This window comes from Capra hircus, chromosome 27 (assembly GCF_001704415.2).
Source record: "Capra hircus breed San Clemente chromosome 27, ASM170441v1, whole genome shotgun sequence".
NCBI lineage: Eukaryota > Metazoa > Chordata > Mammalia > Artiodactyla > Bovidae > Capra > Capra hircus.
In genome coordinates, this window is record NC_030834.1 from 37696187 (window position 1) to 38272902 (window position 576716).

Below are 576716 nucleotides of genomic sequence, written 5' to 3' on the forward strand. Positions count from 1 at the left end.
GGTTTAGCAGAGATCCATCATGAGCCTTCAGAGACACAGTTAGCAGTGGAACCAAGGGGCGGGTAGAAAGTTACAGACATTTTCTGGAAAAAATAAGCGAGGAGAATTGAGTCTGGGTGAAGGAATGCTGGGGGTACAGGGAAAGGAAACCTAAGAAACCCCCGCAACTCTTTGTGCTAAACACCAGGCGTTCAGTGATGAGAATTCAGGAAAACAGGATGTGCTCAGCTCTGCAGGATAATGTGACAGACGACGGAAGCGGGGAATTTGCCCACGAAGCCTCCTTTCTCTTCTCGGGACACAGTACCCGGGCCCACCCCTGCTCCAGAGCGGGCAAGTGCCAGCTCAGCTTCCCTCCTTCACCGAAACCCTGCGCTGACTTTCCAGGGTTCACGCCAGGCACGTGGGCCAAGCCCCGAGCCCCCTTCCGGCTGCTGGAGAGGGTGCTCCTCCTCTCCTGCGGCATAAAGGGGACTCCGCTCAGGCCCCCTGTCAGTGGATCCGGAGACTTCACGCAGACCAGCCACATCGCCGCTGAGCTTTGCCCTTCATCAAAAACACAACCACCACCACAAGGGTTTCCCATAGTTCTGGCTGCATGGCTCTCCAGAAATAGAGTATCTGTGAAGCTGGCTTTCAGACTGGACTGTTAGAAAGATCGAATCTCTTAAACCAGAGAGTGAAGTTGCCGAGTTCGGCGCTGTCAGGGCAGAACTCCAGGCTCCCTGCAGGTCCAGCCCTGTGGTGACAGTTGTCCCACTTTCCAACTTGGCTCGTAACTACTAAGACCTTTGCTGCACACTTAATGTGCAGCGTTTCTCTCCCCCACTGTTACCCGTGATTGAAACAGCTCTAGAAGGCAGGTGTGGGAAATGAAATATGATTGGAATAGAAGGTGATGATCACCATTAGATCTCAAGCTAAATTTTCTAGCTAGGACTTAAATCATTTAAATTTCATATAATTTCAGAGACTACCTTCTCTTCGTAAAAGAAAAACACCTTGTCCATTATTGGATGAATTCAAATAGAAGGAACCAGAGGAAATTATCTTTGACTGGCAGCGAAGATAAGTGGTTTTATATTTTAGCTGTCAAATGTAACTATTCCTCATAAATCCTGAATGGCAACTGCTTTTCTTCTGCCCCTCCTTCTCTGGCCTTTTTTTTTTTTTTTTTAAATACCCAGGTAAGAAATTAGAATATATTTCGGCCCTGGTTTAACTTTACTCAAGTACCAAACAGGATGTGCAAGGTCTCCTCAAAGGGGAACCATTACTTGTTAAAACTGGAACACATGGTTAAGAATTCCTTTAATAGTCTTGCAGAAAAAAAGGTAGATCATGGGCCATTAATGACCTCTGTAGTGAAATAAAAATGAACCTCAGCACTGAAAGCAAAAAATGGAGAGGCAAATCTCATTAAAATCAGTCACTATGGAGAACAGTATGAAGATTTCTTAAGATGCTAGGAATAAATCTACCATATGATCCAGCAATCCCACAACTGGGCATACATGCTGGGAAAACTATAATTCAAAAAGACACATGTACCCCAGTGTTCATTGCAGCACTATTTACAATAGCCAGGACATGGAAGCAATCTAAATGTCCATCAACAAGTGAATGGATAAAGATGTGGCCCCCATATACAATGGAACATTACTCAGCCATCAAAAGGAGTGAAACTGAGTCAGTTGAAGTGATGTGGATGAACCTAGAGTCTGTCAAACAGAGTGAAGTAAGTCAGAAAAAGAAAAACAAATATTGTACATTAACACATATATATGGAATCTAGAAAAATGGTACCTATGAACCTATTTGTAGGACAAGAATAGAAACACAGATGTAAAGAACAGACTTGTGGACACAGCAGGGGGATGGGCAGGGTAGGGGCAAATTGAAAAAGTTACATTAACATATGCACACTACCACGTGCAAAACAGAGTTAGTGGGAACCTGCTGTATAGCACAGAGAGCTCAGTTCAGCGACCTGTGATGACCTAGAGGCATGGGATAGTGGGGGGGATGGGAGTGAGACCCAAGAGAAAGGGGATGTACGTATACTTATGGCTCATGTTGTTGCACAGCAGAAACTAATACAGCATTGTAAAGCAATTATCCTCCAGTTAAAAACACAAAATAAAATAAAAATGTGACTCTTTGCCTCTTTCTTTTTAAAGGAGGGTACCATCTAGAAAGGAAATGTCAGTTGCGATAAGATGAGTCACTACACCAAGAACTTGACTGCAGCAATCTGGGTGCATTTGTGGTGGCAACTGCAGTGGCGAATGAATGTGCACCGTCTGTTTGTGGAACCAGAGATTATTCGAAGGATAAGGGAGATCTCCATGATCTTCAGACTGTGCTCCAGTAAAACTAGGATTCAGAGAAGAATGTTCTGGGCCACTGCCAGGCTCGGGGGGAGGGGGAGGTGACAGGGAGTTCATCCAAGAAGACAAGATCCTTGCTCCTCAGCTCTGTGTCTACCTCATCATCTCTACTCTGATTTACCTGTCATGCTCCAGCCACTTGAACAGTGCCCAACACATAGTTGGTACTCAGTAAGTATTTGTCAAGTGACAGAATGAAGAGATATTTGTAGAAACTGAAATTCTGCTTAAGGTTACATAGTTAAAGGACCACAGCTCAAAGGAAAGAAGGAAGAAAAGATTGAGCTCAGCACCCTGAAACATCTAGCCTGGGGGGTGAAATATCTAGCCCAAAGTGACAGCACATTACTGTCTGAATCTACTCCCAACCATCTGATCTTCCTTGTAACACACTTGCATCTTCTTTCCACAGATTTATAGCTCACGGAACTATGGTGCTGTCACCCTTGCTCTGCCTGCAGAGCTCCAGATTTGCCTCTGTCTAAATCTTCCAAGCCCTGACTCAAGCACTTTGTAATGGAATTATTCAGTGAGGTGTTGTTAGTAAGCAAAGAAGGCATCTAAATACTGTTTTATATATAATGGCTGGTTGAAGATCACAATCCATCAATCTTTCTCTTTAAACAGAAAGAGAAAAATCAAAGCCATGGTGTGTCTGCCTTTCTCTTGTTTCTTTAATCTCTTGGTTCTCTTCCTTATGGAAGCAAAGGGCTAAATCCCTAAAACAGAGCCCATTTGGGATGGTTTCACCATGGCTCATACAGGAAACACCAGAAAGATTGTGAGGGAGCTGGGTCCTGAGAGAGTTCTAGCCCAGGTTACACACTCCAGAGAGTGAAATGTGTCAGATAACATTCAGAAGAGAAATAACATTAAATTATGGGGGGTTACTCACATAAATCCCATCCCAGTAATCTCTTACTAATACTTGGATTTCAGTTAAAAACTACTTACTGTGAATCTATCATCTTTCATACAATCTTTCTTTAGCTATATTCTTGTCTTGATTAGTAATTAGATATTATTTATTGATCTGAAAATGGTTACCATTACCCAAAGCAATATTAGTCATTAATTTGCCTAAATTGCTAATAATGTGATTGGTAATCCATATGGAACATGGATTTGGTCATACCTCAAGCCAGCACAATGCCAATTCAATTATTAGCATACAATTGACTTGAATGACCCTTGAAGAGTCTGGAAGTATTAAAAAGGAAAAGTTGTCATCACTTTCTTAAAACTAAAAATTAAGCATGTTTTTTTAGATACTAGAAGCTTTAAATACATCCTTATTTCCTCACAATCAGGTATAGTTGTTAAAATTTTATTCATGCAAGAAATATTCAATTTAAATGGGTATTTCTGCTGCTGCTGCTGCTGCTGCTAAGTCACTTCAGTCATATCCGACTCTGTGAAATACTCTTAACTCCCCAGATTCCTAAATATTCTTAATAAAATAAATTAGACTAGTTTGCAGCTTAAAATACATGAAAATAATATAAAATAAAAATAATAGTAAATATAAATGATAACCTGAAGGAAGAAAGCGTTGGTATTTTAGAACATGGGAAAGACAAGTTTTATCCAGATATACACTTTTCTAGTATTCTCACCAAATTACTCTTGTTCATGGATTGTGTATCTTGGCTAAACAACTTCTAAGAAAAGAAAACTCCACTTTACCTCTGGATCCAATTTTCCAGTATAATGCATTAGTTCAAAGTACACCAACATTGACTTCATCCAGTGCCAAGAAGTTAAAATTATGCTATTAAGGTTACTGCAGAAACATCTGAAATTGCTTGGTAGATGGTTCACTTGCTTCCCTTTTTCTCTCAGCAGGAATCAGTACTGCCTTTTGCATGCTGTTCTCTGAGTTTTATTAAATATCAACAGAAGTGCAACAACACGATCACTGCCATTAGCTAGAATAACAGCAACCCAGAAACCTAGACCATGGTCTCCACGCTAGATCTTCAAGTCATATTGATGCTGAGCAGACTGCATGGAAAACAAGACTCCCATCCATCTCACTGAAAACCAGCATACTTTACCTCTCCAAGACCACCCCCATCACACACTTGGTTTTCACAGGGTTATGTGTGTGGAAGGAATTTTAAAGCCATCTACAAAGAGAAGTTTGATTAACTTAGCATTTATCAAACATCTTCCTGATGTTACAAGTTGTAACAGTGACCTCAGCAGTGTCCAACCCTCCAGCAGCCTCACCGTGTGTGGATAAAGTGAACCTGTAGAATAGGATGCAAATTTAATAGCAAATGGGCAATTCCAATAAAAGAAAAAAGTGATCTGGTTCTGGTTCTGAGGAAAGGGAGGGGTAAATGGAGCATTCCATGGGAAAGTAACAGGACTAGAGAAGGTCAAGGTTAAGAGAGAGCTGAGAACTGAAAGTGGTTTGAAAGACTCCAGATAGACTAGTGTGTTGCGCGGCGGGGGAGGCAGGGAAAGGCAAGAGGAGAGGTGAGGATGCAAATACTGAGGTGGAATCAGGGAGCTCGAGTAGTGGCCTTGGAAGTTACATCCGGAGGGTGTTGGCTCTGTCTTTAGGACAATGAGATCATTGAAAGGATTCAAAAGGTAGCCACATCTACACTTAAAAGATAATTCTAGAGTCTGCGTAAGGAATGATTTCTCTTGTTGAGACACCATTAGAAAACAGCAGGAAGAGAGAGAACGGCTCAGCCAGAGAAATGAGGTGATGGAAAATGATACAAAGGATGAACCAATTTAAGATAAAGATGGATGGAACCGACAGCCGTTCAGATTATCTGGACATCAGGGCAACAAGGAAGGAAGATTCAAGGATGGAGCTTCATAGTATTTCCTGGGCTACCAAGCGGATGGTGGTGCCTTCCAGGGAGATGTGAATACTTGAAAAAGAGCAAATTTCAGCAGCAGAAAGTTAGTCAAATGATCAAAAAAGCAGTACAAAGTGAGATATTAGAAGTACCTTTGGAAAAATATAGGTAGGATTTAGAGAAATTGCCAAATCTTTATTACTGTTAGAGGACACATTAATAATTAATTATTATGGTAATTATAGCCAATTTCATAAGAACAAAGTTTTCCCACAATATATATTATTTCCCTGATCCCCACTTTTTGCTTGTTTCTCAAAGTCTCAATATTAATCATTTGGTCATAATGATCTCTTCATCATTCTATCAGACCTTCAGATCCTCCAATGTGCAACACAATTATAAATAGCTGCTCAGATATGAAGAAAAACATCATACATTTTGGCATCTGAAGTACTTTTAAAGGATTAAATTCATGTAGTTTAAATGGACTAATCAACAAATTTCTTGCCTTATGTCTTAATATCCTATGGAATGTTCTTGCCTTGTAATTAACACCAGACTATGGGTTACAGAGGCGGAGCATCTACTGAGTGAGGTTTCAGGAAGAAACCAAGTCCTGAGAACGTCAGGCATTCCTGGCACTGCATATAAGCACGGGGCTAGGTTCTGGAGGGAAAGGCGAGGTGTGAGAAATGATCCCTAAATCGTCAGAGTCCACTGCCTTTCTCTGGATCAGATTAGATAGACAGACAGACAGACAAGTAGATTTCCCTGGTGGTTCAGTGGTAAAGAATCCATCTGTCAATGTAAGAATTGTGGGTTCAATCCTTGGGTTGGGAAGATCCCCTGGGGAAGGAACTGGCAACCCATTCTAGTATTCTTCCCTGGAAAAGCCCATGGAGAGAGGAGCCTGGTGGGCTATAGTCCACAGGTTCGCAAAAGAGTCAGACCTGACTTAGTGACTAAACAACAATTTAGTCTGTCAATAGACAAACAATGTGAGCTGGAGTTTGTTTCGGTTGTCTAAAATTGCATAGTGATACAGAACAAATATGTTGCTGAATTAGAGAGGAATGAACTCTCTCTTTATAGGAGAATTTTTTCACCCTGTTGCCCAAAGTAAGAAATTTTAAAATATATATAAAGAATATAGTCAACTTAAATGATACACATATACAGACTGCTTGGTATGTAATAAAGAGCTGCCTCCAGGGAGTAAGATAAAAAAGAGAAGGAGTATGATTCCAATGCCCATTACAAATTCAATTCATCTGATAATAAATGATATCCAGCAATAGCTTGTGATTTCCTGAAAACATAGTCCAGATGTAGGAGAGGGTGTGTGCTTAGGAGTAAATCCCTGTTGAAGTTTCAAATTCTCAGTGAATCTTTCCTACCCTTACCCCAATATCATGGCTCCTTGTTGGTGACATTTAGATTTATTGCTAATTGTGGTTACGGTACTTATTTTTCAACTTTCTTAATTTCCATCTGACTCTATTGCTAGAACATAAGACCTGTAAAAACAGGAACCAGGTCTGTCTGTTTCCCTATATCCCTGAAACCTGGCCCAGAGCATAACACTTGGTGACATATATCTTTGTTGAAAAATATTACTCACAAAGGATTTTGACATTAAAATAAAGATTTGACATTCTTTCACATGGAATCATGATTATTCCATATTAATCACTATGCTTTCAACTTCTTATAAATTAATTATAAGGCAACTCCACCTTCAACAAAGTAACAAATCTATCATTCCTAAGGTTTTTCTTCAATCTTCCTGAAATCTAAGATCTTCAATTACATAAACTGCATTTGATTTGTCTTATTTCAAACCTTGATACAACATCTAACACATAATAGAGATGCAATAAATATTTATTTTAAAAAGGAGAAAAAAAGGAACGACAGCTAGGGAAGCTTTTAGTTGTTTTCATTTAATAGGGGCATTTTCTTAGAGAAAAAGTACTTTTCATTTCAATGGTCTATTGATTATTTAAAAATTAATCATCAAAAGTAACATTTAATAGTGATTGGTCATTATTAAATATTTCTTATTTATTATATGTTTATATATATCTTGTTATATATTTAACAATGATTGGTCCTTATACCTAAGCTTTTGCTTGTGGTGGGTTTTTAACTACCAACATGTGTTTGGAAAAATATGTATGTTTATGGATTATGAAAAAGACTGTTGATCTATCTCATAATCAAATAAAAGGGTGACTGACTGACTGAAGTCACTCAGTCGTGCCCGACTCTTTGCGACCCCATAGACTGTAGCCTACCAGGCTCCTCTGTCCATGGGATTCTCCAGGCAATAGCACTAGAGTGGATTGCCATTTCCTTCTCCAGGGGATCTTCCCAACCCAGGGCTTGAACCCGGGTCTCCCACATTGTAGACAGACGCTTTACCGTCTGAGCTACCAGGGAAGTCCATTATAGAAAAGAGGAGTATGTCAAGGCTGCATATTGTCACCCTGCTTATTTAACTTACATGCAGAGTACATCATGAGAAACACTGGGCTGGAAAAAGCACAAGCTGGAATCAAGATTGCTGGGAGAAATATCAATAACCTCAGATACGCAGATGACACCACTCTTATGGCAGAAAGTGAAGAAGAACTAAAAAGCCTCTTGATGAAAGTGAAAGAGGAGAGTGAAAAAGTTGGCTTAAAGCTTAACATTCAGAAAACAAAGATCATGGCATCCGGTCCCATCAGTTCATGGGAAATAGATGGGGAAACAGTGGAAACAGTGTCAGACTTTATTTCTCTGAGCTCCAAATCACTGCAGATGGTGACTGCAGCCATGAAATTAAAAGACGCTTCCTCCTTGGAAGAAAAGTTATGACCAACCTAGACAGCATATTCAAAAGCAGAGACATTACTCTGCCGACAAAGGTCTGTCTAGTCAAGATTATGGTTTTTCCAGTGGTCATGTATGGATGTGAAAGTTGGACTATAAAGAAAGCTGAGCGCTGAAGAATTGATGCTTTTGAACTGTGGTGTTGGAGAAGACTCTTGAGTGTCCCTGGGACTGCAAGGAGATCCAACCAGTCCATCCTAAAGAAGATCAGTCCTGGGTGTCCATTGGAAGGACTGATGCTGAAGCTGAAACTCCATTACTTTGGCCACCTCATGTGAAGAGTTGACTGATTGGAAAAGACTCTGATGCTGGGAGGGATTGAAGGAAGGAGGAGAAGGGAACGACGGAGGATGAGATGGCTGGATGACATCACTGATTCAATGGACATGGGTTTGGGTGGACTCCAGGAGTTGGTGATGGCCAGCGAGGCCTGGTGTGCTGCGGTTCATGGGGTGGCAGAGTCAGACACGACTGAGCGACTGAACTGAACTGAACTGAATGGAAAAGAGTGTTTAGCTTTCTCTTCTTCTATCCTGAAAGAAGTAACACTTCTTGGTATCTAAATGCCTTCCACATTGTTCCCAGGGCCAATTTTAGCTATTTTTTCTTTTTTTTTTTTTTTTACAATGTTTATCCTCAATCCTTCATCACCTTTTGTCACTAAGCTATCTAAAATCATGTTAGATGCTCAGAGTAATCTGGCACTCTTATTCTAAAGCCTACAGTGTCTCATATAACTTGATGTGAGATATTGAATAAGAATAGCAGTCTTAAGTACTGTCAGGTTGGTGGATTGGTACCTCAGTGTCTGCACCTTGTGTCAACTCAGACTGAATATGTTGAACTTAACATATGTGGTGGGAGGGAATTCTAGAAAAACAGCGATTTTCTTAACCAAAACCCTTAGAACACCAACACACAGGAACAATTATAAAATAATTATTCTAGACACATCTATGGCATAATAAATGTCAATAAACCCACTTTTGTGATGCTTTAAATGAAGGATCTCAAAGGTATTTACAAAATCTACAATAAAAGTCAGCTTACAAAAAAAAAAGTCAGTTTACAATGCATATAATTTTAAAATTGAAAGTTGCACAGACTTCATACTTTTTAAAAGACAGACAACCCGATTTTATTTTGTTCTATTTATTTATTTTTGAGTGGCCATGGCTCACTGCATGTGAGATCTTAGTTCCCCAGTTCAGTTCAGTTAAGTCGCTCAGTTATGTCCAGCTCTTTGTGACCCCGTGAATCCCAGCACACCAGGCCTCCCTGTCCATCACCAACTCCCAGAGTTCACTCAGACTCACGTCCATTGAGTCAGTGATGCCATCCAGCCATCTCATCCTCTGTCGTCCCCTTCTTCTCCTGCCCCCAATCCCTCCCAGCATCAGAGTCTTTTCCAGTGAGTCAACTCTTCGCGTGAGGTGGCCAAAGTACTGGAGTTTCAGCTTTTAGCATCATTCCTTCCAAAGAAATCTCAGGACTGATCTCCTTCAGAACGGACTGGTTGGATCTCCTTGCAGTCCAAGGGACTCTCAAGAGTCTTCTCCAACACCACAGTTCAAAAGCATCAATTCTTCGGTGCTCAGCCTTCTTCACAGTCCAACTCTCACATCCATACATGACCACAGGAAAAACCGTAGCCTTGACTAGATGGACCTTAGTTGGCAAAGTAATGTCTCTGCTTTTGAATATACTGTCTAGGTTGGTCATAACTTTTCTTCCAAGGAGGAAGCGTCTTTTAATTTCATGGCTGCAGTCACCATCTGCAGTGATTTTGGAGCCCCAAAAAAATAAAGTCTGACAATGTTTCCACTGTTTCCCCATCTATTTCCCATGAACTGATGGGACCGGATGCCATGATCTTCGTTTTCTGAATGTTAAGCTTTAAGCCAACTTTTTCACTCTCCTCTTTCACTTTCATCAAGAGGCTTTTTAGTTCCTCTTCACTTTCTGCCATATGGGTGGTGTCATCTGCATATCTGAGGTTATTGATATTTCTCCTGGCTATCTTGATTCCAGCTTGTGTTTCTTCCAGCCCAGGATTTTTCATGATGTACTCTGCATAGAAGTTAAATAAGCAGGGTGACTATATACAGCCTTGACGCACTCCTTTTCCTATTTGGAACCAGTCTGTTGTTCCATGTCCAGTTCTAACTGTTGCTTCCTGACCTGCATACAGGTTTCTCAAGAAGCAGGTCAGGTAGTCTGGTATTCCCATCTCTTTCAGAATTTTCCACAGTTTATTGTGATCCACACAGTCAAAGGCTTTGGCATAGTCAGTAAAGCAGAAGTAGATGTTTTTCTGGAACTCTCTTGCTTTTTCCATGATCCAGCAGATGTTGGCAATTTGATCTCTGGTTCCTCTGCCTTTTCTAAAACCAGCTTGAACATCAGGAAGTTCATGGTTCACGTATTGCTGAAGCCTGGCTTAGAGAACTTTGAGGATTACTTTACTAGCGTGTGAGATGAGTGCAATTGTGCAGTAGTTTGAGCATTCTTTGGCATTGCCTTTCTTTGGGATTGGAATGAAAACTGACCTTTTCCACTCCTGTGGCCACTGCTGAGTTTTCCAAATTTGTTGACATATTGAGTGCAGCACTTTCACAGCATCATCTTTCAGGATTTGAAATAGCTCTACTGGAATTCCATCACCTCCACTAGCTTTGTTCATAGTGATGCTTCCTAAGGCCCACTTGACTTTGTGTTCCAGGATGTCTGGCTCTAGATGAGTGATCACACCATCGTGATTATCTGGGTCATGAAGATCTTTTTTGTAAAGTTCTTCTGTGTATTCTTGCCACCTCTTCTTAAAATCTTCTGCTTCTCTTAGGTCCATACCATTTCTGTCCTTTATCGAGCCCATCTTTGCATGAAATGTTCCCTTGGTATCTCTAATTTTCTTGAAGAGATCTCTAGTCTTTCCCATTCTGTTGTTTTCCTCTATTTCTTTGCATTGATCACTGAAGAAGGCTTTCTTATCTCTTCTTGCTATTCTTTTGAACTCTGCATTCAGATGCTTATATCTTTCCTTTTCTCCTTTGCTTTTCGCTTCTCTTCTTTTCACAGCTATTTGTAAGGCCTCCTCAGACAGCCATTTTGCTTTTTTGCATTTCTTTTCCATGGGGATGGTCTTAATCCCTGTCTCCTGTACAATGTCACAAACCTCATTCCATAGTTCATCAGGCACTCTATCTATCAGATCTAGGCCCTTAAATCTATTTCTCACTTCCACTGTATAATCATAAGGGATTTGATTTAGGTCATACCTGAATGGTCTAGTGGTTTTCCCTACTTTCTTCAATTTGAGTTTGAATTTGGTAATAAGGAGTTCACGATCTGAGCCACAGTCAGCTCCTGGTCTTGTTTTTGTTGACTGTATAGAGCTTCTCCATCTTTGGCTGCAAAGAATATAATCAATCTTTTTTTGGTGTTGATCATCTGGTGATGTCCATGTGTAGAGTCTTCTGTTGTGTTGTTGGAAGAGGGTGTTTGCTATGACCAGTGCATTTTCTTGGCAAAACTCTATTAGTCTTTGCCCTGCTTCATTCCGCATTCCAAGGCCAAATTTGCCTGTTACTCCAGGTGTTTCTTGACTTCCTACTTTTGCATTCCAGTCCCCTATAATGAAAAGGATGTCTTTTTTGGGTGTTAGTTCTACAAGGTCTTGTAGGTCTTCATAGAACCGTTCAACTTCAGCTTCTTCAGCGTTACTGGTTGGGGCATAGACTTGGATAACCCTTGATATTGAATGGTTTGCCTTGGAGACAAACAGAGATCATTCTGTCGTTTTTGAGACTGCATCCAAGTACTGCATTTCAGACTCTTGTTGACCATGATGGCTACTCCATTTCTTCTGAGGGATTCCTGCCTGCAATAGTAGATATAATGGTCATCTGAGTTAAATTCACCCATTCCAGTCCATTTTAGTTCGCTGATTCCTAGAATGTCGATGTTCACCCTTGCCATCTCTTGTTTGACCACTTTCAATTTGCCTTGATTCATGGACCTGACATTCCAGGTTCCTATGCAATGTTGCTCTTTACAGCATTGGACCTTGCTTCTATCACCAGTCACATCCACAGCTGGGTATTGTTTTTGCTTTGGCTCCATCCCTTCATTGTTTCTGGAGTTATTTCTCCACTGATCTCCAGTAGCATATTGGGCACCTACTGATCTGGGGAGTTCCTCTTTCAGCAAACCCACACTCCTGTAGGGGAAGCACAGAGTTGCAATCACTGGACTGCCAGGGAAGTCCCAGACTTCTTATTTTAATGAACTTATGTGGGTGAAGAGCTTTGTAAATCTGTAAACCAAAGTGTATGTTTATTTTTAGCATTCTTCTTTGAATGTAAAGATAAATTTATATATGTACATCTTTATATATCTGCAGCAGAAAGATAGTTTATAGTATAATCTCAAGCAGTATTCTAGAAGCCAACTAACTAAAGACAATATAGTCTAACTGTAATGAATAGAAGTTCATTACAATTTTTCCTTTGGAGAAATACGTGAATCAACCAATATATTAATGATCGGTTATTTTTACCTAAGAATATATTTCTCTGGCAACTGTATTTGTATCAGTCTAGTGTATGGCAGCTTAAATTAAATGAAACTAATTCAGTTGGCATAAGTTGGACTATGATAAGAATGTGCTGATGATATGAACACTTGTCTCCTGGGTAAAGGAGGAGACTTCTTCCTATATAATGATTTGGGCTCAATGTTACCAGAAAAGAGTAAGTCACATGCTAACCCACATGAGATACGATATGTCAGAAAATACTAGACCATTTGACAAAGAGCAAACAGAAACATGGAAATGAAACTATTTCCTCCTTGCCTCTGCGTGCTTTTTCTTAGTGGTACCCCAGAGAAGAGAGGTCCTTCTGAGACGCAGGGGAGGGGAAGCCTGGTGGATTTTACCTAGTGCTTTCTGCTAGGGTGGCACATGTCAACTTTGGGGTCATGTGGGCTCTTGTCATTGTGCAGATTCAAATTCACTGGGTCTTAGGTGAGGCCCTAGATTCTGCATTTTGAGAAATCTTTCAAATGATGCAGATGACTCTTGTCTGTGAACCTCACTTTAGGGCTATATTCTAGGTGAAAGGAAGAGGAAATACTCTTTCTTTTTTACATGTTTTCTTATTTCCTCAACTCACCTAACCTCAAGGCAGCAGGTCAGTAAAGATATAACTTCAGAACAGTGTGAATACAGAATATTTTTGAAAGGAGGAATTCAATTGACTTCAGAGAATGAACATTTAGTTTTAAAAAAAAAAAGTTGATTCATTCAGACTAAAATAAAAGGATAGCCAGGCTTTCCAGTGAAATTGTCAGCCTAGAGGAATAACTATCACATCTTTGAGGACAAGCAAGACTGTACACCAGGTTTAGACTCAATATTCTTAAGTTTCTACAGAGTCCATTTGGGAGGAATATTGTAAAGAAACTTGGAACCTGAACTTCCCTCCTCCACCCCCTTCCTTAAGTGTCTAATGTTTGCATTATGTACAAAAAGGAATTTTTCTACTCTATGATCTGCCAAGATTAAAAATTTGCTCAAGCCAGAAACATGCTAAGATGAAACACAGTTATAACTGAACAAATCGTACCCCAAAGCTGCTTCCAAGTAGGAATGAATATCAGAATTGTTTAATTCACGTATTTTCCGTTGGATGGCCTTTTCAGATTCTTGCTACTTAAAATACAAAGGTAATATTCACTGGACTACACTATTTTTAAAACATGTCCTTACAATCAGTTGTCAAATCCTCTTCAAGCTTGTATAGAGGCGTTGGGCTCCTAGAATCTAAATGGCTATGTAGTAAAGCATTAAACTAGATAATTTAACTTTGGACTAATGAAATGTGTATCTTCCCTCAAACAAGTTAAAAATATTATATTCTATTAACAATTATGTGGACATATCTTTATTTACCTAACTATAGCAAAAATAACTTGTTTGTAGTGTAAAAAGAAATTATAGATTTGAACTGTGCATGAATTTTATTTTAAAATTTTCTGTTACTCCATTTTACTGTCAAGTTTATAATTTTAAGAGGGAGAAAGTTACAGAATTGTCCCTATACATTGACCTTTCCAATTTACATGAACAGTATTCAAAATTCAGGAGAATAGTAGGAAATCCTAATAGATTTACCATTTGGTGTCTAGGAAACCAGACACATTTGGTAATCACTCCTATATACCCTAATGTCTGAGAAAACCTTAGAAGGTGTTTACTTTTGCAGTTAAGTAATTAGAAATTTATTATTTGGACATTTTGGAAATGGGAAATTAAGAATCATTTTCTTTGTAAGTGGTTTTAAAAGGCAAAGAGTTGATTGCTGTTGATTAAAAAATCCATAATGAAAAGTAGTTTTTCCTTTCTTCAAAAAAATTGCATTTTTCTCAGAGATAACTGCAGGTAACAAAAGCCAAAAAAAAAAAAAAATGCCACTTTGGTATCCTTTAACTGGAAACATGAAACTAATACATTTATAGCCAACAGCTTTAAAGTCACATGCAGTCCCATAAAAACAACACCAATTTCATTAACTTTGACATAAATATCATACTTGATAAGCCCAAGTTCAAAAGATGTATACCAAAGATATGCATCTATTTAGTCCTCTCCCCACTTATTTGCAGTTTTGCTTCCCAATGTTTCAGTTACCTGCAGTCAGCTGAAGTCCAAAAATATTAAATGGAAAACTCCAGAAGTAAACTGAATAAGTTGTCAATTGCACGTCTACTGTGAGTCACATGATAAAAGTCCTCTCCATCCAGCTCTGACCTGCCTGGGATCCAAACCATCAACATTGTCTGCTCCTGACATCCGACCAGCCGCTTTATCACGGCTGAGGATCCAGGATCGCTGGAAGCAGATAATTCTCCTGACCTGCCATTGAAGGTCAATATGAGCCCAAGGCTACATCACAGCGCCTGCGTCATTCACCTCACTTCCTTTCCCATCATCACAAGAAGGAGACTGGTGAGTATAGAACAATTAAACGTTTTGAGAGAGGTGACATTCACATAACTTTCATTATAGTATTTGCTATAACTGTTGTAATTTACTATTAGTTACTGCTAACCTCTTACTGCACCTAATTGATAAATTAGACTTTATTGTAGATGTGTGTGTGTCAGAAAACATACAGTATATAAAGGGTTCAGTGCTATCTGTGATTTCAGGCATCCATAGGGCAGGGGGTGTCTTGGGATGCTTCCCCTGTGGGTAAGGAGGGACCACTGTGCCAAAAAGTATAAAAAGATGTATGTCAATACAAAAGATCAGAAAGTCTTTACTTTCTTGTTTATTTGTTTATTTATTTATTTTTGGCTGCGCTGGGTCTTCCTTGCTGCGCAGGCTTTTCTCTAGCTGTGGCAAGCAGGGACTACTGTCTAGTGGCGGTATACAGGTTTCTCACTGCAGTAGCTTCTCTTGTGGAGAAGCTACTGGAACATGGGCTCTCGAGTGCAAGGGCTCCAGTAGCTGTGGCTCCTGGGCTCTAGAGCACAGGCTTAATAGTTGCAGCACACAGGCTTAGTTGCTCCGGGGCCTGTGAGCTCTTCCCAGACCAGGGATGGAGTCTGTGTTTTTTGCATTGGCAGGCAGAATCTTTACCAATGAGCCACAAAGAAGCCCTGTACTTTCTGATATGAGATATGCTTAAAATTTTGGAGTAAAAATTACCATAGTGTCTATTTTAAGATTTGCTGTTCAGGCATAATTGTTTACAGAGAAAATTTAAAGTGAGTATGATATATTGTCTTGATTATCAGTCACTGTATAACACACCACTGCAAATTGAGTGGCTTAAAGCAACAATTGTTTTATTTGCTTAGAATTGTGTAGGTCAGATATTTGGCCTAGCTCAACTAGGAGGATCTCCTCCCCTCCCCCAACTGGTTTTATTGCGATATAATTGACACACATTTTTGCTTGCAAAACTCTAGAACTTCAGATAAAAACAATAGAACTTTGTGGCATTAGCAACAAGGAAAAAGGAAAAACACAGAACTTAAGGGCCTCCCACCATACCATACACAAAAATCACCTCTAATGTGAATCAGAGACCTAAATATAAGAGCTTAAAAAAAATTTTTTTTAATTAAAAATGAAAATAAGTAAAAGGCAAACCACATACTGGGGGGAAAAAATTTGAAAATCACATATTTGATAATGGACTTATATCAGAACATATAAAAAGCCCTTAAAGTTCAATAAGAAAGCAAATTAAAAGTGAGAAAAAGATTTGAACAGACCCGAAAAAAAAGAAAGAGAAAAAAAGAGATTGGATTTGTGGTTACCAGAAATGGGTGGTGGAGGGAGGGGGAATTAGGTGAAAGCAGTCAAAGGTCCTGCAAACTGAAAGTTATTAGATAAATAAACAGCAGGGATGTAATGTACAGCATGATAAATGTAATTAACACTTCTGTTCATTATACATGAAAATTGTTAAAAGTAAATCAAAGCGTTCTCATCACATATTTTTTTCTATTTCTTTAATATATGGGATGATGAATGTTCACTAAACTTATTATGGTCATCATTTCATGATGTATCTAAGTCAAATCATTATGCCCTATACCTTAAACTTATACAGCACTGTATATCAGCTATATCTCAATAATACTGAAAGAGAAAAACTATTAAATTTCAAGAATAAAATGCAGAAAACAATCTCCATATCCTTTGGCTGAGCAAAGAATTCTTTAGACATGATGCCAAAAGCACAATCCATTATTTTAAAAACTTGATAAATTGAAATTCATCAAAAAATTTTAAAGACAAAATGGTCAAAAGACACTATCAAGAAAGGCAAGTCAGACTAGGAGAAAATATTTGCAAATCCTATATCTGGCAAAGGAGTAGAATGAAAAATATGTAAAAATACAACTCAATAATAAGAAAAAAAACAAATATGAGCAAAATGTTTGAATGGATATTTTATCAAACAACATATACAAATGGCCAAGCACATGAAACACAATAGCCAAAAAAACTGGAAATACTCCAAAATTACAATCACCTGATGAATGGATAAACAAAATGTGGTATATCCATACAATAGAAAACCATTTAAACCATTCTGGTTTCAAGGAAGTATAAAAGATCTTTAGAAGGAAATATGAGTTTCAAGAGATGAAAGAGGACACAAGTCATCACTGATGGTGGAAAGGGGAGTTTAAGAAAGAAACAAAGCAGAGTATAGTGGTTTGCTGTCGTGTCAGGGTTGCTTTTAGAGTCTGGGTTTATGAAGATTTAGGTAGAATCCACACCAGGCTCTGTGAACCAGGAGTGGCTGTGGATGCCGCCAGTCGCTCACAATCACCATAAGGAGCTGGAGGGGACTCGACATAGGACAGCCCGTGGGATGCTGTTGGGAGAGTCCTGGACAACCTTGGAGGGAGATGAGGGAAGTGCCTAGAAATGGTAGAGTGGGAACTGAGCCAGAGTGAGAGGTCACTAGGTTACCGTGGAAACATACTTCACAGGAGGAAGTGGACTTGGAGTGGAGTATCGGGAGAGGGGACAGGGCTAATCACTCTCTCTGATAGTTAATACTGTGAAGAATGAAAAGCTGTCTGTATTTTTCCCATTTTACAGCCAAGAAAATGCATCAGCAGAAGGTGATAGATCATGAGGCTGGAAGACAGAGGCCATGCCTTCCGGTATTTGGTTTGGTTTGATTGGACTGTGACATACTGCCTCACTTTTAGTAGACAGTTATGTTTTTAATGGCTTGTCATTTTGATCTTACTATTACTTCTAAACATAAATACTGAATGTTTACCGTCTTACCCATGATGATCCAATCTATGGTGCTGCTATCTGATTCTCCAACCTAAATTAAACCGAATTTGAGAAATTCTGCTATCTGATTCTCCAACCTAAATTAAACAGAATTTGAGAAATTCTGCATCTTCTGAGATTATAGTCACCTTATTCAGCTTCACCAACTTAGAAGAGAAAGACTTTACAAAGAAAACCACATTTTTCTAATTACTACTTTTTCCAAATCTGAATTCTAAAAGACTTTCTTGCACAATTCTCCTCCCTGGTTCTAAATTTCAATTAAATTGTGCCAATGTCTGTGCTATGAATGGTCTTTTAAAGTGCCATCATTGAAAAAGTTGACATATTCCAGAAGAATTAGAAGTTCATTTTTATCACTACTTAAATATTCAATTCAATATCCAAAACCCTGGAAGGATTGTTTAGGAAGATACTATAACTTGAAATCCAGAGTTTGCTTTGAATACTGTTTTACTGAGTAGGAATTTTCATTAAGCTCTGCTGCTGCTGCTGCTGCTGCCGCTGCTAAGTCGCTTCAGTCGTGTCCGACTCTGTGCGACCCCATAGACAGCAGCCCACTAGGCTCCCCCGTCCCTGGGACTCTCCAGGCAAGAACACTGGAGTGGGTTGCCATTTCCTTCTCCAATGCATGAAAGTGAAAAGGGAAAGGGAAGCCGCTGAGTCTTGTCCAACTCTTAGCAACTCCATGGACTGCGGCCCACCAGGCTCCTCTGTCCATGGGATTTTAGGATACGTAAATCAGCAAATACTTAGCAGTTATGGAAGGATTGTTTAAGGAAGATACTATAACTTGAAACCCAGAGTTTGCTTTGAATACTGTTTATCTACTGACTAGGAATTTCCATTAAGCTCTAAGGATACTGAAACCAGCAAGTGCTTAGCAGCTATGGTAACTGTGGTAACCCCGTCCGGCTCCTTTTGTTGCTGTTACTAACAGACCAGTGCTGCTACTCACTGTCTTTCCCCAAAATCTTACACCGTAGCAAAAATAGCACAGGATCCCTTGCAAAGACCTTTTAAAATTCCCTCAGGAAGTGGTTTTGAGCACAAGCATTCATTAAATTTGGTTGTCAATTTGCTTGTCATTTATCCATGGAGCTTATTTTCACTGTCTTAGCTTTTCAGGCTCACAGGAAAATGACTAAAGACTATTCATATTCATCCATAGGTCCCAGGGGAAATTTCTTCTGGATGAAATAGGCAGCAACCTCCAATGTCATAATACAACAGCACAGCCGTCACCAGGAGGGGAAAGACACCATCAAGTCTTCAAATCTGGAAGAATCAGCTCTTGAAACCAAGAATCAATTAATGAAATCCAAAATGGCTGAACAGCTTAGTTTAAATCTTTATTTTTGAGTGTAAATTTCACTATAAGCCAATCCCTTTAAAGTTTTTGGAAAATCACTTTGCCTGGTTTAAAGCATTATTTCGAAGAGGAAAAATGTTTAAGGTCTTGTAGGGTCAGTTCTTTTTAGCATATTTACAGGTCTCCCATGAAAATACCTTTAACTACATCCTCTTCAGGCTTGCCAATAATCACAGTACTTTTAAACTGCAAGAAAATTCTTATAAACATTTACATATTCCAAAAAATATCTGGTGTTATTTCTATCCAAATATCCAACAAGTAAATTGTTTGCTGTCTAGTCCATAAATCCTCTGCATATTTGATTTAATGTTTTTTAAATAAAAAACAAAACTGTATGTGTATACAAGCCAGTCATTGCCAAGCTCTTTCAATTGCTAAACCAATAGAAATCATGTCAAAACAAGGCTTTGCCTATTCTTAAATATCATGGAGTATTTCTCTGATAAATAATACTAGAAAAAAGGAACTTCAGGTGTGAAAAATATTAATCAAAACTATTGGTTGCCTAATGTTAGATTCAAAAGTAACATTAAATAAAATGTAAAATAAAGTAAGGGCTACATCAGGACAAAGAAGCAAACAAACTATAAATGGGATGCAGTTAAGGAAGCCTTGCTGCTGCTGCTAAGTCACTTCAGTCATGTCCAACTCTGTGCGGCCCCATAGACAGCAGCCCATCGGGCTCTGCCGTCCCTGGGATTCTCCAGGCAAGAACACTGGAGTGGGTTGCCATTTCCTTCCCCAATGCATGAAAGTGAAAAGTGAAAGTGAAGTCACTGACTCATGTCCTACTCTCAGCAACCCCATGGACTGCAGCCTACCAGGCTCCTCCATCCATGGGATTTTCCAGGCAAGAGTACTGGCCTTAGGTAACTTTAATTTTTCTTTTTTGCCAATGAATCCAACAGTATTATGGCCACAGTGGTGGCCCTCATGAACTGAAATAGCTGATACATTGTACTATCAATGGGAAATTCAGCCAGGTAAACACATTCTTTGGTTGCACTTAATACTTTCACAGACAGCAAACAAAGATTTTTGAATTTCAAGAGCTGATGGGGAGGTTCATGGGCTGAAGCCCTTCTGTGTTGCTTTATGAATGCTGTCTGGTGTGGCCTTTCAAGCACTAACATGACATGGCAGGCTCACAAGTATCAGATCTGGCTCCTTGGGGGCATTGCCCAGCAAGTTTTAATTTCTAAATCATGAAACTGTCAAAGGCTTCAAGGATTAATTGTATATCAGTCCTCTAAAAATAACAATTACATTCAATTCTAATAATGGGACCTCAGAGAGCAAATACCGTGTTTGTTAGGGTGATGTGTTTCCTTATTTCAGTCTATTGTTTAAGAAAGCTAATAATGCATATCTTCATAGACATAACTTTGTCTGAATCACCCCAGTGTTATAACCCAGGCACTGACAAAAAGTTGAGAGTAACCGATTTATGGCAAACTCTTCTTCACAAAAACCAAATGACATAATTACCTTCCAATAATGGTAGTAATTTCAATGACTACACCAGTTGTATTATATTACTTGATATCTTCCTTCAAAAATATCATTTGCATAGAAACTTTTTCAAAAAGGAATTTGAGTGTTTAAGAAATAATCCTAAGGTCACACATACACAGTGAGCAATAACAAAATCTCCTCCAGAGCCCAGATTATCAGACCATGTCAAGTTCTCAGGAAATTTCTGGCACAGCAAATATTAATATAGATAGATAGTAAAATTCTTAATGTTATTTTTGATAAGCATTGTGAAGATTATAATCTTTTAATTCTCATTTGGATAGTCTAGTTTAAGTGATAAACTTTGTCTCAAGTCATATCATATTTTTCTTTATCTTTTAATAAGTTCCTGTTTACCAATGGCAAATGGATCATTTCCCCATTTCATTTTGTTACACATCATGCTGTAAAATCAATGATATATTCTCTAGTATGTATTTTGTCTTGTAGAAGTCAAAATATGGTGAAATGAAAACAGGCTACCCTTATTATAATCCATGTGCAAGTTTCTTTAGCTAGTCACATTACTAGGCTTTTATAAAGATTTAAAGATGAATACTTAAAAATTATACTTTATTAGTTTGCAGTTTTCACTTAGTGAGCTTCCACAGTGGTTCAGCAGTAAAGAATCACCTGCAATGTAGGAGATGCGGGTTCAATCCCTGGGTCGGGAAGATTCCCTGAAAAAGGGAATGATAACCCACTCCAGTATTCTTGCCTGGAAAATCCCATGGACAAAGGAGCCTAGCGGGCTGCAGAGAGTCGGACACCACTTAGCAACTAAACAACAACTGTGCATAGTACATATATATATAAATATATATATATATATTTACTTTTGAAAGGCTAGAATTCAGAGCAGCCAGGTGGTCGAGCTGGTATAAGGAAAGGACACCCTTCCCCAGGCACCCACTCTCCTTGAATCCTCACGTTTTCAGTATTTTGATCACCTTGAGAAACTAACTGCCGAGCATTCAACCAAAATTACTACTCTTGTCTTATCTTCCCCAAGAAGCAGCTTATAATTCTGAGAAGAAGCTAATGATGTTGAAAAAGAGAGGAAATTAACTGGAATAGGTAATAGAACATCTGTGTCTCCTACATTTCTTGTAAAACTGAGAAACTGGTAGCTGACACATTTCAAGGTAATAAGCATTACATTTATTTTTATACCCTCATAAATGCAGCGCCCATTTTCAATTTGCCTATCAACATAACGGGCTATATTCTTCACATAAAGATGGTGTCATCACTAAACAGAAATATCGAATCGCTAAGAGTTTTGTACTGGGTTGAATAAGGAAAATCTTTAAATTAGGCCTTTCCTTCATCCTTGACCTTCAAAAAGTTACAAATATTCTGCAGGCTTCAGCTTAGCCACCAGATTGTATGAATAAAAGAAATTTATAAGGTGTTTATAATTTGGGGGAGTAAGAATGTAGAATAAGTTGAAGGCAAGTAAGCCAATAACATCTTAATTTTCTGTTACGAAGTGTGGATAATTTAATTTTTGTGAATTAAGTACATTCTTTCAGAATGTCTATCATTTTCCAACCATTGTTCCAGGACTTGAGGATATAATAATGAGCAAAACACAGCTTCTTCCCTTGGGAACCTTGCATCTTGTTTGGGGAGACAGATAAAGAAAAGAATATATGATTTTCCAGGCGCTAGAAAGGGCTGTGGAGAAGAACGAAGCAGGGAGGGAACTGATGGCATGAGCGCAAGACAGGGAGCTCACATTCAAAGGCCCTGCCGTCCTCAGCTCAGAGGAGTAAACAGAGCAAAGAGGCCAGCGATGGGAAACGAGGCCAGACACCTCTGCTCGAGACGGGGCCCTCGAGGCCTCTTTTGTAGAGTAGTGTCATGATCTGACTTAGGTTTTAAGAGGATCCTCCTGGTTGTGTGTGACGTGTATACCATAGAGGGGCCAGTTCAGATGCTAGGATAACAAGAAACAATTGGGAAAGTCCAAGGGAGAATTTATGATGAGCTGAAAAACTGTCATAGAAGCGGGAGTTGTCAGAGGTGGTCAGGTTGTTTGGATCGTAGGACAAAGGAAGAACCGTCAGAATGCACTGAAGGTTTGGACCTGGGTGTGAGGAGCGTCAAGAATAACTGAGGGTTTTGGCCTGAGAAGCTGGAAGAAGATTCTACCTCTCCGAAAGATGGGAGATTGTGAGTGTTACATTTTGGGAAGCTTGGTAAACATCCGGATGGAGATGTTAAATAGGCCACTGAATATATAAGATCTGAGCTGAGCAAGAGTCCTTGGAAGATGAGTCCACCTAGGAAGCAGAAGTAGCTGGAGAGAAAAATATAAATTCATGCTTGTGGAGTCCACAAAAATTAAGGTGAGGAGAGCAAAGGAGAAGAAACGACCACGGATACAGAAGGAGTGAGAGACAGCCGCATTCTGGAAGCCGGTGAAGGAGACGTGTGAAGGAGAACGTGAGCTGTGTTGGAGACAGCCTAGGGGCTAAGAAGAGAACTAGAACCTTGACCACTGGGTTGGTAAACGCCTATGAAAGCCTGCAGCTGTCTCAGTTCAGCAGAGGGACAAGATGTCGATTGGAGCTGGTTCAAGAAAGGAGAAAAGTAATGGATATGGAGACGGTAAGTGTAATTATCACTTCTGAGATTTGCTGCCAAAAGAAGCAAGGTCAGAGGTAGAAGGGACTGTGGCATTGAGGGAGGGCTCTTTTAAGGTGGAAAATATTAAGTGTGGTTGTGCAGAAAAGAAATGTTAACGCAGGAGCAAGGGGAGGGATTTGCAGAGAACGTTCCTAGAGCAGATTATAGGGGGTGGGTGCCGTGCCCAAGAAGGGCTGCCACAGCCAAGAGGGCAGAGTGAGCAGGAATGGTCTAAGAGGGAGCACTGCAAGCTGCAGAGAGAGGCGGCCCAGGGGATGGGGTGCTGAGAGCACGCGGGAGATCTCTGCTGGCTGCTTCAGTTTTCCCAAGGAAATTCCCAGCAAGATCATCAGATGAGAACTATCGAGGAGGAGGTTTGGGCCTTTGATGGAAAGTTGTAGAACAATGGCCTAACGGAATAGGACAACAAAGGCAGTTGTTTAGCTGCTAAGTCATGTCCGACTCTTCGCAGCTCCACAGACTGCAGCCCGCCAGGCTCCTCTGTCCACGGGATTTCCCAGGCAAGAATACTGGAATGGATTGCCATTTCCTTCTCCTGGGAATCTTCCTGACCCAGAGACTAAACTCAGCTTTCCTGCACTGCCAGGCAGATTCTTTACTGCTGAGCCACCAGGGAAGCTCAGGGCAGGAGAGAGAAGTAATGTGTTTCCTGGCAATGCTAAGATTCCACTTGAGATTAGTGGTCATTAATTTATTTTTTTCTTTATAGTTGTCACGATTGTGTGTTTTCTCCAACCTTGGTCTGCTACCTAGATGAGAATATTCACAGCAAGATTTAAGGAAAGATTGAGGGGCTTCTGGGACAGCACGAGGGTCGATCAGAGTTCCCTGTGAGGTTAATGAGTTCTCGGTGCCTTAGACATTTGGGGGAAATGAATGGGAAGCATAAGATATGGTTTTCAGAGAATGAGACTCTAAGTTAAGCTTATGAAGAGTGACAGATACGTTGGTAAGAAGTTCTAGAGAATGATCATGAAAGTGGGTATTGAGGAAGGATGGAGAAAGAGTTGATGACCCAGGAAAGGAGGGTCCATTTCTCTTCTGTGATGCGTAGGGCAGTGCCGAGGCTGCAGAGTGGAGTCTGAGGGTAAGAGCGGGATGAAGCTGAGGAATCCTTTGGCTGCCGCACTCATCACAGGAGGACTCCCAGAGAATGCTGCTGTGGGAGCTGGTACCACGCTGCGGCTTTCCTCTTCTGCCGTGTCGATGGCATATTCATACACATGGAATCCTGTGGACAGCTCCTGGCAGCTATGACGGTAGGGGTAAATCCATGCTTTAAAAAAAGAAGAGAAAACTATACTGCACCCTAGTATTAGGACAATTTTTCACTCTGAAGATCATACGAAAAATTATCTCCTCTGCCTCGTTTAGCGTCTTTCTCAGAGAAGAGTCGTGGCGTGTAGCTCTGGTCACTAAGGACACACGACGGTGTCAGGAGGACCCACACCTTCCTCTACTGCCTGATCGGTCACTCGCGTGTGCTCTTTAGAAAATAAAGTGGGTTGGAGCATTGGGTCAGTTCTGTAAGCCCTCATTTCCAGAACTCCCAATGGAGCTAGGGTGGAATGTGGAAGAAAAATGGGAAATGGACTGCTTAGCAAAAAACTATACTCTATGCTTTAAGGAATAGGGACAAAAACGTTTCGCCTGTGCAACCTAGCTCACAGGATAGGTAAGCTGGTTAAAAGTCAAAACTGACACCATTTTTAATGTCTTCCATATCCTTTTGTTTTTACTAATATCATACTGTGAGTTATTTTGTCAAGGCAAAATAAGTTGGAAGAATATGTTTTTAATTATGTCAAAGAGTCACTCAGTCGTGTCCTACTCTTTGCAAACCCATGGACTGTAGCCCACCAGGCTATCTGTCCATGGGACTGCCCAGGCAAGAATATCGGAGTGAGTTGCCAGTCCCTTCTCCAGGGGATCTTTCTAACCCAGGGATCGAACCCAGGTCTCCCACACTGCAGGCAGATTCTTTATTGCCTGAGCCACCAGAGAAGCCCCTATTTTTAATTATAGTAGGCTGTTATATTGCAGTAGTATAACCCATTATCCTGTCACTGATTGTTTAAGTTATAATTTCAAAATTATAAATGACACTAAAGAGAAAAATAGTTTTACAAATATCTGTGTCTGCATCTCTCATAATCTGCTGTGGATAAATTCTGGAAGTGAAGTATATTAACCATTTTAGTAAATGTGATATATAGATAAGATACAGATACTGATACAGATATATAGATAACTCTCCAGTAAGATTGTATCATTTTTTTAAAATGTCACCCACAATATAGAAGCAGATCCTCACTGTCTTGATATGATTTTATTGGAACTAAATATTGGGTAGGCCAAAAAGCTCATTTGGCTTTTTCTGTCAGACGTTACCAAAAAACTCAAATGAACTTTTTGGCCAACTCAATACTCAGTTCAGTTCAGTCGCTCAGTTGTGTCCAACTCTTTGTGACCCCATGAATCGCAGCATGCCAGGCCTCCCTGTCCATCACCAACTCCCAGAGTTCACTCAGATTCACGTCCATCGAGTGAGTGATGCCATCCAGCCATCTCATCCTCTGTCGTCCCCTTCTCCTCCTGCCCCCAATCCCTCCCAGCATCAGAGTCTTTTCCAATGAGTCAGCTCTTCGCATGGTTTTAAGTGTACAGAATTTTTTTTGAAGATATACTGTGTTGAGTGAGAGAGGATGCCAATTAGAAAGTGATAAACTTTTGGGAGAAGGGAAATTACTAAAGTACATCTGGGTAAAGCTAAAGAAGGGAGACAGACAGTAAAGCTAACATGGAATTAATACACAGCAGTGATGGGAAACTGCATCCCTTCGGAGAGCTGACAATGACTCATTGTTCAAAGTGGAACACCTGTCAAGCTCTGGCCTTGCTGCTACCTTCATTGATCTGAAGTTGGAAGAAGCATGGATGGAGACTGTCACAACAGAATTCATCCCAACCATCAGGGAGAAATGTATTGGCAATGGAAAATTATCATGGGAAACAAAACAGGTAAGTGGTTTGAGAGGAATGGAGAAAACTGCCTTTGTGTAATTCTTTGGGACAAGCCTCAGATACAAAGGGAAGAATTTGATTCTTTGTTCTCGGTCTTTTTTAAGAAAGGTGGATTAAGAGGGTGTGAAAGCTTCAAAAATGTAATCATCTAGGTAATAACTAATTATTCGGATGAGGCAGAAATGTGACAGGTAAATGGAAACACTGTTTGAATTTCACAGATTGTTCTCAGTTAATTCGGGTCATAATAGATGTGTACAACAGCAGCAAGATTAAGCACACAGCCGAGGACAAATGTAAGATTACGGCTCAGCCAGGTCAAGAAGGTGAATTCCTCAAGACAGCTAAGGACTTACACTACTAAACGCTAAGGAGAAAATGAAGAAAATGATAGATGCTACCTGAGACGATTGTTTGAGTGTCAAAATAACAGAAAGAAATAAAAACACCTCCTAGATTTTTATTTTATTCAGTTGTCCTCTCACTGGCATAATGGCGTTCAGACTGCAAATAACAAAAAAAATTCAGTGAAAATAATCAGTAGTTATTATTGATCAATGATTTAGTCAAACAATGCATATGAAAGCCCTTAGATTGAGAGAAACTGGAGAATAGGATATTGCAAAGTGCTAAGTATCAGCCCAATGGCATGCTCTGAAATTGCACTCTTTCAAAATAATTTCCTTTCCTAATTCTTAGGCCCCTTTGCTTTCTCTAAAGATGTTCTTAAACTTCACACAACCATAAGTTCTTCAGTGCTTTCCTGTTCTCTCAAGAGGTCCACTTCTAGTCATCACTCCGTGATTTTCATTCTAGAAACCATAGCCCATTATTTCAAACAAATGCACAAATAACTCTCGAATGAGCCATAATATTTCAATATGATCAAATCAATATTTCACCATATTATTTACATGAAATATCTTTTTTCTTTATATGGAAAATACCACTTAACCTTTGAAGTTTAATCAGCTCATGTAAAGTACTATTTTACTGTAAGTATACAATCTTTTAGAAGCTTAGTTTTAACTAAATTTTGACTAGTGAGTCTAAGATGCTAGAAGAAAAATCTAAATAAGTTGTATGTAGCCTTTTACTTGTCTTTCCATTTAACTGTTTTGAGAATTTTCTAGGGGTAATTTAATATGTTTGACTGTAAATATAATCTACCATTCTCTATTCATTTTTATGAAGAAAGAGTTGATCAGCATAATCACAGCATGAGAAGAAACTTACCCCCATGGTCGGGTGAATTAATCTGGAAGATTAAAATTAAAACAACCCTAAGTGTGAAGAAAGCTGAGCACCGAAGAATTGATGCTTTTGCACTGTGGTGTTGGAGAAGACTCTTGAGAGTCCCTTGGACTGCAAGGAGATCCAACCAGTCCATTCTGAAGGAGATCAACCCTGGGATTTCTTTGGAGGGAATGATGCTAAAGCTGAAGCTCCAGTACTTTGGCCACCTCATGCAAAGAGTTGACTCTTTGGAAAAGACTCTGATGCTGGGAGGGATTGGGGGCAGGAGGAGAAGGGGACGACAGAGGATGAGATGGCTGGATGGCATCAAGGCTTGATGGACGCAAGTCTGAGTGAACTCCGGGAGTCGGTGATGGGTAGGGAGGCCTGGCGTGCTGCGATTCATGGGGTGACAAAGAGTCGGACACGACTGAGCAACTGAATTGAACTGAACTGAAGTGGACTCCATCTCAAGCAACAGCATCAGCTTTTATCAATGTTTCTTGAGTATGTCCTTGGGTAAAGTGGCAATCAAATCTTAATCTTGACATAGTGGTCGTTTCTTATGTTATTCATATAAATTTATGACATCAATGGTTTTTATTTGCCAGTGAGAGAAAATGTGTATGAATACAACGTAGTTCAGAGGGCACAGGTCACACTAAAACCAAAATAAAGGATTGACGTTTCCCCTTTTGGTTGGTGGTTCTATAACTTAGATTATTCATATGGAGTATTAGGTCATATGAGCAAACCTAATTTAAAGATTATAGAAAACTAATAAGGTTCTGTTTTTGGTAGCTGCACAAAAACACTGAAACAAATTCTGCTAAAAGGATTTGATAAATTAATTAAAGCCGATTTGAGGATTACAAAACCTCAAGACTGCTGAATTTCACAAACAACTTAAAGTCTAACCTTTAAAGTCTTAGTGATAACAGTTTTTCACATGATTTTGACCAAAATATATTTTTTTCTTATTCAATTAAATAATTACAATTTAAAAGTGATTCTCTGTAAGTTGGGCATTGCCTTTTATGTAAGCTTAATGTAATCTGCATCTGCTCTCTGGGTTTTCTATGTTACAACATCCACAGGGGGAAGATAAAGCTCATTTTCGCTCTGCAGAAATATCATGAAATTATATCTCTAGAATTATGACTAACCAGTTCACCATCACGGGGACATATAAACAACAGAAGTGGTATCATTCTTGGATATCTTTCGTGGTCACTAAGTGGATATCAGCCAAGTTAATTAACCAGTCTGCATCTCATATGTAAAATCAAAAGTAGATCATAAATTGTTGTGCAGATTTAAGGAGTTAAAATATTGAAAAGTGTTAAAATCCTACCTGGCATGTAAATCTTTCTAGCTAAAGGAAAAGACAGACACAAGGAGAAAACATCAGATCACAAGCATGGGATTTAATCTTCGTTGTTGAGAATAATTGAGGTTCAAATGTTCATCCTGCCACTTACTGACAGTGTGACCTTGAACATGACACTTAATCTTTATAAGCAACATATTCCTCATGGATCTTAAAACACAGTAACTTCTCAGCGTGTTGTATGTATTAGTCGCTCAGTCATGTCTGACGGGAGAAGGCAACGGCACCCACTCCAGTCCTTTTGCCTGGAAAATCCCATGGGCAGAGAGCCTGGTAGGCTGCAGTCCATGGGGTTGCTAGGAGTCGGACACGACTGAGCGACATCACTTTCACTTTTCACTATCACGCATTAGAGGAGGAAATGGCAACGCGCTCCAGTGTTCTTGCCTAGAGAATCCGAGGGACGGGGGAGCCTGGTGGGCTGCCGTCTCTGGGGTCACACAGAGTCGGACACAACTGAAGTGACTTAGCAGCAGCAGCAGCAGCAGCATGTCTGACTGTTTGTGACCCCATGGACTGTAGCCCGCCAGGCTCTTCTGTCCATGGGATTCTCCAGGCAAGGATACTGGAGTGGGTTGCTATGCCCTTCTCCAGGGGATCTTCCCAACTTGGGGACTGAACCCAGGTCTGCATTGCAGGCAGATTCTTAACCATCTGAGCAACCAGGGAAGCCCCAATTCCTCAATAAATAATAGTAATAATAGTAGTATCATCATTATTGCTACAATACCAGAAAGAAGCCATCAGCTTGATCAACTGCTTTTTTAAATTTTACTTTATTTAGTTGGTGCACAATGTTGTATTAATTTCTGCTGCAGAGCAAAGTGATTCCGCTAGATGCACACACACACACATATACATACATTCATTTTTATATTATTTTTCACTATAGTTTATTAACTGCTTTTAAAAAGACAGTCACTGGCTATTTGTAAACTGTAAACTGGTTAAGTCTTTCTTGGGTTTTAATCAAGTCGTATATCCCTAAGACTTGTAAACTGTACCTGCAAACAAGACCCTGCAAGAGGTCTTGCTGGAAAAGTAAGGGGATATGATGACTAAGGGGATTACTAAGAAATGACCTCAAATAATCACCAGATGCGGGTCTTGGCTGCAGCACTGATAAGAAGAGACTCAGAAGTCCATCTGGCAGAAGGAAAATTGTGTAGTAACACCCTATTAGGACGGTTTTAATATACGGCTTTCATTGTCTCCACCCTGAACACGAAGTATAAAAACATATTGCAAGAATTTATTCACGACACTACGATAATTAGTCAACAAAATTAACTCAGTTAAAGAATAGTGGACTTCATAAAGAAGGCCAATCCAACTGCCTAGAACAATTCAGTCAAAATTGCTAAACCAATATTTCCACCCCATTCTACCATGGTCATGCATATAAATGAATACTGTGCATACGCATTGACATTACATATGTTTAATATTTGAAGCACATACATTTAGATCTTTAATTATTTTGATTTCAGTGAGAATTCTCACATATAGAAAGGTTTTAAATCATTCTATGATATACTAGGATTTCTGGAATACAGTATTCTAAAAGTCAAAACACGGTCTTTAAAAACAGTAGCACTACACAGACTCTGCCAAAATGTTCATGTTATGATACATACCCTTAGGGAAATAGTTGGACCAGCCTTACACTGTTATACTAATCCATCATATCCACTCATAATTGTTAGATAAACAACTTAGCTTTACATTAGACATGGGAGATAGGGGAAGAAATACATACTTGGAAAGACTGGGAAATTGTTTTACAGAATTATTACAAGAAAAAGTCTGAGTTAAGGATGAAATAGACTATACAGAATCCATTTGAATTATGAAAATTGTGTAATTTTATGAAGTGGTTACTTAACTTACAGCTTTTTATATCTTTTTTCCCCACACACTACTTATGACATTACCTTGCACTTAAAATACCCTCAGAAATAACTGAGAAATATGCTACACCAAGAAATGCATTCCTATCTACTTGGAGGAAGTCCACTGTAAGACTTACATGAAATTTATTTTAATCTATTTCAATATGAGAAAGGGTAAAAATCCAACCAGCGATCAGCATGGAAGTTCACCTTCAGGATCCCATCAGCATAGGGGGATTTCAATAAAGAAAAGAAACCATGTATTAGGATATAATACTCAGGCAGCAAAGAAAAAAAAAAAACATGTCACACTTTCATCATAGCCTCTGGATCGCAGGAGACGCAACCTCCACGTCGGCTGGAGTCTCTGGTTTCTGCTAGCAGAAGGCTGACTTCTGGACTGCAATCACTGCCCTCAACATTTAGAGTTAAGTGGGTCCCCTAAGTCTGAGTTGTGGATCTGTAAATTAGCCTTTCATTATCAAAAGCAGACTATCACATTAGCCAGGAAGTCACCCGATACCCCCAGGGCTTAAGTTTGTCCATCTACCCTCTCCTCCATCTCGTACACAGTCAAACCCAAACTCCTTAGTTTGTTTTTTGGGGTCCCCACAGTTCAGCCCCCATGTCCTGCTACTCCCTACCATTCTCTCAAGTCCTGGTGGCCTTTCAACACTCCCCACTCCTTCTTCTGACCCACTGCATTTAGTTTGCTCTGTCTGAAAGCTTTGTCTATCCATCCTCCATCAAGACTTACCCAGTACTTCTGATGTACCTTTCCTGACTCTCCTTGTATTGTTCAATTATGATAATTATGATATGATGTCCTTAGCTCTTACCTTAGGTCAGGAAATGCACTTTTCCTTAGAAGAAAGAATGAAATCACAGTGCAAATTAAGACACTGGACAAAGACTTAGCTTGTGATCATGGCTCCATTATTTATCAGCTATGCAAACTTTGGTGCCTTAAAACCTCTCCTTGCTTCACTTTCCTCCTCTGAAATGTGAAGATAGAGTATCCACATCTGTGCAGATGAGGCCTCTCAGGTGGGAGACAAAGCTGAAGATGGAGAAAGAAACGCCTGGTCGTGAGCCAGAGGTCAGCTGGACCCCCTGCCATTGGTCTCCACCCCAGAACTTGCAGTGGTCCAAGACGTTTCATTCAGACGTGCACGTCCAAGCTATAATGAAAGTAAATTTGTTAAGAAAGGATAATAGAAAATATTTAACATGATATTAATTTGATTTATAATTTCTAGATAGTTAGCCAATTATGTAGACCTACCTTTGTACTTTTGCCCCAGACCCAGCCAATGGTAGAGTCAGGCCTGCCAGCAGGAACATTCCTACAGCTAAAGCTAGAATCGTTTCTCTCTTCTTAAAATAACCATGTTGTTTTGTAAGAATGAGAGACAGCAGTGATGCTTTCAGAGAAGACAATGGCACCCCACTCCAGTACTCTTGACTGGAAAACCCCATGGACGGAGGAGCCTGGTAGGCTGCCATCCATGGGGTTGCTAAGAGTCAGACACGACTGAGTGACTTCACTTCCACTTTTCACTTTTATGCATTGGAGAAGGAAATGGCAACCCACTCCAGTGTTCTTGCCTGGAGAATCCCAGGGACGAGGGAGCCTGGTGGGCTGCTGTCTATGGGGTCACACAGAGTCGGACACGACTGAAGCGACTTAGCAGCAGCAGCAGCAGTGACGCTTTATCAGGAAAATGGCGGGTCCATCTGTTCCTTGTTGATGGTAGATTTAGCCAACAAAGAAGGGCAGGCCTGCTCATACGTCTTTATAATCACTTTAAAATGACTAACATGAGAAAGATAATTTTTCAAAACTCTACTTTTTAGCATGACAACTATTGTATTTATTAGAAAATAAATGTCTCCAATGCTATGCTTCTCCCTAACAAGATCCATATGCAGAAAGGTTAGCCACAGAAAAAGCAAATCTACTTGTCAGGTAGATTTCTACTTGTCAAGGTCAGGTTCTCAAGGAGATAAAGCCCACTTTCATTTTCCAGGGCAAGGAAATTCTCCCTTTATCATCTGTAGAAATACTTGTTCGTGAGGCCGCAGTGCAGAGATTCCTGGTGGAGAACCCTGAAGAGTACAGCTGCATTTCCACACCAACCAGGAAATGCCACTTGCCAGTGTAAACTGGGGCTGCATTGTTGTAAGCGGGGCAGCCACTCTTATCAGGCATAGGCCAGCAAAAAAGGAAAGTGGAAATCTCAAAAGCGCACCACTATAGAGCAAAGCAAGTGCCGTATCAGTGTGGTTTGCGTTAGAAGGATGGACATTCCAGCTGATAACAAATCTGAGGGGTCCTTTTGCTCTTTAAAAAAAGGAAAAGGAACTACAGGGCCTTGTAGGAAAGGAAACTGCCAGTGACCCAATCTACACAGAAATCAATTTCACACGGCCATAATTCAAGGAAATGGGGCGGCAGGTATGACGTTCATTTTGCTTTTTAAAATCTGAACTTTCTTCTTGGCTACTCTAATATTTTTAAAAACAGCTGGGATTTTTTTTTTCCCTCTCATCTCCCTCGACAAAGCACTTTTGCTAACATGGGAATCTAGGAGAGCCAGGTTCACACTGTGACTCATAACTGTCGTTTCCTTTAACTATTCTCACCATCTCGTCCTGCATCGCTTCCCTTTTCTCAAGAATAAAAGGCAGTAATGAGAAAAGCCGGCGCTTTAAAATGTACGCTGAACACAGAGTGAGAAATACACTAAGATAAATTCACTAATTTTGCTTTGACTTTTTTATTAAGGCATATTTTGAAGTTCATACATAACTGATTTCAAGTATAGAATGGCCTGACTCACATAATAAGATGATTAATACATTTTCATTTCTTTTCCCCCTCTTATAGGGTTTGGGAATAGAGCTTTAGGTTTTTCCCTCATTTCTGCTTTTACTGAGTGTATATGCTTGAATCCTTTTGTAGATCTGCAATGAAGATAGGACTTCCCTGGTGGCTCAGACAGTAATCAGCCTGCAATGTGGCAGACCTGGGTTCAGTTCCTGGGTTGGGAAAAACCTCTGTTGGAGGGCATGGCCACCCACTCCAGTATTCTTGCCTGGAGAATCCCCGTGAACAGAGGAGCCTGGCAGGCTACGCTCTGTGGGGTCACGAAGAGTCGGACATGACTGAGCGACTAACCACAGCTATGAAGATGATGTTTGAATACTTCTTAAATCACAGGGGTAGTGATAGCACTGGTATATTTTAAGAAGTGTCCAGCACTTGAAGAAATAGGTAGTCCCCTATTACTTATTTATTTGACTCCCAAATTGTAATGGCTATGACTTTAAGAATGATCAATAAACAGTGATGCTTGGGTTCAGTTCAGTTCAGTTCAATTCAGTCGCTCAGTCGTGTCCGACTCTTTGCGACTCCGTGAATCGCAGCATGCCAGGCCTGCCTGTCCATCACCAACTCCCAGAGTTCACTTAGACTCACGTCCATTGAGTCAGTGATGCCATCCAGCCATCTCATCCTCGGTCATCCCCTTCTCCTCCTGCCCCCAATCCCTCCCAGCATCAGAGTCTTTTCCAATGAGTCAACTCTTCGCATGAGGTGGCCAAAGTACTGGAGCCTCAGCTTTAGCATCATTTCTTCCAAAGGAATCCCAGGGTTGATCTCCTTCAGAATGGACTGGTTGGATCTCCTTGCAGTCCAAGGGACTCTCAAGAGTCTTCTCCAATACCTCAGTTCAAAAGCATCAATTCTTCGGTGCTCAGCCTTCTTCACAGTCCAACTCTCACATCCATACATGACCACAGGAAAAACCATAGCCTTGACTAGACAGACCTTAGTTGGCAAAGTAATGTCTCTGCTTTTGAATACACTATCTAGTTTGGTCATAACTTTTCTTCCAAGGAGTAAGCGTCTTTTGATTTCATGGCTGCAATCACCATCTGCAGTGATTTTGGAGCCCCCAAAAATAAATTCTGACACTGTTTCTACTGTTTCCCCATCTATTTCCCATGAAGTGATGGGACCAGATGCCATGATCTTCGTTTTCTGAATGTTGAGTTTTAAGCCAACTTTTTCACTCTCCTCTTTCACTTTCATCAAGAGGCTTTTTAGCTCCTCTTCACTTTCTGCCATAAGGGTGGTGTCATCTGCATATCTGAGGTTATTGATATTTCTCCTGGCAATCTTGATTCCAGCTTGTGTTTCTTCCAGTCCAGCGTTTCTCATGATATACTCTGCATATAAGTTAAATAAGCAGGGTGACAATATACAGCCTTGATGTACTCCTTTTCCTACTTGGAACCAGTCTGTTGTTCCATGTCCAGTTCTAACTGTTGCTTCCTGACCTGCATAAATATAGACACCTATACCTTAATGGCTCCTTGTAAGAGAGGCAAAAATGTATCATTTTAAGTCTTATGATGGAAAAGTAGAAATCAAAGTGTCATTCTAGTTGTCAAATCAAAATATCTCTAACAGAAGGAAGACACCACGATAGGATATAGACACACAAGGCCATGGTGAGGAGGAAGGCCTGCCAGCCCCTCCAGCTCCTTTCCAGGAACCGTGCCCAGCATCTCAGCATCAGGCTCTGACTGTGTGAGCATCTGTGCTTTACCTCCATTTAATCGTTAGCAAGGCGTGTCCTAAACTCATTGCTTCATGCCTTGTCTTAAAGTCTTGATGTTACGGCTTGTCAGCTTCGAAAAGGTTTCATAGGAACACTCTAGTTTCAGACAGAGGGGAAAACCTGTAATCCCAAAATGGGTGATGGGTAGCCTGAAGTAGGATGAGAGTAGAGAGTCCAGTTTCTGACCAGAAACCTATCTCCACTTTCAAGCCCAATTATAAGTGATTGACAGGTGGTAGAGGAAATCCTAATAGACTGTCGAATGTAGACAAGCCCCTGGTTCTGGCCGCGTTCTTGTTTTAAGCATCTATCCTACATTTTCAGCCACCTGAAACAGAAACTGCATTTGCAGAACGTTTGGGGAAAGTATAGTAACGTGTAAAGTTTTACTTTCAATTAATCCTGTAAACAACAATCATCACCGTATTTCAAATGAAAGATAATTGTCACATTTATACACAATATATTTCACGGCGAGGACTCATTTGAACAAAACTTTCCTATCACTAGCCTTTATAGTGTAAATTCAAATTCAAGAGATCTCTATTGCATTTTGAAAACAGTCCTGAAAAATAATAAACTACAGGGACCTAAAGCCTCCTACAGCTGGGACGTCTCTTTAAAAGTGCAGATGTGGGAATCTGGGAAGGAGACGGTTTATTCACCTCCATTGTACCCGTCTCTGGCACTGAATATTCAAGTTCATGCAAAAAGTAGTGTGTGTATTTCACTGGGCATTGATACTGTGATAGCAGTTGTGATTTTTCATGGGAACACGGCTGCAGAGCAACTGCCAGAAAAGCTCATCAGTGTATCTTGGATGCTGGCGGCTCATTAGCACAAGGTTCTCCCAGGAGCACGCATCTCCCCGTCCCCCGCTTCATCCTGCAGTTTGCATCTTGTCCTGGACCTGCATTATCATTTCCAGGATATTCTCTTGCTTCTACCTTTGTTATCATTTGTTCCCTTTCCCACATGGATGGCCTAGGTTGGAGAACTGAGTGCCTGGTCACTACTAAGTTATGGGAGGTCCCTGGATGGCCAGTGGTTAGGACTCTGAGCTTTCACTGCCCAGGGTGCAGGTTGGATCCCTGGTCTTTCGCACAAGCAACACTGCATGGCAAAAATAAATAAATAAACTTAAAAAATAAAATTTTTTTTAATGTTTTACATCTTTAAAAAACTGAATGAAGTGTGAGTCCAGGAGACAGGAGAGGACTGTTTTGGTAAATTCTGACGTATGCATCAGTGATGTAACATTTAGGGTATCACTGGGGCTCATGAGGAAATGTCTAGTATAAAAATGATCTTTGCTCTCTATTCTGGATGCTACTGTTATGTTGTAAAACTTTGCATATCAGATTTTCAAAATTGAACAGTAGCCTATTTTCCTATTCAAATTACTAAGCTGTACTATTTTTTTCCATAAAGTTATTGAATAGTTGTTCAGTATCCAAGTCGGTTTCTTCTTTCCTGAATTTTATTAGTTTGGCATCTCTTTGTCACTGATTGTTTCTGTGTTTCCTGATGAATAGCTGCTGTTTAATAGACACTTTCAAACTGGCTTTTTGTATCTAAAAACTGCATAAATTATATCCGAAGCCAAAAATTTCTAAATAAGTAAAATGAAGAGAAATTGGGTATTTTTTGTTTCTCTGGTTGCAAATGGCCCACAGACAAGGAGCTGCACCAGGAGCAGAAGCAGGTTAAGCTGAGCCCCCATCTCCCACCCGGCAAAGCACCGCACCCCCCCGAAAACACCTCCATCAGGAAGCACCATCACCTAAGAACATAAACGCCTGCACTGAAGCTTCGCATCCAGTCCAGCTGTTCCAACAGGCCAATTGGAAGTACAAGAGTCAAAAACAGGCTTGCAGAGAGATGGTCTCTTCTCCCATAATAAAATTCAGCTTTTGCTGACAAAGACAGACCGGCAATGTCTTTCCCTTTAATGAACATACTCGGAGGATCACCCACCAATCCCTATTAAGAGGAAAAAGTAGATTTAAAACACAGAGGTAGTTGGAGAAACAGGATACATAGACTCTTGCTTGCAATATGTATTTTTTTAAGAGGCACTTTGTTACTTTTAGAAACTGAAGGAAACTTACCTCTTATACGTTAAGCTTGTGTTACTCCAGTTTTATAAAATTAGCTCCAGTTACCAAGGCCAAAGCCAGCATGAATGTAATGATTATTTGTTATTGCAGCAGGAATGATTAAAAAGCACATTGTTTCACCATCTGCACAGACACACACTATGAACTGCATAAACTGCATTTTTTATTCTAAACTCTAGAATAAAATCACAACCTTACATTGGCATCAATGATAGGTTTGTCCTCTCTCATGAACCTACAAAGTATTTTACCACAAAGGCAAATTTAAATTCCCTACATGTCTTCCCTGTTATTTTTTTTTCCTTCATTTATTTCCCAGTTATACATTTTAGAGCCTGTTATAGACATTTTCTTTTTAATTAAATGAGAAAATAAAAGTTCATCACTGCTTGAGTATGGTGATGCCTCGAGTCCCCAATAGACTAATGGGGAGAAGGATTATTGTTCCAGTTCAACAAACATGTCACTTTGACATAATAACTACAGGTGATTTCTCTTCAGCTGGTCCTAGACAGGTGAGACCAAACATGGGCTAACTAAAGATAGCGAGTGACATCTGCTGGATAAAAAGAGAAATGAAAAGAAAAAAAGTCAGTTATGTAAATACTTTGCAACATCCTAGAACCCAGTGATGTCTGCTCTCTGTAACAACGTAACAATGTTGACATAAATCCTAGGGAACAAAAGGGTAATGGGGCGCGATGAGAGGAAATAGGAGGTGTCATTCTGTGCTGTTGCTGCTGCTGCTGCTGCTGCTAAGTCGCTTCAGTCGTGCCCGACTCTGTGTGACCCCATAGACGGGGGCCCGCTGTCTCTGGGATTCTCCAGGCAAGAACACTGGAGTGGGTATTGAGGGTCCAATCAAGGTGGCTTCAGCCCCAGAGCAACTGTTACAAACTCAGTGCTTCTGGTGCCTCTGTTGCCTGTGGTTTGCTACGCCTCATCATTGATTTCTGTCATCTGCAGCTTTCCATCAGCTTGACTCAGGCTGGATCTGTGTAAGCAATCAAATGAGCCTTGCAAATCTAGGGCCAAGAAATTCATCCGAACCATCATGAGAAGGGTCAGAACATAGCTGAGCACCTAAATGGACAGATCCATGATGTCAGACATTGCTCATTCATCCCTGAAGTTCAACTTATTTTTTTCCGTTTTTAAAAACTGTTTCTTAATGAGGTAACAGGATATCTCTTTATTAAGAGCCTACCATGTTATTACATTTAGGCTGTCCTGCACCTCCATGCTGTAGCTATTTTAACTCCTGTTATAGAGAAGCTGGGGGCTTCGCAGGTAGCTTAGCGATAAAGAATCTGCCTGCCAACGGAGGAGCCACAGGAGATGCAGGTTCGATCCCTGGGTCAGGAAGGTCCCCTGGAGAAAAAAATGGCAACCCACTCCAGTATTTTTTTGGAGAATTCCATGGACTAACTAAAGATAATGGACTGGAGGGCTATAGTCTGTGGAGCCTCGTGAGCTACAGGCCACAGGGTCACAAAAGAGACACGACTGAGCGCACACACACACACACACACACACACACACACACACACACACAGCAAAGCTGAGTGTCTGAGGTTACACAGGCTCTAAGGGAAGAATTTGCCATTCTTCAGTTCTAGATGACTCCTAGGCCTGCCCTTTTTACTATACAAGCTGATTCTGGGGACACAGTAATTTTTGTAAATGCCAGCACCAATGCCATTTCATGCATTAACTGTGCAACTTTCGTTAAAGACAACAGATAATGATCCGTATACACTGACCAAAGAGCTTGATTCTTTACTCATAACGTGGTCTTGCCCTTGGACACTGTCCACAAGCAAGTGTTTCGTAAAGACCTGAAGGCCAGTCAAGCTGTACTCAGCATCTTTCCTGTCTTTCTCAGGTGCATTTTTAAATGTGGTCTGCATTAACAGTCTCTTGATTTCTAACGCAGTGGACGTGGATTAGGCAATTCCGAACGTCTCTCCCAGTTGTGTATTCACAGAACAGAAACCCAAACCAAGTTGCTGGTTTCCTTCCTTTTCTGCAATTAAACACCCACAGAATCAGTAATGGAAATTATTATTCAGTCATTGAAAGAAGTGCTGTTTGTTTTTTCAAACTTTTATTTTTGTTTACAATGTCTAATGACAACTCAAGTGAAACGAGGCACTCAAAGGTAGTCTCTTTTTACTCACAAGCACAGGCTTTCAAGGTATTTTCTTGCCCAATAAAAAAAAAAAAAACATTGAAAACACATAGCCCCTATTCTTTAAGTCATCTGAAAATTAAAACTTCATTTTGCCCAAAGAGGAAAATAGCTATGATCAAAACTCACAACACATGTAAAAATGACCCCAAAACTACAGTTTTTAATAAAAGATCATTTCTATGAATTACAGCAAAAATATCAGATAATATCATCCTAGCTCCTTAAGAAGTTAACAGGGTTTTCAAATTTCCTGAGGTTACAATTGTGATTATTTTACTTCTACAATCAATAAAAGTGATCTTACTACTTCTTTTATTGTGAAAGGGGAAAGTAACATAATATAAATATCTTCTATAATTAGTTCAATTATTGCCTTAAAAGATACAGCGGGTTGACTCTTAAACTCATTAGCTCCACCTAGTGGAAATAAACCAGAAATGCTTGTTTTCTTTTGCAGTTCCTCCTAGGTTCCAGCAACAGCTAAGCCAGTACTCTTGCCTGGAAAATCCCATGGACGGAGGAGCCTGGTAGGCTGCAGTCCATGGGGTCACTAAGAGTCCGGCACGACTGGGCGACTTCACTTTCACTTTTCACTTTCATGCATTGGAGAAGGAAATGGCAACCCACTCTGGTACTCTTGCCTGGAGAATCCCAGGAACAGATGAGCCTGGTGGGCTGCCGTCTATGCGGTCGCTAAGAGTCGGACACGACTGAAGAGACTTAGCAGCAGCAACAGCAGCCAGTCTCATCTTTCAAGGATGGTGACAGACTTCCTGCAACAGGTATTTCTTTGCAACAAAAATGTTATTTGCTTGAGAATAACTTAAACTCCCATTTATGGAATATAGCAAACACTTACTTGGACATTATAAAAACACATATCTAACTATGAGCTATTACTCTTAATAACCAGTCTCTCAGCATATCAGATGCTCCTAAGTCACCCCCAAGGACTATGGTTCTATGGTTTCTCTCTCTTGCCTAACACAGGATGTCACAGGGAGCCATCAATAAGCCAATCTCGGTTTTTCTGTCTCCATATGACTCCACGTAAGGTCAGAGATGTAAATTGAGAAAGGCATGGATGACAGGGTTTGCCAGTTCATTCAAGGCCTGCCTGATCTCATATAATCCCTTCACTTAAATGTCCGAGAGTTGTGATGACTTGAGGCTTACAAGATCAGACAAAACTTATTTTGATTTGCCTCTCAAGTTTCATGATTACTGGCATCTCAGGGCCTCATAGTGAGCCAAGAATTATTCTCAGAACAGTATTTACTTTCTGAAGAGAGCACGGCTTTGCCCCAAAACCCTGAGGGCATTCGCTCTGATTCACCCGTCAGAGCTCCTTGGGCTCTCCCAGCACCCCAGTCAGGTGCAGACTCAGGAAGCACCCCTGGACCCACTAGGACTTTGGCAGAACTGCTCACAAAGCAAACAGGGTGAACCGAAGGCTCTTTTATTCTGGGCCCCATTCAAGTCCATCAGCCTTTGACTTACCAGGTTTGGAGCAGACACCGCAATAGGGTCTCTTGAACCCAATATGACAACATATGAAGTGTTTAAAAATAAAAGCTGGACCTTAATAAATGAGCAAGAGACTTGGAAAGGGGGTCAAAGAAATTATAAAAAGACAAAGTAGAATTTTTACAGCGGTAGGGGGCACAGGGGGTCGCCATCCGCCTTTAAAAGTGAAATTCTATCTCCACCCCAAATTTCTGATCTCTGGACACTTCACAGTAGAGTGGCAGGTCCCTGAAATCTGTGGGAAAGAGACCCCCATCCTCTGGTATGCATGAATATTAATAGATACCCTGCTCGTAGAACTCTGTCAACACGATGGCCCCAAAGTTCTAAATCAGCATTACCTTTTGTGAGATGGGGCAGAATTAGGCTCCCTGCCCATTAGATTATAGCAGAAAACAAAGCATTTATGCCTGGAGGCAAGACAGTAAAATCTTCCTGAGCTTTTCTAAAAGCAAACTTCTGGCGTTCTCTTATTAGGAAAGAGCGAGAAAAAAATATGTTTACCAAATCGATCGCTCTGTATGAGCTGCTAAGGACTGTTTTCTTCCCCAGCAAAAAGAGGCCTCAGCTTCTGTGTTGGCATCATCTTGCGCGCGAGACTCTAAAACACTCCTGCAGCCATTCAACCAGCCCCCAGATGAAGTGAACACACACAGTGTTCACCATGCCTAGCTCTTAGGAACATATATGAAAGCTCCAAGGGAAGGAGGAAAAGACCAGGGAGTTAAAACCTAAATGTGAGCAGTAATCAAACCCAAAATTCAGAATTTTCTGGAGGGCAGAGGTCCATAGTCATAGCAACACTACATAGCATGAACTGCGGGAGACCTGTCTCTTGTTTTTCTCAGTTCTGCTACCAGAGGGCACCAAAGCTCCACTCAGCAAAACAGGCACATTTCAGAAAAACAGCACCATGGTGGATCCGTTTTCTACAGCTTTTCCTAAGAACACATCTGGCCAGGGGGAAAGAACTTCCACTTCAGGAGGGTAAAATAGTTGGACACAAAAACTTCTCACTGTAAAAAAATTAAAGTTTAAAATCAGGAAACTAGGAAAACTGTATTGATGAAAATTACTTCCCTCTCTAGTGATGGATTTATTTATATTAGGGCTTCCCTGGTAGTTCAGCTGGTAAAGAATCTGCCTGCAATGAAAGACACCCTGGTTCGATCTCTGGGTCAGGAAGACCCGCTGGAGAAGGGATAGGCCACCCACTCCAGTATTCTTGGGCTTCCCTGATGGCTCAGCTGGTAAAGAATCCGCCTGCAATGTGGGAGACCCTGGTTCGATCCCTGGGTTGGGAAGATCCCCTGGAGAAGGAAACGGCTACACACTCCGGTATTCTGGCCTGGACAGTCCCATGGACTCTAGTCCATGGGGTCACAAAGAGTCTGACACGCAGAGCGACATTCAGTTTCAGTTCTTTTAGTGATTTTATAGGTTCCACTGAACTTAAAATACGTAATGTAGAATATGAATGTATATATAGAAAATTTCATGACTGGACTGTATTAAATTCTACATGAAAATATACATATGAATATATAGAGAAAACAATTCTCCTGTGCCACCTCACTAAATAAGTAAAACAGTGATACACTGGATATATATTTACTTCTTTCCCCTAGTCATCTTAAAGCTTCTTGGGTCTAGGTGACTTTCTTCTATTAATAAGCATTTTATTGTATGTGACTTCTAGCCAGGGCTACCTGACTCCTTTCCTGCAGTTCACCAGAAAACGTGAGGCGAGTGTCACACAGTTAGGATAGGTAACACACAGTGAGTGACTAGTAGCTGGCATCTGTCCTGCTGGTGGACACTGTATTGGACTTTGGAGCCAGCCTATCTTCATATTCCGGGGTATTACTTCGTGAAACTTCAACTGCAGTTTTACGTGTGTGCGACATGAAGTTGTCACAAAAGCACGGGTACTGATAGAGAATGAATTCGTTACAGAATGAAGCCGGGCAAAGGCTAATAGCGTTTTGCCAAGGCAAGGGTCATAGCAAACACCCTCTTCCAACAACACAAGAGAAGACTCTACACATGGACATCACCAGATGGTCAACACCGAAATCAGATTGATTATATTCTTTGCAGCAAAGATGGAGAAGCTCTATACAGTCAGCAAAAACAAGATCGGGAGCTGACTATGGCTCAGATCATGAACTCCTTATTGCCAAATTCAGACAAATCGAAGAAAGCGGGGAAAACCACTAAACCATTCAGGTATGACCTAAATAAATTCCCTTATGATTATACAGAGGAAGTGAAAAATAGATTTAAAGGACTAGATCTGATAGAGTGCCTGATGAACAATGGTCAGAGGTTCATGACATTGTACAGGAGACAGGGATCAAGCCCATCCGCATGGAAAAGAAATGTTAAAAAAGCAAAACGGCTGTCTCAGGAGGCCTTACAAATAGCTGTGAAAAGATAGAAGCGAAAAGCAAAGGAGAAAAGGAAAGATATACCTATTTGAATGCAGAGGTCCAAAGAATAGCAAGGAGAGACAAGAAAGCCTTCCTCAGAGATCAATACAAGGAAAATAGAGGGAAACAACAGAATGGGAAAGACTAGAGCTCTCTTCAAGAAAATTAGAGATACCAAGGGAACATTTCATGCAAAGATGGGCTCGATAAAGGACAGAAATGGTATGGACCTAACAGAAGCAGAAGAAATTAAGAAGAGGTGGCAATAATACACAGAAGAACTTTACAAAAAAGATCTTCACAACCAAGATAATCACGATGGTGTGATCACTCACCTATAGCCAGACATCCTGGAATGTGAAGTCAAGTGGGCCTTAGGAAGCATCACTACTAACAAAGCTAGTGGAGGTGATGGAATTCCAGTTGAGCTATTTCAAATCCTAAAAGATGATGTTGTGAAAATACTGCACTCAATATGTTAGCAAATTTGGAAAACTCAGCAGGGGCCACAGGACTGAAAAAGGGCAGTTTTCATTCCAATCCCAAAGAAAGGCAATGCCAAAGAATGCTCAAACTACCGCACAGTTGCACTCATCTCACACGCTAATAAAGTAATGCTCAAAATTCTCCAAGCCAGGCTTCAGCAATACATGAACTGTGAACTTCCAGATGTTCAAGCTGGTTTTAGAAAAGGCAGAGGAACCACAGATCAAATTGCCAACATCCGCTGCATCATCAAAAAAGCAAGAGAGTTCCAGAAAAACATCTATTTCTGCTTTATTGACTATGCCAAAGCCTTTGACTGTGTGGATCACAATAAACTGTGGAAAATTCTGAAAGAGATGGGAATACCAGACCACCTGACCTGCCTCTTGAGAAACCTATATGCAGGTCAGGAAGCAACAGTTAGGACTGGACATGGAACAACAGACTGGTTCCAAATAGGAAACGGAGTCCATCAAGGCTGTATACTGTCACTCTTCTTATTTAACTTATATGCAGAGTACATCATGAGAAATGCTGGGCTGGAGGAAGCACAAGCAGGAATGGCTGCTGGGAGAAATATCAATAACCTCAGATATGCAGATGATACCACCCATATGGCAGAAAGTGAAGAACTAAAGAGCCTCCTGATGCAAGTGAAAAGAGTGGAAAACTTGGCTTTAAGCTCATCATTCAGAATATGAAGATCATGGCATCTGGTCCCATCACTTCATGGCAAATAAGATGGGGAAACAGTGGAAATAGTGGCTGAGTTTATTTTGGGGGGCTCCAAAATCACTGCAGATGGTGACTGCAGCCATGAAATTGAAAGACGCTTACTGCTTGGAAGGAAAGTTATTACCAACCTAGACAACATATTGAAAAACAGAGACATAACTTTGCCAACAAAGGTCTGTCCTGACAAAGCTATGGTTTTTCCAGTGGTCATGTATGGATTTGAGAGTTGAACCATAAAGAAAGCTGAGCACTGAAGAATTGATGCTTTTGAACTGTGGTGTTGGAGAAGACTCCTGAGAGTCCCTCGGACATCAAGGAGATCCAACCAGTCCATCCTAAAGGAGATCAGTCTTGGGTGTTCATTGGAAGGACTGATGTTGAAGCTGAAACTCCAATACTTTGGCCACCTGATGTGAACAGCTGGCTCATTTGAAAAGACCCTGATGCTGGGAAAAATTGAGGGTAGGAGGAGAAGGGGACAACAGAGGATGAGATGGCTGGATGCCATCACTGATGCAATGGACATGAGTTTGAGTAAACTCCAGAAATTGGTGATGGACAGGGAGTATTGGCGTGCTGCAATCCATAGGGTTGCAGAATCAGACACAACTCAGCAACTGAACTGAACAAGACCCATGGCCTGTCACAAGTTGCTATGGAGATTTTTTTCTCACCCAACGAGTCTTCCTGGAAGGGAACTGGTCAACAGGACTTAGACTTGTTAGAATGGGTCTCTCTGGCCTCCTGGAGTCACCCCAACCAGATAAAGCAACTCACCTTTTACCCTGGAGTGTTAGTCACTCAGTTGTGTCCATCTCCATGACCCCACGTACTATGGCCCACCAGACTCCTCTCCATGGGATTCTTCAGGCAAGAATACTGGAGGGGTTGCCATTTCCTCCTCCAGGGGACGTTTTTCTTCTGTCATTAATAATGACTGGTGTTTTACTTATTGACTCTGTACCTGGATAAATCGTAAAGGCAGGGCTGAGAACTCCCAGCTGACGTCTTGTATCATCCCAGAAAAATATACTTTGGTTTAAAGAAAAAGAAAACTTCCCCTCTGAATCCGATTTTCTCTTCTTTTGAGGGACTATTTCTATCATTGCAGTTGTCTTGAGTTCACTGGGAAACACTGAGAAATGGAAATGATAGGATTCCCACAGCTCGGTGGGCTCGCAGGGTGGGCCTAGAAGCCATGAGTGTGAGGGAGGCTGGACGCCATCAAATGCAGTCACCTGTCTAATCTGACCCGTTCATTTCTTCATGAGCTCAACCAGCATCTTGAGTATTTAAAGTCAGGTCTGTGTGGTGACTTTCAACTGTTCTCTGTCTTCTCGGTTAATGTCCCGTGGCTCTTATCAGAAGCCTGGCACCGGGGGAATCCCGGTCTTGGCAACAGGAGCACAGTGCTTGCCTGGCCTGGGCAATGTCCAAGGTATGAAAGGAAGGAAGGGTCAGATCTAACGTCACTGGGAGCTCGAGTGACATCAGCAGCCTTTACAAAGGAGCACTTACCTGCAAAATAGTCCCCACGGTCTGGCCACATTAGAGAGACAGTGACTTGGTTCATCATCAGTATTTATTGGGCGCCTATTTTGTGCAAAGCACGTGTTAGGTGCTGGGGAAAATACAAAGATAAATCCACAAGACTGCCCTCAAAGAGCTTACAGTCTAGGGTAGGAGCAGTCTCTGGAGATCTGCTAGGTGTGACTACCCTCCCCGACACCTGCCCCAGAAAAAGGCAGAGAAAAGGAAAAAAGAAACAAACTCAAGTTTACTAGACTTGGTTTCATCCATTTTTAGTTCAGCAGCTTCACATTTAAAAAAAAGCATCTGAAAGTCTTTTAAATGCATACCTTTTACTCATAAACAAAATTCATTTTCATTAGAAAAACGTTGAATATTTATTGCAATTAAGAAAAGCCTCAAATGTTTCTTCAGTATCGACATGTTTTTCTTATGAATTTAAAGTAAACAGTTTCCCAAATTGCATCAAAACATGCGACAACTTTTTGAAACAGATTTTTTTAAACCACTGGCAGTCACATAAAAGGTACATAGGCTGTCTGCTAAAAGCAAGGGAGGCTTCTGAAATGGACAGATGTTGACTATCAAAATTCACAGCTTATGGTTTCCCCCCCATAAACTCATGTCAATTCAAAGTATTATAAAATACAGCCCCATTAACCTGTACCCCAAAGATCCAAAGCTTTAAGGTTTAGATAGTTCTTATAGCCTTAAAGCCTCTCTCTTAGTCCTATCACTAGGCTGGCCAGACTCACCAGAGCTGTTAAGATAATTACAAAAACAGAAACTCAAACTAACCCCTTTTCCTATTACACCATAAAGGATTTCTGGTCTCTCGTTATCTTCCTTTAGGCACAAAGAAACCAAATGTAATCAAACGCTGGGCATGAAAAACAAGATATATGTGCTGGTCCAGCTTAAACTGCAGGAGGAAAGGAGGATGGGAGCACATTAGAGGAGAGTCTTGCAATAATCTTTTCCAGGATGATCCCGGGACTCAAATGTTTCTAATTCAAAGTGTGAAGCCTCCAGTCTTATGGAAATGCAAGACTTTTGAAAACACTGATGCTCAGGTAGACAATGTTATCAACTGAACACAGGTCCAACTTTTTCATGCAGTTACAGTGGACTTACAAAGCTGTGCAAACCCAAAAATGAGTTCCTGAGGAAGGTTTTGTATTCCTGTGTTGGATCATCCTTGTCCTGAGCAGTTTCTCTTTCAAATGAAAGCAAAAACTCTATTGTGCTAGTGGGCCTTTCTACTCCCCTTCCTCACCTAACTCCAAAAAGGGGGTGAGCCTGGACTGAACAGTAGCTGGAGTAAATTTCCACATTCATGTGCAGCAAACACAGATCCAGGTGTCCAGAGGCATCCGAACCTCACAGCTGGCCCTAGGTCTGCCTTGGGCTGCAGGCCCATTGAGAGCACCCTCCTCAAGGAGAACACACCCTTTTAAGCTTTGATGCCGACAGATGTTAAGTTTGTGTCTAGTATTTGTACAAAAACTATACAAAAAGTTAAATCTTCTGGGTGTAAAATCTAACAGAAATAAAGTCAGATCAGTATGAATTATGTTAATTATCTTTCAGTCATCTTATTACATCTGCCCTCTCATTACTAAGGTGCTTTTCTGTTCAATCGGCCAAAGAGATACAATGAATTTTACAGATGTGTATGGTTATGAAAGAATCACTATTTAAGTTAACTAGTCCAACTCCGTCATTTTACAGATAAAGAAATGGAGACCCTGAAAAGTTTAACGAAAAAGCTGCGAGCCAAACCCAGTCTAGTATTCATGACACTGTACCTCTGGCCTCCACAGAACACATGCCCTTACAAGCCAAGCTGTTCCAGGCAATGTAAGTAAATGGAGATGTGTTTCTCATGACAAACGTCAGCCACTGGTGTAAACGATGCTTAGAAAACATTAGCCCTTTTTGGTTACTGCTGACACTGTTCCTGCAGTGTTTGGTCTAGCTTTTAGGGATGACTGATCTGCAGTTGCTTCCTTTGAGGATGTTTATTTGTCCACTATAGCAAAAACCATGGTTAAATATGATCATATAATCAATCTCTAAATTATTTTTACATACATTTGGATTCTTTTACTTTTAACATGAGAAGAATTAATCTATGCAGAGAATGAGTGACATATTACCTCTATATAAATTGTTGGCAACTTGAAAACCAGTCACTTTCATTTAGAAAAGGAACTCTTCTAACTAATAGAAAGGGCATCCAGGGTAACAAAAGCTGTATTAAAAATTACAGAAGTGAATTTTGACTAGTCTGTCATCTGAGGTATAGAAGAAAGGACATGCTCAGAGAGAGAGATCTGAGTTCAAGGGTCAATGCCCTTCCTTGCTGGCTATGTAATAACCTGGAAGCAATTCAATAAACTTCTGGGTCATTTTCTTTATCTGCAAAGAGCTAACATTTGCACTACCTACCTCATTAGATTATTGAGAATCACATACAGTCAAATATATGTGAGTGCTTGTAAATAGAAAAGCACACCAACAATATTGATTATTACCCCCAATAATTCTTAAAATGTGGACCTAGAAAAAAATTTAAATAATTACCACTCTGTGGCACTAGGCATGCTCAGGAGAACAAACTCAAGAGAGTAAACCATGCAAACATATTTAACTTTCTATGGCAATGTTAAAAAAAAAAAAATCACACAAAGACATAATACCAAGGAGCTTTTTTTAGAGAAAGCACAGAAAGACACAGACTTAAGTGACTTTAAAATGATTTGAGAATGATTTACTGCATACAAAGAGGTATTTAGTCTTTAGTGGAGAAAGCTGCTAGTCACCTGTCAGAAAAACAAGCATTTGGGCATTCCTAAGACAAATGGAATAAAATTCCATCATGTTTGGCTGTTTTGTAAACCAGGCTTCTCATTAGTATTAATTTTTCCAGTATTGAAATATACCCTAAAAGAGATAAAAGAAAATATCTGCTTCTAAATCACATCCAATGTGAGCCTGCATGAATGCAAGGCTTAAATAGAGTTCTCCCAACTCCACAGGCACCTGAAAGTATTGACTATCCTTCATGATCACTCATATTCCATCCAGAATAATGGACATACAGCAAGACTTCAAATACAAGTACTTCACAGACTCTTCTGATGCGGCTGTCTTACTCTTATAATACTCCACTCTGGTGGCCTTGGTTTGTTTTTATTTGGAAAATTAGGTAGTACATTAGTCTTTCCCTTCAAATATGCCTTCTGATGTTCATTCTTATACAAAAAAAAAAGTTAACAATGCAAAACAAATGAAGATGCAAGGAAGAGAGAAACGAGATACAATTCATTAGGTATAAAAATATGTTGTTTCAAATTCAGAATAATTTAATAACTCTTCGTTATTTCATATGTATCTGGAAATGGGACAGATACGTGTCCTGATCCTGTCACGAGAGGTAGAATTCCAGCATTTGGTACGACATTCCAGGACAGGGTTAAAGTGACATTCCTATTTCCCCTGTAACGAGACATCATAAACAGACGTCAGCAGAAACATTTGTAGTTCAATAAAAATGTTTTAATTCAAGCACTGTGGTATCAGATACTTTATGTTTTAACCAGCTCTAAGTGGAATTCTAATCTACAAACACATTTTCTCAAGTCTTTTGAAATCTCAGACAATGCTGGAAAACCCCACCATTCTCACTGTAGGCTTCCCGTAATGACCCACCTGAAGTTACTTGAGCATCACAGTTAGGCAAGCCATCAACCAAAACATGTAAATATGTGAAACACAGGAAACATAAACACATTTGAGCTAGAAATCAGGGTGAAATGATTTGAAACTTAATTCTATCATTATCCACATGGGCAAACCTGAATTGATCAAAATCTCTCAATGCTGGAAAATTTTTATCTGCAAAAACAGGTTTGGTTAAAATAGCTCTTCCCTAAAATCCTTTCCAAAGCTGACCCACAGAGACTAGAGCCAAAGTGGACCCAAAAGATCAATCATTCTAATTCCTTCATTTTGCACAAAACAAAGCTGAGGTTCAGAGAGGTTAAGTGAACCAAAACCAGGAACCTCAGTTCATTCAGGTTCCCTGGCAGCTCCTCTGACACCCCTAGAGGAGCCCTCTGGGGATAACGTCCCCACCCCCGGATCAGCAGCCCAGGACGCTGCACTCCTGAGGACAGAAGCCCCAAGCCCTCCTAGTCTGACTATTCAGTTCCCAGAAGGCGAGAGAGCCGAGCACTGAAGACTCCGGCTTGCACGGCACTGTTTCTGCTCAATCTTTCAGTTCAGAGCTATGTAAATACTTTTATTCTCTCTCAACTTTTCTTTTTAGCCTGTAACATTTTTCTTTAAAAACACATCATGTCTTTCTCTCCCCTTCACGTAGCATCGCATGTAAAAAATGACAAAGAGTTGCTCACTTGAGACCATTTCCGTCGTCAAAGAAAAAATACTTTGTTTTCATATCTTTTAACAGCAGCTTCGGATTATCACCTCTCAGAACAATCTTGTCCCAAAGGACAACCTGGTTCAGAGCCTGCATTAAAATAAAAATTAATTAGGTAATTCAATAGAAATTAGCATCTCGGTCACTGCAGATGTATTGGTAAATAAAGTCTTATTTATATGAATGAATCTCACTTTGAGGGAACTGTTAAAATCTTAAAGCAGACAAGCAGATAGACACAGGAGGCCAACTTCTCCAGGACAAAAGACATTTCCCTAAGGAAAATCACCTCTTTTGCTAAGACAAACCTATTATTTAGAGCCCTTAAAGCTCAATGCAAGGTTTCAGACTTATGTGCTCTTCAGAGCGAGACCCTAGGAGAAACAGAAATTTCACTATGGTAAAATCCCAGGGGTCAGACAATCTTTTCAAGTCACTGCTTTGACAGATCACAAACAAGTTTGGGAAATTAAGAACATGAAATGGAGAAAAAACACATCTGTAAAAAAGACAGAAGCTACAAAAGAGATAGTTTTCTTAGCAGAGTCACCATCTCCATGGGCTTACCAAATTACTCAGGTCAGATATTTCAAATATATAAAATTTATATTCTTTCCTAAAGAATGAGGCTTTAAATAGCTACAAACATACCTCCATACAGGTACTTACGTTATTTTTTGTTGAATATTCAGCTGATAAATACAGAAACAACTGCTTAACATTCCAATCAAATATATTTTCTAGATGTAAATAAATTAAGGAGTATATAAATCACAAAGCAGCATACAACTCTAAAAAGATTTTAGTTATTCTTAAATTGATAATTCATAGCAATATTGATACTAAAATTAAAATAAAAAAGAGGTGGCCCAGAAACATACTGGTGCACTAATACAAACATATAAAAGATAATACAGTGTAAAATCCAGCTCATTCCAAAGTCAAAAAATATCAGTGAGATTAAGAGCATCCTTCCCTGCTCCTCTAAGCATTACTACCTGAGATACTTCAATTAATAAAAGAAATTAACCAAGAAATAAAAATTTAGTTTTCTGTAAAATCAACCCACTAAGTCTAAAAGAAAGAGGACCTAGTATCTTAAACATACATGACACCACTGGAGTTCTGAGTATAACCAATGATCACAAGGCAACTTCATGTTATGCAAAAAAGAATAGGCTCAAGTAACTAAACTAAGTAAACTGTACAAGTTGAACTGAACGGAACCAAGTACAGTAAACAGGACATGTTGTTTATGGACACATGCCAGTAGAGATCAAAATTTCTCAACCCATGATGTGCCTCATAAAGTGAGAGTATGAATACCAATTTGATTTACAAGAGTGAAAACACTCACCAGGACTAATTACAACACTAGTGGCACTGAGACCTGGGTTGGGAAGATCTCCTGGAGGAGGGATGGCAGCCCGCTTGCCTGGAGAACCCCATGGACAGAGAGGCCTGCTGGGCGACAGTCCATGGGGGCACAAAGAGTAGCACACAACTGAGCGACTAAGCGCAGGGGCACTAAGACGAGCTGAGTTAATGTCTGGATTTTATTCAGCATCATACATTAAGTAAGTCATGGCACTATATCCATTTACATGCTGAGAGGAACAGGTTCATGACATTCCTCTCTTGGATATGTGTCCACTAAGAATCACTATTTTACAACTGAAGTCTTGGATATCTCTTTATATGGACAGGTACAATTTCAACTTTCAGCAGCCATGTTAAGAGAATCTTAACTACAAATGATGAAGCTGGGAATATATAAATATAATAGCTGAAATATCAGGAAGTTTCACTGTAATTGCCCAATACACAAAATTCCTACTTGTACACTAGATCCAAACTCCCTCACTAGCTTAGATTAAAAAAAAAAAAAAAAAGATATGAAGACTTAATAGCAGAAGTCTGCCACAGGACTTTTCTGATGGTGTATTCTATTTCCTTAAAAAAAAAGTGCCTAAAGAATTAATTACTAGTCTACCTCTAAACCCCACAATTTTTTTTTTTTTTAATGAAATTTAAAGTAATTCCAAGGTAGTAAAGGGGGCATGTCAGGTAAACTTTCCAGGTACACAATCCGGGAAGGCAGCTGCTTTACAGAGTTCAGACAGTTCAATCTCCATATTCAATTTTAATCCTGGGGTCCTAAAAAGGCAAGTGACTTCCTAGAAGTGACTGGGAAGAATATTGCCAAAATAGTAATCTAAGCCCCTAAAAGAAGATTAAAGTGGCCAAAAAGGAGTCAAAATTCAAAACAGAGAGAAAATACTGAAATCACCTTCACTTTAAGTAATTGTTTTCATTAAGATTTCTCTTACTATGTAAGTACTTATAAAAGAACTGTAAGGCAGAATGCTAGCATTTTTACTAATAATCATCTGATAATGACCTTCTGAACCACAGCACATGCAATTCACTTTTTTTTAACATATGCTTCTCTCTGCTTTCACAAAATACTGACATATTCTTTGGCACTGTACATGAAACACTGCATCTAGGTAGGCTGAGTACTGTTAACATTCCTCCTCCTTTAAGCTAAATGATCTAACTTTATTTTCTTTCTGAAATCCATACTCAAACTCTTGTAGCTTTAGATTTAACTCATGAATCTATAAACAAGTTTTCTCAAGGTATGAATGAGGGGACATTAGCACGATTATACTGATGAAAACACAAGCACAGAAATTTCCAAGGTTTGATTGATAACAGTGGATAAACATTTATTGCCCCCCAAGTCACTGAACAATATGTATATCATTATACAAGCAATGAAGTATATTTTTTCAAAAGGATATCAGCAGTTATATCAAATGTAATGAATCCCAAATCACTTCTTTCTCTAGGTCCAGTGAAGTCTTCTACATTTTTTCTAGAAGCAAAAAATAGTTAAGTTTCACCATCCTTCAAACTTAACAGCATACAAAATTCACAAAGTTCCTTACATAAGTGAAAGACGGTCTAGCTGTACCCCACAAACAAGTAAAAATCAGAGAAACTTGTGTATCAACAAACATACTAATTCACTATTAATGCAGGTCTTCAGCTATTTCCAGTTAACTTAAAAGAATCCCTAACAAAACCCAGAGGGAGATAAAAAGTGCTCAAAGAATGTGAAAGATTTCATGTTAAGTGATCTGGAAGAAGAAATTACAGACGACTATAAGGAAACCAAGACAAAATGAATAATTGCTATTTATTGAGCGCTTACTATGTGTCTGTCAGGTCCACTATGTATTTTTGACAATCATCTCAATGCTCACAATATGCCTATGGGTTGGGTGTTACTTCCACTTCAGAAAAAAGCAAATGAAGACCAAGGAAGGTAAGAAGCTAGCTCCAGATACACAGGAGCTAACAGTTCAGGATTTACCATGAGCCAGGCTTTTCTAAACTCTTCCAGAGCAGAACAGACTCGGGAGTTCCAGCCAGGGTCTATCTTCGTGTAAAAAAAACCATTTACTATAAAATATCAACATAGGCAGGAAAGAAAAAAAATAGTGGGGGGATAGCTATCAGATGACCAGCTGGTCCGCGTATCCGACTTAAGAAATAAAACGAAGGGTGAAGACAAGAAAGCACTTGTTGAAAGATGGCACAGAGAAGGATAGGAGAACCAGGGAGAAGAAAAAAAAAAGAAAAAAAAGCTATGAATCGAAGAAGTCCCGGAGAATAAATCTCAGCATTAAAAAAAAAATTTTTTTAATGGACATCAGCGGAAGGACCATGTCGTTTTAAACTCTACTTGGGGGCATGTTTGCAGACTGTATTAAGCGTCTTGGCCCTTCAAAAACGTTTATTCAAAGCACGCCGTCGCTCAGCGCAGGGGTGTGGCGTCCTCCTCAGGCACCCTCACCCCTCCGGCCCAGTCGGCAGGCACCTTCGGCGGCGGCAGGAACAAGCAGACCCCGGGGAGTGAGGGTTCGGGGGTCGAGCGGCGCGGACCCCGCGCCGGTTGGGGGTGCGGGGAGGGCGCGCCGCGCTGTCGTGGGGCTCCCTCATTGGCCGCGCGCGGGCGCGGAAGTGAGGAACCGGAAGGAAGGGCGGACGCCGACCCGAGCAACGCTCCACAGAAAAACTGAAGAGCGAGCCCGCGAAGGCGCGGCGAAGGCGCGGCGCCGGGGGGCGCCGGGGGTCGACCCGCCCGCCCGGGGGCGCCGGCTGCTCGTGAGGGGGCCCCGCAGCCCGGCCGACCCCGCGACGCCCTGCCCGCCCATCCCCGCCCCCCGGCGTCGGCCGCACTCACAGCATGATCCGCGAGACGTGCAGCCGCACCGGGACGCTCCTGTCTTTGAAGGCGGTGGTGATGAAGCAGCCGAACGTGAGCGCCGCCATCACGCTCAGCGAAAAGGCGAACAGCGAGTTCGCCCGCGACAGCACCGTGTTCATCTCGGCCGACGCCCCGAGAACGCACCGCGGCACAGGCACAGCCGGGACCCCGTTCCGGCAGCGGACCGGCTCCCGACGATCCGCGCCGCCTGTGCCGCGCGTTCCGGGGACGCGCGCCACCGCGGCCCCGCCTCCTTTCCGGTCCTGGACGCGATCGAGCGCGCGCGTCCCCGCTGCCCGGACACACCCACCAGCGGGCGGGGCGCGCGCAGAGCCCGAGAGCCTGAGCCGCGCGCGGGGCCGCCCCCTGCCCTTCCGCCAATCAGCGACGAGGAGGGGCGGAGTTTCGCCGAGGAAGGTCCGCCCACTTGGTGTTACGTCCGGTGGCCCGGCCCGGGTCTGCATGCCCAGCGTCCTTTCTCCGCCTCTTCGTCAGCTTGTGTGGAACTGTGGCTTCCTGGGTGCTTACGTTCCGTTACTTTGCATTTAAAATCAGCGGCGGGGCAAGATCGTTTGGTGCGTGTCCTGACGGGTCGCGTTTAAAAGCAGCACTTTACAGCGCTCAGTCGTCCCCTTTGTCAAGCCTGATCAAAGTTAGAACATCAGCTTTTGGGGAGGGCCTGGGGCACAAAATGTATCGGATAACTGAAAGGATGACTTCACTGGGCTCTCAGGATTAAAGAAGGTGATCGCTGTGGAATTGCTATGCCACACAAAGGATAGTTTATATTTTTATAAAGTATATAAATTTATAGTGTAAATTTAGCAAGCCATCAATACATAATGGCCCTGAGAGACCGTAGGGTTCAGACTGTCAATCCCTGAGCTTAAATAAACTGCCGACACCTTTGTTGCGTTAGCAGCTAGGGTGGGTTTTTGTTTTGGGTTTTTGTTTTGTGTGTGTGTGTGTAATTTTAAAAATAGGATTCAATGAGCAGTAATCCGCTGAAGTTAACTTCTTAAAAAGTTTTGAGTCCATAAACTAACAGTGCGAACACCTGAGATGCCTGCAGACCAGAAAATGATACTCTGACCCTATTGCTGTTTTACCTGATCTGTTGTTGAGCCCTTGTTTCTTTGTACTACTCAGTAATCACTCAATTTTCATACAGCCATACAGTTAAAATTCTTACTAAATGCCTAGTATGCCAGGTACAGCAGGCTCTAAGAGAACAGGACTAATAAGACAAAGCCCCTGCTAAATTGAAGTAGGGCCAAGTAATGAAAACCAAACAAGCTGTAAACTAAAGAGAGATCTTTATCTAAGTTTAAGCCCTAAATTTTTATCTTCCAGGCAGCACAGTAATTAAAGCAATGAATTATTGAACATCTACTGTGTTGCACGATATAGAGATGTCTGTGTGTATAATATGGATATCAAAGAAGTATCCATTAATTCCTTCTTTATTGAGAAGTTTTTTAGTGTGTGTGTCTTTAGAAGATGTGTTCTTAACTGCTTTATTCCTGCCTAAGCCAAGAATGTTTGGTAACAGAAGAGAATCTGTCTGTTTGGTTTTTTTTTTTTAAGTTGAACAGTAGCAGGGAAATTTGCTGATACTGTTGAAAGGAGACAAAGAGAGACTCCTACCAGAAACTGTATTAGATAACCAAAAATCTGCTTTGAAGAAGAAGGATACTAGAACAACCAATGCCAGTCAGCCTAATTCTGAAAATTCCTGTGCAGAGAGATGAACTCTCAAAGTAAAGCAAACAGAAAACCCTAAGGCCAACATTCTGAGCTCGCCTCCTGAGAATGGTGCCCATGCATGTCCTCACTGCCTCTGATTCATCTAGGAGTAAATTATTTGAAGACCCGTTTATAATTGGAATTATAAAAGAAGCATTTCATTAGACTATCAATCCAGTGTGTAGATCTGAGGCACTATAAATAAATCTCTCAAGCAGCAGCCCTCTCCAGTGAGCTCAAGTAATCAATTACAGCTCCACTGAGAGAGATGCTTTTTAATGTCTGACTTTGCCAAAAAGCAGGCTAACAGCTGATCCATTCCTAAAGACATTAGTGTCAGTTTTCAAACAATCTTTATTCATAAGAAACGTTCTAAGTCAGGCATCCAGAATTCTTTGGTTCTTAATTTTTTTTTTTATTACTTCAGTGGTCCTGCTGCTAAGTCACTTCAGTCATGTCCAACTCTTTGCAACCCTATGAACTGTAATCCACCAAGCTGCTCTGTCCATTGGATTCTCCAGGCAAGAATACTGGAGTGGGTTGCCGTGCCCTTCTCCAGGCAGTCTTCACGTACCATGGGGTCAAACTCATGTCTCTTACTTGCATTGGCCATGATTTAGTAAAAAATAAGTTCAGAAACTGAGAACATTGAGGATAGAATCAATAGAGTTTAAACTCCAGTGAGGATTTTGGAATGTTAATTATGGTGGACATCTGTCATTCACGTTTACCTAAATTTTTTTCAGTGCTTTCTCCACATGGTAATATCAGTAGTTCTGCGCTGTGTGCATTCTTCCTTCCCAGTGCAGAATCCGAAAAATGACTACTTTTCCCAGCACTTGGCTGCCAGGTACAGACATCTGACTCAGATTTCACCAATCGGATAAACCCTAACGAACCTATGATTTGATTGACAATATAAGGAAACAGGAGACTGACATCCAGGTTTTCAGGCCTGGGTGTTTAAGTTTGAGGGTGAGTGAACCAGCCTGGAGAGTCATAGCAGAGGCAGTGTAGCTGAGTGGTCATTGGTGGTAGAAGCAGGACAGGTCTAAGGTCAGATAAGCCAGCCAGTCCCATGCATATGACACATCCCAAGAAAGATCCCTTCTATCTCTGCTGGGTTTTCTTTGTTTTTTAAAATCTGTGCTGTTTAATTTCTGCTTTCTTTTACTCCAGTCATTACCCAAATGCTTACCTTGTTTAATACTGTTTTCCAGTGGTTTGTTATGATTTCAAATCTACTTGTTTATGATAAAATGAAGCTGCTTTTAAGAGTGAAGTGGTTTTCAAGAACAAAGTTTTTTTCTTTAATAATTTTTATTGGAGTATAGTTGCTTTACAGTGTTGTGTTAGTTTCTGCCATATAGCAATCTGCTTTATATACCCACTCATTTTTTAGATTCTTTTCCCAATGAAGTGTTTTGATGTAAAAGTGAAATTGTGTGTCAGGATGTCATCAGCCACGTCCGTGCTGAGCACTAAGTTGCCCAGCAGCTGAGGGGTCCCTGGGGGCTGATCACTAAGAACGTGTGGGAGGCAGCTGGGGCAAGGGGGCACTTAGGTTACAAACACTGGAGAGCGTTGCATCCAGGCAAAGGCTGGCCATTGCTGATCTAGACAGCTCTCCAAAGATCTCTGGGCGTTAGCTCCTGCTGTGAAGGCAACTGTTACCAGCAGCGACCCCAAGAGGGACTGTCTTCTTGCCTATCAACTCCACTGCAATCATTCCAAGCCACAGGTTCTACCAACAGGGGACTTTTCATTCTTGTGCTGGCAGCTGGCCATTAGCTCTAGTTGGTCAAGCCTTTTCCCTGAAAACCAGCTCATAGAAATGTCCAGGTACCCTTGTCTGGAGTGATGGTATAATTAATCTACTATTGGCTTGAGTCTGTTATTTCTTTATTGGTTTATTAAGAGACATTATCCTGTATGCTGTTGGCTTATGAAATTTTTATAATCCCCACAGGGAACCTGTGTTAAATAAATTCTTGGCAAAGACACTCTTGGTCTCTGAGCAAGCATAATTTGCCACGAAACAAAACAAACCCCTATTCAACAATGACATTATGTGGTGTTAGACTTATCATTAAAATCTATTTTCTGGAATATTAAGCCATGATTGACCTCTGAGCCTAAAACTGGTACATCACAATGAACCATGTTTTCTTACATTTTTGTCATTCAGTTTACAGTGTTTATGCTTAGCTTAGTTACAAAGTGCCAGATGGCAACTCATTGTCAGTAATTTATTAGGAAATAAGAAAAACACCATGTAATATATAGTGCTAGAATATGGAAATGCTGATCATCCATGGCCATGTTTTAAAATTTACACCAATTACATATTCTCTGGCTACAATTTTCTGGAATGAAGCCCACGTATTGTCTCACAAGATGTTTAGCCCTGGAGTCTTTTCTCAGCACTTTCTTTCCTGCGGTTGTGTAAAGCTTCACAAATCAACGTGGAATTCTGGTGCTCTGAATTTTCTGCCCCTGCACATCCAGGATTGTGCTGTGCCATCTCAAAGATGTTATTCTTTGATGCCTTCTTTGTTTCACTACCCAGTTAGTCACCAAGTTTCTGTCGACTCCATCCCTAAGTGTGGCTTGCGTTTTATCCACTTTTCTCAGTTTTCACTTCGTTACCCTAGTTCCAGGCGTCACCTCAGCTGGCCCATGTAGCAGCGCCATCACCGGTCCTCCGATTCTGTCCCTGTCCTCTGTGATTCTGTATACACCAGTTAAAGTCCTCCTCCCTTGCTTTTAAGAAAGCTTTTCAATCACCTTCCATTTAATTTAGAATAAAGTCCCATGGACTTGCGATGTGGCAGTTGGCTTCTTTGAGAAGGTATCTCGAGGCAGAGCCTTGCATGCACACAGGTGTGTGGGGAGGGCAGTCGGCAGGCGTCACCGTCAGCAGCTGGGAGAAGATGTTCTAGACGAGAGTCTGCGGGTACTTGACAGTGTCCAGTATCCGTGGCTCAAAAGTAGGGTCATGTTCCCTCCTTCAGCACCATCTCATGCCTGGCTTCAGGCACACTGGCCCTCTATCAGCTCTGGGGAAATCAAAATCCTCGACTACCACCTATTTTGCTATTAGGAAGGCTCATTCCAGCTCATCACACTAGCATCACTGAGGCTCCACTCTCTACAGTGTTTGCCAGGTTATAGAGAAATAGGTTTGGGCTTCCCTGGTGGCTCAGACAATAAACAATCTGCCTGCAATGCAGGAGACCTGGGTTCAACCCCTGGGTCGGGAAGATCCCCTAGAGAAGAGAATGGCTACCCACTCCAGTATTCTTGCCTGGAGAATTCCATGGACAGAGGAGCCTGGCAGGCTACAGTCCATGGGATTGCAAAGAGTCAGACACACCTGAGCACAGCTCAGCAATCTGCATGTAGGTGCAAGCTGGGCTGAGGAACAACATCCTTGAATTCATCTGACTTATCCATGGGATCGAATATAAAAACACTCATAGATTGAACAGATAAGCTTCAAAGGGACAGAAGACTGGAAGCAAGCTGCTGATCAAACGCACGTGACCCAGACTGGGATTCTAGAGTTCCCAGGGAAACAAAGCATCTGGATTCATAATTGCCTCCCAAGGTCCCTCGAGGAACAGGCATTAAAAAATCTCCAAAAGTAGCTTTCAGTTCAGCACTCTGTTGAGGGTGATTTTCCAGTTGGAACAGGTGTGGAGAACTTGATGGAAACTGTCTCCGGGACACAAGTGTCTTAAAACCAAGCAGTTCCACCAGAAAAGACAGTGGCAGCAGCCTCTGGGGCACAAGGAGGGTCTGCTCAGAAGAAACCCAGGGGCCAGCAGCCAAGTGGAGCTCCTGCACGGAGCCCCGAGTGCCCACATGCGAGGCTCCAGGGGAAATGCAAAGTACTACCTGTGGCCGGCACAGTACCCCAAACAAGGTCCGAGGACTGGAACCTTCTCCGTTGCAGGCTCAAAATCTCTGCAAAAAGATTTCAGTGTCATAAATGTCACTGTGAGAGAGGAGAGTGTGTCTAGGTGGGCGTTTCCTCCCAAGACCTAGTAATTTACACAGTACCCGAATTCAGCTCTTGCTGAGAAATCGCTTCTAATCGCCCAGTATGTAGATGTTTTACAGTTCTCGTCCTTTTGTAGGCAATCTGGTCAATAAATCCAGATTTTTCTTTTTTTCCCTCAGCTAGTACACTCACATACCATTGAGTTTCTACCATGGTTTTGGCAATAATACCACGTTTCAGGGATCTAGTTTTTCCTGGGATAACTGCCAGCAGCAAGGACTGGTTTTGTTTTCTGCATTTGTTGGGTAGAGAGCTAGGGCTGTGGACAATCCTTTCCGACCTAGTATCTGTTTGAACTGTTTGATAAGCGAGGAACTCTGGAGGCCTGGCCTTGAGCTGGTAGGGCTCTTCTGCCCTGACTGTCATTCAGGTAAGAATCCTGGCTGGAGAAGGTGCAGGAACACCACCTCTACCCTGTTCCTGAGTGAGAACTCTTCTGAGCTGAATAAGAAATTGGTAGAATCATGTCTGGATCGGGATCGCAATTTAGCTTGAGTTTTTTGTTGTTTTTTTTTTTAACTTTGAACTGGTAACTCACATGAGCAAGTGATTTTAACTGTAGATTCCAACTCCTTTACACACTAACATGCTAAGGGACTTAGGCCCTTTTTAAAATTTGTGAAATTCAATAGTGAAAAATACACAAAACAAATACATAAAGTGGTAACCCAAGTTCAAGACACAGGATGTTGTCCCCTGCCACATACACATTCTTTGTCACACCTCCTGCAGCTCAAAAATAACCGCTAACCTGGTAAACACGGCCTTGCTGTTCTTCATTTCATTTCACCACCTAAGTTGCTGCTGCTGCTAAGTCGCTTCAGTTGTGTCCGACTCTGTGCGATCCCAAGGATGGCAGCCCACCAGGTTCCCCCGTCCCAGGGGTTCTCCAGGCAAGAACACTGGAGTGGGTTGCCATTTCCTTCTCCAGTGCATGAAAGTGAAAAGTAAAAGTGAAGTCACTCAGTCGTGTCCGACTCTTCCCGACCCCCTGGACTGCAGCCCATCAGGCTTCTCTGCCCATAGGATTTTCCAGGCAAGAGTACTGGAGTGGGTTGCCATTGCCTTCTCCGTACCACCTAAGTATGTGTCCCTAAAAACAGTGGTTCAGACCTGCCTTTGTATGATGTTTGTGTTAAGTGGCATCAGTTAGGTCTGACTCCTTGTGACCTCATGGACTGTAGCCCTCCAGGGTCCTCTGTCCATGGGGTTCTCCAGGCAAGAACACTGGAATAGGTTGCCATGCCTTCCTCTGAGGGGATTTAATAGCACATACATATAATTATTTATTATATATTAAACTATTAGGATTATCTTGCATATTGTGAGATTATTCTGGTGTGTGCATGCTCAGTCGTTCAGTCATGTCTGACTCCATGGACTGCAGCCCGCCAGGCCCCTCTGTCCAAGGCAACAATACTGGAGTGGGTTGCCATGCCCTCCTCCAGGGGCTCTTCCTGACCCGGGGATGGACCCCCGTCTCCTATGTCTCCTGCACTGATGGGGGATTCTTCATCACTAGCACCACCTGGGAAGCCTTTGTGTGAACTTCATATAAAGGAAAGCGTCCGTACTTTGGGGGAGGTAGGGAGTCGTTTCTCAGCACCGTGTCTGTGAGAGCCGGGGGTGTGCACAGCTGCTGTTTGTTTTCCTCACGAACAGAAAGCCGGGGCCTGGTTCACTGCCTGTTTGGCCAAGCTGAAACCAGATGGTGTCCTTGCGCCGCGGCAGCTGTTCAGCCTCAGTGCCCGCGATGCAGATCTGGACGCGGTCTCCCCGCCTGGTCGGTGGAATCCCCTTCCATTCTCACAGTTCCAGCCCCTCGGTGAGCCTCGTTAGCTTTTTATTGATTCTAGGGCTGTCGCCAATGGCCTAGCTGTTCGGTCTCCACTTGGAAAACTGCAAGCTCACAAACGGAAGACCCTCCTCTTGGAGGCCACACACGATGATAGCAAACCGCGGTACCACCTGAACCATCTGGGTCCCTTGTTGGATGCCCAGGGAAAGGGCTCATCCCGGTGAGACCAAAGCAAGCTGCTGTCTGCGCCAGCCGATTGGCATCATTGCTGCCTGCATCCATCATGGCACGGGACATAGTAGCACATCCGCCACCACAGACTGGCAAAGGGAAGGAGCCCAGCTTCGGGGCAGAGGCCAGCACTGCATTGGACGTTACCCCCGTGTTCTGTCTCCTGAGAGGCGGGCTGCATGGCCTTGGGCATGCCCCCACCCCCGCTCCTGGTGGAGGGACTACATCGGCTTCCGTCTCCATAAGCTTAGTAAAAAAAACGCGACACGCCTTAGATTTCTGGAAACTTCACTGTGCCCAATACTAATGGGCTTCTTTCTGTCATTTCGTATGTGCTGGTTCTGATTCATATTGATACATCTTTTTGTGTGTTTCCTTATTTTTGAATGCATGCTACATATATCTTTAAAAAAATGTATAGAAGTAATTTAAGGCCTGTGATGTTATCTTCCTCCAGAGAGCATGCTTTTCATTGTTTCTTTCTGACAGATGCCTATGGGTGCTAGCAATCTTGAATCACCTTAAGCCAATCTCCAGGATAGAAATTTTCTAGACCGTGTAGATTGTAGTCTTTGAAAGTAGCTGGTGTACCTCTGGTTCACTCCTCTTTTGCCTCTTCTGGACATCAGCTGTAAGCGTGAGCCCTGTACCATGGGCCTCAATCTTGGCAGACTAGCTACATCACAGTTTATGTGTCCTTCCCCCAGGGACTCTTAGGAGGACTGCTTAATCTCTCTGCCATCTCTTCTGGTCCCTGGGGCAAGCGTGGCCTGAAATCCCTCTCTGGATTTTCCTCTTGTCCTACATTCTTGGGCCAGTGACTTCTCACTTTCTTCATACTTCGTGGATATTACTAGGAATGTGGTTTCAATATTTCACCCAGAAATTTTTGTTGTCTCCACTGGGAGAATTAACTAGCCTGCCATTACCAAAAGCCAACACTTATTTTGTCAATTTTTATTTTATTGCAGTGTCATTCACTTACAGTAAAATGCACAGATTTAAGTGTACACTTGATAAGATTATTTTAAAATATATACTCCATGTTGTTGTTGTTGTTGTTCAGTCACTAAGTCGTGTCTGACTCTTTGGGACCCCATGAATTGTAACACGCCAGGCTTCCCAGTCCTTCACTATGTCCTGGAGTTTGCTCAAACTCATGTCCATTGAGTCAGTGATGCTGTCCAACCAGCTCATCCTCTGTCGCCCTCTTCTCCTTTTGCCCTCACATGTTACCATCACCCAAATAAAGACAGATAACATTCCTATCTTCCTGGAAAGATACCTCATTGCCCTCTCCAGTCAATCCTCAACCCTATCCCTGGAAATCAGCCTTTTAATTCATATCACCATATATTTATATTGTTATATGATATTTATAATGTTGAACTTCATATAAAAGAAATCATACAATATGTACTCTTTTGCTCAGCAGAAGTTTTTGAGAATCTTCTATGTTTTGCACATATCAGTAGCTTAATCCTTTTATTGTTCAACTGTATTGTGTTTTATAAATATCCCAGTTTGTTTATCCACTTCCTATTGATGGGCACTTGGATTATTTCCAGTTTTGATTCCTATGAATATATCTATTTTGAACACTTTTTTAGGACTCATTCATATCTTTTGCATTTTATTTCACATGGAAAATGATAGGGCATTTATATTGAAATTTAGGGCATCTGTATGTTATTGGATATTCTTACACCTCATTACACACCAAGCTACACCTTCCAACCTCATCTTCATCAGTTTGTTTCAGTTGCCATATTTTTGTTTTTTTTTAATTAATTTATTCAACAGATTTTTATAAAGCACCACTTAGTATGTGCTAGACACTGTTCCAAATACTTTTAAACAGTAATGTATATTATAGTCCTGACAACCGGTTGAAGTAGTTATTAATATTCACATAAAAATAATATATTAATGAATAAAAAGTCAACTAGAGCCTTAAGATTTCTACCAGAGAAGAGGATCATATTTCTTTAAAAAAGAAAACAAGGAAATCATGATTTCAATAGGGTCACTCTATTTCCGCTACATAAAAAATATTTATGCTAAGATTTAACAACTGGATAGCACTAGAAACAGGCAATTTTTATTACATCCTCTTGACATGTTTAGTATAACAATTTGAATCAATGCTGTAGTTAAGTCAAAACGATTTAGCCTCATTATCTCTGGAAATTTATAGACTAATCTGGCCATATTTGAAACTTATTATGATAGCTGACATTTGAATGACATGAAATTAAGTCTTGAAAATACATCTCACACACACAGTGTCAACTCATGCATGTAGTACTCAGGATGCTAAAGGAAGCTGAAAGAGAGACTTGAAAGAGGAAAGGTCAGGGTCCCAGGGAGTGGTCTTATCTCTGACACCTGTGTGGTGGAGGGAGCAGAGATCATACCCAGAAAGGTGCCTGAAAGAGGAAGCCCAGGGGCCTTTGTTTTCTTTGTTTTTTGTTTGAAAGATGCTCTGAGGATCACCCCAGGTCTCGGATGTCCTAAAGTCCTCCTCCATTAACCTACCGAATAGCGAGCTGAAGCTCACCAGTGATGCCCTCTGTCCTTTCCTTGGTCCTCATTCTCTTTGCTTTTCCTCAGTCATTTGACCCTGTTTTGAGCACTCGGCGTGGTTTTCAGTGTACTGCCTCTCGACTGCCCTATTCTCTGCCCCCCTATCTGCTTCCTCTCTGCTGTTTCAGTGGGAGCTGCTCACCAGCCTTGAACAATCCAGAAGTATTAGCCCAGCCACCAAACAATCCCCTTTTCCTTGGCTCCCAGGTATCAAGCACACAGAGATTCCATCTCATGGAGTCATCAGAGCCTGGCTGGCTCACCCCCTGATTTAGACGCTAATTTAGGTACCTGATTAAATGCAGTCTTTGTCTGACCTCTCTGCTGTGTGTGCGCTTCTGTGTGACTCTGTCTCACTCTCCATATGCACAAATCGTACTTGCTTGTTCCCACAGTAAGTGCTTAAAAATAGAAAATACGGGCAGTAACTTGAGCACCTATTTTAGAGTCATAACTGGGTTCAAATAGTGCTGTTGCTCAGATGGACGTTTTATAGGTCACCAAAGCTCCCAGAACTCCGCTTTCTTCATCTTTTCAAATGTAAATGACCATAATAGATACTCCTCTGGGATAGAATAAGATCGTAAATGAGGAGGTTTGCATAAAACATGTGGCTGATAGTAAACTCTCAATAAAGGATTTCTCCCTGTGTTTTAACTCTCCTCCCATTCTAGTAACAGAATTGTTGAGCTCAGTTTCAGTTTGATTGATCAAAACCGACATGATTAGATGGGTTAGGATATGCTAGCTAATCACCTGCCTCACTCCACCACATCCTCTGAACATGGTAAGTGATAAAAGTATTTATCTCAATAAATCACGTAAATTAGTAATCAATATGTTGTTCTTTTAAGAAAACATGAGTGCCAGGAAAATACACAATATTTTTCATGTGTCCTTTAGATACTAATAAAGTATCAATAACTTATGGTGTTGCTTGGAAGGAGCTATAATGTAAAAAATACAGCATCTAGTTTATATTTGATGAGTTCCCATACTATGAGCTTTTCTATTTAGCCTTAATTTCTATTTAGTGATTAATAGAAATAGAGACGGTAAAAGTTGCCGAAGGAGAGTTTATACTAACAAAAGAAAGGTGGGAAATCAAGGAATTCATTAAAATGAAGCATGACATCTTGACATAAGTCCTAGATATTGGAGAGTTAGTATTTTCCTACTAGTAAAAACTGTAGGGAGTTAAACTGAATGTTCCAATGATAGCAGCCTTATTGAAATAAAAGTGCTCCTCAGCCCCAAAGAATCCAGTCCCCTGATGAGCTGATGTGGAGATAATTATTTATAATAGTACTTACTGGTAGACAGGAAGGAGTGAAACCTGAGAAGACGCTGAGGCGTGACTCAGGTGGGTTTTATTTCTGATTCCACAGCACGGAAGTGGGTGCAGGTGACTCAGAGCGCTGTGATGGCCCAGCTGTCCCCGGGCATGCCTCCCCGTGCCAGGGGGAAGACTAGCGGGAGGGTCAGCCTCCACAGTCTCACAGTCAGTTACTCCACCGTCAAGAGTCTGCAGTTCATTTTCATCGCTTCCCAAAGCACATGTGGAACGCGCCACAGGGGCCCATGAACAGCCACTTAGTCTAGTTCTCTGCCTCTGAAAACAAGACCAGGGGGCTTTCCCATAAAGAGGGCTGTGGCGGCTCTCTAATACATTGACCTAATTTACTTTTCTGGGAACCACTCAGTCCCTGGGGAAAGGAGAAGCCTGCTTTGTTGGCACATTTATTTTACAGCTACACCTCCTTTGTCTTAGGGATGTTTTGTGTACGTCAGTGCAACCGGATAAGACACGCAGCATAAAAAAGCCTGCGACACTGCCCAGCACGACCCGTCATTGACACACTTCTTTATTCCAAAATGAGCCACTTCTGTTCTCTTATGTCTTTGTTATTATTTGTGATTTTGGAATGTCTCAGAAGAATCAGGAAGCAATACAACAACGAACAGGCTTCAAGCCAGGTCATATAAATGTATAAATAAACTCCCTGCATGATATGTCATTTTGTATCTCGGCATATTATTTTTTACTTAAATGCCGAAATACTGCCACTCTAAATTACTGTTCTTAATAATTTACTCTATTTTGCTTTTAAAAATATAGCTTGCTTAAGGATTCCCTTATAAATAGTGGCATTTTATTTCTAAACTAAATAAGATAGGGTTTAACTGATGTTGAAGCTGAAACTCCAATACTTTAGCCACCTGATGCGAAGAGCTGACTCATTTGAAAAGACCCTGATGCTGGGAAAGATAGGGGCAGGAGGAGAAGGGGACGGCAGAGGATGAGATGGCTGGATGGCATCACAGACTCAATGGACATGGGTTTGGGTAGACTCTGGGAGTTGGTGATGGACAGGGAGGCCTGGTGTGCTGCTGTTCATGGGGTCGCCAAGAGTCGGATACGACTGAGTAACTGAATTGAACTGAACTAACAAAGATTGTGCGGAGAAGGCAATGGCACCCCACTCCAGTACTCTTGCCTGGAAAATCCCATGGGTGGAGGAGCCTGGTAGGCTGCAGTTCATGGGGTCGCTAAGAGTCGGACACAACTGAGCGACTTCACTTTCACTTTTCACTTTCATGCATTGGAGAAGGAAATGCCAACCCACTCCAGTGTTCTTGCCCGGAGAATCCCAGAGATGGGGAGCCTGGTGGGCTGCCGTCTGTGAGGTCGCACAGAGTTGGACACAACTGAAGCGACTTGGCAGCAGCAGCAGCAGCAACAAAGATTGTCAGCCTAAAAAAATATATTTTTGCTTGGTTTGCGAGAGTAAAGATGAAGCACTTCCGTTTGAAACTTTCTGGATACAGTGCCTCCTCTAGGAAGCCTTTGAACTCTTTCCTGCCAGGACCAGACCCTTCCTCTTTATGCTGCCCTGTCCTCACTTGTATTTTATCTCATTTCTCTTTCCTCCTCTAGACTCTGAGTTCTTTGTGGCTGTGACATTCTCTGCCTCTCCAGCATCCAGCTAAATGCTCGACACGTAGCAGGTGCTTGAAGCGTGTTCAGTGGATGAATAAATAGCCTAAAGTTATGACCCCGTCGCTTTCCAGTCTATCCACTTAGACATTTTTTTTTTTCCTGACAATGACGGAAGCCATATAATTGGCTAATTTGATGAGCGGTCATTAACTATTCGATAATTTAGCTCACAGTCTACAAATAGGACCATTTCAAAGGTTTAAAGTGATGGACTTCATTTTACCTTGATATCATGTGTTTCGCTTACATTCACACCAGGAACCCCTTACCCAAAGCCTTCAAAGCTCTCAGGACAATTATTTGCTCCCCTAAAACTAAGCTGCCTGGCTAGCTCAGTTGATAAAGCAGGTGGGTTCGATCCCTGGGTCAGGAAGATCTCCCTGAGAAGGGAATGGCCACCCACTGGAATATTCTTGCCTGGAGAATCCCATGGACAGAGGAGCCTGGCGGGCTACAACCCATGGAGTTGCAAAAAGTCCGACATGACTGAGCGACTAAACAACAGACAACAAAAAGGAAACACTCTGTACATTAACGTCAATACCTGGATTTTGAAACTCAGAGCAGGGAGATGGGGGGTCATCTTATACCCAGCTCGGAAAGTCAGGCGTCTCAGAACCCGGCACGTGTTGCCGCCGCTCCCCCGGAATATTGTCAGACCAATAGGCGTGTGCGAGGCACTTTTATGGACAGTATAAATATTTTGAGCTGGAGGCATCGCCACCAGCTGATATTTTCTTTCCTCAGGACCAGCTGTTCAGGAGCATCCCGGACCGGAGCCAAGCACATTCAGGACTTGGATCTGACCCGGCCCGGCGGCCCAGCCTGCGCAGCGATGTCGGTGGTGGAGGAAAACCGGCCGTTCGCCCAGCAGCTCTCCAATGTCTACTTCACCATCCTCTCCCTTTTCTGCTTCAAGCTCTTTGTGAAAATCAGCCTGGCCATCCTCAGCCACTTCTACATAGTGAAAGGCAACCGCAAGGAAGCGGCTCGGATAGCGGCCGAGTTTTACGGAGTAACCCAAGGACGAGGTATGTGTCCGGCCTGCGCTCTGGTTTCACGCCGACTTTATCTTTCATCCACAACCCAAGAAAACACCCCAGGTTTCCTCCTCTAGGGACCGACTCAAAGTGACTGTTTTGCCAGCTTCTCATCATGGAAAATATTTAAGTCACTTCCTGGCCTCAGAAAAAAAAATAAAATAAAATAAAATTCCTTTTATGGGTTTAATCAAATCGAGGTATGGTTGCAAAATAACCTAATGGGAACATACTCTAAGGTAGATGTTTTCTTAATCATAAATATTTTTAAACTTTTAACGTTTCACTTGCCAAGCCATACTTTTACAGGGTTCAACTGCTGATTGCACTTCAGTTGTCCTTAATATACCCGAGTTTTCATGATTTTTTAAATCAAATCTTTAGGAATATGTAAAATGATTGTTACAGGAGAAGATTTGAAGGTTTTGTTTGTTTTTCACAGTTTTTATTTGACTGAGATTAGCTAATTCGTTATAAAGTAAAGCACACTGTGGAAAACACTAAGATTTACGGCATGGGTTTTCCTGATGGAATTTTTGTCACTTTGCTCAATTTGTAAGAAATTGATTGCAAAAGGACAGGAACATGAATGAACAAATGTTGTATGTATGCAGCCAAGTACATCCATCTATATTTCTTAGAAGAAATTGAAATTTGAAATTAAGTGAGAAACAATCATTTTAACCATAGACTTGAAAGGTTGTAAAGCAATTTACATTCTATTGGACTGCTATTTTGCACAACAAAAGCAATTCTTATGGTGGGCTTCAAGGTGACATTTCAGTTTCTTAAAGTCTTGATTATTTCTGGTTTGAAAATCATCAGGCAAGCATGCACTTTTAGAGCCCCAAATATCTCTAAAGTAACTTAAATTTTTGTAATCAAAATATACTACCACATAATTAGAGAATGTATTTTTTTTAAAGAATGCTTAGAATAGAAAGCTCGTATCTGCTTTTCTTTATTTTTCAATTTGTGGAATAACTTATTTTAAAAATCTAGGTGACTCTGTAGGTATATGTAAAATTGAACAAAGGTAGAAAATATTTTTTGGTGTATGTGGTAGATAAGGAGTACATTTTCCCCCCAAGGAAGATCGTTCTTATGCAAAATGAGAAAGTTATGTGTTCTTTCAAAGTGAGGAAAATCTAAATGCCAGGATGAAACCTGGACAAGGAAGGTGGGCTCTAGAGGAAACAGGCAACATTTAATCTTTCACCCACCAGCTCAGAAAAGGGATAACTGTTTAAATGTGGTATATACCATGTTGCTAAAGGGAATATTCTGTTTTAAAAAACTAGCAAACATAAGAGATTAGATTTTAAAGTAAACCTCGTGTTTTTATATATAAAACTAAATAGATGATGCAGGCATAAAGTGATAAAGTTTATGGTCACGGGAAGCCCGTAACTCATTACTTGATAATCAAATCCCATCTACGTGTTATGAGAACTGCTGTACACAAGAACTGAAATATTGGCTAGAAATCTTACATTTTTCGTGAATTGACAAGGGTTTAGAGGAAGCTTTGAAATCTCCTTTTGAGCTTATTTACAAATGAAAGAAACGCTTGTTCCCTCTTTAGCCTGATCTCAGTCTGCTCACCCTGGGAAACCCCCCGGGAAGCTGGGAAAGGGCTTCCATGTTCCCATCTGTTTTGATGAGTTTGTGTTAAGATATATTAGAACTCTAGGATTATATTCCAAAAAGGAGAGAAAGAAATTAACACTCACTAATAGAAACTACTTTTTCTGGGAATATAAATGGGGAACATCAAAATTTCAAATCTGTTATATGTTGTTTATAATTTTATACCTGTTTACAAGATTCTCACTTCCTATAGCTTGCATTCACATATATATTGACCAATACAATATATTATAATTTGTATTCAGTGTAAGAATAATCAGTCTCCAATTTTATTTTAATGTTAGGACAGTCAGGAACCTTACAAACTCTTGGTCTACCTCTAAGAATTAATTCTTCCTTGCCTAGGAAGAAATTATACTCTGTTTTAATATAGGTTTTTCTTTTATTTACTATGATTAAACTATCTTTATTGTGTTTATGTTTTTATCATTAACCAATCAGGCTTAATTATCTTTGCTTAATCTAGCAATTTCCTCCTTCCTAGGAAAGATTATCACCTCCATTCCACTCTGAGTTAGGTTTCTCGTTCCTACTTTCAAGACTTAGCCAGATTGTTCCCCAGCATTTCTGATGGGGAGCTGCCAGATTCCATGAAATAGGAGATGGTGTGTGTATTTTCATGTCTTCCATAATCACGGAAGACCCTGTTGACAACAGTCTGGATGTCCTCCCAGTGAGCAATAGTTCTTTGGTAGGAAATAAAAGAAACTCTGTCTTCCCAGATACGGTTGCAAATCAGCTCATTGTCTTAGACAAATAAGGGGTGATCTTTTTTAATGCACTCTCCAATCAGGCTGGAGACCTGGTAGGATCAGGTAAGAATACCAAAAAGCAACATGGTAACTAAAATTGCTTAAGACTGTTTCCTTCTGATCCCTTTGCTTTTCCAATAAGCCATAGAAATCTGACTTTTCACCCTTTGACCAACTGCGCCATCATACTGGAGGGACCTCTCAGGCTTTTCTATGTAACTATTTCTCCATAAGGTTCTTGCTGTTAAATGTTCTGATGACAGTCTCCACATATCCGAGGTCTAGTCTATTTTTAAAGCCAGTACTTTACTTTGAGGCTGATTCAGTGAAACTAACAGAAGTTGAAAGGTGTCTCCAGCTGTTACATCAGACAGTACAGAGAGCAAGTGAGATGCTGGGGAGAATGCCGATTTTATGAAATCCCTCTAAAGGTGTGGAAGAAGCATGTGCCACTGACACCTGGAGAAACAGCTAAGGGTCTACCTTTCAAGTTCTATCTTAGGCTCTTAGGAGAGTTCAGTATTTTAACCTACATGTAGACAAGGTCAATTCTAAATACCTGTTTATTGAGCACCCTGGTATCAAGGCATTGGAGAAATAGGATATAAAAAAGGCAAAATGTACTGTTCCCAACTGTAAGCAGGTTATTCTAATTAAGGAGATATCTGTGTCACTAAGTTGTGTCTGACTCTTTGAGACCCCATGGACTACAGCACGCCAGGCTCCCCTGTCCTTTGGTATTATGTATAATAATTACTTTCCCGATACACTAAATACCAAATGAGCCTAAAGCATGGAAAGGTCAATTTCAGATTTTTTCAGAGATATTTTCATGGAGGATGAAGATCTTGAGTTGACTTCCAGGAACCCAGAAGGGAGCAGAGACAGGAGTTAGGGTGCACATATGATGTTAAGAGACAGTAGATTTGCCTGGAGTTAAAGGTTCATGCAATAGAAAAAATGATAATAAATTGGGCACAGATATGAAAGAATTTGAATGGCAGCTAAGCAATTTCAACTTAACTTTGGCAGCAGTAGGAGTCGCTGGGAGTGTCTGGTATGAGGGAAGTTTGGAAAATATATAAACAGCTAATTTAAGGTCAGTTTACACAGTAGTGGTCTTTGGAGTTGGGTAAGGGGACAGGGTTGAGGTTGGTAGATCAGGTAGACCCCGCAATCAGGAGATGAGGCCCCAGATTTTCTGGTGGTGGAGGTGGTCTGACTGGAAAGAAAAGAATGATAACAAAAAATAAACAAAAAGAAGAAGAAATGAATGAACCTGATGGTACCTTTAAATACACCAGCGGAGAGAGTAGTGGTTACCTTAGGGTCTCCCAGAATTAGACAGTGACATACCTAAAAGAAAAGTCTGTCAATCAAAAGAACTAATTACCCACCCATGTAGGTCTGCAGTTCCCAGGTAATGCCACCCCTGACAGCTGGGTCCTCAGCTGCCTGGCAAGTCTGATGGGTCACCTTTTCTAGTGTGAAATGTCAGGGTGAGTCGGGAAATCATAGCTCTAGACTCTGAATTCCTGTCTTGTCTTTGATTTATTTACTGTTTATTCCCTTTGTTTCACTTTTTCGTCACCAAGTAACCTTCGGGTTGTGACTTGGCTCCCTCTCTGTCTCTGTCCACAGAGAGAGAATGTTCTGGCTTGCCCTGGGAGGGTTTCAGTCCATCTGACATTTATGGTTCTCGCGGTAAATTAATATGTTTGCATCTTGACATCACTCTTTGGTGCTCTGTGCTCTTTGAGTTGTAAGTCCACCTCCGAGATGTGACTTTGCTCCAGCTTTGCCGACAGATCAGGTTTCCAAGCCTGCAAGGCCATGGACCAAATTTTAGAGTGTGGAAAATTCATCGAGGTAATGACTCCATGAGGCTGCCTGAAAAACAATCTCGTGACACCCAGCCTCCTCAGCACTCCTTTCATAGCTGAGGCTTGATATAGAATATAGAATGTATGAGGAATAGTCTGGTAGAATATTTGTGCTTGAGATTTCAGAAATTTGGTTTCAGGGTTGCCATTAAGCATGCAGTTGTTTTTTGGTTTTCTTTTGTTTTGTTTTTCCAGTGAGTCTATTGTTGACACTTGGAAATAGGATACAGGATAAACGTGCACTCTGAGTCGAGTCGATGACAAAGGACTTATCATTTTGGAGAACACTGGAGCCTGGGTAGGAAAAGCAGCTAGAACTTTGTATGATGTAACTTTTTTCTCCATCAATAGAATCCATCCCAGGTTTAAAAACAACTTAAGGGATTTAACTTTACAGCTGATGCCAGCAAGGGCAACAGGCACGCCCATTACACCTGTTCCCCAGGAACAACTTGTTTCTGTGAGTTTTGGTGCTACTCTATTGATTGTGAGGTTAGCTATGTTGGGAACATTTCTCAGAATCTCAGCATTGAAAAATGTCAAGCCAACCTGTAGGCTCAGTTTGTTTATAGTGCTCATTGTATAAAGGTATATATAAAAATACCTTGAAGATGTGAGTCTGGGGATACATTTTCTATTCTTAATGGAAAATCACCAGATAAGAATAACTGGAATAAATAGAACAGTTCTTCTATGGCAAGAAACATGACATTATAATCAAAATTGCTACCAAAAAGGTTTTTAAGAGACTTTCGTTTTGCCCACATTTCTACTTTTTTTTTTTTTTTGGAAATGCCAGAGCACTTTTTTTGGAAGGGACGAATATAATACTGTGAATTTAAACAGGAATCTGAGAACAAAGTTTCCAGGGTGCAAAAGGCTTTGTCATATTTTAATGCATTAATATTGTTCCTCTTCCTCTGTATTTGGAGAAATGCTTAGATTTTTGGAATTAAAGAATGCAGCATAGCTCATTATTGCTTAGGAGGGGACTGGTTTCCTGGGAATATTCTTCCATACCTTTTACTTGTGTGTATTCTGTATCAAAGGCACAGTGCTAGGCATTAAGGATGAAATATACGGACAAATCACTGTCTCCTAAAGGTATGTATAGTCTAATGAGAGAGACAAACTGATGACCAAGTAATTTCCTGATTTGCACGGTTGAAGGGGTGCTCGGGGAGCACCGAGGAGAGAGTGTGGAGATAAGAAGGTTCTGCCTGGGGTTTATCAGGTAGACAAAAGCTGTGCTAACCACAGGCATCTTCTTTCCATCATCATGCATGCGTCCCCATTCATCATGCTCCAGAGCTTCCCAGTTCCCGATCGGCCCTCCCCATTCACCTTTTCATCTCTCAACCTATTATTACCTCTGACTCATATGTGTGTATGTTAGTTGCTCAGTCATGTCCAACTCTTTTCAACCCCATGGACTATAGCCCACCAGGCTCCTCTGTCCATGGAATTCTCCAGGCAAGAATACTGGAGTGGGTTGCCATTTCCTTCTCCAGGGGATTTTCTCAACCCAGGGATTGATTCCAGGTCTCCCACATCTCTTCAAGCAGATTCTTCACTGTCTGAGCCACCAGGGAAGCCCTCTAATTCATCTATCTCCTGCCTAAATCTTTACCTGTAAGAGTGCACAGTTTTATTGCCAAAAGAATTTTTTTAGACAAGAGCCAGTGTGCTTATTGCTTATCTGTTAAGCCTTTTGAAGAATAAAAAGTATGTTGCTGAACAATTTACAATTGAATTTTGTATATAGGTGGCATGGTTATAGTCAACTCTAAAATTTTTATATAATAACTGTAGTTAAAGAATGAAAACTAGGGCTAGACCTTCTGCTTTTCAATTTGCACTCTCTTTCAGAGGATGGTAAATTATGAAAATAAGCTACTTTTCTTATTAGTTGACATACCTGATACAATTTTGAATTTAATTCAGTTCAGTAAACACTTGAATACCTGCTCTGCTCCTGGCACCGTATTATGTGCTATGTGCTCATGGATGAATGCATATATGTGTATATATGTGGCTGTACATACATGTATTTAACACATAGAGTGTACGAGTTGCTTTTGAGTCATAGGAAACTTGGGTCAGTGGAGCCAAACTTTGTCCATGTAATACCAGCAAACAGCAAGCACATAGGAAATTCATAAAGTGCTACACTGAACAACGTCAAGTTCTGAAATGAATGTTCCCTAAGGAAGTCCGTTGAGAGTATCAGATCCTAAAGAAGGTGGAGCTGAAGGAAAAAACTTCAAAAGCAGAACATACCTGGTTATGTATAAGTGCTGATGGAACCAAGCTGCATGTAAAGAAAAAAAAAAAGAGAACTTTTAGATGTGGAACTGAGCAAGCCTGGTTCATGGGGCCAGAGGCTCAAGGATAAATATTTGCTAAGAGAAAGAGTCAGTGCCAAAGTGAAAAATACATGTATCCTCAGATTGCATGTCCTAAAGTCAAAAGTTCTATTACAAGTTTTCCAATGGATTCAGCCCCTGACTCATGAGGGAAACCAGCACCACCATGAGTACTTTTATAAAATCCCAGGTGTAATGAGTCAACATGTTATTACGTGTGGTCCGTGAACTACGTCTCAGAGGTTGAATACCTCCTGGGTGCCAAATCAGCTCTGCACATCCTCAGAATGGACCCACGGAGGCTCCTCGACTCCTGCTTCATCTCAGCACAGGAAGCTCATTTTCTAACCTGGGGAAGAGAGAAGAAAGTTGATCCCTGGTGACAGGCCACGCCATTGAAAGCAAGGGGGGTTATTTGGAATGCCTCTTCTTCCGAAACCACCATCAAATAGTTTCTTAAAGGAAGAAAGTGTCCACTCACAGCCTATGAAGAACTTTTGGCATTTCTTCTTCACCAGCTGCACAAAGAACAAATCCTTCATTCTTCCCACCCTTCTCATAGCAACGCTACAAAGCAGACCATTGGCTTTTCAGATTGGAAACACCCCAAGAATATCAGGTCATGAGAGGGGAGGCTTAAGGATTCTAAAAACTGTTCAACTGTTAGCACTTCCAGGTGGCTTGTAGTTAAACAAGCATACTCTGTGACATGCAGGTTAAGGAGGACATGTAATGGTTAGAATGGTCTCTTTTCTCAGTCCTGTAATTCTTCATGGACAACTGGGGGACAAGATTTTTAAAATCAGTCCTCTAAGAAGATTTAGGAGATTTTTAGAAGAGCCTCAATGACTGAGAGGCTAGGGCAATGTGAGGGAACAGGTTCCCATGGCCCCTTTTCCTTCGTGAACAGAACCGCTTGACTTTTTTGAATCTTCAGATGTTGGACTGCAAGAGGAATTTTTCTTTAATGTTTAAACTGTCCCGTTTTATTTAAAATATGATGTGAGTTAACACACATCGACTTCACTTTCACTTTTCACTTTCATGCACTGCAAAAGGAAATGGCAACCCACTCCAGTGTTCTTGCCTGGAGAATCCCAGGGACAGGGAAGCCTGGTGGGCTGCCGTCCATGAGGTCGCACAGAGTCGGACACAACTGAAGCGACTTAGCAGCAGCAGCAGCAACACACATCTTTACAGACCCTAACCACTCTATAAAATGAGTCATAACTGAGTATCCATCCAACATTCTTTCCTAGGGATTAGAACAACAGAAAACATTTGGGGCCCGTCAGGAATGGGCATAAGTATGTCCAATGGCATGAGGGCATCTCTCTCCATCAGAGGAGCTAAAATTTCCATGTCACCATCACCCCTACTGACCAAAACAGAAACATTCAGAAATACATGCACTCTTTCCAGAAGGCTTACAGTCTTAAGCTATGGGCAGAGCACAAACAAACTGACATTCAATACGGAAATGCCATCGATGCTCTTAAATAGCAACATCAGCACATCTCTGTCATCAAGTGTGCAGCTTGCTTTAAATGAAAACTGACAAGGATGCAGTTGAAATTGAGGCTGGTACGTTGAAAATCTGTTCTCTCCCATCGTAACGCTGCAGCGAGTCGATTAAAGCAGGTAGTCCGCCATCAAAATGCTAACAGATGATCTTCTAAAGAGTTCTCAGCACCCGGAGACAGGATAGCAGTTAAATAATGAGCGTATAAATCATGATGACTCTATGAGTGAATCCCTCAGGAACAACCAAACACATCCTTGATTAACCACTGAGAAGATTGATGAGCCCTTCTGTTTTCCAAATTCTGCCTCCTTCACTAGAGAAATGACGATCCCCATCATCCATCAAGCCAAAGTAGTAAGTAATCTAGGGAATGAAATGGTGCACCAAAGGAGTTTCTGCATTGAGAGGTTTGTGTGTTATCTCCCTCTTGAGCCATGGTCAGGATGCGGAATTTGGACAGGAAAATGTACCAGTTCTCTTACAGTGCAAGTACATAGAACCTCACGGGCTTCCCTGATGGCTCAGCGGTAAAGAATCCTCCTGCCAATGCAGGAGGCGTAGGTTCAGTCCCTAGGTTGGGAAGATCCCCTGGAGAAGGAAATGGCAACCCACTCCAGTCTTCTTGCCTGGGAAATTCCATGGACAGAGGAGCCTGGCAGGCTACAGTCCATGAGCTCTGAGGTTTTCTCTCTCTCTCTGTTCCCTGTAGTTAGGATGAAATTGCTCATCTGTTAAAATCTAGTAAAGGAATGAAGTTTTATGTATCCTTACCGTTACTCAAAAAGGAGCAAAACAAGACCGAATTGATTTGGAGAGAATCGCTCCCTGTATAGTGAATGTTAAGCCCTGAAACTATGCTTGCATATCTAATTGGTGTGACCTTCCAGGAACATGAAAGACAGGGAGGTCTGTTTAAGTAAGCTCAATATTTATGGGAAAGCTGCCGCTGTTCTGAAGAAGGAAGTTATAATTTGGGCTTCCTGACCTTTGCATAAATCATATTGCAGACAACACAGTGATTTTGTTGTTATTGTTGAGTCACTGAGTCATGTCCAACTGTTTGCGACCCCAAGGGCTGCAGGACGCCAAGCCTTTAGCTTGTAAGGTGTCTGTGTCATCCATGGGATTTTTCCACTGGCTCTTTCCAAAGAGAATATTAACTATTTAGAAAGTGTCTCATTGCAGCATATGGGATCTAGTTCCCTGACCAGGGATCAAACCTGGGCCCCTTGTTTTGGGAGCGCAGAGTCTTAACCTCTGCATGCCACCAGGAAGAGTGAAGATCCCATGTACCGAAACTGACTCATCACAGCCAAATAAATAGATAAATGTTCTTAAAAATTAAAAAAAGTATTGAAAATGTAAAATTTCCCCCAACTATAAGCAAAAATGAGAAGTTGGTTATGTGCCTTCAGGATTCAAGCTATTCTTGTTCAGATATTTTTCTCTGGCAGGCTCCACAGAAAAAGCAGGACATTCTGAGCTGTCATGTGGGATCTTAGCCCAGGTGTTGGCAGGTTGGTGAGAATGACGAGGACCTGGAGGGGATGTTGTGGTGTGGGCAGGCTAGTTCACAGTTTTCAATGACTTGCAGACTTTTTTTTCCTACCCTCTTGTTACCTTGTCTAAGAAACTCCTCTTGACAGAAATTCTCTGAACAGAAATGTTTTCCTGGGCAATCCTGGTCAAATACCTGATTATGAATATACTGTAGGAAGCCAGGTTTTTCTGGAAGGGTTCTAAGGTTCTTTTGGAAGGGTCCTAAGGTTCTTCTGGAAAGGTCCTAAGGTTCTTCTGGAGGGGTCCTAAGGTTCTTGTGGAAGGGTCCTAAGGTCCTTGTGAAAGGGTCCTAAGGTTCTTCTGGAAGGACCCTAAGGTTCTCCTGGAAGGGTTCTAAGGTTCCTGTGGAAGGGTCCTAAGGTTCTTGTGGAAGGGTCCTAAGGTTCTTGTGGAAGGGTCCTAAGGTTCTCCTGGAAGGGTCCTAAGGTTCTCGTGGAAGGGTCCTAAGGTTCTTGTGGAAGGGTCCTAAGGTTCTTGTGGAAAGGTCCTAAGGTTCTTCTGGAAGGGTCCTAAGGTTCTTGTGGAAGGGTCCTAAGGTTCTTGTGGAAGGGTTCTAAGGTTCTTGCTGGAAGGGTTCCTAAGGTTCTTCTGGAAGGGTCCTAAGGTTCTTCTAGAAGGGTCCTAAGGTTCTTCTGGAAGGGTCCTAAGGTTCTTCTGGAAGGGTCCTAAGGTTCTTCTAGAAGGGTCCTAAGGTTCTTGTGGAAGGGTCCTAAGGTTCTTGTGGAAGGGTCCTAAGGTTCTTGTGGAAGGGTTCTAAGGTTCTTCTGGAAGTCTCCCAAGGTTCTTCTGGAAGGGTCCTAAGGTTCTTCTGGAAGGGTCCTAAGGTCCTTGTGGAAGGGTCCTAAGGTTCTTCTGGAAGGGTCCTAAGGTTCTTCTGGAAGGGTCCTAAGGTTCTTTTGGAAGTCTCCCAAGGTTCTTCTGGAAGGGTTCTAAGGTTCTTCTGGAAGGATGCAGTGGTGTGTAACAGTCACCAGACTTCCGCTGCTCTGTTATGGCATCCCCCAGAGGAGGGGCCGATGCTTCTGAACCTCCAACATCGCAAAACCCTGGATGTTGACTTCCTCCACTGAACTGTCCTCCTCACGCTTTTATTTTTCCTCTTAATTCCTGGCAGCTGAATAGGGAAGACAAAAAAAAAAAAGCAATCATGTCAACACTAACACCGAAGAGCTGAGTCAGCCTGTTTAGGAAGCTGGCTTTTTCCCTTTATTTTCTCTGCTTGTTTTTGCTACCAGCTGGTCTCTCCAGGAAGCCAGAAAAACAGCTTTTCACTGGACATGTCTTACAAAAAAGTGTGTTTTGTTTTCTTATGAGGAAAGAGAAAAGTAAACCTTTTTAAAAATGAGTGGACTGTATTTGGGAAGAGGATGCAGAAATTTTTCACAGAATCACTGAATACTTTCAAAGTCTATCAGTATTTAAATTATCTGGGAACCTAGACACATGTTTGCAAAATACCCCTTCAAGAGCTTTTAAGGAACTGTTGCTTCTTTTTTAATTTTATTTTTAAAATTATTTATTTTTAATTGGAGGATAATTGCTTTGTGATGTTGTCTTGATTTCTGAAGTATATCGATATGAATCAGCCATATGTATACATATTTTCCCTCCTTCTTGACCCTCCCTCCCACCTCCCACCCCACTCCACCCCTCTGGGTTGTCGTGGAGACCAGGCTGAGCTCCCAGAGTCATGCAGCCACTTCCCAGCAGCTGTCTGTTTGACATACGGTAGTGCCTATGTCTCGGTACTACTGTCTCAATTCGTCCCACCCTAGAATCATTGCTTCTTTATTAGGCTACTGTAAGGTTTATATGAAGGTGACTAAGCCTCTACTCAGAAAATGAACCCCAAATAATGACTGAGTCTTCTCTCTTCAGAATGAGAGCATTAAACTGTACATTGTAAATGGGGAACAAAGTGATAATACAAACAGCAGGAATACTGAGCCTGTTGGTTGGGAGTTCTCAGGGGCTAGTGTCCTCCTGCAGCATCTACGATCAGGGTGAGGCTCAAGTCTGAAATGAGCTTTACTCCCGCAAGCTTGGCTGGAATATGTTGATGGACAAAGAACTTTCTCAAATCAGTGTCTTAACAGCCACCCCACAAACTGGAGAGTACATTTCTGAGACTACAGCAGTGTGTGGTAACTCTCCCAAATTATCAGAAGGGAGCTCAGGCTAGCCCACTCTTCACAGACACTTAAGGAGTCTTGCTTCTGATAGAATACTAGCCGTTTCTCTTATGAGATGATGGAGATCCAATTCTCTGTTGTAATATCAGAATCATAACAGTCAGGCAGCAATGCTCTTGAACGTAGGAGCTTTAAGAGGCTTCCCAGGTGGCTCTGATGGTAAAGAACCTGCCTGCCAATGCAGACACTAAGAGATGCAGGTTCGATCCCTAGGTCAGGAAGATCCCCTGGAGGAGGACATGGCAACCTACTCCAGTATTCTTGCTGGAGAATCCCATGGACCGAGGAGCCTGACAGACTATGGTCCATAAGGTGCCAGAGAGTTGGGCATGACTGAAATGACTTAGCACTCATGCAGAAGCTTTGAAAGCTATGTTTGGAAGTTGGCAAAATACCAATCAAATGTATATATACCAGAGTATGTGCATGGTTTTGCTTCATATGTTGCGTATAAAACCTACCCCGCCCTTTCTAATGATAATGGCATGCTTTTGGTGTAGTCCACAAAGACTTTCCATACATACGATCCCTTTTCACATCATCACTCTCCCAACTACTGGAGGGTATCACACTCCTTTGTAAGGCATCACCTATTATAAGCCTGCCTCGGCTAGTGGAGTGGCCCCTGTGCGCACTGAGTAAATGTTAATCTGGAGATTCCAGGGGAACAAATGAAGACAGGAGCTCCATCCTGTCCAGAAGCTAAATCTATAACTTTAACCCACTCCTCTTTTTTTCTTAATCAGACATACTGTCCCTTTTCCCTGTTTCCTTTTAACCTCATGAGTTGGCATTAGACAAACAAATCCTTTATGTGTATTTTGTTTACTGGGATCAGTTAATGTTTGTTAATATATTCAAGTAGCTTCTTCACCTTGTAGGAACTCAAAAACCTCTTGCCTTTTGGAGAAGAACGCTACTTGTTTACCTTTTGATTTCTCGCTCTAAGCAAAGGCATTTTTATTCTTAATCTTTTAAACTTTCTGAGCCAGTCTTCAAATGTTATTAAACATTTTCTTCTCCATTCATTTAAAACTGAACATGGTACTTCAAAGTATGTACTGTGAATAGAAAACATACCACAAACCAGATGCCGGAACTGAACTGACAGGGGATCGCTCTTTCTGTCTGTAAAGCAGACCAGGAAGTTGTCGGGTCTTAGATGTTGCAGGAAGGAATTTGGCTGATGTAAAACTGTGAATCAGTACCTGCTAGAACAAGTCCTCCAGGTTTCAGTTCTTCCCCTTCAGGCCAGTCTGTATGTTACTGTGTGTGTGTGTGTGTGTGTGTTGTGTCCAACTCTTTGTAACGCCATGGACTGTAACCCGCCAGTCTTCTCTGTCCATGGAATTCTCCAGGCCAGAACACTAGAATGGGCAGCCTCCCTCCTCCAGGGGATCTTCCCCACCCAGGGGTTGGACCTGCATCTCCTGCATTGGCAGGCGGATTCTTTACCCCCGAGCCACCTGGAAAGCCTCTGTATCTCACTCCCAGGCCCCAGATTCTTTATTATCTGTTTTAATGGGAAGACCGGGGCTCGATCTTTCGGTTGGGAAGATCCCCTGGAGAAGGAAAAGGCTTACCCACTCCAGTATTCTGGTCTGGAGAACTCCATGGACTGTATGGTCCATGAGGTCGCAAAGAGTCAGACACGATTGCGCGGCTTTCACTTTTTAAAATTAGGACAGTGGTAGGAATGATAAAAATAAATGGTTAAAAAATCTTGCTTTTGCTTAGGCGCTCAACTGGCTTCTTCAGGCACAGGCAGCTAGAGGATTCCAGTAGGAGGAATGATCCGTTTCAGTGTCAGGAACTCCCTTCTCCGTGGTTAAGGCAACAAAAGGCCAAGACAGAGCCGCAGCCCCCAGCGTGGGGTGGCCTCCTGTTTGGAGGTGGATGGGCAAGAACAGGCTGCCTCGGGACACCGGGCCACTCCGCCCAGGTGTCTGGGATGTTGCCCTCCCCGGCAAAGCTGAGGCCAGAACACTTGGGACCCTCGACTTTCTATGCTTTCTGCGCTAAGACCTGCTTCTGCAAGTATATTCAACATGGCAGAAACACGTGTCAGTGTACCGGTTCTTCAATTTTCATGAAAAATATCAAGATAAAGTTCCTCAGCTACTGCCAGCCTCGAAACCCGCCATGAGCACATGGTTAGTGGTGAAGAAACTATTTGTGGCTAGAACTACAGGGAGGAGTGGATTATGTGTAAAATTGTTCTTGCATTGCTCTTGTCCGGATGCATATCAGATTTTCCTCCCAGCAGCTGTTGTCCTCTGACTGGAGAGCACAGGTTGCTGGTTGCATTCCTTGTATGGGTTTGTGGCCTTTTTGAAACTTCACGCTGATGTTTAGTAGCACCAGAACAGTGTGTTAACAAAGTGGGTGAAGAGACGGAAAGGAAAAGAAAAGTGTCATTTCATGAGGACAGTAAACACCCCAGTTCTTGGTTGCCTGCCAGGGGCTGTTCTAAACAGGCACAGTTACGTTGTTGTTGCTGTTGTTCAGTCACTCAGTGGTGTCCAACTCTTTGCAACCCCATAGACTGCATGCCAGGCTTTCCTGTCCATCACCATCTCCCAGAGCTTGCTCAAACTCATGTCCATTGAGTCAGTGATGCCATCCAACCATCTCATTCTCTGTTACCCTCTTCTCCTCCTGCCCTCAATCTTTCCCAGCATCAGAGTCTTTTCCAATGAGTTGGATCTTCACATCAGGTGGCCAAAGTATTGGAACTTCAGCATCAGTCCTTCCAATGATATTCAGGTATAGTCATAAACTCTCTGAATCTCGACAAGAACGTGAGGATCTAGGTGCCGTTGGTAATTAGGTCTTGTTTCGCCTGGCTTATTTTATGTTCCCTGGTTTCGATTTGCCCACCTGTGGTTAAGGAGCAACACTGCAGGTTGGGAAAACTCACGCAGGGAGCAGACGGTCTCCTTTTCAGTCCTGCTTTGCTGGTAACACTCCAGGTGACTCCGAGGACACCCCCTACCTTCTCTCGACTTCAGCTTCTTCATCTGCAGAAGGGAGGAGTTAGGCAAGATGGGTGGGTTGGTTTTGGACCTTTTATTTTTAAGCCATTGACTCTGTGTGTGTGTGTGCATGTCAGTCTGGAAGTTCAAATTGTAAAGCTGGTGGAGTGGCAGCAAGACTGTTTGAAGACAGAGCTCACGCTTTGCAAACACTCGAGGTGGCTCTGCTGAACTCACAGGGCTTTTGAAGCCATTTGTTAGTGGCAGAAGTTGATGGTATCTGAAGTCCACTGGTAGCTCTGAAACACGTAGCGTTTCTTTCACGTTATGTTGACTACTGCTGAATCCTTTTTGTACCAGAGAAGCTTTTAGCACTCAGAACCCAAGCTACTCTGTATGGATGTATCACCCCCATAACCTTACCTGCCTTATTCCAGAGCACGGAGAATGTTCTCAACTGAGCTGTTCAGAACAACTGTTGTGGGTCACCAAATAACATGAACTACGTGATTTTATAGCAGCAGACCCAGCTCTTTGCTCTTGCAGACAAAGAGACAAACGTTTTCACTTATTCACTCTGCCGGTCACCCAAGGTCATTTGATGCCCACATGATTGACGGTTCTGCCCTCAGCCACGCTGGAGCGCTGCTCCCTCCTCCCACAGTGGGCACTTTCTGTGCTAAGAGAAAGTCCCTGGGTCATCTCTGTGTGTCCCCTGGAGGTGAGCGGTAACCTGTCTGTACACCTAGAAGAGGATCTGAAGCTCCCTCAGTCACAGGACAGGTATTCAGCAGGTTTAGGCTGTCAGGGGTGGGGGCTGGAGGGGAGGCCCCTAGAGTAAAGGACACCAGGGTGAGAGGAGCCAAGTACCTCCCCGTCTCTTACTGGGGTTCTGTTTTCTGTTAACCTCCTCCTCCAGCTCCCCTGTGTCTCAATGGTAAAGAATCTGCCTACAATGCAGGAGATCCAGGTTCAACCCCTGGTCAAGAAGATCCCCTGGAGAAGGAAGTGACAATCCACTGCAGTATTCTTGCCTGGGAAATCCCATGGACAGAGGAGCCTGGTGGGCTACAGTCCATGGGATCTCGAAAGAGTCAGACACGACTTAGCAACTAAGCAACAACCACCACCACCCCCTCAATATTACAACCTATTTTGGCTAGCCTCTATTTGTTAATTGGCATCTTCTCAATCAAAAGGTAAACTATATCAAATAAAAAATGAACAGAACTCATTTATGAAGTGAAAGTGAAAGTTGCTCAAGTTGTGTGCGACTCTTTGCCACCCCTTGGACTATACAAGTCCATGGAATTCTTCAGGCCAGAATACTGGAGTGGGTAACCTTTCCCTTCTCCAGGAGATCTTCCCAATCCAGGAATGGAACCCAGGTCTCCCGCATTGCAGGCGGCTTCTTTACCAGCTGAACCACCAGGGAAGCCCAAGAATACTGGGGTGGGTAGCCTTACCCTTCTCCAGGAGATCTTCCCATCTCAGAAATTAGAACGGGGTCTCCTGCATTGCAGGCGGATTCTTTACCAACTGAGCTATCAGGGAACTCATTTACAGAATTTAATAAAACACCAAAGCAGAAACCCATGAAACCACCAACCAAGTCAAGAAGTAGAGTGTGCTTGGGACCCGGGAAGCCCTCCAGGTGAACCTTTGTAACCACAACATCTCCCTGTCCCCAAAGAGAGAGTGACTGTCTTTGACTGTAATCATTTTCTTACCTTTATACTTTTCACTCCTCTGAGTGCATCCTAAATTGATAAGGTTTGATTTGGCCTGATTTTAAATTTTATGTAAATTGAATCATTCTCTGAGTATTCTTTCATGACTTACTTTTTTTCACTGAACAGTATGATGGGAAGATTTATCTGTGTATGTGTGAAGTTTATTCATGTTCAATGCTATAAGTTCTATTCCCAGTTTAGGGTAATTAAGAATGATATTGCTATAAATGTCCAGCACTAATCAGTTGGTATGGCTCTAGGACAGGAAGTGCCAAGTCAAACAGCATGAATATCTTTGGCTTTTTAAGATAGTGTTACATTGTTTTCCAATATAGCTGTGTCTATAGTGAAACCAGCACCATATAAATTTGTGGTGCTTCCTATTATTGCTAATATTTGGTACTGCCAATATTTTTAATTTTGCCAATCTAGTGAACACATAGGTTTAATTTTCATTTCTCTAGTATTGCCATTTTCATGTTTATTAGCCATCTGTACTTCTCTTTTGTGATGTGCCTGCCAAATATTTTGCTATCCATTTGATTATGTTGTCTGCTCCTTTTTTCATGGATTTTTAGAAGTTGTGTTTATACTCTAACCATTAGATAGAAAATGAAGACAATGTGAAGAAGCTCTTTATAAGTATCTTTCATGGCTTGACTTTTCACTTGTTGGAGGTTTTCCTTTTGGTGAAGAGGAGCTCTTAATTTTAAAATAGTCAAATTTAGAAATCTTTTCCATTTGGTTAATAATTTGTTGTAATTAGTTTTTAAGAAATCTTGGTGCATTTCAAGATAATGAAAGTATTTTCCTATATTCTCTTCTTAAAGCTTTCCTTTCCAGTTATCTACTTGGAACTGATTTTTGGAATGATGTAAGTCCAGTTTTTCCTAAGTGGATGCCTAATTATATTCACATCATTTAGTGGAAAGTCAGCCATACATTCTATGATTTACAGTTGCTACAGGGCCCACTCTGAATAAGTTTAGGGTCTATTATGCCTTTCTATTTGTGAACTTGCCCCACATCTAAACCATGCAATATTAGTTTATATAGCTATAGCAGAAATTTAAAACATAGATCTTACTAAGAAATGGAACTCTACATTCACATTCTTCTCATGTATATTTTGAATATTTACAAAAATTGAGTATACAGAGGACCATAAAGCAAGTCTCAAGAAATTTCAAATGTCTAGTATTATATAGGCCAGAGATTGGCAATCTTCTTCTGCAGAGGATCAGAGAAGAGATATTTTAGTTACTGTTATGCCATGCAGTCTCAGTTCTGCAGTTATAGTGTGAGAGTAAACACAGATGATGTACAATAGAATGGATTTGATTCTGTTCCAATAATACGTTATTTACCAAAACAGATGGTAGGTCAGACTTGGGCCAGGAGCCACAGTGTGCTGACCTCTGATAGAGAACACATCCACTGCTCTCAGTGAAATTAATGTAGAAATCATTAACAGAATGCAGTTAGAGAAACAAAAAGCTCATTATGTTTGGAGACTGAGAAAATCTCTTTAAGTAACTCATAGGCCAAGTAATCAAAATTATGAAAAGAATAACACAATCCGCTTCCAGAGACTGAGGGGAGAAAATGATAAAGCTGCAGATAGAAATGAATAAAGTAACTTTTTATAAACAAAACTAAAAGATAGTCTGTTGAAAAAACTAAGATTAGCATACCTCTGTCGGATCAGAGCTACAAATAAATAACAGATGGAATTAGAGACCGTAATAACAGATGTTACTGAGATTTTTCACTAAGTGGTTGTTACATAACAACTTAATGCCAACAATTTTGACTATTTGGATGGGATAGACCATTTTCTAAAAAGCACAGTTTATCAAAGCTGATATTTTGGGGAAATGAACCTAAATAGTCCAAAAATCACAATATAAAATCACTAGCTTTTAAACTTCCTCAAAAAATCTCTAAGAATAGATGATTTTTATCAATGACTTCTACCAAGCATCGTAGATAATAACAGAAATATTTCTAATAAGTGAACCTTGACAGTAGAGAAACCGAGAGACTAGCCCCTCTCATCCCGTGGGCTCAGCGCCCTGCTACCTGTGACGGTTTTGCTTGGTGTCGGCTTAGTTACCTGCTTCAGAGTCATTCCAAGATAACTCTGGCAGCTTTGCGTGCTTCTGCAAAAGCAAGGTTGGATCTCCTAACAGGACATTATCTTTCTGCTCTGTTTATGGGCCTGGATGTCATTTAAAAACAGGAAACCTTATTATAAGAGACTTCTTAGAAAAATTATTTTTCATGCTAGATTTGTTTTGCTGATATTTCACTTATAATGTTATACAAGGTGTTTTCAAAATGTTTAGCTCTCAGTGTTAACAAACACTTGAGTTTGGTGGAAATCGCCTGTAAGAACAGCTGAGGGAGAATGATTCCTCCTTGCTTAGTTCCCTGGACAATGGAGACAGGTATATTTTCCTCAATAGAAGCCGTTTACCATCTTGTTTCAGGATCTACCATGAAAAGATGTTTTGTGTGTGCATATATATTACTGTTTCAAACTGTATTTAATTGGAATTTTTAATTATGCTTTAAGTTTTATAATCATAGCCCCCAAAGTTGGTAAAATTGGGAAGACCTTCTTATATAACATCTATTCTCAAAGTCTTATGCACTCAAACTCAGAAAGTATCGTTCACCACAGCATCTAGGCACTGCTGTGTTTTGTAATGACACCAACTGTATTTTTGGTAATTGGGATTTTTCTCTGACCCCTGGCCTCTCCTCACCACTCAGTTCCAACTAAGACAGGAGCTGTCATGGACCACAAGATGTCACTGTAGGTTTCCCAGCAACCTTTATATAAGAGGTGGATGACCCTTGAAACAAGGATTGACTGTTAGGTAACAGTCCCCTCTATTTTTCCCGAGAAACTTTGATCAAGTTTACCTTCAGACCCCATCTGCCCTTATCCCCATCACTAAGCTGTTAGATGTGGATAATCATGTTTAGAAAAAACGCTGAAAAGTAAAATGGAGCAAGAATGGGGCTCAGCAATGACGCTTAAGACTTATATGTACACATAGCTTTGTAACGAAGCCCACAGCAAGGCAGCCACCAAGAACTGAGTAATGGCCTTTTCCAGATGCGACTTTGCAAAGGTGGAAATTTGACGCTAACAGGTAAGGGGGACTCTGCTGTATTTTGGTGATGATTTAAGGTGATGATAGTGTCCTATAGCTAGTGAACCCTTGGTACCTTAGAGAAAACAGGCATTCTTTTTTTTTTTTTTCTAAGAATAGGAATTTTACATTTTTAAGACATTTAGAAAGGGGAGAGACTACAGATTTTTGCCCCCAAATAAAGGATTTAATCAATTTAGGCGTGGGGGCAGCTTATGAACTGGATGGCTCCTTAGAAAATGAGAACTGCTGACCTGTAGAAGCTGATATATTGGAAATCATGTTTTTGTGAGATTATGATATACTAGTTATGACTACAAAGAGCCTGCATCTTTTAAAGATACAGACTGAAATATTTGTAGGTGGAAAGACATGATGAGGTTTGCTTCAAAATAATCATAGGAATAGAGATGGGGAGGGACAAGGGTCGACTATAGGTGAAATGAGACTAACCGTGAGTTGGTAACTGAACCTGGGTGATGGATGGCATGTGTGTTTGAAATATTTTGTGGTTATAATGAGGGAAGGTGTCAACCCCAATCCAAGCAGGAGTCTGTTCATCTTAGTCTTCTTTTCCTGATTGTGGAGGAACTCCAATGATCTAAGTCCCCCAGCTCAGGAATACACCCTCAAAAATCTTTACCTGTTGGTTACGCTTTAACCTCTGACTCATTCATTAGTTTACCTAAATACCCCCATTCTGGAGCAGCGAGCTCCTGAAGTTTGTAACTGTGTAAACTTAAACAAAAAAAGGAGTTTACATTTGTCCCCTGGATATAGGTTTTAAAACTGTCAGAACATGATCCAACTTCCTAGTGTTTCAGAATGTCTTGAAAAAGTTTGTTCACACTTAACTGCGGCTTATATGATTATGTAGATTTCTATGATAATCCCTCTTAGATTCCAACTTTCTATTTTGAAGTATCTAAAAGTAATAAGATTCCTCTCCTGCAGAAGCCCGTCCATCTCTATGATGATTTTCAGTGTCCTTCTGTGAAGATTTTTCAACTTTGTTGTTCAGTTGCTAAGTCATGTCCGACTACTTGCAGGCCAGTGGACCGCAGCACGCTAGGGTTCCCTGTCCTTCACTATCTCTCGGACTTTGCTCAAACTCATGTACACTGAGTTAGTGATGCCGTCCAACCATCTCATCCTCTGCTGCCTTCTTCTCCTCTTGCCCTCAATCTTTCCCAGCACTGAGGTATTTTCCAGTGAGTCAGTTCTTCGCATCAGGTAGCCAAAGTATCCGAACTTCAGCTTCAGCATCAGTCCTTCCAATGAATATTCAGGGTTGATTTCCTTTAGGATTGACGAGTTTGATCTTTCAACTTTAATTGTCGCTTTATCACTGAGGACTGGTAACCAGACCAAACATAGGTCCTGGTGTTTTCAGACACACTAGCATTGTTAAAACAGGAACAGAATGACTCCTGGGAAGAGACTTGACCTGGTTCACTTCCCACCTCCTTCTTACAAGGTGTAAAATCTCATTTTAGTCTTCGTGGGTAGTAATAGAGTGCCATTTCCAATCTATAGTCTATCTCAGATACTTTTTCTGAGACACATGTTCAGAGCCCAATATGATCTATGAAATATAATTCTTCTTATTTTTCCTTAGTGTTTTATCTAATCCTGCTTTGCTTTAAAACATCTGCCTACTCAGAGCCTGAAAATATCCTGTGGTTTATCTAATCCACTTTTTTATTTACACTTGGGAAGATGCTACGTCTGAAGATTTCACAGTGTGTTCTTATTCATATGATCATAGATACCCAGCATTTCAATGATGCTGTCCCAAACATATCCCCTTCACTGTGCATATTTTAATGAAATCATACAGCTGTGCACAATCAGTTCAATCTTTCATCCTTTATTTTCTCCAGCAAATTAACTGAAACATTTTCCTTCAACTCCATAGAGTTGCTTTAAAAAATTACTTATACTTTTGATGTATGTAAAGTTTTTGAAAGAAGTAATTGTGATCTCCTTTGTTCTCCTAATTATTTATGTGAATTATTATAGGTATTCCGCAAGCCACACACATCTCATCTAACTAAGTATGTATTTATAGTCAAATCCAGTGACTTTTCTCCCCGCTGCGCTGGAAATTTGCTTATTCCCCAATATGGACTATAGAAAGCCCTTCTTGAGGCTTCTTGGGAATTCTATATTCAAATTACTCTTTTAAACTAGCATTTTTTTTGATTGCCCATTATAAGAGGTACAGTGGTGGACCTGTTGAATGACAGACGTACGTACTCAGAGTTCATAGCCTCGTAGAGAAGACAGACATAGAAATAGATCCTTATAAGACCAGAAGTCCAAAATTGTTAAGACCAAAAGCTGCCCCAATTCTTATAATAAAGGATTCTATATTTATTTTACAATAACAAAAGAAAAGTGCAAAGCCGAAATGTCAAAAGCTTAAAATGGAAGTTTGTTTTTAGAAACAAAGATCAGTATTTACTTTTACTGTTCATCTTGTTTAGATCCTTGAACTCTGTTTATGGGTACCAGCCTGTGGTGAAGAACTAGTGGTTTGGAACAACTGCCTTCTGCAACCACGCCGGACTCAAAAAGCCCCTTTCTAGACCACCCTCTAAGGTTTTCTCACCATCTAGGAATGTCTCCCCCATACAAATAGCCTCAGCTAAGCTGATCACAAGTTCCAGTTTTATTGGAAATGTCTGGCCTCTTGTGTAGTGATATCATATGCCCAGAGCTCACATAACCACCCTGCCCTTTTATATCAGTCCTAGCCTCTGAATCAAAGAATGTTGGAGCCAGAAGGGAACCATCTCCTCCAAGCTCCTCATTTTATAGAAAAGGAAACTGAGGTATCACCATGCTATTTGCCCCAGGTCACATAGTTCCAAGGATTAGAAATTAATCCGAGATAAGGAAAAGATATTCTTGGTATTCATTCACGATAACTTTGAAGTAAATATTGGCAGTGCAATGTGGCAGCAGATATTAACAGGGGAAATAATCTTACTCATGAGATGTTTTTTTTTTTCCCTTATCCAGCTTGTTATAAGAAAGCAGTACCCCAATAATTTTTTTCCCATTATATCAACAGAAAGTAGAACCTAATAATAGTGGGTGAAAAATAGAGATAATGGAATCTGTAACCATTTTTCATCTAGACCCATCTCAGTAGGTTAATACCATGTAACAGGATCGCCAGCTCAGTTAATCCCTGGCACCCTGTCATGGTTCAGCCACTGCTCTTGACTCAGTCATGGACCATGCTCCTTGTTCAGCTTTACATGCCAACAAAAAAATACCAGGCACATGTTCGCTTTTTTCCTCTCTTCTGTCCAGCTGCTCCATCCTCTGCCTTTTAGGGTGAAAAATCTCAGCTGTACTTAAATTGACTCCTGACGTCTTTTGGTCTAGAAATGACCTCCAGAAAAAAAAAAAAAAATCACAATAGGGAACTATGCCTATATAAATAGGAAGACTGTGATTTTGTACAGAAGCCAATTCTAAACTTAGATCCTTACCAGATGAGAACATGAGCTCGCTACCAGCTGACCCTAATGCATGCACACTATTTATTCCTGAGGATGGAGGAGACAGGCTTGCCGGTCACCCGTCACGACCGAGCTTTCTGGCTGCAAGGCTGTTTACTGCTGTTATCAACCGGCGACTTTACATTGGATGCATCTGTAGAGATTTCACACAGGCTTTCATGCTTGCAAGAGAGAGCACATTTCTATTCTGTTTCTGACTAGGGAAGGTGACTTTTTTTGCACACTTTTGCTTTCTGTGTCACGCAGATAGTTAAATCCTTCTGGCGACAGCTGGGTCTCCACTTTAAAAATAGAAAAGCTACTGCCTTCCTGGCCCAGCCCCCACCCCTGCCAGCCCTGCTCCCCGTGTTTCTGCACAGAGTTCAATGTGGAGGCCCTCCTCCAGTGAGCACACAGGAATCTCTGTGAAAGCAAGAAGGGAAGGAAAAAAAGTAGTTAGAAATCCGGCTCTGACCTTGCTGCTGGCTGGAGCCTTGCCTCGAGACCCTGGCTGTCCAGGCAGAAACGCCAGCCCCACTATGCCCTCAGACGGTGCTTCTGTTGAAGGGAACTGCATTAAGCAGACCCTCCCGAAAAGAAGGCTAGTGAGCGTAGAAGAATGTTCTTCTAAGCGAAAAGCTAGCTGGGGTATTCTGACCAGTCAAGGTTAGTAGAGCGGCCATTGCAAGTCTGTTGGTGTCCTGAAATAAACGATATTGTCTTTGCAAGTACTAACTTGAAGCTGTGGGTGCTTTCCAGAATGTGGACTCTGACCTGGAAATGTATGGCATGGCCAAGGGCTGCATTGTATCTTTCACCTTAGAGCATCTGGAAACTGCCCCTGCAGACTCATTCTTAGGACTGTGTATTAAACACCCGGGTAAACTCAGTAGTCCCTGGGTTGCTTACCTTTCCGGTTCAGCAGGTGTTTCTAAGTTGGTGTGGGAGCCAGGAAAGCTGCTATTGAGCAGGAAAAGAGTATTTCCAAGCAATTAAATATGGGAATTTCGAAACATTTAAGGTAGAAGGCAAGAAAATGAACAGAAGCACTTCCTTAAAGTGCCCTGGCATAGAGCTCTTAGATTTAATAATAAAAATATGAAAGCCATGGAGGAGAATGAGCACAGTGCCAGAAAGGAACTGTGCAAGGGAGTTATTTTTTAAGAGAACAAGTGTACACTTTTGTAAAAGGTCAATATGGTCGATGATAGACTTAATGTGGGAAGTGCAGATTTAGAGATAAAAATAACCCCCTATCCCCCTACAATGTAAAAGTTGCATTTACTATAGAATGGTTGGGGTCTGATGGATGTTGTTGAGAAATTGTTATAAATTTGTAAAACATGCAAGTCATATTTTTAAATAGGATAAAATACTCATTTTTTTAATAGGCCGAGAAAGCAATCTGATTTTCCCCCCAATTTCTTGAGACAAACCACCCAGCCCAACATGTATTTCTTTTTCATTACTTTTTAACAATATGGTGATCAATAAAGATTGAGAACTAATTAGCATGGCTAAAAAAAAAAGGTGACTGCAAAAAAGGTAATTTAACAAATCAACAAGTGTTTATTCATCCATCAGTAGACATTATTGACGTGGTAGGTATTCGGGATATGCAGTGAGCAAACTGTAGCAAGTCCACTTTCTAAGATCTCCACTGCAGTAGCAAAAAGTTCTATGAAGAAAAACAGAGCAGGAAAATGAGAAAGAGTACTGTCGTAGGGGTAGGACGGTCTCATAAAAGGCCGTCAGAGAAGAGCTCCCCTATGAGGCGATTCCAGTAGACAGTAAAAGCTGGCCAGAAGCCATGTGTGTCTCTCAGAAAGAAGCGTTGCAGGCAGAGGGCCCAGAAGCCCAGATGTTTAGCATGGCTGAACGAGGACCACGGGTGTAAGGGAGGGGTGGAACTGGTCACACTGGTCAGAAATTCCTTGGATTTTACTCTGGGGAGAAAGAAAGTCATTGGAATGTTTCTCACTTTACAAGGATCCTCGTGTTTTGGATAGACTGTTGGAAGCACATGGGTGGAAACACACAGACCTGTCAGGAGGCATTTGCACTAAGTCAGGCGGGCATAATGGTGGCTTGGACTAGAGGTTATGACAATAGTCGAAGCTGAATTATATTTGAATGGTTGAGGCAAAAGAACCTACCAGTGTTAGACTGTGGGGTGTGAGAAATAGAAACTCAGCAATACACGAAGGCTGTTGGTGCTGAAGCACCTGGGTGATGGTATTGCTACTTACTGATAGGAAGGGGAGCTGGGAAGGATCACAGCCAAGGTTCAGTCTTCGGCGTGTTCAGTTGCAAGGCCTACTTAGATAGCCAAGCGGAAAAGGTGAAGAGTCAGTTGGAAATACACATCTTGAATTTAGAGGGCAGAGCTGGTCTGAAGATACAAATTTGGGGTGATCAACATGTGGATAATATTTACATCAATGGGACTAGAAGAGATCCTCCCAAGAGTGAGTGTAGATGAGTCAAGGACTGAGCTTGACATGCGGATCCACGAAAAATAAGAGTGAGGAGAAGTAACTGGTTTAATAATAACTGCTTCCCTGCAAAAAGCAAAGGAAATAGTTCATACATATGAAGCTTTCCTTTAAACTGCTGTGCTTAAATTTAAGGCCGTATTATTAGCGCCAGGTGACAGAAGGGATGGTAACACTGTCTTAAAGCAATGAAGAAGCAAAAAGAATAGTTGGTTTTGAGAGAAAGGTGATGACTTTCCTTTTAGAAATGTCTTGAGATGCCAGCAAAATATCTACAGGAGTGTCTGGAATTAAATTTTGTAACGTGTCACAAAAATTGAAGAGCTCTCTGTGTGGATGTGACCACTGTCTCTGAATTTTGACTGTTCCCTGTCCGTTTATATCTCCTACAGATACATGTAAGAGGAATAAGATGAGCTAAAGTCTTCTTATCTTAGAAAGTGAAAGTGAAGTCACTCAGTCGTGTCCGACTCTTTGTGACCTCATGGACTGTAGCCTACCAGGCTCCTCCCTCCACGGGATTGTCCAGGCAAAAATACTGGAGTGGATTGCCATTTCCTTCTCCAGGGGATCCTCCCGACCCAGGGATCGGCCCGGGTCCCCTGCATTCCAGGCAGATGCTTTAACCTCTGAGCCACCAGGGAAGTCCTTCCTCTGAGCTGCCAGGGAAGTCCTTTCTTATCTTAAATAAATTAAATTACTCTATTTCCTGTATAGAAGATGCAGTGAAAAGCTCATAGGACAGACATACAGAGGTATTTGTTCAAAATGGAATTTGGATTGTAGTGTCATATTTCAAATGCATTTAGTACAAATGTGCTAAGTACATTCGCGTTCACTACAATCCTATGATGGAAACAGAATTATCCTTCCCTTTAAAGGTGAGAAAACTGAGGCTCAAGAGTCCATCTGTGCTGGCCTCTGAGCTCAGGTCTCTGTGATGAAGTCCAGCAGGCTCTGTCCACAGCAGCAATGGTCACTGGTTTTTATGAAGTGTGTTTAATAGTCTTTCTCCCTTGATTTTGGATATTCACGGGAGAACTACCATCTTTACTTCCTTAAAAATTTAGTCCTATTTCTTGAGACAAACTGCAGCAATGCTTTCATTTATCTGTGTGGGTGTTTTTTTTATTTTTATTATTCCTGTTCCTGCCCATACCCTGTATTCTTGTAAGAGAACGGAGGGCTGCTGGAGTAAGTGGCAGGATAGTCCATGCAAGTCCGCACATGTACTCGAAGTTTCCAAGGTACAGCTCGCTCTGGTGGTCTCAGATCCGGACTAGCATTATGTTCAGGAAATGAACGATAAGGACATAATCTGAGTGGAAAGACAAGGACAGTCTCAGTCTTTGAAGAGACTGGTTTTGGCAACATGTTACTTCCCTAATCAACCACGTCCTCAAGGATTTGTATGGCTCTATTAATCTGCTCAACAGAAAAGTACTCAGTAAGGGTCAGTAAATCCCAGGTGATTTTAAAAGTATTTTATAAATCTGTGGATAGGGATGCGTTAGATGTCGTTGAGTCTGAAACTTCGCCACATCTTTGGATCTTCTTTAAGACAAATAACATGAAATTGCATAGTTTTAAAAAGTGGCCGTGGAAGTTCCAGGTTCTCGATTTCACAGTAAATCCACATCCATCACAAGGAGGGTCATTGATTTAAGACCTGCAGTCTGTAAAGTGTATTAGTAGTTTGCTCTCTGATTCATATATGAAGATGTCATTGCTTTTCACCTCTCCTTGTCATCTCCTGTTTGAGATGACCGTCCTGACATTCCTGTTTGGGACCACTTAGGAAAATCCCATGTGACCCAAACCCAGAGAGCCCCCTGTACTGCTCCTAAATTTGCTCTCTGATGAGTCCTGCTTGCTGATGGGACTAGGATGGGCAGAAGGCAAAGACTTTCTGAAAAATAAAATGGTTTCATCATAACCCTGGGCAGAGATCCAAGTGTAATACTTTAATTTCATTGCAGAGCACATAATGTAAGTAGAGGAGAAAAATGAATTGGGAACAGCCAGTTTCTCAAAGAGCAGTGAGCAATAGTAAGAGGCAATTCTGAAAAGAAATCTGATTTTCCAAAAGCTGTTTCTTTTTGGAGGTAAAAGGTCACGTTACAAGGAGCTTAGAGCTGCATAAAATGGCTGAACAGAGCTAACACATACATGGCAAGTGACCTTTTTTTTTTTTTTAATGCTGATCAAAAAAAAGATATGAGTCGGATTTACCTCAACAGTGGCTGGCTTGAAGTGCCCTGGGGAGATGGTGATTTAGGTATGTTACAGACCCCTACGGACCCGTAAATATCTGAGAACGTGAATGTTTCTGCTCTGGTAAGGTGGTTGTTTACAGAATACGACAGGCTCTCTCCTTGTAAATTATATACCAGATGCCCTGGAACCAGTGTTATTTCTAAATATAGGCACTGGCCTCCTGTGTTGCTACAGAGAGACCGAAGCAGTGGGCATTAGATTAGCTGGTGAAAGTTAAAGACTTTTTGTAAAACATTTTCCCATTGAATAATTTATCCTAAGGAGTTCAACTGAACTTTTATTTTTTAAATCTTAGATACCCAATGTAAAGTCTAACAAGATTGTAGAGTTTAAAAAGTTGTAAATGAAGATATTTATCTTTTGTTTGGTCTTGAGAAAGCTTATAAATCTCTCTACTGTAAAGCATATCTGTATTGAAAAGTAAGATATTTAATATTGAATATATCTGAATAGAAATTTGCAGTTGATTCTCAGATTTTGAAAGGGAGCAGCAGGGAGGGATGAAGGTTTAGCTCAAAACAGAAACTGGAGCATGATGGATCCTCTGATTCTCACATGTTACCAGATTAATTATAGAAATTCATCTAAGGAATTATAAGGAAGCAGACCAGGTGGGGTTGCTTGGGAGTTAAGTAAGCAGAATTCAAAACAATAACTTTTTTCCCTGACTCGCCAGCATGTACTATATTACTCCTGTAATGGATTGCTATGACTTTATTTCTCAGCGCTTACTTAGGAAAGAAAAAGATAGCAACAGTGTTGATCATTGGCTTAAATACATTTATGAATCATTCAATTGCTTTATATGGTTTATTTAATTAAGCTGAAAGCACTGAAAATCATTTTGGTCAATAGATGCTGTTACTTAGGGCTTGAGTTCCCCTGATTTTGGAGAAGAATTGTTCCTTTAAATTCATATTAAAAACCTCCTGTATTTATCAGTTCATATTTAACTAAGAATGCTAGGTATTATTTGTGCATTTACGTGGCAGGCATGTACTTAGCATGCTCCTTTCTAGCCTGCTCTCAATCTTGTCTCACAGGCAGTATTTTTCCTATTTTGTGAGCAAATTGACCCGCAGAGAGATTAGGTCCTCCCTGAAGGCCACCACCCTAATCTGGGATTCAAGGCCAGGCCTGCCCAGTCCCTCAGTCTTTTTCCTCCATGACCCTTCTGGGCTCCAACCTGCATCTCATCTCTCTCTTCCTCCTGGTCTCCATTTCTCTCACCTCCTCCTCCTCTAGCTCACCTCACTGCTTTTAGGCCACAAGCAGCTGGGCTCCTGGGCAGGTGAGCAGAGCTGAGTTAATCCAGGAAAATATTAGTAATAGGGCGTGGTTCTCAGAAGACTGACCCCTGCCTTTCAGGCCAAGGGAGCCCTCGCCCACACCAATTATTCCCAGTGGGTTTCTCACTTACCACCACCCACACTCTCCTGCAGACCGTGTGACATTGAACTCCCCTTCCATGCCGGTGGAGGTCCTATGAATAGAGATGATAGCAAATGCACATACAAGACTCTGGCTTCAGTCTTTTTTTTTCTTCCACCGTAAAGGACTTTGAGGCTTGGTGATAAAGAAAATGACAGTGGGTACAGAAAGCTTTGTGACCGTCTTGGAGGAGAATAGGGGACTGTGATGGGTGGTAAATTCAGTAAACACTTCACATTTCTTTATTTTGGCCCTGATGTGGCCTATTTTCTGAATGACGCTTTTCCATTTTTTCTGTCTTTTGTGAACAACAGCAAGCAATGCTGAATGGTCCAGAAGACTAATGAAATCATTTTGATGGATAAATTGTATGTAAAATAGGAATATCTAGTACCCCTCAGTTGTAAGTATTATTAATTTTGCTGCCCCTTACAGTCTTAATAGTTTACTGGAAAGAAATGAGTTCAAAAATGAATCCAAAAGGCCATTTCTGTAGGCTGTTCTGAGTGCCAGCATCTGGTTAATTGCCACATTAGCCAGTGACGGTGGAAGAACTGATAACAGATCAGCCTCATACAATTCAGCATACAGCGTACAGCGATAAATTAAGGATAATGAAATTTACTAACCCATTATATAGGAGGGAGCATTATAAATCATTACAAATAGTATAAATGAATATTTAAATTCAAACATTTATTTAAGCATTGGTTACTCAAAACCTTGTTAATTTGCTACCACTGTGCTCAATAAATGAACACAGTGGTTTTACACATGCAGTCTGTTTGGGAAGTTAATAATTTGCTTATTTAAACATTCACCATGAAAACTGATATATGTTCTGAAGTCCTCCAGAGTTGTGCTCTGCAGTCAAGTTGTTTAATAATAAAACAAACAATTGCATATGATTTTGAAAGCATTGAATTTTATCTTCATCGATGGGAACTTGAAACATAACTGTTTCCCCAAAGACTTACTTATGATGGTGACTTTAGCATTTTATTTTGTGAGAATATAAGGCTTCAATTCTTATAAATTATTATTTTCCTGCCAGATTTGCCCTATTAACCAATATTTATTGGGGTACACTAATTCAATTCTGCTTTTAATATGATATGGGAGTGTTGCATCCTGGAAAGAAACAATACCCCCAAACTAATGAAAGATAACTCTTTGTTCAGTTGATAATTCAAAGAATTGGATGTTGGGCTTATTAATTTTTTGGATAAGCAGGAAATAATGCTGAATGGAAAGGCAAAACAATGGCAGTGGAGTTGTAACAATTCAGTTCTGGAATTAGACTATGTGACTCTTTTTAAATGTTTTCATTTCTTCTAGAGCTTTTACTTCCTTAACTTTAAAACAGAAATAATAATGATACGTATCTCAAAGAGTTGGTGCCGGGTGCGCGCGTGCCCCTCTGTGTCTGACTCTCTGAGACCTAATGGATTGTAGCCTGCCAGGCTCCTCTGTCCATGGGATTCTCCAGGCAAGAATACTGGAGTGGGTTGCCATTTCCATAGAGTTAAAAAGAGTTGACAGCAACCATCACCATCAGGGTTTGCTTTAACTCACAGATTTTTGTTTTCTTTCTCTTCTGGAAGGTTCCTGGGCAGATCGGTCACCACTACATGAAGCAGCCAGTCAAGGTCGTCTTCTAGCTCTGAGAACATTATTATCACAGGTAAAATATAACATATAATTTTATAATGTAATATATTATAATACATAAGTTTATGATATAACCTATAGTTTAAAATATGTCTCTATTCCCTGAGCATACAGCATTCATTATCAATATTAATCAACTCAAAACCAACAAAATTGCTTGATAACTTCTACTAGCTTTTTATTTTAACTCATATTGTTAGCCAAATCCATAGTTTCTCATTTATCTTTTGAAACATCTTTTAATATATTTTGGTATAGTTTTATGCCTTAGTATTTCAGATTCCTCACACAGTATATTTGTTCATTGATAGACATATTTAAGCAGGAAGTAATTGGATATATGTATTATTCATCACACGTTTTAAATATGCTTACATCGGTACAATGGTGTGCAGTTAATTGCAGGCTTAGTTCGGTCATAAAATATCCAAGGAAGGATAATCAGACCAGATGCTTGCTGTAACAATGCTTTTTACATTATGGTAATCTGTAGTATGTTATGGGGGTTTGCCTATGAACGCCACAGAACAGTCATTTTTACACCTCTTTGATCATCAGACTCACCAGAGGGAAAAAGAAAAGCACAGATTCTTTTTGAAGTATAAGGGACTCGGACTTGGCCAATGGGATATGAATGCACACCCAGGTCCAGAAGTCCTTGCCCTGGTGCTTCTCAGAATCAGGGAGACAGGAGTTTTCTCAGATGACTAGGAGGGGAGAAAGGGTTGTGTCACTCACTCTAAGTAACACTGCCCTGGGCTCTGGTCACCTGAACTCCTGGCTGGCACTTGAGGTGAACCACAGCATGTCAGAGCTTCCTTTTACTCGCCTGTGAACTGAGGTTGCAGAACAAGACAGTCCTTAGGGCCTTCCAGTTCTGGGATAATCCGGTGACTATGTGGCTTGCTCATCACCTGATGAAATATACAATAAAAATTGCAAAATGTCACTAACTGCTGAAGGGCAACCCCTCTGAAAGGGTCACACAGTTCTTGGAGAGGAGGAGTCTTAGGAGATTTGTAAGCGCATGTCCACAGACAGGCCAGCTGAGAGGGTCAGAGGCTGTGTCCAGAGCCCTTGTGAGACAGAACCTGGACCTTTCAGAGGCTTCTGTCATCGGTCACCCTCATGGGCAGTGGCTGGAAATCAGCTCTCCAGGTCTGGCTACAGACCAGCCAATCTGAAACCTCTGACAGGGTGATTCAAGGGATCTTAAAAAATTGCCACTCACTAGTAGCAAAGATTTGGGGTGATATTTATTTTCTTGCCTTCATTTCAAGATTCTTCAAGTCCTTCCTGGTGTTATTCTAGATCATGGTAACCTATAAGATGCTGTGGGGCTTTGGCCACGAAAATCTTCCTGTGATGATGGTAGTATGATTGTCCATAGAGTGAATTATCAAATAGAGCAGGAAGGCAAGGAACCTTTTTCCCCTAGCAACAGTTAAATATTTTAGACTGATATCATTAGTTTATTTGGAATGAAAATAGTTAGATTTTACTTAATTTTGATTGAATAATACAATAAGACTTTTTCTGTATGCTGGGCATTTTAATCATTATTGCTTTGCATGTATCATCTCATTTAATTGTACCAATATATTTAGAGGTTAGAGTAGCAATCCAAATTTTAAAAAAATACTGCCTTATGGCACTTCAAACTCACATCTAAGTGACTTTGTATTGAGACTTGTTAACCACCAGCATATAAGCTAGTTGATGGGGCTCAGAGCGGACTGCCCCAAATATGTCAAGGTGGCTCAGAATCTGTTGGACAAACCACTTAAGGCTGTGTGGGATGCAATATGATGGTTACAACAGTTTGGTTCAGGGGATCTGACAGCTGCCTGGCTCTGGGGGTTTGAACTGGTCATGCCTGCTAAACTGAAACCTGATTTTCCTGAGATGTTCTGGTCTTTGCCGTCACCTTCTAATGACCGTTGACACAGGGGATTTTTCTCTGACTTTCTGCTCACGTTTCAAAATTACTGATGTCATATTTAGGGTTATAATGTCAACGCAGTGACCATAGACCATGTCACGCCATTACACGAAGCCTGCCTTGGAGATCATGTGGCCTGTGCCAGGACACTTCTGCAAGCCGGAGCCAACGTAAGTGCCCCGAAAAGCGTTCCCGTCCCACGTGGGCTGACTGAGAGAAGCAGGCAAAGTCCTCATTTTGCATCTCTTGCCTTCTTAGTAGTTTTCAAAAGCGGAACAAAAAGAAAGCTCTCAAACTGCCCGCTAGCACTCCAAGCACGATTTCCAATCTTTGTAAAAGATGGGTAGCACGCTGCAGGGTATGGAGTATCCCTTAGGATATTTCCTGCTTTTGTGATTCTAAATAACAGTAGATGAACATCTTTAAGCTATAATGTGTGCTCATCTTTTGAATTTTTTTTTTTAGATAAATTCTCAGAAATAGGATTTCCAATTTCAGCTGCCAACCAGCAAAGTGGCTTTATCACTGTTACATTTGTACCTTTTTTTTCCCCTAACTACAAAGTACCTAATCATTTAATTCATTTCTGTGTATTCGATTCTAGAGTTTTTTTTTTTTTTTTTCAGATTTCCACTAGTTTCATGCCCACTCCTGTAGATTATCCACCACATCATGTTTCTGTTTATCCCTTAGCATTTTCAAGCTCTGCTTACGGATGTGTGTGCGAGCTTAAAAAGCCTTTGTCACGTTTGCTGCACACACCTTCTCAGTTAATACCTGTTTCCACGCACATACCTGCCAGGAGTGGCGAGTGGTTCTGTGACTCTCATTCTCAGAGCTCTGGTTTGCTTTAGGTAAACGCGCTCACCATAGACGGCGTGACCCCCTTATTCAACGCGTGCTCACGAGGCAGCACCAGCTGCACAGAACTGCTCCTGGAATACGGCGCCAAACCCCAGCTGGAGTCTTGCCTTCCTTCCCCTACGCACGAGGCAGCCAGCAAAGGTGACTGTGACTGGGTGAAGTGACAAGGCGAAAAAGCGCCTTCAGCCACAGGCATAGTGAATAAGGCTGCAGGGAGAAGCCTGGGGCGGGTGTTGGGGGGAGCTGTGTGTTGGAGGTGGGGGAACAAGTGTTCAGGACGCAAACTCACCTGTACTTTGTGTTGGCAGGTCACCACGAGTGTCTGGAAATCCTGATATCCTGGGGTGTAGATGTTGACCAAGACATTCCTCATCTGGGAACCCCTCTGTATGTAGCTTGCATGTCCCAGCAGTTCCATTGTGTCCGGAAGCTTCTTTACGCTGGTAATTTTCTATACCATCTTCCATTCTGTCTGTACACACAAGCAGTTCTTCAGCTTCATATTGACTTCTCTAAATAAGCTTCTTTAAAAATTACACCTTATGGATAAAAATGTTCTTATTCTAAGCATCCTCACCTATAACTCTAAAATCCATAAAAGGGAGCACATTTGTGGTAACTCCACTTGACCTCAAAACTCCAAAAGTCCTACCTATAAAGGTTATAAAATTAAAATCCTCAAGGTTGTATATAATGGTGCCCAATATCTCTATCTCTGTGAGCAAACCTATCAAAAGAAATGTTACGGATTATAACTGCTTAGGTAACCTTGTCTTTCAAGACTTTGCCCCACTTTGTACTTTCCCCAAAAAGACTTAATACCCTTTCACTTTCTTGAAACAAGCCAATTCCTTAAAGTTCATCTTCAGCCCTAAGAAACTATTCATAATCTTCTGAGACCATGTGGTATCTTCCACTCTAGGACTGCGAGCCCTTTTAAGATATGAATTATATCTTTTTTTCCATCAACTCTTCCCTCTAGCCCAATGCCTCGCATGTGGCAGGTGCTCAAAATATACATAAAATGAGTAAATGGATTTCTGTGGTTTTTGTTTATGACACTCATTCAGACTCTGATATATGAGAGTGAAAGTGTTAGTCACTCAGTCGTGTGCGACTTTTTGAGACCCCTTGAACTGTAGCCCTCCAGGCTCCTCTGTCCATGGGATTTCCCAGGCAAGAATACTGGAGTGGGTTGCCATTCCATTCTCCAGGGGATCTTCCCGACTCAGGGATGGAACTTGGGGTCTCGCACATTGCAGGCAGATTGTTTACCATCTGAGCCACCAGGGAAGTCACATATATTTTTAGTAATCCTATTATGTGTTACTCACTTCATCTTGGCTAAATTATACACTTCTTCAAGCAGTGTCTGTATGCACTATTTCTTTCTCTTTATACCTAGTAAGAGTCTTAAACATGAGTTCTGCTAACGATGGCTGGCAGATTGTTATTTTCTGGCTATGCTCACCCATAAATTTGTATAACCAGAAGAGTTTATTCTTTACAACCTGCTTTATTTTGCTTGCAATATTATCCTCTTCCCAATATTTTATATTGGGTAAAAAAAAAAAAACCTGAAGCAGTACTGTTAGTATTTGTGGATTGGTTGTTATTTTCAGGCTCTGATCTCCCATAAAATTGGTATAACCAATGAAATGTATGCTTTCTCTGTGGAGATTTTGTTATGGAATATAATTTTTTCACTAAATCTTTTACATTTGATTTAAAAATATTGAGAACAAATACATTTACTGAAACTTGAGAGTATCAGGAGGGCCATAAAGGGACTCATGAAATGTGCTGCTTCTTATAAACATCATCGGTTTTATTGATGGTGTCAGAAAGCAGAGCTGAGAAGGACTTAATGGATTTTTATTAACAGGCCTGTCTTGGTGTTGTAACTTTTTATGTATTGGAAAATGGGATCATTATTCTTTACAGTATTAAGCAGCACATATTCATTGCACGTGTGTCAAATGACCACCATGTGCCAGGGGTTTGCACCAAGATAAAATAACTGTGTAATAGGTAATTTAACATGTAAGGATATTTTAATATAAGCATTTTAAAACCTTACTTTGAATGCAGAAATATAATGTAGTCTTCTACTTAAAAGGCTCAGTTCCCTTATATATTTATTGAATTAAACTACCTGAGTGAGAGGGGGACAAATCTGTATACATTTTACCCAAAGAACTCACATATCGTCATAAGTTTTCCGAGAAACCAAAGAGCTCTATTGCCCTAAAATAAATGAAAAGAATAAGAACAATAAGCTCTTGAATAGTCCTAAGAATGATCCATTGTGAGGCAAATGGATATGTCAACCTAATTGTGCACTATAAATACTAGTTAATATGATTACTTTGGGAATTGTTTAAAATTTTTTAAAAAAATAATTTATTATGAGATTTTTCAAGCACAGAGAAAAATATTAGAGGACTTAACAAAAGTGTGAACTCTCCATCCAGGTGTATTGCGTTTTAAGATTAATACATGCATGTATGAAGCATATTTGTGAAATCTGCATTGTGCATATATATTGCATACAAAGAAGTAGCTTATTATAGAGAATTGAGGTCCTCTTTGTGGCTGACACACCGGCCTCCCCTTGCTGAGGTAGGTGATTCGTCTCACAAACCATCACTCCTCATTTCCATGTAGGCGCTGATGTACAAAAAGGCAAATATTGGGATACTCCATTACACGCTGCTGCTCAACAGTCCTGTACAGAAATTGTAAACTTACTGCTAGAATTTGGAGCGGATATCAATGCCAAAAACACAGATCTTCTGCGACCTATCGATGTAGCGACTTCTAGTAGTTTGGTGGAAAGATTATTGCTTCAACATGAAGGTAAGAAGAATCTATGAGGGCATTAAAAACGTTTTGAAGGGCTTGAAATAGATGAAATTAGAAGACTTTTTGTTGGCATGTAAAATAACAATGGCATAACATTTGGAATATTTTTTGAAGGAAGATAACTTTTTAACTTGAGTTGCATCCATAAAGAAGGTATCATGAGGATTTTGATTTTCTTTGTTCTCATCTTATCTAAATTCTGTATTCCTTCAGTTTAAGTTAAATATATTATTTTGACAGTAAACAATATGTTGATTCTGTTTAAATATATATTTGTTAATATATATCTTGAAATATGCCCCCATTTTATAAGGATACGCATCATCTATAGTGTGTTATAGAAACATAATCATGAATTTTTATTCTAAAACAGAAATTCTAAAGCCTGGTCTAGACACTAGAATAGAATTTGCTTTGGCTTAAATAGTTAACCTAATTTGAGGAAAAAAAACTTTTTTAAATTCCCCTTTTAGTGCCTAACACTTCTTGGAGCTTTTGATTTATATGTCTTTCATAAAGCAGGAGATTTATATCTCCTTCAAAAAGCAAAAAGCCTTGTTTTTGAGGCTTTATAAACAACAACAATTTCATAAGCCTGAAGATTAAACTATTTTAAAGAACATGCATGGATTATATCTCAGTCATAATGAAGTATTACAAATAAAGGCAATACATATGCTTATATAAGTTTCCCTAGGTTAATGGGTTTCCCAGGTGGTATAGAGGTAAAGTATACGCTTACATTGCTGGGTTCGGTCCCTGGGTTGTGAAGATCCCCTGGAGGAGGAAACGGCAACCCACTCCAGTGTTCTTGCCTGGAAATTCCATGGACAGAGGCACTTGGTGAGCTACAGTCCGTGGGGTGGCAAAGAGTCAGACAAAACCGAGCATGCACACGCATGCAATGGTCATACTGCCCTAATTTATTGCAAAGCACTGTCTTTTTTATGTGGTTTGATTTCATGTGTCTTACAACACAGAAAAATCCATTTTGATTGTAATGAACAAATACTTTCACGTTTCTTACAGCCACCCCAAGCTCTCTATGCCAGCTCTGCAGACTCTGTATCAGAAACTACATCGGTAGACCAAGATTACACCTGATCCCACAGCTCCAGCTGCCAACGTTATTGCAGAATTTCTTACAGTATCGATAAGGGAGTAAAATAATTCTAAATGTCTGAAAATCAGAAGTTTCTATTTCATCTGCATAGTGTATATTTCATGTTAAAACATACTAAAGCGATGGTAGAGATATGAGAATACCCGGGAAGAAGTGAAATAGCAATTTTAGTTAAAGTGTACTAGTGCGTAGTATGTTTCATGCATTTTTACTGTTTTTGGACTATAATATGTTTAAAGTATCTATGTGAACCCTTACTAAAAGTATTCATATATTTTTGAAGGTCTATATTCTTCGATTAATGTTTATGCTTTTAAGTTTTGGCCTCTGTAATTGATTATTTCTGTATTGTTGACATTAATACAAAATATGAGTATGGTTTAGAAAAGAGCAGCTCATATATTTTTTGAAATAAAGATGACTGGCATTCAGGAAACCCGCTATGTTAAATGTTTACTTATCATTATAATGATCAATTCAGTAAAGAAAAGACGAATCGCCCCTTTCCTGCAAAGGTCCCAGTGGTCACTTCACTGCCTTAGGTAAACCTGTTTCAAAAACTGGCAGGACTAGAATGATCACTACAGCTCTCTCACCCTGAGAAGTCTGGAACATTACACACCTGCTCAGTGTAATTGAAGACCCTTTCCTACTAATGAGTGGTCTCTCAGGGTCTCTCTTCTGTGCTTTAATACATATCACCCCAGCCTCCTCCATTCAGAGGCTGTCGGGAGCTGGTGAGACTTGGACCAGGAAAATGAACTTCATATCTAGTTGATAAAGAGGCCCTGGGTTACACTCTAGGGATCAGGGGGGCCCAAGGCTGTAAAAGGTGGAAGATAAAAAATGCCTTAAAATGTGGGGTTTTCAAAGAAAAAGAAAAAAGATATTACTTAGCAAACACAGAAACCTTAGGAAATGTCCCCCATCTGTGGACCTTCACTGCGGTGTTTCTAATTCTTGCACAAAACAAGGGTTCAGCATAGACGATACTGTAAAGGGATGCTGTACATAAGAAGGTTTCCTCTGTGGGGTTTATTCTCTTCTGCTTAATGTATTTGAGTGCAATATAAAAAGTAATTAAAAAAATAAAATTAAACATAAAAAAAGCTCTCTGTGCCTACTTTGTAAACTATTTGAATTTATAAGATAATAAAATACTTATAACACTGTGTAAAGTAGAAGAAAATACTTGGATGAGTCCTATAAATTTATCAAATTTTGATAAAACATTTTGATAACCAGGGGCCTATTTTCCTTTTTACTTAATTCTTGACTGACTGCCAGAGACCTGTGGGAAATAAACTATCATTGTATATATCCCCAAATTTATTAAGACTACATTTTTAAAGAATCATTCTAGATTTTCAAAAGTCAAAATAAGGTTGTGGCATGTTTGTTTAAAAAAATGTCTTCAATGTGGCTAGAGACTTTTAAATTAGTCTGTTTTACAAAATATCTCAGTTTAATAAATTTGTAATATCCTCAGAATAATATGCATTTAACCTTTTTTATTATAAAGTAACCCTGTGAAACATAATCACATATTAAAATTGCTTTTCAGTAAAACAGTATCTACTAGTATTCTTCCTGAGCAAGAAGTCATCTTATGGTACAAGGCATCCCTCTTAGTTGGTCTTATGTCAGTAAGAGAAGCAAATATCAAATATCAAAATAAAAATTGACACTTGGAAAGTTTTAGAGTGCTGGTACCTTGTATATTAGTTTGAGTATGATTATTGTATCAAAGAACTGTTCTAATTTAAACATATCATATGTATGTTACTATATTAAAGTGTGATGTTTATCCCTGGAATAAACCAGTTTTTTTTTTCTGTTCTAATTAGTATTTGATTTTATAATGGAAGGTAATGGAGAATATGATTCAGTTGTCCTAGTCTTATTTACTACTGGTTTTCAAATCACTGTATCAGGAGCAGTTAGAGCAGCATAATGCCAACTGACACCGTGAAGTTCCTCTAATCAAAATCTTTTTACATACATGTGTAAAGGTCCAAGGACAAAATTATACAAAGGCAAAATAAAAAAATACTACAGATAGTCCTATACCATACTTAGTATGGGGTTGCCTCCTGATCAACCCATCATAAGGTGAAAATCAGTTCAGTTCAGTCACTCAGTCGTGTCCAACTCTTTGCAACCCCATGGATCGCAGCACGCCAGGCCTCTCTGTCCATCACCAACTCCCAGAGTTCACCCAAACTCATGTACATCGAGTCGGTGACTCCATCCAGCCATCTCATCTTCTATCGTCCCCTTCTCCTCCTGACTCCAATCCCTCCCAGCATCAAAGTCTTTTCCAATAAGTCAACTCTTCACATGAAGTAGCCAAAGTATTGGAGTTTCAGCTTTAGCATCAGTCTTTCCAAAGAAATCCCAGGGCTGATCTCCTTTAGGATGGACTGGTTGGATCTCCTTGCAGTCCAAGGGACTCACAAGAGTCTTCTCCAGCACCACAGTTCAACAGCATCAATTCTTCAGTGCTCAGCTTTCTTCACAGTCCAACTCTCACATCCATACATGACCACTGGAAAATATCATATGTTAAAAATGCATTTAATACACCTCCCCATGGAACATCAGAGCTCAGCCTGGCCCACCTTAAATGTACTCAGATCACATGCATTAGCCTACAGTTGGGCAAAAGCATCTAACACAAAACCTAGTTTATAATAAAGCTTTGACTGTCCCATGCAGTTGACTGAATATTGTACTGACAGTGAAAAGCAGGCAGTTGTCTGGGTCTAGAATGGTTAATCATGTATCAGTTGCTCTGCTCTGTAGTCAGGGGACTGCCTGGGAGCGATAGGATCCTGCCCAGCATCAAGAAACCTGGTGGGACAGTCTACCACTGGCCTGGGACAAAGACCTAAATGCAGTCCTCAAAGCACGATTTCTACTGAAGGCATATGGTTTTCAAACCACCCTAAAGTCAAAAACCCAGTAGATCGGGGACCATCTGTATTTGATATGAGATTAAAGAATTATGGTAAAATAAATGCTGGAGTAAAGCACTGCTGAACACATTTATTTTTATAGGAAAAAAGTATTTACTTTCTATTATTGTTGTAACCACAGAGTACAGATGCTCAGAAATCAGTAAATAGGAACACAGTGTGAAAAGATGGCCTCTTCTGAAAAGGTCTAAGAGTATCCACTGCGTTTCCTTAGACAGCCCTGAACCCAGGTGAGTGGTTCTCCATTCACTACCAACAATTTAAACAAATGATCCACTCCCTTGGGTTATCCCCACCTTTTTACTCTAGTTTCTCTACTTTCTTATTTATAATTGGTTTAAGATTTGCCCTCTCTATTAAAAGCCTTAACAATCATTCTCAGTCTTTTTTGGGAGCAAATTTTGTTCAGAAAATTCAGGCCTTGTTACCTCTCCATCTGATCTAGGGCTTCAACAAAAAAGGAGTGCCCTTCAGGGAGTATAAATGACCTAAATACATGAAATGAAACATCCACTGGAATTGCTATGGCAAATGGAAACATTCATTCTGTGTCATACAAGAGCAGCAGATTAGGTCTGCCTGCTACTGAGTCCCAACATAAACGGATCATGCCAGTGATTCACCCCTCAGACCATGAAGGTTCCCAAAGGCTCGAGGAGAGAAAGGCCGTGTTTCTGAGGGGCACAGGCCCTGGTAACAACCAGGAGAGGATTTCCTGGATGCAGGGTGGGAGATGCAGCGAGTCGGGACATCCGCTGTCAGGACAGCTCCATCACAGGAAGACCATTTCCCCCTCAGGGCTTCCCTGGTGGCTCAGTTGGTAAAGAATCTGCCTACAAGGCAGGAGACCCAGGTTTGATTCCTGGGTCGGGAAGATCCATTTCCCCGGGTCATCTCTTGTCAAAATCATACCTCAGCAGGGTGAGGCGTGCAGGCAGATAACCTGTGAATTGTGCAGAAGGAGGAACAGGGTTTCTTCCCCGGGGGGAGCTGAGGCTGGGCTGGAGGATATGGCAATGTGGTGCCAGCATCCTGCACTAGACCAAGGAGAAAAGGCGTGCAGAAAACCCTGTTTCTGATCCTCCTTCACCCAGAGATGAGACGGAACTAACACCCTGCTGCTGCTGCTGCTGCTAAGTCGCTTCAGTCGTGTCCGACTCTGTGCGACCCCATAGACAGCAGCCCACCAGGCTCCCCCATCCCTGGGATTCTCTAGGCAAGAATACTGGAGTGGGTTACCATTTCCTTCTTCAATGCATGAAAGTGAAAAGTCAAAGCGAGTCACTCAGTTGTGTCCGACTCTTAGCGACCCCATGGACTGCAGCCCACCAGGCTCCTGCGTCCATGGGATTTTCCAGGCAAGAGTACTGAAATGGGGTGCCATTGCCTTCTCATCTGAGTTTTTAAAGAGTTTGTTTTTTTTTTCTTTGGCAGGGGAGAATGGTTACTCCATCTCTCTGTATCATTCATTCTTGTGCCCAGTGCAGGATTCTTAGCTTGTCCCTTCCTCAAAAAGGACAAGCTAGCATTTGGGACTTGACACTATCTCTCAGACCCTGGACTTCAGGGAACCCAGGACTATTGAGAGTGAAGGCAGTTCTGTCTGGGGCCGGGATTCAGTCTTCCAATAGCTGCCCCTCTTATTGCCAACTCCTCCCACATTATAAGGAGGAGGGGTTCCATCATCACTGGTCCCCCTTCCCCCGGAGCAGTGACTGACCCACAGAGCATGAGGGTGGGCCTCAGCTCTGAATCTGTCCTTTCTGGACCTAGCACTGTCCAGAGGGTAAGTTAAACACAAACACACACAGTTCTACACTTCCCAAGGACAAATATTAATTCTCAGGGACAAGACCATTCAAACACAGAAGGAGGAACAGAAGTATTTTCCTAACTAGCTCATAATTTTTGAGGCCTCCCTCTCAAAGTGAAGTCAGCATTTCACATTTTTATGTTTCAAATTATTATGCAGATCCATATCCATTATGTACAGGAAGGCATAAGGCCTTAGGCACGAAATGACTTTGAAAGGAAGGACTCAATTTAATGGTCTCAGTCTGGGGGAAGGGAAGCAGTAATTTTGGACTCTGTTACAATGTCCTTAAAAAAAAAAAAACAACTGAAGGTATTAAAAGGAACCTCACGAACTTTCTTCTTGAGTTATGCATAGGAGGAAAAGTACATGGTCAACCCAGCCACATATGCCAGCTTTAGGAACATTGGGTTCGACTCTGTTCCACAGTCCCACACTCACAGCATCCCATGCTTGGCTTAATGGTCATCTTGAAAGCTTAATTTTTCAACAGTGGGCCCCACAGTTTTATTCCGATTCTGTTCTGATTCTGCTGTGACACTATAAATACTCCAGTGACTAACATCCATGTGGAGAGACGTTTTCATCTTTGGGTGATGTGGCAGTCCGAGCACGGATTGGAAAGGAATTTTTAGACACAGAATGTTGCAGAAGGGAGTGGGTTTAAGAACCAAAGAGCGGAGATAATGTGGGTGCTGTGAGCACAGCTGGCTGACCTGGTTGATGCTTTTCATAGGTTAGTAGCCAATTTTTATAGCTTCAAGACAGAGAAAATTCCTGCTGGAAGGGTGGCGTTAGGTGACTGGTTAGGGGGCCATGGTGGGTGTTCTTACCTAATTTGAGGTCAGGAAGCTGGCTGGTAAGGATCAAGGGGCTTGGCAGCAGTTCCAATGGGGCTCGGTCAGTTCCAGGGGTGACCTTGGCTCTGGGCTCCACGTCTGAGGCCTTGGTGCAAGGCCTCGCACCTGTGACCTGGGGATAGGACTCCATAGGTAAGCCATGTGGAACTTTCTCAGGTAATTCTTGTCCAATTAAAAGAACTAGAGGGATAACCTGAGGTGCTTTATCAAATGTCACTTCAATATGGACAGAGTCCAGGTTGGAGGGCACAGGAGGAGAATTAAGAGATCCTTCTGTATGACTCAGGAGATGGACACTTCCCCTCCCTGTGGGCAGAAGCCGACCGGGGGAGGGGTGGGGGTCTGGTTATACCCAGTATAGCACAGATGCCCCTGGCTGAGCAGAACACAGTCAGCTCCCCCTGTCTGAGCCCCGTCACCTTCACCGTGGAAGAGAGGTGTGGCGCAGAGAAATCAAAGCTGAGACCACAGCTTGGCAATCCTGCCAGGCCAAATTCCCACTGCACTTAACTAAAACCTAAGCTGTCCCGATGTCCCCAGATGCTGATTTCAACCTTAAATAAAGCTTTAAGCTTTCTTCCTATCAATGAGAGTTTGCAGCTTCCTAGCTAGTGGGCTACAATCAAGGAAAAGGAGTGTAAGTTCCCAGTAACCAGTCACAATAGAAAACAGTGCACCATTACCCCTTAAAGGCGTGAGGATGCCAACATCCCAGGATGCTCAAGGTCCTTATTAACAATGGTGTGGAATTTGCTTATAAGCTATGCATCACCCTGCTATATTCATTAACTCATCTCTAGATTACTTATAATACCTAATACGATGCAAACGCTGTGTAAATAGTTGCTGGCAGGAGAAAAATTCAAGTTTTGTCTTTCCAAACTTTCTGGAATTGTGTTTTCTAACATTTTTCTATCTGAGCCAGGTTGAATCCACAGTTATGGAAGCCATGGGTCTGAGGGCTGACTGTACTCACACAAACATACTTTATAAAGTGCACTATAATTGCTGAAAGTCAGCTTCTAAGCTCCTTCTGCTGCAACTCGCCCTGTCTGACAAGTTTGCTTCTCGATCAAGAAAATACTCATATCAAGCAAGCTCTCTGAATTTTCTTTTGACATATGAGAGGTCAACAACAATTATTGACTTGGATAGCTGTTGGGCTCATGTGGGAAGTTGGCTGGGACTTGGAGGATGACTCCAGGTTTCTGAACTTCATCAGGAGGTAACTTCAGTCACAGCTGCTCTTTTGTTTGAGGGCTCTTTACTGGAATAAACCGCCACAGTCCCTAGCAATTGTTATCCTGCTATTGATCTGATACTTTCTCTCCTCTGTAACAATCTGCAAGAACCACGAAAAGCAGCTTGCTTTCTCCCAGCAGGAGCGGTAGGGCAAGTTCATCATCCTGCTTTAGGTCAAATCAATTTTCTGGCTCTCTGCCACAAGATCAGCAGAAGTTTTTGAGGATCTTAACATCCCCCAGGACATCTGGCTGGTCCACTTTATTCGTGATACCATGGATCTGATGACTAGGAGTAGCAGCTTCTTCAGCTGCCTTAGTGAGATGTAGATGAGCCAGTGGTAGGGGGAGACCATACTCCAGGCATCATTCATCAGGGAAACAACAGTAACTTCATGAATTCAACAATAATTTAACATCAGGAAATAGTTAAATGGATACTGAAGAGCTAAACAATGAAAATGAGACGATTAAATTAACAGAGACAGACCTCTAGTTGTTGTTGTTCAGTTGCTCAGTCATACCATGACTATTTGGACTCCATGGGCTGCAGCATGCCAGGCTTTCCTGTCCTTCACTGCCTCCCGGAGCTTGTTCAAACTCATGTCCATTGAGTCGGTGATGCTACCCAATCATCTCATCCTCTGTTGTCGCCAGACCTCTAGTGCTAGAAGGAGGGCAAAGGGAAGGGGCAGGAGTTCTGAGTGGAGAAGGAAATGGTGGCCCACTCCAGCATTCTTGCCTGGAGAATCCTGTGGACGAAAGAGCCTGGTGGGCTGCTGTCCATAGGGTCGCACAGAGTCGGACACGACTGAAGCGACTTAGCATGCATGCATTGGAGAAGGAAATGGCAGCCCACTCCAGTGTTCTTGCCTGGAGAATCCCAGGGACGGAGTAGCCTGGTGGGCTGCTGTCTAGGGGTCGCACAGAGTCGGACACGACTGAAGCGACTTAGCAGCAGCAGCAGGAGTTCTGAGAGCCTTGAACTTCGAGGGAAAGCCTTACAGACTGACTCTTTGAAGGGGCAGAGAACACAGCGGGTGCTGATTCTTGAGGAACTTAGAGCAGGGATCTGAGTAGAATCTGGGGCTCAGACTTCTGAGCGCCACCACTTCTCAGTGGTTGCTGAAACCTGTAAGAGAGTACGATGAAACCTGCTCCAGGAGTGGGAACAAAAACTGGAAACTGGCACCAGCTGCCACGGCCAGGTGACGCTTTGTTGCCTTGGTGACCTTCATCCAAACAGCCCTTCTCCCTTCCTCTGGCCTCCAGGTCTCTCTCTCTCTCTCTCTAGTTCCCCCTAGTGGCAGAATTTAATACAGCTCGGCAAAGGAAACACCACCTTCAGTTCAGTTGTCAGTAGTCGTCTCCGACTCTTTGCCACCCCATGGACCACAGCATGCCAGGCCTCCCTGTCCATCACCAACTCCCGGAGCTTGCTCAAACTTATGTCCATTGAGTCGGTGATGCCATCCAACCATCTCATCCTCTGTCATCCCCTTCTCCTCCCGCCTTTAATCTTTCCCAGCATCGGGGTCTTTTCCAGTGAGTCAGTTCTTCGCATCAGGTGGCCAGCTTCAGCATCAGTCCGTCCAGTGAATGTTCAGGATTGATTTCCTTTAGGATGGACTAGTTGGATCTCCTTGCAGTCCAAGGGACTCTCAAGAGTCTTCTCCAACACCACAGTTCAAAAGCATCAATTCTTCAGTGCTCAGTTTTCTTAATAGTTCAACTCTCACATCCATACATGACCACTGGAAAAACCATAGCTTTGACTAGACAGACTTTTGTTGGCCAAGTAATGTCTCTGCTTTTTAATATGCTGTCTAGGTTGGTTATAACTTTTCTTCCAAGGAGCAAGCATCTTTTAATTTCATGACTGCAGTCACCATCTGCAGTGATTTCGGAGCCCAAGAAAATAGTCTCTCACTGTTTCCATTGTTTCCCCATCTATTTGCCATGGAGTGATGGGACCGGATGCCATGATCTTCGTTTTCTGAATGTTGAGTTTTAAGCCAGCTTTTTTACTCTTCTCTTTCACTTTCATCAAGATGCTCTTTAGTTCCTCTTCGCTTTCTGCCATAAGGGTGGTGTCATCTGTGTATCTGAGGTTATCATAGATGATACCATCTGCTTCTGCTCACATTAGTAACTCCGTGTGAAGCTGAGCCCATTCCTCTTCAGTCCACAGATTTCCATGATCATCTTAGAAATATTTAAATGTACTGAGCCCTTATGATGTGTGCACACTGTTCCAGGCTTTTCACTCATTTAACTTATTGATTTAATCCAACATAACCCTGTGATGCATATCCTATTTACTTCCATCTTTTACAAATAAAAATAAATAACTCATCACATAATAAGTCTCATAACAAATAAAAGATAGGGCTTGTGCTCCAAAGCCTGTGTCTTAACTGATTCAAAATACTGCCTTATAAAAGTCACATCAGAGGTCACCTCCTCTGAGAGGATTCCTATACTCCCTCAGGCCAAATTATTTGCTTCCTCTCTGATACTAATATATTTTTACCGTGGAAGAGCTTTTCAGATATTTATATCTCTGTACCTTCTATAAATAAGCCAGTGCACAGCCACCCAATGGAACTTCCTGCAATGACAGCGTGGTGTCTATGCTGTACCAAGTGGTGGCCACTAGCCAGTCCCATGCGGCTACTGAGAAGTTGAAATGTAGCCAGTGTTACTTACTTTATTTTAATTTGTTAATATTTAAGTCTGAACAGCCACATGGGGCTAGTGGCCACCATATTGAATAGTGGTGATCTAGTACACAGCAAAGAACAGAACAATAACTCCTCAAGAAGTTCACTGAATGAAATAATTATCCATGAAAAACACATTAGGCAAAGAAAAAACACTGTATAGCCCCATTTCTGGTTTTCTTTTTCACCATATACAGACTTACATTGGTTTACTATATTAATAAACACGTTCAGTAAAATATTGCTTTACTCTCAAGTCTATCCCATATTTTATCTTGCATAATAATATGTATCTATGAACCACATTGATTTTATCTTTTACTGTAAAAGTTTTAAAGGATGTTAATAACTCCGATGTGCAGATATTTAATTTATAATTGTGCCTGGTCTGCAATCCTTTTTTCATCTATATCTTTCACTGATAAATCTCAAGTGACTAGCTCAGGGCCTAGTAGGGATTCAATAAATACTTGTCCAATGAATGAATGAGTCACACACACTGAGACATCCTTGTGAAGTGTGATGATCTAATTTACAAGTTACCTTCAAATATTATGCAATTTTTATGAACGCAACGTAATAATTAAGGAAATAGGTACATTAAATTTTGTAGACATTAAGCATCTATTCATCTTAATTTTGAAGATTTTTTTCAGGTGGCAGTTTGCAACAAAATCTCTATTGTTTCCATTTTCCAAACAAAAACAGTCTTTGTCTTCTGAAACGTCCTCAGCCTTCTCAAAATGCTTGACTACAGAAACCACAACATTCAAAATGTCAGTTTCTAAGGGAAAGACGGATGGGAGTGAGAGTGTTCTAAATCGGTTACTTCTTAAAGGGTAAAACGGAGATTGAAAGCTCCGCCCAAAGTTTAAGCTCCTGGAACCGAGTCCTTTCCCAGTGGGACCAGGGATGCGCATCCACCAACCCAGGGCGGCAGGACCCCAAGCTGGAGGACCCCAAGCTGGAGGACCCGTGAGGCGGGGCGTTCGCGCAGAGCCCCGCCCACACTAGGCCCCGCCCCAGCCGAGGCCCCGCCCCAGCCGAGGCCCCGCCCCAGCCGAGGCCCCGCCCCAGCCGAGGCCCCGCCCCAGCCGAGGCCCCGCCCCAGCCGAGGCCCCGCCCCAGCCGAGGCCCCGCCCCAGCCGAGGCCCCGCCCCAGCCGAGGCCCCGCCCCTATCGGTGCTGCCATAGAGACCCAGAAAGCGCTATGGCTGCCGCCGGCCCTGGAGAAGGGCTTTTGACACAGCCGGCGGTAGCCCGCCCTAAGTCACGGTCAATTTTGCCATGTCAAGCAGCTCCCAATGGAGAGAAGCCTAAGAAGTGTCTGGTCTATCCTCATCCCCCGAAGAGCTCCCGCTTGTCTCGGTCGGTTCTGCGCTGGCTCCAGAGCCTCGACCTCACCTTCTTCCCCAGGAACATCAGCAGGTGCTGAAGCAGGTCCGGCCCCCGGATGCCTAGCGGGCGCTGAGGGCCCACCAGAATCCGCTCAGGGGCTCTTTCCAGGGATTGCCCCCGCCCCCGCCCACTCACCACACACACACACACACACACACACGCACACACACATACATTCATATACACACACTCACATACACACATATATTCATTATACACACATACATTCATATACACACACACACTCTCACATACACACTCACTCACACACTCCTTGCTCTCTTAGGGAGATGACCTAAAAAAATAGGATGGAGCATTTCAATCAGTCAATCATTACTTAAGCCAATAGAGAATACTTTGGTAACTAAAAAAAAAAAAAAAAAAAGTCCAGGCTCTTTCTTCAGGGACATTGGACATTTATATTACTGAGGATCAGTTTGCTTTCTGTTAGATACTGCATCTAGTTTGAGAGTTATCAGGGACTGAAAAAAGTTGCTAAGTGCAGCCTCGCTGAACACTGCTGTTGTTCAGTCCCTAAGTCGTGTCTGACTCTTTGCCACCCCATGGGGTGCAGCGTTCCAGGCTTCCCTGTCCTTCTCTAGCTCCTGGAGTTTGCTCAAACTCATGCCCACTGATTGGTTATGTTATCCAATTACCTCATCATCTGTTGTCCTCTTCTCCTCTTGCCCTTAATTTTTCCCAGCATCAAGGTCTTTTCCAATGAGTTGGCTCTTTGCATCAGATGGCCAAAGAAATGGAGCTTCATCTTCAGCATCAGTCCTTCCAATGAATATTCAGAGTTGATTTCTTTTAGGATGGACTGGTTTGATCTCCTTGCAGTCAGTCCAACAGACTCTCAAAAGTCCTCTCCAGCACCGCAGCTCGAAGCATCAATTTTTTTGGCGCTGAGTCTTCTTTATGGTCCAGCTCTCACAGCTGTACATGACTACTGGGAAAAACATGGCTTTGACTCGACAGACCTTTGTCACAATAAGCTCTCTGCTTTTCAACAAAGAATGCTATCTATGTTTGTCACAGCTTTCCTTTCAAGAAGCAAGCATCTTTTAATTTCACTTGCTGAACATAACTGGTAGTTAATATTTTTTCTGGGAATGCAAACTAAATTCCAGAAAAATAATGACTTTGTAGGCAATGACTCTGGCTTATTAATTTCAGTTTTCCTTAAGAAAGATGCCTGAACTTTTCAGTGGATACAGGTATCACATGGGGATCTTGTTAAAATGCATATTCAATACAAATTAGTGGTTTTGGCTTCATAAAAGGAATGCCACGGGCTTTGGTGTATCTACTCTTACCCAAATGCTATTCCATAGCAGGCTTCCTTGGAGTAGGGATCCAAGAATGCTCCATAAGTTAGCTGCTGTCAGTAATAGAATATTTAAGTGGTGTTAATTAACCATAAATACAAACTGTATAAATAACTGCACTTAATTTCATTTCCTTATCGCTATGGAACAGAGATTTTTCAAATGGCTTCCTGATAGCAGAAATATTCACTACATATTACCCCTGGGACCTTAAGTTGTCATCCTTTAAAAATGGAACTTCTTTAAAAGTCAAGTTGGATAACTGGGCACAGTTGGAAAAGGTAAATTAGCAATCACTGACACTTTTAACTGTTGAGAAGTTTGTTTGAAGAGGTGTATTCCTGAGATCTTGGATTTCTCTGTATATGTGTGTGTGTGGCCATGTGCTGGGTTGGCAGCTTGTTTCTTTGTATTGAAAAGGTTACTAAGGTTTATGTCATGAGTCACCTATGAAACTTGGCATACTCATTTCAAATTGGAGTGCGATATAATAGTTGATTGCCTTGCTGAGTAATAATATCTTTTAATAATTATCACATTAAACCTCAAACTATTAGTTGAGGATTACAGGGAGACTAGAGTGAATTCACAGTAATTGGAGACATTTATTGAACTTCTTATGATGAAAGTATTCTCTTTCTACTATTAAAGTTCCTGGCAAGAAAAAAACTTAAATTACCTAAAGAACTAATCCATGGAACAATTCACTGTAAAGCCGGAGTACCTGAAATACTGATACAGGAGGTGTACACCTTGTTAACACATCAAGAGTGAGTTATCTGGAATTTTCTAGTAATATAATTTAATATGAAACTTTTGGTAATATAAATCTTATTACTAAAATGGCATTTGTCAACAATATTTTATTTTATTTTTTCAGAATTAAAAGTATCCAGGATGACCTCGTGAATTTCACAGACTACAGTTACCAGATGCAGTTGCCCCTGGTCCCTAGGTCGACAGCTTCAAAGTCTATTAAAGATAACATTAGGCTATCAGAACTAATAGGCAATCCCAACAAACTTAACAATGAACTTAAAGTAGAGTTCCTCTTCCTTTTACAAATGTTGCAAAGGAAATTGAGCAGAAAACTGAATCCAAGTAAGTTTTCCTTGGAAATAGTCAACTGGGTTCTTCCAAGCTTAACGAGGCTCTACTTACACACAAGTGAAAGAAAAGCCTGCCGCTGTACCCGATTCATGGACTGTTGTAATTTCATCTGCTGTGACTTTTATTAATTCAGTCATACATGCATTCATATCTATCATATTATTTTGTGGTTTTAATGTGTTCTATTTCTTGTTTTTTGTCTTACCTATTTTTTTCTTCTTTAGGACTGAACTTTTTTCCAAAGACCCCGCTACTAATTTGGAAAATTACAAATTTCTACTCTTTCTAGTGCTACCATAGAAATTTTGACATACATATTTATCTTAGTCTAAATGTAATATATTTATTCTCTTCCTCAAACTGTAAGGACCTTAGAACACTACCCACTCCCTGCCAGCCCCCGTCCCACTTAAGTTCTCTTTTTTTTTAAGTTGATGCTATTTCTCCCTTTTATTTTTATTTATTTATTTATTTTTGGCCACACCGCACAGACACGCAGGATCTTAATTCCTCCACCCGGATTGAATCCGTGCTCCCTGTAATAGAAGGGCAGATTCTTAACCACTGGACTGGCAGGGAAGTCCCCCCACTTAAGTTCTTTTGTTGTTCAGCATTTGTCAAGTTATTTTTTTAACACCACAAAATCAAGCATCATTTTTTATCCCTAATATTTGCTTACATTTAATTTATCTATTACTTCTACTTATTGGATCTGGTAGGAATTTCTGGAACGAAACACATCCATTCCATTTAATCTTCAATTTAAAAGTTCATTTTAGTGCAAAACTGACCTGCATCCCTGTTTGCTTTGGAACACAATTTCTCTTTAGCCATGGACACCTCAACCCTTCAGATTATTGAACAGAATTCTTTCATCATCTGTGTTGATTTTTGAGACTGCTGATTTTAAGCGGCCAAAGTGATTGTAACAGTTTTGTGCAATATTATTGTCCAGAGTGGTATTTAGCGCACATAGGGCACAGCTGATGAGTAGAAATGACCTCACACACATCTTCTAGCCTCCGTGAGGGTGAGCTAAGAAGAGTAAGTGGTCTTTGGAAGCACAGTGAAACTGATGCTCAAGTGCTGCAGTTGATAGAATTAGTAAGAAACAGAAACATGGAAAATAATTTTGTCACCATTTGTATAGTATAAAAATAATTGCAAAATGAAAGATACTGTATGATTTTATTTATATGAAATATACAAACATGTAAAGCTAACCTATGATGATAGAGGTCAAGATTTCTTTTTAGAGTTCTGGAGCTTCCCCGGTGGCTCAGTGGTAAAGAATCTGCCTGCCAACAAGGGTTCGATCCCTGGGTCAGGAAGCACATTGGGTCAGGAAGATGCCCTGGAGAAGTAAATGGCCACCCACTCCAGTATTCTTGCCTAAGAAATCCCTTGGACAGACGAGCCTGGCAGGTTATAGTCCATGGGGTCACAAAGGGTCAGACATGACTTAGTAACTAAACAGCAACAAAAAGATATGAGGGGGTTTGGGGTTGCTGGTACTACACTGTTTCTGAATCAAGGTGATGGCAACCCAGGTATATATTCACTCCAAAAATTCATCAAACTGTAACAATATGATTTGTTCATTTTTCTGTATGTATATTATTATTATATAAAAGCTTATCAAAAGACTAATAGGAACACAGGGATACTGCCTTTAAAGTACCTTTTTTGAAGCAACTCTCCCATGCATCAGAGATGTGAACCATGGTGGAGAGGGCTATTAACCTATGTATTCACACCACTCTCAGGAATGTGATACAAAAGTGAAAGTGAAGTCACTCAGTTGTGTCTGACTCTCTGCGACCCCACTGGACTGTAGCCTGCCAGGCTCCTCCATCCATGGGATTTTTCATGCAGGAATACTGGGGTGAGTGGCCATTTCCTTCACCAGGCGATTTTCCCGATGCAGGGATCAAATCCAGGTCTCCCGTATTGCAGGCAGACTCTTTACCATTTGAGCTACCAGGGAATCCCTGATGTCTAAATAATCGGCTTAAATGAAATTGTAGTGTTGTATTTTGACAATAGTCATAATGAATTTTTAAGAAAAAATGTTGTGTTTTTATTTTATAGAATGGTTTGCAGTCAAACCAACAGTGGGAGAATCTACTCTCGATCACCATCCTGCCAAAGCCTCTGGGAACAAAAGCAATTCAGTCATTTCAAAGGCAAAAGCTGCTCCTGTGTGTTGTAAGTTTTTTAGAAGTTTTTTTTTTTTTTACTTGTTAAAATTGATGTTTTTCTTTTATTTTGTTCATTTAAATTTTTTAAAATAGTAAAAATGCTGGTCTAGCCATTCAGTCTAGAACTGCGCAGATTGATGTGCTGTGTTTTTCTGTAGGTGCTGCGAGCATGAGTACATTGAGGGCTAAGAACCAGTCCAGACGAGGGGAACCCCCAAGCCAGGGTGCCCCCACTTTCTTCTATATGAGCCATCCCAATACTGATTTCTGCTTAAAAAAGTGAGTCTGAAACAGTGGAAGTACATTGGCAGAGCTCAAAACTTAGTTCTCTAGCAGCTGGATGATGAATCAGTCCTAAGCCAGACGCAGACTACCTGCACACCTGGACTTTCCAATCACTTGTTTTACAAAAAGCCGCAAGTTTAAGTCCTGTGAATTCAGAAAGCACTGTATACCACAGCAAACTATAGCCAAACCACGGGCTAAAGTCAGTCTCTGCCTGACAATTCTGTATAGCCTGCAAATGAAGCATGGCTTTTACATCTTCAAATGGTTGGAAACATATCAAAAGAAAAACGGTATCTCCTGACACAAGAAAATGCGATGGAATTCCAGTTTCCATGTTGCTAAGTAAAGCTGTACTGGGACACAGCCATGCCTGTGCTTTTGTGACTTGTCTGTGGCTGCATCTCATCTAGAGCAGCAGGCCTGGTACTGGCCACAGAGACTGTCTGGCCTACAACGTAGGATCCCAGACTTGGCAAATAAAGATGAGGGCAATATAACCAATACTTTTTAAGACATGTTGAGGACATTTGCTAAAAAAAAAATATTCACTGTGTATCAGAAATTCAAATTTAACAGTGTCCCATTTTTATCTGAAAACCCTACTCAAAGCTTGAAATATAATATCTACTGTCATGCCCTTGATGGAAACTATCCTGTGGGCTCTCTATAGAGCAGACTGCTTAAAGTGTGAAGAGGGATTTCTTGGGCAAGATGGGGTGGAAGTTCTTTGCTTATATAAGCTCTGGGAAAGCAATGTCAACAGATTTTTTTTTTCTTTTTTTTAAATGACTTCTTAGAACCTTTCATATGCTAACACGCATTATGAATATTAAAAGGGAGAGGTGTAGAAAGAAGTGTTTTTCAAACTCTGTCTGATCACATGGGACTTCCCTGGTGGCTCAGCAGTAAAGAATCTGCCTGCAATGCAGGAGATGTGGGTCCGATCATCCCTGAGTCCGGAAGATCCCCTGAAGAAGGAAATGGCAACCCACTCCAGCATTCTTGTCGGGAGAATCCCCATGGACAGAGGAGCCTGGTGGGCTGCAGTCTGTGGGGTCACAAAGGAGTCAGACATGACTTAGCAACTTAACAACAACAATTGGATCACACATCACTATTACTTAGTTTTGTTTTGCTATGGCTTGATAGATTCTGTAAGGAATCTTCCTGCAGTGCAGGAGACCTGGGTTTGATCCCTGGGTCGGGAAGATCCCCTGGAGAAGGAAGTGGCAACCCACTCCAGTATCCTTGCCTGGAAAATCTCATGGACAGAGGAGCCTGGTGGGCTGCATTCCAGGGGGTAACAAAGAGTTGGGCACAACTGAGCGACTTCACTTTCACTTTCCACTTTCATGCATTGGAGAAGGAAATGGCAACCCACTCCAGTGTTCTTGTCTGGAGAATCCCAGGGATAGGGGAGCCTGGTGGGCTGCCGTCCGTGGGGTCGCACAGAGTCGGACACGACTGAAGCGACTTACCAGCAGCAGCAGCAGCGAAGCAACTAACACTTATGGCTTGGTAGAACAACGGTTCCCAGAGCATACTTTTTAACATTGAGACCTTAGGCCAGCGAGTGCCTCAAAATACATCACCACGGACTCTAACAGAAGTCAGTTCCAACACTTCTATGAGGAAAAAAAGAGCAGTTCATAGTTTCACCTTTAGATTCTGAGAACACGTCCTCCCCTTCAGCCTGCCTCAGGCTCCTTCCATCAGGGATGTTTGCAGTAAACGTTCCAGCAGGCCGGGAGCTGGAACCCCGCGGGCTGGGGTGGGGAGGAGTGTGGTGGGCAGGGAGGAGACTGCAGTGGCCCCTCTGTTCACCTGCCTGCCTCTGTCCCTGTAATAGGGCTCAAAGGGCCTGACTGGGGATGAGAAAGCAAAGGTGGGAGTGAGCCAAAGCAAGGCTTTCTGCCTGTATAACAAACAGATGTCAGGTGCCATGCTTAAAAAAAAAAAAGTTGCCTACTGCTATCTGAGTTGCTAAAGAATATTCTTCATTTCTGTTGTCTTTTCAGGAAACTTTCAAGAGTCACAGGTGAGTTTTTCGAAAAACTGTGTGCTATCGTTATTTCAGATTGGGACTCCTAGTAGCATGGCCTCTTGCTGTTCGGTGTTTAATAATGGACGAACTCCTATAAATAACTCGTCCTCCATCTTGCGCTCTCATGAGGCCCGATTCCCTTCCGTTTCCGTGGTCTTGTCTCCTACTTTTCAAAGTGGCCGACGGGGGCCCTCACGGGGCCGGGCACAGCAGGGTGGGAAGACACGAGCTTTTCTCTTTCTCCTTCTCTCCAGCCTGTTGTAGATCCTGGGACTCTCTGTTAATTCCTGGGCACAACAGGAATTAACAAATGGTGTGGGTTTGACTTTGGTAATTATATGGATGAGAGCCCCTTCTCCTGGGCTTTACGTCATTTCTCTCCACATTTGTGAGATGGATGCCATTTTAGTCATTTCTGATGAGAGCAGAGTGATTAGTTTGGATAAGCTAACAGAACTTGGAAGTTAACAAGAGGAGAGGCAACAACTCTTGACTGAAGGAATTTAAACCTATTTTACCACCTAAGAGGGCACTTGGCACTGAATGGTACTGAAATCACAGGCTGTTCATCTGAAAAGCTTCTCTTAATCTATTGATAGGGTGGTAAAAATTAATTATAAGAAAGGGTTTTTTTTTTTTTTTTAACACTGAAGTTCCTTTGTTTACCTAAATCTAGCATCAACCACAACAATGGGCCAAGGAAATGCAGGTCTCTCAGTTATCTCTGGCCCATCCTATTCGAACCAAGTCAGCTGAAGAGTCTGAGTGGCCAGCTTGGATGCCTTAGCACAGAATTCTAGAAACCTAATTCTGAATTCTGTGTTTGCAAATCTAAGCACTATTAAAATCACTATTAAAATCACTGTTGCCTCACCTGCTTTCTGAAGCAACATTTAAAAATAGTAGTCATATTCAGTATCAGATGCACCCAATAAGCCCTGGGTATTTTTAGGCTCCGCAGATGACTCTGGAGGCGCTGGTATTCCGGTTTTGTATTTCCAACTACTATAATGCATGCTGTAACTGTTCTGTTTACTTGAGATTTTAGACTAACTTGTGCCCAGCCTCTTGCTAATTATTCTGTGTATGGTTGGTACATTAGAAACATTAATGGTTATGTATGTATTTAATAACCACAGTGGATCTCAATTTTATTTAAATATCCCACCAAATACAGGTAATAGTGTCAGTCTACCTAAAGAAATTGAGGTGAAGCAAACTGGAACACATTCTCTTGACTCAATGAAGCCTACCATAAATGTGGAAAAGGAACCCGAAGAAGCACCTATCTAATGGCTTTGAAGAAGTGATTTTACCACCTCTTGCCACCCTAATAGGATACAATCATCTACACTTGGATATATTTCAATAATAAGTAAATTAAAGTGTGTCCTATCCATAGTTGGGCTGAAGAACATATTTTTTTTTTTAATTCAACAATCATTTATTCAACACCTGTGCCTGCCTGGTACTGTTGAAAACACAAAATCGGTTTATTAGTATGCATGTTTATGCTTAGTCCCTCAGTCATGTCTGACTCTTTGCAACCCCATGGACTGTAGCCTGCCAGGCCCCTCTGTCCACGGGATTTCTCCAGGCAAGAATACTGGAGTGGGTTGCCATTTCCTCCTCCTGGGAATCTTCCTGATCCAGCGATTAAACCTGTTATTTCCTGCGCTCCTGGATTGGCAGGAAGATTCTTGACCAAGAAGCCACCTGGGAAGCCCCTTCATTAATCCAGAATGAGCAAAAGTAAGTTTAAAGGTACAGTTAAACATGATTCACCCTGACGACTAAGAATTCTTTCTCATAACTTTTGTAGGTAATGTGAATATACTTTGTAATGTTTTCCTCACTAGCAAAGAGTTACACTACTAGTTTGTCTGATATCATTTATTTACATGTCATGCTCATCAATACAATTTTTTTCTGAATATTACTATTACACATTGGTCCACTGAAAATCTTGCCCACCTCTAGAAACAGCTTTACTTAAGCTATGAATTAAAAAAAAAATATGTATCTTTCCTGTTGATACTAGAAGGAAAATCATGTTTCACTTGGAACTTCATTCTGGTGTTTAGCAAACCATTTAGTTTGATTGAAAAATCCTTCCTGCTTGCTGCCAAGCCACATATTTTTATCAAAGGGAAACAAAAGCAGCCAGATATTCTGATTATACTTCCTATATTCTTGGTAATCTTAAATTCATTATTTGGAAAATTTTCATTAAGTGGAATTATTCATGTTTTTATGCTATCTCATTAATAGTGTCATTTGACTTCCAAGATAAGTATTACTAAGGCTGAATCTCATGATATGTTTGTCAGTTTCCAACAAAACTCTATTTGTTTTTCTGCATTTTTGAAGGCTTAGACAGCTGCATAAGAATTTCGACATCCAGAGACTTCCTTAGTTAACTTTATCTTTCTGAACAGATAATATTTAGCAAAAGAAATTTAAAGAGAGTCCTGATAAAATAGATGACTTCTTGGGCATGAGTTTAGAAAATGTTGAGAATAATCTTTTAAACCATAAAATATAGTCCTTTAGGAAAGACTTTTAGAAACAAGTCTTCTGAAACTCAGCTGGAGAAACATGCAGAAAAAAGAATTAGATTTTGGTAAACAGTAAGTTTCTTCTCTTGATTCTGTGTTCAATCTCCTGCAAGAGCATTCATGGTCTAACTTCCAATAAATCATGTTTATTATAATTAGAGTTAATATAAAATGATTAGAGATTGTGAATATTAAATTATCAAAATTAGTATTTATATCTTTTAAAATAAATTTTCACTTCATTTTTTACCCCTCAATATTTTTCATGCTTATATAACTCATTCCTTTTATAACTGGACATTTAAGTTTCAGGTACAAAACCTGGGAATGTTTTCTTTTTAAAAAAATAAAACTCCAAAGTATTTTGACTGCATATCCATTTATTGATGTTTATTAAATTTATAACTGAAAACTTTGATTAAATATGAACTGAAACTAGTGGTTTACCGTGCATTTTGTAGAGGACAATATCGGTGCTTGTTAACTTGAAGATCAGCTGTATGTACCTTACATTTCAAGACTTGGAGATGTTTGGTCATTCAAATATTCATAGGTATCCATTGCACGTCAAGCACTATTATAGGTGTTGCACTATTTTATACCTTTCAGTGTTTTAACACTAGAATAGCTGGTACCTCTTATGCTTTGGGAAAAGTTTCTATGCTCTTTTATATTTGTCAGTCCTTTACCTTCCTCCCAAACACGGCTATTATATTTTATAAAGGAGACAGACACCTATTCTTCCTTGAAATTATATAAATATTTTATTTGTTGAAGTCAATGATTAAAATCAACTGTGAGCCCTCCACCCTCCTCTCCTCCTCCAGACCTTTGGCTTTTGGACAACAGAGGTAAGGTAATACTACCTCACGAAAGGTCTTAAGAAAAACAATTAAGCATGGAGAAAAACCTTCCATCAAAATGGGTTGAGTCGTATTCCAGTCCCCAGAGGTGAGAATGGGTTCACCTTTGCCCACATGAGAGCATCATTCAAGGAGATGGTGGATTTCCCATCTTCAAGGAAAAATACAGGACCCTGCACAGTGGGAGTCACAAGAAGAGAGGATGAGATTATGAATTTGCAACTTTTAAATTTTAAACTTAAAGTTTAAATTTAATTAAATTTAAAACAAAGTTTAAATTTAAAGTTTAAATGAATTTTAAACTTCCATACACAGAATCACTGTCATCAAAAAACCACTGGTGATATTTAGGCAATGCTGATAGGAAATTTAAAAATAACAGAAACACTAGATTTTTTGAATTGCCACCAAATAGAGAAACATTTTTAAATGCTCTGATGTCTTTCAAAATGGAATTTGGCTTTATCATCTGAATTCTTTTAATTACAATAGTACTGTCAACGACAATAGATATTGTTAATCTATTAATTACTACAAAGTTAACATTTATAAAGGCATACATGCCTAATAATAGACTTCACCCTTTTCATCATATAGCCTACGTCAATACAGCTGGTTAAATTATTTAAACCAGAAACTCAACTTGCTCTCCAGAAGATGAAAAATACATTGCTATATACATGTGTATATATAATATAGAGTCATGTCAATTATGTGATTTATAAGCATATCTATAATTTAGTTACATCAGCTATTTTGTATATCAAGCGTAGTTCTGAAGAACTAAATCCCCAAAATCTTTCAATCTGTATCTCCCGGCTCCTAGAAGAAAAAGCATGATTTCAGAAACACAAAAATGGGATAAAAACTTAATTTCTTCATGATGTTCTAAAGTTATCAGGCTTTGGACCCTGATTTCAAATGATTAGGGGCTTCCCTGGCAGCTCAGATGGTAAAGAATCTGCCTGCAATGAGGGAGACCTCAGTTCAACCCCTTGGTGGGGAAGATCTCCTGGAAAAGGGGAATGGCAACCCACGCCAGGGTTCTTTGCCTGGTGAATTCCATGGACAGATGAGCCTGGCAGGCTACAGTCCATGGGGTTGCAAAGAGTCAGACATGACCGAGCCACTAACACTTGAAGTGATAAGAGCGTGTTGTTAGCAAATTATTTTCAGATATTCAAAAATCCATTTATATGCAGTAGACAGCTTCCTATTCACAGGTACTTGAAATTTCAGTTTTAACCAGGACACATTAATTTTCTGCAGGAACAAAAATATCCCAGGTGAGGAGAACTCCCCCTGAATTAGTCGTTTGGGCCTGAGTGTATGTCAGGTAATTAGTAGATCCTTTCTTAAGGTGGGTTTGGGTGCAGAGAGGTTAGACAGCCTGTGGAGTAGACTTATTGTCTCAGAAGGAGAAAAAGCTCTGAAGAGGAGGAAGAAACAGGAAGTCTGTCAAGTACTAGAAGTGGTACATGCAGGGCAGTTAGTGGCACTGAGGATACAGTCTAAAAGCTGCAAGATGGGTTTTGCTATTAATTATAAATGACTGAATTTACTGCTTTGGTTCTTAATCTCTGAACGTAAGTGGATAGTAAGCACATATCCTATTCTGTGGTTTGGAATATACTGGTGTGTTCTGAAGACTTAGTTTTCAGGGTCAAGTCAAGCTGCAGTTAAGATTTTTCATTGGTAGCAAGACATCTGACTAGTTATCCCCCCAAATACCTTTCTCCACTGATATAGCACATCGGTGTCAGAGATATAATTAGCTATGTTGCATCAGAGATATAAGAATCCACTTAGTGACACGTGATGATGCCTGGGGGATGGCATTCTTTTGGTCCCATCTGGTCTCCAGTAGCACTTCATGGGGATTCAGCTTTGTTTACTTCTTGGGGATACCTACAACTGCTCCTGGCTCTGAAATGATGAAAGCTTCTCTATTTTCTGGCGAGAATGGCACCCTTGGGCCACACGGGCAGGCCTGGCATTGTTCAGCATCGTTACTTTGTGCATGAGGGGCCATTCCTTGGGAATTAGCCATCCTTCATGATAGAGCCCTGTAATTTTTAATCACTGAGAAGTTCACTAAGTCAATGTAAGAATATGCATAATATGTAGATTTATTATACATCTATCAGTTTTTAATTGCTTTGTGTTTATAAAATACCAGTGGAGACTATTAAGTTACATTTAATCTACTGACAGAACAATCTGTAACTCTGTTGACTGTTGCTTTGTCTCCCTTATTTAATTTCCCTAAGGAAATTATCTCTATGTAGTTTAAAACATATGTTACTAAGTATACATGCCATTTGTTACTAAGTCTATCTGTTATATGAATTGCTTTTAGGATAAAAAGTACAATGACTATGTCTCCGGATTTATTTTAAGGAGAGAGAAACCACTTATATCAAATACAAAAGCTTATTAAGGGCAATATTTTCTCACTAGACCTCAGGTTTCTTTATACTTTTATTCAGATTATTTTAAGTTCTCATTTCAAAAAGTAATGAAAAAACAAAAATGATGGGCATGCATAATTTATGCTTGACATTAGGCTGTACCTGGATTTTCAATCCCGTAAGACAAGAGATGTGAATATCGGAATGACTGGGAAGATTCGACCCAGTCACATAATCTGGTCCAACAATTCCTCTGAGTGGCTCTTCCTTTAGTCTCTTCAGTAAAGTTGCATAAACCAGTCTTTGTGAATCAGAAGGGGGCGTATATGGAGAGTCTTCTGATGATCTGTATTTCCAACAGATATTCCATTTTTATTTTGGTAGAATCACAGGATTGTCAAGGTTCAGATTAAAAACAGTCCCCAATGATAATTTAGTCCTTTGTAAGTGATGGCAAGTTAACTTTAGACTTAATTTACAGTAAAAGGAAGGACTTGAAAAAGGCAGGAGAGTGTTATAAATGATTACTGAGTGTGTGCTAAACAACCCAAGATTCATTCTCCTGCCAAAATAATGAGACAACAATTTACAAGTCTGTCTACAATATTAAGCAATACATTCTGTATTCAATTTTTACATCAGATTTTATATTCACTCACGGGTTGACAATCTGGGTGCAAGCTCTCCACGCATCCAGCTCCTCAGAAAGGTGTTCAATTTTTAAAGGCACTGACACTTTCCGCCGTTTTAACAGCTGACTGAAACACGCCAGAAAGAAATTAACATCTGACATCCATGATGAAGACAGCAAAAAGGCAAATGAATTCTAAACAATGGCAATTTTAGATATACACTGTTGTTCACACATCTATGTATATATGTAAACACTTGTGTATGTGCGCACGTGTGTGGGTCTGCGTGTGTAACTCTCTGGTAAGTCAAACATATTCAATAAATGCTGGATGACAGGATGAGCAATGCTGAGTAACACTCAGAAATTCCCTTATATCTTAATATTGTTGAAAGTTGCTTTCCATTTATGGTTATGCTGCTGGCATAGATTTTTCCTCGAGTGCCCTGACATCAGAGATTCTTCCGACAGCTCCAGGCGCAGGCCCACAGTAACACAGCCCTCCACCTCGACGAGAGGGGTGAGTCAGGAAGGAGAGCGCTCTCTCAGAACCCTGTGCCCACAGGAAGGAAACTCAGAATAACTGCTTCACCACAGACTCTCAGCATCTTTAGGAGTCACCTGCTCTAGAGATGGTATTTTTGGGGACAAGGCACTGAGTTTTATTTTTGAGTATGACAAGTTTTATGCACGAGGGTTGAGTTCAGCAAGCTGTCCTGAAAACACAGGAGTCTGGCAGGTAGGTCATATCTGAATATAAAATATGAAATAGGGAATACCTGCCACTGACCAACCTCTTTACTTTGCATTTTTCTACTATGGAGATGAGCACGCTTGAAATAGTTTCTCATCTTCTTTTAAAAGTAGATTACACAGTCCTGGCCAGTGGTCTGCAGGCACACACCACGAAGGAAGACTTCCTTCCAGAATCAGAAGCTCCTGCCCGCTGTGGTCTCCATCTGGTCACCCTTACCTCCCCTTCCCACTTCAAATGCAGCCAGAGGGCAAGAAGCTAGCTGGTAACTCTGGGTCACTCAGGCAGGAGGAAGGAAGCCAAGGATGTCAGAGTTGAAAGAAGGGAAGAATCCAGATCCTTGATGGAATCTGCCCAGATGGTAAATAATCTGCCTGCAATGCAGGAGGATCCAGCTTTGATCCCTGGGTCAGGAAGGTCCCCTGGAGAAGGGAATGGCAACCCACTCCAGTGTTCTTGCCTGGAGAATCCCATGCACAGAGGAGCCTGACGGGCTACAATCCATGGGGTTGCAAAGAGCTGGACATAACTGAGTGACTAATACTTCCACTCACTGTTAATTTGTATCACTTACTGCTGCTTTAGGATGAAGCACATGCTTAGTAAATAAATGGACATGTGCAAAATTTATTTGTTGTCTCTACAATGCACTTTAGGTGCTAACCGTCTCAGGGAAAGGCACTCACTTCTCTAATGTCTTCATCAGAGAGAAACTGCTTTTACCTCGTGTACTCATACAGTGCTGGAACGATGCTGTGATACTGCCTTCTGATAGCCAGTAACGCACCAACGTACCCACATAATATCAGCAACTCATTTCGAGCTCTAGAAGAGAATATATTTATTTTAAAAAATTCTATAATCTGAGGTACAGAACATTGCTGTTATATAGTTATTGAACTTGTGTCTCATTAAAAATTTTCTAAATGTAAAGATGTTTCATTCATCAGTTAACTCCTATTCAGACATGTACCGAATAATACAAATTGTATTTTAAAATAAAAGTCTTTAAATAATCCTGAACTCTTGCCGCCTTGTTTTCCTCTCTCCCCTGTCGGTCCCTGCGACTCCTGCCAAAGTGCCACAGGCTGCTGCACCAGTTTTCCCATGTGGCATTGCAACAAAAACAGCCTAAAGCCTTGCTAAGAAATATACGCGGTTCTCGGGACTTTAGCTACAGGGGTAATAATGTCCTTAAATGATACCTGAATTCAAGGACAGAGTCTATTTTTCTACTTTCTAGCACTTTCACTTCTTTGCCCAACCTAGGATGCGTTCTGTACATGGATTTTTAAGAGCTTTGACCACTACACAGACCACTGGGGACATATGGTCCAAAATGACCTCAAAGCTCTGAAGTAGCCCTGTTTGAACCAGGTGTGTCTGTGTGTGTCTTTGTGTACAGACAGACAAACACAGACACACACAGACACACACACACATGGTATTAGGAAATGGGGCCAGTAAGATTTATCTTAGGTTTCAAAGTGACCTCTCTATTTTTACTTAAGGATAAAACAAAATGTAATTTTTCTACATGTGCACCTATCTATCCAAGAGATCTTATTTCTTCATCTGAACACAATACAGCCATTTGAAACATTGCATAAGTTTGGTTACATATTTTGCGGAAAAAGTACTCACTCAGTACATGTATGCAAGACCAGTTTTTCAGTACGAATATAACTCAACAGGTCAAGAACGGGGTAAATGGTGTCCAAAGTCCAATCTGAACTACTGATGTGTTCTGGCAAAATAAAACCAGAGTCTCTAAATAAAAGGATTAAAACTTGTTCATTCAAATTTTAACTTGTGTGATTGATTCTTTTCTGGTCAGTGCTATTCACCTCTTTATTTTCTAGATCCCAGTCAGGTCCTGCTACCAAACCATCAGCAATCTCTTTCTTTTTTAAATTCAGGATGGCTAGAACTTTATTTTTAAGCCTTTTTTAAAAAAATTAATACAAGTGAAAATACCAAATAAAAGAGTAGATTTTAAATTATACTACCAACTAAATACATACCTTTGATGAAGTCAATGCCAATAGGAAGGGCTTTTTCAGGTTCTTGACTTAGCAAGTAATACTTTATAGTTTCAAATATTTTGCCATCGGCATGGGCTGTCTCAGCTAACTGCATACATTCTCCTACTGTGGGTAGCTTGCACTAGAAAAGAATTGGTGACAATGCTACTAATATTTATAGGAATAAAAGCAATAGTAATAATATAAGTGCTAAATATTTCCAATATACCTGGTATGTTTCTCTAATTAAAGTTGCTGAAAATAGATGTAAATGAAATAATCTGTACTGGGAGCATACATTTATGTTATATCTTTCAGATCTAAAAACAATAAATAAATATGATATTATCTAATGAGTCAATACTTTTAAAAACATACAATAAAAAAGGTGAAAGAAAATTGTCCTGATTGTGATAACGGGATTAGTACCCACAAGTGTCATTTAGCAGAATGCTAAAATTAATTATTTTAGAACAAATATACTCACCAGTGTCAAAAATTACATTAAATGTAGAAAACACAATAGGTAATGCTTATGTGTCCTCTACATGGTAACTAACTTTCACTTGACCTTGAGACACAGCAACTTTATTTTGAATAGGAAGGCAAAAAAAGGACAAGCTCTTTATAGCTTTCTTTTTTAGCTTTGACATTCTGAAATGCCATGAAGTGGAGATTTGAGCCTATGAAATTATATTACTGTAAAATGAAAAGCAACGTTTTTTTCTAATAATTTTTCTGTTAAAACTGAGAATCTACTCCTCCTTCATGGAAGTTCTGCTTCCAAATCATGGGTGGGGATTAACTTAGCTTTTATGTAAACTTCTGAAATGCTCACGATTTTTGAAGCACAGGTGTTAAGAGTGTGTTGGTTTGCTCCTAAGCGAGGCTACGTAGCTTACTGCCCCGTCTCACTAATCTCTGCAAACACTGTGATGCAGCTTCTGCTGCAGAAACATCTGTGTCGGACGGAAGGGGATGTGGTTTGTCCACAAGGTCAACCGTCTCCTTTGAGACCTGTCACTCTTATCCTTCTCTTTGTTTAATATCCCCTCAAGTTACTAAGATTGTGTACTTATTAATGCGTTTATTCAATAGTTTCACATTTTTTGTTTAAAAAATATTGATTTATTTGTCTGTGCCAGGTCTCAGCTGTGGCCTGTGGGATCTAGTTCCCTGACCAGGGATCAAGCCCGGTCCTCCTGTATTGGGAGCACGGAGTCTTGGCCACTGGATCACCAGGGAAGTCCCAAATGGAATATTTTAGACCCCTCAACCTCTCAAAAAATGTACAAACTAAATTACAAGTGCTCGTGTGTACGCGACATTTCATCTAACGTTCCCCATCTGTATTCCCTGAAAGCCAGTTATTTGCTGAGCAACTACTCTATGACAGAAACTGCCTGGTTAGACAGAAAAATCGTTTCTTCACTTTGATACCTGCTCTGAGAGTAGAGGGAGCTAAAGAATGGTCCCCACTGAAATTTCATTCTGACACAGAATATGGTAAGAGCAGGTGGGTCATTCCTGTAATTCTTACCTATCTTAAAATTCTCAAAGCTATATAACTCAATATTTAAACATAATTTTTAGAGGAGTTGCTTGGTGGCCTAGTGGATTCCAGGCGTTTACTACTGTGGCCCTGGGTTCAATCCCTGGCTGGGGAACTGAGATCCCCCAAGCTGTGCGTTGTGGCTACACACACACACACACACACGGATTTTTAGTCTTGCAAAATTCTCCAAAGAGTTATTAATGAAGTCTGATCCAAGAGTCCAATCATACCATTTTGGAATGCATGATAAAAACAGCAGGTGAACACTGTTATAAAACTATGTACACGGATGATTTTCAAAATGAAAATCCCATGGTGTGTACATGGTTTAATAATCTGCTTTTTATTTTACTGTTCTACAGCCATCCACCAATAAAAACAAAACTTCATCATTTTTAAACAGATTAACAGCACTGACACATAGAAATGTACCATAATTAACACAATCTCCTTATTGCTGAATATTTTGATCACTTTTGTATGTAATCTTGATAGATTCCTGTATTCTGTAACGGAGACTTTATAAAAAGCACTTTAGAATAAGCATGCAAATTTCATTATACTTCAGTAATTCTTTTCAAGATCCTATTTTTTAAAAGCCAGCATGCATGTGTGCATGCTAAGTCGCTTCAGTTGTTTCCCACTCTCTGCGACTCTACGGACCGTACCCCGCCAGGCTTCTCTGTCCATGGGATTCTCTGGGCGTGGGCACCTTATGATGCAAAGGGCTTGCGATGGGCACAGTTACATGTGTTGACGCTCTCACTTCAACATTAACCAATTATGGCATGTTCCTTACCTTCTCTGAGTTCACTTTCTTTATAAATTAGGAACAGTATGCCCTGCTTTTCAGGGTTTTGTGAGACTTGAGTCAATAGCCCACAGATGTGAAAATTTAGAACAGCCCCCAAAATACAGTAGAAATTCAATCAATGTTTTTGTTATAATTTTTGTTGTCTTTATAAGAGGATCATGATAGGATCATGTTTGTTTCTCTGCAAGAATTTCTATTTGACCAAACCTAAAACTAATGAAATCACAGCACGACATCCCAAATGGGAACAACGAGTACGCGGAAGCCTGGTGGGGTGCCGTCTATGGGGTGGCACAGAGTCGGACACGACGGAAGCGACTTAGCAGCAGCAGCATACCTTCTCGTGGAGATCGCTTATCTCTTCAGTGCACCCGGGGCAGAAAGCACAGAGCTTTACCAACTGTAGTTCACTGTCAGGAGTCATGAGGAGAAGGTCAGCTGCCAAATCCCTATTCACATGACAAAAGGGGAAATGTCAAGGAGGAAAAAACTGAGAAACGTTTTAGAACTCTTTCAAAGGAAGGAGAATCTCCCGTGCCTTTCTATTTACATAAAGAGTACTGATTCCCTACTCAATTATGAAATTCCTGTAAATGTAGATTACAGAAACCCAAGGGCATGCAGGAAAACTAGGCAATACCTGTATCCGACGGATGGAAAGCTAAAAAGAAAATACATTTGAATGTCATGAATCTGTGATGAAAGCCAAGAAAAGGCGAACTTTTACCAATAAGCGTAAAAGCAAAAAAAAAAAGTGTTCTTGGTTTATAAAAGCATATTCTCTTAAGATAATGCAGCTATCTTAATTATTGTGTTTCAAATTTGTGGAGCTCTACTAATAGCCACGAGGATCATACACTTCACCTGGAGATAAGCCTGCTCCATGTATTTCAGCGTATGTACTTGATCCTGGTTTCTGGTACACATACCTATGGCTGCATAAAGGAAGGGCTCTTGAAGGGAGTTAAGAAGAAACAAGTTTGCTTTCTATTAAAAGCATCCTCTGTGGCTCAGCAGTAAAGACTGCCTGCAATGCAGGAGCCACAAGAGACGTGGGTTCAGTCCCTGGGTTGGGAAGATCCCCTGGAGGAGGGCATGGCAGCCCACTCCAGTATTCTTGTCTGGAGAATCCCATGGACAGAGGAACCTGGTGGGCTACAGGCCATGGGGTTGCAAAGAGTCAAACACAGCTGAACTAAGCATGCACACAACACAGGATGTATACTCAGTTCAAAGATCTTTAATCCTCTTCAAAATTTAATATCTATTTATTGTTTGCTCCTTTTTCAGGTTTTAGAAAGAAGTAATCACATTTTATTTGAATGAGATGCTGACTTCTAGCATACAGTCAGTCACCTTTGTGGTTAAGTTGTCTGAGTTAGACCTCACACTTCTGGTTGGGTTTGAGGCAGTAGGAAACTGGGTCCCCTGGAGTGCCGGTCAGTGTTAAGATACATTCACATCTGATGCTGGCTGATGGTGGGGCACCACTCAGTTCTTCGGGGGGAGGGAGCTCTTACATCACTGTGAGATACGGGTCAATTTTAGAGTAACTCTAAGATTATCGATTCACTCTGAAGCCCTCAGACCCAACAGGAAAGGAGACTGGGAAGCTCTGTTCTCTTTCTGACTTAGCTGTAGTCAGCTGAATGTCTGTGTTCCCCCAAAAGCCCTAAGTTGACGTCTAACCCTCAATGTGACGGTGTTAGGAGGTAGAGTCTTTGGGAGGGTGCAGTGCAGAGCCCCGAGGAAAGGGGTCAGCGCCCTGATAAAGGAGGCCACAGGGAGCTTCCTAACCTTTTTCTCCCTGTGAGCACAGCAAAAACAGCTAGTTAAGAACCAGGAAGCCTGCTCTTATCAGACACCAAATCTACCAGTTTATCTTGAACTTCTCTCTCTCCAGAACCGTGAATAATACATTTCTCTTGTTTATAGGCCACCCAGTCTGTGGTATTTTACACTAAGATAGTAGCTAAGAGTACAAACTATAAAGCCAATTTATGTAACTTTTAGTTTTGGCCATAAAATTTACTGAGACCAATGAGTCTCGGTAAAATTATGCTACTGTCGAGCATCCAGTGAATTGCATATGCAGGGACAGCAGTGTCCTTAGCTGTGGTCGTCACCATCATCGTCCTCTGTACTGTTCAGCAGTGGCGTCTGCATCATCTGCAATTCAGACTGGGGGTGTGTGTGCAGGCAGTGCGGAGAAGTGAAGTCCTGACGAGCAAGCTTATTTAAAATTTCTCAAGGTTCTAAGTATTTTGAGGAAAGAGAAGACAGCAGTCTAAAATCATCTTTATTCAACAAACCCCTGTGGAGGGACAGGACCGTCTCCATCATCCACGGTGAAGCACGGTCCGCCCTAGGGAGCAGGCTCTGAGACACAAGGAAGAACAGCTCTGAGCTCCAGCCTCCCCGGGTCTTTCCCAGGTTTAACTCTGAAGAGCAGAGCTCCCCAACCTCCGGGATCTAACGCCTGATGATCTGAGGTGGAGCTGGTGTAATAATAATAGAAATAAAGTGCATCATGAATGTAGTATGCGTCAATCATCCCCAAACCATCTCCCCACTTCCGGTGTGCGGAAAAATTGTCTTCCATGAAACTGGTCCCTGGTGCCAAAAGGTTGGAGACTGTTGTCTTAAAGCATCACCCAAATTGGTTCCAAGTGTACAGTCATACCATCTTTGTTATTACTCTCCGCTAGAAAAGAGACTTTATTTTCTAAACCTCTAACCAATACACAAGTACCAGCCAGAATGAGTGTAGCTATGCAGAGTTCACAACGCGGGAACGCGCGGTCCTGACAGCCTTAGAAAGCGCGTGCTCTGCTGTTTCGTGATGCTTTGCGTGCTTGAAGTAGCACAGATTAGAACTGGTTGCTTCAGAATAAGTGCCAGCAGATTCCATTATATGCTCACAGTAGTTCTTACTATTAACTCATGTTCACAGCACCCATTTCCTTTACAATCTTATCTTTTATTTACACTTGGGTCTCCTGCATTGTAGGCAGATGCTTTACCATCTGAGCCACAGGGAAGTCTTTTATTTACACAGGAGACATTTAAAAATGCAATATTATTAAATATCACATTTAAAAATATTGCATTTTTAAAATATCACATGCAACTTTTTAAAAAATGCATTTTATGACTATGAAACGAGTCTTTAACTTCAGAAATGCTCACCATGTACATATATATATATAATGGAATATTACTGAGACATAAAAAGGAGTGAAATCAGGTCATTTGTGATGATGTGGTTGGATCTAATCTGTCATACACAGTGAAGTAAGTTAGAAAGAGAAAAACTAACGTCACATATTTTAACACATATATATGGAATGTAGAAAAGTGATACAGATGAACCAAAGACAGAGAGGAAGGACCTGGGGACACGGCAGGGGAAGGAAAGCGTGGGACTCACTGAAAGAGCAGCACTGAGGCATACACCCACCACGCATGAGCAGACAGCAAGTGGGAGGCCGCTCTGTCACACAGGGAGCTCAGCTTGGGCTCTGTGACCACCTAGAGGGGTGGCGGGATGGGGCTGGGTGGGAGGGGGTCCAAGAGGGAGAGGACGTATGCGTACATGTAGCCGATTCACTTCCCTGCACAGCAGAAACTATTAATAACAGAATACTGTAGCGCAATCACACTCCCCATTAGAAAAGAAAAGCGCTCACCACGCTGGGGTCATCATGCACTTCCTCGCCAGTAACTCCAGGGCACAGTGGGTTGCGGGTGCTGCGGGCTCCCCCAGCACGGTGCCCACACACACAGCCAGCTCCAGCTCGTTTCCACGGATCAGGTACGCCATAGCCAGCTTGCTCAATGAGAAGACAACGCCTTCAGTTTCACAGATGATCGGCAGGATCATTACTCCCCGCCAAGCTCACAAAGTAGATCAAGCTGTATTAACCTAGAGCCGATTATTCTTATAAGATGGTGAGTGTAGTATTTCTATAATGTACTTGTCCCTTCTCCAGGGGATCTTCCCAACCCAGGGACTGAACCCAGGTCCCCCAAATTGCAGGCAGATTCTTTACCATCTGAGCCACAGGGTACTTAGGCAAGGGCAACTACAATTTTCAATTTTCAGGTGGGAAAGCTGATAAAGGGACATAGAGTAATTTTTATAATTTAAGAGTTTCGAACCTTTGCTCACATTTTTGGAATTAATTAACAATGGTCTGTCTGCAATAGCCTCAACATGTCCTTCAGTCCATCAGAAAAAGTAAATTCTTAAGAGTCTTCCTCAATCGTGTACAGTGATTATCAATTATCCCTTACGGTCAATCTATCTAAGGATACATGCAAAATAGAACCGATATCTTTACTTAATGGTTTTCCCATGACATTAGTGGATTGAATGAAAAATAATTTAAAAACATAACTTGTGAAGAACATACTAAAGTGTTTATAAAAATAACTGCTTTCGAAAGTCAGATATTCTGAATTCCGGGCAGTGATTTTTCCCTTCACCACATTAGTGCTTCTCATATATGATAAAAAGAGTAAGACTGTCACAAATATGTATCTTGTGATAAAAATTTAAAAATAGGTGAATAAAAGATTTCATAATCTGCAGAGTTAACCTGTGTTTACTGAGTATGGAATCGCTCAGGCTCAGAAAGCATATAAAACCAGATCTTACACAGAAAGTCACTGTATCTTTCCCCCTCAAACATCAAGACACACGAGCCACCTTGAAATGTACCTCAATATTGTCCACAGCCAGGTGGCAACAGGCGGCTAGAACTGCTCGGCCATCCTGAAAATACCATTCTGCCAGCTCTCTGCAGGCTTCCTGCAGGAGTCTAGGAAGAAGCATACATATTCAATGGAAACACAAGGACTCCATCATAAAAGTGAATGGATGCTCTTTTATAATAAGCTGATTAAGGGATCAAACAAGATTTAATTGTATATCCTTGGTTTAGGTATAGAGATTGATTTGGGGGTAAAAATCAGGAAAGCAGTCTTTCTTAGCAGATGAGCTGACGAACCACCTCCCTCTCCTAATTTTTCCTCTTTTCAGAAAAGCCTAATTTTAAGAATTTTCTATCCTACACTGAATAATTTATGCCTCAGCTGTAGGGGCAATTAACATGAAAAGCATTATAGGTTGAAGATTTATGTGGAGATGGGAATAGGGGTAGTGTATGTTGCTAACAGATCATTAAACGCCAAGTTTAGAAATGGCAGGGGATAGCAGCCAAGGACCAGGAAGGAATACGTCACTCTTAAAAAGCTTAACATTTTGTGGTCATTTTTCACTTGGTAAGTGTCCTAAAAGTTAAATATCCTATTTTCTGGATCAATAATAGGAGCAAAGAGGAGACACAAAGAAAGGCAGATTATTAGATTTGAAGATGGTCAAAAGGCTGGAGAATCCTAATTTCTATTCCTTTTAAAAACATTAAGTATTTTATTTATTTTTTTTTAGATTAAAAAAAAAAGCTTACTGGATTACAGTTGATTTATACTGCTGTGTAGTTTCTTCTGCATAGCAAAGCACACACATACACCCACTCTTCCTTAGATTCTTTTCCCGTATAGGTCATTACAGAGTACTGAGTAAAGTTCCCTTGCTACACAGTGGGTCCTTATCAGTTATGTTTTATATATGCTAGTGTGTATGTGTCAAGAGGCCCGGATGTTATTCTAGACGCCAACACCAGAGTGTGAATGATGTCAGGGAGATGCTATCCACACTGAGTCTATGGTGAAACATTCACAAATAGCATTTATTTTCACTGCCTCTCCTCCCCAGCAAGTTTGATCAGATTTTCAAGGATTTAGGTGCTTTATATGCAATTACTGTACTGAAATGCAGTTTGCTTTTCTGGAAGCTATGTTAAGATGTGTGCAGGTGGGGTCTACGTGCCTGACTTTTCCCTCTCATCCAGGGGCAGATGCTGCGATGAAACGCGATTGCAGTGAGAAACACAGTTGAGGACACAGGACAGCCAAGCGCTCTGTGTACAAGGAAGGATGACCTCAAAAGCCCCTAAAGGGAAACCAGCCACAAAAAGTATTGACTCCAAGCAAAGGATGAGTCGCTCACTCATTAAAGTCTTCCTTGTAGATATCATCAGAAAAAGAAGGTCCTTTGGGTGTCGAAACATGGAAGGTCTGCATATTTCCCTCACAAGCAGCCTGGAATTTAATGCAATCTTTGGTTAATCTTTGGCTGTTGATAATAGACCAACTGCAGAAAATTATTTTGAACAAAGTATATTCAAACCATGTTTGAAATTCATACTACAATTTGGAGATACCCTTAGAATTTGGAAAACAAGCAAACAAATAAGCCCATAAATTACACTGTATCAACACGAAGCATCAAGTCTACTTGAAAGAGTTGATCAAATGTACACAGTGTTCAGCAAAATAGACCAGACCAGAATTCAGACATGCTTCTGTTTAAAGACCTAAAAGAAACTCAGTGTGATCAGAGCAAAGGCAGGGTGATGGAAATGGCCAGGAAAGAAGGCCAGGATATGGGCAGAGGCCAAGGCACCTAAGACTTTATCAATCACGTGAACACGACCACCCCCTCCCAAACTTGCCCCCACAAAGCTGTGCAGCCCATGTAAATTACGTGTTTTTACCTGTGCAACAAGCAGAGCTTCTTTAAGCTGACCTCTTGACATAAAAAAATGGACTAATTTTTTCACATCACCGATGGCTATGCAGTATGGAATGACGTCATCCTTATCTTCCTGGATTAACTGATCAGCTCTCCTAATAAAGTAACAACAATGTTTTTTACGAAATACTAATTTCAAGGTTCTCAGCTGGACTCAGATTTTCTGAAATGCTGAAAATATCTAAAATTTGATCAGCATTCACAAAGACTTAGCTTTATAATCACATCATTATTGGAGGATAAAAGTTTTCTGAAACAATACTATAGGCACTTGTTTCTTCCATAAAACACTGCAGATTTTCCTACTTTAAAGGCACTGAACAGGTCTTAAATCAATATAGCTTATCTAGTAAAGTGAGGAATATATCTTTCTGAAAATAAGTTGTTACTTAGATATGTATGATGGGACATCTACTCTCAACTGGATTAATGTCTACTTTATTAAAGACAGATAATTTTAAATGTTTTCATGGCACCGTAATGAATGGACAAACTCTAAATGCAAGCAGGCTAAAATCATTAAAAAGGATAATTCAAGAACACAGATATTGATAGTAAAATGCTAAACACTGTTAGTGGCCAAAGCAGGGTAGTTCAAAGAAAAATAATGTTCCAGATATTTGGAGGGGAAGGGGACCTGAGTTTGGAGATTATGGAGGATATACACGTGTCTGTCTGTCTCTTTCTTTCTGTATCCATCACTGTCTGTCTGTTTCTCTTTTCCTGTTTTTGGTCCCACTTTCTCAACGACCACCCTCATTAGCCCCACTCTTAATGTTTAACCTTAGTTTTGTTGAAAACTAATCTGGCGTATTTAATCTATGCTGGCATTTGGATTCAACTACATTTCAATTGCCAACCTCTGGGCGGGTGCAGTAGACACTTTTCACATGGTCTGCCTTCCCTGGTGGCTCAGATGGTAAAGAATCTACCTACAATGCAGGAGACTTGGGTTCGATCCCAGAGTTGGCAAGATCCCCTGGAGAAGGAAACAGCAACCCACTCCAGTATTCCTGCCTGGAGAATTCCATGGACAGAGGAGCCTGGTGGGCTACAGCCACAGGTTTGCAGAGTCGGACATGACTAAGCAACTAAGAGATCACTGTTAACAGTCTCCAGTTCTAGGGTTTTTCCCAACAAGGCTTTCACCATCTGACTCTGACTTCCGTGTTACAACTGTTAAGAAACAACACTCTCTTCCTGGACATTTATAAGTTGGACTGAGAGACTGCCTTTCAATCTCTGCAAATGGTTGAATCCATAAAACGTAAACCTGGAAGCTGAAGCGTGATGATTTTTTGGCCACCATGTGAACTAAGGAGCAGAGAAAAAAATAGGCGGGTTGGAACAAAATTGTTCTGTGACATAAATATCCTCCGCTAACTTGACTTTATTAAGGTATCAGTGGGAGCAAGGACTTTACAATTGTTCAGTGAGGGTACATGAACTGAGAATCATTCAGGATTCTTAGAGCTTAGGATAAGGAGCCTGCAGTCTGAGGGCTGGAGCCAGCCTATTGCTTCACTTATTTGGGCAGAGTAGTTGCTGGAAACGGTCCCCTTTCCCTTGGTTAATGTGTTAATCCCCCTGGATTTCATGCTTAGTCTCTGATTGATTTTATTGGTACATGTGAGTCACAGCTGAATTTTTTCTAAACCATGAAACAAAAACCAAATGCTTCATTTTTAATGCCAGAAACAAGGTAATTACTCACTAAACAGTACTCGTCAGTAACTGGCACGTAGTGAGGACTAAATATTTGTGGAATGAATGAACAGCATAGAGAATAGTCTTATGTTATGGGTTGGAATGCGTCCCCCTCACCGCCACCAAAAGATCGGTGGAAGCCCTAACCCAGGTGCGTGCTTGAGTCTCTTCAGTCGTGTCCGATTCTTTGCAACCCTATGGACTGCAGCCGACCAGGCTCCTCTGTCCATGGCATTTCCCAGGCAAGAATACTGGAGTGGGTTGCCATGCCCTCCTCCAAGGGATCTTCCCGACCCAGGGATAGAATGTGTGTCTACTGCATTGCAGGCTGATTCTTTAAAGTGAATGTGACTTTATTTGGAAACTGGGTCTTCAGTTAATTCAGATAATAGTTAATTCAGATAGGGTTATACCAGATTAGGGCAAACTCTAAATCTGATATGACCGGTATCCTCGTTCAAAAGGGGGGAATGTGGACTCAGAGACACATGGGGGATAATGCGTGTGAAGATAAGGGGGCCGCCGAAGTGCCAAGGGCTGTAACCACCAGAAGCCAGGGGAGAAGAGTGGACCTGATTCCTTCTTGAAACCTCCAAGAGAAAGCAACCCTGCCGACAGCTTGATAGCGGATTTCTAGCCTTCAGAACCTCCAGAATCAGGAGAGAACACATTTCTGTGGTTTGAAACACTCTGCGGTCCTTTGTTATGGCAGCTCTAGTAAACCAATACACCTCAGAAAAAAATCTCATTTTCTGCATTCCATTCAAGGACATCCAGGTAACCTTGTTTAGTGGTAAAACATCTTTACCATCAGTACTACTTGACATCCATACATTTCAACTGCAATACATTAAGCAGTGAGCATGTCAACTGATCTGTCCTTTCCTCTATCAACATGGGGAAACCACTGTTCTTATCAGACGTCAGGTCAAATACAAAAATGCCAAAATGTCTTATAACTGATTCGTTTATTGTATCAGGAGATACAAAATTCAGTTATCATTCAAAGCAACAAAAAAGTCAAAAATCCCAAGGCTACTAGCATATGTACATGTTGTTTCCATTTTAACAAAACGTTAGATGTCCATCTGGGCACAGACAGTCCGCCTCACCTCTGCATCAGCTTCTTCCAGTATTTCACAGACACGCTTGGAGCAACTGACAAGGCTTTGTCCCACTAGAACGGGAGAAAAGCAGAAACAGACCCATTTGGAGTGTGTGGTCAAACTCTTAACAGACATTTATTTTAAATGAACTCAAATCTATAATGTAAGTTTTTAAGCGGAATACACTCAGGAAAGCCGCTCTCAGATGGCGGGACAGGAGCCATGCCTCTGCTTGGCTCTATTTCAGTCATCACCCACCTCTAGAAGGCAACCCACGTTCTCAATTTTAATAGGATGGATCCATCCTAACCTTTTTGGAGAACTCTGTTTTGCTAATTCTGTGCTCCCTGAAGATTGGGACGTGCCAGAGGAGCACTCTTCAGCAGCTGACCCTCAGAGAAGACGCTTCTCTCGGCCAGCGTGTCCATGGGATTTCCCCAGCAATACTGGACTGGGCTGCCATTTTTTTCTCCAGGGCTCGCTTAGAAAAGCACCCACGTTGGGCTCCATCCCTGGAGCTCCTGATGCTGTTGTCTGGGTGGGAAATGCATGTCTAACAACGCATCTACTGATAACAACGCTGACACTGCTCCCTGAGGTCTCACTGCAATAGCTCCTGCTCTGAGGCACAACCTTGACATCAGGTGAGCAGAGGACCAACCAGACCTGGAGCAAGACAAGCTTGAAACTGAGTATTTAACTAACAATACTGTGTTAAACTCTCTTGATTTTGCTTTAACAGCCAATTACCTCTCCAAGTTCAACCATCAGCTCACAGTATCTCTGAACCTGTCCCAGCCGCAAGTGTATCTGGGCAGCTTCCTTCAGTCTTTCCTCTTTGGTAGGGACACCAATACCACCACCAAACTTGGACATCTTCACTGTGGTGAGTTCTTGGGCTTCAGACTGGGTACAAAGAAAATGAAATTTCCTGAATTTTGCTACACAAGAGCTAGTGATAATTATAAAAGCATAATATGGAAACACACTATAAACATACAGAGCTGGAAATTAAATATTTTTTAAAAACCACTTCTTTTTATCTAAAAAGTATAATACTTCTTTAAATGTAATATTTTGTTATGGTAGAGAGTGGGGTTCAGACGTGGCTGGTGCTGGTGGGAAGAGGCTGAATCCAATTTTTCTTAAAACTCACCAGAAATCCAGAGGTCAAAAGGTAGTGAGTGATAAAATAGTATATGACTGGTGGGAAAAAAATATTAAAGGATTTTAATGAAAACCTAAAAATTACTGGCTCACTCTTGTTGGCTTCTATAGTGCCAAAGGTAACTGTTATAGTCATTAGGTGCTTGTAATCAAAGCAGAGACATTACTTTGCCAACAAAGGTCCATCTAATCAAGGCTATGGCTTTTCCCAGTAGTCATGTATGGACGTGAGAGCTGGACATAAAGAAAGCTGAGCGCTGAAGAACTGATGCTTTTGAACTGTGGTGTTGGAGAAGACTCGTGAGTCCCTTGGACTACAAGGAGATCCAACCAATCCATCCTAAAGGAGATCAGTCCTGGGTGTTCATTGGAAGGACTGATGTTGAAGCTGATACTCTAATACTTTGGCCACCTGATGGGAAGAGCTGACTCACTGGAAAAGACCCTGATGCTGGGAAACACTGAAGGTGGGAGGAGAAGGGGACGACAGAGGATGAGATGGCTGGATGGCATCACTGACTCAATGGACATGGGTTTGAGTAAACTCCGGGAGTTGGTGATGGACAGGGAGGCCTGGTGTGCTGCAGTCCATGGGGTCACAAACAGTCAGACATGACTGAGCAATCGAACTGAACTGACTGAATCAAAGAAGGACTTCTTTATGGAAATGACTGTTTGTTATACCATCAAATCCACACCCCTGGCACGATGCTCCCCATGGTCTAACAGTTAAGTCAACCAATGATACTTCAAATATAAAAGCTTTTTCTTCTTTCTCATCCCAGGACTGGTTTGCTATTGGCACTGCCTATCACTTCATGTACAAGGTGTACTGAAATCCATTAAAGGATAAGATATGATCATTTTAAACAAAACATATCCCAGAAGCCAGCCTAGCAGACCTCTGAGACAAAAATCACACACATGATCATCCGGTAATAGGGTAAAGGTAAAGCATTTCAAGGATCTTCCAAGTGACGTTTGAAGAATTTCATGAGATTCAATCTGTGGAAATCATGACTGCCTTAGTCTGTTACCAAATAATTCATACTATCATGATCAATTTTCACTGAAGATTTATCTCTTCAGTGTTCATTTATTTTAGCTTACCCAATCTAATTATATATATTAAAATAATTTTCATATTTTAATGACAAAAAGGCAAAAGTAATTTTTGTTTTAGCACAGCACAATAGCATATGCTACTTACCGTTCTGAATTTAATCAGATGCTTCAAGTGCATTATTCCTTTGCAGTAGTTCTGAGGAAGTAAGCTATCATCTTGCCCTTTTATCACTGCAACTAAGTTCCATAAATTGTCACTGCCACCTGGAGGCTAAAAAGTTGATACAGGACACCCAAAGACATAACATGAAGTAAAAACTTCAGAGCATTTTGCATCTTTAAAAATATAATGCAGGCATATAAAACCTGAGAAATTAACAAAACAATATTTTCCTTATTGTTGATTTTTTTTAAAGAAATTTGTGTTTCTATTTTTATTTGTGTTTTTGACCACACACCAAGCGGCATGCAGGGTCTTAGTTCCCTGAATAGGGAACGAAGCCAGACCCCTGTATTGGGACATGCCGTCTTAATCACTGGACCACCAGGGAGATTCCTACCTTACTTACAGTTTCTGGTTTCCATTTGCTTTCTCACACTGGGACAACACATGTAAACGTGAATTTCAGGACAAAAAGTCATCATGACTCTTTTCGGCTAAAGGGGAAATTTTCACATTTAATCCCTACAATACTTACAGATAAACATTCTGAAAACCATCGGAGTTTTTTCACACGAAGGTTTCCACTTAGTTTCTCTATCTCCTGTTTGATATCTCTTGACACTTTGCCACAGAGCAGAGGGGGCGCGCCCGGTTCTATGGCAGAATCTGGAGAAGGGACACAACCCAGTAAGGAAAGAGCGCTTATCAAACCATATCTAGAAAGAAGGTCTAATACGTGCAGAGTTTCAACACCTGTGTTCCCGATGATTTCTTCCCAGGATCTGTCTGCCAGAATATTTATTTGTAAAGGAGTGATTAATGGTGTTAATGACCAGAGTCTCACTGTAGAGTCCCGGGAGCACGAGGCCATTGTGAAGGGGCGGCGCGGGTGGCATGTTAAACCTGGTGGAAGAAAAAGCCATTTACTAAAGGAAGCGCTGACAAATTTTTATTTATATGTACCTCCTAAGTGTGAGAAGTGTTAGTCGCTCAGTTGTATCTGACTCTTTGTGACCCCATGGACAGCAGCCTGCCAGGCTCCCCTGTCCGTGGAATCCTTCAGGCAAGAAGACTGGAGTGCGTTAGTTAGGGTTAGCTTCCTTCAACTATCATTTTGCATTCGTAATTCAACTACTTAACCCCATCCATGTTTGGGTGCTACAAATGAGAGCAAAGTAATGTGCAAAAGATAAGAAATTTGAGTTTCCATTCCCAACTCATTTATACTACAAAACTTTGTACTATATTAAAGAATAAAACACTGCCCTGAATATCTAAGAATACAGGTAAAGGAATGGCTCAGTTCAGTTCAGTCGCTCAGTCGTGTCTGACTCTGCAACCCCATGAGTCGCAGCACGCCAGGCCTCCCTGTCCATCACCAACTCCCGGAGTTCACTCAGACTCATGTCCATCGAGTCCGTGATACCATCCAGCCATCTCATGCTCTGTCATCCCCTTCTCCTCCTGCCACCAATCCCTCCCAGCATCACAGTCTTTTCCAATGAGTCAACTCTTCGCATGAGGTGGCCAAAGTACTGGAATTTCAGCTTTAGCATCAGTCCTTCCAAAGAAATCCCAGAGCTCATCTCCTTTAGGACGGACTGGTTGGATCTCCGTGCAGTCCAAGGGACTCTCAAGAGTCTTCTCCAACACCACAGTTCAAATGCATCAATTCTTCGGCACTGAGCTTTCTTCACAGTCCAACTCTCACATCCATATATGACTACTGGAAAAACGATAGCCTTGACTAGATGGACCTTTGTTGGCACGAGGCTAAGTAATGTCTCTGCTTTTGAATGTTATCTAGGTTGGTCATAACTTTCCTTCCAAGGAGTAAGCGTCTTTTAATTTCATGGCTGCAGTCACCATCTGCAGTGATTTGGAGCCCAGAAAAATAAAGTCTGACACTGTTTCCACCCTTTCCCTGTCTATTTCCCATGAAGTGATGGGACCGGATGCCATGATCTTCGTTTCCTGAATGTTGAGCTTTAAGCCAACTTTTTCACTCTCCGCTTTCACTTTCATCAAGAGGCTTTTCAGTTCCTCTTCACTTTCTGCCATAAGGGTGGTGTTATCTGCATATCTGAGTTTATTGATATTTCTCCCGGCAATCTTGATTCTAGCTTGTGCTTCTTCCAGCCCAGCGTTTCTCATGATGTACTCTGCGTGTAAGTTAAATAAGCAGGGTGACCAGACCACCTGACCTGCCTCTAGAGAAACCTATATGCAGGTCAGGAAGCAACAGTTAGAACTGGACATGCCACAACAGACTGGTTCCAAATAGGAAAAGGAGTACGTCAAGGAATGGCTAGGTAAGTCATAACTAATTTCCTGTTGTACAACTTACTGTTGGGGTGATGGAAAGTGAGAAAAACCCAAGCCTCACAGGTGAATATGTGCAAGGGTGTGTGTGGGGGGGTGTGTGCTTCTCTGCAGAGACAGAGACACCACAGTGCTAACAACAGCTATCTTCTAATCTTTTCTGGGAGTGTTTTCTATTTTCTTCTGGGTATTCTGCTATTGAAATAGTAAACTTCTTGAATGCATATTTTCCAATAAGGTAAGTCTTATTTCAAAATGAAACACTGTTAAGATTTCTTCAAAAATACTGTATTCCTCAGAAACTGAATCATTAATACAGCAAAGTTTAGAAGTACATGAAAAACACTTTACCATATACATCTGCACCGTGATCACACACAGTATCCAAACATATTCCTTCTCGTGTGTCCCACACTTTTATAGTATAGTCCCAGCTGCCAGATATTAGCAGGTATGGGATCTCAGTATTCCACATCAGTCCCCTCACGGGTGCCGTGTGTCCACTAAGAATATTTATGCACGCATCTTGAGTGTAATCCCAGATTCGAACAGAACTGAAAACAGAATATTATACATAAATACCATTCAACTTGTAATTTATCTAAAGGGTCAATATATTTTTAATAGAGCACATATTGTTAGTGATTATTTCTTAGCATACTGAAAAAGCAGTTTATGTTTCAAGATATGCTCATTCTCCACAGCAGAAAGAATGAATAATAAGTTGGGTTACAGCCAGGCTATTACAATATTTCTTCTTTACTTCTGCTGGTCATTTGCTACTGATACTACATATATGATTTCACAATTTATGTTTGGAAAAATTGCTTTCTTAAATTATCCAGAGCAGATAAAGCTGAAGAAAAAATATGACTAACAACAATGTATACAATCATTTAAATGCACTCAGACTATTTGTATCATGAAAATATAGCATATATGATGATGGATATTATTTGAAAAATCAATTCCTATCTATGCTTCTTAAAAAAGACTTTATTGGAGGATAATGACCTTACAATGCTGTGTTAGTTTCTGCTGTACCACAAAGTGAACCAGCTATATGTATATACACCCTCCCTCTTTGGCCTCCCAGGCCCCCATCCCACCCCTCTAGGTCACTACAGAGCTCTATGCTTTTATCAACACAGTAAACAGTTCATGTTCATGTCAGTAAAATAAGCTTCTTAGCCTGTGGAATCACTCTCAGATCAAGTACAAAATTTAAATACAAATGGATTCATACTATTACTGGAGTTTAGTGAGTGTAGAATACAAATACTATTAAAGTAAAATTTTAACTCAAAATCAATTTAAGACCTCCAGGTGCCAACTCTGGTTGGATAACTCATAATCATCTTTTAGTTACAGATTTATATCAACCTGAAAATATCAAAATATCAATACTCCAAAGGTTATATTACAGCATTAGAAGATTTTTTTATTTAAGGCATATATCTCTTTCCACTTTATATTAAAAAAAAACTTTTCTTCTCTTTTATACTAGGACAGGATAATGTGGCTACTATTACAACTTTTACTAGTACAAAGTAAGACTTTTCTTACCTAAATTTATCTCCTATTCAAAGAGCCCAAACTATGCAAATACATCTGGATATAAAATACAGACAAGATTTCAGAAACTTTCACAAACCCAGATAAAAATGTTAAATCATTCTCATTTCTAAAATATCTTCTCTTCACGCTAACACATATTATCATCTCTTATTTCATTCTTAATGAAAACAGAGTACACCTGTTTTCCATATTAGATATGAGAACATTATTAAAAATAAACTCTTCTCTATATTTTACAAAGATTTACTGTTTCAGACGTTTTCCCCAACAGACCCTTCTACAATTTTCGTTTCTGTTAACTCTGTTCTTAGCAAGACAGAAACAAGTATCTACAGCAAGCACAGTAACCTCTTCCGGGGATTTTCCCAACCCAGGAATGACCCCAGGTCTCTAGCACTGCAGAAGATTCTTTACCGTCTGAGCCATCAGGGAAGCCCAAATAAGGACACAGAAAGCATGAATATGACATTAAGTAAGGAAAAAATTTTACATGTGTGCAGTTAGATACTTGTTAACTGTCTACTTATTAAGTACATGTTTAGAATAGTTCCACATACAAGTTGGATAATATAAATAAGCACATTTCTAGAAAATTGCAAGCTTATGAGTTTCAGGACTAGAAACAAGAATCCAAAAGTACGTACCCGTCATCAGAGCCGCTGCAGAGAGTCCCCTCCCTCAGAGGCGACCATCGCACATGGAACACTTTCTCCGTGTGCCCGCTGAACACCTTCAGTGGCTGATCCGAGCTGGTGGCCACATAATAGACACGGACATTTTTGTCTTCACAGCCCGTGGCTATCATGTCTCTGAAACATCAGTAATGGCCCATTAAAAAAATGAAAGGGTTGATAATACCTGGTACTGACAGTTTTTAAATGTACACTGTACTAATTTCTAAAACCAGAATGCTCCGCTCCCTTCATGAAGTTACACTACAAACTGATTTAAGCAAAAACATCATTTATAGAAACTGCTCTACTGCAGTTAGTTTCTCAAGCTTCCCTTTTAATCAGGTAAATTCTTTATTTTCCTCAGATGAGAGATAATGGTATATTTACTTCTCTCTGTTTGTTTTTTCAAGATGCCCGGATTCATAACTTCAATATTTCTCAGACCTTTATATTTTGCAACTATTGAAAAGGGTCCCAAATGGTCATTGATTGAAATTTGCTGAATTGCTGGTAGGCAAGTTATGAATTACTACCTGCCCTGATTGCTAGTAGATTTTTTTTGTGGTGCTGGTAGAAATAGCAATGTTTCCCCCATAAGTGTACTAGAAAACTCCCCAAAGACAGGGTTGACTCATCTGATAGCCAGTCACAGTCCTGGTTTTCCAATTCTCTTTGGTGGTTTCCCCAACTTGAGATGCTTAACTGTTTGATCCAGAAGAATCCTTTGGAAATATATGTGGGTATGTTCTTTAAATGATCATTGCTCATTATTCTTAAGAGAGTGAGACAAGCTAAGCAACTAGCTAGACCCTAGTGGTCATGCCTGAAGTACCAGCGGAATTCCTGTGAAATCATGAGCCAGACACGACAGTCTCTCCAAGGAACATTAACAGTCACAGAAACAGTCCCCAGGCCCAAAGGTTAAGAGGGAAAGCTACACATTTTGGACCCAATTGTCATCAAAACCTTCTCCAAACTTCGAACTGCTGATTTTTGTCATATCGGTTATAATAGCTATATTTATTAAAGCTTACAAGTCAAAAATACAGAAATCTTTAAACTAGCACGCTGATTGGTCTATAAATGTATAGATTACATGCACCCAAGGCTCACTGATAAACAGGCTTATTTCTCTATGTGGGAAAATATATTTTGCATAATATAAATATTTACATGTACACAGGAGTATATTTTATATATGTATATGCAGATACACAGATACAAAATCTTAGAAATGAAAAAAAATTTTTAAATATACACACTGCTATCCAAATTATAAATTCAGGAATATGAATAAACTTTTATAAGTTCAAGATGTTTTTCACTTATCTCCTAAGACACTAAGTGGAATATAAATACAGATATTAGAACATTTAGAAAAGATTTTTAAAAACAAAAATGAAATGTCAAAATGAAAAACGAAATTTATTAGACAGGCTTACCAGTAAACACAAAAGTATAAAGGACTTTTTTTTTTAAAGCTTTCTTAACCAACAAAGCATACTGCATTCATATCTTTTTTTCCCCGGAATGGTCAAATTCTTAAATTCTTATTAACCCTATAAAGGAGGGAAATAAGAATGTGGAACGGTTCTGTTGAGCAGATGCCGGTAATTCTACTCATTTCCATCTTCAACAAGTATTTACTACACGTCTACTTTCTCAAGGCATGGTGAGGGTTAGAAGCACAGTGTTTTAGTAAGAATATACTGCGAAAAATAGAGAACCATTGCTTATCTCAGGGAGAGGTAGCCAATTCACAACTAAAACTTAATTTTCTGATGTTAAGTGTCCTAAGGTGTGTGATACTACAGGGGAAATTTATCTAAGATGGGGCTCATGGAAGACTTTTCTGTGGAAGTGGTTCCTGAGCTGAGAGAGGGAGAAGTTATTTATGCCCAGGTCAGGGCGGACTGGGTGGGGTGGGGTGGGAAGCAGAATCCTAGATGCAGATGAAAACAGGAGCAAAAGCCTGGGACAAAAATGAGCTGACTGGTTCAAGAAGCTGAAAGCCACTGTGGCCGGACGTTAGCAGCAGAGGTAGCAAGGCCTGGAAGGAGATAAGGCACAGAGGAGCCAGCTTATACAGGGGTTGCCTGGCTAGGACTCTGCACGTCATCCCAACATCAATGGGAAGCTGCTGGGAGATTTAAGCAACAGAATGCTGTGCTCACATCTGCATTTTTCAAAGCAGAAGTTTGACTTCTTAAATACAATTTGTTGTTCTTGTTCAGTCGCTCAGTCATGGCCAACTCTTCACAACCCCAAGGACTGAAGCATGCCAGGCATCCCTGTCCTTCACTATCTCCCATATATTTGATGGGATTTATTTGATCCCACATATTTGATGGCATATAAATGTAATTTACAGCCTGTCAAAGAGAGGTGTGAAACACAATATTCTTGGAAGCACAATGGCTTAAAGGATCAATTTTAGTGGAGGTTTGATGTGGATTAATTTTTAAATCTAAGCTGATCTTTACATGGTAAATACCAGGTTCTTAAGCAAGGGTGACCTTTCAAAACCATTCTGAGTTCCACGTCTTGGGAAGTCACCCCATGTCGTGGCATTTGTATCAGGTGGAGGCAATGGAAAGCCACGGGGACAATGCACCACAGAGATTTCCAGCAGGGTTTAGAGCAAGGGCCACATCTCTCGGAAGCCACACACAGACGGGACTGACTTCCATTTTTATTAGTGAACTGTATGCTTTTCCCTGAAGCAGCAGCAGTTGTTTGAAAGTAGGGATCAATATTCCTAAATCATGTAAAAACTTCATGGAATAAAAACAGATGGTTAAACACGCAGTTACAAGACGAGATAAGGGGAATATTACCTAAAAAGAGCGATGAATATTACTTACGAGAATAACATCAAACTTTATGGTTATTCAAAATCTGCTAAGTGTAATTATTACTTATTTCAGGAAAAAATACTTACTTGTTGTTTTGGCTCCAATCGCAACCAAATACTGCAGCTGGATGTCTGTATTTGTGTAGTATTTTACCATCAATTGTTCGAATTATACTGAAATTAAGTATAATATGTTAATAGAAAATTACAACATTCTAAATACGTTATTCAAAGGAAGAAAGCCAAAACTACATAATTTAAACAAAAGTGTTTTAGGGTAGAGACCTTGTCTGCAAAGCACAGGGAACATTTAAAAGTACCATGTAAATGATATTATCATTATGATAAGTATATTTACATCACATAGTATTAATTATGGCATCCCACTGAAACCTATTTAAAGGAGATACTTTCTTATTTAGAAAATATTTTATTTAGGAAATGCATAGTATAATACATCTAGTTTAAAACACAAGCATTAGATTTTCAGCTTCAAAATTTAACAGTGGAAAATTTATGTTTAAAACAACTCATTTACAGTGTTGGTTGCATGTATTATTACACCAAGTCTAAGACATGTAAGTCATTATAATATTTTCATGGCACATTTTTAAGGGATACAACTAGAAATCTGGAGGAGCCCTTCTCCCCAAATACATTCCATACACTTTTAATGCAAAAACAAATGAAGCTTAAGACCCTACTGCTGGAGTAGGAAATGGCAACCTATCCAGTATTCTTGCCTAGAAAATTCCACGGGCAGAGGAGCCTGGTGGGCCACAGTGCATGGAGTCACAGAGAGTCGGACATGACTGGGCACGCAATATCCTTCTATATTATTACCATAATACAAGGGCTATTAATCCCATTAGGAACACAAAGCTGTGTGTAAATTAATGTACTGCAAAGTTTTAAAAGTCTTTGGAAAAGACCCTTTTAAAATATCCCTGCTATGTGAAAGTGAACGTGTTAGTCGTTCAGCCCTGTCTGACTTCTTGTGAACCCGTGGACTATGGCCCACCAGGCTCTACTGTCCAGGGAATTCTCTAGGCAAGAATACTGGAGTGGGCAGCCATTCCCTTCTCCACGGGATCTTTCTAGGCCCACCAGAACTTTTGAAGCTACTAGGGAGTGGTGGTAACCTATACTTACAAATGTTTAGTGATTGACTGTGGTATTTATTAAGTAAGTTAATGCCCTGAAAATACATGGTAAAGCTAACTGCTGCTAAGTCGCCTCAGTCGTGTCCGACTCCGTGTGACCCCACAGACGGCAGCCCACCAGGCTCCCCTGTCCATGGGATTTTCCAGGCAAGAGTACTGGAGTGGGGTGCCATTTCCTCCTCCAGGGGACCTTCCTAACTGAGGGATCGAACCTGGGTCTCATCTGCTGCAATGGCAGGCAGGTTCTTTACCACTAGTGCCCCCTGGGAAGCCACCATAAACAGTATTTATGATAGCCGGCAGAGCTGTGCAAACAGAATCTTATCAAGTATTTTAATACAGTGCTAACATGAGACACTTATATTATCAAATGCATCCTTATGAACAGTGTGATTTCATATGCAGTACTTACCAGTAACCATCACCACTGCAGGTTGCTATTCTTTTGGAATCTTTATGACTCCAGGCAATGCAGAATATCCCATTTTTTCCATGCTTCAAAAAATGCAAAATACCTATCAATAAGAAATAATTCACCCCTTTTTTCTCTTATTTATTTACTTCTTCTCATATTACTTTTCTATTAGGAACTTGCTCTAGATGATGCTACAGACATTACTGTGAACGACAGAAAGCTGAATATACACTTTCAGAATGCATAAAGCTATCACACTTAAGAAACAGAACCACTGGTTTAAGACATAAACTGGGTGGCTCTATTTCCTTTTCGGGGACACTGATAAAGGCCCAACGTCTGTCAGTCATCTGTAGAATCAAGCTCAGCTTTATACCTTTTTCTGGGAAAGCCCACCTTTCCCATAATGATGAAGATAACTTATAGTTTTCAAACCCAATGCTATTAAAACTACAGTAAAAGAGATACTGCAAGCAACTGTTATTATTGATTGTTCTAAATTTCTAAATTTTATTTTTATAAAACAAAGGTTTAAGGTTATTACTATAACAAATCTCTACATTTATCTGTATTCTTGGACTGGAGAAGGGTAAAGGAATATAATTACAGGTTTTAAAAACACAAAGGATACAATCTATACACAGGAATATCACTCATCAACTAGGTAATGGGTGTGACCAATTCATTTCCAAGTTTCCCAGCATCTTGGTGTCTTGTGACCTAAGTACCTTTTCATTAGCACTAGGCGGCCCCAACCTGACAGCCAGCCCCAAGCATCCAGGACGTCCCTTATGCCATTCATGGCTTTCCCAGCGTCCAGAAGCATAGTTAGAACCAGTATCACAATTGCTTAAATTTAGGATAATAAATGTGGGAAAAATGAACACTTCTGGCTTCAATTAACTGTTACATGGGCCTCACAAAATAAAAAGCAGGACATTACTGACCCTTAAGTGCACTGAGTTCATGAGGATGAACTCAGCTAATGGAGAACCCCAACTCCTTCAACTGAATGAGTCTAAAGACCTCCTCCATTCCTGTGTCCGTCCTTATAAAGATGGACCCCCCTCAAAAAAGGTTAAAATAGTAAGCTGAAGACCACCTTAGCAAAACAGCCTTAAAGCTCCAGAGAAAAAGTCACTTTAGTCTCCTCTTAACACCAGCCACAATTTACGTACAGTAATCACTGTAATCACTTGACTGAAACTTCAAGAGACTGAGGGACAATCCTAGACCCTGTTCATACCTTCCTCCCTTCACAGCTAACGCACTGTCAATGAGGTTACATGTGTTTTGCAAATATTAACAGAACTCAGGAAAAAAGTGGAAGGACAATTCAGCTCCAAGTAGAAGAGGTACAGTCTATGACATGGCAAAGAGGAGAGAGGGAGTCTTTACAGTGTGTTATGGAAAAATGGAATTTGAGACTCAGAAGAACTAAAACATCCAACTTTACCATCTTATAGGTGAACAATCAGGCTCAAGGCAATAAAATGATTCTATGTCAAAAGCTAATCAGTGACAAAATTGGGACTGTGATTCGGGACACATTCTGAGCTTAGTCTTTTTCTAACTTTTGAGTGTTTGCCTAGACAACTTTGTGGAAGATGACTTAAAATTCCTTTGAACCTCTACTGCAACTTTAGGGGAATAACTGTATCTTAGACTTAGCTACATCTTTCAGAATTTATTTTAGCATATGCATGTTCTCTTGGACTTTCTTCTAATTAGGAAAATATAATGCAACCTGCTGATTAACTATTAAATGTAGAGAGAAAAGCACTGAAAATACATGAGGCCACATAAGACATTATATTATTAAGCTAGCAATAAATACATCCTACCTCATTAAATCGTTGTACCATTTTGCCCTTTTTAATATCCCAAATAAAAGCACCGTTTCGGGAAGTTGCTCCAGCAATACAATTTAAATCACCTTAGGAAACAATTTGTTAGACATTATATGAAATGTTTGCCACAAATGCAACTCTTTTTAAAAATGTAACTTTTGAAAATGACTGGAGTTTGTAAAGTGCTTCAAGTTTTTTTTAAAATAATGAAAATTATTAATTGCATGCAAATATAGACAGAAAGTATAGTACATAAACATATCATACAATTTCAACAATTATCAAAGTATGGTCAATCTTATTTTCGTCTACAACCCCCTACTGGATTTTTTGGAGCAAAGCTCTAACATTGTGTTCTTTCATCAATAAACACTTGAGGATGGATGTCTAAAATAAAGGATCTCTTTTATTAACGTGATCAAACTAGTATAATCAAAAATAGAAAGACTATCAATAATTCCCCAGTATTGTTACATATCCAGTCAGCATTTACATTTTTCTGACCATCTAACAATTTTAGTAAAGTATTAATGGTTAGGAAAGTAAATATTTCCATAACCAAGACACATGAAAAAATTCATTTTCTCCATCAAAAACATAATGCTGTTTATTTTTAAGAAAAAAAAAAATCTATGAAAATCAAACTACTGCTAAGTTAGTAGATGATTCTGAATTTGTTACAAGGCAATCAAAGAAGAGGTTTTCTCTATTAGAAGAAAGAAACAGTTATTACCTGCTACCTAGGAGAAAAAATATAGAGGAATTATTTTGTGATAAGTGACTGTAAGTACTTTACAAAACAGTCCTCACCAGTTTTTCTAGGATTTTCATTCTGCTACCCTGTTGGGGCTCTAAAATTACTGGGGAAAAGTTTTCACATTTATTTGCACCTCTAAAATTTTTCCTGTGATTCTACTCTAAAAATAGGGTAAAGAAAATAGAAGTCTGAAGACATCAAGCCTTTAAAAACCCAATATATATATTCAGGGCTAAAAATTTATGTGCATGAGGAGATAAGCTAAAAAAATTAGCCATATACTGGCTATAAGTCAGTTTTTAATTCATATATTAGTATTAGGACAAATAAGTAAAACATTCTACATCCTTTTTAAAGTGAAAAACTCAGTTTAGTTTTTATAGTTATTCACTACAGGAAAATTTAATGTTTTGGGAGAAAATGCCAGCAGTTTCACAAGGCATCTCTTTTCTTTTTTATGTACAGGAAAGTATAAAGGTTCCACCATACAGAGTTCAAGAAAAGGCCCTAGTATCCCATAAAACCCTTCAATATTACAAAAGTAGAGTTTATACAGAATTACATGCTCATAATCAAACTGATGATTATTCTTATTCACAAAACAGATGTACCAGGGAAAGAGATAGGCAGCATAATTTTTAGAAAAAAAAATTTTATTTTTATATATTTGAGTCACATGAAAATATTAAGGAAAACTTCCATCATGTAAAATACATTACACCTTTATAGGGCTTCCCTGGCAGCTCAGATAGTAAAGAATCTGCCCGCAATGTGGGAGACCTGGATTCGATCCCTGGGTCGAGAAGATTCCCCAGAGAAGGGAATGGCAACTCACTGCAGTAGTCTTGCCTGGAGAATTCCAGGGACTGAGGAGCCTGGTGGGCTACAGCTCATGGGGTCGCAAAGAGTCGGACGTGACTGAGCGACCAACACTTTACAGGCAGGTCGATATAAATGCAGCTAAGATGAGATGGGTCAGTATCACCCTGATGTACTGTGGCTTTTCTGTGTGACTACAACATACGGAAGGGCCCAGAAATCAAAGTGCCTGCTCAGGGAGTTTATTCTAAATACCCCCAAAACTGTACCAACACATATGTTGATACTAATTTGCCTCCACAATCATTTGGAGCAAGACGGCACTGAAGGAGAGACGATAATGCAGATGAATATAAAAGTTAGGAGAGTCATTCAACTGTACTCCTGATTTTAATAAAAAACGTTCTTACCTGGAGCCCATGAAAGGGAATAAATAACCCCTTCGTTCCCCGGGGAAGTGTACACCGCAGTCAACGTGTTTATATCCCAGACCTTTATGGTGCCGTCAAATGAAGCTGTTGCTAAAAGATTGGGGTTGTCAGGCTTGAATTTGCAGTCAAAAATAGTTTCCACATGACCCTAGGAATGCAGCGTAAAAAAGCACAGAAGAAAACCAGGCAAAATGTTGAGTTCTCAGCAGGACTGTATTCTATTTTACACAGAGGCTTCATGGTCATTGCAACAGAAGTTTGTAGACTCACAGAATTATTATGACTCAATAATAGAAATAAACCTTAGAAAACACTTAATCCAACCTTGCTCATTTCATTTTCATGAATGAGAACAAGAAAGCTTGGAGTAACTGGCAGAGATGGGACTTTCTCCTTCGTCCTGAAAGAACATTCTATTTCTCATTTTGCTTCCAAAATATAGAGCAACGACATGATTTTCCAATACTATACACATGGGTAACATGGCCTACACAGTAATGGGAATGCTGCCAAATGCAGAATATTCCCGATAAGCTAAGCAGACCGTACTTTTAAAAGAAATTTAATGTTTACAATATTTACAATTAAATACTTTTAATAGTTCTAGACATCTTTATAAAAAGTTTCAGTCAACCAAAATAAATTCCTAATGCATGGTTCTCTACAAAAATCATCTTAGGACAATATTAATACATAAGTAAAAGTAAACATCACTTTATACACAAAATAAGCATTGCATTATAAAAGAAAGGAAAACCACAGACATACCAAGTCCCTAAGAAAATCCCACTTCTTGGCTCCCATATCATAAAGTCCAACGCCACCATCCAAGAAACAGCACACGGCGTGACCAGGAGGAAGAGAGAAGGCTTGACTCTGAGTCAGAGTTGGGGGTGGGACTGCTTCACTCGTGGAGGATGTGTAATGATTTTTGGTTGGGGACTGGTTTGAAACTAGAAAAGAAAGTAATAAACCCTTATGCCAGTGGCTTTCCACATGCTGGAATGAAGTCAAAGGACTTAATTTATATAGATGCTCCCGCGTTTTCTTTCATCTAGAATCTATATCAGTAAACTCTTAATAAGCAATGATCAGATTTTCTGCCGCAGGTGTACTTTGCAGAACTGCTCCCCCCCACACACACATACATACATATATACAAAATGGGATATTATTTTGAGAAGACATGTATAGAGTGCAGGTGAAACAAGACGAATAAAAATTACTGTGAAGAATCACAGTATGTGCTGAATCTTTAATTTTTTACTGCCCATAAACTGAAACACAGCAAGATTATTTTGGAATCAATATTCTTTCAAACTGCTGATATAAAAGCTTACTTCTTCCTCCACACATACAAACACACATGAAGTTTTTTCTTTTAAAACTAATCACCCTCTTCCATAAAATTTCAATCCAATGAAAACAACTATTTTTGAGATTTATTTATTATTCACTTTAATTTAGCTTGTGGCTCAGCTGGTAAAGAATCCACCTGCAATGTAGGAGACCTGGGTTCAATCTCTGGGTGGGGAGGATCCCCTGGAGAAGGGAAAGGCTACTCACTCTAGTATTCTGGCCTGGAGAATTCCATGGACTAAATAGCCCATGGGGCCGCAAAGAGTTGGACACAACTATGCGACTTTCACTTAATTTAGCACCCAAATCAACAATTACAACTGTCTGACATACATTTGCATCTTAATTTCTTTGTCAATGTTTACTTTTTATACAGTTTCATTTCCCCAACTTTGTATAAAAGTCTCCTTGCTTAGTTATTTTCTGTATATTCTTTTTTTTTTTTTTTGCAGCTTAAACAGTACAAATCTTTTATCTTACAATTCTGCAGGTCAGATCTGATACAGGTTATCACTAGGTTATCACATATTTTGTCTTCTTTCAAAAAAAACTTTCCCTTAGAATGTGAATATGCTCTTGCAAATATAATTTAAAATAATGATACCACTATAAATTATTAGATCTCAGAGGTTAAAGCGTCTGCCTCCAATGCAAGAAACCCAGGTTCGATCCCTGGGTCGGGAAGATCCCCTGGAGAAGGAAATGGCAACTCACTCTAGTACTCTTGCCTGGAGAATCCCATGGACAGAGGAGCTTGGTAGGCTACAGTCCATGGAGTCACAAAGAGTCAGACATGACTGAGTGACTTCACTTTCACTTTCATATCTGATTCAGAGCAATTTTATTTAATCCTATCACTCTATTTCTTATTTTCACCAGTACCATCATTTCATTTTCCCCATGTAGACAATTTAATATTATTTTAATATCCTCATTCAATAACATTTAAAAATGTAATTTTGCTCTAAATATGTTCAATTTAGCAATATTAGATATTATGTGGCTTTGATGGTAACTTTAGCACACATATTATCAAGGGTAGTTTTTAAAAATTTACCTTTCAGTAGCATCCAGTATTTGTTATGTTTATATCATTATATTGTTTGATAGCAGCAAATATGATATTTTTAAATACTAAATTTTAACATTTTTACTTACATTTTTTCCTTGGAGGAGAATTCAGTACATGTAAGCAATGAAATCCTGTTTTCTTTAATTTAAAATTATCAACAGGTGTTGTTCTAGAAACATTCCAAATGCGTAAAACACCCACTTGGGAATCTAGTCAGATCAAAAGAAAAGCATTCTATTAGCACATTTTATTTGAAACATAAAATGCTGAGATATAAAAGTAATAACAAAATTTCAACTTGCCAGATTTTTAACACCACTTACTGACATTCTTCACACAACGTTATATAATAATACAAAGCAGCAGCTGAAATGTTACTCATCCCTTAAATTTTTTGGCAGGTTTTGCAATTTTTTTTTTCTGTTTCAAATCCCCTTCTAAGCTAAGAGGCTGCTTGCTTTTGCAGCTTCCCCCAGAAAAGACAGATATGATGATTTTTCTCACAAAAAACCACCCAGTGGCATTGTGCTCTAGGAAAGCTAGTCACAGAAAACTTTCTACCCCTGCCATGAACAATCCTTCCTCTCTCAAAGCGTTTATAAACTGCTTCCTTGCTCACCTGCAGCCACACCAGGACTAGCTGATACGCCTGAAGAGGAACTAGAAAACCCCCTGCTTCCAAAATTCCCACCTTAATAAGTTACTCCAGAAACAAGACTGGCAGTTCCTCAACTGATTGAATGCAGTTACCATATGACCCAACAATTGCTCTCCTGCATACACCCTCAACTGAATTAGACACGTCTACATAAAGCCTGCACACACACGTTCACAGCAACATTACTCATAACAGCACAAAAGTGGAAACAAGCTGAGTGTCTATCAACTGATTAACGGATGAACAAAATCTGTCATAGCCATACAATGGAACATTATCCGTCTACACGAAGGAATGAGTACTCGTTCACACTACATCATGGATGAATCCTGGAAACTTAACGTTAAATCAGAGAAGCCAGACATAAAAGGCCACACACTGAATGATTCAATTCCTGTGAATTCAGAATATGCAAATCACAGAGACAGAAAGCAGATCAGTGGTTAATGTACATACATGTGTGACTAGGGAGTGTGTTGGGGGGTCATGGTGACTGACTATTGATGGGCAGAGTCTATCAGGGGGATGAGGAAAGATTCTGGAGGTAAATGGTGGTTACAGTTGTACAACATTGTGAACATAGAAACCTCTAAACTGGACGCTTTAACTTGGTGATTTTTACGATATATAAACTTCATCTCAATAATAAGGACAGTAATAATAATACATAAAAACAAAATTCCCATGTCTATCATTAATTATATCGTATGTAATTAAGTCAGTTAACATATAAATAAGAATCCACTTCCATGTGTAGTTTAAGTGCTTAAAGAATAAAGGCTGCTTTAAAGCTGTTGAAAGGATAAAGACTCTTTTGTCTTTTTATGTTAAGACTTAGCAAATATGGGAAGTATTTATACAGCAGCTGAAAGTACTTGGTTTCTCTGAACCTACGTGAATGGTGAGTCATTTAATTCCTAATGACTATTTAAAATTCCTCATCTTCCCATCCTCCATCACTTCTTAGCTTTGCTGACTGTCTTATGATTAGGAAAACATGACCCAAAACTACCAGTGAGGCTAAGAGACCTCTCATTCATATAACTTGTTTTTCTAGCCAGCACCTTTATTGTCATCCAGCCATGGCTGAAACTGAACTGCTGTTCCCTTTTGTATACACACAAACCCAGACAAGCACACACATGTGTACATGCAGGACATATTCTGATTTTGCCAGAAACCTGGAAAACTGGGCCTTCATTTTTATTTGTCATTATGTTAATGATACACAATAGAAATAAAAGTAAACTTGGTATTTACTGTAATAAATGATAATATTTGAGATATTAATGTCTTACACAAAATCATTCGATAAAAGAGTGCAATTTCCCTGACTCAATTAAAGAATATGCACATATTTGAAACTCTGGGGAACAAGGTAAAGTTACCTCCAGTTATAAACATCCCAGGAGCACTGGGAACCCAGGCCAGACACTGCACGGAAGCTGCTGCACTGGGAAAACTGAACGTCGTTATGCAACAAAGTGACTCGGAATCCACTAGGCGAATCCCATGATGCAAATTAGCCACGAGCAGATAGTCAGTAGAGAGCGGGTCCCACTCCAGGGCCGACACGGGATCCTCTTCATCTGTCCCTTCAAGAGAGTCGGGTCTCAGCACATGCTTCTGACTTTTATTACCTATTCAAATGTAAGGAACATGATTTTCAACAAAATTTCCAGAAGACGACTAACAACTGAGATCATTTGAACTTCCTCTTTGCAGACCACTGATTCCAAGAGTCCTGGGAATACAAGTCTGGCATTTCTATGTGGAAGTCATAACTGACATGCGAATGCAGGGGAATTCAGAGTTTGTCCGAAGGATGACAGGGAAGCTGCAGTCCACGGGGGTTGCAAAAAGTCAGATACAACTTGGTGAACAACTAAGGATGCAGCTGGACAGAACTGCTTTGCTTAGGCAATCCCTAGTATCCTGGAGGTCTCTCTATTTGCTTCTGAGAAGTTGTTAGGGGAAAAAAAGTAGAAAAATAACCCACATGATCTTGTCAACAATTACAATTTCACTGAGTTACAGTAGCATAGGGGTAGGGAGGTGCTCACCAACAGGAAGAATATTGTGTTCTGATTAAAAGCACAGGCTTTGGAGGGCTAACTGGGTCCAAATCCTAGTCCCAAGATACTGAATCTCTGTGTGCTCACTTTTTTATTTTATGGTAGAGAACAAGATGACACCAGAGGTCTTTTTTTTTTTTTTAAGAGTAAACAAGTTAATTGCCTTGAAGTGGGCGTATGATAAACAGCATCCCAATATTTACAGTCATCTGTCCTCATCCATACTATCATTTGCCACACTGTAATTCACTCCTGGCTACCAGAACAAATAAGCAGCCAGAAAAATAGGGAGATGAAACAAATGAAATTAAGTGAAGAAAAGGACCAGCAAACAATCCTCTTATTTATTCCAAATTATATACACACTGGTGATAATGAAAAAAAGGCTTTTGCTGACATACCCCATGGAAACTGCAATTAAATGTTCCACTCGTTTGCAACAGAAAGGCAGCGAAACAGCTAAGTTTAGAGATTACAACCTTAACAGAAGTGCCAATTATTCCTAAGTATCATAAACTTTAAAAGAAGTACTTACTCAAAAAATAAGACAAAGTTTGAAACCAGATTTTGTACTGATCTGCTTTTGTCTAAGGATATAACCTGAAACAGCTAAAACAGTAGTTTTCCACCTCTTTTGGCCCTGCTGCTGCTGCTAAGTCGCTTCAGTTGTGTCCGATTCTGTGCGATCCCATAGACGGCAGCCCACCAGGCTCCTCTGTCCCTGGGATTCTCCAGGCAAGAACACTGGAGTGGGTTGCCATTTCCTTCTCCAAAGCACAAAAGTGAAAAGTGAAAGTGAAGTCGCCCAGTCATGTCTGACTCTTTGCGACCCCATGGACCGCAGCCTACCAGGCTCCTCAATCCATGGGATTTTCCAGGCAAGAGTACTGGAGTGGGGTGCCACTGCCTTTTCCCTCTTTTGGCCCTAGAATCCCCTATTAATATGAGAATTGTTACATGAAGTCCAATAAAGAATAAAGTGGTGCTTTTCAGACTGAAAGGGAACAGAAGGCTTGAAGCCTCAGCTGGACTACCTGCCAAGATATCCCACCCCACCGCTGCCCAACACACACAAAGAAATCTACAGACTCACTAAGCAGGGTTTAAAAATCACTGCTTCCAAACAATGGATGAACTGCACTATTGTGGGCAGTCCTCCACGAATACTTATTTCTTCCAAGAGAGACAAAGACAAGACAGCAGAGAGCTTGAGACCACAGTCTGCTCTGAGAGCCCAGAGGACAGAACAACCGCCTGTGGTGACAGTCGCTCAGAAGGGAAGGGGGACCACCCCTCAGGACAAGACCCAACGCTGCTGCTATCAGTGCTGATGGTCTCAGAGTTTCCAACTCACGGTCTAGACTGCAGCGGCAGAGCAGAAAAGCTGTGCTTCCTTCATGACCCATTAGCTCTTGCACGTGTAAGGCACACACACCACAGGACTCTACTAATGTTTTGTGCACATTACTTGCTAAAAATCCTACAGAATAATGAAGTCAAGGAATCTGCATTGTGTTGTTACAGGTTGAATTGTGTCCCTAAGAGATGGTGAAATGTACTAAAATGTCTTACAAATAAAATTTACTTCTAATGGTTATTTGGAATCGGCACAGTACCGGATAATATTTGTACAACTTTTGTGCCGTGTGGGTCTGTGTGCTCAGTCATGTCCAGCTTTTTGCGACTCCATGGACCGCAGCCCAACAGGCAACCCTTGTCCGTATGATTCCCCAGGCAAGAATACTGGAGCAGGTCGCCATTTCCTTCTCTAAGGGGAGCTTCCCGACCCAGGGACCAAATCTCCATTTCCTGCATTTGCAGACGGATTCTTAACCACTGAGCCACTGGGAAGCCCAAGCACAACTATTATTTAAGAATTAAAATACCGCTAACTTTCTATGCCATGTAAATATGAAATTATGTACGTTAATAAGAAAAAAAAATTTAAGACATCTGACTAAAAAAACATTCTTACCTGGCTGAAAAATTGATAGACTTCCATCAATATGACCAAAGGCAACTTTCCCCTTTTTCTGTGTATGCCATCTGAACATGCAGATATCAGACAGGAAGCTGTGGGCGTCTTTGTGCACAGTCACCCCACTGTCTGGCCCTGAGATGGTCCAGATGAACAGCGGGCCTCTGTGGGAAGCAAATGCCAGAGCATCACCAGCATTCCAGCACCAGCTGAGAGAGGCAGGCGTCCCTGGAATAAATTAAATACAGATACACAACCGGGAGATGCTGCGTAAGACCACACCATTCAATATTCTCTGCATCCTACGCTTCCCAGACAACCAAAATACAAGGTTATGTTCATTATTTAAAAAAATTACCTCTTATTTGGGAATTTAAGTTATAAAGTAACCCTAAAGACTACAGGGAACATGCAGAGAGTACGTCTATGATGAAAAAGTATGCCTAGTTTCTGGTTTAAAACTACTTCATGTGATTATATGCTTCACATTCTCCAAGAAACTTACAGAGTTCTTTCTTTCTTTCAGGAAACTATGTATTGAGTTGCCCCAAAAGTTGATTTGGATTTTTCTAACTGGAACAAACCTTTTGGCCAACCCAATATTAAGGCAATGAATTCGTACTGTAAGCAATGAAAACTTACAATGAGTTTTTTTGCACATAAGACCTACTTTAGATGTTCTGCGTTAGTATGGGGTACAATTCCTGCTTTAAAGCATACTAAATATAAATTGGGGTTAAGTGTTATTCTCTCAGTTGCGTCCGACTCTTTGCGACCCCACTGACCGTAGCCCACCAGGCTCCTCTGTCTGTGGGATTTTCCAAACAAGAATACTGGAGTGGGTGGCCATTTCCTCCTCCAGGGGATCATCCCAACCCAGGGGTCAAATCCAGGTCTCTTGCATTGCAGGCATAAGGATTAAATGTATGAAAAGTTAAATGCTACTATATGCATTTAATAACAAAGTTAATGCTACAAACTACTGCCTTATTAGGAGTTTAGATTTAAATTTTAGTTTTGCCTTAAGTCACGTTACCTAAGCCTGGTTCTTCATCTGTAAAATGGATCTGACTAAAATGAGCTGACCACCTGTTTTACATAAATGTTAGGGCAAGAAAATACAATGATGTATATATAATCCCTTTTAAAATTAAAAGACAAAATACAAAGGTTAATTATTAATCTCCCATAATTGTCTCACTGAGAAAATTGTCTCTAATTATTCGTTTTATATTTATTTTTGCATTTTTAATGTTATATGTAAACATAAATTATCTGGTACGGATTATGTTCTTAACTAACCAGTGTACTAAGTCTGACTACTTCATGAAATTGTGTTTCGGTTTGTATGCATGCACACACACATCATGGGTCATGACATGAAATGTGTTTCTTACTCTTATTAGCAAGCTTGCAAAACTCTACTTTAAAACCTGAGCTTATTGAAGTATAACATTTTGCTTATTGAAATAAAAATACTTCATTCAACAAGTAAATCCCAGTTAAGAGATATACCTTTTGCATTGTCAAGTTTAGCAATGACTTTCTGTTCTGCGACATTCCAAATGATCACTAAATTATCGGCACTGCCGCTTGCAAAAAGGTCAGGGTTATGTGGACACCAAGAGAGCGCTGTGATTGTTTTCTTATGTTCAGACATAATTGCGTGGAGTTTGAATTCATTATAATGGTGATCCAACTAAAAAAAATATAAATAAAACATATCAGTGCTTCTTTTTAGGTAATGCACTTTCCATTGAAAATCACAGTTTTTCAAAAGCTGCACACATGAAGGGGAGGACACCTAATAACAAGGTATGAACACAATTCAAGCTCGCTCTACTTTCAAGTGAATTCAAACGCATTCAACGGAACATCATTTTTTTAAAAAATAAGAGAGGACTGACATTAAACATATCAATTTTAAAAGGAATAAAAATAAATGTACATTTAAATATGCATAATTAAGAGATTTATTATATTTTCTGTAGCCCTATCTACTTATGAAGGAAAAATACCTTGGTCTTGAAATAATTTTTCTGCAGTTTTAAAATTGTATTTTAATCAAAAAAATCTACGTTAAGTAAGCCATCTGCTCATTGCTGGATTATTAAGATAGGCAAGGTTTGCAGAGCAGTGGTATCATTTGGACCTGTTTTATGTTACTGCTTCTTGGAAAGGGCATGATGTTGTTTTTATATGCAAGTGGACAAAATGAATAGCCTAATTTTCCTATTCCCTTTGTAACTGTGCCATTAATTAGTAGATCGATTCATCTATAATTTTTAACATGTTTATGACATACTGTTATATGCTGTATTTGTCATTTTGTTGAACCTGGTTTTTCCCTTGAACACATAATGAACCTTTCACAGTGTTATATGATACTTTTTCAAATCATTATTATATTATCTATTAATGCCACCAGTCTTTCTTTAACCATATACTTGCAGTAAAAGCTTAACAGCTAGTATAGTCTCCTATGCCCAATGCCATGAGCCTGTTTAAAGGTATAAATGCATTCTCTGTACATGTAGGGATGAACAGGTTTGTAAGTTTTAGTCAGTGATTTAGGTTACCAACAGTAGATAATGCAGATGTAAAGTATCTAATAGAAAAAACTGCTGTCAAAGCCGCTCAGCGGAAGAGTCTATAAATACAAGGGCATGAAGAAGTCATTTTGCATGTCAGTGACCCTCTCTGACTTTACAAATTACCCACATGGGGTCTTAAGCGCAATGCAGAAAACTGAACTCAGGAATTTCAAATCGAGTGTTAATTACATATTTTTATTAACTAAACTGCAGACTTAATAGCATTTCACTACCTTTTCAAACTTAATTAAATATTAATCTTACCCTAAAAAATGAAAAATTGACAACAGCCAGCATTCTTTTACCTGATAAACATAGATGGCCAGGGTGGCGCAGTACGCAAACCTGTCTCCACTGGCAGCGCACACATCTCTGTTCCACGGCTGACACCCAGCAGCCAGCAGTCCCACCTGCCTTACCTGGGACATGTTCACCTTGAAAAACAAATTCAGAGGAATGCTGGTCATCTCCATTATTCAATAAATCGCCTCTTCGTAGTTTCACATCTGTGTTGCTAAATCCTTATCTCTATGCCCTGAAAAAATTTTCTGCTAGCGCTATTCATCTCAGTGTATGCCTTCAAAGAATGGGAGCTGAAATCTCCAAACAGCAACAGACATCAAGGCAGGTCATTTCTATTAGAGAAGCAAGATTATAAAATAAATGATGACTGACATTTGATCAAGGGCTGGGAATCCCACCAGCAGTGACAGGGGACAGAGTGAAACGTAGAATGCACATTCCTATCCAAAGGGTCTAGTACCAATGACTTCCCAAAGAGACAGAAATATCCAGAATTTCATGTAAATGTACCAAGTTTCAAATACTGGCAATTCATTCAAGGCAGCAAGTTCACATGTAAAACACTGTGAGGCAACACAGTATTGGGAGTATTGTGACCTCTGTCTCAGAACTTACGTCTCACAGCTCCTCTAGCATCCTTACAAACACTATCTGAGGTACATAACGCAGGAACACAAGCTGGGTGACCAGCAGCCTTCACTGTGAAGAGGGGACGAAGAAACAGGAAATCACAGAATATACATCGTTCATATGGCAGGGCAGAGGATCCTTTAGAGTAAACAAGCCCAGACTCAGTTATGTTAACTTTCATTTATTTAAAAAACTACTTTCTTCTTTATATCTCTTCTATTTCATAATTCCACTTCCTGAAAAGATCTCTTTTTTCCACTCCAATTTTTCTTTCTTCACCCCATTAAACTCCCTTATCTGAGTGGAACTAGTGAAGTAAATAATCTGTAGTGAAAATTAGCATGATTAAAAAAACTGTGCTTTTGAGTGCTTACAAGTATAAGAAACTGCTACAAATATCTGGTTTCTTCCTCCCCTAATGACACTGAGCATTCTTGATAAATAAATTAAAAAAACCACACACTTTCCCTTTCACAATGTTACAGCAATATTGCTTTTCACTGAAAATATACATTATTTAAACTACATGTGAATTAAATAGGCTTTTATAGTTTATCCTTGGGATGTAAGATTTGTGTGTAAACAAATTTTGAGTTTATATTTGGAAAAGAAACATGAGACTGTCCACACCATTTTGCATTCCCAACAGACAAAAATGAGTGTTCCTGCTACTTCACCTTCCCGCCGAGGTTGTCAGTGGTTTAGATGGACCAGTCTAACAGGCATGTAGCCGCATTTTATTGTTGCTTTAATCTCCAATTCCCTAATAACCTGTGATGTTGGACATCTTTCCATAAGCCTGCATGTCATCTGTCATCTTCAGTGAGGTACCTTTTCAAGTCTCTTACCCTTTTATTTTCTGCTCTAATTATTTCTTATATTCTGCTTACTTTGGATTCAATTTGCTCTTCCTTTTCTAGTCTTCTAAGGCAGAAGTTTAGATGATTGATTTTGGAGCTTCCTTTTTTTTCTAATTAATACAGTCAATGCAATAAATTTCCCTCCAAGCACTCCTTTCCTGCCTCCCATAAATTCTGTTGTATTTTCAGTTTCACTTAGTTCAAAATGTATTTTAATTTCTCTCGAGAGTTCTTCTTTGACCCTTACGTTATTTAGAAAAGTGTTGTCTAATCTCTACGTACTTGGGGATTTCCCAGCTCTCTGTTACTGATATCTAGTTTAGTTCCATTGTCTCAGAGCAGACACTATTATTTCTATACTTTTAAATTTGTTAAGGTGTGATTTTGGTCCAGAATATGGTCTATTCTGTCAATCTCCCATGTAAGTTTGACAAGAATGTGTAATTTGCTGTTGATAGATAAAGTAGCTGATAGACATCAAATTACATCCAGTTGCTTGAAGGTGTTGCTGAGTTCACCTACGTCTCTACTAATTTGTGTCTGCTAGGTCTGTTCTATTCTGACAGAGCAGTATTAACGTCTCCAACTATAATAGCTGGACATAGATGAACATCCCTGCCGTATCTGACTTTGGTGCTGATCCTTATTTAATCTCTTCCAACTCTGCTTTTTTTTTTCTTTTTTGGCTTTTTAGTGTGCCGTGTAAATTTTTTGTTGACAGGGGAACATGATGCCACTGTTTAAAGAACTGTGGCCAGTAGCAGGTCTTTAGTGTTGTGATGTTAAGATGACTCTGTAGTGCCATCATTGTAACTAGCTCTCTGTCTTCCAATAAGCCCACGCCCGTGGGACGGGAATTTCACCAGTACTCTTGGAGACTTTCCTCCCCGAGGTGGGACAGGATGGTTACCAGGGGCTGGCTATTTCCCTTCTCCCAGACAGGCTGGGTGCAGATAAAATCTCTGCAGATCAGGCTCTGGTAAAACAGAGCAGCCTTGTTAAGAAGAAGGATGCTCTGACACATTTCAAAACAATTCCTTTTCCTCTCCCCTTGCCAGAAGCATGCAGGGTTCTTTCTCTGATATTTACTGTGAAAACCTGGTAAAGGTCCTAGAGGCAAAACTCAGAAAAGCCTGGAGGCCTCCTTATTACTGGGTCCCCCAGGAGTTTTTAACTCTGGGATTTGATGCACGAGCCTCCAGCAAGTCACCAATAACCGCTGAGGTTCTCCACTCCAACTCTGGTTCCCACGGAGGTTTCTGCAGGTAGGTTTCTGCTCCGGCTCACTGCAATTCTCCCCATATGCCTGTCTCTCCAATTTGGGGGCAGCAGTTGGCCTGGTGACTTCAAATCTCTTAGGAATCTAAGAAGGAGTTGTTGATTTTTCAGTTTTCATTGTTTTGTTTTGTTTTAGGCCACAGTGAGGACTTCTGAGCTCCTCACATGCCAAACAAGAAACAATTAAGTCCTTCCGCTGACTCTTTATTAAAAAAAAAATCACTTCTAAATCCATGTTAATATATTTTTACTGTATCATGTATCTTGATTTACTTCTTTTTAGTTCCTAATTCAGGTAATATAAACATTTCAATATTTTCATACAATTTGGTCTGCTGTGGTATGTTCCTGGGCAGCTTTTACAAGTCTTATTATAGGCCAACAACTTAAATCCTTTAGGATTCAGAGTTGAAGAACTTTTCCAAACCAGCCATTAAAATAATAAATAGGAAAAAACAAAATGGCAGCTTCTTTAAAAAATTAGGGTTTTTGAATGAGATATTAAAAATTATGCATCATTAAAGATATGAATACTATCACATCCTCAAATCTAAATTATGTATTTAAACTGCTAGTATTCAAAAGTTTTTTGTTATTTTTCAAAAGTATCATTATATATATATATATATATACACACACACATATATCTCACTTTTATTAAGTGATATCTACAATTGCTGAAGAGACAAAGTGTCCAGAAGCTTTTGATATTATGGTCAGCATGAAAGGTTACACAGTTAGTTATTCTGCATCACTGGAAATAGAAAACATTCAACTGAAGGCCCATGTCAAAATACACATTTATATTTTAAATATAAATCCTACAAAACTTGCCACACATATAGGTAATCCATTATATTTCAAATGTATGTGACAGGTAATTTTATATTTGTCATAAATATTCTGTACTCTTTTCATCTGTACTTGGGAAGTATTTCTATGTCCATCCTAAACATGTGCTGCTTCAGAAGACACTGTCTTTTTGGCCCAGAACAAAACACACACTGTAAAGATGAAGTACTAAGCCATGCAGTTCCCCGAATAATGCAAGTTACAGAGGCTTCAGGAAGAAAGCCTGAGCGCGGTCACCTCACAAGCAACTGAGTGTCAGCAGTCTGCCAACTGCAGACCTGCAGAAATATATGTTTATGTTTTCAACCTAAATTCTATTTTTTGTTTCAATCTTGTATGAAACACATGACACATACACTGTAATTACAGTGAAGGGTAAGTGTATCAAACACAGAAAAAACAATTAGAATTAGATTTGTGTAACAATGAAGCTCATCTCTGCACAAGCAAGATGACAATATAACATAACCATGAAATTTAAATCTGGCTAGAGTTACAACACTGCCAAAAACAGTTATAAAACTAAGTTAAAATCCAGTTCATATACATGCGCTGTGTTTGTAGAAGTATATGCATATGCCATAAATATTAGTTATATCAAATTTATATAGCAAATCAAGTATATTTGCTATCTTATGTGAAATATATTTATACCAAATACATACATTTGACACTGAATATATATTTACATCAAATATATATTTTTCATACATATTTTGACATATATATTATGTCATATATTTCTATATTTGATATCAAATATATTTATACCCAATATATATGTATATCAAATATTTCCTATCAAAAAGCTATATTTATGTCAAATATATAAATATCTGATATTTTATATCAAAGTATAAAGACCAATTTAGTGATCTTCAGATAAAACTCATATTTGTATGTGATTTTTCAAACACTCATTTCTAAATTATAATTTTTTTCTTAAAAACCAACTTATCTTTTCCAGTAAACAGTAAAAAAACAACTATGGAAAAATATGGCATGCTGAATGCTGATTATATAGGTTATATAAGCACATATATATCATCTGAAAAATTATATGGTGGAATTTTAGAAGAAATTAAATAATCATGTTTCAATTTTCATTATTTATAAGAAGATGTTTCATTGCCATCTAAGGCTGTATAAGAACAGATTAAAACTTGACCCAAAAAAAGCTCAAATTCATGAAAAGGAGATGGCAATTTTAGGGTTGAACTACATCTATGTATGAGAATAGGTTATTCTTTTAATATGTCTCAGAACAATAAATTCACTAATAAAGGCCAACAGTGTATTAAAGGGCAGACTGGAGTTATGGTGGAGAGAAAGATTTCGAATCGTCACAAAATCTCCATGAGCTGCCTTAAAATCACTCTAAAGGAACACATAATTTTAGTTAAAAAAAAATTTTTTTAATCAGCCACTCCCCCCAACCCCCGCAATTAGACTATCATCCCTTTTCTTTTCCACAGAGGAATATACAGTCTACACTTGAAAAAGAGTCTTCTGTCTGAACATCCAAAATGCACTGTTATTACATTTAAAATACACAGTACAAAAAAAGGATGCTAGAGTTACAGTCTGTGTACATGTCTTTGTGTGTGCGTGTCTTGGTGGGTGGGTATGTGTGTGTGTCCAGTGCAACTTCAAATACTATTAAACTCTTACGCTGAAACATTTCTATCATTCACGGGTAAGGCTGGAATTCCGGATAGTAAGCTACCCACTGACTCTCAGCCTCCCTTACGAAGAATGCTTTAGAATCCACAACATGAGGACTATTCTCCAGAGGCAGATATTTACTGGCTCCAGAGATGTTTACCAGCTTGTTTCACAGCTGAGACAGAAACCTGCAACAAAAAACCCAAGAGGCTTAAACTGCTGAGGATTTACAACTAAGAAGATAAACCAAAAGACATAAAATACTGAGAAAATATCTTTGATTGATGTGATTAGGATAGTACCCTGAAGAAGTAAGGAGAAAGGAACGTTCAGTACTGCCTATCTTTAGTAACATATGCCCTCAAACCACTGGAGAAGTAAATGGCAACCCACTCCAGTATTCCTGCCTGCAGAACTCCACGCACAGAGGAGCCTGGCGAGCTACAGTCCATAAGGTTGCAAAAGAGTCGGACATGACTGAGCGCTAACACTGCTCACAAACCACGGTGGGGAAAAGCTGGAAAAACTACATGAGGATATTCTCTCTCTTTTGTTCCACTCATGAATGAAAAGTAAAATCCACAAATTGCCTTCATTTAAACAATCAAAGAATCTTCCATTTAAAAGGTGAACATAATCAAAGAGAAATCCTATGCTATTCTAAACTAAATCCAGGTTGATAAGGTATCTAATAAAATGGCAGTTTTCTGCCATTGCAATAATACATCAGAATAGCTATGCTATGCAAAAGTTGCCATAGTAACAATGCAAATCCCTCTGAAACATAATTAATTGCCTAAAAATTTATCAAATGGAACATGGCACTCTTCTTCAGAACATTTTTTTTTCATTTTCTTTTACAATATTATTATAATTCCATGGTATTAGCACATTTTTATCATGAAATGTTTTTCCTTAAGTAAACAGACTTTCTTGAAATTATTTCTATTTTCATCCATTAATCTCATTAGAAAGAATTCTATTTTATCTTTAAAGCCTGAAGATAATCTGAAAACATTAAGAATTCATTTGAAAACTGGATAGAAGAAAACCCCTTTCTTTAATATATAATGATGACTATCCTTATATATTATCTTCTTACCTTTGCTGTTCAATCTATCAAATAAGTATCTTATTTATCCTCAGAATACTGCACTGCAAAAATGTCCACAATATAAATGACATAGAAATACAGCTGCATGAGAAGCAAAAAAAAAATCACAGAAAAGATTATAAATACAACATAAATGTATCTTACTCTTTGTAGTCCTTCATACCAATCATCTTGCTCAAACCAATGTGAAATGTAAGTCATCCAAGCCATAGAATGTTTCTACTTTAATCAAGGCAATTGGAAATCAGCATCAGAACAGTCAGCACCTAAAGTAATAACAATGCGTTTCAACCAAACGGGTTTACCAAACTCTGTCTCATGAAATGTTGCTCAACATAAGAAGCTAGAAGTACAAACACATTTCATCTGCAACAGCTTTAATAATTTAGAAACAACAGTATCTGTAAAAATAATGCTAAACCAGAACGTGCAAACCTATAGTCAAATAAAATAATAATTATGTCATACAGTACTAGCAAATGCTATGTCAAATATTTTGTTAGGTTTCAGTTTTCAGTCTAAAAAACATCTTGAATTTAACTTCTGCAAGAAATAGGTAAACTATTTCTAAAAGTAATCAAGTTAAAAAGAAAGGAATCCAGAAGAAAACACAAAACAACAAGAAACAGAAAATGTGTTCCATTCTTAACATCAGGAGTTGGATGTAAAACTAGATTAAAGCCCTCAGGTTGAAAGGGGTACAATGATAAGGCTGATCCTGTATTTCCACCTGCTGGCACTGTTGAGAGGAAAGCCAGTTAGCTGACTGCCAATTACCTAAGTGCATCAAAAAGTTAAGCACATCACCTAACAGAGTGCAAAGCAAACAAGGGAATTCCAGAGAGTGAGGAGCCCAGCCGCTGGAGAAACTAGACAGGCCACGGCTTCCCTTGTGACAAGGGGTGGGCAAGAGACGAGAAGCCCGAAGCAGGCAGGAAGGAACCGCGTAACATTGTGATGCTCAAGGCTTCAAGGCTGAACCAACTAGAAAATCAATTTAGAACCACCGGAGGTCCCTGACGTTCCAGCTGAGCTGCCCTCGCCTGGAAGATCGCCTCAGGCCTCAGTGGGGTGCCAGGAGAAAGAAGGGGGCAAGTCAGACACCGTCCCGAGCGGGTAGGGCACGTGGGAGCTGACAGGCGTGGAACTCGGCCTAGGTCTCTGGGGCCTCCTCTCAAATGAAGCGCAACGCTTCAGCTAGGAACCCTTCAGAGAGGAGACACACACCCTTACTCCCAGCGACGAGGAGGAGGGAGTAAACGCAAGCTTCACGTGCCTCTGGGGAGGGCCAGACGCCCCCTCCCCAAACCCCGGAACAGGCAGAAGGAAGAAGAAAAAGCTGCCAGCCCTGCCCGGCAGAGGCGGGCAGCAGGAAGCCGCCACAGGCTCCCGTCCCGAACCAAGTCAACCCCAGACCCCTCACCGGAGGGCAGCGAAAGCCTTCTCTCACTCAGCACCCACCGCAGGCGCCAAGCGGAGTCTGGCTGCCTCAGAGGAGGGATCGGGGAGACTCACAGACCTCTCTCAAAAACCCGACTCCCCCCAGTCATGGAGATTAAAAATCACAGGGTAATCACACACAGCGGTGCTACACAGCAATTAAAATGAACGATACACAGTGAAATGAATGAGCCACATAATGTAACTGAACTGAAAGTCACACATAAATAACACACGATTCTGTTTATAAAACTTTAAAAACAAGCAAAGTGAATCTACACTGTTAGAAGCTGCAAGAGAGTTTTCTTCAGGGAAAAGGAAGTCAAGACAGACAGGAGCCACGAGGGGGAACACCTAGGATGCTCACGCTGTTTCTTTTATGCTCATTATGCTAATGAGCAAATTTGCTGCTGCGCTACAGTAAAGCGCACATTTCTGCCGTCACGTATTTAATCTAAATAAAGAGAAATTACACACTAAAAATCCACAGCAGTGCTTTCTAGTACTAACAAAACTAAGAGGGGAAAATAAACTGAAATGAATTTGTCCACAAGTAGGTAGGTATTGTATAACTGGGCTATATTTTCTCCCATTACTCAGACATTTTCATTTATCTTTTTATTTCCCCCTGGAGTTTTCTGCCCCATTATGGGCCCCAGTCGTTATATTTCATAATGTGTTAAGTCTCTCTCAGAGACATGCACTAATATTTCTTTAACTCACAAGTAGTTTTAGAAGCAGTTATCAGGGACAAGCAGGTGAGGAAGGCTGTCACAGGAATTATCTCAAAACAGGAAATATGTGAAGGCCAGAGTCTACTAAACAAGGGGCAGGGGAATGAGATGGGCTAGATTAAGGGTGTGTATTTGGGTCCACAGGAAAATCAACAGAGTCTGATGACTTGGCCATGACTGGTTCACAGTGGATGCCTGTTAATGCCATGCCCATAACAGATCCTCTGAGTCCTTAATTCCCACTATTCCACGGGAGTATTCCCTGAGCAGTCTCTCCCAGCCAGCTCCTAAATGCTTACAGAGATCTGTTGAGACACACAGCTCGCATCCCAGCATTTCATGCGTTGACCAGACCTTCCAAGATATTAAATAGCTACACCCTAAGAAGCTGTGAAACAAAGAGAAGCGAAAAGCAAAGGAGAAAGGAAAGATATACCCATTTGAATGCAGAGTTCCAAAGAATAGCAAGGAGAGATAAGAAAGCCTTCCTCAGTGATCAATGCAAAGAAATAGAGGAAAGCAACAGAATGGAAAAGACGAGAGATCTCTTCAAGAAAATTAGAGATACCAAGGGAACATTTCACGCAAAGATGGGCTCAATAAAGGACAGAAATGGTCTGGACCTAACAGAAGCAGAAGATATTAAGAAGAGGTGGCAGGAATACATAGAAGAACTGTACAGAAAAGATCTTCACAACCCAGATAATCACGATGGTGTGATCACTCACACTCACCTAGAGCCCAGACATCCTTGAATGTGAAGTCAAGGGGTCCTTAGGAAGCATCACTATGAACAAAGCTAGTGGAGGTGATGGAATTCCAGTTGAGCTATTTCAAATCCTAAAAGATGATGCTGTGAAAGTGCTGCACTCAATATGCCAGCAAATTTGGAAAACTCAGCAGTGGAGTTTCCTCCAAATAGGAAAAGGAGTATGCCAAGGCTGTACTGGAAAAGGTCAGTTTTCATTCCAATCCCAAAGAAAGGTAATGCCAAAGAATGCTCAAACTACCGCACAATTGCACTCATCTCACACGCTAGTAAAGTAATGCTCAAAATTCTCCAAGCCAGGCTCCAACAATACATGAACCACGAAATTCCAGATGTTCAAGCTGGTTTTAGAAAAGGCAGAGGAACCAGAGATCAAATTGCCAACATCCACTGCATCATGGAAAAAGCAAGAGAGTTCCAGAAAAACACCAATTTCTGCTTTATTGACTATGCCAAAGCCTTTGACTGTGTGGATCACAATAAACTGTGGAAAATTCTGAAAGAGATGGGAATACCAGATCACCTGACCTGCCTCTTGAGAAACCTATATGCAGGTCAGGAAGCAACAGTCAGAACTGGACATGGAACAACAGACTGGTTCCAAATAGGAAAAGGAGTCCATCAAGGCTGTATATTGTCACCCTGCTTATTTAACTCATTTGCAGAGTACATCATGAGAAATGCTGGGCTGGAGGAAGCACAAGCTGGAATCAAGACTGCCAAGAGAAATATCAATAACCTCAGATATGCAGATGACACCTCCTTTATGGCAGAAAGTGAAGAAGAACTAAAGAACCTCTTGATGAAAGTGAAAGAGGAGAGTAAAAAGGTTGGCTTAAAGCTCAACATTCAGAAAACTAATATCATGGCATCTGGTCCCATCATTTCTTGGCAAATAGATGGGGAAACAGTGGAAATAGTGGCTGACTTTATTTTTCTAGGCTCCAAAATCACTGCAGAAGGTGACTGCAGCTATGAAATTAAAAGACACCTACTCCTTGGAAGGAAAGTTATAACCAACCTAGACAGCATATTAAAAAGCAGAGACGTTACTTCATCAACAAAAGTCCGTCTAGTCAAGGCTATGGTTTTTCCAGTGGTCATGTATGGATGTGAGAGTTGGACTATAAAGAAAGCTGAGCGCCCAAGAATTGATGCTTTTGAATTGTGGTGTTGGAGAAGATTCTTGGACTGCAAGGAGATCCAAGCAGTCCATTCTAAAGGATATCAGTCCTGAGTGTTCACTGGAAGGACTGACGTTGAAGCTGAAACTCCAATACTTTGGCCACCTGATGTGAAGAACTGACTCATTTGAAAAGACCCTGATGCTGGGCGAGATTGAGAGCAGGAGAAGGGGACGACAGAGGATGAGATGGTTGGATGGCATCACCAACTCAATGGGCATGGGTTTGGGTAGACTCCAGGAGTTGGTGATGGACAGGGAGGCCTGGCGGGCTGTGGTTCATGGGGTCACAGAGTTGGACACAACTGAGTGACTGAAATGAACTGAAATGAAGAACAATTTGAAAGGTCACCCTTGAACAACAACAAATCAATATGGCTGACAACAGCCTTCAGTTATCCATTACTCTAATCACTAATAACAAAAGGACCATTTGTCTCTTTAGCTTGGGTCAGACAATGTTTTTAATGTGTAAGAACAAAAAAAAAATCTTAAAAATAATCACAATATAGTTTCAAGATAACCTGGATAAATAAAGTTACCAAAGTTGATGAAAAAATGAGAAAACCTAAATAGACTGAATTTGAACATGAGTCTAAATTTAAAACTTTCCCACAGACAATCTCCCAGGTCCTGGTGATTTCACTGGTGAATTTTTACAAATATTTAAGGAAGAAAGTTTACACAAATTTATTAAGAGTATAATAAAAAGGAATCACATTAATTCTTTATATCCTGCCAAACACCTGAAGACTTTATAAGGAAGGAAATTATGAAGGAATCACTCTAAGTTAAATGTAAAAATCTTAAACAAAGGGATAGAGGTATAAGATGTTAATGGATTAGAAGATTTAATATTGTAAAGATTCTCTCAGATTTAATCTAGAGATCATGTTATGTATCACAATCATCATAGTCAATAAATTCTTTTTAATGCATTATTGAATCTTCATCTTCTGAAAATTTAACCAAAATTCTTAAATCGAATTTCCAAACTGACCTTGTCTAAAAATAAAAAATGACTTGCACTAGGGTAATTTAATAAGTCTAAAATATCCAGCACATGTTTAGCTTTAAACTGTGTAACGCAGTTCCAAGTTAACTGTTACTTGATTTTCTAAGAAAATCTATTTTGACTAGTTTCTTAAATGTACTCTATTTCTAAGATACATAAAGACAACAAATTCAAAGAAAAACATTTTAGAGTTCTTTTTTTAATGAAAGTGATTTTTTTTTATGAAAGTGAACGCAGCAGAGAGAGTATAATAAACTCTTCAAAATATCTGTATTTTTAGCCAGTGGTACATTTCCTTGTTTAAAAATCACCTTTGTTTTTGCTATTTCATAAGACCTAAAGTCAATGAGTTCTAAACGTCCCCTGAGAAACGTGTGGTAAAACGCAGATATATCTAGCATTAGAGAAAATAATCTTAGAAATAAAGAGAGTGCACTCACTACTCTATTTAAAATGGATAACCAGCAGGATCAAGTGTGCAGCACAGGGAACTCTCCTCAGTGTCATGGGCAGCCTGGATGCGAGGGGAGTTTGCGGGAGAATGGGTACAGGAACACGCATGGCTGAGTCCCTTCTGTGTTCTCCTGAAACCATCCCAGTATGGTTACCCGGCTATACTCCAATACAAAACGAAAATTAGAAAAAGAAGAAAGCGTATTACTAAACATTATATTTGCACAAATACTTGAAAACAAAAAACACTAGGACTTATTTTTTCTTTACATTAGCAAAGGCTGCCCATCCTTTCAGCTCACACTTCACCTCTTGCTTGGAACGTGGAGATGAAGGCTGAGGGCAGAGAGGATTATAAGGATGCAGAGTGGACCTAAAAGATGGTTAAAAAGGGAGGTGAAGAAGCCAAGATCCCTGGAAACTTGCTGGACTTCCTACCTCCAACCTTTTTCGTTTAATGTTTGTTTGAGCCATTATTATTTTACATTTCTGTTACATGCAACCAAACCTCAGGCAGGCTTTTAGACTACATAATTTCAAGTCATATTTTAGAAAGCAGAACTAGTTAGTCAATAATGTCAATTCATTATAACCGTCATAATTCCTTGTCTTATATAGTTAACTATCATGTTTTCACCCCTACAGGCACACACTATTACTAAAACTCAATCATTATTATCTACAGAGCAGAGAATGTTAAATTATTGCTATTTTGCCTCACCCAACACATTATTTGCATATGCACCTACCTCATTATTTTGGAGAAGGAAATGGCAAACCACTCCAGTATTCTTGCCTGGAAAATTCCATGGATAGAGGAGCCTGGCAGGTTACAGTCCATGCGGTTGCAAGAGTCGGACATGACTTAGTGACTAAACCACCACCACCTCATTATTTAGTGAAAAATGTATTTATCCAGGTATATCTGATGCATCATTTTATTCCATTCATTTCAGAAAATATTTAGTGCATAAATATAACGGCTAGGCACTAATGCTAGATGAACAAGAAACAGAAAAGAGAAAAACACACACACACACAACTGTTCCAAGAAGCTTACCACACTGGGAGAGCTACGTACACAGCAACTTCCAATAACCAGTCCATCTATCATCTTTACCCCCAACTACCCGCCAGATGCCCTCTATATAACTGCTCTGCTGAAATCAGAATCCAATATGGTCCACGTGTTCAATCTTGCTATTAAGGTTTTGTTCACCTAGAACAGTGCTTGTTATCATGATGTGAACTTGCTGAAGAGCATCTGCTAGTTGTCATACAAAATACCTTATCTTCTGGATTTATCTGACTGTTGTCTTGTAGAAAATAACCTGTATTTCCTACTGAATTTGAATGAATGCCAATTAAGCAGTTTTGGCTGGAAAATGTATACATATAATTCGTATCTACATATACTTATAAATCTATATACTTACACGCACATTAAATATAAAATAATACACATCAAAAGGTTAATAACTGGCTATTTAATAGTAGGAATATGCAGAGTACATCATGGGAAACCCTAGGCTGGAGGAAGCACAAGCTGGAATCAAGATCATTGGGAGAAATATCAATAACCTCAGATATGCAGATGACACCACTCTTATGGCAGAAAGTGAATAAGAACTAAAGGGCCTCTTGATGAAACTGAAAGAGCAGAAGGAAAAAGCTGGCTTAAAGCCCGACATTCAGAAACTAAGATCATGGCATCTGGTCCCATCACTTCATGGCAAATAGATGGGGAAACAGTGGCTGACCTTTTTTTCTGGGCTGCAAAATCACTGCAGGTGGTGACTGCAGCCATGAAAAGACACTTACTCCTTGGAAGGAAAGTTATGACCAACCTAGACAGCATATTAAAAAGCAGAGACATTACTTTGTCAACAAAAGTCCATCTAGTCAAGGCTATGGTTTTTCCAGTGGTCATGTATGGATGTGAGAGTTGGACTATAAAGAAAGCTGAGCACTGAAGAATTAATGCCTTTGAACTGTGGTGTTGGAGAAGAGTATTGAGAGTCCCTTGGACTGCAAAGAGATCCAACCAGTCCGTTCTAAAGGAGATCAGTCCTGAATATTCACTGGAAGTACTGATGCTGAAGCTGAAACTCCAATACTTCGGCTACCTGATGCAAAGAGTTGACTCATTTGAAAAGACTCTGATGCTGGGAAAGATTGAGGGCAGGAGGAGAAGGGGACAACAGAGAATGAGGTGGCTGGATGGAATCACTGACTCAATGGACATGGGTTTGGGTGGACTCTGGGAGTTGGTGATGGACAGGGAGGCCTGGCATGCTGCGGTTCATGGGGTGCAAAGAGTCAGACACGACTGAGCGACTGAACTGGACTGAGTAGTAGGGAATGTATTAGTCCTTGGACTTATTTACATTTCCTAAAATTTTAATAATCATTTTTCAACCCATCCATTCATTCCACAAATATGTACTGAGCACCAAGTAGGTGCCAGGCAGGCACAGAAGATAGAGCACCCTGCAAAACAGGTATGAACTCTGCCCTTCCACAGTTCATATTCTTAAGGAAGAAATCAGAATGAGCAAAACAAATAAGTAAACAGTGATTATATCACAAGGTAGTTTGTGGCTCGGAGAAAAAGAACACAGGGAAAGAGCAAGGCAGGTTCTGGAGATGAGCTGACATCGTAAACTTCTAAAAGTCAGCGCAAGGACGCTCCGCAGCAGTAATGCTGAACGAGATCTAGAGAAGGGAAGACAGATATGAAAGTCTCTGCTGGGAAAGCAGCAAAAGCAGAGACTCTGAGACGAGAGCATTCCTGGCAGGCTTGAGAAAGAGTCCAAATAGTCAATCAAAACATATAAAAATATGAATTCAAAAGTCAGGGTCACAGATATACCACGATACAGAAATTCAAGGTAGTTTTCTTGAACTCCTCTTTGTCCTCTTCAGAATTTTGTTATTTTTTTAAATAGAAATATATTGCCTGTATTAATATAAAAGCCCTAACAACATGTTAAAATTAGTTTTCAAAATCTAAATACACTGTATACTTAGAGTTACACAAAAAAATTCTAATTAACACAGATAGTCCATCTGTGCTCATTAGAGAACATTTGGAAATTGTAAAAAAAAAAAAAAAAGAAACACCAAAACTGGAAGGTTTTTTTCAAGCAGCCATTAGCCCACCAACTTGAGATCTTCCTCTGTCTAACAGACCTAATTCTAAATGACCACTATTCTCAGATAGGTACACCCACAGATTATCAAGGATAAATATAATTTTAAAGATCTCTAAATTGGTACAACTCGAAGTGTGGTTCTCAGGTCTCTTGCATCCCACTTACCTGAGAAACTTGCTAAAAATGCAGGTTCCTGGATCATACTCTAAAGCTAGTAGATCAGACTCTGAGGATGGAGTCTGGAAACCTGATTTTTTAGCATCATTCCTGGATAAGGTATACACCATACCACAGTACAGGACGAGAACCACTTGCTCAGTTCAACAACAGTAAAGATATTTAGCAGATAAATTCTACTGACCAAGAGTAACCTCTTCAATTTCAATCATTCCTAAACTTACCTTTCATGTGCTTGGCAGGGCAAGCACATTGTATCTAAGCATTGCCAACATATGTCAAATCCTGATGTTCTTAAAAGCTTAGATGATAAAATAGGTCACAAGTACAGTATTAACCTACGTTAAAATCCTGGATTAGATGGCAAATAGAAAACAACAAGGCCGTTATGGTGGTTGCAGTTTGCCCTCACAGAATGACCACGTACACCACCACGAATTCCCATTTGCTCAGCCAAACACAGAATTACGTGTAAGACCAAGAAGACCAAGACACTGGTTCAGAGATGCGGCAACGTGAATGCAGTTACTTCATCACCCATCTATACACTTAATCTACCGTTCTTCTAGATATCCATTTTTATGTTTTCCTATATTTAACCACCAAAGTGAATGGTTATGAATGAAATCAGACTTTCTAGGCTGCTTCAAGGATTACAGAATTTCTTGAGCTGCAATGAAGAAATGTGTTTTAACTTGATCAAAGGCGTAATCCACTTTTCTTGAACAAGGGTCACTTCTATACCTTCAATTAACCATTTTGAGAAGCTCAGCCAAAGAGAAACAGAGGAGTGAAATAACATGCTTTCACCCATAAACCAAGAAGAGGTAAATATTTCAATGAAAGAGAAAACTTACATGTTTATGAAAGTAAACATGTAATACTCATCACAAAAAGACACAGGATTATTTTTGTAATGTGTGTGTGTGCTAAACCCCATTTGACTCTTTGCAACCCCACTGACTGTAGCCTGCCCGGCTCCTCTGTCCATGGAATTCTTCAGCCAAGAGTAATAGTGCAGGTTGCCATTTCCTTCTCCAGGGGATCTTCCCAACCCAGGGACTGAACCCGCGTGTCCTACATCTCCTGCACAGGCAGGAATATTCTTTACCACTGCACCACCAGGAAATAGGGTATGGCAAAAATAAGCATTTTTAGAAACACGCTCATTCCTCATGAAGGGAGATCTGAGAGGCCATGGCAGGAACCGCTCTGTAAACCTGAGGATTCCTGTCCCCTTTCTAGTTAATCTGCTTTGTAACCTGGATTTTGTATATGAGATTTTAAAGCAGGGTGGGCCTTTACGCTTATCTGTCTGTGAAAATCAAGGTACTCACTTGGCAGAAACAGTCAGTTACACTGACATTTTTATGTTCTGGTCCAAGGTATTAAAATTTATTTTTGGCATGTATTGAGAAAAACCATCAAAGGAAATCAAATGGATTAAAAGCTTTCAAGCTTTAAGATGAAAAGAAATCACTCACACATTGTCACCAAATCCAAAATTGCATTTTTAATATATGCATCCTTACATTGAAAGGAGGCCAGCAATAAATCCTAACATTTAAGAAGCGAAGAGTTGCATCAGCTCAGGCAGGGCTGATACGTACATGAGACAGGCTGCTAATCCAGTCAATAGGCCACCTGTCAAAAACTATACTCTTAGCCGACATAAAATTCCCACAAAGATAAACCGACGTCATTAATGATGAAAGTGAGACATTGTGTTCCAAAAGCTACTATTGAAAAATAGATGTTTATGAAACATATGCACAACTGTATTTTCAGGAATGAGTTCGTTTACTTAGTAGTTCAAGGGAAGTTTTAACAGTGGAGTCACTGTGAACACTACCAGCCCCAGAGGAGGTCAGGTCCAAGGGCACGATGTACCTTCTATGATACTTCTCAAGTGCTACCTTGCATGAGAATCACTTAAGACTCCTGCCAACACTGATTCCAGGGGCTCTCTCAGATATCTGACTTAGTAGGGCAGTAGCCTGGAAATCTGCATTTCTGACATGATCCCAGGAGATGCTGCCGCTGCTGGTCTACGGTACATGCCCAGTATCACGATTCTAGACGGCCTCTGATACCAAAGGGGCAGAAACTCTAGAAAATAAATGTGTCCAACTTCAAAATCTCACCCAATGATACACATAATCCAGGCTTCAGATATAACTTCCAGAAGCTTCTTACTTCTATCATTCAATTGTAGGTAGATGTGACGGCTATGTACACTCAAATCTCACTGGGGTACATTAGGATAAGGAGTTTATAACACAACTGGACCCCTCCCCTGTCACAGAAGACTTTGTAAAAATACTTATATCATATTAATGATTAGATCAAAAAATTGTACAGATTAGGGGAAAACACTAACTTTTTAAGCAAACTTTCTATATGAGGAGACCAAACACATGGAATTTGTTCATTATGTACAATAATCATTTAAAGGTACAAAAATGATCTAAATCGTCAAACTTTTGGAATACCTGAAATTAAAAAAAGGAGAAAATGAAGTTGGTGACATATTTTTACGCCTCTGGGGAACAGCACAGTGCTGGGTGTTAGAGCCTGAGATGGTAGACCAGTTCCCCCTCGAAATGTCCCCAGTTTTGAGCAACTTAATTTTTATGTGCTGAGTGACCTCATCTACAAAATAATGGTGCTAATTTGACTGGTCTCTAAGAAAGCTTCTAGGGTACATTTGGAAATGACTCCTCTAAACCTGCTTCCATGTTTACATTAAAAATAAAATTTGTATAACTCCTTTCATTAAGACTTATGCAAAATGTTTTATCTTAATGGGTCAAAATTAAGTATTGCCTACTCCTTATTAAGGGGCTTTCCAGGTGGCTCGGTGGTAAAGAATCCGCCCGCCAATGTAGGAGATGCAACAGATGCAGGTTCGATCCCTGGGTTGGGAAGATCCCTTGGAGAAGGAAATAACAATCCACTCCAGTATTCTTGCCTGGAAAACCCCATGGACAGAGGGGCCTGGCTGGCTACAGTCCGTGGGTTTGCAAAGAGTCGGGCCCAACTTAGCGACTAAACAACAACTTAACTAACTATTCAGTTTTTCAGGATTCCACGCTGAGATATGATACTGCAAAATGAAGTTTTTCCAACAGTACACCAAACATGAGTGCTCAATAATGAGTACTATTTTCTACTTTCCAATTTGAAAGCAAGTTTTTGTGTGTGTGTATGAGACATGAAACTGAACTTATTAAATGTAATACCAAATGAGTCTGTATGGGATACTGGCCCATGCTCACAACTTAAACAGTTTGGAAGAAAACAAGAACGTGGGCATCAGGAAAATTATTTAAGATCTATTTCATAAGTTATCCATGTCTGGGCATTCAAATTTAGAAACCAAATTCTGAATGTTGTAGCATCCTCATCAAAGCATGGAAAAATATTTCTTGCATCTTTTGATCAGAGCCTTTCTGAACATGACAATTATCATTTATCCCTTTAATAGCAAATAACACTGAGGAATTATCTCCTATGATCTTATTGTGTCAGATTTGTATTCCTGTTTCTGCTGCTGCTGCTGCTAAGTCGCTTCAGTCATGTCCGACTCTGTGCGACCCCACAGATGGCAGCTCACCAGGCTCCCCCATCCCTGGGATTCTCTAGGCAAGAACACTGGAGTGGGTTGGCATTTCCTTCTCCAATGCATGAAAGTGAAAAGTGAAAGTGAAGTCGCTCAGTCGTGTCCGACACTTAGCGACGCTGTGGACTGCAGCCCACCAGGCTCCTCCGTCCATGGTCCATGGGATTTTCCAGGCAAGAGTACTACAGTGGGTTGCCATTGCCTTCTGTGACATACATATTTCTTAAATTAGAATACAGAATTCCAGTGCTTTAGGAGATAATTAGGCTACTAAAATCAATGTTGTTAGTACATGTAAAGTAATAGAAAGCAAGACTTTTATCATTATTTTCTAAAAAAATTCTCTCTCAAGTAGCTGACAATGTGACATCTAGATGTATGTGCCACCCGTGGCTCCAACTTCAGGCTGCCGTTTTTTGCTGTTTCCAAAGTCTAGCCTATTTCAAGTTGTATCTCTCTAGCTACTGAGATCAAGTAACAACAGCCTGAATCTTGTCTCCTCATGCAACAGCCCATGTTTTACCATGAAGGGATTTTTTTTTTCTTTCACCATGCAATGGCACTGATCACAGTTGATCATTGTATTTTTCTACCAATTTTTATAACTGAAGTTACAAGTTCTTCTTGAACATTCAAGTAACCTCAAGGAAGAGAAAGGTTTTCCTTTAGGGTTTGCTTCTCTGCAGAGTAAATTCTTTGTGGAATTTCTGATTCTCTCCAGGTATCCATATCTAACCTCTTGCTCATAAATCTCTAAGGAATAGTCTCATCAACAGTGAGAGAATAACCTCCATGTGATTGTCATAGAACATCACATAGTCTTGGATGTTGAAAAATGCCAGCCGCTCTTAGTCTAATATACGTTTCAGTTAATAATTTATTAAGAAATCCCTCTCGATCTCCTCATGTGATTTCCATGGATTAAAATATTCTCAATAAGATCTCTGTTCCTGAAGAAACACTAGAAACAACATACATGACTTCACCTTAATATGTCAATCTGCTAAATGGAATAGATATACAAAATATAAGCAGAGATAATTCAGGAACGCATAGCGTAGCAGCACACCATTGCCATGAATGGCTGGGTAAACATTCAGCAATCTAGTAAACTGTTACCTTTTTTGTTTATTAGGTCTGACTTCAAATAAATTCTGGAATACCGGAAAAAAATGTGAATCTTTCGAAACTGAATTTCATTTTAGTCTTCACTATAGCATTTAGGCAAGTAAAATCAGGTAGTGTTGAGAATTTGCGCATATCTTACTAATAGTGACAATCTCATCACTCGTGTTGGACTTCTAGTATCTATTTGGGCAAAAGACACAAACAAAAATAAATAAATAAAACGATTCCTACTCTTTTCTGAGTAATATAAAAACTGCTGTGGCTCATCCTTACAGGCTAAGGGTTTCAAGGTAGAGTACAGAAAACAACAAAAACACTTTAGCCCTAGTAGTCCATCTACTGAGAGCAGAGGAATTTAAAAATATTATTTTCTAAATTAAATTAATCTGTGTTCCTGATATATAAAATTATTATGTGACTAGTAGATAACAAAAGTTTTAAGTACAGTAATAATTATTTTAAAAGAATGATGAGTTTTTCTGCAGGGTACTTCTGCAAGAATTATACACTGACAGACTTAGAAATGTAATCTCTCTCTTTAAACCACTGTTGGAGACTTTTAAATAAATATATATCTATACAGATGTGCATATATGAAAGTTACAATCCATGTGTGATTTATTTTTGATACATGACCCAAGTTATCACTAAACTTCATTCAAATCAATTGATTTTAATTAACATAGTAAAGAAGGTTTATATATGTATAAACTATATTTTTAATACAGTAAAAGAATTTCAGAAATTAATTTCTAAAAAACAGGAGATTATATATTATGATCTACTTAAGACACTCTATGCCTCTGACATTCAATGCTATTTTTCTAGAACACATTTCCTTCCAACTCAAAGACTTCTTGGTACAACCTGTATATGAAGACAGGCGCTTACACAAGTGCCCGCGGACACAGCAATAAGAGTTCCAATCTGGAGCTAGACGCACACAGATTGAACCAGCTTAAAACATGAAGTCGAGACAACGAGCCTTGGCAGGGTGGTAGGTGACACTCCAGGGCTGTTCAGGGGATTCACAGCTGGTCGCCGCGGCACCTCTTGGTAACCAGGTGTGCGGCGCCGACTCCCGGGACAGCAACGCGCGCGAAGCCCCGCAGGACGCGCGCACGGCCCCGCGACCCTCCCACGACGCCACGCGCGGTCCGACGGCCATTCCCCTGCAGCCCGCGCCCAACCGGGCCCCTCGCCAGGCGGCCCGCCGCTGCTTACCTGGCGGAGGCGGCGACCACAGAGCGGGCAGACGGTGCAAGATGCCGAAGCCCGCCCGGCGGCTGAGCGAGCGCGGCGCCCGGACCCGCCCCGCCGCGCCCTCCTCTCGTGAGCGGCGGGCTCCGAGGGCCCGGGAGGCGGGCGCCGCGGGCCGGGCCCCACGTGACCCGCACGCTGACCGCTGATTGGAGGGCCGGGGGCTGCTGCGCCCGGAGACCAGGCTCCCGGAGGTGGTTACCTGGCAACCCAGAGTCTGCTCTGAAGACTGGATTGCCGGAGTTTGTGGTGAGGCTGAAAGTGGGGGAAGAAGCAGTGAGCCACCGGCGTTCTCACCATCCAACACACATAGCTGCTGCTGCTGCTAAGTCGCTTCAGTCGCGTCCGACTCTGCGACCGCATGGACGGCAGCCCACCAGGCTCCCATGTCCCTGGGATTCTCCAGGCAAGAACACTGGAGTGGGTTGCCATTTTCTTCTCAAAGGCATGAAAGTGAAAAGTGAAAATGAAGTCCCTCAGTCGTGTCCGACTCTTTGCGACCCCATGGACTGCAGCCCACCAGGCTCCTCCATCCATGGGATTTTCCAGTCAAGAGTACTGGAGTGGGTTGCCATTGCCTTCTCCTAATACACATAGGGTCTTCACTTAATATATACGGATTCTTCACCTTCTAGGAAAATGAGTCAAATATGCCGTAAGTCACCTCACCTCCTTGAGGAATCTGGGCTTCCTTGAGCTGAGCCTCCTTCAGAGGCTGTGAGTTGAACCCATCACCTGGAATGTGAATTCAGAATACTGTCTCTTGGGCACTTCGTTACCGTCTGATTGGGCTCAAGAAGCTCTGTGCAGTACCCCTACGAAAGTTATTTGTTACTGTTAGTGGGTTTGTGTGTAATTAATTTAGCTCCCCTTAAAGTGTGCAAACTGACATTTTCCTGTTGGGATCTGGTTGAATGGAAATGGTACTGTCATTCACATTTCCTTCTTCATGTCTCTGAAATCTCTTCATTGCCAGTGGCCTTTATCAAACACACAGGAGAAAAGCCTTCAGATACTCGAAATGAAGTGTGTTTAATAACACTTATTGAGCTTTCACTATATGTCAGACTCTGAATAGTTAATAAATTAATGGTTTACTCCAACCAACCAACTAACCAGGGACATTCATTCCCTAGACTTAATCCTGATCCTCTTATGCCATAAACTTTTTTCTTCCAAAGTATTCTGCGTAGTCTGTTACCTACCACGGCACTGAACATTCTATTTTGCAAATTAAAATTGGCTTAAAAGTTACCTCTCCACATAGACATGCTTTTTAAAAGCTAGCATCAGTTCTTACAGGTCTGTTCCCTTCATTCTAACAAATAGCAGATCTTCAATAAATATTGGCTCGATGGATGGATAAATAAATAAATAAGCACATACTCTACCAGAGAAAATAGAGGACAATGCCTAAGTACATTTGATGTGTTAAGTCCTAAAATAGGGTTATGTAAAAGTTCTGTGAGATAATTATAGATGAGGGAAGGAGAAAGTTTTTTTCATTGTTTTCAGAGAAACTCTCAATAAGTAATATTTTGGACTGGAATTTAAGAACCAAATAGAGAACAGCATGGCCAAAAACAAAATGGATAAATGTGTGATTGATTTAACTAATTTTGGCTTGTTTGCATTCTCTGGAGAAGGTGAAGGTAGACATGTAAAGATATGAGGGGAGAGAGAAATTGGTAAAAGATTAAACTGAGAAAATTGGAAAACCAAATTGAAAAAACGTTGAATAACCTAATTAGGTTAGACTTTAACCTTTAAAACCAAAGCTTTTTCTTTGGAAAAGTTACCTTCGAAATGAGGGTACGTAAGGCCGCAGAGGGAGAAGGCAATGGCAACCCACTCCAATACTCTTGCCTGGAAAATCCCATGGGCAGAGGAGCCTGGGTGAGACAACTGAGCGACTTCTCTTTCACTTTTCACTTTCCTGCATTGGAGAAGAAAATGGCAACCCACTCCAGTGTTCTTGCATGGAGAATCCCAGGGACGGGGGAGCCTGGTGGGCCGCTGTCTGTGGGGTCGCACAGAGTCGGACACGACTGAAGCGACTTAGCAGCAGCAGCAAGGGTGCAGAGAAATGAAAAGCATGATGAATTAGGGAAAAGATACTGATGGCCTGAACTAAGACCATGAAAGTAAGAATGCTAAAGAGGGGAGGTGGAAAGAAACATTTCTGGGAAAACAGACTGTCATTTTCACTTATGATGGATATTTGCTTGCTACAGTGTCAACAATAACAAAAGGAAAATTTGTCAAAAACACACAATGTCTAGTTTGGTCCATTGGTTGAATAAAAATATCTTTTACATCTAAATAATTTGTTCATAATTGTTTCAGCTCTCCAGTTAAAAATCAGAAACCAAATGAGACATGAGAAATTATCTGATTGTGCACTCACAATTTAAAGATGAAGGTTTTGGGGCCTGAAAAATTCCAGAATTTGTCAAGATCGTACAGCTATATTATTAATAGTAGCAGAACTCATATCATGATCCCAGACACCCTATTCAGTACTCTTCTCCCTTTCCTGTGATTTTGTTTGTAAGTCTTGAAAGAGAGGTTTAAACAATCATAGGTATAATTAGATCCAGAACCCAAAGAAATAGTATAACCTAATTTCTAAGGAAAACATCTTTTTACCGTGGTTTTCATTCTTTTATTCAACAAATATTTAATGTCATTCAGGCTGACTGACAGTTTCAGGGCAATCATTGGGTCTTAACGAGCAGAGTAATTTAGGGAATCTATTGATTCCAGCCAGTATGGCTTAATGGCTAAACATGTTCTATGAGAGTATTGGCTTTGGAAACGTTTTCAAGGCCATTTAATGTGACAAGTGCATTTTTAGTGAATATTCTAAATTAATTTAGAAGAAATTAAGTGAAGAAATTCCTTAACTTAAATTTTAGGAAAATTTATATTAAAGGGCTTTAGTTTCACCTAAGTGAAATGCCTTCTCATACTATTTTTTTTTAATGAAATGAATTTATTGCAGAATTTGAATGTTTCTACATCAACAACTTTAGTGAATTTAAGTTTACTAATATCTAAGGAGTTTTATTGACTCAAGTAAGTAAAGTCACTCAGTCGTGTCCGACTCTTTGTGACCCTGTGGACTGCAACCCAACAGGCTCCTCAGTCCATGGGATTCTCCAGGCAAGAATACTGAAGTGGGTTGCCATTTCCTTCTCCAGGGCTCATACTATTTTTAATGTAAAAAATGGTAAGAGAATAGACATAAACATGACAAAAAAAAAAAAAAACAACTGATCAAACTGTAGAGACTGAACTACTTAGAAACATACTGTGTGTAAAAACACTGACTGAAGCCAGATTGCACTGACTTGAGAGAGACAGTTGTCATGTTTTTCAGGGTTTAGAAACACATTGTTATACACAGCTCTTATTAAAATTTAATGTTATAAATTTATAATTTTAAAATGTTACTAAAATCAAATACTCAAAACTCATCACTTTCTAATTATTTTTATTATTTTATCTGTATCTAAGCTATTGAGGTTATTTATGTCTATTACAGCTATTTCCGTCTATGCCTGCATGGGAAATACTATATAATATATATAATCTGTAATACTATATAATATTTCTTCCCAGTGCATCATTCCATGATATAATATTGTACTTGAAAATGGCCAAAATCAGTGTATTTACAACTCCCAAATCAGCAAATGCTGCAAATCAGGGCAGGATTCATGGTTTTGTTGACTATCTAGACCTGTGCTGTCAAATAAAGTTCAGTTCAGTTCAGTTCAGTTCAGTTGCTCACCTGTGTCCGACTCTCTGCGACCCCATGAATCGCAGCACGCCAGGCCTCCCTGTCCATCACCAACTCCCAGAGTTCACTCAGACTCACGTCCATTGAGTCTGTGATGCCACCCAGCCATCTCATCCTCTGTCGTCCCCTTCTCCTCCTGCCCCCAATCCTTCCCAGCATCACAGTCTTTTCCAATGAGTCAACTCTTCGCATGAGGTGGCCAAAGTACTGGAGTTTCAGCTTAAGCATCAGTCCTTCCAAAGAAATCCCAGGGCTGATCTCCTTCAGAATGGACTGGTTGGATCTCCTTGCAGTCCAAGGGACTTCAAGAGTCTTCTCCAACACCACAGTTCAAAAGCATCAGTTCTTCGGTGCTCAGCTTTCTTCACAGTCCAACTCTCACATCCATACATGACCACTGGAAAAACCATAGCCTTGACCTTAGTCGGCAAACTAATGTCTCTGTTTTTGAACAGGCTGTCTAGGTTGGTCATAACTTTTCTTCCAAGGAGTAAGCGTCTTTTAACTTCATGGCTGCAGTCACCATCTGCAGTGATTTTGGAGCCAAAAAAAATTAAGTCTGACACTGTTTGCACTGTTTCCCCATCTATTTCCCATGAAGTGATGGGATCAGATGCCATGATCTTGGTTTTCTGAATGTTGAGCTTTAAGCCAACTTTTTCACTCTCCTCTTTCACTTTCATCAAGAGGCTTTTTAGTTCCTCTTCACTTTCTGTCAAAAGGGTGGTGTCATCTGCATATCTGAGGTTATTGATATTTCTCCTGGCAATCTTGATTCCAGCTTGCGTTTCTTGCAGCCCACCGTTTCTCATGATGTACTCTGCATAGAAGTTAAATAAGCAGGGTGACAATATACAGCCTTGACGCACTCCTTTTCCTATTTGGAACCAGTCTGTTGTTCCATGTCCAGTTCTAACTGCTGCTTCCTGACCTGCATATAGGTTTCTCAAGAGGCAGGTCAGATGGTCTGGTATTCCCATCTCTTTCAGAATTTTCCACAGTTTATTGTGATCCACACAGTCAAAGGCTTTGGCGTAGTCAATATATGCCAATAGCTGTTATTCTGGAAATAGATGTTTTTCTGGAACTCTCTTGCTTTTTCCCTGATCCAGCGGATGTTGGCAATTTGATCTCTGGTTCCTCTGCCTTTTCTAAAACCAGCTTGAACATCAGGAAGTTCACAGTTCATGTATTGCGGAAGCCTGGCTTGGAGAATTTTGAGCATTACTTTACTAGCGTGTGAGATGACTGCAATTGTGCGGTAGTTTGAGCATTTTTTGGCATTGCCTTTCTTTGGGATTAGAATGAAAACTGACCTTTTCCAGTCTTGTGGCCACTGCTGAGTTTTCCCAATTTGCTGGCATATTGAGTACAGCACTTTCACAGCATCATCTTTTAGGATTTCAAATAGCTCAACTGGAATTCCATCACCTCCACTAGCTTTGTTCGTAGGGATGCTTTCTAAGGCCCACTTGACTTCACATTCCAGGATGTCTGGCTCTAGATGAGTGATCACACCATCGTGATTATCCCGGTTGTGAAGATCTTTTTTGTACAGTTCTTCCATGTATTCTTGCCACCTCTTCTTAATATCTTCTGCTTCTGTTAGGTCCATACCATTTCTGTCCTTTATCGAGCCCATCTTTGCATGAAATGTTCCCTTGGTATCTCTGATTTTCTTGAAGAGATCTCTAGTCTTTCCCATTCTGTTCTTTTCCTCTATTTCTTTGCATTTATCGCTGAAGAAGGCTTTCTTATCTCTCCTTGCTATTCTTTGGAACTCTGCACTCAGATGCTTTTATCTTTCCTTTTCTCCTTTGCTTTTCACCTCTCTTCTTTTCACAGCTTTTTGTAAGGCCTCCCCAGACAGCCATTTTGCTTTTTTGCATTTCTTTTCCATGGGGATGGTCTTGATCCCTGTCTCCTGTACAATATCACAAACCTCACTCCATAGTTCATCAGGCACTCTATCTATCAGATCTAGGCCCTTAAATCTATTTCTCACTTCCACTGTATAATCATAAGGAATTTGATTTAGGTCATACCTGAATGGTCTAGCGGTTTTCCTTACTTTCTTTAATTTGAGTTTGAATTTGGTAATAAGGAGTTCATGATCTGAGCCACAGTCAGTTCCTGGTCTTGTTTTTGTTGACTGTATAGAGCTTCTTCATCTTTGGCTGCAAAGAGTATAATCAGTCTGATTTCGGTGTTGACCATCTGGTGATGTCCATGTGCAGAGTCTTCTCTTGTGTTGTTGGAAGAGAGTGTTTGCTATGACCAGTGCATTTTCTTGGCAAAACTCTATTAGTCTTTGCCCTGCTTCATTCTGCATTCCAAGGCCAAATTTGCCTGTTACTCCAGGTGTTTCTTGACTTCCTACTTTTGCATTCCAGTCCCCTATAATGAAAAGGACATCTTTTTTGGGTGTTAGTTCTACAAGGTCTTGTAGGTCTTCATAGAACCGTTCAACTTCAGCTTCTTCAGCGTTACTGGTTGGGGCATAGACTTGGATTACCGTGATATTGAATGGTTTGCCTTGGAAACGAACAGAGATCATTCTGTCGTTTTTGAGATTTCATCCAAGTACTGCATTTCGGACTCTTTTGTTGACCATAATGGCTACTCCATTTCTTCTAAGGGATTCCTGCCCACAGTAGTAGATATAATGGTCATCTGAGTAAAGTTCACCCATTCCAGTGTATTTTAGTTCACTGATTCCTACAATGTCGACGTTTACCTTTGCCATCTCTTGTTTGACCACTTCCAATTTGCCTTGATTCATGGACCTGACATTCCAGGTTCCTATGCAATATTGCTCTTTACAGCATCAGACCTTGCTTCTATCACCAGTCACATCCACAACTGGGTATTGTTTTTGCTTTGGCTCCATCCCTTCATTCCTTCTGGAGTTATTTCTCCACTGATCTCCAGAAGCATATTGGGCACCTACTGACCTGGAAAGTTCCTCTTTCAGTATCCTATCATTTTGCCTTTTCATACTGTTCATGGGGTTCTCAAGGCAAGCATACTGAAGTGGTTTGCCATTCCCTTCTCCAGTGGACCACATTCTGTCAGACCTCTCCACCATGACCTGCCCATCTTGGGTTGCCCTGCGGGCATGGCTTAGTTTCGTTGAGTTAGACAAGGCTGTGGTCCTAGTGTGATTACATTGACTAGTTTTCTGTGAGTATGGTTTCAGTGTGTTTGCCCTCTGATGCCCTCTTGGAACACCTACCATCTTACTTGGGTTTCTCTTACCTTGGGCATGGGGTATCACTTCACGGCTTCTCCAGCAAAACGCAGCCGCTGCTCCTTACCTTGGATGAGGGGTATCTCCTCACCGCTGCCCTTCCTGACCTTCAACGTGGGATAGCTCCTCTAGGCCCTCCTGCGCCCGCGCAGCCACTGCTCCTTGGATGTGAGGTGGCTCCCAGCCACCAGCCCTGACCTCGGATGTGGGGTAGCTCCTCTCTGCCGCGCTTAGTGCACCGGTCGCAGCCGCCTGTGCTTAGTGGAGCCACTAGCAACATGTGGACTTTTGCCGGGGTCCAGCCCCGGTGGATCCAGGGTGATTTGAAGGTGGGGGGACGGCGTTGGCATCTTTGGAAAAATACATATTTAATTACAGATATATAGAGAGATTAGAAATGGCTAGTGTAGTAGGAGATAGTGTATTGGAGAAAAAGAGGCTGAATAACTTGGTCTACGTGGAATAGCATCCATGCTCCAGATGGGAATTCAGCCAGAAAAACAGGGAGCAAGAAAGAAACGACATGGGGGTATCAGTCTTTCTGGAAACTGATCCGATTTCCTTATTTTTCGGTTTGCTTATATACCTTTTGTTACACATAGGGATGAATACAGAGTCACTTGGGGGTCAGCAGTCCTGACCTTTATCAAAATCAGGTGCTTCACATAAATGTAAAAAAAAAGGTCTTAGGGATATTACATCATCTTCTGGCCATGAGACCTGCTGACATTTTATGATCCTTTCTTTCTGATAACCAAAAAACTTATTTTTTCCAGGGGTGTTTTTTCTTAAACCAGGCACCACCCTCCAAATAAAGTTACATTCCTATAGGGTGAGGGTGTAGTGAGTTACAATCAAGAAAGGAATCTATTTAACCCAAGATTAACATGATTAATCTTAAAGGTTAATACTTATTTCTCCTATATGCTTAAAGGTTAATACTTATTTCTCCTATATGCTTAAAGGTTAATACTTATTTCTCCTATGTGTTATATTCATTATAAGGGCAGGGAACATGGAGATTTAGCAGCAAACATCAGCCCAACAAATAAGAATCCTTTCACCAATGCTCCCCTTAAGATCTGTTTAGTCTTAAGATAGTGATAAAGTTACATTTTTACATAGCAAGGACACAGTGATTTATAACAAAGTACAGTGATCTATTACAAAAGAGAAAATTCATTAACTCAAAAAGTCTAGTATTGCTAACATCAAAAACTACTATATTTCCTTTTCTATATTCCAAATACATTGATTAATATATTCCCAGGTGCCTAAGGATATGGAGGCCTGGCGGCAATCATTGACTCAACAAGAAGAAAAAGCCCTATGCTAATTAAGACTCTCAAAAATACTCCAAAACTCTCTGTGCTGTTTATGGTTGAGAGGTAGTAAACAATCATGTGCCTAGTGGCAGGAGTATGGATAATCCTGTCACACAAGCTACTCTGTCAGCAGGGAGGTTTGACCTGAGACATCCTTGTCCCACCCAGAGCAGGCAATTAGCAGCAATTATTGACACAACAAATGAAAAACCCTTCACCAATATAATTCCTAACCAACCCACTATACTAATAATTTCTAACTCCCCAAAAGAATTGCCTTTAGTAAGTCTAAAACATCTGGTGCCTCTCAGGTTGGGAGGCTGTAAACAATCACATGTGGCCGGACGAACCTATACAGGTGGGCTAGATAACCTTCAGAGGAGTCCGTAAGCTGAAACTCTTGTCACGCCCAGGAATTTTTATTGACTTGGAGCTGCACGTTTACTCCTTCTCCGAGAGAAACGGTTATGGGAGAGAGCCCCCTGTAAAGTCAGAGGTGTAGGTGAGAGCATAAAACATACTCTGGTTTTGGGGTTAGATGCTCGGGAACAGGGGGTTTCCTGAGGCTTGATCATGCCTTTGCATATGCCAAGCCTCCTTCCTCATGACCTTTGCCATGGGCGGAGTTCCTCACGCTGGCCCCCGGCAGACTTTTTAATTAGTTAAAAAAGAAAGAAAAGTATTGTTCCTCAGTTGCAGTAGGCCCATTTCAAGTGCTCAGTAGCCAGTGATGTTTGGTAGAAACCATCGCAATACTTTAAAGCAATAATCTGTCAATTACAAATAAATAATATAGCCAGTGTAGTTGAGTGACTTCTGTATTAAACAGCATCGTCATCATCATCTTCATTGTCACAGAAAATCTTCTTGGTAAGTGTTGGTTTATTTCCAGAGTCAAAAAATCATTTCTGGAAAGAGCCATATGGTAGATATTTTAGGCTTTGAGAACCATGCATCCTCCATCTCAACCACTCAATTGTGGTGAAAGCAATCAGATAAGACTTAAATAAATATATGTGGCCATGTCCCCCATAAACTTATTTACAAAAACAAGCTGTATTTGACCTAGAGGTTGCGGGGGACTGCCCGTGAAGGGTTAAGTCTTGGGAGCTGCTCGGCGTTATGCAGAGCCCTAGGACATGTTCCTAAGCTCCCTGTCCCGCCCCCCTGAAGAATTTATTACCCTTAAGGCTCCAGGACGTTTGGTTCTTGCAACATTTCATAGAAGATAGATTAGCTTATTGATAGAAGATAGATTATCTATTTGTGATGTACACAACGGTAAGGGTCTTGTGATTGTATTTGGAGATTAAGAACAATCTTGTGAATGTCAGAAGTCACGTACTTTATCCTATATATACTGCAGCACAATAAAGGAAGGCATCAGCCATTTTGGTCTGATCCTCTCAACCCCATCTTTCATCTCTCTCTTATTTTTCTTAGCGGGGACGCTCCGTTTTCTCCCTATGCAGGTGTGACTCTTGCTTGTGCTGGCCGCGGCAGGTGGCGCCCAACGTGGGGCTCGATTTCGACAGTTTTCCTCGCCACTACTCTTATTAGCTAAAAAGAGTGAGTATATACGTATACAAGTGAATTTAAATTGAGGAGGAGTAGTAAGGTTTATAGTTGAGAGTATAAATATGGGACAGACGCATAGTCGTCAATTGTTTGTACATATGTTATCTGTGATGTTAAAACATCGGGGAATTACTGTTTCCAAACCTAAATTAATCAATTTTCTTTCATTTATTGAGGAAGTTTGCCCTTGGTTCCCCAGAGAAGGTACAGTAAATTTAGAAACATGGAAAAAGGTAGGGGAACAAATTCGGGCTCATTATACTCTACATGGCCCTGAAAAGGTGCCTGTTGAAACTTTATCCTTTTGGACACTAATTCGTGATTGTCTGGACTTTGATAATGATGAATTAAAACGTTTAGAAAATTTATTGAAACAGGAAGAAAATCCTCTACATGTTCCTGATCCGGAACCCAGGTATGCTGTTCCCAAGGGAGTTGAAGGCGACCCTCCGTTTTCTAAATTATCGCGTCCTTCAGATAATGATGATTCATTTTCATCCACAGATGAGGTGGAATTAGACGAAGAAGCTGCTAAATACCATCAAGAAGACTGGGGTTTTTTAGCACAAGAAAAGGGGGCATCAACATCTAAAGATGATTTGATTGAATGTTTAAAAAACCTCACTGTTGCTTTACAGAGTTCCGGAATTAAGCTTCCCATTAGCAACTCTAAATCTCCTTCTGCTCCGCCTCTGCCCCCTGCCTATGCTCCTTCCATTATAGCAGGTCTCGATCCCCCTCCGGGGCCTCCTCCTCCTCCTCCTCCATCTGAGATTATGTCTCCGCTGCAGAAGGCATTGAAACAAGCACAACGACTTGGTGAGGTCGTCTCCGATTTTTCTCTTGCTTTTCCTGTCTTTGAAAATAACAACCAGCGTTTTTATGAAGCGCTGCCTTTCAAACAATTAAAAGAGTTAAAGATTGCTTGCTCACAATACGGTCCTACCGCTCCATTCACTATTGCTATGATAGAAAGTTTGGGTACTCAAAATCTACCCCCAAATGACTGGAAACAAATAGCTAGGGCCTGTCTTTCGGGGGGAGATTATTTACTATGGAAATCTGAATATGCTGAACAGTGTGCTCGTATAGCCGATGTCAATCAGCAACAAGGTATACAAACTTCCTACGAAATGTTGGCTGGTGAAGGTGCTTTCCAGGCTACTAATACTCAACTTAACTTTTTACCTGGTGCATATGCACAAATATCAAACGCGGCTCGACAGGCATGGAAAAAACTTCCTAGCTCCAGTATTAAGACAGAAGATCTCTCAAAAGTCCGACAGGGACCTGATGAGCCTTATCAGGACTTCGTGGCACGGCTCTTAGATACTATAGGTAAGATAATGTCAGATGAAAAGGCTGGGATGGTATTTGCAAAACAATTGGCTTTTGAAAACGCTAATTCTGCCTGTCAAGCTGCTTTACGACCTTATCGAAAAAAGGGAGATCTGTCTGATTTTATTCGCATTTGTGCTGATATTGGACCCTCCTACATGCAAGGCATTGCTATGGCAGCGGCATTACAAGGAAAAAGCTTTAAAGAGGTACTTTTTCAGCAACAAGCCAAGAACAAGAAAGGATGTCAAAAGTCAGGTAATTCGGGTTGCTTTGTTTGTGGTCAACCTGGCCATCGGGCTGCAGTGTGCCCTCAAAAACGACAAACCCCTGCTAATACTCCTAATTTATGCCCACGATGTAAAAAGGGGAAGCATTGGGCCCGAGATTGTCGTTCCAAAACGGATGTTCAAGGTAATCCTTTACCCCCGGTTTCGGGAAACTGGGTGAGGGGCCAGCCCCTGGCCCCGAAACAATGTTATGGGGCAACACTGCAGGTTCCAAAAGAACCATTGCAGACCTCTGCCGAGCCACAAGAGGCAGCGCAGGATTGGACCTCTGTGCCACCTCCTACACAGTATTAACACCCGAGATGGGGGTTCAAACCCTTGCCACAGGAGTGTTTGGGCCTTTACCTCCAGGAACTGCTGGATTGCTTTTAGGGCGCAGCAGTGCGTCTTTAAAAGGAATACTTATTCATCCTGGTGTGATTGACTCTGATTATACAGGAGAGATAAAAATATTAGCCTCCGCTCCTAACAAAATTATTGTGATTAATGCAGGACAACGTATAGCTCAACTTCTTTTAGTTCCATTAGTTATACAAGGAAAAACAATTAACCGAGATCGTCAAGAAAGAGGCTTCGGGTCCTCTGACGCCTATTGGGTGCAAAATGTTACCGAGGCACGACCAGAACTTGAGCTACGCATTGATGGTAAGCTTTTCCGCGGAGTGCTTGATACAGGGGCCGATATTAGCGTTATTTCTGAAAAATACTGGCCTACTACATGGCCTAAACAAATAGCTATTTCCACTCTTCAGGGTATTGGCCAAACTACCAATCCAGAACAAAGTTCGTCCCTTCTTACTTGGAGGGATAAAGATGGCCATACAGGCCAATTTAAGCCTTATATTCTGCCCCATCTTCCAGTTAATCTATGGGGGCGTGATATATTAAGCAAAATGGGTGTTTATTTATATAGTCCTTCACCCACCGTAACAGAATTAATGTTGGATCAGGGCTTACTCCCAAACCAAGGTTTGGGTAAACAACATCAAGGCATCATTTTACCCCTTGATTTAAAATCTAATCAAAGTCGAAAGGGCTTGGGGTGTTTTCCCTAGGGACCTCTGATTCTCCTGTGACACATGCCGATCCTATTGATTGGAAATCTGAGGAACCGGTATGGGTCGATCAGTGGCCCCTAACACAAGAGAAACTTTCTGCCGCACAACAGCTGGTGCAGGAACAGCTGAGACTTGGGCATATTGAACCTTCTACCTCTGCATGGAATCCCCCAATTTTTGTTATCAAAAAGAAGTCAGGAAAATGGAGGTTGCTACAAGACCTTCGTAAGGTAAATGAAACGATGATGCATATGGGAGCCCTACAACCTGGGTTGCCCACTCCTTCCGCTATACCTGACAAATCCTATATCATTATTATAGATTTAAAAGATTGTTTTTACACTATTCCTCTTGCACCTCAAGATTGTAAAAGATTTGCCTTTAGTTTGCCCTCTGTTAATTTTAAAGAACCTATGCAACGCTATCAATGGAGAGTCCTCCCACAAGGAATGACTAATAGCCCTACGTTATGTCAAAAATTTGTTGCTACAGCATTAGCTCCCGTTCGTCAACGTTTTCCTCAGTTATATTTAGTTCATTATATGGATGATATATTACTAGCTCATGCTGACGAACATCTATTGTATCAAGCTTTTTCTATTCTAAAGAAACACTTGAGTCTTAATGGTCTTGTCATAGCTGATGAAAAAAATTCAAACTCATTTTCCCTATAATTATTTGGGTTTCTCCTTATATCCTCGCGTTTATAATACCCAATTAGTAAAATTACAGACTGACCATTTAAAAACTCTAAATGATTTCCAAAAACTTCTAGGAGACATTAATTGGATACGCCCTTATTTAAAACTACCCACTTATACCTTGCAGCCTTTATTTGATATCCTTAAAGGTGACTCTGACCCTGCGTCACCCCGAACACTTTCTTCAGAAGGACGATCAGCCTTACAATCAATAGAAGAAGCTATTAGACAACAACAGATTACTTATTGTGATTACCAACGGCCATGGGGTTTGTATATACTTCCTACCCCTCGAGCACCCACAGGGGTTCTTTATCAAGATAAACCTTTGCGATGGATATATCTATGTGCTACTCCAACTAAACATCTGCTCCCTTATTATGAGCTTGTTGCAAAAATTGTAGCAAAAGGACGTCATGAGGCCATCCAATATTTTGGTATAGAACCCCCTTTCATTTGTATTCCTTATGCTTTAGAACAACAAGATTGGCTTTTTCAATTTTCAGATAATTGGTCTATAGCTTTTGCAAACTACCCAGGACGGATTACTCATCATTATCCTTCTGATAAATTGTTACAATTTGCTAGCTTTCATGCCTTTATTTTTCCCAAAATAGTCCGCCGACAACCCATTCCTGAAGCGACACTTATATTTACAGATGGATCTTCTAATGGTACTGCAGCTTTAATTATTAACCATCAAACTTATTATGCACATACCAGTTTCTCTTCTGCCCAGGTTGTGGAATTATTTGCAGTCCATCAAGCATTGCTAACTGTATCCACTTCCTTCAGTTTATTTACAGACAGCTCCTATGTGGTCGGTGCCCTACAGATGATTGAAACTGTTCCAATTATCGGCACAACCTCTCCTGAAGTTCTTAACTTATTTAAATTAATTCAACAGGCCCTCCACCGTCGTCAATACCCGTGTTTCTTTGGGCATATTCGTGCGCATTCCACCCTTCCTGGTGCCCTGGTACAAGGAAATCACACTGCGGACGTTCTTACTAAACAGGTGTTTTTTCAATCAGCTATTGATGCAGCCAAAAAATCTCACAACTTACATCACCAAAATAGTCATTCTTTACGGTTACAATTTAAGATTTCCCGTGAAGCTGCACGACAAATCGTTAAATCTTGCTCTACCTGTCCTCAATTCTTTGTTCTCCCTCAATATGGTATCAACCCTCGAGGTTTACGCCCTAATCATCTCTGGCAAACAGATGTCACTCACATTCCTCAATTTGGACGTCTTAAATATGTTCATGTCTCCATCGACACCTTTTCTCATTTTCTCATGGCCTCCCTTCATACTGGAGAATCAACTCGTCATTGTATTCAACATTTGCTCTTTTGCTTTTCTATTTCAGGAATCCCACACACCCTTAAAACTGATAATGGACCCGGTTATACTAGCCGTTCTTTTCAACGTTTTTGTCTTTCTTTTCAAATTCATCATAAAACAGGCATTCCATATAACCCACAGGGACAAGGTATTGTGGAACGAGCCCATCAGCGTCTCAAACATCAACTATTAAAACAAAAAAAGGGGAATGACTTGTATAGCCCCTCACCGCATAATGCCTTGAATCATGCTCTTTATGTTTTAAATTTTTTAACTTTAGATGCAGAAGGCAATTCAGCAGCCCAACGTTTTTGGGGAGAACAGTCCTCATGCAAAAAACCACTCGTACGATGGAAAGATCCACTTACCAATCTGTGGTATGGGCCAGACCCTGTATTAATATGGGGACGCGGGGCATGTTTGTATTTTTCCACAGGATGCCGAAGCGCCGCGCTGGATCCCGGAGAGGCTGGTACGCGCGGCGGAGGAACTCCCTGACACATCAAATGCACCACATGACACTGAGCGAGCCCACTAGTGAGCTGCCTACCCAAAGGCAGATTGAGGCGTTGATGCGATATGCTCAGAATGAGGCTCATGTACAACCTCCGGTGACGCCTACCAATATACTGATCATGTTATTATTATTGTTACAGCGGATACAAAACGGGGCGGCTGCGGCTTTTTGGGCATACATTCCCGATCCACCTACGATTCAATCATTAGGATGGGATAAAGAAGTAGTACCTGTCTATGTCAATGATACAAGTCTTTTGGGAGGAAAATCAGATATTCATATTTCTCCCCAGCAAGCTAATATCTCTTTTTATGGTCTTACTACACAATATCCTATGTGCTTTTCTTATCAATCACAACATCCCCACTGTATACAGGTGTCAGCTGATATATCTTATCCTCGAGTGACTATTTCTGGCATTGATGAAAAAACCGGAAAAAGATCGTACCGTGACGGAACCGGACCTCTCGACATTCCGTTTTGCGACAAACATCTAAGCATCGGCATAGGAATAGACACTCCTTGGACTTTATGTCGAGCCCGGGTTGCGTCAGTGTACAACATCAACAACGCCGATGCCACCCTTTTATGGGATTGGGCACCTGGGGGAACACCTGATTTCCCTGAAAATCGAGGACAGCATCCACCCATTTTCTCTGTAAACACTGCTCAAGTATATCAAACAGAACTGTGGAAACTTTTGGCTGCTTTTGGTCATGGCAATAGTCTATATTTACAACCCAATATTAGTGGGAGTAAATATGGTAATGTAGGAGTTACAGGGTTTTTATATCCCAGAGCTTGTGTCCCTTATCCATTCATGCTGATACAAGGCCATGTGGAAATAACACTGTCATTGAATACTTATCATTTAAATTGTTCTAATTGCATACTTACCAATTGCATAAGAGGTGTTGCTAAAGGAGAACAAGTTCAGAGTATTAGTTTCCGCATGAAAATCCAATGTCATGCTAATTATAAGTGGATTTGTGTTACAAAAAAGGCTTATAATGCATCTGATTTTCCGTGGGATAAGGTGAAAAAACATCTACAAGGAATATGGTTTAATACTAATGTGTCTTTAGATCTATTGCAATTGCATAATGAAATTCTTAATATTGAAAATTCTCAAAGCTACTTTGAATATAGCTGATACTGTCGATAATTTTTTACAAAATTTATTTTCTAACTTCCCTAGCCTTCATTCACTGTGGCGTAGCATAATTGCTGTGGGTGCGGTTCTGACTGTTGTGCTTATATTGATTTGTTTAGCTCCTTGCCTTATTCGTAGCATTGTTAAAGAATTTTTACATATGAGAGTTCTGATACATAAAAACATGTTGCAACACCGACATCTTATGGAGCTTTTAAAAAATAATAAAGAGAGGGGAGCTGCGGGGGACTGCCCGTGAAGGGTTAAGTCTTGGGAGCTGCTCGGCGTTATGCAGAGCCCTAGGACATGTTCCTAAGCTCCCTGTCCCGCCCCCCTGAAGAATTTATTACCCTTAAGGCTCCAGGACGTTTGGTTCTTGCAACATTTCATAGAAGATAGATTAGCTTATTGATAGAAGATAGATTATCTATTTGTGATGTACACAACGGTAAGGGTCTTGTGATTGTATTTGGAGATTAAGAACAATCTTGTGAATGTCAGAAGTCACGTACTTTATCCTATATATACTGCAGCACAATAAAGGAAGGCATCAGCCATTTTGGTCTGATCCTCTCAACCCCATCTTTCGTCTCTCTCTTATTTTTCTTAGCGGGGACGCTCCGTTTTCTCCCTATGCAGGTGTGACTCTTGCTTGTGCTGGCCGCGGCAAGAGGTTATTTGTCAATCTCTGGTATGAACTTAAGGAAATGATGGCGATAATATAGAGTCGGACAGGACTGAGCGACTGAACTGAACTGAATATTAATAATGCAATTCAACTGTAAATTGGAATATGTCTATCGTTATCACAATATAATAGCACCAAAAATTGAGGTATTCTTCTAAAATTCAAAAACTATTATCCAGTACTACAAAGAAGTTGGTAAAGTCAATGACTTCTTTGTTTTGCTTTTGACTCGTTAACAGGAAAATATCAGTCAGCACTAAAGCACTATGTTCATTTGCCTATTGCGGCTGTGATTTAGCGACAGATGCAAGAGTTTGGCAAAAATTATGGAAGAATTATGTGAAAATCAATTAGCTGCATGGAATATAAAATAAACATCTTGTTATTATTATGTGTAAACTGCACGCAACACACCCTTTATCTCAGAAAAATCTGTAATAAACTTGTGTACCTATATATGTACACATTGTTTTATTCAGAGAGCTTGTTGTTAAACATTCACTAGCACGTCACTGAAAAGCACTTGGTGGTGGTTTGGTCCCTAAGCCACGTCCAACTCTTGGCAACCCCGTGGACTGTAGCCCGCCAGGCTCCTCTGTCCGTGGGTTTCTCCAGGCAAGAATACTGGAGTGGGTAGCCATTTCCTTCTCCAGGGGATCTCCCTGACCCAGGGATCAAACCCAGGTCTCCTGCACTGCAGGCGGATTCTTTACCAACCGAGCCACCAGGGAAGGCCTAAAAAAGTTCTTAAATGTGTCTGAAAATGTGCCACAGCGTGCATTATGATTCTTGGTGTTTCTAAAGCCACCAGTCTGCGTGCCCATTGATTTGTCTTTCTGTTTATCTGCCATAGACTTGGAGATGTGCCGCTCATCTCCAGCTGTGGGAAACACCAGAGACAGATGACCCCAGGTGCTATGCTCAGAGTCCACCACTACTGTGTCTTGCCAAAACCACACTTCCATAGTATGTCAATTTTCTCTCAATAGTAATTGTCATGTGTCACCTTGGAACATGACTAATTGTGTCCAGCTAGAGAGAAAGAAAATTATGTGAATACATTTTTTATTTTAAATGGAAGATTCTATTTGGATGTATATTTGCATTGAATATTGGGGCTTCTCTAGTGCCTTAGTCAGTAAAAGAATCCACCTGCAATGCAGGAGACCTGGGTTTGATCCCTGGGTTGGGAAGATCCTCTGGAGGAGGGCATGGCAACCCACTTCAGTATTCTTGCCTGGAGAATCCCATGGACAGAAAAGGAGCCTGACAGGCTGCAGTCCATGGGGTCGCAAAGAGTTGGACATGACTGAGCGACTAAGCACAATAGAAACATAGGCAAAATTATTCTTGTTTATTTGGACAGCCACCTGAGTTTATACCCTTAATTTTACCCCATTCCTCTTAAACAACAATATGCTTTGAACTTATTATATTCCAGGAAACATTTTTTGGTGTAAGATGCAGACAAATTTTATCTGAGATATTGTACGTGCCTGCGTGCTAAGCTGCTTAAGTCGTATCCGACTCTGTGACCCTATGGACTGTAGCCCACCAGTCTCCTCTGTCCATGGGGATTCTCCAGGCAAGAATACTGAAGTGGGATGTCCTCCTCCAGGGGATCTTCCTGACCCAGGGACTGGCCCTGCGTCTCTTATGTCTCTTGCATTGGCAGGCAGGTTCTTTACCACCTGGGAACCCTGAGATGCATGTTATAACACACTAAATCCAAAATTCTCTAATATGGGCATTCTATTCCTGTGTATGTGTTTTACATACATATAAATGTGTTTTTATATACATATAAATGTGTTTTTATATACATATAAATGTGTTTTTATATACATATAAATGTGTTTTTATATACATATAAATGTGTTTTTATATACATATAAATGTGTTTTTATATGTATATAAAACTGCCTATGTATTGAAATAAAATTTATCAATTTATTTAAAGAGCATTGAAGAAGTGTATATGATAGACTGAGACAGCGCAGCAGGCTAAGCTGAGTCAAACTAAAGCAAGATGCAGACTTCTGGCTCTGGAAAACATGCCTTAGACTGTTTTGCTCTGAAAACAAGACAAGATGTTGTTGCTATGAATGGGAGTCCCACATGAAGCAATTTGCTGAAAATATCTCAGAAGACTTTGGGCCCCTAAGACAAAGCGTTTTGTTCTAGGGATGACTGCCAACAATTTATCTTTAATCCACAATTTTAATATTTTAGTGACACCAGGTTGAAGAGAATAGTCGTTTTTCACTTGTTTTTAAAATGCTTAAGATCATCAACAATAAGTTAAAATATAGCATTTAAAAGTCTTGTTCAGTGCCTGTTTGGCCTTGTGTTTTGAGAGCAGTCATAAAATTAAACCTGAGAGGATGTCTTCTGTGTCACTGTGTTTCTAATCATAGCGACATTGCCGAAAGGAAAAAGAAAAAGAAAAATCTTAAATATATATTTTATGAAATATGAAAACAATATATATTGTGGTTTTCCAATGCCAGATTTTTAAACTGATTGATTTTATGGCCTAAAATATTTTTTCTAAGGAGCAAAACAGTTTAATAATAAGTATGTCCTTTTTTTTTTTTTTTTTTGCATGTTGTTTTTCCATACTCCTTTGTCCCTATGAACCTTTTTGGCACCAGGGTTTGATTTTGAGAAAGACAATTTTTCCGTGGACTTGGGGTGGAGGGGGTGGTTTCAGGTTGATTCAAGTGCATTCTATTAATTGTACACTTTATTTCTAATCTAATGCTGCCACTGGTCTAACAGGAGGTACCGGTCCGTGACCTGGATGTTGGGGCCCCTGCTCCATGTCACTCTGACTCCACAACTGTACTATAGTTTGGGCTTTTTCGAGGTGAAAGAGGAGTAAGAGAGCAATGGATCCAAGTTCTGTTCTGGAGGAGCTATACTGAAAAAAAATTTTTTTCTCAAAATGAAATTGTGGCCAAAGTAATTTGGTAAATAAGCAAGTCAGCCTTATATGTCTATTAAGCAGGTTTCTTCTTATTGTTGTTGCCCAGCCACCAAGTTGTGCCCGACTCTTTGAGACCCCATGGATTGCAGCATCCAGGCTTCCCCATCCCCTCATCATCTCCCAGAGTTTGATTAAGCAGGTTAGTGGACATCTAATATTTGCCACTTACTTAAATTGCTCTGTGAAATGAATGTTCAAAATTTTAAATTTATGGTTGATAAATTAATACTTAAGGAGATGGTTATATTTAGCTTTTCAAGACTTTGCATTGCGTAACGCTTTATTTTCATGTTGAAACTTAGAGAGTGATCATGAGGCAAGATCCTTAGGGATTAATTTGTAAGTATTCTCAAACGCTTTAGTTGCCAGCGCATTTTAGTATCATTGCTTTTGGTATACAAATGGATTTTTCCCTCTCGTTCATGAAAACACAATTAAATTTTGAGAAATATGTTGTTCAGTCACATGCCATCTCACCAATTACAAGGATTTTACCTGTATAGGAAGGAACCAGGTAGATGTTATAACCAGTTCAAAAAGATTTCAAAACATCACAAATGCCTATGATGTGTAAAGGAATATTGAAATGAATTTCAAATGCAAGCAAAAATTGTCTTTGTGGGGAGAGAGGAGCAAGTTAATTGAAACTTTATCAGATGGAACAGTATTTTCATTATCTGTTACCTGCAAGTTAGAAGAGAAGAACAAAACAGCTCAAAATGATGAATAGGATTCAAACTGGACAGTCAGAAGGGTGCGTGATACTCAGTGCGTGAATTTCCACTGGCTTTTCAGCAGCTGTGCTGGTGGTATTTGGGGCTCTTGCTTTGGCTCCATAGTGTAGTCATTAAGGTGAAGAGCTGTAGACTTTAAATTTCATCAACATGACTGATTCCTAACAAACAGCACATGTAGGTTCACAGGGGAAAAAAAGATAATATCAAGGAATGAGTTGAAGTGAAGCACTGTTTAAGGCTTGGCTTAAAACAGCATACGCATTGGCACAATTGTAAACCAGGATTGGCTTAAAACAGCATACGCATTGGCGCAATTGTAAACCAGGATTGTCTAATAGCTATCAAGGCTTCAAAAGAGCATCTTAGTCTATCTACTCACCAATGTTTTTTTCCCAAATCTTTATTGTCATATTTACTGTTGTTCATAGCTGAGATTATTTTGGTAGGGGTAACAGATGGAGTGTGAATAGTGGCAAAACCCTGGTGATTTTTTTCTTTGGCTAAGGTATGGAGTTTCTGACGTTATCTGAAAGAGCGTATAGATTGTTTTAACAGGGCAATGCTGATTTTTCTAATAATGTCTAAGTGACTACTGTACCCTTAGGCCGCAAGGCAGTTGATCCTTCTGCGGGTGGTCGGGAGGGCAATGCAAGTTCCCTCCTGCCAGGCTCCATTCCTAGTCTTTCTCCCGGTCCTGTTTGCTCACTCATTAAGTTCCACTCGAAGCAACAATCAGATACAACTTTGTTGCTTATTCAGCCCTGAAAATCCACTCTCTGGATTGAAAGATATGTATGTTTACTGGAAATTTACAATTTCACCCGTGAATACATTTCTCTAAGCCTTGAGCCTGTGACTCCTCCATCCCTCTTCTCCTGTGCTTTAACAACAACAAAAAAAGCTTAGTTCACAGAGCAGTCAAACATGAAAAGAAACACAATTACTGTTGTGAACAAGCAAGTGCAGCAACATAAAGAAGGTATTCCAAGCCTTTTTACTGCTTGAGGCTTATTAATAAATGCTGCTCCTTTGACATTGGGTTTCCATGTGCGCTATAACTGTCATGTCAATAATTTTATCGTTTTGTAAATGTTTTAATGAAATGAAAGGGCATCTAAGAATAATAGGAACCATAAAACGCTTTAATTCTATCTCCTGGTTTGAAAAAAGATGAAGTTCTAATTTATTTCATATAACTAAAAGGACTAAAAATTCTCCTCCAACTCTCTGCTCCTGGGTTCGTATCAGCCCATGCTTAGCATCCTTGCTGACTCACCTCTGGGAGTCCTCCTTTTCTCCTTTCTTTCCTCTCCCGACCCCAATCCTTAGAATCTTAGTGATGTAGAGGAAAGACTAGTGTATTGGGATCCTTGACCTTCTGGGGTTCTTTTTCTCTCAGAGAAGACAGTGATGTGAATAAAAGTGCTTGCCTTTTTATGAAGCCTTTGCCCTCCATTTATATGTCTGTCTGGCTTTTATACATCTGTCTTCCTCTCTGTTCCCTGATTTGTTAAAGACTTTAGCTCCCAGCATAAGGTCTTCCTCTCTCGTCCTGCTTCTGGTCAGAGAGGTCAGCATCTTTCCAGGTGACCCATCCAGCAGTCAAGCCTCTCAGCCCATCACATTCACCTCCAACCTTGTGCTCCAGTGTGTCTGGCTTTGGACAACATGCATCTTTGGGTCATCTGTGTTAAGACTGGATTTCTAAAGAGTCGAAGATAACGAGTTAGTGCACCAGCTTTATGTCCATAGGTGTAATGGTTCATTGTCTGGATCAACTTGAGTGGGGGAGGAGTGTCTGGATAGCTGTTGAAACATTATTTCTGGCTAAACATTATTTCACTATTATGGTTATAGGTGAGATAATATAGATTCTGAAGTACTATTTTTTATCCTAATGGGAGGACAAATACTTACCTTTATATATAAATCAATTTAATAGAGGATTAATTATTTGCTATTGCCAAGTAAAAGTAATTTTTTAAGGGGGAGATAAAATGAAGTCATTGTAATATATCATTCTGCTCAATCAGGGTGTGTTTACGTTCTTGAGCTAACATCACATACCATCCTTTTCAGAGAACTTAAATGCAAAATCGTAAAAGCAGTGTTTCTTAAAGTAAGGTCTCCTTGTAGCAAAACTACCAAGAAGTTTATTTAAAAGTCAGTTTCCTAGACCTTCTAATCAGAACTTTGTGTTGCTAAGCTGCTTCAAAATTAAAAAAAAAAAAGTTTTGCTTAACACAAATGTTTAGGAGTCACCATAGTGGGGCTTCCCTGGTGGCTCAGACGGTAAAGAATCTGCCTACAATGCAGGAGACCTGGGTTCCATCCCGGGTGGGAAAGATTCCATGGAGAAAAGAATGGCTATCCACAGCAGCATTTGTGGCTGGAAAATTCCATGGACAGAGGCGCCTGGTGGGCTACAGCCCACTGGGGTGCAGACAGCAACTAACGCAGGTGCACGTGCGCACACACACGGTGGAGGACACACACACACGTGGTGGAGGACACACACACGGTAGAGGACACACACACACGTGGTGGAGGACACACACACACACGGTGGAGGACACACATACAGACATGGTGGAGGACACACACACACACGGTGGAGGACACACATACAGACACGGTGGAGGACACACACACGCACACGGTGGAGGACACACACACACACACGGTGGAGGACACACACACACACACGGTGGAGGACACACACACACGTGGTGGAGGACACACACACACGTGGTGGAGGACACACACACACACGGTGGAGGACACACACACACACGGTGGAGGACACACACACACACGGTGGAGGACACACACACGCACACGGTGGAGGACACACACACACATGGTGGAGGACACACACACAGACGGTGGAGGACACACACACAGACGGTGGAGGACACACACACACACACTCAGTGGAGGACACACACACACAGTGGAGGACACACACGCGGTGGAGGACACACACACACGGTGGAGGACACACACACACACACTCAGTGGAGGACACACACACACAGTGGAGGACACACACACACATGGTGGAGGACACACACACACACGGTGGAGGACACACACACACACATGGTGGAGGACACACACACACATGGTGGAGGACACACACACATGGTAGAGGGCGCACACACACACATGTGGTGGAGGACACCCACACGTGGTAGAGGGCACACACACAACATGGTGGAGGACACACACACGCGGAGGACAAACACACACGCGGAGGACACACACACACAGTGGAGGACACACACACACGCGGTGGAGGACACACACATGGTAGAGGGCACACACACACACGTGGTGGAGGACACACACACAACATGGTGGAGGACACACACATGCAGAGGACAAACACATACACACAGTGGAGGACACACACACATGGTAGAGGGCACACACACAACGTGGAGGACACACACACATGCGGAGGACAGACACACACGGTGGAGCACACACACACACACATGCTGGAGGACACACACACGGTGGAGGACACACACACATGGTAGAGGGCACACACACAACATGGTGGAGGACACACACACACAGAGGACAAACACACACGCGGTGGAGGACACACACGGTGGAGGACACGCACACTGTGGAGGACACACACACATGGTAGAGGGCACACACACAACATGGAGGACACACACACACACGATGGAGGACACACATACACACGGTGGAGCACCACCTCCTCCCCGCTTGCCCAGGACTTCCCCGGTTCCAGCACTGAAAGCTGTAGGTCCAGTGTCCTGAGAACCCCCCGGAGTCCCAGGCAAACCAAGACGGCAGCAGAATTTATCACCAAGAGCCAGCCATGGTAACAGAGACAACACAGCTGGTGCCACTGCTTAGCATTTCAATTATGCTTTTGGAAAACAAGAAGGAAAGGAGAAATTTAAGTCCCAATTTCAGGAAAATGGTGTTTGTGTCACATTCCACAGCGCGTTCGTGTGGTTAGGCTGACCTCTGGTGGGGATGTACTCTCAGCCACAATCACTTGAGAGGCGGATTTTTCTTTTAAGGTTTTTTATTTTATTTTCCATTCCGAATGAAATACACTTCACATAAAAGTTTCTCCTCCGACGTTAAATATACCGCCGAAGCACTCTGCACTGACGCTGCAGACTGGCTTTACGGGGCTGCGCTGTAGTCGCCGAGCGGGGAAAGGCCTGCCGTTGGCCCCTTGTTTTTCTTAGTTATCAGTTGGGAGAGCCTGCTGCTGCTGCTGCTCAGTCGCTTCAGGCGTGTCCGACTCTGTGCGACCCCACAGACGGCAGCCCACCAGGCTCCCCCGTCCCTGGGATTCTCCAGGCAAGAACACTGGAGTGGGGTGCCATTTCCTTCTCCAATGCAGGAAAGTGAAAAGTGAAAGCGAAGTCACTCAGTTGTGTCCGACTCTTTGCGACCCCCTGGAATGCAGCCCACCAGGCTCCTGCGTCCATGGGATTTTCCAGGCAAGAGGACTGGAGTGGGCTGCCATCGCCTTCTCCGAGGGAGAGCCTAGCAAGATCGTAAATTTAAAACTGAGTCTCTGAGTACTAGCCTTCACTTCGGGTGTGTCCTCTGCCTTTTCATACCGTTCTCCCAGATTCCTATGTGCGTTTCTCCTTTGCTCCCTTCAGATCTCTGATTAAACGATACCTCATTAGACAGTCCTTCCTGACTACATAGCATAAACATCAGTTCTTTCCCGGATACTTTCCATCCTCTTTCTGCTTTAGTCCTCCTTAGACCAATCAGCCACACCTGAAATCTATTCATCTCTCTCTCTCATCTTTCTTTCTTTCTATTGATCCATCCATCACTATGCCCCCAGAAAAAGGCAGGGTCTTTGCCTTTATTGATTACTGCCATACCTGTAGCATCTTGAACAGGATGTCTGTAGGTAGCAGTAGGTGAACCACATATGTTTCTCAAATGACTGAATGAATGGTCAGTTTTTCATTAGCCTAAAGTCAGTCCTCTGAAAGACACTGAGCAGCCAAACACAAGGTGTAAATCCTTGCACAGAAAAGTTTTCATTAGAAGAAGTCACACTGTAGATTGTCTTTTCAAAAGTAAACGGCCTAGTTACCTATTTTCACGAAGTGGAAATAGGATGGTACTGGCAGCACGTGTCACTCGCAGGCGTCTGGATGCAACTTTGGGGCTATTTTTGCTTTATTAAATTGAACCAGAATTTCAAGGCAGTGAGAGATTCTTCTCTCATTTATCTATTGATGTTAAATCAATCTTAAAACTTTCTAACACCTTAAACTATTATTAGACATATGTATATTATGCCCTTTAAAATATGCATACCATGTATAGATTACTGTTGTTGTTGATATTGTCTAGTTAAGGCTACCTGGTGCTTATACATAAGGCCATACAGAGTAAACCATGGTACACTTCTTCAATATCAGAGAATAAGAACTATTTTTCTTGTTAATATTATTTGATTAAATAGGAGTGTGTTAAAAATTTTTGAACTTTTAACTGAAAATATGTCTAAGAAGATCATAATACTGATACTGCTTGAGAAAAAAATGATAAAAAAGAGAGATGTTATGGGGAGGGAGGTGGGAGGGGGGTTCATGTTTGGGAACGCATGTAAGAATTAAAGATTTTAAAATTAAAAAAATTAAAAAAACAATTTTTCCATTAAAAAAAAAAAAGTGAAAAGCACTTTTTTCGCTTCTTATTTTGAGATAATGTCAGACCTGTAGGAAGGCTGCAAGAATATTGGAAAGGATTTCTTTTATCCAGATTCCCGTGTTAACATTTGCTACTTCTATTTTGCTGTATGGCTTTTTCCTTCTCAAATATGTTACACACACACACACCCTCTCTTGTATATATATATTTTCATTTTTTGAAAGTAAGCGTCAGACTTGATGCTCTTTTATTCTTAAATTTTTCAGTAAATATTTCCTGAAAGCAAAGATATTCTCTTTTTAATCAAAGTAGAAGTATCAAATAGAAAATATTGATATTATGATCTAAACTGCAGACATTATTCACACGTTGCCAACTGTCCCAATAATATCTATACAGGATATAAAGGAGGGAAACTCCTGGGTCAGGTCCCCCCTGTTGTTCTGTCTTCTCGGTCTGCTTTGCTCTGAAAACTCCTCAGTCTGTCTTTGTTTTCATCAGTTCAGTTCCGTTCAGTTCAGTTCAGTTCAGTTCCGTCGCTCAGTCATGTCCAACTCTTTACAACTCGGTGAATGCAGCATGCCAGGCCTCCCTGTCCATCACCAACTCCCGGAGTTCACTCAGACTCACGTCCATCGAGTCCGTGATGCCATCCAGCCATCTCATCCTCGGTCGTCCCCTTCTCCTCCTGCCCCCAATCCCTCCCAGCATCACAGTCTTTTTCCAATGAGTCAAGTCTTCACATGAGGTGGCCAAAGTACTGGAGTTTCAGCTTTAGCATCATTCCTTCCAAAGAAATCCCAGGGCTGATCTCCTTCAGAATGGACTGGTTGGATCTCCGTGCAGTCCAAGGGACTCTCAAGAGTCTTCTCCAACACCACAGTTCAAAAGCATCAATTCTTCGGCATTCAGCTTTCTTTATAGTCCAACTCTCATATTCATACATGACCACAGGAAAAACCATAGCCTTGACTAGACGGACCTTAGTCGGCAAAGTAATGTCTCTGCTTTTGAATATGCTATCTAGGTTGGTCATAACTTTTCTTCCAAGGAGTAAGCGTCTTTTAATTTCATGGCTGCAATCACCATCTGCAGTGATTTTGGAGCCCCAAAAAATAAAGTCTGACACTGTTTCCACTGTTTCCTCATCTATTTCCCATGAAGTGATGGGACTGGATGCCATGATCTTCGTTTTCTGAATGTTGAGCTTTAAGCCAACTTTTTCACTCTCCTCTTTCATTTTCATCAAGAGGCTTTTTAGTTCCTCTTCACTTTCTGCCATAAGGGTGATGTCATCTACATATCTGAGGTTATTGATATTTCTCCTGGCAATCTTGACTCCAGCTTGCGTTTCTTCCAGCCCAGCGTTTCTCATGATGTACTCTGCATAGAAGTTAAATAAGCAGGGTGACAATATACAGCCTTGATGGACTCCTTTTCCTGTTTGGAACCAGTCTGTTGTTCCATGTCCAGTTCTAACTGTTGCTTCCTGACCTGCATCCAGATTTCTCAAGAGGCAGGTCAGGTGGTCTGGTATTCCCATCTCTTTCAGAACCTTGATAAATTCTGAAGAATATAGGCCAGCCATTTCATAGGTTGTGCTTCTACTTGCTTTAATGGGGCACAGTGCATGATTGGACGTAGATTCTGCATTTTTGGCAAGAGTATTGTAGAAGTATGTGGTGTTTCCTGTGTATCCATCATATGAGGAAGCTTGAGATTGCATTTGTCCTATTCCTAGAGATATTGACTTTAATGACTTCATTACAGTGGTGTACCCGTTTTCCCCACATAAAGTTATATTTTTCATTGTAATAAATAAGCATATTACAGGAGATAATTTGTGAGTTAGGAACATAAAATTCCTGTTGTTCATCAGATTTACTTTTTAATCCATCAGATTTAGTTTTAGCATCTGCTAATGATTCTTTTGAAATCAGTTATTACTATAAGTGTTGCCAAATGGTGATTCCCTAGTTCCATAATAGTGCTGCTTTAATCAGAAATAAGATATATTCTATAATTGTTTTTATCTTCTCATCATTTAATTATTTTCTTAGTGGATTTGTATGTTCTCATTTTTTTTCCCCCACTGCTAGTTTTATCTAGCATTAGCGACTTAATCATGTCTGACTCTTTGTGACCCCATGGACTGTAGCCTGCCAGGCACCTCTGTTCATGGAATTCTCCAGGCAAGAATACTGGAGCGGGTTGCCATTTCCTTCTCCCAGTTTTATTTAAGAGATCTGTAAAAATTGCCTAGATCATTTGTTAAAAAGCAGAGATTTTATAGATCATTTCCTTCTTGTAATAAGTAATTATTTGCATTGGCCATATTATTTTAATAAAGTAATGATGAGAGGGCGCTATAGCCTCATGGCTGTCTTTTGATTCTATTTTTTGCAGTGAAATATATGAACTAGCTTATGATCGTAGCTGTTTGCTGCTGTTGGTACAAATAATCAAATCATTTTTACGGTGTTTCTTCCACTAGAGTCAATTTTTTTTGGAATGATTTTTTCCCTGCCTGTTCTCCAGTCTATTCACTGGCCAGAGTCTAAATTGCTTAGGCACCTTTTTGTCCAGACTGATCCATGCTTAGCAACATGGCTATGCCTGTACATATCCTGTACACGCCTGTATGTACAGGAGGGAACACTTGTAAGGTTGGCGGTGAGTCCTACCAAGAGGCCTGAATTAAGAGGCAGAGACCAGAGTGCTTCCAAGTAGGGGAGCCTTTCCAGTCTCTCCTTCCCCTTTAAGCAAGTGACAGCTCTGTGCTTCCTTGTCTCAGTGTGATTTATCTGTAGCAGGTAAAGATGTATCAGTTCATCAGTTCCCTTTTGATGTGTAACCAGTCGGCCCCAAAATGCAGTAGTTTGAAACAGCTGTGATCGACTGTATCTCATGACCAGATGACTGGGTGGTTCTCCTCTCCATGAGGGTTTGGCTGGAGTCACTGGTGTGACTGCATTCAGTTGATACCTGTATTGCGTGGGGTGATCCAAGAACATCGATTTCATGTGTCTGGGGCCTTAGTGCCAACCATCAGCGGAGTCACCTCTTTCTCTCCCCACTTGCTGCCTAATTTCACCTGGCCCCTTTTCTGTCAAGACATCCTGGACTTCTTACCCTGAAGCTCAAGGATCTAAGACAGCAAATGTCAAAGTTTCCAGACCTATGAAGGGCTAGTCCCCAAACCAGCAGAGTGCTGCCTTTATTGGACAGGTCACATTCTACTGGGCAAGGCCAGTCTGGTTCAGCAGGGCAGGAGTTCCATGTCTTCATGGAATTAATGTCATGCGCATGCAGTGAGGTGAGGGATTGTTGGCAACTTATATTGGAAACTATCTGTAAGCAAGGTACATTATTTTTCAATCCTGCTCAGATTTATTTCTCCCATTTTTCAGTAGTAATATCCATTTTTCCCTCAGGAAAATATTCTGCCAGCTCTCAATACAAATGCTTTGGGGGAAGTCCCGTATCCAGCTCAAGTGTAATGCATGGGACTTGGGTTTAGGTCATTCAGTGCATCGTATTACATTGACCACTGAGGTCAGGAGTGAAAATGTGATCTCATCAGAGTCGGGTGGGTGCCATAAAGTTTGCTTTCCTGGTCATTCTGAGATAGAGTGCCTCATTCTCTTCCTTAGTGGTCTTGAAGTTAAAATGGTGCCGGTAACCAGAAATAACAGAATCGTCAGAGAATAGATTCAAGCAAGAAGTAGAGACCCAAGTTGGAGGAAAACCAGACCCTGATGACATAACTGAGTCCTGGGTCTAGCTCGCTGGAGGCCAGAGCTCCACCTGGGTTTTCTCAGTGTTGTGATACAGTTCATTTCTCTGTGTGTAAAACGCCTGTGAGTTCACTGGACCAGAAGGGTTCCAACTCACAAAAGCAGAGAGCTGAAACTGTCTGCAGCTCTGTTCCCTTCTTGGCTTTTATAGCCCAACGCTTAAGTGCTTTGAGAGAAGAGAGTGAGAAGAAAGAATTCCTTGGTGAGGAATATGGAGAGAAAAAGGCTTTTTCCAATATTCAAAATGAGATTTTGTCAGGTGGAGCTTGGGAGTGGGTGGAGGAGACTTCAGTTAGGATCTGGTGTTGCCGTGTGCCGGAGCAGCTGGCCAGGTGACAGGGCGGTGCATTTGGTGAGGCGGGACTCTCAGCTCCAGTGTGCTTTCTTTCTCCAAAGAAACCACAGCCAATCGTGGGCATGGCTGCTGCAGAGCTGGCTGGCTGGCAGGACTCAGAGAATGGGACAGTGAGAGCCCACGTGCAGGCTCTGAAAATAACTCACTAAGACCCCAGGGTCTTCTGCAGTACTCTTGTGGGGAGACACTTCGGGACCCTCAAGGTCAGGTGGCCTGTCATCCATTCTAAGGGAATTTAAATTTAAATTAACTTCTAGAAAATAAAACTTTTTCTGTACATTGGAATTTGTGAACTGAGATTTGTGCTTATAAAGCACTAATAAAACATGCATTAAACCAAATTACTTAAGATTTCTGGGCAGCGGTGTTTTCCTACACAAAAGCTGGAGGATGAGAGATCATCAAATCAAAATATCTTGTGTGTCTGTGATAGAGATTGTGTATGTATGTGTGTGTGTGTGTGTGTGTGTGAAATTTCTGTTAAAATGTTGAGCACCTACTATACGTCAAGCACTACGCCTAATGCTGGGTGCACAGTGCTGAGAAGGCCCCTGGTTCCTGCTCTCCCAGAGCCTGTAGTTTAAGAGAGACACAGGCACTGAGAAATGAAGCTATAGTTCCTGTGATGGGAGGACAGGCTGTGCTTGGAGCATTTAGATGGTATGTCCACGTCTCCATGTCATGAACTGCCCCTGAATCCAAGCTGCAAAATCCAGACAGTAGATATTTATCGAGCAAAGTAGGAGAGGAGATTGGTTGGGAGAAAGAGTTGTTTTAAGCCAAAGGGATAGCATATTCAAAGGTCTGAGAAGAGAGAAAACATGCAAATAACGGGAACCTTAACAGTGATACCTTCCCAGGTGGCCCAGTGGTAAAGAGTTTGCTTGCCAGTGCAGGAGACGAAAGAGACATGGGTATGATTCCTGGGTCGGGAAGATCCCCTGGAGGAGGGCATGGCAATCCACTCCAGTATTCTTCCCTGCGAAATCCCATGGACAAATGAGCCTGGTGGGCCACAGTTCATAGAGTCACAATGAGTCGGACATGACTGAAGCTACTGAAGCGGCTGAGCATGCCTGCACGGAGAGTGATGTGCAGGGTTAACATGGGGACTGCTGTGAGGAATGACCGCCTCGAGAGCTGAGACTGGAGAGCTGAGTGCAGGGCCACCACAGCACCACGTCCCCTCTATGCCGTTTCAAATGTTTCCTTAATTTTACGATTTGTCCCTCTCTCCACTCATTTCCCCTTGGTAACCATAAGCTTGGTTTCTGCATCTGTGACTCAATTTCTATTTTGCAAATAGGTTCATTGGTATAGACATATACACGCTACTTTTTATAAAATAGATAACTTTTATCTATTTTCAGTTCAGTTCAGTTCAATTCAATTCAGTCGCTCAGTCGTGTCCGACTCTTTGTGATCCCGTGAATCGCAGCACGACAGGCCTCCCTGTCCATCACCAGCTCCCGGAGTTCACTCAGACTCACGTCCATCAAGTCGCTGATGCCATCCAGCCATCTCATCCTCAGTTGTCCCCTTCTCCTCCTGCCCCCAATCCCTCCCAGCATCAGGGTCTTTTCCAGTGAGTCAACTCTTCGCATGAGGTGGCCAAAGTATTGGAGTTTCAGCTTCAGCATCAGTCCTTCTAAAGAACACCCAGGACTGATCTCCTTTAGAATGGACTAGCTGGATCTCCTTGCCGTCCAAGGGACTCTCAAGAGTCTTCTCCAACACCACAGTTCAAAAGCATCAATACTTCCGTGCTCAGCTTTCTTCACAGTCCAACTCTCACATCCATACATGACCACTGGAAAAACCATAGCCTTGACTAGACGGACCTTTGTTGGCAAGGTAATATCTATGCTTTTCAATATGCTGTCTAGGTTGGTCATAACTTTCCATCCAAGGAGTAAGCATCTTTTAACTTCATGGCTGCAATCACCATCTGCAGTGATTTTGGAGCCCAAAAAAATAAAGTCTGACACTGTTTGCACTGTTTCCCCATCTATTTACCATGAAGTGTTGGGACCAGATGCCATGATCTTGGTTTTCTGAATGTTGAGCTTTAAGCCAACTTCTTCACTCTCCCCTTTCACTTTCATCAACAGGCTTTTTAGTTCCTCTTCACTTTCTGCCATAAGGGTGGTGTCATCTGCATATCAGAGGTTATTGATATTTCTCCTGGCAATCTTGATTCCAGCTTGTGCTGCTTCCAGCCCAGTGTTTCTCATGATGTACTCTGCATAGAAGTTAAATAAGCAGGGTGACAATATACAGCCTTGAAGGACTCCTTTTCCTATTGGAAACCAGTCTGTTGTTCCATGTCCAGTTCTAACTGTTGCTTCCTGACCTGCATATAGGTTTCTCAAGAGGCAGGTCAGCTGGTCTGGTATTCCCGTCTCTTTCAGAATTTTCCACAGTTTATTGTGATCCACACAGTCAAAGGCTTTGGCATAGTCAATAAAGCAGAAATAGATGTTTTTCTGGAACTCTCTTGCTTTTTCCATGATCCAGTGGATGTTGGCAATTTGATCTCTGGTTCCTCTGCCTTTTCTAAAACCAGCTTGAACATCTGGAAGTTCATGGTTCACGTATTGCTGAAGCCTGGCTTGGAGAATTTTGAGCATTACTTTACTACCGTGTGAGATGAGTGCAATTGTGCGGTCGTTTGAGCATTCTTTGGCATTGCCTTTCTTTGGGATTGAAATGAAAGGTCACCTTTTCCAGTCCTGTGGCCACTAGTGAGTTTTCCAAGTTTGCTGGCATATTGAGTGCAGCACTTTCACAGCATCATCTTTCATGATTTGAAATAGCTCAACTGGAATTCCATCACCTCCACTAGCTTTGTTCGTAGTGATGCTTTCCAAGGCCCACTTGACTTCACATTCCAGGCTGTCTGGCTCTGGGTGAGTGACCAAAAGTAATGCCTCCTCAGTAAGAAGGACCTACTGTGTAGCACAGGAAACTCTACTGAATACGCTGCAATGGCCTAAATGGGGACAGAATCTAAAACGAGTGGATTTGTGTATAGCCGATTGACTTTGTCGCACACCTGCCACTAACACAACATTGTAAGCAAACTATACTCCAGTAAAAATTCATTGCACAATGTTTATCTTATTTTAACATTTAGGTGAAGAATTTTAAATCAGAAAATTACCTAAATGGGAACAGAATCTAAAAAAGAGTAGACATACGTATAACCGATTCACTTTGTTGTACACCTGCAACTAACACATCATTGTAAATAAACTATATAAACTATACTCCAGTAAAAATTGATTATACAATGTTTACTTTTTTAACGTTTAGGTGAAGAGTTTAAAATCAGAAATTACATAGCCAGATTCATGTGTTTTGGATGATAAATTTGGCCCCTGAACAGAAGATGAAATGGTGGTGAGGGAATCGTATGTTGTAAATCAGATGGCTTCTGACAGCCCATGCTGCTCTGAAATGCTGTTGTCTTTTTCAACTCTGGTCCAGATGTTTCGCCATACAGTTTACAGAATCAAAAGCTACTAGCACTGTTCGGTGGTCTCAGGACAACTTATTTCTTTCCCTAATTCAGATTTCACCATTGTGTTTGGATCTTGTCCTTGGAGCTCTGCTAAGAATGCCACTGATAGGTCCCTCCCAGACCTGTGAGTGGCTGAAGGATCTAAGTCTCACTGTGTTAGGTGACAACTGCTCTGACTTGGCTTCCGCATGTAGAAATTAGCAGAATTTAGAAATGTAGAGACATGTAGAAATGTATTACAATTAATAAACTGTAGCAAATAAATTGAAATTTATTAATTGTAAATTAATAGTAATAATGCACTAAATTCAGAGTCCTTGAAAGACCTACATATGCGATGTTTATGCAAAGGACCCAGCACATAGCTCAGTTCAGTTCAGTTCAGTTCAGTCACTCAGTCATATTTGACTCTTTGCGATCCCATGAACCACAGCACGCCAGGCCTCCCTGTCCATCAACTCAACTCCCGGAGTTTACCCAAACTCATGTCCATTGAGTTGGTGAAGCCATCCAACCATCTCATCCTCTGTCATCCCCTTCTCCTGCCTTCAATCTTTCCCAACATCAGGGTCTTTTCAAATGAGTCAGCTCTTTGCATCAGGTGGCCACAGTATTGGAGTTTCAGCTGCAACATCAGTTCTTCCAATGAACATTCAGGACTGTTTTCCTTTAAGATGGACTGGTTGGATCTCCTTGCAGTCCAAGGAACTCTCAAGAGTCTTCTCCAACACCACAGTTCAAAAGCATCAATTCTTCAGCACTCAGCTTTCTTTATAGTCCAACTGTCACATCCATGCATGACCACTGGAAAAAGCATAGCCTTGACTAGATGGACCTTTGTTGACAAAGTAATGTCTCTGCTTTTTAATATGCTGTCTAGGTTGTTCATAACTTGCCTTCCAAGGAAGGAAAGCATCTTTCAATTTCATGGCTGCAATCACCATCTGCGGTGATTTTGGAGCCCAGAAAAATAAAGTCAGCCACTGTTTCCACTGTTTCCCCATCTATTTGCCATGATGTGATGGGACAGGATACCATGATCTTAGTTTTCTGAATGTTGAGCTTTAAACCAACTTTTTCACTTTCCTCTCTCACTTTTATCAAGAGGCTCTTTAGTTCTTCACTTTCTGCCACACATAGTAGGTACTACTATACATGACTATTATTTATGGTTGATTTGACCTTTCCAGGAGATCCATCCTGATAAGACTTGGATGTTCTCATACACATGTCACTCCTTGCCCTGATTGCCCAGATGAAAGGACTCAGGGTAAATTTAAACCATATTTAGGTCTATCGACACAAAAGATAGTATCATAATTGAAATGTTGCAGTAAAAATATAATACCAGGCTTCTCCAAAGAAGCAAATGAATAAAGAAACTAGAGAGTGCTTATCTTCATTAAAGAAATATATGAGGTGTGACTGGGGTGATGTGGCTTAAATGGGGCTTTGAAGGCTGGCTCCATGGACACACACACAGCAAACCTCCTTAGTGTGGAGCTCACAGCAGGAGCGCTAGATACGTAAGGGAGGTCTGTTTCTTCTACATTAAGAGTCGATCTGAGTTTAATTGCATTTTAACTATTGTGTTTCTGAGATCCTGAAATAATTTATTATGCTTCAGATATGTTCATTTCTTTCTGGGAATTCTGAAAGTTTTTTTTTTTTTTAACAAAACAGAAGCAGAAAAGTAGAGTCATAGATGTTACAAACTTATGGTTACAAAGGAGTAAGGGGAAGGAGAGACAAATTGGGAGATCGGTATTGACATGCACACTATACGCACTACTATATGTAAACTAGATAACCAATAAGGACATTGTGTAGCACATGGAACTCTACTCGGTACTCGGTACTGCCTTATATGGGAAAATAATCTAGAAACAGAGAAACAACAAAAAATTGCCAAAGTACTGTGAGTTTGGAAGAGAAATATAGTTTTGTTCACACTAGAAAAATATTATCAAATCAGTTTTATCTTTATGATATCTAGAGTAAATTGAGCAACATACAAAACTGCTTCATTGGTGGAAAAAATTACGACTCATTTGCTTCTGGTAACTGGACCTCATTTCACAATAGATTGAAAATGAAATTTCTTAACTTTTCCCATATCCTTTGGGTCCTGTAGAATAGCATGTTGTTTAATGAGCTTATTTTGTGTGCAGAATCTAAGTTTCCTCTCATACAAATCATTCTAACTTCTGCCTTTCACACTTTACTTTTTAAAGGGCCTCAGTGATTTCTTAAACATTTTTGTGTGATTTTGAAAAATGGTGTTGGTTGTGCTTATTTATATAAGGTGTACATGTGGTAATTTACAATGTACTATGTCACTTATCACTCTTGGATAAAATTATGGATCATGGTCATATTTCCTAATTTTTCATTTAGATCAATGTCAAATACTCTTAGAAATATCTTAAAATTTGTTTTGCAACTCTGGGAAGAAAGACACTAAATATGAAAAAACTTTTAACTTTGAGGACAATCAAAATGTGCACATTTATTGGTCCTTGGCAACTTTTATCTGTTACTGTGTTTTGATCCCTTTATGATGACCAGTTAATTGGTGAATTGTATTAGTCAGGGCTCAACAGAGAAAACTAACAGGATATATATGTATTGTATGCTAAGTCACTTCAGTCATGTCTGACTCTTTGCGACCCTATGGACCACAGCATGCCAGGCTTCCTTGTTCTTCACTATCTCCCTGAGTTTGTTCAAACTCACGTCAATTGAGTCAGTGATGCTATCCAACCGTCTTGTCGTTTCTTGCCCCCTTCTTCTCCTGCCCTAAATCTTTCCCAGCATGAGGGTCTTTTTCAATTAGTCGCATCAGGTGGCCAAGGTATTGGAGCTTCAGCATCTGTCCTTCCAATGAATATTCAAGGTTGATTTTCTTTAGGATTGACTGGTTTGATCTCCTTGCAGTCCAAGAGACTCTCAAGAGTCTTCTCCAGCACCACAGTTTTCAAGCGTCAATTTGTCAGCGCTCAGCCTTCTTTATGGTCCAACTCTCACATCCATACGGAACTATTGGAAAAGCTGTAACTTTCACTATATGGACCTTTGTCAGCAAAGTGATGTCTGTGATTTTTAATACTCTGTCTAGGTTGGTCATAGCTTTTCTTCCAAGGAGCAAGTGTCTTTTAATTTCATGCCTGCAGTCACCATCCACAGTGATTTTGGAGCCCAGGGAAATGAAGTCTATCACTGTTTCCATTTTTTCCCCATTTATTTGCCATGAAGTGATGGGATCAGATGCCAGGATCTTAGTTTTTTGAATCTTGAGTTTTAAGCCAATGTTTTCACTCTCTTCTTTCACCTTCATCAAGAGGCTCTTTAGTTCCTCTTTGTTTTCTGCCACTAGGATGGTGTCATCTGCATATCTGAGGTTATTGATATTTCTCCTGGCAATCTTGATTCCAGCTTGTGGTTTATCTAGCCTGGCATTTCACATGATGCACTCTGAACATAAGTTAAATAAACAGGGTGACAATATACAGCCTTGACTTACTCCTTTCCCAATTTGGTACCTGTCCATTGTTCCATGTCCGGTTCTAATTGTTGATTCTTTACCTGCATACAGGTTTCTCAGGAGGCTGGTCAGGTGGTCTGGTATTCTCATCTCCTTAAGAATTTTCCATAGTTTGTCATGGAGAATCCACACAGTTAAATGCTTTAGTGTAGTCAATGAGGCAAAAATCGATGTTTTTCTAGATTTCTCTTGCTTTTTCTATGATCCAACAATTGTTGGCAATTTGACCTCTGGTTTCTCTGCCTTTTCTAAATCCAGCTTGTGTATCTGGAAGTTCTCGTTTCATGTAATGTTGAAGGCTATCTTGAAGGATTTTGACCATTATCTTGCTAACATGTGAAATGAGTGCAATTGTGTGGTAGTTGGAACATTCTTTGGCATTGCCTATCTTTGGGATTAGAATGAAAACTGACCTTTTTCAGTCATGTGGCCACTGCTGAGTTTTCCAAATTTGCTGGCATATTGAGTGCAGCACTTTAACAGCATCATCTTTTAGGATGTGAAATAGCTCAACTGGAATTCCATAACCTTCACTAGCTTTGTTCAGAGTGATGCTTCCTAAGGCCCTCTTGACTTCACATTCCAGGATGTCTGGCTCTAGGTGAGTGACCACACCATCGTGGTTGTCCCCAAAAGCTGTGCTTATGAATTAATCTCCAAACATTCATCATTTATCTTTCTTGGATCCAGTATAAGTTTATTCTTTGCTGCAGTCACAGCTCATGTTAGTCAGTTTCCAGAAGGGTGATGCGTTTCTCAATGGGATATTGAACACTTTTATCAACTGCTTCCTTTCCCCACCCATAAGAACAACTTTCTATTTCCATTTAACTGAAACGCATTTGCAAAATCCTTCCAGGAGTGTGTCTCTTCCATTACGTGAAGAATAGCTGTGCAAACGTTTCTGTGCCATGTTAATGATGTGCTCAGCATTTCTTCATGCTTTTCTGCCAAACATGCTCTTAATTATTTTTCATATTGTCTTCTCCATTATTTAGCAATGTTCCTGGAAGTTAGTAACCATGCATTTTATTTCATTCTTCTGCTGTTTATGGCATAGATTTGTGTATTTTAGGGTGTGTCCTGTATGAAAAAGTAGCTTAAGACACTTCGGGGACTGACTTACTGAAATAACTCTCCAGTATGAATCCTGTAAGAACTAGGCCAATAACCCAAAGAATTATATAATTTCTTTTTTTTTTTTTTAGCTTGAGGGACCTTAGAGATCACTTTTTCCAGATCTTTCATTTTACAAATTAGGAAACTGAGTCCCCTTGTATTAGCAGTAGAGCAGGAATCACCACCTCGTCCTCCAGTTGGCAAGCCCAGTGCTTTTCTAGCAGCATCTACTGCTCCTTGCACTGAGTCATTTATTTTCCAGGTGACTTTTGCATATTGTGATGTGTGTCTGGCGGGGAGGGACTTTACAGCCTTGCCAGGTTATAGAAACGAACATATGTAACATAGAAGAAAGAAGAGAGATATAAATTCATGGGAGAATTTTCTCTTCCTGTTACCTTAACATTGTTATTAAGGGAAAAACTAGTATATTGAAAGCAAGAGAAGATTTTTAGGGAAATCATCCTATCAAACTCCTCTGGAATCAGCTTTCCTGGTTAGGGTTTCCAGGTTACAGGTTATGATCTTGGCTACCAGGTCATCCGTGTGCCCTGAGACGCGGCGAGCGTGTAATGCGGATTCAACGTATTCCAGGGGGAGGTGTTTGCAAGTGGCCGGCCAAGTGGACGTGATCAGGGCGGGAAAGGGGGCCGGGGAGGGGAGCGGCGGGAACCGCGAGGCCACAGCCAGTTGTCCGCCGGGCAGGTGGGAAGAGGGAGGGGTCTGCGCGGCCGCCGGGTGCCAGGAGCCCCGGGAGCCGGCTCCGCTGGGAGGGGCGAGGCTGTCACTCGCGCCGCGCGGAGCAGGAGAGGCGCGCGGAGCTCTCGGGCCCGCGCTGCGTCGGCCGCCAGCGCTTGGAGGGGCCGCCGGGCAGCGGGACGCGGCGCCATGGGTGAGTGTGCAGCCCGCGGGGCGCCCCGGGGCTCGGCCTCGGGAGGAAAGCGGGTGTCGGCCGGCCGGCCTGGGGTTGCACACCTCCCCCCAACAGCCTGTGGACTTTTCTCCGGGAGCCAGGCGGCGGGAGCGGGGTGGCACTCGGAGGTGGGCGCCGGGGGAGGACCGCGGTCCAGAGGGGGTCGCCGCGCGTGGGCGTCACGGGGGGCGCAGAGTTCGAAGCTGGGGGCTGTCCCCACGTGCGCCCCAGGAGCCAGCTGAGACGGGGCGCGGGGAGCGGGGACTTCGCGCAACTTCACTCGCAGCGGTCTGCGTGCGGTCAGGCGCCGGGGCAGGGCGAGGAGGGGCACTTCCCAGCCTCCGCCTGCACCGAGTGCCATCGTTGCGCAAAAGGCTGCAAGTTAAAGCTGAAGGCTGACCTGCCTCGGGGTGCGACCCGGTCCAGGTCCCAGGGCGCTGGGGTGCGCGCGCGCCGCTCCGCTCAAGTTTCTAGACCGACTGCCCCCCGCCCCCGCTTCCGCTTTGGAGTTTCGGGGCGGCACCTGGGTGTGAGTGGCTGGGGTCGGGGAACCCGGTGCGGGGACCGGTGCCGGAGGAGGTGGCGTCCCGGAAGAAGAGCTCGGAGCCGCGCGCGGGGGGCGGAGGGCTAGAACCACGCATCCCGCAGGCGCGGTCCAAGGAGCCGCCGGCGCGGCCGCTTTTCGTGCTGATTAGGGATCGGCGGGCAGCCCGGAATGACCCTTCGGTGCCAGCGTTCTCGTTTCTTCTCGGCCAAGTCCATTACGCCCCTCCCCCGGCCTCTCCCTTGTCCTTTGTTGTGAGGGATTTCTTCCAGAGTGAAGGAGGCCTTGGGGATTGACGTGCTTGGTGGAAATTCCTAAGTTCCCACAGGCTCGAGGGGTAGGGGTGCTCTGACTGCTAATCGGTGGAGTTTATAGACGCTGGCCAACTTGGAAGAAAGGAGGACAGAGAAAGCTGAGGACATTTTTGCCTATGAATGTTAACTGTGGTCAAGACATCCATAGTCTGTTGCATGACTCTGGAAAAGTTTTAAAAAGTCCTGTTTTTAAGGGCCTGTGAATAAACTAGCCTTGCAAATGATCTGCAGCATGAGCTGTCTTTAAAAAGTTTTCTGAAACAGGAGGAAAATGTTCCATTTAAAAGGGAAAGATAAAACACTTTTCCCCCCAAGCATGGCAGAATGAGATTCAGGCTCTTTCTTTTGTTGTACATGGTCAAAAACTCTTGTTAGAATAACACAGAGAGGAAAAGCTCTCATAAATGGAAAAACCAACATAATTGACTTTCAGTGAAGTAATCTATTCACTTCACTGAAAGCATTTAAGATGCTATTTTGTATACTGCATAAAGTCTCCAGGAAGAGTCACCTTAAGCTTGAGTGGACTATCTATCCAAGGGTAAGGTGCACATAATTTTGAAGTTAATATTTCCCCAGCTTGCGTTTCCAAGCTATAATGAAGAAGGTAGGTCTTGGCTTTTACCTCAACAAATTAGACAGGATCTCAGGTTACAGCAGAGTGTTCTGGAGAGGAGGTGGGGTTAGCCCCTGAACCCTCTGATCAGACTGAGTTTGGCCTCTGACTCTTAGAACTTCTCTGTCCTACCTGTAAACGGACAGCTGGAATTTGTCTGTTCCTTTTTCTGCCATAAATGGACTGCATTTTCTTATTGTGACTGAGGTCACTAAAAGCTCATGGAGCTGTCAGGTGGCTAGTAGGAAAGAGTGGGTTGAGGAAGCCGGTGAGAACCCAGCGGGCCGGGCGGTAGAAGGACAAATGGGTGGTCTGGGAATGAGGGTCTGAGGCCAGAGCTCAGGACAGAGACCCAGACGCGCAGTCCACACATAGCAAGAGCCCTGGAAGGAGGGGCGCGCAACATGAGAGAAGGAAGGAAGGAAATCTGTCCAGAAACGAGAGAGAAAACACTTGGTCACTTAAGGCCATCTTTCTCCTCATCTTTTAAGTCACTTGTGAAAAGCACAGAAGTTCATTACTTAGCACTTCTTTTATTTAGAGGTAGTAGGGGGGTGAGGATTTAGCATTGGAGTCCAAATTGCTAGGATAAGGGGGAAAGCAGTGTAGCTGAATGCCTGACTGTGCCAGCAGGGTAAGTCCATCTTTTCCTGGTGTCATGACAACTGAAATGTATCATTTCAAGAAAGGAAGATGGTGCTGTGGGGGTGAATATAGCCATCAATTCTTGCTTGACTCAGAAGAAATCCATGCTCTAGCATCATGGAGGAATGAAAGTAATTGGTTAATCAAAATATTCTGAATAATTGATAGTTATATGTATAATGCACAAGGCTATTTCTCAAAAAAAAAAAACCACGTTATTTGCTAAGCAGGCAAATTGAGGTTTAATATCCCTTGCTTCCTCCTTTAATTTTATTTTCTCAGTGATACCTTCAACTTATCAAGGTATGCAGTGGGCTTCCTCTCTGCCCCCAAGTTTTGCTCTGCACAAAAGATATGATGAAATATTTCATACGGAAAAAGTATGGGACTGACTCATTGGTAAGAATATTTGTTTCTTAGCTACAAGGTTGACTTGAACCTGCACAGTCACTAATTATGAAATTGCAGGCTCCAGTGTGAGACAGGTGGGGGAATATTTTAAATTTCTCCTCTCACTGCATCACTCAGTGTTCCTTGTTGTATTTAAAAAGTGGTGTTGAGCATTATACAGAAGATATTATGGAAAGTTTCATGGAGGGAGTGGCTTTGAACCTGGTGATGCTTGAAGGGATGTGAAGGATTTGGGAAGGAGACAGGTATTCTGCAAAGAGTAATGGATCCCTGAGCAGAGCTGAAAGAATTTCATGGAGCAGTAAGACACGATTGACAGAATGGATTGGCAGGATGACACTCGATTTCGGATAGCCTTCAAAAGCAACCTGAGGCATTTAGAATGTATATAATAGGAAAGAGGAAATCGTGGAATATTCTTGAGTAGAGAGGAATTGTAGTGAAATTAGTGTTTGAGGAAGACAAATTGAGCAGTGTTCTTTAAGATAAAGGATAAATTAGGGCAGAACCAGTTGTCACAGTAATCCTGAAGTGTTATGGTCCATGTCTAGTTCAGTTGTGGGTGAAATAGTAGCACTGATGGAAATGGAGAAAGAAAGATGGATGAATGATATTTCTAATTAAAGGTCTAAAATTAGGAAATTAAGTGATAAAGAGGAGAATGAATAAGAAGCATTTTCTGGAGATTTGAAACCTTGAGGAGTGGGGATATAGTAGATCCCTTGACAGAGTTTTTAAAGAAAAAAACAGATGGTTTATTTTCCAGATGCTTTGGACAGAAGATCAATTTTATTTTTGAGATGTTAATTAAATGGTGATGGCTAAACATGTTAACACATATGTTAGTAAATTGGAAACATACAGTGAGAAATTAATCAGAGCACAAGAATAAGAAGGAAAATAAAGGTTAGGAGGTCACCAACCTTTGGTGAGCAGTAAATCCATGTAATAAACTACCTGTTTGGAGGTGAACAGGCATGTGGAGGGCTGGTTGAGGGAAAGGGAAGGAGGATAAACACTGTCTGCAGGAAGAGAAATATCAACCACATAACATGTATCAGTGCCCTGAAATTAGAACAGTGAACTGTGACATCTTTAACTTTCAGTGTTAGATCTAGGAGTCCACACATTTTGACAAGAGGAAAATATCAGATGGAAATATTTTGATGTCATTCGGTTTCAGTAAAAAGGATCTTGGTTAAGGATCTGAAAATTATTTGCAAATTTAAGCCAAGAATAATGGCATGTGGTATCATCTCGAATTCATACTTTTTTTCTTCTGGAAAGTATGACCCCCTAGAGGTAGTTACGAACAAGGAACAGAGAGGCAGGATTTGAAGTCGGAGAAGCAAATGATAATCTTTAGGTGGATTATGCAGACGTTAGGGATCCTGTTTTCTTTTTTGTTTGATGAAGGGTCGTTCATGATTCTATACATTTGTGTAGCTCAGATCTTGATTTAATAATAGTTAGTAATAATTAATAAAAACATGTAGAAAGTTAAGCTTGAGCTATTTCCATGAAACAAACCAAGAATATTTTAAAGATGGTAAATGACTAGTTGAAACTTTTTAAGGGTCAATTGGCCTCTAGTATATTACATGCTTTGCTGTGCTGAGTCACTTCAGTCATGTCCAACTCTTTGCGACCCTATGGACTGTAGCCCACCAGAGGAGCCCAAAGGACTGTAGGCTCCTCTGTCCATGGGATTTCCCTGGCAGGAATTCTGGAGTGGGTTGCCCTGCCCTCCTCCAGGGGATCTTCCCAACCCAGGGATTGAACCTGTGTCTCTTATGTCTCCTGCATTGACAGGTGAGTTCTTTACCACTAGTGCCACCTGGGACTCCAGTACTTTGGCCATCTGATGTGAAGAACTGACTCATTGGAAAAGACCCTGATGGTGGGAGGAGAAGGGGATGACAGAGGATGAGATGGTTGGATGGCATCACTGACTCAATGGACATGGTTTGAGTAAACTCTGGAAGCTGGTGATGGACAGGGAGGCCTGGTGTGCTGCAGTCCACGGGGTCACAAAGAGATGGACACAACTGAGTGACTGGACTGAGCTGAGCAACCACCTGGGAAGCCCGCTAGTATGTTATATGCCCTGCTGCTGCTGCTGCTGTCGCTCCAGTCGTGTCCGACTCTGTGTGACCCCACAGACAGCAGCCCCCCAGGCTCCCCCGTCCCTGGGAGGCAAGAACACTGGAGTGGGTTGCCATTTCCGTCTCCAGTGCATGAAAGTGAAAAGTGAAAGTGAAGTCGCTTGGTTGTATCCACCTCTTAGCGACCCCATGGACTGCAGCCTACCAGGCTTCTCTGTCCATGGGATTTTCCAGGCAAGAGTACTGGAGTGGGGTGCCATCGCCTTCTCCCTAGAAAATTATAAAAGTTTGATCCTGAGCAAAGAAAAATAAACTAATATTTTGGTTATCTTTGCTGCATACCATGTATCCTTATAACTAGTGAATTAAAACAATTTGTTATTATCTCTATGGTTCTGTGGACTTTGCTGCTGAGCAATTCTTACTTGAGGTCTCCTGCCTTGCGGTTCAGTATATGCTGAGGGTCAGGCATCTGAAGACTTGATTGGGCTGGTTGCTTGAAGCGGCTCCCACCTGTAGCTGACGGTGGATGCTGGCTGCTGGTTGGGAGTTCAGGTGGGGCTGCCTGCAAGTGGCTTGGACTTTGGGCAGCATGGTGGCTGGGTTCCAAGGGGTTACATCCCTGGAAAAGTGTTCCAGGAAAAAACCTAGGCAGAAGCTGAAAGACCTCTATAAGCTGCAAGACCTGCTAGAACATCGTAGGTTCTAGAGCACCACTTCTGCTGCATGCTAATGCTCACAGAAATCACTGGGGATAGTCAGAGTCAAGGGAGGAGCATGCCTGTTGAAGGACAGAAGGACCTGAGGGAGCCAGCTGCTTGAGCTCATTCCTAAAAGAGATGCCTGGTAGATGTGTTTCACAATGGAGACATCATCAGGTTGACCTCTGAAAATTTGGTCTTTTATTTAAAAAACTTTTTAATTGGAGGATAATTGCTTTACAAGATTTTGCTGATTTCTGCCATGTATCATCATGAATCGGCGATAGGTGTACATATACCCCCTCCCTCTTGAATCTCCCTGCCACTTCCCACCCCATCAGACTGTCACAGGAGCACCAGGTTTGAGTTCCCTGTGTCATACAGCAAGTTTCTGAATCACATATGAGAAAGGATCTTTGCTTTCGTGAGAGCTGTAAAGACATCCAGATAGTCACACTAGTTTCACAGGAAAACATTTGAGTGTGGAAATTCATGCCTGGGTGGAAGTGTGTTAGTGAAGTGCTGGGGTAAGCTCTGCTCAGAATAATTTCAAATAGAATCAGCTGGCATTTCTTTATTTTAATTTCAATTTGAAGTTTCTAAGGCTATTGTAAATTACTGTTTATTTTACTTAAGTTGGAGTTTGTCATAAATTGAAATGTATAAATCCTTTATTCAATATCTTCTTGTCACACTAAACTAAATGTTTTGTAGTGAACAGTTCAGAAGGTTGCTTTATTTTTCAAGAATGTGTTGACTGTACGAAATACGCAGTTGGTATGGTGCAACTAAAAATAAGTATAGTCTTAACTATCACTTTTTTTGAAAGATACGTTTCTAAATTAAATATGTAACTGTCAGTTTATTAAAACTTTAAGTGTAAGTCTCATTTTACTGTTTTTAATTGGAAAGAGAGCTGACATTTATGGTTACAAAAATATAGGTCTTTCTCCTTAGATGATTGAAAACCAAAGAAAAAATAGGGTAAAGGAGATGGGTTTAAAGTCAAGGACAGAATTAGTTTCAACCTAGAAACTTAGAGGCCTTAAAAAAGAATTAGATTCTGATGGTTGCAACCTGACTGATTTGAGGTCATTCTATTTTCGACTGTTTGACAAGAGGTGAGGGAATGAGGATAGATAATCCAAAGCCACATACTCTGTCCCCAGTACTCATGACATGGCAGACAGACAGAACTACATCTCAACGGGAGATAAAGGCCTGACCTGTATAACCGATAGGACTGGAAGAGTGCCTGAGGAATTCAGAAGGTACGGTGACATGGAATTAAATTCTTCTTTAGTTTGTTAAGACAACCTGTCAGAATAGTCACTCACTACTTTCTCTATAATATTTGAGATAACCCGAACTATATAATGATAGCAAAATCACTATCTCTGGCTGTTGCTGTAAGACATCTTATTCTAGAGCCTCTGAGGCTATTGTCTGAGTAGAATAACTTGGAGAATATGCTAAGTACCGGTCTGTGGGTCCCACTGCCAAGATTTGAGATGAGAAAGTTTGGGCTTGAGAGGTGGACCTGCAGTTCTCACATGAGGTTCAACCAGTGTTGAGGATGAAGCCTGGAGAACTAGCTCTTCCAGAAGCTTCCATCCCCCATCAAGCTCGCTGAGCCCCGTGCTGCTGCCTTTCCTCACCTGGGCCTTGCTGAGACTTAGCCTAAGTCTCTGTTGAGCTCCTCTGTCCATCCTACCAGGCACATCTTAGCCTGTTGATGGGACAGTAACTCTCCCTCAGAAAATAACTGATGATTTCCTGTCTCAGGATTTCAAGTGTTACTTGCTGCTGCTGCTACTGCTAAGTTGCTTCAGTCGTGTCCGACTCTGTGTGACCCCATAGACGGCAGCGCACCAGGCTTCTCCGTCCCTGGGATTCTTCAAGCAAGAACACTGGAGTGGGTTGCCATTTCCTTCTCGAATGCATGAAAGTGAAAAGTGAAAGTGAAGTCGCTCAGTCGTGTCTAACTCTTAGCGATCCCATGGACTGCAGCCCACCAGGCTCCTCCGTCCATGGGATTTTCCAGGCAGGAGTGCTGGAGTGGGGTGCCATTGCCTTCTCTGTCAAGCGTTACTTATGTGCACATAAATCTGGCTCCATGTGCTCAAGGGTCAGCTATGTCCCCCTCAGCCGCCGCTTGCAGGCTTCAGTCTCAATGCCTGCAAAATGGAATTCTCCTTCCTGAGTCTGGCTGGCTCCCTCTTCTCTTCCTTTGCCCTCTTCCTTCTCTTTGTTTTTCTTGATGACTCCAGTATGCCTGGCCTTGTTGAGCGGATGTCATCACACGTCTGAATGCCCACACTGTCTCGTCCTGTGTCCTCACCTGCTCCAGCCTGGATGTGGGTGGTTTTCCCACTGCCAGTCACCTCCCCTCCTTGGTCTCCTCCCAAATCACGCACGTGATGATCCAAACAACCCATGCCAGCACGATTCTTCTTGCCCCACTGGTCCTCTCCAGCTTCACCTCCCGCTATCATCTCTCATGCATTGTATGCTTAACTGCCTTATGCAAAAACGTGAATGCACTGTTTGGCCAATCTAATGATACACAGTAATGTATTTATTTTAATGGACATTTTCTGTAATTGAGATAAGTCAGCTGTCTACTTCAGTCTAAGTTTGAAGCACAAATAACGAACGTTGGATACTAAGGGGGTTTTCTGCAGTCCTGCTTCAGGTTTTCTATGAAATAGTACAAAAAGAACAAAAATTCATAATGAGATGCTACATATATGTGTGACAAAGGTCCATTATTGTTACTGTTTGATAGATTCTTTCCTTCCAAAAGAAAAATTTACAAAGAAGAATATAATTTTGTTTGTTAATTATAGATGAGAAATTAAATTCAGGGTGAGAAGTCTCTAAAGAAAAATCCAGAGCAACTATTAATATAAGTGCACAATTTTAAAGTAATTGGTTCCTTAGGTATAAATGAAGTAGAGATCACTACTGAGTGTTATTATTTAGTTTCAACCATTTCTCAGCATTACCTTAATAAAATTCTTTTTATATAACATGATACATGCATCCTGTTTAACTGGGAGGTAAGTAAAGTGATAACTAAACTCAAAGGAGGTAAACAATTTAAAAATACCAGTGAAAATCAGAAGATTGCTTTTTGGCAGGAAAGCTATGACAAACACAGACAGTGTATTAAAAAGCAAAGACATCACTTTGCTGACAAAGCTCTGTGTAGTCTAGGCTATGGTCTTTTTCTCGAAGTCATGTACGGATGTGAGAGCTGGACCATAAAGAAGGCTGAGTGACAAAGAGTTGATGCTTTCGAACTGTGGTGCTAGAGTCCCCTGGACTGCAAGGAGATCAAACCAGTCCATCTTAAAGGAAATCTACCCTGAATATTCATTAGAAAGACTGATGCTGAAGCTGAAGCTCGAATACCTTGGCCACCTGATGCGAACAGCTGACTCTTTGGAAAAGACCCTGATGCTGGGAGAGATTGAGGGCAGGAGGAGAAAGAGGTGACAGAGGATGAGATGGTTGGATGGCATCACCGATTCAATGGACATGGACTTGGGCAAACTCTGGGAGATGGTGAGGTACAGGGAAGCCTGGAGTGCTGCAGTCCATGGAGTTGGAAAGAGTTGGACATGATTTGGCAACTGAACCATAACAACAACCTCATTGCTTCATATTAAAATCATCATTATCACAGAATCATTGTACCTAAGGCCACCAACACTTCCATAGTAAAATAATGCTCTGTATTATATACTTGAAGTTACTAGAGACTAGATCTTAAGCTTGTCACCATGGAAAAAGAGGTAACTTTGTGAGGTGATGGATGTGTTAATTAACTTAATCATGGTCATCATTCACAATGTTTATCTATATCACCATGTTAAATACACACACACTCACACACACACACATATATATATACAAGTTTGTCAATTATACCTCATCAAAGCTGAAAAAATTTAAGAAAGTAAAAAAACTAAAAAGACTACTCCTTCCAACACAAGCAGCCTCTTAAGTGTGTTTTAATATTGATTGGACCAAGAGTGCTCACCCTTCTACACATCATGACAGCGAAAGATGCATAAAGCCCAGATTCTCATTTCTCCTTCAAAAGTACTTGTATATCAATTGGGAGATACAAAAATCACATGCGTAGAAAACCATCCGAGAATTTGAGAAAATTAGATAATGGAGATCTAGACTAATGTGATGATTGCTAAAGCCGTCGGTCCAGGATGGGAGAGACCCACGGAGGCTGCATTCATCCAGGGAGGTTTTTGAATGCAGGACCGTGAAGGGAATCTGGGCGTGTGTGATTCTGTCAGAAGGAGGGGTGGAGGTGTGGCTAGAGCCCAGGAGGTGGGCTGAGCGTGCTCGGGGCCCACCTGAGTCTGCTTCCCCGCTCCGGCTCTCTGCTATGAATTTTTCCACCTCCTCCATGACCTCTGGACTGGGACGTGGGGTGCCACCCTCATGGAAGTCTGCCTCTTTGATGTTCAGGGTATTTGTCTGCCTCGCTTTCTGACTGACCGCTGCAGCTGACTGACTTCCTGCCACTCCTGTTCCTTTGTAGAACACGTCGTCAGCTCTTCTGTGATGTCCCCCCAGATCTCATGAGTGTTTTCAACCCTTTCGAGATTAGTCATTTCCACCCTCCCCACCCTCCCTTGACACACACAGGTTCTCATAACTCACGCCTGGATTTTGTTGTTAAGTGGGATTTGCTGAGTGTCTAAATTAAAGCCAGTCTTGCTACAGCATCAGTAACAATGCACGACTCTGGAGGGTGTGATTCCCATTGTGCCCCTGAGGGCTTCCGATCATGAGAATGGTGCCCGGCAGTGGGCGAAGCAGGGTCTGCTGGTCACAGCATCTCACCCTCTGCCCCTCACTCTGGTACTCCACCTCTAAACCCACTCATTGTCCTCTGAGCCCTGGCTACCTCATTTGATTTCCCTCTGCGCTAGCCCATCATTGTCATTGAGTCGCTAAGTTGTGTCTGACTCTTTGTGACCTCATGGACTGTAGCACACCAGGTCCTCTGTCCTCCACTATCTCCAGGAGTTTGCTCAAATTTGTGTCCCTTGAGTCAGGTGATGTTATTTAACCATCTCATCCTCTGCTGCCCCCTTCTCCTTTTGCCTTCAGTCTTTCCCAAGCATCAGTGTCTTTTCCAGGGAGTTGATTCTTTGCATCAGGTGCCCAAAGTATTGGAGCTTCAGCTTTAGCGTAAGCATCATTACTCTTCTTCCATTCGGTCACAGCCCAGAACCCCAAGCCCCCTTTTGCAAATGTTCTTTTGTTCAAGAGCCTGGATCACTGCAGCATAGGTGGGAGTCTTCATATAAGGATTGAGAAAACGGTTCTAATGCAAGAGCATGCAACTGTAGCCTTTCAGCCAGGGAGCGATAGGGAAATTATCAGATTTAGTTACAGATGTAGCAGAAAGGAAGGAATCAGAAGAGATAATGAGAAGAGAAATTTTCTGTTAGAACACCAACCGGAAGGTGGTGTTCTGATGAGAGAGAGAACGAAGCTATCAAGAACAAACATAAATAAACTGAAAATATTCTCAATTCAGGCAATTGCCAATGAACTAAACTTCATATATCCCACATCAATAACTATGAGGATGATCTGGTATGACTTAGGTCAGCCCAAGGGATTCAGGATTGCTGTGTGGATCTACCTGTCCAGAGGAATGCTCTGTTAGTTCCTGCTACCCAGGTGGTCCTCCCTAGAAAGTGTGCAAGATGGCAAACTTTCCGGATGAAAGAGTGTTTTACTAAGAGTATGCAGTTGGATTCCCTCCCCAAAAAATAGAACCTTAAAACAAGCTCTTAAGATCCAATTTCCCACTGACTGTGTGATATAATCAGACATTTATAAAAATTTGACTCAGAGATCTTAGGACATCCACTTAATTATGAATGAAATAATTCAATGTATTTAATTACAGATTATAACTTAGTGGACAATTTTGCTATTCAAATTAAATTGAAAATTAAAAACTTGAAACTTTTGATACCAAAGAATGTGATATAGTTTAGTAACGATAATGAGAGGATTTAATAGTTTTTTAAATCCCTAATTATTTAGCATTATGCAATATTGTCTCCTTTTTTCATGTCTTTATACTTACTGTGCATGATATGAGATGAAGGGCAGAGAAGAAATATCCTTTTTCTTAACACCTTAAGTTTCACATTCTGACCTGTAGGCTGCCCTAATTCTGGGCCTTTTTTCTATTTCTTTTCTTTGTTTTTTTTTGCCACTCTGTTTTATCCTTTTTTTTTTTTGCTTTACTTTGGCTTTTAAAGTTCAAAATGATGCATCTTTTTTATTATTTTAAAATGTTATTAATTTTATTTTAAATTAATTTTTGTTGATGTATTGTTGCTTTACAATGTTGTATTAGTTCCTACTGTACAGCAAAGTGAATCAGCCACAGATGTACTTATGTCCCCTCCCTTTGAATCTTTGAAGAAGACTGTATCCTTGAGGTTGACAGATTCATTCAGTTCTCTCCCATCTTCTGTGTAAGGGACTGACCCAAAGCAACATAGTTAAAATGAAACACTATATAATTAAAGAGTTCTGGATAGGTGAATTTCCAAAGACTAATTGGATGTCTGTAAGGATGTCTGGTCATTTTCCACTGCGGCTTTCTCCATATGTGGAGCTCCATGTGGGCAAAGCTCTGGGTGCAGGTGTGTTCAGGCAGTGTGTTTCTACCTCTGACTGCTCAGCAGCACCAGCAGACTTGACCCTGATCCTTCAGTTCTTGCGCAGACGGCAGAATCGAGGTGCAAGTAGCTGTTTGCTCTCAGGTCCAGCCGGTCCTTCTGTTTTCTTGGTCACTGGCTTGCTTCTTCCGTCCCAGTGGCTGTAGCTCACTGTTTATTTACTGGGTGTTCAGTATGAGAAAACATCTCGTCTTTGATCACTGACAACAGATTAGAGCAGTGAGCATGCCCATCATGGCACATTGGGTATAATCTTTGGCTGTTAGGCTCTTGGCTGGTCTGCTGCACTTTACTGTCTTGAAGGTTTGAGAAATCTGACTGCTTTGTTGGTTGTTGTTTTCCTATTCTTATTAACACTTGCCAAACCTTTTGTCATGCAGCTTTAGAACCATGACAGCTTCTAGGTCAAATTTCAGTTTTGATCCCTGCATCTTTAGAAGTAAAACTAAGAACTAAAATAGCCATTTCCTCTCAGTGATTGCCATGGGTGCTGATTAAGCTGCATGCTGGTTGTTGGAGTCATAGCAACAAGTCCTGCTTACTATCTTTTAAGAATCTCAATTAAGTTTCTTTTAGTCTTTGAATATCTAACTACAGAAAAGTTTAATTTCCTAGGGAAAATGAATATATTCTTTTCTTGGAGAACAACACCATAGAGTTAATTAAGCATTCCTCTCCAAGGTTTATTTGTGTACTAAGCTTGAAATTATTTGCACTCCTTTTTTTCCCCTATTTTTTTCTTCCAGCTTTCATAATTAGGCTTTCAGTGGACTTAATCTTTTAATTTTAAAATGATTAAGTGCCAAGTTGTTGGGTACCATTGCTTGGGTTACAAAGACAAACATATCCAGCAATAACAAGAAGTTCATTGAACTTGCTATAATGACAGCAGATACTCAGGTTTTATTTTCAACAAAGACTCAGGACATTTTGCACTTGACCGTGCTATCTTGAGAAGAGCTATAATTATTTTATTTTTCTAGGTGAGTAATTAATTTTTGGTATTAAATTCTACTATGATATAAAATATGAATAGGGAATTTTTTTTTCTTTTTTTACAAGTCATATATATTTGTAATTTCTCCCGACAAGGACTCTTTTAGAGGCATATAAAGTTTAAACTTCTCCCAAATGGGTTAATGGTGAGAAAAAAAGGTTATGTTATTTTACTTTTGAAATCAACTTGAATAGAATTTTGTATTCTCCAATTCATTAATTTCTAAGTGAATCTGAATAAATAAACTTTCGTGGCAAATTCATGGCACTTTTTTGCATTTTTTAATTTAGAGAAGTCTGTTTTCAGTTCCTGGAGTCACTGCTTTGGAAGGGTGATCTGAACTCCCTGAGCTTCAGTTAGTTATTTTATTTGATATTTGTAGACACAATAATAACACCCTGGACTACCTGAAGTTCAGAAGAATAAATGACGCAATCTATTAAAATAAAGGGCTTCCCTGGTGGCTCAGTGGTAAAGAATCTGCCTGCCAATGCAGGAGACACGGGTTTGATCCCTGGTCAGGAAGATCCCCTGGAGAAGGAAATGGCAACTCACTCCAGTGTTCTTGACTGGGAAATCCATGGACAGAGGAACCGGGCAGGCTACAGTCCCTGGGGTCGCAAAAGAGTCAGACAGGACTGAGTGACTAAACAACAACAACATGTTAAAATAATTTAACAATGTCAGACTAGGAGATAATACTCAATACATATAAACATACGTGAGTGTGTGCATACACACACATAAATGAAACTGTGAAAGTAAGTTTGTCTTATTAAGTCTTTGGTCGTAATTTTTTTAAGTCTATTATACAAGAAACTGTGGATGAAAGAAAGTGAAAGTCAGAGTTGCTCAGTCGTGTCCGACTCTTTGCAACCCCATGGACTGTAGTCCATGGAATTCTCCAGGCCAGAATACTATAGTGGGTAGCCTGTCCCTTCCCCATCGGATCTTCCTAGCACAGGAATTGAACCGGAGTCTCCTGCATTGCAGACGAATTATTTACCAACTGACCTATGAGGGAAGCCCTTGGTGCTTATTTTTCAAAACCAATGCACAGTGTAGTCATATGTTTTCCTAGGGATAAACTGATTGGCTATGGCTTTTATGGATAGGATATAGTATTAGGAATAAGCTAGAGTAAAGATTAAGACTTTGCTCAAAGGATGTCTAGGGATGATCTTAAAAATCAGAACATGTGAAGTCCATCTGTATAGAATGCATTCATCAAGCAAATTTTAAACCCCTCATTCCAAGATATTATTAAAGCGCAATAAGGTTTTTATTGTTTATTTTAAATTCAAAGCATTGCAGTAAGTTGCTTATTTTATTTAATAACACTTGGTACTCTCAAGAGAGAATACTAAATAAAATACTACAAACACTTGGTTTTATGTGGATTTTTTTTATTATGTAAGAATATTAAAGATATGAAAATTTTCTCAATTCATGGTTGAAATTTCCATTATTAGCACATTCTGATTATTTTATAGTCATGTCATATTGGAAAGTCTAACTTTGAAGAATTCTTCTGTCTCAGATGTGGTTAATTTTGGTCACTAATTATTCAAGCTGTTCTAAAAATCTGCTTCTTTGATTTGTCTATCAATCATTTATCCAAAGAATGAAATATTATTCTAAGTATTTAAAACTGATTTCAATGAATATATTAGCATAGTAGTCTTTTAGTTTGCAGATTATTTAATGATTTTTAAGGAACCAGGCAATCTCCAGTGGTTCATTATGTAAATGTCCTCATATCCAGCCGTATTAGGGAATGCAGGAGTTCATTTGTTTTATTTTTCTAATGTTATTCCACTCTTTTTCGTTTGTTTGTTTTGTTTTGTACGTCTAGGTACTTCTGCTTGTTGGTTATGCAGCTGGTGTAACGTGGTGGTGTTCTCTGAGCTGTAGCTTCTCACTGTGGCCGTTCTGCATTACTCGTAGGGTCACAATGATGAGAAGAAGCGATGGGTTCTATGTGAATGCCTCGTCCCTGGCTTGTGGCAGGATTTGGTCAATGGAGCTTACTACCACATTACCCTTCTCTCTACCTATACGCAGTCAAGCCTCTAGAATAGTTGGTGCTCCTTGTTGTAAACCTTTACTTACGGAGTTTGTGTGGTACATACCTCTGGTTCTGAATTGCAATGTCCTACTATAACATTTGGTTTATTTAATTGCTTGCAGTGAACAAAAGGATGTTTTTGACATAAGAAATTAGTTTGAGAGACATCGTAATATAAACCACAGACAGTGAGTTAGAAACTTAAGTAAAAAAACCCCAAACAGGTGAAAAGCAGAAGTGTAAAGTATCTTAAGATGATTTATTAAAATTGGATGACTGAATTAAAAAGTCTAAATCACTGAATTTTCTAATGTGAATAGCCTGTTTTAATTCTTAGTGCATGTGAGGGCTTCAAAGCAACTGTTATCATGGTTTTGGAAAGAAACATCTTCTATTTCTAATACCTCAGTGAATGAATCAGAATCATTTTAAATTACCTCAGCACCTTTTATACAGAAATCAATTTAGTATGGTTTTTGCATAGTTCATTTTCCAGATAGACAACTAATAAAGTACTAAGACTCTGTGACTCTAATTATATTACTTTATCTTTGACTAATAAATCTTTTTCGTTGAATAAAAGTAAACAGTAACCTAAGATCAAATGATTAATTAACTAAATAAAAATTATTTTCATGTGCAGTTTAAGAGTTTAACTATTTCTGAAGAATTGGCTAGAAACTGATAAGAACTGAACCTCTGGAGGCATTAATCAATGCTGAAGAGTCTGGGTTGTGATATTGTTTCTTCATTCATTCACTCACTAAATAAATATTGATTGAAAGACACTGTGTACCTACTGTGTGCCCAGCAGTCTTCTAGGAGCTGAAAATATAATGATGGCGGAAGTAAACATGGTTAGTGGTATCAGATATTCATGAACTATGGGGGAGAAACCCAGGTAGATAATTGCAGCTCAGGCATCAATATTTGACAGGATCCAGTAAAGAATAACCCTTATTAGTCAAGTTTGGATTGAAGACAAATGCTCTGGGAGATGGAGCTGAAAATGTTAGTTCTTTCACTACTGATAGCGATCTTGGAGAACAAGATCTTAGCTGGTCTCTCCAAGGGGGCATTTTATTTCAGTTTTGCATTGGACAGACTTACTCAGACACAAGCATCATGGACCAGTGGCCACTTCTCAGTGCCTGTCCCCCTGCCAATGTGTCGTGGAGGGGCAGAGAATTCTAGACAAGTATGAAGGCTGACGGTGGGGACCTGGGAGATTGTGGACTTTGGGGAACTCGGTGTAGTAGACTGGTGTGTAAAGATAGCATGGAAGGAGCGATGTCTGGAGGAAGACCTGGGGTCCACGTGGCACAGACCTTAGGGTCATGTTGGTCCATTTCAGTTTTATTATGAGAGCAACATGGAGCCATTGAGGGTTTTAAACAGGGGTTTGACACAGTCACAGTTGTGCAGGGTGAATCTGAAAGGTACAAAACAGAACGAAGGGTCTAATCAACAGGGGATTTTCGTGCCAGAAGGCAGAGGCCACGCAGCGTGAGCAGGAGCAGTAAGACCTTGTGTAGTGCAGCTGGGAGACGCTTGCTGTTCCATCTCCCTGGCTTCCTTGTAGCATTCCGTGGCTCATTAGCACTTCCACCAAGAGGGCGGGCACAGGCGCTGAATCAGACCTTCCCAGTGTTCTTTCAGAACCACCATTCTGAGGAATGAGCAGTCATTTTTTTTTTTTTTTTTACTTGCAATTAATTGTGGTTTGGGATTAACTGAAAATTTTGTTGATTCATCCTGCCCCAAGGTCTCATTAGCATGTATGATTGAGTCAGAAATGATTTTAATTATTTACTTGACCCTTTTAATTGACTTATTTTTTCCTGTGCTCTACTTCCCTGGTGGCTCAGAGGTAAACCTGCCTGCGATGCAGGAGACCAGGTTCAATCCCTGGGTCGGGAAGATTCCCTGGAGAAGGCAGTGGCAGTCAACTCCAGTATTGCCTGGAGAATTCCATGGACAGAGGAGCCTGGCAGGCTCTAGTCCATGGGGTCGCAAAGAGTTGGACACGACTGAGCAACTAACACTTTTCCTCTTTCTTTCCTCTGATAGTTTGTAAGCTTTCTGCGTTATTTTTTATTTGATCACATCAATCGCGCCTTCAGTGAGCCGGGCCCTGCAACTGAAGGGCAAGCAGCAAAGCCATGTTCTAAGGTTCTGTGAAGTTCATTTTGGGGCTACATGAGAAGGGAACTCTGTCTTGGATCATGCAGGTTTTTCTCTCAAGACTAAACATTTCCTCATGGGGTAAACTTCGTTGAAGTTGGATTGCTTTAGGTATGAAGAGCTAGAGTGGGCACTATGGCTCAATAGTCCCAATGTTGTCTAATCTTTAAATTTTTTTTTAAAAACTTTTCACTTTATGTTGGAGTATAGCCAGTGAACGATGTTGTGATAGTTTCAGGTGAACAGCGAAGGGACTCAGCCATACAAATACATGTATCTGATCTCCCCCAGACTCCCCTCCCATCCAGGCTGCCACATAACACTGAGCTGCGTCCCATGTGCTGGACAGTAGCTCCTTGTTGGTTACCCATTTTAAATACAGCAGTGTGTACATGTCCCTCCCAGACTCCCTGACTGTCCTTTACCCATGTTCTTTCCCCCGCCCCCAGCAACCCTAAGAGCATTCTGAGTCTGTGAGTCTCTTTCTGTTTTTGTAAATAAGTTCATTCGTATGATTTCATTGTAGATTCCACAGGTAAGGGATGTCATAATGTTTCTCCTTCTCTGACTTACCTCACTTAATATGACAACCTCTACATCCATCCATGTTGCTACAATGGCATTACTTCATTCCTTTTAATGGTTGAGTAATAGTCCCTGGTATATATGTATGTATATAATCCTAGACGTAACTTTAGAAGCTTCTCTATGTATAAAGTTAAGTCCTGTTAATTTTGCTGTTTAACTGTCTGTTTCTGTGCTTTGCCATCGTTTTGAGATGGCTGTTCACTGTTACACATTCTGTCTTCGCAGACATTGTATTGGTATCATTAGTAGTCAGAGATGGCGGTCATGTGATAGTCCATTCATTCCACCGTGACTCAGTGTGCACTCCTCTTGTGCCTAGCACTGTTTACTGCCCTCTGTACCCGCCTCATGCGAAGAGTTGACTCATTGGAAAAGACTCTGATGCTGGGAGGGATTGGGGGCAGGAGGAGAAGGGGACAACCGAGGATGAGATGGCTGGATGGCATCACGGACTCAATGGACGTGAGTCTGAGTGAACTCCGGGAGTTGGTGATGGACAGGGAGGCCTGGCATGCTGCGATTCATGGGGTCGCAAAGAGTTGGACACGACTGAGCGACTGAACTGAACTGTACCCAAAGATAATAATATATAAAGATTATAGATATTATTGCTCATGATATTATCAATATTAACAGAGGTAGCTGCTACCCAGCATAGAGAAGGGAATGACTCATTTTCTCTTCATTATCAATGAAGGAAACTTTGGATAAGGGTTTGAAGAATAGAAAGGAGTGTGTCAAACTACAAAAAAAAGTGAGAATAAATCAAGCAGAGGTATTAGCATAGTTAGAAAAACAAAAGCCCAGAAACAAAGATAATGGGAGTGTCCTGTATTTTTATTTTCCACTGTGTTATCAGGGAACAATCTCTTTAAATATCAGATTATAGAATATAGATAGTTAGATCCTAGAGCTATGCTAGCTATAAATGTTCTTTGGAGATCCTAGCCCCAAACCACTTATTTTGTAGTATAGAGCTTGATGCCAGGAGGCTTGCCCAAAGTGATGCAGCTGATCAGAGGCAGAGCAAGGCCTTCCCGCTGTCATTCAGCCTGTAACCACACTGACTTCCCTAGTGGAGACAGGAGAAGCCTGTCTGCTGTTATCTTTGATACCATATTTTCTGTTCCTCTTTGTGAATCCTTGGGCAAGGCTCTGCTCTTGTGAGAACACGGATGTTTTCAGGGTTGATGGAAACCACAGTTTCGTTTGAGATGTTCTGATACATCCTTGATCAGCACCATTTACCCTATGACATACTTGCCTCTGAAGATAATGTTGAGTGGAGGCTTATGTCTGGAGTGTCCAAAGAAGTATGTATAATCAGCTGAAGATGGTTTTAGTCTCAGCTCAAGATAAAAGCACTTTTGAACAGTAATGAACTGTTCTGCTTTTTTTCTAGTTTGAAGAAAAAATGTTATGAAGAAAATAGAATTACCACATGAGAGAGGTTTTGAGTCTGAGATTCAAGTCCCTGTAGACTTCCAATAAGTAAAGAAAAGCTGTGAAGAAACATTTATACTCATCTTTCAGATGAGCAAAGGGAATAACAGAGGCATCTGTTCTACCCAAGAGGTTTTCATTTACACAGCTACCCATTCAACAGTTGCTGGGCACAGGGATTATACTGAGTATCAATAATACAAAGGACACATTTCTTAGAATATATAGACATACATACACCAGTTCTGCTTTCTTAAATTATGGAAGGTTTTAGGGAGATATTTTTTCATTTGCTTTTTTCTGCCTAGGCAGTGTGGATTCCAGATTTGTCTTCAACAAATCCCATGTCATTTTTAAAAAGTTTTGAACTGACAGTTTTCAATAACAGAGATCTCAAAGAAAATTTTAAAGGATTATTGGTAAAGGAAAATAGTTTGTAAGTGAATACGTTCATATTTTAAAATCCCATGTTCAGGTTTTTTTTTTTTTTTGCTGTTGTTGTTTCTATCTGTGGATCTTGCTAGAAATAATTACTGACATGAACTTAACCATCATCAAAGATCTTGCAACTTAATGCAGATAAAATGGTTTTTGAGCAGATTCTCTGTATGTTTTATTTTTAGTAGCAGTAAGATACACTGGAATATTGTATTGTTTGTGAATGCATTTCCAGCTCAAGAAAGTTTGAAACAAAATTTCTAGAGCTTAGTAGCTGCATCTGATACAAATCTAAAAACATTGTGGCTTTTAAAATAAATTTTAGAGCAAAGCTAGGGTTCTCTGAATGAACTGATGGAGAATAAAGCGTATGCAGGGAATCATAATGTGAAAGGAAGCGAGAATGAATAGTAGCAGCAGGGAGAATTTAGGTCAGTTACAGCGCACGTGACTCTCTTCTGACTGGAAATGAAGTAGGGAACAGGGTGCTCGGCTCCTCCCATCTCCCCGCCCCCCAGCAGTGTGGCTGTGCTTGTCTTGCCGAGGAAGTAACTCTGTTTCCACCACCCAAAGTCCAGAGAACTCATAACTGACTTCCCTAAGATGTAATTTTTATCTCTATTTGTTTCTCTTTCCAAAACCCCGCAAAAGGACACGTTCTGTAAATTATAGCCATACCGTACTGCTGATTTCAACACCATCACCACCCTACTTTCATTTTTCTGGAAAAATCCATTTAGTGCTCTGTGTCAAAAACCTTAAAAAAAGGGGAAGACAGCCTCAGTCAGAGGCTTCTGGCCCTTATTTTCCCTGTACTATCTCTCTTATTACCGTGCCCATCTTCAGCCCTTTTCTCTTTGGTTCTCTTGATAGCTGCATCCTGTTCTGCTTTCTCTCTGAGACGGGAAGTCTAGAGGGGAGAGGAGGTTGACTGGGAGAGGTGTGGTGGGATGTCTTTATGAGTGTGTTGGTCCTCATTTTTATGTGGAAGATATGAATTTTTTTAAACACATATCTACGCATTATTTAGGCATGTCACACCTACTCTATTTCCTTGTCTGAGTTGAGCTTTGAAAGTAAATGTGACTCAGAGAACAGGCTTATCTGGGTTAGGTGAGTAGTAACCTAAAGGCAAAGTGCAGGCTCCTTTAAAGAGACTGTGTTTTCATAGCAAATGAAGGGAAAGTACAGCTCAGTGCTGCCCTGCAGGACAGGGTTTCATCGGAGTTGGTGGCAGGGGAGGGCCAGTTTTAATCTGAGTTGCTGAGATCTTGGGGCTACAGAAACCTGAACATGTTCTGTGTTATAAAGTTGAGCTGAAGATAAATCCTTGAAGGCGGTGGATGCTGAAGACAAGCAGGCTTTCTCTAGCAAGTGGACTCTCTCTGGGGTCTGTCTCCTTGACTTTGCTCACTAAGGCTGTATTGTGCTTGGGGACTCCTGCTGAATTCCCCAGGGGTGCCCCGTGCTGGTCAGCAGCAGGATGTGACTCCAGGCGCTGGCCGGCTCCTTGGTCCTGCAGGCCCTGCTCTTGCATCTTGGAAAGGCTGTGAGTGTCAGCTGATGCTGACAGAGGGGTAGTGCAGTGGACCTGCCATTCGGAAGACGCTTCCGACAGGTTACTCATTTGAATTAAGGGTGACAAAGGACATAGAATCTTGTGTTTCTTACAATTGCTGCCTTTTAACGTGACCTTTTATTTCAGCACAAGGGAATTCTCTTGTGACTTCAAAGATAAGGCTTTCTTGGATTTGTTTTTCACTTGTGATGGTGATAAGCTCCACAACCCTGCTATGACCCTTTAAATCTAATTTGAATAAGAAAAGAAATGAGCTTAGAACGAATTGGGTTTTTCTTTCAAAGAGAGAAGAAACCATGCCCAGCGGCTTTTGTGTGTATTTCCTTTAGCTCCCTATTTAATAAACGTTTCTCAGTGGATGCGTGTGTGTGTGTGTGTGTGTGTGAAAACACACACACACACACATCCACAAACATAGAAACCAACCAAGAACTATATTGCAGAGTCGGGTGCTACTGTTTCTAGCATTTTTGTTTGTTTTTCCTGATTTCTTTATGTTTTCTTCTCCATCAAGAGTCTCCTGATTGTAGTTCTGATAACTGCCAAGCTTTCAGCAGCCAAGTGGCCCATGTGTTCACTGCAACTAGAATGTGACCTCCAACGTTCGCTTTCCTTCCCTGTTATAAAGCACAAGTGTGGTGTGTTTTTGCAAAAGCCTCCAAAGCAGATTTCCAATGAAAACAAACTTGTTTATCATGAGGTGGCAAAGCACATGAGCAGAAGACTTCTATTTCCAGAGGATTTGCCAAATATTTTTTGGTAGGAGAAGTTTTCTTTGATGAAAAAGGAAAAAAAAGGAAAAAGGAAGGACACAGTGGAATATTTCAGTATCATTGTGTTGTAAAGAACAATAATATCTGAAAGCTATTGCTGAATTGGCTTTGTGAGTAAAAATAATCTGATAGCTTTATTTTTCATACTTAATAATTGTTCATCTTCAAAAGGGCTTTCCAGGTGGTACTAGTGGTGAAGAACCCGACTGCCAGTGTAGGAGATGTAAGAGACACAGCGTTCGATCCCTGGGTCAGGCAGATCCCCTGTAGGAGGGCATGGCCACTCAGTCCAATATTCTTGCCTGGAGAAGCCCTTGGACAGAGGAGGCTGCTGGGCTGCAGTCCATGGGGTCTCAAAGAGATGGGCACGACTGAGATCACTTGGCACGCATCTTCAGAATATCACTGTGTGCTATTCTGTGGCATTTATTGAAAAATATTAATAAGCATATTTTTAGAGCAGTTTTCCGGTTACAGAAAAATCGAGCAGAAAGTATAGAGTTCATACTTACCCCTCATCCTTCCTCAGACACACAGTTTCTGATATTATTACTGTTTTGCATTAATGTAGTACATTTGTTATAATTGATGAGCCAACATTGATACCTTGTTATCAGATCAAGTGCAGAGTTCATTCTTTGTATTGCATGTTCTTTGGGTTTTATCAAATGCATAGACAGGTAGCTACCATTATAACCTCAAACAGAATAGTTTCAGACAGTAACAGTCCCCTGTTCCATGGATACATCTCTCCCTTCATCACCCTGGACCTCTGTCAACCACTGACCTTTTTCTGTCTCCACACATTTGCCTTTTCCAGAATGTCATATAACGATGTAGTCTTTTCAGATGGACTTCTTTAACTTATATGCATCTAAGAGAAAGATTCCTCCTTATCTTTTCATCGCTTGATAACTTGTTGCTTTTTAATGCTGTATAATATTCCATTGTATGGGTATACTGCAATTCACTTATCTGTTCACCCGTTGAAGAACATCTTGATTGCTTCCATTTTTTGCAACTATGAATGAAGTTGCCATGAACATTTGTGTGCAGGTTTTTGTGTGGGTTCTCACATCCCTTTGGATAATTCTCAGTTCCTTTGGGTAATTGCCAAGGAGTATGACGGCTAGATCCTATGGTGACCCTGAGAGATTTCAAAGCAGTATCTGACTCATCACCAAATGGCTAAATTCTATATTTAGAAATAGATTATAGTTTTAAAATGTTTATATTTTATTGTGTTCAAATTATTTGAAAACTTACCCCAAGTCTGACATGTGGTTTAAAAAAAAGTTTAGTTGAACATATTGGTGCCAACCTGTGTGGTCTAATAGGAGCTTATTTAAGAAAATCAACCAGGGTGATTTTGAATTCCAAAGTAGACTATTTGGTGGTGATTTTGCTATATTCAGTGGGGAGGCTGCTTTACCTGTTGGCCCCTCAGTTTTCTCCTCTTTAAAATGGGATGTGGATAGTAGTTTCTATCTCATAGTGTTGTTATAATAATTGCAGAAAATTGAATGCGTACATTGCCTAGAACAATGTCTGGCAGTCGTTTCCTAATTAATGTTATTTATGATTAAAGAGGACAGTGACTCAGACTCTCAGGATTTGCACTTTTAGCCTGCATTCATTTAAAACTATCTAGAACTCTCCTGGATGGATGAGTGGCCATTTTTTAAAACCTATTTATTTTTAATTGGAGGATAATTGCTCTACAATACTATGTTGGTTTCTGCCACATATCAACACGAATAGGCCCCAAGTAGATGTATATCCCCTCCCTCTTGAGGTTCCCTTCCACCTCCCCCTCCTTCCCGCCTCTCTAGGTTGTCACAGAGCACCAAGGTTGAGCACCTTGCATCCTATAGCAAATTTCCACTGGCTCTCTGATTTACATATGGTAGTGTGTATGTTTCCTCTATATTATCGCTAAAATTCTTGCTTTAATTCACTAATTTTGTATGACTCTGTGTGTGTAGGGTGGTGAGGCAGGAATATATCTGAGGTTTGATCACTGACTCTGTGGCCACACAGGGCAGCAAAGTCTAGTCTTAAAAGGCGTTGCACATACCCGGGTGTCTGTAGTGAGTGAACCAGCCCAAGCCCCAAGTCGCCAGTGCTACTAACATTCTGATGTTCGCCTTTTCTCTTATCTTCTTTTTAAACTGGTATAATTACAGCAGTCACTGCATTGTGCGCATGTGATGGGAAACAGTGGAAACAGTGTCAGACTTTATTTTGGGGGGCCTCCAAAATCACTGCAGATGGTGACTGCAGCCATGAAATTAAAAGACGCTTACTCCTTGGAAGAAAAGTTGTGACCAACCTAGATAGCATATTCAAAAGCAGAGACCTTACTTTGCTGACTAAGGTCCATCTAGTCAAGGCTATGGTTTTTCCAGTAGTCATGTATGGATATGAGAGTTGGACTGTGAAGAAGGCTGAGCGCCGAAGAATTGATGCTTTTGAACTGTGGTGTTGGAGAAGACTCTTGAGAGTCCCTTGGACTGTAAGAAGATCTAACCAGTCCATTCTGGAGGAGATCAACCCTGGGTATTCTTTGGAAGGAATGATGCTAAAGCTGAAACTCCAGTACTTTGGCCACCTCTTGTGAAGAGTTAACTCATTGGAAGACTCTGATGCTGGGAGGGATTGAGGGCAGGAGGAGAAGGGGACGACAGAGGATGAGATGGCTGGATGGCATCACTGACTCGATGGACGTGAGTCTGAGTGAACTCCAGGAGTTGGTGAGGGACAGGGAGGCCTGGTGTGCTGCGATTCATGGGGTCGCAAAGACTTGGACATGACTGAGCAACTGAACTGACCTGATGTGTCTGGAGTGTGTGTTGAGGATCATTTCTCAGTGCTGAGAGGTTGTGGAATGGCAATCATGCAGAGGTAACCTGCTACACATCCAGTCACAGTGTGTGAGGCTGGCTATGCTGTGCACACCCATCACGTATGGACCATTACACTAGGCACTATGAGGACGGAGACATTACTGTGTATGGAGTGTGACTGTAGAGTTCCCCAGGACTCTCGGTCCCCATGTATCCAGACATTTTGAAAGTGGCTCATTTCATCTGTTTTAATGTTTCATTTCAGCAGTGTCTCTCTTTGACACCTGAATTGATTTCGTCGGCTGATCGGGGCGTTCTGCCACCCTGCAACTGTCCGGTTCTGGTGACGGTAGGTTAAGCGGAAGCCCTTTTTTTTTGGAGCTGTGAATTCTAAGCAAACATAGCATATATTCAGATGCCAGGGACACTCTTCATTCCTTCACCCCAGGTGCAGGCTTGTGATCGGATCTTAAGACAAATCCCAGTCATTACAAATGAGGAGGCAAGTGGATCACAGCGGCTTTTTGTCCAAAGTGAAGTTCACTGTGATGGAGCAATCACTGGGTGGCTGTGGCTCTGTGGGTGAAACGAGAGAGCGTTCTTCTAGTGGAAACCATGCCTCCTTTCGGGAACCCTAGTGCTGCGGTAAAGCAGACATTCCAAGTACAAGCAAATAACCCCCCAGTTCATTTTAAGATGTGATCGGGATGCAAGCCTTTAATGGACTGCTGATATACACTCGGAGTGACCAGAGGCAAAGGTCTCCAGAGATCTCCAGGGATATGTGGAAGCTTGTCTTTCTGGTCAGGAAAAGAAAGAAAAAGAAAAAGACCAACATCTCTGTTTAGAATAAAGCTTCGGCCATTGTTTTACACTTTGCCCTATCACTTAGCAAGTGAATTTGGAAACAGTGCTTGAAAGCTGCTTTATAGCTCTCCACGGCAGTGTCTTTGAAAATACATTTCAAGCACAACTGCAGTTCTTACACCTGAAACCCAATCCTACAAAGTAGAACAGTAAATTTGCCTCAATAGACAATGGTTTCCTGAACTCCGAGGAGGCATTCATTTCTTTAAGTGGCCATCATTTGAAAAGAACTTTGAATGTGAAGGATACCATTCAAGTGTTTTGTTTGACTCAACTCACTTTTTATAGGAAATGAAAAAAACACAGTGATCTAGCATTCAGAGTCAGTAGTCACAGGCCAGGGACACAAGTTACCTTGCTGTTCTCACGGCTGCAGGCACAAACAAAAATTAGGTTGTGTGTATATTCCATTGGTTTTGAGTGCAGATCTGCACAGGTCAAATAAATTTCTTTGACTTTGCAGAAAATTAACACATAGATGTAACCCACTGCTTTAAATTTTATGAATCTGGAAAATTTTTATAACAACATGTAACAGTTTTGGTTTTGATTCTGTTCTGCATTTTTAAAAGAGATGCTATTTGATGTTGTTCAGGTTTCCTGTGGTGTTAGGGAAAAGACACTGACAAATTCAGTTTGCTTTGGGTTAGTTATAATTACTGAAAGCATGAGCTGCTGCTTGTATTTTTCATTACCTTAAGACTTAACTCCAAAAGGGATTCTGTACTTTTATTCAAGTGTTCTTCAGTATTTTGTTCAAAATATTTTCTTTTTCTGTTTGAGACTGTGTAGAAGAATCTCTGTAGAGGTTTATCTTCCCATTGATGATTTTTTCCCTACTTTGTTATATTCATAACTTTGTTCATACAGTTAATCTAAGATAGACCTGCTAAACTGCTCTATGCTTTGATCTGGAAACTTTCTGCAGTGTTTACCCCATGGCTTCCTGTCTCCCTGAAGTCCTTTGTGCTTACCGTATATCCCATGCGCAACAAACATATACACATGCATTGGCACACAACACCTAGGATTCTTGAATTCTGCAGAACTCCGCAAAAGACAGCAAAAGTATCTTCCTTGCTTCTTTCTATTACTGGACCAGTCCTGTGGGTCTTTATGTACATAGTCAGCCTAAAACTTATTTCTGACCTTCATACCTGAGGCAAAGTAAATGGCTATAGAGTAGCTTTGTCATTATGATTATTAGCATCACGCCAGCTTGCCTCTGATCCCTCTCCTAGTTGGTTTGGCTGCCGTGTCCAGCCTTCTTCTTCCTTCTGTGCCACACAATTTTCAGTTTGTTGTAAAAACTCATTTATTTGGTTTTTCAACCAGGCTGTAGGTCATTTCTGGGAAGGAATTGACTATTCCTTCTGAGCACCTTGATCATCTTGTAGTATGTTAGGTACATAGGTATAAAGGGATACACAGTTACACAGGTATAAAGTCAAGGCTGATGGACTGACATGTTCAATGAAAATGAATGAATGAAGCTCCTTAAGCGCAGGTGCCCTGCTGTGCATCTTTGACATCTGTCTTGGCATAAGCTTACTGTGAAGCACAGAGGTTTTGCTCAGTATATGGGTGCAGGTCGGGGCAACAGGCTGGAGAAGAGTTAATGGAAACAGACGGTCAGATCAGAGGCTTAGTGATGGGTAAAGGCATCTATGCAGTGTGTTACATATCTGTTTGTTGCCCCCATAAAGGAAAAGAACAGAATGGGAAAGACTAGAGGTCTCTTCAAGAAAATTAGAGGTACCAAGGGAATATTTCATGCAAAGATGGGCTTGATAAAGGACAGAAATGGTATGGACCTAACAGAAGCAGAAGATATTAAGAAGGGGTGGCAAGAATACACAGAAGAACTGTACAAAAAAGATCTTCATGACCCAGATAATCATGATGATGTAATCACTCACCTAGAGCCAGACATCCTGGAATGTGAAGTCAAGTGGGCCTTAGGAAGCATCACTACGAACAAAGCTAGTGGAGGTGATGGAATTCCAGTGGAGCTATTTCAAATCCTGGAAGATGATGCTGTGAAAGTGCTGCACTCAATATGCCAGCAAATTTGGAAAACTCAGCAGTGGCCATAGGACTGTAAAAGGTCAGTTTTCATTCCATTCCCAAAGAAAGGCAATGCCAAAGAATGCTCAAACTACTGCACAATTGCACCCATCTCACACACTAGTAAAGTAATGCTCAAAATTCTCCAAGCCTGGCTTCAACAATATGTGAACCGTGAACTTCCAGATGTTCACCTGGATTGAGAAAAGGCAGAGGAACCAGAGATCAAATTGCCAACATTGAAAAAGCAAGAGAGTTCCAGAAAAACATCTATTTCTGCTTTATTGACTATACCAAAGCCTTTGATTGTGTGGATCACAACAAACTGTAGAAAATTCTGAAGGAGATGGGAATATCAGACCACCTGACCTGCCTCTTGAGAAACCTATATGCAGGTCAGGAAGCCACAGTTAGAACTGGATATGGAACAACAGACTGGTTCCAAATAGGAAAAGGAGTACATCAAGGCTGTATATTGTCACCCTGCTTATTTAACTTATATGCAGAGTACATCATGAGAAATGCTGGACTGGAAGAAACACAAGCTGGAATCAAGATTGCTGGGAGAAATACCAATAACCTCAGATATGCAGATGACACCACCCTTATGGCAGAAAGTGAAGAAGAACTAAAGAGCCTCTTGATGAAAGTGAAAGAGGAGAGTGAAAAAGCTGGCTTAAAACTCAACATTCAGAAAACTAAGATCATGGCATCTGGTCCCATCACTTCATGGCAAATAGCTAGGGAAACAATGGAAACAGTGACAGACTTTCCGCAGATGGTGATTGCAGTCATGAAATTAAAAGATTCTTGCTCCTTGGAAGGAAAGTTATGACCAACCTAGACAGCATATTAAAAAGCAGAGACATTACTTTGCCAACAAAGGTCCATCTAGTCAAAGCTATGGTTTTTCCAGTAATCATTTATGGATGTGAAAGGTGGACTATAAAGAAAGCTGAGCGTGAAGAATTGATGCTTTTGAACTGTGGTGTTGGAGAAGACTCTTGAGAGTTCCTTGTACTGCAAGGAGATCCAGCCAGTCCATCCTGAAGAAGATCAGTCCTGAATATTCATTGGAAGGACTGATGCTGAAGCTGAAACTGCAATACTTTGGCCGCCTAATGCAAAGAACTGACTCACTGGGAAAGACGTTGATGTTGGGAAAGACTGAAGGCAGGAGGAGTAGGGGACGGCAGAGGATGAGATGGTTGGATGGCATCACTGACTCAGTGGACATTTGGGTGAACTCCAGAAGTTGGTGATGGACAGGGAAGCCTGGAGTGCTGCAGTCCATGGGGTCGCAAAGAGTTGGATACGACTGAGCGACTAAACTGACTGACTGAAAGCCTGATGATTCAGTTCTGAACATTTTAAAGCTTCATGCTCTGTAAAAGCTAGTCTTTTTGGCAAACCTTTCAGGTGGAGAGTGTGTTTTTTCATTTCCCTCTTTTTCCTATATTTATATGAACAATTATTAAGTATATTTCAGTAGGCGTTAATTTAGTCTGGGCCATTGTGTCATTTCTGTATGTTTTTCCCACTAAGATACCATGAAGTAACCCCTGACACTAGCATACATGAAATGTTTTATTCTCATATTTATAATAGAGAATAAGCAAATACCATCACTCTGCTACTTGTACCAAATAGTCCTCTTTCTGCCCACCACCTGTGTTTCATATATGTTTTTGCTTTCATAAAATGGGATTAAAATTGCATTACATTCCTTAAGAATATGTTATTCAGTTAAAATGAATATTTAAAAATTTAAAAATTCGGATGGGTTCATCAGATGATGACTTGATCAACCTTCCAGCCAAGCCTAATCCATTAAACACCTCTTTCTACAGATTAGCTGGGGAATAGCTTCCTCTCTCATGGAATCTGTGCCTAAGTAATTAAAATTTTTTATTTGAATAAGAAATAATTTTGGATCTGACAGTCAAATTATGCAGCCTAATCATTTATTTGAAACATTATTTTGATAGTGTTGATACCTTGCAGAGATATATAAATTCCTAAATATAAACAAAGAAATAGAAAGATGAGATTTAAAAAACGGTAAAGTGGAACCAGAGCAAAAGGAATTTAAATTAGAAAAATGAACTGAAGCTGGGTGAGAGTCTTAAGCAAGGTGTATATACGTACACACACACATATCATTAAATCCTATAAATTTGTATCCTGCAAATTGTGTCTAATTTTTCTAAATATCCAATACAAAAGGGATGCAGATACGTGAACATCCTTGTCCACAGAATAAAAACAAGCCAGAATATGTGTCTTTCTGGTATATAAGGGAGAAATTTGGCCAGTGTGTTCTCCAAGAACAGTTTTTAAAATTTGTCGACAATATCCTCAACAAGACCCTTCCAGTCTACGTGGTACAACATGGGCTTTGTATGGGTCGGGTCCCCTCAGACTGACAGCGCTCCAGCCCATGCGGGTCTGTGAGCCCAGTGGCATGGTGGTGTGTGTTTAACAACCAGTTCTCTGGGGAACATGAGGTAAACCCTTATTTGAAGCGTTTGTCCATTTTCACAGAGTATTTCCACAAATACATAGCGTAATATTATTAGACCATAAAAAAGAATGAAATCTTACCCTTTGTGACAACACGGATGAACCTAGAGGGTGTCGTGCTACGTGAAAGAAGTCAGACAGAGAAAGACAAGTACTGTTTGATTCCACTTATATGTGAAATCTTAAAAACAAAACAAGCAAGCAAGACAAAATGAAAACAGACATTTTGTAGCTACAGAGAACAGACTGATGATTGCCAGAGGAAAGAGGGATGGGGATTGGGTGAAACAGCTGAAGGCTACAAGAGGTGTCAAGTAAGGAAGCTACAGGGATGTGAGTTACGGCAGGAGGAATGTGGTTACTAATATTTTAATAGTTTTGTATGGGGACAGATACTCGCTAGACTTACCATGGTGATCACTTTATAATGTATGCAAATGTTGAATCACTATGTTGTACACTGAAACCAGCTTAATATTGTATGTCAACTATATTTCCATTACAAAATTTAAATGTAAACCTGTGACTTTTTGTTGCTGTTCAGTCACTAAGTCCTGTCTGAGTCTTTGAGATCCCATGGACTGCGGCATGTCAGGCTTCTCTGTCCTTCTCCATCTCCTGGAGTTTGCCCAAACTCAGTCCATTGAGTCAGTGATGCCATCCACCCATCTCATCCTCTGTCGTCCCCTTCTCCTCTTGCCTTCAATCATTCCCAACATCAGGGTCTTTTTCAATGAGTCAGCTGTTCGCATCAGGTGGCCAAAGTGTGCAGCATCAGTCCTTCCAATGAATATTTAGAGTTGATTTCCTTTAAGGTTGAATAGTTTGATCCCCTTGCTGTCCAAGGAACTTCCTGTCCAAGGATTACCTGTCTAAATTAGTCTACTGTATTAGTGAAGCTCCCGACTCTACTGCCTCTCTGGGAGGAGTCCATTTACATCCTAGGTTGGAAAGACGAGCCAAGGAAAATTAATTGCACACTTTTTTATCCCCCAGCTTTCACTGCTGCCAGTGTTTATCATGACTTTGAAAAAAGATAATTTTAAACCAGGTGGGTTAATATTGCAAACTCCCCTTTAACATTGACCATGGTAGTATACGTCATACATCTGCCATGTTGTCCTGCAGACTTCAAAGCTGTGTAGCGTGTTGTAGTAAAGAAAGAGACATTACTATACTAACTAAGAATGATGGCAATCAAAGGAGGGATCGATTAAATTTCTACTCTATTTCTGCTTTGCAGCCATTTGGCTGCTCCTGCTGTGGTTAGAATTTTCTCTCTCCCCAACCTTTTGTACTATATATCTTAAAGTGGATATAAATTTAGATTTCTAAAAGTGCTATTTCCTGAGCCGTTTTCACATCTAGTGCACAAATTATTCTTCTCTTAGAATACTTCTCTGTGGAAAATTGTCCTGGTATAACAGGGGTTCCAACACCGTATATTTATAGGTTTTTCAGCTGCAAAAACTATAGAATTCTGGAAACAGGTTGGTAGAAAATGAAATCTCCTCGCCCTTAATATCCTTCTTTATTTGATAAAATTTAGAATCGTAGATATTTAGAATGCATGCTGTATTCCATGGTCAAAAGAGAACCTTCCCATTATTTAGCTCTCATGATGAGGGGTGGGGAAGGCAATGGCAGCCCACTCCGGTACTCTCGCCTGGAGAATCCCATGGATGGAGGAGCCTGGTAGGCTGCCGTCTATGGGGTCACACACAGTTGGACACGACTGAAGCGACTTAGCAGCAACAGCAACAGCATGATGAGGGGATTTCTGTTTTCTTTGCCATTGTACTACACGACTGGACTCATTAGTGGAAAAGATGGGTCACCGTCCAAATTATTATATGATTTCATGGACTCTGAAAAGGCACTCACGTGAAACTTTTCACAAAAGAGGCACTCAAAAATGTTTGTGGGATAGGTGAATGAACTAACACTTTCTAAATATTCCTAGTTCTATGTTGCTTAAGTAGAAGAATTTTAATTTTTTCCTTGAAAAATACTTACCCTAACAAAGCATGTTGAAAAGCAGAGACATTACTTTGCCAACAAAGGTCCATCTAGTCAAAGCTATGCTTTTTCCAGTGGTCATGTATGGATGAGAGAGGTGGACTATAAAGAAAGCTGAGCGCTGAAGAATTGGTGCTTTTGAACTGTGGTGTTGGAGAAGACTCTTGAGAGTCCCTTGGACTGCAAGGAGATCCAACCAGTCCATCCTAAAGGAGATCAGTCCTGAATATTCATTGGAAGGACTGATGCTGAAGCTGAAACTCCAGTACTTTGGCCACCTGATGTGAAGACCTGACTCATTGGAAAAGACTCTGATGCTGGGAAAGATTGAGGGCAGGAGGAGAAGGGGACAACAGAGGATGAAATGGTTGGATGGCATCACTGACTCAGTGGACAAGAGTTTGAGTAAACTCTGGGAGTTGGTGACGGGAAGCCTGGCGTGCTGCAGTCCATGGGGTCGCAGAGTCCACCACGACTGAACAACCGAACTGAACTGAAACTAAGCAGAGCCTTAGATCCTTGTTGTAATCAGTAATTGGGAAAATAATGGATTGCTACCATAATAATGGCTTCCCTTTGGGGGCACCCTTTTTGTGGTCACTTGCTTTTAATTACTGTAACGAAATAGCAAAAGAATTCGTGGTGTATGATTCTTCCACTTACTGGTCCTACTGAAAATTCTAGGCAAATATACGTAAAAAGAGAATGACTTAATGGACACTGGCAGGAGGAAGGAAGGAGAGGGTGGTACGGATAGAGAGCAGCACAGAAGCAGACATGCTTCCATAGGTAAGCCAGAGAGCCAGCAGGAGTGTGCTGTATGACTCAGGAAACTCACACCAGGGCTCTGGGACAACCCAGAGGGGTGGGATGGGGCAGGAAGGACGTTCAAGAAGGAGGGGACATATGGAGACCTGTGGCTGATTCATGTCAATACATGACAAAAACCAACACGATATTGTGAAGCCATTATTCTTCAATTAAAAATAAATTTTAAAAAATATTAAAAATAGAAAGGGTTGCTTGCTCCAAGGGTTGGTTGCACAAATAGTCATCTTGGGGAAGGAACATGTTTTTGTCCTATGGTAAGATCAGTAGGCAAGATGAGAGATGGAGGTTTTCCATCATTTATTAATGTTTTACCTATGAGAGTAGTAAATTCTAGTTGGTGGAGAGGAGAATCTCTTTTCTCAGAGCTTTTTGGAAGGGGTGGCATTCATGGTAGCAGAAGCCTGAAACAATAATAAAAAAAAATCTTTCTAAATATTCATAGGAAAGAGAAAATTCCTTGTAAACATAATGTTTTTAATTCAACATTATTGGAGACACTGGTGCATATTTCCATTTTGAGAGCTCAACTTTCTGACGTGATATATTTCCAATAGTTTGGAAATTAACACAGTTGAATTTATGGTTGGTAATTTTTGCTGTAATAATAGGATTCTTGCTGGTAATCATTTAAGACGACGGGGAAAAGGCATTTAAAACTACCATGTGCCGTTGAAAGTAGTATTTTTTTCTCAGAATTAAAGTGAAGATTCTGTGCCCTCAACTCCCCATTCCAGCCCCCTCTGCCACCTCGCCCCAACCCCCAACACACCCACTTAACCACAGCAGAAAATACTTCAGTGAGCGCTGTCTGGTCTGTTGACTGTAGCAGAGTGTCCTAGGTTTTTCTGAGAGTAGATCTGTATCTAAAAGCTCCAGAAGCTATTTTTTTCACTCCTGAAACACACTTCAGTGACTAGAAATTGTTTTGCAGTTTCTTTCTTTGGAGTTTGTGGTTGAACTTGGAGTATTTGCATTTTGTTGAGAATTAAGAATAATTCTCCAAGTGTTGTCCTATTTTCATATTTCATAACTACCTCCCAGTTATATAGCAGTATTGTTATAGGCTTGAATTTTTCTGACTCAAGTATCAATGGCACTTTCAATTATATTTAATTTGTAAAGTGATTAAAATGATGTGAATAAAAGTTGAATACATATAAACATTTATTAATCTCATTGAGCTCTGGGGTGCAATGGCACCCCACTCCAGTACTCTTGCCTGGAAAGTCCCATGGACAGAGGAGCCTGGTAGGCTGCAGTCCATGCTAAGAGTTGGACATGACTGAGAGAGAGACTTCACTTTCACTTTTCACTTTCATGCATTCGAGAAGGAAATGGCAACCCACTCCAGTGTTCTTGCCTGGAGAATCCCAGGGACAGGGGAGCCTGGTGGGCTGTCATCTATGGGGTTGCACAGAGTTGGACATGACTGAAGTGACTTAGCAGAGCTCTGTTAGACCCCTAGGTAATCTAATTTTATTTATTCTTTTCTAATGATATAGTTAGTTTTCTGAGTTTGAATGGACAAGAGATCTGTGAAAATACCGCAGTACTGTAGAAAGCAAATATGTTACCTTTGTCAAAATGTGTTGAATCTTTTCCCCTCTGATACTCATTGTAAATGGAATTACTTTTCTTCGTGGTGAACTCTGTATGCTTTTAAGATTTTCCCAGGGGGCTCTGACTTTTTTTTTTCTTTACAAAATCGTTTGCCATTCAGTGGAGCTTGTATATGAACCGATTACCAATAACTGTCTCCTTTCAGTCGTGGATTTTAAAAATTCACTAGAAACGTGGTACGTGAGCTCAAAAAGCTACAAGAACTTTTTCTGTTTGAAAAGTTTCATGGGATATCATCCAAAAAACTTAATGCACAAAATCAGATAATTTTTAAATAAGCTTTTTCAAAACCAGCTACTCAAGGAATGTACTAAATGTGCGGATTGAGCAGATATGAGGAAGCCTACCAGTTCAACTTTATCTTCTTTGTGCGCTTGAAATCAGCCTGGTGAAGGATTCTGGAAGGACCAGCCCGAGGAGACGCCCTTGTTTCTTTGCCAGTTCCAAGGAGTCTTTGGTAAGCTCAGCTCTTGATAAGAAGAGACGAGGAGTACTAGGTACGACTCAGCCTAGTAGCGCTTGATTATTTATCTTCTTGGATTAAACAACAAGGAAACAGCTTAACTTTTTTTTTTAACACAAAATATGTGCCAGAAATAATTTTAAGATCAGATATGAAATTTATAGAACTTGAATTAAAATATATTTCCCTCTTGTTAAAAAAGTTAATTCATTTTTTCATTGTAAGCAGATGGAAATTATAGGAAAGCACTAAAAGACTTTTCACTTCTTGAGATTTCTTCTGAAAATATTTTATGACATTTGGAACTATATGAAACTGTGGATTATCTGTTCATTTTAGGAGGGGCTGTCTTTTTTTTTTTCTTTTTGGCTGTGCTGCATGGCTTGCAGGGTTTTAGTTCCCCAGCCAGGAGTGAAACCTGGGCCCTCTGTAATGGAAGTGCAGAGGCCTCACCACTGGATCCCCAGGGAACTCCTAGGAGCCAGTTTCTTGATTCCTTAATTGTGCAGAGGAAGTTAACTGCAGGAGAAGAGACAGCAAGTACCCCATCCCCACATATACACATCCCACCAAATGCAGCCTTCTTGCTCGAAAAGAAGTGTCTAGTGTCTCTCAGGGGATTATTGCTTTTTTTCAAGGCTCTTTAGTGGATTTCAATAACTGTCCTCTACTTACTCTAATAGCAATTGGTAACTTATAGTATTGATATTTTTGTTTTACTTGATGTGACAGAGACCCATAGTATACCTTTGTGGCAAATGTTTCAAGATGCCCGCAAAAGGAAGGAAAGTGAAAGTGTTAGTCGTGTCCGACTCTTTGTGACCCCATGGACTGTAGCTCGCCAGGCTCCTCTGTCTATGGGATTCTCCAGGCAAGAATCCTGCAGTGGCTTGCCATTCCGTTCTCCAGGGGATCTTCCAAACCCAGGGATCAAACCTGGGTCTCCTGCATTCCGGGCAGAGTCTTCACCATCTGAGCAAAAGGAAGGCGTAGGTCACAACTTTAAGTCTTCTTTCTTCTAATTAGTTGTTGCTTCTTTCCTCTGCAGTTAACCCATGTGAGGGAATTCTGTATTTGAGTCATAATGATGCTTTGTATAAGATTTAGTGGAATAACCAAAATTCCCTAGTTTAAATTTTCTAAAATCGGTCTAGAGAGGTGGAGCAAGAAGAGGTGTATCTGTCTGCTGCCATAACAAGATCCCATAAACTGGGTGGTATTTCGTGCAGTTCAGCAGGTTGGAGGTCTGAGGTCAGGGTGCCAGCGTGGTCGATTTCTTGGTGAGGGCCCTGATTGTGATTCACAGATGGCCATCTTCTCCTTGTATTCTCACATGGCAAAGAGAAGCAGAACACCTCTCTCGTGCCTCTTTCCTTCCCTTTAAGGGCACTAATCCAGTCATGAGGGCTCCACTCCCAGGAGCTAATCACCTTCCAGAGGCCCCACCTTCCAACACCGTGACACGTGGGGAGTTAGGATATTAACAGGAATTTTGGGGATGACACTAACATTCAGTCCATAACATGAGAATTCCATGATCTTGGAGAAAGGATTACAAAGCTCTCTTCTTCATGGGGCTTATTAAACTGCAAGCAGTATCCTTAGGCATCCTTGCAACTGCTGCCTCGGAAATGAGGTGTGGTTGGAAAGAGAACAGGTGTCCTATGGCTAGGTGCTGTGTTAGCACACAGCACTGCAGAGAAAGAGTGAGACTTCATTCATTCACTCTTTCTTTCATATGTTAACTCATCCAACATTCAGTAGTTATTTAAGTGTCTCCTGTGTTTCCAGATATTTATCTAGAACTCTACAATATGATGGAAAGCTGAGACTATAAAGTTTTCTATTTTTTCAACAAAAAGTTGTAAGAAGACAATATAATGTATTTGAAAAAAATGCTCAGACCTCAGTCCTAATATGATTGTTCAATTAAAATCTTGTTTGTCTTCGGTTCAGTCATTTGCATTTTTAAATTTTAGCCAAGTGGTCATAATACCTGTTCCCTTGGTCATTCATTTGGAGAAGCAAATGAATTATGAATGTAAAAATCTTTGAAGTGAAAATGTTGGTGGTTTTAATCTTGTCCAATTTTTACAACCCCATGGAGTGTAGCCTGCAGGCCCCTCCGTCCATGGAATTCTCCAGGCAAGAATACTGGAGTGGGTGGCCATTCCCTTCTTTGCAGAATATATGTTATTACTTATTATCAAGACTCATTAAAAAATACATTTGAGATTTGCAAGATGCCTGTATGATCTTTCCTGTTGGGGAGGCATCATTATTTCTGAGTTGTTCAGATTTAGGAAACAAGTGAAGGTGTTTTTAAATGACTTTCTTCAGTAGAAGTTCTCCCTCTAGTGGTTGCTGTGGAAATTACACTAGAAGTTTCTAATGGTACACATGGAAAACAAACTAAAGAGAACAGAAAAAAATAAAAATTATTCTGAATTATTGAGAAGATGTTAGCTATTTTTAAAAGGCTCTCCAGTTGGAGCTTTAACATTTTGTGACAGGCAGTTTTTGAAAATGAGGAAGCTCCTTCTCTGGTATCTCATTGATTTGAATGGAGACAATGGTTGAGACGTCTCTGGTTTGAAAGAAGCAATAGAGAAGGCAGCCCTCTTCACTCCGCAGGTGCACGTGGGACACTCTCAGCTCCAGGTCCTGACGTGCTGTGCCTGTCCTGTTCTGCGTCCAGTACAGTACCAGGAGCTGCAATCTTGGCTTCCTCGCAGGAAGCTGAACAGAAGTTCTGGGTGAGTAAGCCTATTTGGACTTTCTAACTGATACTTTTTAAGAAATGATTCCAAAAGGAAAAAAACAAATTTTTTTCAATTTGTTGGGAAGATTGATACATTTAAGAATCCAGCCCCTAACATGGCCTAACCAGGTCCCCCGCAGGCTCTCCCCTGCCTGCCGAGCACCGTCCTGTTCTGCTCTTTGCTCCCCAGGGTCCAAACATGCTGTCATCTCATGTCCTCAGACTCTGCACAGTTGGCCTTGCCGTTCCCTATTCTTGGGATGCTCTTCATCACATCGCTGGCTCCTACGCCCTGAAACCTCCCCTGCCTCAAGAAGGTCTTCCCTGACCGGCCTAGCAAAGCAGCCTTTTGGCAGTTCATCCCTGTCACGCCACCCAGAGCTCCTGCAACAGTCTGGTCAGCTTGCCTGTTTCCTGGCTGTATCCCTACCCAGAAGGGAAGGGACACGAGGAGGAGATGTGTCTCTCTTATTCACGCTTGTATCCCAGGACCGAGGACAGTGCTTCACATCTGGCAGATGCCTCATCTGGGCTGACGCAATGAACACGAGAACGGAAAATGATACTATCATCAACTCCTTGGTGCCAGTCGCTTAAAGCTTTTTTTGAAACGTTAAATAGTCTTTGGTGCCTTATCTTAGTTGAGACTTTCCACCTTTGAAATCACTTAACTTCCTAATTTACTTCCCATTGAAATACGGGCTGTAAAAGGTTTGTGATTCTTTAGGTGCTGTCGCTTCGGTCCTATCCGATTCCTGGGAAGCCCGCCTGTATTCCTTATACAGAAGCTGTATTCCAGAATTATGAAATTTAAAGTGAAAGTCACTCAGTTGTGTGGGGAAAACGTTTAGTGAGTTCTTATTGTGCGGAAAGGGACTTGCCAGATGGCTCTAGTGGTAAAGAACCCACTTGCCAATGCAGGAGGCGTAAGAGACTCAGGTTCTATCCCTGGGTCAGGAGGATCCCCTGGAGGGGCCATGGCAACCCACTCAGTATTCTTGCCTGGAGAATCCCCATGGACAGAGGAGCCCGGTGGGCTATGGTCCATGGGGTCACAAAGAGGTTGAACATGACTGAAGTGACTTAGCACAGCACCGCACATTGTGCTAAACAGGAACATCATGTCTTTATTTCTGTGTCTTTCATTAAATTCATCCGATTCTAACAGCTTATTTAGTGATACGTTGTTTCTTTTACAGGAAGCTATTTCATAAATTATAGTTGTTTTTCTGAAACTTACGCTATTGCATCTTGCTCCGTCTTCCATAAAGAGATAATTACTGTTCACACCCACATTCTTGGCTTCCTCAGTCTTTTCTAGCCTCAATAAATTATAAGAAAAAACAAACACCCAAACCTCTTCTCAAATGGCTTATTTTTTATACCTGTCATCAGTTTTGACTGATGTTCTCTTTTGAAACTGCTTTAAATATTCCTCCTATTTCTGCATGGTTTTGAGACTAAAAAACGTACTCAGAGGCCAGGGATTCCGGGGAGCTGGGAGGTCTGTACCGCGGTCTCCCCCAGACTGCCCTGGGAGCCGCTGAGGCCCGGCGCTCGGCATGGAGCGAGCGGCTGCCTTCTGTTCCTGTTCGTGGCCTACTAATGTGAGCGTGTTGCCACATGCACCTGAAAAACGGGGCTTTGCTATCGATTTATAGCAAAAAGGCTGACACCAAAAACGGAGTTACTAAAATCTTCTGTTCTGTCGCTCTGTTGGCTCAGAGGTTAAAAGCGTCTGCCTGCAATGCAGGAGACCTGGGTTCGATCCCTGGGTCAAGAAGATCCCCTGGAGAAGGAAATGGCAATCCACTCCAGTATTCTTGCCTGGAGAATCCCATGGACCGAGGAGCCTGGTGGGCTACAGTCCACGGGGTCGCAAAGAGTTGGACACGACTGAGCGACTTCACTTTCACTTTTGCTTTTCTGTTCTGTCGCTGTCTCCATGCAGCCCCGCAGTCACAGGGGCAGTGTGCAGGTGGCTATCCGGGTCCTCCCGGTAATGTGTGCATCAGTTCAAGGAGTGACACGTCTTAATCTATTGACAGCAAATGATAGGAAGTAGAATAAGGTTAATATGCATTTTATAGATAGTTCTGCTTATTACAAAGACTCTAAAAATAAACAGATGAAAAGCAGCTTATCATTGGCTTATTCGGCCTCCCTCTTTCTGCACTTATGCTTTCCTGCTCTCGTTACCATAGTTACTGGCTTAATCATGATGCACAGACCCATTTCTAATTACAGTAGATGCCAGCACAAAAATTAATTCTTTGCATATCTTAGGCCACAAGCAGCTTGTTTTTTGGCATTTTGTTATACCATATATTCTGAAACAGACATTTGTGCATCATTTTAAAACTATTATTTTCTGCCATCCTTATTGAGATGAAAATAATTCTGTCAAGTGGATTGATGTTAAAACAAGTGATACCAAAGGTTTGGAAGAGATGACAGTTTATTACAAGTGAGAAATTATTTGTGTTATCCTTAAAATGTTAATTCATAGGAATGAATATGTATTCTATTCCCATCAGAAAATATTACTAAAATGATGTTCAACATTTAGAAACCAAAATTATTAAGTTGTTGTGACTAAGCAGTTGAGCCAGCTATCGCTATTTGAGCATTAATATTTTCTTTAAAAAGGGACAGTTTACATCAAAATTCATTCTAGCTTCTCTTCCACTTATCGTAATTGTATCAATCTAGTTAGGACAGATACATTTTATTCACTTTCATTATTCTTTGCAGTTCAGTAGCAGTTTTAAAATATAAATGAATTATTATCATTAGTAGCGATATTAGAATATCATTACTTTATGGACTTTTATGTTGATAATTTGAAAATAGTATTGGTATTCTTAATTCAAGCATATTCCCTCTTTTCTGACTTGAGTAAAATGTTAGACAGACAAAAAGGGCTTTATTTTTCTCACAAAATTACAATATATCTTCTCCTTAAACCTATGGGAAAATGTTTTCTATTAGATTGTTCAAAATAATTTTTAAGTGGGTTGCGATTATGCTCCCAAATGTATTTGAATCATATCTACACTGGTTGATGCGTGTATTTTCTAAAGCAGTAAACGTATGGGGTTTCATGACTCCTCTGGTTCTAAAGCTGCTGCGTATTTCATAAATGCTAGTCTGACAGGCATGTTCAATTTCACTGATAAAATTGGTCCCAATCACACGAAGCGTATTTCCATCATAGCATAATAAAGAGACGAGTGCACCATCATTGATCTGGCCTTGTTTGGCCGTCGCTTGCTGCTGGTTCCTACCTTGACTAATATGAGATCTTTAAAGCATGTGTGATCTTCCCAGAAATAATACACGCAGCCTGGAAGCAGGCCCTGTGGTTCCACTCATGCTTATGGGAAAACCCACGACTGCCAAACTATAAATGTTTTTCTGCCTGTTAAGACTGAAGCAGAGAAATATAGACTAAAAACAGGAAAACTTAAATCTGCTGCAAAGCCTGGATTCGTTTTCTTCTGTTTAAAATCATCCTACTCTGGTTCTACATCCAGATATGTATCCACTCATTGGTAGTTCATTACAGAATACATTTTCACTTCCAACTGAATTTTTCTGATTTTTTTCCATTTGGTAGTCTTAGACAGTTAATGGACACATATGATGGGTATAATATATGTTATGAACTGAAATAGCTTTAAAATTAGTGCACTGTTTAGTCTTCCAGTTAAACTGGTAGAAGGGCCTCTCGTTAATTGGGGAAGACATATTTATTGGCTTTTTATATGGTATTTTTAACTTGCCTGGCAGCAAATGGAACTCAGTTGGGAAAGCATGATTCTGTTAATTAGCTGAATTGAGTTAAGGGAGACAAAAAGCTCTTAATTTGGATAACAGGTTTTCCATCAGGAAGAATACATTATTACATCATTCACAATTCTAAATACTCAGAAATGAAATTGTAGACATAATGAAGATTTTTAAACAAGCTTGTCATTTTTTAAAAGGATTATTTGTTATTCCTTTGGACTGCAGCAGCTGAGTGCCATTAGCTATATTTGCTGGAACCATGTTGGGTCTTCTCAGAATTTTTTCTGAATTCAAACCATAATGCATACGTGAAGTTGCTCAGTCATGTCTGACTCTTTGTGACCCCATGGACTGTAGCCTACCAGGCTCTTCCGTCCACGGGATTTTCCAGGCAAGAGTACTGGAGTGGGGTGCCATTTCTTTCTCCATAATGCGCATGTGACAGACACAATTTAGACTTCTCTGCAGTTACTGTCAATTGGCAATCGTAACAACAGGGTTGACTTTTTCAGGTATAAGTATTTTCAAAACAATTTTAATGAGTAAACTTAGAAAATTTGCATATTAAATTATTTAATTTTTTAAAAGAAAATGATTTGAGAGTAAACCTGAGGAGTAAAAGGATGAAACCCAGACTCTATGTTATCCATTCACTTGAGGTCACTCACATGTATATAAATAATTGGTTAACAATTTTTAAATTAAACTGGTCTATTGAGAGTCACCTTATTGATCAAACTAATTGTTTAATGTCAGCTTGTGATCTCAGTGGCATTTGTCAATTTAAATGCAGTTTTGCGTTGTGAAAATTGGCCTGTTTGTTTGAAGTTTCGGCTTTGTGCTGACTGAAGGCTTTTATTTTTTTAAGGAAAGTTCACTTTGTTGAGATTTTCACTGAAATTGTAAATGCAGCACTTCAAAAACAACTTGTTGAAAAATTCAAGCAAATATTGGATTGGGCAAAAATTTTGTTTTTCCAACCCAATATATAAGCTCAAATGTCAGAGTCCCATTCATAGACCCACAGCATTTCCCTCTCTCCCACCCATTTTGCCCTCTGGTCCAAAGGTAGGCACTGTTATCAACATGGGGCTGAGAGACTACTATTCCTTCTTAAAATGGCAAACAATAAATAAACAATAAATAGAATAATATCCGCCTTGGAATTTTATGCCTAGTGGTGACCTTTGACCTTGAGATGGGGATTTGAACAATAATTTAATTTTATCATTATTGTTTTTAAAAATATACACAGAGTGTTAGCTAGTTTAGGTGACAATCTAACAAATGGGACCACGCTTTATGGCTAACATAACCATCAGGAAGCAGTTTGTGATACAATTTGTAAATGTTCCTGGAGGCATGCATGATAGCTTGTGTTCCGTGCTCTTTGTCACTCATCCCCCTGCCCCCAGGCAATCAGTGATCTGCTTTGGCCACTGTGGATTAGTTTTGTCTGCAATAGAACATATAGAACTTATGGAATTTAATATAAATTAAATATGTGTTTATAGCTTTTTGTGTCTGGCTGCTCTCACTCACCGTAGGACTTTTGAAATTCATACATGTCCTTGTAGATATTAAAAGTCCCTTTCTTTTAGATGCTGAATGGTAATTCATTAATTGGATTTAGAGTTTATCCAGTCACCCATTGACAGGCATTGGGTTATTTCTGGTTGGAGGTTGTTATTTTAAAAAAAAGTATTAGCTGGGAAGAGCTAAATACCATCACAGTAATGGATAATTTCGGAAAAGGCAATGGCACCCCAGTCCAGTACTCTTGCCTGGAAAATCACGACTGAAGTGACTTAGCAGTAGCAACAGCAGCAATGGATAATTTACCATATTCTGTGCCATGGGTTTTTAAAATCTCATGTGTGGCACCACACAGTTATTTATCAATTGACTTGTCTAGTGGGCTTCCCTGGTGGCTCAGCTGGTAAAGAATCCGCAGGCCAATGCAGGAGATACAAGAGACATGGGTTCTATTTCTGAGTCAGAAAGATCCCCTGGATTAGGAAATGGCAAACCACTCCAGTGTTCTTGCCTGGAAAATTCCATGGACAGAAAGGCCTGGAGGGCTACAGTCCATAGGATCACAAAGAGTTGGACGCAACTTAGCACACATGCACACACCCAAATGTTTAATAATACATCATACCAAGATTATATTAAGTGAGAGGAAAAAATGCTGTGTTTGGGAAATTGTTGTATTGCCTTCACTGGTATGTGGGAGGAGTGAGTGGAATGGCCATTTTATCTGCAGGAAAAGTGCCAGGATTCTTGATAGAAGTTTTCAAATTATTTGAATAGCTTTTATTCTGAAGAATTCAAAGCAAAGTTCAGCGCTAGAGACTCAAAAGAACCTCACCAAGCAAAAAAAAAAAAAAAAAAAAAAAAAAGATTAAAAAAAAATTTAATTCGAAGTTGAGTATAATTGTCTGAATTTAGCTTGTGAGGTACATAAAATGAACTCTGTACTACCTAGAAGGCATTTCAGGAAGATGACTTCATGTTGAAACGTTCTTCAAAAATAACGGAAAATAGGTTTTTATAAAGTTGTTTTTAAGTTGAGGTTGATGTTTAATTTTTTGTTGTTGATGATGTGAGCTCATCTAAAAACCTGTATAAAAATACTACTTACATGGAGGTAATCTTCATTATGAACTAACTGCTCTGTTTATGCTTTGTTTTGAAACTTCTGATGCTGTTTCCAATCAGAGGAGCCATTTTTACCGGGTGTTTTTATTGAGGAGCGCATCGTGGCTCAGTGGAGAATGACTGAGTGCTGCCTCTCTGTCCATGTTCATTCCTCTCTCGAGTGCGAGCGGCTCGTCCTGTAAAATAGAACAGATGCTGGGGTTTGTTTGTGCTGAAATCAGGAAGAGGAAGGGGGTTGAGGTGGAATGAGCTGGAGGGTTGCCTTTTCCGTAGGAATACATAGGTTCCTTGCGAACCAGAATAAGACAGAGCTAACTCTTCACTTCCAAACACTGTCCATGGGATTCTCCAGGCAAGAATACTGGAGTGGGTTGCCATGCCCTCCTTCAGGGGTCTTCTCCACCCCAGGTCAAACCCGCATCTCACGTCTCCTGCTTTGGCACGTGGGTTCTTTACCACGAGCACTACCTGGGAAGCCCCATTAAACTCCCTAGGAACCAAATTAGGTCCACATAGTACTGTTCTTGGGACTCTTGGTGATTTAGTAATTTCCTGGTCTTTCACGGGTTATAGACTATGTAATCAATGGGATAAGTCAGGCGGGCACGTTCCTTTAATCAGGGGGGCACGTTCCTGTAATCAGGGGGCACTTTCCTGTAATCAGGGGGCACGTTCCTTTAATCAGGGGGGCACGTTCCCGTAATCAGGGGGCACTTTCCTGTAATCAGGGGGCACGTTCCTTCTTACACTGTGTGGTTTGTCGTTGTGCCCCCACACTTGTTAGCTGTGAGTGACTTTTAAATGAGAGGCCGTTTGCTGCGCGTGTGCCACGTGCCACTAGCCTGGCTGTGGCAGGAGCAGCGAGTGGAAGGGAGAGGGCTACCCAGCCCATCTTAGCTTATTTGAGTGCAGTTATGAATAGTGACAGTTCATCTGAAAAGAGGAGTGTCAGGGCAAAAACTAGAGTGGCGCCCCCCAGACCAGCCTAAATAACCTCCAACAAGCTGGGAGCTGTGACCTTTGGCCCTCCTCATGCTTGTCGTCTTGCGGCCTCGAGGTGGATGCTTCCCTGGTCGCTGTGGACTCAGCTCAGAAGCAGCAAGGTGAGCAGGGTGGGGAGGGAGACGGGGAAGTGCAGGAAAACAGCCTCCTTGGAAGCTCCCTGCCCCCCAGCAGGCTCTGCTCCTGTGTTCTCTGTGAGCGTGGCAGGCTTCTGCTTTCTTCTCCCTGTCCAATTAGGGTTACGTCTCATGGCCAGAACCTGCATGCTTCAGTGCCATATTCTTCCCACTCCACATTCCCATGGCTCTCTTCCTTTGGAAGTAAAATATTCTTCTAAAGAATGAACGTCCTCACCTTCTTAATGTTTCTAGTTGTATGGTATGTATACATTATTCACCCTACCACATGTCAGAAACTATAAAGACTGCCTTTGACAACATGTGTTAAAATTGCCAACATCCGTTGGATCATACAAAAAACAAGAGTTCTAGAAAAACATTTACTTGTGCTTTATTGATTACACCAAAGCCTTTGACTGTGTGGATCACAACAAACTCTGGAAAATTCTTAAAGAGATGGGAATACCAGACCTCCTGAGATGGGAATACCAGGCAGGTCAGGTGGTCTGATATGCAGGTCAAGAAGCAACAGTTAGAACTGGACATGGAACAACAGACTGGTTCCAAATCAGGAAAGGAGTATGTCAAGGCTGTATTTTGTTACACTGCTTATTTAACTTCTGTGTAGAGTGCATCATGAGAAATGCCAGGCTGGATGAAGCACAAACTGGAATCGAGATTGCCAGGAGAAATATCAATAACCTCAGATACGCAGATTACACCACCCTTATGGCAGAAAGTGAAGAAGAACTAAAGAACCTCTTGATGAAAGTGAAACAGGAGAGTGGAAAAGCTGGCTTAAAGCTCAACATTCAAAAAACTAAGATCATGGCATCCGGTCCCATCACTTCATGTCAAATAGATGGGGAAACAATGGAAACGGTGACAGACCTTATTTTTTTTTGGCTTCAGAATCAGTGCAGATGGTGAGGGCAGCATGAAATTAAAAGACGCTTACTCCTTGGAAGGAAAGTTAATGACCAACCGCAGTTCAGTTCAGTTCAGTCGCTCAGTAGTGTCTGACTCTTTGCGACCCCATGAATCGCTGCAGCCAGGCCGCCCTGTCCATCACCATCTCCCGGAGTTCACTCACACTCATGTCCATCGAGTCCGTGATGCCATCCAGCCATCTCATCCTCTATCGTCCCCTTCTCCTCCTGCCCCCAATCCCTCCCAGCATCAGAGACTTTTCCAATGAGTCAGCTCTTCTCATGAGGTGGCCAAAGTACTGGAGTTTCAGCTTTAGCATCATTCCTTCCAAAGAAATCCCAGGGTTGATCTCCTTCATGATGGACTGGTTGGATCTCCTTGCAGTCCAAGGGACTCTCAAGAGTCTTCTCCAACACCACAGTTCAAAAGCATCAATTGTTTGGCACTCAGCCTTCTTCACAGTCCAACTCTCACATCCATACATGACCACAGGAAAAACCATAGCCTTGACTAGACGGACCTTAGTCAGCAAAGTAGTGTCTCTGCTTTTCAATACGCTATCTAGGTTGGTCCCAACTTTTCTTCCAAGGAGTAAGCGTCTTTTAATTTCATGGCTGCAGTCACCATCTGCAGTGATTTTGGAGCCCAGAAAAATAAAGTCTGACACTGTTTCCACTGTTTCCCCACCTATTTCTAGACAGCATATTAAAAAGCAGAGACGTTACTTTGCCGACAAAAGTCTGTCTAGTCAAAGCTATGGTTTTTCCTGTAGTCATGAGTGGATGTGAGAGTTGAACTATAAAGAAAGCTGAGCACCAAAGAATTGCTGCTTTTGAACTGTGGTGTTGGAGAAGACTCTTGAGAGTCCCTTGGACTGCAAGGAGATCCAACCAGTCCATCGTGAAGGAGATCGGTCCTGAATATTCATTGGAAGGACTGATACTGAAACTGAAACTCCAATGTTTTGGCCACCTGATGAGAACTGCTGTTGCTGCTGCTGCTTCTGCTAAGTCGCTTCAGTGTGTCCGACTCTGTGCGACCCCTTGGGATTCTCCAGGCAAGAACACTGGAGTGGGTTGCCATTTCCTTCTCCAATGCATGAAAGTGAAAAGTAAAAGTGAAGTCACGATGAGAACTGACTCATTGGAAAAGACCCTGATGCTGGGAAAGATTGTAAACAGGAGGAGAAGGGGACCACAGAGGATGAGATGGTTGGATGGCATAACCAACTTGATGGACATGAGTTTGAGCAAGCTCTGGGAGTTGGTGAAGGACAGGGAAGCCTGGAGTGCTGCAGTCCGTGGGGTGGCAAAGAGTCAGACACAACTGAGCGACTGAACTGAACTGATAAAGACTGCCTTTGACAGCATGTGTTAAATCTGCTTAACTTAGGCACTGCTAGAGATTCAGCCCTTGTTCCTGGGAGAAAGGTGTTTAAAAATACCTCGGTGGTGGTATGGATATAGACAGAGTGTCTGGTGCTATTATTGTAGTATCCTAGATAAATAACATGTGTACACTGCATTACAATTCAATGAACTTAGGGTTTCTTATGGTTGCTGGTGGGGGAAAGGATGGGGAAAGGGGGTAATTAGGGAGTTTGGGATGGACATGTACACACTGCTGTATTTTAAATGGATAACTAGCAAGCACTTACTGAATAACACATAGAACTCTGCTCAGTGTTATGTGGCAGCCTGGATGGAAGGGGGAGTGTGGGGAAGACTGGATACATGTATGTGTATGGCTGAGTGTCTTTGCTCTTCACTTGAAACTGTCACCACCTTGTTCATTGGCTATACCCCTGTACAAAATAACAAGTTTTTTCAAAAAGCAATATTAAGATAAAGATGAACTTAGAAGTACATGGATTAAATTATAGGAAAACAGTATTTTGGTGGACAATAATGTGTTTTTCATGTTACTGTTAAGTCACTAAGTTGTGTCTGACTGATTGTGACCCCATGAACTATAGTCCATGTCGTCCAATATCTCCTGGAGTAGGCTGCTCTGGTCCTCCAGTAACTCCTGGAGTTTGCTCAGATTCATGTCCATTGAATTGATGATGCTATCTAATCATCTCATGTATGTTTTTCATATATAATTGCTAATTCAGTATCCCTTTCCACTGAGAAAAATGAATACAATAAGAATGAAAGAAAATGAAAAGGGATGGTCTTAATCAATTAGATTTTATGTTAGGCTGACTTAAAATTACTAGTAATTAGGGATTTTGCTCAAGGGTTTATAAAAATTTTATCATATAAATATTACTGGTATGATAAATGCCAAGAAGTAAATGCAAAATCCGACTGCAAAAACAGCACAAAAGAAGGAAATTAAGAAACCTAGTATAGTAAACAGGATGATAGATCATGATCATATTCAGATGTGTTCTGTAGCAGAAAATCTGTCCCATTCTATTTCTCCATAAAAAACTGGGTTTCCAGAAGGTGTTAAACTCACTGTGTGCATGCTAAGTTGCTTCACTTGTGTCCAACTCTTTGTGACCCCTGTGGACTGTCGCCCACCAGGCTCTTCTGTCCATGGGATTCTCCAGGCAAGAATACTGGAGTGGGTTGCCATGCCCTCCTTCAGGGGTCTTCTCCACCCAGGGTCAAACCTGCATCTCATGTCTCCTGGTTTGGCACGTGGGTTCTTTACCACGAGCACTACCTGGGAAGCCCCATTAAACTCCCTAGGAACCCCAAATTAGGTCCACATAGTACTGTTCTTGGGACTTCCTTGGTAATTTAGTTATTTCCTGGTCTTTCAGGAGTTGTAGGCTATTCAGTCATCTTTGTATCCTATTGTTTGCATCGGGAACAATGGTCCTTGACTTTCTGGCGGGGCAGGGCATGAACTCCCTTGGAGAATCTGGTTAAAACATTGAAGTTCTCCTGTTCACATACAAATGAAATTCTGTTTTCCACCTTAGACAGTTCGCAGGCTTTGGAAGGCATCCATGAGCCCACAGACTGGAGATTAAAATCCGTTACATTGCCTGACTCGTTATCCACATGAATTTATAACCTATTTGGGCATTCCTCTTTTTTTTTTTTTAAGGAAAGAAATTAGTCATGGCTGTCTACTGTAAGTGCTCTTTTTAGAGGATGGTTTTAATTTAACTATGTTTATGGTATAAAGTTAGCTTAGTCTGAATGGAATCTGTGCCTGCATATTCTGGATGATTTGCAGTTTGTGTTTAATCTTAAATTTTTTTCTAATATGTAGTTTTGCTATCTCATGGCATTTGCAGAGTACTTTTATCTTTTACAACTCTTGCTTTAGCAATATTGCAGAATTATTTTCACATCAATCAACTAGTGTGTCTCAACTGAGAAATAGATACTTACCTCAGAATTACCTATATATATATATATCTCATCAGTGTTTCTTCAGAAACCATTGCAGGATTATCTCTCCCCCCCCGGGCCAACTTTAAAGATTTTTCTTCTTGATTCTGGTTCCCCCACCACCACCCCCATAGGGCTTCTTCCACACATAACTCAACAACTACTGCTTCCAGCACCTAAGCAACACCTTTGCTTTCTTACAAACTGACAGATGCCCAGTTTACATCCTTATAGTTTGTCCAGTGGTTTTGGAGAAAATTCAGAACTTGGGCATGTGGTTATTATCATCAAGTTTGTCTGAAAACACTCTTCATCATAAAGTTTCTTTTTTTCTCTCATTCTTCTTTTTTTTCATTTTCAGTTGTCAGGATTTTAAATTCTGTGTGCAAATTATGCCCTCATGAAACTCTTCATATTGAGAATATAATATATTAGAAAAAGAATTATTATAATTTACTTTATCTGGTGGGATTTATTACTAAGGCATTTTTATTCCAGTGAAGTTTAAGATGAGATAATTGTTTTGAGTTTCATAAAATAAGGAACTGAGGGGAAAAAAGGATCCAATTTAAAAAAAATTACAATAATAGTACATAACTCCTCACAAATTAGCCACTCGTGAGGCTGCTTTGTTGTCTGTGTAGAGTTCTTTGAAAACTTCCCTCTTCTTGGGTTGAGACTTCTTGAACCATTTCCTATTATTTTTCCCTTGATTATTTTTTCCTGTTTTTTATATCAACCCATTTCTCCCACATATTAGAGTTCTTAACTCTAATATTACTAGCTATAAAGTCTAATGCAATATTAACTCTAATATAATATTAAAAACTCAGAGTTCTTAACCTGTTTATCCTGAATTATATTATGGTTCTCCTTCCCCAACTCCTGCATTTTATAAATTTTGCATCAAGGAGATTGAATGAAAAAGAATAATCTGTTCAGCAGACTTTTAAGAGCTGCCCACATTATTATGATTTCATATAGGAACGGATAAAATCTTATCAGCCTATTTTGGATTTCCCTGTTCTCGTTAGGATTATATGCATTTGCCATCTTAAGCACCGATGTGTCATTGTTTTGCTTATTTATAGGTAATATTTCAATTTTTGCAACATACAGTCAACGGCAGCCTCCAAAGGGCCCTGCAGTACAGGTAAGGGCAGTGCTAAGGGGAGGAAGTGACTCATTTAGGGGGTTAAAATGAGAGCATCTTGAATGTTAGGACCCCTAGACAAATGTGATCTCTCGAGGGCAGACCATAAGAAGCTGCTTGTGATCCATTCACTAGGTTTAGTTGGAAGATGACTTTCTCCACCCCCTGTCCAAGGCAAGGTAAACAGTAAGGTGACCCTGTCTCATTTCCTTGCTAAGTGGATTCCTGTGGACAAGTGATAGTTTCCCAGAGAAACAGACATTATCTCTTTAGCAGGAATGCCTTTAGCAGGATGTCCTTGGCTAAAGATTGCTTATAGTAAGTAAACCTTGTGTATATGGATTTATTAGGCAGGAAAAAGTCTATCAACCACAGAACACTTTGGGGTATAAAATGAAGATGTTTCAGTTCAGTTCAGTTCAGTCGCTCAATCGTGTCCGACTCTTTTCGACCCCATGAACCGCAGCATGCCAGGCCTCCCTGTCCATCACCAGCTCCCAGAGTCCACACAAACTCATGTCCATTGAGTCGGTGATGCCATCCAGCCATCTCATCCTCTGTCGTCCCCTTCTCCTCCTGACCTCAATCTTTCCCAGCATCAGGGTCTTATCCAATGAGTCAGATCTTCACATCAGGTGGCCAAAGTATTGGAGTTTCTCATGCAACATCAGTCCTTCCAATGAACACCCAGGATTGATCTCCTTTAAGATGGACTGGTTGGATCTCCTTGCAGTCCAGGAGACTCTCAAGAGTCTTCTCCAATACCACAGTTCAAAAGCATCAATTCTTCTGTGCTCAGATTTCCTTATAGTCCAACACTCACATCCATACATGACCACTGGAAAAACCATAGCCTTGACTAGATGGACCTTTGTTGGCAAGGTAATATCTCTGCTTTTCAATATGCTGTCTAGGTTGGTCATAACTTTCCTTCCAAGGAGTAAGAGTCTTTTAATTTCATGGCTGCAGTCACATCTGCAGTGATTTTGGAGCCCCCAAAAATAAAGTCCGACACTGTTTCCTCTTTCCCCATCTATTTGCCATGAAGAGATGGGACTGGATGCCATGACCTTAGTTTTCTAAATGTTGAGTTTTAAGCCAGCTTTTCACTCTCCTCTTTCAGTTTCATCAAGAGGCTTTTTAGTTCCTCTTCACTATCTGCCATAAGGGTGGTGTCATCTGCATATCTGAGGTTATTGATATTTCTCCCAGCAATCTTGATTCCACCTGTGCTTCCAGCCCAGGGTTTCTAATGGTGTACTCTGCATATAACTTCAATAAGCAGGGTGACAATATACAGCCTTGACGTCCTCCTTTTCCTATTTGGAACCAGTCTGTTGTTCCATGTCCAGTTCTAACTGTTGCTTCCTGACCTGCATATAGGTTTCTCAAGAGGCAGGTCAGGTGGCCTGGTATTCCCATCTCTTTCAGAATTTTCCACAGTTTATTGTGATCCACACAGTCAAAGGCTTTGGCATAGTCAATAAAAGAGAAATAGATGTTTTTCTGGAACTCTCTTGCTTTTTCGATGATACAGCAGATGTTGGCAATTTGATCTCTGGTTCCTCTGCCTTTTCTAAAACCAGCTTGAAATCTGGACGTTCACAGTTCACGTGTTGCTGAAGCCTGGCTTGGAGAATTTTGAGCGTTACTTTACTAGCGTGTGAGATGAGTGCAATTGTGCAGTACTTTGAACACTCTTTGACATTGCCTTTCTTTGGGATTGGAATGAAAACTGACCTTTTCCAGTCCTGTGACCACTGATGAGTTTTCCAAATTTGTTGGCATATTGAATGCGGCACTTTCATAGCATCATCTTTTAGGATCTGAAATAGCTCAACTGGAATTCCATCACCTCCACTAGCTTTGTTTGTAGTGATGCTTCCTAAGGCCCACTTGACTTCACATTCTAGTATGTCTGGCTCTAGATTAGTGATCACACCATCGTGATTATCTGGGTCGTGAAGATCTTTTTGTACAGTTCTTCTGTATATTCTTGCCGCCTCTTAATATCTTCTGCTTCTGTTAGGTCCATACCATTTCTGTCCTTTATCGAGCCCATCTTTGCATGAAATGTTCCCTTGGTATCTTTAATTTTCTTGAATAGATCTCTAGTCTTTCCCATTCTGTTGTTTTCCTCTATTTCTTTGCATTGATCGCTGAGGAAGGCTTTATTATCTTGTCTTGCTATTCTTTGGAACTCTGCATTCAGATGCTTATATCTTTCCTTTTCTCCTTTCCTTTTCGCTTCTCTTCTTTTCACAGCTATTTGTAAGGCCTCCTCAGACAGCCATTTTGCTTTTTTGCATTTCTTTTCCATGGGGATGGTCTTGATCCCTGTCTCCTGTACAATGTCACGAACCTCTGTCCATAGTTCATCAGGCACTCTATCTATCAGATCCTGTCCCTTAAATCTATTTCTCACTTCCACTGTATAATCATAAGGGATTTGATTTAGGTCAAACCTGAATGGTCTAGTGGTTTTCCCTACTTTCTTCAAGTTCAGTATGAATTTGGCAATAAGGAGTTCATGATCTGAGCCACAGTCAGCTCCCGGTCTTGTTTTTGCTGACTGTATAGAGCTTCTCCATCTTTGGCTGCAAAGAGTATAATCAACCTGATTTTTGCATCGACCATCTGGTGATGTCCATGTGTAGAGTCTTCTCTTGTGTTGTTGGAAGAGGGTGTTTACTATGACCAGTGCATTTTTTTGGCAAAACTCTATTAGTCTTTGCCCTGCTTCATTCCACATTCCAAGGCCAAATTTGCTTGTTACTCCAGGTGTTTCTTGACTTCCTACTTTTGCATTCCAGTCCCCTGTAATGAAAAGGACATCTTTTTTGGGTGTTAGTTCTAAAAGGTCTTGTAGGTCTTCATAGAACTGTTCAACTTCAGCTTCTTCAGCATTACTGGTTGGGGCATAGACTTGGATTACTGTGATATTGAATGCTTTGCCTTGGAGACGAACAGAGATCATTCTGTCATTTTTGAGATTGCATCCAAGTAGTGCATTTCAGACTCTTCTGTTGACCATGATGGCTACTCCATATCTTCTAAGGGCTTCCTGCCTGCAGTAGTAGATGTAATGGTCATCTGAGTTAAGTTCACCCATTCCAGTGTATTTTAGTTCATTGATTCCTACAATGTCGACGTTCACCCTTGCCATCTCCTGTTTGACCACTTCTAATTTGCCTTGATTCATGGACTTGACATTCCAGGTTCCTATGCAATATTTCTGTTTACAGCATTGGACCTTGCTTCTATCACCAGTCACATCCACAGCTGGGTATTGTTTTTGCTTTGGCTCCATCCCTTCATTCTTTCTGGAGTTATTTCTCTACTGATCTCCAGTAGCATATTGGGCACCTATTGACCTGGGGAGTTCCTCTTTTGGTATCCTATCATATTGCCTTTTCATACTGTTCATGGGGTTCTCAAGGCAAGAATACTGTAGTGGTTTGCCATTCCCTTCCTCAGTGGACCACATTCTGTCAGCCCTCTCCACCATGCCTCCCCGTCTTGGGTAACCCCACAGGGCATGGCTTAGTTTCATTGAGTTAGACAAGGCTGTGGTCCTAGTGTAACCAGATTGGCTAGTTTTCTGTGAGTATGGCTTCAGTGTGTCTGCCCTCTGATGCCCTCTTGCCACTCCTACCGTCTTACTTGGGTTTCTCTTATCTTGGGTGTGGGGGTATCTCTTCACGGCTTCTCCAGCAAAGTGCAGCCGCCACTCCTGACCTCGGGCGTGGGGTGGCTCCTCTGGGCCACGCTTGTGCACCGTCGGCAGCTGCTTGTGCTTGTGCAGAGCTTAAAAATTCCTTTCGATGTGTGTAATAGCCTGTAATAATTTGTAGTAGTGTGTAATGTGCGTAATAGCCTCTCCTGCACTCAACCTATTATTCTGGCCAGAGGAGCCATGTCCAGAGCAGCCATGTCCAGAGCAGGAAGGCGAGCTTAGAAAGTGAGTTCTCAACCAGAAATGTAGTAACACTAAGAGGGAAAAAGGAAGGCACTTTGCCTAGCTATAAATCAGGTTCAAAGCTTTTATTATTACGTGGGCTTCCCTGGTGGCTCAGCTGTTAAAGAATCCACCACAATGCGGGAGATGTGGGTTCGATCCCTGGGTTGGGAAGATCCGTGGAGAAGGGAACAACTTCCCCACTCCACTATTTTGAGTTGCAAAGAGTTGGACATGACTGAACGAGTTTCACTTGGACTTCCCTGGTAGCTCAGCTGGTAAAGAATCTGCCTGCAATTCAGGAGACCCCAGTTTGATTCCTGGGGTGGGAAGATCCCCTGGAGAAGGGATAGGCTACTCTCTTCAGTATTTTTGGGCTTCCCTGGTGGCTCAGCTGGTATAGAATCCGAGGGCAATGCAGCAGACCTGGGTTCGATGCCTGGGTTGGGAAGATCCCCTGGAGAAGGGAAAGGCTGCCCACTCCTGCATTCTGGCCTGGAAAAATTCCATGAACTGTGTAATCCATGGGGTTGCAAAGAGTCGGACACCACTGAGCGACTTTCCCTTTCAGGTTTCATCATTTTAATTCTTAAAATTGGACTGTTTTACAACTTAAAGAAATTGTGGAATTTTTATGGTGTTCAGAATAACTAGAGAAGACAAGAAAAAAAATGCAAATTTTCATCAAAAGGAAGGGGGAGCCAGAAGCAATTTGGAATCAACCTTGTGGCTTATGAAGGAAATATTTAGGAACCATATGAGCCTGTGGATAAAGCACCAGTAGCTTGAAATTGGCCAGAATGGGAGTATTTACAACACAGAAATTGGTAAATGGGACAAATCAGGACTTCCCCTCTAGAAAGGTGATTTTCTAGCACGTCATTGGATCTTAAGAAGCCACACTGACTACTTTGAAAGTGCAGTAGGAGGCAAAATACACATGCTTTTCATTATAGCCTGTCAGTTGTTCATGTTCAGTGTAATATAATGTAATGACTTATTCATGTTTAATATACTTGATTCCTTTTCCTCTGATTCATGAACATCTTGTCATTTTCTCTGTTCCCTAAACATACTATGGCTGTTTCTCATTAACTGTGTTGTTTAACCTGTGTTATTCAAGTCATGTTTATCTCTGTCTGGTCATCCTAGCCAAATCCCATCAATTTTTAAGATTCACTGCAAATGCTACAGTGTCTACAGTTTCTTAAATCTTTCCCTGGTGACTTCATTTGGTATCGAATTTCTCTTTATCGTTCTTCCTTTTGTATTTGTGTTTTATTGGATAAATACATAATGTAATACGCTGCATGGCTTTTCAATTTGTGTCGTCCTTCCTGTTTTTCCTTCCCTCACCTCTACTGTATGGTAGTGGAAAGTAGAAATCATGGTTTTTTAAAATTCCTGCACCATATCACTTCCATGTTCATGCTGCTGCTGCTAAGTCACTTCAGTTGTGTCCAACGCTGTGCAGCCCCATAGATGGCAGCCCACCAGGCTCCCCCGTCCCTGGGATTCTCCAGGTAAGAATACTGGAGTGGGTTGCCATTTCCTTCTCCAATGCATGAAAGTGAAAAGTGAAAGTGAAATCTCTGTCGTGTCCGACTCTTCGAGACCCCATTGACTGTAGCCTACTAGGCTCCTCCATCCATGGGATTTTCCAGGCAAGAGCACTGAAGTGGGTTGCCTTTGCTTTCTCCTCCATGTTCATAGGTTTATGTAAACTTATTTTATGATAAACATATTAATAAAAATCCATTCATGATGGATGTATTAAAATACTCTACATTTAGTTGCTTTCACTATGGTCTTATGGTAGATGGAGGATATTGGAAATTTCATGAGCAGATGGCTGTTAGCTGTATATAAAAGGAGGACCATTATAATACAAAATTAAAATTTGTAACTGTGTTCCCTTCCATATCAGCTCAGACAGTGGATTTCCTCTCCGAGCATCTGCTTTCCTTGTCTTTGAGCTAAATTTAACAATATCTACCTTCCTGGGTTGTGGGGATGATCACATTAGATAAAGCATGTGAGCTCCTTAGATTGATGTTGTATAATTAGGTCTTCACCCTACCATACAGGTGGGCCCCTCAAATAAATTATACCTCTGGTAATAATTTAATAAAAGACAAGGAGAAGCAAAGGGGATTTAGTCAGGATTGAGACCGGAAAAGAGCAGAAATGAAATTAGAGGATTGTTGTGGGAATGCTAGTCAGTCCTTTAGGCATATGTGTATCACACTCAGAGGTAGAGGAGTAGCATCTTAGTCTGTTTGTGCTGCTACAACAGAACGCCTTAGACTTGGTGCCCTGGAAAAAAACACATTTATTCCCCACAGCTCTGGAGGTGGGCGTATTGAGAATCAACGTGCTGGGTGCCTGGTGAGGGCCCACTTCTCCACTGGCAGCCTTCCTCTCCCTGCATCCTCACGGGTGAAGGGGCAACGGCGCTCTGGATCTCTTTGATAAGGACACAAATCCCATTCAGGAGGGCCCCACCCTCCTGGCCTGGTCACCCACCAACGGCCTCTGCTTGTGATGCCATCGCACTGGGAGCTAGGACTTCAACATACAGATTCTGGAGGGACACAGAATTCACAGCCAAGTAGTATTAGATGAGGAGGACCAGGTAAGAGGCAGCAGGTGCTCTGTAAGGCAGACCGGGAAGAGGTGGAGTGACGTCCCGGAAGTTACACAGTGAGCTGGAGCGGGCGGGGAGCCACATCCCGCTCTTAAGCTCCCACTGAGCTCGTCAGCTGTGATGCTGAGAAGCACAGTATGTCCAGGATGATTGAGGAGAAGTGCTGGCCATTCAACTGAAATCACAAGTCATCTGCCTTTGTGGCGGGTGGTGTTTCTGCTCTGACTCTTTAGGAGCTCTTATAGATTGGCAGACACTGGGAGACAATATATGCTGTTAGTGATACTATAAATGCCCTTCACTTGATCTACTTCAACGGTTGAAAATGTTCCTAAACATCTGTAGCTAAGATTTCCCAGCTTAATTTGGTTCTCGTCAGAGTAAATTTCCATCCAAGTCAACAGCAGCATCATTGCCTATAGCTCTGGGAAGAAGACGTGTTGGATGGTCTCCCTAAGTCAGCAGCATCAAAGTGAACTCATGAAAATTGCAAGGACATGAAATAAGGAAAGGTAAAGCTGGATTTCAAAGGAGTCTGAGTCGAGAGCTGTCACGGAGGTGGTGAAACTCAGAACTGTGAGCTTCGAAGCTATGCAAGGAACAGAGCTATGTTCTGAACAGCACCATGGTTACAATCTATAAAAATAATGAGACGAGAAAAGAAAAAATAAGAGCGCTGGAGTTTGAAGATTTTTTTTATAAGATTGATTTCTATAATCAAATGAAAAGATCCTGTGATTTGCAGGATTGTTTCTAAACAATCTCATTTGTCTGTAAAGCAAATAATAAATTTCTGTTTAAATGCTCATCGCTAAATAGTCAAGAATACTTGTGCTCTCTGTCCTTCCTTCAGACAGCACACGTGTTATGTTTAACAAATCCGTGTGAATTAGCAAGTCTTCCTTTATACTGACTGCTGATCTACACTCAAAACCCAGTGATGACTTTTTATCTTTCACCCGCTACTGCTTAGCCATTATCACTGATGCAGGGAGGGAGTTGCTTGAATTCCAATGCTTCTTGCATCCAGCTGTGGCCCTTGATTCTCTCATTGAATCGGATGGTGTTAAACACAATAAGGGAGATGACTTAATGGGTCTTCAATGTTTACTGTTATTGAAGCTGTTCTGCGATTTTCATTACCCAAAGAAGTCCCTGCTGAAACGTTACTCCTTCCACTTCCCAAATGCTTCTTGTAAGCAAAGAGGCAAGGAAATGCGGCCCAAACCAGCTGTGTCAGGCTAATTTAGAGAGAAATGAAGTGCTCATACTCTGTGACGCTCCACTAAAATGCTCTTCTTTTCTTAATGATGAAAGGACAAAAGGGCATTGCAGTTTCACGATGTAATGCACGCCTGCTAGTTGACATTTTTCTCACATTAGCATTCTTATGTAACATAAAGACCAGTTCTTTTAGAATGTGGTTCCTTAATGTGAGAGGATATATACTGAAGGAGATTAAAGTACAACACCTCCAAATATGCCACTTTGGCAGAAGGGTTATATTTAGCTGAAGGCAAGTGAGAAGCAACAGACAGAAAAGTTCTCTACCCTTACCATTTGCCTAACAGCAGGGCGTCCATTTCCTTGTGTGTGAACCCAAACCCTCTGTCTCTTGCACCAGGGAGGGTGGAGTCAGGTTAGCTCTGTGACTGCAAGGAGAGGAATTTGCATAACAAACTTTAGTCAATAACCCTTGTCTGTTATTCAGTTCAGTTCAGTTGCTCAGGCTCAGACTTGTCTGACTCTTTGCTACCCCATAAATTGCAGTACACCAGGCCTCCCTGTCCATGCACAGTACCGGAGTCCATCCAAACTCATGTCCATTGAGTCGGTGATGCCATCCAGCCATCTCATCCTCTGTCGTCCCCTTCTCCTCCTGCCCCCAATCCCTCCCAGCATCAGAGTCTTTTCCAATGAGTCAGGTCTTCGCCTCAGGTGGCCGAAGTATTGGAGTTTCAGCTTTAGCATCAGTCCTTCCAAAGAACACCCAGGATTGATCTCCTTTAGGATGGACTGGTTGGATCTTCTTGCAGTGCAAGAGACTCTCAAGAGTCTTCTCCAACACCACAGTTCAAAAGCACCAATTCTTCAGCGCTCAGCCTTATTCACAGTCCAACTCTCACATCCATACATGACCACTGGAAGAACCATAGCCTTGACTAGATGGACCTTTGTTGGCAAAGTAATCTCTCTGCTTTTCAATATGCTATCTAGGTTGGTCACAACTTTCCTTCCAAGGAGTAAGCGTCTTTTAATTTCATGGCTGCAGTCACCATCTGCAGTGATTTTGGAGCCCAAAAAAATAAAGTCTGACACTGTTTCCACTGTTTCCCCATCTATTTGCCATAGAGTGATGAGAGCAGATGCCATGACCTTAGTTTTCTGAATGTTCAGCTTTAAGCCAACTTTTTCACTCTCCTCTTTCACTTTTATCAAGAAACTCCTTAGTTCCTCTTCACTTTCTGCCATAAGTGTGGTGTCATCTGCATATCTGAGGTTATTGATATTTCTCCCGGCAATCTTGATTCCAGCTTGTGCTTCTTCCAGCCCAGGGTTTCTCATGATGTACTCTGCATAGAAGTTAAATAAGCAGGGTGACAATATACAGCCTTGACGGACTCCTTTTCCTATTTGGAACCAGTCTGTTGTTCCATGTCCAGTTCTAACTGTTGCTTCCTGACCTGCATATAGGTTTCTCAAGAGGCAGGTCAGGTGGTCTGGTATTCCCATCTCTTTCAGAATTTTCCACACTTTATTGTGATCCACACAGTCAAAGGCTTTGGCATAGTCAATAAAAGAGAAATAGATGTTTTTCTGGAACTCTCTTGCTTTTTCGATGATACAGCAGATGTTGGCAATTTGATCTCTGGTTCCTCTGCCTTTTCTAAAACCAGCTTGAACATCTGAAAGTTCATGGTTCACGTGTTGCTGAAGCCTGGCTTGGAGAATTTTGAGCATTACTTTACTAGCGTGTGAGATGAGTGCAATTGTGCAGTACTTTGAACCCTCTTTGGCATTGCCTTTCTTTGGGGTTGGAATGAAAACTGACCTTTTCCAGTCCTGCGGCCACTGCTGAGTTTTCCAAATTTGCTGGCATATTGAGTGCAGCACTTTCACAGCAGCATCTTTTAGGATCTGAAATAGCTCAACTGGAATTCCATCACCTCCACTAGCTTTGTTCGTAGGGATGCTTTCTAAGGCCCACTTGACTTAACATTCCAGGATGTCTGGCTCTAGGTGAGTGATCACACCATCGTGATTATCTGGGTCGTGAAGATCTTTTTTGTACAGTTCTTCTGTGTATTCTTGCACCTCTTCTTAATATCTTCTGCTTCTGTTAGGTCCATACCATTTCTGTCCTTTATCGAGCCCATCTTTTCATGGAATGTTCCCTTGGTATCTTTAATTTTCTTGAATAGATCTCTAATCTTTCCCATTCTATTGTTTTCTCCTATTTCTTTTCACTGATTGCTGAGGAAGGCTTTCTTATCTCTCCTTGCTATTCTTTGGAACTCTGCATTCAGATGCTTATAACTTTCATTTTCTCCTTTGCGTTTCGCCTCTCTTCTTTTCACAGCTATTTGTAAGGCCTCCTCAGACAGCCATTTTGCTTTTTTGCATTTCTTTTCCATGGGGATGGTCTTGATCCCTGTCTCCTGTACAATGTCACGAACCTCTGTCCATAGTTCATCAGGTACTCTATCTATCAGATCCTGTCCCTTAAATCTATTTCTCACTTCCACTGTATAATCATAAGGGATTTGATTTAGGTCATACCTGAATGGTCTAGTGGTTTTCCCTACTTTCTTCAAGTTCAGTCTGAATTTGACAATAAGGAGTTCATGATCTGAGCCACAGTCAGCTCCCGGTCTTGTTTTTGTGGACTGTATAGAGCTTCTCCATCTTTGGCTGCAAAGAATATAATCAATTTGATTTTGGTGTTGACCATCTGGTGATGTCCATGTGTAGAGTCTTCTCTTGTGTTGTTGGAAGAGGGTGTTTGCTATGACCAGTGCATTTTCTTGGCAAAACTCTGTTAGTCTTTGCCCTGCTTCATTCCGCATTCCAAGGCCAAATTTGCTTGTTACTCCAGGTGTTTTTTGACTTCCTACTTTTGCATTCCAGTACCCTATAATGAAAAGGACATCTTTTTTGGGTGTTAGTTCTAAAAGGTCTTGTAGGTCTTCATAGAACCGTTCAACCTCAGCTTCTTCAGCATTACTGGTTGGGGCATAGACTTGGATAACTGTGATATTGAATGCTTTGCCTTGGAGACGAACAGAGATCATTCTGTCATTTTTGAGATTGCATCCAAGTACAGCATTTCAGACTCTTCTGTTGACCATGATGGCTACTCCATTTCTTCTGAGGGCTTCCTGCCCGCAGTAGCAGATATAATGGTCATCTGAGTTAAGTTCACCGATTCCAGTCCGTTTTAGTTCAGTGATTCCTACAATGTCGACGTTCACCTTTGCCATCTCTTGTTTGACCACTTCCAATTTGCCTTGATTCATGGACCTGACATTCCAGGTTCCTATGCAATATTACTCTTTACAGCATCGGATCTTGCTTCTATCACCAGTCACATCCACAGCTGGTATTGTTTTTGCTTTGGCTCCATCCCTTCATTCTTTCTGGAGTTATTTCTCCACTGATCTCCAGTAGCATATTGGGCACCTACTGACCTGGGGAGTTCCTCTTTTGGTATCCTATCATATTGCCTTTTCATACCGTTCATGGCGTTCTCAAGGCAAGAATACTGAAGTGGTTTGCCATTCCCTTCTCTAGTGGATCACGTTCTGTCAGACCTCTCCACCATGACCCACCCGTCTTGGGTTGCCCCACAGGCATGGCTTGGTTTCATTGAGTTAGACAAGGCTGTGGTCCTAGTGTGATTAGATTGACTAGTTTTCTGTGAGTATGGTTTCAGTGTGTCTGCCCTCTGATGCCCTCTTGCGACACCTACCATCTTACCTGGGTTTCTGTTACCTTGGACGTGGGGGTATCTCTTCACGGCTGCTCCAGCAAAGCACAGCCGCTGCTCCTTACCTTGGATGAGGGGTATCTCCTTATAGTTTCACTATATTAATTTCCCAGCAAAAATATCTGACAGTTTGGTAGCTGCATATCCTAGCTAACTTTTGGTGTTACTGTTCTGTTGTTTATAATTTTTGTTTGCATTTCCCTGATTACTAATGATATTGAGCACTTTTTATGTGTTCTCATATTTGTCTGTCTTTGTCTGTGAAGCATCTCTTCATGTCCTTTTGCTCGTTCTTATTTTTTTTAATTATTGTTTATTTATTTATTTAAATTTTTTATTTTTACTTTATTTTACTTTACAATACTGTATTGGTTTTGCCATACATTGACATGAATCCACCACAGGTGTACGTGAGTTCCCAATCCTGACCCCTCCTCCCGCCTCCCACCCCATATCATCTCTCTGGATCATCCCTGTGCACCAGCCCCAAGCATCCTGTATCCTGTCTCGAACATAGACTGGCGATTCGTTTCTTACGTGATAGTATAGCTTTTGCTCGTTTTTAAAATGTGCTGTTCATCTTTATGTTATTGAGATGTAGGAATATTTTACAGAGTCATGCTCTTCCCTGTCTCTGGCTTTCCAGGACTGGTAGAGTTCTCCAGGAAAAGGCACACGCATATGAATATTGGACAGTACGGTTCCGTTCCATGAACAGAAACGCAGCGTCCACCCCCTTCGTTTTTCTCTTGGGTCCTCCATTGCATGCCTTCCTGATCTTAAGTAGCTTACATTTCAAAGAGTAGCTCTGTAATATTTTTCCAGTTAGGCAGATGCAAATTCATTAGAAGAACCCGAAGTGGTAGCTAGAAGTGTTGATCAGTGTTTGAGTGTAGTTTAGCCCTGTGTTATAGTGGGAGTTCCTAGACATTCCAGTTTCTGGATTGTTCACACCAAGACTCAGTCCTCACCTCTTCCATGCCCAGAGTGTGGGAGATGCTGACGTCCATAGATCTGAGTCTTCCTTCTCTGATCCCAGCAGTGTCTCTCACAACTCATATGGCTGCTGCTGCTCCTGCCATTTAAGCCCATTGTAGATTCCACCGACCCTGGACTCCAGGAACTCAGCATCCTTCCTCTGGCGGCAGGACCACATCAACCTCCAGCTCTGGCTTGTCCTGGGCACCCCTCACTGTCCACTGACTTCCCAGCCAGCCCCTCACCTGTGTCACCTTGGCCCTGTACTGACATCTCTCATTTCAGTTCTTATAGTGGTGTTTGTTTTCCGGGTTGAGCCCTGACTGATTCATGAGGCAAATGAGTCATTTTAAGGGACTCAATTTAAAATTTTAAAGACCTCCTCGTAACAGTTTAATACATATAGTTCACTGAATTTTTCCATTTTTAACCCCCTTTTTTCTAAAAGTGAAACTGAGAGTCACTCAGTTGCATCCGACCCTTTGCGACCCATTGGACTATACAGCCCACGTAATTCTTCAGACCAGAATATTGGAGTGGGCACACTTTCCCTTCTCCAGGGGACGTTCCGAACCCAGGGATCCAACCCAGGTCTCCCGCATTACAGGCAGATACTTTACCAGATAAGCCAAAGCCTTTTTTCTGAGGAACCGCACAAATGAGTATTTTATTTATACATTGTTCTCCTAGCATGCTCCATCAAATTCAATATTGTCTATGATAAAACCCAGCCAGAGTTTAAGAAGCTGGGCAGCAACCCACAGATTCATTGAAATGACCTGGCAGTTGGCTGAAAATAAGAGGATCTGAGAATCGGAGCCTTGGAATCTTGGGTCTGCCACCACTGTCCTCTGATCCCATTTGTCTAAGTAGTGAGACAAAGTGAAACAAAAGCCTTCCAGCGGGGGTGATACAGATGTCAGAGTAAAAGTTTAAGCAGTGTTTCCAAGCCCAGGGGCGAAAACATTGATCAGGAGAAGGACAGCCCATCCATGGTTGCCAGGAGCTTCTAGAGCATCCACAGCATGCCTGGCATGAGAAAGGGTCCCAGTGCTGATCTGAGTGTCAGCATCAAACCACAGAAGGAAATTAACCAGAACATGAGCAAAACTTTTATCTAAAGTGCCAGGCAAGGATAGCTCAGAAAAAAGATGGAATAGTTAACGAAGTTTAACCAAAGAGCGCAGTTGATACTCACCTAATAGCAAGACTAGTTGGTCTGAGTTGGTTTGGTGCATCTCCTGTCTTTGTTTGGGCCATTTCCGTTATATCAAGAGAGTGGGAAGGAACAGGGTTGAAGGCCATGTGCGAGGATGGGGGTAGGGCACAGCTGTGGAGATCGAGTACATGCAAGCGCCGCTGTCGAAAAGTATTAGTTCTTTAGCACCTCTTACAAAGTGAGTAAATGTATTTATCGAATAAATGAGTGAAAGAAGGAAGAAGTACACAAGTGAAGCAGAAATAAAGTGCAGCAGGATTCTCACCAGCAGCCTGTTACTTCCAGTAAGACTGATCGAGAGTATTTATGAAATTGCACATGAGTTCCATGCTGAAGGAGAGAGATTGGAACACGTGAGAAGAGGGTAGAACATGCAGAGAGAAGAGAGCTTTGAGACCTGAATGATCCTTGAGACCTGAAAAACGAAACAGGGAAAGGAGAGAAAGCAATGAGCAGCACATTTTTTCTAGATCCGAATTTTTTAAGACTCATGACAGTAAATTGGAATGGGATAAGGGTATACGTTAGACTTCCTATTCAAGTCTGTGACGTCATCTCTCAGAGGGGAAGATTTCATATTAACAAGATGCCATTTTGTGAATTTTGTTCTTATTGAGTGGAAGTTGTAGTTTGCTTGAGTTACCAAAAGGTGGCAAAGTTACATGCTTGGTAGTTTTTAACAGTAGCTGACTTCCCAAAGGAGCCCTCCGATTCCATTCAGTGGCAGCTCGCAGACAGCGTGCAGTAAAGCAGCGGGGAAAGCCACCTAGAAGGTTTCAGTCCCGCGTGCTGGTCCCTGCGCTTGGCAGTACTGCAGAATCACAGCTTGCAGGGCTGTGACTCATAGCCTTGCCTTTTCATTTTCTTCTTTATTTAGGCCGTAATTATCTAAATGAGCTTTGAAATTATGAGTTGAAACTTCAGACTAGTCTCTGACTGCTATTCGCATTTGAATTTGGTTCGCTGTGTTACAATTTTTTTAAAGAGAGAAGAGAGCAATATAACCTCAAGACGTAGCCCAAGTTCTCACCACCTGCCCTTTCCCCTCTTCTATCCCAAGGAATAACCGCTGTCCTGAAACTAGAACGGTTTTTTTCTTTATGTTGTTAAATGTTAGTAGCTCAGTCATGTCCAAGTCTTTGCAACCCCATGGACTGTAACCCACCAGGTTCTTCTGTCCGTGGGATTTTCCGGGCAAGCATACTGGAGTGGGTTGCCATGCCCTCCTCCAGGGGATCTTCCCGATCCAGACTTTGAACCCGAGCAGATTCTTTACTGTCTGAGCCACCAGACCTTTAGATGTTTCTGTATTAATTACTTATATGTGTCAGTGCCATCCAGAGATCACCAGGAACACGCCTGCATCTGAATAAGTTGGTGTCTTTCAGTGAAGGAGCATGCCCTCATAGGGAAGTGTGTGGAATGCATGCCCTCATAGGGAAGTGTGTGGAATCTCAGAGGGTATTAGAAAGGCTTTGAAACTGCAAATCGGGTTACATGATTTGGGGTAGGAATTCGGGAAATGGGGCTCTCCTCTGAATTGTTTATTGTTAACAATTAGGAAGCAGGAATTGTTACAATTGCAATTCCTTACTATTCAGAAGCAGGAATAATTATATTACTGGGTATCTTTAATATATCTTACCTTAAAGGAGGGAAGAATAGGTTGACGCTAAAGCTACAGTTGATAAAGAAGCAAGTCCATTGTATTAGCTAGGATAGGGAATGCTTGCTCAATATTCCTGGCTTGCCTTTATTCAACATGGATTCATAGTGGGGTTATTTTTTCTCTTGATCCATAATGGTCACAGTGTGGTCTTGTTTGACAGTGACATTCTGTGAAATTCTTTATGTTCAGTAGGAGAACATAAATGCCACGTGTTGTGAAACCCATAGAGGTAACTCCCAGCCAGTTCCTAGTTGACAGGACCAGATCTACTCACAGATGTCAAGGGCTCTTTCTTCAGATATCTGTATATCTCTGTACATATATGTGTATGTATCCATATGTACTAGAGAAGGAAACGGCAACCCACTCCAGTGTTCTTGCCATGAAAACTCCATAGATGGCGGAGCTGGGTGGGCTACATCCGTCCCTGGGGTTACAGAGAGCAGGATGCAACTTAGAGACTGAACAACAACAATCCATATGTATATAACTTATTATAATTTCAGTATTTTCTTTAAATTTTACACAAATGACATCTTGAAGCATCTGGTTCCCAACTTTGAGTGTGTGTATGGGCTCCCATTGTATGAATAAGCTGCCTTGAATGGTCTATATGTGGACAGTCAGTTTAATTATGTGGATTTGCTATTATAATTTTTTCAGTAGTGCTGCCAAAACCTAAATATAAATATCTAACATACTTGCATATGAGTTAACATATGAATACAGAGAAGCTTTAACATTAGAATGATAAATACAATTCAGATATCATACCATGTTGCCAAGGAAGAAAGTCTTGATTTTTAAAGATGAATATTTTCCCCATAATTCTAAAAAATAATGCAATTCACACTGAATTCCCAAAGGCATCGTAGGAGCATAGCATGGTGAATCTGAGATAATGTAGAAACATAAAATACCAAAAATAGGTAAATTTGTTTTAAAGAAATAGAAGAACAAAGAATAACAAAAACATGATGATATTGCCATTGACAAACTGAAGAATGTAAGAAAATATGGGCCCTGGATACATATCCTTGTATGTATGGAAACTTCACTGAGCAGTGAGGTAACGTCGTCAGTTAGAAGGAAAGATCTTCTGGATGACGGACTCACTATGTAGTTCAAAAAGAAAAACAGACGCCTATTTCAAACAAACGCCTACGTACCCTGCCCATACAAAAACATCACGTGACCAAGACCTAATGTAAAAAGTGATACTTTACACTGAGCGATTGAATGGAACTGAACTGAATGATATTCACGTTTTCTATTTTCCTTGAAACATTTAAAATGTTTCATCAACATTTTTTTAATATATTTAAATTGTTCTTAGTGTTTTGTTTCAAAAATTTTATTACGGTTATAGTCTGTTCCATCTAAAACTGTCTTTTCCTTTTCTCTTTTGTTCTTTGTGAAACTTGCCAGTGGCTTGTTCACATTTACGAGTCCTCATTAGGTGAGAACTCTGCAGTGTCTAGTAACCTTCTTGTCAGCCTCTTCCTTTTTTTTTTTTTTTTCGCCTATGGAAGTAGTTCATTCATTCTTGTTGCTTTACAATATTTCATTATAAAGATATACCCCATTCTGTTTCTGACATTAATGGATATTTGGGTTGTTTGGCTTTGGGCTGGAAAAGGGCTATTTTGAACACTTTGTATGCATCTTCTGCTGTGCATAGAGGTATACATTCCATATGAGTGAAGTTGCTGACTCATACTTTCAGTTCAGTTCAGTTTAGTTGCTCAGTCGTGCCCGACTCTTTGTGACCCCATGAATCGCAGCACGCCAGGCCTCCCTGTCCACCATCATCTCCCGGAGTTCACTCAGACTCAAGTCCATCGAGTCCGTGATGCCATCCAGCCATCTCATCTTCGGTCGTCCTCTTCTCCTCCTGCCCCCAATCCCTCCCAGCATCAGAGTCTTTTCCAATGAGTCAGCTCTTCTCATGAGGTGGCCAAAGTACTGGAGTTTCAGCTTTAGCATCATTCCTTCCAAAGAAATCCCAGGGCTGATCTCCTTCAGAATGGACTGGTTAGATCTCCTTGCAGTTGAAGGGACGCTCAAAAGTCTTCTCCAACGCCACAGTTCAAAAGCATCAATTCTTCGGCGCTCAGCCTTCTTCACAGTCCAGATCTCACATCCACACATGACCAGACATGCTCAAATCTAGTCTGTTCAGTTCAGTTCAGTCACTCACTCGTGTCTGACTCTTTGCAACCCATGGACTGCAGCACACCAGGCCTCCCTGTCCATCACCAACTCCCAGAGCTTGCTCAAACTCATGTCCATTGAGCCAGTGATGCCACCCAGCCATCTCATGCTCTGTCATCCCCTTCTCCTCCTGCCTTCAGTCTTTTCCAGCATCAGGGTCTTTTTCCATGAGTCACTTCTTCACATCAGGTCGCCAAAGTATTTGAGCTATAGCTTCAGCATCAGTCCTTCCAGTGAATATTCAGGAGTAATTTCCTTTAGGACTGACTGATTTGACATCCTTGCAGTCCAAGGAACTCAAGACTCTTCTCCATCACGCAATTCAAAAGCATCAATTCTTTGGCACTCAGCTGTCTTTATGCTCCAACCGTCATGTCCTGACATGACTACTGGAAAAACCGCAGCTTTGACTAGACAGAACTTGGTTGGCAAAGTAATGTCTCTGCTTTTTAACATGATGTCTAGCTCGCTAATAACTTTTCTTCCAAGGAACAATTCAGTTAAGTTCAGTCGCTGAGTCATGTACGACTCTTTGCAACCCAATGAACTGCAGCACGCCAGGCCTCCCTGGTGATGGATACACAATATGCTGTTTAAGCTGGGCATAACTTTCCTTCCAAGGAGTAAGCGTCTTTCAATTTCATGGCTGCAGTCACCATCTGCAGCAATTTTGGAGCCCAGAAAAATAGTCAGCCACTGTTTCCACTGTTTCGCCATCTATCTGCCATGAAGTGATGGGACTGAATGCCATGATCTTAGTTTTCTGAATGTTCAGCTTTAAGCCAACTTTTTCACTCTCCTCTTTTATTTTCATCAAGAAACTCTTTAGTTCTTCTTCACTTTCTGCCTTAAGGGTGGTGTCATCTGCATATCTGAGGTTATTGATATTTTTCCTGGCAACCTTGATTCCAGCTGTGCTTCCTCCAGCCCAGTGTTTCTCATGATGTACTCTGCATAGAAGTTAAATAAGCAGGGTGACAATATACAGCCTTGAGGGACTCCTTTTCCTATTTGGAACCAGTCTGTTGTTCCATATCCAGTTCTAACTGTTGCTTCCTGACCTGCATACAGATTTCTCAAGAGGCAGGTTAGGTGGTCTGGTATTCCCATCTCTTTCAGAATCTTTCACAGTTTATTATGATCCACACAGTCAAAGGCTTTGGCATAGTCAATAAAGCAGAAATAGATGTTTTTCTGGAACTCTCTTACTTTTTCGATGATCCAGCGGATGTTAGCAATTTGATCTCTGGTTTCTCTGACTTTTCTAAAATCGGCTTGAACATCTGGAAGTTCACAGGTCTCGTATTGCTGAAGGCTGGCTTGGAGACTTTTGAGCATTACTTTACTAGTGTGTGAGATGAGTGCAGTTGTGCGGTAGTTTGAGCATTCTTTGGCATTGCCTTTCTTTGGGATTGGAATGAAAACTGACCTTTTCCAGTCCTGTGACCACTGCTGAGTTTTCTAAATTCGCTGACATATTGAGTGTAGCACTTTCACAGCATCATCTTTCAGGATTTGAAATAGCTCAACTGGAATTCCATCACTTCTAGTACCTTTGTTTATAGTGATGCTTTCTAAGGCCCACTTGACTTCACATTCAAGGATGTCTGGCTCTAGGTGAGTGTGAGTGATCACACCATTGTGGTTATCTGGATCATGAAGATCTTTTTTGTATAGTTCTTCTATGTATTCTTGCCACCTCTTAATATCTTCTGCTTCTGTTAGGTCCATACCATTTCTGTCCTTTATTGAGCCCATCTTTGCATGAAATGTTCCCTTGCTATCTGTGATTTTCTTGAAGAGAGCTCTAGTCTTTCCCATTCTGTTGTCTTCCTCTATTCTTTGCATTGATCACTGAGGAAGGCTTTCTTATCTCTCCTTGCTATTCTTTGGAACTCTGCATTCTGATGGATATATCTTTCCTTTTCTCCTTTGCCCTTTATGTCTCTTCTTTTTTCAGCTCTTTGTAAGGCCTCCTCAGACAACCATTTTGCTCTTTCGCATTTCTTTTTCTTAGGGATGGTTTTGATCTCTTCCTCCTGTACAATGTTATGCACCTCCGTCCATAGTTCTTCAGGCACTCTATCAGACCTAGTCCTTTGAATCTATTTGTCACTTCCACTGTATAATCATAAGGGATTTGATTTAAGTCATACCTGAATGGTCTAGTGGTTTCCCCTACTTTCTTCAATTTAAGCCTGAATTTGGCAATAAGGAGTTCATGATCTGAGCCATAGTCAGCTCCTGGGCTTGTTTTTGTTGACTGTATAGAGTTTCTCCATCTTCGGCTGCAAAGATTATAATCAATTTGATTTCATTGTTGGCCATCTGGTGATGTCCATGTGTAAAGCTGTCTCTTGTGTTGTTGCAAGAGGGTGTTTGCTATAACCAGTGTGTTCTCTTGGCAAAACTTTGCCCTGCTTCATTCTGTACTCCAAGGACAAACTTGCCTGTTAATCCAGGTATTTCTTGAATTCCTACTTTTGCATTACAGTCCCCTATGATGAAAAGGACATCCTTTTTGGGTGCTAGTTATAGAAGGTCTTGTAGGTCACCATAGAACCGTTCAACTTCAGCTTCTTAGGCAATAGTGGTTGGGGCATAGACTTGGTTTACTGTGATATTTAATGATTTGGCTTGAAAACAAGCAGCTGATTCTGTTGTTTTTGAAATTGTACCCAAGTACAGTATTTCGGGCTCTTTTGTTGACTGTGAGGCCTACTCCATTTCTTCTAAGGGATTCTTACCCACAGTAGTACGTATAATGGTCATCTGAATTAAATATGCCCATTCCAGTCCATTTTAGTTCACTGATTCCTAAAATGTCAATGTTCACTCTTGCCATCTCCTATTTGACCAGTCCCAGTTTACCTTGATTCATGGAACATTTCAGGTTCCTATGCAATATTGTTCTTACAGCATTGGACTTTACTTCCATCACCAGTCACATCCACAACTGGGTCTTGTCTTCCCTTTGGCTCAGCCTCCTCATTCTTCATGGAGCTATTTCTTCTCCAGTAGCATATTGGGCACCTACCAACCTGGGGAGTTCATCTTTCAGTGTCATATCTTTTTGCCTTTTCATACTGTTCATGGCAAGAAAAATGAAGTGGTTTTCCATTCCCTTCTCCAGTGGACTGCGTTTTGTCAGAACTCTCCACTGTGACCCATCTGTCTTGGATGGCCCTACACGGCGTGGCTCATAGTTTCATTGAGTTAGAGAAGGCTGTGATCCATGTGTTCAGTTTGGTTAGTTTTCAGATCTAATACCTGATATAAAAGGATTTTTCAATTGAGATTGTTTCTGTCAGATGTAGGAGAATTCCAGTTGCTCAGAATTTTCATCAGCACTTAGTTTTGCCTCTTTCATTTTATCATTTTGTCTCAAAGAGCTTGCAAACTTACAATGACACTTGAATTCAATAGTTGATATTTTTGATTATTTGACATACGTCAAAGAAGTGTTTCATCTTGATATGAAAACATCTCTAACAATAAATGATGCTTGACATATGTTAAGTCTAATAGAGATTTATTGGAATTTTAATTCAAGAGACTAAACCTTTGCTTCTTGCTCGGTTCTGTTGCTTGATACATTTTGAAAGTTTTTGTGGTCAGTTTCCTAAAGCAGACTCTGTGAAAGAGTCAGAGTTACAGCTGTAAGATGGTTCTGAATGTATGTGTAAGTGATTTGAATCGTCACTGCTGCTGCTGCTGCTGCTAAGTCTCTTCAGTCTTGTCTGACTCTGTGTGACCCCATCAACAGCAGCCTACCAGGCTCCCCCATCCCTGGGATTCTCCAGGCAAGAGTACTGGAGTTGGGGGGGGGGCATTGCCTTCGCCAGAATCATCACTAGTGAATGCAAATGTTGAAAGAAGCAGAAGACAATGAATTCAATAATTTTCTGTTCTTTGCCAATGCTTGCTAGTTGAGTCATGGAAGATTTTTTATAAAATCTGTAGCTCTGTTAACTCCATTCAGAATTTCTTGAAACAGAAATAATGCTTGCCAAATATTAAAACATCGAAGAAAAAAATGGCAATGTGATTTACATTTTGTCATCAATATCACACTGCATACACGTAACCTAAATTTGAACCTCCAAAGAAAGTAAAAATTTATTTTTGATTTAGCTAGATAACAGTGAGATTTTTTTTTTTAATAAAAATTCTTCCTAATACAAATCAATGATGATTTTACACACTTTTTTACTAGGAGTCAATGTGTCAGTTCAGTTCAGTTCAGTTCAGTCGCTCAGTCGTGTCCAACTCTTTGCGACCCCATGAATCGCAGCATGCCAGGCCTCCCTGTCCATCACCATCTCCCGGAGTTCACTCAGACTTACGTCCATTGAGTCAGTGATGCCATCCAGCCATCTCATCCTCGGTCGTCCCCTTTTCCTCCTGCCCCCAATCCCTCCCAGCATCAGAGTCTTTTCCATTCAGTCAACTGTTCTCATGAGGTGGCCAAAGTACTGGAGTTTCAGCTTTAGCATCATTCCTTCCAAAGAAATCCCAGGGTTGATCTCCTTCAGAATGGACTGGTTGGATCTCCTTGCAGTCCAAGGGACTCTCAAGAGTCGTCTCCAACACCACAGTTCAAAAGCATCAATTCTTCGGCGCTTAGCCTTCTTCACAGTCCAACTCTCACATCCATACATGACCACAGGAAAAACCATAGCCTTAACTAGACAGACCTTAGTCGGCAAAGTAATGTCTCTGCTTTTGAATATGCTGTCTAGGTTGGTCATAACTTTTCTTCCAAGGAGTAAGCGTCTTTTAATTTCATGGCTGTAGTCACCATCTGCAGTGATTTTGGAGCCCAAAAAAATAAAGTCTGCCACAGTTTCCACTGTTTCCCCATTTATTTCCCATGAAGTGATGGGACTGAATGCCATGATCTTCTTTTTCTGAATGTTGAACCTTAAGCCAACTTTTCCTTCTCCTCTTTAACTTTCCTCAAGAGGCTTTTTAGTTCCTCTTCACTTTCTGCCATAAGGGTGGTGTCATCTGCATATCTGAGGTTATTGATATTTCTCCTGGCAATCTTGATTCCAGCTTGTGTTTCTTCCAGTCCAGCATTTCTCATGATGTACTCTGCATAGAAGTTAAATAAGCAGGGTGACAATATACAGCCTTGACGTACTCCTTTTCCTATTTGAAACTAGTCTGTTGTTCCATGTCCAGTTCTAACTGTTGCTTTCTGATCTGCATACAGATTTCTCAAGAGGCAGGTCAGGTGGTTTGGTATTCCCCTCTCTTTCAGAATTTTCCACAGTATATTATGATCCACACAGTCAAAGGCTTTGGCATAGTCAATAAAGCAGAAATAGATGTTTTTCTGGAACTCTCTTGCTTTTACCATGATCCAGCGGATGTTGGCAATTTGATCTCTCTGGTTCCTCTGCCTTTTCTAAAACCAGCTTGGACATCAGGAAGTTCACGGTTCACGTATTGCTGAAGCCTGGCTTGGAGAATTTTGAGCATTACTTTGCTAGCATGTGAGATGAGTGCAATTGTGCGGAAGTTTGAGCATTCTTTGGCATTGCCTTTCTTTGGAGTTGGAATGAAAACTGACCTTTTCCAGTCCTGTGGCCACTGATGAGTTTTCCCAATTTGCTGGCATATTGAGTGTAGCACTTTCACAGCATCATCTTTCAGGATTTGAAATAGCTCTACTGGAATTCCATCACCTCCACTAGCTTTGTTCGTAGGGATGCTTTCTAAGGCCCAGTTGACTTCACATTCCAGGATGTCTGGCTCTAGGTGAGTGATCACACCATCATGATTATCACGGTTGTGAAGATCTGTTTTGTACAGTTCTTCCATGTATTCTTGCCACCTCTTCTTAGTATCTTCTGCTTCTGTTAGGTCCATACCATTTCTGTCCTTTATCGAGCCCATCTTTGCATGGAATGTTCCCTTGGTATCTGTGATTTTCTTGAAGAGATCTCTAATCTTTCCCATTCTATTGTTTTCTCCTATTTCTCTTCACTGATTGCTGAGGAAGGCTTTCTTATCTCTCCTTGCTATTCTTTGGAACTCTGCACTCAGATGCTTTTATCTTTCCTTTTCTCCTTTGCTTTTCACCTCTCTTCTTTTCACAGCTATTTGTAAGGCCTCCTCAGACAGCCATTTTCCTTTGTTGCATTTCTTTTCCATGGGGATGGTCTTGATCCCTGTCTCCTGTACAATGTCAGGAACCTCTCTCCATAGTTCATCAGGCACTCTATCTATCAGATCTAGGCCCTTAAATCTATTTCTCACTTCCACTGTATAATCATAAGGGATTTGATTTAGGTCATACCTGAATGGTCCAGCAGTTTTTCCTACTTTCTTCAATTTAAGTCAGAATTTGGTAATAAGGAGTTCATGATCTGAGCCACAGTCAGCTCCCGGTCTTGTTTTTGTGGACTGTATAGAGCTTCTCCATCTTTGGCTGCAAAGAATATAATCAATTTGATTTTGGTGTTGACCATCTGGTGATGTCCATGTGTAGAGTCTTCTCTTGTGTTGTTGGAAGAGGGTGTTTGCTATGACCAGTGCATTTTCTTGGCAAAACTCTATTCCTCTTTGCCCTGCTTCATTCCACATTCCAAGGCCAAAGTTGCCTGTTACTCCAGGTGTTTTTTGACTTCCTACTTTTGCATTCCAGTCCCCTATAATGAAAAGGACATCTTTTTTGGGTGTCAGTTCTACAAGGTCTTGTAGGTCTTCATAGAACCATTCAACTTCAGCTTCTTCAGCATTACTGGTTGGGGCATAGGCTTGGATAACTGTGATATTGAATGCTTTGCCTTGGAGACAAACAGAGATCATTCTGTCATTTTTGAGATTGCATCCAAGTACTGCATTTCGGATTCTTTTGTTGACCATGATGGCTACTCCATTTCTTCTAAGCGATTCCTGACCGCAGTAGTAGATACAATGGTCATCTGAGTTAAGTTCACCCATTCCAGTCCATTTTAGTTCACTGATTCCTAGAATGTCGACGTTCACTCTTGCCATCTCTTGTTTGACCACTTCCCGTTTGCCTTGATTCATGGACCTGACATTCCAGGTTCCTATGCAATATTGCTCTTTATAGCATTGGACCTGCTTCTATGACCAGTCATATCCACAGCTGGGTGTTGTTTTTGCTTTGGCTCCATCCCTTCATTTTTTCTGGAGTTATTTCTCCACTGATCTCCAGTAGCATGTTGGGCACCTACTGACCTGGGGAGTTCGTCTTTCAGTATCCTATCAATGTGTAGAACTTTGTAATTAAAAAATTATAAATTGGCTCTAAAGGCAACCAGAAAAATTGGAATAGTATGTTTTTACTTTTGATAAATTTAAAGTTGCTTTTCAATTCATTCAATATCTCTATATTAGGTGTTAACATTGAGTTGACACAAAAGTTAATTTACCTGTCTTGAAGAGTATACTTTTGAAACATGATAAGCTTTTGCTTAAAGCCAAATCTATAATCTAACAAATATGAATCAGTTTAATTAATATTATTGCAGAAATCAAAGGAAAATGATTTTTGATATCCAATTCAATTATTAGGAAACTTTTAAGTATATTTGGAATACTTGGAAATGTGAATCTACTTTTCCTGTACACTGCCTTATGAACTGTAAGTACAGATCAAGTATTTCCGATGAAAATTAAGTATCCACATTGAGAAATAATATAGGTAAAAACATATATAGTGGATTATGAAGACTTAATTTAAAAAGTAACATGAAATATCTTCTTAATTTCTAATATGATTAGATTTGTAATGATCATATTTGGCTCTTTTGGATATCAGGTTATTAAATCAATTTTATTATTAAAATTAACTTTCTCACTAATTTGTATTTTCTGAAAGAATGTCTACTAGAAAATTTAAAATTACATATGTGACTCCATTTATCTCTCTGTTGTACAGTGATAATGTAGTGTAGTAGCTTAGCTGTGCGTATTTTCAGAGCAAAAAGTCCCAAGCCAATATGTTGCAGAACAAACTGAATTGATTATCCTATGTTTTGATCCTGTGGGTTTCCATGGGCGTCAAGAAGTTATATAAGTTCTTTTAGATGGTTGGATTCTGTTGTGAGATTCTGACTCCTGTTCACAGTGTGATCTGCCCCTTCCACTTCTTTATGCATTAAAAAAATGAGTCTTTTAAATATCTTTGATAATATCATGAAGTTTCATAAGTTTTTTAACATTTGTATGAATTGTTACTGCTCCTTCATCACTTTGAATGCTTGGTGAATTCCTATTAATTTTTCTAAGACTCTCCTCTTGTTTTTTCCTGTTTGAGAAGTTGCCTTTTCCCAGTAGAAGGTTAATTTCCCTCTGTGTAACCACTATACGTTTCTCACAGCTCTCTCATTACCCTTTATCATATTATTTTTTATTTTACAAGTCTATTTCCCTGTCAGCCTGTGAATTCTTTTTAGCCTTGTTCCTTGCATAGTATTAATAGGAGGTAATTATTCCTTATAGGCATAATACATATATTAATGTTTTAAAATGCATGATTGAGGAAAATAAAGCAAAACATCTGATTCCAAACAGAATGAGATGGATAAAGGGAAAATTTTAAATTTCAGTTTGTAAAGATGATAAGATGAGTTTCTGTGGCGGTCTTTTTAAATTTGTGGAAGAATAATTTTAACTGTTTGTTGAAACTCAGAGGGTAAATAATATGAAAAAGGATGAGCTTCTCAATTTTTATTTAATATGAAATTTACTATTATATAAATCCAAGATATTAATATTGAGCCCTTATCATTCTTTACTGACAGTTTTATTAACCATCCAGAAGCATAAAATAATTTCAGTGCTCACTCATGAATTAAATTACCAGTTGTGTCAGCTACTTTTAAATATTTTGATAAGTACACAGCAGACCTCATGGAAAATATTACAGACAAATTATGTCACTAAAATGATAATAGATATTATTAAAGAAGCTTACTACCTTTGGCAAAATGGAAAATATATATTCTCTTTTGCCTTATGTTAAGCTCCTAGGGAAGCTGAGTGATAGGGTTTCTAATTTTAATTGATTAAATTGATAATAATACATTACTAATAATAAATTAATGTTTAAGTATTGAAATTATAATTACACATCTATTTACAAGGATATATATATATTTCTTTATAAATGTATTATGGACTATTGATCTAAAAAAATCAGATATGTTATTTTAATTAACTACTTCACCAAATATTTTTTAACTGTTTTGACTCCAACTTATATATATTGGTTGTTGATTGACATATGTTTAGAAAAAGCTATTTCAATATTATTATTATCCTTATTATCTTGATTTTTTTCTCAAACATTTAATAATAAGGAACATTATTTTTTAACCAAAAATATTCATCAAAAATAACACAAACTTCTTACACATAACATTTAACACTATTTTGATTCTCCTGTAATAAAATTTCTGGGGCTTCCCAAGTGGCGCTAGTGGTAAGGAATCCACCTGCTAATGCAGACCAAAGAGACACGGGTTCAATTCCTGGATTGAGAAGATCCCCTGGAGGAAGAAGTGGCCCAGTCCAGTATTCTTGCCTCAAAAATCCTGTGGATGGAGGAGCCTGATGGGCTACAGTCCATGGGGTCGCCAAGAGCTGGACATGACAGTGTGCACGCACGTGCGTGTGCACACGCGCACACGCACACACACGCGCCGCCACACCGCACACACACACGCGCGCGCACACACACACACACATAACATTGCTGGCCTTTTTGTCATAAAGGTATAGAGCCCTGCAGCTGGGTTGCTGTCCTGCCACCTCTGGACTCACTTGTGTTGACTGACTCTGATTACTGCCCTCTGCCGCTTCTCCTGTAGCTGAAGCAGGGCTCAGACGTCTTCCCCAGCAGAGACCACAGTGGCCTTGCCTCACGGGTGCCCACAGGTGGGTCTACTACCGCGTCCATCTCAGGGCCAGTGTCACTTCCTGCTGGGTTTGCTGTGTGACACTCGCTGACTTTCATTCCCCTGCTGGCCTGGACTCATCAAGGTGCGCTTCTTCTAGTGATGCTTCTAGAGCCTCCGGGACTGGACCTTGAGACACTCCGCCCGTGCAGAGTCCCACCAGCAGAGTGTCGTTGGTCCTTTTATACTTTTCTTACCCCTTAGCTGGAATCTTATCATTTCTGGTCCTTCTCTTTTTTTAAAGACAGACTTCAGCCCTAGTGCACAGGACCAGGAGAGGTAGAAACAACAGATGAGGATAGCCTGAAAAAAAAAAAAAAAAAGAAGCAGTTCAGAGTCCTGGCAAAATTTGCTGTATTGGTTGAATCCCATGCCTCGTCCCCATTCTTGGCATTTCATGTTGAATAGCACCAGCAGTGGTCCCACATTCATATGAAAGCGTACCCTTTCCGGTGTGTTTCACGTGATCTTAGGTGGCATTTGCAAATGTCTTAAATGGCGCATCCGACCGGGCAGACTTGACAGCAAGGATGTGGTTACCATGGTACTCAGAAAACAGCTCTCAGAGAGACATGCATCTTCTCCACAAACAGAAGTAAAACCTGAAAATAGAGTCCATGGTTTCTGCCCAGAAATTGAGGACATAAAGTCCAGTGTACCTTAGCGTAATTTTAGTTTTAAAATTTCCTTATTACTTGAGATCTGTTTTATGAATTTATTATGATGTTGGCCATTGCGTGAGTCATGTCGTTACTTTTGTAGCTCATGCTGCTAAGAGAGTCAGGGTTCTAGAAATCTATTAGAAGGCACTTTGTAAAACAGCTCATCTGAAACTCATGGGATTGTCACCACACTCCTCCTAGGTTTCTTCCCACAGTAATACTATTTTTAGGTTTATGTACCATATGGGAATCAAACTACATAGAGAAGTCATAGCACAGATTCTGGAAGACTTGTGCTGGGTGAAGAATTTTGACAAAAATCTCAATTTGCAGATGGGGAAAATAAAAGACAGGAAAAAAAAAGATATCTGAATTACCTAGTCAAGTAGGTGATTAGAAATAAAACCAGCCCTTGCTGTTAAATCTGGGATTCCTTTTCTTGCACCTGCTGGTAGGTTTCTACTGCTTATTTCATCATTATAAGACATGGAGGGGAGTCATATTTCTTAATGACAGGTCATCCTCTTTAGAGTCTGCTCTTGAGAACAAGTGTGCTATTTCTGTTTCCAAGGCATTCATTCTTAAAAGGATTTAAGGGAACTTGGAACAATCTTGAGTGATCATCTGCTGCTTCTCTACAGGTTGCTGAGCCTTGAAAAATTCACCGTGCCATTAATCATTCTGCTGTGTCTGGATATTTCTGCATTTTTAAATTTGGCAAATGCAGTGGTGTCTTTAAGAAACCCGTGCACAATGCTTATACCAGTAGCCAATATCTTGACCATCTAAGTCTTGGAGTACATCACCTGATTTATTATAAAATTGTAAGATGTGGAAAATAGTTATCATGTAGGTCATTATATAATACTTGGCCACGATAAAAGTGTGAGTTTATGTCCTTTAATTGTAACCGGACTCTCAGTGCTGCTGATCTTTCCACCTTGAATTGTCTCCATCACAATGATGGCTGCTTTCTTTCTCCCCTTCATCTTGAACTTCTGTGCAAGTTATATTTGAGTGTGTGTTGAGGGTGGGGACTGGTTGCAGGAAATAAAGCTGCTTATGGATAAGTTCAGTGAAGTGAAATGTACTGGCTTGATATCAAAAGCTCATGGAATTGCAGGAAGGCTGGAGAAACAGCCTTCAAGAGGACACGACTGAGGAGGTTGGGGAGCAAGAAAGCAGCGGCTGTGAGAAAGGTTGCTGGGCAGGAACAGGTGGGCATGGCTGCTGGGGAGTATGTACCCCCCTGCCTAGCCTCCAGTCCTGCACTGAGGTTCAGAGTCCCAGGAGTGAATCTGGTTGAGCTTAGGACATGTGGCCTCCTCTGGGCTGGAGGGGGTGATGAGAAGTAAGATCTGCTTCTTCAGCTCTTTTCACTGGAAGCAGGCACCTGGATCTCATGTTGCAGCGCATTCACAAATGGTCAGGGTATAGGGACGGAAGAGCCTGGTGGGCTGCCGTCTATGGGGTCGCACAGAGTCAGACGCGACTGAAGTGACTTAGCAGCAGCAGCAGCGGGCTATGCCACAGAAGGAAACTGAAGCTGGAAAGAAATACTGGGAATTAGGAAAGGATGCAGTGTGGGAAACAGCATTGCTCAGTGACCCTGCCTCCTTCCTTCTACTTCTTGGCAGATGGCCATGCTCCTGGATCAGTCGAAAGATGAATGCCCGCTGGGGAGAGCTGTACACATCCTCTTCTCCCATTTCCTGTGTATTTCAAAGTGAGGTTCTTTGATTCTCAATCCCATCTACTTTTTTCCTGGAGGCTTCTGTTCATCACCGGTACCTTCTTTCTCATACTCAACCTCATTATCGCTGTCTCTTCCCTTTTGGGCTTTAAGGGCCTCCTCATTTCCAAATTATTTTTAAAATATTGCCTTTGACATTTTTCTTGTCTTTAAGGACCATCAAACCTCCCCTATTTCTCAGTGAAAGTTTCAAATATAAGTCACCTCCACTAGCTTCGCTTCTCCTCTTCTGAAACCATTTTTGAGTCACCGGAGACCTGACCCAATGCCAAAGACCTCTTACCCATCCTCACCCTCCTTGTATTCTGAATGAAACCAACCACTTGTCTTTTCTTGAAACTTTTCTCCTCCTTTGACTTCACAACATACCGTTCTATTTTTAAAATGTCTCTGGCCTCTTGTTTTCTGTCTTCCTCCCGGAACGTCTTGTTTCGCTTAACAAATGCCGTGTGGGTGTTCATCAGTGGTGCAGCCTTAGACTTGTCATGCTTCTGTGTCTCTTATTCCACCACCTTTCCTGACCTGCGGCCGCATGGCGGTGTGCTGCTGCATGTGCTCCGTCGTTTCTTGTAATTTCACTGCAGCTCTTTCATGAAAGATGTCATTTTTTTTTAAGCTTTTTTCCCTGGTGGCTCAGAGGTTAAAGCGTCTGCCTGCAATGCAGGAGACCCGGGTTCGATCCCTGGGTCTGGAAGATTCCCTGGAGAAGGAAATGGCAACCCACTCCAGTATTCTTGCCTGGAGAATCCCATGGACGGAGAAGTCTGGGTGGGCTACAGTCCACGAGATCGCAGAGTCAGACACGACTGAGCAAGCGACTAAATTCATGTATTTGTCTAGTTTTTTTGTAGATTGTCAGCTTCCGGAGTTTATGGGACTCTTTCGTTACTTTTTTTTTTTAACTATATGACAGTTGCTCAAAAAATAATTGCAAAGTTAATGAAATAAGTTAATATAATGGAAGGAAAATGGAGGAAAGGTAGGAAAGTGGAGCCCAGTAAAGACAGGTGTTAGATAATCAAACAGAAGTTAAGGCACACTAAATTTTATGAATGCAAGCACATTCAAAACAAACCTAATTGTTTACTAACTTTTTTGTCCTTTCATTCTTTAAATGAGAGTTTTTATTCAGTTTTAAAGGTTACTTTCTGTCGCGGTTATCACAGAGCATTGCCTGTGTTCCCCATGTTGTGTGTGCATCCTTGAGCCTGTCTTATACCCAGTAGCCTGCATCAGTGAGTTCCCCTCCCCAGCCCCTCCCCAGTGGTGACCACAGGCTTGTTCTGTACATCTGTGAGTCCGCTTCTTTTTATGTTATATTCACTAGTTTGTTGTAATTTTCAGATTCCATATGTAATATCATGCAGGATTTTTCTTTATTTACTGAGCCTTTTGAATTGCAAATATTTGGATCTGTTTCCATATTGAGAGTTCATCATAGAAAGGAGACCAAGGGATGTCACATTGTATTATTTCTTAAAAATTAAAGGTTTATTTTAGGAATTGAGTGCTTTTTGGGAAAAAAATGAAATTAATTCATTGATGACTATTAGTCATCGATGAGAAAAATCAATGTTAATCTTTCAAATCTTTGATTTATTACAATTAATTGCTTCATAATTTGATCACATTTTCATTAGAATATTTTTTCATAATTTTTCTAGAATATATTTTCCCATTATTGTGGAAATTATAATGACATAACTGAATAGCAAGAAATGTAGTGATTATGTACATTTTCAAATGTAAACAGATTCCTATTATAGCAGAAAATGTGATTATGTTCTTAACTGTAATTTAAACAGCATCTCATACAAAATGTTTATGGTGACCATTTTCTTTTTTACTTTACTAAGCTAGTTGCACACTTGCAGATAAGTTTTCAGTAGACGTAAGTTACAAATGATAAAGTCATTAATTTAATTGAAAAAATCTTAATATGACATTTAATTAGAGCCCTACATAAATGATTATTTTTAAATAACTGCTGTTGTTAACTCATTAAGCTAAGGATGGCACCACATCTCCCTTTCATCTGAAAAGCAGCATATTATGTATGTATATGTGTGTATATATATATATACCTTTAATGGAAATAGCTAAAGCACAAACACATACATATACATACACATATATACAAAAAATCTTTTAAATATGCCTTCATATTTTATCCTTCTTCTTCCCCCAAATACCTTAAATAAAATCACTTGGTTTCTATTTGTCCAGTACACATGCTATTTCTTTTTAGCCCTTTATGAGGGTTAATTAGTGTTAATTCTAAACCCAGAGGAATATAATTCAATCAATCCTAATAAGACTTGTTACAGAGAACTCTGATAATCACATTTTGGTTTCACAGAAGTGTGAATTTTAGAATCTTATTTTCACAGGAAGGTTATACCATCTGTCTCCATGTTAATTTATTGCTTCAAATGCATTAACTTTTTGGCACTTTTTGTCACATCAATTTTGGCATTGTTTACTTTTTAACCCTTGTATTCCTAAATTAGAACTGAATGACTTTTATTCTACATACTTCAAATAGTAAAGCAACTTTAAAGACCAAAGTATTAATACTGATTTCCCTGTAAGAGAAGAAATATATATGTTTCTTCTAATTCTCAAAGAAAGCCAAGTACGGAGTTTTAGTATATGAATTTTGGAACTATTTCAGTCTCTCTCTTTGCCTCAGTTTTATATACTTTAATTTGCATGGCAATTCAGCATATCTACTTTTTAGGAATATTTTAATGCTTCTTGGGCAAAATCCAGGATGGTTGATGTCTCAAAGAGAAAGAAATAAATCAAAGAAGCTTTTGTAGCAATTTCAAGAAGTGCTTGGTAATAGAGGAGAAGAGAGTAAGCCTGGAGAGGGTGGTGAGCAGAGGAGGTGGAGGCTGGCCGGGGAAGGGGGACGGAATGAGGGCCAGAGACACCGCAGAGGGACACAGAGCTCCAGGCCATAGGTCCCCCACCTGGTGAATATGCACACGTGTAATCTGTAAAACTGAGAAGAGACTTTTACTATTGATTCAGCGTGTTAGCTTGACTAATTTACCAGGAGAAACAGGAAGGGCCAGTTGAGGTAATAAGAGAATGAGAGCAACAGCAAAACAGAACATCGAGCATTCTTTAAAAGCCATAATTGTGCCATAATTGTAAAGTCCCTTTGGAACGTGCCAGACATTTTCTCTGAATGCACATGTCAGGGGGAAAATGTGTTAGTTGAGGTTTAGTAATGAAATGATCTATGATTCCTTTGGGAATATCTGGAGGAGAAAAAGAAATAAAACTTTTGCTTGGTTTCTGCAGCAAAAATTGTGAGTAGATCACAGATCTTCATATGTAAAATGGTCACTATAGATTATATTGGGCTAAGGTGAAAGAGCCATCATCATGTTATGTATTTTACACAAAGAAATGAGTGAGAGTTGCTCAGTCATGTCCGACTCTTTGCAACCCCGTGGACTACACAATCCATGGAATTCTCCAGGCCAGAATACTGGAGTGGGTAGCCTCTCCCTTCTCCAGGGGATCTTCCCAACCCAGGGATCAAACTCAGGTCTCCCACATGGCAGGCAGATTCTTTACCAGCTGAGCCACCAGGGAAGCCCTTTACACAAAGACCCTGAATATAAAATGTTCTAATAATGAGAAAGATAAAGAAAGGATATTTGGGTAAAAAAGATCAAATAAGAAATGGTGGTGTGGGTTGGTGTAGGGATTGGTATCATTACTTGCCAATAGAGGTCATGAGAAGTTAGACAAAAATAATGACCAGGGTGAAAAAAGGAGCTTGAGAAATATTCAGAGATGGGGGAAAGGCAACCAGTTTTGTTAGTCAGATTGAGTTCTTTTGACGATAAAAATTTCAATATTTTGGTTAAAACTGTTTATCTAAGACAAAGGGAAAGTGACCATAATCACAAGGAGAGACTGGGGCAACATACCCGTCAGTGGACAAATAAATAAGAGATATGGAGAAAAAAAGATGCACAATTTTAAATAAGCTCTAAAATCATGATGCTAACACCCTTAAGATAATAAATGATGATAATAGCAACTCACATTTATTGAACATTTTTAATTTTTGTATTGCAGATGTTTGCATCTTGAGTGTATTTATTTCATCCTTACAACAACTTTTTCAAATAAGAATTTAGTCTCCATTTTATAAACCTAGAAACCAAGGCTTTGAGAGACCAAGGAACTTGTCCAGGATCCAAGCTGGTGGAAATTGGTTCACATCTGAGCTGACCAGCCATAGAGCCCTTAGTCACTTGGCAGAAAAAAGGAGACAAAACCTGCTGAAAGAGCAAATTTTAATGATGGAGAAAATCATGTAGAAATAAGGAGAGGTTAGGAGAGATCAGAAATCATGTAGTGAAAACAGGACTTCATAGTTAGAAGAGGATGTTTTCAGGGTTCTAGATGGAATCCTGTGCTTTGAAGGGTGCTGTGGGCAAAGCAATGAGAACCTTACGTGTCCCTGATCTCCCAAACTGAATCCCACTAAACCACAATCTTGCTGTAGATTCTTCTCGGCTGGTAGACTAGTATGAGGGTCCTAGGGAACGCTTGTGTTTCAGAACTTCACACATATATCTTAATAAATGGAAAAGGACATATTTTCTGTTTTAGGAAAAACCATTTATGATGTACAATTTCTTGGATAATAGATAGTTTTTGAGAGGGGAATGGCAATCCATTGCAGTATTGTTGCCTGGAGAATCCCATGGATAGAGGAACCTAGCGGGCTACAGTTCCTGGGGTCACAAAGAGTCAGACACAACTGAGCAACTAACACTGCTTTGAGTAGGCTAAATTTAAACTAATTATAAACAGGGGTAAAAAAAAAAAAACAGAATGCCCTTCTTAAAGTCTGAAAAATGTGGATAATTAAGGTGGAGCAAATATAGCAGAAAGCATTCTAGTTCCTGTTTAATATCCTATAAATATTTAAAGCAAATAAACCCCATAGAACAAGATAAATTATTTAGTAGAATATATTGAAATAGGATCAAGAGCATGGAAATTAGGAAAGTGAACATGTGGACAGTATGTCAGAACTCTCCTACGTGAGTTTGTGGAATAAGTTTATAGGATACAGCATCACTGGTGTTTTATAACCAGCCTGGGAGCAGCAACCTCTCAAAGCCATTTGGAAGAATGTGAGCCTTCATTTATTATTATTATTCTATGACTCATTAGAATAATAAGAGCAAAGTCAGAGAGTTCACCCAAAAAAGCTAGTCATTTTTTTTTTAAAGAAAAGCTATGACCAACCTAGACAACATATTAAAAAGCAGAGACATTACTTTGCCAAAAAAGGCCTGTCTAGTCAAACCTATGGTTTTTCCGGTAGTTATGTATGGATGTGAAAGTTGGACCATAAAGAAAGCTGAGGGCCGAAGAATTGATGCTTTTGAACTGTGGTGTTGGAGAAAGCTCTTGAGAGTCCCTTGGACTGCAAGGAGATCCAACCAGTCCATTCTGAAGGAGATCAGCCCTGGGATTTCTTTGGAAGGACTGATGCTAAAGCTGAAGCTCCAGTACTTTGGCCACCTCATGGGAAGAGTTGACTCATGGGGAAAAGACTGTGATGCTGGGAGGGATTGGGGGCAGGAGGAGAAGGGGACGACCGAGGATGAGATGGCTGGATGGCATCACTGACTCGATGGACATGAGTCTGAGTGAACTCCGGGAGTTGGTGATGGACAGGGAGGCCTGGCGTGCTGTGATTCATGGGGTCTCAAAGAGTCGGCACGACTGAGTGACTGAACTGAACTGAACTGATACATTATTCTGATTTTTTTTCTTGGTGTTCTTTTTTCTGTTCCAGGAAACCACATTGCATCATCAGTGTGTTTGTTTCTCTCTTTAAAGCCTTTATTGAATTTGTTACCATACTGTTTCTATTGTTTATGTTCTGGTATTTTTTGGCTGTGAGGGATGTGGGATCTTAGCTGTCTGACCAGGAAGAAAACCTATACCCACTACATTAGAAGACAAAGTTTCTACCACTGGACCACCAGGGAAGTCTCTATCTATGTCTGTTTTTGTGAGCAGTTTCTGATTTTCTAGCACTATGCAATGGCACCCCACTCCACTACTCGTGCCTGGAAAATCCCATGGATGGAGGAGCCTGGTGGGCTGTCGTCTATAGGGTCGCAGAGTCAGACACGACTGAGTGACTTCACTTTCACTTTTCACTTTCATGTGTTGGAGAAGGAAGTGGCATCCCACTCCAGTGCTCTTGCCTGGAAAATCCCACGGACGGAGGAGCCTGGTGGGCTGCCGTCTATAGGGTCGCACAGAGTCGGACACGACTGAAGCGACGCAGCAGCAGCAGCAGCACTATAAGATGCTCCACGCTCACGCTGCATCTTTCCTGCCAGTTCCTGAGTCTTCGTTTCTCCGAAGACTCCTGGTTCAGTTTGCGGGGCCGTGGAGGAGTCCCTTCCCCGGCTCTGCGTGCGTCGTGGTGCTGGTCCTCCTGGTCTAGTAGTTTTCCCACGTGTCTTTGTTGATTAGTATGCTGCTGGTGCTCATGGCAGACCGTGCGGGGTCCCCAGACTTCCCTCTCTGTTCAGCTGTCTCCTCTCTGGCTCTTTGGCCATTGCCCTTCTAGGTCTTTCTGTGCCCTCAGCCCAGGGAGTTCAGCAAGCACTCCCTGCTTTCCCCTCCTCAGCACATGAGAGGAACCTTGGAAGTTCTTGCATGGTGGTACCTGGGCAATTACAGAGCTCACCTCGTTTGCATTCCACCTCTCCATCTATAGTTGTATGAGGTCATTGGTCTTGAGCATCATTTGTTTAAAATCTTGTGTTCAGTCGCTGGTTGTCTCAGCTGTGAGAGTAAATCCAATCCTAGTCAGTCAATCTAAGCCCCTAATCAATCACTAAGACTTTCCTTTCTCTTAAGTCCTGGGATGTCTACCTCTTGAACTCCAAGTGGTATCAGATAATACAGCTCCTTATGAAACGTAGGCTCTGACTCCACTCATCTTTATGTACAAGAAGCTTTGGGTAAGTTTTGGATAACACCTCTTTACGCTACCTTCAAAATTTTCTCAGTTTCTTCCCTTCTGCTGTTTCCTTTTCTGGTTTGCTTTTGAATTGTTTCTAAGAAATTGATGGTCTCAGGGTCTTTCTCCAGGAGTTACTTACCTTCTGCTAACTTGTGCGGATACACACACATATTTCCAAAATAACCACTTCTTTTATAATTAAAATTAGATCCTCAGAACTGTTTAGCAACATTTTCAGTTGACATGACTAAGTCAGAAATATGCTTCCCTGGTTTATCCTTTTTCCTTTCATGAGAGTCCCTTCTTTCTTAATCTGACATATTGGCTTAAGTCATTTGGGAGCTTGCTTTTCGTTTCAACGTAAATGAGTGTCCAGTGTTCAAATTAACATGGACCAGTTATAAAATATATTGCATAAAGATTCTGATAGTGAAATAGTTAAGAGTGTTTAAACTCACAACAATTGTCTGAACATGCTAAAAAGGCTTAAAGTTTTTATTTTTGGTAACTGAGTGATATTAATACTGTAATATCCTCACACAAAAATACTGCTGAGAAGTAAAGTCATGTGAGTTCTCAAGTTGCCCCCACTCATGTTTGTTAGGTATTGTCCTTTCCCTTAAAAAAAAATTCCTTAGAACCTATCCCCTTACGTAAAAGCATAGAATACCTCTGCTCGTAATCTTATTAATTCTTTGTAAAGAGCAATGAAGATTTCCTGATTTTCTTACTTTTTGATCTCATTGTGTCTGAGGATTTGCAAAGCTCAAAAAAACAAACAAAAAAAGAGCTTGTTCTGTTTCCCCATTATTGCCTGATTAGTGCTGTACTATTATTTAATGTTTCCTAACATTGTGATAAACTTCAACTCAAGTTTTTAGCTAAGATAAGGTAAAAGCAGGGGAAAGAAGAAAAGCTTCTTTTGTTAATACTTTCTTGAAAACTTAGCTCCAGGTTTTTTTTTTATTATAAAGTAATCCTTTTTGATATAATGCCCCCAAAGCCTCGTTTCAGTCATATTCAAGAGTTGAGCTGAAGTAATGATTGTAAATATGTATTTGTTATGAAGGATGAAAACTGGTAAATTAGTCTTGAAGTGCTTTAATCTCTTTGTACCCAAGTGGTTTGAATTTTTTCCCTTAAATTATGAATCATGGGGAAACATAAAGCAAGCTTATAGAGAGTGGATAAATGACATGGTCCTACTATATAGCACAAGGAACTATATTCAGTATCCTGTGATAAGCCGCAATGGAAAAGAGAGCGAAAAAGAATGGGTATGAATGTATAATTGAGGCACTTTGCTGTGCAGCAGAAATTAACACATTATAAATCAATTATCTTTCAATGAAATTCTTAAAAAGAGGAGAAAAAGGGAAAGTAATGCAAGCTAACGGTAATGCTCAGTTATCTCTGTGGTTTTCTATAAGCTGACTTTTGTAGGATTCGTGTACTGTGGAGAAGAGGTTGTTAGGCCTGAGAAGAAATATTGGCAGCTGTACCTGGATGGCCCATTTGGGTACAATGTTAACAAAAGGAAAACAGTGTTTACTGAGTGTTGATCCAGACTCTTTGCTGGGTCTTACATAATGTATTCCTTGTTTGAAACAGGCTGCATATCTTTTTCTGATGTTCACCTTGCTCTAAGACTGTGAAATATTTTATTTGATTAGTATTTCTGAATTTTCATTAAAGCTTCAAGGCTTTTTTTGCTTCTTGCTTTTTTTCTGAGAGCGAGAAAAAAAAAAAGGCTTTCCTTTTTATATGTCAAAGGCAACAGAATATTAAACAAGTAGGAGAGAAACTTGAATGTTATATAATTAGTGCTCTGAAATTATTTTCCACACTCCATTCCTTAAGTTTTTTTTTTAAGGCTAAGTGGATTTTTGAATTCAGGAGCAGAAAGATTATTAATATGAACTCTAAGAGCTTTCAGAGTGGAGGGTTAGGGATGAAGCTCTGACAGGACATAAGGAAGGGAATGTTTCCATTTTTCTTTGTCATCTCTCAGTTCAGTTCAGTCGCTCAGTCGTGTCCAACTCTAATACAGGGCAAATTAGAGAAAAAATGAAGATGAGTCTGTGTCCTGAAAGAACACTTAAATTTTTAAAAACCAGTCTATATTTGGTCTCATTATACTGGCTTCTGTACGCTTCTTAGAGGTCCGCCTGCCTCTACAACCGTCCCTTCTTTCTTGTCCATCTCTTGTCTTACTAGTACATTTTGATGGTATAGGTCTTCCAAAAAGTATCTTTTTTTCCATTATCTTTTTGCTTGCTATTTGCTCCTTCAGGTTTTCCTGTATTTCTACCTATTTGTATGTTTATTCCTGATAAACTGGTTATCTGTTATGTCCCAGGAATAGTACCAAATGCTAGGAGTATTGATTTTACCTTCTGATCTCATCCCTTTATTTAACTTCTAATAAGATGACTGCAGGTCCCATTCAATTACTGTAGGCAGGTCAGCACCCTCTCCTGAGACCTGGGTTCCTTGGCATCCTTGTTTCTTATTTTAAATTCCTGCTCTGACTGATCTGTTCATACCCAGTCACTTCCTGAGGCTGCCCCCCTCCGCCCCCCATGGCTGTACCCTGTGTGTGGCCACTGCCCTCTTTCTGCTTAAGGCATTGCTGAAGCATGTCCTTGACATGAAACAGATTTTACTGAGAGCTAAAGGATTTCCCAAAGAAAGGCAATGCCAAAGAATGCTCAAACTACCACACAGTTGCACTCATCTCACACGTTAGTTTGCATTGGAGAAGGAAATGGCAACCCACTCCAGTGTTCTCGCCTGGAGAATCCCAGGGACGGTGGAGCCTGGTAGGCTACCGTCTATGGGGTCGCACAGAGTGAGACATAACTGAAGCGACTTAGCAGCAGCAGCATACGCTAGTTAAGTAATGCCCAAGCCAGGCTTCAGCAGTACGTGAACCGTGAACTTCCAGATGTTTAAGCTCGTTTTAGAAAAGGCAGAGGAACCAGAGATCAAATTGCCAACATCCGCTGGATCATTGAAAAAGCAAGAGAGTTCCGGAAAAACATCTATTTCTCCTTTATTGACTATGCCAAAGCCTTTGACTGTGTGGATCACAATAAAATGTGGAAAATTCTGAAGGAGATGGGAATACCAGACCATCTGACCTGCCTCTTGAGAAACCTATATGCAGGTCAGGAAGCAACAGTTAGAACTGGACATGGAACAACAGACTGGTTCCAAATAGGAAAAGGAGTACGTCAAGGCTGTACACTGTCACCCTGCTTATTTAACTTATATGCAGAGTGCATCATGAGAAACGCTGGACTGGAAGAAACACAAGCTGGAATCAAGATTGCCGGGAGAAATATCAGTAACCTCAGATATGAAGATGACATCACCCTTATGGCAGAAAGTGAAGAAGAACTAAAGATCCTCTTGATGAAAGTGAAAGAGGAGAGTGAAAAAGTTGGCTTAAAGCTCATTATTCAGAAAACTAAGATATGGCATCCGGTCTCATCACTTTGTAGCAAATAGATAAGGAAACAATGGAAACAGTGTCTGACTTTATTTTTCTGGGCTCCAAAATCACTGCAGATGGTGACTGCAACCATGAAATTAAAAGACACTTACTTCTTGGAAGGAAAGTTATGGGCAACCTAGACAGCATATTAAAAAATAGAGACATTACTTTGTCAACAAAGGTCTGTCTAGTCAAGGCTATGGTTTTCCCAGTGGTCATGTATGGATGTGAGTGTTGGACTATAAAGAGAGCTGAGCGCAGAAGAATTGATGCTTTTGATTGATATGTGGTTGTTGAAGAAGATTCTTGAGAGTCCCTTTTACTGCAAGGAGATCCAACTAGTCCATCCTAAAGGAGATCAGTCCTGGGTGTTCATTGGAAGGACTGATGCTGAAGCTGAAACTGCAATACTTTGGCCACCTGATGTGAAGAGCTGACTCATTTGAAAAGACCCTGATGCTGGGAAAGATTGAGGGCAGGAGGAGAAAGGGACAACAGATGATAAAATGGTTAGATGGCATCACCAACTCAATGGACATGAGTTTGGGTAAACTCTGGGAGTTGGGGATGGATAGGGAGGCCTGGCGTGCTGCAGTTCATGGGGTCACAAAGAGTCAGACACGACTGAGCGACTGAACTGAACTGAAAGGATAATAGAGGAAAGATGATAACACAGGACAGAATATTGTGTATATTCATGATTAAACCCAAATAAGACCTTGAATATGAATGAAATTTCTGTAGTGTATAAACTGGACCTTGTTTGCATCTTTAGCCACCTGTGGTTGCAGAAAAACTGTCCGTCTGAATGGAGGGTCTCATGTTTCCTCCTCCTCCAAAACCGCTATATCCATGATCATGTTTTACACCAGGTGGAGGACTGGGTGCTCATCCCTCTTTTGTGTAACCTGAAGAGTGTCTCTTCTCATGGCGCATGAAGAGTATTTGTGTTTTAGGTTGGAGAGTTCAGCCTCTAGAAAGCACAGGGGCAGAAAAAAGGAGAAAATGGGCTGCATTCTGGCAGGGATATTTCTAGTAAGAATAATTGTTGAGAGAAAAACAGGAAGAGAAAGAGGAACTATATATGTAGTTTCAGTTCAGTTCAGTCTCTCAGTCGTGTCCAACTCTTTGAGACTCCATGGACTGCGGTACGCCAGGCCTCCCTGTCCATAACCAACTCCCGGAGTTTACCCAAACTCATGTACATTGAGTTGGTGATGCCATCCAACCATCTCATCGTTTGTTGTCCCCTTCCCCTCCCACCTTCAATCTTTCCCAGCATCAGGGTCTTTTCGAATGAGTCAATTCGTTGCATCAGGTGGCCGTAGTATTGGAGTTTCAGCTTCAACATCAGTCCTTCCAATGAATATTCGGGACTGATTTCCTTTAGGATGGACTGGATGGATCTCCTTGCAGTCCAGGGGACTCTCAAGAGTCTTCTCCAACACCACATATGTATATGTATGTGATATATATCTATATATATATATATATGTAGGAGATACTGGTTTTTGTATATGTGTATGCATATATATATTTATATGAATGCTGAATGCCATTAGTATATCACAGCTAGCATATCCAAAATCTGCCTCATCCCAAATTTGTTTCTCTTCTTTCATGTCTAAATTTTTTATTCTAATTACAGTCCTTAATGATTCACATCTGTTTCTCTTCTGGTCCCATTACCCTTATGCTCACATTTTTGTTTTCCTAAACTTTTTGAATCTGCATTCCTAAACAATGTTTCAGTTCATCAATGTGTTAGCCCCTTGCCATTTTCCTTAGTTTCTTATTGTGTCCCATACAGAATATTAATATAATAATATTGATAATAAACTAAACTTCCTATAGTAGTCATGTTTCTTTTCCATCCTTTCTGCAGCATAAGATTCTTAGATTATAGGATTATACTCACCTCCTGATTAGGATCCTTCAAGGTTGTCTTCTTTCTCACTGAATAAATTTCCCATCTGTATCTTCAGCTGTTTACCTCAATAGCATTTTAGATTACCTCTTCTTTTTCCCAGAAGCACATGAGGGGAGATGGTAATTTTTATTGGTTTATTTGCCTGCATCCTTCATTCCTTCCACACTCAACCAGTCCCTCTCTCTGCTGGTCCCTCATACTGGAATGTTACTCACTGTTCTTCCCGTATTTTGCTCACCCACACATGTTCGAATGCATCCCATTCTTTCAGACGTAAACCATTCAGCATTTCTTCCCAGAAATCTTCTAGTAGGACTTGTATTTCTTTTCTCAGAATTCATTTACAACTTTATCTGAGCTTATGTCACTATGATTCTATGCTTTATTATAAATGTATGTATCTTCTCTTTTTTACCAGACAGTTACTTTGGGCAGGACAAATGCTTATATCTAAATTTTGGTCTCTGTTTGTTAAGTCAAGGAAAGGTTATAAAATTGGCAGATATTAAAGATAAAGGCAGTTATCAAGGGTCAATCTTAATGCCATGCAGCTATTGTTTTCAGGTCTTTGTCAGTGAAACCATTCCAGTGTTAATCAGCGCAGGCTAGATCATGCTGCGATAACAAATTAATTTGCAAATCTTAGTGGTTTAACACATCAGTGGATTATTTTTTGCGAATGGCACAGATCCAGTGTGGATCATCAGGGTAACTCATTTTCACATTGTGACTCAGGGCATGGGGCCAAATAGTGCATTAATCAAAAAAGTAGGGGCACTTTTCTGTTTCTTAAATCTGTTGTCCAGGCTTCTGCTTAAAAGTGACGTGTGTAGATTCAGTCATAGTCCAGTTCAGTTCAGTTCAGTTCAGTCCCTCAGTCGTGTCTGACTCTTTCGACCCCATGGACTGTAGCACGTCAGGCCTTCCTGTCTATCACCAACTCCCGGAGTCTAACCAAACTCATGTCCATTGAGTTGGTGATGCCATCCAACCATTTCATCCTCTGTCATCCCCTTCTCCCGCCTTCAATCTTTCCCAACATCATAGTCTTTTCAAATGAGTCAGTTCTTCGCATGAGGTGGCCAAAGTATTGGAGTATCAGCTTCAACATCAGCCTTCCAGTGACCCAGGACTGATCTCCTTTAGGATGGACTTGGCCATAATCAGTCACAAGGTCCCAATCAGCTGCAGAGAGCCTGAAGAACTGAGCTTCACACGAATGTGTGACGCATTGTCTCTATCGTGTTTCCCTACTAACTTTGTCAGAGCTTACCTCTGAATAGCAAAATTCTTTATACTATGATACTATAAATACTCATAAAATTACCAGTTTTGAAGTGAATGAACATAGAACAATATCTCATACCATTTAATTTTATCAGTTGAATAACAAAAACTCCAAAATTAAAATCGAGTAGTTTGTCACTTTTCCTAGTATGAATCTGAATTGTATATACTTATTTTCATACTAGTTTCTTATTTTCTCTAAAATTATTGTAATATCTCCTTTGCTTAATAATTACAGCAATACCAAAAACAGTAGCAATATACAAGTTTTATGTTTATTAGTTAATAAATAACAGTATTTGTTGCTGTGCACTAGAAACGCATTGCCAAAAATCTCATGTATATTAGCTCTTGAAATTTTCAGAACATTCCCCTTTGGTAGGTAAATTATTAATATTCTCATTTTACATGTAAGGAAATTGAAGCTAAGATAGGATGTTTCCGAAAATACCACAGCTAGTGCAAGGTAGCCCTAGAATTTGATACACATTTTGTCTGGCTCTAGTCTCTAAGCTGTAACATGTTGTCAGGTAGACTAGTAGAGGTCCTAATCATGACTTTAGTTTGCTTCTTAATCTCCAACATATTTGATTTTAAAGTTTGTAAGATAGTTTTAGAACTTAAGTATAAAATGAGAAGGAAGATTTAAGACCCCCATGTTAAGAACTCATCTAATGGGTCCTAAAAGGCATTTAGGCATAGTTTTAACTCGTTGAATTTTCAGAGGTAAAAAACGGAAGTGTATCCATGTGAGAAAAGGCTTTTCTTTGCACTAGCGGCTGCTGTCTTTGAAGCTAGGAAGGCAAGACAACTACAAAACAAGCTGTCATCAACATTATACACAACTGCAAATGTTCGAGAAAACACTGTTTCAGCATGGGGCTGCAGAGAGTCGGTGGATGACAGCCTTGGTGTTTTGACAACTATTCAAGAGGAAGAGATGTGAACTTTCTTGCCAACAAACAACTAAAAAAAGCTAGGAATTGCAGGGGTAGGCAGAGGGAAATGAAGATATGACCTTGAGAGAATGAAAGAATTTATTATTTCATTTGCAGAATGCTGTTCTTGGTTAGAAAACGTGCTGTGAGTTTCTTCAGGAAAGGAGTTTGCCTTAATGGACTTATATATGTATATGTAGAAACCCTGTTTGTAGATCAAAAGAAAGGAGGGTCGCAGACCTGGAGAACAGACATGTGTTCACAGGGGTGGGGAGGGAGAGGGTGGGATGAACTGGGAGATTAGGATTGACATCACACACTACCACGTGTGCAATAGATAGCCAGTGGGAAGCTGCAGGATAACACAGGAGCTCAGCTCAGTGCTTTGTGATGATCTACAGGAGTAAGATCTGGGAGATGTGAGGAAGACCCAAGAGGGAGGGGGTATATGGCTTGCTTGGTGGCCCAGTGGTAGAGAATCTGCCTGCAATGTGGGAGACCTGGGTTCGATCCTTTGGTTGGGAAGATCCCCTGGAGGAGAGCATGGCAACCCATTCCAGTATTCTTGCCTGGAGAATCCCATGGACAGAGGAGCCTGGCGGGCTACAGTCCACGGGATCGCAAAGAGTCGGACACAACTGAAGTGACTTGGCACGCATAGCTGATTTACTTCATTGTACTGCAGAAACTAACACAGCATTGTAAAGCAATTATACAAAAAAAAAAAAAAAAAAGAAAGAAAGAAAGAAAGAAAGGCAGGTCATCATCCAGTGGATAGTTTCGAATGAAAATCTGTGTTCCAGTGAAGTATTCTTGAGTTCGTTTGTTCGATTATGTATTAAGTGGAGTAGTCTCTTCCTTTTCCCCTATTAGGCCAACTAATGCCTCCTACTGGCTTGCTATTTTGGTATGGTAATTATCTGCTGTATCTTTTTTCTATATATTCTAGTATGCTTTAAGCCAACAAAGGGCAATTCACTGATTTCTGGCTCTTATTTATACAGTGTATATTAGCAACAAAAGTATTCCTAGAATATCATTTGCTTTTGAGCTCAAAATGAAGCTTTGTAAAACAAAGGCGCTGATATGATGCTGGAAAATTCAGTGGGATTTGGTGGTCATCCTTTGCAACCACAGCAAGTTCCTATGATAAGATAAGGGACAGCTGTCTGATCCAGGTAGGCAGGATCTGTTGAGACTGGAGATCCACCTTCTGTTTTGATGACTTTTCTGCATTAATCTTTTCATTTTTTATTTACAACATCAAAAATTGAAAAAAAAAGCTTTGGCTTTTTCCCTTTCCTCCAGAATACATCATGCCCCTCTGGAATTTGTTCTGTGTTTTTGAAAGATGTTTCCCATTGGGAGAAAGCAGTTAATACTCAAGACCTTTACATATTATTTCTTACAGCTGTATGGGAATCTACAGTTATGTCCAAATAAAAAGTTTACATTTAAAAAGAAACAATTTCTAAACAGTGACAACAGATCACTAAACCAAGTACTGGCTCTTCTGAGCTCAGGGTCCTGTGTGATCCCACAGATGCCCATCCATGAAGTTGGCCCGACTTCCAACTTTTTGAGAGTAGGATCTGCAAAAGCACTGAATAAGTGTGTGTTGAAACAGACTCAATAGTTTTAAGTAGTTTTGTGAGAATCACTCAGCATTTCAGTGGCAGAATTAGGATTACAAATGAAATGGTCCAATCCAGTGGGCCTTCCAAGTCATTGTGTCATGCTCTGGGGGTGGGGGTGGGGGGCTCTGCTCAGTAGAGTTCCAGGTCCAGATTCAGCTCCAGAACTTTCTGTGGCAGGAAATAAAAGAATGTGGAAAGGAAAGACACGTGGAGAAACTATTAATAAACTTCTCATTTGTCAATTCTCTACTTTTAGGTGAAATAATCTTCATGCTTTATATTTTTTTACTTGACTTTCACCTTGAGAATTTTGCATTTGAGTTTTGGCACATAAATAATTTTCCTTGAATTCATGGGTGTAGAGAGATTGACCTGTTTACTTTGTAGAGTTAAAGATGGAAAGCTTTCCTACTTGAAGACTGAGATCTATCTATCATCTGTATCTACAGGATGGTATAAAGAATGGGCACATAGTTAATAATTATGATAAACCTCAAATTACCTAAGTAATTTGCATTCTTATTAAGTTAGCAAATACTGGAGATTAAGAATGTTCTCTTTTTTTGTATAAAACTATTAACTCATTCTTACTAAAGTATGACTAAATTGAACTATGATGACAGTTTTAGTCTTTTAAATTAAGTGTGGAATGTAGCATCATAGAAAAGAAAAGCTTAGCATAGAAATATATAGAATTATGTTTATTCTTCTTATGGCCACTTAGCATGTGATGCTTGTGAGTATCAAATACCTAGTCAATGAAAAGTAAGTTGATAATGGTATCCGACCTTTCTATTTTACACTGGGAGTTTCTGTGAAGACCAAATTCAATCACACAATGCCTTTAAAATCTATAATCCAATATACATATAATTTTAAATTGCAGATTCAAAATTACTTTACATAATTTAATGCTAAATTTTCCTTTGGAGAATCTTTAAATTTAGGAAGTCTTGGAAACATTATCTTAAAAAGGAGTTCTATACAAAATATTGTTATTACATTAGAGAAACAGTTATTTTCCATAATTTTCTCAAATGTTTCATATATGCAAAACCAAAAAGAACTAAATTCGTGTTTCAGAAAAACTGAGTAGAAATGACCATGTATGTCTCATATTATAAAATAACATTTTTTTCTGAATAGAAATTTATTTTGGCTGCTTATATATTCATGAGCAACCACACTATGTGTTATAAGACAATATAGATTAACTGGATTTTTTAAAAGCAATAAATTTAATGACAAATATGAAAACTAAAAAACTAATTTGGTATGCAATGTTAGTTTATAGCTTGCATTTTATTTCTACATTTTCCAGCATCAGTGGAGAACCTGCTAGTCTGTATGTAACTATTAAGGATATCTGCTTTTTATCTCTGTTCTTAAAAAGGACCAACATTTTTATATGTTCATACATAGTTATAATTTAGCATATATGTGAAAGATTATTTCTTTTCTTGAAAATGTGTCAGATGATTGAATGTGTTGGCAACAAAGCAGTACAGAGGTGTACTGGCCCTTTAATGCTGTTTCTGTTGTCATGGAAATAAGATTTTCAAGTAGGTTTATCTGCAGTGCTTTCCTTTTATGGATTCTTTATCATTTCAAGTTGGTTTTAGGCAAGCATCTTTATCCTTTAAATAAAAACACCAATCTTGACCAACTTTCAATGTTTTCCCCAATAAGATTTCTTAAAAACCTAGGAGTAGGGCAGTGTTAGATTTTCCAGGAGTGTGCATTACATATACACCAGGATTTTCTTTAGAAAAAAAAAAAAAAAAAGAAAGAAAACAAAACAGCAGAATCCAGAGAGGGAGGTTCAAGAGGGAGGAGATGTATGTATACCTACTGCTGATTCATGTTGAGGTTTGAGAGAAAACAAGAAAATTCTGTAAAGTAATTATCCTTCAATTAAAATTAAATACAATTTAAAAAAAAATCAGAATCCAGCTCCTATGTCAAGCGTTTAAAATGAATATCACTCTCACATCATTGTTAGTTGTATAAGTACAGTTTATGTAGGAAAAAAATGAGGAACATGAACAGAACAGTGTCACTGCTATTTGTTATTTAATGTTATTTATCCAATTCCTACTAGACCTCCATTTTCTTTCATGAGTCAGCAGCCACTTCCCTGGAGAATTCATTACTACAGCGAGATATGTTGGGGTTGAATTTACTCCTAACTAGCTGTGCGATCTTGGCAAGTTATTTCACCTCCCTCTTCCTCAGTTACTTTATCTTCTATCATATGATGAAATTTGTGCTTCCTAATCACTTAAATGGATTCTCGTCAACCATAGTCTCATGTGCTATTTATGTAGTCATATGTTCCTAAGGAGAAATATGATAGCAGTGCTTTTCCAGGATAAAGGGATCTGAGCAGTGTAATCATGGTGGGCTTTCCTGAGCTCCCAGGGATTGGCAATTTGTCATAAGCACTCAGGAAAACAAGATACAGTTTACAACACCCTCTTCTCAACAGTAGCCCGCGAACATGTGGTGGGACCCTGTGGGAGGGCATGCAGACCAGGAGAGACAAGTAAAGCCAAGGAAGAACAGAGAGCTGTAGAAAGTGCTGGAACAGAGGAGAGAGCAGGTGAGTGAGGTCCAGTCAGGGGGCTTCCGATCCAGTTTGGAGGGTTCAGGTACGAAAAGAATTAAACTGACAAGTCATCAGCCAAATGACCTTCATGCTTCTTATTCTTCCCTCTCTTGGGGCAGATGTATGATGCAAAAAAGTCATGAGAGCTTCAACAAACTGTAGGGACATGCCTTGTTTTATTATAGTAGTGACGGTCATAGTTCTAATATTTACTATGATTATTATTTTTTGTGATTCCGGCTCTCGCAGCTCTTGTCACTGTCAGCTTATAAAGAATGTTGGTTTTCTTCTTTTTTTTTTCTTTTAAACTCTTGTAAAGGAAAAGTGCACAGGTGAGAGAATGTGATAGCTTAATCCATTCCGTTCAGGATTAGAGGTGTAACAGAGCCGCTGTACCCACACCCCAGCACGGTGAGTTTACTCCAGCGTTCAGCACAAGTGCTGGGGAAGGGAAACAACCTGTGAAGGTCGGAGGTGCAGCCCTGCGGGCTGCCTCCCTGAGGGGGGAGCTGAGAGTCGGCCCATGTCTCGCTTTTGAAAGATTTTTGTAATCACCCGAGTGAACAAGCAAGCCAAGAATAAAACAAAACTCGCAAAATGCAGCTGAACAGTTCTGTCCCAGGGGACCGGGGAGCCTTGTGTCCTTGCCCCTCGCCCAGGTCGGCGGGCTGGGAGCTGGTAGGGAGCCTTGGGGACCTGCTATAGGAGGTTCTTCGCTTTGCCGGGTGAAAGCCAAGCCACCATTTTCAGATGAAAGACCTGACAAGCGTTTGAGTAGATCTTACCACTTCTCTCTCGGTGGAGTCGTCAGAACGTGCCCGAGCGGCTCCAAGAGTCCGCCTGCCTCGGTTTCTGCGGTGCCGGCCCCTCGCCATGATCGGAGGCTGGCGCCTAGCGAGGCAAGGCCAGAGGGTCTCAGCGAATCCCGGCTCCTGGGGGCCTCGGGCCGCCAGCGGAGCGCCCTGCTTCACGTCTCTCTGTCCCTTAGTCTCCTTATCTGTTAAATGGGAAAGTAGTACACTTTTGTTTCTCCACTGGAAACAACGTGAAGCGCAGCAGCATAAATACTCACATGCTTTCATGGTCCTGCCTTGACTTATTCCACAAAAGATTTCGGTTGGCTAGGAAGATAGAAACATGAGGGACTGAAGATCCCTTTATGAGCTGGATGAGGGATGTGGTAAGCGAAAGTGAAAAAGTCGCTCAGTTGTGTCTGACTCTTTGTGACCCCATGGACTATATAGTCCTGAATTCTCCAGGCCAGAACACTGGAGTGGGTTGCCATTTCCTTCTCCAGGGGATCTTCCCAACCCAGGGGTCGAACCCAGGTCTCTTGCATTGCAGGTGGATTCTTTACCAGCTGAGCTATCAGGTGGCATGCCTTGATGACAGCCATAAAAAGAGCGCTTTATGTGCATACATTTCTTTGAAATGGACGGACAGGTGTGGCCCCTGCAGACAGATTGCCTGATTCGACTCTCAACTCTGCCGCTCTGTGCCTCAGTTTTGATATCTACAAGGTGGGAATAATAATGTTACCTATCTCATAGAATTATTATGAAGGTTATATGGGGGAAATACATATCCTATTCGTAGAAGCGCCTGGCACAGCAAAAGGACCCATCTGAGCATTCATTATTATTATTGCCATGAGCATGGTTGGATTTTATTTGGTCTGTGAACAGTAGAACCACTTTGCAGAGAATAACTGTTGTCTTGAAACAACATAGTAAGATTGTCACCAGCCTACTCTTTTCTACTTTAGGAAATCTTAATGTTTTAAAATGAGGTTTTGACAAAATTAAGCCCTTTACTAAGCTTTGGACAGTTTATAGTATGAAAAGTCACATGTTCTTGGTTACTTCAACATGGTTTATGAGCAAGAGGCTAATACCATGCTTCCCACTGTCCCTGATAACAGTTTTGAGACAATTCTGCTCTGTGGTCAGTTGGTTTAGGCAGACCTATGACTTGGGCAGTCGGACACGACTGAGCAACTTCACTTTCACTTTTCACTTTCATGCATTGGAGAAGGAAATGGCAACCCACTCCAGTGTTCTTGCCTGGAGAATCCCAGGGACGGGGAAGCCTGGTGGGCTGCTGTCTCTGGGGTCGCACAGAGTTGAACCCGACTGAAGCGACTTAGCAGCAGCAGCAGCAGCATGACCTGGGCAAGTCTAGAATTGACCCAGGGATTACTAAACCAGAGTGGTCCCCCAGTCTATCAGAAGGAATCTACTGACCCCTGAGAAAATCTTTACACACTGTTTTAGGAAGAAAAAAAATTCCTATTTATAGATAGTCAGGATAAAATTGTTTTTGCCAAGTGGATTACCTTATGACTCAAGACAGTAATAGTTCATTTCAAACCTAACACTTCATGACCCAAGGTCTTTCTCTCTTCTTTTCTAAGTAGTTTATGGAAGAGTTAATTAGTTGCACTGATGTCACATTCGAGGAAGGAGGGAGTCTCATGTGTACTGAGTGCCAGCCGCACCTGTGCCAAGATTTGTGCTGAATGCACTGGATCCTGCAAAATCCCCCATGAATAGACTTTCTGTTTCTCAGTTTACAAATGAGAAGCAGGACCATAAAGAGGTCACGGAGGATGTTCAGAGCAGGCAGAGCTGCCCTTGGAAACTGACTGCTAAGCCAAGCCCAGCCAGGGCACCGCGCTGACCTCACTGAGCCCAGAGAATGGCCGAAAGCCATCTACGTGAGGAAAAGTAATCCTGCCATTTGTTCCTGAAGCCTGGGGAATAAACAGCTATTTGGTTTGCACCCACTGGAGCCTGCTTCACAGGAGTGGTTTAGTGCTAGAATTAAGAGCTCAGGTTCAGAAACCAGGCTGCCTGGCCTCTTTGCCCAGCTCTGCCATTTGCATTGTTCCCTGGGGCAAGTTCTTTCTCTCCCTCTGTTTCCGCATCTGTAAAATGGGGATAATATTCGTGCGTGCTTGGGGGGTTATTTTGAAGATTCTTGAGCTAAAGTATGGCCCCAAATGCTAAGAACTGTGACTGGCATATAATAGTCCCTAAATGTTTAGCATTGCTTTTCTGAGTTGTATCAGGTGGACGAATGTGCTATCAGCTTGCAATTTCTATATCACTCTAGCGCTAATATTGTTCATACAGCACATTTTACTAACAATGGTTCTATTTATTTTTCAGCAATGGTTATAATTACACTATTTCTGTACAGTATTTTGTATTTTTGGAAGAACTTTTTCATCTGCTTTCATCACCTACTAAATGGCTTCAACTGATGAAGGCCTTATCTTATGAAGATGTTGGAGGGATAAAATGAGATGACGTACATAAAATATTTAGCACAGTATCTGGCACTTGGTGCAGTCAGAAGACAACAGGGCAAGTGTTAATACGTTCATTTTGTGTTTGAGGAAATTGAGACAGGCCATTCTTGCCCAAAATCATATAGCGGGTAGTGGTACGGTAAGCACAAAGCAGGGTGCCTGACAGAATGCCTGCTATAGAAGTATTGCAGTAGATCACTAAGAGAGCTTATTCGTTTTAGACTAAGACGACTCTGCATTTTATTGTTGCATGATTTGATATATTTGGACCTGGGGGCTTATAATATGGCTTCATTAACAAGAATCTCCATGAGCTCTATTTAAAGCTTTTTTAAAATTTTTTAAAATCTTTTTTATTTTTTATGTGTTTGTTTTGTCATATTTATTCATTCTGTTTTTTAGGTTCCACATATAAGTGAAGCAATACAGTATTTGTCTTTGTCTGACTTATTTCACTAAACATAATACCCTCTAGGTCCATCCATGTAGTTGCAATGGCAGAATTTCTTTCTTTTCAATGGCTGAGTAACATTCCATTGTGTGTATGTACTGCGTCTTCTCAATCCAGTCATCTGATGGTGGAAACTTAGGTTGCTTCAATATCTTGGCTATTGGAAATATTGTTGCAGTGAACACTGGTGTGCAGCTCTATTTTTTGAGACATGAGGAATTTGTCTTTGTTGACTTCCCAAAGGTGTTTTAGATTTCACTGCACAGATTGGACATTTTGCATTCTCTTCTCTCTGGACCATCCAGAGAAGCTGCTTGTGACCACTTGTTTCTAGGACCCAGTTTTGTGTACTATTTCAGTTGTATAGATGTCAGTATCTACCTCCTTTTAGTGAATGTAGTCGAAGTCAACATAGTGTTGAAACAAATCTTTTAACAACACAGAAATTCTGAATGGCCACCTGAATATTCTATTTAAAAAGCAGGTTTTTTTTTTTTTTTTTAACTGGGGCATATGATAGCCTGTGTCTAATTCCTGATCCTGATGCACGACACACACACGTGTGCATATACACAGGAGCACGCACACACCTTTGCATACACACACATGCACACAGACAATGGACTCCAGCATTGGGTGACATTTTAGGTTGCTCTAAGCCTCAGGATACAGGTTGTTGGGAAATGGTTTTTGAGATTGTGACTGGCATATGCCACTTTTTCTTCTCAACAATAGCTTTGACTTCAATCTGACTTGAAAATGTTCCACTTAAAAATTTTATGTTGCACCACATCCAAACAATTGCAAAAGATACAGTTTCGACAGAAAACATAATATTTATGCCCTTTGCTGATTGCTCAAACCTCCCTTTCATTGTTTTCCTTCCTAACTAATAAATAATAAAATTCTATTGATGACCATTTCATACTAGAGATTTTTAGATTTATTATTACGGCCGTGCATAATGTTCAAGAACCTCATATATTGGGAGCATAAGCTACAGAGCCCCTTTGAACACTCTTTAGTGTATTGTTTAGTCGCTGTTTTGTCCGACTCTTTTGCAACCCCATGGACTGTAGCCCGTCAGGCCTCTCCGTCCATGGGATTCTCCAGGCAAGAACACTGGAGTGGGCTGCCAGTTTCTCCTCCAGGGGATTTTCCCAGCCCAGGGATTGAACCCATGTCTCTTGCATCCCCTGCATTAGCAGGCAGGTTCTTTACCCTTGAGCCATGAGGGAAACCCCTTTAATGTATTACTCTATTTATTTTCATCTTTGCACATATCAGAACCTGACACTGTCTTTTTTATGTGCCTATTAATTTAGCCTCTTCTAGAGTGCAAATAAGAACAGGGAACTAGCATATGTTTCCACTGAACTTACCCCAAAAGTTAGATTTATATCTGGAGGAAGATAAGCACTCAGTAGATAGCTGATGAGTTAATGAATGAAAAGCCTATGTCTGGGCAACAGGCTACTGAATATCCTGTAGTTTAAGATAATGTCGCTTGAAAATTTAAATTCATTTAAAATGTAACTGGTACAATTTATATTGACTATTCTGTGTGGTCTACATAGGTCATACAATAAGAGATGCCTAGCAATGTGGGAGACTTGGGTCTGATCCCTGGATTGGGAAGATCCCCTGGAGGAGGGCATGGCAACCCACTCCAGTATTCTTGCCTGGAGAATCCCATGGACAGAGGAGCCTGGCAGGCTACAGTCCATGGGGTCACAAAGAGTTGGACATGACTGAGTGACTAAGCACAGCACAAAAAAATACTTCTAAATTTATAAGAACATCCTACTCATTTAGCTACAAATGTTAAGACTTTTAATGAGAGAAACTTTCAAAATATACCTTTTATATCACTTATTTTCTGGAATTGGTTAATAATCACTTCCTTTTGTCTGTGGAGCCATTTAATATAATGAAAACAGTGAACTTTTGAGTGATTTTATATTCAAGTTTTGCTTCTCCATAGCTGTGTAACTTGTAAATTAATTGCTTCCCTCAGTCTAAATCTTATGACCTGTGCAGTAGGAATACCAGTTATTCCCAAGATCACAAATGAACAGAAAGATAAAAATGTGGCTAGCATACAGTGGCTGCCACACAAGTATTTATTAAATGCTTTTGCAGATGGTATTGGCAGCCATGAAATTAAAAAACACTTGCCCTTTGAAAGGAAAGCTATGACAAACCTAGATAGCATACTAAAAAGCAGAGACATCACTTTACCCACAAAGGTCCATATAGTCCAAGCTATGGCCTTCCCAGTAGTTATGTACAGGTGTGAGAATTGAACTGTAAAGAAGTCTGAGTGCTGAAGAGTTGGTACTTTCCAGGTGTGGTGCTAGAGAAGGCTCTTGAGAGTCCCTTGGACAGCAAGGAAATCAAACCAGTCGATCCAAAAGGAATCAACCCTGAATAGTTGTTGGATTCTGAAGCTAAAGCTACAGTGCTTGTGGCCCCTTAATGAGAAGAGCTGACTCATTGGAAGAGACCCTGATACTGGGAAAGATTGAAGGCAAAAGAAGGGGAAGGCTGAGGATGAGATGATTAGATAGTATCACCAACTCAATGGACATGAGTTTGAGCAAATTCTGGGAGACAGTGGAGGACAGAGAAGTCTGGTGTGCTGCAGTCCATGGGGCTGCAAAAAATCGAACACAACTTAGTCACTGAACAAGCAAGCTGAGTAAGAAGTGTTAAACCTGGCCCCTGGGAAGCCTGTCACTTCAACGTAGGTCTGTCCTCAGCCTCATTGGATGAAAGAGTACAGAGAAACCACGTGCAACTTACGGCTTCTGCTCTCAGTGACAGGCAGGAGAAATATATATTGAAGTCGCATTTGTATTGAAATGTTAAAAATGGAAAAAATGTATGACACTTGGCAAATACACATTGTTGACAAAAGATATTGAAATTCAGGCATTGGAATGGAGGGAGGAAAGACATCAGTTTTCCCTTAATATCTGCAATATCAGATTCTAAAAATAGATTTGCATTTATCTTGGACATCTGCAGCGGGGTGCTGGGGATGACTGGAGCACCCTGCAGAAAACCTAAAGAATAGTCACAAATGGATGGATCGTGTGTGGCTGTTGCATGACCAGATTGGAACCGAGGGGTGCTCTCCAGGGTTCATTTAACCTGTGCACATGGAAAGAAGGACGTTTTAGGATGTAAATTTCTTGTGGTGCTTGAAAGCTTGAATGTATCCATCTTCCTTATATATCACATTGCCGTGGTATGTTATCCAAATAGACCCTACGTCGTTGCCAGTAAAGCTCTTGGGAGAATTGTTTTCTGGTTGTTTCTGGTGCATGAAGGACTTAGCTGTTAGGGCTTCACTGATAGCTCAGCTGGTGAAGAATCTGCCTGCAGTGCAGGAGACCCTGGTTCAATTCCTGGATCGGGAAGATCCGTGGGAGAAGGGATAGGCTACTCACTCCAGTATCCATGGGCTTCCCTTGTGGCTCAGCTGGTAAAGAATCCATCTGCAATGTGGGAGACCTGGGTTCGATCCCTGAGTAGGGAAGATCCCCTGGGGAAGGGAAAGGCTACCCACTCCAGATTTCTGGCCTAGAGAATTCCATGGACTATATAGGGCATGGGGTTGCAAAGAGTTGGACATGACTGAGAAACTTTCACTTCTACGCTTCTAATTCACAGAGAGTAGATCATGATCAAAGGTGTCTTGCTCAAGACTAAGAACCCCCTAAGTATCTTAAATGTACAACTCACTAAAAAGGAACAATGCATAAAATCACTCACCCCTCTTAGACGTAGGAAAGGAAGTGTCTTTCATCCTGATTTGCCTGTTGGGACAAGCCTGTTGTGCCCTGCCTAAGTCTTGAATTCAGATATATTGACAAGCGACATTTTGAAGAGAAGTTGTCAGTCTGTGCATAGCTTCTTTTTCTGAGATAGGAAGAATGTTTAGATTACCCGAGATGCTCTCCAGAAATGTAAGAGTAGACGCCAGTATATTTTTTTCAGCCATGAAAGGACTTGCAGTCTAATGTATAACCAAAAAGACCAGAGTGCTCATTATGAAGCTGAGAAGACTTGAATCTGATTTTTCCTCATCATATCTTTATGCACCATGTTGTGTAATCAGCTTTCGCAAAGGATTTTTCCTATCATCTGTGTCTGCAGGAATATTCAGAGCAAGATTTAAAACCAGTATTTCAAAACTCAGAACTTCTGATGAGCTTTGCAAGCTTTATGTTAGCCTCTCTGTCTTCCTTGTTCTCTTTCTCTCTCTCACACACACACAAATTCCCATTTTATTCTTTATTTTTAAGGGTTTGTCATTTGCAATATCCAGTGTGATGTGTAAGGTTGGGCTTAGCTGAGATTTCCAAATTGCTGACCTTTGATTCAAATGAATGGAGCAAAAAATTCATCTTTCAGCTAAGGTATAATTTATGTCTGTTGTGATTAGTGTTAACATGAAGACTTCACTCGAAAATGAAGAAATGGTAACATAACATGTCTTATGACTGTGGTAACCATGTACTGAATGATTTATCTTCTTGTGAGAGTGAATGTAAGATTGGAAAGACTGAAATTCAAATCCCAGTTCCTTAATTCACAACCTGTGTCACCCGGAGAAAGTTACTAACTTTGAGGATCTCAACTTTGGTTTACAATAAATACTTATAACTGATTTTTCCTACTTTGAACGGATTAATTTAGTCTAGATAATGTTCCTCTTGAATTTTTCTATCAGTCTTTATACTAATCAGTGCTTGTAACAAGCACTTGGTAAAGGAGACATGGCACACAACTACTTATTTTCCACTTCCATTTTGTTTTACAGTTTCATTTATGAAATATGTGTATCATTCTGCCATTAACTCTGATCCATGGCATTTAATTGTACACGTGTATCACGTTTCCTTCATCCATTCACCCATTGGTGGGCACTCAGGTGTTTTACATACCTTGGCTACTGTAAATAATGATAGGATGAATGTAGGGGAGTATGTTTGTTTTTGAGTTAGTGTTTTCGTGTTCTTCAGATAAATACCCAGAAGTAAAATCACTTGGATCATTGTTGTTGTTCAGTCACTTAGTCGTGTCCGACTCTTGTGGACCCCATAGACTGGCAGCATCGTCCAGGCTTCCCTGTCCTTCCACTGTCTCCCATGAGTCTGACTTCATAAACTCACGTCCATTGCAGTTGATGAATGCCATCGGTAACATGTCGTCCTCTTTCCAATTCTGGTTTCCAGCATCGGGTCTGTATGCCCAGATGAGTTGGCTGCTTTGAATCAGGTGATCAAGTATTGGCGATTCAGCTCTTTCAGTGAATATTTGGGTCTCACACTGTTCTCCATAGTGGCTGTACTAGTTTGCATTCCCAGCCAACAGTGTAGGAGGGTTCCTTTCTCCAGCACCTCTCCAGCATTTATTGCTTGCAGATTTTTGGATCGCAGCCATTCTGACTGGTGTGAAGTGGTACCTCATTGTGGTTTTGATTTGCATTTCTCTAATAATGAGTGATGTTGAGCAATCTTTTCATGTGTTTGTTAGCCATACCTGTTATGTCCAGTTTCTTTGGAGAAATGTCTATTTAGTTCATGCTTGCAGTCACCATTTTTGATTGGGTCGTTTATTTTTCTGGAATTGAGCTGCAGAAGTTGCTTGTATATTTTGAGATTAGTTGTTTGTCAGTTGTTTCATTTGCTATTATTTTCTCCCATTCAGAAGGCTGTCTTTTCACCTTGCTTATATTTTCCTTTGTTAAGTTTTAAGTCAGCTTTTTCACTCTCCTCTTTCACCCTCATCAAAAAGCTCAATAGTTCCTCTTCATTTTCTGCCATTAGAGTGGTATCATCTGCATGTCTGAGGTTGTTGATATTTCTCCTACCCATCTCGATTCCAGCTTGTGATTCATCCAGCCTGGCATTTCACATGAGGTACTCTGCATATAAGTTCATGTGCCATTCATAAGCATCATATTTCTATTCATAATTTTTGAGGAATATTCTTACTGTTTTCCATAGTGGCTATACCAATTTACATTCTTACCAACAGTGTGTAGGAGTTCCCATTTCTTCACATCCTTCTCAACCCTTGCTATTTCTTGCCTTTTTGATAATAACCAGTCTGACAGGTGTGAGGTGATATCTCATTGAGGTTTTGATTTGCATTTCCCTGATGATTAGGAATGTTGAGCATCTTGTTATGTGCCTGTTGGCCATCTGTATGTGTTCTTTAGAAAAACATCAATCCAGCTCCTCTAAAAATTGGCTTTTCTTTTGTTATTGTTGCTGAGTTATGAGTTTTATACATATTTTGGATATTAACTTCTTATCTGATGTATTATTTGCAAAGTATCTTCTCACAACAGGTTTAGATTTAGTGAGCAATTGTGTCTTCTAGTTTACATGGGAAAAAGTCATATATTTCACAAATATTTCTTAGGCAATATTTGAAAAGGAAATCATATTTAACATTTAGTACCATATTTTTAAACTCCCATTGATGAAATATTATATGGATATTAGGATTGACTGGTACTACTGAAAATAGAGTGTGGCAAACATACTGTGATGTGATGGAAAGCGTGTTAGATGAGATGTCTCATCATCTCAACTTGTAGGTCTTAAATACAACATAGGGATTTTCCTGGTTGTCCAGTGGTTAAGACTTCATGTTCCCAATGCCAAAGGCATGGGTTTCCATCCCTGGCTAGGGAACTAAGATCTCACATGCTATGCAATGTGTTCAAAATGGTTTTAAAAAATGGCATTTAAAAATTAAATAAAAAAACAATCTAGAAAACAGAGAATTGCCAATTCTTAGGGTTCATGGAAGTATATTTTCAAATTCATAAGGTTAATACAATAATGACAACTATGTTTCTTTTTCTTTTTGAAACAGTTTTGAATTACTTGGTTGTTCAAAAGATTCGGTTTAAATGAAAACAAGACTTTAAAAAATTATTCTAAACACACCAATCAGCCCCAGAAACTCACCTGCCCTCAAACAGGGGGAGAAGGAATTAAGGTGTTTATTGGGTCAGAGTTTCCCTTTTGGAAAGTGAAAAAGTTTTGGAGATGGACACTGATGGTGGTTGTATATTAGCATGAATATACTTAACGCCACGGAACTGTCCACCTAAATAGGGTTAAAATGGTGCATTTTATATCTATTTTACTACATTAAAAAAATTAATCTGCACTCTCCAAGAAGTGATTGCCATAAGGAAGCTGTGTGCATGCTTGTTTCTCCTCCTAAGAGGCTTTTTTAGCCTGGATTAGAGATGCTTCTTTGTATATTTGAAAAATTGGCATAAATTGCTAATGTCTTCTTTTAAAGATTTGTGCATGAAAAAGTCTACTTCAAAAAAGTTGATCATTATAGGAATTTGTTGCTCTGTTGCAAAGTTTCCAGAAGGGAAATAAGTTACAGTAACTTTTCCATCTACCTTTGCCCAGTGAAGATTTCTTGCAGTTTTCTTTTTGTCTCCCTTCCACATCTTCCCCTTGGTTCACATGGTGAAACTGTGGACTGAGTCTGACTTGTGAAGGTGCCGAAGACACTCACGAGGGGATAAAGTCGCCCGTGGTTCAGAGCGTTAGACGAGGAATTGCTGACATGGAATCTCAGACTTACTTGGTTGTTTCCTGGTCCAGTCCCTGGGTCTCCCTGAGTCTCAGTTTTTTCCAACATAAAATGGGGAGAAAACAGCACTTTGCCTCTTTGTTTTGCAAATGGGCTAATGCACGTGCTGTGTGTCATTTGGATTGGAAAGTGCTCTGAAGATTTCAAGTGACATTATTCTTTCTACTGCTGTTACTGTTAATGATTTGTTTCGCTGACGATTCCGGTGGTATTAAATGAATAGAGAATATTAATGAGAAGTGATGCTTCATTCTGTTTTGACTGTATGCCAGGTTATGTCAGCCTGGGGGCAAGTGGAAGCAGGGATGCTGCTCTGGTTCGCCTCTTTGATTTCCCTTCTGATTTCCTTCTTTAGTCAGTGCCCTGAGCAAGCAGCTCTCTCGTGAACCCTTGAATACAAATGGAAACCTATTCGGAGGAGATGAGTTTTTGATTTATTCGAATGATATTTACCTTTGGGTTAAAATTATTTGACTAGAGAAAATAAATAGCGAATGATCGTAGACTTGAGAAGGCTAAACATTCTTTTAGGAGAAATAATGAGAAATAAAGTGAAATGTTGTATGAGAATTGCTTTTCTTCTCAAGAGTGGCGTTTGTCATGGTTTCGAGGGTGGTATGGAACATGTTACTGACCCACTTGAAATAATGGATGTTAAATATGTGCTGTAATATGAGAAACATATACTGTGGGTGGTTAGGAGGCAAATTATTTTTCATGAAAGGTAAGGAATTAGTTGTGTGTGTGCACATATGTGTGCATCTCTGTGTGCTTGCTTGTTAAAAGATGGAGACGGAGACAAGGCTTCTTCCTCCCTTTATCTTCTGGGAAGGTTTATGCCCCCTAGAAAGGGGTAATGTTTATTTTCTTCCTCTACTTTTTGTGAAGTATTGAGACTGGTGGATCATGCCCTATCACCCACTAGACTGAAGTACAAATGCTAATTTATTGCCAGACTGCAGCACTGTGATTTGCATTCCAAATCAGACTGCAGAATCCCATTATAAATTGCTTATCCTGTCGTTCCTTATCTAGAATTTGCTCCTTCTGCTTCCCCAATGACGACCCTCTGAAGCAATTCCCTGTCAAGAGGTTCCCATTTCAAATCAGTTTTTGTGGGCGAAAATCGTCACGATAGATTACAAAGTCATCCATCAATTTCTTTCTACAGACATTTCAGTTTCTCTCCCTTCCCTTTAAGAGTCTCGTGGCTCTGAAGTGAAATAACGACTTAAACATATCTTTCAGGCTTAAAGGTTTATACTCCTTCTTTTGAAAACCATACTTCTCTATCTGTTTAAATCTGAGAGCTGTGAGCTTGCAAGTCCTCTCTCCATCATAACCTCTTAGAGATAAACCCTGAGATGGTATAATTGCATCCTGTCTTGGCACTTTTAAATCAAATTAACCAGATACTTGGGGAGGAGAGAAGAGGAAAACGCAGTTTCACAAGGTATCTGACTGGGTGAGGAGCAAGCTTGCAGCATAAAGAACCCACAGGGAGCTGGGCTTTCCCACTCTGGTGGCAGAGAGGGGGAATTGTGGGTTGGTGGTCTGCTTCCTGTTAGGAGGACACCCCTCCATCTGTTCCCAGCTCAGCCTGCTTCCCATTTAAAGCCCAGATTTCAATACAAACCTCAATTTCTTTTCCCCATTTGAAATGCAAAGCAAGCCTTTCGAGTCCTAGAGTCTCTGCCACTGGGATTCAGACCAAATTTCCCCCCAAAATTCTCAGGCTCTTTGCTGTGAATACCTGCTTACAGTGGTACACAATGGGCAGCTTTGAGAAGAAAAATTGATAATCTTCACGGAAGAGTAATTTGAATGAAATTGCACTTGACAGCCTGTCTCCAAGCAAACAAGAGGCGCGAGGGAGCCTGAGCTAAGCTCCGAGGACTTACCCAAGCCACTGCTGGAGGAGCTTCCCAAGGGAAAAAAAAAAAGAAATCACTTGCTTTTCCTCCATCTAATTGAGCTTTTGATTAATTCCGTGTACCAGATTCTACTGAAGAAAGGTAGCCATGGAAGAGAATATGGAAGAGGGGCAGACACAAAAAGGTACTGTGCTCGAAAGGGTTTATTTGTAACGAAGGCATTATTTTGCAGTTTCCTTGTTTGCTTTAGACACTTGCCAGGAAGGCTAATGAATGTTTCTCTCTTGGAAGGCATTTCTTTTTATTTCCCCTTTAGCCTGTTCCCCACTTGCAGTCATGTCTGGCGTGAACGTTGTCACTATTTGCAAATCTTTCAGATATAAGTGCCCCGATGCAGAGTCGAATATTAGTGATGAGGGCATTGCAGTGTTGGTGCAAGCTGTCCCTTAGACCTGTCTTTGTTAATCTTCATTTATTTCATGTTTTCACGCTTGTCGAGCTGGGTCAAGGGATTCCTGGTGTGAGCCACAAATGCAATATTGGGAGCTAGATGTAGTTAAAAATCTGGCAATGTGACCGTAATCACGACCTTTGAATGGACATCTGATAGAACAAAGACAGAGAGGGTATTTATTTTCATTGGTGCACCTTCGTAAAAAAAAAGAATCTGTTTTTTCTTTGCATGGATGCAGTTGAGTTTTAATAAAGATGGAGCAAAGGTTCCTAAATTTTCAGAGCATACGCTGATGTTAAGGTTTTCATTTCTATAGAGTTGATTGTCACCAACTTCTGCATAATAATTGTCGAGGATATCGTCAGATGCATTTTCTAAGCCTGTTAGGTATATCTGGCTGTTTAAGTTAAAGTGAAATTGTCAGTTTTTTTGAGGTTGAAATGGCCAAATATCAGCAGTTTTAAATGATTCCAACACTCTAGCATTTGTGTGTCTCAAGGGTAGCTTTGGAGTGAACTGTGGCTTTTACCCCAGGATTGGCAGCGTTTTCTCTCCTGTCTCTTCAAGGCTTATGTAATGTTATAGCAAATACTCTTGTGTTCTTAGGATGCAAACAGTAACACAGGTAAAAGTACTTAAAGGTTATATTTAAGAGTAGTGTGGAAAAGATTCAGCTATCAAATTTGATTTTGAATGTACACAAATGCATTATTTTAGTTTATATGATAAAATAGAATGGAAATACAGTGTTTTGTTTTTTTCATTATTTTGAAGCTTTCAGCTTTGCTGGTTTTTTTTTTTTTTTTACACACACATACCGTACTCACATATGTATAACCAGAGACATTCCATAAATAAAGGTTTTATAGAAGCAATAGAGAAAGGCAATAAACCAGTACCCAAATTTTAGACATTAGCACACTTGATAATGATACTCTGTAACAGAAACACAATCATCTACATAGATATCATATGATATGTTTTAAAATAAAAAAATAACATCCTCAACTACCTTTACTATGTGAACTAATAGCATAAGTATTCATCAGTGATATGAAATGGCAAATTTTCCTGGTAATTTTCATCCTTAAAAGGCTTCTCAATTGATTAACTTATTTTAGCAATAAAATGCCTTATGTTAATACCTTGTTATAGCACATGAGAAGATTGCTTCTTGGCCAGTCATTCTATTTAAGGAAATAGAAGCTTATCATTTTAAATAGAGAAATGATATTCATTAGACTAAATGAAACCTTGAGATAAATCATGGATTGTGGTAACAGGTTGAGTATGTCTGAGCATGTTTGAGCATGCCTTGGTGGATGTAGGAACCAAGAGGAATGATGTAATTAGTTGTGATGTTTTTTCTCTCCAGTAACACCACTGAAAATCATTCCTTCATTGCGGTCGGGGTAGTGGTGATGTGACGAGCACCTGCTCCTGTCTCAGTGGGTTCTTTTTACCAGAGGTGTGCATGTTTTGTTTAGGAACAGCAGTGGAAAACAATAAAATTAAACGTCGTATAGTGATCTATAAGTATACTGAGATACACAAGTGAGATATCTGTGGTTAAGCTTTGTTTTTCCTCTTACTGAAGAAAGAGAGGTTTAATTTTCTTCATTCCTGGTCTTCCATTCCTTTCAGTTATGCTTATGACACCTTTCCTATCTAAGTTTGTTGTTAGACTGTTATATTTGAATATAAATGTTCTTTCTACTTGTGTGGGAGCAGGAGGCAATGTGATGAAATCTAAGTTGGAGTTCCTTGACAAGCAGATAAAAATCTTTAGAGATTTTTCAAGAGTTCAGGTAGACAGATTTAATGATCCATCCACTTAAATGATGGCAACACTTTACAGTAACTGTTATCCTATTTCCCATAGATTGGATTTTTTAAATAATAATTCAGATATCAGAGAATTCTCTTGGATTTGAAAGAGGCTTTTCTGTCCTTTCTTAACTATTTAAATCTGTTCTTTCCTGTTACATACTTAAAGGACTTACATTCATGTCAATGTTTAGTCATGTCGTCTTCCAAATTAAACTTCCTTGTGAAGTGGAAGTTGATGGTTTCGTAAACATGTTTGGAAAAAAAAAGAATAGAGTTGATACTTAAGGACTTAAAAAGATCTTCCATAATAAAGGTATTTTTCTTCGAAATGAGACCTCCCTTTTCCACTTACTCTATAAAAGGCACTGAAAACAATCCTAGGACATTTGCACTGATTTAACTCTATGTGTTCAATTTGGGAGGAGAACAGTAATAAGAGGGTGGCTTCACCAGCCGTTCTGCTCAGTGAGTCCCTGTCTTGGTGTGAAACTGAAATGTGGGTCATTAATCTATTGCTCCATCCATGTCTGCCAACCTCCCAAAGGTGAGTGTCTTATTGTGCTGAGAGTGAGTCTACTGTTTTAAGTAAATATTAATATGTTTTTTGTAAAACATGCCCTCTAAATGAAATCAGTTATTTTATCTCAAGTTCAATCAAAGCAACAGTGTTCTGGTATCAGAGGGGAAAAAAAAAAGACAAGAAAGAAAACAAAAGAGGTGTCTTTGAACTTGGCCTTACATGCACCCATCATAAGCCCAGCATCACTGTCAGCAAACATCAAGATACATGGTCACCAGGTCTAGCCACAAGGGCTTCAGTTAACCATGGACAGTTGAACAAAGTGCATGAAGACCTGTGTTTTTCTTTTTACAGAGATTTAAAAGGTATACATTTATAACTTGTAGATATTTAACTATGTCTGGAACATTTTGTCCAGTCTTCTGGTAAGAGAAGTAAATGATTTGAGGGTGTCTGATCGTTAGTGTGTTAGTGAGAATGTGTGTTTCTATGGCCCACCAAGTGACTAACCATGGCTTTGTCGATAACCTCAGTGAACACATTATGAATTAGGAGAGGTCGCAGAGAATGTCAGGGCTTCCCAGGTGGCGCTCATGGTAAAGAACCCATCTGCCAATGCAGGAGACATAAGAGATGAGAGTTTGATCCCTGGGTCAGGAAGATCCCCTGGAGGAGGGTATGGCCACCCACTCCAGTGTTCTTGCCTGGAGAACCCCACTGATAGGAGAGCCTGGAGGGCTACCATCCATAGGGTCTCAGAGTCAGACACAACTGAAGTACTTCTCACGCACACACAGAGGTCGTCACTGCTGAATCAATGATTAGAACAAGTGAGTGGTTATATAGAGATAAAAACAAAGGAGCAATGAACAGGAAGAGCAAGCAAGTTGAAATCTTCATAAATTGGCAGGACTGTTCCAAACAGCCAAAACCTGATTGATTTCCTTTTGGAACAGGAACATCATATGAAACCAAGCCTTAAAATTACATGTACCAGGAATGTTTGATCAGCCCAGCCTCAGTGTTATTCATCATGTTTTTCTAGCATAATTAACCAGCAGCATATTAATACCTATCAACTTCCCTGGTTGAACAGAGTCCGCCACTGACTTCCTCTGAAAATCAATCCTTGGTGACCCTGAAAGACTGGGTCACTTGAGGACACAGAAGATCAAACTCGGTGGGAACAGCCCGGCTTCCTTATCTCAACAACCCATCATGTGGCCACTGCTTAATGATCCTTATTCATCCTTGGCCCAGCACCACTAACATACGGCATCAGCATCTCCTTAACTTACTAAAACCAGCAGGAGTATTTCAGTGAAAGGACAGTGCACAGATCTTTTTTTTTTTTTTTCCAGTTTAGTTGTAATGTCTGTCTCATAATTAACAACACTGTACAATTATATTTGACGTAATTATACACTTTACATGGACATGTATACACGCATATCCCCATTAAAGGATACACATCAGAAAAGCACGTATACTATATTTATGGGCTGATAAAATCTTCAAAACTTAAAAAAAATTTTATTGTGGTAAAAGTCACGTAATACCTAAAACATACTGTTTAATCATATTTAGCTGTACTTTGCAGAGGCCCTAAGTACATTATTTTGTGCAGCTCTCACCATCATCCATCTTCCAAATTTTTAACTTTCCTAAACTGAAACTCTGTACCCATTAGACACTAAGTCACCATTCCCCTTCCCTACTGCTTACCTGCTGGCATCTACCAGTGTCCTTCCTAACTCTATGAATTTAACTATTCTAGGGCTTCCCTAATAGCTCAGTTGGTGAAGAATCTGCCTGCAACGCAGGAGACCCTGGTTCAATTCCTGGGCCAGGAAGATCCCCTGGAGAAGGGATAGGCTACCCACTCCAGTATTCTTGGGCTTCCCTTATGGCTCAGCTGGTAAAGAATCCATCTGCAATGCCAAGGTCTGGCTTCGATCTGTGGGTTGGAAAGATCCCCTGGAGAAGGGAAAGGCTACCCATTCCAGTATTCTGGCCTGGAGAATTCCATGGACTGTATAGTCCATGGGGTCTCAGAGAGTTGGACACGACTGGGCGACGCTCACTTTCACTTCACTTTCAGGTACCTCCTACCTAGAGTCAAACAGTATTTGTCTGCAGCTACTGGATCAGAACTTTTCTTGACTAGGGTTATTTCTGCCTTGCCAGATGATGTTGGAGCCGAACACTTCCTTAGACAGACGTGGAGAAGAGACACCACCGTAATAAATGGGAAGAGAGTCGGCTTCAGCTCTGTGATACTAGATGATATTGGTCAACTTAAATTACCCTGCGATTTCAGTGCCAGACGGTGGCCTAGGGACTTTAGCATAGATTACCTCATTGACTCGTCACCATGACCTTTGTTGGTACTAATACTGAGAAAACTAAAAATCAAATAGGTTAATTAACTGGACCAAAGTCTCAGAGTAGCATGTGGAAAGAGCTGGGATTCGATACAGTCAGACAGAGGAGGCCAGGATCTGACTTTCAGATACACCCCGCATTGCACACCCCCTTCTTAGTGATTCCACTTAAGAGGCGCCCAGTGCTGCCCTGGCCAGCCAAGCGCAGCAATCACGGCTGTTCCCAGCACCAGCACTGGCTTTTTTTGCCCAGATGTGAAACAGCTTCACCAAGGGCATCTAGTCCCCAGGTGAGCCAGCAACCTATGACCTAGAAGTTTTGACTCCAGAAAGAGGGCCTGGGTCAATGAGTCTCCTCTCCTGAGATCAGGAGATGATTCTCGGTGTGTGCAGAGTCTCTTTATCCCTCCATGTGTCTGTGCACTGACTGTGCTCCCCAGCCCCCAGCTAATCTGAGTGAATTTCTGTTGGCCATCAAAGGACCTCTGAATAAAACAGATGTCTAGATCCTTTTAGGAATCTGATATAGAGGGACTTAATGTTAAGAACTGTTTCCCAAGTTTAACCTGCTAAGTGGGGAACGAACCAAACGTACACTCATTGTGTACTTAACCATCAACTTGCCACTACTATCGAATGCATCCTGGGTAATTGTGAGTTTTTCCCTCATCATTTTATTTTTATAATTTGATTAATTCAGTTCAGTTCAGTTGCTCAGTCGTGTCCGACTCTTTGCGACCCCATGAATCGCAGCATGCCAGGCCTCCCTGTCCATCACCATCTCCCAGAGTTCACTCAGACTCACGTCCATCGAGTCAGTGGTGTCATCCAGCCACTTCATCCTCTGTCATACCCTTCTCCTCCTGCCCCCTAATCCCTCCCAGCATCAGAGTCTTTTCCAATGAGTCAACTCTTTGCATGAGGTGACCAAAGTACTGGAGTTTCAGCTTTAGCATCATTCCGTCCAAAGAAATCCCAGGAATGATCTCCTCTAGAATGGACTGGTTGGATCTCCTTGCAGTCCAAGGGACTCTCAAGAGTCTTCTCCAACAGCACAGTTCAAAAGTATCAATTCTTTGGTGCTCAGCTTTCTTCACAGTCCCAACTCTCACATCCATACATGACCACTGGAAAAACCATAGCCTTGACTAGATGGACCTTTGTTGGCAAAGTAATGTCTCTGCTTTTGAATATGCTGTCTAGGTTGGTCATAACTTTCCTTCCAAGGAGTAAGCATCTTTTAATTTCATGGCTGCAATCACCATCTGCAGTGATTTTGGAGCCCAGAAAAATAAAGTCTGACACTGTTTCCACTGTTTCCCCATCTATTTCCCATGAAGTGATGGGACCAAATACCATGATCTTAGTTTTCTGAATGTTGAGCTTTAAGCCAAACTTTTCACTCTCCTCTTTCACTTTCATCAAGAGGCTCTCTTTAGTTCCTTTTCATCTCTGCCATACGGGTGGTGTCATCTGCATATCTGAGGTTATTGATATTTCTCCCGGCAATCTTGACTCCAGCTTGTGCTTCTTCCAGCCCAGCGTTTCTCATGATGTACTCTGCATATAAGTTAAATAAGCAGGGTGACAATAGACAGCCTTGACGTACTCCTTTTCCTATTTGGAACCAGTCTGTTGTTCCATGTCCAGTTCTAACTGTTGCTTTCTGACCTGCATATAGGTTTCTCAAGAGGCAGGTCAGGTGGTCTGGTATTCCCATCTCTTTCAGAATTTTCCAGAGTTTACTGTGATCCACACAGTCAAAGGCTTTGGCATAGTCAGTAAAGCAGAAATAGATATTTTTCTGGAACTCTCTTGCTTTTCCCATGATCCAGCAGATGTTGACAATTTGATTAGTTCACCCTAAAACTTACCAAGTAAACATTGGTAGTAAAATATTTTTAGAACCATTGCAAGAGAAATTAAAGAAGCAGCATGAGTCAAAAATGTCTGCTTTATTAAAAGAATTGGAATCTTCAATGGTTTGACATAGAAATCCATAGACCTGAGGCTAGGAAAATAACATCAAAAAGCTTTAAACAGTCACAGACATGGAGGAATTAATTAGCCCCCTTTTGCTTTTGTATGTCAGCTCCTTGTAGACCCTTGAAAAAGGGAGTTTGCCTTGCATAGTACCAAGTGGACAAAATTCTCAACAAGCATCATCAGATGCCACCTCTACCTTTGGACAAAAGCTAGAAGAAGTTTAGAGATTTAGATTTTATAAAGAACCTAAGAAAACTGTGTCCTGTGATTTGACAGCTGCGCTTTACTAGTGTTTGCTGCACTTTCAGAAATTAACTTCATGTTGTGGCGCCTGTCAGGGGGCAAAATTATGTATGTATCTCATAAAATTTATTAAATATTCCTAGAACTTATGCATTGCCCTCGTTATCGTGACTTCTGTAGTTTAGATTTCATGTTTTAGAATAGAATGTAAATAGAATTGTCATCTTCTATTTCCACTGATTCTGCGGCTGATTATGTTTTCTCTAACTGTGGTGCTACTTGTCTTTGAGACCCGCATGCTCGGTAACACAAGCAATACCATCACGTTAGGACAGAGGATATATGTCAGTTTTTCACCATATCATTCAGTTCAGTTCAGTTTATTCACTCAGTCGCGTCCTACTCTTTGTGACCCCATGAACCGCAGCACGCCAGGCCTCCCTGTCCATCACCAACTCCCAGAGTTTACACAAATTCATGTCCATTGAGTCGGTGATGCCATCCAACCATCTCATCCTCTGTTGTCCCCTTCTCCTCCTGCCCTCAATCTTTGCCAGCATCAGGGTCTTTTCAAATGAGTCAGCTCTTTGCATCAGGGGGCCACAGTACTGGAGTTTCAGCTTCAACAACAGTCCTTCCAATGAATATTCAGGACTGATCTCCTTTAGGATGGACTGGTTGGATCTCCTTTCAATCCAAGGGACTCTCAAGAGTCTTCTCCTACACCACACAGTTCAAAAGTACCAATTGTTCAGCACTCAGCTTTCTTTATAGTCCAACCATATCATTAGAATGAGCATATTCATCTTTTAAAATGGGGGGAAAAAGTTAGTCACTCAATCATGTCCGACTTGTTGCAATCCCATGAACTGTAGCCTGCCAGGTTCGTCTGTCCACGGAATACTCCAGGCAAGAATACTGGAGCGGGTTGCCAATTCCTTCTCCAGGGGATCTTCCCTACCCAGGGGTTGAACCTGACTCTCCTGCATTATAGGCAGATTCTTTACCATTTGAGCCACCAGGGAAGACCTCACTTTAAAATGAAAGTGCTTAATATAGTTATGTCTTTAACTAATTGAACTGAAACTTGATCTTAAACATTTAAGGAAACTGAGAACAGTATGGTGGACTGAGACATGGGTATGGTATGCTGATGCAGAATGTAGGCAGAGTGGTGACTTCAAATGGTTCTTACAGGGAGCTTCCCTGGTGGTCCAGCAGTTAAGACTTCATCTTCCAATGCAGGGGATGCAGGTTCAATCCCTGGTCAGGAAGCTAAGATCCCATATGCCTCATGGCCAAAAAATTAGAACATAAGCAATATTTTCATATTCAATAAAGACTTTCAAAATGTTCACATCAAAAAAAAATCTTAACATTTGTTTCTTAGAAATTAATTATTCTTGAATCTCAAAGGCAGTGGTACACGTGGGATTCCTAGGATACAGGAAATGACTCTGGTTCGTCAGTTTTGGCCGCCATTCTCCTCTACACTTAATGGCCTCCCTGCCTCCCCCACCCCCCACTGCCACGAGCATGCAAAATGCTTGGCAGTTTTCTTCTTCATCCATCGAAGGCAGACTGCCTGGCTTATTTTCAGAATCCCTTTGGATGGCATCCATATTAACAGGTGGCACAGCTGTAGATGAGCTGACATTATAAAAATAATTCTTGTTTTCCCATGTGTTCTCTGCTCAAATGGTGTCCATTGTCTTAGATTTTCTTAATCTGAAAGAAACTTCCTTTCTTTGCTCTGTGAAAATAAAAGGAAAGAAAAACAGAAGATAGCTGTTTCTCTTAGCTTGTGAGTGGAAAATTTACCTTTGGTCGCAGATGAACGTCTGTTTAGTAGGGCCTGAGTATATAGTTTACTGGGGAATTAAGTTACAATGTGAGTAAGTCTGAGATCAGAGAGAAAAGGAAAAAAATCCTGTTGTTATAAATGATGTGTTTTCCTAAAGTATTAAGACATGTCAACATGTCAGAACATTACTACTGTACGTAACCAGAATTCCCCAAAGAAAGACATTTGAGCACATTAATGTTTTTGGACTTAAATTTCTATCACCAGAGAAGTAATAATCTTATAGTACACTTACCTCTACAAAAGAAAGCCGTTTTGTGGAATTGATCCCTGGGAATGATTTTAGGAAGATGAAACATGTTGTTCACATTGCTTCCTATTATGGAGCATGTGTGTTTTTACTTTATTCACAAGTAAAGGTGAGGGAATTAAAACATTTTCCTAGTTATTATTTCCCACTAATTAATAATAGAAATTTTAGTATTTTGGTAAATATTTTCTCTTTTAAATGCATTAAAGAGAGCCTTTGAAAGATGAATGAGCTGTTTTTTTCTTAATAATGTAAAATGTGGAAGAAAAACCTTATAATTGTTTATATTCTTTCATTGTTATTTGATGAGAAGAAGTTCTAGTAAAGAATTCAAGTAAAGAAATAGTATCTGATCAAATCTCTTTCCTTGAAAGCTTAGTCATTTTTTTCCATTTTTGAGGCATCTTTCCACGTTTCCTGTACCAGTGGATATACGTTTCCATTCATAGTAGTCTAAACCATGCCAATTTGCACTTCAATTTAGTGATTGAACATCTGAAACATAGCTCACTGCCTGTATTAACGTGATTTACTTTTTGTGGAAAAATAGAAAATATAATAACTAATATTTAATTTTCTAGGCACTGTTCTTAGCATTTCATATCAAGTATCTAATGTGAACATGTATATGTTAATTAATAATTTCAAAGATTCTTTAATTTTATGGACACTATTAGTCAATGATTATTTCATTCAAACTAAACTCTAAAAGGAGCTAGAAGAAAATCTTATATAAGTATCCAGAGAACAAGGAGGATTTTAACTTAATGAAATGAGATAGTCTTCATTTCAAAGAAAAAAAAAAAATGTGTCTAGTTAGAAAAAGCATTCCCCACCCCCCACCCCTCCATAATAAAAGCACAAATACAAATTTTGGAATTTAGACTGGAAATTTCTTTTTCGGTGCTAGTAAAGAATTGTTTATACTTTTGATAAAACATCTTTCAGTATTTTGCTACTAGAATCAATGTTTAAAAAGAAAGGATTGAGCCTTGTCTGAGCTGTGGAACTCTCAGATATGACACTGAATAGTATTTATCCACTAAAAGCAAACAGACTTTGAGACGTTCTGAAGGTCCTCAGTAGAGCCCGTATGTTATTAAACCCAGATTCATTTAATACTTTAGAAATTTTATTATAATTTTTCATCAATTAAAAGAACTCATCCTTTTACAATAAGATGACTTTTGAATGTTACTCATACAATAACTGAGCATAAAACATTTTCAACCCCTTTACTCCGCCATCCACAATAGAAAGTTGTAAGTAAACTATAAGATCTGGAATCCAGAGACCATGGGCACTTGGATTCTCTCCATAAACTTTAAGCATGTAGAGAACTGAGTCATTTTTGTAGTCAACTGTCATAACCCCAATAACGTGTGGGTTTCTAGAACAGATGACTTTGCTACAGGCTCTTTTCCTTCCCTGTAAGTCACTTTCTGTATAATTTTACCCATATTCTTTAATCCTAGTTTTCTCAAGCCTCTTATTTATTTATTTATTTTTTTGGCCTCAGTCCCATGCACAATTTTTAAAATAGATTAAAAACACAGAGTGTACTTTTTTCTTCTAATATGCTCTACTAAAAAAATCAGATTCATTGGCCACTTCATTCCATTTGTATCAGATTATTGGCACATTTCCTCCTATTTATTGATGTATGTTCATTTTGCTTCAGCCTTTAAGTACTAAAAGAATTATTTTAAGTGTCTGCTGGGTGATTTATGACATATTTGACTATATTATAGATGCATTAGGTTGCTCATGTTGAATTTCTAATACTAGACAGTTTGTTCTAAAAAATGACACTTCAATATGTCTGTACTATCAGTGTGTTACCTTTAATGAAATTTTTTAATGTGTTCATCATTCGTATATAGAAAATAGAAAAATAATATGTGATAAAACATGATTAAGGTTTGCGTGTCTATGTGAAATATACAGTAAGCTTATCAAATAGTTTTTTTGTCCCAAATCATTGTGAGCTCATTAATTTGTTGTGCTCTTTTTATCTTTTAAAACAAAAATTGACAAAGCTTTAAAACTTGATTGTTTTATTCATATGTAACTCAAAGCTAACCTTTTCTCACTTTTGAGGTTGTGTGACCTTGGTACTTTAGGGGCTTGTTCAACATACTGCTTTTGGATCTGTGGTTTACTCTGCCTGCCTCAGAGTAGATGGCGTGTCCTTTCCTCTAGAGACTGGGTGGAATATCTGCTGTGTTTTTCTTTGGATTAAATGAAACTCCAAAGATCATTTTCCATATATGTGGCATGACCAATGGTGTCTCAGCTCCCACAAATTAAGAATGCCATTTTTTGAGTTTTTTTAAAATATCATCTAAGATAAGTTTATAGGACTGTTTGTGGTCCTTGAGGGATAAAGAATTGTGTACCATTTCAGTATTGAATGTAACTCAGAATGTTGTGTGGAAATACTCCTCACTTACCATGACTAGAGCTTATTGTGGATGAAACAGAATCTTTCCATGAAGAGGTCTTACTATTTGTGCTTTAGAAATATAAGAAAGCAGTAATTTTGAATAATAATTTTTTAAAAGTTTAGGCTTCAGGTGTACGATAATGCAGGACAGCACCAGAAAACAATGGAATGCCCTTTAGTTTATGTAGATACAGAATTTTATCTGTTAATTTTTTAAATGTAGTTGTGAGAAAAAGTGAGACTGGATGGAAAAGACTTGGATGCCTCTGATCTTCCTACAGGATGTTTTCTAGTGCTGTCCTGCATTATCGTGCACCTGAAGCCTAAACTTTAAAACAATTATTATTCAAAATTACTGCTTTCTTACATTTCTAAAGCACAGATAGTAAGACCTCTTCATGGAAAGATTCTGTTTCAGAGCAGTTTTGGCCCAGATGTTGGAGAGTCCCATCCCTAAGTTAAGTGATTTACATTCAGTATAATTAAGATTAAAAATCATGGTATGAAATTGAACTCAGGTTAGTATACATGGATTGAAAGTGATAATGTTAGTCACTCAGTCAAGTGTAACTCTTTACAACCCCATGGACTATAGCCCTCCAGGCTCCTTTGTCCATGGAATTCTCCAGGCAAGTGGGTAGCCATACTGGAGTGGGTTGCCTTTCCCTTCTCCAGGGGGTCTTTCCAACCCAGAGATCAAACCCAGGTCTCCTGCATTGCAGGTGGATTCTTTACCATCTGAGCCATCAGGGAAGCCCATATATGCATTGATTAAATAAAGCAATTTATTTATCTAACCAAGGTTTGGGTACAAGTATGATTTATTTCTAAATTTTATTTTATAAATTTAAATTTTATTTTATATTTTTAATATTCTTTTTAGCTATTTATGTTTTCACTTTGTAAAGTTTGAAATTTGAAATTCCCCTTAAGTCTCTGAAAATGTTGACTTATTTACCACAAGTTATACAGTTGTGTGCTCATTCACTCAGTTGTGTCCAACTCTTTGCAGCCCCATGGACTGTAGGCCACCAGGCCCCTCTGTCCATGGAATTTTCCAAGCAAGAATACTGGAGTGGGTTGCCGCATCCTACTTCAGGGGTTCTTCCCCGGCCAGGGATTGAACCCCTGTCTACTGTGTCTCCTGAACTGGCAAGTGGATTCTCTTACCACTGGTGCCCCCTAGGAAGCCCCAAGTTACGCAGCTACTGGAATTACTTAACCGCTTCCTGACCACTTAGAAATCTATAAAGCTTAAAATTTTGTAGTCTCAGGATTACATTATTTGAGGCAAAATTTTCTTAATCTTTTTAGAATTTATTATTTAAAACAATCCATCCCACTTAAAAGGCCATGCCATAACAAGAGATCGTTGAGTGCTACTGCCAAAAAATGACACTGGTTCAAACATTTAAGAAGTGGGTGTATGTTTGTGCCAAAAAAGAAATGATGTGTATTTCAGAGGAGAACTGCTTCCTGGAAGAGTCAAGAGAAGCGAGCTGGCTAGAGGCCCCTAGGCACTGAGGAAAGAGAAGCATGGACTCTGTCTTAAGGCCTCCAGGGGCTGGCAATGAGCCTGATGGAGCTATTTAGAGGGCATGGTTGGGAAAGCATAATGTTGTTTCCCATTTTGCAAAATGAGAAAGAAAAAAAAAATGCGACTACGTATGAGGCCATTGAAATCTTTGAACTTTCTGCTTATAAGTTGCCTCTGGCAATGATTTCCAATTTCCTTCATTTTCTTTTATGTGGAATACAGCTGAGGATTTGCCAGACAAAAAAAATTGAATACCTCTTTCGGAGCGGCGTAAAAATTGCATTCTATATTTCCCTTGGTAAAACTGCTTTTCTGAGGAAATGCACTGATTGTTAATCCACTGTGCTCCTCGAGTTTCCTTCTTTCCAGAACCAAGGGCTTCTGTCTTGCTAGCTAGATGCAATGGCACTGAAAGAAAATGTTTATCCACACCCATGTAATGATATCATAAATGTCATAAACAGAATTTTATTCACCTTGAAGTGGTGAACTGAGCACCATTAGAACATTTGGTTTAAAGATAATCTCAAGTTGAGACAACTGAGCTTCCTTAAAAATTGTTAAATGATACAGAGCAGCCTTTGGGAGAGATAAGGTGAGGATTTTGCCTAAAGCTATTAGGAATGAATAACTTGTAAGAGAAGAATCATTATTAACTCTTCTTTGCAGCGGATGTGCTATTTGGGGGCCTTTGGGAGTTATGCGTCTTTATTATGTTTTGTGTTATGTGTCTTTGGAAGTGTAGCAGGACCATAGTCTAGCAGAGTAGTTCTCAGTCTTATTTTGCTTGATGCTCACCTCTATTGGGATGTGTGAAAACATAGGTTGCTGCCCCTCCTCCTTTGACCTCAAGTTTATGATTTAGTAAGCCTGGGGCGAGGCCCAAGAATCTGCATTTCCAACAATTTACAAGCGATGCTGTAGGGGCTAGTCATGGGACCACACATAGAGAGCCGTTGGTCTAGTATATTACTTCTACTGGGTAAAACTCGTGGTGAATTTCCCAACAGAGATTTATAATTTATATATATCCAAATAAAGATATCATGAAATCTGAGACAAAAAATATAGAAATAGCAGTCATTTAAATAACTTTCTGGGTAACTACGTAAAAACGTAGAAATGGCAGTCATTAAAAATTAGAACTTTCTGGGTAACTGATTCAAACATTTTGCTTTTGAAAATCAAACAGATTTTTGAAATCTGTGATCATCTGCATAAATTCTTGTTATGCAAGGCTTCAAAAAGTTTTGTGAAATGTGTGATGATATACAGCTTTCCATCTGGATTGTTCAGTAACTGTAGGAGAAAATTATAATCCTGGATTGATGGGCAACATTGACTGAGAGAGGAAACCTACAGTTACTGAAAATGCTATGTGTGTACCAATAAAACAGTTATCTTGTATTCAGTGGGCATGAGAGTTCAATCATTTAGGAGAATGATTCTATGTCACACCTGACTGCCAAGACCTGTTGCTGGTATTAATGCTATTGTCATTCTCACTAGCTAATTAACAAATATAAATGAAATTTTGTGTCAGTGATCATGAAAGATCCTATGAAGACCAACTTTAAACTTAGTTGGATCAGTTGATTATCACTGTTGGTAAATATTGGTTATTACTAAGATCACAAGTTATGTTTTACTGACAAAATAAAAGCAAAAAGTATGACTTGAAATCTCAGTTATTACCGTGTGTTATGGAGTTATTTGTGTGTTATTTTGCATTTTCTTATTAAATGTACATAAATTATCTTAAAGAAATGAAGTAATTGCAATTTTTACTCATTGTTATGGAATATGAAATCAAATTTAGGTAATTTTTCAGAGAATAGAATGTTTAAGAACCTAAGGTAATTGTTTTACTATAAAATAATGAAGACATAGGCTTAACATACACAAAACGTAGTTCAGAAGCTTATAAAAATTCTTGAAATTCTTGTTTTGGATCAGAATAGCTTTCAGGGTGAGTTCAGTATGCTCTGGGGAAGGAAATGCCTGTGGGAACTTATTACAGGTTCATTGGCTTAACAACAAGCCAGCAAACAGCTTGCATAGATGGAAGGCTTGAAGACTGTGTCTTCCATCAGTACTACCCCTAGGAATTATGCTTCTCCTCTTCCAGAATTCCCAGCTGTGAATAGCTCTGCTGAATTATGATCTGTTTTTGGTAAACACAACCTAATAGTTTGTTCATGCAATAGAAGGGGATAAATAGAAGGGGACATTTCTAGCTTTTACATGTTTGTAATGAAAAACTCTCAACTGTCAGAAGGGAGGTGGTAGAAATAACTGAGTTCCTCAGACATGGATTTGGATCTTGTTCACATACTGGCTTTGTTTTTGGTTCAGTGACTTAGCTTCTGATCAAGAGTCTTAATTTTATCATTCGTAAAATAGGAAAATACAATATCTCTGTGAAAGTGAAAGTCGCTCAGTCATGTCCAACTCTTTGTGATCCCGTGGCCTGTACCGCACCAGGTTCCTCTGTCCATGGAATTCTCCTGGCAAGAGTACTGGAGTGGGTAGCCAGTCCCTTCTCCAGGGATCTTCTGGACCCAGGAGTCGGACCCAGGTCTCTCACATTGCAGGCAGATTCTTTACCATCTGAGTCACCAGGGAGCTTGATCAATTATTTAATGAGATAACTTTTATAAATCATCTAAATTGTTAGCACTAAAATCGTAGGGAATCAAAGTGGATTTTTATTAATCTCTTAGGATATGTTACTTTTTCTTTCCTTTATGTTATAGGGCCTCCCTGTCCTTGCTAAAAGTCATCTCAAATCTGCAGATTTTGTGACTGTACATAGATAGTTATATTAGAATAACTACACGGTGCCGACCGCTCTTCTAAGTGTCATTGAACAAGGCAGACTAGATTATGGAGATTTTAACGTGGAAGTGGATACAGACTACAACTAAAACAATATCCACACTTAAAATAGACCTGAGAATACCAAGGATATACCCATGAGAAGAACAGAGTGGGATTTAGAATTGAGAGGCTTGCAGTCCAGCTGTTGGCCAATGGCTGCAGTCTCATCTGAAGGCTCGACTTGTCAGAGCACACTTGTTTTGTGGCTCACAAGTCACCTTGCTGCAGCTTTCTCAGTATAGGTCTGCCTCCTGACAGGGTAGCTGGTTCTTCTGAATGAAGAATGTAAAAGACACAGGAAGAGAACAGGCAAAGTGAGAGCCACAGTGCTTTTATAACCCTGCATGCGAGACAGCAAAAGATACACAGATGTATAGAACCATCTTTTGGACTCTGTGGGAGAGGGAGAGGGTGGGATGATTTGGGAGAATGGCATTGAAACATGTATAATATCATATAAGAAACAAATTGCAAGTCTAGGTTTGATGCAGGATACAGGATGCTTGGGGCTGGTACACTGGGATGACCAAGAGAGATGGTACGGGGAAGGAGATGGGAGGGGGGTTCAGGATTGGGAACATGTGTACACCTGTGGTGGAGAAGGCAATGGCACCCCACTCCAGTACTCTTGCCTGGAAAATCCCATGGGCCGAGGAGCCTGGTGGGCTGAAGTCCATGGGGTCGCGAAGAGTCGGACATGACTAAGCAACTGCACTTTCACTTTTCACTTTCATGCACTGGAGAAGGAAATGGCAACCCACTCCAGTGTTCTTGCCTGGAGAATCCCAGGGACGATGGAGCCTGGTGGGCTGCCTTCTATGGGGTCGCACAGAGTTGGACACGACTGAAGCAACTTAGCAGTACACCCGTGGTGGATTCATGTTGATGTATGGCAAAACCAACACAGTATTGTAAAGTAAAATAAAGTAAAATTAAAAAAAAGAATTGGAAAAAAAAATCTTTGAAACAACATTCTATTACGTGTGCCATATTCTATTCGTTAGAAGCAAGTCAGTAAATATAGCCAATCCATGAATGAAGGAATGTAGCCCTTACTCAAGTGGAGGAGATTTCAGAAAGACGTGAATGCTATGGGGCTGGATCTCTGAGTACCATATGAGGCCACGCCATAGATCATGCCTCAAACGCAACGTGTCCCAAGTTACAGGAATCCGTTTACTTCTGAATCTACTCTGCCTCCTTTGTTCTTGACTCCCGTCACTCTGGTATGTCCGAACCTGAAAGCCAAAGGGTCACTGCTAAGCCCTTCCACATTTTCTTCTTTTTTTTTTTTTTTTTTTTTTTTTTTTTTTTTTTTTTTTTTTTTTTTTACTGCTTCCACATGTCCCCCTCCCACATCTCTCTGGCTCCCATCCCGCCAGCCTGCACCACGTCAGCAACTGCGTTCATCTTCTGCTATATGTTTTCCCTTTCCATCATTTTCTTCTGGTCATCCGTTATTGTGTTTTTTCTGCCGTATGCTTTTTCCTCAGAAATGTCTTTTAATTCTGATGCCTCATCTGTATCTGTTCAGTTGTAGTCTGGAGGCTTCGTCAGTTCTTGCCTGAAGCTATTGCAGTTGTCTTCTCTGTGCTTTTCTTCATCTAATTTCTATCTGCTTTATTTAGAATTATCTTTCTCACACTAAATATATCCATGGATTCTGTGTCTTCAAAGCTTGCATTATTTTCACTCCCTGTAAGAATAAATCCATTATCCTTATTTTGGCATATCAGACCCTTTATAACACTGGGGAAAACCAACCCACTAGCCTTGGTTTTGGATTTCATCCTTCACACACAGAGACCCTTACTCTCTCATCATGGCATGCGCTATTGTGATGTGTTCTGGCCCGTCCTGATTTCCTGCTTTATGCTCTTTCTTACCTGCTAATCTCATTCACCATTCAAGTCACAGCTCAACCAGTGTTTCTCAGGAAGCTTTGCCAGACGCCCACATTCATCACAAGCCATGAACTTCTTTAAGGGCCAGTAAATTTCTATCATGTCACTTAGCTCACTGAGTTATACTTCCTAGACTTCCCTTTCAAATAAAATCCACGAATTATTAATTTTGAATTCAAAATTCTGAGTACAGTGGTACAACAATTGATACTCAAAAAATAATGATAGAATATGTGAATTCTCATTTAAGTTATTGTGTGTAATTGCAGTGTTCAAAAAAAAAAAAATTCTTGAATGTAGAAGTTCCAAAGAAGGGCTATGACCAAGGTAAATGTTTGATTCTAGTTCCTATTAGGGACTTACATATGTAAATCTAAAAGAAAATAACAAAAGTTAACATTTATTAGGGTCACACTATTTGCTGGGCACTGTTTCCAGTAGTGCTTTATGTTTACTTTACCCAATCCCGTCAGCTTTGTCAATTAGATATTATGATTCTCTCTTTAAAGATAAGGAACCCAAGGCACAGAGATGTTTAGTGATTTGCCCATGGTCACCCAGCTAGGAAGTGGTGAAGCTGGGTCTTAAACCAAGGCAATCGAGCCCCAGATACTCCGGAAAGTAATTGGTATCCAAAGATAGCCAAATTGAGATGGCATACATCAGAGAGGGATAAAGAAATAAAAACTATAAGATGAAAGCTCATTGAAAATTGTGAATGAATAGAATCAAGTTTATATTATCATAAAAAAAAGTATTTTCAAAGTTTCTTCTGTGTGTTTGAGATGGTGGCATGGATGAATGGCCCGTGGCAAACCATTTCACCTCTATGACTTTAAATTTCCTATTTTCAATATTAAGGAAATGCACTAGAATTCCATATCTATGCTTCTATGAATTTTAGAGATGCTCTTTAAACCTGATAATGTCAAAGGTAATGTAAGAACATTGTTAGATTGTTGCTTTACTAAGTAGAATATACTTTCTATTGATGCATTTTATTTATCTTTACTTATTTCTTATAAAATAAGCACATTTTTCATCTGATGTTTTATGTAGGAGAAACCCATCTGAGTGTCAATATTCTGTTAGGTACTAGATAGAGTCTACACACAGAATGATTAAAGTATAATTTCTTGTCCAAAACATATAGAAGTGTTTACCAGAAAATAGGAACATTCATATTTTAATAATTTATTTTCTCCCTTCTTTTTTATTTTTCTCTCATAGATACAGACAGATACACACACATAAACACACACATAACAAAAGCAAATTATCAGAAATATAATAAATTGTCAAGTGAAAGTAAACTATTTTGAATGTTTTATATCTAAAGGATTAATCTGAATTTTTTTTTTCAACCCAAGGTTGACCTTTATGCTGGTCTTCTTTTCCTCTTCAAGAAGGAATAATATGTCTTTTTTTTTTTTTGCAATTAATGACTTCCTCATTTTGCAAAGTCCTCCAGTCCTTTGGACTTGCTGTTCTTGCTTTTGAACTAAAGACCTCCTTAAACAATAGTTAACAAGATTATATAGCATAACACATGTCTTCATAAATTTTCATTTTATGATACAGAATTGAGGTGATTTTGCTATTCAGTGATTTCCTATTTTGAGAATATGGTATCTTTACATAGAGGATGACTAAATGTCAAAAGGCATTTGCTTTTGTCGTAAAAGAGAAGCTGAATATATATTGACTTCAGGCAATTTTTTAATAGAGAAACTCATGAAGACAATAACCAAGGCAAAGGATTAAAAGGATCATAGTTGTGATCCTTACAGCATTCTGATTATTTTTTTAAATGTTGACAGTCTTATTGCAAACAACTCTATAGTTCAGATTCAGGAAATAAATCTTACTAATGTGTTAGTCCCTTTATTTTGCTGGTGAATTTGTTGACAGATAGTAATTAGGTCACTGTATTGAAATACCCCATGTAAGCTCAGAATTCTCTGTGTTGGTTGGCATGACAACCATAGTGGTCGATTAAACATGCTCAGAAATGGAGAAACTATGCTCCTCGGATGTTAACTTGGTAGGAAGAGAGCCCTGCTCAGAGTATGGTGAAAGGGACAGAGGAGTCTAAGGATGGCTCTGCTATTCAGTATTCATTTATATGGTATGGATAAGATCAGCTTATTATATGTACAAAAACTAGATCTTTAAAAAAACATTTAGATGTTTACCAAAAATATTTTTGATTTTATATGGATTTTAAAAAGACAGATAGCAATGACGACCCTGTATGCAAGACAGGAAAAAAGACACAGATGTGTATAACGGACTTTTGGACTCAGAGGGAGAGGGAGAGGGTGGGATGATTTGGGAGAATGGCATTCTAACATGTATACTATCATGTAAGAATTGAATCGCCAGTCTATGTCTGACGCAGGATACAGCATGCTTGGGGCTGGTGCATGGGGATGACCCAGAGAGATGTTGTGGGGAGGGAGGTGAGAGGGGGGTTCGTGTTTGGGAACGCATGTAAGAATTAAAGATTTAAAAAAATAAAATTAAATAAAATTAAATAAATAAATAAAGACATCTTGAGCTTTGCAAAAAAAAAAAAAGACCTGGTTGAAATAGCTTTAAAATACAAAGTCCTCTTTTAGAGAAAATACTTATTATTCTTTAGAACAAGTATAATTGCTGTAAATGATCATTTCTATCTAGCTCTTTCCCTTTTAAGCCGTTCCATGAAGCACATGGCAGATGACATGTACAGATGGCGTAGATTGGCACTGCCTTTGCTGGCCAGTATTACCATAGCCAAATTTAGGGACTGAGGAGATGGTGAAAGGATAAATCATTAACGAGAGAGACAGAGCGTTGGACAAAGACGGATGGTATGGCTCACTATCATTTTTTTCTCATCTATTTTTCAACTCCACCCCTTTGGCTAATACATGGCTATTAACCTAAAAGAAATTTGGAGGTAGTCAATGAAAGCAAGTTATTATGCCTTATAAGACACTTCATATTTTTTGCCATTTATTTTCTTTTATATCTAATACAGACATTTAGGGTGGTAGGAGGAGAAGGATTTGACTGTCTAGCAAGATTTTTTTTTAATAATTAGTTTCCTCTGATCTGGCTAATAAAGTTTAAAAGACAAGATAAAGTGGACAGCACAGATTTAAACTGTTTCTGTAACTCAGCTTTGACAATCAGTATATGAGGTAAGGAAGGTTGTATGTTTTAATTTGATTTTTTTATTAGGATGCTTATATAAAAATTCAAGTATGGATGTTTTGATTAATCAATGGAAAATATGAATATCAGATATAAATATAAGTAATTTATAATAGGCCATGATAAAAATCTATTGTTGAAGAAAATTTTTAAGAATCACTATTCATTATAATTTTTTTGAGAGGGCGAGATTTACAGATCATCCTCAGTCTACAGGAGGAAATTAACTGTGTGGGATTAAGGAGCTAATTAATGATAGAACTAGGCCTAAAACCCTGCTGGCCTCATTCAAATGCAGGCTCTTTTTATAGCACCGTGATGCCTGCTAATCCCCCTACCATCCATGTTGTGGTCAAACATAACTTCCTGGTTGCATGAGATGTCCATTTAGTTTAAGAGAAGGCAACACTCTTTTATTTTGAAATTCCTTACTTTCTTTCTTTGTCATAGCTCCTTTTTTAGAGCTAAGGGCTCTAATTTATTATTTTACGTGTAGTTTTTGCTTCTTTTTAATTTTGACTTAAGAGAGGCATATTCGTATTTTCATTATATTTAAATGTCTGATTTGCTCATGAATTATTGAAGGATGGATAGGGCTAAACATTATCCATCATTGGTATTTAGATATTAACTCTGAAAAGCAGTATAAACTCTTGAAATTACCCTGATAGATACACACTTCTGTAAAATTTTAATTTTCTGCTGGCCAATGATTGATAATAAATTCTAGCTTCAGTTTGTTTTAGAATTGGCACTTTCCTTGAGTTTTCTAGTTTTGAGGGCAAGTGTTTTCTTTCTTGTATTATCTTCATGAGATTTTGGTTAGATCTTTCCAAGTACTGGGACTCAAAAATATTGTGTTTTTAAAAACTCAGCGATCTGTGTGTTTCTATTTTATATTTCTGTGATTTCATTAAAAATATGAACTGAATATATCTTAACAAATTTAAAGATATTTCTTGGAGAAAAACGTTGACCATTTCCCTTAATTTCAGGGTTGAAAATACATGTGTCTTGCCTCTCCTTGTCTTTTATTTTTTTCCCCCGGACACATCAGTTGACGTTCTTTGTTTTCATTCTCCTTTGCTTCTTTTCAGTCTGTGCTAAGTCCTTTCTCATCTTCCTTGTAAAAGTCTCTCCCTGTCTTGCCCTTCCCTTTCAGACCCATCCTCTCTCCCCGCTTCCAGTTACTTTGACTAGATCAGCTCACATTAATGAACATCTTCAAAAGAACAAACAAAGTGGGTGGAGGAGGAGGGTGAGATGGAGAAATGATGAGCAGGAAAGTGAAAGCTGAAATGAAAGATGAGAAGATCATGAATAGAAAAATTGGGGGGAAATAGATAAACCAGTGGACAGGAACGTTAAGTTTGTCAGTTAAAACTTTGCAGCTAATATTTATATTTTTTCATCCTCTATTAGATGATTCATTCATCACTTAATGAACATATAATGAGCACCCACTTTTGCCAGCTCTAATTGAATCACTCAGGTTGGAGCAATCAGAACACACACACTCCAAGACACCGAGTCCTCATCTTCCTGGAGCCTATAGTCCAGTGAATAAAAACTTAGCTTAGAAAATGGTGCTTTATATTGTTGATAAGTATCTTTCTTTCAGAAGTAAGAACAAAAGGAAAAGATTTTTCACAGAAAGTTGTGTCTTGAATAAGTTAAATTTATTTGCCTGATGTGATGAGTGATGTCCAGTAAGCAGTTTGATGCATGAACTCAGATTTAGGAGAAAAATCTGTGTTGAAATTTTGCACTTGTAAGTCATCAACACGTATGGGATCATTGATGATAGTGTTATTGATGAAACCAACCTACAGGTATTTGTGGACCTAGAAGGGACTAGAATAGAGACTTCAGGAAAGCTTCATAGAAAGAGGCTGGGAACAAGAAAGAGAATGCTAAGTGGGCAGAAAGCATGTGTTGGGGCCCTTGACGGAGGGTGAAGAGAAGTTGTGAACAAGAAGCAGCCAGCAGTAGCCCGTGCTTGTGAAGACCAATAAGGTCAAGGGTAACTTTGGAGAGTACATTGTCAGTCAGACCCTTGAGTAAACCTTTTCTGCGGTATTTCTTTGTAGCTCATACCATGTGAGGTATATTATTAAAGCTGTAAGATATATTTGATATCTGGTATGTTATCTTTGGAGAAGGCAATGGCAATCCACTCCAGTACTCTTGCCTGGAAAATCCCATGGGTGGATGAGCCTGGTGGGCTGCAGTCCATGGGGTTGCAAAGAGTCAGACACGACTGAGCAACTTCACTTTAACTTTTCACTTTCATGCATTGGAGAAGGAAATGGCAACCCACTCCAGTGTTCTTGCCTGGAGAATCCCACGGATGGGGGAGCCTGGTGGGCTGCCGTCTATGGGGTCACACAGAGTCGGACACGACTGAAGCGACTTAGCAGCAGCAGCAGCAGCAGCATGTCATATCTTGGGCGTCCCAGGAGGTGCTAGTGGTGAAGAGCCTGCCTGTCAATACAGGAGATGTAAGAGACACAGGTTCAATCCCTGGGTCGGGAAGATCCCCTGGAGAAGGGCATGGCAACCCACTCCAGTATTCTTGCCTGGAGAATTCCATGGACAAGAGGAGCCTGGAGGACTATGGACCATGGGGTTGCAAAGAGTCAGACACAACTGAAGTGACTTAGCATGCATGCATGCATGTCATATCTTATGAAAGAGATGTCATTTATTTCCTGTGCTGTTTGACTTTTGATATGGTAGGGATGTGAATATACATTTGAAGAATGAAGAATCAGGATAGTGGGAGAAATAGAAAATAAAATAAAACTAGAAGGAGGTCAGTTGTGAGAGGTGCTAAAATCTAGAGTGTAGCTGGAAAGGTTCATAGCAAACCCTGAAAGACAACCACGGATTCTTTTCCCCATCCCTATTTAAAGAATGAAGTTTCGTTTTGTTTCTTGAACACAAAGAAAGAAGATGTATGTGTATCATGTTTTGTGTGTTTGGTTTTACATATTTCTGTTGGAAAAGCACAGTTTGGTGAAATTAGTTTGAGGTTGTGGTGAAATGAGTCTGGTATTGTGCAGGACAGATGGGAGGATATTGACTATAGATTGGAGGTCATGGAGGCTGGACCAAGAAAAGGCTGCACATTGGAAGTGAAGTCAAAGTGAAGTCGCTCAGTCGTGTCCGACTCTTCACGACCCCATGGACACCAGGCTCCTCCGTCCGTGGGATTTTCTAGGCAAGAGTACTGGAGTGGGTTGCCATTTCCTTCTCCAGGGAATCTTCCCCACCCAGGGATTGAACCCAGGTCTCCCGCACTATAGACAGACGCTTTACCGTCTGAGCCAGCAGGGAAGTCAGAAAGATTCCATTAATTCAAGGGAAAAATATGAGGGAAAACTGATGAAACATGTAGTGTTTCTAGGCTGAAAGAAATACTTAACACATTATGTATTAAATAGTTATCTTACTAATGGTAGTCCAACAGGGTCCGAAAGATGTCATGGTATTTTCAGTTGACAATTTTAAATGTCCACTGGTATCCTGTGAGTTTGCACAGTGGTGTAGGTGCCTTGGGTCACAGGCTGGAAACCATATGTTGGTGATGTGCTTTCTCATACTTGTTATTCGTGTTTTGTCAGAATATATATTTCACTGTATCATAAGTGCTTGTGTGATTTTTTTCTCCATCCTTTTTGCTGAACTGAGTCTGCAAACTTCACAAAGAGAGGATCATGTTTATCTTGTTCGGAGCTGTATCCTTTCCAACCAGCACTGGCTCATGGCAGGTCTTCAGTAACTAGTTGTTGAATTAATCCAAATTATGAATGGGTTAATTATATACAATGCTAATTTGTCTGCATGCATTTTTCAAACTCCAAGGTTAATTTCTAGAATGTTTCTTTTAATAGAGTCATATTAATGGTCTTTGTGAGATCTGTTAACAATAACTGAATAGAATGATTGCAAGTGCTAAAAAAAGAATTGCTTTTTTTTCCTTCTGCATAAGAGAAGACGAATCACATGAATCGCCAGTCTGGGTACACTTTTGGGAGAATTGTGGTAGACATAAGAATAATAACTGTAACAATAGTTAAAATTCTATTTAACAATAGTTAAAATTCTAAAATAAAGTGCACCTAACTCTTTTAACACCAAACAGTGGTAGGAAGTATGATGCTTAACACACTACCCAGAGTTAGTGGTTTAAGACAGTATTATTTTTTTTTCTTTCACAGTTGTGTGGGTTGTCTGATTTACTCTTCTGCTCCATGTCGTATTGGCTGCAAGATAATCTGCTGTCATCTGGGGTCTTGACTGGGCTGGAATGTCCGAGAGAGCTCAATTGATGTTGGCTGTTGGTTGAGAGTTTAGCTGAGACTCAGGGCCAACATATACACATATGGCCTCTGCATGTGGCTTGGACGTTTCACAGTGTGGCGGCTAGATTCTGAGAGGGAGTAACTCAGGACCAAGTACTGTCAGAGATCCAGGCAGTAGTCATAAAGATTCTTAGAATTTAGCCTCAGAAACCTGAGAACACCTCCACCACATTGTATGTGGGAAGGGGGATTATTAAAGCTCACCCAGATTCACGGTGGGGTGGTGGGTAGGGGGAGTTAGATCCCACTCATCAATGTGAAAAGCAGCATAAAAGGAGAGGGAATGAATCAAGAGTGGCCATCATTGGCTCTTCACTTCTTCTGGGTGCTACTAGTTTTTTTTTTTTTTTTTTGATTTTAGAAGTGGGGCGATAGATTCATGAAGAAGTGGTAACTTCGATTTATAGATGATAAATGCAGCAACCAGGACTCAGAGTCCCAGAGTATATATTCTTAATCACAACCTGTTACTGCTTCACCTCTAGCAATATTGATCATTCTCGTATGTGATTACACACACACACACACACACACACACACATATATATATTACACATTCAGCAAATTTAGAGATCATGATAACAGTAATGATAATAGTAGGGATTTGAATATGCATTTATTCTGTGAATGTTATTTACAGTTGCTACTTAATAGTCATATAGTCAAATAATGCTTTGTTTTTGCAGTTTATTACAGTTCACATTGATTATTTTATTCACTCACAGAATATGTTCTTTCTTCAGTGTTTTGATATAATTTTCAATTTACCAAAGCATTGCAGAGATAGTGCAGAAAGTTTCAGTGCAGGTCCACCCAGCTTACCTGACTGCTTCCATAACTTAGCCAAAGTTAGAAATGAACACTGATACAATACCATCTGGAGAAGGCAATGGCACCCACTCCAGTCGTCTTGCCTGGAAAATCCCATGGACAGAGGAGCCTGGTGGGCTGCAGTCCATGGAGTCGCTAAGAGTCGGCACGACTGAGCGACTTCACTTTCACTTTTCACTTTCATGCATTGGAGAAGGAAATGGCAACCCACTCCAGTGTTCTTGCCTGGAGAATCCCAGGGACGGGGGAGCCTGGTGGGCTGCCGTCTATGGGGTCGCACAGAGTCGGACACGACTGAAGCGACTTAGCAGCAGCAGCAGCAGCACGATACCATCTAGCTAACTACAGACGTTATTTGGGTATTTGAATGTCATTCACGGTTGCTGTTCAATGTTCCAAGATCTAGTCCAGCAAACTCAGTTGAGTCCTGTCTCTTTAGTTTCCTCCAGTGGGTGAATATTTCTCCATCTCTCCTTGTTTCATGTTACCTTGATGTTTGCTCACAGTGCTGGTAGAGTATTTTAAAAACTTCCTGCATTTGTGTTCGTCCAATGTCTTCTTATTTTGAGGAAGAAAGGCACAGAGTTGGTGTTCTTAGTTCACCAAATGGCATCCTTGGGCACTTGGTTAAGACACTGTACTGTCTGCCACTTTCCTTTCAGACAGTTTTTGTTAGAAGTGACTCATTAAGTCCATCCTGTCTTCAAGGAGCTCAACTCAGGCTTCCCCCCTCAGAGGAAGTGCTGTCAGAAAATGTGTGAGCATGCTGAAACCAGCCAGCCAGCGTTAATAAATATTTCAAAGGCTATGTGTTTGATTCCATTCACAGAATGAATCTGAACCTCCGCAGAAAATCCTGATTTTTCTCCTCCGGTTTGAACTTTTAGTCCGCAGAATTTATTTTTATAATTATTCAGTATTTTTTGTCTATAAATCCTATGGGATAATGTGGCAAAATGAAGGACCATAATACAGTGCAAATAATTCTTATCAACATACATAATTCCTAATGTAATTTATTTACAAGTTTAAATGCAAAACGTATTCAGCATATGTAATTCACAAAATTTTATTGATCTCCACGTTTCACTTGCTATATCTGCCTTAATGATCGAAATATGCATTCATCTTCTGTAGTTATATCAAAGCATATAATTTGATACAAATCAGAATTAGGCCTTACTGTGCTTTAATAGATTGTGCATCCTTTCAAGCTTTCTTTCTCTGTCGTTAAATTTGGTCTTTTATAGATATCAAATTTCTTAAAGGATCTTTAGAATAAGGAAGTCAGAAAGAATTTTTAAATTTTTTATTAAAATCGAGAAATGACACTTGCCATGAATACTTCACAATTGTTCAGTTCCTTTATCAACTCTTAAAAAATTTTTTCATTGGTGAAATTGATATGACTTAATCTGAAACAAATTTTACTTCAAGGAAGGCTTCTTATGCAGATGATAGTGGGAATGTCAAGGCAATGCCTAATTATTTAATAATTTGTGGGTTTGTTTTACATTACTATTATAGCAAAGGAAGGAAAGAAAAGTATTACTTTGCAAGGAGACAAAGTTAATTCAAAGCAGTTTTCATTTTAATAAGTAAAAAGGGGCACAAGGAAGTTTAATAAATGATTTTTAAACTAGGAAGGTTTTGAAAATAACCTAGAATTAGTATTACCTTTTTGAGTTTTGTTTCATTGTTGCTGATAATTTAGGACAGTGTATTTTTTTTAATATGCATTACAAACACAAAGTATTACCAGTTATGCCTTGAATTTACTCAGTGAATTCAAAACAAAATAAATGTTTATTTTAGACTGATAATCATTAAACATTCCTTTGTGAATGTAAATAGTGTTTCAGTAATTCAAAGGAGAACACCATATCTTAAAAGAAGAAAGGAGAATAGCATAATTATTTAATATTTACAAACTATTTAATTTTGAAAACTATCTATTAATTGACTCTATTCCTTATGGTATATGCAAATAATGGAATAGAAATTATTAATACTAAGTTGTGTTTATACAACTTACCTGTGATTTCCATAATTGCAAGTGTTTTGGGATAATAAAGTGCTGTTTCTTGTTTACTTGTTCTTCTGCTGGTTAATCAAATGTAATGAATTTATGTAGACTGCAGAGTATAACTGCATTTGAGTTGTATTAATTTGCTAAGTTGTTTAGCAAAGGATCCTCAAGAATGCGACAATAAACAAAGCTTTATCTCTGTCTCTGAAGAACATGTGTTTAGTGGCAGGGGTTGGGAGGAGGCGATGGTCATAAATGTGAAATTTTACCTGACAAGGCTGAATATGACTTTCCTGATATCCTTTCTGTTTGGGATTTCTAAGTAAAGGTGATTGTTTTTTGTGAACCCTTTAAAGATGGTTAAGACTTTGACACGTGGAAATGGTGAGATGATATTCCATAAAAAGGAACAGTCTTAAAAAAGGGGTTGGTAAGGAAAAAAAGTTTTGAGAAATTCAAAATGTTTTCTTTGTTGTCCCAGGGTATATGGAAGAATAGTCTGTAAAATCAAATTAAGGCCAGATGATGGGACGATGTTAGCCTAAACATTTTGGTTTCTACACAGTGGAATTTGGTAATAAAAGTGATAATGCTTATTCTGTCTGGCACTTCTTGAGCCTTCTTGTTTTCCAGGCTTTGCAACAAACCAGTGAGGTATATGGTGCCACTTTTTAATGTTTTTTAGTTGAGAAACAAGGTTTAGGTATGTCATTTCTTGCCCCTTTCCTCAAGTTCATTTTATGACACAACCTTTGAGTCTTTACGGAAGTGGGAGTCATATTGTAAGCTTGAAACTGAGTAGTCACCTTTACCAGAGAAAATTAAACTTTGTTAGAAATTAAATATACAGTGAAACTAAATATTATTTAGAGGGGGAATTTTTACTCCACCTATTCATGGAATTAATTTTCCGGGGCAGCTTCTTCCTCTTGCCAACCAAGACTTTGTCTTTTTGTTGTGCTTCCAAGATCAGTGTTTGAATATATCAGAGACTAAGTTAAAAGATGCTCAGAGACCCCTTACACACCTGACTTTTTTGGCAGCTGCTCAAGTTTTTGACATCACGAATCAGCACAGTTTGCTCTTTCACAGTCTGGGTTTCTGTTGCTTTTCTAGATTCTCTTCCTCTCTTCAAGGCTTGGCTGGGTCTTTGTTTGGAAGCCAAGTGGAAAGATACATTTGCTCTTACTGTCAGTTACATGAAAAAGGCACATTAACCCAGTTCTCCATAGAATTTACATATAAATTGACTTAACACAGGGGGCAAGTCAGTAAAAAGTGGGAGACACTTTCAGGATAGACACTTGGTATAATGATTAGTATAATATTGAATTGAAATTTTTATCTAAGAAAGTTTTTTTAAGGTTCCTGCCACAGATCTCTTTTTGAAGAAGCCTTTCCTCAGTGTTATTGGCTTTACTGTCCCTTTAAAAAAAACTCTCCTGTCTTAACTTCTTGCCATTTTATGCTGATTCTCACACTACACATTAATAGTGATGCCAGGCATATTGTGTCCTTGGGTTTTTTTTTTTTTAATAATCTGAAGATTTCCTCAAATTTAGCATCAATAGATAACTGTCTCTTGACATTTTTACTTTTTTCCTCAAGGTTTCCTCTTTGGTATTCTAGCTCAATGTCATTCTGTACAAAACAAAATATAACCTCTCTTTTTGGGCTTTCATCCCAATGGGCTGATTTATAGATTTATAACTTAGATTTTCACATCATGCTAATCCAAGGTGGTAGGAAAAAGCAACTCTATATTCATGAGGTTTTAAATCACTTTTCTGAAGATATTAGATTGTGTTTTGGCATGTATTTCACACAAGACTGGCTTTATAACAATTTGTATAGTTTTTGATCATCAGAAGTGTTTCTCCATTTTAATTTGATTATTTTGAATTTCACCAGATAGTCCTTTGTAAGTCCTTTAAATGGTAGTGAAGGCAAGACTTTGGAAAGAAAGGAGTCATTTTTTCCCTCTGCACTGTCAGATATTTTTCACTTGAGTTTGAAATACAACATACTTGGTAGTGAGTGGGAGAGGATTAAAAATTACTAGCAGGCTGAAATAACTGAGTTAATGGAAAAATCCGGAGATTTTAATATAATTTTGAATACATTTCTAAACGTCAGATTTCCTCACTTTCTTTTTGGGGTCACAACTTTGGAGAAACACCATTATAGAAATAGTTGTTATTTTACATGGATTTTTAAAAGTAGGAATCTTAGAGGAAATACTTTGTTTTTTCTCTCATTTGTGTTTTTCATTGGCCACAAGATGTCTGGGATCCTTCTCAGATGTGTTTTCTATACATGATTGAGGTTACATTCCTCAACTTTTTGAAATTTTGTGAGGTTGATACTGTATTTGACACAGATATTTCTCTCAACTGCAAATATTTTGGTGATACTAATTTTATATGGTCTTGCAGATTTCTAGACTGACTGTAATTGCTTCCATTGGTTTTAGCCTAACATCTATGTGTGTGAAACTTCTCAGCCTGGTCGATTTTACACATTCACATACAAAACAGACAATACAAATTTTGCACTACATAAATTTGCTCACTTTATATCCTGATTTTATTTTGTATCTACATTGAAATGGTGTTTGGTCACAACTTTGAGATCAGCAGGTTGCCTTAAAAATAAAAACTATTTTATGAACATTGTTAATTAAAACAATGAATAAATGAATAAAATTCAACCTATTACTAACTCAGCCTATTTGAGAACATAGGTTTTTTATACACAGTCATTTTATAATTTCAGAGATAGAAAATATATTTTGCAATCTTTTTTTAGTGATTTGTCAGTTGTTGGTTTGGTGTTTAGTCACTAAGTTATGTCAAACGCTATCGCGACCCTATGGACTGTAGCCTACTAGGCTGCTCTGTCCATGGGATTTCCCAGACGAGAATGCTGGAGTGGGTTGCCATTTCCTTCTCCACGGGATCTTCATGACCAAGGGATTGAACCTGTGGCTTCTGCATTGGCAACTGGATTTTTTACCACTGAGCCACCAGGAAAGCCCGATTTGTCAGTTATATCCTCTTTAAAAATGCTCTTTATTAGACAGTCACAATTGTAACATGAGGTTGTTTTTTTTTTTTTACTGATTTCTTGTAATTTGATGATACAGTGTTGATGAAAACAATTATTCTTTGCAATATCTATTGTTTAGATGTTACAAGGATCTTACCATTATTTGTAATACTCTTCATTGTATAAAATTCTTGTGATGTTCACTCATGACTTAAATTACTTTATCTAAAAATTTCAGTGCCTGATTGCTTTCATTTTCTCTTTGGAACTTGCGTATTGTTGGATTCTATACCAAAATAAAATACTTTAGTTTTTTCTTTTTTTTTAATTAGATTGTCTTTCTTATTTGCCTGTATTAATATCCCCATTTTGTGAATACATAAGTCAAATTCTTCAATATTAGTATTATAGATTGGGTGGGGAGGGGAATCGAATGACATATTGTTTGAAGAATTTAGATTTGATATGAAAAAATGAATATTTATTAATACTTCTAATTAATTACCAGGTAGAATTATATTAAATACTGTGTTATTAACCTAGTGGTTATTTGCTGACCTTTTCAGGGACTTTGGTAAAGCAGAAGAGATAAACAAATGCAAATTTCTTCCTCCCATGTCTTCATACACACTTGTTAGTTACTCAGTCATGTCTGAATCTCAACTCCTTGCGACCCTGTGGACTGTAGATGGCCAAGCTCCTCTGTCCATGAAATTCTCTAGGCAAGACTACTGAAGTGGCTAGCCATTCCTTTCTCCAGGGGATCTTTCCAACCCAGGGACTGAGCTCAGGTCTCCTGCAGTACTGCTGCTGCTAAGTCGCTTCAGTCGTGTCCGACTCTGTGCGACCCCATAGACGAAAGCCCACCAGGCTCCTCTGTCCCTGGGATTCTCCAGGCAAGAACACTGGAGTGGCTGCCATGTCCTTCTCCATTCCTGCAGTACAGGCAGACTCTTTACTGTCAGACCCACCAGGGAAGCCCTCATATACACTAATGGGGTCATACTTTATTAAGCAAATATCTAAATTAAAAACAGTGGTATTGATAGAACTCTGTCTACAGACCTTGGTTATCCTTGATAGACATTAGACAACTGGGATTTTCAATTTTGCTCATAAACTTCAAGCTATGTTGGCAACAAACTTGATAGAGCTGGGTTTCGTTATTTTGATAGGGATCAAAGAAAAAATTAAGGGAATTTTGTTTATTCCAGTTAAGGGAATTTTGTTTATTCCAGGATTTATTTTTAAAGATATTTATGAAATGTCATTTGAATTTTGACATTTAGCATAATAAAATTTTCCTTTCTATTTTTAAAGATAAAGGCTTCTTTTCTTAAGATTCTGATGCACTGAAATGAAAGCTCAAGCAAGTCTTTTGTCTAGAGATAACTATTGCTCTTACACTAGCCACTGTCCTGTTTCTATGGAAACTGCAGGAATCTGAGGTATAGACACTTTTGCCCAACAGTGCACAGTGATAGCCAATCAGAGTTTCCTTCCCTTCAATTCATTAACATAAAATTGTGGTTTCAGTTCTTTCATATGGAGTCCAGAATACAATGGAATCCTAATACAATTCCATTATGATACAATTCTATTCATTTTTCCCACAAGTGTTATAATCTACACATAATCTTTTATATCAAATTAGTTTTACTTAGGATTAGTATTACTATTATTTGAAAAGACAATTTGATAAATACAAAATCAATCTTTACCTTGAGAGTTGTCCTCTTTATTATCAGATAAAAATATTAAAAAAAATTTTTTGAACGTTAAGATTTTGTTTCTTTTCTAATTGGCTATCAGTCTATGCCAAATAGGGTCTCCTATTTTCTATATTTATTGTGAAGATGTAACATTGAGTCTGATACTAATTTCAATGCAAGGCTTTTGTTCTTTTTAAAGCCTTGAGTATATAAGAACAAAGATATTTTTTCCCACTAATCCTGAAAGGCATATGCTGATCTTATCCCATGACATGACGCAATGATGGTAGTGATTAATAAGGCTTGAATGTAGAAAACTGATCTCTTGAAAACCCATTCAAATGTTTTTCAGTGTGTGAGATGGCTGGTAAATACTTGCTTATATGAGCTGATAGAGAATGTCTATAGGGATGTGTGGAATCTCCACCAAAAGGACGAGGGGCTTCGAATGAAGATGTACAAACAGAAGGGCATCAGTTGATTAAATAACCATATAAAAAAGCTTTTAGTATGCTGATTTATTCCAGTGACCTGGTCAAGACCTAGGATGACTTACTGATCAGTGGGGTTCAGAGGAAATTCAAGATGCCTCCATCTGTAAGCACATTATTTTAGAGTAATTGGACTTTCCCTGCTTCCATTTGATTTTGAAATACTAGATAATTGTGTTTTCTCCTAAATGATGAATCTCTTTATCTCTTTCTTTTTCAGTATATAACAGTAGGAAAGGAAGATGGATTCTAACCCCAGGAAAATGTGAGACTGCAATCTGTGCTGTACTATTTCCCTTCCCTTTATTTCTACTTTTCTTTTGCTTTTTTCCTCTTTCCCCCAGAGGGAGTGGAGAGAAGCCAGTTAGGAATATTGTGCTGTGCTTAACCTTAGCCCAATGATAGGAAGGAAAGTTAGCCCATCTAAACAGGGGCGATTTGGATTTGGGTCAGCAGAAGTTTCTTCTTCTGTAACCTCCTTGTCTCATTTCTGGGTGAGACACTGGTGACAGGATTGTTGTTCAGTCACTAACTCATGTCCGACTCTTTGTGACCCCATGGACTATAGCGTGCCATGGACTGTAGCCTGCCATGGATGGTAGACTGCCAGGCTCCTCTTTCCTGGGATTTTCCAGGCAAGAAGACTGGTTTAGTTCAGTTCAGTTGTGTCCAACTTTTTGCGACCCCACGGACGGCAGCACACCAGGCTTCTCTGTCCTTCACCACCTCCCATAGATGGCTCAAACTCACATCCATTGAGTCGGTGATGCCATCCAACCATCTCATCTTGTGTCAGCCCCTTCTCCCACCTTCAATCTTTCCCAGCATCAGGGTCTTTCCCAGTGAGTCAGTTCTTTGTATCAGGTGGCCAAAGTATTGGAGCTTCAGCTTCAGCATCTGTCCTTCCAATGAATATTCAGGACTGATTTCCTTTAGGATGGACTGGTTGGATCTCCTTGCAGTCCAAGGGACTCTCAAGAGTCTTCTCCAACACCACAGTTCAAAAGCATCAATTCTTCAGTGCTCAGCCTTCTTCACAGTCCAACTCTCACATCCATACATGACCACTGGAAAAACCATAGCTTTGACTCGATGGACTTTTGTTGTCAAAGTAATGTCTCTGCTTTTTAATATGCTGTCTAGGTTGGTCATAGCTTTTCTTCCAAGAGGCAAGTGTCTTTTAATTTCATGGCTGCAGTCACCATCTGCCCTGATTTTGGAGCCCCCCCGAAAAAAAGCCTGACACTGTTTCCATTGTTTCCCCATCTATTTGCCATGAAGTGATGCAACTGGATGCCATGATCTTAGTTTTCTGAATGTCGAATTTTAAGACAATTTTTCACTCTTCTCTTTCACTTTAATCAAGAGGCTCTTTAGTTCTTCTTTGCTTTCTGCCTTAAGGATGGTGTCATCTGAGTATCTGAGGTTATTGATATTTCTCCCAGCAATCTTGATTCCAGCTTGTGCTTCATTCAGCCCAGTGTTTCTCATGATGTACTCTGCATATAAGTTAAATAAGCAGGGTGACAATATACAGCTTTGACGTACTCCTTTCCTGATTTGGAACCAGTCTGTTGTTCCATGTCCGGTTCTAACTGTTGCTTCTTGACCTGCATACAGATTTCTCAAGAGGCAGGTCAGGTGGTCTGGTATGCCCATCTCCTTAAGAATTTTCCACAGTTTATTGTGATCCATGCAGGCAAAGGCTTTGGCATAAATAAAGCAGAAGTAGATGTTTTTCTGGAACTCTCTTGCTTTTTTGATGATCCACCAGAAGTTGGCAATTTCATCTTTGGTTCCTCTGCCTTTTCTAAAACCAGCTTGAACATCTGGAAGTTCATGGTTCACATACTATTGAAGGCTGCTCCTGCTGCTGCTGCTGCTACGTCGTTTCAGTCGTGTCTGACTCTGGGTGACCCCATAGACAGCAGCCCACCAGGCTCCCCCGTCCCTGGGATTCTCCAGGCAAGAACACTGGAATGGGTTGCCATTTCCTTCTCCAATGCATGAAAGTGAAAAGTGAAAGTTAAGTTGGTCAGTCGTGTCCGACTCTTCGCAACCCCATGGACTGCAGCCTACCAGGCTCCTCTGTCTATGAGATTTTCCAGGCAAGAGTACTGGACTGGGGTGCTGTTGCCTTCTCCGGTTGAAGCCTGGCCTGGAGAATTTTGAGCATTACTTTAATAGCGTGTGAAATGAGTGCAACTGTGCAATAGTTTGAGCATTCTTTGGATTGGAATGAAAACTGACCTTTTCCAGTCCTGTGGTCTCTGCTGACTTTTCCAAATTTGCTGGCATATAGTGCGGCACTTTCACAGCATCATCTTTGAGGATTTGAAATAGCTCAACTGGAATTCCATCACTTCCACTAGCTTTGTTCATAGTGATGCTTCCTAAGGCCCACTCAACTTCTCGCTATGGGATGTCTGTCTCTAGGTGAGTAATCTCACCATCATGATTATCTGGGTCATGAAGATCTTTTTTGTATAGTTCTTCTGTGTATTCTTGCCATCTTTTCTTAATATCTTCTGCTTCTGTTAGGTCCATACCATTTCTGTCCTTTATTGTGCCCATCTTTGCATGAAATGTTCCCTTGGTGTCTCTAATTTTCTTGAAGAGATCTTTAGTCTTTCCCATTCTATTGTTTTCCTCTATGCCTTTGCACTGATCACTGAGAAAGGCTTCCTTATCTCTCCTTGCTATTCTTTGGAACTCTGCATTCAAATGGATATATCTTTCCTTTTCTTCTTTGCCTTTCACTTCTCTTCTTTCACAGCTATTTGCAAGGCCTCCTCAGACAACCATTTTGCCTTTTTGCATTTCTTTTTCTTGGGGATGGTCTTGATCACTGCCTCCTATACAATGTCAGGAACCTCCGTCCGTAGTTCATCAGGCACTCTGTCTATCAGATCTAATCCCTTGAATCTATTTGTCACTTCTACTGTATAATCATAAGGGATTTGATTTAGGTCATACCTGAATGGTCTAGTGGTTTTCCCTACTTTCTTTAATTTAAGTCTGAATTTGGCAATAGGGAGTTCATGATCTGAGCCACAGTCAGCTACCGGTCTTGTTTTTGCTGACTGTATAGAACTTCTCCATCTTTGGGTGCAAAGAATATAATCAATCTGATTTCGGTATTGAGCATCTGGTGATGTCCATGTGTAGAGTCTTCTCTTGTGTTGTTGGAAGAGGGTGTTTTCCATGACCAATGTGTTCTTGTGACAAAACTCTGTTAGCCTTTGCTCTGCTTTATTCTATACTCCAAGGCCAAATTTGCTTGTTACTCCAGGTATTTCTTAACTTCCTGTTTTTGCATTCCAGTCTTCTATAATGAAAAGGACATCTTTTTGGGTGTTAGTTCTAGAAGGTGTTGTAGGTCTTCAACTTCAGCTTCTTCAGCATTACTGGTCGGAGCATAGACTTGGTTTACTGTGATATTGCATGGTTTGCCTTGCAAACGAACAGAGATCATTCTGTTGTTTTTGAGACTGCATTCAAGTACTGCATTTTGGACTGTTTTGTTGACTCTAATGGCTACTCCATTTCTTTGAAGGGATTCTTTCCCACAGTAGTAGATATAATGGTCATCTGGAGAAGGGAATGGCAAACCACTTCAGTATTCTTGCCTTGAGAACCCCATGAACAGTATGGAAAGAATACTGGAGTGATTGCCATTTCCTTCTCCAGGGGATCTTCCCAATGGAGGAATCGCACCCGCATCTCCTACACTGGCCAGCAGATTCTTTACCACCTAGCTTCCAGGGAAGCTGGTGACAGGATGCAAAAGACCACTGTATCCCGGATACACAGTTGCAAGCACGCAGCGCTCTTGTTCTTCATCCTTTGTAACCCCCAGTGCTTTAACCTTTCCTGGGGATTTGATTTCCACCAAAGCCTCTTTCAAAGTGGTTTTTGCTCAGCATTCATCCCTCTCTCCCCAGTTAAAACCTGGCATTTACTGAGGAACAGTGCAGGAGCAGTGTCCTACTTGGAGTAACTTATAATAGGTTGTGATGGACAGATATGCTGATCACATGTGAAGGGAGTCGTGTCTACAGCCCCAGGAAGGTGTGTGGAGATGTTCATGAGTCAAATATCCTTGCTTTTCCTCTTGTGGTTAACCTGGGAAGATAAATGCATGTGTACTGAACAGAAGCATAAGAGGAGGGGTGATCCTTGTGCAGAGATTAAAAACAGTCTATACAGGTCATGCTTGAGCAGGTCTGGAGAGGATGACTAAGGAACCAATAGGAAGAGCGGTATTAAAGATACAGCAATGGGGAGTATGGTGTGAGCTCTCAGAGGGGTGGGAAGGACCAGGACTTGGAGGGGTGCCAAAACTCAGTATTCAGAGTCAGGACCTGCAGAGGAAAATGTTGAAGGGAAGAGTTTTCCCAGCACCAATATAGCACACATAAAATCCTGAAGAAAGATAATTTAAAGTAACTCAGTATTATGAGAGTATCAGGTGCAAAGAAGCAAGTTTGAGAGATGAGGCTGGACAGTTAAGCAAGTGCCTTGTCAGAATGGAGGTTATAAGCCATTCTGAGATGCTTGAAATTCATTTCAAGGTGTGGAAAACCTCTTAGAAAATGCCTTAATACCGTAAGTGATATGGGAGAGTTAGCATTTTGGAAATGTCACGCTGGAGAGATGCAGAGAGATGAGATTAAGAGCTAAGAGATTAAAGGCTGGCAAGACTGGCAGCTGCAGGACTATGAGAAAGATCTTTCTTGTTCACAGTACCTCAGAGTAAGGTTATAGGCCAAAGGTGTTAAAATCTTATAACATTTACCATACCATTCTTCTGCTTGAGGCTTCTCGCAGGTTGTGGCTTAGAAGTTAAATTCAGCCTTTTGCCGAGATGGCTAACCTGTGGAGACTGTATAAGATTTTTCTTAATTTTTAATGTATAAATTTGACTTTTTTCCTGGACATTAATTTTACACTGGAAGGAAAACTAAAGATATAAAATATCACAAAATGAAACAATTAGCAGGAAGTTCAGCACTGACTCTTGAGTATGTGATCCATGGCCTGTCCTTTTTAGGTCCAATGATCAAATGTGAAATAAGATAAGGGCATATAGAATTTATTTAGTAAATGACATACCCTCAAATGCTACCCTGACCCCTCTTATATCTTTTGGTCTAAACGCTAGCCACCATGCCGCCCTGGGCTTCCCAGACCTGGCTGAGCTTTCACTCTGGGCTGGGTGAATCGCCAACGGTGGAGTGAACCCTCAGGAGGCTAAGAGAGGTGCTGGGGAGAAGTTTCCATCCATCTGTATCCGTGAACTCACCTTTGTCTTTTATGCCCCTTATGCTCCGTGTCAACTTCAAACCCAGGCTGCCCTTTATGTTTAATTGAAATAAATACTACAAGAAGAGTTTTTATGTATCATCTCATTTAACTCTATAAGGTAAGGAAAATTATCCCATTTTTAAAGGTTTTTATTTCTTTATTTTTTACTGGGGTATAGTTGCTTTACACTGCTGTGTCAGTTTCTGCTCTACGGCACACTGAATCAGCCACACATATACAAATACCCCCCCGTTTGGATTTCCTTCCCATTTAAGTCACCATGGAGTGTCGGGTAGAGCCCTCTGTGCTGGACAGTAGGTTCTCATTGGTTATCTGTTTTATCCATAGTGTGTATGTGTCAGCCCCAATCTCCCAAGTCCCTCTCGGCCACCTTGGTGTCCATATCCCATTTTTTTTAGATGAATCTTAGAAAGATGATGTGGTTTATCCAAATTCACACCATTACTCATTTGAACACTTTCATTGGAAAGTCCAGATTTAGCCCCAAGATTTTTTAAAATAAGATCATACACAATCCCAGTTAGGAAACTACCTTTTAATTAACTTTCTATTATTTAGAAATATAGTGAATATTTCCAAAAACTACCTTTCAAATAGCACCTTAGTTTCTTCTTTTGCGTTACATACAAATGTCGATTTTTACTTCTAAAATATTTATAGTCAAGATGATAAATGATGCCCACATATTTAAATTCAACTTTTGTAATAAATGTAAAATAGAGTATATTATATAATAATAAGTAAATATCCACAAACTACTTTTAATGGGTCACAAATCAAGTCTGTAGGCAATGGATCATTTTTCCCTTTTTTTTTTTATTTTGAATTACTTTCACTGTATCTTCCTCATCTTCTTTGAGTTTAGTCACTGTATAAAACTAAAGTTTTTTGTTTCTTTCCTGTCCTGTTTGTTCTGGTTACTCCTAAATCACCAAGAAATGGAGTTGCCACTTGAATCTCCCCAACAGACTGCCTCTTTTTCCTGTATTTGCAATATATGACATCTAATACATCTATAGAATTTATGTCTTCTTCCAGGAGAAGAAATCTAGAAGTCACAATGTATTTAATCAGTGACACAAAGTTGCTATGATACTTCCTTTATAGAATACTTTTACTCTTTCATACAACATTCAATCTAAAAATAGCATCATTTTTAAAAAGCACTTCAAAGCATTTCATGTCATTTCTTAATCAGGTAAAAGCTTTTTCTTAGAATTATACTTGTCAAGTTGAGCACCATTATGTTGTAATCAAGCAGTAATTCAAAATCAGATGATAATTAAACTACAGATTTTCTGTTTCGAGATAAACATGAAGCATGCTGTTGTTTATAATGGAAGTGCCTATTTAGTTGTATTTTTATCTCAGTGGTAAGGGTGAATATAAAAATAGCATTCATTTTGGAAAATGCCAAACTAAGTGTTGTAATCTTAAACTTTTGAAAACTGTGATATCCACTCGAATCTCAAAGCAGATGCCTCAATTTTTCTGTATCTGTAGTGTATGACATCTTAGACATCATCTGTGTGTCTATATTTTCTCTCAGTGGTAGAAACTTGGAGCCCTTTGGATGTTCTAGAGTGAACCATTCACTCTATATCAATATCACACATCTAAATTCATGGGTGCCAAGCCTATGTCTGATGTATGTATATACCTCAGCATACTCAAACTTTCAAGCTAGGCTGTGCCATGAACAGAACAGAAGATTACAAGCTCCTCAAGTGTGTCATTCAATGGCTGAAGCCACGGCTGTAGCCCCATATTTTATTTGAGAGTGCACAATATGAAAAATCTCCTATTAAAAAAGAAATGAACAAATGTGAAAAATATTCGGAGAAAGTGTATTTTTTAAAACTATGCTTTTCTTCTGGTTTGTGAGACCAGACAGTGAATTGGATAAAGGATCTTTTCAGATCCTCATTGTGAAGCAGCACAGTCAGGGGTTTAAGGTTTGGGCAAAGGTTTGCTGTACATAGTGAACACACATTTTCTTTGGCTGGATTGCAAGACATCTTCAAGTACAGAGAAGTCCTCTTCCTGCCCCCTACAGGAGTGTTACCTCGACACAACATATGTAGCCTTCTGCTGCCAAAAGAGGGGCAGATTATGAATCTTGGCTTTCAAAAACCTGTTCCATCTGTAGCTCTTGATCATGTCTATAAATTCTCTGACTTCTTTCAGAAGAATGATATATGTCTTCAGGAGAACTGATATGCCTGCAGAATATTTAAACAGTTCTGATAGATTTCATTTCAAGAAACTGTGTTATACTCATTCATTATGAAAAGAAAGGAGAACAGCATCTTTCCCTCTGACTGCTTCTTCTCTTCATTCCCTGAAAGGTAATGGCTGAAAGCCAACTAGTTTGGTCCATTAACTGCAGAGAAATTTTGTGATTGGAAGGGCAGACTCAGAGGTAAAGAGTGAGTGGACACACTGATATTCTAACGCTCCTTTGGAAATCATAATGTGAGATGAGAACTGTGTCAACAATAGATGTACCTGATGAATTTAACTCTATTAAACTTATCAATTGATATACTAAAGACAATCAAATACAACTGAGTGGGGGGCGGGGGAGGAAAAATGAAGTGACCAAAAGTCCACTGGTTAGTGTAAATTGGATTTGCTTTAATTGAAGTCACTCATGTAATCTGAGTTGAATCCCTTCTGATTATTTTTTCCAAATAGAGACTTATTTTAATGAGCAATTTTTTTTTAAACAAAGTTCGACCTGCTGCGCTTCAGAATCCTTACCTTGGCAAGGATTTTATTTTCTTCATCTATAAATCTATGAAAAAGGGGGTAAAAGCACTACTTTCTAACATTTTTGAAAATCTTAAATAAATGGCCTATTTTAGAAACCAAAGAATATGTACTTAGCTGACATGATTATTTTACTTAAAAGAGAGATATTTTTTCTTACTATATAAAGCCCCAATAACTTTACAGCCTACTGTGGGAATAAGAAATTAAACAAACAGCCAGATAAATGTACAATAAAAAAATAAAACATATTAGACACTAGGAAAAAATACTGAGTTTATTTCAAAGGAAAAACATCAAGGCACTCTAATTTTGACTGGGATGTTGGAAGGTGGTTTGGAGAACATGACATCTGAGTAGAGGCTAAAAGGTGATTAGGAAGTTGTTAGGTGAGGAGTGAGATTTGGTGATGCCGGGAGAATTAAAACAGCGTTAGGCAAAGTCATAGAACAGTGTGGTGCAGGAGGTGCTGACAAAAGCCTGATGTTGACGGGGTGTAATAAGGAACAGGGAGAGTGCTATTAGATCAGTTTATCAGAATCCAAGCTCTAGAGATGAATAGTTTGTACTAAAGATCAGGTTTTATTTTAGGGGTAACAGAGAGTTTCTAGAGTTCAAAGCAGAGGAGTGATGAAATTTAGTTAAATTCTTAGGAGCATCCCTCCGATCTTTTTGGTTAAGAATAAATTTGAGATAGTCAAGGCAAGAGGGAACAGCCCAGATGGCAAGTAACGTGGTGACTAATTCTAGTTAATGGCAGTGGAAACAAAGAAAAGTGGAAGAGTTCAAGCCATTTTGTTCTCCAAATATACAGGATTTGGAGGTGGAATTTACAAGGGTCATAAGAGAAGAGTGTGCTAAGGAGGGCCACCAGGCTTCGGGCTGTGTCACTAGCTGAGGGGAGTTGCCATTTCATAGACATGAAGACGGCCAAAGAAAATTTAATGTGGAGATGAAATAATTCAGCCATGTATATGTGTACAAGATGTATACAAGATATCCAGGTGATAAAAAGCGGGTTCTTGGCTATCAGTCTCAGCATTTTATTATATCCTTAAAATTCAGCAGGTTTCATCCTTCATTGAAAGTGCCCATGTTCCGTTTGATATGTGATGGCTGAGGTCATTAATGGACAGAAGTTTTTCTTCTTTAGAGAAAAAATATGTTTCCCTACATTTTATATTCATGTTTTCTTAATTTGTATTTGAGAATAAATATATCACATGGTATTTATATATTCTATAAAAGCAAACAAAATGAACTGCTCAAATAGTAGCCAAAAGGTAGAAACTATCCAAATGCCATAGGCTGTTGAATGGACAAAATATGATAGATACACACAGTGGAATACTATGCAGCCATACAAAGGAATGAAGTACTGACGCATGCTACACTATGGATGAATCTTGAAAACATTATACTAAGGGACAGAGGCAAGCACAAAGGACACACGCTGTGTGCTTTTATTTATGTGCTATAAATGGCAAATCCATAGAGACAGAAAGCAGATAAGTCATTGTCAGGTCCTGGAGGTAAGAAGGAGAGAGCTATTGCTTAATGGGTAGAGAGGTTCTTTTAGGGATCATGGAAAATTCTGGAACTAGACAGTGGTGATGGTTGCACAACATTATGAATATGCTAAATACGTAGAATTGTGTACTTTAAAATGTTTTAAAGGTTATATGCATTTTACCATAGTCATAATGAGATCAAATAGACTAGTTATTGAAGAGCATTTCCCAAATTATACAAAGTGGTAATTGGAGATTCCGTCTGATAAAGAAGGTTTCAGTTCAGTTCAGTTCAGTCGCTCAGTTGTGTCCGACTCTTTGCGACCCCATGAATCACAGCACGCCAGGCCTCCCTGTCCATCACCAACTCCCGGAGTTCACTCAAACTCACGTCCATCGAGTCAGTGATGCCATCCATCCATCTCATCCTCTGTCGTCCCCTTCTCCTCCTGCCCCCAATCCCTCCCAGCATCAGAGTCTTTTCCAATGAGTCAACTCTTCACATGAGGTGGCCAAAGTATTGGAGTTTCAGCTTCAGCATCATTCCTTCCAAAGAACACCCAGGACTGATCTCCTTTAGGATGGACTGATTGGATCTCCTTGCAGTCCAAGGGACTCTCAAGAGTCTTCTCCAACACCACAGTTCAAAAGCATCAATCCTTCGGCGCTCAGCTTTCTTCACAGTCCAACTCTCACATCCATACATGACTACTGGAAAAACCGTAGCCTTTGCTAGACAGACCATTGTTGGCAAAGTAATGTCTCTGCTTGTGAATATGCTATCAAGTTTGGTCATGACTTTCTTTCCAGGGAGTAAGCGTCTTTTAATTTCATGGCTGCAATCACCATCTGCAGTGATTTTGGAGCCCCCCAAAATGAAGTCTGTCACTGTTTCCACTGTTTCCCCATCTATTTTCCATGAAGTGATGGGACCAGATGCCATGATCTTAGTTTTCTGAATGTTTAGCTTTAAGCCAACTTTTTGACTCTCCTCTTTCACTTTCTTCAAGAGGCTTTTTAGTTCCTCTTCACTTTCTGCCATAAGGGTGGTGTCATCCACATATCTGAGGTTATTAATATTTCTCCTGGCAATCTTGATTCCAGCTTGTGCTTCTTCCAGCCCAGCGTTTCTCATGATATACTCTGCATGTAAGTTAAATAAGCAGGGTGACAATATACAGCCTTGACGAACTCCTTTTCCTGTTTGATTTAGTGCCAAAGAATTGATGCTTTCTAATTGTGGTGCTGGAGTAGACTTTTGAGAGTCCCTTGGACTGCAAGGAGATCAAACCAGTCAATCAATCCTAAAGGAAATCAACACTGAATATTCATTGGAAGGACTGATGCTGAAACTGAAACTCTTAACACACTGGTCACCTGATGCTAAGAGCCAACTGATTGGAAAACACCCTGATGCTGGGAAAGATTGAAGGCAACAAGAGAAAGGGGTGACAGAAGATGAGATGGTCAGATAGCATTACTGACTCAATGGACATGAATTTGAGCAAACACCAGGAGATAGTGGAGATTGCAGGAGCCTGTCCTTCTGTAGTCCATGGGGTCACCAAGAGCCAGATGTGACTTAGAGACTGCACAAAAACAACAATAATTCTCACTACAGAACTTCATGTGGATATTGATTATATTCTGTTAAGATTAACAGGATCTTAGGATTTTTTAAATTAAAAATTTTCTGTCAGAGAAGAAAAATTCTAAGGGAGTTACTTTCTTTGGATTTATAGAATGTTTAGGAAAAAACTACCTTTTTTTCTGAGAATATCTATTTCCAAAAGAAATCAACATTATTACCTAAAAATTATCACTGAGACATGTAGAATATTCTGTTTCACTGTTAAATAAAGAGTTTATAGTTAAGCAGTCTGGGGTTATTCTGCATCATTAGATTTTATTCACTAGATAAACTACATTTAATGAAACCACATTGCAAATATTAAGAATTTGACACATCATTAAGTGGAAAGTGAAATTAAGTTTCATAGGTCATTGAGTAACTCATGCTGTATTTAAAACCTAAAACTTATAATAATATTAGTCAAAATAATTGGTTATTAAAAATAGCATATCTTTAAAAGAAAAAAAATACTTGGTGGCAATCAAAGGAAGGAAACTGGTTGCGTATGAGTCAACTGATGATCATCCGGGGGGAAAGATTCCTTTTTACAGCACATGTTTTTGGAAGTAGAAACAGCTCTGAAGTAAAATTTCAAAAATACTGCAAAATAAATTGTAAGGCATTGGATTGTTTATGGAAAAATTTGGTAGCAGCATCTATTTTTAAACAGATTTATTGAGATGTAATTCACATATCATAACATTCTCTCATTTAAGGATTACAGTTCATTAGGTTTTTGCATATAGGCAGAATTTTGGAAGCATCAACACAATCTAATTTTAGCACCTTTTCATTATGCAGGAAAGCAGCCTCCTACCCATCAGGGGGTCCCTCCCTTCTTCCCTTCCCACTAGTCCAATCCTAGGTAATTACTAGTAAATCTTTCTCTTTCAGTATATGGGCAGCTCTGTTTCAAAGTGGTAATCTATTTTGCTTTTATTTCTAGTGTTCTTACTATTTGAATTAAGGTAACACTCTTGAGGTTGTGGGGAAAGAAAAAACAATCTGCACCATTTATGCAGAATTTATAAATAAGAAACAATTGTATTTATTTCTAGCCAACTATAGGATATTCATATAATCTCTTTTTGTTTTCCCCAGCTGGAGTTCCTTCCCCCAGAATCCTTTTGTTTTTTAAATCTAGCAGCTTTTTACAGTATGTATGATTACCATTTTATCTGCCAGAAATATATACTTAGATTTGGACATTGAATCCTTTGTTATATTTTTGTCTGATGAATGTACTGTACTGATTTCACTGAGAGTTTTAACATATTTCATAATTAATAGAAAAATAATAAAAGAGCAGCAAAATGGCACAAGAAATAATGAGTTTACACCATCACTATTAATACATGAAACAGAAGGGGATGATAGTGATATAGTAAACATTTTTGAGTGACTGAATGAAAGGTAAATGAATGAGTAAATAAAAACATGGTAAACTGATCATATATTAGCAAAATATCATATATTATGTTATATATAATATATATATAACATATTATAGATGCTTGTGGCTGTATTTCTTTGGTAGTGTTAATAATATTAAATGGAATCAGTTAAAAACTAGCAAACTGATCAAATGCACTAGATGTCTGGTGAGCCTAAGATGCATGAGAAATTCAAAGCACACTGAGAGAACACTAGACTCCATGAAGCAGAAATTCTTGCTGATATTTACCAGGTTAATACAGCACAAATGTTAAATTAATGTAAGGAACATAATCCCTATCTTTAAACTTCTGCTGGGAGAGGGAAACATTGTTCCAGTATTGTAGTTATGTAAAAAATTATCACTATGTTATTAATTGTAGAATAATACATTGCCAGGTTATTTAATCCAAAGTCTGAACTTTACCATTGACTTAATGATCCAACATAAATATAAAAATTGAATAGAAGTGTGAAGATTTTTTTTTTGTCAGAACTCTCCTTCTTTTTATCAGATTTTCCTCAGAAATCTGCTTTCTGTCAGAAATCTTTCCATCAGAAGTCTTCTTTCTATCAGAATGCTGCTTCTTCTGTGTGTCAGGTTTCCCTCAGAAATCTTCTTTTTGTCAGATTTCCTTCAAAAATCTTCTTCTTTCTGTCAGATTTCCTTCAGAAATCTTCTTTCTGTCAGATTTCCTCAGAAATCTCCTTCTTTCTGTCCAATTTCCTTCAGAAATCTCCTTCTTTCTGTCAGATTTCCTTCAGAAATCTACTTTTTTGTCAGATTTCCCTCAGAAATCTCCTTCTTTTTTGTCAGATTTCCCTCAGAAATTTTCTTTCTGTCAAGTTTCCTTCAGAAAGCTCCTTCTCTCTGTCAGTTTTCCCTTAGAAATCTCCTTCTTTCTGTCAGAAGTCAGAAATATCCATCTTTCTGTTAGGTTTTCCTCAAACATCTCCTTTTTTTCTATCAGATATTTCCTTCTTTCTATCAAGTTTCCCTCAGAAATCTTCTGTCAAAAATCTCCTTTCTGTCAGGTTTCCCTCGAAAAATCTCCTGATTTCTTAGAATTAAAATAAAATTGTAAGCTTTACCAATTAATGCCTATCTGAAATATACATTGAAGGCCTTATATCTTAATGAAGTGAAAGTTGCTCAATTGTGTCCAATTCTTTGCAACCCCATGGAATTCTCCAGGCCAGAATACTGGAGTGGGTAGCCTTTCCCTTCTGCAGGGGATCTTCCCTACCCAGGGATCGAACCCAGGTCTCCCACATTGTAGGTGGATTATTTACCAGCTGAGCCACCAGGGAAGCCCAAGAATACTGGAGTGGGTAGCCTATCCCTTCTCCAAAGGATCATCCTGACCCAGAAATTGAACCGGGGTCTTCTGCATTACAGGCGGATTCTTTATGAGCTGAGCTACCAGGGAAGCCCCCAAGAATAGTAATCTTATTTCTTTCATTCAACACGTAATTACTGAGCTGATGCTGTCTACAAGCATGTTAGTGTTTGTAATAATGGACCCTTAGGTAATTTTTGTGATTTTAGTGCCTAACCATATTCAGTGTGGGATTTGTTGAATTGTTGAATAGTTGTTTACTTCTTTCCTTGAGGTATTTTGTCATTGAATTCAGTATGACAGGATGAATACTTCCTAATATGTTTTTGCTAGAGTTTATGCATATAAAGGACAGGGATGAGGATGGACATTGAGCTGTGTCTTCTACAGTCCATAGGTTCACAAAGATTTGGACATGACTTAAGGACTGACAAAAGAACAATGCATATAAGTTGTCTTAATGCAGGACCCTGCTATAATATAAGCTTTTAATATCTTTAATGCTCATATATATTTTGATCTTCCATCATTACAGTTTACATTCCCAGCATACCTAGATGAGCACCTCCCAGTTTAAGTGTAGTATTTTTTAATATTTTCACCACCAAGCAAGTATCTTGATATATATCTCTATCTCTGTCATGTTCTATCTATTCATCTGCATTTATTGACTAAATTATTCATTACTTATGAAGCCATAATTTTAAAAATATTCTGTATGTGATCAATTTGTATAGAGAATATATGTCCTTTTTCTATAATTGTCCTTTAGTTTTTAATCTATCTTTGAATCTTAACTTTAATCTTAAAACTTTTATCACATTTCATCAACCTCAGAGTATTTAAATATGTTTTTGTAAAGCAGTCCAGAGTTCTATAATATGAAAAAGTGCGAGAGAGAGAACAATTTCCCAAGGAATGCTCCGTTACTAGTTTGTGCTTTTCTCAGATATCTTATAGATATGTCTCTGTTGAGCTGAGCAATTCCAGTTGAGCTATTTCAAATCCTAAAAGATGATTATGTGAAAGTGCTACATTCAGTATACCAGCAAATTTGGAAAACTCGGCAGTGGCCACAGGACTGGAAAAGATCAGTTTTCATTCCAGTCCCAATGAAAGGCAATGCCAAAGAATGCTCAAACTAACGCACAATTGCACTCATTTCACATGCTAGCAAACTAATGCTCAAATTCTGCAAGCCAGGCTTCAACAGTATGTGAACCATGAATTTGCAGATGTTTAAGCTGGATTTAGAAAAGGCAGAGAAACCAGAGATCTAATTGCCAACATCTGCTGGATCATGGAAAAGCAAGAGAGTTCCAGAAAGACATCTACTTCTGCTTTATTGACTATGCCAAAGCCTTTGACAGTGTGGATCACAACAAGCTGTGGGCAATTCTTAAAAGAGATGGGAATACCAGACCACCTGACCTGCCTCCTGTGAAATCTGTATGCAGGTCAAGAAGCAACCATTAGAACTGGACATGGAACAACAGACTGGTTACAGATTGGGAAAGGAGTCCATCAAGGCTGTATATTGTCACCCTGCTTATTAACTTATATGCAGAGTACATCATGTGAAATGCTGGGCTGGATGAAGCACAAGCTGGAATAAAGATTGCTGGGAGAAATATCAATAATCTCAGATATGCAGATGGTACCACCCTAATGGCAGAAAACAAAGAAGAACTAAAGAGCCTCTTGATGAAAGTGAAAGAGGAGAGTGAAAAGGGTGGCTTAAAACTCAGCATTCAAAACATTAAGATCATGGCATCCAGTCCCATCACTTCATGGCAAATGGACAGGGAAACAATGGAAACAGTGACATTTTATTTTCTTGGACTCCAAAATCACTGCAGATGATGACTGCTGCCATGAAATTAAAAGATGCTTGCTTCTTGGAAGAAAAGCTGTGAGAAACCAAACAGTATATTAAAAAGCAGAGACATCACTATGCCAACAAAGGTCCGTCTAGTCAAAGCTATGGTTTTTCCAGTAGTCATATATGGATGTGAGAGCTGGACTGTGAAGAAAGCTGAGCGGCAAAGAATTGATGCTTTTGAACTGTGCTGCTGGAGAAGACTCTTGAGAGTCCCTTGGACTGCAAGGAGATCCAACCAGTCCATCCTAAAAGAGATCAGTCCTGGGTGTTCATGGGAAGGACTGATATTGAAGCTGAAGCTCCAATACTTTGGCCACCTAATGCGAAGAACTGACTCATTGGAAAAGACCCTGATGCTGAGAAAGATTGAAGGCGGGAGGAGAAGGGAACAACAAAGGATGAGATGGTTGGATGGCATCACTGACTCGATGGACATGAATTTGAGTAAGCTTCCGGAGTTGGTAATGGACAGGGAAGCCTGGCATGCTGCAGTCCATGGGGTCGCAAAGAGTCGGACATGACTGAGAGACTGAACTGAACTGAACTGTGTCGAGCATCCTCAACCTGTTATTCAGTATCAGTAATTTGCTCTTAGAAATTACTTATGAAACTGTCAAAAGGTATAAAAATATATACATGGGTCAATTTGATTAGTGAAAAAGTGTTTTAAATTTAGATAAAATAAAGCATATTTGTAGTTGTATTCCAAAAAATACAATTCTTTCCTTCTGAGAGAATTGCTATCTCTCTCCATTCAAATTCTTCATATTTTAGAGATAATAAAATTTTTATTTCAAAATAATGCACAATCATGTTAAAATATCAAAAGTGACAGAAAAGATATCAGACAAATTTAACAGTCTCATTTTTATTCTCCCCAATACCCAAGGTTCATTTCTGAGATAACAATCGTTAATAGATTCATGTATGTCTATAAATTTTCAGTTCAAACAAATAGCAATTTATACTCATAATCTGTCTGTAAGTAAACTTAGTTGTCTTTTAAAGTGGCATAGGTAGACTGCCAGGGTACGTTTGAAGTCTTTTTCAGGAAAGAATAAAAGACCCTCAAAATTCACAACAAAAATTATTTGTCCATCTATTTTCAAAAAGGAGAAGATGGGTACAGAGAGGGTTTTACACTTTTTATTTAAAAGAGCTGATATCTTATCATCTTGATCTTTTATCTTTAATGCTAGGTTTTCTTGAATTACCTACTTATGATTAAGTCATTATCTTGTCTTCCTCTCATGTTGTATTCCTTTATTTTCTATTTTGTTTGCTTCCATGCATCCAAGTCACAAAATCACTCCTTTTTTAGAGGCAATGATTGTCAAGAAGCAGATAACCACTTCCAGGAAATCCCCACAAGCATTAAATAACTAGGTATTTTCTTCAGACACTGAACAGCGAGACCCACATACCTTGAAGAGCCTGCAGAGCCACCACACTCTTGCTGTGCTGGTATCTGACGGGTACTATGAGTGACCGAATGGATGGCCTAGAGATTTCATTTTGGCCAACATTATTTTTATAGTATAACTGTCTGTTCTGTGTCATACGTTACAAACAAAACCCATTTCCTACTGTCAAAGAGTGTAACCATTTTTTACCTTTGATCAGCTTATAAATGGAATAGATGAACCGCCTTTTATAAATTCACAGGAAACTGGAAAGAGAACTTCATGTCTTGGTGGCTTTTAAAGGGCGAAGTAAAAAACCTGCTGCCTCCTACAGGCTGGAGGCAAACTGGATGTTTCCTGTGTGTGGAGTCTGCATTGCCTGCTGTGCCCCAACGGAGCACCAGGAAGGTGTGCTCATTATCTCATATTTATTTTTATAAACCAGGATTTTCATCCTGTTCCAAGCCTGGGAGCTATCACTGAAAAACGCACCTTGTTTTTATACATTTCCTTGTTTATAAAGGAACATTCTCAATGTTCTTTTTAACATCTACAAAAATGGTTATTTCTAGATGTAATTTGCCATATCCTCCCTAGTGTCTTGCTGATAGCCTTTGCCAGTTGCTGTTAAGTAGAAATTCACATGTATACAGTGCTGTCCAGTTTGATATTTCATGTGTATAATAATCACATGCTTGGAATTAAACTATTAAATCTAGCAGATTTGACTCATTCTAGCGTTTTCGAAAGACTTTTTTCATATAATGTATTACTGTGTACTGACTTCTCACAAATTGTTATTCGTTTTCAGAACAATGCTACTGATGAGAAAGCAAAATGCTTCTGTTTTCTTATGCTTTTCCAGTTTTTAAAAAGGAAAGTAAAAAATATTCGCTAAGCACTTTGTCCTTTATGTCTCAAGCTTGTGCTGGGTGTTCTGAAATAAGTAATACGTATCTTAAACCTGACAGTAGCTCTTGTGTATTATCCTGATCTAACAATTTACAACAAAGGAGTCTGGAGAGGGTAGATTTGTTGCCTCAGGTCACTCCAGTGGCTAGAAGTGAAGACTGCCTTGATCAGACTGACAGCTTTCCACCTCCCTCCCCCGTCCCCCGCCCTCCCCGAGGACAGCACTTCTTCCATGGACAGGCTACACTGCTCATTTCCCCATGCTTCTGCTGTGGTTTGAAGATTATGTAATGCATTTGCAATGTTTATCCTTTCAAATTCAGTGAATGGTTCTACCATAGCCTAGTGGCTCAAGACAAACATTGTCAATCATTTGAGATTCTTGTCTTCAAACTCGACATGAAGCCAGTCTCAGTGTTTCGTGGAGTCTTACTTCTCAGTATCTTTTAAAATGGCCATGTTTCCCTTCCCCATTGCTATGGTCATAAGTCAAATCTTGTCATCTCTGACCGGACTATATCGTTAATCTCTTAAATGTTCACCCTTGTTTCTATCTCTCATGGCACATCCATCCATAAAATTCTTGCAAAGCATCCTTCAGTGACTTCTCATTATCTTGTAACATAACTCTACACTCTGTTCTTTCTTTGACTGATCCCTTCATCACCGCATCCAACTCCCATGTCTTCCAGAACATACTAGACCCCTAATCATCTGAATAACTTGAATTCCTAATGCATCCAACCTTGGTTCCCATGGTGACACGCTCCACCCTGAAGCCTTTTCTCCTCTTACTCTCTGTCACCTATAAAACACCAACTCATCTTTCAAGGCTCGGTGCAAAGTTTGCCTGTTCTAGAAAAGCTTTCCTTAATCTTACCTTCTAACCAACACCTTCCTGTATTCCTATAATCTGGTTGGTGTCAAGGATTATGACTAATTCTACTTTCCAGATCTTCTGAGCTCATAGTGACTGATACACAGAAGTCATCAAGTAAAATGCTGCTGCTGCTGCTGCTGCTAAGTCGCTTCAGTTGTGTCCGACTCTGCGACCCCATAGACGGCAGCCCACCAGGCTCCCCCGTCCCTGGGATTCTCAAGGCAAGAACACTGGAGTGGGTTGCCATTTCCTTCTCCAATGCATGAAAGTGAAAAGTGAAAGTGAAGTCGCTCAGTCGTGTAAAATGCTAATGAATGAAAACAGTAATTCATTATTGTGATGTGGGTAGATGGATTGCTAGCCTCCGTGACTCAATCAGGAGCACTGCAGAATCACCCACAATGCAATCGGTTGTGCATGTCCATAGTATTTGCAAGAAATCGTGTATTGGGCCAAGAGAGAAGTAAGTTAGAAACAGATGTACTTTGGATAAATGTCTATAGACATTTTTAACAGGAGTGTAGTTATGGGATCTGACCCTTTCACATATACTAAAATGGCTAAGGCTGTGAAAACTTCACCTGTCTGCCACGTGTTAAATGGCAGGTCCCAGAGAGTAGTTAGACCAGAAGGAGGTGGAGGGAATAAACTGCTGGAGCAACTGTCTCCTTCTTATAGCTCATACTGCCCATTAGTTGGGGGAAAGTTGTCCTAAAACAGTTTCAGAAGAATGATTTAAAAAGAGGAACTCCTGTCCAGATGACCATAATGTTTAAGAAAAAAAACGCAGAACTGTGATTTGGTGATACTCATCACTTTTTACGTATGTGTTCATCGTAAGTCTTCGTGTCATGTAGAGCCCTGCTGTTGTGGGAGTCACACGTAATGTTCTACTCTGTTCATTATTTGAGCAGAGGGGGGAAACTTTTTCTGGACATGAATTATTAAAGACAGGATCTAAAGAACACAGTACTATATGTTTGAAAGCTGTTGGCTTAACATAACGATCATCCTCCCACTTCATATTCCCTTACTTGGGGCTTTAATATTTAGTTTAGTCTAATACTATAAAAGGCATGAAAAACACACTATGTTCTAGGTTTCCTTCTTCCTATTTTAAAAATGTTTAAGCGTTGCCGTCTACATGACAAGAGATGATCCAGACTGTTTTAATGAGTCGTGCATGTGTGCTCAGTTGCTTCAGTCGTGTCCGACTCTTTGTGACCCACGGACTGTAGCCCACCAGGCTGCTCTGTCCATGGGATTCTCCAGGCAAGAATACTGGAGTGCGTTGCCATTCCCTTCTCCAGGGGATCTTCCCGACCCAGGGATCGAACCCTCATCTCTTTGTCTCCTGCACTGGCTGGGAGGTGCTTTACCACTAGCGCCATTAGCAGTTTGCCGAATGACTTGATTGGTATTGGGCAAACGAATAAGGTTGGCTTTCTGATTTTGTTTCAGTTAGTGTATTAATAATGTACACATCTCTAGATATTGGTGTATTGTGTAATCTAGATACATATTAATAGTTCATAGGCCTAGTCTTAAATCAGTTTGCAAAGCTTTGGCTCTTCTGATGTGTAATATTTAAGGTTTCAAAAGATATACTTATCATCTAGCGAATCTTAGAAACTCTTCCTTTTCAAACCAAATATAATCTGGCATAGGTTTAGGAATATAAACATAAAGTCCTTGTGGGAAAAAAAAACGAGTGTGAAAAGGGTCCATGCTCCAAATGGAGTCATGTTTCTGACATGTCTATTCTGAGCATCAGAAGTTTGATTCTAATTATGATAGGTTTCACATTTCAGAAACTTACCTATAAGAATATAAATCTTTAATTCTGATCTTTCAAGAGGCCACACCAGGTTGGTTGAGAGTGATTAGGTCATAGTGCTGTCTGACATATTCAGGTTAACACACAGGCGACTTGCAAAGATGTATGTAAGAAATTAACAAAACAACTTCAGATACTTTCTTACTAAGGAATTAAAAAAAAAAACAGTCAAAGAAGATTACAGAAAGTGTTTCTATAATGGTCTTGTTTAGATTCCCTTCCTCATTTTTCTTAGTAGTTTCCCCATCAGATACTAATTTTCTCTCTTTAATGAATCTAGATCTTGTACATGTCCAAACCTGAATGAAAGCTTTTGGGGAGGGAAGCTGATGTGGACATTTAATTATATGGAAAATTTTGCCTGTCTGTCTAGAACTGCTCAAAACGTACACTTTTAACTCAGCAGGTGATAAATCCACTCCCAGGTTCCTTTTTCCTTCTATGGTTTTTTAGTGTCTCTCATTCAGGCTGTTAAAGCTGACACCCAATTTCTGTGCCTCAGGCCTGGCCCTGACTTGAATTCACCATCCACACAGCAGTCAGTGAGATCCCCCTCCAATGTAAACCTCACCATGTCACTCTCTGAACAAAGAGCATGAAGAAGCCCTCCCTGCCCCCACGTGACACACGTCTCCAGACTCCGGGTCTGTCTTCCCTCACTTTGCATCCAGTGCGCCCTTTGCTTATATCAACAGTGACAGCATTTGTCTCCACATACTGTGATGTTTCTTAAGTATTTTATGCGCTCTCTGCCAATCTTATCTTCCTTTACTTGAATAATTCCTATGTATCATGCAATAACAATAAGGCAGGCATTCCCTCTTTAAGAAGATTTTGTGAACTACACAATCATATCATCTTAGAGGGAAGACTGCCTTCTCCCTGCCAGCTACCCCAGGTCCATCGAGGCAGGGACTTCTCTTCTTCATAATGGTACTTCTAGCACCCAGCTGACTGCTTGGAGCATAGTAGGCATCGACTCAGACAAAGCTCATGTTCTTCCTCTTTGTCATTTGCTAATTTGCACATTAAACATGCCCAGTACAAGGACAGCTGCAGCTTGACACACAGTATGGAGGAACTGACCCAAGAAAACCCTCTTCGTATGCTTCATTTTTCAATGAAATTCGTTAGCTGACTAATGAATAATTGCCATGGGTATCCTAGATAAATGCATTGCCTAAAGTCTCAAGTTATGCTGTTTCAAAAAGGCAGACACTTAATGTATGTCAGGATAGCAGCTTTAGCACATGAAGACTTTGAGTATGTGGCAAAGAATCTGATGTTTCATGCCTTTTCTGATTTTTCATCAAAATTCATGGGTGATTAATTTCTTGTCTTCATCTCTGTAGTGTGGGAAAAGCTTTTGGCTTTTCTTTAGAGAAAAGGAACAGTGACAGGAGACACTGAGGCCCTGGCAAACTTTCTTATTTTTCCTTCTTTTTCTTTTCACTCTGCTGAACAATTTAGAGTTCTTTGCAATAAAAATGCGCAGTCATGGGCTTGAGAACTTTTTCATTTTAAAATGTATGTATTTTTGACCATTCCCTGTAACAGAGATTTAGTGCATACCAGAGGTTTTGAGATATGCCCCGTTTCCATTATTATTTATTTCAGAATACCATTCTAATTTTTTAAAATTTCTCCTTTGGCCTAAGTGATTTAGAAAATATTGCATAAAATTGACATATTTAGGAATTTTCCCTAGTTTAAAAAGTATTCATTTGTAACAATTTCACTTTGGTGAGAGAACACAATATACTTCTATTTTTTTGACATCTGGTGAAACTTTAATGCTCCCTTTGTGGCCTATTTTGGTAAATGTTCCATATGCATTTGATAATAATGTATACCCTGCAGCATGTGTATGTCAGTTTGGTTATTCATTTGTTAATCTCTTGCGTACTGTTCTTGGCTTTTTTGTTATTGTTCATTCAGTCACTAACATATGTCTGCTATACTCTTCAGCTCTCATTTTGTGCGTCTTGATTTCTCCTTTTTAACTCAGTCAGTTATTGCATTCAGTGTTTAATGCTGCTTGATTGGGTATCTAGAAATTTAGGATATTTTACATTCCTTTTGAATTAAATGTCTAATCAGGTGAAATGTCCCCCCTTGTCTTGAACGATAACTGTTACCTTAAGTGTTATTTACTTTGTCTGATATCAGGATTATCATATGACTTTTTTGTTGAGTATTTGCATGTTATACCTTTTTTTTTTTTTGCCCTTTTATTTTTCATCTTTCTGTGTCCTTATATTTAAAGGAATTTTTTAACTGTAAGAAGCATATCATTTTCTTTTCTGGCCTTCGTCTTTTGGTTGTGCTACTTAGTTCCTTTTTGTTTCTGTGAATTAATAATATATTTATGTCCAGTCTAAATGGACCATTTTTTCCCTTCTATTTGTCTTTACTTCTCTTTGTTCATTCTCTTCTCCTTTTGCCTTATTTTATATTAATAATATTTCTTTAAAATTTCCCCCTTATTACTTTTTTTAACATTAATTCCTGTTTTAAATTCTTTTATTGGTTCCCCTAGAAATTACAACATGCCATTCTTAAGTTATCTAAGTCTACCTTAAAGAAAACATATACAGATTTTCAGACTTTGTACTCCTTGTTTCTACATACCTCACTCCTTTTGTAGTTTAATTGACATTTAAAAGTACTCTAGTTTTTAAAAATCAGTTAATATTCATTTAGATTTACCCCCAACTTTAGCCTTGACCTCTCTCTGCCCTGATTCTATCTGGCATCATTTTCCTTCTAGGTTTTTGTGACTATAAAAAGAAAAAAAAAAAAAACCTATAGTTTGTTTTCCCTTTTTCTGTTTTTGAAAATTTTTCTTTTTCCTCTTTAACTCTTTAAATAGGTCTGTCTTCCTCTTCTATCATTCGTGTTGTGAAATCAACACATTTAGGGCTTTTCTTGATACACTTTTCTCCAGGATCTTGGTCCCTTACATCTTAGCTGCTTTGATTACTTATAAAGGCTTTCAATCTGCTTTTGTTATCTAGCTTTCAGACTGTTTTCTATAGGAAGATTATTCCAAGAAACATTTTGTAACTGGAACTGAGCATCCAGTAACTCAGTCCCAAATGTATTTAAGTGTCTATTTTCTGGTGTCTGCTTTTGTAATCAAAATAATGAATTTCGTGAACATAGCTATTCAGTACAAAGAGGATCAAATAATGCAGAGAAAAGTAGACAGCTTAACTCAGTTTTGGGAAATGAATATTTAAAAAGTCACCGATAAACCATGTATTATTGATGTATTCTGTATATCAGTTTCATAAATGCTTCTGGGTATTTAATTTACATCTTAAGTAAGTGAGACATTGTGCAGATTTATCTAATTCATGATATATAGAGCATTTACAGCTCCTCTGGAACAGACCAACCCACCCAGAAGGAGCAGAGGGAATTATTTTTATATTGCAGTACACCGTTCAGACATCAAAGCACGTGTGGAAATCTCCCAATGAGGGAGCTGAAAAAAATGCTTCCCCGGTGGCTCAGTTGGTAAACAATCTGCCTGCAATGCAGGAAACCGAGGTTCAACCCCTGGATCCCTAAGATCCCTTGGAGAAAGAAATAGCAACCCACTCCAGTAATCTTGCCTGGGAAATCTCATGGAAAGAGGAGCCTGGCGGGCTACAATCCATGAGTTAGAAAAGAGTCGGACACGACTTGGCAACTACACCACCCCCACTTAGGTCTGTGTGATGACTGGCTACTGGCCTCTTGGAGAGCCATTTCCGTGAAATGATCAGGTGACCTCCAACTGTAGAGTTAGAATTATATTCAAATTTGAGGATTGGGGGCAGAAAAGGGGTAGAAGTAGTGAGTGACACTTCAATAGTATTTATTAAGCAGTTGAATTCTTGAAGGTGAAAACTAGAAAAAACTCACAGTCTGGGTCTTTGTGCATTTATCTGAGCATGCTTTCATATTTGCTGGTGACATTTAGAAGGCTGCTTCTAAAATGCCTTTCTTGGGTTTCCGTAGCACTACTTAAAATGCCACCCTTTCAGCTTATTTTGGAAGCCCTTTACATTTGACAGTTTTTGAAAGAAACATGAACATGAAATAAACTCTTCTAAAACCTACAACAGTAAAATCAATGACAATAAAATAAAAATGAAGCATTTTTTCCTGATCTAATAGGTGCTTAGCTCTCTGTGTAGATATAGATATGAAGCAAAATTCATCCACCTCCAAATGTTTCCAGGGCCCGGACTATACCAATACTGAGATGTTTTAATTTTTTCTTTTTATTCAGAGGCATTCATAGGGAAAACAAAGTTAGTGTTGTTTTTCTGCTGAAGAAGTTAGCAATAACACTTGCTGGCCTTTGACACTAGATTCCACCAAGGAACTCATGTTAATGGTTTTAACTGAAATTTATAAATTATTTGAAGTCTGTTCATAATTTACATGTAATGCTGATTCTGCACAATTTTTAATAGGTTCCAGGTATCATCTAAAAATGTGTAGTGGTAGAGTGTCTTAAGACGCTCATCTCCACATGTACATTATGATTATTTTATAATTAATGATTTTAATAGGATTCCTACTTTAAATATATTACCCAACAAAGTATGTTTCCAGCAGTCATTTGGTAATTTTTGAGTGCTTGTTTAGATAAGGTGAACCCAAATATGTTTGATATGATAATGTAAGCTTACTAAACTGTTCCTTCCTTTCTCCCTAAAATTTAACTAAAGTAACTGAAAAGAAGAACAAACTGTGTGTTTTAGAGACAATATTTTCTATATATTTGTCTTAGCAAGCTATCACTTAAACATTATTTACTACTTTTAAAGGTATTTTTGAAGAACTTTGCTTTATATCTTATTTTCTGTAATAGTTTTAGATAATTCTCACATTCATTTGAAGACTAAAATGATCAATAGCAAAACTCTTTTTGTGAAAACAACATACAAAGAGTTTGATAATTTCTAAAAATTCCCTTCATATTTAGAGCTGGATTAACATGTTAAATAAATACTGGAGTGCAAAGTCAAGCAGGCCTTAGGAAGCATCACTACAAATAAAGTTAGTGGAGGTGATGGAATTCCAGCTGAGCTATTTCATATCCTAAAAGATGATGCTGTGAAAGTGCTGCACTCAATATGCCAGCAAATTTGGAAAGCTCACCAAGGGCCACAGGACTCGAAAAGATCAGTTTTCATTCCAGTCCCAAAGAAAGGCAATGCCAAAGAATGTTCAAACTACCTCACAAGTGCACTCGTCTCACATGCTAGCCAAGTAATGCTGAAAATTCTCCAAGCTAGGCTTCAATAGTACATGAAACAAGAACTTCCAGATGTTCAAACTGGATTTAGAAAAGAAAGAAGAACCAGAGATCACAATTCCAAATCTGTTGTATCATAGAAAAAGCAAGAGAATTCCAGAAAAACATCTATTTTGCTTCACTGACTACCCTAAAGCCTTTGACTGTGTGAATAAGTGTGTGAAAGTCATTCAGTCATGTCCGACTCTTTGCAACCTCATGGATTTTACAGTCCATGGAATTCTCCAACCAGAATATTGGAATGGATAGCCTTTCCCTTCTCCAGGGGATCTTCCCCCAGGGTCAAACCCAGGTCTCCCACATTGCAGGCAGATTCTCCACCAGTGTGGATCACGACAAACTGTGGAAAATTCTTAAACAGATGGGAATACCAGACCACCTTACCTGTCTCCTACAAAACCTGTATGCAGGTCAAGAAGCAACAATTAGAACTGGACATGGAAAGCAGACTGCTTCCGAATTGGGAAAGGAGTACATCAAGGCTGTATATTGTCGCCCTGCTTATTTAATTTCTATGCAGAGTACATCATGTGAAATGCTGGGCTGGATGAAGCACAAGCTGGAATCAAGAATGCTGGGAAAAATATCAATAACCTCAGATATGCAGATGACACCACCCTTATGACAGAAAGTGAAGAAGAACTAAAGAGCCTCTTGATGAAAGTGAAAGAGGAGAGCGAAAAGCTGGCTTAAAACTCAGCATCAAAAAACTAAGATCATGGTGTTCAGAACAGATGGGGAAACAATGGAAACAATGACAGACTTTATTTTCTTGGGCTCCAAAATCACTGCAGATGGTGACTGAAGCCATGAAATTAAAAGATGCTTGCTCTTTAGAAGAAAAGCCATGAGAAACCTAGACAGCATATTAAAAAGCAGAGACATTACTTGGCTGCAGAGGTCCATCTAGTCAAAGCTATGGTTTTCCCAGTAGTCATGTATGGATGTTAGAGTTGGACCATAAAGAAAACTGAGCCCTGAAGAGCTGATACTTTTGAGCTGTTGGTGTTGGAGAAGATTCTTGAGAGTCCCTTATACTGCAAAATCAAAGCAGTCAATCCTAAAGGAAATCAGTCCTTAATATTCATTGGAAGGACTGATGCTGAAGCTGAAACTGCAATACTTTGGCCTCTGGATGCAAAGAGCTAACTCGTTGGAAAAGACCCTGATGCTGGGAAAGATTGAAGGCAGGAGGAGAAGGAGACATCAGAGGATGAGATGGTTGGATGACATCACTGACTTGTTGGACATGAGTTTGAGCAAGCTCCAGGAGTTAGTGATGGACGGGGAAGCTTGGTGTGCTGCAGTCCATGTGGTCGCAAAGAGTTGGACACGACTGAGCAACTGAACTGAACTGAACGTTTTAAAAGCAAAGTCTTAAGAAACAGTGTCTTAAAACACCAGGTAATTCAGGCTTCTGATGGCTCGTCAAAGTATTTTTAAATGGTTCTGTTTTACTGCCTAGAATTAGAGGGTTACTATTATAGGATCATTTACTTATAAAAATGTGACTCGTGAATGACATTCTCTATATTTTCAGAACAGTTTAGCTAGTCTACCAATTTTTGCATTTCATATATAAAGAATTTCCCCTATACATGTAATTAGTACTTTTCAATAATACTTGGCTCTTATTTTTAGTTCTCAAATTGGGAATTGTCAGAATTAAAGTATAGGCATTAGTGATATGGAAGTTTAGAGAGAACATTTGTTTCTAGGAATAGACTGTATGTATGTATCTGTGTGTGTAAAATATGGTAGAATTTTGTGCCTGAGACCTTTTGAAAGAAACCTTTGCCCATAGATATTTGACAAAATGCATCTAATTTATTATTTATAATTGAATTTGCATTTTCTTGGCAAAAAAATATACCTTAGTTGACTGTATGATACGACATTAAATTTTAAGAGAACAAAGTTAACAGAAACACATATACCAATTTTTAAATTCAGGCAACAGATTTAGTGAGAATAATTAGGAACGTATCCTATCAAATGAAAACTAAAATAAAATACCTTCTATTCAACACCTTGTCAGCCACAGCTGTAGCTCTCTTTAATACTTGCTTTAGACTTATACCAAAAGCTCTCTAATGTCTTAGAACAAGATATGACCACCTACACAAATGATGTCAATTTTATGGTTAATTTTTTTTTATGACAGCACAGACCACTAGGCTTTAAAAATAAGCCACGACTTCTTAAGAGTTTTAAAAAACCAATTTCATATCCACCCCACCTATAACTTTGTATTTCTAAAACAAATAGCAGATGGTGCGTGGGGAGGGTGGGAGTGTAGAGTGTAGGATACATCTGAAATGAAAATCCATGGATTTCTCTGACTTAACTGCACATCACTCTTTACCGATATGTACACACTGCTCCGGTTTAAATCCTGAATTTCCTTAAAAATTATCTTTACATTTTGTTTATCAAAGTGTTTATGTACTACTTGTCTAGGGGTAAAAAAAAAAAAAGTTAAAATACCCCCTAGCCACTCTCCATTCCATCTGTGAACACTTCGTGTTCCCGTTTCTTCTGGCCCCATTTTGCCATGTTCACTGTCTGCTCATGAACTTCTTCGGAGGCAACGTGCCGAGTACAGGACTGCTAGGACTCTCCGTGCTGATTCGGATTCTGCATTTAGTTACTTTCGGGTGCTTTCAAGAAAAGATAGGGAGGTGGTTTTCTCAAGCGCATGTCCCCTGTGAAAACAAGATGGTAATGAAAGGATAAAACGTGCTGGCATTCTCAGGAGCTGCTGGGTTACAAGGTGGATGACCGAGAGATGCTTTGGGCTGTAAGATCAGCAGAGTGGTGAGCATTCCCAACTGCTATGAATTTCTACAAGCCACCTCTCTGAACACTGTGAGACAGAAATAGTGATCATCTTTACTGAGCATTTCCTCTATACCATGTCCAGTGATAAGGACTTCTCTTTATCAATGTGTTCAGTTTAGTTCAGTCGCTCAGTCGTATCCTACTCTTTGCAACCCCATGAACCGCAGCACACCAGTCCTCCCTGTCCCTCACCAACTCCTGGAGTTTACTCAAATTCATGTCCATCAAGTCGGTGATGCCATCCAACCATCTCATCCTCTGTCATCTCCTTCTTCTGCCTTCAATCTTTCCCAGCATCAGGGTCTTTTCAAATGAGTCAGCTCCTCACATCAGGTGGCCAAAATACTGGAGTTTCAGCTTCAACATCAGTCGTACCAATGAACACTCAGGACTGATCTCCTTTAGGATGGACTGGTTGGATCTCCTTGCAATTCAAGGGACTTTCAAGAGTCTTCTCCAACACCACAGTTCAAAAGCATCAATTCTTCGGTGCTCAGCTTTCTTTATAGTCCAACTCTCGTCTATACAGGACTGCTGGAAAAACCATAGCCTTGACTAAATGGACAAAATAATTGTTGGCAAAGTAATGTCTCTGCTTTTTAATATGCTGTCTAGGTTGGTCATAACTTTCTTCCAAGGGGTAAGCGTGTTTTAATTTCATGGCTGCAGTCACCATCTGCAGTGATTTTGGAGCCCCCCAAAATAAAGTCAGCCACTGTTTCCACTGTTTCTCCATCTATTTGCCATAAAGTGATGGGACGAGATGCCATGATCTTTGTTTTCTGAATGTTGAGCTTTAAGCCAACGTTTTCACTCTCCTCTTTCACTTTCATCAAGAGGCTCTTTAGTTCCTCTTCACTTTCTGCCATAAGTGTGGTGTCATCTGCATATCTGAGGTTATTGATATTTCTCCAGCAATCTTGATTCCAGCTTGTGCTAATTTTCTTCAAGAGATATCTAGTCTTTCCCATTCTATTATTTTCCTCTATTTCATTGCACTGATCACTGAGGAAGGCTTTCCTATCTCTCTTTGCTTTTCTTTGAAACTCTGCATTCAAATGGGTGTATCTTTCCTTTTGTCCTTTGCTTTTTGCTTCTCTTTTTTTTTTTAGCTATTTGTAAGGCCTCCTCAGACAGCCATTTTGCTTTTTTGTCTTTCTTTTCCTTGGGGGTGGTCTTGATCCCTGTCTCCTGTACAGTGTCATGAACCTCCATCCACAGTTCATCAGGCACTCTCTCAGATCTAGTCCCTTAAATCTATTTCTCACTTCCACTGTATAATCATAAGGGATTTGATTTAGGTCATACCTGAATGGTCTAGTGGTTTTCCCTACTTTCTTCAATTTAAGTCTCAATTTGGCAATAATGAGTCCATGATCTGAGCCACAGTCAGCTCCCGGTCTTGTTTTTGCTGACTGTATAGAGCGTCTCCATGTTTGGGTGCACAGAATATAATCAATCTGATTTTGGTGTTCACCATCTGGTGATGTCCATGTGTGGAGTCTTCTCTTGTGTTGTTGGAAGAGGGTGTTTGCTATGACCAGTACATTCTCTTGGCAGAACTCTATTAGCCTTTGCCCTGCTTCATTCTGTACTCCAAGGCCAAATTTGCTTATTACTCTAGGTGTTTCTTGACTTCCTACTTTTGCATTCCAGTCCCTATAATGAAAAGGACCTCTTTTTTGTGTGTTAATTCTAGAAAGTCTTGTAGGTCTTCATAGAACCATTCAACTTCAGCTTCTTCAGCATTACTGGTCAGGGCATAGACTTGGATTACCATGATATTGAATGGTTTGCCTTGGAAACAAACAGAGATCATTCTGTTGTTTTTGAGACTGCATCCAAGTACTGCATTTTTCACTTTTTTGTTGACTGGATGTGAGAGTTGGACTATAAAGAAAGTTGAGTGCAGAAGAATTGATGGTTTTGAACTGTGGTATTGGAGAAGACTCTTGAGAGTCCCTTGGACTGCAAGGAGATTCAATCAGTCCATTCTGAAGGAGATCAGCCCTGGGTGTTCATTGGAAGGACTGATGTTGAAGCTGAAACTCCAATACTTTGGCCACCTGATGCAAAGACCTGACTCATTTGAAAAGACCCTGATGCTGGGAAAGATTGAGGGCAGGAGGAGAAGGAGATGACAGAGGATGAGATGGTTGGATGGGATCACTGACTCAATGGACTTTTGTTTGGGTGGACTCCAGGAGTTGGTGCTGGACAGGGAAGCCCGACGTGCTACGGTTCATGGGGTCGCAAAGAGTCGGACACGACTGAGTGACTGAACTGAACTGATGCTATCTACTCCATTTTTTCTAAGGGATTCTTTCCCACGGTAGTAGATATAATGTCATCTGAGATAAATTCACCCATTCCAGTTCATTTCAGTTTGCTGATTCCTAGAATGTTGACGTTCACTCTTGCCATCTCCTGTTTGATCACTTCCAATTTGCCTTGATTCATGGACCTAACATTCCAGGTTCCTATGCAGTATTGTTCTTTACAACATTGGACCTTGCTTTCATCACCAGTCACATCAACAACTGGATGTTGTTTTTGCTTTGGCTCCATCTTTTCATTCGCCTGTGTAGCAACTTTTAAATTAACTCAACTTGCATCATATGCCCAGGATTGCAAAGGCCTGGTCACCTGGATGAAGTCCAAAGGCTGAGCAGGTCCTTCCTTGTAGGTTACACTCTCTTCTTCTTCCTCCTCCTCCAAGAGGGCAGAAAGTATCTTTTCACTGTTATTTATCCAGTCTAAACTGTCATTTTTTATTCCACAGTTACAAATTTCCAAATCTTTTTTGAAGTCCATCAAAATAGGATATTTCTCCAAATGAAATTTGTGATTTATGTTTCATAGGGAAAGAATATTACCTTCCTGATCTTCAGCAATTACCTATTTCTCACTAGTCTCATCAACAGTTGCAGAGGTTAACCTCGATTATCAATAGCAGAGGCTTATAACCTGGCCAGTGCTGAAAGATGAGTGCAGTTAGGCATCTGATGGAATGAAGATAGAAGCAAGCCTCAGAACTGAATCTCCAGCCCCTTGTATCATCCACGTTTTCCCAAACTGATTCTGTCTCCTGAACTCTAGACCCGTCTATGTAATGGCCTACCTGAGATCTCCACATGAATATCTTAAAGATAACAGAAGTTCAAACCTGTCTGAAATGGAATCCACTGTTTCCTGACCCTCGTCCCACCACTGGTGATAGATCTTTCCATCTCAAGCTGGTGGCAAACTTACCCTTCTGTTTGCTCAAAGTAAAATCCTTGGCTCCTGTTTTTCTTACGTCCTTTCATCCAGACCATGATGACGCCCTATGACCCTGCCTTCCGATAGGGTTGGAATGCGTCAGATCGGGCCTCTCCACACCATTGCTGCTGCTACCCCCCTGCTCTGATGTGCCTCCACTTCAACAGAGCAGCCAAAACGATCCTTTTAAGAAGATCGATGATCTCATCCTTGCGTGCAGTGCCTTCCCTTCTCTGTTGACGCAGACTCAATGCCAGTGTTCCCATCGTGGCTTCGGGGTCACGTACAATCAGCCCTGAGCCCTGTGGCCTCATCTCCTCCTGCCCTTCCTTCTCTTGCTTCCCAGGTTCAGCAACGGTGGCCGCCTGGCTCTTCTTTCAGTGAACTGCTAAAGGCATCGCTGGAGCTGCCTGTCTGCCCTGGCCAAGCTTCCCCAAACATCCACATGTGACTCTCCCCCACCTCCCACCCCCATCAAGTGTCAGGCTTTTGTTTAACTCTGCCCTTCACGGTGAAGCTTGCTGTCCTGCCCTGGCCGTCCTGTTAACGCTGCCTCCTGGCCCGTCTTCCCCCTCCCTTCGCTCATCGGATCAGCCCTTATCCTGCTCCACTGTTTTCTCTGTGCTATTGCTCTTGTAACATTTTAACCTACTCCATGGTTTTGTGTTTTCTTGGTTATTGTTTATTGTGTCTTTGATGCACTCCAGGATGTAAGATTTGTGGGGTCATGGATCTTTGTGATATTTATTCACAGATGTAATCCAGATGATTAGGAAAATGCCATCAAATGAGTGAAAGAATATTAGAATGATTTTTATTTGGGGCATTGGCGACAGAATCCCACAGTCAGACTTTTCCGATAGCAATGTCAGTGATAACTTGAGAATATTTAGTGGATGTGGTTAAAAATAGTCAAGAGAAGGCTTTTCTAGTTTGCTTTAGGCAGCCTCAGGGGTAGGAAAGCAGGCTGAATTCCACATAATTTCCTCCCTAGAAAACGTGGTCTCAGGCTACCTGCCAGGATGGGTTTCCTTGGAGGCTCATTGAAAATGTCACTGTCTCTAAAAATGCTTGCTTCCCTTCCATCGTCTGTAAGATTGAATTGTTCCGTTTGTGAATCAAGTACTGCCGGGGGAATAGCAGTGAACAAAGAGGAGAGGATCCCCGCTTCCCTCATCTCACATCGCCAGGGGAAGAGACTCCCAAGGGACAGAGAAGTAGGCGATTAAAAGAATGGGAGGAGAGGAAGTGGTCCCCAGGAGTCAAGGCTGACACTTTTAATTGGGGAGAGATGTTAGGGACATCGCAGTGAGCAGGGCACATCTGAACAAGAGCTTGAGGAAGGGAAGGAACTGAGGCAGGTAGAAATAGGGGTGTTGCCTTGGTAGAAATTGCGGTTATTTGAGGAAGAGGAACACCGGTGAAAAGGCATGAAGTAGGGTGGGATCCAATGCCATGGAGATCATGTCGGCTGGAGATGAGTGAAGACATGAGGTCCGTGGGACAGTAGCAGAAGTTATCAGGGTCTGTCGTGTGTAAGTGTCTTGCTGGATGAGAAACATCTTAAAAATAGGATAAAGTCTTATACAAAACTGGGCATTTAGTATATGCTAGGTTCTCAACAAATGCTGTTCAGTATTGACTAAAACTTCCATGCCTTTCTTGGATGAAAATTTAAAAGTCAAGACATCATTTGACATAAATAAGCTTTTAATAGGCACGTATCTCTTCAGCTATTAAAATATTTTCCTTAAAATCACATTTTCTCTTTCACATGTATACCAAAAATGCAAAAGGAGCTAACATGCCTTCAGTTAAATAGAACTAGTGGTAACTTTTTTTAACTTCCTGAAGTCAGTTTCTGGATAGTGTCATTTTGAATAATGTTTGTAACTATTTTTTCATAGAGCTAGGAATCTGATAATTTTATTTTAAGAAAAACACATTTCATTTTATGAAAATTCTTTTGACCCCAAAATCAATGAATGCCAGAACTGTCTCCTAACAAAAATGGCATGAAATTTATCTTGTAATTAAAATAATTCACATAGTTTTGCTTGTTTTTATCTTATTACTACTAATCTATAATTGTCTTTTAAGAAGTGGCTTTTATACAAGTATGCTAGTAACCAACAATACTTGCTAAAAATAAGTCTGAAGGCTGTGCTTTGCTAGAAATTTGCAATTGATAAGTTCATCTGTCTGGCGATATTATTTAAAATTTATTTTTATTTCAGCAACATAAAGCACTTTTATAGAGGGAAAAAAATCTTTATTAGAGCATTTAAATTATTTTCAAACAGGAAAAAAACACAGTTGGTATTATTTTTGCTATTTGGTGCCCCAGAAAATGATCATTAGGTGGCAAGATGGTCAATCTGAGAAAACAAGCAGGTGGAGCCTCATGTGTCAAGACTCTAGATTCGCTTATTCACATTTTATAGATGCCTTCTTCTAAGACTTCTTTCTGTGAGCTAGCAATCTTTTAGTCTTAGGAAACTCTTGGGTGAAATCCACCAGACTGAGTTTAGAAAGGGATGTGATTGCATTTGTATTTTCATACGAATCAACTTTTAAATGACTCTATTTTTCAGGCCCATTTGTGCTCTCAGACTCATAAATAGTTCTGATGGTTATTTGTAATATAGGCCCATAATTTGTATTCTTTTGGCTCATGATTTTTATTTGTGAAAAACTTAGAGTGATATTGTATGGGCATCCAATACATTTACAGCTTGATGAAAGTATTTGTCCTTCTGAGAAGCTAAGAATGGACCACTTAATAGCAATAATTAGGAATAACAACTTCTTGTTTCCCAAATCAGACAGAATTAAGAACCAAACCTGAGCATGACTATAGTCAATTTTCTGTTTATATGACCTTAAAGATCTTGGACTCCTAAAGTCTAGACCCAGTTGTTTTTGGTTTTCCTGTTTAACTCCCACATTCACTCTTCACATTGTATGTTTCTGGAAGATATTTTTCCAGGAAGTGTAAGTGTTGCTATTAATTCAAAATATGCTTAAACAATGGAAAAATCCAGAAGGATGTACTTTGAAAGCAATTTACTATAGGTTGAGCTAAGTGACTCATATGAAATATAGAATAGAAAGCATTGTCCTCAATAAAGATACTGTTTCATGACATTTTTAAAGAAAGTATTCAACAATTGCTTACTGGCTTATTGGAAAGCATAGGTAGTATGAAAAAGTTCTTACAAGTAAATCATTCTCAAAGGTATAATCTAACTCCAGAAAAAGTTGAGATTCCAAAACAGAATGACTAGTTTACATAAGGTGACTATTAAAGTAATTTGTAAAGTAAGGGACTGACCACATTTGAAATAATTTGATGTAAGTTGAGGAACCTTGAAAACTAGCAAAAAAAAAAAAAAAAGATTGACAATTATACATAAAGCAGAAGGTCGCTGCACATTTTTGAATAGGGAAATGATGAGTGGATGGTAGTAAAGCGTATTAATTGATGACTGTGAGTATATTAGAAAAAAGAATGACTCGAAGCAAGGGAGCAGAACAGGACTGAAGAATTACAAACTATAATGGCAGCACTGGAAATTGCAAGGAAATGCTGAAGAAAAAAAACTTGGCAGGAAATAATACAGGCAACCAAAGAGAGAGATTTAATCAAAATAGACTTTAATTTTTCTACCTCGGAATAATGGAAGTCAATTTGGAGGAGATGGCAAAAGCTCAATTTTGAAAAATTGGAGTCTGACAAAACATGAAACTTGGCACCCTCCATAGGAATTTAGATGTTTGGGATGAAGGTTTAAATGCGTGCATATATGCTCAGTTGCGTCCGACTCTTTGCGACCCCATGGACTGTAGCCCTCCAGGATCCTCTGTCCGTGGGATCCCCAGGCAAGAATGCTGGAGCGGGCTGCTGTTTGCTCCTCCAGGGGATCTTCTGACCCAGGGATGGAACCCGAGTCGCCTGCATCTCCCGCACTGGCAGGCGGATTCTTTACCACAGAGCTGCCAGGGAAGCCCAAAAGTTCAAATAGGAATGCCCTTCATACGGGGTTCCCCAGGTGGTAGCTGCCAGGGAAGCCCAAAAGTTCAAATAGGAATGCCCTTCATACGGGGTTCCCCAGGTGGTGCTAGTGGACAGAGCTGGCTGCCAAAGCAGGAGACAGAAGAGACGTGGGTAAGAGACATGAATTCGATCCCTGGGTGGGGAAGATCCCTTGGAGAAGGGCAAGGCAACCCACTCCAGTATTCTTGCCTGGAACAGCCCATGGACAGAGGAGCCTGTTGGGCTACTGTCCACAGAGTGGCACAGAGTCGAACACGCCTGAAGAGACAGCACCCACGCCATTAATATTATTATAATGAATGAAACCATTTTAATCTGAATTAAACTAGTTTTCAAATTGGAATTAAAATCCTATTTTAAAGATAGTTTAAGGTTACTTTTTATGCAAAACTAAGTGTCTATGCTCTGTATACCTACTATTCTTAAACATGCAAACAGGCCAAAAATCTTTAACTATAGCTCAGATGGTAAAGAATCTGCCTGCAGTGCAGGAGACCCAGGTTCGATCCCTGAGTCAAGAAGATCCCCTGGAGAAGGAAATGGCCACCCACTCCAGTATCTTGCCTGGAGAATTCCATGGACAGAGGAGCCTGGCCGGCTACAGACCATGGGGTAGCAAAGAGTTGGATGCGACTGAGCTCCACGCGCACACATAGATACAAGACATTGTCTAACCTGGGTCTTTGTATCCTATTCTTCTCCAGGTCTGTCAGAGATGGAATGAATGAGTTTAGATATCCCATGAGTAAAGTAAAAAGCACATGCTGACTTGCAAGAAACATTTGTTTCCTGTGGAAAGCTATTAAGATTTTTTAAAGCTACTAAGATCCTTAAAAAAAAAGTGATTGTGGGGTGGCATGGGGTGGGGGGAGCTTTCCTGGCAGTCCTGTGGTTAATACTTTGCCTTCCAATGAGAAGGTGAAGGTTCAGTCCCTGGTTAGGGAGCTAAGATCCTGCATGCCTCCTGGCCAAAAAACAAAACACCAAAACAAAACAGAAGCAGCATTATAACAAGTTCAGTAACAACTTTAAGAGTGGTCCATGTCAAAAAAAATTTTTTTAAAGGAAAGATTGTTCAATATTCAATAAATAGTCAATGAAAGGACATTTCTACCCACATAGGTAAAACAACAGCAAAGACAAAGGATAATGGAGCTTTACTTTTAAAAAGAGCATGAAGTGTTTAGATAGCTTGATTTCTCAATATTTTTATGTTTTTCTGAAGCAGTATACTTTTCTTTTAGAGGTGATGTTATTCAGTAAACAACCATTTCATCACTGGGCTAAAAGCTTCAGGAGGAAAGTCGCCTGTCAGTTTCACTCATCATTACATTGCCTGAACTTAACGTGGTTCTGACACTTGGTAGATGTGGCTTATAACTTAGCTCTGCCCCTGCAATCTGTGTGGCCTTAGGCCAATCAGTTCCTATCTCCATGGCTGAGTTTCCTCGGGTTATAAAATATATATAATAACATAGAAGTTCTTGAGTAACCATTGACTTAATAGATGGGTCATCTCTTCAAAATTCAAGCTCCTGTATATATGTAAATCCCAGTATTATTTCATTATATTTCCAAGACCAGTGACCAGTTAATGATAACCTTCCATTATATAAAGGAATACCATACAGAAACAACGTAAGCTCTCTTGGTATCAGTTACTTAAACGGGAGTATTAAATCTTTGAGTTAGTTACATACAGGTAATATTTTCATGTCAAAAGATTTTCTTTATTTGTATATGTTCTTAACATACAGGATGGAATATTTCTTATCTGTTGTAATATAAATGTGTCATTTATAGAACTAAGGTAAATCCTCCAAAATCCCTTGCTGCTTCAGATTAGATGGAGAACCTTAATGAAAAAGAGTATGTGTAAATATACATATACACAGACATACACAGATACTCATGGAAGAAACCTGTCCCCTTATAAAATGTATGGGCATTACAGCATTTGAAAATTAAGTGACCTACTCAAAATTAGGCAATTAATTTGCTCCAACTGTAACAGGTAATTTGAGTCTTTTTTTTCCTTTAAAAAAATTATTTATTTTTAACTGAAGGATAATTGCTTTAAATGTTGTGTTGGTTTCTGCCATACATCAACATGAATCAGCCATAGGTATACATATGTCCCATCCCTCTTGAACCTCCCTTCCTTGAGTCTTTTTATGACGGGTATTTGTTGGACACATGATCGATGCCAGGTTTTTCCAGCTATGTAGTCTCCTTTAATTGAGGTGACCCTGTATCTCAGTTTTTCAGGATAGTCTCAGAGTATCCAGAACAATCTCAATTATTGCTTGTTGTCTAGGCTTAACTGTCAAGAGCACCCTCTCTTATTCTCGAAAGCATTCTGAATCGGGAGGTATACTTTATTGTCACGTTTCATACTTGCAAAAAAGACCTCAGAGGCGGGTGTTCTGTAAAAGAAAGGGCAAGGAACTTGTTTAAACCCATACTCCTAGGAAGTGGCTGGCCTAGAGTTTTAAGCTGGGTCTAGTTGACTCATTGGAAAAGACCCTGATGCTTGGAGGGATTGAGGGCAGGAGGAGAAGGGGACAACAGAGGATGAGAAGGCTGGATGGCATCACCGACTCGATGGACATGAGTTTCGCTAGACTCCGGGAGTTGATGATGGACAGGGAGGCCTGGAGTGCTGCAGTCAGTCCATGGGGGACAGGGAGGCCTGGAGTGCTGCAGTCCATGGGGTCGCAAAGAGTCGGACACGACTGAGCAACTGAACTGAACTGAACTGATTAGTCCCCACTTCTGCTATGCTTTTCATTTCTGATTTCTAGTCCAGTCCCACAGATACTCAGCATCATCTTGTGTTATATCTGAAGAACAGAAAGCTAAGGCAGTTTGAGGTGCATTTTCTGTGGTTTGCAGAGGTTATGGAGGAGAGCCAAGTGAAATAGCAAAGTCTAGCTTCCATGCCTGCAGTCTGTACACTCTGCTGGGGGTCCCCATGGGTTTTGTTTGTCCTAAAAATATGTCTGTTGATTCTCGTGCCTTTATTTTTTTGTATGCAGGTCTGTGCCATGTGTAGATAAAGTCTCAGCTCCTTTTCTCTGGGTTCTGACTTTCATTTCTTATTGTTATGAAAAAAAAGATAAACATTTAATTTTATTAGTTGTAGTGTAATGGCAGGCTTACAATGGCAATTAGTAGAAAAAATAATATTTTTAAAGAATATATATTTCATCTACATGGCAGTTATGGGTTAAGACGCCTTTTCCTGCTTTAGTAGCTAAGAGAGATTAATGTGATGGTCAAGATTTTTGTGTTATCAACAAATAGGTACTGAGCATGTTCTCTGTGCCAGGCACTGTCCTAGGTGCTGAAGCTACCACAGTGAACAGAGCCTGCAAGAAGTTCTTATGGATCTTTCATGCTAAGAGCATATGAGTATTGAATTTAAATCATATACTAGAGATATACTAGAAGGCAGTAGTTACTATGGAAAAAATACTGAGGAATGGGGAAATTAGAGTTTTAGATAAGATTTTAAAAGATGAGCACTACTCTAAAAATAACACTTTGAGCAGAGATGAGGTAAAGGGAAAAACCATGCAGATATCTTCTAGGCCTTGTGCTAAGCACAATATGACATTGAGCGTTGTGCTTTATCCTTGTGCAGAGTGACATAGCTTAAGAGTCAAACATGCTTGAGGCCACGTTCTCAGTGAAATGACCTTGTCAGGAAGATCAGGGAAAGTTGTCTCAGGAAGTAACCATTAAGTGGAACGATCATAGATATGTAGGAGTTAAACAGGTGAAAATGAAGGTGCAGTGTGTGTGTGTGTGTGTGTGTGTGTGCGCGCGCACGTGTGTGTGTGTGTTTGGGAGTGCATTCCAGACCCTGGGGCAGTGCAGTGAATATTCAGGTCCTGTGTCAGAGAGGAACTCCAGGAGCCCAGTATCAGCTGCCACAAGTGATAAAGATCTAGCTAAGGAGAGACCAGAGAATGAAGAGTTTTGAAAGCCAGGCTGAGTTTGTCCTTATTCAAAGATTAAGAACATTATATGCTATTCTAAGACATAAGTCATTTATGAATTATAAAGCAGATATAAAATTTATATCCAAAGTGTTCTGATTAAGATGGGCCAGTGGGATGTAGCAAGACCCATTAAGGATACTTTCAGTGTCTAAAAGAGAGAGAGGGTGGCAGGAAAGACTGTCAGGATTGAGAACCTTGGTAGAAGAAGACAGAGGCAAAGAAATAGAGGAGGAGATGCCAGAAAGGCAGGGCGAAAACTAAGCAGCCAGACAACTGTTGGATCCTGAAGTCCAAGTAAAAGCAGTGTCAAGAACGAGGGAGGGGTGACTGGTGGTCAGTTGAGGGGAGAAGTGAATCCTGTATGTTGGTGAAGATGGGAAGCCATGGGAAGTGGTTTCTGGGTAGTGATGGACTGGGTAGCCTAGCTGGAGGGATGGCTTGCACAGCAGACGGAAATGACAAAAAGAGGCCATGTCAGCGGCGACTAGAAACAGTTTCTCTATGAGAGGGAGGAGGAAACCAGGACAGCAGCCACATGGTATCTGTCAGAATATGTGGAAATAAGGGAGAGCTTTCTGAAATTTTATTTTCAAACTGAAAAGGAGATTTAGGGATCTTTGGAAGCCAGTGGGAAAGTCCAGTGTAGAAGAAGTTGAATATGCATGGAAAAAAAAAAACAAACATTGATTGTATAAGAATCTGTAGATTTCAGGGTAGGGGGAGTAATTCGCTTTAAATATGTACAGAGATCATCTCACTTGTTGATAGAGAAGGGATTTTCATATCTAAACTAGAAGAAAGTTAAGAGTCAAGAGTGAAGATGTTGGCAAATGGGCATGATTGCCATCAGGAAGAAGAGATTGTTCTAATCCAGTGGTTTCTGTGCTCCCTAGAATGAAATGACCATACAATTTGTCATCCAAACTGGGACACTTTGAGGAATGAATGTAGGTACTATTAATAATTAAGCTGGAATTTTCTGGGGTACTAGAATTAATGGTCACTGTCCTAAGTTATTTTCTGCCAGGAGCCACCCCTGATACAGAGATTTGAGGTTTGTTATTTGTTTGGTATGCAAAGGAGATACCACTAAAAGAGTGGGTAACTGAGGCAGCTAATGAAGTTAGGAAGAGAAAGGACACTGATAAAGCACGCAGTGACAAGCCAGGTATCACTTTGAACAGCTGGGTCCCCCTCCTGCTGGGAAACAGTAGGAGCCAGGGTAGATCACCCCTCCGCAGAGTCGTCTCATCCTAGGAGAGAAGCCAGGATGTTTGCACTCAGTTCCTGCCAATCATTAGATAAGGATGGTCCTCAGATGGACATTAATTTCCCTTATGCTCACCTAGCTGGCAGACAAAGCGCTTGTGGGACTGAAGACAGCTTTAGGGGAAAAATGCAGATGCTAATGATTGGAAGTTGAGCTGTCATGTGACTAAGAGCAAATGCCCTACAAAGAGGGCACCAACAGTGCTCGTGACACCGAGGAAAAGCAATGATACAAGAAACATGCCCACTGTCATTTTGAAGACTGTAGGTCTCTGCGCCACAACTAGGAAACTTCTCACAGTGGCTGGGATGGTAGTGATGGTGGTTTTTATTTTCATCTTTATCTGCATTTGGCAGGTAGAACTGACACCATGAATCATTCAATTGCTGTGAGAAGTATATATGAAATCATATTATCTGGAATTATTTTAAATATTCTTAGATACACACTGCAGAAATTTTTGGGGATTATATACTGCTGTTAATAGAAGAAATGAGTGGATAGTTGGTAACATGAAGGCCAACTATCTCTAGGGGGTGGGTTGTCTAATCAACTATTAGACACAGATCCACAGCAAACTAGACCACACTGGCTTAGCATTTTCCTCATGGATCATAATGCTCTGGCAAATGAGTTATTTAATTAAAAAAAACAGAAATTGCCCTCAATCTTAGATTTTCTTTACAGACAAGGTAACTTTGTTCTTTGCTGTGTTTCTTTTCCCATTAAATATAATGAGATTTTTTTTTTCATTTGCAACTTTAGAAGATTATTGCCTCTTCTCTTACACTGTAGATTTCCTGATATGAGGAGACTAACTGCATTGGTAGCAGTTTGTTTTTCTATCTGCTGGATTGCTTTTTGGAAGCCTAGTATTGCTTCCTGTTTTCTTTGAAAGTATGTGTTACAGATTGCAAGCAAGTTCTCTGTCAATGATATTGATGGCGTAATGTCATTCAGTAATGTTTTCATTTCCTTATGTAAAATGTAGTGTAGAATTTCTGCCATTTATCCATTTTCCATTTGAGCATTTCTCCCTCTTGAGTTCTAAGAATTGGGAATTAATGGGGAGATGTTTTTTCTTACAGAAAGTTAATGTAACATTTTTCCAGTTTTGCTCATAGGCCTCCTTACTCCTCTGCATTATACATTATAATAAAGTTATGTTGACTGCATAAGGAGAAATCTAAGAATTTGCATAGAATATAACATTATATTGGAGAACCACACAAACCTTTACTTATGAAAGCATTCCTTGAATATGTATTAGAATGTAGATGAGAATGTAATGTAGATAGTTAATAATATAAAATGTAGTTACAGACAAATGTTGTTGTCATGTATACAGTGGTTATTATTGGGTGGAATTGTTAGGAAATATGCTTTGTTCTGTTGAATTTTTTTTCTTTCTACCAAATTTAAAAATTAAGGAAAAGGCCAGGCCTCCACAGAAGAAGAAGAACTCAAGTGATAAACTTACCAGCCAGGCAGGCAACGCTTAGAATCTCAGGATGCACAAGTGAGTCATGATTTTCAACCTTATTTCTGCCTTAAAGTCATTTCTGTATTTTAAAGTAATTACTCAAAATCTAGTGAAACCAAGACACAACTATTTGAATGAAAGCAACTAATAACTATGAAAGACAAGCAATCACTTCATGGGTTTGTTAATGTATTAGGACTACTTTGTCAGTAACCATTCATTGCTTTATATATAAAAATGGATACTTTATTACCAGCGTTCATTCTTCCCATATGAGTGGATCTTACAAAGTGACAGAACACGTGCAACTATGAAGTTTAAGTATCTGGGGAAAGTCAATTTCCCAGTATAGAATAATGTTACATTTTGTAGGACTTTAACATAAATTATTAACATAAATTTAACAGAACATAAATTTAACATAAATTATTTCTTGTAGCTTTAAATGCAACAGCAAGTATTTGCAAAGCAAAAACATTTGTTTTTTGTTGTTTAGTCGCTAAGTTGTGTCTGACTCTTTTGCAACCCCTTGGACTACAGCCTACCAGGCTCCTCTGTCCATGGGATTTCCCAGGCAAGAGTACTGGAGTGGGTTGCCATTTCCTCCTCCGGGGGATCTTCTCAACCAAGGGATCAAATCCACATCTCCTGGACTGGCAGGTGGATTCTTTACCACTGAGCTGCGTTTAGCACTATAACAGTTTCAAACTCTACTCTTTAAGAGACCTCTAAAATTCAAAACATTGTGCTCTGCTATAATGTTACACACTTCCTGTCTAGAGTCTCGTAGGTGAACCAGTGGCAACAATGGACCACGGTTGCCTTATCAGCACCCCTCATCCTCCGAAAACCTCCTGGAAAAAGGAGCCTCAAGGAACCATGGATGCTCCTTGACAAGCGATCATAGGTAGACAGGAAGGGAAGCTCAGTGTTCTATCCTCCAGAACACTTTCTGCCTGCGTCCCCCTGAATGTGGGGATGGTTCTTTGAAATGCCTTCTTGTCACAAGATACTCAGTCATAACTGGGCTAAAAAGACTGTTTCTCCTTGTGTCCTGAATACATTGTTTAAGATCCACTGAGCATCAGAGGAAGAAAATAAAACAAGCTGAATTTTTTTTTTAAAGATTTTAAGAAACATTTTAGAGGCAAAATGAGACCTTAGAGACCGTTCAGCCATTGCATCCTTTAACAGTGAAGGAAGGTTGAAAGAGTTGCCCTGTTACTTTAAAGCTATTGTGGTGGAACTCATTTAGCAGCCAAGTTGCTGTCCCTACTCAAGGCTTTTTGCCATTGAATCTTAAAAAGCTCTGTCTTGCCTACCATCGAATAATTTAGAACATATGCTTAAAATTCATTGTCCTAGATAGTAAATATATCTGTACCATTTTTTTTGTTAACACTGCGGTATTTATGGCTACGATAATAATAGCCATAACTTTTTATTTATGGCTTTTTATTTTGATGTGTTTCTTTGTTTTTTTTTTTAAGCTATTAGGAGAAGAGTTCTACAGAGTGAGACTGAGTGAGAGCTAAATCGTATGCTTATTTCTGTTTCTTGAAATATGAGCCATATTGATTAGATTGGTGGCTGTAGTCATTGGGCAGTGCTATCTTTATGGAAGGACTCTATTGCTAAATTTGTTAATGTCTCCAACTAATGCTATAGTTTTACTTTCCAGGAGCTTTGTAAGAACTCTGTGCTCTTGTGAAAAACTAGGATCCAGTCAAATGCCTGTGCAGTCTTTTCTTTGTGTTTATATAATAAATAGTGCAGTTTTTAATGTGAAATTATCACCTTTATGGTTATGGATTTGATTTTTATATTTTGTATTTTGACTAGGAATATATATTAAGTATCTGTTCTTTGCTCAATAGAAGTATATTACTTCCAAATACATATGCATTAGGATATTGGATAGAAACTCTATCTTTTAAGCAACCTCTTTTTGTTATTTTCCTTATTGACTGTGAACTCTAGGTTTTTACTTGGCAATCATAAGCATAAGCTTCTATATGTATAAAAGATAATACGCATTCAACAAATGTTAATTGAGGACCAACTATGTACGAGGCTACACTTCAAGGAGAATTTGTTGTTGTTTAATTGCTAAGGTATATCTGACTCTTTGCTGCCCCATGGACTGTAGCCCACTAGACTCCTCTGTTCATGGGATTTCCCTGGCAAGAATATTGGAGTGGGTTGCCATTTCCTTCTCCTGGGGATCAAACTCGTGTCTCCTGCATTGACAAGAGGAACATTCTTCACTGATAAGCCCCAGGGAAGCCCCAAGGAGAAGAATACAGGTTAGCAATAGATAGTACCAAGGAGTAAACTTTGTAGTGTATTGAAAGTCACGTGGAAATAACAAAAAGAAGAGCAGGGTAACAGGACTCTGGGGTCTACAGCTATGAATAGAGGAAAGCAGGATATAATTTGTAAATTGGAGCATCAGGATTAAAATTAAGTGAAAGCTTGAAGGACATGAGGAAGTTACGTCCCCAGATATCTGAGGGAAGAATATTTGCAGGAGAAAGTGTAGCTTGTAGCAATGCCCGAGGCTGGGTGTTTCTCACAGCAAGGAGGAAGATGCGGCTGAGAGAGGGAGGGGCTGGAGAGGTGGTGAGGGAGAACCTCAGCGGCTGGCAAGCCCTTTTGTAAGGCTTTTAGCTTTGTTCCAAGGAAAATAAGCTGCATCTCCCACAAGGCCTGCCTGTTTTTCTATTCTTATATGACCCCCCAAGCTGTCTCTCCGGGGTACAGTCATGCATATGTATTACTCATTAACACATACTGCATAGTACCTTTCAATATGCTCTTTTCAATATTAGAATTCCAAATGTATTGGTGTTACTATCTGGCCTCATAGATGTTCTGTTAGTTAGCTATTGTATGTCCAGACATAGATTTGACGTTTAGTAACTCATGTCTTTATAAAGGTCAGCTCCGTCTTACTCATCTTCATTTTTCAAAAGCAACCAGCTATTAGATGAATGTTGCATATTTTCTCTTAATTTAGGTTTTAACTCATGTAAATATAATAAGTCTGCCAGCTCAGATTCTAGGACTCCTTGGTAAAAATGCAGTCTTCTGGCAAGACTCCTCGAGAAGCGCCCCTTTTGCTTGCTCTCTGTATCCTTTTCTTGTTCTTAGCATTGCAGCACCTGCTCAGTTTTTAAATGGGTAGCCCTCCCAATTAGTTAGCTACATCTTTATAGTTTACAAATCAAATATATGGTTGAAACGGGAGTCATGATAATGCCGAAAAAAGAGGCAGAAAATCCCGACCAACAGATGATGACTTTGCTTTCACTGAACGCTTGGGATCAAACATAAATAGAGCCTGAGCCCCTCGGGGACATTTGCTTCCTGGTCACGAGATGGTCAAGGTCACTTCTGTATGTTTCCCCTGGATTTTCCCCATCCAATTCTGTCTGTGAAATGCTTCAGGTCTTGTGGTTTCTTAAGTGAAGGAAAATAATGTTAGGCATAAGTATCATGTTCATGTAACTAAATGGCAGCAAATATAGGTCTCATTTAGAGTCTCACTGTGCAGGTAAACCACTGAAGTCGCTGTAAACTCTTCTCCCAGAATATTATCTTAAAATGATAATAGGATTAAAAAATACATTATTCTTACCAGTATAGAGAAATCTTTACATGTTATACATTATCCATAATTTAATTACATAAATCATCACATGGGGTTTGGTCACATATGGGAGCTCAAAGGAAATAGTAAAAATTACCAGACCATTGGAATATGTTAGTCACTGTCGCTTATTAAACAATTTTAAATATTTTTCACTCCAATTCTTTTCACTCACTTCCAAGTTCAGTCTTAACATGAGCATTGACAGATGCTGTTGGATAAAAATAATCTTTTCAGTTATCTAAATTTGATCCCATATACCTGTCAAAACTGCAGGAAGTATCAGTGGTATTTATCAAAAATACAGAACATTGTTCTCCATGTTTTAAGGCCAAACAATGTATTTGTTTAATAAGCAGAGTCTTTAAGGATTATCTGCCTTAGACTTTCCAGTGATTAGAGAAAAACCTCAAGCTAGTGAGCTCATACAGCAACTTTAAGGGTGATAACGCCAATTCTGTATCCCCACACAACCCATCAAATGAGTTTTAAAAAATTAGATTTTGCTTTATTAAATATTGGTTCAAAGAAATGTCTATACTTGCCATTTGCATGTTTATTGCCTTCTAATTAAAGAAGTTGGTTGTTTTACGATATAAAAACAGAAGAAAAAAAATCAAACACTAGATAAGTTTGAGAACTGCTGCTTACTGAGAAAAAGCAGAAATGTCACCCTTCTACTGCTACTTTCTTCAGGGTTCTTTCCATTATATCTCAGCAGTGACCAGTCCTGGCCAAAGACAGAAATGACTGTTTTCCTTTACATTGTGGAATATGCTTCTAAGATTTCCTTGAATTAAACTGCATCTTCTGATTCCATTGCTATGACTCTTATTTTTTTTTTCCAATATAATTTGAATGGATAACACGCTGAAATTGATGTTGACTTATCCTTCCAGTTTATAGGCAGCCTAAACAAGAAAAAAACACACCACCAAATAGAAATAGAAGATAAGTCCTAGGAGTTTTCCACGCTTGCTGTGTGCATGAACCAAGCTTTATGAAATCCCGGATGTGTAAAGATATATAAATCTTAGTCCCTGATATCAGAAGTTGTCAACTCACTGCAAACCACAACACTGTAGTGCTATACCAAAGTGTAGAGTATACACTCGAGATTATAAAAATCGAATGTTTTGTGTAATATATCTGCCTCTCCAGTTCTCCATGAGCATTCTATTACTTTGGCAGCAATTCTTACTTTAACTTCACAGCCACTTGAGATGACTGGCAGGAACTGAAAATGAGCTTTGTCTGTATTCATAAAATTGTGGGGATTACTGACAGGAAATAAAAAGATTTGTGTGAAGTGCAGGTTTTCATACATAGGCTGAGCTCTCTTAAAGATGCTTCCTGTGGCGAGCAGAATACAAAAGCACCTAAAAGGCCGATTCCCTTACAACATGTTCAAGGCTGCTTTGTAGTCATCTGTCTCTAAACCTTTATTTTTCAGCCGCCAGTATCTAGGAGTCATTTGGGTTATAATCAAAAGAAGCAAAGGACATAAAATCCATATGGCATGGGACAAATTAGCCGGGGATGAAAATTGCTGTAATTAAAAAAACAGTGCATGTATATTTTGTGATCACAAAGCTCATTCAGCTTGTAATAGAAGCAACAAAATGGAGGGCTTCTGCTTGGCTTCAGATAAAATCAACATTTCTTCGGCAACATTTAAAAAGGTTTACTAGAGACTTTGAACTAGTACTTCCCTGGTCTTTAGAGAGCAGAGCAGAGAACCATAGCTCCTCTGATGAGAGAAGAAGCCAGAGAGGGAGAGAAAAGAAGAATATTATTCTGTTGATTTTAAAAATATATTTTAGCTTTTTAAGGTTTCTGGTACTTGAGAAAAGATAGCACTTGCAGAAGTGACATTTCTACTTTGCAATGCTGCCATTTTGCCTCTTTCCAAAGAGACATTAGATAATTTAGATACTCAATAATGCTTCAACTGTGGAAGCAGAGTTTTCCTTCTTACAAATTATGACAGGTTATTTGTGACTGAAAAAAATGACTTGTGAAACTAATTGGGAAAAAATATACTCATTTTAAAAACTCTGCTAATGTTCATGGTGAAACATCTTACTGTGATTATTAGGAGGCGGTTTGCTTTGTTCTCTATTCCACGTATATTTTGAAGAAACATTGTGATGTAAGAAATTGTACTTGAAAATATTATCATTTCAATGGTTCAGACGATGACTTTATATTTTGCCTCATACCAAATTTTTTTATATTTTAGTGACTATGAAATGTGTGTGCTTAGTTGCTCAGTCTTGTCCAGTTCTGTGACCCCATGGACTGCAGCCCACCAGGCTCCTCTGTCCATGGGCTTCTCCAGGCCAGAATACTGGAGTGGGTTGCCATTCCCTTCTCCAGGGGATCTTCCCAACCCAGAGATCAAACTAGGGTCTCCTGCACTACAGGCAGATTCTTTACCAGCTGAGCTACCAGGGAACTATGAAACAGAAAATTTTGATACCTGCCTTTCTGGGAAAAAAAAAAAATTAATTAGAATAAATGTGTAAATTTTAAAATACCAGATTACATGAAAAACCCTATAATTATGTTTAGAGAAATATGGCTGTCTCTGCGAATGTCTCAGTGAATTTCTACAAACTAAACTGAATAAAGAAACTTTCTATAAGTAATTCACAGTGTTTAAAAAGAGAATTTGTATTTTTAACTTTATAATATTTCTTTCATAACTTTAATTTATAATTTGAAATTATTAACACTAGCTTTTCAAGATATGTTTTTATTTTCAAGAATATCTTCGAATTCCACAATTATTTTTTAAATATACTCCAGTTCTATAGAAAATATGTGTTTGATCATGCACATGGACTATGTTAGTAAATGATCCCATTTTGCCTTTTCTCACTGGAGTTTTGGATAAAACTGTGATCAATACTCTTAAAAAATTGTCATATGGTTCATACATGGAGCAATATTTTTTTTATTTTTTTGACCAAAATAACTTTTAAATTGTAAATGTCATTTTTAAGATTAATTTTTAAAATTCCCTTATTGTTATTTTTAAAGTAACAATATAATATTAGGATATTAGAATACTTGATCTGGAATCCAGACTGCTGTATATAATTGGTATAATTTTACAAAGTCTTATATACTGTTTAAAATTTTAAAATAATTTCCAAATATCATACTGCTTAATTATATAACACATGTTTATTTCACAACACAGAATACCTTGTTACACTGAAAATTCTGGACAGTTCTAGCAGCTGCTTTGTGCTGTACAGGAGACATTAGAAACATTTTTTTATAATCCTGGTTTACCATATTAGCCAAGTGCAAGTGGAGAAACCAGCTCAGTCAAGCATCAGTCCCCATTCCTCTTTTAGCTGCAGTAGAACGATCCCAAGGGAAAACTGCCTATCAGAGTCCAGTAAACCTATGCAATTATGAGAAATTGTAATATATTTTTGTTCTAAGATAATACATCTTTGGGATGGCAGCTGTGGATAAACCCCAGAACTAATGGCATTTTGAACATAGATCTGAACATTGTGAGGACACGGCCACACTGAAAATGTTTACCGGTTCACTCATTACAGGGGGCGGAGAAGGCAATGGCACCCCACTCCAGTACTCTTGCCTGGAAAATCCCATGGATGGAGGAGCCTGGTGGGCTGCAGTCCATGGGGTCGCTAAGCGTTGGACACGACTGAGCAACTTCACTTTCACTTTTCACTTTCATGCATTGGTGAAGGAAATGGCAACCCACTCCAGTATTCTTGCCTGGAGAATCCCAGGGATGGGGGAGCCTGGTGGGCTGCCATCTATGGGGTCGCACAGAGTTGGACATGACTGAAGCAACTTAGTATCAGCAGCATTACAGGGGGAGATAAGGGTTTTAACTGGATCTCTGAACATCATTTAAACAAGCACAAGGTGTGCTGCAAAGACCTCACAGGTGTCTGGAACTCAGACTAGTTTGGGGGCTCAGCTTTTTTCCTTCCAGGAATTGCTCTGGTTGGATCTCAGAAACATGTCTCCACCTGACTGTTCTCTCGCCCTTGAGGTTTGTTTATCACAGCCAGGAGAGTATGGCTCCAATCATTATCTAAACAATTAATTTTTTTGCCTTAGGGAAATGAGTTTAATTAATCAAAACATTCTTGCTAAGTCATGTTGACCAGTACAGATTGTTCTGTAATTAATGGTATTTTTTTTACACTCTGGAGCTGCAAATAGTTTATAAATGTGTCCATAATAAAAGCATGTTTAAAAGGAAAATCTCGTCATTCTTCTGGAAAATTCATTATACACAGCCTTTCACAAACTTTTTTCAATACCAGCCATCAATAATCATTTGAGAAATGAATGATTTTACCCACTTCACAGGGTTACTGTGAAGATGACACTCACCCGGCAGTACACTAAAAGTCTTGGCACTATTTATGAACCTTTGGAATTGTTCAAAAAATTATTTTTGATGTCGTTTAGTTACAGACTGCATGTTTTGTTTAATGATTTGTTCAAAATTCCTAGAGTAAATCCTTCTTAATCCTTGTATTACATGTGTATCTGGTTTGTCAACTCATTTTAGGGTATGTGAGACATTTAATATGATTTTATAGAACACTGCATGGTTTCCATGTGCTCTTACATCTGTACATCAGAGTCAGCTGAAGTACTTGATAAAAACAGCAATGTTTTCAATGGAGGGGGTCCTAGGATCTCTGTTTTTGAGAAAATCCCTGGTGATTTTGGTACCTAGCCAGAAACTTAGCAGAGTATAAAGAATATTTCCAAACGCTGCCTATTCTCTTCCTGTTCCAAGATTTTCATTTTAAAGTTAGGAACTAATCTAATCACAGTATTGTATCAATGAGTAAAGTATTTAACATGAAAACCTATTGTGTGTATTTGTATTCTTTATAATGCCACTTTATCCTGAATTATTCAAATATTTATCTCAACTCTGTAATTTTTTTAGGCCAAGGATATATTTAAGTAAAGGGCTAATAACATTTCAATAATATGGGGGATTATCTGAGGTATATTCTAGCATGCTTTAAAACTTTACGTCATCATGTCATTAACCAAAGGTCTAGTGTTAGAAATTCTGTTTGCTGTGAAGTTTACAGTATAAAAAATTCTTCACAAGCACAATTCTGAACTCTCATTGTACTGCTCATCTTTCTAGTATGCTATCCTTTACACCAAGGACATTTTTCCGCTGTCCTTCAAGTGACTTTGAACTCCATGGTCACTGCCACTCTTTCTGGTGGCTGATGAACATGGTGATTCTGGCTGCTCAGGTTGGACACGCAAGATGTCACAACGATCCTAAATATTCAGGTAGAATATTTTTAGAAAACTTGGTAGAAAGGTGCTAGAAATTTCAAATTTTATTTCCTAGTAGTATGTGGGCTCATTCTCGCCACTGGTAGGTAGAGATCATATTTCCTGTCACCCTTGTAGACTCCCTCATATGGGCTTCGCTCATAGCTCAGTTGGTAAAGAATCCACCTGCAATGCAGGAGACCCTGGTTTCAATTCCTGGGTCAGGAAGATACTCTGGTGCAGGGATAGGCTGCCAACTCCAGTATTCTTGGGCTTCCCTTGTGGCTCAGCTGGTAAAGAATCCACCTGCAATGTGGGAGACCCTGGTTCGATTCCTGGGTTGGAAGATCCCCTGGAGAAGGGAAAGGCTACCCACTCCAGTATTCTGGTCTGGAGAATCCCATGGACTGTATAGTCCATGGGGTCGCAAAGAGTCGGACATGACTGAGTGACTTTCACTCTTGTAGATTCGGTACATAGAACTAGTAGGTGCTTAAAAAAATCCACTGTATATTGGTAGAGTGATTCAGTAACTGTGCTGCCAGCAAAGCATGGAAAAAAACGAATGAGCATGTGACATAAACCTAGGACAGTCAAGTCTGACCTAATGGTGGCTATACTGTTGGGCTTCCCTGGTGGCTCAGAGGTTAAAGCGTCTGCCCGCAACGCGGGAGACCTGGGTTCAATCCCTGGGTCAGGAAGATCCCCTGGGAGAAGGAAATGGCAACCCACTCCAGTATTCTTGCCTGTAGAATCCCACAGACGGAGGAGCTTGGTAAGCAACAGTCCATGGGGTTGCAAAGAGTCGGACATGACTGAGCAACTTCACTTTCTTTTTCTTTCACATACTGTTTCTACCCATGGGACAAGGAATTGTGTAATAGGATAAGAGGAAGTGAGGCTGGCTTCCTGTCCCTAAAATTTTCACAAACACTTAAGGATCCTAAGGCCAAATGGAATTGTTACGTCTTCAGAAACGGTCCTCTGAAAAGTCATCTGCTTTCACATTAGTGGATAGCTTGCCATTTCTCTTGTCTGATGATAGTGTTGTCTAAGACACTTGTCTGTGATCCCAGCTGTTGTAGCTGGAAGAGGCACACAGCCAACCCCAGGATGCTTGTCTCCTTGATATCATGAGGCTGTGGGTAAGGGCTACAGAAAGGGAACCAGCCCATGAGGAAAAGTCCTTCTCATCTGGAGACATGTGTTGTTTGATTCTAAGAGACTGTTTTGTAGTATTTGATAATTTGCTAATCTTCGCTTTCTCGGCTCTTCATGATGGACCTCATTACATTTGAATATCGAAATTGGACTTCCTTATCTGATCTTCTAAGTTGCTTATCTTCTCTCTCCAATTTCCATCTTCACCTTTTTGTTCTTTGATATAGATTTCCTTTTCTTTGTCTTTTACCTCATCCATTAAATTTTAAACTTCTGCTATCATATTTTAAAATAAGAACTTTTAGCTTTTTTTGCAGTTACCTATTTTTAGCATCCACTCTTATTTCAAGAATGTGCTGTGCTTAGTCACTCAGTCGTGTCCGACTCTTTGCAACCCATGGACTGTAGCCCACCAGGCTCCTCTGTCCCTGGGGATTCTACAGGTTGCCATGCCCTCCTCCAGGGGATCTTCCCAACCCAGGGATCGAACCCAGGTCTCCCGCATGGCGCACGATTCTTTACCATCTGAGCCACCAGGGAAGTCCATGTACAATGTATTTAATTATATCCTAGGAGAACATGGGAATATGTGAATGTATGTGTGTGCGTGCCCGCACCCATTTAAACTTTCACCAGCTGCCTGCTTTGGCTTTCATTTCTCTGAGCTCTTTTTGTGTTTATTTTTTAATTTATTTTTTTATTATTTTATTTTTATTTCTTTCAAGTTGGAGGTGTTCCTCAAATATCTACAGATCTTTTGTTGTCCCTTTGTAACGAAGGAAGTTGGTGAAGTTGTAATGAAGGGAGCTGGTGATGGACAGGGAGTACTAGCGTGCTGCAGCCCATGGGGTTGCAAAGAGTTGGACACTACTGAGTGCTGAACTGAACTGAATGACGAAGCATTCATTTGTAATTATTCAAATATTTACCTTAACCCTGTACTTTGTTTGACCAGGAATATATTTAAATAAAGTGTTAACATTTCAATAATATTGGATGACTATTTGAGCTATATTCTAGGACACTTTAAAACCTTAGTTGATCATGTCATTAATCAAAGGGTTAATGTTAGAAATTCTGTTTACTGTAATCTTACAGTATAAAACTTCTTCACAAGCACAATTTACTCTCATCTCTCATCTTATCCCCCTAAATGTTTATGTTAAAAAAGATAAAATACTGAAGATTAATAGCTCAGCATCCATTGGCTCAGTGGGTAAAGAATCTCTCTGCAAGCCAGGAGATTTAAGAGACTCAGGTTCGATCCCTGGATTGGGAAGATCCCCTGGAGAAGGAAATGGTTACCCACTCTGGTATTCCTGCCTGAAAAAATCCTGTGGACAGAGGAGCCTGGTGGGCTACAGTCTGGGGTCACAGAGTCCAACACAACTGAGCAACTAAGCACACATATCCCTCTCTAGGCATGATGAAATGTATAGGAGCACACTATAAAAAGACACAAAGTAAAAACGGAAGAGAAAACTTAAGAATAGAATCTAAGGAAACAAAGTAATCATGCAGAATGGGTTATTTGAAAAGGATGTGTGTGTGTGTGTGTGTGTGTGTGTGTGTTAGTCGCTCAGTCGTGTCCAACTCTTTGCGACTCCATGGACCATAGCCCGCCAGGCTCCTCTGCCCATGGGATTAAATCTTCCAGGCAAGAATAATGGAGTTGCCATTTCCTTCTCCAGGGGACCTTCCCGACCCAGAGATAGAACCTGAGTCTCGCACGTTGCAGGCAGACTCTTTACCATCTGAGCTACCAGGGAAGCCCAATAGTAGTACTTAAAAGCCATTGACATTACTTATTACAATTAGCAATTGACAATTAACAATAGTAGTATTTAAAAGCCATTGACATTAGTTATTAGCAATTAGGGCTGTTGGCTGAATATTTATGGAGCCCTGTCCTGTGCACACAGGGTAGAATTGCGCTGTTTGTTCTGTGTGGCCGAGGGGGAGGCAAGTGACTTTCTAGCCACTGGGCCGCAAGTAGAAATAGCAGAGTGAGTGGAAGGAGGAAGAGTGAGAGGAAGTGTGCATGAAGGACTGAAGGCCAGAAGGAAGAAGAGGAGGAGGGAGGGAACTGAAATCATCAGGGGAAACGAAAGGAGATACATGCAGATGACGAATCGGTTAAAAATACTCTACAAGTTACATAAAACTTCATCAAAAGTTTGAAAACTTACACTAAGTTTGCAAATGCCTACTACATTGAACCTAGCAAACAAAGTTAAGAAGCAAAAGAAAGCTTGATTAGTTCTATAAAGAATTAGATCAGTAGCTAACCTTCTTCCATGAAGTATGCAAGTGGCCTGGATGGTGTTACTGGCTGGTTCTACCAAATATTTATTATGCAGCTAAACCTAATGCAAACAACCTCAGGGTGTAGAAAAAAGATCATCTTACAAGGCTGGTATGAACTTAATTATAAAACAAGAAAGCACAAATTAGATGTCCGTCCCATTCATGAACGTGAGCATCCCTGTTCTCACCCAGGACATCGGCCATCTCATCATCTCACCTTAGGTTCTTTTGCTTCAGCTTCCGTCTCTTTTACCACCACTGACTTCTTAGACACTCTCCGAATCCTCAGGCGCCTTCCTCAGGACGTTCACAATTGCCTTTCCTCTCTTTGAAGCCCTCTGCTCCTGAAACTCTCTTGCCTGGCCCCTTTACCTCCTCTCATCCTTTAAAATTTGTCTTCTCAGTTATTCCTTCCCTGAATTATTCCAGTCTTCCCTACCCCTCTTCCATATTTTGCTTTTCTTTGCAGTTTTCACATTCTTACACATATTACTTCTGTGTCTCATTTGTCTGTCTTCCACCTCTAGAACTAGAGCAGAATTTTATTTTATTTTTTTACCTACTTCCACAGCACCAGCAATTTGTGAAGTGCCTGGCACCTGGTGAGGGCCTGACAGCTATTTGTGGAATGAACTGATACATACAAAAGCATTGAACAAAATGTTAGCATGACAAATTCAGCAACATATTAAAAAATACAGTATGACTCAGTTGGGTTTTTCTCAGGGATGCAAGTTTAATTTAAAATTGAAAAAAATATTGAAATGGCAGATAAAAAGAAAAACATAAAATTATTTCGACAGATGGGGAAAAGCCAGTTATGGAATTCAAAACTGAAGATACCTTTTTAACCAGTCAACCAATAGCATACATAACGCTTGATGGTCAAACGAGAGTAGAATCAAGAGAAAGGTCAGCACTAGAAAGGCACAAATAATGAAAAGAAAGCTCAAAATTTTCACAGATGGAATAATTATCAACACAAAATAATTCACAGAACTAAAATAATTCAGAGGATCAAAAACAGGTTTTGCAAAATTTCTAGACATGCAATCATTATAAAAAATACCCACCTGAACTCCAATAAGGTAAATTGGGGAATCAAACTATTTCTAAAATTTGTATGTTAATGTAATAGGGCCATCAGTGGCATGATATATGTGAGGAAGAGGAGCAAGTTGGGGGAATTTTCTCCACAACAAACCAAGATAAGCTCCAAAGCTGGGGCACAGACCAGGAGACAATAGACCAATAGTTGAACAGAATTAGACTGCCCACAAAGAGACTCAGCCCTCGGTGGCTACTTGGTAATGACAAAGGTGTTATGGGAGGCTGCGAGATAAAGAATCAGGTCTTTGGTAAATGATGCTGGGAGAGCATCACCAGTGAGTACGTTGTCAGTCTCCTGGCAGCCTCACACATCAGCCTCCCTTCCAGGGCCCTCCGTTTTGTTGGTCTCTCTTCTCAGCTGTCTGTCTCTCTTACTCTCTTTCTTGTTGATTTAGACTTTTCTCCCTTTATTTTGGTGCACTCTGTGGAGTGAGAAAAGGCTTGTGTTTACTTCACAATGTTTTAATGAAAGAAAATTAAGCAGCATATGTCCCACTTAAAAAAAATAGACTATTTTTATAGACTAAGAGATAATATACCTTTTATCTTCTTTGAAATTTTGATACAGTTGCTAATATTTCAGAGTGTATTGAAAAGAAAGTCCAGTAATTTCTTCTATGTGACAGTAAGAACATAGCATTAATTCATTCTGAGAAAATACAAAAAGCAGGAACTAGATAGAGAAATGCTTGTTTGTGTGTACAGGTATGTCTACAGCATGTAAATTCTGGGTTCAGGATTTCAACCATCAGCTCTGTTTGAGAATCAGTGGCCCTAACTTTCAGCATATCTAATATTGAAAATGTTTCCTGGGGAAAGTCATTTTATTGTTTTTAATAGAGTTTTCTCAAGACAAGGTATTTTCGCCAGTACCAGCCCTCCGCGTACTATGCTTTCACTGATATCATTTGATGGAGTGCTTTCTCATTGGAGGCACAGTAAGAAATATGGCGATGGTGGCAGCAGAATCCTCAGCCTCAGAAGATGATTGTTGGGAGCATCTCCTGGGCCCTGGAGCACAGTTGCCATGGTAACTCTGCTGCTATGCCAAGGCCGCTTCTCTCTGTGGGAGGAAAGAAGCTCCCCTGCCAGCAGCTACGTGGGATTCTGGCAGCTGGAGAGAACGCCGAAATGGTGCACTGCTTCCCCAGACGGGAGTTCTGAAAGCCTTCTTTAAAAGCCAATAGGCAACTCGGGCCTCACAGAAGAGTGGGGCGATCAGAATCCAGCCCATTACGAGTGCAAAATGTGCATCCAAAGTTTCTTACTTTGAGTAAAAGTTTTGCGGAGGATCAGGCCTGAAAATGGAGCTTCCCTAGTAGCTCAGCTGGTAAAGAATCTGCCTGCAGTGCGGGAGTCCTGGGTTCAATCCCTGGGTAGGGAAGATCCCCTGGAGAAGGGAAAGGCTGCCCACTCCAGTATTTTGGCCTGGAGAATTCCATGGACTGTATAGTCTATGGGGTTTCAAAGAGTTGGACACAACTGAGCGACTCTCACATCACAGGACTGAAATGGAAAGATTATAACCTGATCTGACAGAGAAGGAGGTTTAAAGGAATTGGTACTTATCCGTAAGGGTACTGTCAGTCTGAGGGATTTAAGTGACAGCATTTAAATAGAAAGTTAAAGAAATATTTCTGTTTAATTTGGAGATTTTAAGCTCATCTGGAAATGCCTGTTAACTCAGGCTTGTCCATTTGGGTTTACTCAGTATTGAAATTTCTCTCATGTTTTTCCAAATAAAAGGCAGTTTTTCAATGAAAGCTGTACTTAATGTTTGGGCTTCCCTGGTGGTTCAGATGGTAAAGAATCTGCCTGCAATGCTGGAGACCTTGATTCGATCCCTGGATGGGGAGGATCCCCTGGAGAAGGGAATAGCTGGCTACCCACTCCAGTGTTCTTGCCTAGAGAATTCCATGGACAGACGAACCTGGCAGGCTACAGTCCATGGGGTCACAAAGAGTCAGACGTTGACAGAGCGACTCACACTTTCACTTTATCCTTAATACTACACAGACTATGGCATCTACAAAGAGCATCTCCCTTCCCACCATATATATAGAGTCTAGGCAGCCAGGCTTGGTAGCTTGTAGGCTAGAATTGGTCCAACTAACACACAACAGAGAGAGCATGAAATAAGCAGAAACTGACCGGAATTATTAACAAAATTAATCAGAAATTCTTTTTTTGCCACTTTATTTATTTTTAATTGAAGGGTAATTGCTTTATAGAATTTTATTGTTTTCTGTCAGACATCAACAAGAATCAGCCATGGGTTCACCCATGTCCCCTCCCTCCTGAACCCCCTCTCGTCTCCCTCCCCATCCCACCCTTCTAGATTATTACAGAGCCCCTGTTCGAGTTCCCTGAGTCATATAGCAAATTCCCATTGGCTATCTATTTTGCATATGGTATTGCGAGTTTCCATGTTACTCATGACAATCTGGTGACCGCCAGTGGGCTTATCACTCCCTTTGGTCCTGAGACAGTCACAATTTATCTTTATTCTGTTAGAAGCTTGAGGGGTGGGATCAGCCAAGCCAACTCCTATCCATGAATTCGGTGTTTGGACCCTTTCCTGTATATTTGACTCCTGTTCCTAAGGGTTGTGTGGATACTTTAATCGGACACCTCAGTGTCTGCAGTAGAAATGCCACACATTTAGACCCTTCAAGAAAAATAGGGAGAGAAACTGCAAAGGACAAAGATTTGAGATCATGGGGCTTTTTGGGACCCTTGCCAAAATTAAGAGTAGCTCTTCTTTGGGTTGGTACCAATTTTAGGTTTTTTCTTTATTTTTAAACAGTGAAAAGATTTTTTTTTTTTTTCTACCCTGTTAATCTCTGCCCAAAACTGTGTTCAGTGACATTCAGATACTCCACACACTGGTCTCACCCATCTGCCAGTGAAATTTCTTCCTGTCACATGAGGTGGCAAGGTGTTCTAGCCTTTTCTACCTAACCACGTTGTGTGTGTGCGTGTGTGCACGTGTGTTGTGTGTATCACGTGCGTCGGGGGAGGAATGTTCAGGGAATAATTTTGCCTGTGCTAGCAAGAGCTGTGGAAGTGGGAAGCTGTTCAAACTCCTTTTTTTAACCTCTCCTGGGACAGATAAGATGATCCATAATTCTCTTAAGGAGGTTAGGTCAATGAACAATAAAACAGCAGACTAACCACCCTCTGAATGTAAAGTTACCTCACACAGGAACTTTGCAGTCACTGCGTGGTTCGTATGTAGCTTATAAACATATACACATTATAGATAAAACACACACACATCTTCCCATGAAGTAAGTACATAACAATCCGTTTTCCAACATTATTTGTTATTAGTTTCTGAAGAGATGAAAAGTCGATAACATGGAGAGAGTTTGAGGGGGTCTCAGCATTACAGAAGGAAATTTGATCCACAATTTCCAAAAGATGATAGGTAGGAGGAAATTTTTGAAATAGGATATGTGTGGGGAAGCAGTGGGGAACAGAGATGAAACTGATCGCATAGAGTTCCTCTTTGCTTGTTGCGCGTCTAACCTGAACTTCCCTTTCTCAGCAGTGGCTGAGAAACAGCATCTCATCAGTATGTCTTGTGGCAACACATATATACTTAGGCATTTCTAGTTAACTCTTAAGAAGAACATATCTGAGTTGACCAGAGAGTTCTGATACTTATTTTGAATATCAACAACCAAGGTTAAGTGATGTTTGAGACTGGTTTAAAGCCGTCTTTGGAAAATGGAAGACTAAAATGATGAAACTTCAAAAAGCAAAAGTACTTACTGTGGTCAAACCATTTTGGGAACCCATATTACAACACAATAATAATATTTATAGTAGTTACAGTTATATCCAATATGATAGGCGTAACATTAACTGAGTAGTTACTCTAGGTCATGCACTATTTTCTGTTAGCTCATTTAATGCTCACAAGAACCATTTGAGTCCGTTTTATTGTCACTCTTTTACAAATGATTAATTCGGAAGAGTAACCTCGCCCTGAAACACAGAGCGGTGGAGTCCCTAACGACTCAGGTCCCTCTTTTCTAAACTCAAAGTGATTCTAGAGCAATGTGCCTTCCTACGCACAGTACCTTCCCGCATTCTCTTTCACTTTTAATCAATGCTGGGCAACGTTCGCTAAATTGGATTCACACACAACTAAGAGGTTTTGACTCACTCTGTAAAAGAAACAGGCCCAGGGAGTTGAAAAGAATAAATGTCATGGAAATAAAAACCAAAATGTGAAATTTTAGAACAATGCAGTCAAGATAGAATGATATGCATGTATCAGTTCAGTTCAGTTCAGTCGCTCAGTCGTGTCCGACTCTTGCGACCCCATGAATTGCAGCACGCCAGGCCTCCCTGTCCATCACCAACTCCCGGAGTTCACTCAAACTCATGTGCGTCGAGTCAGTGATGCCATCCAGCCATCTCATCCTCAGTTGTCCCCTTCTCCTCCTGCCTGCAATCCCTCCCAGCATAAGGGTCTTTTCCACTGAGTCAGCTCTTCACATGAGGTGGCCAAAGTATTGGAGTTTCAGCTTCAGCATCATTCCTTCCAATAAACACCCAAGACTGATCTCCTTTAGGATGGACTGGTTGCATCTCCTTGTAGTCCAAGGGACTCTCAAGAGTCTTCTCCAACACCATGGTTCAAAGCATCAATTCTACGGTGCTCAGCTTTCTTCACAGTCCAACTCTCACATCCACACATGACCACTGGAAAAACCATAGACTTGACTAGACGGACCTTTGTTGGCAAAGTAATGTCTCTGCTTTTGAATATGCTATCTAGGTTGGTCATAACTTTCTTTCCAAGGAGTAAGCGTCTTTTAATTTCATGGCTGCAGTCACCATCTGCACTGATTTTGGAGCCAAAAAAGATGAAGTCTGACACTGTTCCCTCATCTATTTGCCATGAAGTGATGGGACCAGATGCCATGATCTTTGTTTTCTGAATGTTGAGCTTTAAGCCAACTTTTTCACTCTCCTCTTTCATTTTCATCAAGAGGCTTTTTAGTTCCTCTTCACTTTCTGCCATAAGGGTGGTGTCATCTGCATATCTGAAGTTATTGATATTTCTCCCAGCAGTCTTGATTCCAGCTTGTGCTTCTTCCAGTCCAGCGTTTCTCATGATGTACTCTGCATATAAGTTAAATAAGCAGGGTGACAATAGCCTCAATATACGCCCTTTCCTATTTGGAACCAGTCTGTTGTTCCATGTCCAGTTCTAACTGTTGCTTCCTGACCTGCATACAGGTTTCTCAAGAGGCAGGTCAGGTGGTCTGGTATTCCCATCTCTCTCAGAATTTTCCACAGTTTATTGTGATCCACACAGTCAAGGGCTTTGGCATAGTCAATAAAGCAGAAATAGATGTTTTTTCTGGAACTTTCTTGCTTTTTCGATGATCCGTCGGATGTTGGCAATTTGATCTCTGGTTCCTCTGCCTTTTCTAAAACCAGCTTGAACACCTGGAAGTTCACGGTTCATGTATTGCTGAAGCCTGGCTTGGAGAATTTTGAGCATTACTTTACTAGCATGGGAGATGAGTGCAATTGTGCAGTAGCTTGAACATTCTTTGGCATTGCCTTCTTTGAGATTGGAATGAAAACTGACCTTTTCCAGTCCTCTGACCACTGCTGAGTTTTCCAAATTTGCTGGCATATTGAGTGAAGCACTTTCACAGCATCATCTTTCAGGATTTGAAATAGCTCAACTGGAATTCCATCACCTCCACTAGCTTTGTTCGTAGTGATGCTTTCTAAGGCCCACTTGACTTCACATTCCAGGATGTCTGGCTCTAGGTGAGTGATCACACCATTGTGATTATCTTGGTCATGAAGATCTTTTTTGTACAGTTTTTCCGTGTATTCTTGCCTGTCTAGTGAATATTAATTATTATAGGAAATCTGGGACTTCCCTGTCAGTTCAGTGGCTACGACTCTGCATTCCCAACACGGGGTGTGAGTTCAATCCCTGGTTGGGAAACTAGGATCCCACAAACCATGTGGTGCAGCCAAAAAAAAAAAAATAGAAATCCAATTTGGGAAGGAAGGGCTTCTGTAATTTTGTTGTAGAAGAGGAAACCTCCAGCTGAAGTAAGCCTTCTCTTGCCTGTGGAGGATGGTTGCTGGTTAAGGAACTTGATTTGTACTTTCCATGATACCATAGGACTGGATTTGTGTGGTTGACCTGATGTCATCTATAAATGCAATACATAGTATGTTCCATATTCCTTTAAGTTTGAGAAAAAGTTTCATTAGATTAACATGGAATATTAATTTCTAATTTTTTTTCTGTTGGTCTTCTGCAGGGTGTTTCGAGTGCTGTATTAAATGCCTGGGCGGCATTCCTTACGCCTCTCTGATCGCCACCATCCTGCTCTACGCCGGGGTTGCCCTGTTCTGTGGCTGTGGTCATGAAGCACTTTCTGGAACTGTCAACATCCTGCAAACCTACTTTGAGATGGCCAGAACTGCTGGAGATACGCTGGACGTCTTTACCATGTAGGTCAATCTGGTATCGCTTCTCATTTTGAGAGTCTATGTGCTCCGTGCTGTGTGTTAAATAAACAGGGGTCTAGAGATAAATGAGGCAGTATTTTATAGACGAAAAAATACTTTTAGGGAGGGTGAAAAGCGTGTCCCCTTGGACATAATGATGACAAAATTTTCAGGAAAAGTTGAAATAACTCATGTTTATCTAAAATAGACTGGCACTTAAGATTGGAGAGAGACTGGTCATAAAATAAGGAACATAACAAAACATGTGTGTGATAATACCCCCCCAAAACCATACACACACATAATGATTAAAAAGGAGGTAGTTGTTTATTAGACACTCAGATAGCAAGGTGAATTATTTAAAAATCAGTCCCTAATAGTCTGAAGCATCAATTTAGAACTTCATCAACATCACTGACAAATGGAAATGGATAAATAACAAATTTTAAAAATAATGAGAAAAGAGATAAGGAAATTATATCGCTTATATTTCCCCGTGTAACTTTATTTTACAAATTCTGAAAATTCAACGTTATCTATTAAATTGAATTTTTTAAGCCTGTAGTAGACAGTTTATCGATTAACACTGAATCAGGTATATAGCATGAATTGATCCTTGAGAGTTTATGAATGATACCCATCATTTGGAATATAATTAAACTATCTGAAAATGCTTTGGGTTATTACATGTTGGTTTGCAAAGAGCCTTAAGAATATGATTCCATAGATATATTTTAATGTGACAATACTGACATTTTCTTTTTAGTTTTATCTCAGCCTACACTGGACAAAATATGTTTTCACTGTGCATTATTTTAAGCTACCACAGATGTCTTTAAGATCTACAGATCCTCTATATTTAGGCTACATCCAAAGTGCTAACTTTTAGTTATAGAAGTTTGCAAGAAATAAGAAGCTTAATAAGTGGCACGGAATGATTGACTGCATAAATCTACTGAAAACCAGTTGCCAGCATGTTTATTTGACATTTAGACCACAAACCTTTATAGATCACAAACCTTGAGAAAAGCTCCGCAGGGCTGTACGTGTGCGGATGCAGCAGCAGAATCAGAGGTCGTGTGCTAACTCCAGAACTTTAACCTTGACCTCTTATATTGGGAGTGAAATGTGAAATCAATAACGCATCTTTGGCATGAGAAGAATGCCATTTAGATCAGAATAAAAGCAAGTGCTCAAGTTCTCTCTTTTCATATTTCAAATAACTAAAATCCGTTATCCTAAGCCCTGTGAAGCTAGCAAATGAATTAAAACCCTCTTCCTGTTGGCAAACAGTTGATGAAAACACAGAGGGAAGATGTGTACCAGTAACTCCTGGGTATGATTAAACCAGGTGGTACATCCAAGGTCACATAGTGGCTGAGAAGTGGTACATTTTCAAAAGTCAGAGTTTTCTAAAGTACACATGGGCTCCTTAGAATGTAGTGATTTGCCTGTCACTGAATGTGCTTAGACAAGGCTGGTGATGTACCTCCGATTCTGAGATGCTTACAATCTATGTTGTTCAGTTGCTCAGTCGTGTCCAACTCTTTGCAACCTCATGGACTGCAGCACACCAGGCTTCCCTGTCGTTTACCATTTCCCTGAGCCTGCTCAAACTCATGTCCATCAAGTCAGTGATGCCATACAACCTCATCCTCTGTCCCCTTCTCCTCCTGCTTTCAATCTTTCCCAGCATCTGGGTCTTTTTTAATGAGTCAGCTCTTCGTGTCAAGTGGCCAAAGTGTTGGAGCTTCAGTTTCAGCATCACTCCTTCCAAAGAATATTCAGGACTGATTTCCTTTAGGATTGATAGGTTGGATCTCCTTGCTGTCCAAGGGACTCTCAAGAATCTTCTCCAGCACCACAATTCAAAACAGCTCAATTCTTCATTGCTCAGCCTTTCTTATTGTCCAGCTCTCACATCCATATGTGACTACTGGAAAAACCATAGCTTTTACTATATAGACCTTTGTACGCAAAGTAATGTCTCTGCTTTTTAATATGCTGTCTAGATTGGTCATAGCCTTTCTTCCAAGGAGCATGCGTCTTTTAATTTCATGACTGCAGTCATCGTCCACAGTGATTTTGGAGCTCAAGAAAATAAAGTCTATATTCACTTATTATACTAGATTACAATCTATATTCACTTGCTAAACCTCAGTCTTCTTTTTTCAAGAATAGTTACTTTAGGATTAGTGCTTATTTTGCTATTTGAGTTATTACAAATATCAAGTATGGAAATATATTTAAAACGCCTTGAATTTATTATACTTCTACCATGTACTTATTTTCAAATATTCACATTTTTTTTCAAGACGATCTTTAGTCTGGTTTGTTTTTTGATTAATTCACTTAGCAAATATTACAGGGTTATACTCTGTGCAAGTCACTGTGCTAATCTTTAGGGACACAAAGTAGTATAAGACAAATTATTTTTCCTCTTGTACTGACATAGGAAACATATGTTAGCAAAGTGCCGTCCACATTAGACTCAGTTCAGTTCAGTTCAGTCACTCAGTTGTGTTTGACTCTTTGAGACCCCATGGACTGCAGCACGCCAGGCCTCCCTGTCCATCACCAACTCCCGGAGTTCACTCACACTCAGGTCCATTGAGTCAGTGATGCCATCCAACCATCTCGTCCTCTTGTCGTCCCCTTCTCCTCTTGCCTTCAATCTTCCCCAGCATCAGGGTCTTTTCAAATGAGTCAGTTCTTCACATCAGGTGGCCAAAGTATTGGAGTTTCAGCATCAGTCATTCCAATGAATATTCAGGACTGATTTCCTTTAGGATGGAGTGGTTGAATCTCCTTGAAGTCCAAGGGACTTTCAAGAGTCTTCTCCAACACCACAGTTCAAAAACATTAGATTCAATAGATATGAATCAGATAGTGGTAGTTAGTACTTGAGCTGATTTTGAGGATGCATCAGGTTAATGAAGTAGAGAGTTAAGAAACTGCAATAATTGATACCACATGGCATTGGCACAGACATACATGTAAGAACTTGTAACTACATACAAAATTATGTTCCTACTCACATTTTTCGGAGAAGGCAATGGCAACCCACTCTAGTATTCTTGCCTGGCAAATGCCATGGACAGAGGAGCCTGGTAGGCTGCAGTCCATGGGGTCGCTAGGAGTCGGACACGACTGATCGAATTCACTTTCACTTTTCACTTTCATACATTGGAGAAGGAAATGGCAGCCCACTCCAGTGTTCTTGCCTGGAGAATCCCAGGGACGGGGGAGCCTGGTGGGCTGCCGTCTATGGGGTCTCACAGAGTCGGACACAACTGAAGCGACTTAGCAGCAGCAGTAGCAGCAACTCACATTTTTACCAGAAATTTTTCAGATGGATTTAAAGTTAAAATTTAAGAGTAAACTAATCTGTAAAAGTACAGATTTAAAGGGGACTTCCCTGGTGGCTCAGACAGGAAAGAATGTGCCTGCAATGCAGGAGTCGCAAGTTCGATCCCTGGGTTGGGAAGATCCCCTGGAGAAGGGAATGGCAACCCACCTAGTATTCTTGCCTGGAGAATCCCATAGAGAAAGAAGTCTGGTGGGCTACAGTCCATGGGATCACAGAGTTGGACATGACTGAGCGACTAACACACACACACACAGATTTAAGTTTTACTTCATATGGAGCAAGAAGTATGTAAACAATGTAAGAAATTACAAGAATATATAGATTTGAGATAATAAAAATTAAATTTTACTCATTAAAGGATTATAAAAAGTTGAAAGGTGTTTAAAAACTGAGAAATATATTTACCACTTACCTAACAAGATTTCCTAATTTTAATAGAATAAATTCAAGAAAAAGATATATATTCTAGTAGAATAATTGGCAAAATATAAAAACATGTTTCTTATAGAATGCAAATGACTAATAGCTTATAAATATATGTTTATCCATACCACTAAACCAAGAAAATTAATTAAAATGATAATGCATTGCTTTTAAACTATCAGTTTATTAGAAAAGGTAAATGGTAATTCTCAGTATTGGGAAACAGAGAATAGACCCTCTTACTGGTTATCCATGCATTTTTATTTTGGCACAAACTTTCTGGACACTATTTCACAGTACATACCTTAAAATTTTCTAGGAATTTATCCCAGAGAAATACTGCCCAAGGATTTATCTTAAATGATGTTTGTAATAGTGGTGCGTAGCTTCCTTTACTGCTGTAAGAAGTTACAACAAATCCACTGGACTAGAAAAACACATTTTTATTTTTTAACATTTCTCGAGGTCAGAAGTCTGAAATGGATCTCACTGGGCTTATTGAAATGGGGTCAAATCAAGGGATTGGCAGGACTTTGCTCCATCTGGTGGCTCCAGGAGAGAATCCACGTTCTCACTTGCTCCAGCTTCCAGGGGCACCTGCATCCTTGGCTCAGGGCCCCCTTCCCTCTTCAAAGCCAGCCGTGGAGTGTCTTCAGATTTCTCCCTGCATCTGACCCTGACTTTCCCAAATCTCCGTTTCACTGATCACTAGGACCTTGTGATTATATAACACAGGATGACCTCTGATGGGCTAGTCCATCCAAAACAGTGTGGAACAAAAGCAGAGATTATTCATGGTTTTCTTGTGACTGAATCGGAATGCCTCAGTGAATAGTATCCTGGGTTTGGGACTGTGACCCTTACTCCTTAATAAAAAATGCACCCATCCCTACTTCTTAGGATCTTTTTAGGGAACACAGTAGTTTTACTGGAATAACACACAGATTGAAATAAAGACAATCAGTAAGAGGTTGTCGGGATGCTTTTTCGGTTTTGTAAAAATGATCTCTAGTCTCTGAATCTAGGAAGATGCTTTGCCTTTCGGCACCTATATATTCTCATGTCCCAAGTTGCTGCTTATGCTCACCTGGATCCTTCTCACAGTAAAAAAAGAGGGGATCAGAAGTATCTCCAGAAAGAACTGTACAGGCATATTTACTTTGCTTATATATCTCTAAAAGTTACCAATATTTGTATGCTTAGAAAAAGTTTTTACAGGCAACAGTTGTTACAAGAGGGAAAAAAAGCAATCTTGGCTACTGCAGTAGGTTAAAAAACAAATGCTTCATTCTAAATACACTAAATTCCTAATCCCTAACACCTATAAATATTACTTTATGTGGCAAAAAAGGTGAATTTTGCCTTATATGGTGTAAATGGTTTTGAGTTAGAGATCTTGGGAAGAGAAAATTACCCTGCAGTATTCTGGTAGGCACTAAAAGCAATCCCATGTATCCTTTTGAGAGACAGGCAGAGGATGTTTTGGAAAAAAACTCAGAAGTCAGTACAGAAATCAAACATCACCAACTAAATGATAAAAATCAGCATCACTACTAATTTTGTAGTATCAGAGGGACAGAGTTATCACCTACCTAGTAGTATGTAGCCAAGAATGAGTAATCTGAATCTAACCGTGAGGATACATCAGACAAACCCCAGATGAAGAATAGTGTATTTAGTAAGGAGGGAGTGGGTTGTATTTCTCAGCAACGTTAATGTCCCGAAGACAAAGACAGGCTGCGGATGTGTTCTGAGCTAAAGGACACTAGGGAGAAACATGGCAAATGAAAGCAGTACTTGCCTCTGGACTGGATCCCATGTTGCAAGGGGGAAATGCTATGGGTCAGTCCAGTTAATAAAATTAGAATACAAATTATAGATTTGACACAAGTACTCTGTCAACAGTATATTTCTTAAATTTTATTTTAATTGGAGGATAATTGCTGTACAATACTCTCTTGGTTTCTGCCATGCATCAACATGAATCAGCCATAGGTATACCTATATCCCCTCCTTCTTGAGTCTCCTTCCCACCTTCCATCCCATCCCATCCCATCCCTCTAGTTTATCACAGAGCACTGGGTTTGAGCTCCCTAATTAAAATAGCAAATTCCCACTGGCTGTCTATTTTATCAACATTATATTTCTTAAGATCAATCATTGTACTGCAGAGAATTTCTCTCCATTCAGATAAAATTATCCCGAAAGAGAAAAACACAAGGTAAATGAGGGAAAATGTCATAAAGTAGATCAAGGGTTTACAGGATTTTTTGTACTATTCATTTCATGCAACTTTTCTTTTAAATGTGAGTTCGTTTAAAAATTTTTTTTAAATAGGTCATTTTAACCTAAGCATTCTATGAAAAAACCCATACAAGTTTGGTTTAACTAAACTCTTCAAAGTGTTAGTGATGTCAGACGGGATCTGAATGTTGAAATCCTCAGATTGTGTCACATACTTGATGGGCTGATACAATTCACATCATCTGCTTCATTGTCCATGACAAAGAGAACTGTGGAATATTTAGATTTTTCAGACAGTGGGAATCGGTCGCTAAACCTTCGCTCTGGTACACTGAATATTAGCAAACTCTTCTTGCTCATTTACATGCAACAAGTTCACTTATGCTATGACATATTTTTTTTAATATTGTCATAGCATCCAGAGTTTCTAACTCTCCATCACTGTAAGCGAGCTTCCTATTCACTCTTTCCCCCTTTGTATAAAGTCAACAGCATCTGTCCTTCATTTCTTGCCACCCTATCTGTTACACTCACTTTAATTATTGAGGAGAGTAAAAATCAAGTTTGGCCAGTGAAATAAAGAAAAATTCTCTTTCAAATGGATATGAAGACCACAAAGACAGAAGTGCAACTAATATGTATATCTCCCCTCATACCATGGCTCCACAACTACTAGTTTTGGTTCTAGAGGCAGAAAAACTGATTAATTTATGATTTTTTAATTTCCAAAGGGTTTGGGGTTCCCATACAATATCTAGAATAACAATAACAACAAAATCCATCTGCAGTTTATAGACAATATATATCTCTCCCCCCCTTGAATACATGGGCACTCAGTTGTCAGAAGAGAAAAAAATACTTTCCCATTTCTCTGTGGAATTATTCTATAATTTGGCTCAGTTCAGTTCAGTTCAGTTGCTCAGTCATGTCCGACTCTTTGAGACCCCATGAATCGCAGCACGCCAGGCCTCCCTGTCCATCACCATCACCCGGAGTTCACTCAGACTCATGTCCATCGAGTCAGTGATGCCATCCAGCCATCTCATCCTCTGTCGTCCCCTTTTTCTCCTGCCCCCCAATCCCTCCCAGCATCAGAGTCTTTTCCAATGAGTCAACTCTTCGCATGAGGTGGCCAAAGTACTGGAGTTTCAGCTTTAGCATCATTCCTTCCAAAGAAATCTCAGGGCTGATCTTGTTCAGAATGGACTGGTTGGATGTCCTTGCAGTCCAAGGGACTCTCAAGAGTCTTCTCCAACACCACAGTTCAAAAGCATCAATTCTTCGGTGCTCAGCTTTCTTCACAGTCCAACTCTCACATCCATACATGACCACTGGAAAAACCATAACTTTGACTAGATGGACCTTTGTTGGCAAAGTAATGTCTCTGCTTTTGAATATGCTATCTAGGTTGGTCATAACTTTTCTTCCAAGGAGTAAGCATCGTTTAATTTCATGGCTGCAGTCACCATCTACAGTGATTTTGGATTACATAATACTCCATTAGTGATTGTGCCTTAAAAGTTTAATTGTCAAAATTATAACAGCTATAAAACCATAAATTTTTCATTATTGTCAGCAGAAACTATTAATGATGAAACCACAGTAAGTGTGAAATAAAACATAATTACAATTGACTATAAGAAAAATATGAGATTGTTACTTTATCAGAAATGAATGCATCATTAGCCATAAAGCTTTCTTCCTCTTGTAAAGTCATAATGTCTTAAAAACTCAAGTGTTTTATACCTAAACCTTTGTATCTGCTATTTTGTCATAATTTTTAAAAAATTATATGGTAATTATCCTATTTATCAAATTCATCCCAGCAAAGTCCAGTATGATCCCCTGCTCACCCAGGGCTACCTTGGTGTGAACCAGGGGAGAGGGGACGGTGCAGTGGAAGAGGAAAAGCTTAAAAACATGAGAAGCCAACAAATCCTGGAAGTGGCAGAAGGAAATGTACGAGCACTAGGCATATAAAGCAAAAATGTTTAAAAAATCCAACCTTCATCATGAACATAAATATTCCATAGCTTTCCTTCCAAAGGGCCCCGAGCACGTGGGCGTCCACTGCTCTGGATCAGATGAGCCGTGAAGAGTTGTTGAACTAAATCATTTGGTCTTTCCTTCCAGGATTGACATCTTCAAGTATGTCATCTACGGAATTGCAGCTGCCTTCTTTGTGTACGGCATTCTGCTGATGGTGGAAGGCTTCTTCACAACCGGGGCTATCAAAGATCTCTACGGGGATTTCAAAATCACCACTTGCGGCAGATGCGTGAGCGCGTGGGTACGTTCTCTGTTTGCGCTCAGAGCTTCTTGCGGGTTTATTTCAGTAGCACTCTGGTGTCTGTGTTCATCTGCCAGGAATGGAAGTAATATATATTTTTTAACACAGTAACATTCCCTCCTGTGATGGCTATTTAAAATAGTAATGATATTGTTTTCTAACTTAAGACTATTACATGTGAAAATTCAGGTTCAAATTCTCAAATTGTGTGCAATACAACTCGTTTTGCTTCTGGAGGCAGCAAACTGTTGACTGATTTATATTTTGTTTTTCCCAAATGACCCTGGGCTTCCCATACAATGTTTAGAATAATAGAAAAATCCGTCTGCAATTTATAGATAAATGCATGTCTCTCCTGCTTAAATATGTTTCTATATTTTACTGTAAATTTGGGTGGGAACTGTAATTTCTGTTTAGTTTTGATGTAAGGTAAGAATTACCCTATATTATACTTAGTTAGGTTTTAAATTTTTATTGATATTTAATGGTAAATCAAACTTATAGTCAAGAGATAATGCAGTGCAGAAAATTTAAGCACAAGAGGTGAAAATTAAGAGTAATATGGTTTAAAGTACTTTTATGCAGAGTAATTTTCACAAACTTGGGAGCTTCCATTTTTAACTAACAGTTTTTCTTATTTCCTAATATTATATGAGAATATATATTTAATTACAGCATATATTTCCTATTATGTAAGATGTCTCTAATAAGGATGGTGTAATTTATTTCAGTCTTACAGAAAAGTTCGAAGACACCGTTTTCTCCACCAGCTTGTAAAAGTTGTATTATTTGCTCAGTGTCCACAATGATAATAACATTAGAAAGTAGTTTGCCCGTGTTATGGGTATTTGTTGTTGTCTCTGCAATAATTTCTTGTAAGGCTCGTTTGGAGGACACTGTTTATTGTAATAGCTCAGTGTTAGGATCAACAATATCAAATTACAGACCCAAAGGAAGTTAAGCTAAAGATCTTCGATTAATAAGCAAGATATGACTATCCACTGGGCCAGTTTTTAGTGATACCTAAGGGATTTCTCTGTTAAGAAGGGACACTGTGATTTTAGGTTCACTCGTACTCTGCCAAGGGCTTCTCCAGTGGCTCAGCAGTAAAGAACCCGCCTGCCGATGCAGGAGACGTGAGTTCGATCCCTGGGTGAGGAAGATGCCCTGGAGAAGGAAAAGGCAACCCACTCCAGTATTCTTGCCTGAGAAATCTCATGGACAGAGGAGCCCGGCAGGCTACAGTCCATGGGGTCGCAAGAGTCAGACACGACTTAGTCACTAAGCAACAACAAATACTGTGCCAGTAGAGTATGAAGAACTCAGCTAATGATAGACTTTTTCTTATAATTAGGACAGTATCATTATAACACCACTGTTTGTCATAGCAAACCACTTAACTCCTCCAGATCACAGTTTACTCTCTCATATCATAAAGACATTAGATCATCTCTAAAGCGCAGTCTAGCTCAAAGAGTCCCTCATTCTGAAGCACTAGAATCACAGAGAGAAAGGGTCTCTGAGCACACTTTTACCATTGAGGAGTGACCTTGTGCCAGGAAGACGGCAACTGACTATGTTTCATTGAGACTGTGAAGTTTCTGCGTAGGATTGTACCAGAAACAGAAAGTCCTGGAAGAAACCGCCTGCTTATGTGTCATTAATGACTATCTGCTTGCCATTTAAACATTTCAAAGATATCTCAAATAAGGATTTTTAAAGCAAAACCAGGAGCCACATTTTTTTCTATAATAGTAACAATTTTGTCAGCAGTCACACTTACCAGCCCAGAATGGTGGCGGCAGCGGCGTGGGCTCCCGCAGAGGCAAGGCAGCGGGGACCCACGCCGTAGCCCACCCGCTCCTTGAGCACCCTCCCTGCACCGGAACGAGCGGAACCAGGGCAGAAGCAGAGCTGCGCTTTGTGTGTGTTGTGGAAGCAGCAGTTCAGCAGGGAGGGCACTGAGTCAGGCCTGGGCTGTCCCAACACGGGCTCCAGGCAGGGGACCAGCGCCTGCAGAAAGAGATCAGCTCCGCCGCCGGAGGTGGGCAGTGGCAACTGCGGCCGCGCAGGGCACACCCCTGCCAGCCTCTCTTCCCGCTGCACACCCAGCTCCCTGCTCACGCAAGACTCAGGGCTCTGTGGAATCAGAGGGGGAAAATAATAATGTTTTATAAGTCACACTGTCCTGCTGCTTATGTTTTTTGCTTCCTCGTTTCCATTCTGCTGCTTTCCCCCCACCCCGCCCCGCCCGCAATTTGTAGGTAAATTGTATCTTACAGTCTATTATTTGTTTTATGAGTTCTCCTGTTAGCCTGTTTAAGCAGTCTTCCTTAGCTTTAAAAATGTCTTTTTGAAAATAGATTGATGAATTTCTGTTTGGAGTTCTGAGTGATATTAACAGGTGGAAAAAAACTTCTTGAGACAACCATATTATATTATAGAATCAGCTTTCAGAGTTAGTGCTGAAAGAAAAGTATTATTCTATCCCTGTTTTTTCATGCTGTATAAAATGTAAAGTGGTCACTAGTAACTGATTCTGCTCACAAAATGGAATTGTGCCCAATGCATAAATGAAGTTTATTTTAAAGTGGCATTGCATCTCTGAATAGAAGATGCTAAATGCTATTGTCTTTTCCTAATGACTCTCTTGAAAACATAACTTGACCTGCGTTATGCACTTCTGTCATGCAGCATCAAGACCACTTCAAACTCATTTCAGATTTTTAATGCTGTTCCTAGAAATCCTAAATGTGAGGCACATAAAACAAAACAGCATGGTATTAACTTTTAGGGGTGAGGACCACTAGTTTATTAAAAGCGTGTGAAAATTTATTTAACTATTCTAAGTAACAATTTTTATCTAAATTAAATAGTAAATGGCACCAACATGAGTACAAGTCAGATGTTGCTGAACATATTAAATGTGAACTTAAATTTGATAAATACAGAAATATTTTCTCTCCTTTGAATTTCTTCTCCATTAAGTTTTTAAACCAAAAAATACATTTATTTGGTTGCAATTTGGGAGCTATTCAGTGGCTCACATCTTGAAATCTTGGGATACCTGTTACACCCATCGCTGTTGTTCTAAAAATTTCTCATTATGACAGCAATATGGATCTCAAATTTTATCTATGCTAGTTCTGACACATTAGATTTTTAAGCCCAACACCTTTGAAGTAATGGAGTTCTTAAATGTGCTACTTTCCTTGGAAATTAATACATTTATTTTCCATAAATCTACCTGCTCTAAGTACTCTATAAGACAATAAAAAATTTTAAAGTATATGCATTCATTTACTAGGGCTGCCATAACAAAGTACCATGAACTGAGTGGTTTAAACAGCAAAAACGTATTGTCTCTCGTTTCTGGAGGCTTCAAGTCCAAGATCAAGGTGTCAGCAAGGCTGGTTCTTCCTGAAGGCCGTGAGGAAGTTCTGTTCCTCTAAGTTCTGGTGGGCGCTGGTGGTCTTTGGTGATCCGGGTTTGTAGAAGCGTCACCCCAGCCACGGCCTTCATCTTCACCTGGTGTCTGTCCACATGTCTGCTGTTCAGATTTCCCTTTCTGAAGGACCCCGTCACATTGGGTTAGCGTCCTCATTTTTAGTTTGCCTACCTCTACAAATGCCCCGTCTCCAAACAAGGTTACATTCTGAGGTATGGGGGGTTAGGAATTCATCACATCAATTTCAGAGGAACACAATTTTGACTCATAACAAACAGCAACAGTATGCCGCACAGTGTTCATGTTGCAGTGTGTGTGTGTGTGTGTGTGTGTGTGTGCGTGTGCGTGTGTTGGTCATGTCCGACTCTTGCAACCCCATGGACTGTAGTAGCCCACCAGGCTCCTCTGTCCATGGGATTTCCCAGGCAAGAATACTGGAGTGGGTTGCCATTTCCTACTCCAGGGGATCTTCCCAGTCCAGGGATTGAACCCAGGTTTCTTGTCTCTCCTTCATTGGCAGGCGGATTCTTGACCACTGCACCACCTGGGAAGCACACACAATGTTTAAAGTAACAAAAATAGGCAGTTATTTTTTACCTCATTTAACGGGTAAAGAAACATATGTATTTACAGTCATCCAGTGTATCTGAGGGGATTGGTCCCAGGACTCCTGTAGAGACCAAGACCCACAGTCTCTTATATAAAACAGTGTAGTGTTGTATTTAACCTTACACACATCCCTCCATATACTTTAAATCATCTCTAAATTACTTATAATACCTAATACAATATAAACTCTATAATTGTCAGTGTAAGTGCTATAAAATAGTTGCTGGCATGTGGCAAATTCAAGTTTTGCTTTCTGGAATATTTAAAAAAATATTTTCCATTCATCATTGGTTAAATTCAAGGATGTCAAAAAGGAAGACCAGCTGTATTTATTGTTTTAATCTTTTCTATTAGCCTCAGATATTTATAGATTTTGACTGTATATTAGACATATTACTCTGTAGAATTACCTTTACAGTGTATCATAACTCATGGCTCATTTTCCTAACTTTAAGTTTTAATAATAAATCCAGTATTAATAATAGGAAATGTTTGTTAGGTACTTATATATGCCAGTTGCTATGCACAGGACTTTACGGAATACTAGGATATTTAATCCTCCAAACTATGTGAGTAGGTACCAGTATTATTGAGATGTAAATATTAATAATTACCTTTATTTCACAGATGATGAATCTGCCACCAAGAGATGAGTACATGGTGGGTGGTAGAGTCAGATTTGCATTCAAGCCTGTGGCACAGAGTCCCTCACTAACCTCATAATCAGGATTTGTCTTGTCATTTATGTTTTATTTGGGCTAATTTCATAGGAGAATTATCTGGCTGTGAGAGTTTTTAATAATTCACCAGCCCCTTTTGTTTTACATTTTAGTGATATAATTCATTGGTGACTGGAAAGTTCCTTCATGGCAGAGATGTCCTCATTTTAACCTTGGCTTTTATCCACAATCGTGAATTATCTCTTTTTATAAGACAAGGATGCTCTGTGCGAGGTGAAATAACTCAGTAGTCGATTTTGATAACCGCTTCTAAAAGAATGTTAAGGTAACTCTCTAAGTAAAGTTGTCATCAAGGAACTCTGCATTCTAGTCTATCTCTAAAATTCAGTGTCTTCAAAACTAAATTTTAAAAATAATAAAACCATTGATCCAAGACTGCCAAGTTCTTCAAATAAGTCTTAGTCTGTCTCTGCTGCTGCTGCTGCTAAGTCGATTCAGTCGTGTCCGACTCTGCGATCCCATAGACGGCAGCCCATCAGGCTCCCTCATCCCTGGGATTCTCCAGGCAAGAACACTGGAGTGGGTTGCCATTTCCCTCTCCAATGCATGAAAGTGAAAAGTGAAAGTGAAGTCGCTCAGTCGTATCCGACTCTTAGCGACCCCATGGACTGCAGCCCACCAGGCTCCTCCGTCCACGGGATTCTACAGGCAAGAGTACTGGAGTGGGGTGCCATTGCCTTCTCCGTAGTCTCTCTCTAGGATATTCTAAATCTAACCTCAAGAAGGCAACATCATTTTTTTTTTCAGATTATAGCAAGCATTTTAGCATTCTCTCAATAGGGCATAAAGCGGAATAGGGAACATGAACTGCTTCAAGCATAGTGGTAATATTTAGAAATATTTGCCGCAAGTATCTGAAGCAGATCTCACACATGCACGTATAGTTTCAGAACTGGACTCTAAATACAGGACAGTGGACCAATCTAAGTTTGACCATGCAGTTATTAACTGTGCTGGTACATAAATTATGGCAAAAACAGAAAACATGGTCTCATTCTATTTGGGTTTTGAACATAAAAATGAACAAAAAATTTTGGTTAGCCTTAGAAGATGCCATTGACAGAATGGGAAAATTTCTTATAAAAAGTAAATCTTCTAGTGTTGGAATTCTTAATTTGAAATACTTAAAACTGCTGGAAAGCAAAAATTTAAAATAAATATATAAATCATCCTGCTTCCTTCCCAGTCACCATAGGTCGTGGTTGGAATTCAATTCAAATTAAAATAACTTCTCAAAAATATTGAGCCAATGTTTTGTTTTGTGTTCATTTTGGTTCTTTTGATTATTCAAATCATGAAATATAATCTTCTGCTAAATTGTTCTTTTTTAAATTTGTATATTCAGTGGCATTTTCATTCTCATTAGACTTCTCTATATATCAGATCATCCATCAGATCATCCTAGGATATAATTTCATAGCATTTATGAAATGCTTTGTGAAGTGCTCCTTATATTTTTAAAAGACCTCCCTATAGTTCAAATGATAAAGAATCTCCCTGCAATGCAGAAGACCCAGGTTTGATCCCTGGGTTGAGAAGATCCCCTGGAGAAGGAAATGGCAACCCACTCCAGTATTCTTGCCCGGAAAATTCCATGGACAGAGGAGCTTGGTGGACTACAGTCCATGGAGTCACGAAGATCAGACATGATTAAGTAACACACACATATTTTTAAAATCCTAAAGCATTTTTTCAAAAATAAGCTTTTAATCTTACAGTAGTTTTAGATGTACAGAACGGTAAAGGTGGTACAGAGAATGTCCATATACATCAAACTCAGTTTTCGCTAGTAGCATCTTACTTGAGCTGGTACATTTCTCACAGCTAGCGAGCCCGTATAGGAACATTACTATTGACTAAAGTCCACGCTGTGTTCCGGCTTCCTTGGTTTTTCCTAGATCAAGCGTTCTTTTTCTCTCCTAGTATCCCACTCAGGGAGTACAGATAGCATGTCACAGGCCAGTCATTCCTCCTTAGGCTGCTCTGATCTGTAACATTTTCCAAGACTTCCCTTGTCCTTGGTGGTCTAGAAAGTTTTGTGGGGGAGTAGTTAGGCGTTTGATAGAATGTACCTGAGTTGAAATCTGTCTGGTGTATTTCTCCTGATTTGGACCGGGGCTTTGGACTCTGGGAAGGAACACCACAGAGACTGCTTCCTCATCACATCATTTCTCATACGTTTAATGAACTGTTGAAAAAGGAAGCTAGAGACATGAAGTAACACTCTCTGATTCATGTCTTCCTAAACAAAATAGTCCTGTTAAAAGCAATCCTGTTATAAAAGCAGAAAGTAGAATGGTGGTTGTCAGGGGCTGAGAGTAGGGAAATGGGGAGATGGTGATCAAAGCGTACAAACTTTCAGTTATACAGAATGAATAAACTGTTGACGGACTTGCCTAGAGGTCCAGTGGTTAAGACTCTGTGCTTCGACTGCAGAGGGTAAGGGTTCAATCCCTGATCAGGGAATTAAGATCGCACATGCCACACAGTGGAACCAAAATAACTAAATAAAATAAAATGTGGGGGAAAATATGGTAAAATACAGTTATCACAGATTAATTGTACATAGCAGGATAATAGTCCATTTTCATTTTTACAGAATATTTAAAACCCTCAGTTTTTTATTTAATTAATATAAAATTAAATCTTAGAATTTGATGCCCACTGAAAAGTTCTTGGGAAAGATTGAAGGTGGGAGGAGAAGGGGATGACAGAGGATGCGATGGTTGGGTGGTATCACTGACTCAATGGACATGAGTTTGAGTAAACTCCGGGAGTTGGTGATGGACAGGGAGGCCTGGCGTGTCCAGTCCATGGGGTCTCAAAGAGTCGGACATAACTGAGCGACTGAACTGAACTGAACTGAAAAGTTCTAAGGAGATATATCTATAACTAATGAATTTTCAATTTCTGCTTATAAAGATATTCTAGTTTAAATGAAGTCACTTGCACATATAGATTTTTTAATTAAATTTTATAATAAAGCTAGAAATTCACCTTAAGGATAGATAGAAAATATCCTCCAATTCATAGGCTTTATGAATCCTAATGTGGCATCCTGAATCCATTCACTGATAGTAACTGCTTCTACTGTGAGTAACCTCGATTTTATATGTTCAGGTGACACTGCAAATAGAAATACGTTTTTTTTTTAATTGGTTCAATTGATTTTAATGTGCCAAATATTTCTATACATGTAAAAGTTATAATTTAAACAGGCTACTGGATTGGGGATTCAATGAGAACTGTGGATTACAGATGGTCTTTTGCAATACTGGTTATTTAGTAGATACCTGTCTTTTCCAATCAGAAGGCTCATGCCCACTGTACTGGGAATAATCTCCACCCAAAAGATTTTTATTTTATCATTTCTTTTAGGAAATAAAAGAATTATATTTTTCTGACTTTGCATTTAAATCAGTAACGTTTTACAAAACATGAAATTTTACCACATTTTTGAGACTCAATTTATCTTTTTCTCATTTTAAGATTAGCTACCATAGTTTATGTTTTTAAATTACTTTATGGGGAGATGACATATATTAAGGATATAAAATCAAAAGCTCACTAGGAATGAATAAGCCTGGTTGTGGTGGTGGTGATGGTGGTTTAGTCGCTCAGTTGTGTCCAGCTCTTGCGACCACATGAATTGTAGCCTGCCAGATTCCTGTGTCCATGGGGTTTCCCAGGCAAGAATACTGGAGTGGGTTGCCATTTTCTTCTCCAAGGGATATTCCCTACCCCAACTGCCACCCCCCCCCCCACCAGGGATGGAACTTGCTTCTCCTGCATTGGCAGGTGGTTCTTTACCACCGAGCCACCAGGAAGGCCCATGTCTAAGCCTAGTCTTATCATATTGGGATTCTTGGTCAGAAGACCATTTCTCAGACATTTACAATGTAACTGACAATAAAATAGCATTCACCTTTGGAAGGACTGATGCTGAAGCTGAAACTCCAGTACTTTGGCCACCTCATGCAAAGAGTTGACTCATTGGAAAAGACTGATGCTGGGAGGGATTTGGGGCAGGGGGAAAAGGGGACGACAGAGGATAAGGTGGCTGGATGGCATCACTGACTTGATGGACATGAGTCTGAGTTGGTGATGGACAGGGAGGCCTGGCGTGCTGTGATTCATGGGGTCGCAAAGAGTCGGACATGACTGAGAGACAGAACTGAACTGAACTGAACTGAACTGAAAGGGAAATTTCCTCTATAGTAATATTTGTTGGAAAAAGGCTGGCGATGCTTTTCTCTCTAATATAATTTGATTTGAATTCTGCTTTCACTTGAAAAAGTAAAGCCTGCATAAGCATACACATGCTGAGCACACTGATGAACATGGATGGCTTACAGTGTTTGTTCAGAGAATGATTAAAATCTTCGAAAGACATTTTTGACCAGTATATACCCAAGGCCTCGTACAGTACACATTGTTGACACAGGGGACATTTTAATTATTAATGAATTAAAAAGTAAAGGACTTTGATCAAGGGTTTGGAAAATAGAAATAAGCTCTATAAGTAACCTGAAGGGTGCAAATTAGAATGAACTGTTTAGAATACTGCAATCATCCAAGTGTTAGATAGGGCAACTGCAAACTCTTGATGAATCCAGTACTATATTCTGAAGCATTTTAGTTTGATTTGTTGAATGAATAAGACCAGAGCAAGGTAATAAAGAAGAGCATTACAATTAGTATATTTTTAATAGATTTTATTTTTTAGAGCAACTTTAGGTTCAGAGAAAAATTGAACAGAAAATATATTAATAGAAATTTCCTAAATATCCCCTACCCCAACATCTAAACAGCCTCCCTCACTATCAAATTCCTGCACCAGGTGGTACATTTGCTACAATTAATGAGCCGACACTGACGCATGATAATCCCCCAAAGTCCATAATTTACCTGAGACTTCACGCTTGGTGTTGCACATTCGGTGTGTTTAGACAAGTGTCTGACACACATCTGCCTCTATGGTGTAAAACAGAATACCTTCACGGCCCTGGAAATCCTGTGCTCCACCCGTTCATCCTCCTCTCTCCACCCGTGGCAGCCGCCTGTCCTCTTACTGTCGCCATAGTTTTGCCTTTTCCAGAATGTCATACAGTTGGAATCACACGTTACGTAATCTTTTCAGACTTTTTTCACTTAGTCATATGTATTTAAGGTTTTTCCATGTTCTTCTGTGCTTTATATAAGTCATTTCTCTTAGTGCTGAATAATATTCCATCGTCTGAATGTAGCACAGTTTATTCCTCCATTCAGCTACTGAAGGACATTTTAGCTGCTTCCACGTCTTGACAATTATGGATAAAATGGGTATAAGCATGGCAAATAGTTTTTTTTAAAGCAAGTTTCTGATCACCACTTGTGCCAAGATAGCTTTAGGCCATAATGTTGACAATAATGATGATTGCATATTTTCAAGTAATTTACATAATAACGTAAGTAATTTTTTCTTTAGTAAACTTTATACTGTGTGCTTCTCACAGCCTACTGAGCTCAATATTGTTAGTGCTGTTTCATTTTGCATTCTTAATGATAGCATATTCAGGTGTCCACTGCTTTTCTGTGACTTGGTATTCTCTCATGTTAGAGCTGTGGTTCTCAACCAGATGCCGTTTCCCCACTCCTTGCCTTCTCCCCGCAGGAGACACAGAAATTTTGGTTATGTAACTATTGTCTATTGAGTAGAGATCAGGGATGTTGTTAATACACAGAGCACTATCTGTAACAGAGAATATTCTGGCCCAAATTTTCAATAGTGCTGAATCTGGGAAATCTTGATTTCAAATTTGGTTCATATCAGTCCCTCACTCATCTATGCATTTGGCTATATTGTTGACATTGGCATGGATTTCTGGCAAATCATTCCGATTGTGCTTTTTTTTTCTGACTTGGGGTGCAGTACCCTAAAGAGCCTAAGGAAAATAGCAGAGAAGCTTTCGCATCAGATGTACTCATGAGAGCGTTATTGGTTCCCATAGAGCAGTAGTTCTTCATGTTAGATGCCCATTAAAACTGTCTGCAAAGATATTGTAAATTCAGATATAGTTGCCATGGGCAAAGCCTGATCTCTTTCTCAGATTTGCCAGATGATCCTACTGTGTGTCCACGGTTGGAAACCACTGTCAGAGGCATGACCCTCAGCTCACGTTCACCCAGCGAGACTGCTGGACGACCAGATCTATAAGCCCGGAGATGTTTCTGCCTTCAAATCTACAGCTGTTTCCTCTTGCTGTTCAAGTGGGGACATGATTGAACTGATAGTCTATAAATCCATTCCCAATGAGGAAATGTCACTGAAAACATATTTTTGTGAAATGAAGGAGCTCTGAGTTAAAAAATACTTTATCTAAGTATTTTTATAAGCTGTGTTGTAAAACACTGATGAGAAAGAGACTGTATAGACAGTTTCCTGAGTGGAACCCAACAGTACCTGTTTGGTATATGTTTGCATATACCCACAGGGAGGCCTGGCGTGCTGTGGTTCCTGGGGTCACAAAGAGTCAGACACGACTGAGCGACTGAACTGAACTGACCTGATAGATCCATTTAATTCATTTCACTGAAGTTTGAGTCTACGTTTTGCCCGAATTTATTCATTATATTATAACACTAAATGTGATATATGGCTAATTTTTTCAGCGTTTACATAGTCCTTAGACTCAGAAACTCTTGGAGTCAGAGTCAGCTGGCTCTTTTTCATCAGTTCAGCTAACGTCTGAGATGTTATTTTTACCCAGACTGGTACACATCTGCTGAAGTTCCCCAGAAAGTCTATGGCTCAACCAAGTGTGATCTTCTTAGACATCAAGCTTAAATTCATAGGCACTCAGATGAAAAATGAATTACCTTTTACAAGTCACTCTCAAATTAAATACACTGTAATCTCAAAGCTGCATCATCAAGGGGTAATCATCTGTTTTAACCTTCTTCCAAAGACTAAGAAAACCTTGTTTCTTGCAGTTCCGTATTTCAACCTCCCTTCTAAATTTCAAACAATAATTAGAACATCTAGGTTGAAATCAAAACAATAATACATATTTTTAAAAATTTTAAGCCACTAAGAAGGAATTCACAGCAAGATTGTTGAGTGTAATACTAACACATATTAGACCCTCAACAAATGTATTTTGAATAAAACACAAAACAAGAACTATGGTAACAAGAAGTTACCTATTGTGAAAGTCATTTGCATGTTCTGATGAAATGGTACTCAATAATGATGTGATAATAAGATTGCTGGATATTAATTATGAATCTGGCACCCAGGTCTTTATCATTTAATGGCATTAAATGACATTAATGTCATTAAAAATGACAGTTTTTACCATCTAAGATCAACAAGTTAACTAATCTAAACCAAACCAAAGAAATTTTACTGAGATATTTTTCTTTGTGAATTAGGAGGAAATGGTCAGTGTTTTAATATAAGTGAGAGATACATTAAACTGTGGCTGAAATAGGAAAAGCCAGTGAGTCCACTTTATATATCAGACTTCCATAAGACCCATCCCTCTCTCCTTTCTATAAACAGGGCCACTGCTGTTTAGTTTAGAAAGTAAAATATATTGTTCAAGGCAATAAACACTACATGTGAATAAAGAGTTTACAAAATATTTATAACAATAACAATGTATGGTGACAGATGTTAACTAGACTTATTGCAATGACCGTTTCACAATATATACAAATATCAAACCATTATGTTGTATACCTGAAACTGATATAATGATATATATCAATTATAACTCAGTTTAGAAAAAAAGAGTAGCTCATTTATTTAATGCTCAGACAACAAAATACCTGTCATATTACTAGCAGTGGAAAGCTAGAAATATGATAATCATGAGATATTTTATTACATATAGAGAATTTTTACCTAGAATCACACTTTATCAATTCAAATAATTTTTCAATCTTAGTAATTATCAGATTCTAAGGGAAAACATAAAGTAGGAAAATAGCCTTATATTTTTAGCATATTCAGTATGGATACTTTAGTGACTATGAACTCCCTAAAATGTAACTGTTTTGTACTCCAACTCAGAAGTAAAATCTTTTGTATGTTAGAACAAAAGTTAATGCACTAGTCCTCATGAAAACATGTTCTTGCAAAAAAGATTGATTCCATAAAATTCAGCTTTATGACTATGCTGTGACATTATAGCAAATACGGTTTCAGAATTCACTCCTTCCATTGCCTTGAAGTAGCAGCAGCAACACAGTTCAGAGAATTCCAGGCCAGTTTGAGTGTAAACCCATCGAATCCAAAGTCCCATTATACTGTGAACAGTACCATCAAAAGAAGCTTTTGAAAAGTCCCCTGGGTCAGAAAGGAAAACAAGGCCAAACGGAGCCAAAAGGCCTGCTGATGACTCTTCTGTGGGCTCTGAGTCGCCATTACCCTCCCGAGGACTGGGTCTGGAGGGGCAGTATCATGCTCATTATTCTTGAGATTGTAAATTAGCACTTATGTCTACAGTTCTGAATAATGAAAATGTTAATAAACAGAGCTTTTTTTTCTCCCAGGAGTTCCATTAACAAGATTTCTTCAGTTTGGGGTAGTTTCCAGACTTCTGAGAGCCTTCCTCTTCCAGCAGAAGCCCTCATTAAATAATTTTCCCAGACTTGAGAACTTCTCATGCTTTTAGTTTTCTCCAAACGTGAAATAAAATCTAATTTCCTTCTTCTACACATTCCTGTTATTCAGGCAAGATATATGTTTGGTGGCAGTAGTAAAGATTATTACTACTACTATTACTACAATAATACTACCTAGAATAAAAGGTACTAATGCTTTGTCTGGGCTTCGTATGCGCCAGGTTTGATGCTCAGTGCTTCCACCGAATCATCTCATTCCAGCCTCTCGACAGTCATGCAGTGATTGCAACTGTAGATTACAATTGTCATTGTAATTTCAGATCAGTTTAGCAGGCATGCTCTGCTAAATTAATCACAAAGAGGCATAAAAAGCAGCCTGGACTCAAACCAGTTCAGAAATCTGTGCCTTTAACCAGCATGTTCTAAGGCCCCATTTCTTCTAAACAAATGTGACATCTAGGCTGGGGACACAGTGAATGAGTGGCATGTCAGTGCTTGATAAATCAACCAGTCAGGCAAAGGTAAAATTAGGATGCATGAAAGAAGATTTAGACTTAAAGTTTCCAAAAGTCATTAAAAAAGAGGAGTAGAAATACACACTCATATCATTATATACCAAAATGACCTGTGAGTCATCGTACTTAGAATGTTAAATGTAAACATGATTAAGTAGCTTAAATATTTATGATGTGAATTTGTGCCCATTTAGTTGTCATACAAAGCTATTGGCAAAGTTTTAACTCAATGTGCAGGATCACATCTTAAATTTATCAGTTAATGTTTTCTAAAGTGTAAAAAATGTGTGGTGAGATTTTCGAGACCAATGCATGAATGAAACAGGCATTAAGATGCAGACGGAGGAACTCCTCCTTTGTCTATCAGAACCTCTGTGATGCAGTTTTCCAGCCCCTTTCTGCTCGTGATCCGTGTTCACCATCTCTCAGCTTCTTTACTGGTGGCAGGACCTACCGGAGTTGTGATAAATATTGAGCTGTGAAGGTTAAACACAGAATCCCTCCTTCCCAGTAGATTATATGTTTTCTGTCTCGACTTTTTCTCTGTTGCAGTTTATTATGCTGACATACCTTTTCATGCTGGCCTGGCTGGGAGTCACGGCATTCACCTCACTGCCAGTTTACATGTATTTCAACCTGTGGACCATCTGCCGAAACACCACCTTAGTGGAGGGAGCGAATCTCTGCCTGGACCTTCGTCAGTTTGGTAGGTGTACCCCTGGCTGTAAATACAGCACCTCACATGGTTTGCTTCATTTTAAAATAGTGTAATGGAAAATAAAACAGAAACCCACCCCAGTATTCTTGCCTGAAAAGTCCCAGGGACACAGGAGCCTGGCAGGCTACAGTCCTAAGGGTCGCAAGGGGTTGGAAATGACTGAGTAACCGAGCAAACTAGCGTAAACCACTTTGGAACGATCGTTACTTCGACCAAAGAGAGAGATGCATCCGAATCTTCATGTTTAAGTCATTCTTTTAAAACCAAACTAAGGGAATTTCAGAGTGAGTGCAAGTCACTCTTATGACATGAACCGTGCAGTGTTTGCATAGGATTTTCATTCTCCCCCGATAAACTATATAGTCTGTGAAGTCTGCTATGAAGCTCACCTAAGAAATAGATACTTCATTGTTTACTGAAACAGGGGAAAAAGTTAACTTTACCATTTCATAATTTTTTAAAAAATCAAAAAATACTAAATCAATCAGTAGGTCCTCTTAGGTTATTTTTATTTAGGGCTGAAACCTCATGTAATAATAATAATTTCTTACGTGCATAAGGGCTTACAATAGTTTGTGTATGTTTGCCTGTTTAGTTCTCACAGTAATTCTATATGGTGGATCCTCTGGTTATCCTCTTTATAAATGACAAAAGTGAGGTACCAGGAGGTTAACTTCCTGTCCAAAATGACACAGCTAGTAAGTGACAGCGCTGGATTCTCTCCATCCAGTTTCAGAGTCTGTTTTTGGCTCGAAGTGAACTGCCTCACTGTTGAAACAAGTACTGAACTATGAATGAGGAAAGTTGAGTCTAATCTCACCTAACCTGTTTGGAATTCCATCCCATCCTTTGTAATGATATGGGGGCTACAGAATTTATAGAAGATATGCAAAGTCATGTGCTCAAACTGATTTTTTTTTTTTTTTTACAACATAACTGTTAGTGGATTGCCATTCCCTTCTCCAGTGGATCTTCCTGACTCAGGGATCAAACCCAGGTCTCTTGCATTGCAGGTGAATTCTTTACCATCCAAGCCACCAGGGAAGACCTTTAACATCTAATAAAGTGTTCTAAATGTTTTTCTCTAATGCGGGTGTCCCCGTACTTCAGGCAAGTGGGAAACAGTTCAGTAGAGGGGATCACAAGGTTAGACTGTGGCTCTGAAGTTAGACTGTAGACAGACTGCAGGGTATGGTCGAACCAGTCCATCACCAGCTAGCCCAATGTTCCAAATGGTGTCCTCTTGATGGAAGGAGTTTCAGCCCCCATTGCATGATGCAAATGAAAATCAGGATGATCTGCTCTGTGCATGGGGTTCTTGGCAAGAAGATGATGGAAGGAACGTGGACAGGTCTTCTCTGGGGAAAGTTTTAACCTTGGAATCATGTCCATGTAAACACAGGAAAAGGAAACCTTGGCACCTGCTGCTGGAGGTCACTGGAAAATAGCTGCTCGGAAAACCACAGCCCTAGCTTCAGCATTCCCCGCCCCCAACTAAAATGTCTTCCTTTAATTCTTCTAATCTGAAAAATTAAAATTGGAAGAGATGTGGCTAGTCTCACAGAGAGGGTTGCCCAGTAAATTACAGGACACCCAGTTAAGTTTGAATTTCTGATAAGCAATATATTTAGTCCAGTACATCCCAGATATTGTAGGGGACATACATCTGGTAAGTGTGAAGCATGACTATGATTAAAGCTGCTCTTTGAACCTTAGCCCTGTTACAGCATAGTTCAGTTCAGTTGCTCAGTCATGTCTGACTCTTTGCGACCCCATGGACTGCAGCACACCAGGCCTCCCCGTCCATCACCGACTCCTGGAGCTTGATCAAACTCATGTCCATCAAGTCGGTGATGCCATCCAACTCATGCGAAGAGTTGACTCATTGGAAAACACTCTGATGCTGGGAAGGATTGGGGGCAGGAGGAGAAGGGGACGACAGAGAATGAGATGGCTGGATGGCATCACCGACTCGATGGATATGAGTGTGAGTGAACTCTCAGAGTTGGTGATGGACAGGGAGGCCTGGTGTACTGCAATTCATGGGGTCACAAAAAGTCGGACATGACTGAGCGACTGAACTGAACTGAACTGAACTAGGTTAGTCATAGCTTTTCTTCCAAGGAGCAAGTGTCTTAATTTCATGGCTGCAGTCACCATCTGTGGTAATTTTGGAGGCCAAAAAAATAAAGTGTGTCACTGTTTCCACTGTTTCCCCATCTATTTGCCATGAAGTGATGGGACCAGATGCCGTGAATGTTTTCTGAATGTTGAGTTTTAAGGCAACTTATTCACTCTCTTCTTGCACTTTCATCCAGGATTTATTCAGGCTTAGCCTTGTTCTGTGATGGGCAGAGGTGTCATGCAACCTTTCACATCATCTGTACAGGCTTTCTGTTTGCTCTTAACAAAGAATCTACTGCCTGGACAGCATGTATTTACCCTCCAAATAATACATCTTTAATAAGAATCCTTAATGCTCATATGCAATCAAGTTATAAACAAAGGGCATCAGAAAAGAAAAAAACCAACCCCCCAATTGTCGATCACAATGGGTACAGACAGAGGCAACAGAATTTCCTGATGGGTTGTGTGTGGGGGTCGACAGGAAAAGAGGATTCAAGAAGGAATTCATCTTTTTGATTAAGCAACTGGGAAGGCTGATTAGCTATCAAATGAGATGGGAAAGCCAACTAGAAGAGCTTGCTCAGGAGTGGGGCAGGCAAGGGAGAAGATGAGACTTCAGTTTCGGCAGTGTTTTTTTTCAGGTGCTTATTAGAGAACTCAATAGAGTTGTCAAGTAAGAAGTTGGATATTTGGGTCTTGGTTTCAGGAGAGAAGTATGGGGCTGCCTGTATGGATTTAGGAATCTTGATAATGTTTTAAGTTGAAAGCTCTGAGAACGGCCGAGGTCAGCAAAGGAGACAGATAACTGAGGACCGGACACTGAGAAGCACCACTGAAAGAGATCCTAGCTTGCTGGAGGAACCAGACAAAGATACTGAGAGGGAGAAGCCGGTGAGAACAGAAAGGCAAAAGCAGGAGGATGTACATTTTGGAATCCAAATAAAGAGACCATGAAGGGTGCAAGTCTCCTCTGTCCATGAGATTTCCCAGGCAAGAATACTGGAGTGGGTTGCCATTTCCTTCTCCAGGGAATCTTCCCAACCCAAGGATCGAACCCACATCTCCTGCATTGGCAGGCAGATTCTTTAACCACTGAGCCACCGGGGAAGCCTTGTGGGAGTCATCAGCTGCCTCCAATACTGCTGACTGGCGAATAGAAGGTGAACTGAGAATTCACCTTCAGATTTAACAATGTGGAGCGCATGAGTGATCTTCATAAAGAAAGTTTCAATGGAGGATTGGGGTGAAATTTGACTTGAAAGGGTTTAAGTGAAAATGGAAAGAAAGGAATTGCAGACGGAGCCTAAGCAACACTTCCTAGAAGTTTTGCTGCAAATGCGAATAAAGAAATAGGCAGAGAAATGCATGCATAGCCAGGGTGTTTCATGTGAATGAATGAAGTCTGCAACAGATCAGCAAGGAGAAAGACAGCCTTTCCTGAGAAGATTTCTCACTAATGATGATTTATTAGACACATCTTCCAGAGGTTCTTTTTAACCCCTCTTAGACGTCCCATGGCAAAAAAGGAAGGTCCCAGAGAAGGATCTCTGAATTCAAGATATTGCAAGTAGATTTTTTTTTTAACTGAAATAATTGCCCAAACCATTGGCAAAGCAGGTTGGTATAAGCAGATCCATAAACATGGAGAGTTGATGGTGCACCTCAAAGCTAAGAATGTGTGAATATGTGTACATATTAAAACTAAATAATATGTCCATATATTGTTATGCAGCAAGTGCTAAAAGCTGAGGTATTAGTTTGCCCAGAAGTTGTGAATTTTTCCTTTCATGTATATATGTGTTTAATACTTCAGGAGTTCTCAAAACAAAATCAAAGACCCATTTTAGGATGAACTTGATCACTTCTGTAAAATGAGGTCTGTGGCAGTGCATCACCTGTGTGCTTGTTAAAAATTCAATACTCCTGGCAAACGTTCACAAACTCCGATGGATTAGTCCTCCGGTGGATCCAGAGATACAAATTTGTGATAGTTCCCCAGGAGATTCTGATGCTGTTCAGTTCAGTCACTCAGTCGTGCACAATCTTTGTGACCCCAAAGACTGCAGCACACCAGGCCTCCCTGTCCATCACCAACTCCAGGAATTCACTCAAATTCATGTCCACTGAGTCAATGATGTCATCCAGCCATCTCATCCTCTGTCGTCCCCTTCTCCTCCTGCCTTCAATCTTTCTCAGCATCAGCATCTTTTCCAGTGAGTCAGCTCTTCACACCAGGTGGCCAAAGTATTGGCGCTTCAGCTTCAGCATCAGTCCTTCCAATGAATATTCGGGACTGATCTCCTTTAGGATGGACTGGTTGGATCTCCTTGCAGTCCAAGGGACTCTCAAGAGTCTTATCCAACACCACAGTTCAAAAGCATCAATTCTCTAGCACTCAGCTTTCTTTATAGTCCACCTCTCACATCCATACATGACTACTAGAAAAATCAGAGCTTTGACCAGACAGACCTTTGTTGGCAAAGTAATGTCTCTGCTTTTGAATATGCTATCTAGGTTGGTCATAACTTTTCTTCCAAGGAGTAAGGGTCTTTTAATTTCATGGCTGCAGTCACCATCTGCAGTGATTTTGGAGCCCCCCCCCCAAAAATAAAGTCTGACACTGTTTCCACTGTTTCCCCATCTATTTGCCATGAAGTGATGGGACCAGATGCCATGGTCTTTGTTTTCTTAATGTTGAGCCTTAAGCCAACTTTTTATTTTCCTCAAGAGGCTCTTTAGTTCTCCTTCACTTTCTGCCATAGGGGTGGTGTCCTCTGCATATCTGAGGTTATTGGTATTTCTCCCAGCAATCTTGATTCCCGCTTGTACTTCATCCAGCGCAGCGTTCCTCATGATGTACTCTGCATATAAGTTAAATAAGCAGGGTGACAATATACAGCCTTGACGTACTCCTTTTCCTATTTGGAACCAGTCTGTTGTTCCATGTCCAGTTCTAACTGTTCCTTCCTGACCTGCATACAGATTTCTCAGGAGGCAGGTCAGGTGGCCTGGTATTCCCATCTCTTTCAGAATTTTCCACAGTTTATTGTGATCCACACAGTCAAAGGCTTAGGCATAGTCACTAAAGCAGTCAGTTCAGTTCAGTTGCTCAGTCGTGTAGGTGTTTTTCCGGAACTCTCATGCTTTTTCGATGATCCACAAGATGTTGGCAATTTGATCTCTGGTTCCTCTGCCTTTTCTAAAACCAGCTTGAACATCTGGAAGTTCACGTACTGTTGAAGCCTGGCTTGGAGAATTTTGAGCATTACTTTACTAGCATGTGAGATGAGTGCAATTGTGCATTAGGTTGAACATTCTTTGGCATTGCCTTTCTTTGGGATTGGAATGAAAACTGGCCTTTTCCAGTCCTGAGGCCACTGTTGAGTCTTCCAAATTTGCTGGCATATTGAGTGCAGCACTTTCACAGCATCATCTTTTAGGATTTGAAATAGCTCAACTGGAATTCTATCACCTCCACTAGCTTTGTTCGTAGTGATGCTTCCTAAGGCCCACTTGACTTCGCATTCCAGGATGTCTGACTCTAGGTGAGTGATCATACCATTGTGACTATCTGGCTCATGAAGATCTTTTTTGTACAGTTCTTCTGTGTATTCTCGCCACCTCTTTTTAATATCTTCTGCTTCTGTCAGGTCCACACCATTTCTGTCCTTTATTGTGCCCATCTTTGCATGAAATGTTCCCTTGGTATCTCTAATTTTCTTGAAGAGATCTCTAGTCAGGAGATTCTGATGCAGTTGATCCATAAACCAACTGGAGCAAGGATAAACAGGAGTGAAATTGTAGCTTTTTATTTCTTCTTACTAATAACACTGTTTTCAGCATTAGCAGAGAAAAATTGCTCCTTTGGGCAGTATGCTTTTATAGACTAATGGAGGCTTTGTACAAGCAGAATACTTTTAGATCCTGGCTTCATCTGGAGCACAGTTATCCAAATAATTCTGATGCCTACACCATGACATTAATGGACCAAACCAATGAAGTAGCTACAATTGAATCTGAAGATTCTGGTGGCTAGATCCCATTGAATTCAGATTGAAAATGTTTTAAATTGCTTGAGGCTTGAATAGTCTTGATCTTCCATTCTAAGTTTTATTTTTCATGATTATTATCAAGCCACGAGAGCTGAGGAAGAGTTTTTCCATTAAAATATCACATATAAGGAAACTTACTTATATTTTATCCACTCAAGTTTTTTTTTTCTCTCTCTGGGATCCTGAAAATATGTAAAATGTTAAACTGTACTTTTCTGAATATTGTAGGGATTGTGACAATTGGAGAGGAAAAGAAAATTTGCACTGTCTCTGAGAACTTCCTGAGAATGTGTGAATCCACTGAGGTGAGTGTTGTTACAGCCTTTAATTTTGTTAGAATTTGAGCTTTATTTTGTTATTTGATATATAATTAAACTGACATCAAATTCCTGCCTTTTTCTTTCAGAGGCAAGTTCACTTGCAATGTTGTTATGCAGGGGGATGAGAAAATAAATAAGAATGAGATACTCTGCATATTTCAATAAAAATTATGATAAAAATTTTTTCTAGAAACTATCATTTTAGTGAAAGTTGGTAAATCATAAGGCTATATTTTAAAAGATATGCCATAGCCTTCATGGTTATAATATTACTGGAAACCATCATTATTAATCATGATCTCATCTTTAACATGAAATTATACTAAAATAGTGCAGTTGCAAAGATTTAAACAACTTTCAGGAGGAAACACGGAGAAGGCAATGGCACCCCACTCCAGTACTCTAGCCTGGAAAATCCCATGGATGGAGGAGCCTGGTGGGCTGCAGTCCATGGGGTCGCTGAGAGTCAGACACGACTGAGCGACTTAGCAGCAGCAGCAGAAGAAGAAAAGATACTGTGAGGTGCACTTCTGTTAAAGATGAGCAGAGTTCCTACTCATGAGGCTATGGATGCCTTATCACTCTTCTGTTGTAACCCTGATGCATGTCTGTTTCTCCCTGGTTTCTCTTGCAGCTGAACATGACCTTCCACTTGTTTATTGTTGCCCTTGCCGGAGCTGGGGCTGCAGTCATCGCTATGGTAAGACCTCAAAGCTCTGAGGCTTGGTTTTTCAGTTTGCCTGTAGAGACGATCATTTGCCTCTAATATCCAAAATCTGTAGGAATCATATGTGTTTTAGCATCATTTTAAAAAAGAGAGGGGGAGAATGAGCAAATAATTAAGTGAAAAATAAGGCTTACTCTAAAGAAAGATATTCGTTACAATAGAATTGACATTTAGTAATCAGTTGAATGATTCAAATACTTCATAATATTGGTAACACTAACCAAAATAAGTAAATTCCTTAGCATTTTAGATGTGAGACTACTATTACCATAAAAAGTCATTTATTTGGCATATACTAAGGCAATGGCACCCCACTCCAGTACACTTGCCTGGAAAATCACATGGACAGAGGAGCCTGATGGGCTGCAGTCCATGGGGTCGCTGGGAGTCGGACACGACTGAGCGACTTCCCTTTCACTTTTCACTTTCATGCATTGGAGAGGGGAATGGCAACCCACTCCAGTGTTCTTGCCTGGAGAATCCCAGGGACGGGGGAGCCTGGTGGGCTGCCGTCTACGGGGTCGCACAGAGTCGTACACGACTGGAGCGACTTAGCAGCAGCAGTAGCAGCACATATGCATCAATGGGATATTCAAATAATTTAATCAATTCCTTATCTTACGTTACCCTTTTTTCCTCCTTATGGAGTCATTTATGAAAAAAGGATTTATTTTTCTTTACATAAACCTTAGTAGTTTCTGGTCATGTCTTCGGTATATAACTTTCTTAAAAAATATTAAGAACAAGTCCTGAAAGTCAGGTTTTACCAAGTTTTGAGGACCTGAATTTTGCCAGATCCAGTCTCTTCTCTGTAACTCACCATGAGTTCCATTTTGTTCAGTGGAAGGCCAAGTGGCAACGATGAACACGGACCCTGCACATTGTAGGAGCTTTTGCAGCCGGGTTCCTCTGTCCTTACTTTCATGTCCTAGAATATACGTGGCAGAGAGCTCTAGAAGGTGCCCAGTAACTTCAGCTATGGAATAGCTACTTCAATACCCAGAAATGATGAGTTAATTTGGAACTATCTAATTCCTTTCCTTATGGTGCCAATACATTGTCCAGCGTGTTGGTGAAAGAAACATTCAGAAAAAAAATGAGTGCTTTTCTCTTGTAAAAGACTAATAACAGGAAAGCAGAGACAATGTGCCAGTGAGCCACTTCGAACCAGTCATTTTCAGTGACTTCATAAATCAATTTGCATTAAGACCTGACTCTGTTTTATAAAACTGTTTTCAAAAGTGTGTATATATGTCACTTCAGTCATGTCTGACTCTTTGCAACCTCAGGGACTGTAGCCCATTGGTGGGGCTCCTCTGTCCATAGGATTCTCCAGGCAAGAATCCTGGAGTGGGTTGCCATGGCCTCCTCCAGGGAGTCTTCCCAACCCAGGGATCGAACCAGCATCTCCCGTGTCCCCAGGTTCTATACCACTAGCACCACACTATTTTCAAAAATACCTGACAAAAATAGCCATATCAGGGCCATGGTGGATTTTCAGATATTTTAATTCAATATCATGTTAATTGCTCAACATTGTATATTTGGTGTATAAATGTCTCCATAAGAATTTCACTTCAGAATATGAGATGCTTAACAAGATCTCGCTGCCTGAGTAATTGAGGGGTCACAATAAAACAATAAGCAAAGGCCTTATATTCTTAACATAGAATCATCCATAGGTTCTGGGCAGTGATATCCCAGACCCCATAATCCCAAATAGCCTGGCTGTGAGATAACAGGAAACATCTGTTCACCTGCATCCACCCACACATTTCTGCACGATGGATAAATCTAGGGTCATGTATATTCAAGCAATGCACACCCATGTATAAAACATCTATCAAACCATTTTCTGAAAAGAAGTACATAATAAAGCATTTGTTTGCATTTGCAACATAGGTGTGTATAAAATTTTGTGTAAAAACACATGCCTTCAGGCACACATTAGTGAAAAGTACCTGTCTGAACAAAATAGTGTTTAAATGACTCTAAAAATGCTTCCTATAAAGTGATTCTATTATCAAAAGATTTTAAGATGATAGAAAATTTAGATGTTATATATTTCTTAAGAAATCTGCATAGATTTAGGAATTAACTTACAGCAAGAGTTTAGAAGATTACTTTCATAAGTACTAACCATCCTTTTAGATAACTAAATAAAAGCAAAGCATAAATTCCTTAAGAAGTAAATAAGTTCTAAATATTGATTGACATCCCAAGTTTATGTTTCTGGAAACAGAAAATACTGATAGAACTACTTCTGTCATTCCCAGTATTAATATAGCTTCCATAGCACTGCTATTGGCTAACATTTCTTTAAAATATACTTTGTCGAAGTTACCATGAAATGCTTTATCAGCACTGGTAAGATAGCAACTGTCATTAACCTCAACACACCTCATTCAGATCTCAGAGGACAACTACCATAATTATTTCTATATTAGATGTCAGAAAATTGAGATGAATTTCACTCTACCAAGGTATTTAAAAATGCTCTGTCATTTAAGGCAAGGGTTGTAAGGATTTAGACCAAGATTCATGTGTGCTGTACTCCGCCTGCATGTGGGACACCTGGGTTCGATCCCTGGATTGGGAAGATCCCCTGGAGGAGGTATGGCAACCCACTCACATATCCTTGCCTGGAGAATCACCATGGACAGAGGAGCCTGGCGGCTACAGTCCATAGGGTCACAAAGAGTTGGACACAACTGAGCGACTAAGCAGGGCATAGCACTACTCCATTAATTTTTTTAAATTATATTAGGAAGGTCTGTCTGCTGACAAAAGTAGTCAACTTAGCATCTCTAGATTTCAGTGTTTAGGATTCATCTGCTGAGGTCCGGTAACAAGCCTGGAGCTTGCATTAACCTAGGGCCAGGTGAAATATCTGAAAACCTGCTGGGAAACTCCAGTCTCTAAAATAGAGTAACGGTGACACTCTTTTCAGTAACACTGACATTCTTTTTAGTATTTCACTCATAGATTCTTAGTAATAATTTAAGGGTCATATTTTTCTCAGATTTCAAAGAGAAAGTTTCTGAACATCTAAAAATAAATTCATTCCTATGGCAAATATTCTGAGTACCAGCTGCTTGATAAGCACTCTCCAAGGCCCTTGATATTTTCACAGCAACAATGACAACACAAATTCGGCTATGTGTACAAGCCTTACTTAATCCACATACATATAGTGATTAAGCTTTCACTATGAAAATGCAAGAAATATAATTCAGAGCTCCTACTTCCATGTGGCTTAAAATTTCTAAACAAATGAAGCAAAATACAGCATTTGAGAGGAATTTCATTGTTTTACTGTATCGCTGTATCAAAATTATTTTGTCAAAATTCCTTTCTACTGCCTATTGACTGCCTGAACATGAACATACTACAGTAGTCACCGTTTAGAATGTGCCTTGCATTCTAAATGCTCATCCCTACTTTTCTAGAATGAGCCTAGCTCCTATCTTGACTAATCAAAATTTTCAAGTTCTTCAAAAAACTAAAAATAGAACTACCATATGACCCAGCAACTTCACTCCTGGGTATATATCTGAAAAGAAAAATTACTCATTCAAAAAGATACATGAACCCCAGTGTTCATAGCAGCATTATTTACAATTTCCAAGACATGGAAGCAACCTAATTGTCCAACAACAGATGAATGGAAAAAAATGAGGTGTATATACAATGGAATATTACTGAGTAATATTCCATATATACAATGGAACATTACTCAACCATAAAAGAGAAGGAAATGTTGCCATTTGCAACACCGCAGATTGACCTGAAGAGTATTATGCTAAGTGAGATAAGTCAGATAAAGAAAGACAGCTACTGTATGATATCGCTTCTATGTGGAATCTAAAAAGTACAACAAGCTAGTGAATATACAAAAAAGCAACAGACTCACAGAAATTAAAAAAAGAACTAGTAGGTACTGGTGGAGAGAGGGACGGAAGAGGGGCAACATAGGGTCAGGGTATTAAGAGATATAAGCTAGTATGTATAAATTACAAGGACATATTGTACAACACTGGAATACAGCCAATGTTTTATAATAACTATAAATGGAATATAAGCTTTAGCAATTGTGAATCACTATACTTATACCTGTAATGTCCATAATATAGAATATCGCTATAATTCAATAGAAACTTTTCCTGTTCTATTTTACTTTAAGTAAAAATAATGCTACCCTTTAAGGCTCAGAGAAAGTACATACCTGGCAACTTAGTTTCTCTTTCCTATTCATCCATCAAAACCCACCAATTGGAAAATGTCTTTTTTTCTCTCAAAGACTACAAGGAAAGCAAAGAAAGAAAAACAAATAAGTGATCTCATTGCTCAGTCTATTCAGGTAAAACCAGGAGCTTCATTATTTCACACTTTATTCATCAGGAAAAATAGGTAGCTTCCTTCTTGAACTATTCTAGCTATTATGAATGTATATAAATGTACAAGATTCAGGGACTTCCCTGGTGATCCAGTGGTTAACACTCCATTCTCCCAAAGCAGGGGGTCCAGGTTCCAGCCACGCTCAGGAAACTAGATCCCACTTGCTGCAACTAAGAATTCTCATGATGCAATGAAGACTGAATATCTGGCATGCTGCAACTAAATAAATGGTGTAGCCAAATAAACAAATAAACATTTTTTTAAAAATTGAACAAAATAATACAAGAGTCACATGACACATTGCTTGCTCTCTTGTAGTTTGCAATGTAAAGTGCAAAATTCATTGAATGGAAAATCAACGTAATTAAATCCACAGGTTTGTGTTGGGGTTTCCATAAACCTGTTTTCTATTACACATCGGGTAGTGTATCATTTCATTAGTCCCAGTTCACTGGAGTCCACTGTATGTGAGACTGTTTCCTATAATAGATTAGAAAACACAAATACGTAACCATAAAATATGTAGTCTACGGTTTGAGTGAGGGCAGAAGGACAGGAAGCATCACATAAAAGCTTTAAAATATTGAATTAAGACCCTTGGATCCCTCAAAGCTGAAGAAGAAGAAAGAGACACTGAAAAAAGTGCACCAAGAAGATATTGTCATCATTGGGGGAGTGAGGAAGGAATATATTTTATTTATATTCTGTTACAGCAGAAACCTTCATCCCATTTTGTTAATGAACATGTTCTACAGACGTATATAATCTGAACATTTCTTTCCTAATAGCAAGGTGTAGTGAAGACGCAGAACAGACTTCCTGCATCAATTATCTTTGTCTTTGATTAGGTCCACTACCTTATGGTTCTGTCTGCCAACTGGGCTTATGTGAAAGACGCCTGCCGGATGCAGAAGTATGAAGACATCAAGTCAAAGGAGGAGCAGGAGCTTCATGATATCCACTCTACTCGCTCCAAAGAGCGGCTCAATGCGTACACATAAACACCACCTTCCAGTTCGATCACTCAAATGCATTGGTGTTTAACTAAGGGCCATCCAACCATCCAATCTTTTGAAAAAGAAAATGAAAGTGCTTCTCATCAATGATATGGAGGGGTGACTTATGAATCACCCGAATACACGTCTTTGTTGCGTAGCACTTCATTTCCTAATTTGTTAAATTGGTGTAATCAGATCTCTTCTACAAGCTCCTATCCAGCCTTTTCTTTTTTTCTTTTTTAAATTTCTCAAACTCACTTAATTCTGTAAGATCAAAGAGACTAACATTGTCAAATGCAGAGATTTGATTTTTAACCACCTCCATGTGTTATACATTACCCCTTTTGCATTCTTTCTTATGTTTTGAAAAGAAAAGTAGCTTTTTATACTTTTTAGTTTTGATTTCAGTAACTAGTTTAACTACAGGTAACCTTCAAAGGGACCACTGTACATTATGACAATAGACAGAAATGATATCATGACTCGAAACACAAAAATCCTGTCTGAAGATCAGTGGCCGTGTCGCTATAGGCCCTGGTTAATGTTTTCATCAATCTAAGGTGCAATTTCTAAATTTGTAAGAGTAGGTGTAAAAAAAGTGCTTCTTATCTTTGTTAACACTATTTTTTTCTTGATGTACTTAAAAGCATTTCTCTCTGATGACTCATGTTTCTGTTGTGAGCATGTAGAAACAGTGATGCTAATGCATGGCTAGTTACCTTTTTAAGATAGTGACACCAGGCTTACCTTTTAAAGTTTAGTATAGCGATGACTTTAACAGAAATAACTACCATGGACTGTTGGTGAATGATCACTTTGTGACTTAAGCAGTGGCTGGATTGGAACTTTTAATATGCTAATGTGGAACATGAATTACCTTTATGAAGGTGGTATATTAAAAATAAGCACACTAACCCCTCCGAAGTTGTTTTACCTACTTTAAAGCATTTTAATGGATTGCACCTCTGTAAACGATCCCTCCAATGTGTATGATATATTTGAAAAGGCTTCCATTAATATAATAGCTTTGCTTGCAGCCTTCCAATCTATGTTGGTTTACCTGTAGTGTTTTTTAAAGTGAGGTCAGAGGCCACTATACAATGTATCCTTTCAAAGTGTAGTGATATCTTGTGTTTTTATTTCAAGTAAGTCATTTTAACCAAATGTTCATTCGTATTCATTTATAAGACGTACCTATATCAAAGGAATAAAAAAAAATCAGTATTATTGGACCAAATTTGGTGTTTGTTTTAACCTTAACTCTTCTTCCGGTTATTTCTAATGCTACAAGAATGCTGTAAAGTGTCTTTTAAAATGATGTAGCCTGACAAGACTTTCTTGTCAGTGTATAAAAACTAGGTAGTATTGTGCACTATTTGACCATTGTGAAATCTTTTCTCAGTGTAAGTGCATTTCTAATAAAATTTATTGAGTGAAACAATCTTTGTACAATGACTAGTTGCGCATCATCCATAATTTTACAATTCTTGTAGTAGGTAGGGGGTGTATTACTAGGGTTATCTGTGGCATGATTATGCATTCTGTAGTATTATTTAATTAATTTGGGGTTTTGCTTCTTTTTTTTTACACTTAGGTTATCTTACTGGTTCAACATTTTTCTGATATATGCAGTATTACAGATATTCAGCACAAGTATTAATGGGCTTCTTTACATTCTATCTTATAGTGTTTCGGTTCTGTGTCTTAACAGTTTGTGATGATTTTTAAAACTGTCTTTTAAACTTATGTAATGATGTTGATGTTTTTGGCTTTTTTTTTTTTTTTTCGGGTATTAGAGTTTGTATTTTCACAAAGAGTGCTTTGTAGCAGGCATTACAATTAATCTGTTTTGTACATAAATGTGCCAACAGCTTGATGGTGGCGTTTTTGAAATGTAGAACAAAGTGCTTGCAAATGTAATAAATACACTTGTGTACTTTGTGTACTTATTATTAGTTTCTGCAGTGTGTTTCTGTTTTTTTCTTTCTTGTTTTGTTTATTCCTTTTTCCTGTGTGTGCATTCTTTCCAGTTCAATCGGTGCTGTTTCCTTAGGGTGCTTACTGACTTGGTTGAGCCGACCTAACTCTTCACAATTTAATGAGAAGTCTGTGCGTGACCTGCAGCGAGGGAATGCTGGGGAGAGGGGAGAGGGTGAAGTGGAGGCTGTGGAGGCCGTTCCATTTAGCAGACGATAACGATTCCCAGTTTGTGCTGTTTCCTTGCCTAATGTTCATTGCTTTGTGTTTTCTTTAGTGTTTCATAAACTAGCAGAGAAACAAAAATGTCTAATGCAATTCAGAGAGAAAAAATGATTTATTGGTTTGCTTCAAAATGTCAAGGTGAGACCAACGAAATGAAAAAAATTTTTTTTCCAGACTACATTTGTTTTGGATGTAATTTCTTCTGGCCAAATCAAGTAATGGCAATTTACAAATGATAAAATAGTTATCTAAAAAACCTAAACTTTCATAAAACCTAAGGGATTATATTATTCTTTATTTATGTATTCTTGTAAATGACAATTTGAAAATTTCATAAAGTTAAATTACTAATAGCTGCAATAATTATAAGTAGATCATGGGAAAATGTCTTGCTTTAAAAAAATCACCTTGATGACAATAAAAAAATTATCCCCTATTCAAACCTTATGAAATAATAATTCTTATTCTTTCCAGGATTTATGAGATGCTTAACTTTGTTGTTGTTGTGCTCACCTGTGTCCAACACTTTGCGACCCCATGGACTGCAGCCCGCCAGGCTCCTCTGTCCGTGGGATTTTCCCAGGCAAAGAATGCTGGAGTGGGCTGATATTTCTTTTGCAGGGGATCTTCCAGACTCAGGGACCGAAACCCAGTCTCATGCATCCCCTGCAGTGGCAGGCAGCTTCTTCTACCACTGTGCCACACGGGAAGCCCTTCTAGGCACAGCAACAGATAATGAAGAACTAAACGTTAAAGAACTTGAACATGAACAAAAATTTCATGATATATGCTTTTCAAAAACTGATAATTATAAAATAATTTAATCTTTGAAAAATTAAAAGTTCATTTCTCTCTGTAGAAATATATGCTTATATTTCAGTTCAGTTCAGTCACTCAGTCGTGTCCAACTCTTTGCAACCCCATGGACTGCAGTACGCCAGGTCTCCCTGTCCATCACCAACTCCTGGAGTTTACTGAAACTCATGTCCATTGTGTCAGTGATGCCACCCAACTATCTCATCTTCTGTCGTCCCCTTCTCCTCCTGCCTTCATTCTTTCCCAGCATCAGGGTCTTTTCCAATGAGTCAGTTCTTCACATCAGGTGGCCAAAGTATTGGAGCTCCAGCTTCAGCATCAGTCTTTCCAATGAATATTCAGGTCTGATTTCCTTTAGGATTGACTGGTTTGATCTTCTTGCAGTCCAAGGGACTTTCAGGAGTTTTCTTCAGCACCTCAGTTAGAAAACATCAATTCTTTGGCGCTCAGCCTTCTTTATGATCCAACTCTCACATTCATACATGACTACTGGAAAAACCATAGCTTTGACTAGACAGACCTTTGTTGGCAAAGTAATGTCTCTGCTTTTTAATATGCTGTCTAGGTTTGTCATAGCTTTCCTTCCAAGGAGCAGCGTCTTTTAACTTCATGGCTGCAGTCACCATCTGCAGTGATTTTGGAGCCCAAGAAAATAGTCTGTTATTGTTTCCATAGTTTCCCCATCTATTGACCACGAAGTGACAGGACTGGATACCATGATCTTATCTTTTTGAATGTTGACTTTTAAGCCAGCTTTTTCACTCTCCTCTTTCACTTTCATCAAGAGGCTCTTTAGTTCCTCTTTGCTTTCTGCCATAAGGGTGGTGTCATCTGCATATTTGAGGTTATTTATATCTCTCCCAGCAATCTTGATTCCAGCTTGTATTTCATCCAGCTTGGCATTTTGCATGATGTACTACGCATATAAGCAAGGTTTTTAGATGACAGATTATTCAAAGTCAGTGTAGGCAAGTCTGTATAAAATGCTGCTAGTTCAAATGTATCTTTCTCCTGATTAAATGAGATCTACTGCCACTGCTTAATCCCCAAATTCATCATTTTTAATAATTGCCAACCCTGTATAATCTAAACTGTATGCATTCTAACTCCTATTTGCTATCTTTCCACCTTATTTACTCTACTGGGACCATATAGCTATTGATCTCAATCTTACAGCCTTTTACTCCTGTATGTCCTCAACTCCTCCAATAACTAACTGATAATTGCATGACCCATCATTGTACCCATTCCCTTGGCAAATCCTCAGCATCCTTGACCCTCTCTCTTCCTTAAACTCACAGGGTAAAATGCCATCCCTGCTTTAATTCATCTTCTGTCCACATCTGAACGTATATACCTAATCATGACTAGAGAAAATCACATGCCCAGAATGACCAACATCACTTAAGTCTAGGTGAGCTCCAGGAGTTGTCAAGAAATCAACTCTATTTTCCTAAAACAGGTGTTGGAAACTTTTTCTGTGAACGACCACATAGTGAATATTTAAGGATTTATGTGAGGGCCGTGAACTCTCTATGGTACCTTCTTAACTGACATTATAATTTAAGAGCAGCTGAAATGTGTCAATAAATGGGCATGTGTGTTAGTCACTCAGTCGTGTCCAACTCTTTGTGACTCCATGGACTATACCCCGCCAGGCTTCTCTGTCCATGGAATTCTTCAGGAAAGAATACTGGAGTGGATTGCCATTCCCTTCTCCAGATAAATGGACATAGCTGTATTCCAATAAAACTTTGTTTACAAAGACAAATGGTGGCCCATGTTTAGCCTGAGGTCCATAATTTACTGATTTCTGCCCTAGAGCATTCACCATTTTATATCCTCTGGATGGTTCCTGCATCACAGTTTTCTCTTACCAAACTTCCAGTGCCTTCTTTTCATTTAGTTAGAAATTGTCTCCTATTTCAGGGAGAACTGAGAAACAGAAGAACATCTCCATGAATCCCCATCACTAATCTCTTAATCTATCTGTATCAATATCTGCTTTTTCTCTTTTCAGTTTGGATGAATTGCTCACGTTTCTCAGGCCAGACGCACTTGATGTATTTTAGATCCCACTTTCTGTCACCTACTGAAGGGTAGCGTTCACACCAGCAAATTTTCCCTCCCCCAGTCTCTCTTGAATCATCAGTTTTCACTCTCTAGTGGCTTATTCCAATCTTTAAACAAGCAAACAACAATAAGAACAAATTTAAAATCAACTCTAAAATTAGAAATGCAACAGATCTATAATTGCAATACACTCAAAGCAGAAAATGAAGTTGGTGCACTTATACCACTTGACATCAAGATTTATTGGAAAGTCCTCATAATAAAAATTAATTTGGGAGTAAAAATGGGCAGATATTCCAATGGACAGGAGTTGGGATCTTCAGTTCAATTGCCTAGTCATGTCTGACTTGACCCCATGAATTGCAGCACGCCAGGCCTCCCTGTCCATCACCAGCTCCTGGAGTTCACTCAAACTCAATCCATCAAGTGGGTGATGCCCCCCAGCCATCTCATCCTCTGTCATCCCCTTCTCCTCCTGCCCCCTAATCCCTCCCAGCATCAGAGTCTTTTCCAATGAGTCAACTCTTCGCATGAGGTGGCTAAAGTACTGGAGTTTCAGCTTTAGCATCATTCCTTCCAAAGAATACCCAGGGCTGATCTCCTTTAGAATGGACTGGTTGGATCTCCTTGCAGTCCAAGGGACTCTCAAGAGTCTTCTCAACACCACAGTTCAAAAGCATCAATCCTTCGGTGCTCAGTCTTCTTCACAGTCCAACTCTCACATCCATACATGACTACTGGAAAAACCATAGCCTTGACTAGATGGACTTTAGTTGGCAAAGTAATGTCTCTGCTTTTGAATATGCTGTCTAGGTTGGTCGTAACTTTCCTTCCAAGGAGTAAGCATCTTTTAATTTCATGGCTGTAATCACCATCTACAGTGATACATATATAGATAGATGACAAATTGTTGACAAAAATGCCAAAGTAGTAACCCAATGGAAAAAAAAAAATCAGTTCAGTTCAGTCATTCAGTTGTATAGGACTCTCGGTGACCCCATGGACTGCAGTGTGCCAGGCCTCCCTGTCCAGCACCAACTCCCGGAGCTTGCTCAAACTCAAGTCCATTGAGTCAGTGATGCCATCCAACCATCTAACCCTCTGTCATCCCCTTCTCCTCCTGCCTTCATTCTTTCCCAGCATCAGGGTCTTTTCAAGTGAGTCAGTTCTTCACATCAGGTGTCCAAAGTATTGGAGTTTCAGCTTCAGCATCTGTCCTTCCAATGAATATTCAGGTCTGATTTCCTTTAGGATGGACTGGTTGTATCTCCTTGCAGTCCAGGGGACTCTCAAGAGTCTTCTCCAACATCACAGTTAAAAAGCATCAATTCTTCGGTGCTCAGCTTTCTTTATATTCCAACTCTCACATCTATAGATGACCACTGGAAAAATCATAGCCTTGACTAGACGGACCTTTGTTGGCAAAGTAATGTCTCTACTTTTTAATAAGCTGTGTAAGTTTGTCATAGCTTTTCTTCCAAGGAGCAAGCATCTTTTAATTTCATGGCTGCAGTCACCATCTGTGGTGATTTTGGAGTCCAAGAAAATAAAGTCTGTCACTGTTTCCACTGTTTCCCCATCTATTTGCCATGAAGTAATGGGACCAGATGCCATGATCTTCGTTTTCTGAATGTTGAGCTTTAAGCCAGCTTTTTCACTCTCCTCTTTCACTTTCATCAAGGGGCTCTTTAGTTCCTCTTAGCTTTCTGCCATAAGGTGCATATGCATATCTGAGGTTATTGATACTTCTCCCGGCAATCTTGATTCCAGCTTGTGCTTCACCCAGCTGGGCATTTCACATGATGTACTCTGGATAGAAGTTAAATAAGTAGGATGACAATATACACCCTTGACATACTCCCTTCCCAATTTGGAACCAGTCCGTTGTTCCATGTCTGTGCTTGAATATTAATCTGAAGTGGATTATAGACCCAATCATAAAAGTTACAATTATAAAGCTTCTAGAAGAAAATAAGAGAAGAATATCATCCTGAGCCTTGGATGAGCAAAATTTATAGACAGGTTGTGAAAGTCTAAAGGAGCCAGTAATGGATTAGCCTCTTATCAAAATTTAAAACCTTAGCTTATTAAAGGACAAAGAAATGAAAACAAAAGATACAAACTCATTGTGCATATATTTGATAAAATACAAAGGAAATATATTCAACGTGTATGAAGAACTCCTACAAATCAATAAGGAAAGGAAAATCCAATAAAATAGGGCAAAGGACTTGAATAGAAACTTGAGAAAGAAGATGTACACACAATATTGTAAAGCAACTATCATCCAAATAAAAAAGTTTAAAAAAGATGTAAAGATGGCCAAATAGGCATTGAAAAGATGCTCAATATCATTAATCATCAGGAGAATTACATTTCCAAAATAAGATGCTACTTTACACTCATTCAGTTCAGTTCAGTTCAGTCACTCAGTCATGTCCGACTCTTTGCGACCCCATGAATTGCAGCATGCCAGGCCTCCCTGTCCATCATGAACACCCGGAGTTCACTCAGACTCACATCCATCGAGTCAGTGATGCCATCCAGCCATCTCATCCTCTGTCGTCCCCTTCTCCTCCTGCCCCCAATCCCTTCTAGCATCAGAGTCTTTTCCAATGAGTCAACTCTTCCCATGAGGTGGCCAAAGTACTGGAGTTTCAGCTTCAGCATCATTCCTTCCAAAGAAATCCCAGGGTTGATCTCCTTCAGAATGGACTGGTTGGATCTCCTTGCAGTCCAAGGGACTCTCAAGAGTCTTCTCCAACACCACAGTTCAAAAGCATCAATCCTTCAGTGCTCAGCCTTCTTCACAGTCCAACTCTTGCATCCATACATGACCACAAGAAAAACCATAGCCTTGACTAGATGGACCTTAGTTGGCAAAGTAATGTCTCTGCTTTTGAATATGCTATCTAGGTTGGTCATAACTGTTCTTCCAAGGAGTAAGTGTCTTAATTTCATGGCTGCAGTCACCATCTGCAGTGATTTTGGAGCCCAGAAAAATAAAGTCTGACACTGTTTCCACTGTTTCCCCATCTATTTCCCATGAAGTGATGGGACTGGATGCCATGATCTTCGTTTTCTGAATGTTGAGCTTTAAGCCAACTTTTTCACTCTTCTCTTTCACTTTCATCAAGAGGCTTTTGAGTTCCTCTTCACTTTCTGCCATAAGGGTGGTATCATCTGCATATCTGAGGTTATTGATATTTCTCCAGGCAATCTTGATTCCAGCTTGTGTTTCTTCCAGTCCAGCATTTCTCATGATGTACTCTGCATATAAGTTAAATAAGCAGGGTGACAATATACAGCTTTGACGGACTCCTTTTCCTATTTGGAACCAGTCTGTTGTTCCATGTCCAGTTCTAACTGTTGCTTCCTGACCTGCATCCAGATTTCTCAAGAGGCAGGTCAGGTGGTCTCGTAGTCCCATCTCTCTTATAATTTTCCACAGTTTATTGTGATCCACACAGTCAAAGGCTTTGGGACAGTCAATAAAGCAGAAATAGATGTTTTTCTGGAACTCTCTTGCTTTTTCCATGATCCAGCAGATGTTGGCAGCTGGATCTCTGGTTCCTCTGCTTTTTCTAAAACCAGCTTGAACATCTGGAAGTTCATGGTTCACATATTGCTGAAGCCTGGCTTGGAGAATTTTGAGCATTACTTTACTAGCGTGTGAGATGAATGCAATTGTGCGGTAGTTTGAGCATTCTTTTGCATTGCCTTTGAGATTAGAATGAAAACTGACCTTTTCCAGTCCTGTTATACTCGTTAGAATAGCTAAAATTGAAAAATTTTCAACATTATGTTTTGAAATGTACAGCATCTGTAATTCTCATAGATTACTGACAAGAATATAATTGTATGGCACAAACTAACACAAAATTGTAAAAAAATATTTTTAAATATTGAAATAAAATTTTTTAAAGAATATAGTTGGCAATTACTTATGAAGTTATACATCTGCCTAGACTATGAACACTCCACTCCTATATATTATTCGAGAGAAATGAACTTTTTTGGGGGGGTCCAAAAAAAAGAGTTGTACAAGAATGTCTGGAGCATATTTATGGATTGAGAAAGAGAGAGAGAGAAGAACCCTGACTGCTTTCCACTGGGAGGTAGTTGTTTTGGCTATTAGAAATTTTCTCCAGATGAACATAAACAATTTTAAAGACCAGCAAATCAAAAATAAGTCAGTCAATGATGATGGAGCAAGACAAAACAAAGAGCATTCCAGAATTATTTGGGCACAATACAAAACAAAAACCGTCCAAACCAACCTCACAGGAAGTCTGCTTCTCTCTCTCCTTGCTAATAGAATGACTATAGCTTCTTCACCACCTGACCTCTAAAGGCACCATGCTCTTCCTGCCTTTCAAGTAAAAGCTATTCAGATGCTCAACCATAGAACTGCCTTCACTCTGACAGCCTCCAGTCTGGAGGCTGTATCTTCAAACTGAGTCTCCCAAAGCAAATGCAACTCTCACTACAAGCCTGTTGTTGCTGTGTCCTTCTCTATTGCTGCCTAACAAATTACCCCAATGGTAGTGGCTTAAAGCAACATGTATTATGTTTCTGCGGCCCCAGGCACAGTTTATTAGACCATCCAGGTCATCTGGCTCTGGATCTTTGTAGCAGACCTCACCCATCTCAAGGCTCGCCTGGGATGGAGCCCCTTTGTAGCTTCCTCACTCACCCACAGTGTTGCGGCAGGATTCAGTTCCTTGTGGGTTGTCATCGGACATCTCACTTCTTTCAAAAGCTGTGGAGGGAACTTCCTGAGTTGATGAAAGTACTCAGATCTTCATTGGGGTGGGGGCCATATGGATGCACACATTTGTCCAAAGTAATGAACCTATACACTTTAGTCTATCAATTTCATTTCATGTATGTGATACATGATGACTCCCTTGCATTAAAAATCAAATTAAGCTGAATGAAAGGCACAAGAAGCAAAAAGCAAATGGCTGTCTGAGGAGGCCTTACAAAGAGCTGTGAAAAGACAGGAAGTGAAAAGCAAAGGAGAAAAGGAAAGATATACCCATTTGAATGCAGAGTTCCAAAGAATAGCAAGAAGAGATAAGAAAGCATTCCTCAGCAATCAGTGCAAAGAAATAGAGGAAAACAATAGAATGGGAAAGACTAGAGATCTCTTCCAGAAAATTAGAGATACCAACGGAACATTTCATGCAAAGATGGGCACAATAAAGGACAGAAATGGTAGGGACCTAACAGAAGCAGAAGATATTAAGAAGAGGTGGCAAGAATACACAGAAGAACTATACAAAAAAGATCTTCATGATCCAGATAATCACAATGGTGTGATCACTCACCTAGAGCCAGACATCCTGGAATGTGAAGTCAAGCGGGCCTTAGGAAGCATCACTATGAACAAAGCTAGTGGAGGTGATGGAATTCCAGTTGAGCTATTTCAGATTCTAAAAGATGATGCTGTGAAAGTGCTGCACTCAATATGCCAGCAGATATGGAAAACTCAGCAGTGGCCAAAGGACTAGAAAAGGTCAGTTTTCATTCCAATCCCAAAGAAAGGCAATGCCAAAGAATGCTCAAACTACCGCACAATTGCACTCATCTCACACGCTAGTAAAGTGATGCTCAAAATTCTCCAAGCCAGGCTTCAGCAATATGTGAACCATGAACTTCCAGATGTTCAAGCTGGTTTTAGAAAAAGCAGAGGAACCAGAGATCCAGCTGCCAACATCTGCTGGATCATGGAAAAAGCAAGAGAGTTCCAGAAAAACATCTATTTCTGCTTTATTGACTATGCCAAAGCCTTTGACTGTGTGGATCACAATAAACTGTGGAAAATTATAAGAGAGAAGGGAATCACAGACCACCTGACCTGCCTCTTGAGAAATCTGGATGCAGGTCAGGAAGCAACAGTTAGAAATGGACATGGAACAACAGACTGGTTCCAAATAGGAAAAGGAGTCCATCAAGGCTGTATATTGTCACCCTGCTTATTTAACTTATATGCAGAGTACATCATGAGAAACGCTGGACTGGAAGAAACACAAGCTGGAATCAAGATAGCCAGGAGAAATATCAATATGCAGATATGCAGATGACCCCACCCTTATGGCAGAAAGTGAAGAACTAAAGAGACTCTTGAGGAAAGTGAAAGAGGAGAGTGAAAAGTTGGCTTAAAGCTCAACATTCAGAAAACTAAGATCATGGCATCCAGTCTCATCACTTCTTGACAAATATATGGGGAAACAGTGGAAATAGTGGCTGACTTTATTTTTTTTGGCTCCAAAATCACTGCAGATGGTGACTGTAGCCATGAAATTAAAAGACGCTTACTCCCTGAAAGGAAAGTTATGACCATCCTAGACAGCATATTAAAAAGCAGAGACATTACTTTGCCAACAAAGGTGCATCTAGTCAAGGCTAAGGTTTTTCCAGTGGTCATGTATGGATGTGAGAGTTGGACTATAAAGAAAGCTGAGCACTGAAGAACTGATGCTTTTCAACTGTGGTGTTGGAGAAGACTCTTGAGAGTCCCTTGGACTGCAAGGAGATACAACCAGTCATTCCTAAAGGAGATCAGTCCTGGGTGTTTATTGGAAGGACTGATGCTGAAGCTGAAACTCCAGTACTTTGGCCACCTCATGCGAAGAGCTGACTCATTTGAAAAGACCCTGATGCTGGGAAAGATTGAGGGCAGGTGGAGAAGGGGACGACAGAGGATGAGATGGTTGGATGGCATCATCAACCTGATGGACATGGTTTTGGGTGGACCCCGGGAGTTGGTAATGGACAGGGAGGACTGGTGTGCTGTGGTTCATGGGGTCGCAGAGTCAGACATGACTGAGCGACTGAACTGAACTGAACCATATCTGTGAAACTGAAATCAGAATAAAATAGTACCCACTTCAAAACGTTTTGTAAAATGATGTGTGAAGTAGCTCACAGATGAGATGTGATCACATTACTATGTCTTAAACAGTTAACTATGTCACTATAATCATTGCATTTAAAGGTTGAAAAGGATGGTAGAGACCATTAAAAATTTTTTTTTCATTTATAAATAAACTCAGAGACATTAAATGAATTGCCCCCAAAATATAATAATTTATTAAACCACCTTCAATTTTATTTCAGGTTTTCTGTCATTATGATTCACATGAGGTGAGGAGTAGATGAAGGGAATAACATCACTCATCTTTTCTTTGCTCCTGTGACTTCTATAGGACGTTGGACTCAGTATTTCACTGTGAATATGTAACATTCTGTAAAAAAATTAAAGGAACAATATAACCAAATAGATTAATCTGATGACAGCTTGTTTCTTTATTATAACTATTTCACAGACATCTGCCCAAATGACTATTTTAGCAGTTTACCACTTTCCCATTTTGTTCATGAAAAAAATGGGGGGAATTTATGTGTTTATAATTTATAATCTTGTGCTAAAAGGCAAAACAGTTGGCCTCCCAAAAAACAGTTGCAGTCTTTTTTGTAAAATCAGTGTTTAAAAATTAGTCATGTTTGAAATGACAATTATTTTACATAAAAAACAGAGCATCAGTTTTTGAAGGAAAGAGTTCCTTCATCACATGATCCTTTCAACAATAATATTCTGTAAAGGAGTTTACAAATGATAATCATTTGTAGGTGATCCAAATATAATACTGGATTATATATACCAAAGGGTATGCCTTTACTTTTGTTTGCATAAATAGTATCTTGTATTTTAGCCTTTAGTTCCAAAAAATCACAAATTGGGAAAGTCTCATGCTTTGGATTGAAAAACCTTGTGTACTTAATTGTCTCATCATTTCAGATTTTTATGATAAAGAAATAGCTTAAACCTCAGAACAAAGATTTCCAGTGATGAGTGAATTAAAATAGGAAGATGAGTTAGCAGGTAAGCTGATGTCAATGTAAGCTACTTTTCAATGAAAGCTTTTTTTTTTATTAAACTTTTATTATTCTTCATGGGCTTCCTGAGTGGCTCAACAGTAAAGAATCTGCCTGCAATACAGGAGTCACAGGCTCATTTACTGGGTAGGGAAGATCCACTGGAGGAGGGCATGGCAACCCACTCCAGCATTCTTGCCTGGAGAATCCCATGGACAGAGGAGCCTGGCAGGCTACAGTTAATAGCATCGCAGAGAGCGGACACGACTGAAGTGACTTCGTATGCACGCATGCTTCATACTTTAAGATGGCACTATCAGAACCTGATGACAGAGTAGGTCTGTGACCATCCTGTACTTTGAAATAAACTCATGCTTGCTCCTGGTCATATCATTACATGGCTCAACCTCTGGGATCAATAATATAGCATGTCTCTGCATTGTCATCAAATCCTACACTTTAGAACCCTTTTCAGTTTAAAGGTACTTAGACGTTTCTCATCACTTTTCTGTGGAACCATTATTTTGTAAGATTTATATCTAGGAAACTGACATCAGTAGCTTTAAATGACCTGCCTTAGGATAATTTTGCAACTAACTTGGGGATGCAAACCTGCGGTATCAAATTAATATATCATTTTGTTATATTTCTATCTTGTCTTATTATTTTCAATTAAAATTGTACCTGAGGGGATGTTTACCATGGCTTGTTAGTTTTCTTGAGTGTGCTTTATAGCACTTGAAGGAGAGCCAACTCGAATGTCACGCGGTCACGGTAAGCTCACTCTCTGATATAAAGTATTGATCCTGGGACGGCAAATAAATTGCCTAAGAAAATGATTAGGTCTCCATTTCATAACAATAGAGATATCGGAATGCACCTGCTCTTTGGTAGAGCTTTGTCTTGGCCAATGACAATATGCTACAAGGGAATATTTGTCTACTAGCTTTCTGAAACTGTGTTGGCTTACCTATTTTCCGTTAAAAACATGTTAACAGTTTGCATGTTTAATAAGAGATGTAGTCTATAAATATCATTGTTCAGTTTGTGTACATCTTAATTTTTGCTTTGTAACTTTAGAGAAACATTTCTACCTGGAAGAATTCAGTGACAACTTTCAGCTTTCATTATGCTAATAAAAATATTTGGGAAGAGGAGAGGATCCTCTGGTGTATACACACACACACACACACACACACACACACACATACATGCTTATATACATAGAGAGAGAGAGAGTGTGTGTGTAAAAGTATCAGTGGTTGCTAGGGGGTCAGTGAGGAGAAGGGTTACTAGGTGGAGAGGACTTTTAGGGCAGTAAAAGCACTCCATATTACATTAAAATGGCAAACAGTATCACTATAAATTTTTCTAACCCCACAGAATGTACGGCACTGAAAGTGAACTTTAGTATGAACTATAGAGTTTGGGTGATAATGATATGTCAGTATAGGTCTTCAGTTGTAACAAATGTACCATCTTGTTGGAGGGTATATGCTGATTGTTGGAGGGTAGGTGGGAAGCCTCTATCTTCTGCTCAATACTGCTGTGAACCAACAACTACTGTAAAAAATAAAGTCTAATTTTTTTAAAGTAAATAGTAATAGGCTTACTAAAGAAGTAACTAGAATATGAAGTACTCTTCAATTAGTGGTGGTTTTACCTAATTTTTTATCCTATTTATTATCTTTGGTCTTGGCTCAGTGCAGCTACAGATTTGGAAGTGGCATCATCATGGACCAAAAGCTCCAGGGGAGTCCTCCAGCTCTGGTTTGAGGAGCACGATGGGGATCTCCTACCACACAAGGGAAGTGATAAGTATTAGTCGCTCAGTCATGTTCGACTCTTCACGACCCATGGACTGTAGAGCCACCAGGTTCCTCTGTCCATGGAATTCTCCAGGCAAGAATACCGGAGTGGGTAGCCATTCTCTTCTCCAGGGGATCTTCCTGACCCAGGGAGTGAGCCCCAGTGTCCTGCGCTGCAGGCAGATTCTTCCCCGTCTGAGCCACCAGGGAAGGCAGTAAGAGAAAATCCCACTCAGCTCCATTCTCTCTGCTTTCTCACGCCTCCGCTCCCCAGCAGGCCTGGGGCAGTGACACAGCCCTGACAGAGGCGGCCCGTTTGCAGAGTGGAGGGGCCATTGTCTTTAGAGGATGGTGCGATCATCTACTGCACTTTGAATAATTTCCTGTCCTCCTGCCTCAAATGCAGAGGCAACAACAGAAACACGTCAGACAGAATGAGGCGAAGGAACCTCCAGTTAGAAGCTGGAGAACTGAGGAGAGCCCAGGGGAAACTGGTGAGCACTGTGTAGAGAAACAGAATGAGAATCTGGGGAGAGTGACCCGCGAGGGCGTCGTGAGCTTCCGAGGTGCACACGTGTGGGTCTCACCATAAAGAAAATTGCGAGGAATCACCAAAGATTCCAAAACTCACTACAGGACGGACTCAGGTCTCAGCTGGGCCAAGTTCTGTATAATACAGAATACTGCCTGCTTACATTAAAACTAGAAAAATCTTGAAACACAATATATAAATATACCTTCACTATAAAGTCATTTTATATTTATGAAGGGTGCAATTCTATTTTAGAACTACATTAGCTCTTAATTTTAAATGCTGTGGAAACATTTATAAATGAACAAATTAACTCAAGAAATTGGATTATACAAGGATTACACAAGGATTAAGTAGGCACAAAATATTTAACAGCAGATTGACTGTGCCAAGCCTTTTTGAAAACAAGAAAATCTTGGTTTCTGGCTCTGGATGACATATGTGCAGAGGCTAAATGCTGCACGTCAATGCTAGCATCTCGAATTGTTAAATAATGTTATGTCAAAACTACTATATAGTTTAGTTTTGAAAGTATAAAATCCCATTTAATGAACAAAAAGCGACTATGGTAACTACATCAGGCTTTATCAAAGTATATAGTCCCAAAATGTTTATCCCTAAGCTACAAGCAAGAGCTAATTTGAAGCCAATTCATGCAAAGATAGGCCCAATAAACGACGGAAATGGTAGGGACCTAACAGAAGCAGAAGATATTAAGACGAGGTGGCAAGAATACACAGAAGAACTATACAAAAAAGATCAGGGCCAAGATAATCATGATGGTGTGATTACTCACCTAGAGCCAGACATCCTGGAATGTGAAGTCAACTGGGCCTTAGGAAGCACCACTATGAACAAAGCTAGTGGAGGTGATGGAATTCCAGTTGAGCTATTTCAGATTCTAAAAGATGATGCTGTGAAAGTGCTGCACTCAATATGCCAGCAGATATGGAAAACTCAGCAGTGGCCAAAGGACTGGAAAAGGTCAGTTTTCATTCCAATCCCAAAGAAAGGCAATGCCAAAGAATGCTCAAACTACCGCACAATTGCACTCATCTCACACGCTAGTAAAGTGATGCTCAAAATTCTCCAAGCCAGGCTTCAGCAATACATGAACCATGAACTTCCAGATGTTCAAGCTAGTTTTACAAAAAGCAGAGGAACCAGAGATCCAGCTGCCAACATCCGCTGGATCATGGAAAAAGCAAGAGTTCCAGAAAAACATCTATTTCTGCTTTATTGACTATGCCAAAGCCTTTGATTGTGTGGATCACAATAAATTGTGGAAAATTTGAAAGAGATGGGAAAACCAGACCACCTGACCTGCTTCCTGAGAAACCTGTATGCAGGTCAGAAAGCAACAGTTAGAACTGGACATGGAACAACAGACTGGTTCCAAATAGGAAAAGGAGTGCGTCAAGGCTGTATATTGTCACCCTGCTTATTTAACTCATATGCAGAGTACATCATGAGAAACGCTGGACTGGAAGAAACACAAGCTGGAATCAAGATTGCTGGGAGAAATATCAGTAACCTCAGATATGCGGATGACCCCACCCTTATGGCAGAAAGTGAAGAAGAACTAAAGAGCCTCTTGAGGAAAGTGAAAGAGGAGAGTGAAAAAGTTGGCTTAAAGCTCAACATTCAGAAAACTAAGATCATGGCATCTGGTCCCATCACTTCATGGCAAATATATGGGGAAACAGTGGAAACAGTGTCAGACTTTATTTTTTTTGGCTCCAAAATCACTGCAGATGGTGACTGCAGCCATGAAATTAAAAGATGCTTACTCCTTAGAAGGAAAGTTATGACCAATCTAGACAGCATATTAAAAAGCAGAGACATTACTTTGCCAACAAAGGTCCATCTAGTCAAGGCTATTTTTTTTCTAGTGGTCATGTATGGATGTGAAAGTTGGAGTATAAAGAAAGGTGAGTGCTGAAGAATTGATGCTTTTGAACTGTGATGTTGGAGAAGATTCTTGAGAGTCCCTTGGACTACAAGGAGATCCAACCAGTCCATCCTAAAGGAGATCAATCCTGGGTGTCCACTGGAAGGACTGATGTTGAAGCTGAAACTCCACCTGATGTGAAGAACTGACTCATTTAAAAAGACGCTGATGCTGGGAAAGATTGAGGGCTGGAGGAGAAGGAGACAACAGAGGATGAGATGATTGGATGGCATCACCGACTCACTGGACATGGGTTTGGGTGGACTCTGGGAGTTGGTGATGGACAGGGAAGCCTGGCATGCTGTGGTTCATGGGGCCACAAAGAGTCGAACACGACTGTGACTGAACTGAACTGATATTTTAAGAAGATAAACTAAGCACAAATAAAAGTTGATGGTAATATTCACTGATGATGAACAAAAATAGTCATCACACACTCATGTGACAGACTGGACAGCTCGAGGTGATAAAACATAAAACAAGATATGTATTAAGTTGAGCCTTAAATGAGCAATGAAGACATTAGAGTTCAATCCCTTTTTACCACTGATTTTAATACAGTGGGAGAAGCAATGCAGAACATGTGCGGAGTGTTAATGTGAAGACCAGTTATAGGGGCACCGATTTCTAACCATCATCTTTGTCATCCAAAGTATAACTCTCTATATATCAATGCTTATTGTCATGAGATACTACTGAGAGTTTATTTTTGTTGTTATTTCCATTTTGCATATGAGAAAACAGAGATATTAATTTATTATTAGGTGATGGTACTCTATTCAAAACTGCAACTGCCTGATTTCAAATTCCTAGAAGTCTGGTTGAAGAGAATCAGTGTGGGGTACAGCCTAAGAAGAAGAAAATATTATGCCTAGCCCATGTATTGATTTCTCTAACTTTATTTTCTCTTCTGTAAAATATGGAAATTAATAGTCATTCTTTCAAAGATAGGTGTAATTGTGAGAAATGTGAACTTGAAACAAATGTAATTCAAAAACAGAAGGTTGCAAATAGACTAAACACCATCAACTACATGGGCCTGGGAATGTTGTCGTGCCACTGACAACTAGAAAACTAGACCAAAATGAAACAATACTTTTCCAACCCTGGCCCACAGGCAGCAGTGCGCTGTGACTCCTGACATGAAGGAACCAATCAAGCCAACCGTGTACCTGCCGCAACTAATGGGCTGGAAGCCATGGTACAGGCGGGGGAAGCCAAGGAGTAGTTATCCGTCGAGGAGACAGAGACTGGTGTTTGAGCCCACCAAGGTGGCTTCAGTGTGTGAAGCAGGTTATCTGAGAGGAGGGAGCTTCACAAAAGATAAACCCCATGGGTCAGCAGAGGGATGCACATACGTCTTTGACTACTGATCTGCCAATGTGTACAAGGGCACCACCAGAAGATGGGGAAACGCCGGAAAGCGATGGAACAAACATTGCCTGAAGCACATGCAGTGAAAATCCCAACATAGAAAGACTTTATAATAAATGAGCACTGGGCGCAGGCCTGAGAGAAACATCATCTCCACAGTGGGCAACAGTTAGCCCTGGACCAAAGGCTGCTTTGAACCAATCCTAAGCAAATCTTCAGAGCAAGCCTGATTCAACAACAGAAATGACCAATCATATCAAGATCATGTAGACCATTGACAAGGATAAACTATATTCTGGGTGGTAAAACACATTGCTGTAAATTGAAGAACCATCAGAATGTGATCTGTAACCACAATAAAATGACCTAGAAGTCAATATAGAAAGGTACCTGATGAAGTCTTTCAAAATTTGAAATAAAGTAGCACACTATTACATAACCCATAGGTCAAAAAAAAATCAAAACAAATTTTGATTTTGTATTCAGTTCATATTTTGAATGGCATGTAAAGGAAAATAGAGCACATCAAAACTTGCAGGATTCAGGAGAAAATGGGCTGATAGCATTAGATCTCCAGGTTAGAAGACATGAAAGGTCTTAAAACCAGTCTGTGTTGAGAAACTATAAAGATAAGGACAAATCAAACCTCAAGCCAGCAAAAGGAAGCAATAATGACGACGCAGAAACCAATGAAGTATAAAACAGAAAAACAGGGAAAAGTCGATGGCCTGAAAGGTTGGTTCTTTGAGCAGCTCAATAAAATTGATAAACATTTATCCAGGAAAACCCCAAAAGTAAAGGGTATGAATTACCAGTATCAGGAAAGAAAATGAGGACAATGTTATAGATCCTAAAGGCAGAATGAGATGGCTGGATGGCATCACTGACTTGATGGACGTGAGTCTGAATGAACTCCGGGAGTTAGTGATGGACAGGGAGGCCTGGCGTGCTGCAATTCATGGGGTCGCAAAGAGTCAGACACAACTGAGCAACTGAACTGAACTGAACTGAAGAAGTCGCTATATAACACAGGCATCTTTAAAAACTATGCATCAATAAATTTGATAACAAAGATGAAACACACAAATTCCTTGAATAACACAAGTTACTAAGAAGCTACTAACCTAAATAGTCCTTTGTCAGGAGGCAATTAAATCTGTAGTTTAAAACTGTCCCACAAAGAAAATGTACAACTGTAATTGTTAAAAAAAAAAAAAAAAAAAAAAGAAGTAATGTCAGTCTCGTGCAAATTTTCCAGCTGACAGAAGAGGAAGCCAGCATTACAAACAGAGCAACAACAGAGACCAACACGTCTCAGGAAATAGAGATGAAAAAATACTTCACACGGTGTGAGCAAAACGAATCCAGCAAAATAGAAAAGGGAACATTTCAATTCTGATTTATCTCAGGAAAGCAAGGTTTGGCTCCCATTTGAAAATTAAACATTCCGATTCACCACATTAACACACACACTAAAAGAAGGAGCACATCATTGTCTTCACTGATACAGAGCAAGCAATTAACAAAGCAACACTCATTTGTGATCAAAACACTAAGAATCAAAGAATAAAGGGCAACTTCATCGAGCTAAAATAAACAGGATTTACAAAAAAACCCCACAGCAATGATCACACATAAGAGTGAAAGATAAATGTTTTGTACGAAGATCAGGAAAAGGTAAGAATAAATCTTATGGCAATTTCTTTTCAACATTTTAGTACAGATCCTACCCAGTGTACCTTATTTTATTTTTTCAGGACAGTTCTAGGCTCACAGCAAAATTGAGAGGAATGTACAAAGATTAGATGAGCTTATTCCTTTGACTTGTCATGCCATGGTCCTGCCTATAGGAGCTATAAGACTGGATGTCCATAAGTTAGTTACACTAGCATGTAAAATGTTTTTTAATTTCAGTGAATAACCAATTTAAAAAAATCATATTATCTCTGAATCTCAAAGCATTTCTCTACAAGTAGAAATTTTCTTTCAAATGTCTGAGATTATCTGAAGCACACAGATTAAATGAATAGTGTCACAGGCTCAACCATCTTCAAATGAATCCCTTGCTCAGTATGGCTGCTCATGCAGGCTCAGTAACTAATAGGTTAGTTATTTATCCTCAAACTGATAGCTAGTTATTTTTCCAAATATTTTCTCTTGCGTATTTCCATCACTTTCATCCCGATTTTATTAAATGACAGCCACACACAGGCACACACACATGTCACTCTTCTAGCACTAATGGGTTCTTCCATCATCTTGTCAATATCATGTTTGACAATATTCACAAATAAGGAATAAACTGCAAGCTATAAGTCTACTCAAGTCTACACACAAGCTGTGTGAATCTGGGATTCTTCTTCCTTATGGTACATGAAGAGTTATTGTTGGGTCGGAATGCAAGTTTAGGAGGTAATTCAATTCAGCCTTCAGTTAACGAAACTAGACATTTTTTTTTTTCCCGCAAAATCATAAACATGATGTGAAGCCAAACTGAAAACTAAATGGGCGTGGAATCTGTTCTCCACCCAGCTCCCCAGAGCTGTATGCGGGAATGTTCTCACCCATCTGTTCTCTTGTCTGAGTGATGGCTCTGCTCCTGCCAGCCCCCCATTCAGTGGCAAGAGGGAGAAAATGTTCCCAGGTGCACACGGACACACCTGAGCTCCTCCTGCGCTGTGCTTTGCAGGGGCCCCCAACCTCTGGGATCTAATGCCTGATGATCTGAGGTGGAGCTGATGTAATTAGAATAGAAATAAAGCACATAATCACCACAGGGCCCCTGAGTCATCCCCAAACCATCCTCTGCCAGGTCATGGAAAAATCGTCTTCCACAAAACTGGTCCCTGATACCAAAAAAGGGGGGCTGCTGCTTTAATGTATTTACTAGAGAGTGGATAGATTTGGTGAGAAACAGCTAACAGTGGGGAAGTGCTTCAGTTTCATAAACTTGAGGTAAATCCTACATATCCTTCTGAGATAAACTGAAATAAATTCTCCCCTGCCAAATAGTTAGTGCCCAGGAACCCAAGTCCAGAATTATTATATTAACAGTGACACTGAATGTAAAAGTACCCAAAATTTTCCATTTTCTGTCGTGCCTGTGGCATAACAAAATGTTTGTAATCATGATATACTAGGAGTTAGAATAGACTGGCAGCAGCTTGCTGGTGAGAATGGTTATATAATTTCAGCTCACTCCATAGCCTGAAGCAAGCCATTTTCTTCTAAAAACTTCAATTACTTTATCATAAAAAGTCAGCTGGTAAGATCTGATTTCACTGTATATTAAACGTACCAATGAGGATTTTTTAGCAAGATGATTCAGCATCCTCTCCCTAATTGTGCTATAGGAGTTTCAAGTATTAATGAATTCTGGGACATTAAGACTAAAATATGTTGTCGTTTCATTAGATGATTCATTTTAAGCTTCTTGAAACAGGGGCTGTTTTGAATACATCTTTGTATCCCCCCACGGAACCTAGCACAGTGCTTCACAGAGAGCTGGGCTGAATACACATCTGCTAAATGAAAAGATTTTTACAATCTCATTCTGTAGCTACAGTTTCTCAGAGAAAAGGGGAGACCTTGTTTTAGAATTGGGATTGAAAGAGTGACCTCACCCAAGGAACTGGGGGATAAATACGCCCAAACTGTAGCCAGTTCTCAGCAGAAAATCACTGCATAGCTAATCTTTAGGACCTTTGTTGAGTGTCAAAATTCCCTAGTCCTGTGCCCCCCTTTCTCCAAAACAGCCGCCTGCACATACATAGACTTTGTATAATATTCGTTTGTCGACTGTGAGCAGAGGACTTTGATGGTCTCACTTGATTATATCTTTCACAGTTGAGAAACACAGAAACTTCCTGTCTCTGGCTCTCCTCTCCCTAAAGTCAGGTGCTTAGAGGAAGCGACATAAGGGGAAAGGCAAATGGTAAATCCTTAGCTGTCATCTGCAGACTCAGAATACCTGTAGTCGAAGGAAACTTAATGATTCGGATTCTCCAACATGGCTTCTTCAAAACTCATGGTCTAGCTTAAGAGACGTGACTTGCTCTTTACATTATTTCCCTAGGATGAATTAATTAATTCCTTACATTGATTCATTCACAAATTCACTGATTTTACCTTGCACATGTGATCAGCAAGAGACTTTTCTAGCCTTCAAGGTAGTACTAGCTCTGCAAAAATGTTGAGAGATCTAAAAATAACCACACAAAATGTAGAAAGGGCTAAATTTACAAAAGGGTGAAAACAGGAAAGAAACAATCAGATATCCTCATTTTCCCCTTGATGCAGCAGATGGAAAGCATGTGTTAAGAGCTTAAGGGGGTAAGAATGTTTGAAGTGGTTCTTTCTCATACCACAGCAATGTACATTATACACACACACAGGCACGCTGATAGTTTTACTAATAACTTTGCTTAACATATCATAGGAGAAGGAAATGGCAACTCACTCCAGTCTTCTTGCCTAGAAAATCCCGTGGACAGAGGAGCCTGGTGGGCTGCTGTCTAGGGGTCGCACAGAGTCGGACACGACTGAAGCGACTTAGCATGCATGCATGCATTGGAGAAGGCAATGGCAGCCCACTCCGGTGTTCTTGCCTGGAGAATCCCAGGGACGGGGGAGCCTGGTGGGCTGCCGTCTATGGGGTCACACAGAGTCGGACACGACTGAAGCGACTTAGCAACATAGCATAACTTTAGGACTGGAAAACATATCCAATGAATTGCTGATCTTCATCCATTTTTATCTGCGTTATTTTAAATGTTATACAATTTCTCATTCACTCTCTCTATGGTTGGAGAAAATGGCTGAACAGAAAGTCTGTCGCAGAGAAAAATAAAAAAGGAAGCCAGAGCCTCTTTCAGAGAGCTATCAGATGCTGACATCTGGTGGCTCTCAGAAACATCGCTACAAAGCACGTTCAACAACAGTGCACTGCTCCCCTTTACACGCCTTGCACCTCCGGGCCAGTGCGTGCCTGGGACACATGCATGTGTCTTATTTTGATGGCCCATCATGGACCTTTATATGTTAAACTTCTGCTGATACTCAGACAGAATGAAAAGCTGAAGGGAAATGTACCATTCAGGATCGGTTTTACTCCACATTCTGCCTGAAACTGAAGAAAGCGCATCCTTTTCATTTCCTATGGAGAACATCTTTATAAATGGCCTTGCTGCTCCCTGGCTTAGACCTTTTGTAATCTGAAATAAGCCTCTTGAGAGATAAATTCTTCTGACATTTTTGAGTGCTTCCCTCAATTTTTCAGCTCTGCCTGCTTGACCACAACGGTTTATGTTATACACGCAAAAGGGTGGCCCCATAATAGTTCTCAGCACCTTTCTGCATTGAGTATTTGGCATTTTTCACATTTTAGAGAGTTTGTATTTCTAAGAATATACATTAATGTATGTGGCTAATTGGCAAAGGGCTTCCCAGGTGGCCCTAATGGTAAAGAACCCACCTCTCAATGTAGGAGAGGTAAGAGATACAAGTTCGATCCCTGGACCAAGAGGATGCTTTGGAGGAGAGCATGGCAACCCACTCCAGTATTCTTGCCTGGAGAATCCCATGGACAGAGGAGCCTGGTAGGCTACAGTTCATAGGATTGCAAAGAGTCGGACATGACTGAAGTTGACTTAGCTCGCGTTTTGTCAAATGCATTTTAACTTATTTTCTTCCTCCCTCCCTCCTTTTCTGCATGTTATAATTTTAGTTTAATACTTACTGCTACTACATTTCTCCAAGCCTTATGTATATTTTCCCCATTGGTCATTATACACAGTATAAACCTTATTCTAGAAAGCAGATTACACTGAACACTTTCTTGACAATTTTTCCCCATCGTGGCTTCTCTTCTTGGTCCCTCTCCAAAAGCCATCAATTTAATGAGTTTGCAAAAAGCTTCCTAAGCAAGAACTTGATCCTTTGTGGAATTTACATTCATTTTTTCCAAGTGACTGCACAGACAACATTTCTGTGACAGGAAAATGCAAAGTAATCAGCTTGGTGCTCTTATTCATGAACTCTGCCAAGTTAAGCTGTCAGAGATGTGAGAGGCGAAAAAAAGAAAATAGGACAAACACAGACTGCAGCTCCCACGGGCAATGCAGCTTTTGGTCCCTACTTCAGAGTGTAATGATCTGAAGGTCTGGCGTTTATGCTCACCTGGGCATCTGAAACTTACAGACCTATCAGAGAACTTGTAGGAGAGGGGAAATCTATAAATTTCTACCCTGTCTTCTCCACAAACCCACTCTGCCTCCCCAATCGCATAACCACCACACTCAGGCACATACCTTGATGACTGGAATATTCCTAGAAAAAAACATTCCTAAACTGAATCTCAGAGACAGGACGACTTGGTAGTTTGAGTGAACTGGGATTAGGTTTTCTGGAACCCTCTAAAGGCAACTTTTTCCTGAAAATTGTCACAGCCTTTTAGGAGACTGTTTCAACTGAATCATACATAGGGATTGCATAGGCTGGAGTACCTTTATATCTATTTCAAAATACTGTATTTTAGCTATTTTTAAAAATAAAATACAAGGATCTGGTGCTATTGGAACCCAATCCCTTTGAAGCTCAACTCTTCTGGAGCTCAAAGTATTCCTCACGTGTGCTCCACCAACCCTACTGGAAAGGATGCCTCCAGAACGGCTGTCACCATCATTCAGCCATATTTCTCAAGTTAGTTTGATGACAACTCATTGGTTTCGTGTGGATGTGAGCTTATTTCACTTTTTAGCTGCATTATTTTAATTTTGTGTATTATCTTTATTTTCATCTATGTTAAAATAGAGAGAAAATCATAATTATACTAAACACATACAACTTCATCATCCAGGTTTGTCAACGCATACTGTGCTATCTTTATCATCTCAATAAAATAAGGTCCCTGAAGGAAGTACTGTGCCTGATGGTAGCAACCAGATGTAGAACTCAAATGTACACATTTCGGTGCAGTGTTGACTGAGGTGAGTTATTACTGTTTGCTGCTATTCCAGTGTTAATTTATAACATTTTCCTTAAACCATTCCATCTAGATGGAAAATTATATAAAGGATACTTTAAGAATTTCCTAATTATTCTTCCTTAAAAATATAAACAAAATTACATAGTAATGGAAGCTATCTCCATGCCCTGTCTTTATCAGAATTAACCCTCTCCCCTCTTGCTTTCCTCAGAATTAACTGCTACCATGAAGAGAATTACATCATTTCTATATATTATCATATTTGAATACATATTTGAGACATATTTGTGTATTTTTAACACAGTACATGTTTATATAGTTTGCTTTTTTCCCCTCAACACTGTTTTAAATATGTAGCCATGTTAACCTATACCTTTATGCAATTAACCATAAATATTTTTAATCAGATTGTTATAGAGCTTTTGGTCATCCTATTCACAAGTGTATAATCTCCCTTAAACTGGTCATTTTCTTTGTGGGAAATGCTTCCACAAATAATTTCTTATTAAGTTTCAGAATGGGTTTCATCTTTTGGTATGAAGCAATTGCAAACTATTGTTAATAAATATTGGAAAGAACCTGGTGTGGCTCTTGCGGTAAGAGCAAGATGGCATGATATTCTGGCATTAAAAGAAAAGCACTGTGATTTTTTATCACACAAACATGCTTGTATTTACACCAAACAAATTTCCCCAAAGTATGTTACCAGGGCGTGTACTCTGTGCTACTTAGTTGAAATTCCCCCTCAGTGACTGCTCTTTATTAATTCCAGAGCATGGTCTAAAGTTACAATTTTATTAAAGTTTCTCTACTCACTCAATTTGTAAAAACAAAAAAAAGGTGATTTTAGAAATAAACTCTAGCAGCCTGCCTGCCTAATGCATACAGTTTTTGCTACATTATCATGTAACGTGACAGGGACTCTGTAGCGTAACATCCCTATCCACTCAGTGAAGGTACCATATGGGGCTTCTCTTCACTGTGCTGAGGCCACTTATGATTCCATTGTTGAGCCAAACTCTTTGAGTCTAGTGAGTTATATCCTGAGGCGCTGGTGGTGAAAGAGCACATAGTCTCTTGGGGGCACTGAAGGTCATCCAGACCTGATCCAATTGCTCCCTGGTGTACTGATTAGTTCACCGGGTAAAGAATCTGCCTACTAATGCAGAAGACCTGGGTTCGATTCCTGGGTCGGGAAGATCCCCTGGAGAAAGGCATGGGAACCCACTCCAGTATTCTTGCCTCAAAAATCCCATAGACAGTGGAGCCTGGCAGGGGATGGGGTCACAAAGAGTCCATGGGGTCACAAAGAGTCGGACAGACTGAGAAACTAGCAAAGTTCAAGTACTAATAACAGTGGTCCAAACCAAGGACCTGCAACCTGCCTCACTACCAGCAGGGGGAGTACTCCTGCTCTAATTTGAATATTTTATGTCTGTGATAACAGACATCAACGCAGAAGGCAAGGGCGTCCCACTCCAGTACTCTTGCCTGGAAACTCCCAAGGACGGAGGAGCCTGGTAGGCTGCAGTCCATGGGGTCGCGAAGAGTCAGACACAACCGACCGACTTCACTTTCACTTTTCACTTTTATGCATTGGAGAAGGAAATGGCACCCCACTCCAGTGTTCTTGCCTGGAGAATCCCAAGGACGGAGGAGCCTGGTGGGCTGCCGTCTACAGGGTCGCACAGAGTCAGACATGACTGAAGCGACTTAGCAGCAGCAACAGACATCAAGAGACTTTTTGCTGTTTGTTTTTTATCATTATTATTCTCCCAGAATTTCTCCGTGCTTGTATCACAATGGAAAATAGGAGAGGATGGCATTGGAGTTGGATGTGATAGAAAGTGTGGAACCGTCTCACTGGTTTGATTTTGAAGATTTGCTGCTCCAAAAATACCTCCCAATCTGTCCACCCAGGCCTGAGGTTGCGTTGCTAATATTCTATGCCTCTGTCTAATCTATTTTAATCCTATTACCAAGAATATTCCACTTACTTCCTGTAAAGAATGCCAGAGGGAACAAAAGATTTGGGTCTTTGTTCTGCTTCTCTGCCACCGCGTCTCTGAGGAACTTGTAAAAATTTCTCAACCCCTAGTTCCCAGTTTCCTCATTAAAGTGATGGCATTGGAATGTATACTGAATTAAATACCTTCCAGCCATATGAATCTTAATACCTACATTAGCAGTTTTCAAACCCTGGTCTAGGGACCTTTGAAGGGTTGATGAGACCCATTCAGGGTTCTGTAAGGTGAAAAAAATTTCCATAATTATACCAAGACATTTTTTGCCTTTTCAAATTCCCATTTTCTCAGAAGTCTTCCAGAGGTAACAAGACATAAACTCACAAGAGACTGACTGTAGACACAGATCTAAAAATACCACTCTCTTCTATAAGGCAGACATTAAAGAGATTGGCTAAGAATGTACAACAGTGTCACTCCTGTCGCTTTTTTCTAACTTTATGAAATGAAGTTATTTTTCATAAACGTGTTGCTTATGTTAACATGCAATAGTTCATTAGTATTATTTTAAATTCAACTAACAAATAAAGATTTTAAACAAATCTTTCAGTTTCAGTTTCTGATGGTGAGTATCAATGTATTTAACCCACATATACGAAAGCTCTTCGTATATGATCAATTTTAGGAGTACAGCAAGGTTCCAAGACCAAAATGCTTGAGCACTTCTGATTTCTATTATATTTGGAGAGAACTGATGATTTTTCTCTGCATGGGCTTTGATTAAGGAAGGAAGTGAGATTCTAAGGGCACTGCAACTTGGTAACAGGACTACCAAAAAGAGAAGTTACACAAGTGGGGATTCTAGAGTGTTTACTAATTAATTCTCTATAGAATTACAGAGGTGAGTGGTCTCCTCTAATGAGTTCAAAACATGAGAGTAAAACGGTCCCTAATGTGAGGCTGGGCTTATGGGATGAAGGAAGAAACATGCCCAGAAAAATGAATTTTTTTCACACGAAGTCAACTGCAATATATGGTACTATGGCCTACTGGACCATTAATATGCATTTAACACTAGGTATAACAAAATCAAAAAATAAAAACATCTACTTTATAGCTGTCTATAAAGGAATTATAAAACAATATTGTACCTCTAAATGTTTTCCCTTGCATTGAAATTTTGAAAATACATGACACTTTCAAATGATATTTCTCCATTTACAAAATGTGTCTTCTAATCTATGCTATGCTGTAAGATGCCGTACTATGTAAGAAAGTTCACTTATTTTAAATAAGCTGGTAGCAGTTATTTTCTTCTTTCTGAAGGACTGCAGAGTGTAGAAAGCTTGTAGGACAGTCACACAGCCTAATTTGGTGTAACGGGGTAACAGCAGGAAGGAAGAGAGAAAATGGGCCAGAAACAACATGGGCATGATAGATGGTGCGCCTTTCTCCAAACGGATGAGAGAGGCAACGCACACACTGAAGGCCTTCACCACACTGTTGGCAGGATGAAGACAAACAAACCACATCTAGGCACACAGTCAAACTGCTGAAAACCCAGCCTAAAGAGAAAACTTTACAACCAACCACGGTTGGGATGAAAAGGCATATGAGGCAACAATAAGACTTCAGCTGCCTCTGCACTGAAACAATGAAAACTACAATAAAAGAGTCTACTAGTCTTAGAAAACTTGTCAACCTAGAATTTTAGCTCAGCAACGTATCTTTCCAAAATGATGGCAAAATGATTATTTTTCTGGACAGCCACAAGCGGAGAGAATTTATGTCCAACAGAACGGCACTGTGCTGAGTGGCTTCAGCCAGCCCAACTCTTTGTGACCCATGGACTGTAGCCCACCAGGCTCCTCTGCCCAAGGATTCTCCAGGCAAGAAGACTGGAGTGGATTGGCCTGCCCTCCTCCAAGGGATCTTCCCGACCCAGGAAATGAACCCAAGGCTCTTAAGCCTCCTTCATTGGCAGGTGGGTTCTTTACTACTGGTGCTACCTGGGAAGTCCAGAACTGCACTGTATGAAGCATTAAATTATTTAGGTAGAACTTAAATGATTCCTAGTAGAAGTGCAAAGCTACAAGCAGAAATAACACTGGAAAGGGAAAATATATGGGAAAATATGAAAAAAATAATAACCACTTAAAGCTAAAGTCTCTCAGTTGTGTACCACTTTGCTATCCCATGGACTATACAGTCCATGAAATTCTCCAGGCCAGAATACTGGAATGGGTAGCCGTTCCCACAGGGGATCTTTCCAAACCCAGGGATTGAACCCAGGTCTCCAGCATTGTGGGCAGATTCTTTACCAGCTGAGACACCGGGGAAGCCCTTAAAGAAACAATAATTGCTATGTTCAAAACTATGCTTGTGTTTTTACAAGACACAGAGTTAACTATATAACAACAATAAAAGAAAAGCCAAGGGAGTAAGTATAACTAAATTGTGGTAAGATTTTGGATTTTATGGAAACGGATAAAATTCTAATTTAAGGTACTCTTACAAGTTGCTGCTGCTGCTAAGTCGCTTTAGTCGTGTCCAACTCTGTGCGACCCCATAGACTGCAGCCCGCCAGGCTCCCCCGTCCCTGGGATTCTCCAGGCAAGAACACTGGAGTGGGGTGCCATTTCCTTCTCCAATGCAGGAAAGTGAAAAGTGAAAGTGAAGTTATGGCTACATAATCACTAAAATAATAATATAAAAGTTACAATGAGAGTTCTAAAAGAACATACTGAATGTAATAGCAAAAAAAATTAATCAAAAGAAATTTTAAAAACAATAGATGAAACAGAACAAAGAGGAAGATGCTGGTCAAATCCAATCATATCAGTAATCAAATTGAATACACATTCAGTAGATACTAAGTAAAAGAATACCCTTTTCAGGCTGGATTAAAAAAACAAAATAATAGCAAGACATAACTATATATTATTTCTGAAGATACAGCTAGGTGGCCTTAGATAAGTCAAAAGCAAAATGATCAAACAAGAGATGCCAAAGAAACCTAATGAAAAGAAGGCTGTCATGACTGTTTAAACATAAGACAAAGTGGATTTTCAACAAGAAGACATAGCAACCTGAAACATTCATGCAGCTAATAACAGGTTCGGTTCTCAAATTTAAAATGCTGAAAAATCATTACTTTGCTATGTGCTATCAGCGGTAGAAGTGACTTAGTTAAATGGGATACCAGTAAATACTGCTTGGAAAATGTGTCTGATTTTCATCCACAGAAGCCAGAGCATTATTTAGCCTTACTTATTTTGCTTTTTAAATGCATGGCCAACTTACAGAGCTGGAGCTCAAGATGCCATCACTAAGAGTGACAGTATTTCCTATCTAGATGATTAATTTCTGTCAGAATCAATAAGTCATAATTGATGTTGATAAAAATACATACTTATGTAATAAAAAGCTGTGCACTTCAAACATGTCAGGCAAGCAAATGGTTATTTGGATAACAGTTTATTTCCTTATCAAAAATCTATTTCAGATATAAGTATCAATGATACCCTAAAGAATTCATAAGATCACACTCAGCATCACTAAGTAATCATTTGTATAGTACATTTAAGTTTCTTTCTGTTGAATTTTTTACCTAGATTATGTCTGTGTCTTTTTAGAGACACAAAGTTTACATAAATATGATGCAACATCTTTGTTATGCCTTTAATTTTTGATCCCTATAGCTTTCATTCATATCTGGGACACACAGATAGCCCAAATGATTTAATAGCACTCAGGCACAGAAATCAAAAGAAATATCTTTTCCAGACCAATGTCATTCATGGAGGCAAAAGCCAAATTTCCAAGGGAGAAGGAAGAAGACACAGGCAGCATTTGGAAAGCACACTTAGTTCAGTCTTACCTGAACCACAGCAACTGTGCTCACACATCTCTGTAAATATTCTTGGAGTCAGGGATCCGCCTATCATTTTCTCTCTTGCATTTTCTTACCACAAGATGTGCTGAAATGCCAGCTTCAGCTGTTTCCTATCTGTGTTTAGAAACTAACTGAACTCTTCACTCCTAAAGCTACTGGTGTCCCACTTTTCAAATGCGGTGGCAAGCCCATCCTCCTTGACTCTGAATTTGCTTGTTTTATCCAACTCATTGTCATTTTGCCTTCCCTGGTCTGCCATGATACACCAAGTTAGTGCATGCGCGGTAAATCGCTTCAGTCAGTCCGGCTCTTTGTGACCCCATGGACTGCAGCCCGCCAGGCTCCTCTGTCCATGGGATTCTCCAGGCAAGAATACTGGAGTGGGTTGCCATTTCATTCTCCAGAGGGTCTTCCCTGCCCAAGGATGGAACCCTTGTCTTTTGCATCTTCTGTATTGACAGGCAAGTTCTTTACCACTAGCACCACTTGGGAAGCCCTAAACCAAGTTAGGGTACATGCTATAATTACTCTCACATTTTCTTCTTCCTCTCCAGGCCCCACAGTGCTATTCTTCCTTTGGTAGTGTCATAGGCTGAAAGTCCGTGTGCCCCCAAAATTCATATAATGAAATCTAATCCCTAATGTGATGGTGTTTGGAGCTGGGGCCTTTGGGAGGTAATTCCTTCATGAGGGTGGAGCCCTTGAACAATCAACCAGACAGCCAGCTCTCTCCTCCTCCACCAGGTGGGGATACAAGAAGATGGCCCTCTGCAAACCAGCAAGTTGGCTCTCACCGGACCCAGAATCTGCCAGCACCTGGATCTTGGACTTCCCAGCTTCTAGAACTGTGAGAAATAAGTGTATGTTGTGTTGTCTTAAGCCAACCAGTCCTTTTTTTTTTTCCTTGTTCTTTCTTTGTCGAGAGATGTCATTTTAGTTGCTACAATTACCCCTGAGATGGGCCTGGCCAAGGAGAAGAGGCCGGCTGTGAGTTCCGGCCAGAGAGGGTCCTGAAGCCAAGTGCTGAAGGTGCACGCCCAGAAATGGCCGCGAGGTGGCGCGCGCTGCACAGGCTGCCCAGGATGGGGGACTCAGGCCCGCCCAGGTAGGCGCCCGGGGATCAACGGTCCATGGGGTCTCCAGGACCCGCCCCCACCGGGCCGCTGGGCCCTGGAAGCCCCTGCCTCGGGCCTCAAAGGGAGTTCACTCGGTCCAGGGAGCTTAGCCCATCTGTATGAGGGGAGCGCGGCCGCCACAGCCTGGGGACCGGTCCAAAGCAGCCAGCCTGGTGCGAGGTCAGCCCCAGGTCGGTCCAGGGCAGCGCTAAGCTCCTCCCGCTCTGTGGGCACCTGGCTGCCCCCGGGGGGCTGACGGCCGAGTCGCGTCCGCAGAGCCGGCCCGGCTCTCCAGGTAGGCTCTTCGCCGTCCCCTGACCCCAGCGGGCAGGGCTCCAGCCAGGCCCCCACAGCCTCCGTCCCGGCACCTATCCTTGAGCAGGTCTGCCTTGCAGCCTCCAGGACAAGGGGACCCAACCACTGGCAGCGTCACTGACCTCTGGGGACCCGGCTTAAAGTGTTTCCGGAGGTGTGCGGGCTGATGACCCGGAAGCTGAAGACTGATGACCTGGAAGCCAAGGCTGGCGTCAGGCGGACAGGCCGGGGTCAGCATCCATGCCTGCGGTGTCCAGGTGAGCTGTTTCGCCCAGCACGTGCCGGTGGTGTGTGGGGAGCCGCCCTGCACCGGGCGCGCAGCTCTGGGGAAAGCCCCGCGGAAGACCCTAAAGGCCTTTGACCGACGCCACGCTGGGCAGAGCCTCCTCTGCAGACAGTCCGGACGCGTGTTTTGTTTGAGCCTGGTGCACGTGTCGTTATAGAAATAGAGCAGCGTTCCTGATGCTAGTATATTGGGAGACAATATGTGAAATATTTGGCTTCTCTGGTGGCTCAGCAATAAAGAGTCCGCCTGCAAAGCAGAAGGCATAAATCCTTTGAGTGGAAACGATCCCCTGGAGGAAGGCATGGCAACCCACTCTGGTATTTTTACCTATATAATTTTACGGACAGAGGAGCCTGGCAGGCTATAGTCCATAGGGTCGCAAAGAGTCAGACACGACTGAAGTGACTGAGCAGCAGCAGCGTGTGAAATATTATATATATATATACTTACAGTATGAGCATACCTCATATAAACATTATTATGCACGTATTACCTTATATTACATAAATTACCTTATATTACATATTACCTTATTTATACATATTCAATATAATATACATTATATAATAATATGACTATATTTACACATATAACATTTATTATGCATATAACATACATTACCTTATATATAAATATTCAATATTGTTGTTTAGTCACTAAATCATGTCCAACTCTTTTGTGACCCCCATGGACTGCAGCCAGCCAGGCTCCTCTGTCCTTGGGATTTTCCAGGCAAGAATACTGGAGTATTCTTCTGAAGATCCTTCTCCAAGGGATCGACCCCACCCAGGGATCAAACCCGTGTCTCCTGCATTGTCAGGCAGATCCTTTACCGTTGAGCCATCAGGGAAGTCAGTATTCAGTACAGTAATACATCATATGTGGTTAAAGGAAATTAGCTTGCTTCCACATGGGTCTCAATGGTTGAAATGTTTGAATATATATATCCTAGGAGTGTGTGGTGGAGAAGGCCATGGCACCCCACTCTAGTACTCTTGCCTGGAAAATCCCATGGACGGAGGAGCCTGGTAGGCCACAGTCCATGGGGTTGCAAAGAGTCGGTCACAACTGAGAGACTTCACTTTCACTTTTCACTTTCATGCATTGGAGAAGGAAATGGCCACCCACTCCAGTGTTCTTGCCTGGAGAATCCCAGGGACAGGGGAGCCTGGTGGGCTGCCGTCTATGGGGTCACACAGAGTCGGACACAACTGAAGCAACTTAGTAGCAGCAACAGGAGTGTGTGGACTTGAAATGGGCAGGGTTTGGACACCTCCTGGACTTGGCAAGAGGCTAAAAGGAGGGAAGCCAGATGAAGACCATATTTCTGCCTTTGATATTGGGGACGGTTATGGTGATGTTCAGTGATACAAAGTATGCTCAGATGAAGGTATTCAGTTCACGGTGCACACCATAAGCTAACAGCGCTAGAGTAAGGTCTGGGCCTCTGAAAATAGACACTGGGTGGTCATTGTATTATAGAAAAAATAGGCAGAACTATCCAAGTGAATGGGATTGTTCAGGAAAATGTCACATAGGCAGCAGTAAAGATGGTGATATACATTCTAAATATATATAAAACTGAGACCACCTTTTAAAAATAACTTGACATTTTTAGAGGTTTGATAGACTGAGCAGGTTAAACATTATGTGTCCGTCTTTGAATGTTTGTAATTCAAACTTTCTATAAAATTAATATTCCGCTATTTCTGCTTTCCTAAATATACCTGATCATAGTCATTGAGCAGAGTGGGTCATGTTTATTCTGTTCATGCATTCCTATGGCTGTTTCCTTTCCCTCAAGTTATCATTTATTTTTATTAAATGTCAAAGATTTTAGCCTTCTTCTTGTTTCTGGAACACACCAATCTTATCCTGTCTTAGAGATTTTGAGCTAGTTCTGATTTAGACACTTTTCCTCCAGATATCTACAGGGTTAATTCCCTTTCCTCCTTTAAGCCTTTCCTCAAAAAACGCCTTTCCAATCAGCCTTCCCCCGATTATCTTTTTAAAATTGCATCTCTGCCCATGATTTGCAAATAACCTTTCAGTTCAGTTCAGTTCATTTCAGTTCAGTCACTCAGTTGTGTCTGACTCTTTGCAGCCCCATGAATCGCAGCACACCAGGCCTCCCTGTCCATCACCAATTCCCGGGATTCACTCAAACTCATGTCCATCGAGTCGGTGATGCCACCCAGCCATCTCATCCTCTGTCGTCCCCTTCTCCTCCTGCTCCCAACCCCAGAATCAGGGTCTTTTCCAATGAGTCAACTCTTTGCATGAGGTGGCCAAGGTATTGGAATAACCGTTGCTGCTGCTGCCGCTGCTAAGTTGCTTCAGTCGTGTCCAACTCTGTGCGACCCCATAGACGGCAGCCCGCCAGGCTCCCCTATCCCTGGGATTCTCCAGGCAAGAACACTGGAGTGGGTTGCCATTTCCTTCTCCAATGCATGAAAGTGAAAAGTGAAAGTGAAGTCGCTCAGTCGTGTCCGACTCTTAGCGACCCCATGGACTGCAGCCTACCAGGCTCCTCTGTCCATGGGACTTTCCAGGCAAGAGTACTGGAGTGAGGTGCCGTTGCCTTCTCCGGGAATAACCATTAGCCAGCTGTAATTTTTTCCCCCAGAATCACTTGTCCCCTTTTAACAATGGGCAGATTTACTTTTATTATTTTTATTCATTATTTCCTGCCTCATCCTCCTACAGCATGAGCTCCAAGAAGGTGGGGACTCCGTCTGTTTTATTTACTTATGTGTTCCAAGGATCCTCAACTTTCCCTGACATGTATTAAGCACTTGATAGATCATTACAATGAAGGAAAAAATATAATAAAACACATTAGAATGTGCCACACATCACCTGGAACCAAACTAGCTTGTAGTAAATATTTGTCAAAAGCCCTGAAACAAAGCACATATGAGGAATCATTAATGAGATTGTATACTGATGTGATGGTTGGAGTCTGACGGAGTATCTGAAAGTAGAAGGAATTACTGTGAAATATGTTAGTGCCATAACTGGATTGATTGTTTTGGTGTTTAAGAAAAGAGTGCTTACCTTTTCGAAAAAATATACTGAACTACTTAATGAAAAGACATGATCTTTAAGATTTGCGTCACAGTGTTTGTGTGGGGAAAAGAAAGCGTGTAAAGCTTCAGCAGAGACAGATGTGCCCACAGGTTGCTAATGTCTGTCACTTGATGATGGACACATGGCATGTCATTGTACTGTTCCCTCTACTTTTGTGGATTGTTCATACTTTTCAAAATTAAAAAAAATAATGAAAGGCTGTAGATACTAAAATAAATCACCTACTTTCTGATAGAATGAATACAAGAGATGTTCTTGATAGTGTAAGATTTAGTCCATCATTGACTATTCAGAAAATTCATACCTCAGAGTATGAACCCTATTTTAACTCTGTGCATGAATATGGGTTCAGTTCAGTTCAGTCGCTCAGTCATGTCTAACTCTTTGTGACCCCATGGACTGTAGCACACCAGGCCTCCCTGTCCGTCACCAACTCCTGGAGCCTGATCAAACTCATGTCCCATTGAGTCAGTGATGCCATACAGCCATCTTATCCTCTGTCATCCCCTTCCCCTCCCGCCTTCAGTCTTTCCCAGTATCAGGGTATTTTCCAATGAGTCAGTTCTTCGCATCTGGTGGCCAAAGTATTGGAGTTTCAGCTTCAGCATCAGTCTTTCCAATGAATATTCAGGACTGATTTCCTTTAGGATTGACTGATTTGATCTCCTTGATACAAAGCAGGAAAATTATGTGAAGCAGCAGAGGAAAATCCTAGGTTGATGTGAGACAATGGATTTTTATTTCAACTAATAGCATGCTTACAAGGAATCCTCTGTTTTCAAGTATTTAATTTTTGCATTTAAAAATGACTCAACTAGAATCAAGATAATAAGCATTTTATTTACACTTGGAAATGATGTATCTTCCTGCTTATTCAATGCCAGCCTGGAAGTATGGCAGATTGGTAACCAGGCTGTTGGTGTAAGGATGCGGGACACTGTCCAAGGCAGCTTTGCAGGATCCCGTTTAAGCTCATTCAGAGAATCTACATGCTACGACCTGTCCAGCTTCACTTTTGTCTAAAAATGCAATCCTTACTAAAACTTAATGAGTACACTTGCCAAATTACAGCAGTTTTTCATATGTATCTATGCAAAAACCTGAGACCAGGAACTCAGTATAGATATTTCCTTTTATACTAAAGCTAAAACAGCTGTCTATAGCTCATCCATCAAAGTGATTGACTTCTGTCTATATTACATTCCATCCTTGGAACTCATCATCATCTGGGAGCTTTCTGTCTAGGTGAACATCAAACAATATTTTTAACATTAAACATTTTTAATTTGTTTATTATATTAACATATAATAAAAAGTTACCTTGAGATATTATCTGAGGGAATTGTCATTCTTAGAAAAACTATGTATATTATCTTGATTGAAGGGTGGAAGAAACTGATGATGTAAAGGAAATCTATAGTCTTGCTGAGAAGAATCAGAAACTAACATATTTACATAATGAGGTGGAAAATCTACAGATCTGGGTTTTAGACTTGGTTCTTGTCTGGAGTTTATAAGACATTTGGCTTATATGTTACTTGGTATTCTTTTTATGAAGAACTCAAGCAGGAATTTGTGTCTTATATTACTATCAGTAATATCTGTGCTTCTCCTAAGCAAGCAATTAGTAATCAAGTCAATTAATTCTTATTTAAAAAATACAAGTGGCAGTATTTCACTTTGCTATTTGGCTTCTAGAAAGCATCAGGCCAAGGTGGTGGGAACTTCAAACAAGATATTTATCTTTATGGTATTGAAGTCTTTACCCTCATTTCTCAACCTGTTATGATTCTTCTCTTGCTGTACAATCTACATTGTTTCTATTTTTGTTTTGTGTTTTATCATACACCTTACATCTTTGTTGTCTGTAATAAGTCGACAGGAAAGATCCTTAACTTAGAATCATTTTCCTTCACTTGTCAAAATGATATTTAGAACAGTTTATGTTTGCAAGAGATTTATCTTTTACAGTAATATCACCACTATTTACCTTGTGCTAAGTTGCTTCAGTCACATCCAACCTATGGACTGTAGCCCACCAGGCTCCTCTGTCCACAGGTTTCTCCAGGCAAGAATACTGGACTGGGTTGATATGCCCTTCTCTAACCATTTACCTTAGTATTGTTTAAAAGAAAAACACAATATAGTAAGAATTATAATTATACTGCATATACTTCTTTTATAGGCAATATAGTAAAAAATTATACTGTGTTGAGGGAAAGTTTTATCTAATATTGTTTAGAATCTGTCCCCAAACTCTAAACAAGCAACACTGTTATCATTCAAAAACTCATAGAACAGAAATGGACATTATTCATGGTTGAACATTATTCATTTATTAAAAAATAATTTTATTACAAGTGATAAGGCTATCTGAGGAATCTATATTAAATATCTTATACCATTAAAAAAGGCACACATCTTAGAATAAACCCCAAGTGTATTAATGGAAAGATGTAACTCTAATATAATGTACAATTATCCCCTAAGTCTTGTTTAGAATTAACATCCTACCTTCCTCACTATATCCTGCTAAAAGAGTTACAGGCTTCCCTGGTGGCTCAGACTATAAGGAGTCCACCTGCAATTCAGGAGACCTGGAATCGATCCCTGGGTCAGGAAAATCCCCTGGATAAGGGAACCCACTCCAGTATTCTTGCCTGGAGAATTCTGTAGACAGAGGAACCTGGAGGACCACAGTCCATGGGGTCGCAGAGTTGAACATGACTGAGTGACCAACACTTTCAAAAGAGGAGCAAATCATTTCCATCAATAACTTCTATAAGAATAGAAACTCCAGTGTGTAATAAGTGGGATGTGCCACGTTCCACTTTCTGACTGCAGAAATGGAAAACCTATCCTCCCATTCCTTGGTAATATAAGAACCCACTGAAAGGAACTATGTGATTCTTTTGGAACACATTAGACTATTACATGTACGGTTTTGCATGAGTCATCATATTCGTAAGCGTAAGTTATCAGCCAGAGGAAGGTGCTGTGGGAAAAGACACACTAATTTGTTCAAACCGAACGGCTTTATTACACAATCAAAGGATCAGATCAGTAAAGCAGAGTCAACAGCTGTGGTGGGGATGAAATTATTTAAAACAAGCAGAGGAAGCATGTTTACGCCCAGAGTTGGAGCCTGAATATCACTCTCTAAGCAGCAGTCTGATAGTTGTCATGTATTTTGGCAGAGGAGAAATTCAAATTGGGTGAAATGCAAGAAGGACAAAGCATATGAGGCTCCAGATGATTCTAGGACTGTCACATTTAGCAAAAACTCCACAGACCTTTATTTGCAATTCATGGCAGTAATACCATCACTAGAGATGGAAACCAGCAACCCTATTATCACAGAGAAAGACAGGCTGTGCATGATAAATTAGACCTGAAATACAGGAGGAGAATTGTTAAGAAGTGGGTTTCAGTGTGGCTGGCAGGAAACAGTTCAATTGAGCAGAGGTAATCCCTGGAATGTCCCACATATGTGAATCAAAAATAAGGTTGCCAGGTTGAGCAAATAAAGTTACAGGACATGGTTAAATTTTAATTGCAGACATAATGGACAATTTGATGTATCAGTTCAGTTCAGTTCAGTCGCTCAGTCGTGTCCGACTTTTGCGACCCCATGAATCACAGCACGCCAGGCCTCCCTGTCCATCACCATCTCCCAGAGTTCACTCAGACTCACATCCATTGAGTCAGTGATGCCATCCAGCCATCTCATCCTTGGTCGTCCCCCTCTCCTTCTGCCCCCAATCCCTCCCAGCATCAGAGTCTTTTCCAATGAGTCAACTCTTTGCATGAGGTGGCCAAAGTACTGGAGCTTCAGCTTTAGCATCATTCCTTCCAAGGAAATCCCAGGGTTGATCTCCTTCAGAATGGACTGGTTGCTCTGGAGAAGGAAATGGCAACCCACTCCAGTAGTCTTGCCTGGAGAATTCCATGAACAGAGGAGCCTGGCAGGCTATACAGTCCATGGGGTTGCAGAGTCAGGCATGACTGAGCAACTATCACTCACACTCATTCTTAATAGTGCCCTTCCTAAATACCATGGGGAATACAACAGTTTCTAGAGAAGCACTTTGAGCACTCAAAGCTTTGTTTTCTAACTGGTATTCCTCAGCCACTTGCCCACCAATTACTTCTATGGTTCTAGCATATATCTTTTGAGAATTAATAGCAATGTTTGGAAGCACGGTTTCACACTTAACCGTGATTAATACAGTTTATGCCTGCATATGCTCTAGATTTGGAGGATGGTGATACATTTGATAGGAGATAGTATTTAGATTAGCCATTGTTATGTGCATTTTGATACATTTTTAGCTTCTCAATAAAAGGTGATTTCATGCCTCAGTGAATTCATCACAGATTTTAAAAATAATGTATATGTGTAAATACAAGTATTTTACTAGAAAGCAAGTATCTTTAAGGAATTCCAGGTGTATAACATGGCCCCATAACTTTCTTCCTAAGTAAGGAGGCTAGATAAATGGTGCTTGATGTTAATGTACTCCACCTCCTATTGGAAAATTAACATTATTTACCAAGAAGGAACTAGGGGAATAGGAGGCAGAGACTTGCATTGCTGAAGAGTCAAAAAAACCATTGAAAATATTTTCTACAGCAAGAAGGAAACATGTATTTTGAGAGCAAAGAGAAGAACAAGTGAAGGTGCATGATAAAGCTTTTTTTTAAATGATGTTAGTCTTTCTAGTAACAGGCAAGCTGAGGATTTTAGGTACAACGATCCAGTTTCATTTTTTAAAGCCTAGCTGATATAGCCACAGTATAGGATCTCTTCCTATTAGACTGCTACCTCATTAAAAGGTTGCAGCTACCTAGAGTTCTTCTTAAGAACAAACTATGGTTATTTTTAAGTTGCTTTGAGGGAACCAAAGAACCTAAAATAGCCCCTGGCCAGTATTGCTCTGAGGTCTCAAGTGTTATTTCTCTGAGAAACTTTGTACATGGTATAGGAGTTTAAGAGTAGCATTGTCTTCTTGCTTTAATTTCTGTACTGGGAATTTCAGCAAATAAACTATGACATGAGGAATTCAAACACATGGCCTATCTTACTTTCATTTAATTATTTTGAACAATTGAAGTCTTGTTAGACACTGGTTTCTCTGACTGGGTCTTTATAGCCAACTGCTGCTTACTCAGTCACATTTTCAGTAAGGGGCTCTCAGATTACCAACTCAAACTCCTTGGTTCTTGAGATAGCATTCTTTTTCTATTAAGATTTTAGCTCTGTTTTTGAATCCTGACTGGATGTCTCTGCTCTCACATTCTCTTGGCTTTTCTTCTTTGATCCACTTGTCACTTCTATCGCTTGACCTCCTCATGGTTTCCCATTCAAACCAGAGGAAGTTAGGTAGTTGATGACCAACTACTCCTGCCTTGTGGATCACGTTTTATTAAACTCTGCTTTTGCTGAGATACTGGACATACTTAAATAACAACCCAAACATTTAAGTTTGGATAGGAATGGGTTGGTTTATCAAGTAGGACAGTGTACTTGTCCTTTAGGAGGAAATACTCGGGAGTGTAAGGGAGAAGATGAATGGGAATTTCGTTTTACACAGCTTAGGACAACATGACTCAATAAATGAAGCTAAACTTTCTCCTGGATCCCAAAATTCAAACCATATTTATAAATACATAATTCAACTACTGTTCGGTTTAAATGGGCTCGTTGGGCTAGCCTGGGAAATAATACCATTTTTACCATTTTCTACAGAGAAAGTATTTTCCAACTTATGTATCAGACAACTCAATGATCTTTTAAAAAGCAACCAGTTTTTATGTTGGAACTATCTGTGCAGCAGTTTCTTTACAGTTGTACATAAAGTGTTTTTACTGTAAAACTGAGTTAATGTATACAAATAGACCTTTATGCCATAATAAAATAACTAGTACTTACAAAAAAAAAAAAAAAAAAAAAGAATGGACTGGTTGGATCTCCTTGCAGTCCAAGGGACTCTCAAGAGTCTTCTCCAACACCACAGTTCAAAAGCATCAATTCTTTGGTGCTCAGCCTTCTTCACAGTCCAACTCTCACATCCATACATGACCACAGGAAAAACCATAGCCTTGACTAGATGGACCTTAGTTGGCAAAGTAATGTCTCTGCTTTTGAATATGCTATCTAGGTTGGTCATAACTTTTCTTCCAAGGAATAAGCATCTTTTAATTTCATGGCTGCAGTCACCATCTGCAGTGATTTTGGAGCCTAGAAAAATAAAGTCTGACACTGTTTCCACTGTTTCCCCATCTATTTCCCATGAAGTTATGGGACCAGATGCCATGATCTTCATTTTCTGAACGTTGAGCTTTAAGCCAACTTTTTCACTCTCCTCTTTCAGTTTCATCAAGAGGCTTTTTAGTTCCTCTTCACTTTCTGCCATAAGGGTGGTGTCATCTGCATATCTGAGGTTATTGATATTTCTCCCAGCAATCTTGATTCCAGCTTGTGTTTCTTCCAGTCCATTGTTTCTCATGATGTACTCTGCATATAAGTTAAATAAGCAGGGTGACAATATACACTCTTGATGGACTCCTTTCCCTATTTGGAACCAGTCTGTTGTTCCATGTCTAGTTCTAACTGTTGCTTCCTGACCTGCATACAGGTTTCTCAAGAGGCAGGTCAGGTGGTCTGGTATTCCCAACTCTTTCAGAATTTTCCACAGTTTATTGTGATCCACACAGTCAAAGGCTTTGGCATAGTCAATAAAGCAGAAATAGATGTTTTTCTGGAACTCTCTTGCTTTTTCCATGATCCAGCAGATGTTAAAGAAATGCAAAAAAGCAAAATGGCTGTCTGGGGAGGCCTTACAAATAGCTGTGAAAAGAAGAGAGGTGAAAAGCAAAGGAGAAAAGGAAAGATATAAGCATCTGAATGCAGAGTTCCAAAGAATAGCAAGGAGAGATAAGAAAGCCTTCTTCAGCAATCAATGCAAAGAAATAGAGGAAAACAACAGAATGGGAAAGACTAGAGATCTCTTTAAGAAAATTAGAGGGAGAAGGCGATGGCACCCCACTCCAGTACTCTTGCCTGGAAAATCCCATGGATGGAGGAGCCTGGTAGGCTGCAGTCCATGGGGTCGCTAAGAGTCGGACATGACTGAGCGACTTCACTTTTCACTTTCATGCATTGGAGAAGGAAATGGCAACCCATGCCGGTGTTCTTGCCTGGAGAATCCCAGGGACGGGGGAGCCTGGTGGGCTGCTGTCTGTGGGGTCGCACAGAGTCGGATGACTGAAGCGACTTAGCAGCAGCAGCAGCATCAGCATGCCTTGCTGGGGTGGCTGCTTTAGTGAGTAATCTCTCTCAGTGTCCTGGGGGACATGAGGTGTAAACTGAGCTTTTTCATGTACAAAACAGCCAGCCCCAGGGATGTTATCTGGGTTTAAGGACTGAAATCGTGTTCACTACTGCTTGTTAAATCAATGGTTTCTTTTATCAACTCCTAAAGGTGCATCTGGAAAGCACAGTGACAACATGATGGCCAGATACAAAATCCTTGACATTCGTGTAACTTTTTTCTAGTACAGATTTTAAATTACTGCCAATTTCAGGTGTTCTTAAAGAACAAAAGAATGGTAATAAATATTTCAAGCATTTGGAAAATCATAATGAAACTTTTATTACCTTTGTATTTTTGATAAAAATTCAAAATAAACTTCTAAATATCTTTTGATATAGAAAAAAAAAAAGAAAATTAGAGATACCAAGGGAACATTTCATGCAAAGATGGGCTCGATAAAGGACAGAAATGGTATGGACCTAACAGAAGCAGAAGATATTAAGAAGAGGTGGCAAGAATACATGGAAGAACTGTACAAAAAAGATCTTCACAACCCAGATAATCATGATGATGTGATCACTCATCTAGAGCCAGACATCTTGGAATGTGAAGGCAAGTGGGCCTTAGAAAGCACCACTATGAACAAAGCTAGTGGCGGTGATGGAATTCCAGTAGAGCTATTTCAAATCCTGAAAGATGATGCTGTGAAAGTGTTGCACTCAATATGCCAGCAAATTTGGAAAACTCAGCAGTGGCCACAGGACTAGAAAAGGTCAGTTTTCATTCCAATGCCAAAGAAAGGCAATGCAAAAGAATGCTCAAAGTACCGCACAGTTGAACTCATCTCACATGCTAGTAAAGTAATGCTCAAAATTCTCCAAGCCAGGCTTCAGCAACACGTGAACCGTGAACTCCCTGATGTTCAAGCTGGTTTTAGAAAAGGCAGAGGAACCAGAGATCAAATTGCCAACATCCGCTGGATCATGGAAAAAGCAAGAGAGCTCCAGAAAAACATCTCTTTCTGCTTTATTGACTATGCCAAAGCCTTTGACTGTGTGGATCACAATTTGTTGTATATATGTACCAAATACTGCATATTCTCTTGCTAAAAAATAGTCATTGGTTGTATGAAGTTTATATTTAACTGTGAGTCCTGTATTTTATCTGGCAGCCCTCACTAGAAATCAATATTTGCTGAAAAGCTTAGATGAACTGAATTGAATCTCCCTGTCTCTATAGTTCACCTCAGGATATCATAAGCCTCTCAGTTAATATTTGTCTTGTTTTTCTGTGGCTGGCTTCACAAATGACTACAAACTTGGGGGATTAACAACAACACACATTTGTTATCTAAGTGTTGTGTAGTTTAAAAGTCCAACTTGGGTCCTGCTGGGCTAAAATCAAGATATTGCCAGAGCTGTGTTCCTCCTGGACATTCTGGCAGGAAATCCTCCTCCTTTTACCATCTTTTAGAGGCCACCATAGGGCTTCCCAGGTGGCTCAATGGTAAAGAACCTGGCTCCCAATGCAGAAGACACGTATTGAATCCCTGGATCAGGAAGATCCCCTGGAGAAGGAAATGGCAACCCACTCCAGTATTTCTTGCCTGGAGAATCCCATGAACAGAGGAGCCTGGCAGGCTATGGTCTACGGAGTCACAAAGAGTTGAACATGACTGAGTGGCTAAACGCTCACGTGCGCGTGCACGCACACCACATTCCTTGGCTTGATGCTCCTGTCCTCTGTCTCCTAAGCTGACGGTGACACGTTGAGTCCTTCTCACACTGGGTCATTCACCAGGGCTTTTTCCACAATCCCAGTTCCTTTCTCCTGGCCCACCTGCCCCAATCTTTAAAACATATCTGTGTTGGATTAGGCAATAATTTTAAAGCTGCTTTATCCTGAGTGACCTGCCATTATACTCTTTTAACGGGCTAGATTCACTTTCTAATAGGATACAAAGAAAGCAGGTTGTGCTTGTCTGAGGGATCAAACATTCCACCCAAGTATGTTTAATTTTTTTACTACTGTTTTTTTTAATTTTTTGGTCATGCTGCATGGATCTTAGTTTCCTGACCAGGGATCAAACCTGAGCCCCCTGCATTGGAAATCCCTTGAGTGTGTTTAGAAGAAAGCAGTGCATTGCAATACAAAAATGTCAGTGGGGAAGAGCTCTACCTGTCAACACCAAATGATTTGATTATTCTCTCAACATCATTTGCTTGACCATGCACGATGGAATCCTTGCATTGTGTAACTTCATAAGGATGGGTATATAAAATGCAAGCAGCAACTTTATAGCTGTGAACTTTTTATGAAGAAAGAACTAGAACAAAATGGCAGTGGGGACAAAATCCTAATTTTCTGTTGATTCACTACATATCACAAAACTATTTCTTGAGAGACACACACACATACACACACTCTCTGGGGTCAAATATGAGTTTACACATTTGAACAGGAGGTTACTTGGAGAAATTCCATTCTTATAACTCTATTATTATGATTTACCAGTTAAGGCTATTCTGTGTATGTCAGGATGTCCTACATTAGCAACTGGAAAGATTGACTTCTGATTAATAAAATCATTTTTTATCATTTTCTTTTGTGGAGAATAGGGGGGGGGGAAAGTCCCTTTTTATTACCGGAATGTTTAATGTAATTGGTGTCAATATCAGGGAATTAAGTTTTTCAGCTAGATTCTCTTTAGATGGGCGAGTTTAGGTTATTGAGACATTTTTAAAACAATTCATTTCTTTCTTACTCTTTCTTTTTATGCCACAGGTTCAGTGATAAGTTTTTGTGGTGTATAATCTCCCTTAAATTCCAACTTTAAGTGATTGTAATTACTGTAATTATTGAACACAGTTTAGGAGCCACGTTATGCTCTAAGCTCTGTACATATGCTTTATACAAGACTCATCATAATAGGTATTATTTGCATTTTATTGAAGAGGAAACTGAGGCTTTTATAACACTTGATTTTATAACTGCTTGATTCCAAAGTTTTAGTCAAGACTTGAAACCAGCTCTACCTAAAGACTAAACACCTTGTTCTTAATAGCTATGTAATCATACCTCCAAAATATATTATTGTGCTTTATTTATACAGTCATAATTTGCTGGTGTGCTCTTATACATTTTTATTACAATGGCCATGATTGCATTTTTCTCTCTCCTGCTGGGTTGCCAAATAAAGACTTGAGAAATGTTCTTGTTTGACTTTGACATCCTTTCCTCATATACCGAGTTCACACTTGGTGAACACTAGCATGTAAGTCCTCGGAAGTTAGGATCTGTGGTTTGTTCAAGTGTCTTATATCCTGACAGAACCTACCATGGATTTCCAATAAAGATACGTTCATTGATGAGTTAGAGATTAGAGGACTTCCCTCTTGAACTTCGAAAGGGTCCTTCACACCCTTGCTGCAACTCAAGAAGTTCCCCGACATACCCGTCTCCACTCGAGAGGAAGAACGAGGGTCCCGCCCACATCCAGAGGAGGGATCCTTTCCCTGCACTCCTCTTTCTCTATAGAAAGAGGCATAAGTCAAAGCTCTGAGTGGGCAGAGCAGAGACCCATGAGGGATGTCCATGTGCAGTCAATGGAACTCGTGAATATGTTAGGCTTTATGGGAAGAGAAATTATGGTTGCCAATGAAATTAAGGTTACTCATCAGATGACCTTAAAACAGAGAGATTATCCTGGATTATCCTGATGGGTCCAGTGTCAGGACAAGGGTCCTTAAGTGGAAAATGGGATGGAGTCAGAAGAGAGCCAGGGGAGGATGCAGCCATGGAGGAGGCTCAGATAATGCCATTTGGGAAGGCATGTGGGTGGTATCTCGGAGCCTCCAGAGGGAATGTGGCTTTGGCAACATCTTGACTAGCCCAGTGAGATGACATAAGTCTAAGATAATACACTTTGTTATTTTAAGCTATGGTATCGGTGGCAACTTGGTATAGAACCACTACAAAATAGCATAGCTCTGAAGTGACATTACTCAAAAGCCTCAAATTCTAGGCATAGTTATGTTTTATGACTTCTAAATTTGGTAACTGAGCACAAATGCCTGTCATACACTCTAAATGGAGCCCAGGGGGGAGGTATACTTCAATGAATACACATTTACTGTAAACAGAAAGAAAGAGAAAGTGAAGTCACTCAGTGTGTCCAACTCTTTGCAACCCCGTGGACTGTAGCCTACCGGGCTCCTCTGTCCATGGGATTCTCCAGGCAAGGATACTGGAGTGGGATGCCATTTCTTTCTTCAAGGGATCTTCCCAACACAGGGATCAAACCTGGGTCTCCTGCATTGCAGGCAGACGCTTTAACCTCTGAGCCACTAGGGAACCCTAAGTAAATCATTCAAAACAGGTACCTTTTTTGTTGATGAGTATGGTGTTGTATCGGAGAAGGAAATGGCAACCCAGTCCAGTGTTCTTGCCTGGAGAATCCCAGGGACAGGGGAGCCTGGTGGGCTGCCATCTATGGGGTCGCACAGAGTCGGACACGACTGAAGCGACTTAGCAGCAGCAGCAGCAGCAGCATGGTGTTGCATCTTTATTTAGGAAGAAGGGCTGCAGGGAGGTGGGAGGGGGGTTCAGGATGGGGAACACATGTACACCCATGGCGGATTCATGTCAATGTATGCAAAACCAATACAATATTATAAAGTAAAATAAAAAAAACAAAAATAAAAGAAAAAAGTGTTGCATTCTGAGCTTTGCATGCCATGAAAGTTTTTAATTAAATTTGGAACCAGCCTGTTGTTCCATGTCCAGTTCTAACTATTGCTTCTTAACCTGCATACAGGTTTTGCAGGAGGCGGGTCAGGTGGTCTGGTATTCCCATCTCTTGAAGAATTTTCCACAGTTTGTTGTGATCCACACAGTCAAAGGCTTTAGTCTAGTCAATGAAGCAGAAGTAGATGTTTTTCTGGAATTCTCTTGCTTTTTCTATGATCCAACAGATGTTGGCAATTTGACCTCTGCTTCCTCTGCCTTTTCTAAATCTAGCTCAAACATCTGGAAGTTCTTGTTTTACAAACTATTGAAGCCTAACTTGGAGAATTTTGAGCATTACTTTGCTAGCATGCAAGAGGAGTGAAATTGTACAGTAGTTTGAACATTCTTTGGCATTGTCTTTCTTTGGGATTGGAATGAAGACTGCTTTTCTGGTCCTGTGGCCACTGCCGAGTTTTCCAGATTTGTTGGCATATTGAGTGCAGCACTTTCACAGCATCATCTTTTAGGATTTGAAATAGGTCAGCTGGAATTCAGTCACCTCCACTAGCTTTGTTCCTAGTGACACTTCCTAAGGCCCACTTGACTTCGCACTCTAAGATGTCTGGCTCTGGGTGAGTGATGATACCATCATGGTTATCTGGGTCATTGAGATCTTTCTTCTGTATAGTTCTTCTAGGCTGTTTAAAACCCTTACTTGATCCTACTTTGAGGGTAAACTGAAACCCCTGGGTGGTACCAGTGCAGGTGATTGCTACTTCCAGGTATGAAGTCTAGAAGCCTTGTCCTTGTTATTTTATTTTATTAAATTTTGGCAGCACTGGGTCTATGCTGCTGTGCCTGTGCTTTCTATAACACAAGGAGCGGGGCCTACTCTTTCTTGCTGTGCCAGGTTTCTCAATGCAATGGCTTCTCCTTTGTGGAGCATGGGCTCTAGGGTACCCAGGCTCAGTACTTGGGCACACGGGCTTAGTTTCCCTGTGGAATATGGAATCAGCCTGGACTTCAACTGAACCCATGTCCCCTGCATCGGTAGGCAGGTTGTTATCCATTGGAACACCATTGGAAGAAGCTACCTCATTCTAGAAGTGTTCCTACAGATTTAGCATTGCATCCTGCAGCTTTTACTTTGACATAATCACAGATTTCCTCTGTACATTTTCTGAAACAAATTACTACTGCCTCCTAGGGGCCTTCATGCTGTTCCTTATACACAATGTAGTTTCATCTCCATCAGTTATAACCAGATTTCCTAGGGAAAAGGACAGAAAAAAGGTGGCAATCTGAAAGAAAGGAGGTGAATTCTGAGGAAAATGTGACAAAAAGAAGGTATTTCATGACATAAAGGAGGCAATTTAAGAGGGAAACCTGACAGAAGAAAGCGTATCATTACAGAAAGGAGATTTCATAAAGGAACCTGACAGAAAGAAGGCATTTTATGACAAACAGGAGGTGATTTCTGAAGGAAAACTGACAAAAAGAAGACACTTTCTGACAGAAGGGAGGTGATTTTCTGAGGAAAACCAGGTGGGGGAGAGGTATTTTATGACAAAAAGGAGGTGATATCAGAGGAAACGTAACAGGAAAAAAAGGCACTTTGTAACAGAAAGATGTTTGAGGGAAACCTGACAGTAAGAAGACACTTTCTGAAAGAAGGAAGAGATTTTCTGAGGAAAGCCTAACAGAAAGAAAGCGCTTACTGAAAGAAAGAAGTTGATTTCTGATGGAAACCTGACAGAAAGAAGGTACTTTATGACAGAAAAGAGACAATTTCTGAGGGAAATGTGACAGAAAGAAGACCCTTTCTGACAGAAAGGAGGTGATTTTCTGAGGGAAATCTGACAGAAAGGCCTTTTAACAGAAAGTAGCAAAAAGTTATCAGCTACACTCCAATTCAAAATAAAAAAATTTAAAAAAATTTTGTTTCAGCTGCAATTGCCCCTACCTACATGACCTTAGTGAAATATTTTTTATTGTGGTTGATGTAAATTCTCTTATCTGTAAAATTAAAGAATTAAGCATTAAATTGCCTTCTAATTTTAAGTCCTTAACATCATATAATTTTACAGTAGCTATCACTGCAAGTGTGTCTACTTCTGACCTAACTGAGGCCAAGATGAGAATTATGTGAACTCCCTCAAGAGGGGACAACTGTATGTCAGAGATCCTAAGATATTCATAGATCAGGCGAAGATCAAACAAGGGAATATCTTCGATGGTATTTGAAGAATCTTCCCATCACTTCATGGCAAATAGAGGGGGAAGCAATGGAAACAGTGAGAGACTTTATTTTGCGGGGCTCCAAAATCACTGCAGATGGTGACTGCAGCCATGAAATTAAAAGACACTTGCTCCTTGAAAGAAAAGCTATGTCCAACCTAGACAGCATATTAAAAAGGAGAGACATTACTTTGCCAACAAAGGTCTGTCTAAATCAGTGCTGTCGTTTTTCCAGTAGTCATATATGGTTGTGAGAGTTGGACCATAAGGAAGGCTGAACACCGAAGAACTGATTCTTTAGAACTCTCGTGTTGGAGAAGACTCTTGAGAGTCCTTTGGACAGCAAGGAGATCCAACCAGTCAATCCTAAAGGAAATCAGTCCTGAATATTCATTGGAAGGACTGATGCTAAAGCTGAAACTCCAATACTTTGGCCACCTGATGTGAAGAACTGACTCATTGGGAAAGACCCTGATGCTAGGCAAGATTGAAGTCAGGAGGAGAAGGGGATGACAGAGGATGAGATGGTTGGATGGCATCACCAGCTCGGCGAACATGAGTTTGATCAAGCTCCAGGAGTTGGTGATGGACAGGGAGGCCTGGCATGCTGCAGTGCATAGGGTCACAAAGAGTCAGACATGACTGAGCGACCGAACTGAACTGAGCTAAATAGATGATTCAAGGAAGAAGGAGAGTTACCCAAGTGAACACCGGTATCATTTTGAAGGATTGGAGCATCCTGCCATGAACAGTGGAGAAAATAGTCTTACCAGTTTTACAAGGATCTGAACAAACTGTCCTGAAAATGACCATATTCTCTTTCTCCTTTATCTATGCTTTAACATTCCAGCTTCTCAATCATGAGCACCAAGGGTGTATCTCAGACTGGTAAAATGCTTCCTTCCTATTTTACATTATACTTAAAATTTTGCCACTGAAGCACCATCCCAAATTTCCATGCTTTTCCCAAATTCCCTTGCTTCCTGTTGGTTTTTAATAGTTTGATAGAATTTCTTTTTGTTGTTGCTCCTGAGCTTTCTTACACACCTAACTTTCACCCTTCACAAATATTCCTTTGCCAATAGACTCCAGGTCACTTTCATTCACTAACCAAGTCTGACCCAATAGCTGCCATTTCCACTGTCTCTTTTAGAGATGGGGGCTCTTGTGAAAGCTACTTGATTTGTATCCTTGTGTCAGATGTCAAGGCTTCTCCCCATCCCCCTAAATTTGAGCCCCCTTTTGTAATCATGGAGCTCTTAGAACTTGTTTTCTGTTGGTGGAAATCCTTGTCCTCCTTCCCGATTTGGACCCCATCAGTTCTAAGGAGGACGCTCATGTTGGACCTCTGTATCCCTGAGACTGTGCGTTAGGGTCTGAGTCAAGATGGCCGTGGTATAACTCAGTGTCCGAGTAGGTCTCCTAAGAACCCAGGTCTACAGTTATTCGCCACCTACCTTTTGGTATTATAGCCAAAGAGAGAAGGAACACAGAAAGCAATAAATGGAGTCTCATGGTTGAATGCCTGGTAGAGCAGTGAGTAATCAGGAACAGCGGGATACAGCGCCTTTTATTTACTTCTGCAGACCAAGAGTCCTTTTAGTCAATGAAGCTTAACAAGCAAGAAAATAAAAACAGCTTCCGCTGGAATGTTTCCAAACCCTGGGCTCTCTAAATTTGGTGACAAATTAACCTAACCACTGGAGACCAGATGGCTTATCCTGTACTTTTTCTGTGGGCTCTCACATTTTTCAGGGGTCAGTATCTCTGACCAGCATCTTTTGAAGGATCATTGAGTGCAAAGTCCTGATTACCAAAAAGTCCTCTGTTTTGCAAGGGGACTCTTTATCATACGAGGAAGAATATAACTGCATAAGGTCCATTTCTGGAAAAAAGAAACTGTACTTTTATTTCTTTAAAAGAGAGGCCAGTATCACATATGTATTTTATTCTAAGTAGCACCTGAAAGGTAAATACACTGAGTTCACACTGAAAACTAAAATGTTCTCATCCGTTATAACCCTTTGTATAATTGTCCCATATGACAAGGTTGGTGAGAACAGAAGAGTCAAAGAGCACAGGATTTCCTCAATCACCGTGATTGTCTAAAGACTCTATGCCAAAAGCTTAAGGAGACCCGCAGCCTTCCCCCTATTTTCACTTTATTGAGAAGCCTCCACGCTGTTTCACATGGTGACTGGATCATTTTACATTCCACCAACAGTGCACAGATGTGCTGTTTTTTCGCATCCTTGCTGATACTTGTTAGCTCTTGTCTCCTTGATGCTAGCCATTTTAAGGCGTGTGCGGTAATATTTCACTATGGTTTTTGTTTGCATTTCGTGATAATTAGTGATGTTGAGACCCTTTTCATGTACCTGTTGGTCATTTGTATGGTTTTTTGGGGAAAATTTCTGTTCAGTTCCTATGTCCATTTTTTAAAAATTGAGTTGTTTGGTTTCTGTTTTTGAGTTGTGTGAGTTCCCTATGTATTTATATATATATATATATATTAACCCATATCTGAAATATAGTTTGCAAATATTTTCTCTCATTCTGTAGATTGCCTTTCCATTTTTGTAGATTGTTTCTTTTGCAGTGCAGAGCTTTTAGTTTGATGTATCAAGTCTCACTTGTTAATTTTTGCTTGGTGCTTTTGGTGTCATACCCCAAAAAATCTTGTTGCCAAGGCAAATGTGAAGGAGTTTTCCCCTATTTTCTTTTAGGAGTTTTATGATATAGGGTCTTATGTTTAAGTCTTTAATTTATTTCAGGTTAATTTTTTTATGTGTAGTATAAGACAGGGGTATGATTTCAGTGTGTTCCATCTGATTACCCAGTTTTTTCAACACCATTTGTTGGAGAGATTGTCATTTCTCCACTGATATTCTTATCTGCCATGTCAAACGTTAGTTGATTTCACAAATACTGCATTATAGGATGAGAGAAGGGGAGTCTTCGCTTACCAAACCACACTTTCTTAATCATCAAAGCTCTCCACATAACTGAAAACTGACTCCTTCTAAGAACAACTTTGAGGTATGTGGTTGAACTCAAGTCCTAAGGGCATTCAAGAAAGGAAAGTGAGACCTTATGACTCTAGGGAGGAAGATGAAGTTGTAGTCAGAAGTTGTGATACATCTGAAGTCTATTTAAAAGGGATATTGACAGCATACCCTGAGAGAGGCTCCTATGTTTTCTACAGTAAAATGTTTAGGTTCTAGAAAAGCAAATTATTTGTGTAGAGGAGTAAAATAATTGAGAATCTCTATATGATCACAATATTTCCTCATTGCAGTAGGACATAAATATCTTTTTTGGGGAGGGGTTGTTAATTGAGATTTTATGTGTTAGTATACTTATTTCTGTTGGTCTTCAACTTTTCGTTTCCTCCTTTCTGGTTTCATCTCTTTCTAGTTATCTGTCATGAAGTTACAATCCTATGTTATCACCCCAGATTATTTTCTCTTGCCTCGTTCCAGTTTTCTCCCGTTTTCCTATTTATATCTCCTCCGCTTCCAGACAGTTTCTAGATTTCCTCTACATTTGGCTTTTGAATTTCCTTTGAACTCTCTGTGTGCCCGTTTAGTTATGTTGCATATATAAAGATATCTTGATTTTTGCAACCTGTTGGTTTTTTATCTTTCTAAGATAATTTTTTTGGAAAATTTGTTACGTAAATAGTCTTTACTTTTTCTTATTATGCTTTGTTTGGAGTATAATTGCTTTGCCGTGTTGCGTTTCTGTGGTACAATGACGTGAATCAGCTATATGTATACATACATCCCCTCCTTCTTGGACCTCCCACCTCCCCTGCCCACCCGCATCCTGCCCGCCTAGGTTATCGCAGAGCACCCAGCTGAGCTTCCTGTGCTTTATAATAACTTTCCACTGGCTATTTTACACACTGTTGTGTATGTATGTCAATCTCAATCTTTGTTACTTTCAAAGAGGATTTTTTTGGATTGAAACGAGTTCCAAAGAAGCAGTATTCGGGTTGATTTGAAATCAATATATAGTTATTTATTGACAAGAGATGATAGAAGTTGATAATAAAGCCAGCAGTGTTTAATGTGTATATTCTAAAATTTTTAGACACAAGCATGTTTCATTTTTGATGCTTTTCCAAGTTTCATTTTATCTTAGGCTTAACGGGGTCTACATAGTCTGAATAGATAGCAGGCGTTGGAACGGGTATGAGAATCCACCATGAGCGACAGCATTTCCACCTTCTCTTGCAGTAGGCGATTATATCCTCTGTTGTTCTGCAGGTGTCTCTTCGGCAAATGCCTTCCAGATTGAGACAGTGGTTTTGCGCAGAACCCATACCACTTCTTACTGCAGAAGGAGAGGCATTAAAATCATTAGCCCATGAATATAAACCTGTAAATCTAGGTGTGAGATTAGGTGAGATCTAGCATGAGCATTTCTACATGCAGGAAAGAAACTAGACAAAGTATCCATCCAATTGCTTCATCACATTCACTATCTCCTTTTTACCCAAGAGCCAAAATACTGACAAACTCCCCTCCTTTCCTTATATCTTTAAGCTTCAAAAATAACTTTGGTAAATGTTGAAGTGAAACAACAAAGGGATGGACAAAATGTATGTTCTAAATACACAATGTCATTATTTTACTCCTTTATATGGATCTTCAACCAGTATTTGTCGAGTGTCTTCTATTCACTAGGCATTTTTCTTTGTACTAGCAATAGAACAGTGAAAATGGCAGAAATGTTTCTTATTCTCACAGCCACTTATATTCAGTGAGGAAAAGTTTACCATAGAGAAATAGAATGATGAGATAATTTCACGAAGTGTTAAGTGGTTAGAATGCAATAATAAGCCAGATATAGTCTGGAGGATGGAGCTGATAAAATGGACCAAGAAAGGCTTTCTCAGGATATAGCATTTGAACTGAGATGTGAATGATGAAAATGAAACAGACAAGCAGTTATCCACATGAGGGTATGATAGGTGTATAGAGACCAAGGTCCTTTGCTTAGTTTATTTGAAGAACAGAAAGACCTATGTGGATGGAACATATTGGGAAAAAATAAGTTTGATAAGAAATGAAATGACCTTGATTAAACGGGATCAAGATAATTCTGGGGTTGTAGGTCGTAGGAAGCTTGCAGACTCATATAGTTAACATTGCAATTTTCTTCCGTCAGCTTATGCTTCCGTCTCTGTGCTTATGCTTCTTTTAAAATGTTTGGCATTTTCACCTCCTATTTCCTCCAGTCCATTTAGATAAGGGATGGGGGAGGTTTCAGGAAAAACAACTCTGTGGATACTCAGATGTGCCGTGTGCTAAGTCACTTCAGCTGTGTCCGATTCTTTGTGACTCTACGGGAGGGCCAGGCTCCTCTCTCCATGGGATTCTTCAGGCAAGAATACTGGAGTGGGTTGCCATTCCCTTTTCCAGGGGATCTTCCTGACCCAGGGATCAAACCCATGTTTCTTACATCTCCTGCATTGGCCGGCAGATTCTTCACCACTAGCACCACCTGGGAAGCCCACTCAGATGTGGTACTGGTTCATTCTAAACTAGTAGAAAGCCTCTCAATCTCTTCATGTTTCAATCAGCTCCGAAAGTAGAATTTATTTTTTTCTTTCCAAGTTAGATATGATCTACCTAACTCAAGGGACAAAGAAATTTTCATCATGGAGTGTATCAGAGGAAATTTAAATTTCTGGACATGCTAAATGATCCTTTCAATTATATCTTTTTGGGGCTGGTGCACTGGGATAACCCAGAGGGATGGTATGGGGAGGGAGGTGGGAAGGGGGTTCAGGAGTGGGAACTTATGTACACCCATGGCAGATTCATGTTGATGTATGGCAAAACCAATACAGTATTGTAAAGTAAAAAAAAAAAAAGTAAAGGGTATTAGAAAGCTGAAAATTGGTCATTGTGTCCAGACCATTATTTCCTCCTGGTGATTTATACAGTAGAAAAGTTAATTTACTAAGTAGCTTTGTAGCAGCAGAGCTAAATGAATCCACCTAGATGGATTTATCCACCTAGATGGAAAATCCACCTAGAGCCGGAGTTAGGAAACAGACAGTTAGTAGCTTCACTTGGACTCACCTGTGTCTTGAGAATTTTCATAGTGTCAAGATTTTACCAGTCAAGAAATAATGCACGGTCCATTTAATATTGGATGGAGTCTATTAAATAAGATAGTTTTTATTATCATCACGTTAATTGTTTTATGCTTGCCTGTCAAAGCCATGCCTAGCTAAGAATGATGTCAGTATTTTCTGCTTAAAATTTGGTGGTGATGTTCCTGGTTACTGTAACAGAGTTACATAGACAATATTCCCACCTGATCAAGTAACTTAAATATGTATTTGAAGGGGAGAATGGAAAAGAAAATCAACATTAACATCTGATAAACATTATTTTTTAAATAGGAAGGGTGTTGCCTTAACCAAATTAAAGCTTGTCTGCACAGAAAAATTCCAGATAATGTTTCATAGTAAAATGCTAGCCTCAATCCCATGAAAATCATAAAGAAGAGAAGAATGTCCAGTCAATACTATATGAATATAGTTCTGAAATTTTTGAGCCATGCCATAAGTCATAGAAGGAAAGTCAATGATTACTTGAACCCTTCCTTCAATATCTCCCCAACTGCCATGGGAACGATATAAGTAACATTTTGACAGAATCTGTAGGGGTGCCAGAAATCACAGGGTACCATCAATGCATCAGAAACTGAGAAATAAGTGAAAGACACAAACCAAACACAATCAGGTTGCAAGAAAGATTTAAACTCTGGCCGAGATTATGGGTTCAGTGCTTCAAGTGACTGCTATTGTAGAAATAAACGGACCCTGAAGAATATCTTTGAAATATTTCTATTCTTAAAAATGATAGGTTGGTTTCCTAAAATAATTCCTTCTTCAAGGAAAAAAGTCTGTGAATTGAAACTTGAGCAGTGGGCCCTCAGTATTGGTCAACTGGGTAGGTGGAGGGTTTCCTGGAAGGTCAATGCTGTGATCACCAATCCAAACGTGGGGATTGACTCTTGGGTTTTGCACATTGCTGTTTGGTTAGGACTGGAACCCAGGAACTGAGATAAAGAAGAGGAGAGGTTTATAGCGGTAGTTTTGGATGGCTGCAGAAACACATTCTCAGTTGAGACTGTAAGAACATGGCAAGCTGAGTAGAGGCAACAAATTTATTATGAAAGAAGACCAGGAAGGTAAGATACTGTGAGTACAAGTTAATGGAGAAATAACATATTTGGACCTTTACAGACTAACAGTATGTGAATCACCCATATGAGAAAATAAATATATTCTTGCCTTGACAAAGAAAGCAAGCTGAGTAATTTATGTGTGTGTCCTTAGTCACTCAGCTGTGTCTGACTCTGTGACCCCATGGCCTGTAGCCGGCCAGGCACCTCTGTCCATGGGATTCTCCAGACAAGAACACTGTAGTCGGCTGTCATGCCCTCCTCCAGGGGATCTTCCCAACCCAGGGATCAAACCTAGGTCTCCCACATTGCAGGTGGATTCTTTATGATCTGAGCCATCCGGGAATTTATAGATCATATTTTTAAGAGCCCCTCAGTGATCTGGGTTCTCAAAGAAAGCTAATTAGCTAAAACTCCAGAGGTGTAAGGACCTACCACAAGGGAGGGGAAGTGAGGCCACAGAGACAGCAGCGTGGGTGGTTTGTCTTACAGTCTTTCGGGCACCTCTCAAAGGTCTTACATTTATTCTTTGCCCTAAGGATTTAAGGTCACAGAGTCTCACATTTCATGTGACTGTCTGCATTTCCCAGCCCAATCATTTTCTTCCCACGTCGCACATGCATTAGTATTCCAAACTCTGTTATCCTCCTAATTGCCTCCAGATTTATGTTGAGGTACCTACTCTGTGCAATGCTACGTAACATAAGAAGCCCTTCCTAAAATGTGGACCAGCACTTGATCTTCTCAGTAATCCCTCCCTAGGGACTCTAATTCTCTTTCTGAAACCCTCTTTCTGGGTCTTTGCCATTTGCATAGCATGGCCCAGTGGCCAGTTTAAACGAGACAGGTCTGGGTTATGCCTTAGTTCTGATACAGTGATAAGTGCTCCTTTCACTTTGCAAAGATGTCTAGTTCAGATTTTAGAAATGTTCATCCTGCTTCTATAATCACGGCTACACCTCTCCCGTAATGAGAGCTGTGCTCACTATTATGCTGGTTTGTCAGTTCCTTCAGGAGGCAAACCTACTGGACAGAGTTCCCCAGGACACACCCTCTGCACTAAATCCTGTCGCTAGGTCTCTGTCCGTCTGTTTCTGACCTACTGAATAGATATAACGACAGATGCTGATGGAATCCAATCCTTCCCAATCTACCTGCCTACCAGTGGGTCACTGTGCCTCACCCAGACATCCCAAGCTACAAAGTAAGGATAAAGCCGAATGTGACGCCATCCATGTTCGGCTAACGGCGAAGGGATGATCTCTCTACCGTTCTCCCCTGTTGTCATCCTGTTAGGTTTATGAATCTATAAGACTGATTCGAGGGTCTTGTCTGACCTTCCCAACAGCCTTCTGAACTGTGGACCCAGGTAATCAGCCGCCACCTTACCTGGGGATAAGAGGGTCAAGAAGAAGAGCGCAGAGAGCAGCAGGTGGAGCCTGGCGGGGGAGCAGCAGCTGGAGGGAAGGAGCGTCCGCATGGCTTCAGCTGGGGGTCACTGGGCGGGCAGGTCCGTGGCCTTTTATAGTGTCCCCTGGGCCTGCGGTTTTTCCATGGTTAGTAGAGCCTATCCAAAAGAGAGTTAACTCAGTCTTTCACAGGAAATCTCCAGGGAAAAAAGTACACGGTGTGGTGGAAACTCAACGGATGAGAAAGCAGAAGCTGATGCCGTGGGTTTCCCAGATTCAGGATATCCGAGCTGTCAGCTGTGTTCCCTTGTGGGGAGACCCTCCCAGCAGGGGACTGATGACCTTAGCAGTCAGCGGATGAAGACGCAGTCAGTTCCTCTTTATGTTACATGGAAAATAGAAATTGAGTTCTGTTTCACGTTTATAATGTCTAGAATTGAAAGTGCACATTTTGCCTTTAAAATTGCTGTTTTAGTTGCTCTACAGTCTTTTAAAATTTTTATTTATTTGTTTTTGGCTGTGCCGAGTCTTTGTTTCTGTGCGGGCTTTTCTCTAGTTGTGGCAAGCAGGGGCTACTCTCTAGTTGCGATGCGCAGGCTTCTCATTGCAGTAGCTTCTCTAATTTTGGAGGTGCACAGGCTCTAGTGTGCTCAGGCTTCAGCAACTGCAGCAAATGGACTCAGCAGTTTTGGCTCCCAGGCTCTAGAGCACAGGCTCAATAATTGTGGTGCACCGGCTTAGTTGCTGTGCAGCATATGGGATCTTCCTACATCAGGGATTGAACCCATGTCTCCTGCATTGGAAGGCAGATTCTTTACCAGTGAGCCAGCAGGGAAGCCCACTCTACCGTCTTAATGTATTTTTCACCTATTTGATGTACCAGTTGTCAGTGAGAAAATGTTGTCTGCATTACCTTTGGTCCATTTATTGTAAAGTAACTAGACCCAGAGAACCCGATGGACAGGGTAGCCTGGCGGGCTACAGTCCACAGGGTTGCAAAGAGTTGGGCATGACTGAAGAGACTTAGCAGGCAACTAGACCTGCTACCTAGATTTCTAGGATGATGCAGCAATAGCATCAGTGACAGCAGCAGGAGAAACAATCGTGGCAGCAGGTCTGTCAGTCAGGATCCGCCCAATTAGAACAGAGTGGTGCTTTGGTTTACAGAGGGGACTTACATCAGGATTTGTTCGGAGAGAATGCCGAGGGAACCCAGAAGCAACTGCAGGCAGTGGATATCAGCCCTCAGTGAGATGACAAAATGGAATAAGCCAGGAGCCAGGGGAGGACACCTGTGGTCCTCAGGCCTCGGAGGAGGGGGCACGCCGCCCAGCCGTGCCGGTACCTCTGCAGACCTGAGGGGAGACCTTTCAGAGTCAGTCCTCAGGTCTATGAAAGGGGGCATCGACTAGCTGTTGCGGACACTTGTTTGAGGACATTGTGAGATGGGTTGTGTAGCGCCATGAGAATGTGGACCCAGGAGGCCACTGTTGCTCCTGGATGCAAGCCACTGTTGCTATAGCAACAGTGACAGGAACAAAAGTGAGGAAGTCCATCCCCCTTCTCCAAGCTCCAGCTCTTCCTGGAGAGTCCATCCTTGAAGCAAATTGGCAAAGGAGTCTGGGAAATGCAATCTGCACCTTCCTGGACCCCGAGTTACTGGGAAGCATGGTGTCAAAGAGACTCTGGGGAAGTGATGCCACCTAGGATGCAATGTTAGAAAGTTCGAGCAGTCAGAGTTTTTTTTCAACATGCAGATGTTTCAAGTGATTATGTTGTAAACTCATTCTGCATTTCTTAGAGTTTAAATCACCTAGGGAAGCAGTGTTCCAGAGTGAAATACAGCAAGGGATATTGAACTGGGGATGATTCATTCTGGCAATGGGATCTGATGATAATTGGGCCAGAAGGTGGTTAGACCCTGAAATAGACTTAGAAGCAAAAACAAGAGAGAAGCAATATGTAAGAATGAAAAATGCTATCAGTTATGCTGGAGTATCTAAGAATCACTTTCCTATCCTGCCTGTCCATGAATTAAAGGCTCACCATTCTGAAGGATAGTTTATGGGAGTGGGTGGGTGCCTCATACCTATTTAGGGCTTTTCTAGGGAGGCTACAACATGCTTTTGAGGCAAGATATTACCCCCTCTGGTTTCTGGTTCTTATCATTGTGTCAAAGCCTGTAGCAGTTTTTCAACCTCAGCACTGTTGAGATTTGGGGTCAGATAATTCTTTGTCTTGAAGGTCATTTCTGTCATTGTAAGATGTCTAGGAGCATCCTTGGCTGGTAGCATCTTGGCTACTATTAATAGATGCTGGTAGCATCTTTCTGGTTGTCACAACTGAAGGTATCTCTAGACACTGGCAACCATGTACTGGGAAGAAAAGCATCTCCAGGTGAGAGGTCTTTTTTATAGTATCTAAATCCTCAGGTAGGGTTGTTTTTCTTCTACTTTTGGACCACTCCTTAAGGCAAAGGTTTGGCTGTAGGGTTATCAGATGGCAGCTGACTTTGAATGAACCCAGGTAAAAGTTGGGTTATATGAACTCATCAGGAGCAGAGCCAGACAGGGTGTTTTCCATCACTCAGTATCAGGGCCCACCGTTTTATAATTCAGACAGTAAGGGATGATGATGAAGCCTTCTCTGCATGACTGGAACTCCTCCAGATTTTTACCTGTCCCCATGGTGGTGCCAGGTCTCAAAGGTACAGCAAAGTTCTGGGGGTGGAAGCCGTGGTTACTCAGGAAGGCCGTGTTCTGGGTGGAGGAATACAGCAGGTACTTCCTGCCATTAAAGCCCGAGGAAAAGAAGCCACAAGCTATTAGAAGTCAAAGGGAGCTACAAAAGCTGAAGACAGGGACAGAACTGACATTCGCGTTGTCTTTTAAGTCAGATATATTGAGATGTGTCTTTCACAATAGAATTATTTTCATTAAAATTTAGCTCATTTCTATGAGTTTTTAAATGTGCATATAGCTGTATAACCACCACCACAATCAATACCTAGACCAGTTCTATCACCTACAAAATTCCTGTCATATTCTTCCGTGTCCAGTGTCTCCTGTTCCCAGCCCCTGACGACATCTTTCTGTCCCTATAGTCTGTTTTGTCTTCTTTTTTATCTATTTCTGCTTAAGCGAGGTTTGGTAGTTTGTTTCTTTCAAAGAATTCACCCATTTTCATCGATCTTGTTGGGTTTATGTACGTAAAGCTATGCCTAATAATGTCTGGTTGTTCACCTTATATCTGTAGGATCTAATGTGTTTTCTTTCATGGCTGGCATTGGTAATCTGTGTGCTCTCTCTCAGATCAGAATGGTAAGACACATAAATTTTATTCATCTTTTCAAAGAACCAGCTTTTGATTTCATTTCTATTTTCTATTGGTTTTATGTTTAATTTCTTTTATTATTTACATTAATCTCCTCCTTTATTTATTTTAGATTTAACATGCTCTTCTTTGACTATATAAGCATTTGGATAATATAAATTTATTTCAAAATGCTACTGTAGCTCTATTCCCCACATTTTGTTATATCATATTTTTATTTTTACTCAAGTCAAATGCTTATTCATTTTTATCTAGAAGTTGTTTGATTTTCAAATATATGGGAACTTTCCAAGTACTGAATATTGATTTCTGGTTTAATTCTAGTAAGGTTATTGAGCATATTTTGTATGATCTAGATAATTTTGTGTTTATCAAGACTATTTTGTGGCCCAGAATACAGTTTACATCTCTCAATGCACACTTAGAGTGTTTATTCTACTGTTGTGGGAAAGTTTTAAACAATATTAATTAAATTAAACTGCTTGTTAGTATTACCCAGGACTTTTATACACTTACTGAATTTTTGTCCTCATATTTTAGTTGTTACTGAAAAAGAAATGACTTTTTTAATTGAGATATAATTGATATACAATATTATATTCATTTTGGGTGTACATACACATATATTTTGAAGTGATCACCACCATACGTCTAATTAACATCCATCAAAAAGCATGGTGAGCAAGCTTCGGGAGATAGTGAAAGACGGGGAAGCTTGGTGTACTGCAGTCCATGGGGTCACAAAGAGTTGGACGTGACTTAGGCACGGAACATCAGCAAAGCATGGTTACACATTTTTTCCTTGTAATGAGAACTTTAAGATTGAGTCTCTTAGCAACTTTCAACTGTTGAACATCACCCAGAACGAATTTCTGAGTCAAGGCAGAATGCCTGGCAGGACAAGTGTGCAATACGGTTTTATTAACTATATCCACCATGCTGTGCGCGGGGTCCCTAGGATTTGCTTTATAGTGGAGCTTTGTACGTTTTGGCCATTTTACCCTTTTTTACCCACCTCCAACACCCTCACTCCAATGACCACCAATCTGTCCTCTGTATCTATGAGTTCATTGTTTTATGGTTTGTTTTTTTTCTTTTGGGTTCCATGTATAAATGAGATCATACAATATTTAACTTATTTCACATAGCATAATTCCATCAAGGTCCATTCATGTTGTCACAAAATACAGGACTTCCTTCTTTTTATAGCTTAATAACATTTCATTATATATTAATATATATCACATTTTCCTTATTCGTTCATCTATCAATGGACACTTAAGTTTTCCATATCTTGATTATTGTGAATAATGCTGCAATGAACATTGGAGTACAGATATCTTTTTGAGTTAGTGTTTCTGTTTCCTTCAAAAAAAAAAAAAATCCCAGAAGAAAATTTGTTGCATCATATGGTAGTTTTGTTTTTTAAATAGCCTCTGTTTTCATTAGGGTGAAATGATCTTAAATATAAAAAATCCTAAAGACTCCATAAATGACTGTTAGAACTAATAAATGAATTAAAGTTTCAGGATACAAAATCAACATACAAAACTTAGTTGCATTTCTATATGCTAAAAATGAGCTATCTGAAAAATTAAGAAAACAATTTTATTTGTGATAGCATCAAAAACAGTAAAATACTTAGGAACAAATTTAGCCAAAGAATTGAACCATCTATACACTGAAAATATAAGACAATAATAAAGGAAATTGAAGAAGGCAGAATGGAATATTGTTTGGTCATAAAAAAATAAGAAGGAAATTCATGGATGAACTTCAAGAATGTATGCTAACTGAAGTAAGTCAGAGAAAGACAAATACCATATGATCTCATTTATATGTAGAATTAAAAAAAATCCAAACTCATAGAAACCACAAATATAGTGATGGTTGTTGGGGGTGGGATGAGTGGCTGAGGGTGGTCAAAGTGTACAAGCTTCCAGTTATAAGGTAACTAGGTTCTGGAGAGCTAATAGACAGCCTGCTGGATGTAGTTAACAACATTGTAGTGTATAATTGAAAACTGATAAGGGAGTAGATCTTAAAAGTTTGCATCACATATGCAAAAAAATTCTAACTACATGTTATGATGGTAGTGGTAGTTTAGTCGCTAAGTCGTGTCCAACTCTTACGACCCCATGGACTGTAGCCCGCTAGGCTCCTCTCCGTCGGTTAGGATGGCTATTGTCAAAAAATAAAAGAGAAGAAGTGTTGTTGAGAATGTGGAAAAAGGGGGCCCAGAGCACTGGCTGTGAAGAGGGTGCGAGAAGAACTTCTCTTTTAAATGGGTGTCATTCTGCCTGTGATTCAGCTTGCTGGTGGCGTCCGGGAAGATTTCCCGTGAGCTGCCCTTTGGTCAGGAAGGAGACCCCGCGAGGCTGCGTGGGGTGAAGCAGTGCGTTTTCCAAGCGTGGAAGGGGATTCGTCTCCCCAGAGGAAGGGCAGAGGGCTGCAGGGCCAGCTGCAAACAGGAGGTGAGAGAAAGTTCCCGCCCCCAACCGGAGCTCATCCAGGCCAGATAAAAAGATGGAAACCAAACCACAGCCAAGTAAGGACACATCACAGGATTCTTAGAACAGGTTCTGTGTTTGCAAATTTTGATCCTTGATTTATTGAGAACTCACTAAGGATCCCTGTGAGAACAAAAGAGAGGCAAGAGCGAAAGGTTTCAGGAGAGTGAGAATAAAACATCCAAACAAAAAGCTTCAGGAGGCCTTCAGCGCACTCTGGGTGTAGTGGGGTCGACTTCAGGGACGTTCACCAAGGGCAAGCAGCATGGGCGGCCATCCAGACATCGTCCAGAATGAATTTCAGAGTCGAGGCAGAATTCCTGGCAGGACCCATTTGGACGCTCACAGAGCTCCCTGAAACTGGCACTGCCTGCACAGACAAGAGCGTGGCGGTTACTGTTTACTGCTCCCCTTAAATTTTATTGAATTACATGCGGTGAAGGAATATCTGGAAACAAGCTTGTATGGATTTTTCATTGTTACTCGATTTTCTTAAAAATCTGTTTGTTGTTTAGTTGCTTAGTCATGTCCAGGTCTTTGCGACCACATGGACTGCAGCCTGCTAGGCTCCTCTGTCCATGGGATTTCCCAGGCAAGAGTGGGTTGCCATTTCCATCTCAAAGGAATCTTCCCAACCCAGGGTTGGGCAGACAGATTCTTTACCACTGAGTACCTGGGAGAGCACCCTCTGCTTTCACACAAAAAATTTGTATTTGGGGCATTCTTGGAAAATTCAGCAAGATTGAGTGCATCTAAAAAAGGAAAGCCTGCCCATGGGCAGTCCTGCCCTCACTCCAGGGCTCACACACATCAAAGCTCCTCCCGTTTTTCTTACTGCCTGTTATCTCCTGACACTGATGGCAGAAGGCAGTCTTTATTTGTTATGAGTCTTGTACTGCTCGTTTTTCTAAAGTAGAAAAAACTTTTTAGAGAAAGCTGTCTTTCTGTGTGTTCGTGTATCTTTCAAAAGTGGAACTGAAATACAGATCCAAAAGATAATGTACACAAGGACATTATTAGAGAGGATATACTTCTGGGGGAAGGAAACGATATTCCTACGTATGTAATGTGCAGACAGCGCCCACGGCAGCATTTCTTGCGTCATGAGGGGGCACTCACTGCTCCTCTCTGGTGCTGCTCTTCTGAGTTGCAACCTGCTGCAGGATTCATTGCAAACATTAAGAGTTCTTAAGGGATAGGCTACCCACTCCATTATTCTCGGGCTTCCCTAATAGCTCAGACAGTAAAGAATCTGCCTGCAATGCGGGAGACCTGGGTTCAATACCTAGGTTGGGAAGATCCCCTGGAGAAGGGGCTGGCTACCTATCCCAGTTCTTACCTGGAGAATTCCATGGACAGAGGAGCCTGGCAGGCTACACAGTCTATGGGGTCACAAAGAGGCAGACACAACTAAGCGACTTTTACTTTCACTTTCAAGGGCTGAACACACATGCTTGTTAAAAACATTGAATCATAATTGACTAATGGCCTAATACATTAGTGTTCTGGAGATGGGTCCAAGTGGCTTCATCTCAGCAGTCTGCATATGTAACAAAGAGCACCTTTCCCAAGACAGCCTCTGAAGCTCTTTGCTGGCATTAAAAGAGGTCTCAAAACCAGCACTTCTAGATTTTTCTATTCCAGAACACAAAAGCCAACTCTTGAATAGCTTCAAATCGGTGTAGGGCATTTGTAACAATTCAACAAAAGTCCGTTGAATTCAAAAGGAAAGTCAAATGGATTAAATTGAATTTAACTCTTTACTGTTTACAAAACAATGCACTCTGCCTGTCTGTGAAATATATCCACTAATTGATATTTGTTATGCATCCACTGAATGGGAGGCCCTTACTGGGGAGAAGGCTTCCAAAGAAAAAAAGATGTGATGGCCCTTGACTTCTAAGATATCATGGTCCAGTCATCTTCGTGGCTAGACAGTCCAGGGAACAGTCAACTAGCTCTCAAAACAGAGTGTTGGCCCAAGGATGAAGAAAAGGTTTGCTAAGTGAGAGCCAGAGGTAAATAAAACATGACTGAAATAAAGACAGCGTAAGTGTCCCAGGGGATGAGAGCTCAAGGCACTAAAGCCTCAGAGAATCTGATGGTTGGAGCAGGCTTTGGAAGGAAAATTATGGGATCAGATTAGTACTGAGGCTGTGTGTTCAAGGTTTTCAACTGAATTTTTCCTTATTCCCAGAATAGTAACATTCTCTGTATGTGTGTGTGTACACACACATGCACTTTGCCTGTCTGTGAAATATATCCACTGCCCCACACTCCACGAGGGATCTGAGATGAATGAAAGGGCTGGGATTACAGCTCCTTATACGAGGACTGTCCATATTCACCCATCTGTGAACCTTCAGACTCCTTCCCAACCCTGAGACCTTGAATTCTCAGGAAAAGACAAGACATTCCTGTTGACGTAGAGCGGTGAGTCGCTCATCCCTCACAGATCAACAGGTCCTGGAGATAAACATCTGCGCCTGCCCCTGTGATGGGTGTTGGCGTACCACACAGCATGCAGGTGGGTAGACTCCACGGCAGTGCCATCTTCATCTCTGTGTTTGAGTTCTATTCCAGGAGAACAGATGTTGAAAAGAAAGAGGAGGCCCGGGGTGCCTGGGGACATAATCAAGCCAGGAGACCAACAGTATTAAGGGGCAATGGGTTAGTGGGCTCTCGGGAGTCGCACGCGTGCGCGTGCACACACACACACACACACACTCATGCGCACACACTCGCACACACACACGCACACACACGCACACACACGTGTGCGCACACACACACACACACACACACACACACACTCTCTGACTCAGAGTAAGCCTTTCAAGGAGACCCTCACCTATCCACCTGCCTGGGCCCCTGTAGCTTTGTCATAGCTCTTATATCAGTATCTTAAAATACTAATTTTTGCTGAAAGTAGAGGAATTTTGGAGACCAAAATTTAGCAGAACAATGCCTTGTATTTTGTTACCTAGATCTAGAAACTGCTAGTAAATTTGCCTAAATAATTCATCTTCAGTGCTGGAGCAAGGAGGGTTTCTTTTAAGCCCTTGAAACACCCTTGAAACGCCCTTGACCTCGCATTGTCTAACTGAGAGTCGCTGTGAGGAGCGACTGAGTCAGGAGGCTGCGGGTCTTCCCCGGTTTCCCACGAGACCCCTCCTCAGGCAGAGGTGATGGTGACGTTGCTCTGATCACTGGATCCGCTCAAGGTCTCAGGCACTCTTCTCTTGCCAAGCGTCAGCCAGGTTGTGTTGTTGTTGTTACCTGGTGGAACGTGGCTCACAAGGAAGAGAATGGTGAGCAGGGGGACAGCAGTGCTCATGGCTGGAGAGAGGAGACCGCTTGGCTTCGTCTCCAAGAGGCAGAGGACACTTCGGTCCGCGGCTCCGGCGGCAGCGGGGCGTCGGGGCGGATGTCCGCGCTCCTCCGCCTCCTTAGGGCTCCGCGCAGAGCTGTTCTGCGCCAGAGCGGCCTTCGCAGGAAGCCGGAGAATCCTCCTTTCCTGGGACACTCAGAGCATTGGGAGCCTGTGGGCGCACACTTTGGACCAGAAAACCGTGTTAAATGGGAACATGAGCTACAAGTGCTTTGGCTCCAGATTAAAGGGTCTGAGCGAGAAGCCGTCTGTATTCAGGGACAGTGAGTGAGGCTGGTTTCGTCGGTGACTAGACATTAGTGAGCTCTTCCCAGGCTTTAAGAGCCATCCTCACGATCAATTGCCTTCTCCCTCCGGGTTGGAAAGCCCACGGTGCTGTGCTCACAATGTACTCATGACAAGCATCTGAGTTTGCTTAACAGACACTTGCCCCTCAGGGAGGTGTGAGCTTGTTGCTGAGATCAGGCTTTGCTCCTCAGGGCTGAGGAGGAAGTTGAATCCTGTGGTCATTCACTCTCAGAACCTCATCAGGTCAAATGACTTTCGCTCACTTCACTGAGAGACAAGGGGGTGGTGACCCTCAGCCTGAGCAAGGGTAGATAAGTGCCCGGTTGGTCAGGGAGTTCTCAAACCACTCGTGGTGGCCTCTGCTGGCCCCTGTTGGTCCAGGAACAACAGTCCCTGACACTTGCCTGTAGCCCCCTGCTGAGATACCCAGAAGCCTGCTGTCTGGACTCCCAGGTTCTGGAGGAAGAGTTGGCGCAGGGCACCTGAGGATGAGGGCTGATGTGATCCGGGGCTTCCTGCGGCTGTAGGCAGTGCACAGGCTGACCACATTCTCCTTGCAGGAGACTGGCCCGGGTCATTGTTAACATGCATAAGTGGCCCCGGGGATCTGGGAGGCCCTGATTCTGTGTTTTTCATAAAGTCCTCCCATGCTCCTCTTTCCCCTCCATTACAAAATCTATCTTGAGTCAAAATAGTATTAAGATGATCTTCAAGGCTTAGAGATAAAAACCACACACAAAATGTTTTATACGGTAAAACTTTATTAAAATTCAAACTTTTTCATTGGTAAATTTTATAAAATTGGTGGGAGACATTACATCACTCCTACGAAAATGATCATTCAAAAGCAAGACGGCAACTGATTCCAACTAGTTTTCCATACCAGCATTACATAATAGGGCTTCCCTAGCGGCTCAGTCTGTAAAGAATGCGCCTGCAGTGCAGGAGACCTGGGTTCAGTCCCTGAGTTGGGAAGATCGCTTGGAGGAGCGCAGGACAACCCACTCCAGGATTCTTGCCTGGAGAATCCCCATGGACAGAGGAGCCTGGCAGACTGAGGTCCATGGGGTCCAAAAGAGTTACACACGACTGAACCACTAAGTGTACCTTTCCATGACAACAAAATCAAGTAATACATAATAACAAAACCAAAAATTTCCTGATGACCATAAATACAAAAGATCTTAATAAACTATTAGCATATTAAATTCAACAGTATGTAATTATATACACATAGGAAATGGATCTTGACCCATTGGTGATTTGATTTAGGGCTGAAGGAAGGCCCTGCAGGGCCTCGGTTCAGGGCCAGCCTGACCAGGATGTTGACTGTGACCAAATGATCCTTCTACATCTCTTGAGATGACTGTGTAATTTTTCTTGTTTCTTCTGAAAAGACAGAAAGAAATATTTTAAAGCAAAGCTTTACAGTACCATTTAATGACACTTGATGAGCACAGCCACGGGAATTTTCCCCACTGTGACTTTCAGTGGCAAGACTCCACAGAGTCCACTAGACTTATCTCAGGATGGGTGTCGGCTGACCTTCTGCAGAGCAGAGTCAGGCCTTTAGGCAGGTTCCAAAGGTTCAGATACAGCTACTAACATCAAATACACACACTACCATCATCAACTATAGATACTATCATCACTTCCTGTCTACACAATGGTTACAAGTCACTCCTAGAGTTTGCCTCAATTGCTTATAATCGTTTTAGGTTGACGGCTTGCCATTCGGTTGGATAAGCGCCATGGGACAGACGCGGACTCCATGAGGAGACAGGGCAGTGTGTGCAGCTGTGTGTCCCCAGGGAGGTCCGGTCCCACTGCTGTCCCGCCCAGCAGGGTGGGGAGTCCGGCTTCACCAGGAACAGCCACTCCCTCTCACACCCAGCCCACCCGCCAGAGTCACAGTCAAGTCAGGGCACCGGGCCCTGGAGGACGAGTCTCAGTTGCCACTGGTGTCTGCGTCCCAGTCACTCTCTTCGGAGGAAGAAGATACCTGGAGGTCATTGTAGAGGACACTCCGGGGCCCGGGGACAGCGTGTCCCTCGGGCTCCCGGTCGATGGACGGGCTCTGAGCAGGAGGGGCTGGCCGCTCCGCAGGCCGCGGAGACGGGGGCGCCGTGTAGTGGCAGCTCCAGCAGCCTTCAGCATCTCTCAGGAAGCGCATCCTGAGAGGCTGGGCCTGAACGCGAAGGATGATGGGCGGCGGGTGGGCTGCGGGGACCCCGCACACGCTCCTGGAGGGAGATCTGTCCGCGGGAGGCTGGAGGTCAAAGCTTTGTCCCTGGGCATGTGTCTCCCTGGATGCACGGAAGGCCACTTTCGGTCCAAGTCCAGCTGTGCTGGATGGAGGAGGGAGATTCAGGAAGGCCCCCTGATCTGCTGTGGGAGAGCTCTGCTGGGGGGTCTGGACAGGGCTGAGTCTAGGTTTCTTTGGGGGGTTCACACATGTCAGGCTGGGGGTCTGCGCACATCTCTTGCCTGGAGCCTTGACGCTGCCCTTGGAGGCCGGGGCCACATTCCTGCCGATGAGAGACACTGCGGGGAGGCTGGATTTCATATCATCTTTCCAGGTGGGTGACCCTCTTGGGTGATCTGGATCCTGGAAGGATTTCCTCCTGGATGTGTGGATAAGCAGGGGCATGTTTGGGTGCTGTAAGAAAAGACCACACAGAGAAGCCAGGTGTGAGAATCTCCTCTCCCTCCAGAAAAACACCTCACAGGAATTAATTTTATATGATAAGATCCTCAACATCAGGGTGCACATGTGGCCTTGACACATTTATACATCCAATGGCAAATGGAAATGTTCTAACAATGTCTCTTGTTAAGTAAGGGGAAGCAAGCTTTTGGTAGACCTTCTCGAGACTGTACACAGATTGGTGATTTGCAGGCGCCTTGATGGCAAAATGTCCAGTTTTGGAGGATGAATCACAATGTACAGATTCCTGTTCTAACTTAAAGGATTTGACTATGGAAGCTGCTGATAAAATCACTTCCATGTCCCTGCCAGCTTCTCACCAGACATGCGAGTAAGAATGCCAAATCCAAGGCACTGCGAAAAATGGCATCTGAAAACTAAATGCTGACATTGGAAAGAACATGACCAGTTTCCTCCCAGAGACAGGACTGAGGCCAGTTGATTAAAGAGGGGGCCCAAGAGACTGACCCTCAGGCAGAGGCCGGGCTCCGGCTCCTCCTTCCAGCTCTGCGGCTGCCGAGCGCGGGGCCTCCTGGGAAATCGCTGCAGGAGCTTCCTCTGCTGCTCCTCTTTCCTGCAACACGAACAGGTCAAGCGTCAGAACCCAGTGTCCTTGTCACCATTGGGCCCGACGGTGCTGTGGCCCAGCCCCTTTCCTCATTTGGGGGTGACACCGGACCTGAAGCCCTCTGCCTTTGTGCAGACTCCCCATGTCCTTCCCCGACTCCAGAGGCCCCTGCAGGGTCTCCCAGGAAGTCGTCTCTTCATCTCTATGGCTTCGAGGCCGGTCTGATGCAAAGCTGTGTGTGTTCCCCACTCTCCTTAGTGACTTCAGGGCCAGGTGTGAGCCCCCGAGTGTGGCCCCTGAGCACGTAGCTCCTGTCTCTGTCTCCCCAGTTGCCCTGTCCTTTCTAGAGATGGCTCAGCACAGTGTCAACACGGAGAGGAACCGCCTCCAGATTTCAGCCCCGACCTTGGGTCCCACCTCCCCACAGCTCACCTCTGTCTTTCCTCCTCCTCTCTCTCAGCCGCTTTAGGGGTTCCTGGGGTCGGTGGGTCCTGCAGCTTCCATGCCAGGTTCTCCTTACCGAATCTGGACCCCAAGGGCAGGGGCACCAGCGCCCCTTGCCAGCGCTTCATGGGGCACCTGAGGCTCCTTGCTGTGTGCCCAAAGGCTCCACAGTCCTTACACTTCACCTGTGGGTGGAGGAGAACCAGGTCAGAGAGTCAGCAGAAAGCACAGGCAGGAGTTCAGAGGGAATGCAAGGATGGATGGAGAGCGTGGAATGCTGGTTCTGGAGAAAGGGCGCGGTCCCTCAGGTGTCGGGATAATTACAACATTGTGGTTCCCAAAGCCCTTGTCACGAGCATTAGAGGAGTAGGGGCTGGCTGAACAGTAAGAGCCCATTGAAAGATCTGGATGAAGCCAGGGCAGACGTATCCCCGAGGAGCCCAGATGGTTCCTCTCAGGCTCTGAGTGGCCCGAGCTGCTCAGGAGGGAGTTGGAGGCAGCTATCTTTGGATGCGAATGCACTAGTGAGTGATGGACTCAGAATATTCCAGGTCTAAACCCTGTCTCCACAGTCCATGCCACCCACAGATTCCCTGCGGGTCCAAGCCTCCACTCACCATAGAGTCTTTCTCCTGTGGTTGGGGAGCCATCTGCCTCCCAGGACCTGGGTTTTGCTTCCTCACTTTCTGGTCTTGAAAGAGTTGGCAGGCTTTCAGCCATCCGTACTGACCAGCCATCTTCCACACCTACTGGAGATTCTTCTCAATTTTTGGATTTCCTTTGTGAAAACAAATTTATAGAAAACCTGTCATATTGATGCAGAGACACAGAGACATCCCTGCCCTATCGAACCTAAATGGGGATCATGACATCGCAACCAGGTTTCTAAAAATTGATTTCTCCTGCCCAGATCTTTCTCTTCACAGAAAGTGAAGAAGAACGAAAGAGCCTCTTGATGAAAGTGGAAGAAGAGAGTGAAAAAGTTGGCTTAAAACTCAACCTTCAGAAAACTAAGATCATGGTAAATGCATAGGGAAACAGTGACAGACTTCATTTTTTTGGGCTCCGAAATCACTGCAGATGGTGACTGCAGCCATGAAATGAAAAGACGCTTGTTCCTTGGAAGAAAAGCTATGACCAATCTAGACAGCATATTGCAAAGCAGAGACATTCCATTGTTGACAAAGGTCTGTCTAGTCAAGGCTCTGATTATCCCCATCGTCATTATGGATGTGAGAGTTGGACTGTAAACAAAGGCGAATGCCGAAGGATTGATGCTTTTGAACTGTGGTGTTGGAGAAGACTTTTGAGAGTCCCTTGGGCTGCCAGGAGATCCAACCAGGCCATCCTAAAGGAAATCAGTCCTGAATATTCACTGGAAGGACTGATGCTGAAGCTGAAGCTCCCGTACTTTGGCCACCTGATGTTAAGAACTGAGTCATAGGAAAAGACTTGATGCTGGGAAAGATGGAAGGCAGAAGAAGGGGACGACAGAGGATGAAATGGTTGGATGGCATCACCGACTCGAGGAACATGAATTTGAGTAAGCTCCCAGAGTTCAGGATGGATGGGTAAGCCTGGGGTGCTGCAGTCCATGGAGTCCCAAAGAGTCAGACATGACTGAGCGCCTGAACTGAACTGCCCAGACAGTTCTATATTCTCCCAAGATTACGGACACCCAGATTAGGACCCAGACTAATATGCATTTGGAATGCATCCTCGGAAGACTACACTTAGACACTTGGGTTACATGTATCACAATCTAGGAGATAAAAGATCTCCCCACATGTACACAAATATTTGTGCTAGGGGAAAGCTGCAGTTAATATTGAGGAATAGGCATTTGAAAATCAAAAATAAGTGTGATGAATTTTGAAAACTGGACTCTCCCATTCGACATCAGGGAAGGCAATTTTCAAGTACAAATTCACTTCAAATTATCTTCCTCTCTACTAGACTAGATGATTCACGGCTGAGGGTCTGTTTTCTGGAACTTTTGTCCTCAGCATCTCATTTGTACCTCGCTCATGTGAGATGCATGTTTCAATTAAGGATGAACAAATAAAGTTTTTGGCTTTCAATAGTATGCATATTCAATGGAAATCTAATCAGCCAGAAAAAAAAAAGAAAAAATATTGAGATGTAATTATTTTCCAGAACATGGAGAGACCTTAGTGTTATGATGCTAATGAATTAAGTCAGAGGCTGAAAGCAAACACAAAAGGACTTCACTCCAGGTAGCCCAGTGAGAGCAAAGAAAAAAGTAATAAATCAACAACTTGATAAACAAACCAGAAGACAGAGGCAAACACACAGATACCCAGAAGAGTTAGCGGATAATAGGGAGGAAGCTTCCAACATCCACTGGATCATCATAAAAGCAAGAGAGTTCCAGAAAAACATCCACTTTTGCTTTATTGACTATGCCAAAGCCTTTGACGGTGTGGATCACAAAAAACTCTGGAAAATTCTGAAAGGGATGGAAATAGCAGACAACCTGTCCTGCCTCTTGAGAAATCTATATGCAGGTCAGGAAGCAACAGTTAGAACTGGACAGTGAACAATAGTCCGGTTCCATGTCAGGAAAGGAGTATGTCAAGGCTGTATATCGTCACCCTGCTTATTTAACTTACATGCAGAGTGCTTCATGAGAAACGCTGGGCTGGATAAAACACAAGCTGGAATCCAGATTGCTGGGAGAAATATCAATAACCTCAGATATGCAGATGACACTACCCTTATGGCAGAAAATGACGAACTAAAGAACCTCTGGAGGAAAGTGAAAGAGGAGAGTGAAAAAGTTTGCTTAAAACTCAGCATTCAGAAAAGGAAGATCATGGCACCAGGTCACATCAGTTCATGGCAAACAGATGGGGAAACAGTGGAACAAGCGGCAGACTTTATTTTTGGGCGGCTCCCAAATCACTGCAGATGGTGACTGCAACCGTGAATTTAAAAGACACTTGCTCCTTGGAAGAAAAGTTATGACTAACCTAGACAGCATATTCAGAAGCAGAGACATTCCTTTGCCAACAAAGGTCCATCTAGTCAAAGCTACGGTTTTTCCAGTAGTCATGTATGGATGTGAGAGTTGGAATAAAAAGAAAGCTGAGTACTGAAGAATTGATGCTTTTGAACTGTGGTGTTGGAGAAGACTCTTGAGAGACCCTTGGACTGCAAGGAGATCCAACCAGGCCATCCTGAAGGAAGTCAGTCCTGGGAGTTCATTGGAAGGACTGATGCTGAAGCTGAACCTCCAATCCTTTGGCCACTGATGGGAAGAAGTGACTCACTTCGAAAGACCCTGATGCTGGGCATGATTGAAGTCAGGAGGAGAAGGGGACGACAGAGGATGAGATGGTTGGATGGCATCACCAACTCAATGGACATGAGCTTGAGGAAACTCCGGGAGTTGGTGATGGAGAGGGAAGCCTGCCAAGCTGCAGTCCATGGGGTGGCAGAGAGTCAGACACGACTGAGCGTCGGAACTGAACTGAGGGAGGAAGCTTCACGGGAGAAGGCAGGATAGTGACTGTGGTCAAATGTGTAGTGGCAGGGAGAGAGGAAAATCTGGGTGGTGAGCCTGGATAAGGGTCAAAATGCTGAAATGTGATCATGTACAAAAGGGCAGAGTCGCTGCAGTCCCCATGACGCGAGGTGACCAGCAGGAGCTTGTCCACCAGAAGAATAAGGAAAGGCAAAGCTGCTCGGTGAAGGGAAAGCACTGAGCTTCGGGGCGATTGTCCCCCAAGCAGAGGGACACACAGATCATGCAGCAGAAGTTGAGAAAGGCAAAAGGGAAGGGGGAAGCCAAGTAGCTTTGGGGCTTCGTGTGCAACCCTCTTGCCCTTGGCCTGTGTGCCTGAAGCCAGTGCCCCCACGCTGGGGTTTCCTGCCGCAGGGCTCCCAGGCCCCAGGACCGATGGCGTTCCCTTTGCCCTGAGTCTGCAGCGGGTCCCTTTTGTGCCTCCTTCCCCTCAGGTAGCCTCTCTCCCTTTCGGCCACTCTCAGAGGGTGAGGGGGTTATCCTTTCCCAGTCATTTTTATTCCTGTGGGGTTCACCTCAAAGTTTTAAAATTAGCTTTGTAATTGCAAAAAAAAAAGTACAAATGAAACAGCTAATATTAACATCAACGTTTATTCAATTCAAAAAATAAAATTATAAAGTTCAAGACACCTTACCCTATCGACAGGGCAAACCACTACATAAATTTACGATGGACTTTTGTTCTGAGCGATATGCTGAACACCAGCTTGAAAAAGCAAACCATCCTAAAGTCTAGCTGTGCTCCTCCTCTCTGTAGGAGAGGATCAGAGAGGTGGGGGAGGAATGCCCTCACTGAGGGAGATGCAGCTCTGATGGTGGCCGAGGACCAGTGAGGGAGGAATTGCCCTTTCCCAGCTGACCTGAGGCTGCTCCAAGGTCACACGACCTTGTCCAGAGTTTCTTAGCAAGTGACATCAGCTATTCTCTTTGGTCTAACTACATCTGAAGACATGTTAAGAGAAAGAAATATTTCACAATATCACTCATGTGTGGAACACAAAAGACAAACAAAAAGAAAACAAGTAAACAGAAGAATTTTAAAGAAGACAATACTGACATGATAGCAAATACAAAGATACACAGACCTGAGTAAAGGGAATCAGAAGAGGAGCCGCAAAGAAAATGGGGTAGCAGATAGTCACAGAAGAAACCTGCATTTTTGGGGGCTGAGAAGGTGTCTGGTTCACAGAAGCTGAAAGGTGTGGCAATGCACCTAACACTTCACTAAAATTATAACGGGATAATTCCGAAACTTTAAACAATTAAAATTCCAAAGAAATTAGAGAACCAATCCCCACCTTCCGAAGCCCCATCACTACATGATTTTCCTCTTGTCCCGTTTCCCTGAGGGACTAGCCAAACACCAACTTTAAACCACACAACCTGAAATTCAGCTGTGAGCCTCCAGTCTGTCAGCAGATGCTCAGAATCATGAGTGCTGGACACTCCAGCCGAGGAGATGCAGCGTCCAAGGTGGCTGAGGAGGGTCAGAGGGGAAATTTCCTTTCCCGCCGACTTTATACTTCCCTAAGGTCACATGACCTTGATGAGGTTTTCTTTCTTTCTTTCTTTCTTTTTAAAATGAGGTTTTCTTAACCAATCAACGTTATGTAGGCCACAGTCCAGGGGGTCACAACGCATCAGACACAGCTGAGCGACTCAACAGCAGAAATCACCCTGTATTTCTCAGTGTCTCAAAGACCCATTTAGAAAAGAGAAATACCTTGTGCATTCACTTCCATGTGGGACACTAAACACAAATTTCACAAGCAAAGAAGTCAACACGAAAGAAAGGAAAGCAAATGACATAAAAGCAAACATTCCCACAGAACAGAGCAGGGCGTGTCGGAGGATAATGGCAAGGGGACGGCCAATGAGTGAAATGGATCCACAGGATGGGAACAAAAACACCTAAGTTGTTGGTGCTCACCAATTCTATGATCTACTGGAATTGAAATATATTTTTTGTACACATAATGTTTAATCTACCAAATTCCCTGAATCAGTTCAGTTCAGTTGCACAGTCATGTCTGACTCTTCGACCCCATGAATCAGAACACCCAGCCAGCCCTCAATGTCCATCACCAACTCCCGGAGTTCACTCAAGCTCATGTCCATCGAGTCCGTGATGCCATCCAGCCATCTCATCCTCTGTCCTCCCCTTCTCCTCCTGCCCCCAATCCCTCCCAGGGTCAGGGTCTTTTCCAATGAGTCAACTTTTCACATGTCATGGCCAGAGGATTGGAGTTTCAGCTTCAGCATCAGTCCTTCCAATGAACACCCAGGACTGATCTCCTTTAGGATGACTGGTTGGATCTCCTTGCAGTCCAAACAACTCTCAAGAGTCTTCTCTAACACCACAGTTCAAAAGCATCAATTCTTCGGCGCTCAGCTTTCTTCACAGTCCATCTCTCACATCCATACTTGACCACTGGAAAAGCCATAGCCTTGACTAGAGGGACCTTTGTTGGCAAAGTAATATCTCTGCTTTCTTAACTGTCCTTCCAAGGAGGAAGTGTTTTTTTAATTTCATGGCTGCAATCACCATCTGCAGTGATTTTGGAGCCCCCCAAAAATAAAGTCTGCCACTGTTTCCACTGTTTCCCCATCTATTTGCCATTAAGTCACGGGACCAGGTGCCATGATCTTAGTTTCTGAATGTTGAGATTTAAGCCAACTTTTTCACTCCCCTCTTTCACTTTCATCAAGAGGCTTTTTAGTTCCTCTTCACTTTCTGCCATAAGAGTGGTGTCATCTGCACATATGAGGTTATTGATATTTCTCCCGGCAATCTTGATTCCAGCTTGTGCTTCTTCCAGCCCAGCGTTTCTCATGATGCACTCTACATATAAGTTAAATAAGCAGGGTGACAACAGACCGCCTTGACGAACTCCTTTTCCTATATAGAACCAGTCTGTTGTTCCATGTCCAGTTCTAACTGTTGCTCTCTGACCTGCATATAGGTTTCTCAAGAGGCAGGTCAGGTGGTCTGGTATTCCCATCTCCTTCAGAATTTTCCACACTTTATTGTGTTCCACCCAGTCAAAGGCTTTGGCATAGTCAATAAAGCATAAGGGATGTTTTTCAGGAACTCTCTTGCTGTTTCAGTGATCCAGTGGATGTTGGCAATTTGATCTCTGGTTCCTCTGCCTTCTCTAAAACCAGCTTGAACATCTGGAAGTTCGTGATTCACATAGTGATGAAGCCTGGCTTGGAGAATTTTGAGCATTACTCTACTAGCGTGTGAGATGAGTGCAATTGTGTGTTCGTTTGAACATTTTTTGGCATTGCCTTTCTTTGTGATTGGAATGAAAACTGAGCTTTTCCAGGACTGTGGTCACTACTGAGTTTCCCAAATTTGCTGGCATATTGAGTGCAGCACTTTCACAGCATCATCTTTCAGGATTTGAAATAGCTCCACTGGAATTTCATCACTTTCACTAGCTTTGTTTGTAGTGATGCTTTCTAAGGCCCACTTGACTTCACATTCCAGGATGTCTGGCTTAGATGAGTGATCACACATTGGTGGCCGAGAGGAGCTACCCCACGCCCAAGATCAAGGGAGGCGGCTGAGAAGAGCAACCCCACATCCAAGGAGTGGTGGCTGCACGGGGCAGGAGGTCCAAGAGGAGCTACTCCACCTTCAAGTTCAGTAGGGACAGCTGTGAGGAGATACCCCTCGTCAAGGCAAGGAACTGTGGCTTTGCTTTCTGGAACAGCCGTGGAGACATACCCCACGTCCAAGGTAAGAGAAAGCCAAGCAAGATGGTAGGTGTTGCAAGAGGGCATCAGAGGGCAGACACACTGAAACCACAATCACAGAAAACTAGCCGGTCTGATCACACGGACCACAGCCTTGTCTAACTCAGTGAAACTAAGCCATGCCGAGTGGGGCTGCCCAAGCCGGGAGGGTCATGGTGGAGAGGTCTGACAGAATGTGGTCCACTGGAGAATACCACGTCAGTATTCTTGCCTTGAGAACCACATAAACAGTATGAAAAGGCAAAATGATAAGATACTGAAAGGGGAACTCCCCAGGTCAATAGGTGCCCAATAGGCTACTGGAGATCAGTGGAGAAATAACTACAGAGACAATGAAGGGATGGAGCCAAAGCAAAAAGAATACCCAGTTGTGGATGTGACTGGTGATAGAAGGAAGGTCAGATGCTTGTAAAGAGCAATATTGCATAGGAACCTGGAATGTCTGGTCCATGAATCAAGGCAAATTGGAAGTGGTGAAACAGGAGATGGCAAGGGTGAACGTCGACATTCTAGGAATCAGCCAACTCAAACGCACTGGAATGGGTGAATTTAACCCAGATGACAGGAATCCCTTAAAAGAAATGGAGTAGCCATCATGGTCAACAAAAGAGTCTGAAATGCAGTACTTGGATGCAATCTCAAAAACGACAGAATGATCTCTGTTCCTTCCCAAGGCAAACAGTTCAATATGACAGTGATCCAAGCCTATGCCCCAACCAGTAACGCTGAGGAAGCTGACGTTGAATGGTTCTATGAAGACCTATAAGACCTTTTAGAACTAAGACCCAAAAGAGATGTCCTTTTCATTATAGGGGACTGGAATGCAAAAGTAGGAAGTCAAGAACCACCTGGAGTAACAGGCAAATTTGGCCTTGGATTACAGAATGAAGCAGGGCATAGGCTAATAGAGGTTTGCCAAGAGAACACACTGGTCATAGCAAACACTCTCTTCCAACAACACAAGAGAAGACTCTACACATGGACATCACCAGATGGTCAACACTGAAAATCAGATTGGTTATATATTTTGCAGCCAAAAATGGAGAAGATCTTCACAGTCAGCAAAACAAGACTGGGAGCTGACTGTGGCTCAGATCATGAACTCCTTCTTGGCAAATTTAGACTTAAATTTAAGAAAGTGGGGAAAACCACTAGAACATTCAGATATGACCTAAATCAAATCCCTTATGATTCTACAGTGGAAGGGAGAAATAGATTTAAGGGTCTAGATCTGATAGAGTGCCTGAAGATCATGGATGGAGGTTCGTGACTTTGTACAGGAGACAGGGATCAAGACCATTCCCATGGAAAAGAAATGCAAAATGGCTGTCATAGGAGGCCTTACAAATAGCTGTGAAAAGAAGAGAAGCCAAAAGCAAAGGAGAAATGGAAATATATAAGCATCTGAATGCAGAATTCCAAAGAATAGCACGGAGAGATAAGAAAGCCTTCCTCAGTGATCAGTGCAAAGAAAGAGAGGAAAACAACAGAGTGGGAAAGACTAGAGATCTCCTCAAGAAAATTACCTTACAAACATCGTTAACTTTAAACATTAAAGTATCCATACCCCGTTGCCTAGACCGCATTGGTACCTCTTTTGTCTACTGTCCCATTTCTCCGATGGACACACACCACCAAATTGAAATCAGTCTTAATCCCAGCCGCATACCCCTTACCTGTCAGTAAATGCTCAGAAGGTAGGTGCTGGACACTTCGTGCACCTTTGAAGGTGGCTAAGGAGAGTCCTTGGGGTCATTCCCCTTTCCTGCTGCCTTTGAGTCTGCTCCCACATCATGTGACTTCAATGAGGTTGTATTAATCCAATCAAGGTTAAGTATCACCTTTGATCTAATAACATGTTTAGACACTTTCAGAAAAGGGAAATACGTTATAAATTCACTCATATATGGAACCCTAAATGCACAGAAAAAGAGGGAATAAGTACAAAAAATTATTAAGAGACAGCAAGGGACACAAAAATAAACACACATTCACGGAGCAGAGCAGTGGGGGTCAGAGGGCGGCAGGAAGAGAGGCCCGCAGGCTGGAAAGGAAAACCTAGTTCCTGGTGCTGGTCAGTTTCATGGCATGCCAGAGTTGAAATCTATTTTTATACAAATAGAACATGTATTATTGTAAACCAAAGGTACCCTAGAAAAAGAAATACTTAAAAATTACATTATCCATGCCTCAGTGTATCCGTTGTGGCTCAGCTGGTAAAGTATCTGCCTGCAATGAGGGAGACCTGGGTTCGATCCCTAGGTTGGGAAGATTCCCTGGAGAAGGGAAATCTCCACTCCAATATTCTGGCCTGGAGAATTCCACGGACTATACAGTCCATGGGATCGCAGAGTTGGACATCACTGAGTGACTTTCACAGTGCATAAAGCCACAGGTGTACATATTTTGTCTACATCTTGTTTCTCTGGGGGATACACTGAACACCAAATAAAGCCAAACAACCTGAAATCCAGCTAGATACCTCCCATCTGTCAGTGGATGCTCAGAATGGTGGGCGCTGGACACTGTCTACTCAGTGGTGGCTGAGGGTCGGCGGTGGAATTTCCCTTTCTTAGCTGACTTGTTACTGCTCCAAGGTCATGTGACCTTGTTAAGATTTTCCTGACCAATCCAAGTCATATATCAGCTTTGTTCCTTCCATGTCTGAAGACAGATTAAGAGAGAGAAACACCTATTGACCCTAGTCATGTGTAAAGCAGGAAGAAACCAAGAAACAAAAAAGATAACAAGTGAAAAAAAATCAAAAACTAAACAAATGACACAAGAACACATACCCAGATAACACAGAGCTGAGTGGTGGATACAGGGGGGAGCTGGCAGGCGGGAGGGCCCGAGGGTAACACAGTCACGGAGAGTAAGGAGGGAAGATAGCGTGTTGGTGCTGAGCAGGCGCACGGTATGCCGGAGCTGAAATATATTGTTGTAAACCTAAAACTTATCTAATATTATAACAGAATACCTCAGAGAAATAGAAATGAAAATTTTAAAAAATTAAAGAATCTTCACCACATTGTCTAAAGCCACATCACTACATATTTTGACTGCTGTTCCATTTCTCTGGGGTATAGCTGAACACCACATATATTTCAAACCAACCTGAAATCCAGCTGCAGTCCTCTTATCTGTCAGTAGAACCTCAGAAAAATGGGTGCGGAACAAGCTTCACTGGATGACATGAAGCTATTCAGGTGGCCGAGGATGTGTCCATGGGGAAAGCTGCCTTTGCAAACTGACCTTCATGCTACTCCAAGGTCACATGACCTTGCTGAGCCATTTGTACCCAAGGAATGAAATGCATGACAATAGACAGACAAGAGAATTGGTTGCCCCTTACCCTTGCTCAGTTTTACCACCTGACTGTCCCCAGAATTCCGCTTGGAGATTTTGAAAGCTAATGATGGAGTTTCCCTGGTAGCTCAGTGGATAAGAATCCACCTGCCAATGCAGGAGACATGGGTTCGATCCCTGGTCTGGGGAGATCACACTTGCTACAGAGCAGCTAAGCCCATGTGCCACTACTGAGCCTGCGTTCCAGAGCCCGGGCGACACAGCCGAGGCCACGCACCGCAGAGCCTGCGCTCTGCTGCAAGAGAAGCGCTTGCAAGGGGAAGCCTGCACAGCGCAACCGGAGTGGCCCTGGCTCGCCGCAACTAGAGCAAAAGCCCTCAGAGCAAAAGAGACCCAGCAGAGCTAAAATCAAATAAATAAGCAAGAAAAGAGGTAGTGAGGTATCAGTGCCATCCTTGTGTGTGTTTCTGTGAGTGGACTCGGGCCTTCTTGGGGAATTGTGCTGCTTTGGCAGGAACACACCTCATCCGAGTGGATATACGGAAAGACTCTCCCTGGAGATTTGGGTTCAGTATGGATGTGGGTCAAAGGATAACTTTCCAAGTCCTACAGACAAGAGGGGAGATTTGCTTTGTGATGACATTCATTTCTTTCTTTGGAAAAGGACATTGCACTAATTATTTTAAAAACCTGCTTGTGTGATGGCTGATAGTTTTAGGTATTTTATGTTCTTGCAGATTTATCCCATGAGCTTATGTGAGGGTAACAAGACTGGGTTTCTGTTGAGACTGCTGTGTGCATAATTCAGGAATCAGCTGAGTAAGATCAAGGGTATGATTATGGAAGGAACTCTTCATCCACTGGGCTCAGCTCAGAGATTTGGGGACAAAATACAGATTCCTGAGGTCTGGGAGGGCAGAGATCAGATGTCTGTCTCTTGAGCCCTAGGTGGTTTCCATCCACAGACATAGGTTGAAGGGCCTCAAATAATGTAAGACCGGATGTCTCTGAGACTCCCCCAGGACCTTGCCTGAGCAGGTCATGACATTCTGGGAAACCTGGGCAGTGGAGCTGAAGATCAGAGCTGTGTCAGCCCCAGGCCCTGAAGGGGTAGATCGGGTGGGGAGATGTTGAAACGAGTGGAGCTGAATTGTGTGGAAAGAGCAGTGGAGAAAGGGGGGCTCAGAGAGTGGGGCTGAGTCTCTGCTCACTTTCCCAGAGTGCAGACCTGCTTCCCTGTGTTACAGGGGCCGAAAGAAACCAGACTTCCCAGGTGGCACAACTGATCAAGAACCCATCTGCCAATGCAGGAGACATAAACAGACATGAATTTGATCCCTGAGTTGGGAAGAACCCCTGGCGGAGGGCTGGAGAAGGCAGTGGCACCCCACTCCAGTACTCTTGCCTGGAAAATCCCATGGACGGAGGAGCCTGGTGGGCTGCATTCCATGGGATCACTAAGAGTTGGACACGACTGAGCGACTTCATTTTCACTTTTCGCTTTCATGCATTGGAGAAGGAAATGGCAACCCACTCTGGTGTTCTTGCCTGGAGAATCCCAGGGACCGGGGAGCCTGGTGGGCTGCCATCTATGGGGTTGCACAGAGTCGGACATGACTGAATTGATTTAGCAGCAGCACTAGCAGCCTGGCGGTTGGCATGGGAACCCACTCCAGCATCCTTGCCTAGAGAATCCTATGGACAAAAGAGCCTGGCAGGCTATGGTCCATGGGATCAAAAAGAGCTGGACACGACTGCAGCGACCAGCACGCACACAGGCAAAGCGACCAGACGCAACACCGAGCTCCTTCAGCCACAAACGGCTGTTTGAATATTTACAACTATTATTGCACACGCAAATTCTAACTTCTTGCAAAACTTTACACCCACGTTGCCAGGTCTCTTCATTCTCCATTTCATGCCACGTTTTCATGAATAGGTCTTTCCCCAAATCATAATGTACTCACGTGTTTGCTGTTGTTCAACTGCTAGGGTGTGACTAACTCTGCAACCCCATGGACCGTACCCCCCAGGCTCTTTTTTCCATGGGTTCTCTAGGCAAGAATGCTGGAGTGGGTTGCCATTTCCTTCTCCAGGGGATCTCCTGGACCCAGGGATAAAACCCAGGTCTCCTGCATTGCAGGTGGATTATTTACCACTGAGCCACCAGGGAGACCTGACTGTATGTTACAGGACTTTTTAGGGGCTTGCACAAAGAATCTTTTAGGGGTTTGCCCTGCTACACAAAGAATCTGCCTGGAATACAGGAGACCTGGGTTAGGAAGATCCTCTGAAGAAGGGAATGGCAACCCACTCCACTGTTCTTGCTTGCAGAATTCCATGGACAGAGGAGCCTGGTGGGATACCATCCGTGGGGTCACAAAGAGTCTGACACGACTGAGCGACTAGCACTATGCCTCCTCCACAGGATTTTTCCTGCTATGAAATCTGGCTGTAGCCCCACTGTGCTTTCAGGATCGCTGCATCCTCAGGGTGATATCTGTGTGGACTGAGAAATGAGTGATCACCGAAGACCTGCCTTCCTCCATGACACTGACGGGTGTGTTGTATAGCCTGTGTACATGTGGACCAGAGGGGTTGCTCTATGGAGAGAGAATGTCTCAGAACCTTCTGTGAAATCACTTCTCTAGGATAAAGTGTTCAGAAGTATGCTTTGGTGCTGCTCAACAATACCTTAGTATTTCTCAAAGGTCTTCGTCTTTGTTCTTGTTTTAGTGCCTTTTTTTTTTTTTTTTCCCACGGAATTTCTTGTGCACATCAAGCCTGGGGCTTGGCTGAATGTTGACAGTTATCAAAGTCCTAGTGGTTCTCCACATGGAGTTGGCTCATGGCGAACAATACTTATGAAAGAAAAACTAGGCATTCTTACCCTCTGCTCACATCCTCTAGGGTCTTTAAGAGCTGGGAGTTGTTGCTGAAAACACCATATTGTATTTACAGGGAGTTCTGCTAAGTTACCTGAGGTCAGGCCAGTGACTAAAGGCTTTGCCACAGAGACAGCGCACATGTGGATCCATGTCCACAGGTGATTCCTGTCTGGACCGGGGAGTGCGATGCCTGAAGGAGCCTCCATATTGATTACAGACAGTTACTTTAGTGAGTGTGAACTTGGTGAGTTTAAAGGCTAACGCTATGGCTGCTGTTCCTCCCACGTTTCTCATGTGTGGAATGTGGGAGGAACAGCGTGTCACCTCGGGTGAGAAAGTCTACTGAGGGCCTTCCTGGTTTTCTCTCTGGTGCTGGGTTCCCTCGTGTCGTCTAAGGGAAGAGCCGTGACTAAAGCACTTCCCACAGAGCTGACACTCATCGGGTTGCTCACCGGCGTGTGTTCTCTCATGCCTCCTCAGGTTTGCATATTGACTGAAGGTGCTCCCACACTGCTGACATTTATAGGGTTTCTCTCCTGTGTGGGTCCTTTTGTGCCGAGTCAATTCAGAACTCTGACTGAAGGCCTTCCCACACACAAGACACACGTGAGGTTTCTCTCCAGTGTGGATTCTCTTGTGCTGACTAAGGCCAGCGCTCTGGCTAAAGACTCCCACGCTGACAACATTCATAGTGCTTCTCTTTGGGATGGATTGTCTCGTGTTTTCTAAGGTAAGAGATTTGATGAAAACTTTTCTCACAGAGACGACATTTACAGGGCTTCTCTCCTGTGCGTTTACTCATGTTTGGCTTCTCTCCTGTGTGTTTTCTCATGTTTCAGGTAGGAACTTTGGAGAGTTTCCCACACACGTGACATTCGAATCGTGTCTCTCCAGTGTGGACCCAGTGGCGGTTTCTCAGAGACTGCATTTGTATGGTTTCTCTCCAGTGTGAATCATCCTGTGTCATCTGAGGCTAAAGTAATTATTGAAGACTTTTCTACATAGAGGACATTCACCTGCTTTTCCTCTAGTGTGAATAGGACCCTGTGCATCAAGAAATGATCCTTGACTACGTGATTTTCCACACTGTTTACAGACATGTTTCCTTCTTAAGTGAACTGATGAATGTTGAGGTGAAGATCTAGAAGCTAATTCATCTCTCAAATTAGTGCATCCAGCAGGATCCCCTTGCTGGTGAGAAACCTGTTTTGGGAAAGGAGATATGAGGCTGTTACTGGTTTGCCCATGTCCAGGTAGACACTCATTTGTCTACATGTTCACCCTAGAGCATCAGCCAGTAATAGTCTCCTGGTAAAATGCTCTCCCAGTGTTAGTTGCAAACATGGTTGTATTACTCCCTTTCAGGCACAAACATTCTCTTTTATAGTTTCCAAACCCCAAATATCAGATTAATTTAGAAAACTTCAGTGTGTTCTAAAAACTAGGAGATGAACAATGTTTGTGCTATTGAATTTTTTCCTTACATTAGTTTTAAGCTCATATTCACTTAACCAATTTCAGACTATCCAAAAATTTGCTCTGAAAGAGCTTTATCAACTTACACACAGGCAACTGTGCTCAATTACCAACATATCACACTGCTGGGTCTTTCATTTGGATGACTGAGGTTCCCACCCCTGAAACTTACTACTGACATAGTAGAGGATAGGTGCTTTCTGTAGACACTTTGCATGAGTATCATTTCTTGTTGTTTAAGGGATCTCTCACTGCCTAAAGAATGGAGAAAAAATATAAATTTTAGAATGGCATTAGGAAAATAAAATGTAGACAACCACCAAGGTCCATGTGAGTATATTTCAAAAATTGGCACTCAGTTGGAGAAACTGTGTATAGCAAAGAAATACTCAGTGTAGTATTTGAAAGAAATATTTTTTAAAGTCATTGTGTATTGGAAAATGAAAACAGGATTAAAATACAAAAATGTAATGTGGTCAGGAGACATTGGGTCAGAAAATGGTGGAAAAAACATGAAATGGCAGGATCAGGACAAGAATCACTATGTGAAAATTTAAGTGCAATAACTCCATAAGAACCCTTTTCCTTAAAGAAGAGAAAATGGCAGGAAGTAATATGAGTTGTGATGATAGGGGCCCAGAATGGTGACAACATGAGGAATATGCCCCAGTGTCCTCGCTTCCACTTTGGAATATATCCCTGCCTTCATCAGACTTTCATCTGGTATCTCCAAGGACTTAACACACTGGCTGAAACTGTTTTGCCCTGAAGCCCAGGCCCCTGACACTCACCTAGACTCTGACCTTGGAGGCTTCCTGCTGCTCCAGTCCACAGCTCTTTTCCTTGTTCCAGCTATGAAATCACATGTGATTTGCTAATTTGATAGCCTGTGTGATTTAAACAAACAAACAAACGTGGATTTTGAGTGTGGGCTAATTACCCTTTGCTGTGAGTCATGGGTAAGGCAGTGAAGACAATAAAGAGATAACTGAAGGTCGGTGCAGGTAACATCTTCACCAGACAGAACAGCGAAGGCCCTTGAGCAGACCAGGAGGAAACCCAGAGCAGCAGCAAGAACAGTGAGGCTGTCTAGGGGCCGATGCCCCTGCACCAGTTCAGAGAGAGGCCACAGAATCCCCAGTCTTTTCCAAATGGGAAAGATCAAAAGACTCTACCGTGGGCTGAATATTTCTGTAAAACAAGATCCAGTAGTGATTCACCTTACAGGAAGAATCAAAATTATGTCATATACAGGACTCTGGTGTTAAGCCTTCATGGAGTGATTGGAACAAAAGAATTATTTTTAAAATATTTGATCCTTTTATTTATGCATTAAAATGTCCATTGAATCCCCAGTCCTGTTCTGAATGTTGACACTAAGTATGAGTAAATATATGAAACCTGGCCAAGATAACCTTTCAATGTGGTAATGAAAAGAGCCATGAAAAGGAATGTCTTCCTTTAAGTAATTATGAGGACTAGCAGAGGATCAGGGAGCAGCTGGAGTGGGACCCAGGGAAGCTGCTCTGAATGCTCGTTCAGTGAGTGAATGAACAGAATGGACACAGGCGCGGGCACATCCCTGTTGACAGACTCACCTACAGAGACCAGGTGGGTGACCGTTTCCAGCATCCCATTTCTGAACAGGTTTTTCTGGGACTTGTCTAGCAGGCTCCACTCTTCCTGGGTGAAGTCGACGGCTACATCTTCAAACGTCACCGATTCCTAAAACATCAGGATGTTCTGGTTTAGACAGAGCAGCCCTCCCGCTGTCCAGAGTGGGCAGCTGAGCTGAGGAAGGATGGGGACTGGGGGCAGCGTCAGGAGGAAGCACCCCTACTCACCAGGGGCTCCATGCTCAACAGCTCAGTCACCGGGAGCCTTTCTCGGGATCTCACTCAGCCGATCAGGCACTAGGCAGGCCAACCTGAGGATGGAGAAGCCACAAGACTCCAGTCCTGTGCTTCCAGACCCACCTGAATTCAAGCCCCCAACCTTCACCTGGGTGTAGCCTCAGCCCAGCACTCGGGAACTGGTGGTGCGTCCAGGGAATACTATGCAGCTTCTTCTCTCCCAGATCCCATGTGAAGAGCTAGAGCTGCGGTTGCTAACACAGAAAGTCAGAGTCTGCAAATAAGGACGTGCTAAGCACTGACTTTGTGTTCATCAGCCCGTGGCACCCAGAATCGCTCAGTGTCCTCCCTCATTCCAGCCCTCGGGGACCCTGACTCTCACCAGAGTGGATGGTGGTTACTGCTGTAGGTAAGCGCTCTGGAAGCCCCCAGATCATCCCCTGCCTTATGTGCCCACAGTGCTTCTCCAACAGCCCTGGCAGTCCTCTGGAAACACACTGCCTTCCAGCTTTCCTCAGCCCTGAGGTTAGTTCTGTCCCCCATGGATGTGGATATCAATTACCCTAGGACCTCTTTTAGGGTGGAGTTAGACTGAGGACTTATTCCATTTGGAGGAACCATAGCACCTATCCGGCCAGCCTCGTCCTTAACATCCTCCGAACCAGAATGTAGCCGGCATCCAAGAGTCACGGGGTCCCTGTCATAGACTGTTGCAGTTCTCTAGATCAAGGATGTTCAAAAATATGGAAAAACTGAGGTTTAGGAAGAAACTGCTTTATTTACCAATTTCCAAATGACACCCAGAGATTCCAGAAGCTTTAATACGACTGAGTTGCATAGAGGAAGGAGCAGCTGCATTTGATTTTGCTCAGTCAGTGTCCTGTGATCAGATTCCTCTGGGGAAACAAAGGTCTCCCTGGTTTACCTGTAATAAGACCTCTAACATGAACAACCAGAAGAAGCTCCCTGTCATCTCTCTTCACCTTTATCACCCAGTTTGGGAGGAACCTCTCCACACATCCGCAGTCGATCCCTTCACCACACCCCCTCTGTCTGGAAGCAGAAATCTCCCTGAAGACACTCACTCTCAGGCTGCTGCTCTCCAGTCCTCCCATCACGATCAAAGGGAAAGTCTAGGGATCACTTCCCACCAGAAATGAATTCCTGGATCCATGCCTCTGCTAACTGTGGAGAGGAGTCAAGTGTCTAGGACAAAGCACAAACCCCAGAATCCACTCAAGAAAGTGACGGAATCACTGACTGGATTATCCCTGGGATGGACTGTCCATGCGTGCTTGCTAAGTCACTTTAGTCGTGTCCAGCTCTGCAACCCCATGGATTATGAGGGGCTGTCCAGGAAAACCAATCAAGCTTTGCCTTTCATTTTGACTTAAAGACAATTTCAGAGTGAAGTGACATGTTCTTTTTCACTCTTAGAATTTTCCTTCTACTGATAAGAGGAACAGGTAAGTTCCTATGATATCGAAGGAAACTCCAGTCATATGCAAAAGGGCAGTCACACCAGTGGAGACATTTCAAGAGACATTCCATCTTGAAATAATTATTTCAACATAAACATCTATCTCAAGTCACATAGAAATGAAGAAAATTGCTTGATGAAACCCATAAAAGGAGAGTAATTCAGAGAGGCAGAAAATGAAGTATTTAGAAACAAATTAGTAAAAACATCAGATGGAGACCAACAGCCAGTGGAACTTTTTGAGACGAAGGGCATGCTCTATCCCAGCGCTGTGTGATACAGAAACTGCTGTGCCACACATGCGTCATGACAAAGGACTTGAAGTCTGGATGGTGCTACCAACGATGTGAAATGTAGCTATTCGGTTGCATCGAATTCAAATATTCCAGCCACATGGGGCTGCATTGGAGAGCACATGGCTAGGATCTTCAGTTAGGCAGATGAAATAATTAAATAGATTTAAGACAACAGTGTTGGAGCTGAAAAAAAAGGGATGTGAACAGTCAAAGTTTGGAAATGAGAGTGGCAAAGAAAATGTTGACACGGTATGATTCAGAGACCATAAGAGGCTGCTTTGACACCAGTGTCTAGAGACAGAAAACACTTATAACATTTAAGGGAAAGAAACACACCCCTATCTCAGTTTGGATGAATCACCAAAACCCCAAATTGTAGGAGCCGGTGAAGCCAAGTGGATTCTGAGGACTCCACAGCAAGCAGCTGATTTCTCTTTCTTCAAGGTCCCAAGCAGTCCAGCTTCTTCTTCTCTGAACAAATGCATCCCTCTGCCTGTTTGACTTCCTTTTGTACCTGAATAACAGCCTATAGTCCAATCTAGCGATGGTTCACCTGATCAGGAACCCTCTTCAATTTGATTAGGTTTTCCAAACTGATAGGAAAGTATAACCCTCAGGCGTGTTGAAGAGCAAGGATGTAATGACATTGTCCAGGGACAGTGAGAAGAGCCATCATTTCCTTCTTCATCCACTTGAGTGCGTTTTCTGCACTGGGAACCATACTATGTCTTCAAAACCAGCAGGACGTCAGACACACTGGGATTCTGGGGAAATGAAACTGGGATTCTCTGGGAGAAATTAAAAATAAAATGCAAGATGAAGGACTATGAACACTTGAAAGATAAACAACGAGGTGACCATATAAGAACTACTGCTGGACTGCAGAGCATGACTCATTAAAGCACTGGCCACACAGGGCCTTCAAGAACATGTTACAACTTTATTAACTGTGCACAGAAAACGGGAAGGCAATTTTATACTCTATTTCTTGGTTAGTGGGGAGGTCAACAAAAACTTTTCCTGCGTAGTAAACTACTGTAATTTATTTTACTTCCATGCCATGCACAGTTGATTTCTATGCTGGAGTAGAAATATTACTGGTGTGGCAATGGTTCTTTAAGCTAAAAGTTTCTGGTTCCCAAGTGGAAAAAATTAGACCAGAGGACATAGTGAGTAGTTCATTGTATCTGAGGACATTTTGCTTATACCTCATATAATGCCTGGGAATCCTATTATTTCATGCATTTCAATTCCATCTCCCATGTTCATTAAAGAAATTTCATCTGAAGCTAGCATATTAAGGTAAATCCACTATATTTTAATTTTTTTAAAAAAGAATATTTTAAACTTTCCCCATTACCATTCAATCTCCAAGGGCTCATCCCGTTCCCTTATGGTTCATCAGATTTTGTGTAGACCATTTCCTAAATGAAATAGATCATTTTGGGAGTGGACACTTTCCACCACAAGATTTAAAGAACTCTTGCAGGGTTATTCATTATTTATGCCATCTCCCACGTAAAAGGAAAGGAGCTGCCTTTCGTATCACTCGGGAATTCATTTCTCTACCTGTGTTTTCCCTGCTCTCTCCTGGCACATCAGAACGCATGTTGTGACTTAAAACGCATGCGCTGTGTTGTATTTTCATCTAGTTTTAAAGATGGTTGATGTAAAGTATGATATTCGTTTCAGATGTAGCATGGGGATGCAGTATCTTATAGATTATGCCCCGCTAAAGTTAGTGTAAAGTATTGTCTGTATTCCCTGTGTTTTGTAGTATATACTGGCAGCTCATTTATTTTATGCAAGGCAGTGTGTTCCTCTTAATTTCCTACTCCTCACTTGCCCCTCCCAACTCCCCTTCCCCAGCGGTAACCACTACTTTGTAGTCTATATCTGTGTTTCTGTTTGATTTTATTTCAGATTACACACATAAATGATAACACACAGTGTCTGTCTTTCTCTGAGTTATTTCACTTGGCATGATATGCAGTGCAATATTACTCAGCCATGGACATGAAGGCAGTTTGCCATTTGCAGCAGCAAGGCTGGACTGGAGGGTACTATCGGTTCATCCTCGGATGGACACTGCGGTGCTTCCACATCTGGGCTCTTGTAAACAATACAATGTGAACATGAGAGGTGCATGCATCTATTAGAATTCATGTTTTCCTTTCCTCAGATTTTACCCAGGAGAGGAGTTTTGGATCACACAGTAGTTCTGCTTAGTATTCTGAAGAACCTCCATACTGTTCTCCACAATGGCTACACCGATTAGCATTCCCACCAACAGTGTAGAGGGTTCCCTTCTCTAGCCGGCATCCGCTAGCTGTAGAATTCTGATGATAACCCGGACAGGTGTGAGGTGGAATCTCATTGTGGATTGGACTTCCAGTTCTTTGATTAACATTGTTGAGCATGTGCCTGAGGCCAAGTGTATTTCTTCTTTACAAAAATGTCTGTTCAGACCTCTGCTCAATTGTTATTTGGTTTGTTTGGTTTTTTTGACATTGAATTGTATGAGTTGCAAACCAACCATATATACTTTAAACCGCTCCTTCTCTCTGAACCCTCCTCTTGGCATTTAAATATGTTATGGCATCACCCGATCTGAAATTTGAAATGAAACAAAAAAAGATAAGCAAACAATTTGGATTCCTTTTATTTCTAATGGTTTCCCTCTCATACCCTCTTTAATCCAGGTTGAGGGTAGAGCTTATTAGCATTTCTCCCCACCTCAAACAATCTTGTTTTTTCCCCATTAATTCACAGACATGATTCTTGCCAGCAAAGCTCACGTCCGATCAAAATTCAAGTCTCATGAGATGCCATCAGTCTTCATGTTATTTCCATGCTGAGCAGAAGTTGGTTCCTTCTGTTGTGAGCCCAATTTTCCCTGGAATCTTATCACTTTCGTCACAGTTTTGGATACCAGAGGGCAGAGGAGATGAAGTTTCATGTGCTGAGTATTTATTCGGGAGTGTTCTCAAGATAAACATGTTGGGAAAGGATGAGGAGGATGAAATCCATGCAGTCAGGAAGCCCGGCTTCACCTCAGCCTGACAGCAAGCTCTGGCCAAGCACGCATGCTAAGGATGGCGGCCTCAGGAGAAAACAGACCCACCTACACCTTCATCTGGAAACTTCCTGCCTCCAGGACAGAGCCTCTGGCAGCAGTTGGAAACTTCTTCATGCTACGTGCTAAGTCGCTTCAGTCATGTCCGACCCGTTGTGACCCCATGGACTGTAGCCTGCCAGGTTCCTCTGTCCATGGGGATTCTCCAGGCAAGAACACTGGAGTGGGCTGCTGTGCCCTCCTCCAGGGGATTCCGAACCCAAGGATCAACCTGGGTGTCCTATGTCACCTGCATTGGCAGGCGGGTTCTTTACCACTAGTGCCTCCTGGGAGATCCACTTTATTTAGATGGAAACTAGAGCGTGCACCTCTAAATTCAGCCTGGGGAAGGTGCAGTTTCACATCAAACCCCTCAGGATATATTTTCCATTTCTCTGACCCAGAACGAACTGGTTCTTACTGGCCTCTCCTTTCCAGGAGAACTCGTGTCCCAAGGACGCACAGGTAACAGTGACAGAGGAGACTGACCCATGTGTATCATGGTCTTCGAGCTGACAGTCAGCTTTTCCCACAGTCAAATAGCCAAACAGACCTATTAGCTCCAAAGAGCTGGAGGAAGGTGAGCTCTCTATTACATTCATTGTTAAACAGCTTCCAGAAATACCAGCAACTGTATTTTTTCCCCTTTGACCATGTGTGAACGAAAGGTCTGTTTCTTGGGTGGATAATTATGGTAGCACAAGTTTTAAAGTGAAGTGGAAAGTGATCTCAGTCCAGGCTCACAGAGGAGGAGTATATTGTCAAGGGCAGAGCAAGGTCACCGAAGGCAAGGGCGTGTTTTTTAAGTTCTTTGCAATTTCACGTTCCATATAATAAGGTCGCAGGCTTGCTGTAAGGAATGACAGTCATCCTCACACCTGGGGTTTCTGCCCTGAAGTCTCCACTCCAGCAGGAATGGGGCCACTTTCCCTACTAAGAGGAGCAGCTCAAAACTGCTGCATCAGGCAAAGTGCCCAGGACACTCCCTTCGGGCACGTCTGTGGGGCCTCACCCAGCTCGGGTCAGGCATCTCCACTTGCGAGGAAGCAGGTGCCCCTGGGTCCAGAGAAGAGCGGCTCACCTCTGTGAGGGTGAAGGGTCAGTGCAGGAGGGAGAAGTCTGGGCAGGTCTGTGTTCATGCCTTTGGCTCTCTGGAATGTGCAAGAAAGTCTCTTAGTGAGCATGTAGATTTGTAGATGAGTTTCCTCTAAGCAGCAAAGCATGTTTCTGGTCAACTGATGTGTGGACCACAGCGGGGCATGGCTGCAGGTGGGCTAGGTCGGCCCCCAGGCCTGCCCTGGATCTCTGCGCTCCAAGGCCTCCCCTCCCATGTCGGGTGAAAGCATCTGGACACTAGGTTCATAGCACAGTGTGGTTTGGAAATTAAGCCAGAAAAAGTGAGGGGTGAAAATCCTTTGTAAAGTCCTTCTATAGGATAAAAAGAGAGACTCAAATAACAGACCTGGGCTGCTGCAGGCCCCTAGATGCAGTTTAAAAGGTTTTTCAACTTGCACTAGAGACTGCAGACAGCAAGGTCCAGAAAATGGACAGAAATGTCTGTCAACCTCTTGTTTTAAGAGTCTGCAGGTGGCCGTGATCGAGGCCTCACACAGAACCAGGCTGCAGGCCGACTGAAGAGGTCAGTGCCAAGTGTCCCCTGGGCCAGTGTAGACAGCCAGTGACACACAACTCAGCAACGGGAAAGAAGCCTGGAATTTCGAGGGGAAATCTCACACACACACACACACACTCACATGCACACATATTCACACACACACCCTGCACACAGATCTGTGCATGTATACCCACACTCACACATATACCTGTGCACACATGTGCATGCACACACACACACACCTGGAGCACACAGATATTGGTGCTTGTATACTGACATGCACACGCACACACGTGTGCACACCCTGAACTTACATTCTTCCGTTGACTAGTAGCAGGGCTGAGACATCTCTCATGGGAATCTGTTTCCACCCAGCTGGATTAGGGTTAGTTAGTCTACTTTCTGGGCCACCGCTCAACCCAGGGAGCTTTCAGGGCTCAACCTTTAGATTCAGTTGAGTTTGCCTGTCTCAGCTGTGCAGGCAAGAGGGGTCCTTCCCAGGGCCTGTGTTTGCATGGGGAGGGGGAGAGGGGTCTCCTCTCTGGCCAGACCGGTGTCCCTTCTTCCCTGTTGATCATTCTCTGGGTCCTGGTGACCCCAGAGTTACTGATCACCAAGAAGAAAGCACACTGTCTCCGTGGAGGAGCCCAGGAGACCCTTGGGGTGATGCGTGGTCTGGAGGGTATGACGAAAGGGAGGGGGTGCCAGCCAAGACCCCCGCACTCCTGTCCTGGCCCTTCCAGAGGGACTTTCAGGAGTCCTAGGACTCTGTCCCACCTGGCTCTCTGGGTTGTGCGGATGTGCCTTTGTTCTGGTAGGGGGAAAGGACAGGGCATAGTTTATTCAGCTAGTTTATTTGGCAGTTTAATTTATAAAAGTAAGTATTAGTCACCTGTCACAGGAGCTGCTGTCTGTGCTCTTCCCAGAGCGCAGGAATATTTGGGGCACCGGGTTTCCTCCAGGGAAAGTGACTCACCTCCAACCGGGGTGGGACTCGGCTTCCTGCCAACATCAATGCTGGGACGCAGCTCTAAGAAAATCGTGGGCTCCAATTGCCTAAGGCTGCGAACCTCAGGCCCTGTTGCCTGTCCTACAGCATCTCACTCCTTCTCCTTGTGACCGGCTGCCAAGGGCCCTGGGAGAGGGGCTTCCCACACCCCCGCCCAGGATACCGCGTTTCTGGGGGTCTGTCTAATCTCTGCACTCAGCTCCATCCAGAGAGGCAGGCGGTCCCGCCCGGAGCAGCCCCAGCCCTCGGCCCTTGTTCCAGGGGACCGGTCCCTGCGGGGCCACCATGAGGGGAGGCTCGGATCTCCTCTTGATCAACAGAAACACGCCCCACGACCACACCCCCGGAGGCTGGAGCAGAACAGACACGGGGAGACCTCCCTGACGGTGGATGCGCGGTCCAGACAAGTCTGTGGCCTTCAGACCTGACCTCTGGGAATCCATCAAGTCCCTCAGCCGTCTGAAATACGTTTCCTCGAGGTCCTGAACTACGAGAGGTTTCGGCAA

At 40.6% G+C, this 576716-nt stretch overlaps 6 protein-coding genes across 13 annotated transcripts; 3 read left to right on the forward strand and 3 right to left on the reverse strand.

Moving 5' to 3' along the window:
- On the reverse strand, positions 46708-56835 carry SPCS3 (signal peptidase complex subunit 3). Its single transcript, XM_018041987.1, has 5 exons — positions 55372-56835; positions 53924-53997; positions 51786-51862; positions 51091-51206; positions 46708-50170 (listed from the first exon to the last, which is right to left on the reverse strand). The coding sequence occupies exons 1-5, from the start codon at positions 55857-55859 to the stop codon at positions 50038-50040; spliced, it is 888 nt and encodes a 295-aa protein (XP_017897476.1). The 5' UTR covers positions 55860-56835; the 3' UTR covers positions 46708-50037.
- Positions 69537-109689, forward strand: ASB5 (ankyrin repeat and SOCS box containing 5). 3 transcript variants are annotated; one of them, XM_005698684.3, is made up of 7 exons: positions 69537-69854; positions 100986-101065; positions 103057-103164; positions 103849-103999; positions 104167-104301; positions 106526-106717; positions 107753-109689. In XM_005698684.3, the coding sequence occupies exons 1-7, from the start codon at positions 69659-69661 to the stop codon at positions 107878-107880; spliced, it is 990 nt and encodes a 329-aa protein (XP_005698741.1). In that variant the 5' UTR covers positions 69537-69658; the 3' UTR covers positions 107881-109689. The 3 variants fall into 3 exon arrangements, with proteins under 3 accessions (XP_005698741.1, XP_017897622.1, XP_013830827.1); XM_018042133.1 differs by lacking the exon at positions 69537-69854 and adding an exon at positions 93703-93844; XM_013975373.2 differs by lacking the exon at positions 69537-69854 and adding an exon at positions 97876-97951.
- Positions 118619-127231, forward strand: SPATA4 (spermatogenesis associated 4). Of its 2 annotated transcripts, XM_005698683.3 has the most exons (8): positions 118619-118889; positions 120339-120468; positions 120839-120957; positions 121068-121288; positions 123389-123505; positions 123657-123777; positions 125805-125824; positions 127008-127231. In XM_005698683.3, the coding sequence occupies exons 1-8, from the start codon at positions 118672-118674 to the stop codon at positions 127121-127123; spliced, it is 1062 nt and encodes a 353-aa protein (XP_005698740.2). In that variant the 5' UTR covers positions 118619-118671; the 3' UTR covers positions 127124-127231. The 2 variants fall into 2 exon arrangements, with proteins under 2 accessions (XP_005698740.2, XP_017897287.1); XM_018041798.1 differs by lacking the exons at positions 123657-123777; positions 125805-125824 and having other exon boundaries at positions 123389-123509; positions 127004-127043.
- Positions 129130-193631, reverse strand: WDR17 (WD repeat domain 17). Of its 4 annotated transcripts, XM_018042090.1 has the most exons (31): positions 193508-193623; positions 178752-178873; positions 172211-172339; positions 170827-171010; positions 169309-169539; positions 166647-166898; positions 164687-164809; positions 162938-163122; positions 162149-162317; positions 160157-160248; positions 158310-158392; positions 156822-156908; positions 153851-154015; positions 151980-152182; positions 150060-150209; positions 149842-149972; positions 149289-149414; positions 147662-147817; positions 146918-146982; positions 144061-144193; positions 143514-143605; positions 142164-142263; positions 141130-141269; positions 138081-138101; positions 137778-137889; positions 135072-135213; positions 134692-134794; positions 133771-133872; positions 132322-132420; positions 131825-132008; positions 129130-129424 (listed from the first exon to the last, which is right to left on the reverse strand). In XM_018042090.1, exons 2-31 carry the CDS (start codon positions 178815-178817, stop codon positions 129305-129307), a joined length of 3945 nt encoding a protein of 1314 aa, XP_017897579.1. In that variant the 5' UTR covers positions 178818-178873; positions 193508-193623; the 3' UTR covers positions 129130-129304. The 4 variants fall into 4 exon arrangements, with proteins under 4 accessions (XP_017897579.1, XP_017897581.1, XP_017897580.1 ...); XM_018042092.1 differs by lacking the exon at positions 178752-178873; XM_018042091.1 differs by lacking the exon at positions 138081-138101 and having other exon boundaries at positions 193508-193622.
- GPM6A (glycoprotein M6A) lies at positions 233013-481384 on the forward strand. 2 transcript variants are annotated; one of them, XM_018042034.1, is made up of 7 exons: positions 233013-233232; positions 443651-443843; positions 452011-452167; positions 466642-466795; positions 473215-473291; positions 473941-474006; positions 479280-481384. In XM_018042034.1, the coding sequence occupies exons 1-7, from the start codon at positions 233229-233231 to the stop codon at positions 479430-479432; spliced, it is 804 nt and encodes a 267-aa protein (XP_017897523.1). In that variant the 5' UTR covers positions 233013-233228; the 3' UTR covers positions 479433-481384. The 2 variants fall into 2 exon arrangements, with proteins under 2 accessions (XP_017897523.1, XP_017897522.1); XM_018042033.1 differs by lacking the exon at positions 233013-233232 and adding an exon at positions 345961-346832.
- LOC108634074 (beta-defensin 109-like) lies at positions 533993-538859 on the reverse strand. Its single transcript, XM_018041804.1, has 2 exons — positions 538600-538859; positions 533993-534339 (listed from the first exon to the last, which is right to left on the reverse strand). The coding sequence occupies exons 1-2, from the start codon at positions 538688-538690 to the stop codon at positions 534134-534136; spliced, it is 297 nt and encodes a 98-aa protein (XP_017897293.1). The 5' UTR covers positions 538691-538859; the 3' UTR covers positions 533993-534133.

Excerpts from the sequence above, each read along its gene's own strand:
- GPM6A (XM_018042033.1), top strand. The coding sequence starts at position 346,796 with ATGGAAGAGAATATGGAAGAGGGGCAGACACAAAAAG. Across the intron at positions 346,833-443,650 it reads AGAGGGGCAGACACAAAAAG|GGTGTTTCGAGTGCTGTATT; the intron begins GTACTGTGCTCG and ends GGTCTTCTGCAG. Across the intron at positions 466,796-473,214 it reads CCTGGACCTTCGTCAGTTTG|GGATTGTGACAATTGGAGAG; the intron begins GTAGGTGTACCC and ends TGAATATTGTAG.
- ASB5 (XM_005698684.3), top strand. The coding sequence starts at position 69,659 with ATGTCGGTGGTGGAGGAAAACCGGCCGTTCGCCCAGCAGCTCTCCAAT. Across the intron at positions 104,000-104,166 it reads GCACGAGGCAGCCAGCAAAG|GTCACCACGAGTGTCTGGAA; the intron begins GTGACTGTGACT and ends TTGTGTTGGCAG. Across the intron at positions 106,718-107,752 it reads ATTATTGCTTCAACATGAAG|CCACCCCAAGCTCTCTATGC; the intron begins GTAAGAAGAATC and ends CGTTTCTTACAG.
- SPATA4 (XM_005698683.3), top strand. The coding sequence starts at position 118,672 with ATGGCTGCCGCCGGCCCTGGAGAAGGGCTTTTGACACAGCCGGCGGTA. Across the intron at positions 118,890-120,338 it reads TTCCCCAGGAACATCAGCAG|AGATTTTTCAAATGGCTTCC; the intron begins GTGCTGAAGCAG and ends GCTATGGAACAG. Across the intron at positions 120,469-120,838 it reads ACTGGGCACAGTTGGAAAAG|TTCCTGGCAAGAAAAAAACT; the intron begins GTAAATTAGCAA and ends CTACTATTAAAG.
- LOC108634074 (XM_018041804.1), bottom strand. The coding sequence starts at position 538,690 with ATGCGGACGCTCCTTCCCTCCAGCTGCTGCTCCCCCGCCAGGCTCCAC. Across the intron at positions 534,340-538,599 it reads CTTGACCCTCTTATCCCCAG|TAAGAAGTGGTATGGGTTCT; the intron begins GTAAGGTGGCGG and ends CTCCTTCTGCAG.
- WDR17 (XM_018042090.1), bottom strand. The coding sequence starts at position 178,817 with ATGGCTTGGATGACTTACATTTCACATTGGTTTGAGCAAGATGATTGG. Across the intron at positions 172,340-178,751 it reads GGTATGAAGGACTACAAAGA|GTGAACATGTCCCAGGTAAG; the intron begins GTAAGATACATT and ends TTGTTTTTCAAG. Across the intron at positions 160,249-162,148 it reads TTCCCTTTCATGGGCTCCAG|GTGATTTAAATTGTATTGCT; the intron begins GTAAGAACGTTT and ends TTGTTTCCTAAG.
- SPCS3 (XM_018041987.1), bottom strand. The coding sequence starts at position 55,859 with ATGCAGACCCGGGCCGGGCCACCGGACGTAACACCAAGTGGGCGGACC. Across the intron at positions 51,863-53,923 it reads TACATTTGATATAACTGCTG|ATCTAGAAAATATATTTGAT; the intron begins ATATCCTTTTGA and ends TAATTTATTTAC. Across the intron at positions 51,207-51,785 it reads AATATTCAACAAAAAATAAC|GCTCTGAACCAGGTTGTCCT; the intron begins GTAAGTACCTGT and ends ATTTTAATGCAG.